Source organism: Pararge aegeria, chromosome 1 (genome assembly GCF_905163445.1).
Source record: "Pararge aegeria chromosome 1, ilParAegt1.1, whole genome shotgun sequence".
Lineage (NCBI taxonomy): Eukaryota > Metazoa > Arthropoda > Insecta > Lepidoptera > Nymphalidae > Pararge > Pararge aegeria.
In genome coordinates, this window is record NC_053180.1 from 6,228,551 (window position 1) to 6,721,726 (window position 493,176).

A 493,176-nucleotide genomic window follows, 5' to 3' on the forward strand; every position below is an offset into this window, starting at 1 on the left:
TTTTTTCGGGGATAAAAGTAGCCTCTGTCACTCTCCGGCCCATAAACTATCTCTATGCAAAAATTCACATGAAGTTTCTCTGTTACTGATAGACAAATTTATTTTAGACAAACAAACACACTTTCGCATTTATAATATTAGTATGGAAGTATGGATTAACTAGATTGCCACCACGGCAAAGTCAAAGTCAAATATTTCTTTATTCAAATAGGCACAGGTAAAATATGGCATAGAAGTGAGTTGATGGCGATAACTAAATTCGTCAACTTAAAACTAAAGCTGCGAGTGCTCTAAACGCGCCCTGGTATAAGAAGAAGCCAAACAAACTTAGCCGGTTTTTATATTTTTTGTTATCACCATCTCACATTGTCAATTAAAACTATTAAGAAGCAACCTGGTTAGAGCACCTAATTTACACCCAAGCATTTTTATCGTTGAAGTGGTATTATTCTATGAATAATATACATAGATACATATAATATACATATAAACACCCAGTTATTGATAAACATTGTTGTTGTTCATCACACAAACATTTTTCAGTTGTGAGACGGCGTTGGACACGGAATCGAGGGTCGCTGCCCACTGTCCAATCGGCCGTCCAATATTATACGCAGCATCGTACCGCCATCGCCATCAACTCACTTCTATGCCATATTTTACCTGTGCCTATTTGAATAAAGAAATATTTGACTTTGACTTTGCCGTGGTGGCAATCTAGTTAATCCATACTTCCATACTGATATTATAAATGCGAAAGTGTGTTTGTTTGTCTATCAATAAAGCAGTAACAGAGAAACTGCATGTGAATTTTTGTATAGAGATAGTTTATGGGCCGGAGAGTGACAGAGGCTACTTTTATCCCTGAAAAAAAATTAAGTTCCTGTGGGAAGATACGCTTACGCTACGCTCACGCGCACTGTGTGCACTGTTCTGTTTTCATGATCGGTGTCGTATTCCTGGCAAACTAACTCCTGGCGAAGTTTTTCAAATTACCACGCGAGCGAAGCCGCGGTTATAAGCTAGTATTTAGATAAGTAGTAACATTACTTATAAAAGTATTGTAACTTCTAGAAAAAATAATTAGCACTTATTTATGAGTAATCTGACAAAGAAGTTGTTAGTTTGGGGGGGAGGTACTTTGATGATTTTGTACCACCTTTATACTTCCCTGGGCTTCCCCTTGTGACGTCATACACACGGGCGAAGTCACGATCACCTGCCTAGTGCATAACAGCCTAAATAATTTAATAATCACCTTTTGTACTACACAAACCAAATAAAGGGTGTGTCGAAACTGGACATTTAAGTTTGCCTGAAATTATTTAAACTTTTCATGCAATTTTTACCTTTATTGCTTGGACAATAAGGGTTATAATGGGTATGGGTTTTGTTATGGGGTTATCTTACAGCGAACTCCCACGAGAGGCGCGTGCTGAGCGGTGAAATATTAAAAACAAACGCGCCTCCTTTGCGACGTAGTGAGTACACGCTGAATTGGTAGTTTTCACATTATTCTGTTACTTGCTTTAATGGCCTTTCCTAATATAAAAATAGTTGGAAAATCCAAAAGTGCACGCCTCATAATCTCATTCGTTACAATGAAATTGAGATCATTTGTAAATAACAATTAAACTACATCTAATTATACCGTGAAAAGTAATAGGCTTCTATTCCTCAAAATACTGAAGCCTATAAAAAAACCAACTCGATAAGTGAAGTAGGTATTGCGCTCGTTATCGTGACCACAAGATACCGGATCCGCACATACAGACACACGGACGTCCAAGATAGAACTTTTTTAAACAATTTTTTAATTAGTTCAAATAATAAAAATAGATTTAAAATATCACGAGTGTTAAAAATAGAGTTTTCTCTCAACATTTCTCTATTCACTTATAAATAAAGAATAAAAAAAGTGACATTTTACTCGTAAGTTGGAGAATCACTCGGTGTGCGTAAACTGTCAGTAATAACCACCTCAACACTTCTCTTATCAGGCGTGCAAAAGTTATAGGAAAACAATATGTTTCTGTCATCACCAGCCCACGGAACAGGTCTCCTTTCAGATTTAGATAGGTTTAAGCCGTAGTCCACCACAATGAGTTACAGACACATGAGGCTTAGCACCTACGCCTCAGTTTGATGGCAACAGGACGTGCTATTTACATGCCTTGCGAAGAGTTGCTTAGAGTTAGAGTTGTTACCATCACGTGGGCCATATGCTTGGTCCGTCAATTGTAACTATAAAAAAAAAACACGCTGCGCAGATTGATATACTCCACACGCCTTTGGGGACGTTATGGAGAACTCATTCGCGCAGGTATCCTCACGATGTTTTCCCTCAACGTCAAAACCAGTTATAATTAATTGAATTAAAAAAGAACTCTGAAAAGTTAGAGGTTCGTGCCGGGTATAGAACTCTATCGCCCGAAAAGGAGACAAACTCTATATCTCTTATTGTTGATAGATAGATATATAGATAAATACTTTATTGCGCAAATTACAAGTGAAAAGAAGAAATAACAAAACAATAAAAATATATATAAGAAAATAGATTACGATGCGCAAAGGCGATCTTATCGCTTTAAGCGATTTCCTCCAGACAACCCTTTATAGTACAGAGTTAGGTTAGGGAAAACGGGATAGTGCAACCGATGATACAATTAAATTAAATACATATAATTATACATACATATAAACATATAAAATATATATAGAAACATACAAAAGAACATACATACAATGTAATATAAAATATTAGATTTATAAAAACATTAATAAAAACCCATAAAATTATGTGTGTAAACTTATCATTAACCTTGAATTCTGATAAAGTGCCTCGTTGTTCTGGGGCCCTAGTCTGTTGCTGTAATATATTGTTGTTGTTAAAGTAGTCATCATCATCATCATGTCGACCCATTACCGGCCCACTACCGGCACGGGGCTCCTCCCACAATGAGAAAGGGCTGTAGTCCACCACGCTGGCCCATTGAGGATTGGTGGACTCCACACACCTTTGAAAACATTATGGAGAACTCTCAGGCATGCAGGTTTCCTCCGATGTTTTCCTTCACCGTTAACAAAGTAGTAGGACCGTTAAAGCCGACCGTTTAAGTATTAGTACTCTTTGTGATAGAACTCGTCCGGGGTACTTCCGCCATGCTTATTTCTGCCACGAAGCAGCGTTGTCGCTAAGCAGCAGTACTGTGATCCGGTCTTAAGGGTGAGGTTGCCGGTGTCATTACAGGCATATGAGGCTTAACACCTACAACTCACACACACCTACAACTGGACACTGGGCGATACTTTCTAGGACGTCTTCCTTGCCTGTGAAGTGTTGCTCTGCTTACATACGATGGTTTTCCACTTACAATCAGCTTTGTCCGCCAAAAATTACTATAAAAAAATGTTAATCCTAATTTTAAGTGAAAGTAGAATCTTTTAGGTTTATAACTTTAGTAGGAATTTATCGGTGACTTGTTTGATTAGAAAACAGTGTCCAGCATGCCCTGCGAAGGTAAAGGCTTTTCACTTCCCATCAGGTGGGGTATCTGCTTTGACTGTCAATTATTATGTATAAAAAAGTAACCAATTCATAGTAAGTCCATTCCGTGCGGCGTCGCCAGCCAGTCTCGGCGCACACACGCAAAGCGCGCACACAGACGAACAGATAGCGAGTGACTCACCTGAGGGTGTGTGTAGTGACACCATGGCTCGCGAGGGAGGACCTGGGACAATCATTTTACAAGCTATTATTCAACTTATTCTAGATTTCTTTTGTTTAATACACTTTATTGTACACCAACTGAGTATAAAAGTTTTGCCAATAATCACCACGCTTGGCATGCGGGTTGGTGATGTGCTGACACGTGGTTGGTGATCGCAGTGCTGATATCCTCGTGCCGATAACGCTGCTGCCTGTTACCGGTCAGTGAATTATAGACCAGCTGCTGTGGAATGGTTATAACGCCATTACTCGGTCGTCAGCGCTTCGACGGTAAGTCAGAAGGGTGCACCACGGAAAGATGAAGTTGACGATTGGGGAGGCTGACTGGTACTAGTCTCCCCCTTACACCCCTGTATGATGATAGTAATGATTGTACACCGAAACATAAAGCAAAGTATAACAAGAATAACATAATAAAATACTAGGCACGTACAATAGGCGGCCTTATCGCTGAGAAGCGATCTACGAAAAAGTTACAGTATAGTGTTAGGGTGTAGAAGAGAAAAATTAAGGAAAAGAAATTCGAAAAGTAAACATAAAAATCACTCGATTGAACGATTATCTATAAATACATATATAAAAAAAGAGGTCTATAAGCCGAAAACGTTTAGGCAAATAGAAGCCACTATAGATAAATACTAATAATGAATGCATAATAAAAGAAACAAATAAATTAAGGTGCTTTCGAAGGAGTCGTTTGAGGATACATAGTGACACGCCTAATTTAAAGAGGAAGAGAGTTCCATAAACGAACAGTCTCAATTATTGTTAGCTCTTACGCGCACTAATCAACATGGATTTGTTTGAGTAAAACTTCTGATTTCCCGTGAGATTAATTAGTGTTTCTTTAGAACTGTTTAATAGACACAATCCCACTATTATTTACCTTTGCCTAAGAAGGACTTTGATACCATGCCAGAGAATAAATGAGTGCGATACACTAAAAGAAAAATCTATGTCTAGCTGAAACTGTTAATGCAGCGCACGCCAAGATAGTTCTCAGATGCAGAATTCTTACTTTCCACTTTTAGTTTAAATACATTGGCTAATTTACAAAATATATTTATAAATTATAGCACAGCTGTTATTCTGATGTTTAGTAGTTTTTCTGTGAAAGAAGAACAAACAGGATGTATGTAACATTCTCACAAAACTCACGTTTATAATATTTAGCAGAAAGTAGGATAAGGTAGAGGATTCGCTTGTCAGTAATTTGTTTACCCACAACCTCAAATAAATAGTTTCATCTTTTCTGCTGTTTGGTGAGCAACAGTTTATAAAATGGCCGACAGCGTCTCACGATATCCAGCCCTAGCTCTGCAATGATTGAAACAACTTCTAATCTAACTAATAAACTTAATCGTGATTTTCTACTCAAGTTGTGTTACCGTAAGTTTTTTTTACAATAAAGCATGCACTGCTGAATTCTTTTTCATAATATTGTAATGATTATACTTAAAGGTTTTTTTTAATACTCTGATATCGTTGAGAGACAATTGTAATAACAGAGTTAGGGCCTTTTAACTACTTTTATTGGAGTTTTAAAACTTATTAATTCTGATGGTTTGAGTTAATCTTCATGGATGGTTAAGTCATCATCATTATCGCGTCAACCAACAGACGCCCACTGCTGGACATAGGTGTTTTGTAGGGAGTTCAAAATACCACGGTCTTGACCTGCTGGGGTCTAGCGACTTTCTGCGTTTCGTTTGATGTCATCCGTCCACCTGAGCGGGTCTATCAACGTTGCATTTACCTGTGCGAGGTTGCCATTTGCGGCACTTTGGAAATTAGTAAGTATACTTCAATCTTTCAATCATTTAGAGTGTCTGCCGACATGGACCAGGAAGATTCCTGGTATTACAAAAATTATGGTCACGCAGGTACTTGCATATCGATTCGCTCTCCCTCCCGGCTACGGGGAGAAACGGGGGAGTTTGCTCTTTTTATGTGCAGCTAAAAAGCCGGATAAATGCGGCTCCGGCTTCCGAGAAATATACGGGGGTGGGAAATACCCATTTCTAAATTGGTGGATGTAAACTCTTTGATTATAACGTTTTTATAATATTTTGTCTGACTGTCTTTCTTTATATTATTTTGACTGCTTCGGTGGTAGTCTGATTAGCATATATAACTAAAGTCGTGAGGGTTCGATTTCCGATCGGATAAAGTTGGAATTGTTGGGATTTCAGATTCATCGTTACAACTCTCAGTACACACACAGACGGAGTTAGGAGTTCCTCGGAGAACACGTAAACTTCAACACGTTATAATTATCGTTGAAGACTCACCAACCAAAAAAAAGCTAAAAGAAACTTTTGAGTTATGTAGTCGAGGTTTTTTTTATTGTATAATAATTGACTATTAATATATGGCAAACCTGATGCTCAGTGGAAAATCGTCGCCTATAAACAATGCAACACTTCGCTGGGCATGTAAAGAACACGTCCTAAAATAATAACAGAATACTTAAATAAATTATGAAAATTAAGCTTAATTGGCTATACTCCGCTAAAACAGGAGAATCTGTATGTATAATTTCTTCAATCCTTATACTCCACACCAAACAGATCTTCGGCAATGTACCCTCTACGCACGTTTCGCTCCGAAACCTGAGCATCCTCAGGAGATGTTGACTTGAAGATCAGTGATAAGTGACTTAACAATTATTCATTGTAAAGTCAACATCTCCTGAGGATGCTTTATTGATATAAACTGCAAATAATATTTTAAAATATAAATCTCGCGGAACGATTATTGATTTTGGTATTGTTAACAAAAAAACTTAGCAACTGATACTAGGTATATACCTAATAATCATCATCATCATCATCACATCAACCGATAGACGTCCACTGCTGGACATAGGTCTTTTGTAGGGAGTTCCAAGTTCCACGATTCTGAGCCGCTTGGATCCAACGGCTACCTGCGACGCGCTTAATGTCGTCTGTCCACCTCGTTGGGGGTCGACCAACGCTGCGCTTACCAGTACGGGGCTGCCATTCCAGCACCTTGGGACCCCAACGTCCATCCTTTTTCCGAACTATGTGCCCGGCCCATTGCCACTTAAGCTTCGCGACTCGTTGAGCTATGTCGGTAACTTTGGTTCTTCTACGAATCTCCACATTTCTGATTCGATCGCGTAGAGATACTCCGAGCATAGCTCTCTCCATCGCCCGCTGAGTGACTCTAAGCCTTCTTATGAGGCCCACAGTTAACGACCATGTTTCAGAGCCATAGGTCATCACTGGCAACACGCACTGTTCGAAGACTTTCGTCTTCAGGCACTGAGGGATTTTTGACGAAAAGATGGCACGAAGTTTCCCGAACGCTGCCCATCCGAGTTGGATTCGGCGGTTCACCTCCTTCTCGAAATTGGACCTACCTAACTGGATCGTGTGTCCTAGGTATACGTATTCGTCAACAATTTCGAGTGCAGTGTTCTCAACGATTACTGGTTGAAGCGGAACATGAGCATTAGACATAATCTTCGTCTTGCTCATGTTCATTCGTAGGCCAACCTGTTGAGAAGCTCTGCTGAGGCCATTGAGCATCGTATTTAGGTCTCCCAGAGTCTCTGCCATTATGACTACATCGTCGGCAAACCGAAGTTGAGTGATGTACTCGCCGTTAATGTTGATGCCAAGTCCGTTCCAATCCAGAAGCTTAAAGACGTCCTCCAACGCAGCGGTAAATAGTTTCGGGGAGATAACATGGGAGATGTTATCTCCCCGAAATAACATCCCCTTTATAAATCCCCTGTCGCACGCCTCGCTGCAATTGGATTGGTCTCGTAGTCTGATCCTGTATACGAACTGACATAGTGGCGTTTTTGTACAAACACTGCAACACTTGGATATACCGGTAGTCAATTCGGCATCTCTTCAGTGACCTAAACACAGCCCAAGTTTCCACCGAATCAAAGGCTTTTTCATAGTCCACAAACGCTAAGCAAAGTGGCCGGTTATACTCTTCAGTCTTCTGTATAAGCTGCCGCAGCGTATGAATGTGGTCTATGGTACTAAAGCCCTTACGGAAACCGGCTTGTTCGGGAGGCTGGAAGTCATCAAACCTACGAGCGAGACGATTCGTAATGACTCTCGAAAACAGCTTGTAGACATGACTCAGCAGCGAGATGGGTCTGTAATTCTTCAACAAGGTATTATCACCTTTTTTGAAGAACAGAACCACCACACTCCTGTGCCATGCCTCTGGCGTTGCGCCTTGGTGGATAACGGAATCAAACAATCGCTGAAGGACTTTCAGTATACCTAATAATAGTATAACTCAAAAAACACTTGATACACTCAGAGATTTTCAATGTTCAAGCGGTACAAAATTATTTTTATATAGACTAGACTTTATAACTTTAAATTCAGCGTTCCACCTGTCATGGCGGATCGCGAGATTTTTAAAAATAAGTGTCATTCTCACTTCAACTTATTTAGTGGAAGTCTTGTAAATATTAATCTTATTTTGAAATTATTATTATGTGTATACTAATTGTAATTATACTTATCTCATTTAAAATAAGTTTTTGATAATATATGAATCATATCTCACTAGATAAAATATACAAAATTTTAGCGATTGTTTGTTACTGTCATCATGCCTATTGTAAGCTTTATTATTTTCTACGAAGTTCAAAAATTATTTAGTATTTTAATATAAAATATTACATTACCTACATGTTGTTCAGTATCCATTGTAACTAAATATGTGATGTATTATCATTATCTCGCCGATTTAACCCGATACATTTACGTATTTGATGGCCGACTGGCGCAGTGGGCAGCGAACCTGCTTTCTGAATGGTGGCCGTGGGCTCGATTCCCACCACTGGAAAATGTTCGTGTGATGAACATGAATGTTTTTCAGTGTCTGGGTGTTTATCTGTATATTATAAGTAATTCTGTGTATTATATTCATAGAAATATTCATCAGCTATCTTAGTACTCATAACCAAAGCCACGCTTACTTTGGGGCTAGGTGGCGATGTGTGAAATGTCGTAGTATATTTATTAATTTATTATTTATTTGTTTCTTTATCTTGCCGCATTTTCGTTTTATCGAGTTTTAAATCACAATTATTCCAAAGAAGTTTATCTTCCAAATTGCGGGAGGGAAAATACAGTTAGGTAAGTCTTTGTGCATAATTTTAAGCATATTCACTTATTGTATCCGCAACTCTCAGGAGTTCATTTTGTTGAACAACAAAAGAATGATAGTGGCGACCAGTGACACACTGAGCTTACGTGAAGTGCCGACCTACCTGATCATTATTTATTGCTGGCGTTTTCCAGTGGACACGATTTCCTTGAGTGTTTTTTTTTCTTATGTTACCTTTGAACTTATTCTATCTATTTTATTTTCAAGTTTGATCAATATGTGGCCTTTTTATAGGAGTGGAGTGGATGTTGAACAGTGTCTGTGTGTTTGTATACCTACACGTTTGGAAAGCCCCTATTGTTCGAAGTACTTATTCTAATTTATTATCTATATTATCGTCATTCTAACGTGAACATGAGTTATAACGTTTATATAATATTTTGTCTGACTGTCTTTCTTTATATTATTTTGACTGCCTCGGTGGTAGTGTGATTAGCATATATAACTAAAGTCAAGAGGGATCGATTTCCGATCGGATAAAGTTGGAATTCAGTCAGATTCATCGTTACAACTCTCAGTACACACACGGACTGAGTTAGGAGTTCCTCGGAGAACACGTAAAGTTATTATCAAATCGTTATAATTACCGTATCAGTGATGTAGTGAAGGTTTTTTTTGCTGTATAATAATTGACTAATAATATATTGCAAACCTGATGCTCAGTGGAAAATCGTCGCCTATAAACTATGCAACACTTCGCTGGGCATGCAAAGAACACGTCCTAAAATAATAACAGAATTATGTTACCTTTGAAATTATTCTATCTATTTGATTTTCAAGTTTGATCAATGTGTTGCCTTTTTAAAGGAGTGGAGTAGATGTTGAACAGTTTCTGTGTGTCTGTATAACTAGAGGTTTGGAATGCCCCTATTTTGCGGAGTACTTATTCTAATTTGTTGTCTATATTATCATCATTCTAACGTGTACATGAGTTTAAAAAAATATATTTTTCTATCATCATCAATAGCCTATAAAAGTCCACTGCTGGATTAATGGCCTCTCCCAACGGGAGTGTTTGCCCATAATCACCACGCTGGGCAGACGGGTTGGTGATCGCAAGAGATGCTAGTAGAAGATAGAACAAGAGGACGCTGCTGCCCTCCGTCCTTTACATTCCCTTAGTCGCCTCGTATGACAACCGCGCGAAGAAGAGGCGTGGTGACAACTGGATTTTGGTCTGCTATTACTAGGTACTTGGCACAATGTTAATGTCGAATTTATTTATATATCATGAATGTTTATGAAGTCAAATCAAATCAAATACACTTTATTTAGTACCCCAAATACAAAGCATTAAAAAATACACAATTAAAATAAAGGTCTTATCGCTTAAAAACGATCTCTGCCCAGCAACCTACAAAAACCTCAAATTAAATTGAGTACATGAAGTTAAGAAGAAGGGTTAGGGTGTACCTACATGTGAAATTATAAATATAAAAAAAATATATTGACTTCATATACGATCACATATAATATTATAACAAATATAATAGAATATATACAATATATACCAATATGTCATAAAAAGGCAAAAAAGGAAAAGAATATTAAAAATAATAAACAAGTTTAAAAAGAGGGGAAAAAAGTGAAATAAAATAAAAAGGTAATGATAAATAAATAAACATACTAACTACTAAGGCGGTAAAAAGCTTAAAAAAGTACTTATTTCATGAAGGAACGTAGCGCCGTATTGGCGCTTTTTGTTTTGTTTTAGAAAAGTTATGAGTTATATATTTAAAAAAAAAGTCCTTATTTCATGAAGGAAAGTAGCGCCGTATTGACGCTTTTTTTGTTTTAGGAAAGTTATGAACCCTATTGGCTAAATAGGAGGCGAGTAAAAGCAGTAATAACTCTTGAAGTGGGCGCAGCGACTCGGTAAGTTGAGGTAGGCATATGGTAAAAGGATTAAAGTATGTGTTAAAAAGTCATCAAAGTTGTCGAAAACGCGGAGAACCGCTAGTATAGACGACCTCTCTGACGCAGCGGCGAGCGTTGTGGTTTGAACTGGGAGGACTCGGGGTCAATTTGGAAACTATAGTAATGCTACTAGGTACAACTTTTGACAGATTTTTCGAATACCTAATTAAATAAAAAGGACAAATCAGAAATGTCGTCTCCTATGGCAAATGACCCAAGTACCACGGATCTGCAGTGAAATCCTAGATAATAGAATAAGACGAGAGGGTCCCACGTTGTACCTCCGATTATAGTGTTATTACCCTCTAATAGATGTCAAATTAGCGTAACTACAATAGCTGCAGTTTGGAAGGCGGTGCTTTCACGAGGAGAAAACTTTCTAAGATCAGTTACAAGATAGTTAAGTAGATTTATTTTCATAATCTACTTACTTAAATAGTTAATATTATAAGAAGATACAGAATCTCATTCAGCCATTATTGTATGCATTGCAGTGAGTCCAAAACAGTGAAAACGCCCCGTGCATCACTTTACACCCGCGAAATGTTCGTAGTTCACAAAAAAATCCCATTTTATGGTAAACGTTTAGAACATTAGATGTAAAATAATTACTGTCAACTGCAACTTTCGAGATGCTAACCGTTCTTTCGAGAAACACTGCTAAAGTGGAGTGATTTATGATGCTTCAATATTAGACGTTTACACGGTTTCTGTATGTTCTTAGTTCTATAGTACTTCGTATATATACGCGCTTTTTAATTTACACAGCGTTAAAGCTAACAAATTAAAAATACCTATAAAAAGTATTAAAAAAAAAAACGAAAACCCGACTGCTGGCAGATTTTAAATCTCTCATCTCTTTCATTGAAGAACTGAAGAAATAGAAACAAGATTTTGAATATTTTATTTTGGTTTTAAATTATCTTAGTTGATTCAAAAACGCAGTCATAGGCATAACACGCTCATTCTCATAATTAAAAAACTCGGAGTAAGCAGATGCCTCCCTCAACGAGTCCTCCTTCTTTCGTAGTCGGCTAAAAAATATAGTCTACTCCAACTACTCTTGGTCTTAAAAATCTGAGTAAATAATTTATATATTTCAAAACACCCACGCAATGTAGGTAAATGGCTGAGAAATTTTATAATGAAGATTTGAACTTCGACTTTATTACAACCTCGAGAGCATAAATTTTTAAGCAATACAATAATTTTTAAACCATTCCATAATTCTGGGAGAAATCGGTGAACAAATAAAAAAAAACTTAACTATGTATTTTTCATATTTTTTTTATTTTCGCAAGGTGTCTTATAATGGTGGTTAAGTACTAAAAGCTAGCAAAACTAAATTAATGTTCATTAGCATAACTCACAATAGATGCTCTACGATACCAAATTTAATAGCTTATAACCACCACTGTTTTCATTTAAGTGACAAGAATATACCAACGTTATGTACCTGCGACTCAATTGATCTATTTAGTTAATAATTACACCTACCTAGGTCTTGTCATCGATGATCGTCTAAGCTGGAAAGACCATATTTAATCATGTTTGTGATAAGCTAAGCTTTATTCTAGGTACATTTTCAGTCATAAAAAACAAAATACCACATAAAAATCCATTATATCCTATGGTTTGTCTAGCTATGGGAGAACATTTAAAACCTATTTAGACCGAACATTTTCACTCCAATTGTGAATCTTAAAATTAATAGTGCCAAATAATATTTATAAAAACTCTCCAAGAGGATTATCGCAAGCTATTTGCATTTTGTATTTGTTCGATTAAATAAATAAATAAATTTAAAAAAAAAAACTTATGAATAATGATGATCTATAATAATAATAAGCGTTCTTTACGTAGTTATTAAAAAACTATTTATACCTTAAGCGTTCTTCAAATTTTAATTGCTCATTAGGTTATATAGGTATAATTTATTAGGATAGAAAAACTTTGTGAAAGTATTATCGCCATGTTTATTTCTGCTGCTAAGCAGCATTGTTGTTCCGGTCTGGAGGGGGTTGATGCTGGTGTAATAACAGGCACATTAGGCTTAACACCTAGGCCTCAGGTTAATGGAACCTGGGTGGCACGTTGCAGGACAAGATCCTTGCATGCCCTGATAAGTGTTGCCTTATGTTTATAGGCGAAGGTTTTCCACTTACAATCAGGCGGCCATCTCACTCCGCCAATCACTTTAAAAAAAATAAAAAACCAATTTAGGGCAAGTTCCTTTTTTTTATAGAAATTTTCAAATCATCGTTGTAAGATAGAACTTGTTTGTTAATATACGTACCAAACTAGAGACGTGTCATTACAGAAATCTTTAAAACATTCCAACAATGTAGCTTTTTAAAACAGTGGCACCAAATAGTTAAGCGCGTCGTTTTGACCCTGCAAACGTAGGTAGGAATTAACTAAAATACCTCGTTGCCTCCCGCACTACCGGCTATCTCTGCAGATAAGACACGACCCTCCGCATACTCGGGAGATGAATCCAACATCCATGCTGCAGCACCTCACAACTGTATAGAGGTGGCAGTGCGAAAAAGACTTGCACATTGAGGTTTCCGTACCTCAGAAGAAGACGAAAAGAGTAAGTGCTAATGATTTTTTGCAAATTTTCTAGAATAGACGCTAATACAGAAATAAAACAATGATAGAATCATTGTTTTTTCTTGTTATAACTTATACTAACATAACCTCCAAAAACGGTGATAATTATTACAGTACCTATTAATTGTGCTTTGCATACTTTGGAGATAAGAGGGAGGAAATAGTTTTATTTCTATCGATTTTTGAGGAATGCAAATTATCAATGGTTTTCATTCTAATTTGTATATTAGGACTTGTTTTTTTTAATATCTTATTTGATAGAAGTCTGCAACTCGTTCAACTCATTTTTATTTATTTACTAGATTCTGAAAACACTATATTATTATTGTTAACAGGGTATTTGTCTCTTCTAACTACTTCTTTAGCCTTTAGCAGTCGCGTGCGCAGCTGATTACGTCGTCGTCTACGGGAGAGCCTGCGTGGACGCTGATAAGCGCTAAAACGTTTCCCCCGCACCTATAGATAATGATCCCTGCTTCTAGTAACTACTAAACACGTAAATAGAATAAAATTTGAAATACATCGGTGCGTTTGTTTTTGTTTTCTTTTATTTCTCGTTTGTATTACTTCAATGGATGCTGTGTTAGTATTGATAAACTAGAGTGAGTGTAGTGGTAGCTTAGAGAGGTATGTTTTACGCAAGATTATAGTTTAGAACGATTTCGTCAAATTGTATTGAGATGTTTTCCTTTGTTTTGTTTCCTTGCCAGTTGTGTTTTGTATTTTTTAAATTTTAAATGCAAAGTGGTGATTGTTATTGTTGAAAATTAGGTCGCTACAATTAAAACACTATATTATGTATAATTTTATACAAGGTTTTTAATGTATCACTTAGATACGTTTCGTCGATGTTCACGCTTAATTTTTTTATTTTTTTATATGTTTATAGAAGAGCGCTTGACTGCAATCACACCTGTTGGTAAGCGATGATGCAGCCTAAGGTGGAGCGCGCTTGCCTAGAAGATGCCTATTCACTCTTGATTTGAAGGTACTCATATTGTAGGTACTGGGGAAAATGGAAGGGCATTCCAGATCCTAGCGGTGCGGATCAGAAACGAAGATGCGAATCTCTTCGTACGCGTCGGCGGTATATCGACCACGTAGGGATACAGATCCTTACGGTGCCTCGCGGTTCGATGGTTAAAAGGCAAGGGGGGAAGATCAAACAGGACTTGAGAACACTCTCCGAAATATATCCTATAGAATACAACCTTGCGACGATGTTCCAAACTCTGAAGTTTTAATTGATTAATGCTATCCAAATGTTAAGAAAAAAGATAGTTTGGCTTCAGTTCTAACCAAAATCAACACACCAGCCAACTATACCAAACCACTAGCAAACAGAGCTATTGTAGAGCAATGATTGTACACAAAGGACAAAACAAAATACAAACGGGAGTGGGAGAAAAAAATTAAAAAATCCTGAGAAAATCCATTTTTAAGGTAATTTTGAAGGTACAATATCTTAAAGCTATCTTTTGCCAGAAATATTTAACGAAATATAAGATTGGTCAAAAATAATCTATAGCAGATACAGTCTTATTAGGCTCTCCTGTGACTTTACTCTAATATAGATAACATCGTGAAATCAATCGATGGAAGTATACGGCTTGACTGTAGGTCTTTTGCAGATATTTCTTCCTATGTCCAGCGAATACCTGCGAATCATTTGTTATCTTATATCCACATAGTGGGGGTCTACCAATTCCCGTTATCCAGCACCTCCGATCCCAACATCTATTTTAACTCTGATCTCCATGCCTTTAACTTCGCACTGTAACTTCGATCAAATAGAGATCCTACAATCAGTGGCATGCATTGGGTTTCTTACCCGGTATGCAGACACCAGGAAAATTGTATAAAACGGCACGAATTCTCCTCCTATTCCAGTTATATATCAATGTTAGGGTATGCAGTGCTTTTGTGCATGTATGGAGTGCACGCCACTGCCTACAATCGCAAGTGATCTGTTCATCGCCCGCCAAAAGGAGAAAAGCTAAAACTTATAATCAAACATCAAAGTTTTAAATCATCACCCAAAAGCTCAAACACACGAGTGTCATTGCTCCTGGCCTAAACCCGATGTAAATGTCGTGCCGATGCAGTGACGCGCATCTGCATTATTTGCTGATATGTTCGCAGAAGCGTTTGCTCAATCGCTAAACGCAACCTGAATATCAAAATTTATAGGCTAGGAGATGTGATCGCTCTGCACTGGCTGGGGATATTTTTCTTCACGGGTAAAGGACGAAATGTTTATCTTCTCCCAAACGTGCACGGGTGAAAATAATATTCAAATAATATTCAAATAATATTCATGTAATATTAAACGGAGACTTAACTATTTATTTTTCCTGTTGGCGTTATTTGGCAGGTGGACAGTTGAATTATATCCCTCGTTAGTGAATATAATTTGAGGATAAAGCTTTTCTCTCCTGTCCAAGCTAGCCATGCAGTTAAGGCAATGTAGTTTAAAAATTACAATAGAATCGCTAACTTTTAAATGATGCAAAATCGATGAAGTATTATAAGTTTCACTTGCCGTGTCTGTGTGCCTGTCTGTGGCATCGTATTTTTCGAACGTATGAACAGATTTTGTTTTTGGTTTTTTTGTTGAACGGTGAATTCGTGGGGAGTGTTCTTAGCTGTGTTTGATAAAACGGGACTAGTAGAATACTATACAATATGACATTTAAAAACCAAAATGGATTCACCACAAAATGGCGGCTTAAATTATTTCTTCCACAACTCCCTCAATGTGGAAATCGTATCAAAGCTTGATTAGTACATATATTGTACGCTGTATTGCAAGTCAGGGTTTATTTTAAAAATTTTAATACATAATGTTAATATTATAGTATCAAATAATAATTTGTGTCAGGTTCGCGACGACAAGTTTACTTTATAATTCAACATTTCTCGTATCCTGTTATTAAGGTTTCTATGTTATCAAAGGTAAAGATATAAATAGATGACTATCTCCTAGACTACGATATTGTTTCAAACATGAAAGCCTGCGCTTCTGAATGTCTACGAGTACAAACGAGGCAAGTATGACTACTGCTATTGGCTCTATCATTCAACTCTTATCAGGTCATCACATATTCATATACACTACCTAAATAAACTACACTAAAAAAGGAGTCAGCCATTTTCGTACTATTTTTTCGTATCGAAATAATAAAATGTATTATAATGAGACACCATTAAGCACCCATTAAACTTGGCAACGGGTCGTACAACGTATGTATATACGGTAGAGAATATTTTATAGTAGACATTGCCTACTTATCTAAGCGTTGTAAGTTCTACTAGGACTAGCTGTATTCCGCGGATTGGTTTGTTTCTGCTTTACCGTTAAACGTGAATGAATGAATAAATAAATACATTTTTATTGTACACCAAAGAAAAAAGTAGTTACAAAGAAATAAGCATAGAGCAAGAGAGTACAATTTGGTGGACTATATTTTTTCTAATAGAAAATATTATAAAATATTAGTAAAACTCAGTACAATAACTCGTTGGAATCCTGACCCCTAAACTAGGAAAACCCTAAACTTATGGGGCAGTTCCTTCCCAACTCAAAATTATACAAAGCAAGTTAGAAGGAAACTATAAAATGAGTAGAAAAAAGTGGAGAAGAATCGCGCAGGAAGCCGTGCAATCTAATGATCCCTAACGCCATGAAATTCATCTCAGCAGCCACGACCACTCTGCCAAGAGTGCACGACTAAAAAGAAAGAATAAAATGAGTTGACTTCCCAAATAGTTAAGTAAGATAGCATCCTGAAACGTGTCTGTTGTGTAGCGCGTAAATAACTGCTTTTCTTTCTTACTGCACATAAACAATGGCACCTTTCAAAAATGAATATTCAAGAAATAATAAACTACAGCGGTTTGTCAGTCTGTCATTCAGAGCACTGTTTTATTGTAAAGATATATTAGGTATTGTTTGTCTTATTCGATTGGATGAGTGCAAGGTACCCATAGTTTATTTAAATTTGTGTCATGTCAACGGCCTGGGTTTATTGAAAACATATCTTGGATGTACGTACTTACTTCTAATAATTGGTATTCATGCATAATGTGTACGATATAAGAATAGGTACTTTGTCGCAGCACAAAATTTAAACTAAACCTACACTTTAAATGTACTCATTTAGTTTAAATTTTGTGCTGCGAAATTAAATGAGTACATTTACAGTAGTCGAAAAGATTTTTTAACTTGTGTAAGAACTACTTTGTGTCTGAAAATAAGTTTAAGTTATTTGTAACAACATTTTTATGTCGTGTATATATGCTTAACATTGATTTATATGTAACAACTTATAAAATATATGGTAGATACGACTATTATTTTAACTTCTATTGGTACTGCAAATTTTAAATATTTATGGGTCTTACGGAAGATATAAATTATAATTAAAACTAAATCGTTACCTTAAGCCGGGTTAAAATATGTATCTACCCTTTGACCGATCCGCTCACCGTTTATCATCGTATCACTGAATCTATATTCCGTATCAAGCTTCGTATCTTATTGTGGGTGCATTTCAGATTACTCTGTATTATATCATCAATTTGTCCAGTTCTGTTTTAGATCTCCTTGACAAACAGGCAAAAACTGACGAGTCAGGCAAAAACGGGGGCGTATCGCATCACAGCAGCATACTGGGACCACGTATAATGACTGAGTATCATCACTCGTCCACATCTGCGATTATGATACTCGTCAGCGATATCCGTTCCGGTAAATCTGGATGTCGCGTGGAAACCGATTGTGGGTTCAATATAACTGCCATACCCTCTAAAAGTTTAGCCCGTTTCGATCTTAGACTGCATCCTCACTTATCACCAGGGCTAAATTAAATTATGTAGTAGCATAAAAAAAACTTCGATCGTAGTAGCATAAAAAAAACTGCGATCGTAGTAGCATAAAAAAAACTGCGATCGGTGCGGACGAATGATAAATGAATTGAGATCTAAACAACCATGTATTTTTTATTTATAATAAACAGATTTAAATTTAATTTTAATTTATATACGAGCGTGGACCCGGCTTAAGATATGTATAGGGGTTTTGTTTCAACGCTGAGTTATAATCAACTTTAAGTTGGTAAGTAATTATTCTGTACGCAATATGTTTATTAAGAACGTTCTAGGTATGCTAATGCTGACATATTTTTTTCAGGAAACGTGAGAAACATTGATGGATGGTTACAGTAAAAAGTAGGGAGTCCGGGTTGACTGTTCAGCATTTGTTAAAACACGAAATGCCTTAAAGACTTCAACTACAATATAATTGCCTTTTTTTGTAATATACTGTAATTTATATTAAGATAATTAATTAACAGAAGAAAGGAGGAAATTATAATTTCTGAATATTCTCCCGGTTATTTTTTCTGAATATTCAGTTTCAGGCTTTGGCAGTGGGTATTTAGCGGTGATAGCTGAGAGTAGGGCTTCGGCTTTCCTTTCGTGGAGGCCGAGTTGGAGCCACGGCACGCACCATTAAATTTTCGGAGTTATGTGCGTTTTTAATTTAAGCAATTTAAATATCATTTGCTTTAAACGGTGAAGAAAAACATCGTGAGGAAACCTGCATGCCTGAGAGTTCGCCATAACGTTCTCAAAGTGTGAATTCTACCAATACGCACTTGTTACGTTGCCGTGTAGAAACCGATTAGGTTATAATAACGTCTACAAATAGAGTTAAAAAATACTTCTAATTATTGTACAATAAATCTTAATGACCACTAGTAAATTAAAAAAAAAAAAGTAACAAATTATTACTTTTCATACCTTTTAGTACTTTTTTATAATTTTTCCTTTATGTACATTAAAGACACTCACATTTACATTTGATTTTAGATTTAAGTTTTTCATGTTTATTTGTTTCAAAATTTTTGATTTTATCTATTATTTACCTCTTACTTAGATTTTGATGATTTTGTATTTCATGATGTCCTTCAGGGGTTAGTAAGCTTGTGTTAACGTAAAAAATGACTGTCATTTGTTCATATATTATATTCTATTTTATTGTCCTTTTTATGTTTATCTTGTTATTGTTTAGTCACGAGCATTCAATGACGACGAAGATAAAGGGGCTGGCTGAAAACCAGTGCTGCGCTTTTTAGTATGCAGCTATACTGAGCCAGCTCCTTTGTCACACTTTTTTTTTATACTTTAACCAATTTATGACACAAATGTGTGACAATAAAGACGATTTTTCTTTCTTTCTTTATAACTGTGCCATATTTCTAAATAAGCTCGCTACCATTTTAGATGGCATCATTGTGTGAGATTGCAGTTAAGAGCTAACTCGTAGTGATGTTGTCGTTCATGGATATTGTGCGTTATCTGTGGTCACGTGGGTGGCAGCATTGGACTAACGGCGCGCTCGGCGCGGGCTTAAACGAAAAACGGGTGGTACGACGGCTGGAAAAATGGCGGGAAGGCGGCAGCTTTTTCCATTCAGTTGGCCGCATGCAAAAATGTTGTAAGCGTATTTGGAAAAATATAAGTAACCTCGGTATTGAATTAAGGATTGTTTAATAAAAGATTACCGTTCGTATTGAGCCTGCAGCAGTTTGGATTTTGTAGTCCTACAAACGGTTATTCCTGTACCGTCCTATTTATTGCAATCAGATATATCAATTGCATACTATAAATATGTATTAGCATAACTCCTAGTTTTTTGTGGGTAGCTTTTTTTATTATTCTATTTATTAATCGAAAAAAGGGCGCCAAAGGTAAATATTTGATGTCACGACGGCGCAGCGGCGCGTGCGCGTAGCCATCTCGCTAATGTTCCCACCGCACCTTTGTTTACGCGCTGTGGGATCTCATGTTGTTTTTTTTTTTTTGAGGATTACTGTTTTATCACGGAGTAGAAAACTGTTTGTTTTTTATGTTTGTTGACTAAACTTACTAAAACCTGAGATGAATAAGCAGTGATTGATTATTTTGATGATTTAAAATTAATATAAATTTTCTTTTCTCAGAAATGAAAAAATATAGCCGCTTCTGCATCAAATCCCAGCAAGAGACCCATCGCGGTAGGTATATATTAGCTATTTGAATTGATGGTATTAATAAAGTATAACCTGCTAATTCTTGAAGCAGTCGCTACAAACATTTGACGAAAAAATTACGTGATTTTTTACATTTTAGCCCGTATTCTTTCGAGTAGGTAGGTACCTACTTCTGTGCGAAACTCTATCGACATCTTAGGTTAGGTTGACCGATTATTTATTCTTTGGTTAGGTTGACCAATTACCGATTCTGTATGTTAGGTTAGATTTATCAATGTCGCAGGCGAGTTGTATGATGAAAATATCTTCTTTATTTGTACTCCCGCTGTTTGTACGCTTAGATCTTTTAAGCTACCCAACGAATTTCAATGCAGTTTTCAGCTATAAATAGAGTGATTCAGGAGGAAGGCTTATATGTAATAAACATGCATATTATTGAAGAAGAAGAATAAGAAGCAAACAAATTCAAAGATTTGGAATGTGATGACTTAATGTAGTGTCATATTTTTGTGTGCTTACATTGCAAACGCTAACCAAACCTTACGAGATAGATTCAATAAATGCACAACCACTACGGAATTGTATTATTCACTCCAAACTACAATATGGACCAGATTAATATTTACATCGCACCCGTGCGCTGTGGATCTCTGTTATATTATAATTGGATATACCAAATTGGATTTCACGTTTGGCGAGGCAAAAATAATCAATTAATGCTAACAATGCATTAATTACAGTTGTCGGCTGACTGGCGCAGTGGGCAGCGACCCTGCTTTCTGAGTCCAAGGCCGTGGGTTCGATTCCCACAACTGGAAAATGTTTGTGTGATGAGGATAAGTGTTTTTCAGTGTCTGGGTGTTTATAAGTATTTTCTAAGTATTTGTGTATATATAATTCATAAAAATATTCATCAGTCATCTTAGTACCCATAACACAAGTTACGCTTACTTTGGGGCTAGGTGGCGATGTGTGTATTGTCGTAGTATATTTATTTATTATTACAAATTGAATTAATAATTAAACTCTTTGATCGAAGAAGTTTTTCTCATTAAGTACTCATTAGCTTTAGTCCAAGTTCCAACACCTTGGAACCCCAACGTCCATCGGTTCTCAGAGCTATGTGCCCCGCCCATTTCCACTTCACCTTTGCAACTCGCTGAGCTATGTCGGTAACTCTGGTTTCTTCTTCGGATCTCCTCATTTCTGATTTGATCACGTAGAGATACTCCCAACATTGCAATTTCCATCGCCCGCTGAGTGATTCTGAGCCTTCTTATGAGGCCCGTAGTAAGCGACCACGTTTCGGATCCAAGCATCTAAGCTGTACCTACTTGAAATGAATGGCTACGGTTTTGACTTTTGCTTAGTAGGTTTTTAGGTAATTAATGAATACGGACTTTGGTACTAAGCAACTTTGTAGTTTAATCTTTCAGTAATTTTATAATTTGGGTAAATAATTAACTTTTTATAACTATAACTTAATATCTACAGACATTTGATTAAGTTGATTAGCATTTTAATACTTATTCAATTAATGAATAGGATTAAAGGAAAAATTAAAATTGTACTTGATTCACAGCCAATGTCAAATTCATTGTGTCGGTTGGTATTTTGATATAAATACCGGTGAATTTCGATACACTTTAGAATTGTATGGGACTAAAATGATGCAAAGATACCTGCAGGAATCTTAGACGTTATCATATATTATTGTTAAAAGTACACAGTGAAGTGGTAGCAGTGGCGTGCATAGAGGGTATGCACAGGGTATGCAGATGATATAAAATGAAGAAAATCCCCAGTACGAGTTATAAATACTCAAGGGTAGGCTTTTATAACTCTTACAACGCTAATTCTTAAGTTTTTATAACTCGTTCATTTTTTATTTTATATCATCTTCATACCCTGTGCATACCCTCTATGCACGCCACTGAGTGGTAGGTACCTGCTAATGAAATAGTAATTTCATTTTAATGCTATTTTTATAAAAGAAACCTGTGATGCACGCGTCACGGCGCACGCGCCGTCGTCACGATGACAATCCTGTCGTGAGCGCCGAAGACAACATGTGATATGAATATATGAATACTCAACCGTAATATACTAGATATTCTGACCCACTTCGAGGTTATATTCACTTGACCGTTCGACAAATAGCTATTACAGTGTAAGAACAGTTAAACAAATGCGCAGGATCTACTTATACTCCCCAACTAATATACAAGAGGAGTTAGCATATAACTCATAGTAGGTAATTTTGAAACCTTGGTTTCTGTAGTGGTTACTCTAGAGTTCAGATAGTAGTTTCGGGTTGCAGAATAGATTTTTGCAACCGTCCGTAGCTATTAAATTTATTCAAATTATTATCAGCTATTGCATACCACCCTTAGCTTTATAAACGTGAACCTACGTCAAAACGTACGTTAACTTGAAAAGCTAATCTAATAATAAATAATTCTTCTTACTTTATAAGTAGGTATGTCGAGAACTTTCTTACCCGAAGATTACTTAACTGAGATGCAAATAAAATGATAGCTTTTAAATAGTATTCTTTGATTGAACCACCTCGTTACAGTAGAATAAAACTCATTATAACAGAATCCATTTATGTCTAAACAATTTCATACGCAAACAAATTAAAAAGCTCCCCCTTCCGCACCATTTAATAAACGAGGTGATCTCATTTTTTCTCCATTCCCCCGAAGCCACACGTTTTATCCCTTGGCGTGATACCATCTCACGGTGCTCGCGTGTCGGGAAACAGTTTGCGTTGGATTGCCACTACTAATGAAACTCATCCGCGTGAGCTTCCCTAACAAAGTCAATATCATTGCTAATATAAATGGCAATAAGTTTGACAAAAAGTATCGACTATATTTGGCAATATTATTGTCAAAATTTAGTTTATTGACAATACTCGTAATATTGCCATGAATGTGGGGAGCTTAGATGCGTTCAAGTTTGCGTCTTGGGTTGTTAGCAATAAAAAGAAGCGAGCGTTCAGCAAAAGATTGTGATTGGTCGCTCAAATACGCCACTAAGGTCAAAAGTTGGACGCGGCGAAGTGGCCTTTGCTTTGCCTTTCTAGCCCGCGTGTTGGGTAAGTTTTCTGGCACTTGCTAACCGGTAGGCTCGTGTCAAGCACAGAAGTTGAACTCCTGAAAATGTTAGTAAATCTTTTAAAAACATAAATGTTAGTAAATCTTTTAACTTATAAACATCCTTTCCTTTATGTAATTCATCAATTAAAGCAAGCAAGCAATCCTAACTTTTTCCTTCTGTCAACAACATAGATGGTCCTCAGAGTCGGACAAAGTCATAAATTCACCCACCAGAGAAGAAAAAATATGCTACGTACATATTGCACATAATGTATACATATAGTTTTTCTATTTTATCCAAATTTTTTAATATTTAACAATGAAAACCTTATTGGGAAGTGTTAAAGGAAACTTTGCAATTATTTATGTTGATAAAAAAATATTTTAGGTGTAGGAACAGCGAATAACCATAAGTGTCAAAAATAACATACCTTTTTTCGCTGTGTACAACCTTATTGATTTAGTAATAGTTGATATTGTTTGAACCAAACTTTTGAATATGTTCATAAAGTAGGTATGTTCTTAGTTAGATTCGAACCACGTTTTAGTATGGTTACACTTCGAGTTGCAATGGTAAAGCGCGCAACCCCCTCAATCTATCCGTGTTTCTGTTGATGTAGACCAATTTACTGATTGTGGATGGGGAGTATGCCGTGATACCGCGCTCTAATCAGCCGTAATTATCGACATACGGTCCATGGTAGGGGGAGAGATTTTATGATGAGTAGCTTAGATACTTACCTTTTTATTATAGTTATAAAATCTATTCAGTTCATATGCATTTAACATTGTTAGCCTTAATAAGTAAGTTCTCTCGTTTGTACATTACTTTATAAAAGGGTTCTAATGTCTTGATGTACCCAACCCTACTAATATTATAAATGTCAATGTAAGTTTGTTTGTTACGCTTTCACGCAAAAGCTACATAAACGATCCTCGTGAAACTTTGTACAAATATTCATGAAAGTGTTAGAAGTAATATAGGATACTTTTTATCCCGTCATTAAACTCCGTTCCTTTGGGAGAGGGGATGAGTGTTTGACGATTTTACACCATAACTCCGACAAATTATAACTGATTTAAATAATTAATTTTGTACTATAGAGGTTATAATATGTGTTTAATTTTGCCCAAACTGTGGTGTGAGATAGAGGACAGAACTCCTCAGCGGACAGCAGCAAACCCCTCATTTAAGGCTTAGCGATACTACATACTTGAATTTTTTTTTAGATCTACAACTAAATTTAATGCCAAGTAATAGGGCTGACATGCAGCTGTTCTGTAAAAGCCCTTAAAAAAAAAAAAAAAAAAAAAAAAAAAAAAAACTAAATTTAATGCCAAGTCGCGGGCAACACCTAGTTAGATATAATGATAACGACTAAGAAAGACATTATGACTTATGTTTCTTTGATTCGTCTGAGTCTCATACAATCTAAAATGAACCTGGTTTATATCAAAATACCCACCAACACAATGTCACGAACAATGGCTATGAATCAAATATAAATTTGATGTTCTTGAAAACTATTTAAATAAAAAGAATTTTTAGCATATATAAAATTTAGCATATACTTTAGAATCATTAGCATATTTGTTAAAATAATCAATTTAATAAAATATTTGGCACATAGGTATTATTTTGTTGTAGTTTTCAAATGTTTATTATTTACCCACTTCACTAAATGATTGTAATATAAACATTCTATACTTATCTTTCTCGTTCTCTCTACTTTTTATCATGCTTCGCTCTCATGTAACGAAATTAATAAACTCAAAGTAATCTTGAAATTTTTCGCAATTATCGTCCAAGAAATCATAGAATCGTTTACCTACCTATTTCATGGAATAAAAACATTTCTTTTAAAGTAAAAAAAAAACAAAATTAATTTATATATTTTTATTCAAGTAGTTAATGTAGAAGCACTTTTGAAAATCAAGTCAGTCTGTTTGTAGGTACTCTACCACCGGTTCTGGTTACCGGTACCGGTAACTTTAGTTTCGAACAAAAGTATACGTACCTAACAATAGTATTTACACTTACTACACTAACAAGCGTTGAGGAGTAATGATGTTTGCCAACTCTCCCCCGAGATACACGTTGCGTTTAACGGAATTAAAAACGCTTCCCTGACCTCCCCTTATAATATTCAGTATAACCATAGACAAATTAAATTAATTATTTCTGCCATTTTTTTTTGTTTGTGATAAGGGGATTCTATATGAAAATTTGATCTAATAACTAATTCATATAGAATTATTATTATTTAATAACTACCTGATTGTTCTATTGGTTAGGTTGTGCGGATAACCAGGTCTTATGTTTGACGACCGGATATTTAATTGAATAAACGCACATAACTTAGAAAAGTTAGAGGTGAGTGCTGGGATTCGAACTCGGCACTCCGAAAGTGAAGTCGAAGTCCCACCCGCTTGGCTATCACCGCTTACCGCTTTTTGATATGTCTGTCCGAAATTATCACGTTTAACTTAATGAAGAGCTAAAGCCAATTAAGTGATTAGAGAAATTCAATTACCCGGCGAACTTATAATACAGGCTAAGAGACGGATGCGATTTGTATTTACCATCACATATAACAGTTTTATATTGAAATGACCGTTTACATGCCATGTCCTTCACGCCCTCAGTTATTTAAGTTTATATATTGATATTTATATACATATATATAAATATATATGTTTTTACTATATATATTTAGATTTAGTATGTATTGTATATGTTATGATTATAATTAGCACAAATTAGGTATTGCACTATCCCGTTAGTCAAAAAAAAAAAAAAAAATTTTTTTTGTTTACCTGTTTTTATATTTGTATGTGCAATAAAGACTTTTTCTTCTTCTTCTCCTTCCGAAAAATAAGGGCAATAATTCTGAAACTAAACGTTACCATATTCAAATCATAATGCGTTTATTGTAGGTACTGGGACTGGTTTTTACTATCTAACACAATTTTGGTTACCTTGACTACAAGTTCTTATAATTTAATTGTATTTTATAGTTGTCAGGAAAATGGTTTTGAAGTCGTGGGAAAATTTAATTGTTAAACTACTGATCTAAAATATTAACATTAATCAGAATGTTAGAAAGACATAATGCTGCTCAGTTAATTCAGAAATATAACGTTTGAAAGACACGGAACTTTTATTGGCTGTATCTTGTACTAGTATCCAAGAACAATAATAAATCCAATTTGGAATATTGATTTATTAGTCATTAATAAAGTGGCAATGAAATATTAATACCTAAACTACATCGCAGATAGATACAATGCTGTAATGGATTGTTATCCAAAGAAATATTTGTCGACTTCCATGGGGCCAATGACGACTGCAAGGGGGCCGAGATGTACCTTAATAGGGATATAAGTGAATTGGTATTTTTAATATTGATTTTTCATAAATTGAAGGGATGGGATATTTAAATCTTTCAAAGTTAGCCACATTGAATTTGCATAAATTCAATATAACGTAATCAGGCTAAGCAGAATGTTTACCTATAACCAAAAAGCTATAAGTTGAACGTTCTCTCTAAGATAAATTTCGAACCTCCAAAGTTGTCATCAACCTCCATACAGACCCTGCATCGATTTTAGCTATGTTGCTAAACCGATGCAATTGACTGATACACCATATAACCCTTAATATTATAAACAGAATATCAATGTGATAATATTACTATGATAAACACCTTTTAAAATGGATAAATGTAATTCACTTCCTGGCCAGCTGGTAATTTGTGGAACAATGGCTGCCAAATTTCCGAACGGAATAAAAAATGATCTGTCAAACGAGCAGCTTTCCCGCCAATTTGGTTTCGATTCGCGCCCTCACACCCAGTAGGGTAACCATGGTATTACAGATAAAAAGTATAACCTATAGATAAATTACCACTAATTGTTACATAAAACGGAGAAATATAATAAGTGTGCATTTTTATTAGAGTACCGTACCCAAAGAATAAAACCCTATTACTAAGACTCTTCTGTCCGTCCGTCGGCCAACCACAGTAGGAGTAATATCCCAAAGTGCTAAAAGATAAATGCTGCTTCCCTTACCTTGGAGAGCACGTTAAAGAGGCGATCATACCTACACCTACTTAAATTGATCCATAAGGTAGGAAGAAAACATTGAATTTTTTATTTAAAAGCAAGCGCGTTTTACATGCAAAAAGCGTGGCTAACCTCTAAATCCGACACGCCCCAACATCGAGATTAATAGGGTACCATGTTTAGACTTCGGTCGCCATGGCGCCCGGGGTGGGATTGACAATCAGAGGGGCGCCTAAATACCACATCTCGGGGGTGAAGTTACGTTATCTGGCAACACTAACATTTAATGATGTCATCGCAAATGTCAAATGTTAATTGGTTTTTTTCTCTGCGATTTTATTACAACTAACTTCGCTACTAAATCTAAAATGTTACTGAAAGCTATTTTTTGCTTCGCGGAAAATAGTTAGTAATTCGCCAGCGAACCAAGGTTAACTTGCAGACATACCTACCTGCAGGTAAAAGTTAGACGGGCATGCAAGCTTAATGCATTTATGCTAAGATTATAAGTTATGTGTAGAAGGAACTCTCACTGTTGAAATATTTCAGGATGAAAGGATGCTTTCTTGCAGTTGAAATTTATTGTAAACAAAAAATGTCAAGAGCATAGACTTTGGTTCATAGAGGATACAATCACTAAGAAGAGTCAAAACTTATTTATATACCTACTTCTGCCAAGAAAAAGCGTGGAAAATGTAAATATTCAAAATATAATTGAACTGTCACTGCCCTGAAATTCAAAACCAAACCCAAAATCACGAGCAAATATAACATTCAAATAAAATAAAAAAGTGATCTTTTAAAATCATTTCACACGCAAAAACATAAAACTAAGCATGTCTCAAGATCAGAGCCAAAATTTGCAGAATCTTCCCATCCAGGTTACTGATACCTTGGTCTTTGACGACTTTTCTTCTATGAAGGAAAGGTTCGCTGCTCACATGAAGGAAATTGACGAAGAAATGACCAGGCTTAGGTAATTAATTATAAGGAGTTAAATAAGCATGGGCGTACCCAGCGGCGAGTCCTGTCCACAATTTTTTGAGGTTGAAAACGGCTTTCACTTCATAGCTGAGTGCCTCATGTACACGTTGGTAAGATCCCACTACAAGGTAAGGATAGAATAACTGAAGAAGACCTAGCAAAACTCTCCATAGGAGATATTGTTAGTTTAACAAAAGCGACTGGTAGGTATCAGGGAGGAGGCTTCCGGGAAACCAGTAAAACCTGTACAACATATAATAATATAAGAAAATATTTTAGTTTAGTAAAAACGTAAAGACAGCTGCGAGAAGGAAGGAAGGTAGTAAATGTACTTATAACATGTTTTGGTGCTCACAGCAAAAGTCTTGAAGGTCAATCAGCTAAAACCCAATCCGGGACAACCACTTCTAAGGAGCCACTTATCCTGGATTTTCTTTCCAACTCACGGTTAATTGAAAGTGAAGGGAAAAACAGAAAATTGAAGCTACAGTTCGATGTCAGCCAATTTGATGCATCTGAGGTACAGTCACCAGAATTAATAATATACTTAATATTACTTGAAGTGGCGTTGAATTGTCAAAACTAAATGCGAACTTATATGAAAGCGAGATTTTTTAGCTAAGTTAGCTCTGGACTGAAATACCGGACCGGATGATAAGTGACCAATTGTCATCTTGGAGATGTCTCTTAAAAAGTTCAAAGTTTGTATTAAACGTAAGCTTATAGAAAAGTCCTATTATAGTATAAAGGACTACGTAAACGATAAAAAAGCTTGGGTGTAAATTATTGCTTTAACCAGGTTGCTCTTCTAATAATTTAAAATGACATTGTGAGATGGTGATAACAAAAAAAAAAACACCCGGCTAAGTTTGTTGTGGGCTTCTTCTTAGACCAGGACGCGTTTGGAACCCTCGTAGCTTTAGTTTTAAGTTTACGAATGTGGTTATCGCCATCATCTCACTACCGTGTGGTTCTTATGTACGCATCAAAATTGCCACCTGTGGGCCTACTTGAATAAAGATATTTTTGACTTTGACTTTGACTTTGACTTTGACTTTGAGTGATGATGCAGACAAAGATGGCAGCCAGCTAGCATGTTAGGGGCATGGCAGTTATATTAAACCCATACCTATACCTTATCAGTTTCTCGACGATATCGTATTGCAACGCAAAAATCGCTCGTTTTTCGTCGGTAGGTAACAGGTCAAAGTATCCGACCAGAGACAATAAGAGAAAATTCAAATAACGAGTCCGAACCGGGAACCTCCGATTTATAAGAATACAACCTATATATTTTCTAAACAAAATGTTTTCTTTGCATTAAAATATTTGAACTGCGTCAGATTGACCTCACTTCACGCTTTATCTATATATATAAAAGAGGATGTTTGTATATATGTCATCGATAAACTCAGAAACTATTTGACCGATCATTATGAAAATTGGTATGCTTATGTATTTTTTCACGGAGAAGGTTTATATGCCCATTGATGTAACTCCCCACCAGGCGGCGCTGTCAAGTATCGACTTCCGCCCCGTTCAACCGATTGTCATAAAAATTGGTATGACCATGTATTTTTCCACGGAGAAAACGAACATGCTATGTCCATTGATGTAACTCCCCACCAGGCGGCGCTGTCAAGTATCGACTTCCGCCCCGTTCAACCGATTGTCATAAAAATTGGTATGACCATGTATTTTTCCACGGAGAAAACGAACATGCTATGTCCATTGATGTAACTCAAAGGCAAAGGTTACTGACTGACTGACTGATTGACTGATCTATCAACACACAGCTCGAACCACTTGACGGATTGGGCTGAAATTTTGCACACAGATAGTTATTACAACGTAGGCGTCCGCTAGGAAAGAATTTTTTTAAATTCCATCAGGGTTAAATATGGGATGAAAGTTTGTAAAAAATTCTTCATTTATCAATTTATTTTCCAAGCTACATCAATTAAACTTTGATTTTAGGTTTTCGATTTATAATTAAGAAATACGTATTACATAGGCGATCAAAATTTATATGAAAGTTTCTGATTTTCTAAGTAATTTCCGTTCATATTTTTCTATAAGCAGCAAGACCTTTTTTAACCCTTTGTAGTAAATTTAACAAATCAAAAATAAAACTTAACGTGAGCGAAGCCGCGGGCAAAAGCTAGTCTCTAATAAAAATAAATAGTTTTAGAAACATATGCCACAATTCTAGATAGCGCGAACGAATTTTAAGTCTTTGAAGAATTTAGACCCGGTTACAAGAATATATGTATTAGAATTTAAAAAGATGGTTATATTTAATTTAGCCGCATATCCCGTGTTAGATTTAAATTTCACATTTCACTTGAATTTCACGCCAAAGAAGTATAAATTATTATTATTTATAATAAATCAAAAATCTTCCACAGATAACACACAATGTACATTTTTTATGTTAACAGATAACTGTAACCATACAAGACAACAAGCTTACAGTATCGGCGACTCACGAGGGCATCACTGACAGCTCCACCACAGTGAGGCAGTACCAGAGGGAGTTCCACTTCCCACAAGGAATCGACCCAAAGACCATCGTGTCCTCATTGTCGATTACTAAAACACCGTCCGTGTTTTAGTAATCGAAGCTCCTTTAACAATTAGCACTGAAAAACCGGTACCCAAATAAACGATGTTAAAGTTACTTTGGATTATTTCATTTTTCATTTCGAGCCATTGTTAAAGGGAAATATGCAACTGTGGGAAATTACATATGGCAAGCTAGATCGATGTCTGGTTAATCGCCAATCGCAACCTCGCTTACAATTTGATGCTAACGGTATGGTTTAATAATATTTATTTTTAATAATGAGAATTGCAAAGGATCCATCCTGTCCAGAATGTGGTGAGGTGGAAAGCTTTCACTTTACAGCTGAGTGCCCCTTGTTCACGTTGGTAAGATGGGAACTACAAGGGTAGGAAAAAATAAGTGAAGAAGACCTAGCAAACTTCTCAAAAGATATTGCTAGTTTAACAAAAGGGACTGGTAGGTTTCATGGGAGGATGCAGCATCCACCGCCATTAAAACCTATGTCTCAAACATGGGGAATAGAATGGAATGGTCCTCACATAGGGCAGACCCAGTCGTCTCAATAAATACAATATAACGGTGTTGTTTCATCAAAGGCTGATCATGTCGGGTCTCAACTGAAATATTTTATATTAGTAGTGACGCTTTTTGTGACAGAGCTCGTCCGGGGAAGTACTACCGCCATGTTTATTTGGCGTGGTAGACCTTTACCCCCCTAATTGCAGGAAAAGACCCGTGCCCTGTAGTGGGCCGGTAAAGTTCTGATATGATGATGATGGCAGTGAGGATCTTCTCTCAGAATGTGAAGGGTGTAGGCCGTAGTTCACAACGCTGGCCAAGTGCGGATTGGTGAACTCACATTATAAAGAACTCTCAGGTATGCAGGTTTCTTCACTTTTAATTGTTTAAAAGCCTGTGTGTGTGCGAGCCTTTAATTGGTTAGTTATGATGATGATGATGATTTGTTACTTTTTATCTCAAAGCAAACGATTCCCATGAGATTAAAAACCGTAATAAACGGTACTATAAAAAAACCGACTGAGCGAAGCTGCGTGTTACAACGAGTACTATATATAAATCCATGCTGCATGACTGTAAAGGCAGAGATATAATTTAGCCATCGGTATAATTGGGCCCGATATTGGCATGGACATGTATTGCTGATAGTTGATAGGTTGATACGTAATAGCTCTCTATCGCGTATGACATCGGTGACGTGGCGGATAAACACGCACACAGGTACAGATAACTAGAGCTTGGGCACACTGGGTGGCATTTTTTATTCTACAAGTATATGCTCTAAGCAAGCTTTTTTTTTGCCAGAAACCAGATTGTCTGTAGGTGAGTGGCAAAACCATCGACTATAAACATAGCAACACTTCGCATGGCTCGCCAGAAACACGTGTTATAGTGCCGACCTGTGTCCATCGACCTGAGGCGTAGGTGCTAAATCTCATGTGTCTGTAACTACAACGGCAACCACGTTCTTCAGTTCGGGGCACAGCAATATTGTGATGCTTAACGGCACTACTAACAGTTTAGTACTTCCCCGGACCAGGTATGTCAGAATAAGTACTACAACAGATAAAGTTTAATAGGTGCAGATGCGCAGACTGAGCACTAAATTGGCGGTATTTAATAGAATAAGTAGAATAAAAAAACGTTATTGCAACACAACGCAATAGGAAAAACACAAGGAAAACAGTAATAGTACTAAATTGGCGGTATTGAAGTAATAAATATACTACGACAATACACACATCGCCATCTAGCCCCAAAGTAAGCGTAGCTTGTGTTTTGGGTACGTATAAACACCCACCACTGAAAAACATTACGTCAATCACGCAAACTCAAAAAAAATTAAGCAGTTGTTGGAATCGAACCCACGGCCTTCAACTCAGAAACAGGTTCGCTGCCCACTGCGCCAATCGGCCGTCAAAACTAAGACTAAGGTTTCTTATTATAGCTTCCCCTTGGTCTTAGGCCTACCTTATCGAATTTTCCTTTTAGAAATACGAAAAACTGACAAAGATTGAACTGGAAGTGAACATTTAAAGGCAACTATGTAAACAACAGAAGTTTGACAATGGATTGTACACAAAGTATTTATTTAGTTACTAAAACACCATTTATTTGTCTTCATCGCTCGGATGTGTCATTTCTAAAAGTTAAACAAATAGAAATTCTCTTACTCTTGCTATTTCTTCTCTCTCATGGAACGAAATTTTGATCCGAAATTGTGTCCTTGAATTGTGATCTTAATTTTCGCCCAAAAAACATCAAATCGCCGCCTAAAAGCTTCACTGCAAATAAGGTCCTTTATCTCGTGGGAAATTCTCTCATTGTGCACCAATCTGAAGCGGGTCACCTGGATATTCACACGTGTCTGTGTGGTGTTGATGCGGCACGTTGTCATGGCGACCGCCGCGCGACTTCTCAGAAGATAATATAGATATGTCTACACAAAACTAACTGATTCAGCGTAGGTTCTCTGGTTAACAGGAAATGGGCCTTTTTCTACCGTTAAATCTATGGGAGTTCTTATTCTCAATCAACCAATTACATCATCATCATCATCAGCCCAATGAATGTCCCACAGCTAGGCAAAGGCATTAATGACATGAATGAAATAATTAAACTTTTCCATATCAATGGAAATAATCACACCGCCACGCCGCAGGCGAGAGACGACTGTCCTTACACCTCGAAAGATCGGGCCGTGTTTTTCTACCCTCGACTTACACGTTAGTCCTTAACTGCAATCTCCCATGGTTCATGCAGACCTGGTAGATCATGTGTCCTAAAATAGTGAGCGGCGTGATAGGGTGAGCTAACCTGTGGGACATGGCATTTATATTAAACCCATATCGCATACTGCTAATGGTTTTCTACACGACATCGTACCGGAACGCTTAAGCACTTGGCAACGCGTCTTTATCGGTTGGATGATAACCCCATAACCTCCCATTAGACAATGTTGGACAGCAAAAGGTTAGACTGCTCTTACGGGTAAGCGAGCACACTTTCGCGTTTATAATACTAGTTTGGAAGTATGGTTAGAAATACAAATCGTGATTAACAGTGTGTTTTATGATAACCAAGGCCTTGCCTTCGGAAAACTCTAATGTCAATAAAGTAATGAAATTATTTAAGAATTCTAGACAATTACATAAAATTAATAATTTGTATACTAATACCTACTAATATTATAAATGTGAAAGTAAGTTTGTTTGTTACGCTTTAACGCGAAAACTACTGAACCTTTCTTCATGAAACTTTTTATACATAGTCTTGGATATACTTTTCATTGATAAAAAAAAAAATACGTAAGATAAAAAAATGTTTGTGAAAAAAAATAAAAATCTCATATATGGCTATAGGTGTAGACTATGTAGCAGTACGCTGCCTCCCAACATTACGCGGGCGAAGCCGCGGGGCACATCTAGTAATTTATAAGGATTTTAAACAAGAAATTATAAAATCTTGAAATTAAAACCTTAATAGCGATATAACTTTTTGTTTGATAGATACCTACAGCACAGCTAGAATGGGCAGGAGACAAATGGAAATAATATCCAAAGAATATGTGTTGTAATAAACGGGGGTAAACTTCTCCTATTCCCAGTTCCCGTGCTTAAACAGGTGGACACGTTAATTATATCCCTTGTCAGGGGACATAATCGAGGGGATATAATTTTTGTCTCCTGCCCGTGCTAGCCCTACTGGTGGGCCATCAGCTTGGTCTATGAATGCGAAAGTTTGTTTGTTGTTTGTCTTTCCTTCACTCCCTAACTTAGCAACCCATCAACTTGATTTTTGGCATAGAGATAGTTGAAAGGATGTAGACAGTGGCGTGCATTAAGGGTATGCACAGGGTATGCAGATGATATAAAATTTAAAAAAAATCTCTAGTACACACTATAGAAAACTTAAGGATAGGCATTTTAAGAGTTATAAAAATCCTACCCTCAAGTATTTATAACTCTTACTGGACATTTTATTAAATTTTATATCATCTGCATACCTTGTGCATACTCTCTATGCACGCCACTGGATGTAGAGTAACACAGGCTTTTTATCCCAGGAAAGCAAACTAATCCCATGAAAAACCTTAAGAAATGCGGACGAAAAACGCGGGACACAGCTAGTCACTACTATAGAAAAAACAGAAGTAGTATACAATAAACAGTTACTTTTTGCCATTACCACCTGTACAAGTTGTAGTGAGGGTGGTCTGATTTTTCTATTGTTGCACCCCACAACCCTCGCCGCAGATGTGAATGCGATCGGAAAAGTCAACTGCACCCCTCTTATTTTGCTTAAATGTGTATTATGCTGATTTAATGCAGTGTAATGATGTAATTCCTAAATTAACTGATTTGGGGGTGGTGTCATGTATTTATGATTAACTCACGCGATATTGTGTCTAACTGAAACACCGTCGTTCAAATAAATGTACTAATATTCACTTGATATATTTCAAAATAATTTGGTATGCAGTCAGTTAATTTAGCCTAGTGGTTAGGGCTCTCTAACTTTTCGCAGTTATTTATGAGCGTTTTTAACTTAAGGAATTAAAATACTTTAACGGTGGTAAAGGGTCCCAAACATAGCGAGGAAACCTTTATGCCGTTCTGCATAATGTTCTCAAACGCATGTGATATCACGCACTTTGCTAGCGTGTTGGACTACGGCCTAAACCCTTCTAATTCTGAGAGGAGACCCGTGCCCTCTAGTAGTTTTTTTTATTAACTCATCACGCAGAATTTAAATCGCAGGTTTTAATTTAAAGGTAAATAAATAAATAAATATACACACATCACCATCTAGCCCCAAAGTAAGCGTAGCTTGTGTTATGGTTACTACGATAGCTGTTGAATATCTTTATGAATATAATACATATAAATACTTATAATATACAGATAAATACCCAGACACTGAAAAACAATCATGTTCATCACACAAACATTTTCCAGTTGTGGGAATCGAACCCACGGCCTTGGACTCAGAAAGCAGGGTCGCTGCCCACTGCGCCAATCGGCCGTCATATATAAGGTGTTATATAAACTCATAATAAAATTTCCGTTATCCCAGCTGATGGCAAAGTTTAGCATGGTTAATTCTAGTAAGTATATAACATTTGTTTTCCACCAATCTGCACTGGGCCAGCGTGGTTGGACTACGGCCTTAACGCCTTCTCGTTGTGGAAAGAGACCCGTGTCGTGTAGTGGGCCGGTAACGGGTTGATATGATGATGAAGATGATATTACATTGGTACACAAATGCGGGTAGGCCGACAAAGTTAAGGTTAATATCACCTTCAGTGAAAAGTGAGTCGTGAGTCACAATGAGGCTAATATTTTAATTAATTTTTACACTATTATTATACACTGAAGGACACACGGCATGTGCTGCTACGCTAGTAAAGGAAACACATTTTTTGGTGTTTTTGAAAAATTGTGTATGAAAAATTCGGAAATATTCGTTGAATGAACTATTTCTAGTCTAAACATACATACATTGTCAATCAAATGAAACGAATCTATAACGGATATCAGGTTTTTCGTTTCATATACTTGCCTATGATTAAATGTATAGAAATCTTATTTTTGTTTAGTAAAACGCGTGGCATCGAGGACGTGACGATGATTCATTTGATTAAAAAAGAGTATATATGCGTGTATACGTTTTGAATGTTTTTTTATTGATACATTAAAGTATATATGTATATTATAATTTTAAAAAAAAAAAATTATTCTGCACTCCTCTATATAAACTACTATCGCTCCCTCGCGACGTCGTCCCGTACAAGTCGACCTTAGAAGATGTACTTACATAATATGTTGTCGCGGACTTTTTTTAGTACTTTTAAACGGGAACAACTTTGTTATACATGATTTCATCGAAACTTTAACCTTTTGAAACCTGTCTTCATTAATTCTATGCTCCTATTGGACTAAGCGTGATGATATATACAGCCTTCCTCGATAAATGGGCTATCCAACACTGACAGAATTTTTCAAATCGGGCTAGTAGTTCTGAGATCATCGCTTTTAATTAAATAAACTCTTCAGCTTTATATATTAGTCTAAGATAAGTGTGGGAAATTTCATACTTCTCAGTCGGCGCTATTTTCATAAAAAGGGGTAGGTACAAATTTTTTGCTTCACGTATTCATATAGATCTAAGAACAATTAATAATAAAATATAGATATTTCCTATATCTATATTTGCTACGTTGTGTCAAAATGTCAAGTTAATCCATCAATTGCTTTTGAGTTTAAGTTTCTGAACCGTAACTATCTTCCCGCTATAAGTACTCTTGCAGGCGTGAGCTCCGGACATAAGGGTGGGCATTACCATAGTAACTGTACACCCGCGCCCTACGGAAGGGTACGCCGGAAATGAGGTTTGTTCCCTAACCGGAAGTGGGGATACCTGCCGACTGTCTTATATTGTGTGGGTTTAATTCGTTTCTCGGCTGGATGGGGGACCATTGGAAGAGATAGGTACGTGTAGTCCGAAATTTCTGAATTAGCTTGCAATATATTTTTTTTGTTCCACTACCAGTTAGCCCTTGGCAATCTCACCTGGTGGTAAGTGATAATGCAGTCTAAGATGGTAGCGGGCTAACCTCTTCGGCGCGACATCGCACCGGAACACTGAATCGCTTAGCGGCACGTCTTTATCGGTATGGTAGTAACTAGCCGTGGCTAGTTACGCCGGAACGCCAAAGCCTACGACCAGAACAGACCAGACAAAGTTCAGAAAATCAATTCCCAAATTGCGCCTGTCGGGAATCGTACCTCGAACCTCCTACTTAAATTCAAAGTGTTCACCGTTTCGTCAGGGAGGTCTTCAAATACATACTGAAGCAGATACTGTACTGAGTTCTAGCTACCTAAATAATTGTAAACTGATATGCCGTCACTGTACGGCACGCCGTCATCACACGGCACTATTCAAAGTAACCCTGCACGCTGCTACAATACGGGTTGGCGGACTTCAGTCATTGGTACACACACACACACACACACACACAGCCACATGATATGAAAACAATGCAACCGTTAAATAAAGTATCTAAATATAACGACCTCCTCCATTGAAAAAATTAAGAAAAAAGTGTGAATAAATCTAATCGACGAATTTTTTCGACCCAAAACCTTGTCTTGTGCTATAAGTTAGACGTGTCCTTGTGTCTGTGTCTGCGTGTGTGTGTGTGATTTTGTTTCATTTTAAATTGGAATTCATCGGGAGTGTTCTTCGCTATGTCCAAATAAAAGAACATTATAGTACAATACATTATGACAAATAACAAATTTATTTCGGCAACCGCCATTTTTTTTTCAAAATTTCTTCTTATCTTTTCTTCTCCATTGAAAAGATAAGTCCATTCTTAGTATGGGTATCAAATGAAAATGAATGATGAATTTAATTATGTAGAATGAAAGGGTTTTTAAATTTTAAATTTGTATTCTTGTCTCTTTATTTTAACTTTAAGACCAACTTCAATATAACCAAAACTGGATATAACGAACATTTACTTGTTCCCTTCCGATTTGTTATATATCGAGATAGCACTGTAACCGGGACCTATAGCTTACGGTTATGCGCTCTCGGGTGCACTTAATATAACATTATCAACTTCAAAGTCGAAGACATCTGTTATGATATCTGTATCCATTATTTATGCAACGGTCGAGAAATAAAGTTATTCATCAGAGCCTTGTTTAAAAGACGGCACGAGCGTAACACATAACAATTTGAGAAGCGAGGCAAGTAAGATGACGCACTCAACTATACATACCAATAATATTTTAATCGTTTTTAATCCTTGGTCGGTTCTGTTTAAGCTGAAAACATCTTATTTTAGCACAAGACTTAAACAAAGCAACTTTTTATCAATCATTATCATCGTCATCATCATCATTATCATCATCAGCGCGTGTCACCTCCCATTGCGGATTGATGGACTTCACACGCCTTTGAGAACAGCAAGGAAACCTCCATACAGTTCACACGATGTTTTCCTTCACAGTTGAAGCTAGTGATATTCTAATTACTTAGAACGCAGATATCTTAGAAAAGTTAGAGGTGCGCGCTGGGATTCGAATGCGATTATTGAATAAATCATATGTTACCTAAATTACCCATTGAACATAAGACAGTCGAAGTCATTGGGCATATTTAAAAATGTTGTTAAGGCTCATTATCTCGCTCAGCAAAGACGACTATTATTATTTATTTATCTACTCAAACTCATATTTAAGTATTTATGGTATATTAAGATATGTATTAGTATATTTATTTTTTATATTTATCAATAGTATTTTTTTTTTATTTGTGTAGTCTGGTTTGAATACATAAATATATGTACTAAATCACTATTTACTATATACCCCACCTATTTGTTTTCTTTTTAGTTTTACTAATCCTAAGGTTGCCTGGCAGAGATCGCTACTTAGCGATAAGGCCGCCGTTCTTTTTTTGACTCGTTTTTCTGCGTGGTGTACAAATAAAGAGTATAAATAAAATAAATAAATAAATAAATATATATGTACGTCTCACTACAGAGCACATATCCTTCTTCTCGCTAATCGGAACAGGTAAATGACCTGGTGGGAAAGTAAGCCGCGGCTTAGTCGGCTTGCCACCAAAGACGTGCCGCCCAGCGTTCCGGTACGGTACTGAGTAAAAACCGAATAGGGGTATGGACTTAATATAACTGCGTTACCCCTAACCTAAAGCCGACCCTTATTTTACTTTTCCTTACTGAGATAATTTGGTAGTCGACTTTGTTCTTGTTACCTATTGTGTCCGTAACATTTTAAACATAAAAATCAGGCCTAAAGTTGCCCCAAGGTCACCCCTTAAGTAACACAGTGGGCACGTTTCTCAAGTTTCTTCTTCAACGTAAGGTAAGTCAGGTTAGTTAAGTAAGGTCTGGCAGAAATCGCTACTTAGCGATAAGGCGGCCTTTGGTATTCTGATTCTGATTTTCATAACTTGCTTTGGAGAACAAATTAAGAGTATAAATAAATAAAAAATAAGTCATCAGTATCATCAATTTCAAATCATTAGCGGCTTACTAAGGGGCAAGGGTCTCCTCTCAGAACGAGAAGGGTTACAGTCTTAATCCACCACGCTGGCCAAGTGCGGATTGGTGGACTTCCCACGGCTATGAGCCCTCGAGATTGCGGATAACTCCCAGTAATGCAAGTTTTCCTACGATGTTTTCCTTAAATGTGAAAGTAAGTGATATTCAATTGCTTAAAGCACATACTCGTAACTGCGAAAGTTACGGGTGCGTGCAGATTGTAAAATATCATTAAAATATTACGCCTAGCCTGAATTGATAAGTCAATTTATTGTAAAGTCAACATCCTGAGGATGCTCCGGTTTCTGAGCGAAACGTGCGTAGAGGGTACATTGCCGAAGATCTGTTTGATGTGGAGTATAAGGATTGAAGAAATGATAAATTACACCATACAGATTCTCCTGCTTTTCGCGGAGTATAGCAAATTAGGCTTAATTTTCATGATACATCATGGATTTCCGCAAAGTAACGCCTGCTTCTATCCGATTGTAAAACTTGGTCCCCCTTGGTGGCAGGTATGGTAGGTAGTTAGGTAGGCTGGAACTAAGCTATCTCTGCATCTTAAGGTAAAGTGCATTACCATAATTGCTCCAAAGCCGTGATCAAACCCTCATACTACCAAGCTTGATCAGAATACAAATGATCGGTTAGTTTGTGGTCGGCGATTTTATTGGGTTATCGTGACTTTAGTATTGGTGCATCCGTCTATTGTCTTAATCTTGGTACATTAATTGCAGCTTTGAAAACAATGTTATTATATCGAGATTATTTTTTGCTGTTCTTGTTTAAAACGAGAATCATCGACATATCAATTGATAGAAGTCAGTTTGTTTGTTTTATTGTAATTCATTATTGCACACTATTCATTGAGGTACAATGACGAAGTTAATGCCATGTGTCATTTTCTTAAAGTTTACCTGGTATTTGTGGAACATGTATTACGAGTGCGTGGTAGTGCAGTTTTGACGATTTAATAAACAAGAAATTTTAAAAAGCCGGAAGATAAAATATGATATAAACACATACATTATTTGGATACATTTGGACAAAGTCCAGAGATGGCCAAATGACCCATCACGGTCCTAAGCTCAATCCATCTCTTTTATGAAACTAGACCTAGGACATAGGCTGAGGAATGTACGGAAATATACGGAATGCTAGAGTATACTATTATAAGTCCACTGAGCATTCAACGGTCGACCATATACTACCAGTTTGTTCTCTGTCGAGTATTCTTTACCCTGAATTGTCAACATTAATCAACTTCCGCTTGAAGTTATGACGAAGTTTCCTCACATACAAAAAGCCAGGGCTTCCCAACATGGGCGCCGTAGAAAGTACAGAGGCTAGGCGCTCCTTCAACTTCATAGTGTTTGTGCAGCAGTGTCACGGCTTAATGCAGCAATGTCACGGCTTAACCCACACTTTAAAAATTTGTGTGGGATCACCAAGCTCAGTCATCCCATTGTTAGGTTAGGTTAGGTTTATTATTATGTTATTTATTATGATTTGATTATATTTTATAACGATGATGTTTTATTTCTTGCACTTATTTGCCTAACATAATAGGCCTATCTATTTTAACAAGCTTGTTTAGAGCGTGAGCGCCGCGCCGCCTTGACAAATTTCTTAATTTGTAAGTGCGCCACTGGCTTAAAAGGTTGGGAGCCCCTGTAATAAGCAGTATGCTAGTGTTAGCCCACTGAGCATACAACGATCAGCCCCCACATGCCCTTGTCCTCCTTTGAGTATTCTGTCCTCACAGTTGCCAACATTAATCAATTTCCACCTGTCCCAGAGTGCTTGTCCGCCAGCGTAATTAAAAGTATAAATTTCCGTTCTTTGCCTTTCTTTGAGTCACATGTGCGGGGTCCAAGTTATCTTAAAGAAATTACACAATGCCCCGAGCGAGCGATTCCACATGGATAAAGTTTATAGTGAAGGGTCGCTCTCCCCACGCACGCAATTTTTTCTGAAAGGTGACGCCTGCGCCTGCGCACCTGCCGTTGTAGAGTTTGAGTCTATTAGAGGAGGCAAAATTGCCACAGTTGTATGCGAAAACGATCCTTTGGTGTCTGTATAACGAAGACAACTACGTTGGGTTGCAGTGAGTATTTTGACTTCTTGTCAGCGAGTCCCACATAACCTTCCGAAAACAGTTAAGTTCTTCATTTCCAGGAGGATTTGTACATCTGTTGTGTTTTTTAATAATAATGTTATCTTCCGCGCAGAAAATATGTATATAAGTTATGCATATTTTATTATTACATTGTTTGACTCTCTGTTTTTATTCACCCAGTACAGTGTGTGAGTAGTATAGAATTATTTATAAAACACCAAAAGCAATACACAAACTGCTTATATGTTTTTAAAGTGCCCTTAGAGCGATGGGCCGCTGATTTCCTAACTCCTGACAGAACACAGTAGGACGCGTACTGTAAGTTTTTGTCACTAAAACAATTCTTGACTCAAACTGAAAATGATGTTGAACATGCTTACCACTAGACCAACGAGGCAGTGGCGTAGCAATAGTATAAGTACAATATTTGTAATGCCACTTCTATACGCTTCGTCGTACACAGAGACGAACCTTGCGCACGCGACCCTTTCTCCAGACAGTTGGAGTTGACCGTTAACGCGCTCTTATCTTTGTTTGTACCTACTTATTTATTACTTGCGGCCACTGAGATGTTATTACTGTTAGACTAGGTACCCAATTTAGACGCAATAAATATCCCGCTGGGGCAATCACTTGTGTACCGAGTGAGTGCATCGGAAAAAAAGTAAAACTAAGCCGACAAAGGGTAATAATGAGTTCAATAAACTAAAGTTTTTTTAGTACCATCTTAGAATGCATCGTCCTATCCGTCCGTCCATCATACAAAGCCAAACTCCAGCAAATTTCCGACAAGTTGCCAAAATTTTACAGAAATAGAAATCGCGGTCTCGTTATCTCACAACTACTACTCGTATATTGGGGCAAGAGGTTTCAAAATTAACATCGCGAAATGACAGAGAGCCAAGCCTATTTGGCGTTTAAAATATCATCTTTAACGTTCTATACCTAACACACACACACTATTATACACATACTATATTTTTAATCATAATTTGGATAGGCGTAAGATATTTGCGTATTTGTTATGTAGTTTGTAACCATTAGTTGGCAAATGGTTCAGGTCACCCAGTTTTATTATGTTTTTACCTCTAGATATATTAACAACTCATTGCATTTAGCTATTTACGCACTATCGACTCAAATAAAGGCTTTTCCTTTGTGCCTGTTTTAAATATCCATTTGCAGATGTTCGCGTTACAGATAGGTAGGCGGTTGCGACATATTTGTAGCCCTTGATATCAATGTCTTATTCACATGTCCACATTTGGAGTATTAATTAAACTATATTTGCAAGTTTTAAACTTAATGGCTTTAAAAGATAAACAACCCACTTATGATTTTAAAATATTACAAGACTCTCCATGGCTCACAACCATCTGTCTCCTTGTGCGAGAAGGTAATTTCCTCGAAATAGGCATAGAAGCGAGACAATGACGTTATAACAAATCTGCCCTCTCGTCGGAGACGCACCGGGAGTCGGAGGGCGAATCATGACCTCTGTTCTCCATGAATTGCAGGCCTACAGGTGGAGAAATCCGTCGTCCAACGAAAGGCAGACCCGAGAAGGTGGCGTGCCGTGTTTCGCGTGCGCTTTTCAGCACGGTTATCATATGCAGGAGACAAAAATTATATCCTCCGACTATATCCCCCGACAAGGGATAAAATAACGTGTCCACCTTACAGAGCACAGAAACAGGGAATAGGAGAAGTTTACCCCTGTTAATTATTATATTTAGTGTTGCCCAAATGCAAGAACAAGACGAGACTTAGCCAGTCTTGGTCTTGGTCTTGCGCCAATACACCTGGTCTTGGTCTTGGTCTTGGTCTTGCGCTCCCAGTCTTGGTCTTGGTCTTGGTCTTGCAGCAAGAGTCTTGCAAGTCTTGCAATTACCTATTAGTCTATTACTATTTATTAAAGTTTACTTTAAATCTTAGAAAAACGTATTAGAATTGGAACATTGTGAGCTTGAATTAACATAGCCATAGTAAAGATCAAGCAGATTAATAAATAACTGAAGATTTGATAAGAAATTCGAAAAATCAACTGACCTATATGTCGTTTTCCATGGAAGTAACTGTTTCTTAATAAACATTTATGATTTATAAGCTTACATTTGCTAAAACATGTAAAAAAACAAATTAATTACAATAACTTGACTGTATTTTAAAGAACAATACTTATCTGTCTAGAAAGAGATTGAACCCTCAACTTATAAGAAATTTAATAAAAGAGTTTTACGATTTATCATTTATTTGAATAAAAAATAAAATACAACACAAATCAACAGCTTTATCATTAGGTTATGATACTTTATATCAATTCTTTTGACCAAGAATTAATACAAAGTAACCATCTGGCTGACTCATCACTTAACCTATTTCTATGTTTTCTAATTACTAATGATGCTTTAGAAAATAACCTCTCAGCAGGTACTGAAGTTGCAGGTATTGAGAGAAAATCACGGGCCATTTTCGATAAAATCGGATACTCTGTCTCATGCGTCCTCCACCAATCTAAAATCACCAATCTGAAACTTATTTATTCTTTGGAACACCTGTAGGTACTCTTAAAATTCGAAATTATTTTGCATGAATAGTGTCAAATGTTATGATTTCGGCGCGGCGGCAACGATTGTTTTAGATTTCAAAAGAAGCCGCCGGCGCGTGTATCATAACCATGTACTTCCGAAAAGCGGCAAATTTCTTTGAGAAGTAAGTACAAAACCATTGATGCCGCATTATCAAAGTGCCGATGGTTAAAACATAACTATGCATGCACTCAGTTTGATTTTAATAGATATTTTTTTATTCGCTATGTTTATGGTATTAGTCGTAATGCGCATAGGTCCAGTTTTTCATATTCTTTGATATAGTTTTTTGCGTCTCATAGAATTCCTAAGCGTACCTACCTACCTATACACCGAACTGTTACACCTAACTACTCCGTGAAATAGCGCTAAGTCCTAGCTGCAAGACGCAAGAGTCTTGCAGGCTATGTCTTGTTCTTGCTCAAGTCTTGCACGGTCAGTCTTGGTCTTGGTCTTGCTAAAAATACGCGGTCTTGTTCTTGGTCTTGGTCTTGCAAAAACGCAAGAACAAGACCAAGACTGCAAGACCAAGACTGAATTTGGGCAACACTAATTATATTATTTGGATATTATTTCATCTTGTGCGCCAATGCTCGGAGGGTTGATTAAGCTGGGAGAAGATAACATTTTATCTGTTTCCCGTAGATCAAAATGTTTTCAGCCAGTGCTTGCCATGCTGAAGGGTTTTGGATAGGCAGATGATGTGATCCGCCATAAATTGATAGGTCAAAAACTTGGCGGGAGTGCGGTACTTACGGAAGTGCATCCCGTACCTACTCACGGTTATGCGATGTTATATCTTGGTTATACTCTCGTGTATTGGTACTTGTACGTCGGTTCATCGATGGCATTCCTAGTTTTTAGTGGATGCGTGACCACACCTTTTCCCCAATGGAGTTTTATGCTGCCAGACACTTTTTCTGTATAAAAGTAAAAAAAATTTGCTTTGTCGATTTTAATGAATACTGAGTGGTACCTACTGAAACTTTATAACAATAAAACAAAAGAGTCCAAATTCGAATGCTCTACTGTTTTTTTATATTAGTATCTTGCTGTAAGAATTATTGTGGTCAAAAACATTTTTATTATTACCATATTCTTTCATTAGACAATACTTCCCCTACAATATTAGATCAAGCTCAATGGAATCATAGCCAGCTATTGTCATGTAATCCATTCCTGTAAACTCGATCGGAAACCTAGGTTTCATAATGCGGAAACTACCAATTCAAAATAGTATGAAAAATGGTAAGAAGGCAAAACAAATGGTAAAAAAGCTTGGAAAAAGAAAATTGGCTCAACAAGAGGGAAATGGAAACCATGCTCCTTTATTAAGTTTACGCTAAAAAAGTTATCGAGTTTTCCTTCCAAAAAGTTTTCACTGCAAAAGAACCTGGCTCACCGCTTTTATTTCATTGGCTCATCGATTGCATTTAAAAAAAAAGTCACGTTCAGAGTTCGAATTATCTCAGTTGGGTCTTGAAGCGAGACGATCCTGCAGACTTCGTTAGAAAGGGATGGAGAGTGAAAGCGTTGGTGCCTGACAGGGACGGATAATTAACATCTCTGCAGGGCTCCGGAGCGGCAACGTCGCGTCCACCAATCGCCGGACGTTCGATTTTCTTGGTTTGTTTTATTTTCGGTTTTGTTTTTTTTAATTCGGATTCGGTAGGCTAGTATGGATATGACTTGAAAAACTTTTTTTTCAATAATTGTAATTAAAGCTACCTACCAAGCTTTCGTCTACCTAGTTCCGGGATTCGTTCCCCGGAACAGTTGGTCATTGGGTTTTACTTTTAAGAAAATTCGCTGTAGGTTTATATTTATTATTAATTTAAATTAATAATAAATTTAACATTAACTGTAAATAATCGTAAACAAATCGGCCAAATACCATTCAATCCGCATTTGATCAGCGCGGATCTCTATGAGCTTACGGGGAAACAGGATAATAAGAGAGTTGGTCCAAAACTCTATGGAAACAGTAGGCCACTAATACCAGTTTTTTAAATTACCCGATTACTAACCCTAGGCATAGCGTAAATCGAATGCCTAATGATTTAAATGATGTCTATAGATAAAAAAACATTTCACTAACTTTAAGGTGATAACTAATTCTTGACTGTTGATGTCTGCCTAGGAATCTCGTTAGATTTGGCTTTACTTATTTAGGCAGTGAATGATTCGTCGTAAGTGAAAACGGGCATAAAAGAAGAAGCTGATGATGAATATTGTAAAAAGTTGGTTTAAAATTCAGCACACAGTAAGAAACAGTCTGTTGAGTGAAGTGATAACAGATGCAGTGAAGTGTGTCGCTCGGGGATACATTACGATAACAACATCCGCAGGTGATTAGCATTTACAAGTGTCCTTATCACTGTTCACTGCTCTCGAACCTGTTCTATAAACCAGCGTTCAGGCATCACAGGTAAAATAACAAAAATATATAAACATACTAGCGGACTACAGCGCCATCTGTCGGGCTAATTTGTGAATCTAAACCATCCAGGGTGCCACCCAAACGTTTCCCAAAAAATTCATTCAAATCGCTCCAGCTGTCTAGGAGGACATTCAAACGCACACAAGAAACATATAAAGATTATTGTTATTTATTTATTTCATAATCATCATTATAATTATCAAGCCAATAGCGACCCATTTTAGAGCAAATGTAATCTCTAAGAATAAGAAGGGCCAAAGCGCGGATTGGTAGACTTCACACGCTTTTGAGAAAATTTCGGAAATCTCTCAGGCATGCAGGTTTCCTCAAAATGATTTTTAAAGCAACTTATATTACATAACTTACACTATTTAATCTTTCACTATTCAGGCTGTTAAGCTTTTGAATGCCTTGCCTCTTGAAATCCGAGAGTCACAGTCGATTGGGGATTGGCAATATTACTCATATTTATTGATATTCATTGTATAGATATGTATTAATTATTAGTATGTATATATAATATTGTGTAGAAGTTTAATATATATACAGTAGGTATTTATGTATATATTTATAAAAATAATTACATGCACCACCTACATCTCGTTTTGAGCTGTATTTTACCATCGGTTGCCTGGAAGAGATCGCTTTGTACTCGTAGCGAAAAGGCCGCCTAATTGTAGGTATACATCGTGTAAACTAGTTTATTATAATGTTTCCTGTATTTTTATGTGATGTAAAATAAAAGTGTATTCATTCATTCATTCATTACTTAATACACACATAATAACGGAAGGTTAGAGATGCCGAATCGATGCTAGTCCCTCCGAAAGTAATATGGACAAAATGGACGAAGTTTTTTAATTAAGAGCTTTTTACCAAAATAAATTCTGGTAATAAAATTAAACTAAAGTTTCCCAGAGCCTATTCAATTATATTTTAACATACCAAATCATTTTCTTAAATATAAGTCTTCGTTAATTGAATCAATGTTCTCTTTTACTGAAACCATAGGTTTTTTTTACATGTGCCCCAGAAATACGATGAATCCTCTGTATCCGGGCAGGGAGTTTTCCCCAATATCCTCGTCAAGTTGACAACAAACATGGGATAATTTACCTTGACAGCTATTGAACCAAATCAATGAAAATACAGTAGCTTACTGCGACATAAGCTTTCTGATTAACAAAATCCGATAAATAGATAATAAGACCTTTTCTTCTCAACCATAGCATAAAATAACCCCTCTTTAGCACACAGACATAACGCATCCTCTTCTTATTTATTATCTGTATAGATAGGCATACTATAATTTATTCTACCTAAACACCGTTTCTCACGAGCTCGTGTAACTGCCTTCATATCCTCACAGATAAAGGATGAGTTAATAGAAACTAAATTCTATTGCTTCGCATTACGGTTTAGTGTTGAGCAATATTTTGATTGCGAGTTGTGCCTTTTTATGGCGTTTGCTTTGTAATTTACTTCGTTAAGAGAAGGATGTCCCTACATGTCTTCATGGACGACTGGGCACAAGTCTTGGGCATGTCGGGACGAGAAAAAACCGAATGCCCCCGCATCTTGTCCGTTTATATGCGAAACCGTCTGAACCATTAAAGAAACGTGTATGTTATCTCTTAGCCCGTTTCCGTTTGAATATTAATGACGATGGGTGACTTGAGACACGAATCGAAGAAGAAAACTTAGTTTTACCATAATAATTAATACGTAGTAGGTATTCTAAGGTAATAGGTATTTACCTACTCTGTATAAACGTCAGTTTTGGTTACTTTCACAGTAATTTTGTTTTTTATCCTAGTAAATATGATCAGGTAAGAAACCTTAATTATTTCAGCTTATCCAAAAGAGATTTCCATTATCTTCGCCTTCTTAATCGTGCACTCATGACAGAGTGGTCGTGGCTGCCGAGATGATATACATGGCTTTAGGTTTCATTGGATTCCACAGATTCCCACGCGATTCTTCTCCACTTTTGGCGTATGGTAGCATTGCGGATCAACAATTTCACTGTATCTATCGAGTAGATAACTGCACCAGTTATTCTTCAACCTGTCCTTGCACCACCGAAATCGACCCCTCATTCCTGAAGATATGGCTAAAAACTTCAGTATTCGAAACTGTACAAACGAGTCTTCCGTTATAGCATTCTTGAAAAATTCTATGAAATATGATTTTCCGTTGAGTTATCCAATCAGATTTGTTTGCGTCATGTTTCTAGTTATGCATTTCTGGTGAATGAACATGTATGAGGTTATTATATAAATATTAATTGAATAATATTATAATTTAAATTTTAAAAAGGTAGTAGAAATCAAACTGATGATCAAAGTTAAGTTTGATCATTGATGGTAGGCATGGAACCTTAAATATAACTTGCTAAAGTTATGTTAGTCGTCATTAGGCATAAACTAAAAAACTAAAATGTTGCCTTGTTCAACTCACATGTGTAATAATTACTTGTCAGTTTACAAGTAAACAAGCTTCACATAGGAGTTATGGTACATCTGTATTCATGGAGTACTAAATGATTTCAAAACTCTGACAAGAGACGGGACTTGTTGAGAAATAGCTATGTCCAGTAGTATCCACAAGCTCAAAAGATGATATGATCACTGACAGATTGACGTTTATCCACTGACATGTTTATCACATACACACATAACTTAACTTAAAAGCTGTGTATGTGTAAGTATGAGGGCACTGTATTTTACATACTATTCTATGTGTGTTGTCTGTGCTGTCTCAGAACTAACAGCTAATTTCTACTATTTATTTTAAGGTGGATATTGAAAATTAACTTTTAATTATTTTCACCGATCAATCTCCTTCGTGCCTTCTCCATCTAGACGATATTGTATCTAACTTGTACCTAACAAGAATTGAATTGAATTGAACTTAAAAACCGCACTAGCTTGCGTCCAAGAGAATACGGTTTAAATGTTATACGATTAGCCCAGGTAGTCTAGTACTTTTACAGATAGATAAGTATATAAGTATCTACTGCTGATCATGCTTGGTGACACTTCTGGAGTAATCTTGAATGGTGGGAGTAGCTCAATTGAGAAAAGTTCTACGTAAATATCAATTGCTTCTGTGCTTATACAAGCTTGAAATCGGCCCAGAGAGAAAAAGTAGAAGAAAATAGTCCAACGAATAAATCTACGAGTAATTTCTCGAATACGTTAGTTATCTAAACACCAGTTTAATTACACGACGCGACGTTCCCTCCAACTGTGACATTTCCTCCAACGATATTCATAATACCATTGGGACTGAGGCAAGGTTGTACAATATAGTTTTCTCTGTTTCTTAAGACATTTAAAACCTCGTTTAATTTTTCATCATTGCTTTATTTTATTCATCACTCTTTATCTTTATTTCATATCCCTCTAGTAGTATACAATGTGTAATGCAACCCCAAATAATATTACAGGTTGGTACATTATGTAATGTCTCTGAGACTTATCTGTGAAATTGAAAACCTAAAATTTTTTGAGTAAACCACTGCCATAGTTTTTACTGAAGGAAATCAGCCTTAACATAAAAAGCAAAATTAAAACCATGTGGCTTTTGTCACTTTATGAGGTACGCGTCGAGTAGTTATAACTGAACCCAAAATTTAAAGAAATGGCACATTTTATATCTGGAAATTCAAAGTCCTCGCAATAATTACTATTAACAATTTGCAAAAGCTATATTTTAAAATGCTAAGACCGCTTGCTACTCTGCGCAATGGAATCTAAAACATCTGATATGACTTAGTATTGCGGGTGTGTGTGTGAAAAATAGTCTGAAAATGTCAGTATATTCAGTGTCTACTATCTATTTGTATTTTTGATGAACAAACTATAATGATTTTACTTTCTTTAATACCTATTAATATCTGAGCAATCACAGTAAAACTGCCAGCTTGATGACTGAATACTAAAATGTATTATTAAATGTATTATTATTTAATGTATTATTATTTAATGTATTCTCTGTGTGGAATATTAAATAACTTACTGCTTGTAGTGGCAACCCTAGGTAAACGTGACTCTATCTACAAGATGTCCCGACACGGTCTAATGATTGCAGGAGCCCTTTAAAAGTGTACTGGCATGTCTTTTCCGCCATGTGTGCTATACATAAGAGACCTTCGAATAAGTATATGCCTTCATACTTATAGGTAACCGTTATTGTAAGCAATAAGTTCCGTAAACAATGAGCTGTTATTAAAATAAGCTTTGGAGTAAATTTTAAAAAAATGATTTGAAACTAGGGTTTTGTTTGAAATGATAATCAATATAAATGTAAAAGAAAGCTGTGTTAGTTACACCATTTATAAGTCAAGAACGTCTGAACCAATTTTTATGATATTTGATTTTTTGGATTCCTCTTAGACCGGAATAGGACAATAAGTATTAAAATATAACATTCATCAAAAAATGATCTACGGTACGAAAATCGCCGGGACTCCTAGTATTTTCTAAGTAACGCCGTCATTTTGGGAAAACAATATTTTTATAGAGGTCTATTTGTTCTTTAATATAATTAGAATACATGCAAAAGTGTACGCGTAAAGATTTACATTTATAATAATTTAATAATATAAAACATTGGTAAAAGAAATTATACATATCAGTAAATACATAACATCATATTGGCCACACTGTTATCGAAATAGTTACTCTAATATGATGGAAATATAATAGCAGCCAAGCGTGTGCGCCTGGATGCGATGAGAGGGGATGGAGGATGAAGATCCCCTCAACAGTTATAGACTATAGTTGCTGCTATCTTTCAAAAATGTTTAAATATTTCTTCACATCCATTGCATATTTTAGATCCATGATTCTCTATGTTTGCACTATTGCGACATAAAATTGAAAATCCTTGTGTTTCTACTGGTTAAATGCCACAAATACCTACCTGATCAGCTTGAGCTTGTTTCAACGATTAGTGAATTAACTTAGGTGTAAAAAATAACAGTTTATTTTTTGTATTAAAGTATACAGACAAAGAAAGATCAAACGTCGGTCGTACAAAGGCATCTCGTTTATGAGGTCACACGGACCCTCCGGCCAGCAGACCGTGAACACATCTCCGTTCCCAGCTATGCGTATCATCTCGATCTTTTACCCTCACTGTATAATGTACATGAAAGGGTATGGCCTGAGAATAAGGACTTTACAAATATTGGATAGAAACAGAAGTATCAGATCTTAGGCACTCTCTACTACGTTTCGCTACGACACGGGAGCATCCTCAGGAGAAGTTGACTTTACAATGAACAATTGTTACTTTATTTTATTTGTTTAACAATTATTCATTGTAAAGCGTCGGAGCAAAACGTGCGTTGAGAGTACATAGTCGAAGATCTGTTACACCTGGAAATCCAATATTTGTACTTACGTCTAACATTAAACGGGGTCAACTCTTTTCTCAGTAGCCGTGCTGCGGCAGGTGGACAATTTAATTGAATTCCTTTGGATATATACGCGGGTTTTAATTTTTGTCTACTATCTATGCTAGAGCGTGCGGTTAGGCTTAGGACTTTGGCTATGACTGCCAAGGCTTATTAGATATAGTTATTGATATAAGATGCTCCTATCAAAAGAATGGAAGCTATAAGTGTCAGGGTGAATTAGTATGCGCAGGCGCACCGCGGTGATCTCTCGATACGCAGAATCCGCATACAATGGGCGCTGGCGCTGGTGAAATCGAACCTCAGTAGGTGTGTATTCTGGGACCAGACTTACGGCTAACTTTAAAATGTAATTCACAAAACAATTCTCGCGGAAAGTAGCTCTTATTTAACTCTTTAATATCCACACTAAACGAAGCAATTAATAATGAAAAATGTGCTAATGATAAATGCGTTATTTTTACATTTTTACGGCCGATTGGCGTAATCGGCAGCGACCCAAGGCCGTGGATTCGATTCCCACAGCTGGAAAATGTTTATGTGACGGAACAGGAATGTTTTTCAGTGTCCGGTAGTATTCGTAGTACTTAAGTATTTATGTATATTATTCATAAAATAAATATTTTCATCCTAGCACCATAACACAAGCTACGCTTACTTTGGGGCTAGATGGCGATGTGTGATTGTCGGAGTATATTTTTTTATTTCGCTAAAACCGAGGTTTATAATCGTCCTGCATCTGCAATAGGAACTTAGCACCAGAATTTTCTCTGGTCTGGTGGAAGACTTTGGTCGTGGCTAGTTACCACCCTACCGACTAAGACGTGAAGCTAAGAGATTATATTTTCATGTACGATGTCGCGTAGAAACCTATTATGGGTAGGTATGACTACCAATAATAAAAAAACTTTTCTGTCCTAAAACTTTGGATAAAGTAGTCTGTGTCAGATGGACAGACAGACAAACGCTGTGTGATCTAAAATGGCTTCAGGTTTCACATAATGAATTAGTAAATAGTTTCCTAAAAGTGGTATAATAAAATAATTATTTAAAATTTCTTACAAAGTTATAAAAAAAAAATGTTAATTAAGCGGACAATGCATGTGACGTCGTGATTGTTGATTGAATATTCCTTGCATTTTTTAATTATTCCTTTTCCTTAACCTTTTTTAACCTTTTAACGTTGTCTCTTATTGGTATGCAAAAAATATACCTAAAGCTGATGATAAAGGTTTATCAATAGGGAGGTAGGTATCTACCTGAGAAAGAAAGAGATTGAATTGATGAATGAATGAATGATCGAATGAATAAATGAAAATACTTTTATTGCAGCCACTAAAAGTACATAAAAAACAGAAAAGTATAACAAAACAACGTATACAAGTTATTTTGTTGCTTAGTTAGGGTGTAAAAGAAGGACAAACAAATAAACAGACACATTTTCACATTTAAATATTAGTTACGATTATTCAATAGGTATGTTTTTCTGTGGTAGGTATACGCATAAAGACAAGGGAGTCGAGGTATGGCGGCATAAGAGATCGTTATGTCGTTATCCGTGACGGTATACGCGTCAGTTTCATTGCCAAGACGACAGATGTTTCTTAGTATCAAAAATTAGTTACTGTGGCGTTAAATTTGTTTATTTGAAAACTGACACTAAGTATATTGTGATCTCTGAACGCCATGAAGTATTCAATTTGATAAGCATTATGCAAGTATCAGCTAATCTCAGTTTACTTCCAACTCAGGATGATTCCAACGCCCATAGTGTTCGTTGATAAGGGAGATGTAACAATGCGGCATTATGGTGTACTTGGAACACTGTGTTTGCACACTCAGATAAAGTTTGCTTCACTTTAAATACACTTCTTAAGACCACTTTGATGGACATAACTTTACTTGACTTCGAACATCTAAGAAATCTTATAGGCACTCTCGGGAAACCTTCTAGAGTTTTTTGCAAAGGGGCTAAAACTGGTATTTTAAAATGTTTAGAGTTATTAGCTGAACTATCCAATGGTGCCCTAGTAACATAACATAGAATATCATGTTATACGTTCCGAAATAGGATTTTACTAAATCGTTTTTAACCAGAAAAAATTACAAAGGTACACAGTACAGTATCCCTCATTTTATCTCCGAAATTTGGCAAAGCGTTAATTCTGCAATAAATAGTTTTAGATAGGAGATGTGGCTGAATATATAACAGAAAAAATATAACCATTTTTCTAACAAAAGGGGCAAAGATGGCAGAACCGAAATTTAAAAATGTTATAATGTTTTAGGGTTAAAAGATTTATTAGGTCATTTTATGAAAGGATTTCATTTTATATTCCAAAACGTAATATATGTTATCCCTTGACTGCAATCTCACCTGGATAAATGATGATACAGATTAAAGCGGGCTAGCCAATTAGGAGTATTTTAGTAATATTATTTAACCATACCCACAGCAGTGGCGTGCATAGAGGGTATGTAGATGATACTAAAAGAAGAAACTCCAGATCGAGCTATAAATATTTAGGGGTGGGCTTTTTATAACTCTTACAATGCGTATTAAGTTTTTTATAACTCGTACAACCTGACCCACAGGCTCGTGATTTTCGGTAGGATGCTAACTAGCCAGGGCCGAAGTCTCGCAGAAAAAATCACGTTCTATTCTGGATTTAAGAAAATTAATGAAGCATCTCTTTTAAACTTTACATCAAAGGTAGGTCCATAATCAAATATGTTATGTGACAAGAATCGATATGAGACTAATATAACAAGGTGTGTTGTTCCTCTTACTGCACGCGAACTGCCTCCATTCCGAGAAAAGACCATAAACTGTTCCCACAGTATTTTCCCTAACAAATTTATTGTTTAAGGACAACTTACTGATGGTGCAGATGAGAGGGAAACGACGACGCTTTCGATATCACCATATTATATTGACGGCTGATTGGCGCAGTGGACAGTGACCCTGCTTTCTGAGTCCAAGGCTGTGGGTTCAATTCCCACAACTGGAAAATTTTGTGTAATAAATAATAATAAATTCTGGGTATAAATCTGTATATTATAAGTATTTATGGATATTAATTATTCATAAAAATATTCATCAGTCATCTTAGTACCCATAAAACAAGCTACGCTTATTTAGGAGCCAGAATTAGAGAGCTGACGTTGTATCGTAGTATATCCTCACATAATATAAAACAAAGTCTCAAGTCTTCAAGTCTATCTGGACGCGAAAACTAATGGAAAGGTTTTATGGGATGTATATCGCTATCCAAAGATACAATAATGCTTATTTGGCATATGGTTTGCAGATTAGTTTTTAAAATTGTATTCTCGGTAAACACTGTATTGGTACATCTTTTATTTTTATTTTCATTTTAGTGTTATTTTTCATGTTTTAGATGTGGTTGTAAAAGTGTCTTCTAGGAATCGGGGCGATTCACTAGATTCCACCAGTCACCACTCTTAACTCTAAAACTCTAAATTAACCAGTAGTTAATAAACAACACTCGATCATTTCCAAAAAAATACTATACCTAGCTTTTGCCTACAATACATTTTGTCAATCATCTCCGCTCTGCTTTTTAAACTTAACTAGAACTAAAATTATTTTTATACCCCTCACAACATGCATCTATTCAAAATTTCATGATGATTTCATATTATATTAGCCTCGGAACCCGAACGAATATGGTTGTCATCATCTCACTACCGTGAAATTCTCATGTAATGTACGCATCAAAAGTGCAACCTATGGGCCTACTTGAATAAAGATATTTTTGACTGACTTTGACTTTGTTAGGAAGTTAGGATTACAGATGTATAAGACGTTCCTGTAGCTAAGAACGGGTTTACAGTAAATCTATAAATCAAATATTGATTTTGTATCGCTCATCTGTTATCAAGAAACGTTATCAGCCATTAACAGAAAGAGACAGATAACTTATAGGTACTTCTATGATCTAACGTGTTTCTAGTATTTGACCAGATTATACAACGTGTAACCGAATTACGAAATTCTGTTAAAGGGTGATGTTTCATAAGGAAATATTATATCAAAGAAGCATATTATTTTTTTCCATACAACGAATTCACAACCTTCTAAGTGCTTATTAATGACAACGTTATTGAAGATAAAATACCGCCACGTGCATAGTACCTACGCTTCGCGACGCGTACCTAATAAAGTGGAGGGAGTCACTTGATTTTAATTTTGCATGTGATATTAGGGCTCTCTTATTTCTTCCAGCAAACAATGGCAGCGGTTTACTCAAAAACTATTAGCGTTTCGTTTCCACAGATAAGTCTCTGAGATAGTAAATAATGCACTTGTGAATCCTGTGAAGTAATGTTTTGGTTTTCATTTACAAGTTGCATACCTTTTAGAGTACCGGAGAACCGATTGGAGTCACAAGGTGCTTGGATGGCCTCGCACCGGTCAACGCAGCGTTATACGACCCCCGACAGATGACATATTACTCGTCGCAGGGAACCACTGGAGTCAAGCGGCACAAGTCGGTATATGAACCTCCCTACAGACCAAAAGACCTATATCCAGCAGTGAACGTGTATTGGTTTACATGATGATGATGATGATGATTCAAGAGAACTTTTTACTCTATTTGAGCTAGCCTAGTGGGTAAAACGTCAGCCTACTTTCCGGGGGTACCGAGTTCGATGCCCGATGTCACTTGATTTAACGATAAAGTTAAACATCGTATTAAAACAGCATACCTGAAAGTTCTCTGTAATATTCTCAAAGGTTACCAATCCGAACTTGACTAACATCACTACGAGCTAAGCCCTTCTCATTCTGAAAAGAGCCTCGTGCCCTGTATCATATATATATGATAATGATAATTTTTACTATACTTTTGATAGTAACCATAGCACAGTGCGGGATTAACCACGTACGCAAGAGTAGTAATTGCTCGAAAGGGAGCTCCGCATATTTAATACCGCTCATCTCTGCCTGACTGACTGACTGACTGACAGACACGCACACTCAAACGAACACGCACACGCACACAGACATCGCCTTTAGTAATTTACTACACTATTAATTACCCACAAAATTGTAACCTATAAATAGCAAATACGTATTGTATTTAGGACACGTTTGCGTATTGAATTGTATTTTTACCACTTTATACTTAAGAACCCATAGCAGAACAAGATCTCTTTTAAAGAATTTGTTACGAGCCCCGCGCTTGCTCAATCAAGCACTGCCAAAGCAGGCACCTACTGGGGGAAAAAAAGTAGATAACAGAGAAAAAAAAACAAAAAAGAAGCACTGCAACAAGAAACAATGCCCTTTAACACTCAGTATTCTCTGTACGTCCGAATAGTTTTATGAAGTAAGTAAGTACAGAGATTCGATTGAGATTGTATCTGCACTGAGATGTAACTGACGTTGAGACCCGAGACACATTGCGAATTCTGATCTTGCTGTATCTTGGCGGTTGGGGAGTATTCTGTAAGCCCACTATATAAATATTTTTTCTAAAATATTAGTTCTGTGGTGTGGTAGTGTCTGTGGTCTCCCAGTTACAGTGGTGAGTCTTCTAACTTTGGGTTTGCTGGTTTAAACCGTTCTAAACCGGATATGGTTTAAACCGGATAGGGGCAACTTCTGAATTCTGTCTGGTCTGGTCTGGCTTCAGCCGTTGCTAGTTACCACTTACAATTAAACCAACAAACACATTCCGTCGAGCGATATAGCGTTTCTTAACGATGCCGCGTGACCGTAGATTATAAGGTTTTCTGTGTTAATTTAAAAAGATGGAACTAACACTACGATCACTTAGCATTGTGAAAACCATCGGAAAACCGCACACCCATCGTAAAATATGCAATAATTCTCCAACAGGTGCACGGATTCATCTAACTAAGAACCTTTTCATATAAAATATAACCATAATCAAAAGGACCGTTCGACACAAATACATAGATAGACAGACGTAAAGTTATATATCTCATATTTTTTTTGTAAATAAGGCGATCTTTTGTATTCTAGTTTAATCAACGACTGCGTAACCAAATTGTGCTTGAATTAATGATGGGTCCATCATTCATCAATCAAAATTCAGTATGTTCCCTTTTGCATTATACATTTAGAAACTTTTTGTAAATAACAATGGAAAGTATTCTAAAGCCAGTGGGGGAAATAACCTCAGATGAAGGAGTTGAGAATAGTTAGTCTGACTCCTAAATACTAAGATTCAATATTCGAAGCCGAAGCCATCGGCCTTTTCCAAGTGTGAAATCTCAGACTTGGTTACAGAATAGTCCACAATCACGGTCGGTTCAAATTCAAATCGCCTTCGAGTGGTCACTAAAAGTGTACATCGGAATTTAAGTGTTAATGTGACGAACATTCTAAGTGGACGTAATGTTTTCTCGACGATACGTACCTACAGATAATTTAGATTTGTTGCTGGACGCAAAGATTTATTGCTGAGGAAATGGTTTATTGTAGCTATGATTGCTATTGTTTACCTAGGTGTGGAATAAATTTAACATGAATGTATTTTGGCGCCATACTATACAATACAGAAGGATCAGTGGAGACGAAGAAGAAGATATTCATCTTGACCGATGAACGTCCACTGCTGGACACAGGTGTTTTGTATAGATTTTTATACTCCATGTTGTTCCACTGGTAATGACTGAATGAGATTGGTTGGAAGCAAATCGCTCCGCTCTCGCAAAATATAATACTGATTGATACCATAAAATAATATTGACGTTTCAAAAGAACAACCGCATAGTTGTTAAACGACTTCTCGGCAAAGAGTGCCTTCCGAAAACGTAGTAGAGTTACTACAAACAGTCAGACCTGCAGTTTTAAAAATTAAATAAATTTATTTGATATTGCATCCAGAGACATTCTGTGACATGTTTTTATCGTCTGTCTACCACCTTTGCAATTTCTAGTGCGGGGTCATTTTTAATGCACTTTTGGATCCTTGCTTCTTACAAATCATTGTAAAGTCAACATTTCCTGAGGATGCTCCGGTTTCGGAGCGTAACGTATGTACGTACGTAGAGGGTACATTGCCGCAGATCTTTTTGGTGTGGAGTATAAGGGTTGAAGAAATTATAAATAACACCATACAGATTCTCCTGGTTTTCGCGGAGTGTAGCGAATGAAGCTTAATTTTCATACTGTTCCGGTCTGAAAGGCGTGCTTGCTGGTGTAGTTACAGGCACATGACTAGCAGCTACGCTTCAGGTTAATGGATAAAGGTAATTTGTAGGACGTGTTTCTTGCATTCCCTAAATGATCCTTTTTTGTATAGGCAATGAGTTTTTCTCCGCCCCGTCAATTGCTGCTTTAAAAAAAACTTTTGTTATGAGGTGAATGAACCGCTGTTACTAATAATATTAATGCAAAAATGTGTTTGTTTGTTTGTTCCTCGTTTAAGCCGTAACTAAGCACCCAATCAACTTGACTTTTTGCATGGAGCTATTTGTAAGCACAGAGAGTAAGCAATATAGGCTACTTTATCTCCCAGCAAAACAAACGGTTGCCACAAGATTTGTAAAAATGAACTAATGAACGCGAACGAAGCAAGCTGGCTGTCTGATATGTAACTAAAACCAAGAATATTATTACAAACAAGCGAAGCATGTTTATGCTCCTACGCAGTACAAATTAATTTCGAAGTAGAAAGATCAGTGAGTACGGAAGCTCCGGGCGTTGGCTCGGGTCCGGCGATGCCACCAACATACTGATGAGGCGACGATGAGCTTTGGGTAAACAAGCGAGATGAAGTTTTGAATACTACATCGAATATGATAATAGCTCTCCAGAGGAAACTTTCAAACACTGTCTAGTTGATTTGCTTTAATGTGTAAATAAAATTTATCAACCGATTTGGGTTGCCATTTTCCCCTAACAGAATCCAACGGGAACTATACTCTGGATTAAAGGTGCCCGTTACTGCACAAATTTCAAATTTCATGTACACACACATACGCACACACACACACACACACACACACACACACACACACACACACGCACACGCACACACACACACAAGACATACCCATAAAACATGTGGTGGTACACGCAGCACAGTTTCTACTGTTTACTGTGCCAGTGCGTACTTTGTGTACTGTGCCATTGTAACTGTTCAAATTGAAGTTTTTTATTTATTTTATTTAATTTATTACGATTCTATACCTAAATGGTGTCATGCATATTAAACTAAGGCTTCCTTCACAGATGTACTGACTGAATTAACTTAATTTACTGAATAATTTGTAAATACAAGCAGCGAAAGCAAATATGCAGTACCTATTACAATGAAGGGTTTTGGGGTATTCAAAGACGTTTTATTTTAGGCGATAAATCGATCGATTCTAATCTGAATTGCTAATAAACGTGAATCGGGATCAATCAGCCTTACCTTAAAAGCCTTGTGGATGCAACAAGTGAGCTAATACATTTAGTATCTTCCATTTGTCTTCAGTGACACTTTGTCATACTGGCCTGGCTATTTCGTTTCAGGTCTTTTCGGGTGGGTATAGACATTCTTAGTTCTTTGCTAATGTTATAAATGCGAAAGTTTGTCTGTGTGCTCTTCTTTCCTTAACGTATTAACTTAGCAACCAATAAACTTGATTTTGGGAGTAGATTTAGTTAAAAAGACGGAGAGTAACATATGCTTCTTTTTATACCAGGAAAATTCTAATTCAAATTCATTTATTTCAAGAAAGTGGTACATATACATAAAGATTAAATTGCAGCCAAACACATTGTGCCTAATAGGCGTTCAAAAAAAACAGCCACCTTAACATTATTCCATTTTCGATCTATTCACGATAAAAAATAAAGATTAGAATAGAATAGAAAAACTTTATTGCTACACAACACAATAAGAAAAACACAAGGAGAACAGTAGTAGTACTTAGTGCTAGGGTGTGAAGGCGGCCTTATCACTAAAAGTGATCTTGTAAAGGCAACCTGAGCGTGCGAAGCCGATAAAAAAGTGGAAAGTGGATGGTGCATAAAGTATGTTACAAAAAATAAAATTAATTTACATGAACATACATAAAACATTTACATAATAACTACAAAAATACCGATATAAATTTATATATACTATAATAGATATTAATGATATATATTTATGCTATTATAAACTTACATAATACTCAATTACATAGATAAGTAATAATTTCTTAATAATTAAGAAATTATTTCTTATCTATGTAATTGAGTAAAAATTAATAAAGTTTATAAATAAGTCATAATAAATTAAACCGACGCGCGACTGTTCCCTCGGGATTTGTAAAAAGCCGTTATAAACACGGACGAAGCACGTGGGCAACAGCTAGTTTAGAAATATAGCGACCCACGATGTTGACTACATCTTTGTACACAAATCATACAAATTATCCTAAATGATTAATTTGACCATAATCACGTAACAGGAAAATATAAAAAAGTTGTATTTAAATGATTCAATTGACTATATGAATCACAATAAAAAACCGGTCACCGCAATAACACGTAGAAATCTTAAAAGAGGTCATAGCTCCAAATTAGGTGACAACGTTAAAGGATACTTTTGGGTGGTTGTGGTACGTCGTCAGGTAACAAATTATGGATAATTAGAATTGTACAGTCACTATACTAATTTGATAGGTAGCAACCGCATCTTTTTACCTGAAGAATGGAGTGATTGATGGTGTGAGACAACACGTATAAATGTTAGGACAATTATTTGCAAAAGGTCATAAGTGGCCCCAAATTAGGTGACAATCCAAAAGGATGAATTTAGGTTGTTATATGGATAACAAATTCTAGGTTAATTGAATTTTACAGTCACTAATTTGATTATTACCTACGTAGTTAGACATATCATCTTTTTTTCTGAAGAATGAAGTGATTGATCGTGCGACGTAATGGCGGTACATGGACATTCCACCGATCGAGAGATCCAACGCGATCTTACAATCAAAACATATGCATGCGAGCTTCCTCGAAACAATTGAATGGACACTGTTCATTCACACACGGTGATCGACTCATGTAACGGTATTCCTTGTCTATCAACCAGAACCAAGCTACCTCGAGCCCCACAAACGCATACACCATCTCCAATTCATTAATGGCCACAAGGGGGCAGTGAGCTCTGGTTAAATTGGTCGGTATAAGAGGATATTTTGATTCAGCAGCCGTCCGAAGCCGCTTCCGCGAAGTGGATGTAATACGGAATGAGCCTTAGAATGAACAACTGTATAGGTTTGGAAATTGTTTGGTTAATGTATGAGTACTGGCTAGGATTAGATGCTAATTCCTGGGAGAGTGTGTGTGGATCATGAGAGTCATGAATGATAGTAATGTTCGCACCTTCTTTCTATCGATAGCGCGTTTGTGCTTGGCCATTAATTCGTCTGAGGAGTTCTTATTAATGCAAACTTGTTAACTTTGTAACTTACATAAGATAAGATAATAAGATAATAAGATATCTCAGGCATGTTCTTCTTTACGGTTGAAGCAGGTGATAGTTCAATTAACTTTATACATTTCAATTCAATTCACAGGTGTTTAATTCATAAAGACCTCAGACTTTATGAAGCTTTCCATAAATCAATGATTGAAGCACAAGCAGTCTTTTTGGTTTATAAGTTCTGTGGTTCTTTTTGTGAGGAAATCCGGGGAAGCATGGTGGTTATGTCGGACACGTAGCTCACCCAACCAGTCACCTGATGGCTGAGCCAAGGGTGCGCTTTCGCACACCCTTAACCGCTCCGCTCCTTTAACTCCGACTTAGTTCAAGCTAATTTTTAATTATATTTCTCAGTTTTAAAATACCAGTAACTAAAGAATTAAAAACATGCAGAAACGAGTACGTGGCGTTTACGCGGCTAATATTAAAGCGTAAAAAACCATTCCACTTTAGTAGTGTTTCTCGAACGGTTAGTCACTCCAATCATTTAGCAGTTGACAGACAGTTTTACCTCCAATGTTCCAAACGTTTACCATAAAATGGGGAATATGGGAAAAGTAAGTGAGCTTGCAACATTCCGCGGGTGGGAAGTGTTACGTGCTCTTCTCTGTTTTTGGACACAATGCACTGCATGCAATAATGGCTGAATGAGGATTCTGTATGTTCTTAATTCTGTGCCAGTAAAGTTAAATTTATTTTAAATTGAAATCCTAGACGATAACTAAATAAAAAGAAGTATGACGAACCCAGTAACGGCCACTCAACAAACACGCCTATATCTCCGAAACTGGGTTAGTTTATCAAGATAATGTGCCGATAATTCCTTTCGAAGATAATTCCTCTATTTGTCCAGCACTTAAGATGCGGAACACGAACGAATCTTATCTTTAGATCTTTACGCGTAATCGTTGGTTTCTGTTGATGATTTCCTAATCACATGGTACTAACCTCTATAGATACTTGGTCCTACGTGGATTAAGGCCCGGCTAAGTTTATTGTGGGATTCTTCTTAGACCAGGGAGCATTTGGAACCCTTTAAGCTTTTCCTTCTTCTTCTTTCTTTCTCTCTGGGCAGTACTTCTGATTTTTGTTTTACAAACGTTCTACGAAAGTCTGAGCTAAAGAAAATTAGGCAAATTTGATCATTAATTCAATGCTCATAGTATACATTTTTCTTAGATGTTCAAGTTTTGCATACCCGAAAACGACTGCTCGATTTCGAGCGAGCAAATCTTGTACTAAGGTTACAGGATTGTAGTTCAGTATCTCATTAGCGATCGCGACATTTTTACTGGCTCGATTTATCATAAAGGTCATTGAAGGTGACCCAAGGTTAAGTAAAAACTTAATTTCATTCGTATGCAGTTATTTATTAGATTCTTAGGCGTTAAGACATATTAACTTATTAAGTGGCGTAATTCGCTCATCCAATTTCCTAAGTAACTCCAAAACGATACGAATCAAACAAGTGACACACTTCCGTCATACGATTTTTTCATGGAAGTGATTGGTACTGAGAAATCGACACTATCTATTCAATATCCTTAAATTACAGTGAGCTTCAAACAATGCACGGTGGAATTTTACCTCCATCTACGAGTATGTCTGATTTTCCTTGTTTGAGAATCTTGAACTTGATAATTTTTACCGGTATTTGCCCCTACGGTAATGATCTCGGAAACATGTAATCATCATCATCATCATCATCCTATTAACTCCACTACGTGTAGGGGAATGAGAAGAGTTTAGGCCGTAGTCCACCACGCTGGCCGAGTGCGTACCTATTGGTAGATTTCACATGCCTTTGAGAAAATTTTGGAACTCACTTAGGCATGCAGGTTTCCTCACGATGTTTTCCTTTAAAGCATGGCATTCTTAATTGATTGAATTAAGAAAGCGCACAGCTCCGGAAAGTTGGAGGCTGGGGATCGAACTCCCGAAAAGGAAACCGAAGTGCTAAACAACTAGGCTATCATCGCACACCAATCAACTCAACTTTGAATGCTGGATCCAAATTTCTTGTTTAAATTTAATTGCTTTGTTTTCTTTGAAGGCGTACTTATCTTATAATTGTTCCCAATGTAATCAAATTGTTTTTATTGGGAAAGGAAAAATGCTCATGGATGCCTAGTGCATGCCCGACTCCATTGGGAATGTTGTTGGAACGGCATACGACTAAAATTCCCTTCTCTATCTCCACTCGTTCTTCCAGGAACCACTGGAAGCATATGCATTACGTCTGGAAGAGAACTGTCTCTTTAGGTTATAGAATTTTGCCCGTCTCACTTGTCTTTTATACTTCTTTTCACTATACTTCACAATACATCTGCGCATTTATTCAATTATACATTATTCAATTAATAAAAAAACATTGCGGCTAAGACGTTTTAGTGTCACAAATATGGTAGTTTTTCTAATCTATTAAAACAAATAACGATTAAAATAAATCGAAAAACAGTTTTATCCTTAAAGTGACTCGTTTCAGAGATCTAGAACATTCGGATTAGAAGATGTTTGAGTAATCTATTTTTTATGAGTGTTTTTATCAAATAATTTCACCAGAATGAAAATATTTCGATCCATTTTCAACTTATCTGATATCAAATTGAGACGTGTCAAGTGCTCCGCTCAGAAAACATTTATTGGCTTTCAGCAAATCTTCCTTTGATATGTTATCACTGCTACCTGCTGGTGCTATCTGAGTAAGTAGCATGTAGGGATGTTACTGAAGTTAATCTGACCTGAAATTTAAATCGGATTATGAAAAAAATTATGTTGCTCGCAACATTGTTTTTTGCGTTTATTTGGATTTTTAAAAAATTTGAAAGATGAAACATAAAATTTGTTTGGTATTTTGTTAATTAATATTTCATTATCACATAGGTATACCCATTACCGCCCACTACAGAGCTCGGGTCTCGTCACACAATGAGAAGAGGTTAAGGCCGTAGTCACGCTGGCCCAGTGCGGATTATTGGACTCCACACACCTTTGAGAACATTATGTAGAACTCTCAAGTTTCCTCACGATGTGTTCCTTTACCGTAGAAGTATGTGATATTTTAATTACGAAAAAGGTACATAACTTTGTTACAGGTTGTTTCTTACAGGCTGGGATTCATACGTGGCCCCCCGAAAGTGAAGACGAGCTCGTAGTCGTACCAATGAGCTATCACCGCTTCCATTAACATTTAATATACTTAATTCTTTCATTAATGAATCGGCTCTATAATTTAATTTACTTCAACCAAATTCTATTGAATATTACCGCCTTTCATGGCGGATCGCTCATTCTGCAGTTTTATTATTTTATTAAATACTAGTACCCAGCCCGCTTCGCCGGGCTAGATTTTGCTTTATTTTATTTAAACAATAAACTTACATCATTACATTTTTAATTTAAGTCTCATAATATATTAAATCATTTATTACTCTCCGTATTCATTCTCTTCTATTCTCTTCTCGAGCGATTCTATTCTCTTCATGTACACCGAACAATAGAATATCATCATAGTAAATAAAAGCTGTATTTTACAGTTTGACAGTTCAAAAATAGGAGTGCTCCGATCGAAAATTTCATTGAAATCGGTCCAGCCGTGTCGGCGCTTATATGGAACATACCCACACACTTATCTTTTATATATATATTTATATTTATAAAAGATAGATCAATCTCCCATCAAAAATAAATGAAAATATTGAAAATATTTTTACTGACAAATACAATATTTTAAAGATTTTTTGTTAATGTCATACTGCCTGGTGAATGCAAGTAAGAATATCCAGTACCTACCCACTTCCCACAAGAACGTTTTAGAGCATACTTAGAGCAATCATGCAATTTATTAGTTATACTTAGCTACACCCCTAACAATATTAAATAATCTGGGTCATTATGTTTTTTTTAATTTGATAACGTTGTTTTTCATTTTCGGAGACGATTTTATCTTAAAGCCTTGAGAATGAACGATTTAAACGTCTATCTGTCTTATTTATTATCTAAGTTAAGTGATTAGACAATAAATCTTGAAAAAATATTCATTAAGCTGTACGTCTCTCTGTCGCCTGAATAAATATCAGCTTCTTAATAAGGGAAAGTTTTAACTTTGGTATAAATCAGATACTTAACCTCAACTTTAACCTGCTGACGTTCCTCTGCTGGACAAAGGCCCCCTCTCTTGTCGCAGAGAGGGTTTCAGAGCATAAGCCCACCACGCAGACATTAAAGACTTTTATCATAAGTTAGTGATAATTACCGGGAAAGACGACTTAACGTGTTCTCCGAGGCACTGATATCGTAAATTTCCTAAGTCTAGGCGGTACTGAGAATATTAATTTAAAAAAACCAATACCTTACATGTTTTGCTCCAATCAGGGATTCGAACCCGGGAGCCCGTGATTCTGCTACGCTAAGTAAATGCTAAACACTAGACCAATGAGACAATCAAGAAGGCATAAATTGGAAGAGGGATTAGAACAATTGTTGATTGTATTCCTTGAAGTTATCATAATAACATCATTAAACTAGTAGCTTTTGGGCCGGTAAAGCCTATTAACTATTATAATTAGAATATATTGTCAAACTACCGTACAAACGAAATACTACGGTAAGCAATCAAAAAAATTCCTTTCGCAAACAACTTATTTGTTCCTACAAATACTTCAGAAGACAACAATGTATCTATTCTTCATAATAAATTAGATATCAATTTGAATTTATACTCTAAGAATTGGGAAATACGGTTCAAAATGGGATATATGAGTAACGACGCTAGTACGCAGGTTCTCTGGAACTCCGGAACCCGCATGAAGGCAGGCGCGGCCCTGACTCAACTTATCAGTAGGACGATTCCGCGAAAAGATGCATTATGAATTTTCTATTCGAATTCTATTATAAAAGAAAATGGCTTTCCATTTCATGAAATGTCTTTTTATAAATCGGTTTTTGGTAATACTATAGTGATCTAGGTCAGTCAGACGGGCAGTATTAGTTCTGTGAACTCGTCAAACTTTGCCATTTCCATTCCATTATTCAATTTCTGGATGGGGGTCATAACAGTTATTCTGTAAAGGGATAGAAGGATTTGTGTGTTTCAGTAAATAAAGTGTCGTAAACATTACCGTTTCTTCTATGAAGAGTTCAAAATCTACAGCATACTATATTAAGTATAGGTAAATCAATCAATCATAGCTTAATGAAAATCGCCATTACGTAATAACGCTTTAAAGACCATCTCTAATATCATATAAATCAGCTAAAAATCTAGTTAAGTAATAATGAATTACTAATATCAAAATTCATTGAAATTATATAGGTTTCTTATTGTAGTTATAGTTAGCGGCTTCTTGCGATATATTCAGCATCGCGATGTAACGTTTTAAAAAGACATTAAAAATTGTCTTGTTTTATTTTATTACAGGTAGTTATACAATTTGTATGTGCGTAAAAGAGTGTATAAGAATATAAAACAGGAGGATCTGATGGCAAAATAAAAAATAAAACTTGTATGGAATCTCGTTTTTACACCAGTTTTCAATGCAAAATACACTTATTATAACAGGTTATAACATTTTGCTATCCTTTTGAGCAATTTGAAAAAAATGCCCCTGCATTAGACTTAAGAATAGTTTAGTTACATAGTCTGTGCCAACGGTCTATAGTCTGACGTTGACACAATTATGCCATTTCTCTAACGCTGAATTGGCATAGATATTTAGCTTTACACAACTATGTCAAGCTAAATATTTTAGTTTATGCACTTGTTCTGCAATGTTTTATTTGAAGGCAAACTATACTTATTTCCTTAAACTTATCAATATTGGACGATCGACTTGCCAGTCTGCAGCGACCGTGGTCCATGGCCGTGGGTTCGATTCCCACAACTGGAACATGTTTGTGTGATAAACATGAATGTTTTCAGGCTCTTGGTGTTCATTTGTTTATTAAGTATTTATGTATATCATTCGTAATATTTATCAGTCGTCTTAGTACCCATAACACAAGCTACGCTAACTTAGGGGCTAGGTGGCGATGTGTGTATTGTTGTAGTAAAAATATATATATATATATATTTCCTTTTGTAGAATAGCACCACTATGGAATAACTCTGCTCTTATCACAAACTGTTACCGTTACATTTCCACGTCCCCCGCCTTTCGCCGCTATCGCCACAAATCGTTTATTTTAGCCTTAGCATTTTATCTGCTCTCGTCTAGCCTTTGTTTAACCTATATTAATATACGCTTTAAAACCGTTCCAACCGACACTTTCTGGGTTTCATTACAGTCTGGAGCTAAAAGTAAGAAAACAAAGAAACTAAATTCCATTTAGAATCTTACAAAAGCTCGAAGCCGATTTCCACTCCAAAATTATAGGCACACGAGGCTTTAAATCTGTGCCTCGGATTGATAGTCACATGGCGACACTTTCCAGGAGATATCTCTTATTTACCTTCTGAAGTGTTGCTCTTTTTATAGGCGATTGGTTGCCACTTACCATCAAGTAAACCATCTACTGGGTCCGTAAATTATTAATATAAGAAAGTAGCGCACCCAGCCTATTTAATTTAAAACAATAAACTTACATCATTAAATTTTTAATTTAAGTCTCATAATATAATAAATCATTTATTACTCTCCGTATTCATTCTCTTCTATTCTCTTCTCGAGCGGGTGAAGATCATTATCTACACCCATGTACACCCAACAATAGATTATCATCATAGTAAATAAAAGCTGTACTTGACAGTTTGACAGTTCAAAAATAGGATTGCTCTGATCATCACCAAACTTTACACGATTACTCGCAAGGTCAATCCAGAGATTCCCTGAAAGTTTCATTTAAATCTGTCCAGCCGTTTCGGAGCCTATACGAAACATACCCACACACTTTCTCTTTTATATATATAGATAGATGATCTAGCATAGACTTTTTACTATATCCTTTGATGAATTAAAGGTCAGCGAAATCCCTAAGCAGCCTTACTTACGTCTGAAAAATATACCTACATGATATACAAACCATTAAACTATTGTAGGCAATTCATGCAAAAACTAAAGAATAACCTAATAGAATAAAGCTTTGACATGTTAAAAGTTTTAGTAAATTATTACAAATAAATTCCTCACATCTAACATCCCTTTAGAAAAATTTAAGAAAAACAAAATCTCCGATGTCGGTTGGCACGTCCTTTGATAATAAGTCTACTATCTTTTGCGTTGCATTGCTAATAAAAAAAGTCAGCAAGAGTATTCCATGGTAAATGGTAATAGTTTTAAAGTTAACGTTAAACAAAAACATGTCAAAACCTTTTCTAAGCGCCTTAAAAATATACCTAGTTTATCATATTATGCAAACCATTAGACCATTACAGGCTATTTTTCAAACAAAAATAAAGTAATAACGTTTAATATGTATGCAGAAGGATTACGTAATCCTCAACATAATTTCAGAATACATAGCCTTTGGAAACTCCACTATCTGACGTGGCACGTTCTCCCCAGAGCAAATCGATCTGGAAAACTGACCCCTAGCCATAACGTCATTTCTCCAAACACCTCAGAGGATTATGAACTCTATATTCTAATGCCCCTGACAGAAAAGATTTAAAATCGTTTGCATGTTCCCCCAGTTTTTCCCTAGAGAACCATCTTTGAATGTTCCATATTTAAATTGGTGTATCATTGTCTGAATAAAAAAGCAAATTAAACCTTAACTTTACGGAATATAGTTTAAATTTGAATAAATCTGTTCGTTCTAAGAGAATCGATCTCTTTCTGGGTAACATTCTAAAATGTACTTAGAACCAGTGGTTCCCTTTAAAGAACTATAGACTTTAAAGGTGATAAATGCAATGCGGAATAGTGTCAATATAGCTTGACAGTGTGAAAACAGGGAGTAATGTAGTATCTCTGCAAGGAAAGATCGTATTCTACAATATTGCTGGGTGGTGCCATTGGTTAACATTTTCCGAGGGCAGAATTTAAGAGTAACCCATTATGTACCTACCATACATTTTATTTAAACGGTACTATGAAGCCCTAAATGATCTTCTATTGCTCTTAAATTAATCTGCGAGGTAGTGAAGGTAACAGTTAAAACTGTATATTTTACGCCTAGTAGGTACAATTTTAGAAGAAAGCTCAGAATCACGCAGCGGGCGATGGAGCGGGCAATGTTGGGAGTATCTACTACGTGATCAAACCAGAAATGAGGAGATCCGTAGAAGAACCGGAGTTACCGACATAGCTCAACGAGTCGCAAAGCTGAAGTGGAAATCGGCGTGGCACATAGCTCGGAGAACCGCTGGCCGTTGGGGTTCCAAGGTGCTGGAATGGCGACCCCGCACAGGTAAACGTAGCGTTGGTCGGGAGAGGACACCAAACGAGTCGCTGGGAGCCGCTGGAAGGAAGCGGCTGGGCCGTGGATTTTGGAACTCAATTCAAAGTGGACTTCAATCGGTTGAAGTGTGAACACAACTTGAAAACTAGAAAATCAATCACTGAGTTCAATATACCTACATATGTATTCACTGATCCTTCAAGAGCTGATTGGAAACTAAGAATAGAATAAAGTTAGAAAAAGGCCTCCGATACCTTGTAAAGTGCTTGTAACATCAACCATTCTTTTTATTTAAAGGTCTGTTATAAATTAACAAGTTTAAGTTTATTATAACTTTAGCCTATTATAAAGATGATTTTATTAATATAATGTATATTAAAATACAAGTAGATTCATGATAAATAATCATTTTTAAACTAGCGAACCTGTTCCGTTCAAATTTAACATGCATGTTAAAGCAACACCAATGAAAATAAATTATATTACTTCAAGGAGTTTTTCACGTTTCAACGACATACAATTTCCAAATAAATAAATGATTGATTGATACATAATATCCTTTCAAATTTCCTCCTTGAAGAAACATGAGGGGGGCTATATATCAAATCTCATTAATCTTCAAAGTAGGATACCAGAGTTGAATGAAAAATATTTTTACCCTATAAAAGGGGAGGTACCTATATTTTATGAAAGTACATAAGCGGCACCTACATTATATTCGGAGCTACCGTGAAAGCCTTCGAACACCTTTATTCACAAAGCTTTTGTCTGCCGCTTTTGGAATCTCAAATAATAGTTCAAGAGATAATCAATATTTAAAAGATCAAAAACCCCTCGCTTTTAAGAACAACAGTAAACTATATATTAAACCATAGCAAGATAAAATGTTTGAGGATTCACTAGTTTATATTAGAAATGCATAAAGTCTAAAGCACCACCATAGACTGAAAGATGTTCAGGTCGCGTAAGAAAGCAGAGCTGTCAATGTAAACCATAACATACAAATTTAACAAATTACGTAACGTTTTAATCTGTTAAATTTGTATAGTGTTGACAAGCTTGGACGTTCGTTCCTAAGCATACAACTACAGATATACGCTACTGTGGATCCGACACTAGTTACCATCAGTGGCGTGCACTACATACATGCTCAAAATCACTGAGTACCCTACATATTCTTATATAACGTGTATAGGATGAGAATTTTTCTATATCTTCCTGCTTATGCTTACCTTAAATAAAAGCCATGTGCACACCACTGGTTACCGTGAAACTAATAGCAGCGAAAACGTTGGGCTACGGTTAATAGTGTAACCGTCTTCTTCTTATGTTCCTGAGCCTGTAACCGTAATTGGTTGGACGAAACAATCCAACAACGCTGAATAGCTCCAGCCAGCACAACTTAGTCCAGAAGCTTAGCAGGCCGCCCAGGTCGCCGAATGCTTCAGGAAGTGATGCTGAGGAGCCTAGGTGTTCTCCGCGATATTCTGATACTCCATTGCATTGTAGCTCTACGTGTATCGGTGTTGCATTTGTCTCCATGCATGCTCTGCACAGATGACTGTCAGTTATACCTACCTGTAATAGTAAGATGTTTATTTACTTGGGCAGTGTCCTGTTATCAAACCTACAACTGTTCTTAGTTAAACCCGGTTTAGTTGCATTAAATTGGTCGTTACTAAAAGGTTGAGGTCGTTTGGGTGCTGACACTTTGTTGTAATAATCCATTACTGCGTAGTGTTAGCTATCTCTCAGACTAAGATGTTTCGGTGCCAGGCGCTGTCGTTCGGGACGCCCCTGAAATAGTGGAGGGGGTTAGGTGGGGGTAGGGGGTGATAATTAATATTGGAGCCTTCACTGCGCTTCCGTGCCTTCTTTGTGGATTTAACGGACACTACAAAAAATATGAGTTTTCTATTTGTTGGCCGAATCAACTGAATGTAGGTTTATGAGTATATCAATTGGTTTTGTATTCAATTGTACCTAATCTATGATAATGATAGGAAAATAAGTTTAAAAATTGGCTAAGCGTGAGTTGGGCGAGCACACGAAGGGTTCCGTAGGCGGTGGAATACTGAACTGCTAAATAATTAGACGTCGTATGTCATTGCTAAAACTGAGTTTGAAACTTGTCTTGCATCTGCAAAAGGAGCTCTCTCTAAGTAAGTATATTTTACTCCTTTTCCGGTCGCAAGTCTGAACCTCCGTTTGGAACATCCGGACACACGGCAAAGCGCTTAACGTTCCACTGCTCATAGGTCTCGACTCTCCAAGGAGAGATCATTTTAGAGCATAGACCAACCACGCTGCGCCAATAAAGGTTTGTGTAATCCATCTAATTTTGTTTTTTCTTCACGTTACTGTCATATGGCACCGTTAAACGCAGCGAAGGTCGGCCCCCAACGAGGTGGACAGATGCCATAAGGCGAGTGGCTGGGAGCCGCTGGAGGCAAGCGGCCCAGGACCGTGGATTGTGGAACTCCCTAAAAAAGACCTATGTCCAGCAGTGGACGTCAATAGGTTGAAATGATGATGATCATCTGTCATATCCGCCTACGTACAAATTTACGCCAACGACGTAATTTAACCTATAAAACTTGGATCCCTAAGGTCTATAGCCAACGACACCCCATTTATTATAATTGGTCCAATAACGGATCAAAATAGGTTGAACATCCTTATAAGACCAATTCGGTTTACCAATCTATTATAAAACTAGGTATAGGTAGGACTATGTTTATAACGACGTACCTATCGACTTTTTGAGAAGTAGAACAAGATATAAGTTAGGTGCAACATGCCACAATCAGAGTAAAACCATTTTCAGTGAAGCCATCCACGCTACAGATACTGTTACAACACCAAAACCTGAAAAGCGATATAAAAACTGGCAGCACATCAGCCCGGCTCGACCGTTGCGTGCGTATCCTGCCCAACGGCATTATTATTACGATCTAATAAACTTTGATTTGTTGCCAAATGCGCTCACCTATTGGTATGTGCGTTGCGATATCTCGCTGATTGGTCAAGATAAACCCGAGAACTGCTCGAGTGTTAACTTGTTGCGAACACGTTATTTTTTAAAACCCCCGACGTAAATTACTACGATGTCGAGCTAATTAGGTTTTTTAAGGAGGCCAATGCCCAGCTTTATGAAGCAGTCTGAAAATAAGATATAATAAAAGCTAATAATTGTATTAAGCCTGTAAATAAATTAAAATTCGGCAACTTTAGCCTCATCGGGTGACAGAAGGGCTGGCTAATTTTTTGCGCAAATGAAGCAGCTTGGCTATTCAGCGCGGAAATCCAGCCAGCATTCTAGGGACCATTCAACGCGGGCATGACCTTTACAGTAATAAGTTTTATTACGAGTATAAGTTTTTTATACCAGTAGCTTCTGCCCGCGACTTGTCTGCGTGGACTTCATAATTGGATTTAAAGCTTCGCCCGTTAACAATTTTTAATCCTACCACGGGTATTATTTTAGAGATCGGTATAGAAAGTACATGTCCTTTTCCATAGCATAGGATATATGCATACCAAATTTCAAAGCTGTCTGCCCGCGGCTTAGCTCGTAAATAATTTTAAATTTTAACTCGGGATGTCTCTTTCAAACTTCTTAAGGAAAAGGGATAAAAGGTAGCATATGTTCATTTTTCATGTCAAAGGCTACATACATGCATTCGAAATTTCATCCAAATCCGTTCAGCTGTTATTGCGTGATTAAGTAACAAATATCTACACTTTCACATTTATAATTTTATATATAAGATATATAGCAGGATAGTAGGATTATCAATAAAATAATGGTCGGCTACAAAAAGAAAAGTCAATCAACTATCTAGATTTTATGCGTTATAATATATTGACATCTGAAATACATCGTCTTAATGACTGATTCACTTACTCACAGATGTAAATTAAAAACTGTTATCACTTCCTGAACTCCGGGTGGGTACTTACCTCTATGTATCCTCATCATTAACAAATAATTACCTATTACTCGCTCACTACATTGCACGCGTCTCCTTTCAGCATGAGAAGGGTTTCGGCCGTAGTCCACCACGCTGTTGGTAGACTTCAGAACGTTATTGAAAACTCCCAGACATGCAGGTTTTTTCCCTCACCATTGAGTTTTATTTTAATATTTTAAATAAAACCATGTATACTAAAAGTTATTTGATATATCGGTTAGGAATTGTATATAAACAAAAAGTAGAAAATCGGAAACTTTCCCCATTCAACTTTGATGACAATTATAGAGATTGCATATCTGTAAGCGACGGGGTCTTTAACAAATATGCAAGCTGTCCAATATACTTGAATTTAAAAAAAAAAGTGCAAAAGTGTGCCACACCTCCACCGCCAAGAAATAAAATCTCATCCTTGTAAAACCCTCCAAAACTCACATGTTCATAATGCTTTTACTGATAAAAAGTTATTAAATCAAGAGCTTAGAACCTAATTGAGGTCCGACTGAGTATAAATAACAAATAACTGTACATAATACTATGCATAGAGTTATTTTTTGTTAGTCTCTTATATTATAAGCCCTGCTTCCACAAACTCTCCAGTAAAAGAGTACGGCTTTACCTTTTTATGTTCAAGGGACTAAACATAATATGTTATGTGATTTAACATTGAATTCCATAGAGAATAGATTGCACGTCAATCACAAAAGTCCTAGCGGTATTTCATTGTCTCTACTGCAATTATTAATAACCAAAAAATATGTTAACTTTTATAAACATAAACAAAACTAACACTAAAACAATTTTCTCAGTTCATGCGTCTATACTCCATACATTTATCGTACGTAATTGTTGTGTGTATCGTACTACTTATCGACTAGGATTGAACAAGAGCATTAAGTAAAACTAAACACATCTTCGTAGGAGAGTTATGATAGCTACGTATATCTCAAAAAAATAGTTTATGTCCCCTTTGTTTTCACTAGGTACTAAATCATAAAATTATAGAAATCGTTGCATTTATCGTGAAAAGCGTCATACCGGGCCAAGTCAGCTTGTATTATATTATTGAAACATAGAGGATAAAACTTCCAACTGAAAAAAGTACCTACTGACTTTCTTTTCCAGTACGTATGTTAAGACTTCAATTCTGTTGAACATCACAAAAATATTCAGTAGGTACATACAATACAGTAGCATTTCGGCCACACCTATAACAGTACCTATATTTCAAAAAGAAAAGCCTTTTGAAATCCGCTCAACAGACGGCAAGATAACCGGAATGGCTTCCAACCGATCAATAGTCTAATCTCGCAGCTCTTGCGTCCTTGTCCCACCAGATCTACTCATCTGAACCGTACACCTTAAACCTGGCGAGTAAAGGCTATAATTGAATGGCCGGTTTCTGAAGATAGCCTCCTACTCACGCCTATGGCCGTTAGGTAAGGATTTTTCGAGTAAATATCGCAACTAGACCGTGAAATATGATGTAGGTACGACCTGCGAATACTCATATTTTAATAGTTATAGATAGATATAGTATTTTATATAAGGATCAGCCTACTAAAATCCCAAGGCCTTTTATTCCATATGATAGAAAAACTGATATGGTTGGGAACTGGAAATGCGGTAACATTTATAGTTTTTCCGATATGAAAACTATAGATTGATAAGAAAGAAGAGTGTGTCGTTGGTCACTAGAAAATTTGGCTTTGTACCAAATCTATAGAGTATATTATATATCTTTATATACTCTCAGAGCACGATCTCAGACGTTATGACAAACCTCAGTGGATCGATGGTCGAAGAATAAAAACAACAGTGTGGCGACCATAGCGATCCTTATCAAAAGCATCGAAAACTCATCGTTTTAAATAATCTTTTTTTCTCCTCTTGAAGTTACCACTTCACCAGCGTGTAGGTGGTAATGATGGAGGTAAAAATAGCTGAGGGGTTTAACCACGTCTTTCTCGGTAGGGTGGTAACTTTAGCCTTGCCCGAAGCCTAGAAGAAATTTTATTTTTCTCTGCTTCCGAAAGTACACAGAATATAAAAATAAAAAAACCATACAGGGCTACACTTTGCAGGAGGCTATGGGTTTCATTTTCCATCAGCTATGCCATCTGCTAGGTCTGTCAATCCTAAATATAAATGCGAAAGTGTGTTTGTCCTAACTTTGCGCCTTAACTTAGCAACCGTAGAGTAACATAGCCTTCTTTTTATCACAGAAATATAAACGGTTCCCACGTTAACTGTTAACTGTTAGTTATTAGTATAAAAAAATCTACCCTTTGGCGTAGTCGGGTAAAGATATGCTGTGTTCGTATAATATACATGTGTAGTAACCACGGATCTGAAAGTCACATAGTGGTCACATAAGTCCGAGAGGGGTCAGTGGACATTAGAATACAATGCCGTGAAATGCGCGCGCATCAAACCTGGTATACGGCGGACGTGCAAAAGAATTTCGGTTTTGAAATCTCGGACGTGTGCTTGGCTTTAGGAAATTGTTATATAACTAGCTATGCCCTGCGGTTTCCCCCGAGTTAAAATTGAGGCTAATTTTTTTTTTATAGGCATCATTGACAGACCAAGCAGATGGCAATGGTAAATGGCAATCGGCCATCGCCCATAAACGGTTAAGGGAGCAATACTTCGCAGGGCATCCAAGGTCCTACAAAGTGCCACTGCATGTCCATCAACCTGAAGTGTACGCATTAAGCCTCATTTCCATACCCTTCAGACCGAACCGAACTCATCAATGCTGGTTGACGGCAGAAATAAATATGGTGGAAGATTTCCCTAGACGATCTCGGTCACAAAATATCAAGCGGTTTTCCGAGCTATGTGCCCCGCCCAGTGCCATTATATGCTCATTTCTCATTTAATAATATTTAGGTATACAATGTAGGAATACACAAGCTTTGGGGGACGACCCCCAGGACCTCTTATTTTCGGAGTTACGGGCGTTTCAAACAATTGAATAAGTATCAGTTGCGTCAACCGTGAAGGAAAACATCGTGAGCCAACCTGCATACCTGAGAGTTCTCCGTTATGTTCTCAAAGGTGTGTGATATATGATAGTGGTGGACTAGAGCGTAAATCCTTCTCATATTGATAGGAAACTCGAACCCTGAAGTGGGTTGATGATAATGATACAAAGAGTTTAATATGCTATAATCCGCGAAAACTAGGAAAATCTGCACGTTGTTACTTGTAACTTCTATAATCTTTATACTCCACACCAAACAGATTTTTTTTGAAGATCTCCTTCAGTGTTTGTACTTTACAACAAACAGATCTTTTTGGCTTGCTTCTATCCATACTTAGTACCTACACAAACGATGCAAACAACGTCGTAGATGCGAGAATCGTTATCGTATAAACCAATTCGATTTATCTGTAAGAATTAATTAGGTAGTTGAGTATTTTATGGTTATATCCGGTATCTGATAGATTTATTGTGCTTATTTTTGTATCTTTTTTAGAATTTATCGGTTTTTCCGGTTGATGTTTAGCGGTTGTGTGTCCACTACAATTTATCTAGTCTTAGAACTTTTAAACTGAAACAAGAGTTGGAAATAGATCTAAAATAAATTATCGCTTATATTTTATAGCATTTATTAATATTCATATGATAAATATTAATTGCAATTTTTCGAGTATTTTTATAGGGTTGTTAATTATTCGATAGAGGCACAGGGTAGATAATTCTGCACTCATCATTATTTAGTTTTTCTTCTTCTTCTGTATTTTTTGTGTGTCGTAATAGGTAGCGAATTAATATTTTCATTGTGACGTGTTTGTTAATGGAATTTATTTATTTATTTTTTATACTCTTAAAAACTAAACTTTAAATAAAGAGTAGAAATAAATAAATAAATTATATTAATTAACACGTCACCATGAAAGTCTTAATTCACTACTTATTTCGAGTAAGTCTCTTAAAAAATTCAAAGGTTTTATTAAACGTAAGCTTATAGAATAGTCCTAATATAGTTCAAAGGAACGGTTACGTAAACGATGAAAAGAAATGGGTGTTAATTATTTATTACTCTAACCAATTAGCTTTTTTAATAATTTTAAATGACAATGTGAAGTGGTGATAACTAAAAGAACTTAGCTAAATTTGTTGTGTGTGTTTTTTTAGACCAGGGCGCGTTTGGAACCCTCGTAGCTTTAGTTTTAGGTTTGCTAATATACACATAATTCTTTAACTTTGACTTTACGTTGTAAGCTGTCCCTATGATAGACGCACAGACGAACAGAAAACGCAGGTTTAGTAATTTAAAAAAAGTTTTAAAAAACTTTTTTCAGATTGCGTAATGCTCACCCAACTCAAAACCAAAAAGGAAAATCAAGAAAACCCATAAAAAAGTGGATTTGCTATCGAAATTATCAGTTGTTATCACATCGTCACTGAATAAATAATCACGTCTAATAAAAAAAAACGTAATATAATATTGACGCGTCACGGTTCTAGGCGCGAAATTGAAACTACGCGTACGTAACATTCACGTATTACTATAGTGAGTACATATTCGTTCACTTATTTATTTATCGTTCACGGGCAGTTGGGTATATGGAAAGCGATAGTTTATAACTTTTTTTTCTGCGTTTAATAAGAATGTTCATGGTGGCAAATAATAGCCTATTTGTTCGGTATTTTATGTTACTACTTTTTCCATTAATTGGTTGGAAACCGCTTTCTGGGATCAAACTTTTTTTAATAGATATATATAGGTACTCAGAAGACCAGTCGAAAAGGTTACACCATCTCATAAAAAGTATCTATAACTTATAATGGATTCGGTATTTTAGGGTTCCGTAACCTCGATATAACTGGATCCAATTACTAAAATTTGGCTGTCCGTCTAACCATATATCTAATGTATCTCATGAACCGTGATTGTTAGACAGTTGATATTTTCACGGATGATAAATAAATAAATAAACATACTACGAAAATACACACATCGCCATCTAGGCCCAAATTAAGCATAGCTTGAGTAATGGTTACTAAGACTTATGAATATTTTAATGAATAATATACAGATATACAACCAGACTGAAATATATTCATATTCATCACACTAACATTTTCCAGCTGTGGGAATCGAACCCACTGCCTTTGACTCAGAAAGCAGGGTCGCTTCCCACTCAAAGAATTTAGGGGGGCTCCCATACAAAAGACATTTTTTTTGTCTTTTTTAGATAATGGTATGGAACTCTACGCGCGCGCGTCCGGCTCCCAATATGCCGGTTTTTTTTAAATTTATTTTTAAAACCCTACTCCTAGTTTTTGACTTCAATTAGTCCTGGACCCCAATATGACGCAGTTTAACATATTAGGCTAATTTCTTGGGGATTCGACAGATATATTAAACCAATCAGTTTCTACGCGTCATTAGGATAGCAACTAGGCCGGACCGAAGACTCCGAACAGACCAGATCAGAGAAAATCCAATAAATATAGCATATAATAAGCTCTGTTATTGTATAAATGTGGAAAATATAATTTATTTCACAATTAAATAGCGGCGATAGCCTAGTGGTTACAACTTCAGCCTCTCTTTCGAAAGGAGGTAGTTCGTTCTATGTTTTCGTAGTTTTGTGCGTTTGAAACAATTAGATACTTAATGTTGTAGGAATAGGTACATCGTTTGGAAAGTAACATGCCTGTATTAATTACATACAAATTCTGGAAATCGTGTGAAGTCTACAAATACAATAGGGATTGGTATGGTAACCTGTTGTTATCCTACTGGTGACCCTTATCATCATGAGAGCAGACCGGTGCCATTTAGTGGGCCATCAATTATGGTGGATGATGATCATTTTATTAGGTAATAATTATGTAGTTCATAGAATGTTATTTTTCACAATAGCCATGTAACTTCTGAAATATCCGGCCAATGATGTAGTATAATGATTTTATATGCGGCAACCCTATCCTAGATTATTTTGAAATATTCAAAGGCCGTTTCAAAATATTTCAACCCTATAGAATTAAATGACATTCCTAAGGTATCATCATTATCAGCCTATTACCAGCCCACAACAAATCACGGGTCTCCTCCCAGAAGGTGGGGGGCTTGGACCATAGTCCTCCACTCAGGCCAAATGCGGATTGGTAGACAAAAATACATGAATAAAAAAAAATTGCACATAGGTATGCTACAAGATGAGAGATACCATCAAACAAATCTCACGAAGCATCAATTAAGCCACCGTAAAGTATAAACTAATAAACAAAAGGGCAATTACATCTCATGATGCGTCTTTGCATGCGCCACGGCGGTAGTGTACGAAAAACTTATCTCTGTCCTCCAACTATTCAAATATAAACTTTAATCTAACCAGCTAAGAGTCGCCTAAACTGAAAGGATAAATTTGTAAGCGTGAATCAATGCGCACGCAGTGTCTTCGCCGACCAATGACCGCGCTTTCACTGCCATCCATCTTTGTTCGATTTTGATTTTAAAATTGGAACGCCGAACGGTATGAGCATGACAGAGATTTGAAATCGAAAATGGCATTTGGAACGGTTTTATTGCTAATTTAGTCTGTGGTACGTTTGGCATTATGATAAAGTGTCTTTGCCATAATAAAAAAAATAAGTTAGTTCTTGTTGTTAGACTAATGTTATAATTCTTTATACTATTTAGAAATTAAATCTGGTATAGTGTGAGGTGCTTGCGTGAAGAGGCATTGGGTGATTTATAATTTTTACTCGCTATGGTATCTAAAACAGAAGTTGAAATAAACGAAAGAATCCATTTTTTGTAATGCCAACTTATTTAAATGTTACGTAGGTATTAACGTCTAGATATCGAGCCACAATGTCGACATTGTGACGATTCGTCTGGGTACTACCGGATATTTCCTCAAAGAATCACTGCATTCTTCCGGTCTTAAAGCCTGGTTGCTACACCTACGCTCAGGTTGATGACACAGAGTGAAACTTTGTAGTACATATTCCTTCCATAGACAATCAGACGGGCCTTCTGCTTGATCCGTCAAATATGTCTATAAAAAACTTTATTACTTTGGCCACTTCATTTATAACATTGGTAGGAATGGGGCGATACAACCGACATGGGAAAGGTACACGCAAGCAACCCCGCAGGCACTTCTAGTAGTTTAATTTGCGGTCTCTAAAGAAGATGAGAGCAGTATGTAAGATTCTCAGATTTGTTTACTCAATTGCGAGCTCAGGTGTTCTTGGGAATGTTACGTTTAGATTATGCATTACTCCAGGGTTGGCAATACTAAATTTAGTTCTTACTATACTTATCTACATAGTAGGTGATAACCTAGCCTAGTAATCTAGGACTTTAGCTTTACTTTCGGGGCAGTGAATTCGACCCCCGCTTCACACCTACCCACGTCAACTTTCTGGCGCGTTTTAAGAAATTAAATTTCATTTGTTGCTGTTCTTTTCCATTTATAAAGGTAATAGTGTCCCTACCTATGGATAAAACGGGCACTATAACCTACTATCCGTTTTCCCTCACTTCATTCTAACATAAAGGTTTGTCTGGAGGAGATCGCTTAAAGCGATAAGACCGCCTTTGCGCATTTTATATATATATATTTGTTTTTGTTTTTGCTATTTATTGTTTTCACTTTTAATTTGTACAATAAAGACTTTATCTATCTATCTAATAAGGCTCTGCTGTCCGTCCTTCTGTTTGTCCGTCTGTCACCAGGCTGTATCGCATAATCGTTCCCGTGATAGCTAGACAGTTTTTAAAAAACAACAATTACTAAAATTTAATAAAATAAATATAAATAAAGTTTCTATCGATTATGGTTCGGAACCCTTCGTGAGCGAGTCCGACTCGCACTTGGCTGGTTGTACTTAATGATGCCATATCGGTGATGTACAAAAAAAAAACAATCTATTAACTGGAAAGTAGCAACCCTGAGGAATAGAATCATCTTAGTGGTCACTTGTTCTCGTAAACGACGTCGCATCGTGGGAAATTGTCTCGTCAACTGATAAACTGTAGATATTTGCCTGTTTTAAGCTTATATTCCTACTTAAAGGCACCGGCTTAGACTCCAAACAAAACAATATAAAGTATTGTAATTATATTTTTACCCATAATGAGATATAGGTAGGTATTCCCGTTGATATTCTGATCCAAGGCTGGCTAGTGCTTTTTGTGATAGAGCTGGTCCGTAGAAGTACTACCGCCGTACTTTTTTCTGCCACTGTACAGGAGCTATGGTTAGGAAGATTTACATATTTTCATTTAACTCGTTATTTGTACACTACTATTAAGTTCTTCGGACACGCCTCCCGGAGAGACAACAACTCCATAGAACGCCTTGTTGTGCAGGGCAAGGTAGAAGGCACTAAAGCACGCGGTAGGTTACCCATGCGATAGACCGATCAAATCAAACCTTCAGTGGGAGGTCCCTTGCCTGAGTGTACCAGACTATCTGCAAACAGGGAGAAGCGGCGAATGATCGTGAGGCGAGTAACAACTGCCACAAACAATGTCCCACCGTGATGACCACGACCACTCTGGCAAGAGTGTTACGACAAAGAAGAAGAAGAAGATGAAGTTAGGGAAATAAAAGAATAATAGAAATACAAAGACGGAAGTAGAATACAATTGCGGTCTTATCGCTTAGTAGCGATCTCTGCCAGGCAACCTTAGGATTAGGGATTACAATATGAGCGTGAAGATCTTTCTCCGGGGTGATCGTGTCGGGGACCGAGGTGCAACCAATTTGCAGCGCGATGCAGGATCTTTGTGGCGCCATCTAGTTTGGTTATGTGGAGACCGCCAAAGCTACCAAGCAGCAAAGAAGCGAAAAACCTACACCTCAGGTTGATACTTTAAAGGACGAGTCCATTGCATGCTCTACAAAATGTTGCCATGTTTCTAGGCGCAGATTTTCGGGTCTGTCAATTATTGAAAGTTTTAATTCCATCTTTTCCTTTCTTCTGGACTTCGAAGAGGACGTTAAACTATCGATCGCTAACCAAATCATGCTAACCCGCAATTGTGTGTAGTGTGCGATTTTCATGAGTCATTGTGAGTTAGCCCTTGACTGTAATCTCACCTGCTGGTACCTAAGTGATGATGCAGTCTAAGATGGTAACGGGCTAACCTGTTAGGGGTATGGCAGTTATATTAAACCCATACATACCCCGAATCATTTCCACGGGACGCCGTACGGGAACGCTACATCGCTTAGCGGCATGTCTTTTTCGGTGTGTGGTTAACTGGTAACTAGCCGGAACCGAAGCCTCCCACATGCCCAACCAAGTGAAAATTCAGAAATCCACACATTGGGACTGGGGACCTCCCACTTACTCTTAAAACCACAACGCACAACGCTGAGCCAAGCGTGTAACATCTAAGCTTTATATAGCCAAGAGGCCCATAGCATAGGCTGTATCCAGCGTGATGATGAATTATCCTTATTGGATAGACTTAACAATTATTCATTTAATGTCAACATCTTCTGAGGATGCTCCGGTTTCGAAGCGTAACGTGCTTAGTAAGTAATGTACCCTACATTGCCGAAGATCTGCTTGGTGTGGAGTATAAGAATTAAAGAAATTATAAATCACACCATACAGCTTCTCTTTCTTTTTGCGGAGTATAGCAAATTAAGCTTAATTTTAATAAATGAATTATCCATCTTTCCAGCGTCATTTTAACCGCGTGATCGTTACACGCACACAAAGTAGATGCATTATTCAAGGTTAATACGTACTTAATCAATATTAATTATTATAATTACATGTTTTTTACTTTTTTTCAGTAGGTACGTATTGGTTGGTGATAGGTGCTTTAGTCCGAGAACGAATTTATATGCGAGGGTCATTGAATAAAGGAAAATACAATAACAACAAGAAAAAATAACCAAGCAATAATGAAATGGCAAAGATTATGGTTTTTTTCTTGTAGAAAGGAAAGTAGATATATCTACACCTACATCAAATGGCACATTTCGCTAGGTGATGTCACATTCAAATTATAAATGACAAAGATAATAATAAATAAAACACCCGGCTCAGTTTTTTGTGGTCTTCCTCTTAGACCAGGACGCGTTTGGAACCCTCGTAGCTTTAGTTTTATGTTTACAAATATTGTTCCCTTCCGTGTAATTCTCATGTACCTACGCATGTACCTACCTATGGAATACAGATATTTATGACTTTGACTTTGACATTCAAACGTAATTTTGATGACGCATTATTGTTTGACTAATAAGGCATTTTTCAGCGATGATATTGACGATTGAAAGCATACATTTTGATCGTTTACAAAATTCTTGTTTTTTTCTGGTGACAATAACCAATAACAATTTATCCGAAGATAATAAAAAAATCAGCAGAGACTAGAGATAACAGGATTATTTATTGTTATCAGTAAATACTAAAGAATTAATATTAAAAGATAGCGAACTAAAATTACACCTCTTTAACTTTAATAACGCGTATTGCATTGTTCTGTGATACTACAGATCTACATTTATAGGTTTGAGACCGAAACCGATCATGATGATCGTAGCATTATATTAGTGTGACTTTTTCCTTCGATTATTAGTTCGCTGGAGTAAGGAATTAAATAGCTTTGCCTTGTGCCTCAGAATGCAAGATGTAAGGCGAACTTCGAAATCTAGATCGCGATTTATACCTCGGACTTTCATCTATTCAACTGTAGTGTTGACGGTAAACCTTGAATTCTACTCACTATGAAAAAAACATATATATTTAGCACTTATATCGGATTTCCTAGAGTTCTTAAACAAGTAAGTCAGCAAAAGAGATATGAAATACTCCCAAGACCCAAGTGTAATAATTTATTAAGTTTAAGTAGTCGTTACCAATAGATGTAATAAAGCGTTCCTCTACCTTTCATGTCATTACTTCGAAGCTTCTGTTTCGTAACATAATCTTTGGCCATATTGTTCCAATAACGGATGTCGGGTCATAGGCGACTCGAACGGTGTAGGTCCGCATGAATATGCATACGTGATCTTTGTTACGTCTTTCTTGATCTTTCCATACATTATATACGCTTCTGTAGATAAAATGTATATCCGAAGGCAACTTTAATGAATAACTACTGTAAAAATAGCATGTTAATGGTTAATTATTCTCTTTACTCGACTTTAAGAGGATGGTATAGCTGCGACAAATTTGATCAATAGGTATTTGAATAAACTATTGCCGTTGCGCTGAGCCTATACCTAGAGTCCGAGTAGGACATCTTCAGCTCGGACCGATTTTACTAAGAAGAATTTGATCGACGTTTCTTATGTTTTCTCATCTGATACTAAGCCGATTCGATTATTTTTAACATAAAAAAATTTTAAAGACATAGTCACATTATGTGACTAAGCTCTTTAAATAAAGAGGAAAAAAAAAATTTAAAAAGATTGCGCCTGGGTCTCTTTGCATCTATCATGTTATTTCTTCTTCATCCTCTGAACAAGGCGGAAAAAATATGATTTATTAGTAGTTTTAGAGGGTCTGAATTTCAAATGTGTTTAGCTTTTCAAGAAAAAGAATTGAACCAGAAGAAAGACACCAGACTTTATCCAGGAAATAGGGGAATACGAGAATACGATTGTATGAAGAATCCTCTACTTTCCTCTTAACTAACAAAAAAAACATTTGAGAAACTCCTCCCGATTTTTTCAGTCGGTCTATACTGACTTATATAGAGATCCCATCTCCCAAAATATAAGTCAGTTTTAAATAATTATAAATCACCGGCATTTGAATCATTAATTTTAGCATTTTTCACTTACCTGTGCTTAATGACCTACCCGCGTGCTAAACTACAAAATTGTAGATCGGGTCACCTAAAAGGGCCTCAGATTTCAAAATCAAAATCAAAAATGTCCATATGTAAAGTTTATAGTATCAAAAACGATTTTGAATCGTTTGTTTTTATCATATTCAACTAGAAAATCTAAATGTTTTCAGCTATAAAATCCTATTCATTGTACTTACATAAGTATTAATTAATTTTCATAGTGATAAAAAAAAAAAATTTTCTAAACGCGCGTTAATTTTCAAGTATCGAAACACACACCGCTACGTTAGGTAAAAACAATGCCCAAACCGACTGAAGCGATAATTTTCAGGTCTGACCGTGCAGTAATTTCACGTAACTATTGGGAATGTTGGTTATGTATGTGTGTGTGTATAATATGTGTGCACATTTGTGTGAGTTGAGTAACTTAATTTGAATTGGGCATGGGCAAAACTTTTATTTTTATTCCACTAAGTACAAGTTAGGTTTTGACTGCAATGTCACCTGGTGGTAACGGATGATGCAGTCTAAGATGGTAACGGACTGACTTGGTAGGAGGAATAGCACTTATAATTCTCTGATACTATCCCATACCCGGTTTCAAAGCGGCATCTTACCGGAACGCTAAATCATTTAGTGGCATGTTTTGTCACTATAGTCGGCCGCCTCCCACCAGATAAAGTATAGAAATTATTGGACATAGTTTGTAGTAAACTTTATTATAGTACTAGCTGTTTCCCACGACTTCGTCTGCGTTTGATTTTGTTTTTAAAGTATTCAGTATCGCTAAGCCTTAAATAAGTATAGTAGTATTTATATATAACATGTGAGTTGTAACTGTCAATTAATCATAAACAAATAATTTGCAATAAAATAAAATTGTGACTATAATTAAAAATCTAAGCTCTCCTATCTCTTAAGTTGGACCAGACTGCTCACGGTGTGCCAATTTAATTTAAAATCGGTTAAGTAGTTTAGGAGTCCATCGCGGACAAACATCGTGACAGGAGATTTATATATATTAAGATTATTGTTTCTTTAAAATATAAATATAACCTAAAATAAACTATTTAAAACTAAATAAAATCTAAAAGGTCATCGAAACCACCGCAGCGAGGCACAGTTCCTAAGATGCTGGCAGCATTGCCCCGTGGATGGCCAAACTAATTCGTTTGTAGTTGTCAGACAACTGCCGCAAAAACTAAGGTAAGTACTTCGCCAAATCAATAAATCGTTTTGAAGAAATTTAATTGTAGTACCTAATAACATTAAAAAATTCCTAGTACTTGAAAATCAATGACACTGACTAATGATTACAAATTAAAGGATGCTAGAATCATTATTAAATCAGCTCTGATAATGGTGATAGAAAGTCACTTAGCGAACGTGTTAAATAGGAGCTCAAACGATTACATAATCGATACATTGTGATGCAAGTGTCTCTCTCTGTGAATCGTCTTAGTACAAGCTTCGATGTCATCACCATTATTCGCTAGGTACTTATTAACGTCGCATAGCTGATCACAGACTTGATAAGAGAGTGGAATTTAGCTTAGCTGTGAAACTCTACACTGCTATAACGCACTGCACGGCTAGCATGGACAGGGCACATTTATATCCCCGGGGAAAGGATAAAAATGTATCTCCTCCCACAGCTTTATTAACTCGCAGAGCACTGACGCACAAGTGGAAATAATATCCAAATAATATAATATGTCTAATAATAAACGGGGGTAAACTTCTCCTATTCCATATTTCTGCGCTTTGCATTTGTGCATGTTGACAACGCTTATTAAACCCCTTGTCAGGGAATTTAATCGGGGGATATAATTTTTATCTCCTGCGCGTGCTAGCCCTGCTACGGGATATATATAATTTATGTCTCCCTGCTGGTCACTGTTCACGCTACTATGGTTTTCCTAATCCTTAGGTTACCTGGAAGAGATCGCGTCTAAGCGATAAGGCCGCCTTTTGTATCCTACTTTTTTGAGTTGCTTCTCTTCCTTTGTATATCTTTTTCTGTTACTGGTGTGGGTAAAAATCAAGTGAATAAATAAATAAATATATGCATGTTGGCGGACTTTAACGATTATTATCACAAGTAAGATAATAACCTGGTGGTAAATGGAATTCCATATCCTATGAACAGAGGAAATTTTACCATATAGTTTAGTTTATTTATTTTATATATGTACTGTTTTTGTAATTATTAATATCTATGTATGACATATTCTTAGAGTTTTGCGCACCGCTATAAGGATTTATATGTGAATCAATTCCTCATAATGGTTGCCTGGAAGAAATCACTATAAGTGATAAGGCCGCCTTTGTTACACAAATTTAAATGACTTGTACCTTTGTTCTCTTTTATTTTTTTCTTGTGTGCAATAAAGTATTTTTGATTGATTGAACACGTCCAACTTAATGCCGCTCTGTGTCCGCCATCATCCTAAGGCGCCAGTGTTTAGCCCTGTGTGCTTGTAATAACACTGGCAACCGACCGGGCCGGTTCTAGACCGAATCACAGTATTGCAACAATGCTGTTTAGCGGCATAAATAAGCATGAGCGCTTTACTTCTCCGTGCAAACTCTGTCACAAAAAGCTACTAATAACAATAAACAAGTACAGCAAGCAGTCAAAAATCCTGGAATAGCTTACAGCGGCACTCGTCATTGCCTACGTCACTGCGTGTACGCACTTACTACGACAGTTATTGCATTACACCAACAGTCATAAGAACGGTTGAATATGAATCAGCGACCGCAACAATAAAGCTACGTGCCCCCAAAGATGACTGATCGAAAATTCTTCTAGAGAAAAGTTTGACAGTGCATTACGCATGCGACTCGGCTCGGGATGCGTACGCGCAGCTATCCGCTTTCGCGACGCCCGCCATCTTGGAGGCGAGTAGCTGTAGTTCCGCAGTTACAATTGATAGGCATATCTATATCGATATTACTAATAAAGCTGTTTTTTTTAATATCACTTGGCGCAACGGTGGAAAACATCGTGAGGAAACCTGCATGCCTGACAGTTCTCTACAATATTCTTAAAGGCGTGTGGAGTGGAATTAATCCGCCCTGGGCTAATGTGGTGGACTAAGGCCTTAAATCCTACTCATTGTGTGACCCAAAAAGTTCCGTTAATGCCAGCAACGCATTGGCGGCTTCAACGCAGTAAATCGAGCAAGGACTAAGAAGTAATCGACGCCCACGAGGTGGACTGTCAACATCAAGCGAGTCGTTGGGAGACGCTGGAAACATTGACCCAGGATCATAGATTTTAGAACTCCCTTCTACTCAATCGGATGAAGATATGATGATAATGTTGATAAATTAAACAATAAGTGGGTCACTTGACCATAAGGTGTTTACCAGATAAGAGTAGATGGGAGATGGAGTAGTCCATCTTCCATCTACTATCCATCTGGTAATAAGTGGGTCACTTGCCAAAAAAGTGATTAGTGTCCAAACTTTATATATAAAAAAAAATATCCTCCGTTTAGTAGACCGATAAAACTATTTCGTGGTACGGGTAGGGAGTGGGGGGAGAGGTTGTATAGAACGTGAACGCATTGATAGATAGCGTAGTAGATAAGACTTGCGAAACGCTCACGTTATAATTGTAATGGCTCCATTGCGATGCCTGCCTCCGCTATGAACATATTTCCGTACGGACACTAGATGAGGCATCGTAGAAAGTGATTTGGCTGACTTTAGGTATTTTCAAACACGAGGAGATCGGCGGAAGAACTAGAGAACGTAATACTAAACGGGCAATGGCGGGGCACATAGCTCGGAGAACCGATGGACGTTTGGGTCCCGAGCTGGAATTGAGATCTCGCACCGGTAAACGCGTTTATACGCGATAAACGTGGTAAACCCGGCGAGGAGGACGGACGTCATCAAGGTGTCGCAGGGAGTCACTTCTCGCTAGGTACAGGACCATGGTATTTGTAACTACCTATAAAAGGCCAATGTCCAGCAGTGGACGTCCATTGGTTGTCATGATGAAGATAACGATGAATGCGCTCAGTTTTTCTAAATGTGGTTGAAAGAACATAAACTATTAATAATCTATGAATTAATAAATGAATATACTTTTATTGCACACCACTAAAAGTACATAGAAAAAAAAAAACTATGTAGTCACAGCGGAAAAAAATTATATTCTTTACCAAATTTCTGACTTTTGTCCGTTTTACATGATTCAGTAAAGTTTACTCGATAGTTTTTTTTACCTAAAAAACGGTGCTCTCTCTTGTTCTCTATTTGTATGTTTATATCTCTGTAAGTACTTTTTTTGTTATACAATAAAAGTGTATTCATTCAAAAAGGTGAGATTGCAGTCAAGGGCTGCCGTGTGGTTGAATAAAATAAAATGCGAACCACTTCTAGCCGCTCTAACTCCGCGTGGTGTTCAGTCCTGCGTACAGTATCAAGGTCTGAGAGAAATATAGCGTTAATTTTTAAACTCATCTCAGCGATTTTGCGAAACTTATTATAATTTTTGAATGTCAAACATTACGCTGACCTCTTTCGATTTCATTGCTCAAAATGGTTGAAACTAGCGAAATATTACCCAATCTCAAATTATTTAGATGTGGCACGATTGCGTTGTTAGATACTGGTTAAGTATATTAAATTAAAAAATATTTTGTAATTGCGAACTATTTGGACCAATTTCGGCAATCGCATCGCTCAAGTTGGTCTGGGTACATCACCGGCCAAGGTTTTCAAGATTAGAGTTTTGGAGTTGAGTTTGTACAACTATGCTGCCGGTGTATTGAAAAAAACATCTTTCTTACATTGCCATTCTACTAAAAGAGATTTTCAGACGTGTCCTGAATCTGCAAAAGAAGTTTAACTGGACTTTTATTTATGTCTATCCGTTTCCGGTCTCCGAAAGCGTCTGTACATTCGTACATTTTCAGTCTTACACGTAAAATATGAAACATATTAAAAATTCATTTATTTCAAGTAGGCTTACATTTTAAGCAGTTTTGAAACGTCAAATCTGTCTGTTTGTAATGCCTCTATCACCGGTTCGGAAGGTTGATTCTACCGACAAGATGCCGGCAAGAAACTGTTGAGTTTGCTATTTTCCAACATTAAAAATTTACATTTTAAAATTCATTTCAGGGTATTGGTTCCTCGGCTTATGTTTAAGTCGTTGATTTTTTCTTTGCCCGGAATTTGACAGCCGATTGGCCGCCGTGACCCGACCTTTCTAAATATAAGGCTGTGGGTTCGATTCTGGAAAAATTTTTCCCACAACTGGAGGATGTTTGTGTAATGAACAATGATGTTTTACAGTTTCTGGGTGTTTATATATTATAAGTATTTATGTTTATTATTCTTAAAAAAATACTTATCAGTCGTCTTAGTACCCATAAAACAAGCTACGCTTATTTTGGGGCTAAATGGCGATACGACGGAACGAAATTCAGACATGAATGCCGGGTATCGAACTCGGTTCCATGAAAGTAAGGCTGAAGCCCTAACGCCTAGGCTCATGCCGCTTCACGAGTGCTCCGGGCGATATATCTGCAGGTGGAGAAACAAACATTGCATTCTGTATAAGGCCTTTGCCCTCAGAAGACGTCACTTTGTTACAGGTTAATGACGTACAAAAACAAATAATTCAATAGTTAGGTACTGTGCACACATTCGGTAGATTGTTCAAACAGCTGGCTCTCCACAATTCTTATTTCTATATTCTGTAAACAGTTTTATTTATTAACATGAGGATTTTTTTATATTTTACGCACACGATAACATAAAAATCAAGAATCGTTTAGTTTTATCGGTAGGTAGGCACTGAAATCTTTAAAGGTATCCACGATTTCAAATTAAATGTTTTTAAAAACTAAAATAGAATTGGTACATATTTCTTTTTTCATTGAATCACGTTGGTCACGAGGTCAACCAATTTTATGACCTTTCATTCAACATTTCAAATTTGGAATTCGCGCTTAAGCTAGTTAAATATGGACATGACCATCTTAGTGAAGAAGCATTTCTTTTTTTTTAAACGATATATTTTCTATGTGCTAAAGATGATAAGCTATTCGACTTGTAAATAGAGTCTTAACACGTAAGATACGCTATTCTCATCATGTGCGATGCAATGAAAGGTCAATGGCCCGTCTAACAATATTGACACGAGCCAGAGGAGCCGATATCGCCACATACAAATATTGTAGCCAAATACGATAGATGATGTACTTATCTATAGGGGACGTTTTATAATGCATTGATGTGATGATACTTTTAGTACTAAATATTGGTGCTGCACACAAATCTCTAAACTAAATTTTATGGCTAAGTCTAAAAATAGTTCTATGCTTTAAATTACAACTACTTTAAGACCTAAGTATAAATTTAGTACAGTAATCGGTTTTTCTTAATAATCGATCGTTTTATAACTACTATTCATTGATTTTAGTTTCACTATGTCTATTACAAATATTGTTAAAATATTATTATTCAAAATAATTTCTAATGTACCTTCCTATTAATAACTTAAAGTAAGAATTAACTTTGTATTTATATCTATTAGTTTGCTTACGTAACCATAAGAGTCTAACCATGACTATTGGTTTGTATAAAAATAAACTTTTTACTAATGCAAAAACAAAGTACCTAACTATACAGTTCCTATATACCTATAAATCTTATCAAAAATTATACTAGCACTTTAAAGCAGGAGTATTATTTAGTGGCCCAATTAAAGTGTCTTATACTAAAACCAATAAATATGTTAAAAATTGCCACAGGACAAAAATTTTGGTACGTATTGACATGTCATAACAGTTTTTTTAATACAATTGAAAACTGATCTACAAAAAAGGTTTTTGGAGGTATACTATTTGGTTAAATAAGAAAAACATGTTTGTTTTAGAGTTTTGTGCCCCTGGACTTCTAGAATAGTTTTATCATTTTTAATAATTACTTATTATATTTGTATTAATTATTAATTATCATTATTAAGTAATTTGCGTCAAAGTTAAAGAGTTCTACAGTAGGAGGGGTGTAGGTTAGGTTAGGTGAGCAAGTTTAAAGCAAACCACTAGTAAATAAATACGTCTATAATAGGAATATAAAAATAAGTATGCAAGCAATTGTTTATATTATTGACATGAATGAACGAGGAAGAACGCAATAGTAGAGGAAAACTCGATTTATTCTTGATGAAAGTGAAAGAAAGTCGTTTGACCAATACATCATTTTCATCACGCGAACATAGCGGAAGCAATAAGTGAAAAAGAATCTCAACTTTTTTCTTACTCGCGCGAGCGTTATACATTCCTACCGGCCAGTGTCAGTTACCGCTGGCTCCATTGAGAAAAAATGGACTATCGTGATTACACACTACTTGGTTGACATGCGAGACTTTGATTACGTTATGCGATAATAATTAATTGGTTTGGATGCAGTGTACGATACGCGAATAGTGCACATGAGTATATTTTTTATAAAAAAATATATTATTTAAAGTACTATCAAGTTTTCACAGAATTGAAAGTGTAATTTATAGTAACAAAAATTGCAATTTTAAAATTTCGATAGATTTACAGTTAATTCCTAAACAATCATGAAAAATCTTTTATTTATTTTTGGATAAATATAACATAAACAAAAAAAAATCCTTTACTTTTTGATTCTACTTAATCACTTATTTACTAAGAAAGGATATTTTGAACTCGTTGAGGATGTAAATGTAAGATAGGATATCTAGTGCATAAATTTGCCCACGGCCACCCTTGTCTATATTTTGTAAACTAACCGCTACTACACATCCCGTCCATCTATTTTTTCCGTTAACGACGCCATGTTTGTAAATGTCGCTGCCGGTTACTGAATGAATTTCGCACGGTTTCCGCGATTTGGCACGAGAACTTGTTGATTATTTAGATTACCTACTTCTTAACAGCCAATATTGATTATAAAAAAATATTGTTTAAGGATTAGAACTTAAAAAACAATCATCTCTTATTTTTTAATTGAAAGGTTTTACTATTACTTGTACCTACCTTTTTATTCTTGTAACTTGACTAAGCACCAGCACAAACAAGTAGGTTCTTGGTTTGATCGGACTGGCGCTCATACATTCACCATTAGTGTAATGTTATTAGCGAAGTAAAAAGATTAATTTAAGTGGGGACCCACATTTTATACGATTATAATAATCAGGATTTATTAATTGCATTATTTGCACGCGAAACTAATTTTACTTATCAATTAATGCATAAGAAAGACAAAAGAAAATAAACCTGTACCTAATTACGTATTAGTATACAATCATCAACCATACTTATCGTTTTAGTCATTACCTATTACGTCCCTAGGCATTTTTTGACAGTTTGTTGTAACCATATGTACCTATTATTACTTAACAGAGGTACCGATTTCATATTTATGTTAAACAAATATCTAAATAATTGCCTTCGAGACCCCAATTAATAACTTAAAGTAAGAATTAACTTTGTATTTATATCTATTAGTTTGCTTACGTAACCATAAGAGTCTAACCATGACTATTGGTTTGTATAAAAATAAACTTTTTACTAATGCAAAAACAAAGTACCTAACTATACAGTTCCTATATACCTATAAATCTTATCAAAAATTATACTAGCACTTTAAAGCAGGAGTATTATTTAGTGGCCCAATTAAAGTGTCTTATACTAAAACCAATAAATATGTTAAAAATTGCCACAGGACAAAAATTTTGGTACGTATTGACATGTCATAACAGTTTTTTTAATACAATTGAAAACTGATCTACAAAAAAGGTTTTTGGAGGTATACTATTTGGTTAAATAAGAAAAACATGTTTGTTTTAGAGTTTTGTGCCCCTGGACTTCTAGAATAGTTTTATCATTTTTAATAATTACTTATTATATTTGTATTAATTATTAATTATCATTATTAAGTAATTTGCGTCAAAGTTAAAGAGTTCTACAGTAGGAGGGGTGTAGGTTAGGTTAGGTGAGCAAGTTTAAAGCAAACCACTAGTAAATAAATACGTCTATAATAGGAATATAAAAATAAGTATGCAAGCAATTGTTTATATTATTGACATGAATGAACGAGGAAGAACGCAATAGTAGAGGAAAACTCGATTTATTCTTGATGAAAGTGAAAGAAAGTCGTTTGACCAATACATCATTTTCATCACGCGAACATAGCGGAAGCAATAAGTGAAAAAGAATCTCAACTTTTTTCTTACTCGCGCGAGCGTTATACATTCCTACCGGCCAGTGTCAGTTACCGCTGGCTCCATTGAGAAAAAATGGACTATCGTGATTACACACTACTTGGTTGACATGCGAGACTTTGATTACGTTATGCGATAATAATTAATTGGTTTGGATGCAGTGTACGATACGCGAATAGTGCACATGAGTATATTTTTTATAAAAAAATATATTATTTAAAGTACTATCAAGTTTTCACAGAATTGAAAGTGTAATTTATAGTAACAAAAATTGCAATTTTAAAATTTCGATAGATTTACAGTTAATTCCTAAACAATCATGAAAAATCTTTTATTTATTTTTGGATAAATATAACATAAACAAAAAAAAATCCTTTACTTTTTGATTCTACTTAATCACTTATTTACTAAGAAAGGATATTTTGAACTCGTTGAGGATGTAAATGTAAGATAGGATATCTAGTGCATAAATTTGCCCACGGCCACCCTTGTCTATATTTTGTAAACTAACCGCTACTACACATCCCGTCCATCTATTTTTTCCGTTAACGACGCCATGTTTGTAAATGTCGCTGCCGGTTACTGAATGAATTTCGCACGGTTTCCGCGATTTGGCACGAGAACTTGTTGATTATTTAGATTACCTACTTCTTAACAGCCAATATTGATTATAAAAAAATATTGTTTAAGGATTAGAACTTAAAAAACAATCATCTCTTATTTTTTAATTGAAAGGTTTTACTATTACTTGTACCTACCTTTTTATTCTTGTAACTTGACTAAGCACCAGCACAAACAAGTAGGTTCTTGGTTTGATCGGACTGGCGCTCATACATTCACCATTAGTGTAATGTTATTAGCGAAGTAAAAAGATTAATTTAAGTGGGGACCCACATTTTATACGATTATAATAATCAGGATTTATTAATTGCATTATTTGCACGCGAAACTAATTTTACTTATCAATTAATGCATAAGAAAGACAAAAGAAAATAAACCTGTACCTAATTACGTATTAGTATACAATCATCAACCATACTTATCGTTTTAGTCATTACCTATTACGTCCCTAGGCATTTTTTGACAGTTTGTTGTAACCATATGTACCTATTATTACTTAACAGAGGTACCGATTTCATATTTATGTTAAACAAATATCTAAATAATTGCCTTCGAGACCCCAATAGATAGTAAAAAGTAAAGATAATATTCCTTCCTAGACATAGGTATCACTCACATTTGTTGTTTACACAGTATTGGTCATATCTGATAATAATTATAGTTTCCTATACAGACGAACACCTTTACACGATATCTGAACCGTTAACTAATACAATCTTTCCACGTTAAATAAACATGATTTGTTAGGTAGGTATCTACCAAAGTCCGTAATTCAAAAATATGAATAGTAACCTACCAACCTGTATTAATATGGCATTACTCATTATGTTTTTCGTATGTTTCATTGTGTTACCCTGAAAAAAAGATTCTTACTATCTTTTAATTATCAAATATCGATTAATGTCATGGCAAAAGATAAAATAGTGCTTTATTCTAACAAAAAGTACGTACCTAGGTACCTATTTTAATGAAAAATAATTCTTTACAGTAACTGTGAAATATAAACAGTACTGAAGCTACTACTTGGTTATTCGTAAAAGTTGGTTTAAATCTTAATCCTTTCCAGTCTACCTCACTAGGTACCTAATGAACAATATGCATACTATTAAATAAACAGTAGGTAAGTATCTGTTTAATCTTTAACGTGAATATTATATTTGGAGATACGAGATCATAGCAAAGCGCAAACATTGACCACGTGTTGACAGATCGAAGGGCGTCATGTTTGTTTAACACCATTTGACCGATTACCAAAGGTCAGCCTCCCTGAGATGGACAGAACGAATTTCCGACTATACGTAGGTAAATACCGCAAGAAACAGCTTTATTTGAGAGGCTATTATGTATCAAAAACAGTATAAATAATAATTATTGAATAGTTTATCACCATCCTCTTCAACTTATTAATGTTTTAATACTGTGCCTGCAGCTTAATCCCACCATGCTGCTGGTGGATACGTGGGTACCTTGTTAATCATTAATTGCGTTGGTTTTACTGAATATTTACAGAGTCACACCTACAAGTACCTATCTATATATATTAAATTTATAAATTATCAAACGCCTACTGCCATCAATATATATGTAGTATAGATACATAAGGATAATATCTCTAATCTAAGTAACGTGAATAAAAATAATAGATACAGCGAACATAATAGTATTAAAAAATTATATTATAGATAATGCGTCCTAAATAATGATTGATTAAAATAAAACGACTGGTTTGGGCATCTCCATATTATCATTACGCACTCTCAATCATCCACCTGAACTCGCCCGCCGGACAATCTGTAGCAGGACGACGAAACGATCAACGCTATCTGTCTCACTCTTTCCCGTCCCCCGTGAGATGCGCTCTCTCCTTCTCCCCGCGCGCCCGGCCCGTCCGTCGCCCTCGACCAATAGGCGGCCATCTTCTGCTCCCCCGAGAGCAGAGCGACAGTGCGTACTCTCATCACGATCACAAGGAGACGACATCTCGCCGCGCGAGGTTGTCGTTCCCGCGAAAGATGCGCATCAAACACGAGTGACCGATACATATAAATTACTAGTGCCTTAGAACTTTTAAGTGTTAATGAGACTATTTTATAAGAAAACAATCTGTGTTCAATACGAGTTATCGTGTTAAGTGAGAGACTGGAAGGAGACTTCGGAAATTGGACTTTTTGTTACAATTATTTCACCTGCTGTCCGATAGTGTGAAAATTATCCACGATTGGGTAAGTGACAATAATATGATTAGATTACGATGCAAATTATCGTTTGTTACGGCTGGCGTTGTTCCATGTTTATATTTGGGTGCCTAGGTTCCTTATTGTGAAGAGTAGCGCAGTGCATTTAGCGGCAAGCTAATGCTTTGTCGTTTCTTGACCTCTGGCGATGAGTTCAAATGTGTGATGTTGCAAAAATAATTTTAAATCGATTTTTTGACAATAATCCGTAATAAAACTGGTATTCGCGATAAATTCTGGTTGTAAGCGATAAACGAATTTTGAGCTTATTTAAGTGGGAATTAATTCGTAGAATATTTTAATTATTTTCATAAAGCTGAATTATTTTTTTGTGTAAAATGTGTAACAGTTATTTTATTTGTGCTTTGTGTATCTAAATTAGAGATACCATACCTAAAGAAATTTTTATTTATCAATTAGTAGGTTAGTCCTAGATATAGGTACACCAACATTTCGCAGGCGATGAGAAATTGAATTCTTTATTATCCAGAATTATTTTTTTACCGACGGTCTTTTCATCCCTAAAAGATTTCAAAATGACTATTCACTTGGACGAATTTAGGAAAATATTTTTCCATCGGAACTGTGAATAATAACTAATACTGCGTCATTTAATAATATTTATTAATTTTAGGACTAATCTAAAGCTGAAGTTTAAATTTATTAATAGGTATATAGGATATAGGATATAGTATAGGTAGTTAGGAACCTACTGTGTCATGAAAATTGTGTTAAATTATTAAAAAAAGGTTTATAACCTAAAGAAATCAATCAGTAGGAAATTATTCCTATGAGTAGAAAAAATTATTATATTTAGATAGGTATGCACCTACCTTTTTAGTTTATGTCTGAAAAAGGAAGCATCCTGTACCAAATTAAACAAAAAAAAATTGTTTTAAGATGCCTACCTCAAAAAATAATTAAATAAACATGTAATTATTATAGAAAAATTTCAAATATTTAGTTGGGAGTTTTATTATTCATAGGTAGATTTACCTACCTTTTCCTATAAGATTCTTGTAAGAACCAGAATCCTTGTGGTTTATACTTTTTTTTAACTAGGTATGTAGGTAGTTAAATTTATTTAAAAAACCAACCAGCGTTAAACATTTTTAACAAAGAATACTTAAATTATCATAAACAACTTAAGGTACCTTACTACGTACGTAGCTATAAAAAGTTACATTACAATAAACTTTTAACTTTGGTGGACCGCGGCTAGTTATTAGTGGATAGCGCACTTCCTTTTCTCATAGCCACTTACATCAGGTGAGCTTCGGGTGCAGCGCTCAAATCCACAAAAAAAATACAAGTAAACAAAGCGACGACAACGGCTTTAAACCTTTTGAGCGGCTCTCGATAGCCTATACAAAACTGAAAAACCGTTTTAGGTGACAGCCGTGTAATATAACAAAAATAATTATTATAACAAGATTGCTTCGTCCATTTGTGGCTTACAGGCGTAAACATAAATATGTATGAACCTGCTCTGAAATTTTGTAAAGTATTATTGCAAAAAATAAAATTAAAATAAACTTCTCCTCCTAGCGGTTAAAAACTCCGAAACCTTCGTACCTATTTGTTTTTACCCCTTTTATTATACGTTCCTTAGGAAGCCTTTCAGCACAGAAAAACATACCAATTCGATTATTAAGCGATGACGTGATAATTTCATAACGCTATTTTCCAATAATCTGATTGGTCTATTCCTACCTGACTTAGGGCAACTTAGCTCATCTCCGCTTCTCTGGTAACGTTCAGCATTATAAACTGCCAATTTACGTAATATGCTCAAAAATAGCTTCATAAGGAAGCTAAAGAGACTCCGCGGGCGATGGATAGAACTACGAAATCGGAAGTATCAAAGTATCTGTATCACTCGAAATTAATAATCCATTCAATCCAAATTCTTAAATTAGCAGATTCAAGTTAGTAGTGATCCTTTTCCTAGTTTTTCTCTGTAGATAAGCGTGCTAAATGCTATCTTACATCATAAGATTTTGAATTGAAAAGTATAACTTATATATAGTGTAAGATTATATAACTTATATATAGCGTAACCAATCCGTAATATTCTCGAAGGCGTGTGAAGTCCACCAATCCGCACTGGGCCAGTGCGGTGGACTACATCTTTAACGAATGTAATGGGCCGGTAAAGAGTTGAGGTGATGATAATATAGCGTAAGTGGTTAAATCGAAAATGAGTAAGTACATCTGACATAGTTCTTTCGTAGGGAGTTCCAAAATCCGTGGTCCTGGGCCGCTTGTTTCCAGCGGCTTCAGGCGTCTCGTTTGATCTCGTCTGTTCACCTCGTTAGTCACTCAACAAGCGATGGAGAGAGCTATGTTGGGAGTATCTCTACGTGATCAAATCAGAAATGAAGATATCCTTAGAAGAGGCCAGTATATCTGTAGGTAATTATCTGAAAAGCAGCAATATCGAGATGAGAAGCTAAAGTAGCATTGGGCGAGGCGCATAAATTGGAGAGTGGATTGTTAGAGTCCTAAGGAGTATCGACTCCGCACCGGAAAAAGCAACGTTTGTGGACTCTCCCACTAGGTGTACAGCCTACACAACAGAAAACCAAGGTGGTGGCAGTAAGTCTGAAACCAAGCAGCACAATACCATGAAGTTTGAAAAACAAGGGGGATAAATGATAATATGTCCAATAGTGGACATCGTTCAATCAGTGGAAATGTTGATGAAACTACAATTCGTTTCTTAAGTTTGCCAATAGTATTTATGGTAGATTAGTATAGGGTATATATGTATAACTAATATATCTAACTTTATAATTAAGCTCAACCTTGCCAACTTCTTCGTTTTTCTTCGTTAACTCTGTTAGTTGTCGTGCAATTACCTACCTGAATTATTGTCTATTGGTTTTTATTTGCTAAGAAATTTCAGTGCCTCAGGGATATTGGGGGATGGTTCACCCCATGTCGCATTATTATAACAAACAAGTGGAAACCACTGACCCTTATTTTAGTAGAATCTTCAGTCAGAATGTGAAGGGTATAAGGACGACCTGCCTCAGAGTTTTACAAACATTATGTAGAACTCTGAGGCAGTTTCCTCACGATGTTTTATTTCACCGTTAAATCAAGTGATTATAAATTACATAAAACGCACGTAACTCCAAATAGTTGGAGATGCGTTCCGGGGATCGAACTCGGAACCCCTTGAAAGAAAGCCGTAATCTTCCCCATTTTGAATATAAAATCAAGTTAACAATAATTAATTAGACTTGTCAATTCTTTAATTAGACAAGATGTCAATAATAAACAAGAACTCGACGAGACGTGTTCCAATCTAAAACTTCTCATATTACGACAAAAGATAATTCATACAGATTTTGTAATATTCACTCTCAATGCTGCGAACACTCCGTATCTCTAGCTCGTGCACTTGAGATACAAAGACAATTACGAGATAACTTGGAGATGAATTGTGATTACTGCTATCGGAGAGCTACGAGTATGATTGTTGTTTCTCAAGTTGTTTTTTTAGTGATAAAGTGATTGCGCTTGGCCACGATCTCACCTGGTGGCAAACGGTGACTTGATAGGTGGTAGTATTTTTAATCGGTTTCAACATAGAATCCTAAGCGTGATGATATGAATATTGTATCACTAGATGTTGCCCGCGTTCTTGGTCCGCGTTTATTACAATCTGTTACAATTCCCGTGAGATCCGTTTGATCTCCAGGCCTAATAAGCCTATGTTATAGTCCGTCCTTTCGACTAACTCTATGCCATGGCCACGATCGCACCTGGTGGCAAACGTTGCCTTAATAGGTGGTAGTATTTATAATCGGTTTCAACACGTCTAATCTTAAGGATGATGACATAAATTTATTGTCAATAGATGTTGCCCGCGTGCTTGGTCCGCGTTTATTACGATTTGTTCCTACGGGAATTCTAACAAATCGTTGAAACTGCCTCAGAAAAAACCACAAAACCCAAAACACCAACAAAATAAGAGTTATATCAAGAAATTAGGGCCACTGCTTTTAAGGCCGGGAAAACATCCGGATGTTTTCCCGGCCTTAAAAGCAGTGGCGTGCACTTCATACGGTTCTTAAAGCACTGCCTACCCTAATTTTTTGATATAACTCTAATTGTAGAAGGTTTTTTCTATTTTATGCCATCTTCCTGCTTTATGCCTACCCTGTTCATAAAATGTATGCACGTCACTGCTAAAAAACCTATGTTACTCTCCGTCCTTTCTACTAACAATATGCAAAAATTTAAGTTCAAGGTACATACCTCCTTTCTTTTAGAACTGAAGGATTTAATAACGAGAGTGGGCATCTCCACTTTCCTAACTCCAACGAGCTCTATATCTTTGCAAAATCATGCTAACCACTAGACGATAGCCAAATTTCGATAATCTCAATTGTGATTGGCTGTACTTTAACTTAAATTGTATTGTAGCCAATAGGGTCGAGTAGCAGCCAATCAGGAAGCATTGTCGCTGCAATATTTCCGTATTAACCTGCCTAGTATTTCTTTCATTTTATCATCATCCTCTCGAGCGAAGGATGGTCAACTAGGTACCTACTTTGCATAATATAGGTCTTCATTTGATTCCCATAGACAACATTCCTTTGCCGACGCTTGATACAAAATCTGGAGTTTCTCTGTCAGTCGCTTCGCTTTTTTTATTCCTCTAGAGCAGCTTGTGCCCTTGACTACAATCTCACGTGGTGGTAAGTGATGAGTGAGATGGCAGTCAAGGGCTAAATTGTATTGAAATCGAATGACAAGACCAAACCTGTCTACCTTGACGTGATACGATTAGGCATATTGATGCAAGAAAAAGGTAATTAAAAGCTTATACAGTAATTAATGAGCAATTAAGCACGTGATTCGAAGCCGCGGGACAAAGCGTCTTCCGGCGAATTCGACAAAACGGTATTGTACCGTCATTCCGGGCTTTACTGACCGCAAATCCAAGAAACCGCGAGCCAGGAACTATGTTTATTTAGGCCATTCTTTACCAAAACCATCGTAAGTACAACTCTTGTACGGGAGCTATTGTTATGGGCTCGACCTTAAGGAAAGTATATAGTAATAATTCTCTAGCGCGATGCAGGATGTTGTGGCGCCATCTAGTTAAGTTATGCGGAGACCGACACATTTTATTACATCAGCTAAGATATAAAAGCTTTGATAGCGTAAATTACGAAGCTCTTTAACAGCGATTTGGCTCCTATCGGTAATTTTGGGTGAATTGGATAGCTTTTTAATGTATATTTCCACTCGTCAGCTTCTCAACTGGATATCAACTGTATCCTTGCAAAAAGTCACGTCAATCCGCTGCTCCGTTGCTGCGTGAAAAAAAGACAAACTAAAAAAAACTGAAGTATTCTTGATTTGTTTTTCTGTATTTAAGGAACAAATGGCTCATTTGCTAAATCGACCGCGATGGTTAGAATTCGTGGACACCTTTGCAGAGAGTGCCTAACGAGTTCTTATTAAAGGTAAGTTTAAACTACCCTATCAGGGCTCTTTTTGGTCGGATCATGTTAGCGTAACCTTCCAGCTCCGTCATAAGCTGGACCACGGTACTAAATTATTGTATTGAAACCCACGTTGCAATGGTATGCGGATTTTCAATATGGATGCCATCAAGTACTTGAAAAATGGATTACAAAACTGACCATGGTTAAAACTCACCAATAATGACTAAGGTGCTACAAACAGAATCAATTAGTCTCATTATCAGTGATAACAGACAAGGATTTCACCTGTTATCAGTGCAGACGTGATCGGTCCACAATACAGCTAATCTACAATTACATATACTTTATGTGAATTTGTCAAGTTTCTTACAAATGTCCTCTCGACAAGATAAGGAATAAGATAAGAATTTTGAATTAAAAATATTTAAAAAGACCGACATCCATAATAACTACAGGTAAAGTAAAAAATATTGTTTATGGCAAGTTTGTGAAATATCAGTAGGCTAAACCCAGTGTTAGAAAATTTGCACGCGGTGTAAAACACCCGTGATCTTGTAGATCATAGTTATTATTCTTAATTATATTTAATAATCGTTAAAGCCCACCAACCCGCTTGCGAACAGCGTGGTTTGTCTATGCTCCTAAAACCTCCCCTTCGATGAAAGAAGAGGCCGGTTCCCAGTGTAACATTAATAGGCTTACGTCAATCGATCTAAGGTCAGGTTTCCAAATTCGGTCATAAGCATTGATTTACTGATACATAAGAATCTGTTGTAAACTTTACGTCGGTGTGTTAATACGAGTTTACAGTGCTATACTTAAGACAAAAGCTTACAATAATTTATGAAATTTCATGTTTTTCTATGCATTCCTCTGTTAACGTATAATGCATTGTGTGTTGAAGAAAATCTCTCAGAAACTATTATTATCTCTGCATGGTGCTAAACGTTCACACGCTGATTGGTAGATTGTGAGTTTTTCACCGAAATTCTTTAAAATAATACATCTGAGAAAATTATAATTTTCGCCAATTATTAACTAATAGCTCCTATATATCTTCAGGAATTAAGTTAAAACTTTAATTACTGTGATTCCTTTAATGAATTAACATTTTAAATGGAGTCGCCTAATTATGGGCCATATCAAATATGGCTAAGGAGCTTAATGCGATAAAAAGCGTGTAGGCGTCTCTCTATCTATTTTTTTAGTATAAACACACCCCGGTGGACAATTGCCCAACAGTTGCCCAATTCGTCTTCCCAGGCTACAAAAGAATTCAGCAAATTACATAAATAATCAACTCAAATAAGGACAATAACCAAAAAAAAAAACTACAAACATTCATACACATAAATAACATTGCAGATTACCCACTCTCTAATAACATTTTAAATTTTTTTACGGAGCTGACGCAGTGGGGTGTGAAATATGTCTAACTCCGAATTAAAATAATATCTAGTATTGTCGCATCATCATCATCATCACTTCAAACGATTAAAGTCCACTGCTGGACATAGGTATTTTGTAGGGAGTTCCAAAATCCATAATCCTAGGCCGCTTATTTCCAGCGGCTCCCAGCGACTTCCACCACTTGTTTGATGTCGTCGGTCTTATTGGGAGCCGACCAACGCTGCATTTACCTGTACGGGGTCGCCATTCCAGCACCTTGAAACTCCAACATTCATCGGTTCTCCGAGCTATGTGCCCCGCCTATTTCACTTTGGCCTACTTAACATTTTCACTTTTCTCCGTTCATAAAACATGTCCTGCCCAGCTAGCTGTGAGAGAAACTATTCTAGGATCAACGGATCTACCAGAACCCAGCTTAACTTGGTTGCATGCACATAGTTTTATTATACTAGAAGTAAGGATCATAAATAGGTACTCAATCAGACCTTCCTACGACCTTTCAGATTTCAGTGGGTGTTGAGTTATTGCTGAGGTTTCTATGGCCGCGTTGAAATGCCTACTACAGAGTATGGACAAGGCCGCGTCTTATTAGATTCAAGTTAGAATCTCAATTGTAATCCAATTATCCGAGACATATTTTACTGTTGACCTTATAAATGGTACAAAATCGGAAAAATCAGCCAATCAACAACCCATTACCGGTCGATTACAAGACGTACTACTTAGATTTCAGGCGCCCTTGAGAATATTATGGAGAACTTGCATGCATGTTTCCTCTCGATGTTTTCCTTCACCGTTGAAGCATGTGATATTTAATTTCTTAAATTACAAAACTCCGAAAAGTTGCGTGCCGGTGATCAAACTCGGCCCCTCCGAAAGTCAAACCAAAGCCTACTTACTTAATAAATTGCACATCCAGCAACGGGAAAGTGCCCGTTGACAACAAGAAACCATTTGCCGTCCTAACACCCATATAGCGACATATTGTTACCAGTGGTATAAGGTATCCTGATATCTCAACTTTTCCCGTGTAAGTTTACGCGAAACTCGCAAACAAAAGACAAAGGGAGCCGGCAAGGCGGTGCCTTTGAAGCCTTACACTTTACTTAGAATCGTGTAAGAATTGTAATACAATATTTATTACTATCTTAGCATTGTCGATAAGCCGTTTGAGAGGCCGAGTGTTATGTTTTATGGTTCTGATTTGTATTATGACCTAATGCAATGACGTTTTGGCTATGCATCAAACTTAAACTGACATAATATCTAGCCGCACAATCAAGTATCTTTTCCAACAAGTTATAATCATCATATCAACCGATTGCCGACGTCCAATTTTGGACAAAGGTAAGTTGTAGTCCCCGGCCGCTTGTTTCTAGCGACTCCCTGCGACTGTCAACCTCCTTGGGACCCTAACGTCCATCGGTTCGCAGTGCTATGTCCCCCGCCCATTGGCACATCAGCCTAGCTACTTTTACTGTTCAGCTGATCAATAGTAATTACCAACCATGCCTCTGAAGTATAGAACACCCTGATTCAAACTCAGCAAAGCGTCTTCGCCAACGAGGATAAGGTCCCACTTTCTGACGTCATCCGGAAGTGGGTCTTATCCACGGTCACAGTACAATAAACCTAGACTATCTAAACATCACCATAGGCCAGGAGTTGAGTTCGAATCGATCCGAACATCACTGGCGGCGCCCTTAGGATCGACGTCTTCTCTTCACCCCCTTGATGTCGTCGAGCCTGGCAAGCTTCGCGTTCGGCCAGTTCCTCCCCGGCGACACTATTGGTTATCAGGTGATCAGCTACTGCCCATCCGAACAACAACAATAATAAAAGGCATAAGTCACAATATCTTAATTGGACAAAAGCGACTTTCAGAACAGAACAGACGTAATTTCTACATTGTAAATGGCTTACGATTGTCCGACAGTTTTTGATTGATTATTTGTAATAACCTACGTGATCGGACGATGGCGCATACAGTAAGATATAATCTTAATAAAAAAAAAATGATTGCAAACAAGCGGAAAATTTAAGAAAGGAACGCATCTTTTTTCAGTTAGCTACGAAAATCTAAATTTAGGTATACTTATCAATATAAATATTTTACTTAGATTTTATTGGATAACTAAAACCTATTTATTAACACATTCACCTAACTTTGCAAATTGTTGATGTTTTCTCATTGTCCTTAGACTTATTTCATCATCATCATCATTATCATTTCAACCGATTGAGCTGGACTGAGGTCTTTTGTAGGGAGTTCCAAAATCAACGGACCTAAACAGCTTGTTTCCGGTGGCTCCAAGCTACTCGCTTGATGTCGCCTGTCCACGTCGTTGCGGGGACCTTGGGACCCCCAACTTCCATCGGTTCTCCGGGCTATGTGCCCCGCCCATTGCCACTTAAGCTTCGCGACAATCTGGGTATAAGACACTCGCTGGATGGAAGACGTATCTGGATCATAATTATTTATAAACTCACTGATAGTAATATCTATCAATCAATAAAATAAAAATAAACTATAGTTCACCATAACCTAATTAAAAGCGAATTCTATGTAATGCAAAATAACCCCTGAAGTTTTCAGGACAATGGTTGCGTAGTAAAATACCACGATCGCATTGCTCCTAAATGAACTTAAGCCTTAAAACAAGGAGTGTTAGGTGCATTTTACTCTAACATACGCGTTTCGATATTCGAAAACGACTACGTGTGCCGTGCATATTTCTTATTAAAGGTACTGCAATGCGTCAATGAAACGTCTCTCTGAAAGGGAATAAAACCCACTAAGCGTAAAGTGAGGAATTGAGGTAATTATTGACTCTCACACAAATAATAGGTATGTACTTGGTAGAAATTACGAACACTTACTCATCACTCTGTAAACATCGAAAACAATACAATCCTAAACCAGCTTGCTTGCTTTGTAAAACGTATAATAATCCGACATGCTTCATTGATGCACCCATAAGCCACAGACTAAAAGAAAAACAGAAGCATTATGTTATAACAAGCGTACAAAAAGATTAAATCGAAAACAGCGTTGAAGAGAATCATTTTAATTTATTATTTAATTTTACGAGAGATTTATAAGCTCGCGCTTCACCACAATCGCCCCTGTTGAAAAGTACACTAAGAGGTAATAATCTGAATAATTTTTCATTTAATTGAAAAAGAAAGGGTCCGTTTCGGTAAATAATTACGTCTTAAACAGAAAAATTTTGAACCGTCATCAGCATTACAGTAACATACTGATGTCGAATATGTTCTTTTTTAATAGGTTCTGTGTTTTGTTTGTTCTCAATTATGTCTTCCATTTTAATATTTAGTCTGTGCCCTAAGTAAGAATGCAACAAGTGATCCGACTGGCGAACATATGCCGTTCACTTTGAGCGACCTATTATGGACAAGACAATACGTGTTAATAACCTGCCTGTGGTATGCCAGTGCCTACTGTGCTGCTAACATCGAGTTACGATCATATCTATCACGAACTTAAGCTTTTATACAGACATTTGCTTACGATTGCTCAGTCTATTTTTTTATCAGTCTGTGCCCTATGTAAGCAGTCCCACTGCCGAGCATGCGCTTGCACTTTGAGCGATCTACTCGTTTTATAGACCAGTCAATGCGTGCTAATAACCTGCATGTTGTATGCGAGTGACTGCGACCATAAAGTTACGATAAAACACATTTGCTACATAAATTAAATTTTACAACAATATTTACTCCGTCTATTTTCCTTCAGTCATCGCACTACGTATTCGTAAGCCTAGGTTGTATAATAATGCATTAGGCGGGCCGACTGCCGAGCATATGCCGTATACTTTGAGCGACGTATAATAGACCAGAAAATGCGTGCAAATAACCTGCCTGTGGTATGCGAACGTTTGCGACATGCCACAATAGGTATATTTAAAACAAAATACATTTGCTACACAAACTTAACTTTACATTAAGGTTTACTCCGTCTATTTATTCTCTAATCTGCGCCCTAAGTATGAATCGAAAGACTGTTGTATGATAATGCACCAAGCGGTCCGAATGCCGAGCATATGCCGTGCACTTTGAGCGACCTATTATAGACCAGACAATGCGTGCTAATAACCTGCCTGTGGTATGGTGACTGCTTAGTGCGACTACCATTAGAGCTACGTGTAATGCCCTATCTACACTGTTTGGTCCGGCCAAACAGTGTAGATCGGGCATTACATTACCTGTCGCGTTGCCCACCGACGAGGCTTTATCGCTTGAGACAAAGGACGTGGAATTAAACGATGCGGGCAACTGATGAAATTAAAGAGAATGGATGGCTAGAAGTTTCAAAGTGCAAGACTTTTGCAGCCATGCTCGCCACGAAACTTACGAAAAACTCGACAAGCCGCAATCGCGAGAGTTTGGATCTGGCTTCAGATTATTTTCTCTGTACATATACGTCAAAGTCAAAGTTAAATATTTCGTTATTCAAATAAGCCCATTGATGGCACTTTTGATGCGTACATTACATAAAAAATGTGTACATGGGATGGTGGTAATAACTACTGCCCGTAGCTAAGACTAAAGTCAAATTGCCTAATGCGAACTGGTCTAAGAAAGAGCCCACCACTAACTGACGTTATTATAAACTTAGTCCCGCAGCGTTTCTTTATCCTTTTTTCTCAATAAGACGTCCACTTTTTATAAAGATCAATCCATCTTGCATCTATCCATCCATCTTCAAACCTCTAGTCTGTGTATTTGTAGAGCCTGTAACAACGTTTCGTAAGGCACGTTCTACCTAAAACAAACCGGCAAGAAACCGCAGCTGCTCTTTCTGAACGTCATTTTATAATTTAACAATCATTATTCTTTCTTGTGTGAGATGAAAACCGATTGCTTCCCACAGGTCTATAGCGACTAATCAGGGCCCGAGTCAGAGTATGTTAGCTGAGCCGCTAACCAGTAACATCAGGGTATGGTTGGTCTAAGCTCTGTACTCTATCTCTCCTCGACGATAATGACTGTGATATGAACGCTTACAGGAAATAGATAAAGGAGTTACAAGTAGTCACCTATCTATGTATCCTACTTGTGACTCACGCGCCTCTTTGTCTAATAAAGCATATAGGTAAGTATAATATTAACGCGTCATATTTATTGGTGTCATACGTCAATAATGCCTACTACCATACATAAGGGTTCTACAAAAACAAAGGCAAGCTGCAATAGTTCATTTTGATACTAGTGTGCTTTATTGGTGTGCTCATTAAACACGAGGCTATATCGGGGAGCTATCCCCTCACATTCTCGTACAGGTGCCGAGCACGTATCAAATGTATATGCAGTGCGAGACGAGCTAACAAGGCTTCTCTTCATTTTAGGCGTCGCCGCGGTCGTGCGTCGCGGGCAATGCAGGGAGCCGCTACTGCGCCTGCGCCCTCCGCGGCCGAGCCGCCCACGTCACAACGTGAGTAGTACCTACCAATTAAGACGATCCCACTTCTGATTAAATTATTCACATTGGATTGAAAACGAAGCGAGAGTAGATTACAGATCATTAGATAAATGACACCAAAGAGCTGCACAAGAGTATATAGAAATAATCTATATACTAGGACTCCAGTATACTAGTGTCCAGCAGTAGTTTGATTCATATAATTATACATAATTTCGTTTACATTGGAAAAGCCAGATAGTGACTTGGGGTAACTTTTATCGCCGATGCACGGTTCCTTTAAGATAGACCTAAATATCAATTCGGTTATCTTGACAAGCGGCAGCAGTGCCAGCCAAGTTCAGAAAAAGGAACTAGCGATGTAACAGCCTTGTATATTACACGAAACATTTTGAGCCAGTTTCGACCAAGTTTTGACCCCGACACACTTGGAATTTCCATACATTTGTTCAGTAACTAGAATCTTCGCTTGCCGCTTCACGCGTCCCGTGGCCATACGTAACATTACAACAAGGCGCGACGCGTCAATTCGCAAGTTCGAGCTCGTATATTAATTTCTACGATATATCGTTAGTGTGCACACTTTAATTACTCCAATCATCCTATTACCAATGCCCTGGGCACGTGTCATCTTGCGGGATGGCATCGTTATTATGATGATGGCTTATGGCTTATGGCTCATTGTCCGGAGTCGTGTTCACATCCTCCGCTTCATGGTGTCATTATATGGCGTGTTGATTCACTTTGCTTGAAAAACAATCAGCTTAAATACCAAGCTATAAATAATCTAGAAAAGGCTCTTCGGAAAGGGAGTGCTAAGCCGATGGGGTCATTATGTCATAACAGCCATCATTTTCAACCAATTACCGGTCCAATACAGAGAACGGGTTTCCTACAGAATGAGACAGGCCGTAATCCAACACACTGGCCAAGTGCTGATTGGATCGATTTTGAAATCATTTGCTTCAAGCAAATGATTTCAAAAAGCTTAAAACGCATATAACTCCGTAATTTTTAAGATGCTTAAATACACGACGGTCTATTACGGAAATATGGACTTCCATATATTTTTTAAATCCTATTATTATCTTTATATATATATTTCTTGTGTGCGTGTGTATGTTACTGAACTCCTCCTAGACGGCTGCACCGATTTCAATTTTTCGATATGCGTTAAGGTGCCCTGGTAGGTTTAGATTCACAAATCAACCCGACAGATGGCGCTGGGGTCAGCTAGTATCCTATAAATTTTCTTAAGCATTTTGACTAATTTGTTTTTAGACCCTAGAAACCAACGCTTCAATTTTATTAATTTGTAGATGCTTTTAGATGTTTTCCTACACATTTTAAAGCTGTTACAAACTACCTAACGCCCCATAGTTTAGAAAACTCCTTGAGATTTTACTGCCGAGTAACATACCTACTATAAATTCTAAAGTACCAACATAACTGATAAACTCCGCTTATTATCCGCCAACCAATAAGAAGAAGATATTAAAATAATTGTTTTTACATGCCAAAGTAATTGATGTGTCATGTTTATTTGAGTTTTATCTTTGAAATTCTCGTTAAATGTGAAGTGATAAAAAATAATATATTGATAGCACTGACTGAACTAAATGAAGTATGATTTTATCTGACACGGACAGTACCTAAATGAGGTAAACCGTATTGTTCGCAATGTATGCCAATTATCTGTTTTGCAGATAAAAAAGTGTTAAAATAGGAAACTAAAACCCGACTACACCCTGAAATGCTGATTAGAAAGAAATAGTTGTTTATGGAAATGAAACAATTTAAGCAATGAAACTAAGTTTATATATTATCTTAAATTGAAATATGTATGTGATAACAAAAATAATCTATGTACCAAAGAAGACTAATATAAAATCAAAGTTGTTTATGGAAATGAAACAATTTAAGCAATGAAACTAAGTTTATATATTATCTTAAATTGAAATATGTATGTGATAACAAAAATAATCTATGTACCAAAGAAGACTAATATAAAATCAAAGTTGTTTATGGAAATGAAACAATTTAAGCAATGAAACTAAGTTTATATATTATCTTAAATTGAAATATGTATGTGATAACAAAAATAATCTATGTACCAAAGAAGACTAATATAAAATCAATACTGAATTGTAATTGGAAATAGTAGTTTCAAACTGTTAAGCCTACATGATTACCTGAAACTAAGGATAACCTTATCCAGTGGCGTGCACTTCATACATGTACAAAAGCACTGCATACCCTAAAATTTTTGTATGACTCGAACTTGTAAATGCGAAGGATTTTTCCATTTTATGGCACCTTCCTTCTTTATGCATACCCTGACCTAATCACATGTTTTTCAAATTCTTCGGGTCTGTCTGTTTCTGAGTTAATCTTAGGAGAACATACATAGTGATATAGACTATTTTTCGGAAGTCAGCTCAAAGAGGGGGTTGTGGGGTTTGAAAGGTTTTATGAAGGTCAGGGTATTTTCATAGCTTGACATTAAGTAACTGTTCCAGTAACCTAATAGAATAAAGGTTCTTTTGGTGTTACTTAAAGAAGTAAAATTGGTAGCCCCGTCGCCGGTCGCCTCTACCCGTGTCATACTTTTTATATAACCATATATAAGTGTCACTCTTTAGACGCTTTAATGGCCGCTTGAAAGTCCCGTGGCCAGAACGCATAGCTGCACTTCCACGAGCGAGAGTGACGGGTATCGTTACGTACCGAAAGTCCAAAATCTCTTTTATTTTATCGTAATAATCGACGGATCAAGTGGCAAAACCATTGCCTATAAACAGGGCAACACTGTGCAGAAAGAAAGAAAAACAAATGAAAACTACATATCTGGAAAACGAATTATACAATTTTTTTTATTTTTTTTTAATGTAACCTTTTTAATTTCATTGAAACCAGCCAGATACAAATAGTGAGACCAAAGAAATTTAATTACAAATTTAAACGTACTATATACGATTTTCCAGACTAATAGATAGACAGATAGGTATTTAATTTAATTGTATTTATAATTAGTTTGAGAAGTGTATGTAATTTATTTTATGACTAGTTATTAACCTGTTGCACTATCCCGTTTTACCTAATTTCATTCTACTTTAAAGGGTTGGCTGGAGCAGATCGCTTAAAGTGACAAGACCGCCTTTGCGCATTAAAATGCCCTGAAATGGAATAAAAATAAGAATATAGGTACATATAAAATATGTATATATTTTTGTTTTTTTAATTTCTTGTTTTCACTTTTAATTCGTGTAATAAAGACTGTTATCTGTCTATCTAAACTCGTTCGTGGAAGTTCAGCCTAAACATTCACGAACCATAACAATAAATATTACTTAAACGTCATAGTCAAAAGAATACCTCATTAGAGTCTCATCAAGTCGATTGGAATTCGGTTTGCTCAGCCGAGGATCTATCTCTCGGGAGCGAGCAACATCCTTTTGTGATCAGTACACTTGTGTAAACCCATCTTGGGGGATTACGCACGCTCTCTATCTTTGTTTTAAGACTAGCGGTTGACCGCGGCTTTGTACAGTTCCTACTAATATTATAAAACAACGGAACATTGACAATCGTGATTTTTGCATATCGTGAGGAATGCCACGGATTAATTGGGTACTATTTATCCTGAGAAAATGCATGGTTCCTGTGGAATATATCTAAAGAGAAACTTATGACTCCTTGGTGCTAAAATGGACGATTGGAATTTTATGAAATTTGGTATTGAACGAATAACGCAATGATAAATTGTATCTCAAAATTTCCCGAAGATTGTTAGTGATACATATAAATTAATTATTAAAAACCTTCGAACGTCGTATTATAGTGTACCTACATTTTTATCTATTAGTCAAACCCTTTCATTTGATATCCATATTGAGGGAGTCGTCAAAAAAATGTAATTCGCCATTTTGTGGTAGCGGCCATCTTGGATTTCAATTTGATTTTTTTTCATAGTGTATATAACTATATGACTATATAACTTTCAAAAAAACATAATAGTTTTATCCGTTCGGGGAATATGATGCCGCAGACACACATCCACAGACAAATATACAGATACTCGTCAAACTATTAATACCCCATCGTTTCTGCGTCGGGGTTAAAGACTGGATACAGTACCAGCAGAAGAAGCCGCGGACAAAATATGTTCATTTTCCGACGCTCCAGTAGAAATTTACCTACTGTATCTAACTAAAGTTTGTAATGTAATCTTTGTGTGCTAAGTAAAAAATGTATCACTCATTTTACCACTCATTAAGTAATGTAACTGTAAATTTTATCAGATAAGTGGATAAGGTCGAACCAGGCCCTTTGCCAAATTTGGGCAATTGGATCGCGATAGACGAGATGAGTAAATGCATCTGTCACGTATTATGACGTCACTTCCACCGGATAACTGATAAGGTATGGGCATACTCAAAGGTATTCAGTATTGAGGATACAACGATGTAGGTACATAAATAGCAGGAAAAATAGAAAGGACGTTTCGGCAATATACTTTACTTTTTTTTTAAATTTCTTTATAAGTTAGCAATTCTTGCAATCTCACCTGGTTGTATGTGATGATGCAGTCTAAGATGGTAGCCGGCTAACCTGTTGGGCGTATAGAAGTTAAGAACCATGGCAGTTATTATTTTGATAACATGGCATTTAAAACAAATGAAACCCGACACGTGTAAACTACCTTAAGTTAAGTCAACAGTTTTCCAATCTAAACCTTCAAAAAGTACGAATATATTATTCGACCCATGAAAGGTAAACAACCTTCCCTACACGTGTAAAGGTAAGTTTACTATAGGATACGTGCGGGATTTGGTAATGAGCCGTCCCCGAATACTTCTCATCCTCACCTTTCGCTTTAAAACTTAAAAAAAAAAATATTATGATAGGTGATTGGATAAAAAGAACAGAACCAGTCGCTGTTGCCGCACGCGGCTATGAATCAATGAAAAAAAAAAAAAATTATTCATTTATATGCATCAGTTATCTTAGTACCCATAACACAAGCTACGCTTACCTTTGGGGCTAGATGGCGATGTGTGTATCGTCGTTATATACTTTTTTTTTTTTAAAGTGTATCGCCATTAATGTGACATTCACAATTGAACAGAGTTGAGAAAACATTTGCGAAATTATCGACCGGAATATACCGAAAGATCTACGTCTTTTATAATACCGTCCGATATTGGAACCGGAAACAAGCACCGGTTTAATAGAAGCCTTCATAAAAAAATGCCATGAAAAAACTAAAACAAAAGACCAAATTCGCCTCGGCCGTTCAACCTGGTTTCGATGGTTCGATGGGACACTACTTTAATCTTAAGAGCTAAAACCCAGAGGTGTCATATCATTAGGAATTGTGCACACGTGCGTCCTCTTACCGCCTGCCATCTCTTTGCCAGGGCTGGCAATCGTCCGATTTTACGATGTTATATGATTTAATTTTTTCAGCGGTGATATCCACTTCGGTCGGACTCGGTTTCGGCGGGACCGAGTTTGATCACCAGCGATCGATTATTACTTGTTCTAATGGTGAAGGAAAACATCGTGAGGCACGCTTGAGAGTTCTCGATAATGCTTGTTACGTTTTCATGCCTAAACTGCGCCGAACAGATTTCGATAAAATTTGGCGACGGAAAGGACGTATGGAATTTTATAACGAGAAACCAGCAACTTCCAGCTGTATACAAAAATTAACAAAAAATGTTGAACAAATCTATCCTATATTTTTGAAACAGCAATTTTTTTTTTAAATCTTTTAAGTGGCAACCCTACGTGAGCCCTCAGCATGCTATTAGCATTCTATCACATGAACACTCACGCCTGCACTAATTGAAACGGTTTTCCGTTGAGAGAAAGCTATTGGCGCTTCATCGATTCGATTTGGTAGTACAACTTATATAAAGTGATGACGTTTATAAACGAGTACCTTCCCGCTACTTTGCCCGTTTTTTATAAAGTAAAGTAGTTTTATATAAAGCCCGATTTCCATCTCCAAAATGCAAGCTATAGGCACCTCCTGCCCGCGTTCTCCGTTCGCACTTACTACGGTTTTCTAGAAATTTCGTGATAAATGTTTGTTCTCCTGGGATAAAAAGTAGGCTAAATTACTCTCCGTTCTTTTTACTAACTCTATGCCAAAAATAAAATGGATTGGTTCCTTAGTCTTAACTAAGGCGTGAAGATGGGACAAACGAACTTTCAAAATTTTAATATTAGTAAGCCAAAAATGGGTACTTTCGGCTTGACCACTACTACTTGAACAAAAAGACTCACTTTCGCATTTATAATAAAAGTATGGGTTGTCAATGAAACAACATACAAAAGTACATAAAAGCAACATAGTATAAAAAATTGCCCTTATCGCTCACATAGCGATCCCTTCTAGGCAAACAAAAGCGAATAATAAACAAACATTATAGGAGTTCTATAAAAATATAAAGAAAATAATAAAACCAACGTATAAAGCTTAAATAAATACTAGTGGACAGGTAAGTTTTCTCCGATATTTGTGAGCACGGCATCATAACTAGGTGGCAGCGTGGCAGGAGCAAAGAAACCGTTAAAAATGTCACGGAAGACGCACTCCTGACTTGCATTCGTTATTCCATCATAAAATGGCGGCCGCGCCTTGCATCAGGAATTCAGGATATAGAGGTGCGTCAGGAATTCATAGCTGTATTAATTTATTTCAAAATGAACTAATAATTATCAAATCCTTTATTACATATATTTTGATATGGAAATTTCATAGCCCCTAAACCGTCAAAACGCTTATCAAATTTAAATTTTTTACTTATTTTCACTAATTATATAAATTTCTTATTACATCAGACTAAGCGATTTAACAAATTCTTTGTAATTCCCTTGAATTTTAAAAAAGAGTATTGTATTTTTTTTTTTTATATTACCACCATGTAATGGAGTTTCAAGTTATATTTACATAATTATGTAAAAACAAAACAAGTTTCTTAAAGTATAGTAGTAAATAGTCAAATATGGAAAACGCTTCTTATCAAAACATTCGATAAGAAATTTAAATTGAGAGTAGACCAATTTGCACTTCGAAATCCAGACGGATATTTGAATTTTATATAAGTATTTTTGTATTCAATGTTATTGCGAAAAGTAAAAATATCCTAACGTTGGACGTTAGGATATTTTTATTCAAATGAACCTGAAATTGATAAACACAACTTTATTACTTTATTAATAAAGTTAAATTTTTTGATATTGGTTTATTCCTAATGTGTCTATATTTCTTAGTTCATATAGTCTACTTTTCCTTCGCACGTCGCAACGTTATTTCCTTACCGCAGGAAACGTTCTTACAACCGATGAAACCTTTAAAAAACCTTTTGTAGTATCCATTTAGCGCTTACCTAAATAACGATATCTCAGTGACGCAAACAGCTCACGAAATCCTAATCAAGGATTGAGGAGTCATTAAGTACCTAATTCTCAAGATAATTAAAAATGTCATGAAAATAATTTACAATCAAGTATTGAAAATGGTTTACAGTGATAATTGGGAATAGACGCAGGAATTACACAGTGAAACTTTCCTATTAAGATAACGCTTATGATTTTATTCGCTTCATGCAACTTACGATCTGTTGAGTAGTTATAGATTCATTGCGATAAGGAGTTGTATAAGAAAATCGCTGACGCAAGACACAAGCTACTGGCCAGCGTACTCTTAAGTTACCCTGAGTCAAATTGACGGTAGTCGGACACAACGTCAATTACCATAGACTAGAAAATAACCACCCACTAGTCACATATTATCGTTTACGTATCTGTTTGCATTTCATTCATTCTAAAAGTACTTCTATGTGCATTGATGTTAGTCGCAAATTCCTTTGACAGCACTATTTTGAAATCGCCAGTAATTGTCTATGGCGACACCCATAAATGAGGGCTAAAGATACATGGTGTAATTCAGTACCGTTGAGCTCGTTGGAGTGTGGCAGAAAGCGGTATTGACGACGTCCCGGCCATATCAATCAAATTATAATATCACCGTTATAAAACTCATAGCCTTACAGCGGTAGCGATAAGAGCTATATTACCGCGTAGCGACGCACTAAGGAGCTGATATTGTCTGGATGGTGATAGGTCGATTTAAATTCCGAATAAGCGGGAAGGAGGAAGTCACGGCGCAGGCATGTATGTCACACCTTTTCTCCGTATATGAACTTGAGTGAACTCTGCTGAGAATTTTATGACTGCATAACTACTTATGTCACTCGTGCCTGAAAACGGTCAATACCTGCGAGAGCTTGCAACTATCAGGGTGAATAACTCAAATAAAAACTATAACTATTGAAGGCCTGACTGACTGACAGATAACCCACAGTCCAAAAATGACTGTAGGAAACACACGAAAATTTCCATAAAGAACTAATTACATTTAATTTCAGTCAACTGAGCAAAATTTAACAAGGTTTCTTAATTTATCCGGTTAAAAACCGAAACGGTGACTTTAACCGAATTTATTCCGATACTAGGGTTAATGACCGAAATCGGTCTGAAGGTTTTTACGGTTTCCAAGCCCTGACTTGTTATCCATTATTGTTTACTTCTTTATGCTTGTTTTGCGTAATTGGAAATCGCTTATATACGTTTTAAAAAAAAACTGCCCAGTGTACGCATTTTAGTTCCGATAAATTGAACATGAAATCGCTTAGTACAAAAGTTTATTGATTCTTCCGAAATTTACATTTCAAGATAATTCTACGAAACAAAACTGACCAATTTCAATATTTTATAATAATGCTCAGTTACCGCGTACGGCGATAACTTAGTTTGCGTAAACGATTCTTATTTTTACACCGAAGTGTAACAATAAAATAATTTATTATCTTTCGTTTTTCTTCGATGGGAGGCTTCGCCGATGCTATGTTGTTGAAAACTGTCTTAGAAAATAATGACGAGATAATGGCTCCCCATTATCTCGTCATAAATGTCTCATGGCGCGCATGCTAGGCGCCCTTCAGGTTAGGCGAATCTACTAGCAGACACAGGGAATTGAAAAAAGGCGGGAAACCTACAGTACGTAGCGGTACCTACACCTGAAATTGGCTAATCTGTGAAAATATAAACAAATTATAAATAATTACCTCCTTATCTAGTAGTTTAAATGTTCTACGGATTTTGAGACAGGGTTAATTTAAACTAGTGGGGTAAATCCCTGGTCAGGTCAAAACATGCTAGAGCACGGTGTTAGAAAATTGAACTTTGAAGAGCCTATCGGCTCAGCTTTTGATCCTGCAGTTATTATCACTAACATGACCTACTAATGCCAATGCCCACCAACCCACATTGAGGAAGCGGGGAGGGTCAAAGTTCTAAATCTCTCTCTAACAGAAGATTCGGCAGGAACATTTTAGGAATTTATAAATATTCTCTGGGGTAGTCTGGTTCGGCTTAGGTCGCTTGCCGCTACTTGATTTAGCGTTTCGGTGCGATGTCGTGTAGACACCGTTTAGAGGGATCCATCATCCGTCCATCCAACCACTATCCACCATCCATACCATCTTAGACTGCGTCATCACCAGGTGAGATTTTAGTGGGATAAAAAAAAGAGGGGGCTTGGGACATTAAAGGTCTGAGGATTATAAAAGTACAACAGCTTTTGTGGGTAGGTAATTTAATAATATGAATTGAATTTGCAACATTTTATGAAGTAGCTACTTCACGGTATGTATCGGCAGGATTATTCTACACTAGCTGTTGCCCGCGACTTCGTCTGCGTTTGATTTTGTTTTTTGATGAGGTGTTAAATTTATTTGTAGTTCTTAAAAAAATTCAAGTATTCAGGGTATCTTTAAATAAGGGGGTTGCTGCTGTCCGCTGAGGAGTTTTTTCATCTATCTCCAACCACAGTTTGGGCAAAATTAAACACATACCTCTGTAGTACAAAAATAATTATTTAAATCGGTTATAATTTGTCGGGAGTTATGGTGTAAAATTGTCTAACACTTTCATCCCCTCTCCCAAAGGAACCGAGCTTAATGTCGCGATAAAAAGTATCCTATATTACTTCTAATACTTCCAAGAAGATGTGTACAAAGTTTCATGAGGATCATTTAGGCAGTTTTTGCGTGAAAGCGTAACAAACACACTTCCATTGACATTTATAATATTAGTAATATTAGTAATAATAGGAATAGGGATAGTATTATTAATACTGATCCTTATGTTTAAGCTAGCATAAGTTAAGTAATACCTTCGATCCTAGTTCACTAAACAAGCTTAAAAGTTTCTTATTATATTAAAGATTTTATGATGCTATGTTGCAATCGTTTGCATCAGTGTAATATGATATGTTTCGCAGAAATGTAACATAATATGTTTTAGTTAATTTCTTTAAGGCTTATTATATATTTTTAATCAGAAAACGTTTTCACCAAATAACTTAAAAAAACGTGATCGACTCTTCTGATATATACATAAATTGCAAGATATTTCTTTGAATCCAAATACATATTTTCAGTTTTTACCCCATAATACGCAAAATTACAAAATTATTTACTTCATCATTACTAACCCGTTACCAGCCCACTACGGGGCACGTAGTCCACCACGCTGGCTAAGTGCGGATTGTTAAACTTCGCCAGCCTATGCAGGACTCTGAGGCATGTAGGTTTCCTTAGGATCCCTAGTGACCGGCTAAGTTTGTTGTGGGCTCTTCTTAGACCAGGGCGCGTTTGGAACCCTCGTAGCTTTAGGTTTAAATTTCCGAACGAAGTTATCACCATTCCCTTAAAATTATGTAAACATATATGTTTGAACGCTTCATAAGCGCCTGTGATAGGCCTACATGAATAAAGAAATTATTGAATTTGATGGTTCCTTTAACCCTTAAAGCAAATGATATTTAATTGGTTAAAACGCACATTACTCCGAAAAGTTAGACCTGCGCGTGTTGCGGATCGAAATTGTACTTGTTTCCATTAACGACGAACAAGGCAATGCGTAAATAAGTAACGCCTAATCGAAGGAGATTCCTAGGCTTATTAACCGTTAACCAATAGTTATTACCTAAGAGTTGGTTAAACGCTTTTTTTTATAGAATTCGCCTTAATCATTAGGCATTCGATTTAGGCAATGCCTAGGTTTAGTGAAAAAGGGCATTGGTCTCTCTGAAAGGGAAACTGAAGTCTTACTCTCACCGTTTTTCTATAATAAATAACGTAAACAATTATTCTTACCAAACCAATGCGTATTGCTGGTTTCCTGAGCATATTTTGGTGAGGTGTAGATACCTCACCAAAATACCGTTACAACACGGTGTAATAGCGAGTGACTTATAATCGCATCGTATTTCTTATTGCGTGATGATACAAATATTTCTTAGAACAAAATATATTTAGATTTTATTTTTGCACTTTGCTCTGGAATGAATGATGAATTTGAAGCAAGGCGAAATACGATATCACAGATCGTACCTATATCCGGTAGCTAGATAACCTAATCTTTTATCTTAATCATATACTTATAATGAATAATAATAATCTTTAGATATATATATTCCTTGTGTGCGTGTGTATGTCATTGAACTCCTCCTAGACGGCTGGACCGATTTGATTGAATTTTTTGGTATACGTTTGCGTGGCACCCTGGATGGTTTAGATTCACAAATTAGCCCGACAGGTGGCGTTGGGGTCCGCTAGTAATTATATATAAATCTGTCTTTCGAACATGGTCCATAACGTGTTACTAATATACCTAAGTAGGTACATGTTATACTACTAGTAGGACCTAACAATGAATCACAAATTTATATTACACCTACTTAAAAATAAAGTTTTTTAAATATACTAAAAAACAGGTAGGTATTTTGTGTGTGTTTTAGACGCTACAAATAAATTTTATTTCTTAGGTAGGTAACTACATCCATATGAATACCAATGTAATTCGACTCTGAACACTAGACCGGATGTTTTTATCTAAACTAGCGTGAAAACGGATACATAATAATATATTTGCGGTGTCTGTATTTTCCAATTAATGAGATACCTAAGCATTGGGCTGACGCGTCATCGAAAATTGAGCCTTTTTCAAAGGAATATATATTATATTGCATTGTATTACCTATACCAGTGCTTCTCAACATATCTAAAGTATCGTTTGAATTTAAGCAAATATTAAAAAAACAAAAAATTTCAAACATTACATATATATACTGAATAAAGAAGATAGACTAGCATGTAAAAAAATGGCTTAAAAAGTTTAACTCCTCATTGACGGCTGACAGAAGCTCTCAAATATCTGAGGGTTGCAAAACACTGCATAATTCCTACGTTATGCCACGTTTATTAAAAAGTCTGTTAGACAGCTTTACACCTGTTTGCGATACCGCCACATTATACATACGTTCACAACATGAAAAGTAGAACGCAGAAAATTTATTTAGTTTTAACAATTTTGTGTTTTTTTTTCATGTACATTTTCACTTTTTTTTAATGCTTACTTCGCTTGTTTTGTCTGTCAGTATTTCAAGTAGACATGTTCGTATCACTAGTGATCAACTGCGGGCCCTATCGCTAACATAACAGAATAAATCCGCACAGAGCGCGGGCCTTCTATCCTGTAGCAGGGCCCAGGGGAAGTACACGCCGCTCTCTCGTGGGTAACTGCAGTGGCGTGCACAATCTCAGGGGCCGATCTAAAAATTCATATTAAAAATTCATTTATTTCAAGTAGGCTTAGTTTATAAGCACTTTTGGCTCTTCCAACAGTTTGGAAGGTAGGTTCAGAAAATAGGTAGAAGGGATAAAGCTGATATACCTTACCGCATGAAATGGATAAATCCTTTTACTATACAGGTTATTTTAGGGTAGGCTGTGCTTTTTTGCATGTATGATTGCCACTGGCTAACAGGCTGCCATACTTTGGGAAACACTGATCTATATTAGAACAGCAATAGAAATGGATCGTATATTATTACGAAATGCCCGACTCTGCTAATAATAATTCGATTATATGTTATAGTATCTATATTTCTATAATTATAATAAAGCAGAGTTTTATAATTAGTTACAACACGCTAATTTTTAACTGTCAAATTAAAAATAATAGTTTTTTGCATTTGATAGCGGAATTCTTGAGGAAGCTTGTAGGCTAGCTATATCACAATACGACTTTTAGAAGTCGAACATAAGTCGGGCTATGCGACGAAATTGGTTACAAGTTTATCCTGCAAATTAATCACATCATATAAACCAATTACCGTCCCACTACAGGGCGCGGGTCTCCTCCAACAGTGAGAAAGGTTTAGACCGTAGTCCACTACTCTGGCCCAGTGCGGTTTGGTCCACTCGCCTTTGACAACATTATTAAGAATTCGCAGGCATGTAGTTTTCCGCACGATGTTTTCCTTCACCGCTGAAGCAAGTGATATTTTAGTTGCTTAAAACGCACATAACTCAGAAAAGTTAGATCTGCGTGCTGGGATTCGAACTCGGCCCTCAGAAAGTGAAGTCGAAGTCCTATATACTAGGCTATCACCGCTTAATCCCATAAATAAACCTACTTATAATAGTCTTCAATCGTTTTGGCACCCTGAACTACGGACAAGCTCACTTCACAATATCATGGTCATCCTTTTCGACTCGATGTCATTCGGAAAGAAAAATAATAAAAATATAGCGCAGGTAGGTACAGCATTTTTTCTTGATAACCGAATATACCCACATTATTATTATTTATTATTATTATTAATATAATAAATAACAACAATAATAATGTGGGGTGTAGAGTCGACCGTTATTGTTTCGATCGTCGATTCAGTCAATGGTCTTCTCGCGAAAAGCTTCGACCCTTAAGAAGCTTTCGCTTGGTTGTTGGATCAAGGGTCGGATACAGAACGCGCAGAGTCCTTAAAACGGCGCGTATTGTGAGGTGGTTCCTCACTCTGGAGCCCTGACCACCGGTTGCTTGGGTACTCAAAAGCCACGCAAGCGGAGGAGTGGTTTTTTTTTTATTAATTTTTAATAGTGTTTTGTATTTTTCTTTTATAATTTCACTGTTGAAAATTAAAAAAAATATATATATAATATGTATAAATGATACGAGTAGAATATAATTAATAACTATATGCCTATTCAAGACTTATGCAAAATTCACTATTCGCTGACTTATAAGAGTCCGATTTTATAAATTTTTTAAGGTTTTACTAATCTGTTTCTCGTGGAAAGCTTTATATATTTTTATACATTTTAGGTGTGTTTTTATCCTCAGCCCATTAATGTCCCACTGACTGCATAATTCTACAACAGTATTATATAATAAGTAAACGAATAACTCATTATTAACAATAGTTACACCGATCTGTATGAATGACGTAAACAAAACGTCAGTCATGATTCAATATAGTATTCGGGATTTACTGTAGCGTGATTTGAAAGCATGCATCATCGAATTGCGTAGGTACTCGCATCTCAATAACCCAATTAAAAGAATAACTGGTGGTGGTCGCCGGACCATAGGGATAAATGGAATCAACCAAAAAACCTATGAAGGCAGGTTACAAAATATTAAATAAAAATACCCGCTTACTTGGAAACTAACGTTAAAGATAAATAAATAATCGATCTAATCCAAAATCTTCAAATGGTACATTTAGTTTTGCTATCCTTTGCTTATTGCACTTCTTCTTTGTAGGATAGCACTACTAAATACAGTCTTTTTTTTATTAAAGAAAAAAAGAAAATGCCTGACCCATACTACATACTACTCTGTTGGGGGAAACGAAGCAGTTATGCGGGACTTGCACCCACTAAAAACTCTGTGTGTCCCTCGGGCCTCGATAGACCTATAACTCTCGCCAAGGTCTTGACCCCCCAATGCATGGCGGGTCCCATCGTCAATGGCCTGCTCGCTGCCAAATCCTCACTAAATTCAATCTGCCATCTCAAGCTTTTGGATTACTTAGATTGATAAATAATTACCAGAGCGAGTATAAGACAATTTTTCGGAAAGCGCAATTATCCGAGGTAATAAATGGGTAGTAATTACACAATTTAATGTAAATGATATGAATATTTATGTTCTAATCTAACCTTACTTCACTCTTGGCACTATCCCGTTCTCTTGCTGTAAGTCCTATCTACAAAGGTTGCCTGTAAGAGATTGGTTGCAGCAATAAGGCCGCCTTTGCATGTCTACATTGTGTACTGTATACTCCTTACGGTTTCTTTTCCTGTATGTTATACGGGCAATAAAGTGTTTCTTCTTCTTCTTAACTTAACGGAGGAAGACAGATGCTTCTTAAAATAAAGATTTAAAAATAAACCTTTCTTAAACTAACTTCAGATTTCGCTAACATAAGAAAACCTTTCTTACATCATATCTTTTCCTGTATGTTATACGGGCAATAAAGTGTTTCTTCTTCTTCTTAACTTAACGGAGGAAGACAGATGCTTCTTAAAATAAAGATTTAAAAATAAACCTTTCTTAAACTAACTTCAGATTTCGCTAACATAAGAAAACCTTTCTTACATCATTATTATCATATGGGTATTCGGGATTTACTGTAGCGTGATTTGAAAGCATGCATCATCGAATTGCGTAGGTACTCGCATCTCAATAACCCAATTAAAAGAATAACTGGTGGTGGTCGCCGGACCATAGGGATAAATGGAATCAACCAAAAAACCTATGAAGGCAGGTTACAAAATATTAAATAAAAATACCCGCTTACTTGGAAACTAACGTTAAAGATAAATAAATAATCGATCTAATCCAAAATCTTCAAATGGTACATTTAGTTTTGCTATCCTTTGCTTATTGCACTTCTTCTTTGTAGGATAGCACTACTAAATACAGTCTTTTTTTTATTAAAGAAAAAAAGAAAATGCCTGACCCATACTACATACTACTCTGTTGGGGGAAACGAAGCAGTTATGCGGGACTTGCACCCACTAAAAACTCTGTGTGTCCCTCGGGCCTCGATAGACCTATAACTCTCGCCAAGGTCTTGACCCCCCAATGCATGGCGGGTCCCATCGTCAATGGCCTGCTCGCTGCCAAATCCTCACTAAATTCAATCTGCCATCTCAAGCTTTTGGATTACTTAGATTGATAAATAATTACCAGAGCGAGTATAAGACAATTTTTCGGAAAGCGCAATTATCCGAGGTAATAAATGGGTAGTAATTACACAATTTAATGTAAATGATATGAATATTTATGTTCTAATCTAACCTTACTTCACTCTTGGCACTATCCCGTTCTCTTGCTGTAAGTCCTATCTACAAAGGTTGCCTGTAAGAGATTGGTTGCAGCAATAAGGCCGCCTTTGCATGTCTACATTGTGTACTGTATACTCCTTACGGTTTCTTTTCCTGTATGTTATACGGGCAATAAAGTGTTTCTTCTTCTTCTTAACTTAACGGAGGAAGACAGATGCTTCTTAAAATAAAGATTTAAAAATAAACCTTTCTTAAACTAACTTCAGATTTCGCTAACATAAGAAAACCTTTCTTACATCATTTATATATAACCATTCAAATTGTTTTGGGAAAACACCTCTGTAAACTCGCTAGGTCCTGCAGTCGCTGTCCTTTAATAGATCACAGATTAATAAATGACTAATACTTATTGTATGGTGCAGCCTGCGTTTCAGTGCAAACACCAATGAGTTTATTTATTAAATAAATGTAATCTGTAGTATGACTTCGGGGATTTCCTAAAATTAATACATAATTACAGTTTATGTTTTAGGGAAAATACTTCCATAAACACATTATTATTAAGATATCAGATTGAGATCATGTAAGCCCGTAACGCTTTAACAATGACTTCGGAAGTAACTTCCTTGAAACCATACGTGTTTTTTATAGCGCAGTGTGCGTTTTAGGGGAAATACCTCTTTATACTCTTTAACTTTTACCTTTGAGATAAGCAAGTATGAATAAAGAATGTTCTCTTTATCACTATACCTATTTACTTTTGATGCCTATCTTTCATATAACGGAAAACTTCATACAGTTCCCTTATCAAAATTATACGTACACAATAGCTACATAAACAGCATTGACATGTGATTTATCTACATATAAAGATAAGTAAATAATAAATCTCCTATAATTAGAGTAAATAACACAAATTATGAAAGAAACGAGCTTTTGCTAAATACCACTACTGGTTGCCTGCGACTTACCTATTACAAATGCTTTTCGCTCTTCTACCACGACCCATCGCATACTCCGTGTCACCCGTCTACTCTTTTACTTTGTTCGCTCGGCTCGTAAATTGGGCTATCATTTACAAAAAGATTTTTCAAATACGACTGGTAGTTTAAGATATTTGCGAGTTCTAACAAATAAACATTCATCTTCCATTCACTCCCTATGGGGATATAACTACTCTTTTACTTTAGTCGCTCGGCTCCTAAATTGGGCTTTCATTTACAAAAAGATTTTTCAAATACGACTGGTAGTTCCAGATTTTTGAGAGTTCTAACAAATAAACATTCATCTCCCATTCAACCCCTATGGAGATATAATTTTTATAAATCCCGAAGGTGCACCATTTTCTTTGACCACAAAAATATCTACTAATTTTTATTTACACAACTTGTGAAAAATGTCATACGAACTTTCATCACCTTTCCATCATTATATTTTTTAGTAGATATAATTTAGTATATAGGTATCTCACGGTTAGAGAAAGGTGGTGGAAAAGCTCATAAAAGACGTAGAGGACGCCCACTTAACACCTGGACTAAAACCGTTTTTAATGACATGAAAACTCTGGGCCTAAAACCAGAAATGACACAAGACGGTATTAAATGCGGACAAGTATCAGGAGGGCCGACCCCAGGGAAAGCGTCAGGAGAATGATGATAAGGTATCTCACGGTTGATGCCATAAGAATTTAACGAAAGAATGTAGGATGAAATTTCCCACTGGTCCTTTCTTTTAAATAATCTTATAGGAGTATTAAAACGCTATTATTTCGAAATAACTGAAAAATTTATTTGTATAGATGAAAAGGTTTCATTACAGTAGGTAATATTACCTAGCTAAGTACAGAGAAGTGAAAACATTTTTTCAGCATCCTATTATATTTTACTCCACAAAAACGTCAATAAAACGGCAGCCTACTCAACACGGCACAACTATACCTACCACTAGTATATCTAGAGCGTTTGCGGACTAGATGTCAGTATTGATTTTCCTCTAGCCAACCAGCGGCCGACGAAAACACCTCATACCTAACGCGATCCAATATAGCATCACTGAAGTAACGTGGAAAGCCTTTATCCTGTTATTAAGTATACGAAATCACTTTTTTTACTTAGTAATATATCGTTTACGTCTACCAATGGTAAAAATTAAACTAACTTAGTTTTTTGTAAAAGATCCGAACTAGTTCGGATCTTTTCTGATATTTTAATCCCAAAAATAACAATTAATTCAAATAACTCGCAATCATTTTTAGTTTTCCTAATCCTAAATAAGGCAGCCTTTTGTATCTTACTACGTACTTGAAATTACTGTTCTTTTTTTTTGTTTCTGAACTTCACGTGGTGTAAAAATAAAAAGTATTAAAAAAACAATCATTATTGAATTAATAGAACGAGTCGTCGAAAGTTTAGATTGTAGGTACCTTCCCCTTCTACCTTAAAAATAAACACGCAAATCGACCAACTAATAAAAACTGTTATTTTTATGTGAATGTGAATTAACCAGGTTGATTTTTATTTATTTTTATATATCCAGAATGGTTTATATCTTAACAATGAACAGATTTTTAAAGATTTAAAATAGTCTCTACATTAGATGAGTAGGTACTTATGTACAGGTTAAAGCTATTCTGATTTTATTTAAAGCAATAATTGATTTTTTTTTTACACGTAGGTACTTACTAAAACAATCGTTCGGATTTTTATCTATTTAGTGTATGGAAGGACTTTTACGATCGATCAGCCGTAATGAAACATTTATGTACGCTTAGGCAAATTCATTGTTCAAGGAGACCATATCGCAGGATTGTTATCGGCATCCTTTTTAAGTTTCGATACGTGCCTGACGTTTTGCCGTCCTTAAGACAATGGATGATGACTGATTCATACTCAGAAAACTGCGGTCACGACGGGACCTCATATTCTATATTGCTGCGGAATAATAATCTTTAATAACAAAAGTTTGCAGTACAGCCACTGCATTGCCGATATTCATATTTTGCGTAATTAATTACAGTGTAAAATCGCTTACATCACCCTTTCATTCCTGTAATCTATTAGCTGATTGTAACTGATTCACAATAAACGCCATCTCATTATATAAATTCTAATAAAACTACATTTGTACAAGCGAGTCGTCTGACTCATCTATTGTCGGGATTTCTTGGAATAGGAAAATGAAAGCGGTCCGCGTTATTCAAACATGATCCACGGATCGTAACACGCTCCTTTGTTGTTGCAGAAATCAAAACAGAGGACATCAGCGAGGCCAAAGTTGACACTGAACAAGAAGACATGAAGATCGAACACCACGAAACGCGTGCGACGCGGACTACGAGCATCGATAGTGATAATCGGTCAGATAGGAGCGAGGAGGAAGACTGCAGGAGAGCACGGAAAAGGGCGGCGTCAACGTCGCCCTCTCCTATTCCATTGGACAAGAGAACAGCGCGATTTGAGTGCCCGAAATGCTTCCAGCGGTTCGACTCCATCAACGCTTTCGATCTCCACCGATTCACTGCACACGGTGATGACACCAGAATCGGATTTGATGATTACATCGATTACTCTGGAAAGAAATATCGCGACATACACAGTCCCCATATCTCAATATCGGAGCAACGGTTTCGTTGCGAACACTGTTTGCGAGATTTCCCATCTGGACAAATCTTGAATATCCATAGAAAAACATGCTCTGCAGCCACCAGAATGTGCAGTCCAGACCGTGATCGAAGAGAGGATTTCTTTGCAAAACTGGATCTTAGAAATAGGTCCTTGGGTATCCCCGGTACGCTGACACCTCCAATGGATCGCTTTACGCCTAAATTCGATGATGGACACCTGTCGAATGGAATAAGACATATCGATGCAGCAAGAGATTTGGCGGACATACAGTCCATTTTGAATGTAACATCAGCTGGAAGTCTCTTAGAAAGATTAACAGGAACCAGAGTAGCCCTCGAAGGCGCCGTTCTAACTCCACCGGACACTTTAGTAAAGGATCGTGATCAAGAAGAAACTCAGGACAACTTTGCGGCAGAGTTTAGACGTATGAAGCTGCGTGGCGAATTTCCATGTCGACTTTGTCCCGCCAAATTTCCAAACCTTAGAGCATTAAAAGGGCATAACAGAGTACATCTCAGTGGCACTGGACCTGGTCCTTATCAGTGCAACATGTGCCCCCATGCATCGCTAGATAAAGCAGCTCTAGTTCGGCATATGCGCACACACAATGGAGACAGACCGTATGAATGCGCTGTTTGCAACTATGCGTTCACCACAAAAGCAAATTGTGAACGCCATTTACGCAATCGGCACGCAAAAGTTACGAGGGAAGATGTCAAACGCTCAATTATTTATCATCCATCAGAGGATCCAAACAATGATGAAGTCAACTCGAAACTTGCACGAGAAGAAGTCAAAAGATCGCTGGCTTTCCACACACCTGAACTTGAAAGACGCAGTGAACCTACAGGTCGGAATACACCATTGACTCATTACACTCCCACTTTCATAACCGACAGACATCCTGTCACATCTCTTACAAAAGCTTTACCCGATACACCTACATTAACGCCAAGAGAAGTTGAACATCCCATGCCCATGCCCAGGATAAAAGTGAAAGGCATAGGGCAACTTACCCAAATACCGGAATATAGACCACCCGATCTATCATTTAAACCCAATGATATTCCTCTAGAAAGCTATAACGAAGAAGCTCCGGTAGACCTCAGCACAAGTGATAACAACAGTTGTGACGTCTTAGATCTCAGTAAGAAAAAACGAGATACGGATGATGATGAACCGAAAGTTCCACCGCGCCCAGCATTTGACAGTTCTGCTGCCGCAACTGCCGCTGCTTCGGCGTTCGAAAAAACAAGATTACTTCTAGCTCAACAAAGACTTTTTGAATCCTCTCTACCCAAAATCGATCCTGCATACTATGCTACTCAACTATCTCAACTCTATGCCAGTTCTGTGCCTGGGTTACCAGGTTTGCCATTGCCACCTTCTTTTCCTATCAACCCATACTTTCTTCAAACTTCTTTTTTTCCCCACCCAACTGACTCTCAAGAAATAACGGAAATAAAGCAACGGATACAGAAGGAAATAATCCGTGGTTTAAGTATGTCTGGTGGCAGAATTGTAACGAACGAGCCAGAAACTCAGCCTAAACAAGAGCTCGAAGAAGAAGATATAAAGCCTATTCAAGTTGATACCTCATCGACACCACCACCCCACCCTGAATCTCCACGTCCGTTGAACAACAATATTGTACCTCAAAACGATTCCGTTAAAATGGTCATTAAAAATGGTGTACTTATGCCAAAGCAGAAACAAAGACGGTATCGCACTGAACGTCCGTTTTCTTGCTCGCAGTGTTCAGCTAGATTTACATTAAGATCTAATATGGAGCGTCATGTTAAACAGCAGCACCCCCAACACTGGAGTGTTAGGCGTCCAGCGCCAAGAGCACCCCCACCTTACCCCTCAACCGATACTCTAGCTGACCGAGTCAAATATGCCTTATTGGCTCGTCATTTAGAAAGACCTCTACAATCCGACCGGTCTCCAGTCAGAAGAGATTCAGATGAAGTTGCCGATAATGAGGAAGATGAAGAAGATGCATTGGTTATCGACGAGGAGCCCGAAGATCGGAAACCTGAAGATAATACAGCCGCCCATCGAGCTGCAGCAGAGATTCTCATGGCGTCACGTCAGCAAGAACTTAATAAGGACTTTGATCTTAAAATAGCGGGAAATCTTATAAATAAGCCGATACCAATCACCACCGAGAAAACAGATTCAGGGGAAGACCCTATACCGACCCAAGAACCCATATTATCTGTTGTGCCAACGCGTAGTGATGAAGAGGAAGACGAAGAAGGCTTGGTAGCTTCAACCAGTGAAGGCAATAACTCCGGGAGCGATGAAAATAAGTAAGTAAACAGCATTTCTTATCACTTAAATTCCATTGCAGTTTAATGTAGATGACAGACTTACTTTTAAGAAAATCTTACAATTTATAAAACCAAAATTTTTGGGTAACTTACTAACGTATGTATTTTGCAGGTCAGACGCCGACACGGGGACCCAGCCACCGAAAAAGAAGTCCGCGTACAGCCTAGCACCAAACCGAGTATCCTGCCCTTACTGCCACCGCAAATTCCCTTGGTCCTCATCCCTCCGACGACATGTTCTCACCCACACCGGCCAAAAACCCTTTAAATGTCCCCACTGTCCGCTTCTTTTCACCACCAAATCCAACTGCGACCGCCACCTGCTGAGGAAACACGGTGGATCTGCCAAAGCCATATTAGCTGAGCCTATCCAGGAGATGAACCCGCCGCAGAACGACAGATCGGTACCAGAACGGCCCTTCAAATGCGCTTCATGTCCTACCAGCACGTTTTCCTCTATGGACACGTTGAAAAAACATATGAGCTCTCGACACGCGGCAGGCGATTCGCAGCCCAGCTCACCGAATCCAGAAAACGAAGAGGCCGATGCGAGTTTGGTGTTCAAGTGCCATTTGTGTGAGGCATCCTTTGGAGATAGAACTGGTGCGTTGGGGCACTTGGCTTCAGCTCATTTGGCGGAATATGAGCAGCTGGTGAGCAAGGGAGCTCTGGACGTAGCTAGTGACCGCAGTGAAAGCGCTGATGATGACGAGAGAGGAAAGTTTCCGGATCATGCTAATAGAAAGGTAAGAGTCAAGTGTAAATTTCCTTATATTTTTGATGTAGGTGTAATCAACAATGACTGACGATAGAAGCAGGAAAATTCAAAATTCATTTATTTGATCACTATACAGAAATTCTGCTTCATTTAAATACGTACCAATGCAACGGTTCGGAAGGTAGATCCTAAAAAATATAAACATACATGATCTTTTCCATCACTACTTTATACAATTTATATTTTTATTGCAGTGTTTTTATCTACACTAGGAGTAACTAAAAATTAACACTCGCTATAAGCTTGAAAAAAGCATGTAATAATTTCAAAGCAAAAGTTGCTTAGTTGGATAAGAACTCAAGCCACGATTGCCTAAGAGATATGGGTTACATTTATCATATCATACATTACATTACATCCTAAAATTCTGTCGTTTTTATATCATCTCTAACGAAGAGATCTCCTATAGCAGTGTTTAAGCTAATATTAAATATATCCCACAGATTGTGATTACGTTTGTAATCACAATCTGTGGGACATAAACGATAAAATAAAGAAATTAAAATCATTATGGTATTTTGTATGAGATTACTCTTATACAAAATCTTTTTTATTAGTTATCAATGTACACAATACAATAATGGTTTCAACGTAAAACGGAAGGTTCCGGCCGACCAAGTACGGAGACAAGCCCAGGGAAAGAAGAAGACGAAGCTAGTTTAAATTTTTTTTTTAATTTTTTAAACCTATTCTGAGATTAAAAATTCCCATTATTTCACTTAGGTCGTTTGCGCCTTCTGCATCCGTCGTTTCTGGTCAGCCGAGGACCTACGTCGTCACATGCGGACCCATTCCGGAGAACGGCCGTTCGCCTGCGACCTGTGCAGGCGCCGGTTCACCCTCAAACACAGCATGCTCCGACACCGGAAAAAGCATCGCGAGGATACAGATGACGAGGAGTCCTCGCCCAGAGGAGACGCTACTACTAATGGGTAAGAAACCTTTTTAATTTCTTTTCTAGGTAAGTGGGCATCTTCGAATTAAAAATTATATTAGTTTGACATTATTATGATAACATTGATATTACCTGTTTAATTAAATTAATAACTTTTCAATGCTTGCTCAATAAGATTTTGCAGACATATGTAATGGTTGTTCTTGTTGTGCACTTTACATTTCGCATGCTTAATAGTAGAATATGGAGGTATGTTATATTATAATACGACCCTCTGTAAGCTCATATTCAGCGAATAAAATTTCATTTCATTCCATTTCTGTCGTGGCTAGTTACCACCCTATTAATATAACTGTCAAACAGGTTAACCCGTTACCATCTTAGACTGCATCATCACTTACCACCAGGTGAGATTGCAGTCAAGGGCTAACTAGGTTAGGTCACCAAAGTCACTCAATTTCCTATAATAAATTGATACACTTCATCATTACCAAATTCAATTTTACTATTATCCACTCATTTCAATGTATTCGTCTTTAAATTTATTGGTATTACTTAATATATAAGAAGCTAATTTAGTTTTGAATACATCGAATGAGTTTACATTTTTATAGGTAAAGGTATTTTATTATAGAATTTGTAGTGGAAACCTAAATAAAAAGAAAATTTAAATAAAATGAACCATGGATCTTCTGAATTTTCTCTTGTCTGATCTGGTCTTGTCTGGCGAAGACGTGCTGCCAAGCGTTTAAACGATGCATTGTAGAAACTAAAAACTACTACGACATGGGTTTAATGTTACTGCCATACCACTACCTGTTCAGCCCACATTTATCTGAGACTGCATAATCCTTGCCATCAGGTGGGATAAAAAAAAACATAGTAGGACAATACACACATCGCCATCTAGTCCCAAAGGAAGCTAAGCTTGTGTTATGGGTACTTAGATGACTGATCAATATTTTCAGAAACAATATACACATTATGCCTTTTGCATATAATTTATGTTAAAGTAAGTGTATGTTTCCTTTATTATGCAATAAATTTGTTTAAATAAAAAATAAATAATTATAATGTACAAATAAACACCCAGACACTGAAAAACGTTAATGTTTATCATGGGAATCGAACCCACGGCTTTTGACTCAGAAAGCAGGGTCGCTGCCCACTGCGCCAAACGGCCGTCAATGAAAGTCAAAGTTGGCAGTCAAGAGCAAATTTATATTGGATTATTGAAAATAACAAACCCTGCAACTCAATAAAAGTAACTAGATAACAAACGTAAAACTTAGATTTCTTCGTTTAATAAGGAGATATTGCAGTGGTAATAACTCCTGTTAGACTCACAACATGTTCTGTCGATCTGGTTTTAAAGAAAATATTTTGAGAGCACGAAAATGCGGGTAGTAACAAACAATGAGTTTTTCCAAACGTTCTGTAACGTCTGATAACACCAGATTTTGAAAGAAAATTAAAATTTTCTGTAATTGCGACGTAACATTGTTTTAACTTTATATTTTTTTTTTCTAGATACTGCTATCAAGAGGACGACTCCGGAAATGAGATCCCGAACAATGTTAACAACAATAACTCTCCCCCTTCAGCACCATACGACAAGAAACTCAAACTGCAGATGACGTCACGAAAATACTCCTCAGAGGCGGACAACGACACCGAAAATGGCGGAGATCTCATCGGAAAACTTCTCGGCATCCCAGATAAGACCATTATTAATAAGCTCCTATCATCAGCAGACGAAGCAGCGAAGTTTCTTGGGGTAAAGAAATGAGAGTACGCTTTAGTCCTCGTCGCACCTGCTAGGATCATCCTAGCGCCGCGAGGACTAAAAATTCCATTAAACGCTGCTGTCGATAACAAGTCATGTACAACGCCATCTACCAACGAATAGCTGTATTAAAAATTTTAATTAATTATTTTGAACTACTACTGCTATCTACCAATGAATAGGTATAATTTCTCACGTAGGTCAGAACAAGTGGGCATACTTTAATACTTCCCCACGGATAATTAAATAGTATCTTTATTTCAACTTTGATAGAGTTGTAAATAGTATGCAATACAGTCAAATTTAATCTTACATATACGTGCTATTGGCAACTGTTATTGTAATAAATAATTTATATAATAATTATCAGTGGGAAATCCGTTCAAGAGCACGCATTTGCGCTGAACACAGACATTATGCTATAATTTTTACATTTTTAATGTATAGATATTCTACAACGCCATCTATCAACGAATATATATAACTGTATTAATGTAAATCCGCTAAGCGTTATTTACGGACGAATTGATTTGTTTACCTCTACGCATAAACGTTATACTGTCAAGTTTATTTTATTTTACAAAAGGATTTTGTAAATAAAGATTTATTTTTAAGATATATGGGTGCCTTAAGCTGCCTTAGTATAGTTAATACCGTCCTATTCTGCCTTAAATTAGGTAATTGTAAATAATATAAAAAAAAATTGTGGGTGTCAGCAACGAATATTTTTAGTGCCAGTTTTGTAAGTACACATATAAATTTATATGACGCCATGTTGTTGACGTCTGTCTTTCTTATTGTATTTCTATAAAATATATTAGAAGTGCCGTAACTATATGCATCAATTCGTAACCACAAATATTATTAAATTATCTCACAGTGCATCCGAACGCACAGTATTGTGTCATTCTATTACAATGTTACGCGTATGTATACGGTTATTGGTATCTATATTATGCTACTTCATAGTAACATTTGTGAATACGAGTGTAATTTTTAATTAGATAACTATTAATAGCTACTACACGTTTGCATTTTCATCTAGTCCCATTTTATTCACGTTTTACTCATTCACGTAAATATATTCATATTCCATTTATATTTCCATTTCGTATTTTCATAGTTGTGAATTTCAGCCAAAAACTTTTCGCAAATCCAAAATTTTCTAGTCAATTTTCTCTAAAAAATATTGAACTAAATATAATCAAATGTCATTTTACATTTACATTCACTTTGATTACTAGAGTAATTTAGTGTTTGATAATTATATAATAAGCAACATACTTTGAGATGTTATTACCCCTACAGTCCCGCTAAATACACTGGGTAGTGGCTTGAATTTAAATACCTTGGATAGCGAGGAATATTTCCTATCAGATATGAAGAAAAAAAAATGTTTATATATATATATATATAAACATTTTTTTTTTCTTTAAAGAGTATAATATTATAGTGCGGCAGCTGTATTTTAGTGACATCTCTGCGGGGGTAATAACTGCTTACTGGCTTTCATATCATAATATCCTACCAATGAATAGTTGTATACTTTGTATTGCAGTAATAAACCTCGAGATGTAAGTACTTTGAGTTTAGAGTAGGAATTAGATGTAAAATTATGTTACAAATTCTTCTCTGCCTTACTTCTTTTACAATACTGCATTGATATGATAGGAATATTATTTTTTTGATTTTTTCTATATAGATCTTCTTTTCTGTGCATCTGTTTCTTTATTGTTATTTTCCGGTTATTTATTATCTAAAGTTAAATGTATATACAACTCCTTAAATACATATGTAGCTTCTATAAATTAATTTGTTCTGATCTGTGAATGCAGGTTTATACTAAATTTAAATTGTAAGATATTTTTCACTTTATATTTGTAAAAAAAATAATATTCTCTAAGTCTAAAATTTAAAATAGCTTCGCGTTGTAGGGTAACTTTTGTTTGCTCAAATCCATGGCATTTCTTTATGACAAAGACTAATTGCTTGTAAGAAAGTTTAGGATCTCTTTTATTATAAACTTATATAGCTATATGTAAACCAAAGGATTCGGTGAATTTTTGTTTACCGTGAACGAAGTAATTTTTGATATTTTTTTTAAAATACGATTTTGTTAGAATTATTTGAAAAGTTATAGTTATTTTATTTCAGTTTTAAGTAGATTTCGGTGCATTATTATTATGTTATGGGTTTAAAACTCGATATAATACAATTAGTTTTAGTAAAATTCAGTCTCCTTTGTGGATTGACGAATCATACGCTAGAATATACCTAAGTTCGAATTTTGCTTTGTATGATAAAAGATGCTACCCTATAAACCAAATACAAAATTATAATGATTATGTATATTAAAACGACATATTTTTAATTAAGTCAATATAATTATAATGATAATATAATGTCTCTTGCATAAGCAATAATATGTAATTAGTTAATTTTATCTATAATTTAACGAGTGTGTATCACTGAAGCTTGAAAATTATAATAAATAATAATTAGTATTGCTATTTTAAATTTCGACATCCTGCTTAGTGTCAATTATAGTTAGATGGAATGGAAACGTTTAAAATTATGTAAATTATACTTACTTTTCCAATTCCAATTTCAATGTATCATTAAAATAAAATAATTTTTAATTTGCTGTACTTTTACGGTCAGTGAAAACGTTGAACGGATGATAAATGTATGATACCTGTGCTTAGAATAATAATTATTGTCAACGTATTATTACTTTAAAAGATAAGTTTAGATATTAAAATATCTCGTACTTATTTAGATGTAGATTTAAATTAAGTTATATTTATAAGATGTGGCAACACCGCTTGGCCTTTCAAAAGTAGTTTGTGTGTTTTAATATATTAATGTTATTTAAGAAGTTTACTGTTTAAAATAAATTAAAATAAAATTTACCAATATTATATGCATGATTAAATGGTAATAATTATAGTTATTATTCATTATCATAGAATGTGTATTTACTGTTTCACTTTTGCCTCTCTTACTTTTTTTTGCAATACGAGTGTCGTTTTAAAAACGTTTTTTGTGAAATATATTATGGTGGATTAATAAAGAAATACTGCTTTTAAATTTAATTGTTTTTATTTAACACGAATAAACCTATATACAATCAGTAATGTTATAAATATTCATAGAATGAAAGCCTGTAATTCGGCTGTCCTTTATTATTCAATTCATTTTTTGTTGCGTGCAAAGAAAAACGAAGATTTTGAAAAATAATCTGATGAAGATGGCAAAACTTTTAAATTATGTTCAATTTACAGATAAATATAACAGCAATGGTGCTAATTCTGTAGAACACAAATCTCTGAACTAAAGTACATTGACAGCTCCAAAAGTAATGCTATTCTTTTCACAATGTTCCCTGGGAACCCGACAATTTAGTTTAGTGTCAGTACAGATTTTTGTGCAACAGAATTAGCACCAATTTAGTCATCAAAAGTTTAAATTCGTAATAAATTACTTCCAAGTACCTACTCAGTAGTTGCATAATAACTTCGTTAATTATTTCTCAAATCTGATCTAAGTAACTACATCACATAAAAATAGAAAGCAATTACGTAACATTCCGTTGTTGCCGTACAATCCCGTCCAGGTTCAACGTTAGTAAAGTTTCAGGATTATAATCACTGATGGCCATTTTTAAACTTACTATTCACCGCTAGATGGCATAAGCTCTAGTTACGCCACTAATTTCCGTACTTATTATACTTACATCAGCAAAATATCGCATTTTATGCAGTATTTTATATTTTTTTTCTTTACGAAATTTGTTATTTATGAAAGGCACATCTGCAATTTAAAATTTTGAAATTATTACCCGCTTGTAATGAGCGATTTAATTTGAACACACCCATAACTTTTACAGAAAGGGTATAAAAATATGGTATATTTAGGGATACCAATTACCAAATGTATCTTTTATTATGGAAATATTTTAAGTATGTCCATTTTTGTAAATATTATTGTAATTTTATTAAGTAAGTCAGATTATGTGATTTGCGGTGAAATTTGAATGAATATAGAATATACAATAAATTTAAACAGCAGTCAAAACTTTAGATAAGTATCCACACAATTTAAAATAGCGAGTTATGTACGATTTTTTCGTCATAGAAAATAAATTATATTTTATTTTACAACCTAACTATTATTTAAATTAAATTAAAAGCTCTCTTCATTTTTTTAATTCGCAAAATCCACCAATCGTTCCATTTACTTCTATCAAGCCAAAAAAAAGTTAGGAAAAATAATGACATCCGTGGGGAATAATTATTCTCAATCTAGCAACCCAGAATAGTCGAATTAAGGAATTTGAAGAAATAGAAAGAATTGTGAGACGGCGTCTTTATTTTCAGATGCAATTGCCTTAGTTACTAAAGTGAAAATCGCATAATAATACGTGTTGTCCTTGAATAAATAACGAAGTTAGCTCTGGTATGCATAAATTGCTTAAATATTCAAATTCGGAAGTGTCTAGTTTAGCTTGTTTTCTATGCAATCCATAAAGTGATTAGTGACGTATAAAGAAAACTAATGCACTATTCTTCAAACTTCACTGTTTTTGTTTAATTGTCTACAAACTTCAAGCAAATAGCAATAAGCAGTTTAGATGGAAAGTTAATTTGGCAAGTAGCGTTAAATTCATTTGTTTATATTTGAAAACCGTTGCAGGAATAAAAAAAACTTTCAATATGGGAGACCAACAATTTTTTCTGAAATGGAACGACTTTCAGACGAATATGGTAACTTCTTTTAGGCATTTGAGGGATGAGAAAAGTTTTACAGACGTAAGTATATTGTTTGTTCAATTAATTATTTGTAAACAATGAGTATCGACTATAACCTCTTCAAATACACAAAACGAAAATTCTTGTTAGCATGGAGAAATGGACACTCCCTCCATAGACTGAAATACCAATCCATTCATAAATAACAGTAATAATGCTGAAACCTTTCAAAAGCTGCATTGTTGTAAATAACAGGAAATTGAATCGAGTAAATGGTAATTGTTATTTATCATCTTAAAAACACAGGAGTAGGAAACCCTGCATCCCTTGCATGACACCCTTTGAGTTTTAACATGATGCATAGGAATATCTACTATGCTGATGACACAATACACTATCTAAGTATATACATAATTGTTAATGTGATACTTGGCTAGACCAAATATTATGGCTTCTGGCAGAGGTATATCTACAACTTGAGGACTACTGTGCCTAAAACCTTAAGACACAGAGTAAGGATATAAAATGCAACAAAAGAAAAGGATCTTGGCTACCTTCAACTGTGAGGGCCCCATAGAATATATACACATATATTCTTTTGCAATGCTGTGCAAACAGTGTTGGTAATACCACTAGATTAAATAAATAAATATACTACGACAATACACACATCGCCAGCCCCAAAGTAAGCATAGCTTGTGTTATGGGTGCTAAGATGACTGATGAAGATTTTTATGAATAATATACATTACAAATAATATGAATAATACTTTGAATATACAAATAAACACCCAGATACTGAAAAACATTCACAAACATTTTCCAGTAGTGGGAGTCAAACCCAAGGCCTTGGACTCGGAAAGCAGGGTCACTGCAAACCGTGCCAATTGGCTGTCAAGTAAAGAAATGCAATAAACTACTAAATCTGAATTTATGAACTAGTAATTTGAAGCTGTCTATGTATAGTGATTTTATATAATATAAGCAAAGGCAGCCTTATTACTAAAAGTGATCTTATAGAATATAAGATCACTATTAGTAATGAGGCTGCCTGTGCTCCTAATTACTAATAGGCACTAATAGGCGTAGGCACCTTTGCTCCCTAGCAGTAAGTTCTATTACTGTTTTTTTCAATTCTATTCTAAGGGAGAGCCCGAATGTTGCATTACATGATGTTGCATATATTGCACTTCCTTTTAAGCGAAGCTGCAAACCAAAATACAATATTTTGTAATGCTGACACCTATCTGGGGTGAAATTCCATCCCAACCCTTTAACCCTGTACCCTGTATTTACCTTGTATTTACCTTGATAGTCATTTACACTTATCTAGAATTTCATGAGGTGGCACAATCTCCACCATTAAAGTATGAACAAAAAAATATGTCAGTGATGAATATTTTGAGTGCTGTAAGTTACAAAGAAAGTCTATAGAAAGTATATAGTCATCCACTAAGACAGAAGTAAGTGTAAAGATAAAATTACATGGAAATTATATGTATGGAACATAAATGTAATTGACATAAAGATGCAAAAGAACTATATTGACAAAGCTGAGCACTGTCACTCATACCAACTTAAATAAACAGTTCTAAAATAAATAACATTGCTTTGCTTAGCAGAACCATAGTCCTAGTTCAAGCAGTACAAATTTTGCTTTGATTTTACGGATGCATTCACAACGTACTAAACTGTATATTATATATTATTGAATTGTGTGTCTAAATTATAGCACTTATCAACATTGTATTTAAAAATAGTGTAGTCTAAAATTTCATAATTGAACACTACCTATGACATAATTTGGACAAATTTTACATGCATCAATGTTATTGTATGCTCTCCTTGTAATAAATGTGTGCATTGGTTGTTGTGCTTTATTCTTAAATTTCTCGTTTTCGCTATGGTTAATTGACACAGCCGGAGTGGTGGCATAAATCAACAAACATACTATCATATTAAGTAAAACAGTTTTATGCCACAAAACTGTCAATGGCTATTGAATTGAATTATGTTAAGCATTGGCTTAGTAGTATTAGGTTGTCTAAAGTTATCTCTATGTGGGATTAATAAATAAGGAAATTTAATGCTTAGGACAGATGCTAAACTGACTTACTTGACTGTAGTTGTCAATTAGCAATGAATATTTATCTATGCCTTAGCATTACCTATGAGTTACTGGTTTAGTATAAACTTTTTGATGTATATTATAGTAGCAGTTTTGCTTTTGTTTACTGAGTAGGTGGTGAGTGGGTTTTTAATACCCACAAAACTCCTCAATGGGCTATAAAAATACACATATTGTTTTGCTACTGATTTCGGCCACAGTAGTCAATCTCCAGAGATGTTTTCCAACCATGCTAGACATATTATAGTGCACATGTGTGTGTGCAAACACAGGTGCACTGTCTTTTTCCTGACTCATAGTCCGATGGGAATGGTCAATGTAAGAGCTGCTGCAAAATAACAGAAATATCAAATACAATTAATACATTTTTATACCAGTAACATATGAAAACAGATTAAGAACACATGAAGATGTTAAATATAAACTACTAGGAACAGTTGCATGTGACTTTGTTGGTAATTTGGTTATTAGAATATCCATTAGTCTTCAGGGGATGAAAAGTTACTTAAGCAAGCTATTCAAGATATCACCATGATTGACGCACTGGTTAAGCTGAACTTACCTTACAATAAGATAGGCACATTTTTACATGTATGATATATAAATGGATTGCCCTACGAGTTTCTGAAATAACTGTCTTTAAACCAACATACGTCTCAGCTATGATATTATATATAACAATATATTGTACTGTGCCTATTTCGAGAGCAACTATCACATTTGAACAATAATGTTTCAGGTAACACTGGCTTGCGAAGGACAGACGTGTAAAGCACACAAAATGGTACTATCAGCGTGTAGCCCATACTTCAAAAGCTTATTAGAGGCAAGTGGAAATGATTAGGTGGGAGAAGTATAGCAAAAGATGTTTTGACAGGACCCAAAAAACTTTGTTAATACTTTGGTACAGCACTTCTCGTGTCTCATCAACTTAAAATAATATGATAAACTTTAAGAAGCCAATCACAGTATAATTTAGGAGCTATATATTATTTATGTTACTGTAAAGTAAGGCTATATATACATTTCTTGAAAATATATTTTATGTATAATAATTATATGTGTAGTATTAGAACTATGTAGTTTAGTAGTAGTTTGCAATATTTTTATGTAGGTAGAAATTTTTATTGCCGCACAAACCCGTTCCTTGTCTGGGAGATCGCTTTAGCGATAAGACCGCCTTTGCACACCTAAACTAGTTTTTTATTATTTTTTATTTGTAAATGTGTTTCTCTTTTATTTATTTTTTTGGCAATAAAGAATTTAATAATAATAATAATAATAAAAATAAAAATGTGACGTATAACAAACTCTGCCCAGTTTAACTAAGCTCAGGATATTCTTTCCAATACCACCAACACAGTATCTCTAAACAGGATACCTATTAAGGCCAACTCATACTTTAATTATACAAATTCTTGTTTGAGTACAATCTTAACGAAAAATACACATTGTTTAACGATATTATTGTCATACATGTGGCAATTGGCACGTAGAGTTAGTATTAATAGTATAAGTATAATCTATTTTTATATAAATACTAGATATTAAAATAAAATTGTATGAATTTTCAGGAGAACCCATCAAAGCACCCCATTATTATCTTGAAGGATGTGTCATACCTGCACTTGCAGGCGATACTAGAGTTCATGTATGCTGGGGAGGTTAATGTATCCCAAGAACAACTGCCTGCATTCCTCAAGACTGCTGCACGCCTTAAGGTAATTTTTTATATAAATTTTTTTGTAACCTAGACCAGGTTAGATCATGCTTGTGTAGAAAAGGCCTTTTCACTATTCTATATAATGCTCAAATTATATGTGGCAGGGAATACAAACACTACCTTAACATCATAGTGGTTCTTGTAGGAAATATTTTTTTTTACATTATATCTATCTGCCATCGGCTTTTCCAGCCATAATCAGATTGTATGTTTACATGCTGTTTGATTTTGAGGGGTATTCCAGTGAATAACCTCCCCTATAGAGTTAATTATGGTCCGGTAAGTAAAGCTTTATCTTTCGTCCAAGTCTAGTATGTGGCATCTCTTCAGGCGTTTAGTATTTGTGTCTGTAAGCAGTCTCTGTGCCAAGATATTGGGATGTTTCTGGAGTCTGAGTTTGTGTTTCTTGGAGTATTTGTTCACTTCCTCTTTGATGGTTGGTATTTCCAAATATTTGTGAATTTCGTCATTCCGTGTGAACCAAGGTGCACCAGAGATTGCTCTAAGGACAATGTTTTGGAACCTCTGGAGTATCTCAAGATTGGAGTTGCTAGTTGATCCCCAGAGTTCTATGCCATAGGTCCAAATAGGTTTTATTACGCACTTATATACTAGTAACTTGTTGTTCAGGGATAAGGGTGACTGATGCCCTATTAGCCAGTTCCAGCTATGGTATTGAAAGTTCAGTTCTTTACGCTTATATTTGACATGGTGTGCCCAGGTCAGTCTCCTGTCCAAATGTAGGCCCAGATATTTAACAGTTGTTTCACTCGGTAACTCTTTGCCACCCATTGTAACTGGTGGACAATTGTCTTTGCGCAACGTAAAGGTGATGTGCTTTGACTTTGAGGCACTGTATTTAATCCGCCACTTTGAGAGCCACTGATCGATTTTATCTAGATGAATTTGCAACTTTTGAGATGCTCTGTCAGGGTAAATGTCACTTGCTAGACATGCTGTATCATCAGCGTACGTTGCTGTTTCTACCTCTGAAGTGGACGGCAGATCAGCTGTATAGATTGAATAAATTATATAAATTTGTAATTAATTGGTTAAAGTGATGAAATAAGAAATAGTCTTCAAATTACTATTTCTTAATTTTTGCTTTATAGCTAGAGTTAAGGGACTCCTAGAAATCATTGAAAAAAGAATACAAATTACAAACAATCCGATCATGCCACAATTTTGATAGACTACAGATGATTATTATATACATATGCAAAAAAAGTTTTTTTTTTGGTTCCAGGTTAAAGGGCTAGCCGAGCCACCACCACAGATGCCAAGTATCAAGAGAGAAGGGTAGCCCAGTGTGAAAGACTTTAGTGAACGTAAACATCTATGTAAAAATAACAATAATTTACACATAAACACACACACACACATATATATATTTTTATATGGCATTTTTGACACCAGTCCTAATTAGGAAGGACTATTTAGGCACATTAGGGCTTTAACTCATTTTCATGTGCCGTTCAAATCACTGCTTATATGTATGTATACGAAAAAAAGATTTTTTTTTTAAATCTATTGTCAACTTTTTTTTTAACCTTAAAAGTTATTTTATGGGCACAGGGGCTTAAGATGGAATATCGTATTCAATATTTTTATATGTTGAGTGTCAACAACTGTGTTTGATATTTCTAGACTTATAAATTTAACACCAACAGGTTACACCTTTCCCTGCATTAATGGATATATAGTCTTGGTACTTAAAACTCCATTGCACAAAGACATGTATATGATAACATTAGACTTATTCTTTCTATATTTACAGCTTGATAAAAAATGAAATTTGAGTGATGCTATATCATAAAATAACAAGTTAATAGTTCCCATGTGATACTCCGTATTTTGCTGCCTAGTGACCTTCATAATGAGGACTTCCTACGCCTTGCAACAGTCAGGAATTCGACAACTTCAGCTTCCTCACTACTGTCTAAATGTGTAGATTAAAATGCTGACTAAACAATCATTTTTTTTTACGTATGATTTTTATGATCTGCCGAGACTTGACCCTGTGTGCACAATATTAGACGCGGCCTGCGTAGGCCCTAATCGACATTTTTAAAAATAAAATAGAATCTCTAAAGCAGGCTGTACCGCGATTTAAACGCCATTGTTTCTTCGAGATTTCTTTATTTGTTACCTACAAAGATAATAAATAGGATACGACGTCCTTGCCTTAGTTTCTACATTAACGCAAATATTATTTTATTTTCTTATAACAGTCTATGCAATCAGTATACTAAATTGTCAAAAAAAAAACTTAAAAATTAGCTGCTAGCATTTCGTTTTGCTAGGTTAAATGGCCATCTACCCAATAAACAGCACTGCCGCTACGCGCCGTTCGCATTCCTTATAGGGTGTATCTTAATGCACATGTTTTTTTTTTATAAATGCAACAAAACGCATAAACATTAAACAGAAAAACAAGAGACGGTATAAAATTTCTGGTTACTTATATTGGAAATAACGTATTATTTCAAACCTAATTAATTCATCACATATCGAACATGGAAACATAATCTTATGTTAAAAAGAAGTAATAAAAAATCAATAAATATTTAACGCTATGTACACAAATGAGGCAAAAGTGGCGTATTATAAGACACTTGACGAGGGCCCTCGAAAGAGGGGTAAATGTTACAAGATGTCACTTGGTGATATGCCACAAATTATACACGTTTCATATATTTAATTATAATAGAGTAAAATGGCAATAATATTAATTAATCGCACTAAGGAGCATTTGTTCGTTGTCGTTACTATAAATGTTTTTAGAGTTAGGTCCATCTCAAACAGATATGTCGACGTTCGAAATTGAAAACGAAACACAGAGGTTTATACGAAAACATTTTTTGAATAAGTTTGTCTGCGACCACAACTAAATATATTACACTTATTGTGACGACATTTTTGTGTGATTTGTTTGTGCTACGTTAAAAACCAAAATGCCATTACACCTAATTCTAATCGACCGGTAGGAGATATAAGATTTAGCTTTCATTATATCATATAATATACTTAAAAATTACCAATTATACCCTTATTTTTACCTATTGACATCAGAGGCCCATCAAAATAAATATATTATAAAGTACCAAAGATATCTACGTATAATATTTCATTTAGAAGTCCGAGATTTCTCGACTAATTTAAACTACTAAATTGTCATTTACACAGTTTTAGTCGGTATGGCTAGACTCCGTGTTACTAAATGCAACCAGCAATACCTATATTTAGCCATACATAAATAGTAAACATTTATATTTAACTAACTAAAACTGGCCGTTTAAAACTAGGTGTAAACGCATTTTGGTTTTTAGCGATAACATTTACAAAAATGTGTTATCATTAGAATATATCAAGCTATATCTGACGCTCTGATTAAACAGATTGGTGTGGTTGCCAGCACACTTTGGACTTTCCAATCTTAGTTACCTAACAACCAAAGTATTAGCTTATAACCTCCGGACATTTGAACTAAAGTCTGCTTTGCAATCACACCAACTCGTTACTAACTATATTACTTGCTGGTAGTTCAACTGAGATATACAAGACGTTTGATTTTACCAAGAATATTAACGACTGCGATGCACAGCACACGAACCATAGACAAAGAATAATCATGTTTTGTGATTACCAGAATTACTAATGCGTTGCTAGCTTATAAGCAATATTTCGAATACATTGCCGGTGTTTAAGAAATATTACGAATACATCGCATTACAAAATTCACTCAGGGAGCTCACGAAACGTAGACAAATAATAATGATGTTATGTGATTACCAAAAAAAGTTGTTAAATAGGCGTTGCAGAAATATTCCCACTTCATTGCCGGATTTTCAGAAATATTACCAATAAGTTGCCGGTATTTAAGAAATATTTATTACCAATCACAAAGAGATGATTCTTGGGTGCTTTCCTAACTCTTTAAGATTTTAAGAAGGTATTGTCTTAAAGTCGAAATGCGTTTGTTCTTTTTGAATAATATTATATTAAATGTGATAAACTAACCGCAGAAGATATATAGAGATATATTTAAGCTGTTCAATCGAATTGCATGATTACTTTCTAATTTTGGTTACCTAATGTAGCCCTAATGTAGTGCAACTAAATGTTAAGATGTAAATTCCAAATATATTTACTGCCAGCAATTTAATATAGTTCTAGATGTAGATTTACTCCACCAACGGATGCCTTATGATACTTTCCAATACAAATGTCGATTTTCCCAATTGCATTTAAAGTCTTTTATTCTATATTCATTTTTGAAATGTTACAATGTTTCAATAAGCTATCTTAAGCGTTATGCAAAGCATTTTTACGTGAAAACCCCGTAACATGTCAATCTTTTTTCCATCTAAAAAAAATTAGACTAAATTATTCATTAAATTGAACCTTGCATTATATACAAACAATGACATCCACTGGCAAGGGATAAAATTAACATGTCCCCCTGGCAAGGGATAAAATTAACATGTCCTCCTGGGAATAGTACGTTTATTATTACACATATATTATTTGGATATTATTACTACTTGTGCTCCAATTGCTCGGAGATTTGCTAAAACTGTGGGAGAATATACACATCTCCTTTCCCCGGGACGAAAAATATGTCCTGGCCAAATAGAGAAATAAATGTAGATTTCCGTCTATCACTCCCAATGTTTATCCCAAAGCAAGATGTTGCACTAAATTTTGCAATCCACTGGGCTGCAAATAACAATTCCACTGTACATAATCACTGGTACAAAACTTAAAATTAATCTTAGTGTCTTCCTATGTCCGAATAGCTACAGAAAAGTGCATAAGCGCACTATTATTTACTACGCAGTATATTGGAGCTCAAATTTCTTCCCAATATTTTTGGTCCTTCGACGCGGATTTTGTTTATCTAAATAGTATAAGATTCGACTGTTTGTATTGGACTGTTTTAATGACTATGTCTGTTATAATTATAAGGTGTTGTTGCCTGTGTATAGTTAACATTTCATTTTAACCTTTATGGCATATATCTTTAAGGCCCATTTAATTTTATTTTAGATTTCGTGCTCAATAAAAGCATAATACTTTTTTAATTTACTCTTCTTTCTGTAATATCTCTTAATTTTTAAAGTTTGACCTTTTTCTGTCAAAATTGTAGTAGTTTTAGTTTAGGTATAGGTCGTGTAATAAGCGATGATTGTACGAACATATTTTACCCTCACTTCAGCTAAGTGTTAAATACTAGAGGCCATCTTAAATGTTTTTAAGGAAACCATTTTATTTAATTTTATTTGATTTGACTGGTATAAGTTCTTATTACATGACCTGAAATTACTTTTTTAAGGAGGTCTAACATGGCGCTCATGGATTGTAACTAAATTGCAAAAAAAAAGTTAAAATTCACCTTTCTGTACCTAGAAATTTCCATTTTTTTTTGTAGGCCCTGATTCATAGCGTTGAAATTTCTTTGTAAAAATTACTTTCGTAACATACATTTTGACACGTCTATAATATTACTGTACAACCTTTAGGTAATCAATTTTTATTCAAGGCACCAGTACGCTGTAACCGCGTCCCTATTTAGTAAATGACTGACCGTCTTCAAATAAACATGATTTCACAGCGTTGGTTGTATACTCACACTTTGTATGTTTCGCCACGAGAAAAGTTACTGAATAAGGCAGCTGTTCTGAAAGTTGCAAACCGTTAGACCCTTGACCATACCAAATTATCAATAAGTATACCTAAAATAACCGCTGGCAAATTATACGTTTTCTATAGATGTTTGCAATCTGTCAGCAAAAGTTACAGCAAACGGCAACTGGTTACAATCCACTTTTGCCATCTTGGTTCTCGATATAAAATTTCCGTAACGGCATTAGCACATTATTTTATTATTTGTATTCATATGAAATTCTAATGTTAACTTAGTACAAATTCAATTTTTATTTTCCATTCTTCATAATTCATTCTTTGAATGTATCCGACTGCCCAGTGTGAGATTTTCGTCCGACGTTTACTTATTCGATCGCGTGAAAGTTAACTACAGTTTGTATGGTACTGAAAGAGCGCCATCTAGTTACAATACTGTGAAACCCAACTCACACCACCTTACAAATTGTAGTTTTAAGAGGGCCAATTATCAGATTTTCTACCTATTGGTGCGACTCCCCAGTTAAAGTTTCCAAGTGATAGATGATACTGGAGTGACGTGAGCCGGGTTTGATAATAACTTAGGGTCATTATTGACCGTCCATGCAAAATATAAAGGTCTGCAGCTGTCGTTATGAGCTGTGGATTTATTGTACTGATCGGCCATTATTAATTAATTATAATTCTCACATCGGTTAAATTATGCGATAATCGTTCCCGGGGCATGACCCTGGGAATGATTATCGAACGATGTTTTTATGTATCTTTTATCGAGGGGCTCTGATCGCACGATAAATTTCACACAAGGTTAACTTTTATGTCAAATATTTTGAAGACAGGTCCAGAATCGATAGCATTATCGATCTATGTTATAAAAAACGTTTTATTCGCGCCTTTCTCACTAATTTATAATAAATTACTGAAATACATAAAACAGTATATTTGACTTTTAGCACATAAATAACACGGCAACAATTTTCAACTGGACAATAATCAAAATTGCTCGACAGTTTAATGAGTTCGAGGTTTTTAAGTATGATCTCTTAAGATTCATTTCATAGTGTTTGCAAGTGGACTAAAAAGAACGTGATTACTGATGAATTTATGCACCGCACGGCGCAAAGATTGGGACATTTATTTTTCGCTTGCGTTTCTACACCAGTAGGATACTTTTTCGTAGGATAAATTAATTTTTTATTACCCATTTTTAAAGCATTAATTTAAGAATAAGTATTTTATAATTTCAGCATAACATAATTTTTCGTTTGCCAGCTTCCCCTTCCACGTGTTAAATCGTAATTATAGTTGTTGTATAAATGTAAATCTGATATTTTTAGACAGAGTAACGATATTTGCTGAATAAATACTTAGTGATCACGTGAACTAGTTTGTAATGATTGAAAGATTTGTAATTTTAGATAATAATGATAAAGAAATAAATAATAATTATGGTATGAATATTGAGTGTTTTATTTTCCAACTCAACTACTTTGTTTAGTTGGTAAAAGTTTTCCTTCTTCTCCCTGTACATAAGGTTTTTTTTTATAGTAATTATTGACGGATGGTACACGTAGCTTCAGGTGGTGGACAGTTAGTAAAAAACCATAGCATATAAACTGAGCAACGCTTCATGGACAGATAAGGAACGCGTCCTACAAGTGCCGCAGTGTGTATATCAACCCGAAGTGTAGGTAAGCCTCGCGCGCTGGTTGGATTGGAGTTAAGGATATAACCTTCAATCTTTGATATGACATCAAGAGATGATGATAAAGCTTTTAATCGTAAAAACTGGTAACGTCAAAGAAAATTTACCTATGCTGCTCTTAAAATCTGTTTCCTATTTATAATTTTACCATGAGAGCTTTCAGTAGAAAGGTGAACACAGCTTTAAAACTAGGTTAAAATTCAATTTTCCTTTAACATTACAGAATATCAATACTCTGACCTTCATTAGAAACAGTCAACTATATGAAAGTGAAGAAATCTTATTTAATAATTGAGATTTAACATGGAAACAACAGTTTACGAAATAAAACAGTTCCTGTCATAAATAAACGATGTTTATTTCTATCACCGTAAAAATTTAACTTATAAATATATATTCGATTTGTTTTTATTAAAATAATAATAAATAGCACCACATATAAGGAAAATAATTTACCTAAAATAAAAAACATATTTTGGATTTTTTTGGTAATAAAATGCATTTTTTGGAATGGTAACATTGCACGAATATATATAAACTTAAGACTGGCTACAGTATATAGCCGTTTAAATGATGCAAAATATAAAGTACTTATTGAAATAATAAATAGAACAATTAATTATTATTTATATTAAATATAAAATTTTCTTAAATATATCAATGGAAATGAAATTAAGTAACATCTGCTGTCTCTGAGACACTCCTATAGAATATACCTAATTTTATTTTTGTAAAATAACCAATCTAATCTAATAGACGATTTACATAATTAGCAAAGTGTGTCCTGATTCACTAATAAAGTACAACAAACTTATCTGGAACTACTTACCCACTGATGTGGAATTCTCAAAGAGAAGACAGCATTTAATTTCTCTGAAGTTTAATTAAATTATTTGCTTTGAGTTTAATTTGTAGAGAATCAGGATTTGGTCGTCCAACGACCATAAACTAATAAAAAAGCCGAATAACCACTTATTTACCTTAAAACGGCGAATGCCTAAGAAATCTAATCACTGGGTGATACTACATTACTTTTTGGAAATTGCTTTGGTTGTATATAGAAAAAAAATCTTATAAAATATAATAAAAATATGGCAACAGATAATAGGAACGTTGAATGACTGGTTTCAATGCAATTTATAAAAATAAATTATCCGAAACGTTAACAATGTCGACCTTACTCATAAATAATTATTTATTTATGAAAACACTGGATATTATAAAATAAATCAAATTACATAAGGAATTATCACAGGCAATTATTAAAATGTCTATAACTATTCAGAATAAAGCCATATTCATAAAAGAGAAAAAAATACATTTAATTACATTTTAAAGTAAGGTCATGTATGTTTTTGCTTCAATTTTTTGTCAGTCACTTCTGTCAAAACTGAATTAAATAATTAGAATTTTTAAATATAGTCAAATGCAAAATTTGTACATTACTTTTTAAGGAACAAATATGTATAAATATTAAATCTAGTGGGGTTAACAATTTATTTTTAGCAACTATTTTGTGAATATATCTATTTTATACTAGAATTTTGTAAAGGATTATTTGGTAAAAAAAAATTATGCACTCGCAGCAACAGTCGGTGTTGCCAGTTATCGGTTTTTATAACCCTTTTAGAGTGGGAAAAACTAGCAACCTCAGTCAAAACACAAAATAAACGATTAAAAATGGCTAAATAAAGAAAATGATTGTTTAAAGTATTGCAGCCAATTTGTATTTCCGGACCTAATTATATAAAGTTATGGTTTTTAACAGTAGGCTTTATTATTTTTGTTCATAATGCAAAAATTTTTGAATAATATTAGCAAAATGCAATATTTATAACCGGTATGCAAAGTGTTTTCGCATAATTCGAGTGTTTATACACGTTCGTCGAGTTAATGCTGCTTGAAAGACGCAACAAATTTTATTTATATAACCATTGATAATTTATTATAAAAATTGCCCATTCTCAGTCATTAACTTTTCTGGAATCCCTCTGGGTTAGCGCTTTGCCATCGCCACGTGTCTTGGCACATGTCGTCCAGCGTCCTTGTCGCACGCCAGCCTAACAGCCGGTGTGAGAGTGAGACATCTGCGTAGTTTGCCGCAATATCGCCAGCCCGACGGCCTACTATTTTGTATGGAATGTTGCGCCCACTTGCTTTTTCGAACGCTTTTACCATTTGGAGCACGGAGTAACCGGTGCCTGTACCTGGAGTAATTATATTTATATTATACTTTTTATAATCTATTTCAAAAGCAGATAAAATAATTCTTAAAAATTGGTCTGACATTACAGTTAAAGATACGAAGATTTGATTAGCGTTGCAGAAGAGTTAGCTGCAACAGTTATTAAGACGTTTGTTAAGACGCGTCAAGACGCGTCAACATTTTAGTTTTCCAAAATAAAGGTTTGACAGTGTACACTTTCAATTGTCAAAGTCTGCAGGCTCATTCCGATTATTTAATTGATTCATTTGTACAAAAATCTCAAATTTTAATGTTGAGTGAAACTTCCTTATCCGATAATGATATAAATAGATAGTAATAGGCGTTGTAATAAAACTTTCAATGCATTAAATACCTTTTTTTTGTTGTTGGTATCGTTTTTACTACAAACGTATAATAAAGCAGAAGATAAAATTTTTGGAAAGATTTTTATCTTGCTACGCTAAAGAAGTATAACTTCTAACGTACAGACACGTTTTTTTTTTTTTTAAATAGTATTAAATTTCTTTTATTATCAATGTTTTAAGCTTATAGCCGTCCACTGCCGGTTTAAAGGCCTTTCCCAAAGGGAGATTTTGCCCATAATTAACCACGCTGGTCAGACGGTTTGGTTATCGCAGTACATGGTATAGTAGCACAGATAATTTTGCCGCCCGCTCTCCGCGGTCTTCGCTATATTCCCTTAACAACTGTATTCTGATCTGCCCAGTGCCGTGCAGTGCATTAAGCAAGCGTGGGGCCCGTAGCAAATTATTTTAAAGAACCCTTGATCTATGTACGTATGTAACCCTCTAAAAAAATTTAAGGTTTAAATACACGGGGCCCGTAGAAATTGCTACTCTTGCTACGTAGTTATTCCGGCTCTGGATCTGCCATCGGCAAACGGCACTCAAACTATTCTCTACAAGAAACTGTACCAGATATAAGTAGTCTTACAGCGGTGTATTGATGGACTAATGAAACAATGTCGCATTAGGCCGCAATCACAAAATTTTTGTTTAACGTCAGTGGTGAACGCACCACTGACGTTAAACAAAAGTTTATTCAAGTAGGCCCGGCCCATGGGTGGCACTTTTGATGCGTACATTACATGAGAATTACACGGTAGTGAGATCATGGCGTAAACTTAAAACTAAAGCTACGAGGGTCCCAAACGCGTCCAGGTCTAAGATGAAACCCACAACGAACTTAGCCGGGTGTTTTTTTTTGTTAACACCATCTCACATTGTCATTTTAAATTATTAGAAGAGCAACCTGGTTAGAGCAATAATTGATACCAAATATTTTTTATCGATTACGTATTCATATATACAACCTACTTTACTCCTGCCTACAGTCTGCGGGAAATACCCCAGTAGCTGTGTATCGGACGTATTAAGCGTATACGACGTATAATCAGCATCCTGCGGGAAATTTTAGGTAATTTTAAATAAAGAATTTACCTTTTTTTATTTCGTGGGGAACTCTTCATAGTAACAACCGCACCGTAGCAATGTTACTGTTGGACTCTTACCGACTAAAACTCTTCGCTTGGAGACTGGGTCGCTGGAATGTTTCGCAAACAAACGCAAGTCAAGGTCTTACCTAAGTTAACGGCATGGAAACCACTGAAGCCCGGCTGTTGGAAAAGTCTGATGGCTTTAACGTGACCTTCAGCCAGGTCCTGCACGTGAATGTAGTCCCTCACTCCAGTGCCGTCCACTGTGGGGTAGTCATTGCCGAACACCATCAGTTCCTTTAGACGACCTACCGCTACCTATAAAAAAATTGTATGACCACTTTTATTGGACTTAGGTACATTACAGAAAAACTTTACTTTTTATTAAGTAAACTATCTGCACTTGAGTAATTTTCTGTTAAAAGTTCTTTCATCTTTGAAGAATTTATCAGATCTTCACCAAACTTCAAAGATCTTGTACACATACACAGCATATAGAAAATAATAATTCGTATTTTTCTATTAATTGATTTTGGTAATTGATTCCGTGAAGGGCACCTAATATTCCTATATTAAAATCGTAGACTAGCTGTCTGTACAGTCAATTTTTTTCCAAACAAAATAACTTAGAGACGTCATATATAAATAATAGAACGTAAAAATGCAATTTTTGAAATTATTGTTAAAATAGTACTAAATAAAATAATATAGTAAATAATATAATATAGTAATATAATAATATAATATAGTAGTAAATACTTTTCATCCCGAAAAACAATAACGTTCGTTCGGGATAGACCATAAAAGTTTTTGTCGATTTTACTCCATAACACCGCCATTCCTTAACCGATTTTAATCATTTTTCTTTCACTGGGAAGTTTTTATTATTAGTTTTATTGTGCTCGTATTTTGTGAAAATTTGCTCAATATTATTGGAGAAACCAGATTGGATAAGTAAAACTTTTTTTTTTCCATCTACATGTTATATATGTATAAAAAATATTGTAATATGCGAAACGCAATTATCTCGCTTTCTATCTCTGCTAACTTATATATCCCTATCAATTTCCATTCGCCTTGCTCGATCACACTTTTCTTAAAGCTTTCTTCACGCATTTACCAGCTTACTTTTAAAAAAATGCTTCGCACGTTCACTTATTTGTTTAAACTTTTTGGTAGAATGTGTGACATATGTAAACTTCATAAAATAAAAAGACACCGTAGGTATACACACCTGCGATATAAACGGCATGAGGTTATTCGGCAGGCCGGACGGATCCTCCCCAATGCGTCCACTGCGATGAGCCCCGACTGGGTTAAAGTATCGGAGCGATATCACCATCCATTTCTGTAATATCATCGTCATCATCATATCAACCCATTACCAAACCACTACGGGGCATGGGTCTCCAGCAATGAGAAGGGTTTAGGCCTTAGTCCACCACGCTACCAAAGTGCGGATTGATGGACACCACACGCCTTTGAGAACATTATAGGGAACTCTTAGGCATGCGGTTTCCTTACGATGTTTTCCTTCACCAAAGTCAAAGTAAAAAATATCTTTATTCAAGTAGGCCCATAGGTGGCACTTTTGTTGCGTACATAAGAATTACACGGTAGTGAGATGATGGTGATAACCACATTCGTGAACACATACACCATTGAAGCAAGTGATATTTTTGTTAGCTTAAAACGCAAATAACTTATAAAAGATAGTGGTGCGTGCTGGGATTCGAACTCGGGCCCCCGAAAGTGAAGCCGAAGTCCTAACCAATTGGCTATCACCGCTTTCTTGATTAATAAAATGTTATATTATTTCTACCCACTATTATTTATTATATACGTAACTACTCTTTTTTAGGAAATTAGCTATAGCGGTTCCCAACATGAAGTTAAGTTAATATACCCCGACCAATCGCGTCGACTCGCCCGATTGCTTAGCGGGACGTCTTTGTCGGTAGGGTTGTAACCAAACCAAATTAAAATATTTGAAATAAATAAAAAAGTATAAAGTAATTAGATATAATGGATGTATTATATAATCTAACACAGGGCTTCCCAAACTGGGCGCCGCAGAAAGTACAGAAGTGCTGTACGTAAAAAAACAAGAAAAATATTTTTTTGATGGTCTCTGTGCAGCTAGATCAGCCATCTCATTGTTGGTGTAGTTTTGTTTCATATTTATTTGTTAAAATTTATTATTTATAATGGTTTTATAAGTTTCATAATGAGGATGTTTTATTTTTTGCGCCTATCTGTCTAACTAACCAGTACCTATCTACCGGATAGAAGCAGGCGTTACTTTGTGGAAATCTATGATATATCATGAAATTAGCAATAAATTTGGTATACTTTTCGAGCAAATTAAGCTTAATTTTCATATTACAGCACCTATCTATTTAAACTTTATAGTTTAGGGCGCGAGCGCCGTGACAGATTTCTTAACTTATAAGAACGCCGCCGGCTTAAAAAGGTTGGCAACCCCTGACAGATAAACCACGCACCTGATCGCTTCGACACAAGTCCTTCATAATTTCTTCACAGAAGAACTTGGAGCGTCCGTAAGGGCTCGCTATTCCTTGTCCGGTTGGGTGACCTTCGTCTAAGGGCAACTTCTCAGGTTCGCCATACACGGTGCAAGACGAACTGTATACCAGCTTGAATACGCCGTGTGTGCGCATCATCTTAAAAAGAGAATATGATTGAATGTTAACATATACCAGTAGAGGGTGACCCGGGCAACTTCTTCTGAACTGAGTTTCTTGCCGGCTCTTCTCAGTGGAATCTGCCTTCCGAACCGGTGGTAGAGTCACTACAAACAGACTGACTTGACGTTTCAAAAGTGCTTATAAATTAGGCCTACTTGAAATAAATGAATTTTGATTTTTTTTTTTTAAACCAAATCGGTTATAACCGGTTCTAATGTCTTAAGAAATGTCTTAAAATTAATTACATTTTCTTAATATATTTTTATCAATGTGTTCACGACGTTCACCACATTTTTTGTAACATGGCGTCATATGTACAATGGTTTCAAAACATGTGACCTATGATAAGTGACATCTGCTGGAGACATTTGACAGTTTTTCAGAGTTCGTTATTTTGAGCACTAAGTGCAAATACATTATGAATTATTACTAAAGTACAGATACACAATGTATGTAAGATTTTTATTATGTACACGCGTTAGAAGTTATACTTCTTTGGCGTGACAGAATAAAAATCTTTTCAATTTTTTTATCTTTCGCCTTATTTTTTATTCTATGTTCACGTACATTAACAATGGGAAAAGGTATTTAATACAATGAAAGTTTTATTATAACGCATTATCTAGTTAAACAAAGTTTATATAAGTATTACAAATAAATACATATCGTAAATACAGTTGTCAGTTTTCACGCAAACATACAAACATATTTCCTTACTTTTACTTAGCTGGTAACTTTTTTTGAAAAACTATTTTACTCTACCATACAACATTTGTAGCTAACTTCAGGGTGTCGGTTTTTTGGTTCGGTGTGCGCGCGCATCGTAAAAATTTACTCTCATCATTTTTCCCCTAACGCGCTAAGAGAAGTATAACTTCTTCTAAGGTCGTATATGAATCTCACCTCAAAAAGAGTACAGGTGCCGGCTATATTGGCCTGGTAGTATTCTAGCGGTTTCTGTACAGATTCCCCAACCGCTTTGAGCGCCGCGAAATGGATAACGCACTGTATGCTATGCTGAAAATAAAAAAAAACGGTCTGGTATTCATGTCATCGGTAAAGTACATTTGCTTATCTGCCGCTAAGCATCTTTGTTGCAATTTTTTTTTTTTTTTTCAATATATAGTCAAGTGCTTGACTGCAATCACACCTGATGGTGAGTGATGATGCAGCCAAAGATGAAGCGCGCTTGCCTAGAAGATGCCTATTCACTCTTGATTTGAAGGTACCCAGATTATAGGTATCGGGGAATACGGAAGATGGGAAGGCATTCCAGGCCTTTGCGTCGAATTCTGTGTTCTTTTCTAAAGGGCGTGGTTGTCGGTGTAATTACAGACACGTGCCGCTTAACCAGTGGCGTGCACTTCATACATGCACGTGAGCACTGCCTACCCAAAATATTTTTTATAATTCGTATTTGAGGGGAATTTTTGCCAAGTTCCTGCTTTGTGCATACCCTGGTCGAAGACTCTGTGCACGCCACTGCGCTTAACACCTACGCTACGTTTTTAATAGTAAGTAGTATAGTAATATAATAATTTGCTAGAATTGTGGGTTATAACAAGTTGTTTTACAAATTGAAATACATTCCTACAATCTACTGGCAAATCATTTCTAATTCTATTGAATTAGATTCAAACTCATTCGAGTAAAAAAAAAAAAAGCAAAAATAAAAATGAAATGAAATATCAATAATAGTCAGAGATTTCAAGTCTTATTTAAGATAAAATTGTCATTTAAATATTCTTTAACAGTGTAGTAAGTTTCATAACTCTCCTACTCACAAACTACTCTCAAACAACTCTCCGAAAAGTGGTAAGCTAGACGTCGCAAGAACGCTGTTAGTAGGCGATGGTTTTCCACTTACCATCAACCCCACTTTGGCGCATTTTTTTACAATGCATTGTTAAAGCAGAACGTCGAAAAATCTTAAATCATTAATTAAAATAAAACTTACATTTTCGAAAATCCTATTGAGTCCATCTTGATCTCTTATATCGACGTCATAAAAGTGAATATTTCTGCCTGTCATTTCTTCTATCCTCTTTAACGGCTCCGGTTTTTTTTCACCAACAGCTCTGTAATTTCATAACGCATGTATTATGGAAACGAAATTACAATACGCATAAAAGAAAATAAATTTGTTCCTTATTAAAACCTTTCCTGTAGAAGTTTTCCATTTATTTCCTTATACTAGGAAATATGTTTTTCACTAGATGGCGCTCTTTCGTGTGATGAGTGTGAGATTCTTTATCTCGCATGAAAAATCTCGCACTCAGCACACCAATTCCATATAAATCCTAGTTAACTTTTACGCGATCGAATGAGTAAAAGTTGGTAGAAAATCTCACACTAGGCACTCAGGTGACCCACTTGCTCTTTTTCCTTCTATTTATATTTAAAAAAATCTAATGCGGCGGGTTAGGCCGCTTGTTTGCGTCGCGAAGCACCGTGGCTGTACTAAATTTACAGAACAGTGCAAGCGTACCAAGTAGCTAAGCGTACTGCCATTTAGTTTAGCGTAAAGCGCAAAGTTTGGCCAATGTATCCGCCGACCGAATGTAAATAAACAAATGACAGGTCGTTCACCTAGTGAAGGGATAAACAACATTAAGGGTTATTTTTATATTTTAGTATATTGCGGTTGTTTGCAAATTGGAACAACGTGCACCGTGAGGTTCTAGACGGTACGAGTCCAACATAAAAGCTGAATTTTTACAAAAGAATTACAGAACAGAAACAGGGCAGAAACAGAACCGAAACAGAACAGAACACTAAACTGTGGTTTACCCCTTCACTAAGCGGACGACCTGTCATTTGTTTGCTTACATTTGGTCAGCGGAAACATTGGTCGCACTTTAGTTACCTGAAAGCGTTGACTAGATTGTCGATCACAACAATCTCGTGGTCGTTCTCCGGTCGCTCCAGCAGTGCCATGACCGTGTGTGAGCCGACATATCCGGCGCCGCCCGTCACTAATATCGCCGGTGCCATGATTGTTCTAGAATAACACAAAAAAAGACATTTCATTAAAAAACTCTTGATATAATAATCTTCCTTATCAACCTATTGCAATGCACGGCTTAATTTATTTAATGACATGCTTTACTGCTAATAACGTAATGATTTATTTTAGTCGTACGTTCGTCAAAAGAAAAATACTTATAACTCTCCACTCAGAATGAGGAGAGTTATACATAATTCACATAACTCCGAAAAGTAAGAGGTGCCTGGGATCGAACTCGGTCCCCTCGAAAGCGAGGCTGTATTCTTAACAAAGTCAAAGTCAAATATTTCTTTATTCAAATAGGCACATAGATGGCACTTTTGATGCGTTGATTTTATACAAAATGTGTACATAGCAGTGAGTAGGGATGGCGATAACTACAATCGTAAACTTAAAATTAAAGCTACGAGGGTTCCAAACGCGCCCTTGTCTAAGAAGAAGCCCACAACAAACTTAGCCGGGTGTTCTTTTTGTTATCACCATCTCACATTGTCATTAGAAAATATTTAAGAAGCAACCTGGTTAGATCAATTGTTCACACCCAAGCTTTTTTATCGTTTACGTAATTACTTTATACTACCAAGATATACCCAAGATATCAACCGGTAATTTATTGTAAAATTGTATACAATTTCCTTTAAATGAATTTCTTATTTTGTGTCTAGTGTACTGCACTGCAAGTTTATTTTTGCTTCTAACGTTCAAAATATTATTGCAGTCACATTTTCTTTTAAATTTTGATATATTTTTGTGAACATACATTAAATTTTCAAATATGTATTGGCTGTAGACTGTCATTATTTTAACATCTTTAAATTTATCTCTCAATGACTCTCTCGGACCCATTTTATAGATCGCACGAGCAGCCTTCTTCTGCAGAACGAAAATAATGTCAATATCAGCAGCATTACCCCATAACAAAATTCCATATGACATAATGCTGTGAAAGTAACTAAAATAGACTAGCCTAGCTGTTTCTATGTCTGTCAGGTGGCGTATCTTCTGTACTGCATAGGCAGCAAAACTAAGCCTGTTCGATAAAATATTTACATGAGGGCCCCATTGAAGTTTAGCATCTAACGTTATTCCTAGTAATACTGTTGTATCCACCGGATTCAATTCCTCATTATTAAGTAGTATAGTGGTTTTTACATGTTTAACATTTGGTTATGTAAATTTTATGCACTTAGTTTGAATTCCATTTAAAACCAAATTATAAGCTTCTAACCATTGTACTACTTTAGCGAGAGAGTTGTTTACATCGTAACCACAAGGCTATCACTGTTACACATTCTTCTCATACATTTCATAGCCATACAATTGTATCAACATCATCATCATCATCATCGGACCAAATATCTCAACCATTACCGGCCTACTACAAGGCACGGGTCCCCTCTCACAATGAGAAGGGTGAGACGTAGTCCACCAAGCATGCCCAGTGCGGATTGGTGGACTTTCCTCGCCTTTGCGAACACTTTAGAGAACTATCGGACATGCTGGTTTTCTCACGATGTTTTTCTTTACAGTTGAGGCAAGTGATATTTTTATTGGCCATTACATAAGTTTAAAGAATGTATAAAAACACATTTAATACATCGAGGTTACTATACTATGATGAATTTCTTAATGACAAGGTTTCCTGGAAGCAAACAGCTGCGCTTTTATCTCACACTAGATAGAACAATGTTTGTTAAATTGTAAAATGATGTTGGAAAAGAGCAACTCCTGAGTTTCTTGTCAGCTTCTTCTCGGTAGAATCTGTCTTCCGAACCGGTGGTAGAGTCACTACAAACAGACATACTTGACGTTTCATGAGGGCTTATATTAGGCCTACTTGAAATAAATGAATTTTTAATTTGAATTTGCTTAAAACGCACATAACTTAGAAATATTAGAGGTGCGTGCGGGAATCAAACTCTGGCCTTCGAAAGCGAAGCTGAAGTCCCACTGAGCTCTCACCGCTACAATTGTATAAATGCTATAAATTGTTTACATTCATAAAGCATATGCTACGTAACAGTGACCTATTTGTTCTAAGTGCACTTTTAGTTATATGCATGTGTTTGTTCATGAATGTGTGTGCTTATTACGTAATTTGTAAGTAAGTGGTGATAGCCTAGTGGGTATGCATTCGGCTTTACTATCAGGGTCCGAGTTCGAGCCTCGAACTTATTAAGTTATGTGTGTTTTAAATTCAAAATTCATTTATTTCAAGTAGGCCTAATATAAGCACTTTTGAAACGTAAAGTCTGTATGTGTGTAGTGGCTCTACCACCGGTTCGGAAGTCAGATTCTACCGAGAAGAAGCCGGCAAGAAACTCAGCAGTTGCTCTTTTCCAACATAAACAATTTACATTATATATTTTAACATTCATAAAAATCAAATATCAGATGCTATAACGGTGAAGAAAAAACATCGCGAGGCTGAATGCATGCCTGAGAGTTCTCCATAAAGTAATTTACCAATTTATTCAAATTTGACGCCCAATTGACGCAGTGGGCAGTGACCCTGCTCTCTGAGTCCAAGGCTGTGGGTTCGATTCCCGCAACTGGAAAATGTTTGTGAGATAAACATGAGTGTCCCTTAGTGTCTGGGTGTTATCTGTATATTATAAGTATGTATGTATATTATTCATTAAAATCTTCATCAGTCGTTTTAGTACCCACAACACAAGCTACGCTTACTTGGCTAGATGGTATTATTATTTATTCAAGGTGGCAGACTACGGCCTAAACCATTTTTCACTGATGCTGGTGATGGTGATGATGATGAAGCTGGTGATGGTGATGATGTGGATGAAGAAGTCATATTTTTATTATGATCCATGAACTACAAATGCCAATAACCGGACCTTTTGTGAATGAGATCTCAAGTTATTATGGAAATCTAATTATCCCAATAGGATTTTAATTCTTAAGGAATGTTAAAGGCTTTTTACATGTAGCTAGGACCATAAGGAACTGATATAATATAAAGTCGGGATGAAGGCGGAAACTTAAACGAAGAGAGAGCGGGCAATGCGACGCGGTGGGTCGGGGTTTATTGTGTAAAAAAATCATATGAATGTTTGTATGGGAAAATGTACTTTTCAAAGTTTTAGGCGGGTGAAGTTAGCAGTAATCAGCGAACGGTAGTCTATTCTAAGAGAATAGGTAGTAATTTCTGACTAAACTGTAAAACATAACTACGGTTTCAGCAAAACACAGGTAACGTCCGTTTCATATGTGTAAACATAAATACAGAAAAATGCTTAACTTCTGAATTTGAATTCTATTACAAACGCAGTAACGTTGAAATTTGTCTATGTTTCTAGATTTCTATGCGACGCACATTCAATGCAATTTCATGGCGTTAGACTTATATTGTTGGTTTTATAGCTACAGCCTGCTATGTTGTTTTAATATGTTTAATTATATGTGTGTATTTTCTATTGTGATTACATGTCTGCTTTAACTATGTCTTATAAATCATAAAATAACGAAATAAAGGCAGCGTTAATAATTCTTAAAACTTACACTGATAATAGAGAATGGCCAAATAAAGCGGTCAAAAGGTGAGACAAGCATAAACATATCCGATTCTTATTTTCTATCTAGGGGTTTATAATAAAACAGCTGTTGCCCGCGGCTTCGTTCGCGGTTTTTGGTTTTTCATGAATACTGCGGGAACAGTACATTTTCGTGGGATAAAAAGCATGCTATGTTAATCCAGGGTATAATCTAAATCAAATCAATCAAATTGGTTCTGTAGTTTTTGCTTGAAAGAGTAACAAACATCCATCCATCTATACAAACTTTCGCATTTATAATATTAGTAGGATTTTCTAACACATATTGTTTTCCATGATTTAGTTTTAGTGTGGCACAATAACACTAAAACTAAACTGTAGATAATAATTTTATTGTTTGACATAAAATCTATAAGATTATTTGTTAAATATCTATAGCTCACATGTAAAATTACAACACCTATATTAATGTTAACTTTATGATGGGCTGTTATAATATATAGCGATGCAATAATTGATTCAATATGTAGTAAATAATTTTTATAGGTTCGTTTTTTACTACGGCACTACTGTTCTGTGTAGTACGAATTAACCTACGGTTGTATGTAGTTAGCAATAAAGACCCAGCTTATCCAATTTTAGTGGTGTTTTACGAATATAGATATATAATACAGGTTGTATTTAAGAAATATGTAGCTTCCTTAATAAATAAATTAGTTTTTAAACAATTTATATTCTACTAAACTCCAGCAGAATCGCTTGCGATTGTTTCGGAATTTAAAAAGGATATATTTTATCACGGGAAAAAAAATGGTTCCCGCGGCGGAATTCTAATAAAATGTAAAAGCTGGTTCCCCTGTGATACTCTCCATTTCGAATCTTATCTACGGAGGAAGAGCGAATTGTACCTACATAATACACAGTTATTTTTACCCGAAATCTAAATGAGTGAAATGTGGCTCGGATTTATGTATTTTGATTAAATACCAAGGCAACCATCAGGTTACAAAGGTAGCAACAGAGGGAAAACCAAAGCGTTGCTGGATTTTATGGGAATTCATTTACAGGGTGTAAACAGTCCATATCAGTTTCACAAATTTGCAATAGCGCTTGTAATAATCTGAAATCCAGATGATGGGAATGCAGTTGTTTTCGAAGAGACGTACGAGCAGAGAAAAGGAATGGTGGTTTTAATGCAAAGAACTATTCTCTATATTCAGAACAATTCTCTCTACTTTAAAAAATTCTAAATTTCCAACATGATCAAATCTATTTTGTATGTTGTGATACATATCATGTTTATGACCTACATTCTTCTTCTGCTCTATAATTGAGTTGAATGGACGGACGCGCATGGAATGACCTTATAACTGTCGCGTTTTCAAAAACCATACATTTATCCTCTAAAAATGTGCAATAGGTAGGAAAAAACCAATCAGAATTTGACTAAGTTTCCTACAAATATTTGATATATGAAATAGCTGAAAATATATATAATATTCTCGGTAGCAAGATAATTTCTCGTGACAAACAAAAAATTAGGGGCAATATGCATTACGTGAGCTGATGGTGAAAATGATGTATCACGATAATAGATACGAGATTAATAAAAAAAGGAATGAAAATGATGAAATTGTGAATGGAAATATGGAATACTGACTTTATTCGCGCGCGTCACTGCCGATGACTGCCGGGTCACTGCCGAGTTATCACAATGTACCTACTCGTCTATTAAGAGATTACTTTATCACAGCGTGTATCAAAGTCGTCGAGTGCCATAATGTTTTGTAATGTGTGATACTGGCACGACTTTTGTAATACATGATTGATCGATTTTTCACTCCACGTTTGAAGTGTGGCGAACAAACATTAAGTGACACTTTTATAAATGTTGATTTTTGGAAAGCACTTAGGCGTTCGTGTTAATTAATTGCAGAACTGTGTTGTACTTGTACTTAGAAGGTAGATTTCTTAACAGTAGATTAATTAATGAAGACTGGATTAAGTTTTATTGATAATTTTTCGATAATGCTATTGATAAACTCTTTTTAAAGAATCATCGTTATCATCATGTCAATCCATTAACGGCCCACTAGGCCACTATCGGGTCTCCTCCCACAATAAGAAGGGATTAAGGCTGTAGTCCACCACACTGTCCCAGTGCGGATTGTAAAGAATTTCTAAGTATAATGGCTAATAGCTCTGTGACTGTACCTGTCATTTTATATTCGCTTACAGTTCGGTTACAGTAACCAACAGTCGGATTTGAATATCTTTTTTGTATTGGATATAGTAAGGTTATAGGCTTTTTATCATCACGCTACGATGACAGCACCCTGCGGAGCACAGCAAATGAAGTGCGGACGAGGCGACGTGTGTTGCGGTATATTATGTAGCATGGCGCATGAAAAATTTTATGTGAAAATAATAGCACGAATTCACGATGCAACGCGGTGGGTAATAATTCAATTTAATATATTGAACAAATATAAATAAATATTTGAATACATCTTCAAGTTAATCAAATTTTCAATCAAATTTTTAGTAGGTGCTGAAAGTGCACTATTCTGCTGTTCTAGCAAGTCTGCCATACTTGTTTTAACTTAATAATAATAACTCCTGTTTGTTGAGGAACTAAAAGATAAACAGTGATACAACAATCATATATGAATATAGAAAATAGGTATTGTATAAAAATTACAAATAAATTGATTACTTTTCTAATAGTAACATATTGGGTCTGAATTATTATATATTACATGAGGACTAGGTACATGTGATATATAATAATTCAACCACCAACACACAAAATATGTGGTCTCGCCCTAAAAGAAATGTAAAATCTGTAATCTGGTCACATATCCCCACTGTGATTGTGAAACTAAACTAAACTAGGTATCCAGAGACCCTCTGAAACACACAAAACTCCAAAAGTGGTCCAGCTATAGCTCCTTTAATATTAATAACAGTAGAGTAGTAATACATCCATACCTTACTTAGAAGTAACAAGATATCCACCATGTGGACTAAACAGATATTGTACAAGAAGTCAAATCAATGACCTAATAGCAATAAGGTTTGAAGAAGATCTAAAGAAGCTTTCACTGTGATGTACTATAATAAATAAATTTAGACTCAGGTATAAGAGAAAAAAAAGTGAGACAACACAGCACATTAATAAAAAACAATAGGTTGTTTGCACTTCCAGAGTAAGTGGGAACTGTTGCATATTATTTTCAAGTACGTTTTGTAGTTTTAAAACTTTTTATTATATTAATGAACAAATAAGAAGAATCAGGGTCTATGGGATAGACCTACAGACCCTGATTCTTCTGAGGATAGGCTCTGAATCCCTCTCACCTAAGAAAGACGAGTCATGTGCCTCAAGTAGGATATTAAAAGGCTGAATATGATTATGTTGATTATAAAAAATATTCCTACTTACTCAAAGCCCATTGGTTTATCCACTAACAGAACTTCATCCAGTGTTCACGTGTTTAATAATCGCTTCTCAATGTGTTTATATTTAGTACATTCTATACGTAGTAACATAAATTCAAAAATATTAAACACACTAAATAAAAAAATTGTTTTCATTTGCAAATAAGCATAAATTAAACCACTTTACAGTAAAGTTATTTAGTATAGAATGAACCGTAAATATTCAAATAGATTCTAGTGAACACAAAAATATAAAAATCCTTATTATTTTACAGAAAAACAGAGAAAAACCGTGAACAATTTTCCATAATCAAGACAGCCTCACGCACAATGTAAACTATATGTAAACAAAGAAACGTTCAAAAACCTGACGCAATTTTTTTCTTTATTCTTTCGCGTAGAGAAAAGCCAAAGGTATATCACCGTACAGCCGAACGTCAGTACTTTTTTTTGCTTCACGGCATCGTCAATTATCCACTGACCTCTATAGTACCTACGCTAGACAGGTTTTTATCAAAATGACAACTAGAAATTGTGCTGATTTGAAGCGCTGATGTGACTACTCCGAAATAAATTTGATGTTAAATACTATAGGGTTGTGCTGAGTACTTTGTCTATAGAAGTAATCGTCACTTTTTCCGATTAGAAATCAAATTGCAAATTTTTAGTGTGATTTTCTGGCCAAAGATATAATTAAAAAAAAAAAAATCTTGTTACGCCAAATAAGTATAACTTCTAACGTGTATACATAAATAGACACACGTTTTTTTATACTGACTAATAATAGTAATAAGTAATAACATAATTAAAGGACCATAAGGCCCTGCAGGGCTAGCACAGGCAGGAGACAAAAACGCGGAACATGGAATAGGAGAAATTTATTTTTATTTTAACCCTGCAGATTTTATCTCACCAGGCGCTAAGTGTTGATGCAGTCTGAGATGGTAGTAGTAACCTGTTTATGTTATGGCAGTTGTATTAAAACCATGCCTCTAAGCGCAAGGCATTGTACCGCAACGCGAAATCGCATGGCCATTGGCGGCTTATCTTTGTTAGTAGGGTGGTAACTAGCCAAGGCCCAGACAAAATAAATGATGCAACTTCAACCTTGTTTTCCGATCTTCAAGAAAATTTTAAAGTAACTTTGATCTTAGATTAGTGGAATTTATTTTACCAAATGTAAAGAAAGTTAATAAAAATATAATAATAAATGGAGAATCACTAAAAATGGAATATTCCACAGTTTTTCTGGGCATGACCTTGGATTGTAAGCTTCAGTGGGGTACCCATATAGATACACTAGCAGGTAAACTAAGCTCGGCTGCCTACGCCGTCAGGAAAATTAGACAGATTACTGACGTAGAAACAGCAAGACTTGTTTACTTCGCGTACTTTCATAGTGTGATGTCTTACGGGATCTTATTATGGGGCAAAGCTGCTGATATTGAAACTATATTCATATTGCAGAAAAGAGCTGTACGGTCAATATATAAACTTAAATCACGTGAATCCCTCCGTGAAAAATTTAAAGAAATTGGTATACTTACGGTAGCCTCACAATACATTTATAACAATATAGTATTTGTAAGACAACATATTAGTCTTTATAAACAAAAAGTGGATATAAACAGTCGACTTACAAGAAATGGTCATAAATTAGTGACATCTGCATATCGTCTGCGAAAGGTGCAGAAGTCATTTGTGGGATTGAGTATACGCTTTTATAATATGATTCCTAAGGTAATTTTGGACCTACCAATCCATAAGTTTAAAGAATGTGTTAAAACACATTTATTACAGCGAGGTTATTATACAATTGATGAGTTTCTTAATGACAAGGTTGCTTGGAAGCATCCGGCTCCGCTTTCATCTCTCACAAGATAGAAAAATGATTGTTAAAATATAAAATGTAAATTTTTGATGTTGGAAAAGAGCAACTGCTGAGTTTCTTGCCGGCTTCTTCTCGGTAGAATCTGCCTTCCGAACCGGTGGTAGAGTCACTACACACGGACAGACTTGACGTTTCAAAAGTGCTTGTATTAGGCCTACTTGAAATAAATGAATTTTGAATTTTGAATTTTGAATTTAGATCTAATGAGAATACAAGCAATTAACTTGGTATGAGTTTGTCCGCCTAAGATTTTGATATTAATAAACAGATTTAACATCATCAACAGGGGTCTAAGTTAAAACGGTTGCTGTTTCTCTTTACACTTAGTGATTATATTCTCTTTGTCTCTGTAGGCACCTACTGGTAACACTTTTCAGTATGTCATTTTGACATATTGTCTCTTTTGCTCCCGCTCAGTGTTCAAGGTGGATATTTTTACGAATGTTTATTAAAAGAATATCGAAATAAATATTCTTGCTGTTAAAATATCACAACTACAACATAAATTAATCACCAGAGAATAATATTTTTGTTTTAAATAATTTTAAAGGGTAAAGATTACCATGATATATTACGGTGTCAATTGCAGATATTCCGTGTCCAACATTGTTTTTTAGTGTTGAAAGAGTATTAACTTAGAAGTTCTTATTAAAAGCTGGCTTGATATGTGAAAATAACGTTTAAAGTGTTATAGTTTTCTGTGTTCTAGTTTATAAAAACGGCGTTTTTAACTTCACAAAAATAGTAAATAAGTTCTAACCTATAAGATGCATAGTTGGTGGTTATAAAAGTTACGGTGTGTTCTCAGATGAGTACGAAGATTATCAAAGCGAGCGCTGTGGAGCCTGACCCCTTCGAGACGTCGATCTCGCAGGCGCTGGTCGAGTTGGAAACAAACTCTGACCTCAAGGCACAGCTCAGGGAGCTGTACATAACTAAGGCTAAAGAAATTGAACTGCACAACAAAAAAGTAAGTTTTCGCTCTTTTATAGGACCTAGTTAAATTTTATATATGCCTTGATGAAAAGGGGTTAAAGTAATCATAAACATCTTTTGTTCCACACATTTTTTCTGCCTTCAATACTATTTACAATTTAAACTGTTGGTATTTTAGTTCATAAGTCAAATAAGTGAACAACCAGTCATTTGTTTGTTTACATTTGATCAGTGGACAAAATTGCACTGTTGGCATGCATAATGTAGGCTTAAAAACTGTTTACCCTTAAATGTTGTTTATAATAAAGAATTGTCCTATTTTGTGTAATTTGCTCAGAAACCATTTTTATCCATGATAACCAATAAAATTCAATGTATTATCAATACCAACTAGGAGGTATAATAATACATATAATGTGCACCAAATATATAACTTTATAATGCTCAATATTTAATTTTCAGTCAATCATCATCTATGTGCCGATGCCAAAGCTGAAGGCTTTCCAGAAAATCCAAATCCGCCTTGTCCGTGAATTGGAAAAGAAGTTCAGTGGCAAGCATGTTGTGTTCGTTGGAGACCGCAAGATCCTGCCCAAGCCCAGCCACAAGACGCGTGTCGCCATCAAACAGAAGAGGCCAAGATCTAGGTATAATTTTATTTAGTATTTGGTACATGGTGTGCTATAAATTTTGCATATAATACTTATAATATAAGAATAGGTAATGCAATTGTGTAGACTCTATCATTATGTTAGTATTAATGTGCCACTTAATTACTATACTAGGTTGGAAATAATATATTAAAAATAAAAAAAAGAAAGCAAATATGAGCATAGATAAAATCAAGTAGTTAAAAATCAAAGTTTAAAATGGAAGCTAGGTTAAGGTGGAATGAAATCCACAGTCCTGCTGCCAATGGCTTAGGAGGCAAAACAGTTTCGTCTAAGTACTATTGAAATATCTACCGCCGTGATATACTCCCTTATAATAATTTAGCCTAAAGGCACAATAGCCGCTGATGCTGCTTAAAATCGTACTGAAACACTACATAAATGAAAGTAAGCCAATTAACTTTATTTTTGGTGTGGAGTTTGTAAACAGGAGAGTAGTAATAGGCAACCTGCTATCCCAGGAAGTCAAAGGGTTCCAATAGGATTTGTGAAAACTGTAATGAACCTTGACGAAGAATGCTGGCAACAGCTAGTATTAAATATTTGATTCATTACATTGATATTAATTCATTCAATATATCTAAAAGAACTGCTTGTGATATGTTATGCTTTTCTTTTCAGAACATTGACATCTGTATACGATGCTATCTTGGAGGACCTTGTGTTCCCCGCTGAGATTGTAGGCAAGCGCATTAGGGTAAAGCTGGATGGATCACAGCTCATCAAAGTGCACCTTGACAAGAACCAACAGACCACTATTGAACACAAGGTAATTTTGCATTTTAAATAGTCTTGAGCAGTTGCGCAGTTACATTCACATACTTGAAGAGCACAATACAGCATAGTGCTATATTAAATATGTGGTGATGCCTTATACTGAGTACTGCACTCTTTCCCTAGGTTGTGCACATATTTAAATCTTTATCCATCACTCACTCTGGGAAATTCCATTCCGGGAGCATAAAAAACACACTTAAAAAGTACACTTCTAATTAAGAAAATTTATCTGTGTATTTAAGTTATTTTGTAATCATATTTATTGAACAATTTCTTGTTTAAATAATGATATTGTTCAGGACTTATGATTTCCGGACAATGCTCTACTGCTAAAGCAACTCCTCTTACTGCTATTGTATTGAACTTCCAATGTAGTATTTTGGAATACTATCAAAAGACGACTGAAACTACTAAACTTATCAGATTATTCATAGAATGTATAGGATTCTCTCAAACTAAGATTTAATAACTATACATATTCACTATAATCTTAAAATGTTATTTATTGATTAATTTGTTATTTTTTTTGTCCTCAGGTGGACACCTTCCAGTCGGTATACAAGAAGTTAACAGGGCGTGAAGTCACCTTCGAGTTCCCTGAACCCTACTTGTAAACTTAGACTATGACTTTACAATAAAACTAAAACCGTAAATGTATTTGTTTAATTTAATGGTCGGTCATATGCCATCTGCTCAAATGGCTTCGAATATGTAATGAACTCTTGCGTTACAGATGTCATAGTGCTGCATTATGAACTGAGTCTTTGGGCATTAAATTTGATTTTCAGGCAGCGAGATTCAAGCATGCAGCTCGTTTCCGCCACTAGCAAAGCAATGCAAATTCATATTGCTATTCACATTTATTGCTCTACGACTCAGTTCATAACGCGGGTACTATAGTAAAGATAACAGATTACATACTCTCAGCACCCATTAGTTACAGATTTGGGTAAATTTTTCCTTGACCATTAAAATGAATCGTGGGAAATTAAGATCAAATTCAAATTCTGTATTTATTTATTCATGTAGGCGTATCACATACTTATGAAGCGTCCATATACATATATGATCTACAATCTTACAAAGAGCCAAGTATGGCAAAATCTATAGTCATGTCAACAATGGGCAGATCCCGAAACTGGTAAACGCACCCTGTCCATGATTGTTACTATATATGATTAGCGGGAAAGTACCGGTTAAGATCGGCAGATACTGAAAAAATAAAGAATGTAGGCGTTCTTTGTTTTTGCAGAACCTGCCGGCACACCCCAACCGTCTTGCTAGCTCACTATTAGTAGCTCCCCGTATGAAACTCTTAAAACGAGCTGACGTTCTCACAATATTCACACAACATTGTGCAATTAAGACGGTCGAGCGATGGCTCCCTCGTCTGTAACTGCCAATAACTCACCCAGAACATCTGATTATAGTCTTGAGACTGCAGATAGATATTATCTTTTTTATAACATCTAAATTTCAATGTATAAGGGGCTTAACAACCTTCCAGTAAGATTATTATTCTCGTGTTCTTGAACCAGTATAGAAATTATTCAAATCTCACAAATCCACATCACAGTTTGTTAATTAAAAATTTACAGCCCACATATGAAGAGGTATCGTTTGCGTCATAAAAGTATTTCGAGGTATGTCGCAAAGAAAAACGATTATACCCGGTGGTCCCTTCCAGTGGGAGTACAGGGTTAGTCCGGAATAGGGGATATAATGACTTGGTGGGACTAGGTAAATGATTTTAAGACTATTGGTACTTGATACATTTTTTAGTTCAGCAGCTCTGAGGGATCGTGGGTAATTAAACATACATTTCGGGAGGGACGGTGCCATAGACAAGAAAATAGCGTAAAGGATGTATGCTAGATCGTAGCAACAGAGTAGCATAAATCATACCTTACTCTATTCCCTGGTAAATAATATTAAAAAAAAGTGTTTATTTCTTTATTTTAAATATAAATTCAGTCCAGCGAGACAGTTTTCATAATAGTAGCGTTATATACATTCACAATAAAGAAAGACAGGGAAAGTATAAATGCATAAGCAAAAAAAATAAAACATTAAAATCTCATCATTGTTCATAATTAATTTGGACCATTTTTTTATAATATCCCAACCAGTCAGTCCAATGTACTATAACAATGCAAGGAATCAATTGTGATATTTCATCTCATTGTATTACAATTTTTGATTAGACTTTTGTCTATTTTTTTATCTTTCACATGTCATAAATATTTATATATAAACTTTAGTTTCTTTCCTAATAAGCTATCCTCACTTATTATTAAAATAACTTTCAACATATCTAATATATTAATTTGTAACATGATAATCTTTTTTTTTATAATTTTTATTAGTGTTTTTACCTACACTTGGAGGAATTATCAATTTAATAAATTTAAAATGCATATAAAATATTTCGGATATATTATATACTCATATTTCGGAACCGACAGAATTTGCACCTGCGACTCTCGGGTAATCGCGGTAAAAACACTAATAAAAATTATAAAAATATATAAAAGCAATGTGTCATCTCTTGTTTCAAACGTGTCTCATTGTAATATGGACCTTTGAAAATTAGATCGAATCTGCAACGTTTCCTACTAGATGACGATGTGAAAGGCATATACTTATTTCGGCATCGACGGAAGCTGTAGCTTAATTGGTGAAAGCGCTCAGGCCGCGATTGCCCGTGAGTCGCAGGTTCAAATCCCGTCGGTTCCGAAAATTTTTATATGCATTTTAAATTTATTAAATTAAAATGAATAATCCTATTTCTGTGAATAAAATATTTGAATATCTTTATGTATATTCAGATTCCGTACGTTTATGTTTGTATCAAAATTAAGCTTAATTTGCTACACTCCGCGAAAAGCAGGAGAATCTGTGTGGTGTAATTTATAATTTCTTCAATCCTTATACTCCACACCAAACAGATCTTCGGCAATATACCCTCTACGCACGTTTCGCTCCGAAACCGGAGCATCCTCAGGAGATGTTGACTTTACAATGAATAATTGTTAAGTTCTTAATATCATGGATTTCCGCAAAGTAACGCCTGCTTCTATCCAATAGAATATTATTAAGCATATTCTCATTACATCAATAAACTAAACATATAATATTTTACACCTAATCACTAAATTATTAATCAACTATTTAACAGGTGTATATAAGTGAACATGATAAACCAGTTATTTTACCACCTCATAATAATTATTTCCCTAAACCCTATTATATACAACCTGTGATGATAAAAAATGCCTAATTGACTACAGAAATCTTTTACGAAGTAGATCGCACACCAATTCAAGACAGACTTCGACGACGCTAATTACATCAGTGTCTCACGCGCGCCTCAACCGTGCCGAATGAAGGTCGTACGCAGTATGCGAACTTCTTTATACGTCGTCTGTACACGTATTTTTGAGTCTGGTAACAGCAAACTGCAATGGTCTATCCACTAATCTCTATTAATATCATTGTCACTGGACAGGCTGCAGTATTTTTCTTACTTATCTTACACTGATTGACGTCATTTTGGCGCTGTAAGTGTGACGCTGTAATAGGCTATCATTTGTAAAGTCTAGTTAATAGAGAACCGTGGTTCCCTAAATCGTATCAAAGAAAATTAGCTAAACCACACTGTTGGTGGCCAACGGTGTCGTGCAAATGTACGACAAATCGCGAAGGTTCGGTCAAGTCTTGTGATTGGTCGCAATTAAGGTGCTTAATTCTTTTTAAAACTGTAACGCGACCTATTCTGACCTTACTTAATTCTTTAGAAATGATGTAAAAAAAATGTAAAGTATGTGTAATGTGAGAAATCTACCAGTTCGGGAGTGCTAATTAACGGATTTCTTGGGCCGGCCTCGTTACGGTCGAACCGAACATCCTACCATTATCATCACTTCAAACAATTGAAGTCCACTTCTGTATATGGTCCTGGGCAGCCTGTCTCCATCGACTCCCTTGATGTGATCTGCCCATCTTGGGGTGGTCTGAAGACTTAGTTGTTTACAAACAATACATCGAGTGCGAATGAGTAGTTTTAACCCTCGTTTAACAATCTACTACTGCAATTCTTGTCATTTATTTTTGGGCCCTTATCTCTCTGGTGCAAAGAGCAACCTACTGTGTCTAATGAAACCGGTTTTTCTCGCACGTCCGAAGGTTGGCTCGCAGAAAATGCTTCGGCATTAAGTCCGCCTTTTGTAAACCGGTATTTGGGTTGTTTGGTAAAGAGTTTAAAAAAAAAAAGCTGACACGCTGTATAACATCTGTTTACATCGCTGTGTACATATAACATCTGTTGCAACGCTGTGTACATCAACTGTTTTCCTTGTATTTTCCTTTTTTTTTGTTGTGTTGCAATAAAGTTTTTCTAATCTATTCTATTCTATCTGTGCCAGTGATCTCAGCATTACATTGGAAAGTGTGACTTATACATAAACCAACATTTTTTTATATAACAAAGCCGTCACGACCCGGTTAAATAATTTTCTTTACTGTACTATAATACAAGATCAGCAAACACGAATCGAAACACGAAATATTGTCAAAATAAAATAGACCTATTGTCACGCGCATTAAGGCCGTAGATTATGAACTACAGATTTTTCATTTAGAAACCTTCCGCCAAGAGCTCTAACTGTGGAAGTGTAAACCAATTTAAGCTTTATAGCAAGCATGATAAATTCCATTTTAACTTGAAGCAACATTGTACCGATGCTGAAACAAGGAACACAATAATTGCGAGAGTAAAAATGGTTTTATTTAAACTTCAGTAAGTCAACGAAATTTTCTTTTGGCAACCGTAAATTATATTTATTATCTACGCATCAAAATTAAAAATTCCTCTGATTAAGCTAACCAAGCGTCAACCACGCGTACTCCGCGATCGGGTGATTCAAAAGAATTTAAATGTGACGTTGATAATACAATTCACATTCGTCATTAGCGCAAAAACAAAGATATATTCTTTGTTTTTGAAGCTTTAATTTTATATAATCTTTGATAATACGTATTAACGTGGAAGTAAGATAACACGGATTGAAGAAATCACGAAAAAGTGCGTGATCCCGTGATCTGTGATTGCGATCGAGAGCTCACGATCGTGATCGAGTTTGTCTGTTTACGGATTACTGTTCCGTGATTCCCGGTTTAAAATAGAGCTAGAGTTACAGTACACTAAATAAGACTAATCATTAGTACTTGCGTAATTAGTGCTTGCGTAATTAATTAATACAGCCCGACTAATCGTAACATATCATTCACCATTATTAGACGTAAACTATGTTACCATACCCCAAAAAGAGTCTTTAACCTTTATTTTTCTTTTTTATAAGAGTTCTAGAGTTCTTGTCCATTATATATTTTCTCCAAATCAGCCGCAACTGCCGGATCTGACGCACTTTCCAAAGGTTTATTTGGGATACTAATATTTGAATTATTAACATTTGACACATTTGTACTAGCAACATTGTTCTCAATTTGGTTTGTAGGTTTCACGACTTTTATATAGTTGACAGGGACTAGACCGGCTGTCTGTCTGTCTGTTGATGCCATTAACCATCCGGAGTTCCAGAAGTGACCTTGGAGATGTTGTGGAGCGAGGGTTAACACTTGATTTGCGCAGAAGCTGATCTCTTGGGGAGACGTTGCTTGGAAATCATGGTGGGCGACCGCTCGAAGGGGATTTTGCCAGGTTGATGGGTCTTGCACTGGAAAAACAGAACAAAAAGTTGTTTGAGAGAATATATTATACTGCAGGTTTTGGTTTTTAACTAAAAACCTCAACACAAGATCTGTGTGAGATAATCTACCTAATCGATCGCGTTAAAGTTAACTACGATTTGTATGGAATCGAAAGAGTGCCATCCAGTGACAAACAGAAATACAAAAATAGGTAGAAAATCTCACAATAAACACACTTTGACTCTTACAAAATATAAGCGTTATCTTAAATAATTAACTTTGCTACTGAAATTCATGACAAATAATTCGAGACCCGAAATTATTCGACATTTTGTGAGTTGATTCATTTGACTCGTAGTAGTAGGTAAACTTTCTTTTTTATCTTTACAATTTACACAATAGCTATCATCTGTACATGCGAGCTGATATGTTTATCGCATACGTTCAAATGACTGATAAAATCGTATTTTTTGTACATTTATCGCCTGCTACTAGCTTTGATAAAGAGAAGAAACACAGATATCATAGTCATGAATTTCGAGTCTCCCTAAAACAACTTTAAATAAATTTAACTGTAAAAAAATTTGAATAACCCTTCTCGTGTAAGTTTTGCCCTGTACAGATATTATTTGGTATATATATAAGCAGAACAAAACTTTTCGCGGTTATGTACGTTTTCAATTCCAGAAATTTGAAACTTTGCTTCTACGGTGAAGGAAAACATCGTCAGGAAACCTCAAAGGTGTATGGAGTATACTAATCCGCACTTGGCCAGCGTAGTCGACTATGGCCTAAACCGTTCATTCTGAGTAGAGAGTTATAAATATTTTTCTTTTGACAAACGTACGAGTAAAATAAATCATTGCAGTCAAGCGTGTCATTAAATAAAATAATAGCTCAAAACAAAACTATATAAAACACGCTTGGTATGAAATCACCAAACTAATTCAGTCATTCAAGATTTTTAGTTTTTCTTAAACTACTATTTTTATTAGAGAAAAATTAATCGGTAAACCATTCGTCATGAAATTTGTTAATATTCGAGAAAACGGCTAAAGTTAAAATAAAAAAAAAACGTAATTCTTGCCTTATCGTCTATAGATGGAAATTTATATAAATCATCAAAAATCTTCTTTTGCAAATTGAGAAATTGAATTTTCTAATTAAATCAGTGTATAGGTCCTCTTTATATCTACAAAGTTTAAACGAATTCAGACCGTTTGAAGAGGGTCAAAATCAAGTCCTAAGGAGTCTGTTACAAATATACAGGTGAATCTAATAAAAGGCGTGTAAAAAAAAACAAAGTTAAATTACTCACACTTTTCATGTATACTTGATGAAAGGCCGTTCAACATCTTCAAGACTATGTAGGGCGCCGCGGCGATCACTCCGAAGAATAGGAGTATAGGCCAGCTGGAACCTTTGGCTTTTTGCTCGGGGCTAGCGGATCCGGCCTGCGTGGCTTGCACTGCTTCTGCCCACGCCTGGAGAGCGAAGTATATATTTAAATAATGAGACGACAACTTACTTTTGTAACACAACGAACCGATGACAATTGTGTTCGGAGTTATCCTCATACATAGGTTAGTAATCTTTATACGTGTAACAACAAATAAGACTGCATTGACTAGGTCAATAAGCTAGCTATCAATGTTCCCAGATACACAAGTTGGTGACAGGTGCGTACGCTAATAAGTTATTTGCTGTATGTTTGCGCAGAACGCTCACCCATGCGTCGACTCTGACAGTTTTAGTAACAATTTCGGATCATCTGTCTGAAGGTAGCTTAAAAAAACTATTAATAAAGCTAATACTCTTATTATACTCGTATTAATGCAGAGTCATATTGTTATTGTATTATTAATTACTATTATTATAGTCATATATTTTATATTATGATTTTCTCTGTTTAGTTATAAGTGTCTAAAGTGAAATGTGTCTTTTTATTTAATTTTTCTATTATATCACATATATATGTTTTCTATTCCTTTTTTTTTTCTTCTACTAGCACTAAGAGATTTTGAATTATTTTTTTAATGAAAGCTAATTTTAATTTCTAATTAGGCACTTTAGGTACAGTTAAGATTATCTGTGATGGTAAGTGCAACTTGTATCTACATTGTATCGCCGTTCCTTACAATATTATGTGGATAGTGTTGTGGATTACATATTATCCCACACTTTTTGTTTAAATTTAAAAGCTAATGTTATTGTGTTCTGTCCCAAATAAATAACATAAAATAAAATCAAATTATACAATCACACCCCCCCCTACCGACAATGAAGTTTCGCCAAGCCAATTTAGCGGTCCAGTACGATGCCGTGTAGAAACCAATTGGGGGCATAGGTATTAAATTAAGTATTAAATAAAACAGATTTGCCCGCTACCATCTTAGACTGCAACATCGCTTCACCATTCCAGATTGCAGTCAACTTGTAGAGAAAAAAAAAAGAAGTTAACACTTTATCTATTTCAAACTCACCACCGAAAATACTACGCAAGTGTAACTGAGTTTTACTAGCCAGAGGTTGAAAAATTTATGCTGCCAACCCCCTTTTCTACGGTGAACGTTAGATAAGCTGTCCGCCACTTTTATGGCAAAGTGGATGGGACTTAGGGGACCGAGTTCGAATCCACGAAAACACGAACGTTTCTAAGTTATGTTCGTTTTTTAAATAATTAAACATGCACTTTTTTCAACGGTGAAGGAAAACATCGTTAGGAAACCTGCATGTCTGAGAGTTCTCTCTTGAGACTGCGGGAAACAGCTTTTCAGTATTTATTTATTTATTTATTTATATTAGCTTTTCAAGGGAGACAAACAGTACTATTACACATAAAAGTAATGCCGTATTTTTATATCACATAAACCAATAAAGTTTCCACAACTTAGTTATACATATAATACGATAACATAAACCACAGTTGCTTAGGAATAAGTACAAGCGAAAATTATCCAAAAAAAAAAAATTAAATTAAAACAAAATAGAAAAATAAAAACTTTAAAGCTTTTAATACTTATTTTGATTCGTTTCAATTTTGACATGAAAAATGTCCGTCTCATAATATTTGCTGTTGAAAGCATTGCACGCATATATATCATTGCATTGTATCATTGTTTATATAATTTAGGTTATGTAAATAATTATAGATACGAACGAAATAGCATTATTATCGATGCAACGAGGCATAGGTATTTCGCGATTAAACTCTTTGTCGCATTTCTACTAAGAGTAAGATTATGCAAGTTATCTCCGCACAAATTCAAGATACCTTTATATCAAACAATGATTCAATGCTGAATACAAATAATCCATTTTAAATATAAGTAGTTACCTATCTATTTGATAACATTTAGCTATCAAAATGTTGAGTATTAAAATCACAAACAAACTGAAATTGAATTTTATAATTCTACGTCTTATTACCTACCTAGTAGTGGCGTTCCTAGGTCTTGAATTTGAGCAAGCCCAGTTAACTAAAGGACTGATTTGACTCGTCATGACCTTTAAAAGTTACCTTCCTTTATGTGCTAAATGACAAACAATATCAACTAATCTTTCAAAAACACTACGATAAAGGTCAACACGGGAATTATGATTTGAAATTTCGATTTATAATCGGTTGGATTAAGAAGTTTCTATGCACTGTTTGCCAAAATAAAAAAAAAAACATCAAACGAAAGATCGGTTTTTTTTTAATTTTAAATAGTTTACCTTTTATTCACCAATTAATATTTGAACACATCTATTCAATGTAACGCAAGCCCCACTTTTGGGCTTCTATGATAGTACCGCCACTGCTACCTAGTACAACTATTTCCCTCTTAATTATGCTCCGACTTAGTTCGTATGACGAATTCACTTTAGTGTTTTAATGCTAAGTCTAGAATCTAGATAGTTAGAGGTCAATAACCTATGGATTCTGCATGGTAGTTCTTCAAATTATAATGAAGTCACAAGAAATGACTGAGTTGAATTTAAACAATAGATATTAACGATTATGGTAATTCGTCCATGAAATCAAGGCCTACATATACAAGTACCTATTTAAATAAAAATAAAATATTCATATATTATCTTGGAAAATGTACTTTTAAAACAGGCAGAGCCTTTTAGTGTTTTTGTGTTACTTTCGAATAAAATAGCTTTGTAATGGTGAAAAAATAATTAAAATCGGTTCTATAGGGTATTAGGCTATAGGTCCGAGTATTTCAATTACAAGTTGCATACAAATTTTCCTCTTTATAATATAAGTCTAGACAAGTGAGGCTAGGCATTTTATACCAAATTTCGTTGGTTTAGTATATCATCTACAGATGTTATAAAAAAGAATAGGTAGCGCTGTCATTTGGTGTTTTGCAATCTATTAAGTCATTTTATGCATTCAGCTACATTGTATACTGTCAAACAGTTTTATGATATGTTTGGATTACCAAGATTTTGCACTTTAAAAAATGATAGATTATGCATTTTTAACTTACCTTGAATTCACATTCTGTTCTGATTCCCAGTAAAACAAGTAGTTTTCTCACAAGCCAGTTTAAGCTGCGCACTACAGCAAATGTAGACCAGAATTGGGCAAATAATGACCTCAGTCGACCAAAGTTTTCCGCTACACCTATAAAAATTAAAAAACAGTATTTTACAATTTTATAGTACAACTCATTACCATAAAACTCATTTTAGCATTCATCGTTCAATTGTTTGTGTAGTATAATTGTATAACATACCATTTTAAAGTAAAGGTCACTAGTTCAATTGGGCATACTACATGATTAGCATATTCTAAAATACCTTTTTATTTTCTATTTAGATGCAAGGTTTCCTATATTATATTATAGACATCTAAAATTGTTATTTGCTTAGAAATGTTTATGTTAATAACAGTGGTACCCCTGATGGTTTTCCACATATAACACAATAAATCACTCCACCGTGTCACATCCACTCATCAGCCCTAAAGGCTTTAGCGTAAAGTTGAAAGCATATAACCTTTTAATCCTCAGTGTGTGAGTCTGACTCGCACTTGACTGTTTTTAGTGTAGTTGTTATACTTGGTATTCACAGGGTACATACTCACCTAGAATAGCTCTAAAAGAGCTGGTCAATGCAAAGAATGTGCTCTCTAGCATCATGGCTACACTGCCCACTGCACTCACTACACTCTGTATAGAGTCAAATGCTGGTCTTGAGTTCTCTTCTGCCATTTGGATAAATCTGAAAGCCAATGTCAAAGTCCATAAAACTTGTTTGGCTGAGCTATTCTTATTAATCAAGATTGGATTAATAAGAATAACCTGATTTAAAAAATAGCTAATTTGAGAACGTATTTGTCACCACCTCTTTTCTCCTGTGGGGGTTGTAGGAGGCGACTGAGGGAATTTAACGGGCAGCAGCATCCTCCATGCTGGGGGAGGCCTTGTGTCCAGGAGTGGACTGTTATAGGCTATTGATGTAATGATGTGATGTGATAACTGTAGGCCATGTTTTGGCAGTTTACTCTTTAACTCCAAATCTATCCAGAGTCTATGTCGGTATCCAGGCTATCCAATTTATTCAAGTTCAACACATCAAACAAACAAAAAAATAAACAAACAGACATCATTTATAAACATAGACTCGAAATATGGATGATAGATAAAAAACTATGCAACCAAATAACACACTGTAAGGTTATCTAAGATAATCTTGATAATAAACTGACTAATTCTTGTGTGTAATAATAATAATTTTATGCATAAAAATTATTTTAATTTTTTTTGTACATTAAATGCATTAGTGTGCCTTATGTAAAAATGGTACTTGTTAAAAAAAGTCAGAAGAATAGGTGTTGAAAAGGCCCTGTTACTTAAGGATAAAATAGTGTCACGGTAATTTTATAGATTTAGATAACTAAATTCATTTTGGTCAAAAATTGCATTAAATTGATTAGGATTTTTACAAAAACGCTTATAATTATTATTCAATTAATAAATAGTTTCCAAGAAACAATTAAAATTATATTTGATTAACAACCAATGTTCATGACATTGAGTTGGTGGGTATATTTGATATAAATACGGGTGCATTTTCAATACAGTTCAATCCTACATGGACTCGAACGATGCAAAATTATCTCCTCTTAGTCTTAGTCATTTATCAAGCTTTCTTATGGGCAAAGAATTTAGTAATTTTCAGTTTCAAAGTTTATCAATTAAAAAGAAACAAAATATAAAGAAATCTTTCTTTTTCATGATTTTAGTATAGATGAATACCGATTTAACAATATTATATAAATTAAGACATAATGTAAACATAACACAACCAGTAAACAGTCTTGATAGTATTTACCACATAAATGTATTAACAACCACTTTTATGTGGTAACAAAATTAATGTTTAAATGTTGTTTTGAATTAATATGCTTCTAATTAAGATGTTACCGGTACATTATAATGTCCTTAATTTGTGAGTCATGGGAAAATCCCTATGTTATTTTATAATTAGAAAAAGCCAAGGTGTGAAGTTCATACGCTTTCAGAGCTGGTAAATCATATTATTGCAAATAGTTTAAATAAAACATCACAAACAATATAACATTTAAAATTCTGCTCAATTATTTACTTAGGATATGCAGATACTACAATTGAGAATTACCACACTTAAGCAATATGACCATTCCTTAATTTTCCTTATTCTTTGGCAAATACAAACAATTTTACCTGTTCTCTATATCACCGTGCATTGGACCATATCTGTTATATCCTCCATATGGACTCAAGCCCATCCCCATTCCCATTCCTCCCATTCCACCCATACCATATCCACCGTATCCTCCATATCCCATCCCATATCCTCCCATACCGCCGTAAGACATGCCATTATTCATCCCATAGCTTGTCTGCATAGTCAAATCTGGTCGTGGTGGTAACACAGGGGCACCAATCCCAGATGTACCAGGAATAGGGTTTCTGAACGAGGGGACTTCAGCTGGACCCATTACGCTAGCGTTTGATAAGCTGTGGTCAGAGTTCACGTCATATATTTTCATTGGCTCACTCATTATGTCTGTTTACAATTTGATTTGTTACTTGCGAGGTTTTATCTAATCTTTTCGGGTAAAAAGTTCACTGTTTACGCTTTAAACCTACTCACTATTAGTTTATCTAGAAGTGGTAGATCGTAGAAGTTACTTTGCGTCTTTTATAGTAACACGTAATCACATCTAATGTTTATGACCTAAGAACACGGTAGTAAAACTGGCTGTTCGAACAATGTTAGTTTCAATTTAATTCTTGGACTTTTACAGATTCACTTTTGCTTGTTTTGTCTTTTGAAGTTCCTCGAGAACTTGTCAATCGTCCTTAGCAGTCGTCAGATGTCATGAGTCAATTTCCTGTCATTATGACGTTGACTTTACTTTTCTTTTTTGATGTCTTTTGGTATGAGGAGGGTACTCTTCTTCTTCTTTTGATTTATGGCTTTTCGTAATGCCAAAACAGCACAATGTACTTTGCCAATGAGGTATGAGCTTTGACATTTTGGTAGCCTTTCCTGACATTGACTTTACTTGACTTTTTTTGTTGTTTACCAAAATACATACATCAATCATCATCAACACATTTTGTCATCATCATCAACAGTGTAGGCTTAAGTCTACCCTCCTGGCCAAGTGGGGATCGGTAGACTTCACACGCGCTTGAGACCATTTGGTTTATTTGGGTTTCTTCCCGATGTTTTCCTTAACCGTTTAAGCAGTAATATTTTAATTAAATTAAAAACGCTCACAATTCCGAAAGGTTATAGGTGCCGTTTTGGTAGATAATTTTCATAAATTAGATAATTTTAATTGTTCACTAGGGTTTTTCGTAAAAATACAAAAATTGAAATGTTTAGTCTTTTAATTTACTATACTTATGTACTTTAAAAGTAAAGATTTACTAAAAGCAAAAGGTAATTTTAGACTAGTTAGCTTTTTATTGATTCTACGTTATATTATTTAATAATTAATTGTAAGTTGTTTTATAAATTACAATTTTATACGAAAAAAATATTATATGCCAATTACCGTAATGGTTTTGAAGTTTGACCTAGTTTTATAGGCATTTATTGTCTATGGCATTTGGGGTGTCAATCGTGTCAATAGTTTCGATTATTGTTTCGATTTTATGTTTGTTGTTATTATCGTGAAATTGGAAAGTGTTCTCTAAATTTTTCACCTGTAGAAGACAAAGCAAGTCGACAGTTACGAAAGGTATGTAATTGTTTAAAGCTTCTTCTGAATTAACATATGTAATAAATCTTACACTTGTTCTGATATCTTCTCTACCAAGTATTATTTCAAGATAGAGATTTTCAAGATAATTTGAAATAAAAGCATATCTTCAAGAATTCTATCTACTTCTTGCTACATCTAAATTAAGATACCTCTTTGTATTTGTAAGTTGAAGACTTAAAATAGTTATAAATTAGCGGTTTTTTCTGACCGGTTTCTTTATCGCTGACGCGAGGAATTCCTATAGTATCAGCGAAATAATATATTTTGCATTGAATTACAAATGCTCACACAAACACATTATACCTTTGTTCGAATCCGCTTAGAACAAAGGTTTGGTTTGAAACTTTATCATCAATTACACAGTGACAGTTTAACATCTGAGATAAGAACCATTAAACTAAGGGAGAAAATTTTATATATTTATACCTATATCTATATTTTTTTTAATTATTTTATTAAATTGATATTAATTTCATCAATCGACCTTGGAAAACTTATATAACACAAGTTTTCCTGCACATCACCCCTGTATAAAGGTTCTTTAGCATAAAATTATAACCCTGATCCTTAATAAATAGGCTTATCTATACCAAGATAAGAAAATATTGGATTGGTAGTTTCTAAGATTATTGATTTCCGACTTACAAAAGTTTTGACAAAAACATTCAAAAACATGTTTATTTTATAAAGCTGTTATGAATTTGGTTAAAACCAGTAATATTTATCTTTTTAGCATGCTTAATTGTTATTTTTATCTATTGTATAGGAATTGTGTATTTTGATTTGAGAAAAAGTATTCTATTTTACTCTGCATACCTACTATACCTTCTATACCTACAATCATTGCATTGATGAAATTCTCCTGCTATTATGAATTGTTATCATTATTAAATACATAAAATTTATAATATCTTTGATTTTAGTATTTTTAACACTTTGTTCCATCTGATCTAAAGGCAGGTCTAAAACTGATGTTAAAAGTATTTCTGCCAGTGAGAAATTTACAGCAAACTTATCTCTCTTTCTAGAAATATGTACAAGGTTAAAATAATTGTGGCATCAATAGTGTCCAATTGACACAGCAACTGATTCATAGATCCTTATGTTTATTTGTACATTTTGTTGTATGTGAATTGAATATTGAAGTATAAATATTTTATTTTGTTTATGGTTACTATATTATGTACCTTACTGTGTAGGTTTATCCATATACTAATTGTGAAAGTGTGTTTGTTATGTTTGGTGCTCTGTGATCTCATGAAATGTGGACCACCCTGGACATTAGCTTACTTTTTATCCACAACAAACAAATAAGACAAAGTTAAGTATAATCTATATGAAAAGAACTGTATAGCAGTTAGTTTTTTTTTTTAATCTTTATACACAACACTTGATGGTATGATTGCAGTCAGTGATGATGAAGTAAAGTAGAGCGCTTGCGCGGAAGATGCCTAATCACTCCTGATTTGAAAGTATTCATATTAAAAACGATTTATTTTTATCAATTCCGGCTCAGTAGTATCAATTAAAAGAAGTGAATGTTAAATTATTAACTATTTTAAAAATCTAAAAATGTAAAATTGTGTCAAGCAAATGTTTTTTTTATGTTTCTTATTTGCTAAAATTATCTCTTAATATCATGATTCTGTCACTTAGCTTGTATCTACAGTCTATTGTGTTTCAGTTGAATGTATTTTATACTTCTCTTATACAAACAGGCAGAGCAAACTTATTTTCCGTACAATCCTTATTTGGAAATATCATGTACCTTATCCTTAACCTATATCCTAAACCTATAAAACAATTCCGTGACTTCCGCACATATTAAGGAAGATACTATGGTTATGCCCGGTTTTTTTTTTTAAATCTTTTTATGTTAATCAGGTCAATTATTTGATCATGGATATTTTCTTCAGACCAACAGTATTCGCTGCAAAATGTAAATATAACCATTCTAAACATTAAATGGGTTACCCCATTTACAGAGCGCAGGAAACGTCAGCACTGTCGCCCGTGCGCAACTTCCGGCGATCTCAGGGATGGCATTGTTGCCTACCTTACTCCTCCTATCTATCTTCATAGCTATCTTCAAGTAGGGACTGTTTGTGTCTGTATTACTAAATTTATAACATTGCAAAGTCGTCTATTAAATTACTGATATTAATTGATTTACAGTAGGTTTAATATGGCGTCTTTGAAACATCACATCACGAAAAATAGTAAACAGTGCTACGGTAATGTTGCATAATCATAATAGTAGGAAGCCTTTAGGAAATGTACATTAGATTAGGTGAAACCAACGTAATTGAACTCAACAAAAACTATTTAGTTTTATCTAGGTAATAAGACTTAAGTAGTTCCATAACGTAACATTTTGAACAAGGATGGGAATTAGTGAATGCAGCAAAATGGTAGAAGACTCCGCTCAAAATGCTCCAAACTACTTAAAAGTTTTAATAAGTTGGTGAATGCGCGAAGCTGCACGAAGAATGTAGATACCTAATTATGAGTCATGTGATTTGCTGAAATATATCGTAGGTTCCGAAGACCGTAATAAGTGTCTGTTTTGACGATCTCCCTGGCGCAACGGTGAGCGCTGTGCTGAATTTAAGGATCGAGGTCCCGAGCTCGATTGCCGGCAGGACTATTTCAGAATTTGTTATTTCTGAATTCTTTCTGGTCTCGTCTGGTCTGGAGGCTTTCGCCGTGGCTAGTTATCACCCTACCGACAAAGACGTGCCGCTAAGCGTTTTGAATTCCGGTGCGATGTCGCGTAGACAGGCTAGCCAGCTTAGACAGTACCATCGTCAAGCACCAGGTGGGATTGCAGTCAAGGGCTAACTAGTAGTGGAATAAAAATAAAATTGTGCCACGGTATGGTAGTAGCAGATGACTCAATGGGTAATTATTAATGGCTGAATAGTCCATCCATATTTGAGCCTTGTCAAATCCGAAATTAAGACATCAGATGTAGGGTTGCACTAAGGATTTTTCGGAAAACTATCCCTAAGCAGATGAAACGAGGTGAAAGCTTTTCCAGAATAATAATAATACATATTTTGTTTACAGGTTATTCACCAGTTTGATCGATTGGTAAGTGGCTTTTTACAAATGTAATTGTTATTAAACGACTTTATAATTGCATCGGCACTATGCCTATTTCTCGTGGGAATTTCGCGGTAAAAAATATATGCAAACACTTTCATAAAAATGCAACTTAGTTAACAACATAGTTAAAATCCGTTCATCGACTACTTTTCGTGTTCTCTGAACGCATCGTAACGCTGATTTTTTTTTATTGTTATACCTACTCAGTACCTACCTATCCACCGCGGCACATCACCGTCCCGCGCGTTTACCTGCTTGGTTCCTAAGGGTGGCAGGGCAGCGTGATGTTTAAATAGCTTATAACCTTCAATGACAAGGTTGCTTGGAAGCATCCGGCCCCGCTTTCATCTCTCACAAGAAAGAAAAATGAATGTTAAAATGTTAAATGTGAGCAAATGCTGAGTTTCTTGCCGGCTTGACAAACAGACAGACTTGACGTTTCAAAAGTGCTTATATTAGGCCTACTTGAAATAAATGAATTTTGAGAATTGGGCTACGAATTGCATTTATGATCCTTCAAATCTGGCTAAAGATTCAAACAAAAAAAAACTAAGTCTATCTGTGTACCTATAATATATCTTTTATATAATATTAAGAAGTGCATTGGAAAGCTTTCTTTTGAATAATGACCATATTTATGCACCAATACACACACACGGTTAAACACACGGTTGAAGGCTTCAGTCTATATCCATACCACATAATTAAGAACTCCAAAAACCGTGTACACGACTTATATTGAAGCATCGAAAACCACTCCACTTTAGTAGTGTTTCCCGAATAGGCGGTTTTTCACTTCATACCTCTTAGCAGTTGACAGTAATTATTTTAACACTAATATTCTAAACCCTAAAATGGGAAAAAGACATAATGCTCTAATTCATGTAATAGCCGAATGAGGGTTCTGTATGTTCTTAGTTCTGTGATTCAAACATTATAAAGGCAAAAGTATAAAGGTTTGTATAAAGGTGTATGTTTTTTACTTAAGAGTGGAGATTATACACGACAGATTAGTGATTTGTGAAAACATGAATTTCACGTTGACGTGAGCGGTAACTATAGCTATAATGCGCACACTTTTCTCGCGGAAAATAATTAACGTATTTAATTAAAAATACGAATACAGTCTACTTCACCGAGGGCGCAGCTAGTAATTGATTATTTCTTAAAAAATGTATTAAATTGGCTTAGTCACATAAAAATTTGGCAATGTTAAAAATAATAAATAAATAATTATACTACGACAATACACACATCGCCATCTAGCCCCAAAGTAAGCTTTGCTTGGGTTAAGGCTACTAAGATGACTGATGAATATTTTTATGAATAACTAGTTGTACCCTGCCACGCTTCGCTGTGGCACATTGTGATTGAATGGTTGAGAAAAATAGATAAAAAAAATCCTTGATGCGTATTATATATATATCATGCTAATATTTCAGCCCGATCATTGCAGAACTTTTTGAGCTTGTACACAAACCAACATAACATTTTTATATATACAGATATGTGTTTTAGCACTAAAGATGTCCCTCCTACTTCCAGAGGCAACCAGTATTATTTGGAAATTATAGATAGTTGCAATCATTGACTGGAAATCTTACATAGTCTCTTCTGCACTTAAAGTTTTAGTAGTATTTTGAGGCCAAGCTTGTCCAGGGAAGTCCCTACTACCCCCATGCCTATTTAAGCTGCTAAGCTGCGTTCCAGTCCGAAGGGTGTCATTTCCGATTTTTTGATTTAAACTCCATTCAATACATTCTTGTTTGCTTGTAACATAGCCCAAAAAAATTCTGTCCAAATTTCATGTCTAAAAGAGTTAAAATTCATAATTTAGTTTTTTATGATTTTTTCTAATCATTAACGCCCAAGCTATACACTTCGGAGATTTAAAACTTATAAAAAAGTTAGGCTATCCATATAGTTTAATAGTTTTAACGGAACAACCGTAAAAAACTCTATAGATTTATATATTAGTATAGATATAGATATACATAAATACTTAGAATATATATATAAACACCCAGACACTGGAAAACATTCATGCTCATCACACAAACATTTTCCAGTAGTGGGAATCGAACCCACGGCCTTGGGCTAAGAAAGCAGGGTCGCTGCAAACTGCGCCAATCGGCCGTCATAATAGCGTACATCGGCACTAAAATTAAACGCAGTTAGAAATCTGTTATTGTTGCAATTTTTCCTTCATGGTAACCGTTAATTATTGACTCAATACCAAAATATACTCGTTTATTAAGTAAACACGGCCTAAATTTACTATTTCACGCTATCGATTTCTATTGCGGTTGAATTAATCACATACTACAAACCAAATTAAATTTTGTTAGGCTGGCATTTAATTTATTGGTCCATTATTCACAATCACGAGAATTCTATTACGCTTATATTTGAACCAATGAACAATTTGCGAATCGTTGTACTATCGAACAACACACGTAAATCCGCTGATTCGAATTCAGTATGCAACGTTGCGATTTGCAGTTATTTTCTGCAATATTATTTGATGCATTCTAAATAGGTGTCGCCGAGTCGATCATAATACAATTTGATTTTTACTTAAACTTGGATAAACAAGAGAATAATATCAGTATAAATAAGAAATAAATACAAATTTAAACTATCATGTATTATAGTATTCAAATTTTATCCCAAAATTTTAATAAATAACCAAGAAAAATTTACTTAAAAAAAATTCTATCGAGAAAATGTTCAGTTTTATTAAGCGGATATATAAACATTTTTTTTCCTATTAAGAACGAGGTATGTACCTAGATTATTAATAATAGTTTTAGTTATTTCAACGTACAAGAACGTAGAGGCTTCGTGAGATAATTAATCTAAACTATGAGATTTATACCAAAATAAATTGTACGTATATTATGTATAAATTGTACGTGTAGTACGTTTCAAGTCGGTACGACACGAAAAAGTTGTAGAATATATTCATTTTTGGATTTTTACTTGGTCTTAACTCATAACTAGAAGAAAATAAAAATACCTCTCGTAATGTCGACTTTTTGGCTCTTCGAAATACAGAATATTAATACAGAAATACAGAATATTTAAGACTTTACTTGCGTTAGAGTAATCCTGAGTTTTAGAATCGGAGTTTAACCATGATCAATTCTTATGCATTATTTTCTTCGCTCATTAATTCTTTAATTCTAACCTCAATTCGAATTTTCCAATAATTACTAGAACTAATTTAAAATCGATAACAATTTAAATTATGGATTTCTAGCTCTGTTATCAGGTGTGAATAAATTAAGCCTGTGATTAACTAACTATCTGTCGTCATTCACTACAGTAATTGAATTCCGCCGATAATTCTAGTAATACCGTAACTTGGTATGCTAGATTTACTATACTATATACTGTATTTATTGTACTATTATATTTACTGTAACTACCGTAGGTTTATCAGTAATATGAAAATGATACGGAAAATAATAATATATAAATTTAAAAAACCCCCAGTTTTTAATAAAGTGTACAATATTCTACAAGTCAAACTCTTTCCTTTGATACCCATATTGAGGGAGTTGTGAAAAACTATGTAATATCTTTCTTTTTTGTGGCGGCGGCCATCTTGGACCGTTTTTATCACACATACCTAGCGCACGACAAACTTATAACACCCCGTCGTTTTTGCGCGGGGGTCAAAAATACAAGTTTGTATCTTTAACTGTAAGTAGAAGACCGATCGCTCTATTGTTTACGTTACGTCTGATTTACCATGCCTAGGAGGCTAAGCACGGAACTTTGAAAGCGACAACTTAATGATGTTTCCTGATTGGCTGTCACAATATTTTCTCCATTGGCTACAATAAACAGTTCTAGGTAAAATTCAAATTGGATGTTGAACTATTATTTTTTTTAAAATTCATCTGAAAGTTAGCTCTTGACTGCTATCTCACCTGCTGGTAAGTGATGATCCAGTCTAAGATTGTAACGGGCTAACCTGTTAAGGGTGTGGGAGTTATATTTAACTCGTACTTCTATCACAGGAAGATGAGTTTTTTACCCGTCTAGAGCAGAGTATGAGAGTATAAAAGAGTGCACATTAAAAAAAAAAAATTAAATCCAGATTGTTAATTTAGTTCGATTTAATTTATCTTCTAGCTTAAAAAGCACATCATCATCATCAATATGTCAACCAGTGGAAGTCCACTGCTGGAGATCTTTTGTATCGAGTTCCAACTACCACGGTCTTATGCCACTTGGGTCCAGCGGTTCCGTGCAACTCGCTTGATGTGATCCGTCCACCTCGTCGGTGATCTACCAGCGCTGTGTTTGCCACTGCGTAGTCGCCATTCCAGCACTTTGGGACCCCAACGTCCATTTGGTTTACAACTTTGTGCCCCACCCATTGCCAGTTTAGCTTAGCGACACTTCGAGCTATGTCGGTAGGTTCTTCTATGGATCTCCTAATTCCTGATCGGATCACGAATATACGATATTCCAAGCATAGCTGTCTTCATCGCCCACTGAGTGAGCTTTCTTATGAAATCTTTGGCTTGAATGTTAAAAATTTGTGATCAAAAGTCGTTTACCTAATTGCCTTCTTGGTGGATACGATGACCAGTAGCAAATCGCGTGACCAACCTCTTACTCCAATGCTAGTTATTCTAAGTATGGGCAGTTATGCAGAAAACCAGTTGATATAGGCTTTCTAGGTCAAAAACACCTAGTGGCCCTTACACAAACAGGAACTGGTAGGCAACCTTTGCATACGGACAGTTCTATCTAATTGTATCTATTTCACAGTGACACTTAGAAAAATGTTTACAATGTTTTGTGCATAGTGCATTTAAGGCATTGCGTATATCGACTTTCTTAACGATAAATAATGGAACGTTAGGTTGTTTTTAATCGATAACTATAAAAAGATAGCTTTGATATTTAAGTCTATGATTTTTCCTAGTGGGTAAGGCGTAGGCTTCCCAGTACATCTAGAACTTTTCGGAGTTATGTGCGTCGTTACTTTAAAGCGATTAAAATATCAGTTGCTCAAGATAGGCGGAGGATCGTGCGAAAACCTGCATGCTCGAGTTTTCATAACGTTCTCGATGTCGTGTGAAGTCCAATCCAATCGTAATTTGGTAGGCTTCGACAGAGCTCATCCGGAGACTATAACTACCGCTATGTTTATTTCTGCCGCTAAGAAACATTGTTGCAATGCCGTGTTCCGGTCTGAAAAGCGTAGTTGCCGGTGTAATTACATTCACATTAGGCCTACGCCTCAGGTTGATGGAGACAGGGCGTCGCGTTGCAGGACGTGATGCCCTGCGAAGAGTTGCTCTGTTTGAAGGCGTTGGTGGCCTGACAACTATAGCAAAAAAAAAAAATTACATAAATCGTTCTCATTCTGAGAGGAGATCCGTGCCATTTAGTGGCCCGGTTAATAATGATGAATTACGCAAAAAAAACGTACGAAAAAAAAAGTGTTTACTGTAACATGAATTAATAAAAAATACGATAAGGGCATTTTTTTTGTTTACCCTATTAAGGCTCAAATTTTAAGCGACAATGTATACTTTCTTTTGTTTAGTGATTTAGCTTTTATTTTTATGTCATTCAAAAGGGTCTGAATTTTAGTTAGTCCCAAACTCTTTTTATTAATTTAAAAGGGTAATCCATTTATATATTTATATGTACATCCTTATCTTACCTGTTCTATAAGGACTGCTTTTTTAAAGCTATTTTTAAGAGGTTTGTATGTAGAGTGTTACTTTATTTTACATTTTATTTTGGTATACGCCATCTTCTATCAGATGTTGGTACTTGTTAATCGTTAAAGTCTAACAAGCGCTATTAGTTATTACTACGAGTAAGTTTAGCTTCTATTTACGATCGCCTTTGTTATAAAGTCTATTTATTCGATACCCCAGTGTATCTATTGTCTGCCATATTAGTATCGTCGAGAGCGGCTTTGAATCGCAACAGTGGCCTACAAACATCAGACAACCCGGCAAGTGTTATAGTTCTTTACCAGTAAATGTTCTTTTGCAGGCTACGTGTCACAGGCCTCATCTAACATAGGAGTGCGGGTTTGGGCCACTCTTTTTTTTCTATTCCACTACAAGTTAGCCTCACCTGACGTTAACTTATGATGCCGTCAAAGATCGTAGCGGGCTACTAGAACGAAAAATCTTAGCGCCTCCTCTAACATAAAAGTGGCGGTTTAAGCCACTTTTTTTTTTTAAATTACACTACTTACTTCTAGCCCTTGACTGCAATCTTACCTGATGGTAACTGATGATGCAGTCAAAGATGGCTTCTGGCTACCGGAACGCGAAATCTTAGTGATACGTCTTTGTCTGTAAGTAGTTAACTAGCAACGGCCGAAGGCCCACAGTGAGCGACCCCTTTTCAGAGCCGCAAGTCATCAAAAGCAGCACGCACTGTTCCAAGACTTTTATCTTCAGGCATTGAGGAATTTTTGGGCGAAAGATGACACTCTTAGACTGCATCACTTTCACACACATAGCAATTATAAAAAAGCAAAAACTTGTTTTAGTCTCATAAATCAGCCCACACTAATTCGTGCTCGGCTTACGTTCGGCTGGTTCTTAGCTGTTAGTGTTGACGCTCCTTTACAGCGTCAGTCATTAGAGTGCTAATTAACGATTGTACCATGTCTAACGGCGGTTAGATGAACTAATTGTGTAAAGATCGGCGCCCGTATCTCAGTTCTGTGAGATTTTAGATTACGTTCGCCGTAATCTCGCTTTAGACCTTTGCGTTGAATTAACGCCTTGTTATATTTTGGAGTATAACATATCACTAAATTCTATTCCGTTTTTGAGCAGCATAGAAGGTCCATGCACTATCTATCTACCTATTACTATAAAAGGTTACAGCCCAAACTGCTAAACTTATTGTTTTTTTTAAAATTCTACTACTAAGGAGGTTAAACAGGGTAAGAATGTTTAAAAATCAAAAAGATAATCCATAAATAACAAACAGGCGTTACACATTTTTATTGAAATACGAGTGATGTTTACTAATTTTTGTCTATAGTTTACGTTTGCCTGCAGCTTTTTTTTCTGATTACGGGCCTAGGTACCGCGGAAATATTTCTTAATCTCGCGAGATATCAACAATTCTATGCAAACGTAGTTAGTCCTTGTACAAAAAGTAAAAATGTTTTCTAATAAGATTGTTAAAAAAAAAGAGAAGTTTTAAGGAAGAAGTACTTTCTTTATGCATGTATTAGGTGAACGCCACTGGTATTTAACGTGTGTACAGTAACAACATAAGATAAGTAGGTAGGTAGCTACCTACTGTAACTATCGAATTATTGCAATTTCAACAACAATGAAATATAGTCATTATGTAAACGGTCGCAATTTATGCAAAATAAACGGTTTCATCCGGGAAACGAATCAATTGCTGCTTTGCTAAAAGAACAACCGTACTGCGTTCCGCTTCACGCACTTTGCTGCCGTGGGAATGAAACGGATCAGCCTTGTTATTAGCCGAACGAAACGTTATTCAGCTATGTAGAGGTCGCCGTTTTCAGCTGTCACAGACTAAGGTGTAGTCTAGTCTGATGAATGATGAACGTGCTGACTGAAAATAAGTACAACATTCACACATTTTATTCAATAATAATCTTAACATCTATGTTCTGTATAAAAGCGTACCGTGATTAAAGTGCCCAAGATGTGAAATGACCTTTAACCTTAATTTATTATTATTATTAATCGATGAATTAATAAAAAAATTCTATACACTATTGTTAATACATGATTTTTTAACTAAATGTTTATCAATTAATATTAACAATATGGCAAATGGCCGCAAACTCAGCCTTATGCTGTGCATTAGCAACAATGCTTAGCGCTGATTTTCGGTCTGCTGCAGTCAGTAAACTGAGCAAAGAACCGCGTCGCCCGTTGCCTTATTACTAAAAAAAAACGAAACGAAAAAAAAAATTGAAATAAATTGTAAAAAAGAACAAATAAAACTAAGACAAACAGTACAGTATTTATCAGTATAAAGTGATAAGTAAAATTGTAAAAAAAAAAAAATTAAAAACAAAGAGAAAAATTCAAAAATAAACAAAACAACAAATATATATAACTGATTAAATGACTTACTGTTTATCAATTTATTCCAAACAGAACTCATTTTGCGCTCATTTAAATCTAGCTGCTTCAATTTGTAAGCTAAGGTAGAATTTTTTTAGCTTGTGTTTAAATACTATTTCGCCAAGAATATTATCATATTACGGTATCCAATGCAAAAAATATATTTCAAAGCCAACTGATTTCAGAGATTTGCGCCTTTAAACGAAAACCAAATTCTTTAGCTTTAATATTATTCTAGATAAACCTATAGTGCACATAAAGAATGAAAACGAGGCTAACAAAACAAAACGATGAAAATATATATATATATATATACGCAAAGGCGGCCTTATCGCTTGAAGCTGTATCCTCCAGACCATTTTGGTCGAAGAATGTGTTATGGCAAACGGTATATAGAGCAATAGGCAACTTTGACATATACAATACATATATACGGTTACTTGATATCGGTAAATATGACATACTAGCTGTTGCCCGCGGCTTCGCCTATGTTTCTATCTAGAGTATAATCTATATCTCCATTCCAAATTTTATTCAAATTGGTTCTGTACTTTTTGCGTGAAAGAGAATCAAACATCCAACATACGTCCATCCATCCAAACAAATTTTCGCATTTATAATATTAGTACGTATTTTAACGAACTTACATCGGTAACATTTATCGATATTTTACTTCTCCTATTCATATTCCTATATCGAATGTCGGGTCGTTTGTGTAATGGGTGCGACCGGAGCGTTCCATGACAGCAACCAATCGGAACGTGGATCATGTTACATCGAACATGAGACGACTTCAGTTGCTGAGCCAACTTGTAAAACTATCGACAACACCTACTGGGTTTTATTTACATCACTTTGTCAAAAGCGGTGATAGCCCAGTGGGTGGGACTTCGGCGACACTTTCGACACTTTCGTCCGAATCCTAGCACGCACCTTTTTTCGTCCGCTTTGAGTGGACGGAAAAAGATAACGTGGCTGCAGTCCGATGCGTTGGTCTGACCAGAATAGCTAGAGATAAGATGAGACGTCGTATCATAGTGAAGTGGAAACTCATAGATGGGGTGGTCGCGACCCTCTGACATGAGGAGTGCGAATTAACTCAGATACCTACTTTATATCGTACGTCTATACAGGCAGAACTACAGTGCAGGTGTGGCGAATTTTTTTCCATCTACGCGGTTTTGTAAACATTTTTTGACGTGCCATCACACCCACTAAAGATATGGGAGCAGTAGTAACATATTTAGTTAATCAATGTATTTTAGGATTGCCACAATAAAATAATAATGTATGTATATTTCGGCTATTTTTTTAGAAGTAATGTGGCTTTAATAGGTTCATCAGTTCCTTAATGAATGACGTATCAAAAATGTTCATGTCAAAGGCTTGCCATCCCTTATTTAGTGTGGCATCAAAACAAAATTTAAGAGCTTCTTTTTTGTCACCGTAGCACTCTCCACAGCATGCGTGGCTTATTTCTATACTTTATTAGTTTAAATAGGGGTTAAATTAAAACCACATGAAAATGAAAAATAGGCCAACGGACAGGCTGGTTTTTAAGATTCGCAATGACATTTTAATATCTTGAACACGGGTAAATCCCACTTCTGATATTCTACAAGTCTTTTCAAAATGGCATAGCAAATACTAAGACTAAGCTCAGAACAAATGTTCCTTCCATACGCTATTGAAAACCTCATTCAAAATGTCCAGTAGATATCGAGTTTATAAGTGGCCAGACAGACGGACTTTGCGTTTTATATAAAGAAAGAGTCTCGCTTTACGTTATAAGAGCTCTCGTGTATGGAGTTGGTACAATTGCCAAGAAATATTTGTCTGGAGGAATAACATTGCTTTATCATTACTAGCATACGTTATTAAGCTTAAGTATATGATTTTATTTGAATCATAGGACTTCACTTATCTCACTTAAAGTCACGTTTTTAATTGGTTTTTGTTTTTATTTTTTACGTGCAAGATTATCCTGGACTTACGGACATTGGAACGGTTGAATTGTTTTTTATAGTAGAGAACACCAGTACGTCATTGCAGACACGTGCTACGATAATAAGCTACTTTGTCATTCCGGAAATCTTACTACACCAAACCCATTTAAAATAGATAGATACATAAGAGAATCATATAGTAACTTGGTTACTTTGAAGTGAAACAAATGGAAATAAAGCGCCTCTTTAATCTTCATAATCCATGAATATACCGAATGTCTTCGTCATTTAACTTAAGCGTTTAAGTAACTCTATAAATTGGTAGATTATCTCGAATGGAAACCCGTTTATTAATTTAGGTGGGTTGTGCGAGATATGATGGTTGGTAAAGCCTTAAGCACACTTCGAAACGATATGATTCGTCCAGTTTTATCCGTTGCTGAATATAATGACTTTACTAGAAAAACAATCTATATTACAACAATCATTTTTCTGCTTAGCTGATTTTGGTTACCGGTTTAAACTCATATGAAAGTCTCTCACAGCTCTATCATCTGTGATTTTTTTTATTAAGTATACGTTGTTTCTAAACAAACGGGTTGTAAAACTATGTGCTCGTGTAATGCAGATTTCTTAAAGAAGATCCTTCATTTCAAGAGTACACCGATATCATATTTCAAAGGATTGCGATCTATTGACTTAGTTTCAACTAAGCTTGAAAGCGTTTGCGATCTTAAGGGAAATTAGCTAGGCGAGTGGGTTCTAGAGTGAATGGTGCTTGAAACGTTCGCTGATTACATACTGCATTCAGCGTATTGCAATTACCACCTTCCATAAAACAACAGTAACGTTTGGTAACAGAAGAAATAAATATTTGTGTTTTTTAGCTGTAAGTGTGTGTAACAAGGTTAAATAGAATAAATAAATATACTACGACATTAAACACATCGCCATCTAGCCCCAAAGTAAGCGTAGCTTGTGTTAGGGGTACTAAAGATGACTGATGAATATTTTTATGAAAAATATACATGAATACTTATAATATACAGATGAACACTCAGACACTGAAACATTCATACTCATAACGCAAACATTTTCCAGTTGTGGGAATCGAACCCACGGCCATGGACTCAGCAAGCAGGGTCGATGCTCACTCTGCCAGTCGACCGTCAAAAGCTTTAACTTTTTAAAGTTTCTGGTTTATTAGCCTCGAATAGTTTGTTTTGTCTTTGTTTTAATAGTTCGTTAATTAAATACTGTACTGCAGTAACCATCTTCCATAATAAAACATTAAGAATTGGAAACTGAGGGTTTTTATTGCTTAGAAGCTTTTAACTGCGATTCTAAGATTCACATGTTTTGTATCTATAATGGGATTTCATTCCATTAGTGTGTATAAAGCTGAAAGTGGTTGGAGATCCTGAGCGGAATTAGCTAGCCCGGCTAGTAAGAGCAGAGCAGAGTTGTGCAATTTCAATCTTCTATTGTGACAGTAACAATTGCTAAGATATATATTACGTCATTTTAGCTAGCATTTTCTTTTGAGAAATCTTTCTCTTCACACCTTAAGGATCGACATCTGAAACATTATTTGTTAACTTTTCTTTTTTCCTTTATATAATTTTGCCTGTTAAATTGTCAAGCGTTCGTTAATAAGACCGTAGATATAGGGAAGACACTGCCTCCAGTAACACAGTTTAAGCTACCGCAGGAAACAGGGCTTCACACTCATGAAATGTATACGTTTATTTTTTGATAAAATAAAGATATTATTATTATGAAATATTATATTTAGGTACCGAAAACTGTTTGCATACAAAATGCTTAATAAATTGAAAAATTATGTGAAAACAGCAAATGCTAAGTTTTTTTGCCACTATCTTTCTGATGGTAGAGTCAACAAACAACAAAGAGGCAGACTTAATGTTTCAAAAGTGCTTATAACATATTATGACAAATACTTACTCGACATAAACAAAAAAAAATTTTATGTCATAAGCAATTTCAAAAATCTGTAGATATGAATTATGTCGAAGTACTTACTACCCACTGTGCTATCACCGCTTCAATGTGTATTACTGTTATATATAATAATGAAGATATCTCTGTTTCTTTATTCTTAGTCATGTATTGCTTTATTCATAACAATATCTATTACGTTCGTGTGTTTCAAGCTTAAAGCGGTTTAAGATCTTTAGCTAGCCAAGTGGGTTCTAGAGTGGATGGTCCTCGAATCGGCGCTAATTAACACACTGCAGTTAGAGTTATGTAATTACCATCTTCTAAGTTACCGTTGCATTGGTAAGAGGAAGGTGCTTTATTACTTACTCGTTGTATCGGTATAGCTCGCGAAATTTGGACGTGCATGTTATTCTCTGATCCCTGAACTACTAATATGCAAAAAACATGCCGATCTCTTACTCTTTGAAAAATGAAAACAAATCTATCCCACGGGAACCGTTAAATGTACTTTCACCGGGAATAAAAGTAGCCTGTGTGCTAGTCCAGGTTTTTTTTTATTATTACATATATCTGTGCTTACTTTCATCCAGCCGTTCTGGCGTGATTTACAATATTAAGTATAGATTGTTATGTCTATGATATAGCACAATTATTATTCTTCTTCTTCTTTAACTTAAGATCTAAGCTCTTGTCGGTGTTTCCCTTTCCAAATGATGATGATATTTTTTATTATTATAAATAATAAAAAAAATCATCACCATATCAACCTATTACCGCTAAAAGGCACGGGTCTCCTGCCACAGTGAGAAGGGTTTTGGCCTAGTGCGGATTCGTGGACTCCACACTGTCTGTGAGAACATTATGGAGAACTCTGAGGCATGCAGGTTTTCTCGCGATGTTTTCCTTCACCGTAGTTGCAAGTGATATTTTAATTGCTGGCACATAACTTAAAAAAGTTAGAAGTTCGAACTGGGATTCGAACTCGTCCCCCCGAAAGTTAAGACAAAGCCCTTTCCAGTGAGCTATCACGGCTCTTAAAATTAATAGCTCGCTGTTTTTTAGCTTTACTTATTTGATTTTAATTATTAGCAACTTGTACATAAAGAAACTTTCAAACGGTTCAGTGTTAAGATATGTTACCTAAAATTTCCTATTTTAGATTAGAGTGAGTGTTTAAACCGTCATTTTCATGGTCTATGTGACCGTTGAATTACCTATAATTGATTAATATATGAGAACCGTGTGCGTAATGTTAAACGTCTTATATTTTCTGATATCATATCTCTGAATGATATTCAAATGTGGCATGTTTGTTAAACAATGCTCAAATGTCTTGTATGAAGTTGCTTTTACAATAAAAGTCAACGTAACGTATTGTATTTTATTTTATTTGTGTCAGTACAAAGATATTACTTGATTATTTCAATCGACTTTATGCGCCACGTTAGGCATAAAGTAAGGAAAATATCACTCGCGAACCGCTCATAATGAACATCGTCGGTTTATTATTTCGGGCCGCAAAGGAATACGCAATTTACGTAGTCGCTAATGAAATTTGAGAAAGCTCGGGTCGACTGGTGCTTTTATACAGCGATTTGTTTATAAAATTACATTTTTGTTTTACAAGCAAAGCGGCGGCGTTTGCGAAAAATCGTATAAGCGTGGTCGTGCGGACAGGAGCGGAGGCGGAAAGATCTGTTGTCCTGTTTCAGGAGCATCGATTGGCGTTCTCGACGTTGTTCACGGGAAAATGTACCTTACGTGTCCTCGTTTTAAAGGAGAAGTTCGATTTTTAGGTTATGGAGTTAGGTCGTAAGGTTTTCGGCGCGTCCGGGATCCACGCGGCCGGCCGGCCTCCGCAGTGCCGAGCCGGTCGCCGGCTTTTACGCCCGCGTCATACAGTCTTTATACGCCAGTATTTTGATAACGTGCTACGCGTTGCGGTAGGCTACGATTGTTCGCGTAGAAGTGTGTTTTTTTACCGAATACGATAAATATTTAGTGTCCCAGTGCTTTTTGTAAATAGAATTATTTAGTGCGTTCAACTTGAATGTGATGTTGATGAATATAATCCCTCTGTGGTTTGTGTAGGTAATGTTTGTGCTTCCTAATTAAATGTAAACCTAATAACAACTTGTGTTTCCACAATTCCGGCGAGAGTAAACAGTTTAGTAGGTAATAACTGTTTTACTGAACATTGAGTACGAGTGCACTTAATACTAGTTTATGCATTTACATGAGTATATACTTAGATCGCATTTGTTTAATTAAATACTGATGCTAGCCATCACGTAATCTTCTATTAATAGTGATGTTTAATTATAGTTTTTAAATATTCCATACTAATTTTTTACTTTGATGGAGGCCGCAAATTTTTTTGTTTTCATCATTTAAAAAATTTTTTGGATATACATTTAATGATTGCTTTTGAGTGTTAAATTTTCGTTATTCTAAAAATTTAACCCCAATTATAAAGATTGTTGCCTCTTTTATATTTAGGAGAATTACAGGAAAATCACTTCTTGTAATCAAAGGCGCCCACTTAATATTCGCTACGATTTAAACTCCTAACCTAATTATTTTATAGTTCCATTAAAAATAACATAAAGAAGAGCAATTAGTTTATTTAACTACAAACTATGGCATGTACTTCATAAAAACACTGCTCTTTTTCTTGCTATGCAGGAGTATTTTAGAGCTGGATTTTTTATAAATATTAAATATTATCTGTCTAACATTCAGTGGTCGACAAGGTTTTACCATATTATGTAGGTTAAACTGAATAATAAGAAGCAAATATTTTCTATTTGGTTAAATGAATACGCTTTTGGTGTACGTCACATAAAAAATCCGAAAATAGTTAAAAAAAACAAGCCAACACAATGCAATGCATACAATATGGCGGCCATTTGCTAATTTTTTCATCGAATTATTTTTATAAATAATTTAAATGAATATGTGATAGAAGCAGGCGTTACTTTGCGGTACTGTATAACGTACAAATGAACAGTAAGCTTAATTTGCTATACTCCGCGAAAAGCAGGAGGATCAATCTTTATACTCCACACCAAACATATCTTTCGCAGTGGACTCTTTACGCACGGTTCGCTCCGACACCGGAGCCTCGTCGAGATCTTAACTTTACAATGGCCAAAGTTATTAAAGAAATTATAAATTTCACCCTACGGATTCTACTGCTTTACGCGGAATATAGACAATTTAGCTTCATGCTCATTGTATAATTAAAATGAAGTCAAACCGTGTTTGACCACACCTCACAAACAGCGAATGAAAATAATAAAATAATAAAAAACCTAATTAAAGTTTTGCATCTTCGTGGACCAATTATCTCTTATCCGTCTGGAATCGAAATCAAATTTTCAAGCAAATCGGTATCAGAGAACTGTATTGCGTCGGTATTTTCTTAATTAATTGCTTATTTGACGTAGGATCTTCCGTTCGTGACACTTCGTGGAATCCCACGCTTCAGTTTGAGACTGAGAATTGTTCAATTGAGCAGAAATCTGATTGATATACCTATCAGTATTTAATTGTGTTATAAATAAAAATATTTTTCATTTCAAGTAGACATATAAGGCCCTTAAAAAGTCAATTCGTTGTTTGTTGTGACTCTACCACTGGGTTGGAGTTCTTGAACTTGACTAAGGATGAACCAGCCAGAACTTCTGTACATTGTTTTTTTAAGGTCAACGTTACAATTTTTATGTTTAATATTACTATAAGTATAGTTTTTGGGCTAACTAAATTAATGTTAAACAATATGTTTTATCTTCTGAAACGTCAGCTCTTTACTTTATTTCGATAGTTATTAGTTTCTGAAGCTCCTATTGTTTGGTTAAAGGACTGCATCCGTATTCTGCATTCTAACTTCTAAATGTGATAGGATCGGAACTTGTAGAGAGTCCTAGAACTTCAAACTGTTTACTTTATCATCGTGTAGGTAGGTGTAAACGTCGTCTTATGGATTTTGTATATTTTTTTTTATTGATGTTAATTTTGGGCTCTCTTTTTCACGTTTAGTAAGTCCAAGTTGTTATAAAGTTAATGAATTTCCTAATGTCAAGCATAACAGCTCTGCTTTATACTCTGCACGCAAGATATAATCGTACGATCAAATCGTTAAATCTTGATTTTTATAAAGAGTAGTTGTTGAATGCTGGCTCCTAGTAGAACCTGCTGTCTGATCCAGTAGAAAAATCAAGTCAAATATTTAATAATTGCCAATCCTTAACAAAACCAAAAAAGGTTAGATCTGGTATATAGGCTTGGTTAAACACACACATTGTTTAAAACACGATAAAACGATACTATCGTTAAAGTTTGCAGGTCAAATTGTGTGTGTAATTTAAGGTTGCCTAATAAAGTTATCTCAGCGTTATCAATAAAGTGTTTCCAGTCACATAATGCGGATGGGTTACTGAAATAAGTGCTAATTTATTTCTTGATTATTCTCCTATATGGAACAGAAGATTCAAATATGAAAAATGTATATAGCCAGCGTAATACACAGCTAAGTTTGTAGCAGGGAGCAGAGAGTTATCATCCTCATTCCACAATAATGGACGAAAAATATAGAACATTCTCATGCACTTATGATATATTTTAATAAAGTAATTTTAAGTTTGGGCTCAAGATTACCCGAAAAAGACTTGTGTATGCTTATGATCCTGATTTACCATAAAGTGTATTCAATTTTCCATTACGATGTCTGTTTAATAAGTGGAACGGGCTTATTCAATACTTTGTATTCTTTTCTTTTCTTAAAGTGCATCATCGCTTACAAAATGATGAGGTGAAGCTTTTAGCTTGAGCAATTTTGTCAATTTTATTTCGTCGCACCTAATATCAGTTTTATTTAAGATTTTTCTTCAGTTCAATATTCTCGTATTGATCGAGAGTCCTGACAAACGTAGGTATCGGATACATACAGGGCATTTAGGCAATTTATCTGATGTCAGAAATAACCTTAAGGTCAGTTCACATACTACATCTTATCTTCTACTACGCAGGAAATTGTGAAATCTCTTTCTATTAATAATTAACCTTTTCTTTTCGAAACGTGTTTATGCAAATTAAGATACACCAAAATTATTGCGGATAATATAATAGGCAGAAATTTATGTTATTTATCCTTTTCCAATCAGGGATAAATTTTAAGCACTATACCTAAGAAACTATTAAGAAACTCACTCGTAATGTTATTCAATGTAGACTTGGCCTTAGTTGTTATGGCGATGCGAAGAATGTAAACATCAATAGCCGCCCACAGAAAAGGTCTGAGAGTATCTCGGGGATATAATTTTTGCAAGAAAGATCGCCATTCGCGATAACCCCAGCTAAAGATGAATAAAAAGTATATTCAAAGCAGTCTACTTGTTAAAAGCTTGAATCTTGAATACACTGTTATCATTGCTTTTCAAAGTACTGGCTCTTATATTGGCTTTTGATATTTTTTTTCAGATAGAATCATAGTTTTACTAGGGGTCTTGAGTTTATTCATTTCCGTTTATATAACTGTAATGTCCTGTAAGAGGGTGGTCACAATATTTGCAACAGTGCACCTCCTACTTTAAAACGAATATTTGTATTACTTTATACTCAGATTATACCGGAACTAGTGGATCTTCCTTTAAGGTCAATGAAGGGACGATCGGTTTTCCTTTGATTCAAGTTCTAGTTGAAGCAGTAGTTTGTGATTTTTTTTACTTGTTATCTCTTCATCACAGCTCTTAATTTAATTGTGTAGGTAAAAACAATTATGTGTCTTACTTAGGCCGAGATGTAAACGTCTTTCTTGGACTACGAGAGAATTACAATAAAAACCGTACTTACTTTTCAGTCTTATTGAATGACATTAATACCTCTATTTTTATAACTGTCCAACTATTGTATTTTGGTTTTTTATGAAGTGATCTTATATACGGCTTTGTGCGAAGATACTTAATTAGAAATCATACCATCCTTGAAAACGAATGGTAGTCTTCAAGGACAGTGTTATTCGTATTCTTTTTCATCATTTAAAATCAAACTATAAAATAACTAACAATAACATGATAGAAAAATACATATTGCACTAGTAATTCCCACGTTTTGTTAATCCATGTGTCACACAGCCGTAGCTCATTTATATGGTTATAAACTAGGTCAGGATGATTATATATAGACTAACAATATAATTGTGCAATGAAAATGCGTCAATTGTACTGAATTATGAAAATTACAGTTTTTGACATTTAAATTAATTTTTTTCCTTGTATTATTTGTGTTTAGTATTTGTGAAAGGTACTTTTATTTGTCTTCCATTCATGCCCTTAGTTGTTTTCTGAAGTACTTTTATGTTCTTTACAAGCTTTTTTTTCCATTTCAAGCATCATATTAGTTTGGAAGGTATATCTATGCTACTTCGTTGATGGTGCAATAAAAGAGTACCATGGAATTAATCAGATGAAGAAGCCGGAAGGAACTCCTCAACTGTACTACGGTCCGTTCGTATTTGAGTTTGTCAGAGTTAGCTTGTTTATCGGAGTAGAGTTCATATCACTCTTTTATACTTCTATTCATACTGTTGTATCCTAATCAGTCGGTTTCTATCAAATGATACGTCTCCTTGGCTGCACGCTTAAGCTATTAAAAATGTATCGTAAAATCCACTTAAAAAGTTAATTCATCATCTGTGTTTGAATTTTAATGAACTGATATCATGTTTGCTATCTTAACCCCTGCTGAGGTGCGTTGAACTTTGCTATTGTTACGATTTAGACTTCTTTTTACTTTTAAATCATTCTAAAGCATTAGGTTCTTTGAAACTGTGCTTATTTAAATAGTATAAAAAATAAAAATGTTTTTGCCAGTTTTTCATTTTACAAGAATTTTTTGTTTTCTACAAGTCTTTCTTGTCTTGGATTCTGTAATATATTTTCTCATTGTTCGCAATGTCTCACTTACATTCATACCTCACCATTTGTATACAGGGCAGTGAGGTGAAGGTTACAGGCAATTGTACGATGAATCATTCATGATTAGGCCGAGATGTAACCGTACTTGCTCCTGTTTGAATATGTTCCAATTAACTATAATGTTAATATGGCGTTTGATATCACAGTTTCTTTCGTCAAATTAGGTCTTCTAGCCAATCGCTTTAACTTAGCCCGGGGAGTTGAATGCCAACAATTAAGCTGCTTTCAATGTAGTAGTAGTTGTAAATATTTTAGATGATGCGGTTATTTGCCTTTTGTTAAGATAGACGTGAGTATTAACTCCACTGACAGCTCTATAGCTAGGCTTGGAGCTTTATTGTTTTGAATCTTTAAAATTGAAGTCAAATTCAGTAGAGCATACTTTTCCATAGGTCGGAAGCGTGATCACAGAAAGTCTCCGAAGGAGATGATTATATCAATGAAATAAATGATTGACGTATTTAGAAAGTACGGATTTTTGGAACGTGAATAAAATATTTTTATTATCATAAAAATCCAAAATATATGTTGAGAGTTTCTTAAGAACACTTAAGGCAAAAAATAACGAAGGCAACAAAAAACAAAAGACCATGTCGAAAGCCATTTTATTGAACATATAGGTAAAGCAAAGCTGGTCTTGCATGCTAATTACGTACATTACGCCAATTCAATTATTGGAACTGCTTTCTCTTGAGTTCGAAAAGCCACGAGGCTGGCGGTGTAATTGTAATTCGATATTCGAAATCGGTTTTGCTGTATCAATTTCAACAAGATCTGCCAAATTATCAAACCACTTTAGGGTCAATTATATAATAATTTCAGTCTCGACGTGACCACAATCCATGTCGTCCATGTAATTGGGTTGTAAATTGAGATATCGAGGAACTAAATAACACTTGTCATCATTATCAATTCAATAGATTGATGTCCACTGCTGGACGTAGATCTTTTGAAGGGAGTTCCAAAGTCCACGAACCCGGGCCGCTTGTTTATAGCGGCTCCCAGCGACTAGCTTGATGACGTCCTTCCACCTCGTTTCTTTTACCAGTGCGGGGTTGCCATTCCAGCACCTCAGTACCCATTGCTACCCATTGCCACTTCAGCTTCGCGAATCGCTGAGCTATGCCAGTAACTCTAGTTCTTGTACTGATCTCCTCATTCTTGTTCATCGTAAAGATAGACGTGGGAGACGGACGTCCGCTGAGTGACTTTGAGCCTTCTTCTGAGCCTTATTTGAACCTTCTTGTGAAGCGGTGATATCCCAGTGGGTAGGACTCCAACTTCACTTTTGGAGGGCCGAGTTTGAATCCCAGCACGCACCTCTAGATTTTTAAAGTTGTTTTAAGCTATGTGCGTTTTAAGCAATTAAAATATCACTTGCTTCGACGTTAAAGAAAAACACCGTGATCCGAACCTTCATGCCTGACAGTTCTCCATAATGTTCTCAGAGGTGTGGGGAGTCCACCAATCCGCACTAGGCCAGCGTGGTGGACTACGACCATAACCTTTTCTTATTGTGGGAGGAGACCAGTGTTTTGTAGTTGAGATGTTGATCAGGCCCGTGAGTCATCACGAAAGACTTTGTACGACACTATTGAGGTAAATTCATAAATAAACGTATACTATTTAAGAAAATTAAGTTTAATACCATCACTGCCGTTGTAAAGACTTCGCAATCCTAATAGGAGATTGGAAAATACTTCAACCATTGTTCGTTGCTGGAATCCACTGGTTAAATAGTTTGCTCACATTTTCATGTAGGTATATCGACAAAACTCGTGTCTACTTGAGTGAGATATGAGTGCCTAAACTAAATCTATTTCGACAAACTATTCCATGTTAGGTTAAGCTTTGTAATCTTAGCAGTGAAACCTTATAAAATTAGTTCAGTGGGGTTTCGGTGGTCTTTTTACAAAAGCTAATGGAATTTGTTAGTATACTGTCTTGCTATTGGATTTTCGGAGTTAGCTTATAGCAGAATTTGATTGAGAGATTAACATGATTATTATATACTTGTTTATTAATGTGGCATTTCAAAGGTTTAAGCAACTTTTACGTAAAAAAAAATCTGCAAAGTTTTTCTGTTTGGGGTATTTCTATTAACTAATTCAAAATTTCTAAATTTCTTTTCAGTTTATTTTTATTTTATTTATTTTATCTACAATTAAGCCATTGACTGCAGTCTCACCCGATGGTAAGATGATGCAGTAGTCTGATTTATATCAGAAATGATAGTGGGCTAACCTGCGAGATGTATTTCAGTTATATTAAACATACTCCTATGGTACACCGCATCGTACCGAAACGCTTTATCCCTTTGAAGTTTATTGTCATAAGTTTCGGTTGTAGCACTTGTTGTGTAAATGTTTTATCTTATAAAAGTATGGGCTCTGTAACTAAATAAACAACCTCTCTCGTTAGTTTGAAATACGGTTTTTAGTGCTAATTACAGGAAACGATCCTCCACTTTAGACTGTACGATTTAATTTCTACGCTTTACCTAATACCTATGCTACGTATTTTCAAGTGCAAAATTGCAATTAATTATATTAAAAAATCCAGATTACGCCTAGATTATTGAAAGCAGTAAAACTGTAATAAACGTGACTAAAATTGCGTGTAATAAACTTGCGCACAATGTTATTGACCGCCATGATGGGATGTTATCGAGTAGCGTCTCGTAAACAGTTGCGCCGGCGCATGTAGATGATTGTATAAAAATAGATGCTGTTTAAATTAGTCATACTTTTTGTTGTACTTTCAAATTCGTTCGGCGAGATTAAACATATATTATGTTAAAGAACTTTCGCATTAACTCTTTTTAAGCCTAGAAATATCATAAAGTACGGTCATTTGCAGTCAAAGACTAATGCAGGGTTTTCATTAATGAATAGCCCGATTTTGTTCCACAATAGGTTAATAACTTATTAAGGTTTAGTAATTGTCTGAAATATTAACGATGATTGTCGATAGAATTAGTGAAAATCTTCCTTCAGGCTCGTCGGTGGGTGTTTAACCTTTTTCCCAATATTTTATATGCTGAAAAAAAACTTATTAATACATAATATGCGATAACTTTTAGAGTCAATAATTATTACTATATTTATTAGGGATACACTTTAAATGGAACAACTAACGATAGCGCAAAGGTCTTAGAAAGCAAATCAAATGGCTTACGACCATTTGAGGAGCAATACCTATCAGATACAAGTTTATACGGTGATTTTATAACAAATTAAAAGGGAAACGTGCGTACGTGTACACAAGTATCTTATTAGAAAGTTTCTCCTAACCAGACTAGACTCTTCGGTGATAGATCACTAGCTATTCGTGTCAATACTCTACGCGCAATAAAAAAAGCAAAATTATCGCCTTCTGCCTTGATGGGAATCTGTCGAGTAGTTAGCGTTTGCGCTCGCGCATGTAGATTCTTGTGTATAAATAGACTGGGTTTTAAGGTAATCATATCTTTATACGACAGAGAATTATAATGCCTTTTAATTTTTATGTCTGAGAAAATTCAAGTTGATAGTTGTTATACCGTAATCGCCATTTAAAGTAATATCGCTACTTTAGAGAGCGAGTAAAAAGATGAAAACTTAGGTCAGTAATGCATGTAAGACTGTTTAATGATCCGTAACTCCAATGGTACTTCTACAAACGTTTGTTAAAATGAGTATATGTCAATAGTGTGGCAACCTCTCAAATACATGGTAGAGATTGAGGACCTATTAATTCACGTAACGCTAAACCTCGAATGGTGACTTTTATCGCTGAGGAGGTTAAAAGGATCAGTGATTTTTACTGGATTAGATAGTCGCTCCCAAGTGTGATGTCGAGTCAAATTATAGTTGATCATAAAAGCATGAGCAAAAAAAATTTACCAACTGAATCTTCGTACCAGCACATTTAGTGTACTCATTATATTGAACGCTTAAAAATACTTAAAACACTTTGAATATAATGAATTGGGCGTGATAAGTGCATTTGGTGGATGATGTCACCCTCCCGTCCTGTTGGTCTAAAAATGGCCACCGAAGGGCAACCAAATTTCAATTACAACGGCATTCCATTCAACGGGCTTGTTCCTGCGTTGTCATGCAAATTATTTGGATCTAGATACTGGCTCATTTGAATGATAGTCATTTTAAGTCTCCATCGTAGACCAACTACTGGTTAGTCATGATATTCTGTTTCCTACATATCGATATAGAACTCATCTCTCTATGAATTGCTGTATCTAATATTTTTAAATTAAAATTTAAGTCAGAAGTAATAGACTGATTTACAAATATGAAATTTTAGCTTAACGCCAGGAATTCACCCGCGTTAGATATAAAGAAAATTTTTTAAGTCAATTATTAATTGAATTTACTCTAGGATGGTTATGGAATGTAAGATAATATTACAAACCAACAAACTGTACCTCTTTGAAAATAATTTAAAAGAGAGAACTTATTTATAATGTGAAAACATGTATAATTACAACATATGTGTTTACTAATATATAGATACATAACCATGATCTGGGTTCGCTGAAGATGAGTGGAAAACGAAACTTGGTGTCCTAGTATTTGTAGTTTGGTGTTGTAAGACAGACTTCTCTCTCTCAATTTTGAAACAACAACATTCCTGTACGATATTTCACTTAATTAATTCGATTGTTTTTAACCAAAAAAGGCCACAATATACCATCATTTTTTTTTCCACATTATCAACGGAATTCCATGCTCATGTCCCTATTACATTCACGTAGCCCCTTGTCATGCAAATTATTACATAAAACTCGATACCTACCGAACCGCATGCCGCATTTGCATGCATTCGGAACCAGTATCAAATCTGAGTATTTGGTAATCAGAATCGCATATTTACTTTAAATTGAATCCAGAAACTGAATTAAAGGACCGATTTCTGGTATTAGGGTTAATTTGTTGCTTGTCTCCTATACATACTAATATTTGTTGATTTTATGTTGTAATTGGAATTCAATGTCTAAAGGACAGGCAACATAAGAATCATGCAGAATCTAGTCGGTTGATTTGAATTTCGTATATTTTTATTTCTAGAGTTAAAATGTTGCCTGGATTTCGTCCTTCGTTTACTAATACATAAAAATAAACTCTATGATTATATAAAAATAGTTATAATTGAGAAATAACCATTGTTGACAAAGATACTGCTCTACTTCAAAACCTGTTTACTACAGGGCTTTTCTAGTCGCCATTACAAAAGACGGGAGTTTAACAAAGAAAACAAATAGACAAACCGTTTTTCAATTTCCTAGCTTTCGAAATTAAACTTCAGACGAAATCGACGTCACAATTTCACAAAAGCAACTAGGCGAACGCAGGTTTTACGCTTATTGGATACCATTTTCTGAACGAGCTATCCCAATTCAATAGCAGGTGAGAATTATTTAAGCTCATTTCCGTTCTTAAAAAGGATTCTTTGGTAGTCCCGGAACGTCCATCTTGTTTATTATATAGCCTGCTAACGATGCCCTTAATGAGTCCGACTGTCCTTCCGTACTTTGAGATTTGTTAATTATTCTCCTGCAAAATTCCATTAAGCTTGTTAGAATAATTTTGCTTCAATTTAAATAAGGGTTATTTTCTAGAATGTTCTGCGATTCATACATTTTTAATTGTTATTCTATTAAATTTTTAATTTGGGTAAAACTCTATTATGCCCAATTTATTAATATATACATTTTTTTTTAGATTGATGATATAGAACTGCTACATATATTTAAAAAGCAAAAATGTGTCATTTCTTTCTGCATCAGATAAGTTATTTTATTTTTTGCATGGATATAGCGAAACAATCATAAAGTGACACCGCAATCAGAATAAATATTCAGTCTAAACCAAATGTACAAAACGATTGTAGTGTAATTAACTAGTAGTCATTTTTCCAACTTTAATTTCAATTTTATTATTTGCTGGGAAGATTTTGGCTTAGATTGATTATTCGGTAAATTAATTCATTTTGCGAAATTTCACTTCAAAATTCAAAATTCTAAATTCATTTATTTCAAGTAGGCCTAATACAAGCACTTTTGAAACGTTAAGTCTGTCCGTGTGTAGTGACTCTACCACCGGTTCGGAAGGCAGATTCTACCGAGAAGAAGCCGGCAAGAAACTCAGCAGTTGCTCTTTTCCAACATCAAAAATTTACATTTTATATTTTTCTATCTTGTGAGAGATGAAAGCGGAGCCGGATGCTTCCAAGCAACCTTGTCATTAAGAAACTCATCAATTGTATAATAACCTCGCTGTAATAAATGTGTTTTAACACATTCTTTAAACTTATGCATTGGTAGGTCCAAAATTACCTTAGGAATCATATTATTACTTAAATCTAGATATCTCATTTAAACCCTTGGCAGCCACGAGCAAAGATGCCTGTTGTATCAGTTATACAACCAATGTTCACATAATCGTTTCCAGATTTCTACAATTTTTAATTATTTTTATCTTTCTTACAAAAAACAAGGAGGTTCTCATTCCGGTTGTATTTTTTTAATGTTTGTAGGCTCAGAACTCCGTCACTTATAAACCGATTTGATTTATTTAATATAGTTTTTTGTTTGAGACGGTGTGTGGTCCCAAGTTTGTTAGGTTACGATCTGTTGAAGATCCCTTCAAAGAGAGACGGAACTCTTCAAATATTATATGGAAATATATTACTATAGCGATTTGACTATTTTTTAAAGTAACTCAAGCATTTGCTATCGAGAAGCATTTGGTCAAATAAAACTGATGAAGACCACGAATGGTCACCGGAACTAAACTAGAGTAGACTATTATACTCGTCACGATAAAGATACTAGATTTATTAGATACTATTGCAATATTTTTGTTGTTTGTTGATAATTAGGTATTAAAAGACTCATGTGACGCAATTATCACCCACACTCGTGTTTTAATACCCATTATTGTACATAAATTACTAATATGATATAACAGTCTGATTTAAAATATATCGTTTATTCAGGATTGTTTTAAACTTTTCTTTAATTTAATGTGTGTTGGTTAGCCGGGCAAATCTTGTTTTGTCATATTGTACACATATACCTTAATACGTATCTTCATGATATTTTCTTTGTCGTTTAAAGCGATTCTTTTATAAAAAAAAAACGCCCGGTGCAATTTTTTGCAATCTAATTATCCCGAGTTCCCTTGAGCTCATTAAAATAATTCGCTTCTCAAACATTGTTTTGATATAATTACTTTAGACTTGGAGCGGTTACGACAAGATGTTGGATCAGATTTTATTTAAAGATACAGAATGTAATAACATTAACTGTTAACACATTTTATGTTAAATTGAAAAATCATCAGATTTCTCTCGTTCAAGAGCTTCAGTGGTTTCTCAACTGACCAAATCAAATCATCTCCAACAAAATTTTTAAATTGTAAATTCTCAAATTTGGTTTTCAATATTTTGAGGTCATAGTAATGACTAGGCACATTCTTCAACATAAAAGTATAAAGATCCTGATCTCCGAAGAAACCCTAAACAGATTTTGCCTTTCGTAAGACCTATCCGTTATTTTATCTTCGCCGCTATAAAATTTACGGCTTATAAAACACTTCGCTTCACTGTAGATCTTTTATAAGATGCGGCATAGACACACATTCGTGTGGTCCCAACTCTAATTAGTGAGCCGATAACATCCTAATAACATTAGAGCTGGCAATAAGAGAATCAGTGGTCAGAAACCGAGCTAACGAGCTGAACAACAGTTTTATCGAGCAGTAAATCTGGTGGCTGGCCCGCAAACGATACAATCTACCACAATTGTGTCGCCTTCCATTCCCACGTGAAGCCTTCGCCCAGCACTATGGCGATCATATCGAGCATGAGTATTATGTTCCGTCCCAAGCTCGTATCAGGGAACAGGCTAGGTGCGGAATATATTATATTATATTGTTATTTAACTCCCGAATTCGTTCCTTTATGAAAAACTAGCTGTTGCCCGCGACTTCGTCTGCTTTGATTTTGTTTTTTGATGTGGCATTCAATTTAGTTTTAGTTCTAAAAAAAATTTAAGTATTCAGTATCGCTAAGCCTTAAATGAGGGGTTTGCTGCTGTCCGCTGAGGAGTTCTGTCCTCTATCTCCAAACACATTCATCAGATCTACATAAAGTTTGGGCAATATTAAATACATATTATAACCTCTATAATACAAAAATAATTATTTAAATCGGTTATACTTTGTCGGAGTTATGGTGTAAAATCGTCGAACACTTTCATCCCCTCTCCAAAAGGAACCGAGCTTAATGTCGGGATAAAAAGTATCCTATATTACTTCTAACACTTCCAAGAATATGTGTACTAAGTTTCATGAGGATCGGTTTAGTAGATTTTGCGTGAAAGCGTAACAAACAAACTTATTGACATTTATAATATTAGTAGGGATGGTTTGCATTTTTTCATTTTATTAACGGTACACTCTCACTTAGTCGCATAGAGTTCAAACTACAGTCTATGTTGCCATGGTTTGTAATAATTGTGTTACTGCTTTAAATAATGCCCCAGGTAACCTGATGAATTGAGATTATTCTATAGCTTATTTTATAAAAGATAAAAGTTGTGCAAATTTTATCTTTTGACAACTTAATCTTTTGAAGAGCACTTGACAAAACTCCTGAATTCTCTCGTGACTAAAGAAAGTGAATATAAAAGAAAACAAATGATTGAACATAACACGCTTAGGCATTATGTAAAATGTATTCCTGAACAGGAAATGATTTATTAAGGGTACAAGCCGTCGGGACGTTAACAAAGCTTTCATTATAATAACGCAGTAATGTCTGAATATAATAATTTTCCATTTCTTCTCGTGCCTTGAAAGCTAAAAGCGTCGTTAACGCCAGTTGATCGGCTATTGTTTTATACTTGGTTCTAGTACTCAGGCTATTGTTGGTTAATATTAATACGCAATTTTATTCAAGGGTCTGTCAAGACTACATCTATCAATTATACATCTCATTTACTGAAGTCACTATAAAAAGAAATCAATAGCACAATAATAGATAATTTTTTTTCCCTTTGATATTGATACTTGTGACACCAGTATCGATAAAATTGGATTAAGCTATCGTAAGTTTGCTTTTTTCAACAGGCAGTTTGATATTTTTATTTATTTGTTTTTTTCTACGGAGTACGGATAAATTTGCTAGTAAAGATCTTGATCCTAACTGTTATTGCTTTATTACGTAAAGCTACTTATATTTTAGCCGGAGCTAGGTCTTTGTTGGATATTCTCCTTTTTTATACAACAAGAAAGCATAACTAAACTTAAAAATAAGAGGACCACGATACTTTTACTTTCCAGTATAAGGAGCGTGAACCTCGTCCCCTTAGACTATAAATTTGCCTAAATTGCCAATGCTTCAAATTGGCGATGTTGTGCAGTCTTAACCGAGGTGCTTTGAAACCATGCATGTCATCTGAGTAGCCACGACCTCTCTGTCTAGAATGTGCGACTAAGCAGTTTCGCCGGTATATTTAAAATAAGTAATGTTATCTTATATCTAATTCAACAAACGAACGACTATTACCAAAACAAATAACTATTAAATACAGCTGATGATGTAAAGTAACATAATCCAACATTATAATAAACATATTTCCATCACTATTAAACCACAGAGACCGAAAAGGTTAATAAACTTCAACCACGAGGGAACGTCTATCTTCTTGATTAATCCCGTCACAATATGTTCGCGCAACTTTATTAATATGATAAAGTAGATGCCGCCGCATCCATTGACTTCCGTGTTTTGTATTAGTTCAATTTTAGAAATTCTAGATTGTTTAATAATTTTGATTGCCTTGAAGTCTAGTGTTCGACTCGATTATGGATCACGAAGGCCTAGGTTCCGATAATTGACACAAAGTTAGACATTACGTTGTTCATTTATAAGTTTTGAAAACATATTCTTCAGAAATTAATAAAACTCCAAACCTTCACTAAATTTGTTATCGGTTTTTCATTCCCTAAAAGACTGTAAGTACATAAAATTTCAGGACTTTACAACAGTGTTATTACATCATCCTGTTTAGCTAGCCTTACTTGCCTTGGAAACTTTAACGATCATCGTGTCAGTTTGCACATTGTGCTACCGAGAACATTATGTAGGAAACCCATTCCGCGTTGTTGAAACTAGATACAACCTCTGATAAACTTAGCAATATTTCATTTCATTGTTTGGTATTGATTGAAAATCTTGGGTTTCTTTACTTACGGAATATCGTGTTATTGCCTTAAAATAATATATTCAGATATTGCAGCAAATGTACCACGTTTTAAAGAAGCTGTTACTACGATTTCTTTTTTACTGCATTTTATTTAGTTGGAGATACAGTAAAATATTTGTGTTACGTAAGGCACTCCTGGCTTTCCAACTTTCTCGGCTGCCAAGTTTTCTGAACGGGTCAGCTGGGGCAACATTAGCTGGCTTGTGACGTGATCACTTCAAGTGAGGGTGGGTAGATTGCGGTAGTTGCCTCTGCGGTGCCTTTTTTAGAAGTTTCAGATTTTTTCTGGCTTTTTTATTTTGTACCCAAACTTTTGTACCTTTTAAAATAAATACCTGATTCATAGTTTATTATATAAGTTATTAATGGATGCAAATCCATTAAAAGTCGAAAGTTTGTTTTGTATCTTCTTCTTTCTTCTTTATGAAAAATAAATGAATTGCCGCGCATGTGTCAAAGTAAAAAAAAAATGCTTTTTTTTTTTTATTCTCAAATCTCAATACAGGACTGGTATCTGGGACTCAATCAATCATTCCTAGAACACTTTTACGAAAAACAATTCATTGAGTTATTAGTCGTGATATTTTCCGTTTGAGTTATCTTTAGATTCAAAAGTCGATTCGTAACGGCTCAAAGTCAATTCAGGAAATGAGTTTAAGGGTGTTCCACCCGATCTCGCGAATTGAGTTACCCGTTAAGAACACTCCGGGTATCTCAAGAATGGCTCCTATCTTTTACTAACTCTTTCGACTTACCTCGTGAATTTAATATTTGAAATGATATATAAGTTCGAAATTTTCCGCGTTTTATTGAGTTGGTGAAATTTTAAGCGACGTCGGCTCGAAAAGTTATGAAGTCGAGTTTCGTAAAGCGATATATATAACAAAATTGTGGACCTGACGGGATAAGATAGAGATATATAATATAGGAGTACATACACTTCTGGCTAACGGCTGGAAAGTTTTTATATGGACATTTACCTAACAGATGAAATGGACTTTAAAAGTGCTTACGCGGCTTGAATACTTGCTGTAGTCTTTTAGCAAACTGCTAGGGTTTTTTTATTAGATGTTCACATAATAAAATTATATTATTAGGATAACCGCTTATTTTATTTACACTAAGCACTAAGTCTGGGTGTGGAAATCTATTTGAATGGGCTCGTCTACAATGTTTACCTTTAATCTAATTCAAACTAAAAAAATAAAGCCTTTGATCAATAAAATGAAAGCATATATCAGATAGTAGCTGAGTTATACACGTCTAAGCACCTGTATTGAAGCATTATCATCGTCTATGTGAACCAATAGACGTAAAGTGCTGGACGTAGGTCTTTGGGAGGGAATCTAAAATATTTTGGTCCTGCGTCGCTTGGATCTGTTCACCGCGTTGTGAGTCTGCGAGCGCTGCGTTAACCGCCCTCATCACGCTCCCAGCATTTTGTGACCCCACTGCTGCTCCGCAACTCGTTGATCGTTCGTGCTATGTTGTTTAAACTCTGCGAATTTCCTCATTCGTGATTTGATCACGTAACTTTGGACATAGCTCTCATCGCTCGGTCTAGCGTTTGGCCGATCAGAAACTACCGTATTTGTAAAGAAAAATATCATGACATCATTAAATAACATGCTTTGCTCAAAAAGATAAAATAGGTAAAAGAAAGAGTTAACAATACTACGCCATCGACATCAATAATAGGTAATAACCGATCTGAGAGTCTAAAAGAAATCCACTTTACGATTTGAAGTGTAGACGATAAAGACCCGTACTTTTTTTCTATGCCTCATTGAAACGGCAAATGAGCACTGCAGCGGTGTCTCTCGAGAAATTAATTCCTTTAGACTGTGAGCGATGTGCTAGCCTTGCTGAGACAGACTTTACACTACATAATGGTCTACCTTATTTTAACCTTTCGTCGAGCTTTTATTGACGACCTAAAATTAAACGTTTATTATTTTACGTTTTGGTTTTATATACTATGTATGTATGTTTTTGATGATGTTATTCGATATATTTTATGAAGGTAATACTTATTAAAAAGCGAAAAAAAAGTGTGTGTTAAGTACACACTCTGTACACGCGTTAGAAGTAATTCTTCTTTGGCGTAACGGTAAAGACGGTAGAGACAACAAAAACAAGATAAAAATCTTTTAAAAATTTAATCGTTCGCCTTATTCTAAGTTTGTAGAAAAACGACAGTAACAATAGAAAAAAGGTATATACATTTAAAGTTTTACTATAATGCATTATTGAAGTTAAATAAAGTGTATTTAAATATCATAAAAAAAAAAAATGTACATACTTAAAGAAATGGATATAATAAACATAATTTAATGGGGAATACTAATAGACTCGTTATCGGAAAACCAAGTTTCACTCAACATTAAAATTTAAGATTTTTGTACAAATGAATCAATCAAATCACCGGAATGAGCCCGGAGACTTAGACAATTGAAAGTGTACACTGTCAAACCTTATTGCTAACTTCATGGTGTCGGTTTTTTGTTACAGTGTGCGCGCGCATCGTAAAAATTTACTCTCATCATTTTTCCATAACGCCCCAAAAGAAGTATAACTTCAAAAATTGTAAGCGCTATTGCAAATAATTACTTTTTAGATTGCTTATGTGCTACCTCTAGCCGTTGTTTATAGTTTACTAACAATTTTTTTGGATAATTATACAAACTTAAATGTTACGCAAAAACTATTGATCCCTAAAATCTAACATGATAAAATACTGATTATGTCAGCGCAAAAGACTATATTTTCTAGATGAATCGTAGATACACGACATTCTAATTTATTCCCGCAGGACTCCTGTTGCGAAAGGCCAATTTGCTCGGTCGGTGGTAATTTCAACAAATTGCTACCATTGTTCTTCCAGCGCCAATTGCGCCATTTTGAAAAACTTGCACTGTTCGTCTCGTCCAATTTAATGCTTTATTCATTTAAGAACGTTTTATATACGTGCGATCTAAATTTATTTTGTGTTTAAATTAAGTTTGCACCACGAAAATTTGCTTATGTTTCAGTAAATCGGTGTTTATTACGTGCACATGTACTATCGTACGTTGTTAAAACTTTCTAATATTAATACATATGAAGAAATATATTAGCATTAAATGATGTCTTTTGCATTAATTAACTGAGTTTCTTGCTGATATCGTCTTCTAGTAAGTAGGATGTGCATTCCGAACAAGATTCTTAACAAACATACAGACTTGTCTTTTTAAACTCGCAGTATTTAAGAAAAACAGATAAGTTTCGCTGATCTAATTTATATTTGGCCAAAATATGCTCTCAAGTTACATTTGAGAGCCCAAATTAAATACACAGTCCACAAAAGCATTCAAACTAACGCTCAGCGTGCAAATTTCGTCACGGGTTGAAGAAGTCCTCTGAAACATTACGCGCAAACATAACGATGAACCTTTTAATTCGCAACCGAGCTCGGTTCCATTGTTGTCCTTAATTGCACTTTTCATTGCTCTCTTGACTTTTCATCAATCACTTCAACAGTATAGTAATTGATAACTGTTTCTCTCTACTACATTACTCATCAGATAGTTATTATCGTCAGTTATACGGCACGAACTTTACATTGCGGCTATGTAATCATCAACTAATAACGTTTCTGTGACAGAACGATGTCTATTCCCAATTATATCGAACTCGTATGCAATTTCTATTAAATGCTCGCAAACATACATGAAATTGATCCCATTTTTGAACTATCATTAACGTTTCACTGGAAACCTAACTGAAATTCGATTAACCCAAATAGTTTTTTCAATATATTATAATAGTAAGAATGTTTCCTCATCATCAACCCAATATCGACCCACTACAGGGAACGAGTCTCCTGGTATACTTCAAATGCCCTTAAGAATATTATGAAGAACGGGGCATGCTAATTCCTCACAATGATTTTCTTCACTATTGAAATAAGTGATAGCCTATTGCTTAAAATGCAAATAACTCGGTAATGTTAGAGGTTGGTGCGGAGGATCGCACCTGTCCCTTCGAAAGGGAAACTGAATTCTTCAGCACAAAGCTATCATTGCTTTTAATGATAGTTATACAAATGCTTATTCTATAATTATTAAACTTCGCAGTGATTTGTCCATTCATGCTTTTCTGGCAATTAATTTTAAAGTCTAGTCTAGTTATACATTTATTGTACTTTTTAACTACTTCTGTTCTCTTACAAATATGTCAGTGGCTACATGTGCATTAAATATTAAACATTCCTTTAGAATATACTCGTATAAACGAGCTACTGAATTTTCTATTTCCATGGAAAGTGTTTCTGGCTATGATAACCGTAGCCTGAAATGTTTTAAATCCGGAATATACGAGAATTTTCTTAGCACTGAAAGTTTAGGACTGTCTCTTTTGACCTATGTTTTGTGCCAATAGTTTTCTTCATATATCAAATACATTGCTTTCATTTCGTGTTAGCTATCGACGTCTGTCGGATTATGTTTGTAACAAATGTAGCAGCGTGCTATAGGTATATCGCTTTTTTCTACGTTGGCTGTATACGTTTTTATGGGATTAGGTTTCGACTATTTATTCTTTATCGATGGGATTAGGGCACGTAAAATATTTTGTTACAATTTCCGCATCATTTCGAATCATTGGGATTTATTTCTGCTGCTATAGCCCGCTGCAATTTTAATAACTTAATATTCTTATAAAAATATATATAATCCTGCACAGATTTTTCTTTTCTCAGTTTCGTAACAAATTATCTTTATATATTTAGATGGCCAAGAATTTTTATTTAAATTAGCTCATATCAAAGATGTCTCTGATAATTTTCCTATAAAAATCTTAATAACTAAGATTTTTTTTACTAGTTTATGTCAATGAAAGTAGACTTAAGCTGGGATATATAGTGTCACAGGTACTTTGATCAGACTAAGTTAGTTTCAAAACGGCACACAGATATTTGAGGGATTTATAACTTTGTCTCGTTTTTACTGTCTTTTAAGGAATGCACGCTTTAAAAAGAATTTAGACTTTTTAATTTAGGTTATCCAATTGAAAGCTCACTACACGACATCCAATAGGCCGAATTCGACGTCGTTAAGAATACCTCTCTTTAATTCTGATGCAGCGTTCACAAAAACTTTTAATACGTCATCGCCTCTTTGAATTGCATTTCCGTAATAATGATCAGTAATTTTATAAAGCGGTCCCTTAGCATTGTGTGTATGCTCAGTTTTTTGTTCCGATTTCATCACCACGTAATTGTGTTGATATTTTCGATAAAACGAGCACCGTCGCTCGGTTCTCTTTCTTTACTGTCAATATGATTTTATTTTATAGTTCTCGTTTACTCGGACTGTTTTACGTTATGGTCATGCTTGATTATTTATCGAAGTGATTAATCTTTATATTTTCTTTTTATCCGTTTTGCAAGAAAATTTTATAAATAAATGTACTTTGAGCCACTTTAATTATTTCATTATGAGTTTAATTCTCTATTATTCAATCGTCAATAAAAATTCCATGCGTCATTGAAGCCAAGCTTTTTATTATATGTAATTAAAATTTAATTTCTACGACGACTCTCTTTAAAAAACTACGAAATTTAAGTCTATGTTTAAAAAAGACTATCTACCAGTCTTATTCAACCTTTTTTTAATAATAATCGTCACTGTTTTTTAAATACGCTCCATTGTCATTGTTAAACTGTACGTTGCAACGTCACCATATAATTGTGTTGGCGTTTTCGATAAAATAAACCGTGGCGTACTGTTTGGTTTCATTCACAATTGTTGATTTGGTTTTATTCCATTGTACCATTTTATGCTTGATTTACCAACATGTTTGTATGTTCATCAGCGTAATGATTTTAATAGTTCTTTGATTTTATTGCTTTTAATTTATCTATAAAATAGTATTCACTTTTAGTTATGATTGCCATTTATATAAAACTAGATCTGGCCACGTCTTCGCTAGTTTGTTAAATTAAAATCTTCGCTAATTTGTAGTTTAATAGTTTACATTATTCATTGATATCTTCTCATTTAAGAAATACGACAGTTACTGCGTTAAAAAAAAATTACGTTTTGCCTGTGGTACACAATATCTCATGGACTACCGTTTTTTATTCCATTCCAAGCTATCCCTTGACTGCAATCTCACATTAAGGTAAGTGATGAATGCAGCATAAGATGATAGCGCGCAGACCTGTTAAGTATTGCAGTTATATACCTAAAACACCACACCTAATCTTGGTGGCACCGTTTTGTACGATGGTAACTTAATTGTAGGTTAAGTCAGGGCAGGAAGTTTAACCTACGCCTCGCCTCAGGTTGGTGAACACAGTGTGGCACTTTGCAGGTCGTATTTCTTGCAAGTCTTGAGAAGTCCCTGCTCTGTCTATAGGCGATGGTTTTCGTCGTGGTTCCTAAGGTAGGCAGGCCACCTACGTGGTAGGTAAATCATAACATAAAGTGTAGTCTCTCACCAGAACACACCGATTTAAAGACAGACGAACAAATCAACTTTCGCATTTATAACATAAATAAGATCTGCAGACTTTTATTCCGTCTTTATCTATTGGTTGAATACCAGTAATTACGTCCGAACCTCGTTGTAATGGCTGTCAGGCGCAGACGACATGTCATTCTAAGGCAGACGACTGCATTTGAATTGCTAAACGGGAGTTAATGGCTTTCCCTTGCTGTAAAATAACATGATAGCACTAGTGAGTGCAATCGCTAGTTATAACCAGTGTTTTTTCTTTTTTTACTCTACTTATTAACTAACTGTAGTCCTTCGCGACTTCGTCCGCTTACAATGTTTGATAGGTCTTTGGGGTCTATCAAACTAAAACTACCGAAAAATTGTATGTTTAACGTTATTGCATAAACCTTCATATTCTCATATTTTATGCATATATAAGATAAAGTTGTGTTAGTTACACCATTTATAACTAAAGAACGGCTGGACCAATTTTTATGATATTTGATTTTTTGGATTCCTCTTAGACCGGAATAGGGTAATAAGTATTAAAATATAACAGTATAAATTTCTCTGCTTGAATGAGTAATGTGGTCCATTCATTATCCAGCGCGCTAGATATCTTGCGCACAGGGTGAACGGACATGTTCGCATCGACGTGCGATTGAATTGATAAGTCTGAACTAGTTAAAGGTAAGTGGGACAGGAGATGTATTCAGCATAAGCCATTGTTCTGCTAATCGAAAAAAAAGAGCTATAAAAAGAATTGAAATTTACATTCAAACTGCAATGTATAGTTATTTGTAGGTAGTTTAAAAATAAATGGTTTGTCACTGAATTAAGAAAATACAGAACCCTCATTCACCATTATTGCATGCAGTGCTTTGTATCCAAAAACAGCGAAAACGCTCCCGGCACATCTCACTTCACATCCGCGGAATGTTGCTTGCTCAAAAACTTTTTGGATTCCCCATTTTATGGTAATAAAAAAACATCAGAGGTAAAATAATTTCTGCTAGCTGCTAAATGGAAATAAGAGACTTACCGCATGTTCGAGGAACACTATTAAAGTGGAGTGGTTTTTGACGCTGCAATGTTAGTGAACAAGGTTTCGTATGTACTTAAATCTTTGTGTTTTGTTACCTCATACTTGTACGCGCATATAAAGACAGTCTTGAGTTGAACGCCATCGAAGTTTTATTCTGCCATAACGCGAACTAAGATTGTTTATAAGTGGAATTTGAAAGTAGATCAGAGGGCAATCTACAATGAAAGCCAAAGTCAAATATTTCTTAATTGAAATATGCTGTTTCTTTAGATTCATCAACCTGAGATGTTAAGCCTAATATGCCCGAAATCACACCGGCATCCACATCCTTCAGACACAGCATTTTAACAATGCTGCTTAGCGGCAGAAATAAGCATAGCTACAGTACTTCCCGGGTTCAGTCACAAAAAGCCCTATCTAATACTACCAGATGCGTACCTAAGAAATTTGTACATGTTTGTGAGATGATGGCGATTACTACATTCGTTTATTTGTCAGTTTTTTTTTAACTTACTATATCTGTCCCATAAGAAACGGTGATAGCCCAATGCCTACCCACTTCGACTTCACTTTAGTGGGGCGAGTTCGAATCCTCTAAATTTTCTAAGTTATGTGCGTTTTAAGTAAATATAATATCACTTGCTTCAACGGTGAGGAAACCTGCATACCTGAAAGTTCTCCATAATGTTCCAAAAGATCTGTGGAGTGCACCAATCTACACTGGGCCAGCGTGGTGGCCTACGGCCTTAGCCCCTCCTCATTGTGGGAGGAGACCCGTGCCGTGTAGTGGGCCGGTAATGGGTTGATATGATGATATCTGTTCCAATGATTGTGGTCGTTTAATCGTTGATCAACAATTCAAAAATCAAATAAAATAATACAATGCCCAAAAACGATAACAATAGTAAGCTTAAGATGTGTGAAATCGTGTATGAAATTCATTAAAATATAAGCAAGGAATCTTACTCTCGGGAGATTTATGGTGCAAGTAAGCTTAGCTGGAATGCGAAAACGTTCCCAGAGTTACATTGTGAAAAGCAGAGTGAAAATAACGACCACATTTTATGCCACATATCGGATAGCTTGCCTTGAGGTAGGGCTAATTAAAGCCGTATCGTCTTTTACGCGAAATTATGTCTCGTCTGCTATTGTAGTTGTTACGCTTCCTTCCCCACTAGCAGTGGCGTGTATAGCGGGTATGCACGGGGTATGCAGAGTATATAAAATGAATGAAATCTCCGGTACAAGCTATAAAAACTTAAGGGTAGGTTTTTTATGTTTCTTTCAATCTCTACCCTTTAGAATTTCATAACTCGTACTGGAGATTATACCCACTAGGATATCTTATTTGATTTGTTTTTATCTATTTCGACACATTTGTTTTTATTCCATTTTTAAAACATACATTACACTAAAAAGTAATGCAATGATTATTTACATAATAAGAAAGATTAGAAAAAATAGAGTAGGCTAAGCAATTGTTGAAAAAATGTTGTCGTTAGTTGTTGGCTACGTTACGATATACCACTATGTTGATCGTAGAGTCACATCTGTATATAAATATCCCTTTTTACGAAAATTACGCGGCCGTAGGAGTATGAAATTTCCCACACTTATAGTTTATATAGAGAAGTACAGAATGCCAATTTTTTTTTATCATGCATAAAACATACATTAAGGTAATAAAAAAAATTACACACACTACCATGCATTGATATAATATGCTACTATCGTTACCATGTATTGGACAGATATAAGAATATATATATTCTTTTTTAAATATTTTTTGGATTTCCATTTCTTTGAAAGAAACAGGCAAAATTACAATGTAGCCTTGGCGAAATCTGTCACTAAAGAAGTACAGTCTTTGACATTAGATCCTTAATAATGTTCAAACTCATCTTACTATATATTTTTATATTTACTATTATAAATGTGAAAGAGAACGAGAGACTAGATGAAATGCAGTTGCCTTTGACATGGAAAAGAATATGCTACATTTTATCCCGATTCCTTAAGTAGTTCCCGAGGGAAAATTTAAAACTGTTTACGAACTAAGGCGCGGGCAGACAGTTTTTAAATTTGGTATGCATGTCACCTATGCTATGAAAAAAGGCAAGGTGTTTCTATACCGATCTCTTAAATAGTTCCCATGATAATCTATGTGTTCAATCTTATCAGATTGAGAATACTTAACGAGCGAAGCTTTAGACCCAATTCTGAAGTCCACGCTGACAAAGTCGCTAGAAGAAGCTTGTAGTATTTTAATATATTATGGTCGACTTTCAACCAGTGTGCGACCACTAACTAGCTGTAACAAAATGCCGAGTTCTATAAATTGGCTATCTCTTTATCAGTGGCTTCGGTCGGGACGCCATCTAATATCGATTTGTCCGTCGCACGACTTGGCGGGCGAGTTGAATACAGAGGAAAATTGGCGTTAATTAATGGTCCACGGTTTCGTAATTAGCTTTCAAACAATTTTGATACCGTTTGCTGTGTAGAGATCAACATATTTTATCAACTGCTACTTCGTAAATTTGCAAATACACCGGATGGGTATAAATAATCATCATTCTCAACCTTATTAATGTCCCACTGCTGGGAATAGGTCTCCTCTTTCGTAGAGTACATTCTTCCAATCTGCACTGGGTATATTCTTCTTGACGTGTCCGTCAACGACGAGTAAGACTAATGGTGTTCGAAATCCAAATTTGGTTTTGAAAATAGGATTGCATGGCGCCCGGTGTAATTAGCTGGCTGTATTGTATGTGTAGGTGTAAGAAAACTAGAATAGAGGTTTTAAAGAGCACAAACACACCACGCCGCTCCAATGTGGGTACTGATTTGGACACTGATATAGTATGTAGGCTCACGGTGTGCCCTAGTGGCCCGGAGAGTTCGCTAAAACGCTGCTTCCTGTTTTTATTATTACTAGGATGAGATGTTAAAGGCTCTCATCATATCAACCCATTACCGGCCCACTACAGGGCTCCGGTATCCGCCTACACTGAGAAGGGTTTAGACAGTAATCAACCACGCTGGCCCAGTGCAGATTGGTGGACTCAACACGCCTTTGAGAACATTATGGAGTAGGTACTCCCAGGCATTTAGATTTCTTCACCGTTGACGCAAGTGATTTTTTAATTACTGTGCGTGCTGGGATTCGAACTCGACTCAGCGAAAGCGAAGGCTAAAGGATACTGGCTTTTAGAAATAACAATTGTTAAATGTACCTATCATTGTTTCTGAATAATTTATTAAGGTTTATTACTAAGGCAAAATTATAATGTTTTTAGGTTCTTGTTGATGGCGGAGGTACTTGTAACACTGTTTTATACATTTGCTTTGCCATTGTGTATACTTAATCTATTTTTGTGGCAGCTGATGAAATATCATTTGTGTAGTGTTGAGTTTCCAGCAGTGATTACGAGCAACATAAGACTTGATGAAAAAAAAAACTACTGGCTTTTTATAATCTTAATGCCGTGGCAGTCAACAGATCCTCTTTTATCCGTTTTGAAAGTAGGTCGCAACTCGCATGCAAAAGTTGTTTACGTATGTGAATAGATGCGATTAAAGTAGAGAATATTTAACATATAGTACTCTTTAATCATTATCATGGCGGTAAGTAATTTTGACGTAAAGAAATACTTATTTGTTAGGTCAAAGTAATAATTTAGGAAAAAAAATATCAGATGCAATTTTCACACACGGCAGAAGTGAAATTGCTGCAAAAGTAGCCTACGAGAGATTTCGATGCATATTAAGTGGGCATCGGTACTAATAATATTACTTATTATTCAGTTTCCATGATGACTAAAGTAGACAAAAAATGATAAACAAAAAATTGGAAATAAAATTATTTTAACACAAATGTAGAAAAATCTTAGACGCTATAATCTCTTCGATAAATTATAGTGTAAAATATATAAAAAAGTGTAAATATGTAAAACTGTTGAAATCTGATTCAATTGATTTAACGCTTTTTCAAATAAACTTTATTACGTTACGTACGTTATTTATTTAAATAAAAAAGAAAGTAAGGAATAATTATAGTAAAGGATGGCCCGATTAAAAATAAAATATTTGTAATTTTTCTTGTCGCATTTTTTTTACGTAGCTAGTGCTTTACATTGCAAGTTCTCTATTTCATTCTAAAACAAATTCTTAATTTAAGCCCACTTCGTTGTCAATTAAAATAAAAGTGCCATCCCGTTGGTGCTATTTTCGGAAAACGTAATAATTGTGATTGAAAAAGTTTCAAAAGTGCTAGTATAAAGCGAGTAATTAGCCCTAAGTTCAATGAACCTTAATTACTAGACAGACAGCGGGTCTTGTTTACATTGACTAACGTTAATGGGGTCGAACAGTCGTTAATTAATGCGAGGAGCTGATTGGCAAATTAAACGGTCGTCGAAAACGTCACTCCTAATGAGTTCTTTTGATCTTTTACCCATTTCTTCCACGACATAGTGCTAACCTAGTCCAAGTTATGTTCCTACCGGTAATATGATCGATCTATGTTGTTTAGTGTTTAGTGCTGGACACGTTTTAACTCTTTCTGCAGGCTATGCAACTTGGTCGTTTAGTCAACTAATTTATCAAGTGGAGATAAGTAGATAGTAGCCTGTACCACTATATTTCGAATCAAGAAATTCGATTTCAATTACCACGTTTAAGATCCAAATTTCCTTATCTAAAGTTCTTATTTCCATTGCATCTCCATTAAATGTTAATATTGGAAAAGAGCAACTGCTAAGTTTATTGCCGGCGTCTTTTCGTTAGAATCCCACACTGGTGGTACAGTCACTTTAATAAGACGGGCTTGACGTTCCAAAAGTGTTAAAATTAAACTGTTAAAAGTCTTATAACCACAGAACGTATTAAACTGAAACAATTCAACTGTTTTCATTATCATAAGCTACCGTCAGTCAAGTCACGAGATCGCGTGCTAAAGGGTAATATTTTGCACGTCTACACTTGCTTATGTTTGATCTATTATTTCAGCTTTAACAATTATTATTATTATTATCGGACAGACATCGTCTGAACCCTGTATACCTAAGACGGAGATACGATTCTTAGTCATGCCCATGATTATAATTTTATTGCATTATTGTTTAAGGAGTTGCAGTAATTTAATGACTTTTCCCGCAACAGTAACAGTACTGTCAATAGCCTGTAGCAGTCCTCTGCTGGACTAATTACCTCAATTTGTTGGTTGAGGGTAATGTTATAAACACGCTGAGGAGACAGGTTGGTGATTTTGGTTGGTGGTAAATAGTAGTACTACAGAGGATACTATTGCCTGTTTTCCGTTATATTTCCTTATCGTCTTGTACGACACCTGCAGTAACAGGAGGGGGGGATCACCCCACCGCACTAACACATACGCAATAGTAAGAGTAATAGTTATTCGTTGTAAAAGTTTGTTAAATTGAATACCAAAATCAGCACGCCGAAAAGAAAGCCGATAGGTGTTCCACATAAATTATATTTCTCTTATTGTCAATCAATACTAGGGATCGCGTGATAATGGTAATATTTTCCTAGTTTGCACTTGTATCAGTAATTCCTTCGGCTTTAACAATTTCTGGAACACCGCCAACAGAGTAACTTTGCTTTTATTGTCAGTTTTGTCTTGCAATTATACTGGTCTAATTGCCTGGCTTTAGGGTGGTATATAGCCTCTCCAGGTTCATATTGTCGATATTAATTGCGTGAATTACGAGAGCTCGAGTGCATTGATATTTCACTTTACACTTACTGATGTCTGATCTTTTCCTTTCAGGTTTTTTACAGTATTTGTTTTCACTTCTTTTAAATCGCGTGCTAAGCGGTAATAGTTCATAAGTCTGCATTTCCCAGTGTATTTTTTTTTTTACAATAGCCTAAACTACACCTAACGAGTTGCCTTGCTTTATTGTCATTATTCTCTCGCAATTCTTTCCATTTTTCAGCAAGATATTAGATATCTACAGTTGGTGTCCTTGTTATTACAATCAAATACAAGGCTAAAGCTGCTGGAAAAATACTTATATCCTCAATAAGTCTAAGCGTAGCTTAACGACGAAAAATTCTAACCTTGTACCAAGTCCAAATTTGATTGTTATGGAGTAAAAAATATAGGATTCTGCAGCAGATTGGTAAGATTCTTTCATTTCAAACTATCTCTTCTGTTTTACTCTGGAACGATAAAATGTAGATTGGAATCTTTACCCTCTTGATATTATTTATGGTCTGCACAGTAATTTTAATTGATAGTTATTTTATAAATTCTTTTAGCATAACCCGCTTCTTAACAAACTTTTGTTCGATCTCTTCTATGCCAACAATTATTTAAACAAGACTGTCTGGTGCTTACTAATCGCAGATGGATTGACCAGTTCCCAAAACTCAATAGAAATAGAAAAAGCGTGCTGTTTACTAGATTCTATTGATGAAATAAAACAGACTGAACAATATGAACTGAATTTAGTTAGTAAGACCCGTGAATGTGTAACAGCTTCAGTTTAAACCGTGCATTAAACGTTAAACTTCGAAAATTTCGTACATAAATTCAGTCGGCAATATGACTCGATGTGTCTAGCGGAATAAATTTGTTTTCGCTCGCCTGGCGCGGCTTGATTTTATTAAGATTTGCAAATTCGTGCGTTCGTGACTGGTGTTTAAAATGTTATGCATTTTGAGTGCTCAAATTTAGGACTTACGACAGGGGCTATACAAGTATGCTGTGAGTTGTCAGTATCATTGAAATAAATCTACGATAAAGTTACTGGCCCTAGTTCATTATTACACGCTCGAAAATTTCAATCGGTTACCGTCTATTTACCAGTACTTCTCCGCCCACACCTCGGTTCAAACAAAGATATCAAATTTCTTGAACATGTTTGATTAATATTCATGTCTTAGGTAGGATGTTTAATACATGATGCAGTTTCATACGCATATGCATTCATAAACAAAACGTTCAAGCATGCAGCCAAAAGATACAATGAGTTAAATTACCATAATCAAGAGACACCTATTGTTGTAGTGTGAAAAGAATTATCATTGTCTCATTAAACGTAATGCATGTTTATTTAATAACTACCTACACTTGCACTTAAATCATTATCATCATCCTCAGTTTATTAATGTCCCACTGCTGGGGTCAAGCATCTTCTGTCATAGAAGAGAGATTTAACTCAACGTCTGATTTTGAATAAAGAACTTAGCCGCAAGTAAAAAAAAAAATAATATAAAGTTAAATTATTTTTACCGCGATGGTTACCTTTAAATAACAAAAATGAAAATATTATTTTGGAATACCTTGATAACTGCTTCTGTCTATGTTTTTTTATTCTTCTTCTGTATTGTTTTGTGTGCAAATAAAGAGTATAAATAAATAAAATAATGAACGGTCATGTCAAAGAAGCTACATGTCACGAATGGCGTTTTTCTCATAAGACATATTTTTATCGGTATATTGTACTGCAAACAACAAACATATGATGTATTTGGTTATCTTTTCCCGTGACACCTATTATACCGTGTATATCCCGTGTAACTGTTGTGACGGGCTGGCGGGTCATTGTTCCGAGTGGTTGGTATTCGCGACGTGACAAGTGGCGCGCGTGACACCCTTCTTCCGTCGCGTGCGCATATTTGGGATACTGAATGCACGCGTCGATACTAAGTGTATCGCATATTAGTATAATTATGTTCACTGTTGAATAAATAACGGGAGGTACGTACTTGCACTCGTAGGTTACCAGTTAGATAACGAGCAGGAGTTGTCAGAAATTATATCCCTTGACGTGGGTAAAAATTAACGTGTCCACTTACCAAACCACGGCAACAGGGTTTAGTAGAAGGTGTATCCCCGTTTGTTTACGCCGTCAGGAAAATTAGACAGATTACTGACGTAGAAACAGCAAGACTTGTTTACTTTGCGTACTTTCATAGTGTGATGTCTTACGGGATCTTATTATGGGGCAAAGCTGCTGATATTGAAACTATATTCATATTGCAGAAAAGAGCTGTACGGTCAATATATAAACTTAAATCACGTGAATCCCTCCGTGAAAAATTTAAAGAAATAAGTATCCTTACGGTAGCCTCACAATATATTTATAACAATATAGTATTTGTAAGACAACATATTAGTCTTTATAAACAAGTGGATATAAACAGTCGACTTACAAGAAATGGTCATAAATTAGTGACATCTGCATATCGTCTGCGAAAGGTGCAGAAGTCATTTGTGGGACTGAGTATACGCTTTTATAATATGATTCCTAAGGTAATTTTGGACCTACTAATGCATAAGTTTAAAGAATGTGTTAAAACACATTTATTACAGCGAGGTTATTATACAATTGATGAATTTCTTAATGACAAGGTTGCTTGGAAGCATCCGGCTCCGCTTTCATCTCTCACAAGATAGAAAAATGAATTTTGAAATGTAAATTATTATTTGGATATTATTTCCACTTGTGCGTCAATGCTCTGAGAGTTGATAAAGCCGTGGGTGAAGATGCAGCTTTATCCTCTCTCCGGGGAAAAAAATGTCTCATGGCCATACCGTGTAGCACAATAAAACCTAATTAGATAGTAAGTTTGAAAAAACTAATATGTGTATACCAAATATCTTTATAAACAAACGAAAACGTGGAAGGCAACATGGCAGTGCTCTCGGGAAGCGGAAATGAAGGATTCCAACTTATCTTAGACCACGCTTAAGTCTGCAGAGTGGGATAGGTCTTTATGGAAAAAAAGTAGTCTAAGCCAGCACTACCAGGCTTTGAAGGACTCAAAGAAAAAGAAGTATTATCTTTGTATCTTAAAGTTTTTATCAGTAGCCCACTGCAGGCACAGGCTTCTCTTACAGGAAAGACGGAATTAGATCTTAAACCCTCTACGCTGTTTCAATGCGGGTTGGCAGGATAACACGTTAGTGTTACTAACAACCGGGTTTGTTAGGCTTATTATAATAAACGACTGTTATTGCAGCGACTGGTGTTACGACAGCTCAACGTGCTCTCCGAGGCTCGGGGTTGAAAAACACCAGTGTGCTAACTCCCGGCAAGTGATGAGAATTTCTTCAGAAAGCTTCAATACCCAAAAATTCCATCGACGGTCGGGTCATATATATAATAATTGAAATACATTTTATATAATAATTGAGCATTAGACAAAAAATTTACTGCGTGTTATCATTCGGTTTAATACCTACTGTAATAGTCACAGAAAAGGGAATCCCTTATGAAGACACATGTGAAGGCGGCACGAGGCAAGCTGATAAGTTAGGTTCTATTTTTATGTGGCAACCCTAATTCGACGCGTGTTATATATGCGGCCGGTCCGGCGGCTATTTAATCATGAATCCTTATTTAGTGAACGTAATTATTGTCATTGCTTTGTTTTTTAAATTTTTTTTTGTCTTTCTTTGGTATTGGTCTGGCAGATGAACGACATAATAATATAAATCGATAACTGTCATATTTTATTTTTCTATATGGCAGCTCGATTTGATTTATGTATTAAATTAAATGTGCCTAATCCAGATTTTAATTCGAATCCTTTTGTGAATGGTATTATTTTCATGCGTTTTTGACATTTATATGGATAAAATTTTGTCATCCTCAGCAGTATCTATATTCCTCCGTCATATGCGGCAAATTACCATATAAAATAAATTAAATGGTTATCTGACAAATCATTTTACTAAAGTGCCCATTGTAATTTTTTGTTGAAAGAGAACTGAACAAGCATATAAAAGATGCCACAAAGTAGGCCATACTTTGTGGCATCTTTTATATGCTTGTTCAGTGAACATTCATTCCACAACCACATGCGGCAGTTAAACTAAAAAAATGTTAATCTTTATCCGATAAATTATTTTATCACAGTGCTCGTCATAATTTTTTTTCTAAATGGCAACCCTATTGTGATGCCTATTTTATATGCGCCCAGTCCGGCGCGGCTGATATTTAATCACGAATGCTTGCACAGTGAACGTTGTTATTGTCGCTAGTGCAGTTCGATTTTGTTTTGCAGTTTTTGTTTATCGCCATCGGAAGTACATTCCATCGCCGGACGCGGCAGTCGCTCGAAAAAAAAAAATTTTAATTCGTTATCTGGCAAATTATTTTATCAAAGTGTGCCCGTCACAATTTATAGCAGCTGAAAATTATTGTGGTCGTTAAATGATTATCGTGCACTCGTAATGTTGTAGGTCCCGTGAAATTGCTAGTGTGGAAACATGAGTTGTTAATGGAAATAATTAATCAAATTGAAGACTTTTTTTTTTTAATCTTTAATATTTTATTCCAGAGAATCAAAAGAGAAACTGCCAAAAAACGAACTATTAACCGAACTGTGATCGCCTACTGGCGTTAAAACCATGGTGAAGTGAACTCAAAGTGCTTTACCACGAACTGGGTGACCCCAAAAGCCTTAAATAAATCGAAATCACCTTAAAGGACCAAAAAATTTTGTAACCATTTTTATTAGTGTACGAACGCCTTAATTTTATACCGACTAGTGTTAAGTAGGTTATAGTGGTGCAGTTTTTTTACTCGATATGCCGCGTCAAGTGGTGCGGGGGGTGTGACCCGAAGAGTTTTTGGATTCTGTGAGGAGTTTGGCCTGGCATCATGGAGCGTTGCGACGGATTTCTGGTGTTTCGCAAGCCGGTGTATAGGGTGTTCCAGTATTTAGAAACGTGAGTATTCCTTTGGTTTTGATGATGATGGTAATGATTTTCCGGCCTCCCTTACTAAGGTTATTCTTTTTGTATCAACTACTAAGTACTGTTGAATGAAGTTATAAAATAGTGTTTTTTTTTCTGACTTATAAAATAGTGTTTTTTTTCTGACCAATCTTCATCGTGCCTACTTGACACTTCCATAAAATATTGGGCTGTTTTAACACTACAAAAAGCTATAAAGAAAAAGGAGAAGTAATGTTATGTTGTTGCAAGAAGACCACAGCGTCAAACACAATTCGTGGTATATATTGTGATAAAGAGCCTTATTACAAGCAACTAGCTGTTATACGTTTTTATTACAAAACCTGTTGGAACCATTTGTTTCACTGGGATAAAATGTATCTTTTGTTACTCTCCGCTGCTTGGTGAAGGAAGGACAAGCTAACAAATAAACACGCTTTTAACATTTATAATATAAAGAGTTTAAAGTTCATAATCGTGCGTGACAACGTAACTTGGTGGTATTTATCGCGTAAAATTAGCATAGAAATATATAGTTATGTGCAATAGTTTTCAGAAAAATAAATTGTTTCTGCGGGATTCCTGCGGGACAAAGTCGCGGGCAATAGCTACTAAAAATACGAATGCAAGTATTCGGGTACACCGTGTTAACGACCTCATAGATATGGCCGCTCACGTAACAGTTCGCAAGGGGCACTTCCGCAAGTTGCATGTGCTTCGATGCACGAGATAGTTCTAAGTCAACTCTCCAACTCCGGATTGGTGCTAAGAATTTACTAGCAGAAAAAACTTTTGGGCCTTCCCCGGAAATCGAACTCAGGACCCCATGATACGAAGACTAACCATCAGACCATCGAGGCAGTTTAATGTCAAGTACTTCCTAAAGTTTGGCCCTCTTTTCTCCGCCAGGTGCTTTGATGCACGAGAGTGGACTAAGTCAACTCTTCAACTGCGAATTCTCGTAAAGAATGAACAGTTAGAAAGCTTCTAAGCCTGACCTCATGATACGAAGTCCAATATACCAACCAACAGGGTCATAGGGTCATATACTTCCTACAGATTTGACCTCTTGTCTCCGTCAGTAATTTAACTATTAAAGACGTCACCTTAATTCTGTTGATTGAAAAATTAAAGTCCATCCCGGAACCCGCTTGGCGTCGCGTGTCAGAAGCAGTTTAACTTTGTTAGTTTGAATTCAAGGCGTTAACTTACACTGACTATAACTGAGTAACAGGATAACGTTCAGGGGAAAATTGTGTAATTTGATTCAATTTTGCTGTGAATCCGAGAGTTCCTAGATGGTCTTGGAGCAGCTAACGAGTCTTCTTACAATCTCAGATGTTCAAGCCTTAACTATGACATTACCTGATGGCAATTTATGGAATATAATACAACCGTATGACCAGAAGAAATGCACTTCTATATGACAACCATATTACACAACCAGGGAAGGAGACCCATTGTCTCGTATAGCATGTAACGAAAGATATATGTACATGAAAAAAACTAGTATTTATAGGTAAATTGTAATGCTGCAGCTATCTTATTCTACTAGAATTAGGCTATTAGAATCGGAATATATTGTTTGACTAGAAATTCGTCGGGTGATCGTAGTATGTTTCGGGTCACTTCTTCTTCTGGTGCCGTCTTCTTACGAAGGTTGTCAATCACTAGGGCTATCTCTCTGGGATATGGGGACCTATGTTGTAAAGAATATAGTAATATATAGATAATCATTGTCTAAGGATTTTGAGCCATGATCTTCTTTTGCGGCCAAGCCTTCTTCTGGAGTTTCTTGGACAGACCCTCTGTCAGCGTCCTAGCTTCTACGCCATATAGGAGTACAGAGAACACGTAGCACCGCGCTATGCGTGTTTGAAGTGAAGTTTCGGGTCACAAAAACGATTATTTAATAATTGTATTATTCAAAACACGCATTGTGCATTGTGTCGTCCTATACAGAGTTAGGTGTATGGTTTTTATCAAAAAAAGAAAAAACAATAAACGTAGCTCATCCTCGCTTGACAGTGATTTAAACCTAAATTCTCATAAGGTTTTGCGGAACACCTTCCCACTCTTAACGCTTCATAAATATAACACGACAGGCTGATAACAAGACAGTTTAATCAAAACAACATTGTAATTATCGTTAACCACCACAAAGGTTTCCGTCGAGTGAAACGTCAGTCATAACACGGTCGATTTATCTTAATTTCTTTAACATCATTTCACGAGAACCTTGATGTAATCCAATTTAACCAAAATGCCCGTATCATGAAAGATAGCAAGTATAACCTACCGCGCTTCGGATAAAAGTAAAATACTTGGAGTTTTGATACAATATGTTACTATTCCAAGAGAAACCCGTGGGAGTAGACCCGAGCCCTGTAGTGGGCTTGTTGATTTGATGATGATGATGATGATGATGATTACTTCTTCCCCTGTTAAAAAAATACTCGAAATATGATCAAAATAAGATTCGTTGTACTACAATTATGGTTAAAATCACATAAACAAATGTGTAAATTAAGCTTAGTCATAGCGTTAAGTTAGGCTGTCGTTGTATTGGGCTTGATTTCTATCATAAATTCTGATGAAATCACAGCTTTTAGAAATATCAAGATATATATCAAACAAGAGGACACAAGACCGAGGAATTTGGAACCGTCTACAAAAGTCTATATCCAGCAGTGGACGTCTTTCGATTGTTATAAAAATTATGATTTAGACTTTGGCTTCCCAATTTTCGGGGGACCGAATCCGCTCCCCGGCACGCACATCAAACTATTCGTAGTTGTGTAGTATGTGCGTAGTTAATTAAATATCCACGTGAGTTAACATCGTGAGGAAAGCTGCATGCCTAGAGTCTAGAGAGTTCGCCATTAATTTCTCAAAGGCATGTGTAGTCTATAAATCTACTAATAGCTAGCGTGGTGGATAAGGCCCAAGGCCTTTGTCATCCTGGGGAAACAGCGTGCCCTATAGTGGGCACTAACACTATACCATCATTAGAAAATTTACAGCTAGAACTTCCCAACGATTAATAAATTTTTGAAAAGGCTGCACGGTATATAAATATTTACCAACACCAGACTAAAAAAGTTAGTTGTGTCATACCAATTTTTATTTCAATCTAGAATAATGAACTCTGCGAAATGAAGATGTGCAGTAAATATGAGGGTGAATAGCAAACGAGCTCAGCCAAATGTCCTGCAAGTTTGATGAAAGTGGACATGACAAAGGCATTAGTGCCCGACCCTCCTCTCATATGTCCCCAAACGTCACTCGCTCTTTTTATCGTAGATCTATACTTACTAACTTAGATTGTTTTTACTTATATAGAAAAGGGACAACTTTTAAACCACAAAAATAAGGCACTATTTTTGTGGTTTAAAAGTTGTCCCATGTTAAGTTTTTTTTTCTGCGTTACATTATTATCTCTATTCAAGAGAAATCCTGGACCAGAAGGAATTATCTTTTTAAAATGTTAAACTTTGCTTTCACGATACGTAATCTGTAAAACTAAACCCTTATCAATATTGTGTAAACGATTTGGCTTTTTTTACTTTACTGCTATTAACAGAAATGTGTCTATAATTTAGTTCTTTTTCTTAGAACTTTGCTAAAAATATGTTTGTGTCCTAGTCCGGATATTCTATGACTTCCGTTTGTTTATCTTATGTTTAGAACAATCATTTCTTAATTTCACGACTTCTATTTTTACATAAATGAGTATTATTATACTCTTGATAATGTTCAACAAAGAGATACGCTTATATGCACAATTGTGCTTTTTATAAAGCCAGCAAGAAGGGGTAGGATGTTTTCATTAAGCAGTTTTAAATATAGCACACAAAAGGGGAGTTAAGTGTTTTCTAACACGCTCACTAATTTGTTATTCTTTAGATCTAAACATGATGTAAACATTCGTCAGTTGAAGTAGTAACATGTGTACAGTTTGCTTGACGAGGCGAGTTTTGTTGCGCATTTGTGTCAGTGTCCTAAGTGTGACCGTAGTATGACTACGACATAAATTGAGGGACGTGCTGCGCTCGTAAAATACAGTTACCTTCATTCTCCGTTAAATGTTCCGACAAGGTTTACGATCTACCTCTCCTAAAACTCTTTAACTTTTTCTTACTCTATTGTTAACTCATTTAACTGATTTAACATCTAGTAGTAGATATGATACGTGGACGATAACGATAATGCATTGTGTGTTTTTGAAGTAAACACATTCCATTTGTTTTTTGGGTGATCGACACATTTTTATAAGATTTGCAAATCATTATCACCGTCATCAGCCTATTCATGCCCTACTATTGAGTGCAGAGGACAGACCTCTTACACATCAGAGATTGATTTAGATCATAAAGCTGCTGCTGCTGATGTTTTTATAATGCCAGTTTCGAACGAAGCCATGTAAAAATTCATGTTTCATTCAAACACATATTGTTGTACTATTATATATTACATTTATTCACATCGCGCAATCGGCGCGTGGCCAGCACGCAAGTCATGGTGTGTTCTAACTGATTTTGCATCTATTGTGATATCTACTTTGTGATGCATTTGCGATATTTTCTACAGATCTACGATTTAATTCGCTAAGAATACTTCCATATTCTCTAGAGAAACATCAACATTTTATACTTGTGTTACAAGTCCGAGTTCATATAATAAAATGACTTTATCCGAGCTCGCAGCGAGCAAACATTTGGATAGAGGTTTTCAGTAATTTCTTTACCGTGCCCTCAAATTTACGTCACCCCCAACATTTTACAGTAGGTACACATTGAGTTCTTTCTTATTTCATATTATACCTATTTTGTTATCTCGACTAATAATAATGCGGAAAATATTTGTTTGTTCGTTTGAACGCACAAATATTTGGACCTACCATAAATATTTGGTCTTTTATACATTTGAAAAAATGGTGAGAAAGGTCATATCTTATCTCCTTTATTTATCGGTTATTTTTCATCTTTCTACAGCGCATCATCTTTCTACTTGCCATCTATTTTATTGCAAGGCCAAACCGCGTCCAATCTTCGTCTTCGGTTATCAATAACCAAATAATCACGCCAAATCTTTGTTGTTGCGTGAAACGAGAACCAACTAACAAACCTTTTGATCGATGTAACAAACACACTTTCGCAATTGTTATATTTGTACGGATTCACTATAAAAGCTTTCGGTTTTGTAAATGTTTTCATTTTTTTCTCTCCCCTTTGAACAAAAGTGTTATTTTCTCAGGGTTGTTACTTGCAACCCCCGGGGGCAGATTCTATCGATTATTCCCATAAATACACCCCGGCCCGGGTAAGGTAGCCTTAGTACAAGCTTTGCGAGTTCGCAGTCGCTGTGTTGTTTTCGAGTATGGAATATCTGAACATCGGAGTAAAATTAATCTTATTTGTATGGACATAAAACTAAAATTGCCTACTAATTTTTAGCTCGGGCTTTTGACAGAACGTTTGTAAAACAAAAATCAGAAGAATAAGATTTGCGACTCTAAAGTGAGGGGCATTAGGTCCATTTTACTTTGACGATACTGGGTTTAATCCTCGAAAACGAATCCTCGCTTGCGAGCGAGCAAATCTCGTACTGAGGATACGGAACATTAGCGTCCCGCAGTGTTAAGTACAATGTTATATAAGAAAGAGAAGAAATACCTACATTTGAAAGAGCTACTAAGTGTATAGAATCGTAGATGAGATTGATCCGCGGCCATGAAATGTATGTTTCTAAGTAAAAACCGGACTGAGAGCACGTGAAAACGTACTCGAAAGTAGAGTTGGTTTAAAAACGGATTGGATTGTTGAAACATGACGTGATATGTGACATATTTTATCAATAGATGTGTCCCCACCTTTTTTCTCCTTTTTTCTACCCAATGACCAGGCGATATTTTTTTTTTTCTTTTTTGACATTAGGTCATTAGCTTTGTGTGTGAGCAGCTTTTGTTTTTCGGCGTATAGTCAATTTACTTTTGGGGCCGCTTAAATGATTACAAGAACAAGTTAACCCTTGACAGCAACCTCGCCTGGTGGTAAGTGATGGCGTATTGTCAATTTACTTTGGGGCCACATAAATGATTACAAGTACAAGTTAAGCCTTGACAGCAACCTCACCTGGTGGTAAGTGATGATATACTATAAGATGGTAACGGGATACTCACTTAGGTGGTATATCAGTTATTTCATTGTGAGATGGTGATAACAAAAAAAAAACACCCGGCTAAATTTGTTGTGGGCTTCTTCTTAGACCAGGACGCGTTTGGAACCCTCGTAGATTTAGTTTTAAGTTTACGAATGTGGTTATCGCCATCATCTCACTACCGCGTGGTTCTTATGTACGCATCAAAAGTGCCACCTGTGGGCCTACTTGAATAAAGATATTTTTGACTTTGACTTTGACTTTGTTATGTTAAACCCATATTCATAATCGGTTTCTATGCGATAGCTTACTGGAATACGTATTTGTGTCGGCAGGGTGATAACTAGCCACCAGAGTATACCAGAGAAAAATCTGTGATTATAAATTCCTAACTTGCCCCCCCGGGAATAGAACCAATGACCTCCCACTTAAAACTACAGCGCTCACTGCTGCGCCAGAGAAGTCGTAAAAAATCATTTTATTTCTTCCAATTCTTAACTTATTTTGCGGAGCAGTTAATAACAATTCCCTTCAAATATTAAAGCACTTTCTTTTCATCTCATAAAAATATCACGTTACACTGCCGCAGGCGCCAATGTCCCAGTTGGGTACAATTTATGGGGTGGCCCCGGGTGTCGCGAGCTAGCAACCGTCAAAAAATACTTTGATGTGGTATTCGAAAAGTGAGGGGGGAAATAATTGACTCCTTTGTGAAGAGTTGTGCGCAAATGAAAAACGTACGATTCGATTATAGCTTTAGTAAAAAGTTTAACTGTATCTAACTTATTATACAATTTTTGTATGTTTATCGAACTTCTATAGAGTCAAGTGTGAGGTATTCTGCCTACGTTTACTTATTCGATCGCGTGAAAGTAACTACGATTTATATGGTGTCGAAGGGGTGCCATCAAGTTAATAATAATAGTAATAATAAATAACTTTATTGCCATGCTTTATTATTATTTTAGATACAGTTACAAAAACAAATATACAGTATTGGGTAATATAACACTATGTCAAATGGCAGTATTTTCAGTTTGCTCAAGAATCCGAATGGATTTACAGCCGCGCCTAACAAAACTGTTCAGTGCTAATTATTCAATGTTTATCCTACTCTACAAACGGAAACCAGATATATAATAATGGGAAATCGTACTGTCACTAGATGGCGCTCTTCGATGCCATATAAATCTTAGGTTGACTTTCACGTGATCGAATCAGTGAACGTGGGTAGAAAATCACGCACTTGGCACTCGATACCGTAGTACTGAAATACTGTCTCATAAGACGTGGTTTACGGGTACGACCATTCAACAAATACAGTACGACTCTTTATGAGTTGTTTGCAAGAAACTTACCATACGATAAAAAAATTATTAAAAAGTGTAGCTGTATTACCTTATTATAGAAAATTTTATGTTTATTCACTTTTCAGTATCGTAGTTCCAACAGTGCCATATAAGACGCGGTCTTTCGCTAGTATGCTACTATTACTATGGATGATTCGCGTCCACACCTTTATCCCTATCCCTACTAATATTATAAATGTCAATGTAAGTTTGTTCGTTACGCGTTCACACAAAAACTACTTAACCGATCATCATGAAACTTTGTACACATATTCTTGGAATTGTTAGAAGTAATAAAGGATACCTTTTATCCCAACATCAAACTCGGCTCCTTTGGGGAAGGGGATAAAAGTGTTTGACGATTTTTACACCATAACTCCGACAAATTATAACCGATTTATATAATTATTTTTGTACTATAGAGGTTATATAACATGTGTTTAATTTTGCCCAAACTTTGTGTAGATCTGAATGTGGTTAGAGGACAGAACTCCTCAGCGGACAGCAGCAAACCCCTCATTTAACTCTTAGCGATACTGAATACTTTAATTGTTTTTAGAACTACAACTTTTTGTAACAAAATTACAAAATCAAACGCAGACGAAGTCGAGGGCAACAGCTAGTAAATAATAAATATAATTCCAATTAGAATACACATAATAATAATTACAAACTAACATTAATATTTACAAAAAATTTAAGCCGTCTGACTGTTCACTTATGGGATGTTACCTACCCAAAATGCTGGCGCTATTGCCCCTTCATAAATAATTGTGAAAATTTATTTGTGAAGAGTCGTGTGCAAATGAAAAACGTACAATCCGATTATGGTTTAATATAAAAGTTATATATATCCTGTCCAGTCCTGTATCATGCTGCCCTGAGTCCACATACCTGAGCCGTAGGTGTTATGCCAAATCTGCTAGCAATCACGCCTTTCAGGCCGGAATAAGCAAAGCTGCTTGGCGTTATAAATAAGCATGGCGGTAGAGCTCCCATACTTTGTTGCATCTGCTCACCTAGCACTATTTTGTGGCCGCCAGTGTGTCAAAGTTCTAACGCTGCATCGCGTCGCCGCAACGGCCTTAAAACATTCATCCAGCAGTGGACGTCCATAGGTTGATATTATGATACGACTAAATAAATACTTACACACTCGCTCTATATAAACGTACTCAACATTCGATTGAGGCGCAAATTTAATTTCCTGGCGGAGAGTGACGATATAATCTGTGGAACGAGCTCGCTTATTGTTACCGTCAAGTAATATCAAAGTTATATGTTTGTTGTATACAAGTAGAATCCGATACAGAGTTCCAATCTTTATATCAGCAGGTGAGGTGTTTATCACTTTATGCGAAACATAAGGTGTGTTTACATTAAACATTTTTACGCACTCACCGAACTTCCATTTGCAAACAGAACGAACAATCGTGCATTCCGTCGCGTACCAAATATATTTTGGAGCACAACTATAGAAATTCGTTTTCACGAACCTTCTCAAGAAACTATTATGTGTGGAACAAATACAAACACTCGCTTTTCTTTTCGAACCAAGACTTTTAGAGCGCACGACTTTACGAATTTGTTTTTACGTAGGTACTCAGCAATCGGCACCATTAGTTCATGATTTGCTCGTTCGCAATCGAGGAGAAGTTTTGGTGTATCGAAACTGAGCCGTCAAAGTAAACTGGACCAATTGTGTGCAAGACATAGAAATGAGATTCCTTATCCTCTTTAATTTAAGAACTTATCAACTCAAGGGTACTGTACTGTTTTTGAACAAAATTATGTGCTTGGGTAACACATAGAGAGCAACGAATCCTGCAAACGAACACTTAAAAAGCTAGTAGGTACTCTCCATAAGTATCGTCCATTAGGAGTATTGCCGAATTTGTTACATTTAGGGTGCCAACGGGAAAAGCCTCCGGCAGTCAGTCTGTCTGTCTGTTAAAGAGAATATGTACAACTTAAAAAGTTGAAAATCTTCATAATGTCAATGTACCTACCATGTAGAGTTTCATTTGCCACTTGGTACGGAACCCGTTGTGTCCAATTTGCACTTAACTGTTTTTTTCCGCCTCTTCCGAATATTCAATCAACTAAAAACGCCCCACATCAAACAAACGGTCAGCCTACAGCATTAACAATCGATACTTTAATTCAATAAGTGCCTCATACAGTTCTGACCCTTGAACTAATTAATTTTCTCAATTACAATAGCGTCATATTGGGGGGTTCCCAAGGGGTGATATGATTTATTATTAGGTAACACGTTATAAAGTGGGACGGCTTATTTATTTATTTAGCAACGCACCCCGTGAAGACATTACAGTCGCCCAATTCGTCTCCCCGGGGCTATTAAAAGAATGTACCAATAAGTAATAATTACAAAAAATTTAATTAAATTAAAACATTAAAATTAGCTATATAAATTTAAAAAAAAAATAATAACAAGCAAAAATTCTAAAATAATAAAAAAAAAAACATTCAAACATATAATTAATATCTTAGATTACCTACTTTCTAATAACATTTTAATTTGCTTTTGGAGCTGAAGCGGCGGGGTGTGAAATATGTCCAGTTCCGAATTACTATGAGTAAGGTCATTGAGCAAGCGCAGCGCACGAGTCAGTGGGGCGTGCGTATTCAATTTAGTTTTGCAACATGGTAAAGCAAAGTCATGTTATGTTATGTTCTCAAAGGCGTGTGAACTCCACCGATCCGCACTTGGTCATCGTGGTGGACTTCCTAATCCTTACTCACTTTGAGACCCTGTCCCTGTAGGCTGTTAATGGGTTGATAAAATGTGTCTGTGTCTTATCCTGCCCTTGTAATGTCTTGTAGAGTCCTTGCTTCCCCATAGGGGTTCTTTAAACTTTACTTTAGTCAGGTGGGAGGCTTCGGCATTGGCTAGTTACCATCCTACCGAGAAAGACGTGCTGCCAATCGATTTGTCGTTCCGGTACAATCTTAGGTAGAAACTCATTACGGGTATAGGTGTAATATAAATACCAAACCTCTAATAGGTAAGACCGCTATCATCTAAGACTTCATCGTCATTTACCACCTGGTGAGATTGCAGTCGAGGGGTATAATAAAATATTAGCCTGCAGATGCTCTTAATTTATTTACAATATAACTTAACTTAAATAGTATTATCAGCAACTGCATCTGTTTTCTAAGAACAAAGACCTCTTCCAACTTGTTTCATTCATGTCGAAAGCCAGAGGCTTTCCTTGTCCACATCTTTCCTGCTACTGTTTTCAGTTCATCTTGCCATCTTTTGTATCGCCCTCTCGTCTTCTTTTCAGGTTCTTTGGGTAAGGCAGCCAAAAGTTAAAGTGTGGTTAAATATAAAAAAAAATAATAAAGAAACCAACCTCTATGTTATATTTAATACATATTTTAATGCACATACACTTTAACGATAATTCCCGAAAATTACTACCGGCTTACACACGTAAGTGTTGAACATCTGCTCTAACAAGCTTAATTAATTTACACCATAACAATATGGCCATACGAGGGGTTCGCTTGTAATATTATTCCGTATAAACAATCGCTATAGAAAGTATATCGAGTCCATTAACAGGACAAGGGGTGAGAATGAATAAACTGGGGGTGGCGTTATGCAAGGAACATTTGATAGGTTTCTCGCATGATTTGTTGCCTTATTTTATGGATATTTCGGTTTTATAGATGCTTACAAATTCGTCTGTATTAATGCAAAGCCAATCCGTGCAAATGTGCCTTCTTATTGCCAAATATTTTCCAGATATACCTGTCTTTCCTGTGTTAAGATTTGTATGTTCTTTTCAAACGTTACTTACGTAAGTATTTGGTATATGTCTAAAGGATCATACATCCCACATAACTAATCTATTTTCGGGATAAATCCATAGCAACGTCTCGTAATCCGAATATAAGCATGCCACTGAGTAATTACTTAGCAAACTTGGAGGAAATTCGGCAAAACGTACCTAATATGGGAACCTAATAGCTCATCTTGGTAACGGTTGGGCAATTTATATAATTGAGGCGCCATGCGAAATAGGACGCAGACGAATAAGTACCTATGTTAGCTATTAGCGAAATTAACACAAGTTACAAAGAGAGAGACAATGATCATAAAATAGTACGAAGCCGCTACGCGCTGTTTAAATTAAATGGTACCTTACGTAGGAATTTATTATCTGTTTTAAATTTACCACGATTATATGATTGTTACCTGTTAAGAATAAATTCTTGAATAATATTCTTGCTTTCAAAGGTCTCTAAATTTTCTTTCGTTTTTTAACGTCCGCCATGTTGAAATGATCATGACGTCATATTATAGCCAACGCACAAAGGCGAAGCCAAGGACACTTCATAAATTAAAAATATTGAGTTACTTAAGAGTTTGAACTATTCGGGTGACTACTACATAAATATATGTGCCTATACATATATTTATGTAGTAGTCACCCGAATAGTTACCGATGAAAAAGAAGTTGAATATGTAACATATTATATGAGTAGATTGTATTATTGTGAGTTTTCAGACTCTGCATAGATGCCTGTATGAAATAGACTGTTTTATTTTGGGTCGTAATGATTTATTTTTCTTTTCAGGTAAGTAATGCCGTGGTTACACACCACGCAAGACAACTCTATCATGGTCCTTATGTTTTTCACACATAACCGCAATGGCCGCACGCAACAAATATATACGTGAGTACTGAAATGCGAAATCACCAGATTCAAACGACGTAACGACGTAAACGGAATCACTTCAAATTACTATACCTATTAGATAAATAATTTAATTGCAATGAGTATGTGATGCGAAGATGAATATTGCCAAAAGGCTCCGGAATGATATCGTGGGAACAGACTTTTAGTACTTTGCGATAAAAAGGAGGATGGATCCCTTTGAACCCAAAGCTGGCGGCAATTCTACCTACAAAAACTTTCCCAAGGAAGGAAGTTTTTACCCTTTCTAGATTTTTGGGACCTCTGAAAGTTTGTTTACAAAAAAATATATTTTTGTAGGGAAATAATAATAATTACAAACTAAAATTAATATTTACAATAAATGTAAGTTTGTTTTTTTTTCTCAAAAAAATATTGTTATATATTATATAATGTTATAAATTATATAATTTAGTTTTTTATATACCACTACAAGTTAGCCGTTGACTGCAATCTCACCTGGTGGTAAGTGATGGTGCAGTCTAAGATGGTAGCGGGCTAACCTGTCAGGGATTATAGGAGTTTTAATTGGTTTCTACGGCGCGTCTTTGTCGGTAGGGTGACAACTAGCTACGGCCGAAGCCGTAGGAGGCTTTACAGAGGAGGCAGACCGATAAAATTCAGAAATTATTAATCATTATTCATTGTTTTCTACATAAGTTTATTATATTTTGTTCTGTAACACAATGTTTTCTTCATATTTTTTAACTGGCTGGCTTCATAATACATACCTATGTGTACAAACAAAATTTATTTTTACGATGTCAGCTTTTAAATAATTTTCTCACGCAACATAAAGTCATTCTGCCGCTTCCGAAGTTTCCGCAAACGTTGTGTTATCCACAAAGCCTGTTACGGGTGACATTCATTTAATTTTAGGTCTCTTTGTATTTAAGTAAGGGTGCCTTTACACATGTTTGGGCTATGACATTAGATACGGTTCGTCTGTATATCCGATCGACAACAGCGATTTGTCCGTCTGTTAAGACATTTCCCGCCTCCTTTTTGCATTTGTCGCGGTTATCCTAATTTATGTTTAAAATTATAAATATAAATTAGGATAACCGTGGCAATAATTATAACCACACACACCACAAGTCTTAAGATTAATAATTTAATCAATCGCTTCCTATTAATTGTCATTGTAAATGCAAAAAGACGAACCAAATGAGACAAAACACAATGAAAGTAATTTTAACCATTATGTAATGCACACCAAAATTATCACTCATTGGTTTAATCATTTTGGCGTGCATCGCTCGATCATCATACCCGTACAAAAATAGCAGATAACCATCCTGGGTCAGCAAAAGAAAAACATTGAAATATCTTTCTTTAAGCTACGATACTACTAAAACATCTCCCGAGTTACGTGCTAATAAAATCGTTCGTCGCGCTAATATTATTTTTACTGTCCCTACAAATACGACTTACGACTGAGCATATCGACTATTGTCGGCACGATATTGTGTAAAGCTGCCCTTAAGTTCACAGGTCGTGACCTCGTTACTTTGGAAAATGTTCAACAATTCCCTTTTACTCCATGCATTAGTACTTATAGATGTTTTTTTAAAGTCCTGATGAAATATACAGGCTGCTTATGTCGCCTGTTTTTCTTTACAACTGATAAATACTTAGATACTCTACTTTCCATGATATAGACTGAGATTTTAGATTTAACTGTACAAGGTTCATCTTAACTTGTTGTCTTGTTTAAATATATCCTTAAGAACTGACTGAGTGACTGAGTGACTGACTGACTGACTACTGTAAACGTACTTTTTAGCCCATGAAATCGTAGTTCGATGGAAAACTAAAAATTTTAAGTGATCGGAATAGAGTGTACTAGTCATTCTTATAAAAAGGACATGTTAGCAGGGGCAATAGTTATTAAAATGACATTAGTAAAAAATTTGTAAGAGTGAGCTTAGAACTTCCAATGACCTCGGAAAGAGCGCACGACAAACTTAGGCCATATTCCTTTTGACGTCTTTTCGACATCTCAAAAAGTCACTATGTATTATGTGTAAAAAAAATATTTTGTATTTTGTGTTTCCAAACTTATAAATAACATATAGACAATTGTATTTTATTGTAACATATTTTCTTGTTTTTTTTGATTTCACTTCTTTTGGGTGATATTAAATATTATATAAGATTTCTTTTTTTTTAGAATTAATAGTGCTTTTTGTGGCAGAGCTCGTCCGGAAAGGTAGGTAATATAGCCAAGCAGTATTGCTGTGTTCCGGTCTGAAGGGTATGATTGCCGGTGTGATACAGGCATATGAGGCTTAACATGTACACCTCAGGTTGATGGACATAGGGCGGCTATTTCTCAAAAAAGCTGCATGAAGAAGTTGTATCTACTTATGAATCAAAAAAGCTGCATGAAGAAGTTGTATCTACTTATGATAAGCAAACTCCAACAGTAACTGTTCGAAAATTAAACTATCACGCTAAAGTAGTTTTATTTATTCTTAGCGGCAATATGGATCACATCGCCAAGAAAGTTCAAGTCGAATAAATAACCTTCTTTCGAAAGACAGTTGAAAACAAAGTACCCACCTCATACTTTCTTAGTGCTCCAGTCAAGATACTTCACAACTAAATCAAACTATGCTCAAACGTACGGAGTGTATTTGCACGAAATACAATTTCACGCAGAGTTGCAACGTGTGTTTCGACTGAAATTGGATTAAACACTACAGTCAAGTGATTTAAATTTAAAGCTCGAAAAGCTCGATTTGATAAAGTTAGAAACTTATTCGAAATCATTTAGTTGGTATTTTCGGGCGCAATTTATATGGAGTTACCTATTCTCTCCTAAGTTTTATGAACGAGCTTTGAATAAAGTCTGGACTTGAGGACATTATGTCAAGTAATTGATATTTCGGTTTCATTTCTTCGCTTAAAGAAAAACATATTGCGGATTGACAATAAGTAAGAATCTGGTAGGAATCCGAAAAAGCGATGTGTCTCTTGTTTTGAGTGTCTCATTGCAAACTTCGAAAGTAGACCGAAAATGCAATGTTTGCTGTTTAGTGTATTCAACAATATACAATCAGTAAACAACAAAAGTTTTATGACTGTTTCAAGGCATATAATAATTTCGGCTTTGGTGGTACGTATCTGTGGCATCATTGATAAAATGTTCAGGCTGGGATGGCCGGAACGAGGATTCAAATGCTTACAGTTTCCAAATTTCAATTGTTTCAGTGCCAAAATTGTTATATGTTCTTTTACTTATACATTTGTTATTTGCTCGGTATATTTTTCCTGGTAAATAAAAAGAGCATAACTTGTTTAAAAAAATTAAACCTAGCTTTATCAACTGATCGCTCTAACCCCCCTAAGTTTCTTGAAACCTTTTTTGTGATTCAGCTTATATATATACTAAAATTGCTCATCTAAAATTCTTCATTTTACCGCTGTGTAAAGAGTCCGTTGAGTTGTGAAATAAATTTTTATCACGCTAAAGTTTTTCTCATCACTTTCAATTACGCGAGCAGCATTCTTCTATCCTGTTTTATTAAGAAGAACGCTTTGTTCTTCTTTAAGGCGTAGCCTAGACGTATAAAGGGTGTTAAGAGTTTAACACCACGTCTAACCCTTGGATATAATTAAATTACTTGCTCTTCGGCTTACCTGTACAGTTTTCATACTCAATAGCTTAGAAGTTTTCGTAGTGAACTGAAATTTAAATGGTTCTATAGGTTAAAGTTTTAAGAACCCATTAGACTATAGGAAGAAGGGGGTCGTAGTTTATTTTCTTGTTTGATCTTTTGTATTACCTCTATTTTGTATGACGTCTTAAATGCCTTGCCAAGTGTTGCACTTAAAAGACGATGGTGTTCAACAAGGTGGGCCGTCTGCTCCATTTTAATACGTTACCAACTAAACCGCGTCCTAATAAGTAGCTTCGTATGTTTTCTGTTTTTTAATAATAGTCATCATCATCATCATCATCATCATCATCATTATCATCATCATTATCATTATCATCGTCATCATGATCATGTCAATCAATGGACTTCCACTGCTGGACATAGGTCTTTTGTAGGGAGTTCCAAATTACACGCTGACGCTTGGGTCCAGGGGCTCATTTCAACGTGCTTTATGTCATCCATCATCCTCGTCAGGAGTTGATCGGAGTTAACAAGAAAATTTTGTTTATATTTCATTAAGAAATATTCAAACATGATTTTTTTATTGCCACACCAACGCGTTCCACATATATAACAACTACTTTCGCCAAAGGTTGTCTGGAAGAGATCGCTTTAGCGATAAGACCGCCTTTGCACACCTAAACTTCTTTTTCTTTATTTTTTTTGTTTTTGTATTTTGTTTTTGTAATTTAATAATAATAGTAATAATAACATCTTAAGAGTGTGCCATTGTGAGTCGCTCTATCGTTTTCCTTCAGATAAAGTGCTTGTAAATATATTGAAAATAAAAAAATATAACTACAAGATATATATTTAAGTCTAACAGTGGGCGTCGATCGGTTAAGACGAACGACCGAAGCATTGTAAAAATTCTACAACAATGGTACAAACGATTCAATTAAATCCAAACGGTTCTTGACATTAGAGAGTGTAATCGTGTTTCTAATCAGAGCAATTAATGTTGCCCGTTATCCACGATAATAAAACGTTGGCTTTTATCTCCAGATCGTTTTTTACGGGAAATCGAGGGGAAGTTGAGTTAACAAGTGTCAGTCAGTTTCGGTAGGCGCAAACTCTCCTCAAAAGAGTCTTGAGACACTAAATATACCGAATCTCTTTATGCAACGAATATTAAGCTTAATTTTTCTAACTCCGCGAAGACCGGGAAAATCTGTACTGTGTAATATCTATATGCGCAGATCGCTCAGAGACAGGAGAATCCTCAGGAGATGTTGACTTTACAATGAACAATTGTTAGAAACCTTAAGATCTGTTTGGTGTTTAGTGTAAAGATTGTTGATGGTCATTGTATACCATGGAATTCCACAAAATAACGCCTGCTTCTGTAAAATTTTTGAAACTTTTATTTTTCTCTTGTATCACTATTGCATAGAAACGGGCGCTAGTTTGCAAAGTCCATATTTAAGTACATGGACTTTGCCACAGTCTAAGTCTTTTAATGAATATTAAAAATACGCAATACTGATTGGTCTTGCTTAATGTGCTTGTTTGACTTATTGGTAGTAATAAGAACATCTTGTAAGTTGTAGGCTGCGTGTCGTGCAAAAGCAATCTCTCTCGTTTCTACTCACAAATAGAGTACTTTTCATGTAGCTTCGAAAAATTTAACGATATGTGTATTCTATATTTACGTTGCGATGTCAATCTTTTGTGTATATTTTTTGGGTTCCTGTAAAACTTATATAAAAAAGTAGTAAACTGGTATTCTTAAAGCATAATTAAAAAATATTCAACCTACTGCTGTTTATATTCCTTTCTTTCGTTGCATTAGAAAGTCAATATTATTTAGAATAACTAGCATTCATAATTCTAGCTTTTGCTTGCCACTACGTTTTTCGTATGTAATTCTTTGCACCGTTGCTGCTTGAAAGAAGTCAGTACAAACGGAAGGGCACACTTTCATATTTCTATGCTTTAATTTCCCTCTTGTACAGTTCTCGAGAAGAATACTCGTATGAGGCATGCGTCGGTCTTATGTTTGCGTTGATCTGAATTATACGCAGGGAATAAACGAGTGATTGTCGCCCCGCACGCAACACTTCATGTCTGAGCAACATCACCTTTCGCTGGCAGCTAAATTGTTAGAATTAGTTCTTTGTACTCTATCAATAGTCACGCTTTTGTAGTTATAGGCTTTGGTACTTGGGTTTATTGTTGATGAGTGGGCACGAATAGCTTGATTGGCACCGACAGCCTATGGAAACAAACAGTCTTAATTCTGGCATAGAGTTGAAAGGACGGAGAGTAATATAGGCTACTTTTGGTCCCTGAAAAACTTGGCGGTCAGTGGCGTGAATAGAGGGTATTCACAGGGTATGCAGATGGTATAAAATGAAGAAAATCTCCAGCAAGAGTTATGAAAAACTTAAGGATGGGCATTGTAAAAGTTATAAAAAAACTACGCTTAAGTGTTAAGAATTGGTACTTTTGATTTCCTTTATTTTATATCATCTGCATACCCTGTGCATACCCTCTATGCATGCTACTGTTGGCGGTAGAAGTAAAACAGCGACGGCGGTACTTTCCGGTTGAGCTCTATCACTAAAAGCTCTACTACTACATAATATATATTATATATATATATATATTAGGGTGGCGCAAAAAAAACGACTATTTTTTTTTTTTGAGTCTCGGATGAAAAAATGTTAGTTTTTGATGTTTTAAGAGCCCTCTCCAAAGGACAGCTCAAAAAAAAATTTTTAAGAGGTCACTCCAAATTTTTTTAAATTTCGAAAAACGTCGAAAATCGTTTTTTTTTTTTTTTTAATTTTTTTTCTCGTTACGGTATAATTTTATAGACCAAAAAAAAATAAGTTTCTGAAAGTTTCAGTTAAAAATTTTAATTTTGAAAGGTCGCTCATAATTTTATTTACATTAAAATACTGTTAAAATGTTGTAGTTGATTAAATAAAATGATAAAATTAGAAAAAAATTGTGTATTTTTTGTTATCCTTGATTTTTTAGTTCATCTCGTGGTGTATTTTTATAGATTATTGTACTAAATAAAGGAAAAAAAATGGCCGGAATTTTAATTTTAATATTAAAAGGTCACTCGAAAAAATCTAAAGTCATTTACTACTAAATTAAAAAAAATTATGAGCGACCTTTCAAAATTAAAATTTTTAACTGAAACTTTCAGAAACTTATTTTTTTTTGGTCTATAAAATTATACCGTAACGAGAAAAAAAATTAAAAAAAAAAAAAATCGATTTTCGACGATTTTCGAAATTTAAAAAAATTTGGAGTGACCTCTTAAAAATTTTTTTTTGAGCTGTCCTTTGGAGAGGGCTCTTAAAACATCAAAAACTATCATTTTTCCATCCGAGACTCAAAAAAAAAAAATAGTCGTTTTTTTTGCGCCACCCTAATATATATATATATATATATATATATATGTATATATAAATCTTTGCTCGAGGTTGGGGAGCAAGAAAGGTACTTACTGTCAAAACGAATATAAATAAACCAAGTTGAAATCCATTACTGCGCTGGAAATTCGTGAGCCGAACTGATTTACCGATACGCTAATTAGTTTAATTTCAAGGGCATTATGTACACTTGATTGAATCTCTGTTTTGAAAATCATCATTTGCGGAACTCCATGGCGCATTGTTGAGTGCTGTGCATCTTATGACACGTAGATACCTGGTTCGATCCCCAGGAGGGGCAATATGAGAAATAATAATTTTTGAATTTACTCTAGCCAGGTCCAACCGTGAACTGTCCAGTACGCTCGCGTAAAAACTGATTTTATCAATCAACTTAGAAAAAAGGAGGAGGTTCTCAATTTTACTATGTTTTTTTTGTATATTTGTATCTATATTATCAATTTTGTTTGGTACATTATACCTTAAAGTTGGTTCCATTTTAATTTGGTGAAGATTTGTCGAAGGGATCCTGGAGAATTCGGGGGCACTCATCAAATATTATAGGCATGACTATTTGAGTATTTTGTAAAGGAATTTCTGCATCTTCTTTCGAAAAGCCCTACTGGTCAAGTGGAACTGATGATGAAGACCATGGATGGCCACCGGAACTATCCAATAATTAGTATTACGCGGGTTGCGCTTGGATTATGGTATGTGGCTACAAAGTAATTTATGCTCATCACAAAGCTGATACTGAACTGTTTGGAAAACCATTAACCTCGGGAAAAGCAATATCTTTTAAAGGGTTATGAGCAGTTGACATTTGACTAATACAAATTAGATAATTGCAAAACTTCCCACTAAAAAGCGTAAAACAAACATTTTTTGACAAAATGAACCGACTTTTTGAACAACTAAAAAGCAAGAAATAAATATTTTCAACAAAATTTTGAAGTCCTTGCCAAGTAAAATGTAGAAAATTAGTACCTAACAGGGATAGTACTTTTAGGGTTTCCTTGCTAGATTCTAATTTAATAAATAGTAATTTTACATTTTACTTTGCACCGACCTAAAAATGTAGAAAATATGTATTTTTTCCTTTTCTTTGCTTAACATAGTCAGTTCTTTTGTCAAAAAACTCTTGGATTTAATATAACTGCTACATCACAATAGCCCGTTTCCATTTTGGACTGCGTCATTATTTACCATCGACTATTGCTAATTAAAAAAAAACGTGTGTATGTAGACGCGTTAGAAGTTCTTTGGAGTAACAAGATTAAAATCTATTCAAAAATGTTATCTTTCGCTTTATTCTACGTTTGTAGAAAAAACGACACGTACATAAAAGGTATTAAATACATTGAAAGTTTTATTATAACGCTATATCTAGTTATCTCATTATAGGACAACTAATTATCACTTAACATTAATATTTGAGATTTTTGTACTATTAAATCAATTTAGTCACCGGAATGAGCCCGCAGACTCGCACAATTGAAAATATTACACTGCCAAACCATTTTTTTTAAACTAAATTGTTGACTATAGCTAACTTGAGGGCGTCGGTTTTTTTTTTTGACGTAGTGCGCGAGCATCGCCAAAAAAAATTTGACCCTTTAAAACATGATTAAGGTTCTAAGGATTACCAAATGAAGTTTTTTTTGTCTATTTCACGTTATGATTTGCGTTGTTTAGCTACTCCCTATTCATATTGCAGACTTTAACCGAGCGAACTTTTTGGGCATCTTTTCCCAGAAGGACGGCAAGGTCGGTTGTAACGTGACCCATAAAAGGAATAAAAGTAACTTTAAGAGGTTTTATTTATTCGTCTGTTTTTATTACCGCATTGAATATTTGACTGAATTATAAAAAAAAAAAACACCAAACATCAAGGTAATGTTAAGGTAAGCGCACACGGTAACAAAAAAATACGTATACGGACTCATAAAACATTTAAAAACACTAATCCTTGCTTATGCTGCTTTATAAGTCAAAATCACTTCATACGATCACAGTATATGAGGCTTACAAATTACACCTCAAATTAATGGAGACAGGGCGGCATGTTGCAGGAAGTACTGTGAAGTGTTGCTCAGTTTAACAGTTGGGCCATCGGCTTGCTCCGAAATACTATAAAAATAAAGATCTTCGTCTTAAAGATGTCGTGCTTGGGATTATTTGGTGGAACTGCATGCGGCACTGCTCTACCTTACAACCTTGACGTAATATACCTATTAGATTGATAGATAAAAATAGGTATATTAGGTTACTGTCATATTCTCCCTTTTTCTTTAACCTAATACTCTGCAGCAATAGTAACCACAGTTTTCAAACCGAAACTATCCCTAACAGTAGCTAAGGATAGTTTGGCTTATTCTGTTTGGTTTTGGTTAATTTAAAGTAGTTCCGTCAAACTGCTGCAAATTAAACAGAAATATTAGATATATTCTTTTGTTTTATAACATAATGTTGTTGTCATAACAATTTGTTGATCTCAATCAATTCGAAGTTTGAACGCACTCTTGTCTCTTGTAGGGAAGTCCCCGTTGTCTCATGTTATATAACTCGGTCAACTAACAGAGTACAGGGTAATCCCCGTGCAGTGGCATCTGGAATCATTAATTCTTCAGTCAATTGTTTTATAAGTTTAATCAGGGTAGATAACAGGGCCTTATCTGATTTGTGCTGCTCGGGTGAAGCGACTAGCAATGGGCCTGGTGCCCCTTTATCTATAACTTTTAAGTCTATATTAGATCAAAATAAATAATGCCATCTTTGATCTGAGGTTCCGGCCTCTTTTCAGTAGAATCTGCCTTCCACAGCTGTGGGAGAGTCACAAAGAAAAGGCATAAGACGTTTAGAAACTGTCACTCGTCAGAATGAAAAGGGCTTATCCATCACGCTGGCCTAGTTCGTATCGGTAGACTTCACACGCCTTTGAGACGTTTATAGAGAACTTACAGGTATGAAACTTCACCGTTAAAGTAATTGATATTTTAATTGCATGAATTAAAAACGCACATAGCTCCGAAAAGCTCCTTTTAATTAACTGAAGCCCTAACCATTAATGACCATATCACCGCTTCATAGTGTCTAAAAAGAAGGTACTCAAGTAAATGATTTTTTTTATTTTACTTTGATTTGTTAAGTATTTACTGGTTGTTCTTTTATATCGTGGGAATGTATAACAACCTCGGTCCTCGAGTTTCCATTGGATAAATAACCATTCACTCATTAATACCGCATTAACACCTTTTCACTGTAATTGTAATAAATGACTGCACAATATCAGTATAACCAATCTAACCGCTTCATTGATCGCAAACCGTTCGGCCGTATCTAACACTAATTGACATCTAACACCTGTTATTGCAACAACCAAAACGCCTTTTATAGCTTTCGATTGTGTGTCACGATTTATCGACACCATTGAAATGTCGTCACGACTTTTTATGCCGATCATCGTTGTTGAACGTGAATATCCTTCAAAACACGCTCTCTACGAACGTTTCCTTTACAAAGCATGATGTTGTTATGATTTGTTTATATAATGAGAAGAAATAGTTGTTATCATAAGATCGTATTATATATCGTCGTATCGATCGTATTATATATAATAGCGACCTCCCGATTCTATCAACAGATTTATTCTTAGGCACTATAATATTGACAAATAAAAGAGTATTTTTACATAAAAAAAAATCAAATAATGAATAGAACAACATGATCTAGGTCAAAAGTTATTTGCAAAATTTGGTTTAAAATATTAATAAGCGAGTGAGATTAAATGTAAGAGCTTTTTAAAAATTGTTCTCTTTTAGCATTAGCAAAATAAATAACTAATAGTTCTTATATTTTTAAACCATCCATGTCTTATGATTAAAACAAGATTAAATTTTAGCTTCCGTAACTAATACATCGAAATATATCAAATCGCTTATTAGGTTATATATCAAGTTGTGCTTTGCTCTACGTAACAAGAACTTATGGTAATGCGATATATCAAGGTAATATAATTTCAATAGGTAATATCAAATTCCTTTAAATAAATTAAAAAAAAATAGCAGGAGCTAGCTCCTGATTTACTAGTAGGTCACAGCATAATTACATACAGTATAGTTATACAGAACAGTACTGTTAAAAATGTAATAGCACCGTGTTTTTGGCTTAACTCGATTGTGTAAGAAGATAGTATAGTTAGTAGTAGGTAAAACTATTGTATAGTTATTTGAATGATCTTGTTATACTATTTTTTGGTTTTTTCTTTTTTCGTTTAATAATTAATTTAATCTACTATGTATTTAATTAGTGTAATTGATGTTAACCGTACTAATTGAATTAAAATAAACAAATAAATAGTTGTAATCTGTAATTAGTACATAAAGTTCTCTTTGCCAATAATAGTGATTATATATTATGTACATACTGTAACTAAAACTATTACTGTTTTGAGTAATTAATATATTTAATTTTAAATACGATTAATCGAAATGCAGATTTAAAGTAGCTGACTTTGATAGACACAAGACTCTCACAATGTTTGCTTTCCTCCTCCTCTCATATATCCCACATCCAATTGAGGCGAGGGTTTCCAGATTTAAAACGTTATATTGATAGAGCCATGAATCTCTATAAAATTGATATCGTACCTTAATCGGTAATGCATTTCTGGTCTCATTTATACAATAAAACTGTTAATTTCGATGTACCATTATGTAATTAAGAGTGTGCTTAAGATATTACCTGTATATGATTTACAAGCATGCAGTCATGGGGTCATTTCAATAATGAAATACGGTAATGGCAAAATAAATGAGCCAAACTTAACCCGGTCTAAAGTCACTATTTGTATACTACAGAATTTTATCTTCCAAACCTATTCGCCAAGAGCGCGCAATATCAAAGTACACTCAACAGATCTCGGACAAAAAGTGCAGGAAACTGTGCTTACATTCCACAAAATTCAAAATTCAAAATTCATTTATTTCAAGTAGGCCTAATATAAGCACTTTTGAAAAGTCAAGTATGTCTGTAATTTGTAGTGACTCTACAACCGGTTCAGACGGCAGATTCTACCGAGAAGAAGCCGGCAAGAAACTCAGCATTTGCTCTTTTCCTACATCGTTTTACAATTTAACAATCTTTGTTCTATCTTTTGTGAGATGAAAGCGGAGCGGCTTGCTTCCAGGCAACCTTTTTAGTAAGAAATTCATCAATAGTACAGTAACCTCGATGTATTAAATGTGTGTTTTTATAAATTCTTTAACACCACATTAAATTACGAGTAGGTTCCAGACGAAACCAAAAAACAACTCCGTTGATTGGATCATGACTATAAAAGGTACAAAAATGTATCTCATATCCCGTACAACTCTTAAAGTAAATTACGAAGTCTCAAATCTCCGTGATTCTTCGCAGAACATATTTTCTTCATATTTCGTTAGGAATGCGACAAGATTACGCTAAAAGCTTATTTTTACTGCGCTGATTTTGTAAAATTCCGGGTACCTTTTTTAGGGTGTCGTGTTATTAAATTTTCTGGTAAGTTACTTTCATATTAGGGTTCGTCGATTGGACAGCGAACCTTTATACTCTTGTGTTTGAAAGAAAGAAATAAATTTTATATGTATATGTTTGTGTCTATCTGTCTCTGTTTTATAATCTTAATGACCGACAAAAATGGAAAACTACATTTTCGGCTTAAAATTTTACAGTACCCTTAAATTTTTTATTTTAATATGTTTAATGTACGAAATTCGACCTGTTACAGTTTTATTATAAGTATAAAAGCTAATTCGTTTGTATTTGGTGGGTAGTGCCACGGTAAGAAGATTTCTTCATTATCATTTACGGAACGTTAGTTTGATAACATTTTATGAGTTTTTCAATAGTCGTTGATATGATCAGTGACTTTATTAACAAAATATTTAAGACTTCATATATAGAATGCCAGAGAAGAACATTGCTCATGTTGTTTTGTTGCAGTATTTTAATAAACGTTAAAAGGCTGCAAAAATGACTTTTATGATATTTATTCAGTTTCAAAACATGTGGCCCTTCATATCTCATATAAAAAATGACATTATGAATAAAATAAAATTTTTATTATGATGATCTCTTTAAAATTCAGCTGCTTTTATGATTTTATATAAAAGGTCAATAATTTAAATGACGATACAAATAAGATGATAAATTAGGCGCAGGGACCATTGCACTAAAATGAACGCTTATAACTTAGAATATTGAACAAGAATATAAGTAAGCTTAGATTATTTAACAGCTACAATCAATTGAATACAACTTATGAATTATGAGGTATTATACCTTCCGAACACTTGAGGATTGTTTTTGACTGATGAGTGAACACCAATGGCACTATCACCTCATGCCCATCACGCCCTTTTTAACAGTGCTACCAGCTTTAATTGCGTAAATGCTACCAATTATTTGCTTGCTATCTCTGAACAAATCATTATACAAGATAGCGATGACATTAATGTTGTCTTATTACATTTTTACGAACAACATTTATTATATATTTATAAATTTGCGTTGGAAAATGTAATTTTTGTGACTCTGTACCTATGCAGTGAAGTGCTCCCCATACCAGTATACACCCATCGTTATTCAAATCAAAGGATTCTTTAAATACATTCTATGAAATTAACTATATGATAAATTAGGCGCAGATTATTAGATAATGTGGCATGTCCAAAGTACAGTATACACATGGTTTAAAATACGTTTGTAACACGTTGAATCCTATCAACGAAAAGAGGACAGTAAATGTGTAATTTAACATTTAAATTATCTCGCAGACACAGAAATGCAAATAGAAATACGAGAGATTGAATTAAATTTCGCAGCTGCATTCCGGATATAAAAGCTTCTGTATGGGTTAGGCATTACGAAGTGTTTAAAGCTAGACTATTTAAATATTTCAGCGTCTATCTGGACTGAGCTACCTATCCCTTTCATGGAAGGCGATAGAGGGGTGGGTGTCCCCGACAGGTCCCGCAGGTTTTTTTCATCTTGTTTATCCTGGAATTAATGAAAAACGGTTCGTGCCTTCAGCGTTCGTTTCGGCGCTGGACTTTTTAGATCGATGCTTAGCACAAAAGGTTCCGAGCTTAGTTTCTGTTGAACAAGTGTATCTATGTTATTTGAAAGGTAATCGCACATCGAAGTTTGTGAGCCATTGTGATTTCTGTAACTAGTTCTTGTAAAATAAGGTTTTTTTTACATTATTGTTGTAAATTTTTTGGTAAATTTAATCGTACTTATTGCACGGTATGGTTTTAATATCCAAGTTATTTGATTCAGCAGTATTCTAATAATTGAACTGATTTTATAAAACTTGTTTTTCAAATTGAAACAAAAACCAACGATTATACTTTGTTTTGTACGTATGAAAAGTTTTCTTGATTGAGTGGATTACTTATGACAATGATAGGTATTTTATGGCAAACATTTAGTAAATAATAATGTAAAGATTGACTTACCCCTACCTTCTAAATGGGAGGTCTGTATCTTGAACATGCTTACCTACAGTTCCACCATTTTACTTTATTACGGTTCAGCTTATACTGGCTTTATGAAAAGAGGGGAAGGGCCGTAGGTAATTTTTTCGGAGCACAACTATTTGTTGACCCATGTCTCTTACACTTGTCTTCAAACGCAGTAATGCGTGAAGTTTTTTGTATTACCATCCCAATATAGCTGTTATATCACTTTTCGTTGAATCAACAGAATACGTTAAAATTAATAGTGTTAAATTCTTGTTTTAGTCTTAAGAAAGCAACTTTAGGCTTAAGGAACGATATGAACGATACAGATAAAATAACAAGTAAGCACAAGTTGGATGAACAGTACAATATTTGCTGAATTCTTGTGATATTGAAGATTCCGTCAGTAAAATCTTTTCAACGAAATCTTTCCATAAAAATATTTGGTAACATTTGCAGCGCTTATATGTTTTAATAATTCAATGTGCATCTGAAGAATGAATCGCCTGCCTTTTGAATGCAAGTCGACGACAAGTGTTTGTCCTTGGTAGGTTCCAATACAATTTTACATATTATCTCTTCTAGAGATATTAGCATTATTTTTATAAAATTCCTATGCAATGTTTCATATATTGATTCTGAAGTCATATAAAAATATCATATCTCAGTTAAGCGCTACCGAAAATACCATGTGCCTTCGATCGTTTAGACCACTCATAAGTTCTATTATATTTTTGTAAAATAATAAAAAAATAAAATTTGTAACTTAAGTACAAAACTGTCTAGTAACTTTGAACACAGTTTTTGTCTTAAGTAACACATTGCTTTGTGTGTAATCGCTGAACTGTTAAATTAAGTCATCGTATAAATTTGTATTTCCCGTGTAGTGAACATTGTTCTCAACGAATTTAAACTTTGATCTTCCACCAACTTCTTGTTCTCTCGTTCCCGTTTCGTTCTCCTCTTAACTTTGATTACTATTTTCATACACTCGTGTAAAATGTATTACTTATAATTACGTTATTATTCGCAAGTGAAAATAGCAAATTCACGTAAGCTTAGTGTATTCGTACCTACTTTACCGGAAGGTATGTTCTTGCAACTCTCACAGCACATTTGCATTTCAATAATTCATCATGTATCAAGACCGCGCCCCACCCCTTTAATGTAAATCGATGACGGTGGGTGTACCCGACAGGATCCGATGCAGTTTTTCTCATATTGTTCATTCTGGAAATAATCAAAAACTGATCTTGCCTTGGACGATCGTTTCATCCCTTGTGTTCTAAGGAGTTTCTTTTCACAAAAACTGCAGAAACTGTTTTCGTTGGACTTTAGTAACAATTTAAACGCGTGTTCTTTAGTTCTTTCAATACAATATTTGGTGGAAGATTCTTATGTTTTCCTTATTACTATTTTTCTAAGCCAATAGGATTTCGCATTAAATTGCTATATTTTATCTACCAATGTTTCTAAGGGTATCTAATGCAGAAAGTTTGATGTTGTCGCCAAGAGTGAAACTAAGTTTTGCTGAACATGTATTTGTGAAAGCTTGCACTTAAAATATCTCGACGCCGTACATTTCTCGGGTAATATTTTCCAAGACATTAATCTCCTGGCAAAACTCGCAGTGCATACCCACATCGCGATAGAGCCTGTTATGCCACGCCTTTAATCCACTCTTCGTTTCAGACCTTTTCCAAGTATATTTTCTACATGTACTGGACTATTCCTTAAGTTTAGCTAGCTAACTTTGATTATTTATTGGAAACTATCTGCATCATGCAGATAGTGCTCAAATTTTATGTGCTATTTTATTTATTCAAAACTGTATGGTTAGAATTTTAGAACAGCTCTGAATAATTAGTTTTATCCTGTTTTAAACTTTACTTAAGAGGCCCTATTGCGCAATTGGCTTGTATCAATTTTTAGTCAGTTTTCGGTTTAATTACATTTTCCGGTGTCATAAGCATCCATTTCGTCTGCTACTTTCGTTTTATTAAGCTTTTTTACTTATTTTAGTGGTAGTTAACCTTTTGTGACAGAGCTCGTCCGGGATAAGATGCAATGTTGCAATACTGTGATCCGTTCTGAATGGCGTTGTTGTTGGTGTAATCACAGGCTTAACACCGCGGCCTCAGGTTGTTACATGGCGGCACGTTGCAGAACATGTTCCTTTCCAGACTGTATTGTTCAGTTAACAGGCGATGGTTTTTCATTGGTTCATTAATTGGGACATTTGTGTGTCAATTATTACTATAAAAACCCGTTTAAAGCATTTTAATTCCTTTCTACACTGCTTCTCTAGTACATACTTTTAAACTTGTTATAAGATATCATATTCAAAATAAAAATAAAATTAATAACATAGGAAAAAGGCGACATTTTCAAAAATTTGCGACTAATAAATTAAAAAAAATATTTACACATAATTTTCCACGCTTTCTGGGGAGCTATCTTTATAATCAGGTAAACAAAAGACTCAATATTGATATTCATGACTATTCATTCTAATAAATCTAAAAGCTTTGCTTAAGTTAAATCTTCTGTTAAAATAAAGAAATTAATTATTTAAAATATTGAACACAAAGTTACTCTTACTTAAATTTAAATATTACCGAATAACTGTGATTATAACATTACTTAAACTATATTATATTAATCCTTGTATACTTTATCCTGGGGAAAAGGCCTGGTGGCTTGAGATACAGGTTCTATCTAGTTCAAGCATCAGTCCCCACATTATAAATGTGTAACAAAATAGCCCGTAAGCAACATTATATTGTACTCATACTTATAAGTAATGTGAGGAAATAAATAAATCATTCATTCATTCATACTTTAAAGTCACTAATCTCACTCTCCTACATGTGCTAAAAACGTTATTTATACTCAATCTATTGAAGTATATCAGTATCATCATACTCACAATTGTCATCATGCCTGCCTTCTTGTAAAAGAGATGGTATTTGAGCATTGGCCTTCCATGTTCCTCCAATGCGTTTTAACGAATTCTAACATACGTTATCGTACGTTCTAAAAAATGCCATTCTTCATCATTTCAAAAACATCTGAATATTTTCTCATGTATTCATGTATTATTATTTTCTTTCACAACCTTCCATGCATGTTTCGCATCGTGATAAAGACCTTTATGTCTCGCCTTTTCCTTCGCTCGATAGCAGTCTTCGTTTGAAAAGTGCGTCTTTTGTGCGCTGGCAACACCTTTTTTCCTTTCCACGGAATAGAAAACACCCGTGTGAAAGTGGAGACCTCGCAGGGTTAAGACTGTCTAGAGCTCTTAAGTATGCATAAAATGTGACTTCATTTTTAAGACTAGACGCTACACATATACAACGGAAACTGAATTGTGCCTTTAGTTTCCCGAGTGAAGACGACAATACTAAGTTTTAACTATCTTCAGAAACAATGAAGGTTTAATATTATAAATGCAGACGTATGTCTGTATGTTCTGTTTGTTTGTTTTCTTCTTAGAATAAATGCCTTAGCAATTGAATGATTTAGTGTATTATCCGTTTTATTTTTCACAATATTAACTTTTTATTAATAAAAACCATTAAAATATTTATAAACAAAAATAACCTAGGTACTAAAATAAAACAATAGGACATTGCGATAATTATTTTATTGTTAAAGCCGCATTGAAGCAGCTTGAACTTTAATCTTTCGCCTACGTGAATTGAGACTTGTGTTCATCAATGTATAAATAACGGCTTGAGATGATGATGATACTGTCCTTCAGATAGCTGGAACAGCCTACGCAATGAAACTTTATAGCAAATAATTAATCCTTCGAACCCCAAAGTTAGACTTAAGCGCCTTTCGAACAGAATGTTGACACAGGAAAGTAATGTAATCCCTTTTTAATATTCCTTATTATTCACAAAAAATTTTAAGCCTTGTCAAATTTCGACTGGAGTTCTGTTGTTTTATGAACATAATGATAATATCTTTAAACATCAAAGTCAGAGCAACGGCTCTCGTTTGCTCCAGTTCATTGCCAAGGGATCAATGGACCAGTTTAAATAGGGTTCAATTTGATCATCCTGGAGCTATGGAGTTCTGTGACAATTTTATAATTCTGCGTCTAATTTGTCAACCTGCTGCTATTCTCAGCTTGCTCTGCGCGGGTATTTTATTAAGCGTTACAAAATAGTTTTTCTTTTGTCGTATAAGTTTCCGTTTTAGGGCTCCTGTACCCGCCTGTTTGTCTGACCGTCTGTCACCAGGCTGTATCTTATGAACCGTAATACTTAAACAGGTGAAATTTTCATAGAAGATGTATTTCTGTTGCCGCTATAATAAGAAGCACTAAAATACAGAATAAAACCGTTTTCATAGATCAGAAATCATACGGAACCCTTCGTGAGTCCGACTCGCATTTTGCCATTTTTCTTAATTGCAAAAGACTTCCTATTAACCAATCTTTTCATTTACATTCGCTGGGATCGACAGTTCCTGAAGCTGGAAAACTTGCGGACAAACGTTTAAATCCTCAAAGTTCCAAAGCCGTCCAACCATTACGATCCCGTCGTAACAAAACGCTGACAGCCGGGAAATTAGATTAATCTCATCTTAACTTGCTTTAGTATTCACCAACATTGTCATCCCTTTGCAGGGCTTTCATCTTAAATTGTTAATCTCTTATTAAAATTGGGCACATGTGGACACTGAATGTCACGTAGTGTTTTCGCGTTCCGATCAAATGGCATACAGACAGACTTTTATTCCATAATTTTCTGCGTAATGGTGCATTAAAAAACAACAATCAGCGCATCCATGAAATTTGCGAAACTCAGTTGATTTTAGAGATATTAGTTATTAGTATATTTATACATTATATTGAATATACATATCAGAACATTGAATTGTGTTAGCCATCCTTCATACTTACAATTTTGACGTAGTTTCTTCGCGTAAGCTAACCTCTATGAAGGACATGAAAAATATTTGTTGTACTTTTATACGAATAGAAACTGCACAAAACTATGCCAAATTTCTTAAAGCTTTAACTTTAGTTGCTTAACTGTGTACGTTCGCGAATTCTCGGAGTCCTGCCAAAGCTTATGCTAGATGTTTGATAATTCAACGTCTTCGTCGGGCTTTCTTCATAAAAACTTTGCGAATTCTGTGGCAACTTTTTAGAAGCATATCGGCATAAGAATTAGTTTCCTACTACTTTCATCTCCGTGCGTTTCTATCTATAAATTTCTCACATCTGAGTTTCAGAACGCGCCTAAAGAATATGATAGAAAGGATGCGTATGATAGTGTTTAATCCTATTAAATCTGTCTTCTCACGGTCTTTTCGAAAACTCTCGAATAATGCTATTTTAACTCGAAGAAAGCAATTGTTATTTTCTTGCTCTTGAACATTGAATAACACGAGAGATTGTTAACGTATTTATTGTAAGTTAACACTACTGAAAAATATTTTGCCTCAGGTTTACTGTATATTATATATAGCCTCTAGCTTCATGACTTTAAAATAACTGTTAGCATAGTTGGTACATGATCAGATTTAACTTGTATAAGGTTATTTTGGAATATTTTTTTATTTGAGTTATTATTATGGACGTCGTTTGGTCAATTTAAAAAACAAAGGAGGTTCTCAATTTGACTGTTTTTTTTGTATATTTGTTACTCGATCACTCCGCTATTTATAAACCGATTTTTATCAAAATGAGTATTTTTAAAAATAACTTGTGCATCTTTTTTCGAAAAGCACCATATAGTCAGGATGATGAAGACCATGGATGGTCATCGGAACTATACAATAACTAGAATTAAACGGGATGCGCTTCGATTATGGTATGTGGCTTAGCATTTTATGCTCGTCACAATAAAAAACTTGATGGTGAAGTGCTAGGAGACCTCCTCAACCATTGACACCACGGCCTCGGAAATACCTACCTAGTTATTATACATTTTACTTGGCACCGACTTTAAAATGTTGTAGAAAATATTTATATCTTGCTTTTTAGATGTATAGCAAAGTCGGGTTTTTAGTCAATAAAAATTTTCGAACATTCATTACTGGAATTTGCACAATCCACGGCCTTGTAAACTGTTTCTTACAATTAGCTTGACGTTGTCGAGTGAAAAACTTCATCGATCGACGCTGCATCTAACTTCTAGATTTGCCATTTCAGCTCCTTAGGACACCGATCCTCCGAACTGCTTATTAACACTATTTTCGCAATTCGTTACTATACAAATTAAATCGGAGCTCTGGTCTTGTACTGTACCAAAATTTAATCATATATAGATACGTATAAACAACCTAACGTTGTTGGAAATCAAAATATTGAACAAACATTAAACGGCCACCTCTCTCACATAAATTTGACATTAATAGCGCATGAACGCCTACAATTCTTGTACGATAGAGCAGAAGAATTCGAGGCCCACGAAATGGCACGGTCAGTAGGCATCGACGGAGCGAGTGTAATCGGATGTTGGCACGCCCTCTGATTTATGTACCCCAAATACTGCTATAAGAAATTAAAAGGAAATATTATTAATAATAATGATAATTATAACCGTCTTTGACTTTTAAATTAATCTTAAAACTATGCTAAGAACTATTAGATATCTAAGAACCTAAGCAGAAGTAAATTTTTGGTAATTAATAAATCAATTATGCGTAGGGCAAACAAAACGCACAATAAGAATTTGCGTCGTGATTCAATCAAGTATAAAAAAAATTAACCAGACCATAAATGCATTTTTTCTACAGCTAACAAAAGGAATATTAATATATTAATCTTTAAAATTTTGTGTACTTTCTGTATGGTCAACAAAAATATCGTCAACGTTTAGTAGTAGCACTATTAAAGATAGCTTATCTGCCAATTTACCGTTATGCTTAGTACCATATAATTTTCAGACCAAGTAGCGTTCGTGCATGCAAAATCAAGTACCCGTTTAGTGGAGTGAGTACACATTCGAGCTATAAAAGTCCGTGTATTCAGCTACCGAGGAGTTATAACGATGTCAGAGATCCTTACTAAAGTTTTACAGTTACGTCAACCAATATAACTTGATCAATCTTTACTCATTTATATGCATGTGATATGGTATGGACGAAGTTAACAGATTGGGTAGAGTCAACTTCGGTCTTCCAGATCTTCCAGGAACAGATCGATGTATAAAACGATATTAGATCAGGACTTTTTATAACCGAAACGTGACATCTGTTGTTATCGCTATTTGCTACTGGTCCTTTCTCATATTGAAAACATATCATGGAATGAAAATCTACCTTGTGCAGTAGCTAAAAATGAAAAAGAAACTTAGATTAGAATTAGTTTAAATCTTAAGTGAATCTTTTTTTCAAACGCGATGAATGATGAATAGCGATTATCAGTTGTGAAAGATTACTTAAAATATTAAGATGTGTACGAATAATGACGAATGAAAGCGCCTTTATAAAAAAATGTTTCTATGTTAGTGCAGAATTTGACATTCCATTTGTAATAGATCTGCTTTTATGAAAGGGAATGATTGACGAGCAGCAATAATTAATACATCACTAATAACAATTAATTAAGTTATTTAAACTCTTCATGCATGTGACATCGATTCATGTCGTAAGTCATCTAACTAACCGCCCAATTCCAGCTTTAATATGTATATAAGCGGCTTGTTGGATATTTGTTTAGCAACTTGATTTTGTATGTGAAGACATGAGAAATGAGATGCCTATTTCTTAATCGTGACTTCGAGGCTACATAAGTTCATTAAAGCTTGAAATACGTTGACAAAACCAAAAATTTGAAAAAGACACATAAATTACAACTGCTTCTTATACTGTCAACTGAAAACCTACAGATTCATTTCCCATGGTAAAAAGGACGTTTTGCCCGCTTATGTTTCTTGCCTCTACTTATAAATGCTGAAGTTGCTAAGTGAAAGAAGGACACACCAACAAACTCACTTTCACTTTTATATGGTTTTTAGTGTTATTTTTTCGTGAAAGTATAATGTGTATTATCCCAAGACCTAAAATACCTTAATACCAGATTTCATGGAAATCTGTTAACCCATTTTAGCTTGAAGAGGTTATAAGATAATGAGAGCACGTTGCTCGGTTTCTGGATGAACAAGGAATAAACTAACTTTAATATCCCTAATCTATACCTTGTCACATAAGCTCTATGTGGTTTGAAACGAGGTGAGTTACCTAGTTGTCGTTAATTGTTTAACTCCAAGTTGATTAATAAAAAAAAATAATAAATAAACTTAATTAACACTAGAAATTATAATATTGGTTAAGATAAATAAAAATATAAGTTTGAAATATGTAATATTAGTAGATTGTTAGCATATGTACTTAATAATATGTCAATTAGCAAAACTAACTCAAACGAAACATATTTTTTGTAGACCTGTTGTATTAGCATACAAAACGGTATGTGTGACTTTACTAAAGTGTCCCGATAAACACTGAAACAATGCATCTGGTTCGCCAGTAACACCGGTTAGTCCTCCATTGTCGACTTCCAAACTGCCAGTACAATAGCTACAATGCCGCCGTGTGAGGTTTTGTATTTAAGCTTTCTCGAAGAGGCTAAAGTGCCAGTGAGGAAGTTATTGTTGTGACATTTTTCGATTAAGAAGAGTGGAGAACATTTTCTCTATTATAATGTCGTAGCGAGTCGCTTTAGTTAACTGACTTCAGGGAATATGTTTTTAGGTCGATGCGAATCAGTTTAATTTTCTCTCTCTTTAATTAACTGTTTATAATATTCATGCTTTGTCTGTTTGTGGTACCGGCTCGATCGTCAAAGTCAAAACATGGTCGCTGTCCCAATAAAAAAAATCAAACTTCATCAGCAGGCAATTGACAAAGCTCTGCTTGAAGCATCTCTGCGGGATCATATCAGAAATAAAAAGTTTCGTAGGATAATATAAAATGATGCCTAGGAAATGCCCTGCATAGGAAAACGTAGCTTTGACTGTGACTTGTGGATCTGTTCATTCAGGAAAAATAGAGAGTACATAACACTTGGAATTCAGTTTAGTTTAAAAAAAGTTTTCTTTATTATGAAAATTAAGCTTAATTTAAATATCATGGAGTTCCGCAAAGTAACGCCTGCTTCTATCCAATATCCTATAAAAAGTTTCTAGAATCTTCGAGGAGCTTCTTCATAATATAACTCCATTCATTAGTTCTCAATTAGTCTAAATACGCTTCTATATTTTAATCTCAGTAGCGGTTTAATAAGTTAAAGAGCAAACGTTAGTCTGCAAACATCCAGCTAATGGCGGTCTGGCTCGCGGCTACGCCACGAACTATTTGCGCCACGTGGATGCCTTGAATGTATTGAGAATTAATAAGGAACTTCACTTTGCCGAATGTGGTTGCGAGGTTTTGGAATTGGTGTCTATATAGTTTATTCCACGATTGACTATTTTAAATTGACTAAATTTCCAGCGGATCTTTTACACTCACTAGCACCTTTGGTCCTTTTTTTATCAATTTCAGGTATTTTTTAATTATTAAGAACTTACATCAAGAGTGACTCATTAATTTAATACTTTGCGGCATTTACCATTACCCTTATTTATAACATTAATAATATGCTTTTCTCAAATACAAGAGAGACGTAGAGCGGCCATGAATTAAAGGTTAAGATCACGTGTTATCTCTACAAACAATATCTAAGACCGAATGCAAAAATACCACTCCGATGCACAGGTGCACAAAACTAATATCCAAACTTTGATCTGATACTCAAACTTTTGTGACAATAAAACCTGGTCGCTCAAACGGTTTGGTCTGACCCGGAAATGGCTATTAGTTCCTCGTGATCTATAGTCCAACATGCCAACCAAAAGACTAACGAGGCAGAAACACTCGAGTTTTTCAGTTTCTTTCTTTACGCGACATTATTCACGCTGGCGTAATCGCTTGACGGTAAGTATTTCCCCGTAAAGAAGAAGCCAAATGGGACAAAAGTCAAAAGCTTGTTAATAAAACAAAAAAGTAAACGAATCCTGCATAAACTCAGTAGCTGTACCAGTTAAACCAAGTTTGCGAAAGTAGCAATAAAAGTTTTTTAAAAATTTACTACTTCTGCCTGTGCGGCGGAGACCGGAGACCGCTGCCAGCTGTTTGCCTACCGAGGTTTACTCTCAAAGTTATTAAATCTGTTTGAACCAAAGAGATTTACCATAATGGAGAATAAAATAGAATCTAACCGACATCGTTGTGTTAAATAAAAGGAGCTGGATAATCTCCCTTAGTATTCGTAATAATGAGAACCAGAGGGCTAAACATTTTTTATAATAAAAATTTCAAATTTTTAAAAGTACATATTGTGTACTAAATTATTGCACTGATTCGGAGTTATTTGCTATTTATTGTCTTGCGAGAACTTGGGTAACTAATTTAATTGGAACCGACTAAAAACATCCTTTCAAACAAAATAAATAATTCTGTGATTTCCCCGCGGGTTGAATTTTTTTACATAAATTGTCTCATTCATCATTTAACTTATGTTTTTTTTTTTAACATTTACAGTATAATATTATAGTTGAACACACTTAAAGAATATTTTTTGATTGTTGTGAAATATAAATATGCGGGAATAGCGTGGGGGTGAGGACTTCGGTCTCGTTTTTGGGGTTACTGAGTTCGAGCTTTAATGGTGAAGGAAGACATCCTAAGGATACGTCATGCCTATAAGTTCTCCATAATATTCTCAAAGGCGTGTGAAGTCTTCCAATCCGTTCCTGGCCAGCGTGGTGGCCTACTGTCTAAACTCAACAAACTTTGTCACTCTGAAAAGATTACTAATCAATTACAAACTACAGTTTAGTTTGTAATGAAGTTGTAAAATATGCGTAAAGATACTCGAAGAATTTCTAGGAAATTGTTACTAGTCCACTGCCTATTCAAGTAGTGTTCAATATTTTAGTGGGACGCTATTGATTCTTTCCAAGTTGGTGCCAACATTTTTCCATTTTCCTAGTTTGCATTCCGTCCGTAGTGCACTGAGAAATTTCAAATCCCGCGAAGTTTTCAATATTTCATCCGACCCTTGCCTGTATCTCGACGACTCCACCGAGGAGTACTTGTTTAAGAAGATTGGGTGATACAGTTTTATTTCTATTTATGAGAATGTAAAGATTTGCCTTCGTATTCATAAAAGTTTAAGGAATCCCACAAATCTAAAGCGGTTGCTTGTAGAGAAATATTATTTCTTACCCCTGACGCAAAAACGACGGACGAACCAATATTAATTCTGTATTTTTTTTGTTTAATATACACCTTGTATTATTAGTATGCTTGATAAAAATCAGTACAAGATGGCCGTTGCCCAAAAAATGCCAGATTCCATATTTATTTTTAACAACTTCCACGATATGGATATCAAATAAAAGGGCTTAACTAGAATACTTTAAACTTTGACAAATTTTAAATCCAAGGTGGGCGCCACCATAAATTAATTACATTTTTTCAACAACGCTCTCAATATAGGTACGAAATGAAAGGCCTTTACTAGTAAAATTATGTACAGTGGACACAATATATTAAAAGTCGGGGATTTTTAAATTTTAATTAGATTAAAGTAAATTGGATTTAAATGTCACCCATGCTTTATTTAATGCAGATAATATCTTTCTCTCTTATGGTTTGTGTCCAATTTTTTTTTTCTTAATGTGTAATCTAAATTATTTGCGATTGGTACAATTGGCATTTTCAATGGACTATGTCAAGTCGCTCAGTCAATAAAGACTCGTTTATCGTGGGCACAATAAAATTGCTGCGTAAGTAAGTACAAGCATCATATAGGTATTGACAGGCCCATGAGGCTTAACATCTACGCCTCAGTATTCACTTCTAGTATGCCACCTATCATCAGGTGTGCTTTTCGCGTCAATTATTATTAAAAAATTACATGTCTCTCGCCAAATGCTGTCGTCATGTGTGCTAGCACGAATGAAGCGTGGAAAGTCAACACTGGACACACTTCGTGTAAGTCATTCTTTTACTCATACGTGACGACTACTCTTACGGCGAAAAGGTTTTTTATGTGTCGTAGTGTTAATAAAGTACGGACGTTAGACACTAGACACACTTTATATTCCATTCATGCTAGTTTCTAGACACTGGCACATGTAAACTCATATATTATCGTACTGTTGAACGTCTGTCGGGACTACGGAGGAAGCAAATACCTCGGGCACTGTTATTGTTGACTATTCTTCGCCTGGAATGTCACTCTGACGATGTCGCCCTGCCGTATGTTAAGGCGCGTGCATATGTACTTGTGTGCCTTAACATACATATTACTAGCTGATGCCCGCGACTTCGTCTGCGTTTGATTTTGTTTTTTTATGTGGCGTTCAATTTAGTTGTAGTTCTAAAAAAAATTAAAGTATTTGTATTAGTATCGCTAAGCCTTGAATGAGGGGTTTGCTGCTGTCCGCTGAAGAGTTCTGTCCTCTATCTGCAACCACAGTTTGGGCAAAATTAAACACATATTATAACCGCTATAGTCCAAAAATAATTATTTAAATCGGTTATAATTTGTCGGAGTTATGGTGTAAAATCGTCAAACACTCATCCCTTCTCCCAGAGGAACCGATCTTAATGTCGGGAAAAAAAGTATCCTATATTACTTCTAACACTTCCAAGAATATGTGTACAAAGTTTCATGAGGATCGGTTCAGAAGTTTTTGCGTGAAAGCGTAACAACAAACAAACTTACATTGACAATTATAATATTAGTAGGGATTACAGCATAATATCACAATGTGATAGTTATGATATATACATATATAACGTGTAACGGAACTAACGGAATAACTATATTTTATGAGGCACATAAGTAATTTATGACCCTGTAAAAATATTAAATCAAAAGAAGCATATTTTTTTCCATACTAACTAATTCTAACCTTTCTAAGTGTTTACTTATGACAAGCCTATTGAAAATAAAAGACCAACACGTGCATAGTACCTTCGCTATGCGACGTGTGACTAATAAAGTTACAGAAGTCACTTAATTTTACTTTTGCATGTGATGTTACAGTTTATCTGATTTCTTTCAGTAATAACTATCGCAGTGGTTTACCCAAAAACTATGAGCGTTTGGTTTCACAGATAAGTCTCAGAGACAGTAAATAATGTATCTCTAAAGCCTCTGAGTTTTCGGTTTTCATTTACACGTTGTATATTTATTATAGTAAAAATGTACAGACCAAGCAGATGGACTACCTATTGGTAACTGGGAAACTAAAGCCTATAAACTAAGCAATATTTCGCAGGACATCAGTGCCGCCCTGTCTCCATCAATGTGAGGCATAGGTGTTAAGCCGAATGTGCCTGTAATGACACTGCAACCACACACTTCAGACCGGAACACAGCATTGCAACAATGCTACTTGTTGGCAAGAATAAGCATTGCAGCAAGCTTTATTGGGTATTACTTCTTTGGACTAGTTCTATCACAAAAAGATCTACCACTACTAAACATACTATAGTAAATGCATATACCTACACTACTGCAGTAGAGCAAGTAAGCGGAGTGCTTGCAAAGCCTTTTTCACGATCCCTCTGGTGCCTTAAGGATTATTTGTGCTACACATTGGCGGGCGCGAGCCGTGCCCGTACGAGACATGGACGAAACACGGATCCAAGATGTTACTAACATTTAATATGAAGCGCTGAGTTTTCCTAAGTTCTAAGCACGTGGACGCCGTATGGTGTAGCATAAACTGCCTCATGCAAAGTGATCGTTATGTATAGGATTCGTGTCTCGTCCGTGTCTCGTAAGGGACACGGCTCGTTTCAGCCACGGTAGCCATAAATCATCCTTTATAAGTGGGAGGTTTAATTTAGGACGGCTCTGCGTTCTTTCGTTCTCCAATCTATTACTGTCTTATATATATACTATGTGTACTAAATACTAGCGATCCCGTCACGAATTTTTCCTTGTTCAACGTCTGATAAGCAATTTTTTTATCATACCTTTATTCTACTACCCATCGCGTTACATCGCCACCTCGTTGCCAGACTCCTATGGGTGCGAAGCGTGTTGTGAAATAGCCTAAAAATTGGGCTATCAAATGCAAAAAGAAATCTATGCGTTCATTCAAACAAACAAACAATCTAAGGTTATAGTTTGTTAGTTAGTTTATGGATAGGTTGTCGATGGATAGATAGATCTATCGACAAACTATCTATACTAGGGTTGCAGTATGATGATAGTGTTCCGCATACGTTTTCATGTCAGTATGAACTCGGGCTATAGTCATACCCTTTATTTGAACAATGGGCGAGATGGATGTCCCCAAGGCAATAGTACTGTTGGCTTGTCATTAGGAGTACGCGCCAATGTCAGTGCTGCGTCACTGTTTATAAACTCTATAAAATAGACTGGTGTTGTTCCGAGTAAAGGCAGCTTTACCGATAATATGATCTATTATCATGGCAATAGTACTGTTGGCCAATGTCCGTGCTGCGTCACTATTTATAAACTCTATAAAATAGACTGGTGTTGTTCCGAGTAAAGACAGCTTTACCGATAATATGATCTATTATCATGGCAATTCTTTCTATCGAATCGCCAAAATGGCCTCCAACAAAAGCCGATGGAGACAGTTTACCAACGCGAAGTTGAGATCTCACCGGGACCACGATCTTTAGTGATGAAGAAACGACCAGAGAAAGAGAGAGATCAATAGTACTGTTGACTTGTCATTAAGAGTACGCGCCAATGTCAGTGCTGCGTCACTGTTTATAAACTCTATAAAATAGACTGGTTTTGAAGCGAGTAAAGACAGCTTTACCGATATCATCTATTATCATTATCATCATATCAACCCATTACCGCCCCACTACAGAGCACGCGTCTCCTCCCACAATGAGAAGTGTTTAGGCCGTAGTCCACCACGCTGGCTAGTGCGGATTAGTGGACTCCACGCGCCTTTGAGAACATTATGGAGAACTCTCCGGCATTCGGGTTTCCTCTCGATATTTTAATTGCTTAAAACTCGAAACCCCGAAAGTGAAACCGAGGTTCCACTAGGCCGCTTCTATGTAATCCATACTTATAGATATTATTAAACTAACTGTTGCCCTGGACTTCGTCGGCGTCCTTCGTGGGAATCTTGCGACGATGCTCTCAAACTTTAAAGTTTTTTATTCCCCAGGCCCTCGATAAGCCGCGGGGACAGTTCAAGGAAGCTTTTCCGGGATAAAAAGTGTGTCATAGACACTATAGATAGATAGATATTTTGTATAGGATGAATCTTTTGAGTTTTTATCTCTCCATTTATAAATGGTTGAGCGGATTTTGATGAAATATTAAAAAGTATTCCAAAAGAAGTACATAGTGAGTGGCATATACGAATATGTACTATTCGTAATGGGTTGAATCTAAAACGTTTTACCTCTTTATTCATAAGTGGCTGAGCGGATTTTGATAAAATACTACAAAGTATTCTTAAAGAAATACACAGTACACTCTTCTTCCCGTAAGTCGCAGTGTAAAGGCGAAGTAAATATTTAGATTTTTATTTGGTCTGGTGGGAGGCTTTGGCCGTGACTAGTTAGCACCCTAACGTCAAAGACCACAAAGTGATATCCGGTACGATGCAGCATATATTTATCAGCTTATCACCATGCCGTGACCATCTTCCGTGCTCAGTCAGCATCGTGTCATCTGCAGACAAGAGCTAACTTCTAGTGTAATTTAAAAAAAAACGGTCTTTAAGTGTTAGAATATAGTGTAAGTAAAAGTTAAATATTAAAGAAGAAATATATGACCAACATATCTTGACCGAGTTTTGCATGCTTTATTTATATGTCATTTAATTTGGATTTTATTATAACTTAAATCAGAAGAAGTCTGTTAATTTAAAGAAGATGTAACTAGTGTATCTATTAGTTTGAAATGTAAACTTAGAACCATATTACAAGATTTACTGACTCAGAAAAATCCACTACTCGCAACAACGCTCGCATTCGAATCCCTTTCTCCGTTTTTGCCTGTAAGAAGGACACACCAACAAATATATACAGGTATAATACATATATGAAAGGAACCTAAACATGCGGCAAAAAATAAAAGTAATTAAAACTCGTATAAATGCCACCGCTCCTATTCCATTCCAACTTTCCCCATATTATTTTTACACCCTTTTTGGCATATCAAATTTACCTTTGACGTTTTGAATGTTTGTTCTCTATTCGGTTTCAGGGCGGTTTAATGACGCTCTTTTCGCGAGAGGTTACACAACTCCCCTTTATTTTTTTTCTCTTTGAGTAGGTAGTATGACTAAAATGTGCATATGTGTGAAATGTTTAGTTGTACACTTCAGGCCACTTTCACGAAAAGAGTTTAAAAACATATGCAGCTACATTGAGAAGTCGTGTTTAATTTTTTTTTAAATTTTAACAACTAGTTGTTTCCCCCGTTTTCACTCTCGTTAAGGGTTGTAAGTTTTTGTTTGGACCCACGTTATGTCCCGTGATTTAAAGTTATTATTAATTCCTAAACATAAGATTGTTTTGATGATGACACTGACTCTTTTTGTTTGTCGTTGGAGATTAATATAATATAATATTATTACTATTCTTGTCAAGAACTTCATTATACAGTGTTTCCTTCGTTACAACAATATCATTGTAAACTTGCGAAACTGCACTTGAGTTTTTTCAGATACGCATGTCCGTTTGCCAGTAGGTAATTGGGTTTACACTACAACTTTATGTTTCTCAATTTTGTAGTTCCTAAGCTAGTTTCAGTGTCTTTCGTCTATTGGTGAACCTAATAAATAAATTATTGAAAGAATCTTATTCTTGCTTTTATATGCTTTCAGATTTTTGAGGATATTATTGTTTCCAGCTTGTTTTAGAAAAGCTATTTTTGTGAAAACTTAGAGAACTCGCCTTTATTTTTCGACTCTAGCGGTTGGGGTGTTCGCTTTGTGGGAAAATATATCACGTCTGACTTAACGGGACCCATTTACGCTTGCGACCATTACCAAAGCGGTGGAACACAACCAAAAGTTTGCCTGACTTATAGCTTTGTTTCTCGCTGTTGGTACAATAATTTCCAAGCGAATGAACTCGTTCTGTGTTGAAGCATAACATTTGAAAACAAAGCCTAAATCCCATTGGGATGGTTTTAGACTTTAGCCACCTTATTTATTAACTGTTATTAAAACTGTAGTAGGATAGCGATGAGGCCACGAAAAGATGCAAATAAAGGTATCATACAAATATCACTTTATTAATTTACTTTATAAACTATGACAATATGAACTTTCAAGAACGATCCAACCCGCCAAGAAAAAAAAAAATTGGTTGTCTGTAAAGTCCGCTTGCTGACGATAGTTGAACGTGACAACGTCGTAAGAAAATACTGATGGAATGGTTGCATTTTTCAAAAGAAAATTTTAATTTTTTTTGTTTGATAGATTAATCGTTGCTATAAACAATTGACACCACATTCACTTTTCACTGCACTTCATCCTTGCCGAAAACATGTAAATGTGTTATTGCATAGAAGCTGTCCACGCGGACGCATCGCTCACTCAAGTAGGAGAGAGGCAGATGTCGAACGCGGAGGCAGACTGTGCCTCTTTGTCGCTCGTTCCGCGCTCTCGCTTGCACTTCAAGCCTTGAATGGAACGCCTCAGAGCGAAGTAACGCCGCATACGTCATGTTTTTTCGTGCGTGCAACCGGCTCCATCGATTAATAAGACGTTGTCACGTCAAAAAACCCAATCTCCCGCCAAAACTCCTAGCCTTCTAGGTAGGATCCAAGCAATTTGATTGATTCCCGCCGTTATGCGTCTACCGGCGTTAACCAATCGGAGAATGACAACCGATCGTCTCGTTCAAAAATAAGATTAAATTAAAAAAAATAACAAAGAAGTGGAAATTATTATGGTAGTTAAATTAAAATCCTAACACTTGGCATATCGTCTAAGCGAATGTTCTCGTTTTTTGATGAAGACAAGCATTTGAAAACATAGTCTTATACTACATTAGGAAGTTTCTAGACTTGATTCCTCTATTTATTGACTTAGCGTATCGTCCAAGCGAATGAATTCGTTTTGCGTTAAGCAACACATTTGAAAATAAAGCCTATTATATCACAGTTTACTTCCGAGTTTTGGTCCCCTTTTTTATTAACGTAGGTGATGTAGGTTCTCTGACCGCACCCCACGCCGTAGAAATAAATTCTACCCTCATCATCTGGATGCCTGGTATATATTATTCGTAATACCAGATCATTTCTACCGCGCACTTGCAAATTGTGGAACCATCTCCTATTTGATGTGTTTCCTTAAAAAATTGGTTGCCTGTAAAGTCGGTATACGGGCGAAAGTTTTACGTGACAACGACTTTGAGTGGTAAAATAATTTTAATGTGAATATTCATTCGTATAGTAGGAAGAAGGATGAAATAATAGTAACAATTTAAAACATTTATTTATAAAAAGAATTATATTTAAAACATTAATTTATACAAAGAATCTCGCACTGAATTTCATATTAACAAAATTTTATTTTTACCTTTACACATACATACGTATTTATATACAAATATACATACAATAACTTGCAATACATTTGCGTACAATGAAACAGCGTTTACTACAAAGTGACGCGTGCCTTTCACTTTTTATGTCTGTCTCTCTCGCTCTTAGGCGGGCTAACCATGCCCGAGTGGAAGGGACGCGTGCCTCTCACTCGCTCTCATTGTGAGCGCATAACGTGAGCGGAGCGTAACGCAGTTTCTTGAAGTGTCACCCGGCAAACCAATTTATAAGACGTTGTCACGTCAAAATACAATCTAGGGTTATTCAAGGGGCGGACAAAAAAATTCCTTAAAAGCCGGCAACGCATCGGTGGCTCCACTGGTGCAGCAGATGTTATCGGGCGGCGGTGATCACTTAACATCACCCACTTGCTCGTTTGCCCGCTATTAATATTAAAAATCAAAAAAAGTGGCGTACGTCAGAAAATTTACGCAGTGTTTCGTCACAATTCGACAGCACCTATCATATGTCAGAACGTGACAAGACACACACATCCAACAGTAGTAGTAAGTAGAGCTTTTTGTGACAGAGCTCTTCCGGGGAAGTACTACCGCAATGTTTACTTTTGCCGCCAAGCAGCATCTCTGTGTTCCGGTCTGAAGAGCGCTGCCGAAGTAATTACAGGCATTTCATTTTTCGGAAGGACACTTGCCGATAACCACCTGAGGGGTTGCTACGGCGTCACCGGGGGAGTGGGGCGTGCGCGAAAGCTCGCCATGAGAAGAGCCCCAGGGCTCGACGACATCGGGGGGGAAGTGGGAGACGTCGACCCGAGGGTGCCTCCTGCGAGGACTCGGACCTCGGCTCGGTTCGACGTTAATCTGACTGTTGGTGGACTTTTGGACTAATCATTGTATAGTCCGATCGCCCCCGTGACTGTGGTAAGGATCCACGTCCGGATGACGTCAGAAATCGGGGTAATTACAGGCACAGGCGTATTTGGTTTTATACCTACGCCTTGGGTTGATTTGATTGATACAGGGCGGCACTTTGCGGGCACTTTGAAAGCCGATGGTTTTCCACTTATCAAGGCCATATGCTTGGTCCGTTAATTATAACGACTCCAACGCTACACTAATTCGATTAATAAGAGGGTTCCACAGCCATTTCTTAAGTGGTGTATTTTTGCTACGATGATACAATGTCACAACATATCCTAATTTCTCCAATTTTTTTTTTTTGATTCGCCATTATTAAAACAAAACAGCCTTTTCCAGTACGCAAAAAAAGAAAACGTTTTATATTTCAGAGGGGAGTTTGTAGTAAAAACCTACATAAATTTGGCAAAATAGAACAAGATATTTGCGCCAATAAGTGACAAATGAAAATGAGTTGGTGTGGATTTGTATATAAGCTTATTGTAACACACGTACATACATTTAAGGCACATATGATTTTTATTGTAATGCAAACACTTTTAAAAAAAATCTTCGCACCTCTCCCAGTCCTATTACACGAGCGCTCCCTTAGTCACACTTTTTATCTTGTCTCTTACCTTTTACAATGTCACGAAAGACAGACAGATATTTTTCACGAAGAAGGGAATAAAGAATATGTCAAAAACACTAAGGACTATTTGTCATGTCGATGTGGCGTCAACTTGAGTGCGCTCAGTTCCATAAGATCTTCATGTTTTTTTCCACACAAAATGAAATGTGTCGCAACCGTCATTTACAAGGTATGTTACAAAATATAGTTAAATTTAATGTCAATTTTTTTTAATTAAAGATTTATCTTTATTATTAGCTTATTAGGTACCACTCATTTAATTTAATGTATCAATTTTCGACTAGTACTATGACACTATATATACAATTCAATATTGGAGATAAGTATAAATTGCTGCAATATACCAAATGTGCCGCGAGACAACATATTCTAATTTTATTATTTTTTTGACCTGAACCGGAAGTTAGCCATTAATTGCAAGCTCACTCAGGAGATTTTGACTTTTTAACAATTTTATTTATTTACTAGCTGTCCCGGCGAACTTCGTACCGCGGATAATTTTTTTTTTTGATGAATTTTATATGTATTTTAATACTTATTATCCTATTCCGGTCTAAGAGGGATCCAATAATTAAATATCGTAAAAAAGGTCCAGCTGTTCTTGCGTTATAAATGGTGTAAGTAACACAACTTTCTTTTATATATATATAGATTTATTTACTTGCATCCATGCCTTAATATACTCATGAGACTGTCAGGGCGTAGCAATAAGAAACAGTTTGACCCTTATAATTAGTACAAATACACGATTTCGGTCTTAGGATTGTAATTAGTGTAAGTAGAAATGTATATGGCAACAATGTATAATGGATAAGAAATTCATTGTTAAGTCAACAGCGTCCTGAGGAGTTTCCCGGGTCGGAGCGAAACGTGCGTATACTCGGTACTTTTTCGAAAGATCTGTTCGGTGCGGAGTAAAAATATTGTAGAACAATCACAAAATACAGATTTTCCTCGTTTTCACGGAGTATAGCTTAGTGTTCATTGTATCGTAACTGTTTCTATCTAATAATTAAACTTACTTGTGTTACAATTTCCAGTTATGCCCTCCACAGTAACTGTAAGAAACATAACAAATTCATTTTAATGCTATCATTTGACACTCATGTCGGATGTCAGGGGTGGCTTTAATGATGGTCTTTTGGCTATTCGAGTGCACTGTCCACAATTTTCCATGAATGTGTTCGTAAGGGAATAAAGCTTCATCATCATCATGATATCAACCCATTGCCTACCGGCCCAGGGCACGCGTCTCCCTTCTACAATGAGCAGGTTTTAGGCCGTAGTCCACCACGTGATATCATAATGGAGAACTCTCAGGTATAAAGGTTTCCTCGCGATATTTTCCTTCACCGTTTAAACAAGGGATAATCTAATTGCTTGAAACGCATATAACTTTACTTTATAAAAGTGAGAGGCGCTTGCTGGGATTCAAACTCGTCTCCCCGAAGGTGAAGCTGAAGTCCTGACCATTAGACAAAGCCGCGGTCATGTGTAACTAAAACGGTTGATGTGAGTTAGAAAACCCTTTTACGTTTGCGGTCAGTATATGACAGGAGTTTCAGAACTAAAAGTTAGACTCGGAAACGCTGACTTTTTGAAACGATAATTCTAACATTGCGCACATATTCAATTCCGAAAATGTGAAAGAAGTAAATGTATTCGGCGTCATTTATCATCAATATCTTGTTCACAACCTGGGCGCTCTGGCGCCCTGGGACGCCGTACGTATAAGTAAACATTGCTATAGGTATAAAGCAATATTTATTTATGAGTAGGTAATTTAGTATATTCCTACTTATTGTACAAAAATATTATTATAATTTATTCTTAGCTAAGCCCAAGGGCGATATTTAGTGTTATATATCGACACCGCTTATCAAAATGTATAGGTTTACAATACCAAAATTATTTTAAAGTTATTTTAAGCTTCAGAAAGAAGACTCTGCTCCGGTTTTTATATAAACTTTCCACCTTATAACCAAAGACTAAAGTCTACATGTTAAATATTCGTGAAACTAGTTAGCCAAGAATTTGGTAAATATAAAATGATTAAACGACATAGAGCTTATGATTGTAAGTGTGTGCTTAGCTTTATGTTGTTAATGGCGTAGTCTGAACGACTATATATCCGCTAGGGTTCGTTTTAAATTTGCGCATTTTCATTAGGGGAGACTAGAGTGTTGTTATTATATTTTTCAAGGAATAACGTGTTCTTTTGTTAGACTTCAATTTCTTAACGGTACTTTATTTCGTAAGAGGTTTTGTTTAACCAAGTGATTGTTGATAAAGGCTTGTGTTTGGATACAAATGATACTTGTGACAATGACTGACTAATCTCTAACTTTTCAAATTTAAGTATGTAAGCATGCTTGAGTTTTCACCAAATTGTTTTGAAAGGCGTGTGTAGTCTACCAATCCGCGCTTGGCCAGCGTATTGGACTACAGTTTTATTAACCCCTTCTAATTCTGAGAGAAGACCCGTGACCTGTAGTGAGCCGTTAGTGCGTTGATAATCATTGTTAACGTCATCATCGCTATCGCTTTGCACCCTAGCACTAAGTACTATTACAGTTTGTTGTTTTTTTCCTATTGTGTTGTGTTGCAATAAAGTTTTTCTATTCTATTCTATTTCCATCATCATATCAACCTATCACCGGCCCACTACAGGGCACGGGTCTCCTACCACAATTAAAGGGGTAAATGCCACGCTGGCCCAGTGCGGATTGGTGGACTCCACACACCTTTGAGAACATTATGTGATCTCACAGGCATGCTGGTTTCCTCGCGATGTTTTCCGTCACCGTTGTAGCAAGTGATATTTTCATTACTTAAAACGCACATAAAAAAAATTACACGTGCGTGCTGGGATTCGAACTCGGCACCCACTGGGCGATCACCGCTTATTGTTAACTTGATTAGTTATAATAGCAATATTTGTCCAATTTAAAATAAATATTCCTTTTGTTTCAGGTAAGGCGCCGTTGCTAACTGCATGCCATGATAAGTAAACGTGTCACTTTTGCACTGCCGTTTCGTCGGTAAGCCTTTAATTTCTTTATTAACAATGGTGGCGGGCTATAGCTAAGGCACTGTTTATGTAAGATTTATAACTCATGACCACCATTTCAAACATGTAAATATGATGATAAAATGGCGGGGAATAGATTTTTTCCTTTATTAAAGTAAAAATCTAAACCTATTAATGTATATTATTGCCATTTTTCCAAAAGGCTAGCTTTTGCCCACGGCATCGTTCGCATTAATGTAGATTGTGCCAATGAATTCAGGACTTTTTAATCTTGATGATTAGTTGTGTAGTTAAAATGTGGCAAATAATATTAGTTAAGACGCTATAGACCCTTGACTCATTACGCAAAACCGACGGTCTTATGCCTGAATTCTAAAAAATATATTTTTTTACCCTTCGGTTCATGATGAAATATCTTTCTTCCGCAGATTGCTCTCAAGGGGCATCGTCCGTTGAGTTATCGGGGGTGATAAAGCGTGGTTTTATGATAGTTGAATAACCTATAAATTTCTTTTTGGTAGAATTTACGTGACCCGAAATAATAACAAAAAGCTTGAAGGTTTAAACTTCTCTGTGTTATACAAATAATCCTCAAAAGTTTAAGTTTCCGGGCACAGACCTTGTCTTTCGTAGGAGAGAGGGTTCCTCTCCCTAACCTGCGTTTAAAAGAGTTGCAACCTCAAGGTTGCAACTCTAGCTCTCTAGCTACTTCAGTGCAAGCTGATGGGCTTTAACTGTCAGGTACTGTACAAGTGTAGTTAGGGCCAATTTCCGAATCCGGGCTGGTATTGAATTTTTCTGTCAACAATTTTTTTGTGTGTAGGTACTATTTTTGTTCCGAACTGGAAAATTTAGCAGAACTTCGTGCAATATGGTCAACAGTTTCCTAACCGATTAGGTTGTCAAACTCCAGCGAGATTTTCCAACTACGCGGGAGATGTTCTAGTGCACAAGTGTTTGCGTATACAGTGTATACGAATTTCCGCATTCTCGTAGTCCAAGACCATTGATAGGAAAACTCAATTTTTATCGGTCCGACACGAGAATCGAACCCAGGACCACAAGATCTGTAGCCGAATATGCTACTCATAAGACCGAAAGCACAAGTCGCAAAGAAAAAAAAATTGGAATACAGAAAATATTAATGTGAAATGTTAATAAAGTACATGAGAGTTTTCTCCAGTTGTGCGATTTGCTTAGATTCCCACAGCGTGGCTCTATTATTACGATGTCGCCATTACGGTTACTAGGACATTATGTCATTTGTATGACAACACTGACATACGTGGGAAAGGGTAAACCTCCTTTAATATTATTAAGCGATATGAACAAATAAAGTGGTTGCTATAGAAGTGATCACTCTCCTATTATGGGAAGTCCGTGCCCAGCAATGGGATATAAGTTAGAAGGATGTTGATAATGTTGATGGCAGATAGGCTCAGTGGCGTGCACTTCATATATGCGTAAAAGCACTGCTTATCGAAAGAAACTGGTAAAGACGAGGCGCCAAGCGATTTAGCGTTCCCATAATATACGGCGTAGAAGTTACGACGTCCCTCTTCGACTTCATCCTAACTTAAAACCAGGTGAAATTGCAGTCAAGGGCGATATTGTAGAACCTGGTGTAAAAAAATTATACCAGTTATAGTATAAAGCAAACAGTGTGTAGGCGGGCTTAGGTTATCAAACCGGCTGTCAAGTTGAATCACACATTATGTTGTGGATTTGTCTCTCACTCATAATATCTTACTTACATTGAATTACAAAACTGTACTTGAAACTGGCTCCAATGAAATAACAACTCTATCACATCGCAATAAGTTGTATTATAGAAAATAATATGCCAGTATCATAGAAGTAGTCGTGTTCAATATATCAAGGAAATTGTTCTCTTCCTTTAAGGGTTGCTGTGAAACTTTGTCACGATTCGACTCGCATTATTTATGTGCTCGCTGTACTAAGTTGCAATTGAATTTGATTGATTTATGATTAAAAATTTGCTTGATATGGTAATTCTTCCATATAGAGACTACTACGTGTATGTTGAATCTATTGAAGAATTAGCTTGCGACAGCATATGTATAAACTTCATTTCTAACGTACGCCTTTTATGTTGTTTCCAAGATGAAGATAATCTAAATTTATTGTAATTTCATTATTGTCCATTATTTGTACCCGAGTATATTGATTTTAACTGACGAAGTTGTCTTCAAATTTTAAGTTAAGTTTTAATCGCAGTATTGTCATACACTGAATGTTAACATAAAAATATAACGGCCGAGTCAGAATCACAATCGTGCACCGCGGCGACAACGGTAGTCACTATAAGTACTAACACACTGACTTGACGTCTCGAAAGAGCTTGTTACAAAATAATAGTAGGTACTTTAATAAACGGTATTTGCCTGTGTATAAAGTTTTAAAAATGACTAGCATTTCTTCTATTACAATGGAAACGAGATCAAAATGGACCCCAATATAGACATAAAAAGCTGTGCGAAGGGGAGTTATATCGATTTTAATGCAATTACAGTTGCAATCCGTTAACCCTGCACCTAACGAGATATTGTATTTCCCCCAATTTCCCCCTCTTAACCGCTAAAGGTATGCCTGTTCATGTCTAGCATAATTTAACCTGAGCTGATCTAGTTGTTAGCATGTTCAATTTCGGATCACGTGGTTCTGGATATGTCAAACAGACAGACTTGACGTTTCAAAAGTGCTTATATTAGGCCTACTTGAAATAAATGAATTTTGAATTTTGAATTTTGAATTTTGAATTTTGAATTTTTTGAATTTGAGGTGCTAGTCGGGCCAAAATTTGTCAGGGCATTGATTTTTTTGGTTGAATATTACCAGTCGAAAGAATAATCTCTTTGATCTCTTTGGTGTAGAATATAAAGATTGAAGAAATTATAAATTACACCATACCGATTCTTGTGTTTTTATGGAGTATAGCAAATTAAGCTTAATTTTCATACTATATCATGGAATTCCGCAAAGAAACGCCTGTTTCTGTACAATACTTACTACTAAATTTGTTCGCGGATGATGTCGCTGGGATACCGTGATATTAATCATTAAAGCCCGCAATGGAGCAATGAAGTAGCGAAGAGGGCGAACTCTTCCTCTCTCCTTTGAAATGGGTGGTTTGTCAGCCTGAGCATATGCTTAGGCTGACAAACACAGACTTGACGTTTTAAAAGAGCTTATAGTTAAATATTATATTAACGATCATAAATATCACAGAAATGGAAATGTTATATAGGGTGTTAATAGGTTAGTCAATTTGTTCTATTAATTGTTAAATAGGATCAAAAACCAAAACTGCTGTCGGTGGCTGATTATATATGTTCCATTTTAAATTAGGGTACCTCTTTACAACATATTCCCCGGAATTGCCAGTACTGTTGTAAGTGATTCCTGTATTGAGTGTAGTCAACAATTGATCACGAAGTTGGCTAATACAAAGTATAAAAATAAAGTAAGTAGTAGTAAATGGTTCACTTAAAGATACTATATCGATGGATAAATTACATTAAATAATACGGAAATGGTTTGCATAAAAAAGTTAAAATGACCCAAATTTCAGATTTATTCTTATTCGGCGGGATCGTTATTACCATATAGTGTCAAGACACACAAGCCTAGAAGATAACTATTTAAGTTCTAGTTCTTTTTGTTCAGGAAAGGTCTTCAGTAACTACCTTGTGTGTACAGTGGTTAGCAAGTGACACTACGGAATACAAGGTTAGATTCCTGAGTTGAGACTGAGTTGAGAGAGGATTTGAGTTTTCTGTCCAAAAATTCAGAATATTGATCTGATATGAAATGAAATTAGTGATGTTTATCCCCCAGCCTCCGTTTTTATCACTATATATAATAATCTTCAAAGCCCTCAAGACTGCTTTGGAGCAGCATGGTGGTTTTAATCTCTAAATCTTTTAGGACAGAGAAAAGGCTGAGAATTATGATGATGAAAGAAATAACATGCTTGTATATTTTACATTTTATTCTTTTTTCAAGTGTCACTTATATCTCAGGATTTAATTTATTTACATCTCAGGACGCTTCCGGTTTTACGATATAATAATGGTAGCCCTTCGAAAACCGATTCGAATGCATCCAATTTCTCCATCAAAGGACGGAGTCCCGAAAATGTTATCAGAATTGATAAATTATGTGTACAGGCCTTTGTGAGGGCAAACTGAGCAGGCATTGTTCGGCTGTGAATGACAAGGTGGGACAATAGAGTGAAGTCCTTCAGGCCTCAAACGTACCAATACGTAGTACTGAGTGAAAGGTTATTAAAATATACTTTGGCCCTTTTTTATATTCCACTATCAGTTAGCCCGTGGCTGTAATCTCCCGTGGTGTTCAATCAGTGATGATGCAGTTTAAAGATAGTAGCGGGCTAATCTGTGATGGGTATGATAGTTAAATTAATCCGATATCATATGAGTATAATATCGTAAATAAAAACAAAATTAAAAATAATTAGTAATGTCCATACAGTATTTTTTAATGATATCCCAAATTTTTAATATGTAACCTAGGAAATTCTGATTATTTTAGTTAGAGGTAACCTTTTTTTTTCTTTCGCAAAATTAACGCATAAACATTTTTATTTTCAATGTAAATATGGTCAAAAATAAATAACTTTTTTAGCTGTGAAAAACTACTTACTGTGATTATTTAATTACTTATTTTTTCAAACTGTGTTAGCGCTACTCGAAATAACCCAGTAGTCTTTCTATTGGTTAAATAATTGAACCACAAGAAACTACGGTAAAACCGTTTAAATAAAAAATAACATTAAGTTCATGAATTAAATTCAAATTCATTTATTTCAAGTAGGCCTACTTTATAAGCACTTTTGCAACGTCAAGTATGTATGTTTGTAGTGACTCTACCACCGGTTCGGAAAGCTGATTCTACCAAGAAGAGCCGGCAAGAAACTCAGTAGTTGCTAGTTTCCAACATTAACATTTCAATTAAATATTATTATCAATTCGATTTCTGATGAATTAGTAATATCCGAAATGAAAGATGTTGAAATGTATTCACTTGATAATTATTATGATAAAATACTATAAATATAAATAAGCTTACATGCAATGTAAGATAGATTGCTTTAACCTGCAAAAGTTAAATTTGGTTTCCGCACAGAAACTCGATAATTGGCTTTTACGGTCGCAAATGGTGTGACGAACTAATTCGCTTTTGATGCTAAATAATACCGGAACGTTAAGCCCTCGACTATCCCAGACCTGAACAAGATTTCAAGTCTTAGGACTAAGTTAATCCAAAATGCATGAGTTCACAAATTGAAGTAAAGGAATTTGGATCAAGGGGTTGGTATGTAATAGCAAACTGACTTCTTATAGTTTGCATAGTAGATTAATATATTATGTCTTATGGCTTTTTTTGAGAGAGTGTAGTAATGCAGTAATCTTTTAATATAGTTTGATCTCTTGGTTACAATTATTATGATGCTTATTTTAGGAACCTCAAGATATCTATCTATATATATAAAAGAGAAAGTGTGTGGGTATGTTCCGTATAGACTCCGAAACGGCTGGACCGATTTCAATGAAACTTTCAGGGAATCTCCGGATTGACCTGGCGAGTAATCCTGTAAAGTTTGGTGACGATCGGAGCACTCCTATTTTTGAACTGTCAAACTGTCAAATACAGCTTTTATTTACTATGATGATATTCTATGGTTGGGTGTAAATGGGTGTAGATAATGATCTTAACCCACCCGAGAAGGGAATAGAAGAGAATGAATACAGAGAGAAATAAATGATTTAATATATTATGAGACTTAAATAAAAAATTGAATGATGTAAGTTTATTGTTTAAATAAAATAAAGCAAAATCTAGCCCGGTGAAGCGGGCTGGGTACGCTAGTTTCATATAAAAGTTTAATTTTAAATTAATACTGCTTTCAGCGAACGAAGTAAAGCCAAAGAAATGTCACGTATGCATGTACTTTAATAGTTTATTAAGATAAGTAAATAATTATAACAACTATAACCACTCTTAAACAAGTAATACAAATATCTCACTCTCTAAACAGAAGAGTGTCGTAAAGTTTCTTCAAGAAGCATGATTTGATTGTTGAAGTATTTTTAATTTATGTTATTAGTTATTATTTTTAGTACTTTTTGAAGATTTAACAATACCAAAATTTGTATAAAACTTTTTAACGATGTCTTATAAAACTTATTAAAGACTTTTTTATTTCTTCTGAAGTCTCTAACACCCTTAATTAATTATCATAAATTTCAAATCAGAGATCTTCAATTAATCAGATTTTATTTACGAGGCCACTATATTCTAGGTTACAGATCACTAGCTTTTATGTTACAAGCATATATACCGATTTTGTAAACGTTACAAAAGATTCAACACATCATTGTAAGCAATAAATTGTAAAATTTAACAGCCACCATAAACAAGAGACCGTCAATTATCATACGTCCTCGATAGATTGAGATATACATTCGATACACACAGCCTGGGGCGGTGCTGATAGCGTAAGTATAGGGATGTCTGTCGAAACTATCGATGTTCTACTTAATTTGGTCATAATTTTAATAGATTGTGCACAAATTAAACTTGATGACTATATTATTGATAACCATGATAAATGAGTATATAATATGGTATATGAAAGATCCGTGGGATTTTTTTAGTTCATCTTTATCTCCATTATCATTCAAATTTTTATGACGGCATCCATGCACTTTATTTAAGGACAGAAGAAAACAAATAGTTTGCATAGAATGAGGTAGGTGCATACTAAGCTTAGTAAGTAGGTATAGTATTTAAATATATAGGTATGTATTGTTATTATATATTATATTAGTATACTTTTATATTTATTAATCATATTATGTACTTTTGATCTATTTGTGTACACTAGTTTATGTATTAATATGTAGTTATTCGCATGTATGTATTTAAAAATATTGTACCACCAGCAAATTCACCTCTTCTTTTTTCCTAATTCCAAGGATGCCTGGCAGAGATCGCCATTAAGCGACAAGGCCGCCTCTTGTATTCTTCTCTCTTTTTTTGTTTTGATTATATTTTCGTATGTCTTAATGTTGTGGTATACAATAAAGAGTTAAATAATAATAATAAAATAAGCAATTCTTGTATCTCCCAACTTGGAACGAAATTAATCGATATATCCAAAGACATCCCTATTATCACCCACTCGTATTCGGTACCATCATACATTGTCATCATTAGCCTTTTACTGGTGGCTTTTGTATTAAATTTATATTAAGTGCCCTGTAAATTATATATCCAAATTAATTTTAAAGGTATTTACAAGGGCACTTTGATTAACTGCCTTTAAAAGCGTGCATTAAACGCCCTTGTATCGAGTTACACAATTTATGCTTACTGCATTTCTAAAAGGGCAAACCGGTCTCATTAAAATATTCGTTGTTAGAATGTAATTCAAAAGTTTTAATTAATGGATATCAATTGAGCCATACTTTTACATATTTGAAATGAGTACATTGTGGAAAGTGTGGCCCTTGGGCATGTTCTTGAATCTATACTAATATTATAAAACTGAAGAGTTGGTTTGGTTGAACGCGCTTATGAACTACTGGTTGGTACTGGAAATATTTTTGTGTTGGATAGTTCATTTATCGAGGAAGGCAATAGGCATAAATTATAACATCAAGCTGGACCCTCAAATAGGAGCGGTGTATCACTTAATGTATGAAATTTCGCCTGTTATTTTTTTGATACGCCTCCAGTCATCATATTTTAAAAGGGTTTATAACGAAGATCCGCTGGAAATAAATGAAATTTGAATTTGATTATAATTCAACAAATTTATTAGACACTTGTATACATTATGCGGCGTCACTAATAACCTCCCACAAGAAGAAAGTAAGCCTACAGTAGTCCCATTGTCAATAAATTGTATGGTGACAGTAGTTATGGATCTACATGTATACAATGAAAATGTCTCCCACAAACAGCTGTTGTTTTCCAATCGTTAATATTAATATTATCATTGTGTCGCCGCCCGTCTGTCTGCTCAACCTCATTGCGTCGTTATTTCGTAACCGCTACATCGCCGATCATAATCTCGCATGTTACGCTCACGTTAAGACCACCTTACACTCAGCAGACCTCAGTAGGTTCACCACTGTAGGTAAGATTTCGTACCATAAGTGCGGAGGCAAAGGTACGCATGAAGCAGGAAGATGGCATATAAGAGAAAATCAATTACTAACATGCATGATTGCACTCAAGTGCTTGTATCGTGCTATAAACCTATTTAATAAGAGCAAGTTAGATGGGGCATTTAAATAGACAATCGAACATAGTATAACCTTAAGCTTGGCATGCGGATATATTATATGCAGTGGCGTGCATAGAGGGTATGCAAAGGAAACGACGATGATACGAGCTATAAATACCTAACGGTATGATTTTTATAACTCTTACAACGCCTATCCTTTAGTTTTTTAGATTCGTACTGGAAATTTTCTTCATTTTATATCATCTGTATAACCTGTGCACACATATGTACACTCTGCCATGAGACGTTGGAAAGTGAAAAAAACCATTGCATATCATGACACTGCCACGCACGAATCCATAAGCGTAGCATATGCATATTAGCAAAACCATTCCCAGCCAAGAAAATGCTGCAGTTTGTGGTGGCTAGGATGAGACCTTAATATAGTTATGACATTTTATGCCTTACATATCCTATTGTTTCAACAAGATAATGACGAAAATTACTCAGATGTATAATAAAGTTTTCATCTCACTGCCCTTCTTAATAAATACCTACCGGTATATTTGTGAACTCACATAGCGACAGGCGACAAAACATCGTTAACTTGACTGTGTCATTCGTCGCCTTAAGTCCCCTCAGTAAACGACGAAATGCAGTAACAACTCTAGATGTTCGACCAAATTGTCCTGACCCTTTATAGGCCATCGAGGTGGTTCATTGTGGTGGATCATATACGGTTATCTTTAACGCCCAGCCGTTAGAGGTTTGCACTTGCAGGAAATATCTGGCGATGTCGCCTTAAAATGGACGGTCTGTACCCTTTAGGTATTAGATTTGCACGTTCCAAAACCGCTCAAACGTAGTGTCATATTTTCCAGTGGGGTATGAGTTCAAACTGCTATCATCAAGTCATCAATAAATAAATGAATATACCTAATACGACAATACACACTTCGCCATGGGTACTAAGATGACTGATCAATATTTTATGAATATTATACATAAATACTTATAAGTATTTAAAAATCTTAGTTTAATTATAATTAAAGATTTTAAACTAAGATTTTCGTGGTTAATCAACATTTCTTAAATATAGTTCAACAAATCCAAAAATATTATTGTGGTATGTACCTGTTGAACTATTGTTACGGTCGAGCATATCACCATAGCTCCCGTACACTCACCACGCTGGACAGACGGATTGGTGATCGCAGTAGATGGTAGTAGCAGGTGACAGTAGAAAACGCTGCTGCGCGATTTTCGTTATATTCCCTTAGTCGCCACGTCCGACTCCCGCGGGTTGACGAGGGGTGGTGACAACCGTATCCGGATCTGTTGAATAACTGCCATACTACTTTTAAATAAGCACGCTCTATCTGGATTGCGTTGTCGCTTAAATCTCAATCTGCTAGTATCAAATAATGGCTTGTTTAAGACTCAAGCCACTATCATGTGTCCCGGAAAAAACTGGTTATAAGTCTTCCTGATGAAGCATGTTTTTGAACTTCGAATTTAATAACCGTTTTATGTCTAGAGACTTCTATACTTTACCAGTGTGCGCTTATCTTTACGCTGAGTCGTTAAATGTCGCTTAGTACGTCCAGGAAACATCAAGACGATGCAATATAGCGACACACATAAAACCTAACTTGCAACTTCGCATCGCTTTATTCATTAAATTTTATAGTAGGGTTCTTAAAAGTAAATTGGCCCATTGAGTTCGTGACAACCTCAAGTAAAAATTTAACTTCTCTTCCGTCCGTCATTAACTTCAATTTCGGTATAGCCTGTATCTTAAGAGCAAGTGTCTACTTATCAATCTTAACACGTTATTACTAAGTACGGTTATTACTCGCATATTTGTTTACAAAGTAACAAAAAGGTTATACAGATTTTTACTTATATCAACCTGATCCTATGTTTATTAATTTGTCAATTAATTTTGGGCCCTCTCTTTTTTAGGGGTGAGGGAATTGGGGCTTTGACCCACCATGTTGCCCAATGCTTGTTCGCTGGCTATCAAGCTCTTTGAGAAAAGGACGATAAAAATGTGCTATACAAAAATCCGGGCTCGTATTTACTGCGTATTTCGAAGAAAACACACAATGCGTATTTTTCAAATAGTTACAAAACTCGTTAACCAAAGTCAACAATATTTAAGTTTGACATTTCCTACAGGATAAAAAACAACATGCAAATCGGGAACATAACGGTGTAAATACTATCTGTGTCTTTTATATGCTGGGAGTAGCAGAAAACTTTGACATCTAGGTCGATTTAACTTCAGACGAAAGCTTCATTTGATTGCTATCGATGGATTCCATTAGGAATTGCCACAATATTAATCTGTTCGAGATCTGTTTGTCGGTTAGTACGTGGTGGCATCAAACTTTAAGCGATTCTGTATCGTCGCAAACTTGTACGCCATCTTGTAAGTTGTTACTTAGCAACACTTTGTACTTCGTTAATTTCTGAACTCTTGGTAAATATAAAAAATGCGCCATTTATGTCAGCTTATCTTAAAGTATAAACATGAGATAGTAAATTTAATGAATAGCGACTCATTAAAAGAATAATTGCTCATTACAAAGTAGCTGTTAAATAAACGTGACTTTGTCCACTTGTGCGATAAAACAGTAATTATGAATGAATGAATACTTTCTTATTGTACTTCAACTGGAAAGTACTAGTAGTAGGAGAGCTTTATGAGCCAGAGCGGGGAAGTACTATCGCCATGCTTATTCCCGCCGCTAAGCAGCTTTGTTGCAATGCTGTGTACCGGTCTGATGGACTGTGATAAACGACTAAGACACCATGAGGTATCTCTGCATCGTTCGATTCCATGTAGGACTGGAGTATATCGATAAGGCAGTCGTATTTATATCAAAATACCCGCCAATTCCATGTCATGTTATTAACTAAATGTTTAATTATTTACCAACTTAATAAAATTACTGTAACAACTGATATGAGCCTACACTTCAAATTGATGGGCACAGGGCGGCATATTGCAAGACGTGCTGCTTGCTTGCCCTGTGAAGTGTTGCTCTGTTTATAGGCAATGGTTTATCATTTACCATCAGGTGTGCCATCTTCTTGGTCCGTCAATTATTACTAAAAAAAATAGTATCGAAAAATAAAATCAAACAAACAGTTTTTAAAGTCCTTATCACTGTACTACATAGCGATCTCTTGTAGGAAACCAATGGTGTAAAACACAGCTTCAAAAACAATAGGTGTTGCACACGGAATACAGAGTGGTGTATACCAATATAAATGTGTAATTAATTTATAAAAAAGAAACAGTAGCAAACAAACACTGTCACATTTTATAATACGAGTAGGTACAAGAGTGGATAAGAAATTTAATAAATTATATTCCTTTCCTCTTTCGATTTAATAGCCCGTAATCAGTAGACATTAAAGTTATGTGTTACAAGAAATGTATTTAAGTAAGCTTCTATCCTTCTTTCGATTTAATCTAAATGATCGTTTAATTCTAGACAGACTTTAGCAGTCGTAATTCATTTTTTTACAGTCATTACTGGAAAAACCGTTCTTTGTCGGTGAAGGAAAACTTCGTTTCGAAACCTGCATGCCTGAGAGTTCTCTATAATGTCCTCAAAAAGCCCTAACCGTCAGTTGGCCAAAGTGATGGACTACGTCCCTTAAACCCCGCTCATTCCGAGAGTTCCCTCCGTTAATAGATTGATAATAATCAGTAGAAAACTGTAACTTTTAACTTCGTGTATAGGTTAGTGATCATAACAATAAAGTCGTTGCAATTTAAATTGTAACGTTTAATTGCATTATCTATCTAATAACATGTGCTAACCTGGAAAAAGTATTCATAAAGTAGGTTTTTGAAAACCAAAAGTACAGTGAATCGATTTTAATACGACATCTTACTAAAACACTTAATCACATTAAATCGGTAAGGTTTGGCGTACAATTGCTACTGAGTTGCTGCCAATGCTAATAGAATATTTTCAAGCCAAATAAAGTACAAAGAAATAAGTATTATTTTATAGTTTTTCCCAAAAATGTACCGATAAAGTATAAAAGTTACCTAAGAGCTTGATGATTCATCGTTAGATCACTTGATTTCAAACGTTATTTGGATTAATAACTCGCGACTTGACGTGTAACCGTCTGTCCGCACCATTCATCGCCCAGTTAAGAGGGAAATAAAAAGTTTATATCAGGTTACGTTAGTGATAAATAAATAGGCTTTTATAGTTAGAACACTGATTATCGAGCTCTGATATTGTGTTCTGTCAGAATAGTGTAAATATTTGTCCGTAAAAGTATTTAATTACAAGCTATTCAGCTTTCATTGTAAAATTGTTAAGCAGCCATAAAATATAAAACGCACCCTCGCATAAATTTAACATTTCATGAGTTGAAAATGTTTTGTTTTAAAAATATTTTTTTAAGTATTCGTGTTGTCGCAATGCCATCTGGGAAACGCCTACGCTGTTCGAAATGCATGCATTCAACAATTGTATCTCGGGACATTTAAAAGAATAATAAATGAAAATAATATGACGAACATCGAGACGATGGCGTGTGTGGGCGGTGTCCTCAAGGAATCGATTCAAAAGTTATCGCATTTGGCTCGTGGGACCGACTGAAAAATAAAAACACCGACACAATATCAATGCCTTATGAACAGAGTTTAAAGCTGTATAGAAACAACTGTGAATTAAAAACTGAATGTTGAAAAACACTGCAAGCACTTTCTGAATTTGCCATTTTTTTTTAATTTGTGGCTGTTTAGCAAATTGGCATTGTAAAGTCAAAAACAACTGACCATGATTCGGTTTCGAAGCGAAACGTGCATAGAGAGTGCATTTCGAAACTTCTGTGTTGTGGACCAGAACACAGATGACAGACCTAACCTTAGCACTTGTGGTGCATGACAATTTAAGAAATTATGAATTTTACCTTGCAAAGTCGGCTGGTTTGCGCGGGCTTTAGTAAATAAAGCTTAATTAAGCTTCATCGTGTATGGTGGAATTCCCCAAAGTAATGCTTGCTTCACTCCCCCACGTCAATTTAAGGGCTGTAATAGGGCCATTGCCTATATTTTAGACTCTTACTAACTTAGACTTGACTCTGGGGATTGATGAGAATTGATTTAAATGCTATCTCATTCGGTTCGAAGGACCTTTTCAATACCGGGACATTTAGACACAATATTTAATTTTGACACAACGTCTTTTAAAAATGTGAAAGAGCTAAGTTTGTTGCAGGATTCTTCTTAGAATAGGGCGCATTTGGAAACCTCGTAGCTTTAGTTTTAAGTTTACGAATGTAGTTATCGCCATCACTACTCACTACTATGTACACATTTTGTATGTAATTACATAATGTAATTAATCAGCAGTGTTTCTGTGCATGTTTGAATAAAGAAATATTTGACTTGACTTTGACTTAAGAGTTAAAACCTGTAACTGCTAAAATACACATACACATATTATATCCTAGAAATAATTACAATGATCCTTCCTACCCGATCTTTAACAAAACAACTTGATTCAGTCAATTTGTCATTGGTCATCCCGTTTAATGTTTTTTTCCTCCAATGTACATTCTATTAAAGTAGCAATTCACAATATCCTTCGATCATCCAAGTATTCCCAAGTCCCATGCCGTAATACCACTAATAGCGTTGCATCACTGGCGCGAAGCCAGCAGGCAATTTTATTAAAAACTTTATATACTGCGCCATTGTTAACATCTGCTGTACAGACCTAGCCAATAAACTGTATGCTTTGTGGTCTATAACTACTACTGCTCTAGTGATCGGATGTTGATCGTGAACTAGATACGATTATTGCTCTCTCTCTATCTCTGCTGGATCTATGACCTGCTTGGTAGTCAAGTCAATAACTTGCCTAGTTTAAGTGAATTTTTGAGGTTCTGTACCCAAAGGGTAAAAAGGTATTACTAAACCTTCGCTGTCCGTCCGTCTGTCTGTCTGCCTGTCTGTCTGTCCGTCTGTCTGCCCCTATGTCCGTCTATCAATAGGCTCTCATGAAACGTAATGGTTAGACACTTGAAAGTTTTACAGATGCTGTATTTCTATTGCCGCTTGACTACAAATGCTAAAAAGCAGAATAAATATATGTTATAATTAAATATTTAAGGAGGCTTCCATATAACAAACGTGTTTTTTTTGCTCGATTTTGATACAGCCACCGGTATACGCTTAAAATGTTATCGCACAGAATATTAAGTCATATATTTCCTGAAAAAGTGATAACTAGCGTACCCAGCCCGCTTCGCCGGGCTAGATTTCGCTTTATTTTATTTAAACAATAAACATTACATAATTAAATTTTTTATTTAAGTCTCATAATATATTAAATCATTTATTGCTCCCCGTATTCATTCTCTTCTATTCTCTTCTCGAGCGGGTGAAGATCATTATCTTCACCCATGTACACCCAACAATAGAATATCATCATAGTAAATAAAAGCTGTATTTGACAGTTCAAAAATAGGAGTGCTTCGATCGTCACCAAACTTTACAGGATTACTCGCCAGGTCAATCCGGAGATTCCCTGTAAATTTCATTGAAATCAGTCCAGCCGTTTCGGAGCCTATACGGAACATACCCACACACTTTCTCTTTTATATATATATATAGATGCTACGGACCCTTCGTGCGCTAGTCCAACGTATTTGCCCGGTTTTTGTTTTGCGTTAATACGTATGATAACCTAAAACTAAATGTTTTTTCTGTGTCTGGGTATTTATCCGAACATTATAAGTATTTATTTATATTAGTCATAAAAATATTCATGAGTCTTCTTAGTACCCATAACACAAGCTTCGTTTACTTTGGCGCGATGTGGATTGTCGTAGTATATTTATTTATTTAATCTAAATCTATAAATATTGCATAACTTTGTGTTCAAAGGGAACATAGTAATTTTGAAGTAGGCAATTATCACCGGTTGTTGTGTTTAGATAAGATAACGTATTGATGTGAATGAACTCTTGATTATCTGTATAATCATGATTAACTATGTACTGTATTCAATATTATCTTATTCTGTTATTGCAGAAAGATAACTAATATTGTTTGAAATTGTCGAGTAGTAAATAGAGTAGAGTAGTAGTAGTAGAGCTTTGTGTGACAGAGCTCTTTCGGGGAAGAACTATAGCAGTGCTTGTATCTGCCGCTAAGCAGCATATTTGCAATGCTGTGTTCCGGTCTGAAGGGCGCGGTTGCCGGTGTAATAACAGGCACATGAGGCTGAACACCTACGCCTGAATTTGATGTTCACAGGGCGGCATGGTGCAGGACGTGCTCCTTGCATGTCCTTGTTGCTCTGTTTAAAGCCCCGCCCCCGACGTCAAGCCTAGGCGGCGACGTCCGAAACATGTCCTTTACGACCATGACGATCAAATAACTACCGACAATGTGTCCCTACAGCACACAAACACACAACCAACACGGCGTCTTCACCGGCGAAGACGAGGGCCCCGATATCTGACGTCTTCCGGAAGTGGATCCTTACCACGGTTACGGGGGCGTTCGGACTAAACAATGATTAGTCCAAAAGTCCACCAACACTCAGATTAACGTCGAACCAAACCGATGTCCGAGCCCTCGCAGGAGGCACCGTCGGGTCGACGTCTCCCACTCTCCCCCCCGATGTTGTCGAGCCCTGGGGCTCTTCTCATGGCGAGCCCCCCTCAGGTGGTTATCGGCAAGTGTCCATCCGAAAATCAAAAATCTGTATAAAGGCGATGGTTTTTCACTAGCCATCAGGTACGCCATCTGCTTGCTCCGTAAATTGCTACTATAAAATAAATGTACTAATTTTATTCTTAAGACGAACTATATTTGCCTTTGTCTAAAGATCTTAATGACTTGTAAATACAGGAACATACTTTTACGTATAAAGCAAGAAATTTTATAACCCATAATACACACTTAATACGAAAAATACGAATATGCGTCTGTTTACTGTTTGTTTCCTACGTGCAACTCGACTTCTTCATTGATAGCGGCGAAATCTGGCACAAATAGCTTGCATTCTGGAGGCAGACGTAGGATACAATTTTCGTTTCGTAATAGCATTCGGCGACCTGTACCGCGTAATTTTAAAAGAAGAAACTTAACGGTCCTACTCTTTAGCCCGGAAAAATGTACGGTTCCCGTCGGATTCATATAAACCAAATTAAACGTAGATGAATTTGCTGGCAACAGTTCTTCTTCTTCTGTTCCTGAGCCTGTTTTCGTACGGAAACGTAACAATCGTATATAATCTGTTTTAACACCTTCAAAGGGGATTGCTGTGCTGCATGCTCTTATGTTGGATGTTGGCCATATAGCACAATCCTGTGCTGGGAACCTTTTCCCAGGTTGTGCCAAACAAGGCAAACGTTAACCCGGTAGCCTGTCGAATTTGTGTTAGTTATGTACTGCGAAATTGCTATAAGCTATTCCATAGGCCAGTACGATATGTTGTACATTCCTTCATTAGCTTTCCGTAATTAAATTAAATCTATATCTTTACATATAAATAAAATTTTACAGTCGGTCTGTGATTTAAAATAAAAAACGCTGCTCGTATTACTATTATTATTCACAATAAAAACAATATAATAATAGAATTTTTCTAGTAAAGAATTTTTGCTGACAAGCGCAAGTTATTTATATATTCGACAAATATTAATTATGTCGCGATTATATGTCATCAAGCAACCTTGTTAAGGGCAATACGAATATATTATCACATGGCTATCAAACAACCGTATATGGCAACTGAACCAGTAACTTGTTAGAAATATGATTGGCTGCTAAAGCTTAGGGTGCACTAGATGTCCTGTATTTTTATGTTCTGAGACGTAGGCCATCTTTTGTCTGCAGAGAGGCTTCGGCCGTGGCTAGTTACCACCCTACTGACCCATCGTACTAGATTGTATTAAAAAAGAAGAAACTTAACAGTCCTACTATTTAGCCCGGGAAAATGGACGGTTCCCTTCGGATTCATAAAAACAAAATAAAACGTAATTAGACAAATAATAAAACTGTATTTAGACACTAAGTAATTTAGTCTTTCGGTACGATCTCGCGAAACAACCGATTAGGGGTATGGGTAATATACCTGTCATAGCCCTAACAGTTTAGCCCGATGCTATCTTAAACTGCATCATCACTTAGTAGCATGTGAGATTGCAGTCAAGTGCTAACTTATTGTGGAATAAAATTAAAAAAAATATATCTATCAACAAGGCATTAGCGAACGGGTCGTCAAAAACAACGGGATTTTGTCGACAATTTACAATTTATGACATCATTAAAATAACCAGGCGAAAGACACACTCCCTCCCTCCCTCCCTCCCAATATTACTCCGTGGTTTTAAACGACCAAAATGAAATGTCTGTTTTCATTGCACTGGTCCTCCATAAGTGTATTACTATTTTATTTGGTCAGATAACATGTCATACTGATCAGCGCTTGCTGCAAAAGCAAACGTTTCTACACGTGATGTCACAATCTTGTGTCACTAGAGAGCAACAAATAGGAGAGAACTTTCTGAGCCCAAGGCAGTGGGTTCGATTCCCACAACTGGAAAATGTTTGTGTGATGAGCATAAGTGTTTTTCAGTGTCTGGGTGTTTATATGTATTTTCTAAGTATTTATGTATATCTAATTCATCAAAATATTCATTAGTCATCTTAGTTACCCATAACACAAGCTTACTTTGGGGCTAGTTGGCGATGTGTATATTGTCGTAGTATATTTATTATTTATTTGTCGAGCTCTAAGAGAATTAGCAGTGCGAGATAAATTAATCTGAAAATGCTGGTACTATTATTTTTTACACGTATATCTTGCTTGTGGTTTTTACACGTTCAGTGATACTTGATTTGGTGTTTTCTTAAACTTCCATATCAGCGTTATAAACCTCTCTGAACTGAACCTCTATGTCAATAACAACTATTAAAAGCATATCTATAGCGTGTCCTACTCTTTAGATTATCGTTGACTTTCGTATTTTAGATTAGTTATTAATAAAATCTCAAGATAAGCTGTTTTTCTTGTCATTCCAAGCGTTAAATTAAATCAGGCATTTAAACAGCGTATTACACTAGATCATGGAATATTTAAAAACGCAGAGGTTATTTCCTATGAATAAAAAAAATAAATGGAAATAAGTCGACAAACTGATTTGTTATTTCTCTTCATATTTTTTTTATTTGAATACTAGTTGTTGCCCGCGTTCTTCGTCCGCGCTTTTATCGGTATTTGGGCAAAGCATATCATATTTTGCGCACTAAATTAAAAAAAATGAGAGGTGGGCTGGGATTCGAACTCGGCCCCTCAAAAGTACAGCCCAATGCCTAACCACTGGACTATTACCGCTACAGACAACATAGTATTGTAGTGAAAATCTTTAATTAAAAAAAGCTATTACGAACAGCAGACGAGAGTCGACCTCAAAACCATTATTCATATCTCGTAATTCTCTACACTGTAGTTAAATTAGTGTAAAAAATATGTAAGCAAATAATTCAGGGTGTTATTTACAACGTCAATATACCATTAAACGCCTGCTCCGTTCACAGTTAATCACTCGATAAGAACTTCATATATGGTCACAGTTCAAAGGAATCGAAGCATCCGTGCTTTGGATCACCATGAATTTTGGATCTTCAAGGATATGGTACAGTGAGCGTGATGAACGAACTCAATTGTAATTTTATACCTTTTGTTTGACAGCCCATTGGCGCAGTGGCCAGCGACCCTGCTTTCTTAATACAAGTCTGTGGGCTCCAACAACGAGAAAATGTTTGTGTGATTCACATGAATGTTTTCCAGTATTTACGTGTTTCTTTGTATTTTATAACCACATAATTAAAAACCTATAGAACCCTCATTCAGCCATTATTCAATGGAGTGCATTGTTTCCAAAAACTGTGAAAACGCTCCGCGCACATCTCACTAAATACCTGGGTAATATTGCAAACTCACAAACTTTTTCCATTTTCCCCATTTTATGATAAACGTTAAGAGGTAAATTTATACATTTCAACTGCTAAATGGAGTAAAGTAACTAACCGCCTGGTCGAGAAATACTACCAAAGTGGAATGGTTTTTGATGCTTCAATATTAGTCGGGTACACGGTTTCTGTAAATTCTTAATTCTGTGGTCATAAGTATTTATTCGTATTAAATTCCTAAAATAATCATTAACTACAATTACATTGGGGCTAGGTGGCAATGTGTGTATTGTCGTAATATATTTACTTATTTAGTTACTTACTTAATTTAAAAACCAATGACAAGCGCCAGGTGCCTTTTAAAAGCTCATTAATATTTGAAATAATAATTACTGATAATATAATAATAAAGTTGAGTAGTATTTTTAGACATGAAAAAATTATATTAGATATATAAAAATTATGTTGTTGAAAAAATTATGGGATTTATTTTAAAATTTAGCCCACCTAAGTCCTTAGTCTCAGCTGTATAAGCTTCTCTGTTTATGATCGTTTGACAGAGGAGGCTTTTTTCCTATTCTAGGCATTCAGTTGGCAGATGATGACGATTTCAGAATTGTATTACTTTAATTTCGGTCCTCCAACAAAACCCCACAGACCTCGTTACCATACCAATATTCTTTCTCCATTCGTATAGAAATGGTTAATAGGTCAACACAAAACTCTCGCTCATTAAAGTAATACAATTTAAAATATTAAGATATTATACGCCGTAACATTTTGACGAAACAGATAAATTTCCATTTTAATATGGTAACCCTAACGTCACTTAATGTGCCTTCTTTAACCACGGATACATCATGTACATAATAAATTGTTATTGGAAAACACCCGGAATTAATTATTACTTTGTGCTATACAGTTTTATATATTTCCCTGGAACTCTGATTCAGTAATTTTCCTCATATTATGTTTTCAATTACAAAAGTCATTGTTTAGTTTAGCATTAATATTTGATAACCTTAAGTTCTTTAAGGTTACTGTTGCGAAACTCTAAGTCACCATCAAACAATGTACAACTTATTTGGTTCTCGATTGTCGACTGTTATCGACGATGACTAAGGACTATCGTACCGTAACGCTTTTGATTCAGTTTTATAAATTTAAAAAGCATAAAAAATTTTTTCGGAACCGAAAGGATTTGAACCTGCGGCTCTCTAGCAATCGCGGCCTGAGTGCTTTTTCCAATTAAGCTATGGCTCTCCTACCATCGATGCCGAAATTAGTATATGCCTTTTTACATCAGTCTTTAGCGACTGTAGCAACTGGCAACGTTGCAGTTTCGATGTACGTTTTTAAAGGTCCATATTACAATGAGACACGTTTGAAACAAGAGATGACACATTGCTTTTGATTTAGGTTGCCATACTACGTTGTCCCATGAGGAAGCTTTTGTGTTCTGTAGTTTACTATTGTTGATTTTGGGGCAGTTATTCGTGTCTATAAATATATATATATATAACTACAACTACACAGGCTCATACATGAGGGTTTGTGAACAAAAAGTGGACATAAAAAAGTGTGTGTGTGCAAGTCACATACGGTAGAAGTAAAACTTCTGAAAAGTCCCTGATTACAAAACTTATTGAAAAATGAACAGTCGCGTCATGTAAACTGTATATTTGTACTAAATCTTTCTAATACGCAGGCGCAAACACACGCATTAAACACACGTCCGAGAACGTCTAAAGTATTCTATCTCATTCTCTTGCCGACTGAATCCTATACATTTATGTGTTTGTATCTCTGTGGACTTATTTTTTCGTTTCATCGAGTTTCAAATCACTAAGATTCTTAAGAAGTTTCACTTTAAAAAGGTTGGGTGACAACTATCGGATACTTGTTGATGTATACCTAAGAGTCTCCTTAGATTTCGCATAGGTTAATCGCAATGCTTCAATGGACAGGCAACATACAAGTGTAAACTGTAACCGGCTGGTGATAAGAAAGCATTCTTTTCTTTTTGTGAACGCTTTAAACAAGGCGTGAAAACACTCTGCGGAGCCTTGTGTGGAGCTCTATGCTCCAGTGACTACCGTATGCGAGTACATTCACACAGATGCTTTGCTTTCTTTCGCGGATAAAATCGGCTGGAACTGTAGGAAGCGGCATCTAAGGGATTACAAAAACTCGTTCATAGTTTCTTCACGTTTCTGGCTATTGCCGACGGATTTTTGAATTTTGGTTTGTGACTGACGAGAAAAGGAGGGACCAGGAATCTGACCGACCAGCAAGGTTGAATTAGGACGTCTGAGGTACCTTTAGAATCCTTACGTCATCCCGATTCTACTTACATTGCACTTCAAGTTTCGGAGCTTATAAAACATCACAAGGCAACACGCAAAGTTCGAAGACTTTTGTCATCAGGCACTGGGGAATTTCAAACGAAGTGAAGCTTCCCGAACGCTGTCCGGCCAAGCCGATTTATCTTATTAAAAACAGAAAACATGTATTAAAATGATAAACATGTGGAAAGTTACTATGTATATCTCATATACTTCGTATCCCTTTTTATAAATTAGCAAGGAAAATACCAGTAATTTTCTAAATTTCACTTGGCACCGAAGTCGGTTAAATAGTGTGCATGCAAAGACGTCTTAATTGCCGCAAGCACTCTCTAACAGGCAGGCAACCTTTGATTAATAAAAAAATTAAGACTCGTAATTATTTTTGCACTTATCGAAGTGCTTTACAATCTATCTGAAAGCCATTAAATTAAAGATGAATATTTCCACAGTCAATTAATTAATCGAGTGACTTTCCGCTCCGGGAATACAAAAAAGTTACGTCTGACGTGAACTTTATTTACCTTACCCTATGTATGGTATAGGTACGTTTTAATAAATTTTAATTAATCGATTTGCGCTGTCTCTCGATATAGATGTCTCGCTAGATATTGATTATTTATAGGCCGGTCACGCCCTTTAGTATGCAAATTGCGGTTAATAGGTTTTGTAATCATCACGACTAGACCCAATATGGGAGTTATAGTGCAGTTTTATTTTAATTACTTAGTAATAGAACGATAGCTTAAATAGCGAGCGGTTATTTTAAGTATGAATATGCAGTGGTTAGGTAGTATTCCGCTTATTATTTATTTATCGAGAAAAATTACGTCGGGTTCTATCAGTCGGTCCGCCGCCACCGTGGAATGCAGCATCGTGTTCATAATTCTTAACATATAAATGGGTACCTCATGGGTAGAGCTTTAACCCACAACGCTTATTACATATGATTTGTCGGGATAGTAACGATTAATATAAAATTTTAGAGAACATGCTATAACTAACATGCTATAACTGACCGATTACATGCTCTCCACGACTCAGGAGTGGATATCTTGCGATCACTGCTGTCGAACTTCAGTTTTCTATACAATACCTAAACAGAAGTTACGTTTGACAGCAGGGATTGCAAGATTTACGCTTGTCGCAAGCCTGTAGCGAGATACGTAATAATCCTGCTGGGCTAGTGTTTGTTGTAGCAACGCTTTTTGTCACAGAGTTCGTCCGGGGAAGTCCTATGGCCATGGTTATTTCTGCCGCAAAGCAGAATTTTTCCAATGCTGTGTTACCAATGCTGTGCGTGAAGAGCGCCTTGCTTGTCAGTGTTACTACATTCGCATGAAACTTAACATCTACGCCTCAGGTTTATGGACAAAGGGCGACACTTTGTAGGCGTGTTCCTTGTGTGCCCTGCAAAGTTTTGCTCTATTTATAGGTGATGGTTTATCAATTAACGTATTGGCCATCTGATTGGTTTGTCAATAATTACTATTTTAAAAAAAACGTGTGTACTTATGTACACGCGTTAGATTTTATACTTAGGCGTAGCAAGATGAAAATCTTTACAAAAATTTTATCGTTCGCCTTATTCTGCGTTTGTAGTAAAAACGACACTAGCAATAGAAAAAAGGTATTTTATACATTGAAAATTTTATTATAACGCATGATCTAGTTATCTCATTATCGGACAACCAAGTTTCAGTGACCATTTAAATTTAAGATTTATGTACAATTTAACTCTAACTCTAACTTCAGGGTGTCGTTTTTTTGTGACGGTGTGCGCGCGCATCGTAAAAATTTACTCTCATAATTTTTGCCTAATGCGCCAAAAGAAGTATAACTTCAAAAAATTATAAAAATGTTTTAGCAGAAAACAATAATCCACGGTTTACCTAACAACTTTTTGTCCGACTAGGGAAACGAATCAAAGACGTCGTAGAGGAACGAGCTAATCACTAAACAACGAGGCAGGCAATTATCTTTATAATAAGGAGAATGAAATAACTTTGTGGCCACGCAAATAGCCAAGAACTTTCAAGAAGGTACCTCTCGATTCCGAAAGCCGAAGTCCGTTCAATTGTTTCGCGAGTCTGCCAATACTTAAGTTCGAGATTTAAACAAACTAGCGGTTGACCGCGACTTTGAAGGCGTACATTTTTTCATTTCTCTCGTGATTAGGAGATTTATTTGTTGCTTTATCAGCCCAGCCCCATTGCATATTTCTATGATAAAAGTAGTCATCATAACTATTTGTCCTGACTGACTGAGAGCGCAAACGGTTGAACGGGGAAATTTTAAGAAGGTATTCTTTGAGCTTCCTAGAGGTGTACCTGCTAAGGAAGGATAATTTTTTAAATGGGAATAAAAGTATGTATGAAAGTATGCCATTATTTGACGGCCGATTCGCAATGGGCAGCGAATCTGCTTCTTGAGTCAAGACGGTTGGATTCCCACTATTTGAAATTGTTTGTGTGATGAAAAATGAATGTTTTCTAGTGTCCCAGACACTAGAAAACATTCTTTATTTGTATGCAATAAGTATTTATGTATATTATTCATAAAAATATTTATCTGTCATGTTAGATGGCGATGTGTGAATGGTCGTTGTAGGTACATTTATTTATTTATTCCAGGTTATATCAAAAACTTGGTATTTAGGCTATTGGTTAAATAATAAGAAACAAATGTTTCACGGTTTTCTTAATGCTACCCTCGTGTGAAATGCTTTGAAAACCCGATATTTAGCACATTCGTATTGTGACTTGACCTTAAGAATATTTTTTTTCATATATTCTAAACAAAGGGAGAAAGACTGAAGTATTTCGACTTTCTTTCTAGAATAGACTAACATTCTTCCTGTAGTTTGTCTTTATCTCACGGGTTATCAGAAATCCCACGTAGACGGAGTCGCAAGTACGAGTATAAGAAGTAAAGTTAATTTTCATTCCTCTTAAGATTAAAAAATAAGTCAACAAGTTCTTGGTAGACCGGACAAATATAAGGATAATAAATTTATTCAAACACACGCCGTGTTTGAATAAATAAGAGGGAATTGTTATGGATCTCCTTAAAGTTGAAAAAGAACCCTTGTGGTGCGCATTTGTTACGTATGCACTCGTCGGGAGAGCATTGCCATGCTTATAATAAAAAAAAAAAATATATAAACATTATGAAAATTAATTTTCTTCTGCCTGCTTCAATCCAATATATAAATTTATAAAAAAATGGTTGGCGATGGTTTTCCACTCAACATTAGACGGGCCATCTGCTTGGTCCGTGAATTGTTACTACAAAAAAAAGCTTAACTCTACTTTGTCAGTAACTCATATCTTAGTGACCGCTAACATCACGTCTTGTTTGGAACAGTTATTATTAATTCTTGTTCTACTTTATTAGTATAAACCTTGGGGGCTTATTCTCAAGTGAAACCTAACCAATAATTATTTTTTGTAAAATGATCAAGTTAGATACATAGTTGAAGCCACGATTTCATAACTATCGTTTTCCCCCATTTACCTACATCTCACGGTCCCCAATTGCTTTTTAATTGCCCCCGTTTAACTCGTCTTCGATCAGTAGAGATTAATATAGACCACTCTGGGTATAATCGAACTAGCCTAAAATTTGGTTAGGTTTGAACTCATGAACATCATGAACTTATTGCCGGACCACTACAGGAATTGGGTCTCCTCTCAAAATGAGAACGTAACGTAGTTCTGGCTGGCTAAGTGCTGATTGGTAGACTTCAAACACCTTGGAAAATTATAGATAACTCTCAGGAAACATCCTTTTTTCCTAGATATTTTCCTTCACCGTTAAAACAAGTGATATATTTAACGGTGCGTGCCGGGGACGCATTCTTCTTGTTTCAAATACATTATGGTATTAGTTCATTTCCTAAGACATATAAAACACGGATCCGCGTACATTGAACCCACCTAATTCTCACAGCCTTGCATATCTGTGATGCATTACATCATGCGCCAGATCGGTGCAGCGGCGCGGTGGTCCGTTTACGAGTTTACGCGATACCCAGCACTTGTCAGATCACTACTCACTCGTAACGCCGACAAGATTTACATAGATAGTCGATATACTGGTATTTGATTTAGCGTAATTGCATAACCATTAAAATGTATCGAGTCGCTGGGAGTCGCTGGTCATGAGCGGTACAAGACCGTGGAGTGTGGAAACCTTAAGGAGTCGTGGTAATAGAGCGTTTTGTGACAGAGCTCGTCCGGGGGACTACTACCGCCATGCTGATTTATACTGCCAAGGAGCATTTTATGTTCTGGTCTGAAGAGCGTGGTTGCCGTAGTCATTACAGGCACAATGAGGCTTCACCCTTACGCCTCAGGTTAATGGACACTGGGTTGCGCGTTTCAGGACAAGTTCCTTGCATGCCTTGCGAGGTGTTGCTCTGTTTATAAGCGATGATTTTCCTTTTTCGTCAGGTCGTCCGTTTTGCACTTTTGAAACGTCAAGTCAGTCTGGACTCTACCACAGGTGCGGAAGGCAGATTTTACCGAGAAGAGCCGACCAGAAACTCAGCAGATTGCTGTTTTTCATCATCATTTTACAGTGAAAAAATATATGTATAATAAATTTTCTACCTTGTCGTTAATTAATACTCATAAAAAAACCTATATGCCGCAGGGGCCTTTGACTGGAATCTCCCGACCTCCCTAGAACAGTTGTGGGAAGTTCCAGTTTGGAATTATCGATGTCAGTTTTTTTGCCTGGTATGGTCTCGTTAGAGGCTTCGGCCGTCGCTAGTTACCCTACCGACCATGTACGGCCAAGCGATGAAAAATTTCGGTGCGATGCCGCTTTGAAAACGACAAGGTGTATGTTTGGGTTTGTCATAGTCTGACTCGTCACTTACCATCAGGTAATATGGCAGGTATCCTGCTGTTCGCGGAGTATACCAAATTAAGCTTAATTTTCATAATATACTACGAAATTGGTCCTATTGGAACATATTTTTTTTCTCTTTGCACTATTGGTTGCGTCTTTCATTATTAAGTGAGGAACTCTAAAAATATCAGTGTGTGGCGCGGCATTAAGCTACTTTTAAGCCGATAATGGGTCAAGGCCGACCGTACATAAGCTTGCCGCTAATGGGCGATAAGAAGCAGTCAAACATTTCTCGATACATTGCAACAGGGCGCGTTAACGTTAACAGCAAAGATACGGATTCAGAGCGGTGCAATAAAATAGCAAATTTACTTAACGCCACTTAACGGCACTGTATTTACAATTATCGATATCGTATCCATAGCTGTGATAGCCCAGTGACTTCGAGCTCACTTTCGAGGGGCCAAGTTCAAATCCCAGCACGCTTCTCAGTTTTTTCTAAGTTATGTGCGTTTAAAGCAAGTAACGGTGGAAGAATACTTCGTGAGGAAATGTGCATGCCTAAGAGTTCTGCATACTTTTCTAAAAGGTGTGTAGAGTCCACCAATCCGCACTGAGCCAGCGTAGTGGACTGTGGCCCCTTGAGTCGGCCCCTCATTGTGGCAGGAGACTCGTGCCTGGTAGTGGACCGGTAATGGGTTGATATGATGATGATAAGGATCCATAGGTGTGTACTAATATTACAAAGCAAGGAAGTGTCTGTTTGTTTGTTACCTATGCTCGGCTCAAACACAGAACTCATCTTGATGTGTGCATACAATACAAGGTAGGTATAGAAGTAGTTGAGCTTTTGTGGCGGCTCGTCAGTGAAAGAACTACCGTCATGCTTATTTCTGCCTTCATGCCAAAGCATGTGTTACACATAACGGTGATAATCATGATACCACATGATAAAAAGATACAGATATGATGAGAGATGATGATGATGATAACTGAGAGTTACGTTAACGATGAAAGCTCTATATTTATATGTAATTGGTTCCATTCATTTCTATCATCATTTAATCGGTTCGCTCTCCTAATCGCGTTGACGTTTTCAATAACACGTTCCCCGTTCCAGCGGCAGCGGTCCCAATGAAAGGAGTGTACAGTGTAGTTTTATAACAGATAAAATTGTATGTATTGAACTAGTACGTAAATTTATTTAAAATTCTCTTTTATCCTCTATTCTTTAGGCTTGAGGATTTTAGAGGTATATTACAGTCCTAGTTACTCCTTGTGTATTTTTCTACACGACTCTGAAAATCATGTATGGCTAGGTTCAGCACAAACACTGCTCCAATCTTGATGGAATTTGGCACATATATTACATCCCGGGGAGTGAACAAGGGATTATTTTTATTCTAGAGAAGAATGTATCGTATTTATACGGGTGTCAGACCCGCGACATTAAAAAAATATGTTATATGTAACCTATATACGGCTACTAACCGATCGTGGCAACATTTTGCTGCATAGACACCAGCTTGCGCCCTGAAGGGTGTGACAATTATGTCTACCCATTATGTCGTCTATATCTATAGGAAAAATACGAATAACGGATAGAGAGTATTATCTCGTGGCACACTTGTTAACGGTACAAAGAATCCTTTTTCCCGAAAAAAAACGTTACCGCGTGATCAGGAATCCAGGTTGTAACGAAAAAAATTAGCCCAAAATTAACAACTTCAAAAAGAAAAAATTGTGCCATCACTACAGACCAGTTTCTTAATATTTATATCATAGAATTATGAATTTAAAAACCCGCGGTTCACCGCGGGTTTTTAACTGCAAAAAGGACTAGCGGCATTAGCTAGTCCATGATTAATCGCAATTTCTCCGGTATACCCTACTCTGCACGCGCTGTAAACTGGCTGTCTGTTTACATGACTCATGTTAGTAACTGCGCCCGTTTGTACAACGACCTCCGTTGCTGATTGTTCCGCATTGTCGTCGGTGTCCAATAAAAAGTTATAATACGCTTAAATAGCTACTCCATGAAGTATGCCTAACACTAGTTCAGCACAAATTTAATAAAATATATGGTGCTAGATATTCTATCTAGCTAAACATGTATATGATCTTCTTTTGGTGCAGGTTGGCCGTCAGAATTTGGCCTTATTCATCGTCTTGTCTGTGACCTGGCGATGTTCTTAATTTTTAAGTAATATTTGACGGACCAAGCATATAAACCACCTAATGGTTAGAAGAAAACTATCGCCCATAAACAGAGCAACACAAGGATAAGTCCTAGAAAGAGTCACCCCGTGTCCATTAACCTGAAGCGTAGGTGTTAAGCCTTATGTGATGTTGTGCAACCAAGACTTACTCTTGCGACCGTTGCTCTTCTTTCAGCAACTAGGTACCTATAGAGAGGATTAACAGTGATTATTCCTTTGATCATTTCCATTCAAACATGGATTGATCAGCGTAATGACATTGTATCGGAGCTTATTAAATTTTTATTTCAATTACTGAGATCTAGTCATGATTAAAAATATCCGTAAAAAGAATCAGCGTTACTGACATAGCTCAAGGGTAGCTGAAGCTGAAAGATTAAACTGTGAGGAACGTTCCACCACCACGAACCACGTAGTTCGGAGAACCGATGGACTGGTAAACTCAATATTGATAGACCACTTACCTATTGGAAACAGGACATAAAAAATGTCAACACAAGTTGTTCCCAAGGTGTAAGCTACTTTTGATCCAAAGTGCATGAAAATCAATTTAGCGGTTTAATCGTGCGTACTGGCAATCAATTATTTATTTCTAATCAATACGCATAATAAAAACGCTTGTTTATATGGAAATAAAGATTACGTAACGCATAATATAATACATGTTTAGAATTCTCACAATTTGTGTATGCTAATAGTTCAAACGCTTAAATATTTCGATCGTAAACTTTCGTAGCATTATTATCTCATACAGCGTGTGTTAATATGAGCTATAAATAAAACTGATTGCTTACAGCTGTTATGTGCCGTAAGTGCCATGTAGGCGCATCTGACATTTCACAAACCGCGTTGTTTTAACTGAATGGATACGAATCGGCCTTGACTTAAGTTTTATCATAACCGAATCTTTGCGAAACAGCAGTGGCACACCTGAAGATCATCTGTTAAGTGGTTGCTCTATCTCTTTCACACATATAGGTATTGTTGTTGATTAAAATGGAATGGCAGTTGAAAGGTGAATGATGCGTGGCTTTAGTCTCCGGTCAGTCTCGATGCGCGCACGCCGCCGTTCGCGCGGTTGCAACGCGTTATCCAATTCGAATTGAGTTGACGCGTTCCAAATTTGAAGTTTTTCGATGTTTAAAACTACGCTGCTGTATTGTGTTGCTAGTGTATGGTGTTTTTTCTTATTTTTAATTTTTTTCGTTACCAGTGATCGAAATATTATCATTTTATTTGAATACTTTGTGTTATATATAAGCACTGTTTCTCCTTCTTTTTGAAAATATTGTCAATTTAAGAAGACTCCTAAATTTAAAGATTGTGTAGATACCGACCGACACATTTACTTGCTTTTTACGATTGTATTTACCTTATGACCTATATATAACTCAAATAATGTTCTATTTTTTTTATGCTCTTACCAGCTGTTTCCTCCGCATGGATGACATGCAATAAATATAGTGACTAATATAAAACCTCCGGCGTCCGTTAAAAAAATCCAAATCAAAATCCGTCAAAATCAGTTATTTTTTTATTGCATAGTGTGTGCAGAACAAACATAAATGGTGACACCTAATTTGTAGTCTGAATATGTTCAAATAAATTCTTCAAAAATATAGTTTCGCGATTTTATATACACATACAAAGCCATAGCCTATAATCTCACTTAACAAATAGGCGGTCGAGCACAGATAATACTTTATATAACGGACTGCCAATAGTTTGTATACTAAGAGCAGCCCATCCCAATATGATAATCTACAAACAAACTCTTCAGCTTTATATACACATGTAGGTACACTTTTGTTATAGTTTTATAAAGGATTTAATACCCTTATAAAACTATAACTAATTTTAAAAATCGAGTGAATAAAAAAATTTCGGCGGCCGCTAATGAGATACTGTTTAAACCATACTTGAAATACTGAGTGGGCGAATTTTATACCAAGTGAGCAACTATAAAATTCATGACGATGAATGGACTGCTCCTAAAAAAAAAGGCAAGGTTATTCAAGATTTATAATCTACTTCACTACCTTTGCTGTCTTAGTATTTTTTGTAAGGATATCCAGCAATTACGATACCTTTAAAAAACAATCACTTACGCTTGTTTGGATACTTCCCGTTTTACAATAATGTAGATTCAATGAACAAATAACAGGAATTGTCTTTTGTGCACTAACTATGAATAGAACCTAATTAATTAATTATTCCATAATTCAAGGAACGTAATTGTAGAAGCTAGAATTATGAACAAGTGATAATAACCTTGCATTTGTTTATATTTCCTCATTATATCCACATTTAGTTATGAAACTAGTATGTAGGTATGTAGAAAAATCAAAAAAATAACTTGCATGCTATTTATTTATTACTTACACTTACTAGATGGAAATTTTAAATAACTATGAACACAAATAAATGAAAGACTACATTAAACATTATAAAAGACGTGATGTTATTATAATATACAATATTTTTTGGGTATTATTCTACTTTTAATAAAGGTCAAGTTTAATAAAATCCTATAAATAATCAAAAAAGTGAAAGCAAATATGCACATCGAAGTCAAGTTTTGTTTATGTAAACTCATTCTACGACATTTACAGTTTAATGATATCAAGTCATGTAATCACAATCACTTTAGGATTTTTGAAATCAGGACGACTTTGCCACTCGAGCATCTATCTCGGTAATACCCTATCGTACCTATGAATGGTTACATCAAACGTTCTTAAACACTGTACCAAATGTTTAATTAAATAAATATATCATTCAGTTACAATTTTAAAATGAAAACATGTCCAAAGGAAGCGAAACTTCCCAGCGTTGATTCTGAATTCCGAATAGCTCTCGACAACGGGACGATTGAACTGTTAGCCGAGACTTGGAAACGCTCCAACATTCAAAATTGGCCTGATAGTTTCATTGTATTCGTATAAAACAATAGCCTATTTATAAGTGAACCTAAACATCACACGGCAGCGGCTGTGAAAACCGGTTGAACTCGCCGAAAAGAAATTAAACGTTTCAAAAGCATCGTAAAAGTTAGTTAACTGAGACAGCTTTCGGATGCAGTTTTAGGAATTAGAGATACGCTACACTGAGGGAATTTTAAATTATGGAGTTTTACTTGTTACTTTACATGCCTGTTACAAAGGTTTTCGAAGCTAAGCTGTGTAAGTGCGAGCGATCTCATTTGTAGTTTTAAACAGGTCATTTGCTCCGCCTCTGTGCATATCGGATACACAATTGTCATCTTGAATTTTAAGGTACAAACCTTATACAGAATTCTGGGTCTCATAGGAGGCTCAGAGTCACTCAGGAAGCGATAGAGAGAGCTATGCTTGGAGTATCTCTACGTGATCAATTCAGAAATTAGGAGATCCGTAAAAAAACCGTTGTTACCAAAATAGTTCAACACGTCGCGAAGCGGAAATGACGATGAGCGGGGCGCATAGCAGATAGACGTTGGGCTCCCAAGGTGTACTTCGTACCGGTAAACGTAGCGTTGGTAGATCCCTGACGAAATGGACTGATGACATCAAGCAAATCGCAGGGAGCTGCTGGACCCAAGTTGAAAAAGACCGTGGTATTTGGTCCAGCAGTGGAAATTCATTGGTTGACATGATGATGGAAACACAATCACCGATCAAAGTCAATGTTAAACTCAGAACCCCTGCCCACTCAGGGCATCTTCAAGTTAAACAACCATTATTGCAGTTTACGAAATTCCATAATTTCTTATTGAAGGATAAATATTTCAATTTGATAAATCTTACTGTAAGTAGTCCGCCAATCAGCACTTGGCCAGCGTGATGTTCTACGGCTTAAACCCTGCTCATTCTGAAAGAAAATTTGTTCTCTGTAGTGGGCCATTAAAGGGTTCATAATGATGATGATGATTATAGTATATGGACAGATTAACGTGATTTCGGTGTCCCGTTTTTAAACTTGAAAACGTAGTCACACCCTGGTGTCCTCTACTCCTACCTCTACTAATTAATAAACTAAGCTCCTGAGCTTAGTTTATTAATTTCCAATAAAGTAAGAGAATGTACGTGAACGGTTGTAAAAACAGTGCAGAAGACGACCCAATGGGATATAGAAATTCCTGGCATAAACGTACGAGGATTCCCAAATCTAAATGAAATGCCTGCTGGATGATTCGCATGACTTCCTCCATATTAACTTGTGCTTAGCGAAATGACGAATAGGAACAAAATTTACTTTTATCCGTTATGTAATGTACCCAAGAACTTTATGATACGAACAATTAACACAGCAAAATAAAAAGTAATGATGTTAAGAAAATTACTTATACTTTTAATTATAGCAATAACTGTATAAATACTAGTTATTATTTTTAAAATATAGCTAATTTCACTGACGATTGAAATAGAATTCGGAGATGTCAATAAATTTACCCAAAGCTCCTACAAACCTCACAAAAATAGCGCTTAAAACGCTTTTTTTAGTTAATTTTACGCCATTGGTATAAACCAATAACAGTGATCTTAAACGTGGAAAAGAGCTATTGAACTACTTTTTTCAAGCACCAAGACTACAAAATACAACATTATCTTACAAGTCCAGTATTCAAAAACTCAGTCAACGAAACTAGATACGTATCTACTAATATATTCGTATAACGTACTAGCGTGACACCTCTGATTTGTTAAAGTAAATGGCTACTGTTTTTAACATGAATCTGCTGGAAAAAAAAAATATTCTGACTGAGTTCATACGTTTAAGTTTCCATAAGAGAATTCTTGTGAGGTCTTGTTTTAGAAAGCCTTTTTAATGTCTGAAAAAATAAAACAAACTAGTTCACATGTTTAACAGTTCAGATAAAAATTTTCACATGAAGCCTTTACTTGTGGAACTAATGTCCCCATTCAAGCTACAGGTTCAACCTTACGGTGTGATGTAAGAAATTACGACCATTTTATTACTACTATTATGACAACGGTCATAGGCAGTTATCCTAAACGTTACTAACAATACGTCCCGAGTACACGACCACATACGCGGTGCTGTAATAAAAGCTTAAAGACATGTCTATCGTAATATATCCCCGGTCCATAGTACTAGAGATTTTACGCAAGCGACCAGAAATTATAGGCTCTGTTCAATGACGTATTATGAATAGACGGATTATTAAACTAAAACGGCAAGAGTACCCACTTTAGTGTTCTCGTTCTTTAACTCTTGTAACAAACGAAACTAATAAATATGCCAATCTTTGCCGAAAACGCCCGAAAAAAATTTAAAAAATAAATGAATTTCTAAAATTTTTGCTTTTCTACAGAGTAGCAATATAATGAGAACAGCAGAGCAATTTCTTCATTTATTTACAAAATAAATGAAGAAATTGCTATGCTTTATAGTGATGTATAATCTTGTCATCGAATTGTGTACGATTATTTGAAAGTCGGGCAATTACCTTGTTTCAATATAGCCATTGCAGAAAGCCGCCAACACATCTACACTAATAAAAACATCTTAGGCTCGTTCGTAATAACCCATTTACTTCAATCCGCAAAGAGCTAGAGGGGAACGAAAAAGATTAATCTTGAAATGTGCTCCGAATTTTCTCGAATACCTTTTTGCATTGGATGAAATTTTTTCATTGTTTACATTCGCCGTTTCTTTGTGTACATATTTCATTTGAATATACTCGTATGTATGTAGGTAATAGTGACCTAGTTTCCTCCTTTACATAAACATTGTACCATATATCATTGCCTTCTATTTGAAATTTCGCTTCCAATTTTTTTAGGCGATAAATCGAAATGTATGTGAAAATAACATAGATCATATTATTATTATTGCTTACTAGAATCGCGTTGCCGGTATAAACTATAAATCACTATCTTTTAAGTTATAAGACAGAAGGTCACGGACAGGCCTTCTGTCTATTACCTGAGTTAGTTCACATCTCAAAGATAATTGTTCAACCTCAATTAAAGTATGCAAGAAAAGTTTTTGCAAATTACTACCGGTGTTTGTCTATATTATAGCATCTTGCAGAAGACATGCAAATATATAAGAGAAAAGCCAAATAATCTGTAATGTGATGTCGTAACTAACGTTTTCATACGCTTACATTGCAAACATTGACGAGTTATAACAAATATATGGACCACTGAATTAAACTTCGACTTATCATAATTATCGGTTCAAATGTTAGTCGCCTCTTCTATGTTTATAGTTCGCTTTTGTGCTATCGAGTTCTCCTTGAGCGACTTAGTTTACCCAGCTCCCATCTCCATCCATATTTGCAATGTTAAAGCGTTTATGCCGCTAATTATCTTTGATGTTATACTCGGCTGGAATGTGAACGCGCGAGGAATAGGCAAGTCATCTCACGAGATGTTTACGAGTGTGCGTATACGCATGACAGTCTGCGGCTGTTGTTAAACAAACGTCTATACAAATAGGCCCGCGCTGATTCATGGATCCAGTTCAAACTTCAACAGCTCTCTGAAGTATATTTAGTTAAGTGTCGAGTTTCTAGAGTGATGTCGTTTCTGTCTTATTAGGAAACATGCTTTCAGAGCTGGAAAGTGGAAATATAACATTGGAAATACGTTCCTACTAGGTCAACTGCACATGGTATCGTGGTCCAGTTCCAATATCGTAGATTTAAATGTAAACGTGGGTTTTATAAGGTGAATCGATCACACTTTGTTGGTGCTATTTGTGTTAGGTGTCTTATCAAATAAGCCTTCAGAATCAATTCGAATTATTTTCAATGAGATTTTCAATTACAAATTGATGTTGTTGCTCCAATGATCCATATTCAGTTATACACAAATCTCTAAACGAAACTATATGTGTCTATTAATAGTGCTATTCTATTCCATCAAAATAGTGAAAAAGATGGCACTACAAAAATCCATGTTTAGTTTAGAGTGTTCCACAATGCTCGCCTTTAATAACCATAATTGGGATTGCTGTTTATAAAGATCTAGCTTACAGGCTTTTAGCAACCATAACTACTATTTTATACGTATTTATTTTATAGTGCGATTGTCTTAGTGAATATTTTTTATCAGTGGCTTATGCCTTCTGCTTTATGTGTTCAGTTTATGTTCTGTTAAGTAGGATAGCCACAATATTTTCACTCATTTCACTTTCACTTACACAAAAGCTTGCATCCTTTTTAGTCATCTCTTTACATCCGTGTTATAAAAAATGCTAGTTAAATAGCAGCGAAATATACTGATCAACTTACTATTTAGTAGAATGTCCTTCCAACCTTCAGTGAACGCTTTGGATCTTCTTTTCATCTACATGGCTAGGAACCCTTCTTAGGGATTTCTTTCTGGGCTTCTTTATTACCCAAGATAAGACATATTTTACAAAAGTATGATTACACCGCCATCACTTTCGAGATTGTGAGATAATGACAAAGCCCGAGCCTATAGTGACAAGTAAAAACAATATCTTTATAATTTTTTTTTATTATCATCGTTTATGGGACATAAACCTGTGTCTGACGGTTGAGTGTACCTATTTTTAGATTAGATGACATTTTATAAAATCTGAGCCCGACTGTAAATATGTAGGCATATTAAAGTTGCTATTTACTTGGTTTATTTATTGAAATTATATGTTAAATAACATATATAGATGTATAAAATGTTTATTTCCTCATGATTCAATATATAATTTATTCGAAAGTTTAGTACGCTGCAAAATAGAAGGAAATGTTTTGGTTTCTTATTATTTGGGTTAAAAATATATTGATGACTGTCATTCTGCGACTTCACTTATATGTTACTAAAGAATTTCAATTAATTTATTCATTTATTCAGAATATTGGTAAGGCTACCGAATTGACACAATAAACATGGTGCCGCGATAACTGTTGCAATAGTATAAATTGTAGTTACATCGATATCCTTGGTATTATTAACCCTTTTGATAGCCCTTCGTTATGAATATACTAATTGCGACCCGACTTTCACAAAAAATAACTTTTTCTAGTGTTAGTAATCACAAAACTGTAAGTGAACTTAAATTGGCAGCTCTTAAAGTTATTTTGTTATGGTAACGTTAAGTTAGTTATTTTGGTATGGTTTCATACTAGCTGTTCCCGCGTTCTTCGTCCGTGTTTATTACCGTTTCTTTCTAATCCCGTGGGAACCGTGTAAAAAGTACCCTATGTTACTCTTCGTTGTTTTGAGTAACTACATGCCAAAAATCAAGTTGATTGATTTCTTAGTTATGGCAACAAATAAGCAAACACACTTTCGCATTTATAATAACATTAAAGATTTTTTGCAAACATAGGTTGCTTTAATTTTTATATATTATTAATTTAAATAAAGATTTTAAATTAAATATCGTGCTACCGTTTAAGTGTAATTAAGTTGTAAAGATATTTCCTGTTTTGAGATATAATTATTCTTGTGTAAATTTTTACAAATTTATTTTTAGCGTCACTCTGTGAGACTTCGCCGCGATTACAATAATTGGTGTTTTGATAAAAGTGACTGGCCGAACTTCTTTACGACTTGACAAAGGTGTAAATTATGTATTTAATTCTTAATTTAAAGCTTTTATTTTATTGCTTTCCATTATAAAATTTCCCATTCCTGCCATTGGCCTTTACGTAAACGTACAAGATATTCCCATCAGGAAGGACGTTTAGTTAGTTGAAAGGACGGAGAGAAAATTCAAATTCAAGTTCATTTATTTCAAGTAGACTTAGTTTATATTTACGAGTTGTTTTTAATATAGAAACGTCGAGTCAGTCTGTTTGTAGTGACTCTTCCACCGGTTCGGAAGGCAGATTCTACCGAGGAGAGTCGGCTAAGAACTCAGCAGATTGCTCTTTTCCAACATCATTTTATAGTTTAACAATCTTTACAATTTTTCTGCCTTGTGAGAGATGATAGTTGAGTGGCCTGCTTCCAAGCAGCTTTGTCGTTAAGAAATACATCAATCGTGTAGTAACCATGATCGATTAAATGTGTTTTAGTATATTGTTTAAACGTACGTCAGGTAGATCTTATATTACCTTCGGTATCATGTTATAAAAGCATTTACCCAAAGGAGTTCTGTACTTTTCTCGGACGATATGCAGTTATCACTAATTTATGTCCGTTTCTAGTAAGTCGATTGTTTTTATCGACTTTTTATTTATAATTACTAATGTTTTGTATAATAAAGATTATCGTATACTTATTTCTGTATGGCACGAAGGGATTCGCGTGATCTGTATTTTTATATCGATTTTCTGCAGTATAAATATAGTTTTTATATCAGTAGCTCTGTCCCATAACAAGATCCCATACGACATTCCACTATGCAATGGCTATTTTTTATCCCAGGGAAATAAACAGTTTCCCATGGGATTTGTTAAAACTAGTCATAAACGCTGATGGAGAACGCGAGAAACAGCAAGTAGGTAGATAAAAACAAGTTATAGAGCTTCCAACAGTTGCAGTAGCGTTGTGGGTCTCTACAAGAGTGCCGTAGTTGGGCGTTACTAAGCTGATAAAGACTATGACGACTTAGAGTTTTGACAAAATATATATAATGTGTTACCTATTATTTTTAGTAGAACTAAGAGTAGAATAACAACAAAAATGGGAAATAAATTGGATATATTATCGTAATAAAAAAAAGTAACTAACTAAATAAATATGATTGCCATTCTGTTTCACGAAAAAAAAGAATTGATAGGCCTCGAGCATCCGTGATAGTGATTAACTTTTCCATCAACAATAATGATATGGAAGTAAGGTGATTAACCATATCTGTTTGGGGGAGGGGCTTAAGCGTCTCAGTAATTTCCCTTTTCTCCGTGAGTTTCCAAGGTAGACCAGTTAATCAATAGTTTCCTTACCTACTTTTTTCGTTATTTTTTTTCTTGGTTTTAGTGCAAATCCTGCAACACTGCACTTATAGCCTTAAAAACAAATAACGGTTTGGAATGGACTTAAATTTGAAAATTCGTAATGTAAGTGGCTTGTGGGATAGTGCGTGGTAACCATTTGTACTCACTCAAAAACCGCAAAGGTCTGGAATGCCCTTCCATCTTTCCCGATACCTATAATCTGGGTACCTTTAAATTGTGAGTGGATAGGCATCTTCTGCAAGCGCGCCCCATCTTAGGCCCAGTCAAGCGCTAGTCTAAATATTTGAAAAATATATGTATGTTATATGTCAAAATATATGTATATGTATGTTGACTTAATTTAAGAGACGTTATAGCGACTCCCCCCTGGCGCAGTGGTTAGCGCTGTGATGTTATGAGTAGGGGGGGGGGGTGAGGTCCAACCGTTGACATGATGACGATAATGATGAATTTTCTCTGACTAGCCGTTACCAACCTATCTGCAAACACGTGCCTCAAAGCGATTTGGCGTTCCAATGCGATGTCGCTATTTTATAACTTTTTACATCTAATACTGCAACATCACTAACCATCGAGTGATATTGCAGCCAAGGACTTAACTTTTAGAAAAGAAGAAAAATAAGTAGGCAACAATAAATTACTCGGATGCCAATAGGTCTCACTTTCTATGCGCGAGTATCTAACTCGCGCGAGGCCGAAAGCTAAATAAAATATACGACTTCCGCATGTCTTTATTATGTTTTTTAATAATTCACGCAAATAGGCAAAAATCACTTTGCGAACCCCTTTTTTAAAAGTCTGTTTCAAAAATAGCGTAAGATCAAGATCATATTTAAGTTAACGCCTTTGTTAAAATTAAGGGCTACGAATACAAAGTGTATCTTTTTAAATAACAACAAAATCTTACATTCAAATCACTTCACTGTTATGTAAATCGTATTATCTGTTACTTGTTTACCGAAATAATGTTCGAGATGATCTTTGTCGGTATTCGGTTTAGTCAAGGTTGTACGGTTTAGTTTTGATAAATAACGAAAAGCGTGTAAGGCCAGCCGCTAATGTATGTTTGGCTTGTTGGCAAATAGGCTTTTGTGGTCTAAGTATTCTACTATTGGGCTGTATATCCACTAGATATGTATATAAAAGGTAACTGGAGGTGGTGTAAAGATTTTTTTAAAAAACGGTTTTTTTTATTCCACTGCAAGTAAGCCCTTGACTGCCATCTCACCCGGTGGTAAGTGATGATGCAGTCTAAGATGGTAGCGGGCTAACCTGTTATGGAGTATAGTAATCATACCCCTAATAGGTTTCCACGCGACATCGCACCGGAACACTAAATCGCTTAGCGGCACATCTTTATGGGTAGGGTGGTAACCAGCCACGACCAAAGCCTCCCATCAGACGAAAGGTTAGGTTTGATGATACCCACCAATGATGAGCGAAGATTAAGAGCGGACAAAAGATTTATGATTTTCACTCCTCCAAGCTTGTACTTTGTTCGCTGAAGCCAAGCAGAGAGATGTGGACTTAATTGGTTATGTACAAATCGTCTCCTCGAGGCGGGACGAGAGGAGATGTACGGAGCAGCGCTGCGGACTGGAAATTTCCATTAAAGCGGAGACGAAAATATATATCACCGCTCAGTGGCGTGCACAGGGTTTTTGACTAGGGTATGCATAAATGACAGCCGGCTGGCACAGTGGGCAGCGACCCTGCTTTCTGAGTCCAAGGCCATGGGTTCGATTCCCACAACTGGAAAATGTTTGTGTGATGAATAGGTGTTTTTCAGTGTCTGGGTGTTTATCTGTATATTATAAGTATTTATGTATATTATTCATAAAAATATTCATCAGTCATCTTAGTAGCCATAACACAAGCTTCGCTTACTTTGGGGCTAGATAGCGATGTGTGTATTGTCGTAGTATATTTGTCTATTTATTTATAAAGAAGGAAGATGGCATAAAATTGAAAAATCCTTCCCCTTTATGAGTTTTACATAAATGTTAGAGTAGGCAGTGATTTTACGCATGTATGAAGTGCACGCCACTGTCACCGCTAGACACAAGTAGTATACATCCGCTGCTACCCTCATTTGGATATCTTTTTCACCATTTCCACTGAAGTTAAACGGATTGGGTCAGTGACAAACTTTATTGTTTTGCTCAGACTCTTCTTCTCTCCTCTCGTCTCTGCTTCGCGGGAAACCAACCCATAGTGCTAGGAAAATAAAATAACACGATTTGTGGATTTTCGGTTTAACACGAGTTGTTTGATGTCATAAAGGCTGTTTGCCTTTATGATATCAAACAACTTTACAAGCGATTTATAAACTCAGCGAAAATGTACCTAGAGCTCGTTGTTTTAGTACTGTAGATACATGCATCACTTAGGTATTCTTCGATGACCGAAGTCGATCGAGGATGGGTTAATCTTTCTTAGGTTTTCCCACAGCAGCCTGAACTATCGACCTTGTTACACCGGGCTGGGGCCACGACTGCGTAGTTAAGGCTTTGAGGTCAATACATTTGCTGGGTTAGTCAGTAGATACCTACTGTTGGTTCACGATTGATGGGCAGCGTCGTCGACTAATGCCTGCGATACATGATCAGATCAGTAACGGTCCACTAGACCCTGTCAACCACAAAAAGATAAATGTGTGAAGAAGAGCCATTAATCTGAGAAATAGGAGCTCATGTGAGAACTAGAATTTTGTGCTAACGATTGTTTAAATTTATTACTCGTTATTTTATTATTCTTAATGCTCTATAAATATTCCTAAACTAAGTCACTTTCCGTTGGCCGGCAAACACGATTTGCTAAATTTGGGCGGATATCCTTTGGCACCAATTTTTATTGGTACCTATAATAGTAACGACAATTGTCAATTTAAATAGTTACTAATATATAGAATTGAAATTTATGACTCTGAATTAGAAAATATTTCCTCTTAGCTCATTATAGTTATCCCTTCCCTACTAATATTATAAAATACTTTTTATCCCGACATTAAGCTCGGTTCCTTTGAGAAAGGGGATGAAAGTGTTTGACGATTTTACACCATAACTCCGACAAATTATAACCGATTTAAATAATTATTTTTGTACTATGCGTATATTGTGGTTATAATATGTGTTTAATATTGCCAAAATGTAGTTGGAGATAGAGGACAGAACTGCTCAGCGGACAGCAGCAAACCTCATTTAAGGCTAAGCTATACTGAATACTTGAATGCCAATTGAATGCCACATCAAAAAACAAAATCAAACGCACGAAGTCGCGGGCAACAGCTAGTAGTTATATAAATGATATAAGCATAAACAAGCCACTAAGCATACCATACATTAAATGTAAATAAAGACTTTCCGCATGTTTTTCCGGGAACGGCTGGAAAGATTTTGACGTGACTTAAACAGATTTATATACAGATGTATACTTTAAAAGGCTATCTTAATACCGCGAAAAAAGAAAAAAATATTGAAGTGCTGCTTGGACGAAGTAACATTATATAAACTCAGATTATAAAAATAAAATCACTTTATGATTATACCTCAGTGAAAGGGCAGTAATGGCACCGACAGGTCGTTGCGGAGGACAACCGCTTATTATAAACCGTTATTTATGCAAATAGCAAATATGATATCGACAGTTTTGTTACAAAACGTTCAATTTTTATACACTGACTAAAGGATGAGGTTTTCAATTATTACAAATGGTTTTTCTGAGGGCACTAAGTCATTTTCCCAAGCTGTTTAACTATACTTAATTGTTCTCCTTCTTGCTCTCAGACTTCTCTAAATGGACAACATTTCTTCTTCTTTCACTAACTTTCACTCCTAGAACTAATTATACACTACTTTTATACGCATATGTCTTTTTAGACTTTCATTCCATCCCTTCTTTGGTCTTGCTCTACTTCTTTATGAACAATAATCATTCGCTTGAAATAGTGCTCGCTGACTTCTAAGCCGGCCTAGCCAAGCAGTTGTTACTCTAAACAACGTGTAACGGAATTACAAAATAGTGTTGATGGATGCATAAGTATAATTTATATACCCTGTAAAAATATGAAATCAAAAGAAGCATGTTTATTTTTATTGACCGCGACTTCATCGGCGTTTATTTTAGGTTCGTAAAATCCCGCAGGAACCCTTTATTCACCTGGAATAAACATAAAATGTGTATGTAGAACGGTTACGCCATGGCGTAACCGGTACATGCATAGGTAACAAATGCTATATTGGTATATTGGTTTAAGTCCCACAGGTAACTTTTGTCGTCAATTATCCGGATTAAATATTATCCTATATCCATCTGTAGGATGCAAACTAGGTGTATGCTAAATTTCATCAAGATCAGCCCAGCGTTTGAACCGACATACATTCGCATTTAAATTAGCATGGATTTACGATAAAAAAAAAATAACATGTTGCATTTTACTTTGAAGTTCCAGCTCGTATCGATGCTCGAAAACGGTTCTACTATTGCGAGCGTACTTATCTCTTGCTTTAAAAGCCAGGCGACATAATAGAGGCTATTTCGATACTAGTTACCAAGGATGACAAGGCATGGGAAGCTTAACGGCCTTGCATCAAGTCTGACCAGTTTGAAATAACTTTCTACGAGGGACGCGATGTGCCAACAATTATATAGGTTTTTTATCACCGTGAGCTATCTTAATTACTTTGACGGACCACAAAAACTAATAAACCATGATGGATAAACCAGATTCTCGGTTGCAACAACTGGCATGATGATTGATGAGTTAGCGATAACAGTTAAAACCCCATTAAAGCTGTACAATAGTGATACGAGATCGATATTTCTATTTCACAACTCTATTCTTAATCTTAAAACCCATTCAGCTGAACGTAAACATTTGGAAATTTAGAGAAAATATGCTTTAATCCTAGAGATGTATTAGCAAAGGATTTTTGTTATTTTTTTTTTTTTATCACAAAATGGGGATGAATGTTTGCATAAACGAACGCCTTTAATTATTCCAGTTATATGTCTATGAAACCTGGTATTTATTAGTGGCCCCCAAACCAGTGAAATATAGGTTGAAAGTTTGTATGGAATATCTTTATTTTCAAGATAATTTTCAAGTTATGTCCACGGATATTGGAATTTTGGCTTTCGGTTACAATTAAAGAAGTTAACGTTCCACAGTTTTAATTAATTTCACCAACCATTCGGTGGTTAAATAATGTTTGTAAGTAGATAAGTATTTCATCTTTCAATATGCTTAAATTTGGTATTATACTTTGCATCTTTCTAGATTGACTTTCTGCCTACAGAAAGAAGGCGACTTGTTTTCTTGAGACGAGAGAGAGAAGTTGCTGCCATCCGCTAGTCATTGAATAAAAAGTAGGTTAAGCGTTATAGGTCCAATTACCTCTGTGTGTAAGTATATGACATTTATAGCCTGTAATTTGTGCTATTTGGTGTAGTTAGTGTCGGTACTCCCATTTCGGGGAGTGACCCGTCCATTAGCTAAATGGCCTTTAACGGAATTTTTGCCGTTTCCCTTATTTACTTTATGTGTCCTGTTTCACTAGATATTTTTTTCGTTTTAAGGCGTACTTTTCTAAAGTGTTCATCATCATCATCATCAACCGTCCATTAAAAAGCGAACACAGTACGACTGTTAACATTGGAAAATTCTGTAGGGTTCTTATTTAATTTTTGTATACATTTGGGCATGTCTTAAAGACAATATACATTCCAAATCTCTTGAGGTACCTATATAGAAGCTATGGTGCAATAGAGACACACATTATTCATTTACCCTAATAACATTACACGCCTTTTTTGGGCAGTTTTTTTTGTTTAAATATTATACTATATTTGCTTTCTATTTTACTGAATATAATTCATCATCTCTCATGATCAGTAGGAGGGATAGGAGAGTCACTTATAGGGGTTGGCGGGCTTAAATCATTGATTACTACAGCATGTCAACCTTTCCTTACTCCGAGCCGATCTTTACAGAAAACTGAACTATCTATAAATTTTTGGTCCGAACCGGCAATCGGTCCTCTTGAAGCCTTGTCGAACGTGCCGATAATGTCATTGGAAGGTTAGATATTAGTCATACCTATAAAATAACCAAGTGGCCCACATCTGTGACACTCCTGTGACCTGCATTATAGGGGTCAACAATCTGTCTCGACTCATAACGTCATTTCGATTGTATAAATAATTGATTTTATGTAGATTGCTGTATATATTTACTATAAAGGCTCGCGATCGACTGAAGTAGATTTAGGGGAACGGTGTGAAGTCCACGATACCCCACAGTTTGATATTCTTGCACAGAGGAGAGCGGAGAGGCGGATCAGTGTTGCGAATGCGTCAGTGTTAGATAGTTTTTTCTATATAAAGTGTGGTCAAAATTGTCGCTCACGAATTGGTATGTACAGTCATAGGAGAAAATTCTTTCGAAACAATGTTTGAATCGTCTAGACGACGTGGCCTTAATGATGATGGAATCTAATTGAAGCATTTTGAATGTTTATGGGATACTTAAAATGTGCAAGACGTATGTGCAGACTTCAATAAAATTGGGGTTTGCATTACAAAATAAAGCATACATATATTAGGATAAAAACCAGATGAGGTTAGGTTTTACATTTAGTAGGAGGATAAGGCCGTGGCATGTAACCGTCCTGCCGACAAAGACGTGCCGGCATGAGAGTAAGCATTCCGTTTCCTTGCCGCGTAGGAACCGGTAGGGGTTATGGGTTTAATTTAACTACCATAACCTTTACAGGTTATACCGCTTTCATCTTAGACTGCATCATCAATTACTATCATGATCAGATAAGATTGTATTCAAGTGCTAACTTATAGTGAAATAAAAAAACAAACAACAGGTACCCTAAGTATTCCTGAGAAGTAAAAGAAATCTCCAGCTATGAAATGTTACAGTGATTTAATTTGCTCACATAAACTATTTTTATTTTTAGCTTATTTCTGCTTTAAGCGCACTTCGCACGAACTCGACGTAAAGGTTGTCTGAAATATCTTAAACCGCAAGAGATCATTAAAACAGCCGTACTGTATATTATTTACTGTCGTTATTAGGCCGATTGGAATCGCGCCAAAGGACCCGATGAGTCAGGGATACAGGGAACTTGTGTGCGCCTGTGTGACATTGATATTTTAGCTTCCGCGGTTTCAAGCCTTTTGTTTCAATAAATCATCTTTGTATTGCTAATTAATTTACTTACTTCCTATACCTTCTATGCCAACTACCTCATTAGTCTACGATTGCGGATCATGAGATATCGGGTTCGAAACTCTGGTCATTCCATTTATTGTTAGGTATTTTTATTAGTAAGTATTAATTATCCGTTTTTTATTATAAGTTTCTTGAAATCTGACGAACGTTAATTCTTCAAAAACATTTCTTCGCAATTTCAGTGCACATCATATATCTACTTACCTGTTATTTTAAATACACTTTTTACTACTTCCAAGTATAATACCTATATTCTATCCAAATTATATCTATATCCCAATTATAATTATATGTTATTGAGGGAAGTAAAAAATGAAACCAATTTAAGAGCACTCCCTTTTGAAAAATACAAGTGTCCATGTCTGTCTTCATCGTCCAAAAGAGGACGATAAAAAAAAACATGGAATTAAAAAACCTTTGCTTGGCGATCATGTATTAGTATCAAACACATCACTCGTTCACCTTGTGCATATCTCGTGAAAAGCCATCCCTCTTCCAAACAGGTGCGGATACATACCTGACACCAAGTTAATTTACTGGTTTATCCTATGAACAGGACGATACACTTGTAGGTTAATTGCTTATTTACTAAAATAGCAAACTTGTCTTTAGAACGCCCGGTTAAGGACGTATAGCGTTATCAATAATTTACTATCTACTATATATTTCAATGATCATAAGTTACTAATATTTATTTATTAGTAAAATTTTGATCGCACACCAAATTCATATGACAAAATCTCCGGTTTTAATTAAAACTTTTAATTAAATCTGTTGTTTTACTTAAAATGAGATATTTGTTAACTGTTATTGCCTTTTCGTGACTAAACTCAGTGACATCCTGAGAAATTGGGTTTGCCACTAGCAAATCTACGAAAATAGGCTACCAGGCTCGTGGGTGGGAGTTCTTATCAAAAAACACTATTTATTGTTTGATTGATTGATCATAATCACCATGCCGTCTGAATGCTGGGCATAGGTCTTTTGTAGGAAGTTCCAAATTTTACTGCATTGTTCTTTATGCTCTATTTGTTCAATGTCGTTTTTCCATCTAGTCGCTCTATCAACGCTGCACTTTGTTTAAGTAGTAATTTAAAATTAATGAAGTGTTATAAAATTATGGTAATCACCTCATTGCAATTTAAAAATGTAAATACCATATAGTCAATATTGTCTTAATTTAAGTTAGACATTTTCGACTAGGAAGTCTGCAAAGTCCCATTTTGTAATGAGAGCTATGTGATATGTCCCCGTCCTAAAAGTTTACTGCAATAACCCGTTCAGGTGCTTTCCGAAGTTCAGGGAAATGGCAATACGTAAGTGAATCGTGAGGTTAGCTGTCCCAAATGATTAATGCTTTCGGTTAAAATAATGTCATCTACAACGCACTTAGTTAAATACGACCTGAATTTACCCATGCCACTGCTAACGCGTTCCGTTCCGTATACTAGTCAGTCAGATAGACGTCAGTAACCGCAGAGGAATTCTTCATACACGTAAATGTAAAAGTACACAACAAAAACAATTTTAAGGTTCGTTATGCGTCAACACATTGAGAATTACGGTATAATTCTTATCTTTGATAAAAATCCAAATAAATAGGGATAGATATTATATTTGTCTCCTCATCTATTTAAATGTTTTTGGGAACTGATCCTTGGAAATACTGAATTTAACGGAAAATCCACGGGCACGGGCATATGATTAATTAGGTGTACTGGTGTAGGAGTCAATTGGGTACGGTACGGAACAATTGTGGGGGGGTTTAATTTTTAAATTGTATGGCTCTTATCGTGACTTTATCCGCTAAACAATTTATAAATCTACTTATATGCTCTTCTAATATTTTGTGAACATCATATGATCAATTTTATTTATAACAATACAAGATGCATTGCTTAATGAATCTGCCTGCAGCAATTATTCTGTTCTAATTAACTGAAAAATCCGTAAGAGAACGGCAAAGTTTCCAAGAATGAAATCTCACAAAACTTTTTAATTAACCGACCCGTTTTTTCCCGACTTATACGCAAGTTGACTTCATTTAAATTCTTTCTGCTCCACAAAACCACTGTCATGTTAATTATTTAATCATAAAGGTTATTCTTTATCGGAATAATTTATATAATAAACTAAAAAATGATGTCCGTAATAAAAAACTGCAACGTATCTAAATCGTAACAGGGTACCTACTACCTAGGGTTTTAGATTTTAGGATAAAAATTGATTAACAAAAAAACCCAATGGCTATACCTTGTGGCATCTATTCATTAAACATAACTACGTAATTGCCCAGGACCTAGTGATACACTTTATAAAAAAAAAAAAACTATACTTTCAGTTCGTGTCAGTTACAACGTGGTTGATAAAATTGGAACTGGATTTTATTGTACATATTCGCAGTACTAGACTGATCTCTACGAAGTAAATAAATCCGAAAAAATCCAGACAGGCGTCACCCCTCGTCCTGTATTTTCCTGCTCCTAGACAGACACGTCCTGAACAAAACTTATTTGGTTTCGCTCCCAGTTTACTTTACAAAATCGAAAACAAACTTTTCAGCGAGAAATACTGCCTGTAAAAACACTAGTTTCCCAACAACAGAAGACACAACAAAGTTCCGTGATTGGATTAGAATGCAATGTGTTTTCTTGTTTTACTTTACAGTTTCTATTATTACTGTCCTCTAACGTTTCTTGAAAACTTAATTCTTTCGTCGTATTAAAATTTAAGGTTTTTTTTTATATATATTTTAATAACGGGCAAACGAGCAAGTGGGTCACCTGATGTTTAGTGATCACCACCACCAATAAACATCTGCAGCACCAGAGGGGCCATCGATGCGTTGCCGGCTTTTAAGGAATTTGTTTATCCGCCCCTTGAATAACCCTAGATTTTATTTTTGAGGAAACACATCAGATGGGAGATTATTCCACAATTTGAAAGTGCGCGGTAGAAATAATCTGGTATTTTGAATAGTAAAAAAATTAAGTCTAGTTTTAACTTTTGATAATGTAAGTAAGTACTATTCAAATGTAGACTGCAAATTCGTTTCTTGGTTTGCTTTATCTCTGTTTTATAAAATCACTGCTTATAAGATAGCTAATTAATTATATCTCTACATGTCCTACATTCTATTTGATAGCAAATCGATTGATTGCACCGGTGATGCAATGGTGATTAAATTAGATGATTGCATAGGTGACCTAATTTTAAGGCCTCTTCTTTTCGTCGGTGTCTCGGAATTCGGAAATACGTTAAGCCGTCAGTCATTATGAAGTAACCTGTGTCATATTTCGGTCACGTATAACCATGACTAAGCTTTGGTTCGTTAACCCACTAAGGCCCACTTGCTCCAACCAGGATTATTTTCTTCAACTCAGAGTTAGCTGCTAATATGGGTTTAAGTAACATCTATGACTTGCGCAACCAAGTGTTAGGGACTAACCTTGGGTAATATTTCAAAACTTTTAACCCACCAATATTGGAGGCTTAAATAACTAACTCAGGATTAGTAATATCAAAATTGATTATTATGAGAGAGCGCATACCTCTATTATGAGGGTTTGTGTAACAAGTTTATGATAAAATGACACCAAATTGAAGTATAGTTTCAATAACCAAAATGTAATGTCTATCAAAAGTGTCTAAAGTTCTAAACACAAAATACATTAAACAGTAATAGACAGTGTTGTTGGGGAAAAGGGACATATTAGTGTAACACTAATGGTTCGCTAAAACAAATCGCGGATTAACTATACTGTTTTTCTTCATTGGCGCTATACAATATAGAATAAAAACTATAACCATTTCACTCGGAAGTTAATAAACCCGGTTTTACGTAAATATAACCAAACTATTAGCGCAAGCTGGCTAAAGAATAATGAATAATATAACCGCGAAACAGCGGCGTCTTCCTCCATGATCCTATTTCCTGCGAGAGGAGCCCTGTGCCCAGCTGTTTTATGAATGATGACTTTTTGTGATTTACTGTCTTTTTCTCGGCTCAATCGCTGCACCGATAGTGACGAAACTTGGTTCAGAGATAGCTTGCTTGGGGCCATTTTTATTCCGGGAAAGCACCCGTAGACCATTCGTGCGGGATTTTATAAACTTAATTTGGTAACCTATGTAGGATATAGCTGCAAAACCAAAGCTGCTTTTTGGCAAAAAAAACAAAATTTGAATGCAGATTTCTCGCATCCTGGAGACAAAAATAGGATACTTTAAGCCCTAAAAATACCCGGTTCATACGGGATTAAAAACACAAAAAACACAACCGATCGAAATTGTAGATACTACGAGTATCTAGTAGGTTGTTATATTAGATACTTTAACTTAAAACGATACAATATGGCTTACTTCAGCTGCTCATATAGATCTTTTTATCGCAAAAACTCGGTCCAGCACTAAAAAGATAAACCCTGTTCCGAAATGATTGACGTCCACAATCAGTCAGCGTTTGGACCATTCGTCAGCCCATTCGACATTTGTATCGGATAATCCATTAAATTTGTTGCCTGTTACGAATTTCGGATGTGAAAAATGGCTTTGCAGGATGAAGGCTTTAAATACCAAACTATTTATCATTTATGGCCGTTAAAAATTCTACTTCAAGAACACTAATATACCATAATATGATTTACCTCATCATAGTTACCTTAGATCTAAAAACATTATAGAAATATAATAAAACATTATAGTTATTAAAGTGTTTGCTACTATACTCTACTGTATAATTAGCCGTATTAATTATTCATAACATAACTAGTACATACAATTTTAACATTAATTTCCTATGCAAAACATGACAAATAGAAAAAAAACATCACTTCAAATTCATCACTACACAGTCAAAATTCTATCCAAGGTAAGTCTAATAAACGTTTGAGTACGTAAGTCTTCGAATTTTCAAGCAACTGTCATTGGAACACATTGCATACGACATAAGGTATTCCATTTTAGGCGCCATTCGAGTCCCACGCTCGCATTACATTACCGGCATAATGCTTCCAAAGAAAAATGCTCTGTAAAATTGTGGCCAAAAGAAATAAAGTAGCTTGAAGTAGATTTAGAAGTTGTATACCGGCATATACAGTTTGGTTGTCTTTAGCGTCTGTTCCGGCTATTGTGTGCGAGTACCTCCCCCAATTGGATGCCGAGACAAAAATATCATTGATTGATTACTGAGAATGACTGCCGAAATACTGAATCCATAGAGGCACAATGAAATCGTCATCTAAAATACGTGACGCACTGTTACGTTATGTTATGTTTACGTTTCTATTATTTACTAGTCGCTGCTTGGAACTTCCAACTTCCTTATGTACAACGGTATAGATGTTTCTGACTTTATCTATCTGTCCCGTTTAATTACAAAGTACGCTCTGCAGATCTTAGCCGTAATCTGTACGATTTACAAACTCTCTTTCAGAGTAACTAAAATAAAAACTACGTCCCCACAAACTTACTTTGTTTATCTGCTCTTCAAAATTGTATTTATTGGGTAACCTATTTGTTTGACAATATAATTTCCCGCACATATACGCATAGGAACCTTTAATTTAAAAGCTCAAACATAACGTTCAAGTGTATAACGTTAATTTAATTTATGTGGTAAAAACAAATAATGGTTGCCGACGAAGTCTAATGAATCTAGTTACATACATTGCGGGAGAAACTAATTTTCACTCTAAGCATCATAAACTGCTTTCACAATGAATCCATATGATTTTAAACTTTATTCTTAATTATAATTTTAACAATTATTAATTATAATTGCGTTAATATTCGTTTTTTTTTATTCCTCCTAAATGATTGAGGGAAGCAGTTGTACTTGCCTGAATCATACAGCAGAAATGTAACTAATCTAAATTCTTTTAACGGGTAATAAGAATAAATTGAATTAATAGCTAAATTAATTAACTAGTTAAATTGACCACAGCTAAATCTCAGGGTCCCACATTCAAGTCACAGTATTTACGCAGTAAATATGTAAATTATTGTTCGTCGATTGCCCTTTTCTGCTTTCACGTAGGTCTCCATGCTGCCTACGACAGTGTTATAAATTTCATTAATCCCTTTTCTTATAAGTTGATATCAATATTTCGTAACCAACTATAAAATTAGATTAATTCTTTGCCTTGCTGTAACTGGTTACAAATCTATACTCTTATATCGTCATTAATTTCATATTTTTAGTAAGAAATGGCGCAAACTGGTTCAGAGACAAATTGATCTTCAACGCTACGTTCTTATTGACTTAAAAGTTTATTTTTCTAAAGAAACCATGATAAATGATGTAGCTTATTACAATTCAACGTTCCGTCCTGAATGTTCTATATCATCTCATCTATCATTTAGCTTTTTTCGCAAATCGCTTACAAAAAGTTTCAGATACTAATCCAATCTAAAAGAAAACTTGCTAGATATAATGATTATAATGAAAGTACGGCTTGTGTTATACACATTTGTATTCAAAATCCTATCTTTGTGGGTTTTAAATATTTTGCAATCGATAATATGTTTATCTGTTAAGTTGCAATGCTTACGTAGGTCTCGATATAATGTCTCCATCGATTTCAAGAATTGCGTTGCCTGACTCAGGGAGCTCATCGAAATGATAATGTCTGTACAATAGGTATTACTTCCTGTGATTCAGCCGTTTCCTTCGCCACATTAGGTGGCCTTTTTTTGTTGGTCATTTATCATCGGATTATTGTTTGCAGTCATATGCGATTGTTTTATTGTTTATAATTTACTTCTTGACTGTTAGTAAACACTGTTGCGTTGTGAATAATCCTCAATGTGTGAATTCACCAGTTGTTCTATACGGATGTGTTTTTTCGTATGGTAAGTAAATAATATTTAACTTCTTTAGAGAAAACTGTGATATTGGTGTTTTTCAAGCACAACTTAAACTGTATTTATTTTTTGTGCAATACGTTTCTACTTTCCCACAATCTGCTGATGCATCTGCATCAAAAATGGATAACCATAAAATCGCTACGATATGTAATGCCTCACGGTAGGATGTATACGAATAACGTCGCATACTAAACGACCGCTCAGGAAGCAGCGTACGACAGGACGTAATATACCCGTACGGTATGTTAATATGTTCCTAGAGGAATAAATGTTTAGAACTAGCAAATGCTTGCAACTTCGGTCGTCGAATTAAAGTTTCCCATATTATTATATTCCGGATTATTTTCTTTATTTAAATCTATTTATAATCTATTAAAAATATAAAAGCTACTACAATATCCGCCGTCATACAGCAGTTCCGGTAGCCCTGTGTATCAGATAAGCTATTATATCCATTCATTGTATGCTTTGCCTTACGCGCGTGCTATCACTCCGTTCTCGTATTATTACTTTATCTAGAATTCGTAGGCGTAATGCATGATTGATCGCCGGTGGGGATTGTTATGCACATGTTGTTACTTGGTTCTTTATGCAGTCAACCAATCGCTTTCGGATGTCGCGCACGTTTATCTTTTATATGTGTAATAGTAACCGAGACACTTAAAGTATTGCCGTGAGTGATTACAATCACTTACACTTTAATTACTTTGAAATTTTATTTTAATCACTGGTAACACTTTTAAGATTTAAAACAGTTAAACATCGATAAAGTCAGTGCTAATTGGAAGCTGTAATTTAAGTGTGCAAAGTGAAGTCTACAAAAAATAAGAAAGTTGTCACAAGTGTTCAAAAAATGGTTATGGAATCCGCACAGCCTGCGGGGCGCTTTTGGCCCTTATCGCCCCGTTTGTGGCGTAGAAGCAACGAGTACTCAAAAGTCGTTTTTGAACCGAGACGACCTCCGATATCACCGATCGAGATACGAAAGCATGATAGAATTGACGAAACACCAGATCTTTTGCGATCTAGAAGTTTCATAAACGATAAGCTAGATCATTTTGACCTGGATGGTGATATAGAATTCAGAAAACATGGTGCAGATGAAAAGTACCGGTGGAGTGTCGATTCGAAGAAGCCACCCGTTAAAGAAGCTAAAAGAGAAAAAGAAGAAGTAGTTAAATTGAGGTCCAAGAAACAGAGGCAGCCAAGGCCAAACAGTCTTCAGTTATTATTGTGCCCATCGAGTTCGGGACACTACAGCAGCAACACTTGGAGATACACTAGGGTTCGGTCAAAAAGGTTTGTCAATTTTTTTTATTGTTTGAGACAAATTAAGATGCATTCTGATGAATTGATCTTGGCTGCAAAAGTGTCAGACGCTTACTGCACATTTTAATTAATTTGATTCGACACGCGACGTTGTGGAATATTTTTCAAAGAATACGAGTAATTTATTTTTTGTAACAGTGTAAGTCACCAGCCAGGAGATTACGGAAATATACGATTGTAGTTTTCGTCATTTGGACTCCTTGCCAAAATATTATATAATCTTTATAGCTTTGACTGATACAAGCGAAACGGTAGTAAAGTTCACACACAAATTTTTGGCGTGTTTGGTTGATTCTCTGCTTCTATAGCGGCTAGGTTATGAATAAATAAACTAACTCTATTCAATATTAATTATAACAGTTTATTATAAAGGTTAAGTAACATGGTCTCTTAATTAAGATATTTTTTTCGATTCGAACTGCACGTTCCTCAGATTTACCTACACAGCTTAAAACTTAAAAAGAAGATATCGTTTTGAAATAATTTGGTGTAATACATAGAAACATTTACTGTACTTAATTATTTCGATTCGCCTACGCCTACGGTGTGTTTGGACTGAAATTCTTATGAATAGGTCTTGCGTCTAACATTTATCAGGCAGCAATAACGCTTAATTAAATTACAAAGTATCGCAATCAAGTTACAGATGGTTGGATATAATTAATTTTGATACTTTCCCTTAACACTCGTAAATGTCTCCACCTTGCGTAACTCCGTAGGCGGCGAGTGGGTGGCATTACGAAGGTTGCATGGTGGAATTAAATTTGCCTTCGACCATAGATCATCCGTTAAGGAATTCGTAAGTTCCTTCGATTATAATGTAACATTTAAATGCGTGTTTTTGTTGTTGGAATTTATTTTATAGTGGACTTTATAAGGTTGTAAACAATGATTTAGAAAATATATATATATTAAATAAATATATATGTACCACAAAAATATCTTCTATATCTTTTTTAGAATAAAGTTTGTGAGCTCTTTAATTTTTGACGCAAGGATTTGAAGGCAATACATAAAATTGCTTAAAAATAAATTTGAAATTTAAAAACCCATCCAGCTTAATAGTTTATATATAATATTACCCGCAGTAAAGTTTATGAGTACTTAGTAAAAGCGTCAGTACAAAACTCATTATTAAACGTAAACGACTCTGTAGTTATCGCTATTAATTGCGACAAGCACCTACTTACGGAAATGGAAGTCACTGAACGCAATTAACCAGTAATAACAATTCGGCGGCACTTCTTTTGCATTATGATTTTACTTGAAATGAATCATACAAAGGTTTTGTCGGAATGTATTACTTATAATGGCAATGTTACTGACAGAATAAGAAATGCATGCACAAAATCCGCCATACTGACGAGATCTAGGCTCCAGCATCGCGTAATGAATATTCAGCGATAGCGATTATTACAAAGCTTTTATGCAAACCAATTAAAAACGAAGACTGATATTCTGCTTCATCGTCCGCTTCCTCTTGGAATTACAAATTAGTTTATATTGGATGCCCCTCGAAACAATTTTTGTTGCTTACGTATCAGGAACAAGGAAGAAAACAGTTTCTCATTAGTGATCCGACCTAGTTATTTTATACAAAATAAAGTTTGAGGTACAATAACTTACTTACAGTTTAACCATAATAAAATACCATATACTTAATGCTGATACAACGGGGTGCTATAAGAATAACTGTAATAAACCAACTTAAAAAGTTTCTATATAAATATGTTATATATGGTACCATTTTCACCGTGCATGCCGCAGAACTTAAGTATAGACGATATAATCGTCTATACTTAAGTTCTGACGCTAAAATCAATTGACGTTATTATATTGTTAGTTTTAGCACATTCATACATATAGTATAAGATTTACATAAAGCAATAGATAAATGAATTCTCAGGATTCAAAGTAAGGTTTTCTGAAAGGCAAACTATTTTAGTACTGACCATTATCAGGATTGTATGTTCAGTATCGGTTTGTAATCTAAGGTAATAATTTCGATAGTAACCAACAAATCGCCGAGCATTTGTCAATATAAACTCGATCAGGATCTACGTAATTGGATTGCCTGATAAATGACATTACACGGGTACAGCAGCTATCATTGTGCGTTACACTGCCCTGGGAAATAGCACTTTCAACATTCTACTAACATACCAGTAATTTTAATTTTGGGATTGTTTGTGCAACGTCCTATGTCTAGTTGTAATTTATAGTTTGAAGTATAGCTTCCGTCAGTTTTTATTGGGTTTTATTGTAGCTCGGCTGGTTACGTAAAGAACATAAAATGGGGTTGAAAAATGTGACTTTAATGTATGTATGTACTAGCTGTTGCCCGCGACTTCGTCTGCGTTTGATTTTGTTTTTTGATGTGGCATTAAATTTAGTTGTTGAACTTAAAATAATTAAAGTATTCAGTATTGCTAAGCCTTCTCTGGAGTTCTGTCCTCTATCTCCAACCACAGTTTGGGCAAAATTAAACACATATTATAACCTCTATAGTACAAAAATATTTTTTTAAATCGGTTATAATTTGTCGGAGTTATGGTTTAAAATCGTCAAACACTCATCCCCTCTTCCAAAGGAACCGTGCTTAATGTCGGGATAAAAAGTATCCTATATTACTTCTAACATTTCCAAGAATATGTGTACAAAGTTTCATGAGGATCGGTTAAGTAGTTTTTGCGTGAAAGCGTAACAAACAAACTTACATTGACATTTATAATATTAGTAGGGATGTGTAAGCAGTGATAGACTTGTGTGGTTAGGGCTTTGGTCTTCCGTTCGGGGGAACCGTGTTTGATCCCCGGCACGCACCTCTTACTTTTCAAGGTTATGTGCGTTTTTTAATATATGAAAATAACTAAAATTTGCTTTAACGGTGAAGGAAAACGTCGTGAGGAAACTTTCATGCCTGAGAGTTCTCCATCGTGTTCTCAAAGGCGTTACCAATCCGCGCTTGGCCAGGGCAGCGAGGCGGACTACTGCCCCAAACCGTTCTGATTCTGAAAGTAGAGTATTCAGGACTCCCGTGCCTGTAGTGGCTGGTAACAGATCAACTTTTTACAAACAAACCTTGTTCTAATATCATGGCATTAAACTGTCGTGCTGTTGCAGGTTCGAATATAGTAGAGTAACAATTTTTACATATCGAGCCGGGTATTATCATCATCAGTAACTCCTCAGGGTCTCTTCTCAGAATGAGGAGGATTTAAAAAGTTATACTTGTAAATCGACAAAACATATAAATTTATTTAAAGTCATTGAAATTACTGACTGTTGTTTCCTTTATAGAAAGTGAAATTTTACTCATGCATCAAAATATTAAAAAATTAAAATTAAAAATTAATTTTTTACAGTACAGTACGTACAGCAAAATAATATATAATACACTAGCTGTTGCCCGCGACTTCGTCTGCGTTTGATTTTGTTTTTAAAGTATTCAGTATCGCTAAGCCTTAAATGAGTATAGTTGTATATACATATAACATGTGACTGTCAATTAATTATAGACAAATAATTTGCAATAAAATAAAATTGTGACTTTACTTAAAGATCTTAGCTGTCCTATCTCTTAAGTTGGACCAGACTGCTCACGGTGTGCCAATTTAATTTAAAATCGGTTCAGTAGTTTAGGAGTCCATCGCGGACAAACATCGTGACAGGAGATTTATATATATTAAGATTGAAATTGGGGTCATCCTAGTAAATTAATATTGTATACAATCTAATCTATAGAGCTATGATTTGTATTACTTTATGGCAATTTATAATTCGAAACTAGCTATAAAGTACTATTAGTTCTTTTTGAATATTAATAAGTAGGACATGCTTTTGTGCAACATCAATATAACAATAGTATAATGGCAATTGCATCATTGCTCTACCTACTGCAATCATGTCATAGGCATGATAGCGTTATCTTTTTTTACTGCGATCGACACTGAGGTCCTCAACCCACGACACATGTGCTAATTCCAATTGAAATCTTAATGCCTTTTATCCTAAGTGACCTCTGTGTTGATGTGAATATGATGAGTAGTTCCAACTCCTAAGCTATTGCTTACGTTTGTTTTGGTTAAAATTTAAAGTCGCTCAATTAGATTACATGCAATTCAATCAATTGTATCAAATAGTTAGTTTAATTATCCTTCTTGCTTCCGATTGGAAATAACACTTAGAAGTACTAAATGGTGGAATCGCTTTAATTAAAAATAAATAAAAAATAAACGATGTTACTTGTGCCAATGGAGCTATTTTATAACTCATGTTCTCGATTATATGCTGAATATGCAATAGTTTCAAAATCGCGCTCAATCATTACGAAGTTTAATATGATTCACTCCATATCTAACAAGTCTAAGCTTGCCTCACAAATTAAAACACGATTCACCTCTTTCACTCCTACACGGGTTGGGTATTTCGCTATTCGCCGTTTGTTTACTTTTTAAAGCGTACAGTATTGTTCCGATAAAGTAAATCGGATTCTCTCGAGTGAGCTTACGTGTTTTTATTCACGTTTGCAGCAAACACAGAGTTTATATGTTTGCTATAAATGCTATTTCCTTTTTTAAAGGGACACGTTCTTTCTATAACATGTTTAATGCATTTTTATTGTAACGAATTCAGTCTCTAATATTGAACGTTGATTCATTGAAAGAATTGTTGTTTGTTTAGTATAAAAAATATTTTTAATTTGCTCGATTTATGTTGAAGTGCAATAAACGTAAAAGTTTTCCTATATATTGTTTAACATATAATATATACATATTATGGAATGGAATTCGTAAATTATTGAAAATATTTAAATTGAAATCATAATCCTGTATGTAAATATAATGAGTAAATTCAACACGAATAGTATAAGTTTTCCTATTTTCTGTTAAAACTTTTACTTCAAACAGAAAATAGGAAAACTTATACTATACGTGTTGAATTTACTCATTATATACACATACAGGATTATGATTTCAAGTACCTACTAATATTATAAAAATTCGTTATCTATATGATATTTAACCTGTGTCCGTTTTTTCTGACCATGATAATAAATAATTCTGCGTCTGTAATATTTACGTTTAAATTTGATTTCGAGTGCAGCCATCAGTATTTAACAAATTCCATGTTTAAATATCTGCGTCCATTTCGTACAATAGAAGCGTTTTTCAACAAAACCACTAAAAGGGCTGTCAGTCGTTTCACATGCACGTATACTGCATTTGCATGCGCCGAATGTTGCCAATCGATGAACGGGGGTTACCCCCATCTGCGTCGGGGAAGGGTAAGGGGGTAGATCGCCCTCGTGTCCCTTACTTGTGGCCGCACATAGCCACTGGTCTGTGTATAATTAAAACGAAGCCTACGTATTGAGTATTGACCAGAACAATGGTGTTCATGTGTGAAATTTTGTATGTATTTTGCAAATTTATTATTAAAACAATATCTCGATAATTATAATCTGTATAATTCGCATTATCTCTTGGTAACAGAAGTTTATTTAAAAGGTGGCGTAAAAAAAGGTTAGATATAGGTAGTTTAACTTATACTTAGAATGCTATATCTGTCTGTCGTCATCATCAAATCATAGGTATCAACCCATTACTGGTACACTACAGGGCACTGGTCTCCTCCCACAATGAGAAGGGGTTAAGGCTGTAGGCCACCACGCTGGCCCAGTGCCGATTGGTGGTTATCTATCTGTGTTTGTATTTAATATGTTTTCGTGTGTTAGAAATGCCCTAAGGTCCTGATGCATTGGCCGTAAAATAAATTTAAAAAACTAAAAGACATAAACGGGAAATTTTGCAGTAACTATTTACGTATCACTTGTCACATTTCTTGTACTGTCCATCAAAGTTATGCCCAATAATGACAACGCTGGGCAAACAGGTTGGTCATCGCAGGGCTAGACTGATCGCACCGGCGTCGCTGCTGCCCGACACCGGTCTGTGTCATTTGTTCAGCCTAGCCAATTCGATGTGGTTATACCGCCACCTGTCGATCGCAAGAGCCTCGTCGGTTCGGTGCACCATGGGCAGGTGAGGTTGGCAGGCATTTGGGAGGCTGACTGGTACTAGCCTACACCCCCGAGGTGGACAGACGACATCAAGCGCGTAGCAGGGAAGCCGCTGGACATAAGAGGCATGAAACCGCCGTGTAATTTGGAACTTCCTTCAAAGGACCAGCAGTGGATGTCTATCGGTTTATATGATGATCATGATGTCACATTCCGTATAATAGTGATCGTTAAAACGGAAGGGAGGACTCATAAAAATTTCAGGTTGATGGCCTCATAAATGTTCTTTATTTAGCAATTCTTGTTCGATTTGCCTTTCTGATTTCCTATCCGCACTTAAAGAGAATCTAGAGCTTTTATATTCACGAATACCGCAATGGATCTAATTCGCTGGAGTTAATCCATTCTCGACGCCTAAGATTGATGACTGTTAACCCGGATTTGATAGTCCAAAATATATTCTGAAAATACTAAACGCTGCGCAATGTTGGCAAGCCACCCAATCCCTATTGATAATAATCTGGTATTGGAGTGGGAATTTGTTTACATTTTGTCTGGATACTTATAAGTTGGTTTCATATTTTAGAAATCTATCCTTTTGTTGAGAGTTGTCGTTGATTTAACGCGCAAATGTCGACCGTGTGGAGGTCCGAGGTCGTGTTCGATACCCGGCAGGGGAGATTTAGGAATTTATTATTTCCGAATTTTCTCTGGCCTGGTCTGGTCTGGTGTGAGGCTTCGGACGTGGCTAGTTACCCCCCTACTGACAAAGACGTGCACCGTTAAGCGATTTAGCGTTCCGGTTTGATGTCGCGTAGGAACCGATTAGGGGTATGGGATAAATGTGACTGTCATACTCCATAACAGGTTAGTCCGCTACCATCTTACCACTAGGTGGAATTGCAGTCAAGTACTAACTTTTCTTGTAATAAAAATAATTGCTACATGTATTTAGATTAACATTAGGTAATCTTGGTTTAACCCCATTTAACTCCGTGGTATTTTTTTGAATTGAAATCATCTTAAGGCGATTAAGCACTTTTTTACAATTTTGTTCTATAAAAAAGTCGCGTGGATATCGTCAGCGACCGCCGTCGCCATCGGTTTATATCGGTAAAAGTAATAGTAATCGGTAATAGCAAGCAGTCAATAGGCTGATGATTTATGGCCTAACTGATGAAGTTCAAAACTATAGCTTATAAAAAAAGCAACACTTAGCAGGTCATGCAAGGAACGCATCCTTAAAAGTGCCTCCCACTGTCCATCAACCTGAAATTATAAACCACATATAGGTATGCCTAAATACCAGCAACCACGCCTTTCAGATTCATACATTACTATACTGGCAGGCGCCAGAAATAAGCATTGCGCTAGTAATTCCCGGACGAGCTCTGTCGCAAAAACCTCTATTACTGAATCATGATGATTTGTAACACTTGTATTTTTGTTTGCAGCCATGAGCCGGAGGGCGGCGGACGCTGCGGCGAAGGGCCGCTAGCTCGTGCGATGCAGTCCACGCCGCAGGGCGGCTCGCCCAAGCGGCATGCGACACCGACGCCGGCGCATGGTGAGTATATCAATGATATCAGGGCACAGGTCTCCTTCTGCAATGCACCGGCTTAGGCCGTAATCCACTACGATGCCTAAGTGCGTATTGGTGAATTCTCAAGCTCTTTGCAATATTATGGAGAACACTAAGGCATTCAGGGTCTCTCACGATGTTTTTCTTCACCGTTGAAGAAAACTTTATTTAATTGCTAAAAAAGCACATAACTTTTCCCGGTTGCTAAGAAGGAGTATGATATTATTTTTGAAATCCAAGATGGCCGCCGTATCGAATTGTCAATTTGTTTTTTGAGTATCGTTTTTAAGGATTTCCGGGTGGCTAAGAACGAATATGATATTGGTAAGAAAATAATATACTACTTTGATGCAAAGAGACAATTATCTTTAATCCTGGCTCTAACAGTCCCGACAATATCGGTAGAATCGTCTCAAATTTTTTTCCGGACAAACAGTCGATTAAACACGGGGTGTGCTTTAAAAGCAAAAAAAACACATAACATGGGTACGTACGAGTACAAGATATAGTTTATACCTTAAAAAAACTAGCTAATATGACACGAACCGTACTGTTAACAGACAAACAAACGAGGGAACGACAGCTTACCGTAATGTCTAGTTATGTGTATTACGGTGACGGGAAGGAATGCTACTGAAGAAGTTTTAAAACGTAGAGCACTGAGTGCGTAACCACTCCTTGTAAAGACGAACTCGTCGACTGGTTTAGGCCTGCTGAAATCCATAAGGATGGGATGTACTCCTACAATTACCCAATTTTTCGGAGAATCAAATCGACTTTCCTCATGAACTAGATAGAAGAGTACCCAATTTTAGGCCAGACCTAGGTATCGACCTTTAGAACTCGTGATATGAAGTCGAACACGTTATATCCATAGCTATGTAGCACATGGTGTGAGAGGGCGTCTTGGCGGACGCACAAGGACCCTTCAGGATCGTTTGTACTCCGCATCCGTAGCTAAAACACTCGTTAAATATTTACGCTACTCGCATCTAGGTCACACGATAAACCTGACTCCGCGCTCCAGGATATTGTAAGCAAAAAATGTCATCAAATTACCTTTGACATGGAAATTAAAGTGACAAGTGCGCGTTCATTAAAACTCGACGTGGATTTATCAAGTGGCAACCGGGAAGGTTTCACTTTCACTTCAAGGCCTTTTTATTTACTTTCCGTTTGCCACAGCGCGGCGCGGAAACTTTTTTAAATGTATACCTATGTATCCTACCTTTTGGTATCCTATTTTTATACTGACCAGCTTTCTCCGACGGCTTTGCTTATGTTAATGTAGATTTTACCAATAAAGTCGGCTAGATCTTCTCTAAAACTTATCCATCATATAGCATTTTCTGTACCCTGACAAATTGTATGTAATAATCATATCATTGGTTGAATAGGTAAATTGTGAAAGCATTTCCAACGAACTCACGTTTTCTCTTTACTCTGAAAGATTTTTTATCTGATTATTGAACTGTTTTCGGTTCCAACATGTTCCACGTACTGAAGGGGCAGTAGGTGCATATTAGGGGATGGTGTTCCACCAAATGAGTTGAAGTTTTGGAGGAGAAATCTGGATGCAGTTTTTAATCTAACGCTGAATGAAGCACTCTTGAAAAAATTTATTTTGGGAAAATTTTATTGTTTTCTGCCAAGAAAATCTCACCACTTCTCTTGTGTTGATCTTGCCTAAATCCGTGCCTTGCAGAGCACGTTATTTATTTATTTAGTTATTCAGATATATTTCGATTACAATATCATTCTTACTAATAATATAAACGCGAAAGTGTGTTCGTTCGTTTGTCCTCCCTTTCGTCCTAACTAAGCAACCAATTAGCTTAATTTTTGGCATAGCGAGGATGCTTAAACCTCTACGTCCCTTATAGGCTAAAGATTATAATGAACTGGGTATAATTGATACGCAATTTTCAACCGTTATGTAATACGTTTATGCGTTTTCTGTCAATCAGTAACGCAACAGATTTCTGTAATAGGTATTTTGTATAGGTACAGCAGATCGATACAAGATTATGTCCGTCCACTCAAAGGACACGTTCATGAATAATTCTGACAGAGTGCATAATATGCGCGAGTTATGGCTGTGGGTTGCACTGATAGCCATTATTTATGGCCTATCGACCCGGTCTGGCTACACCCGCATGCATTGTGCATACAGTTTGATCACTATTTCGTAATTGCGCGTTTTTCTGTTCATCAAAGTGCCTCTCGTGACTTTGTCTAGCTACGTTTGCTTATTCGATCGCGTGGAAGTTTAAGTACGGCTTTTTATGCAATTAAAAAGGCACCAACGAGTTGCAATAGTGGGAAAAAGTATTGTAACTAGATTGCGTTCTTTAAGACATCATCGTCATCCTCGTAATGTTTTACAGATTTCCTAAAGACAGAAGTTAAAAGCTTAGATCCACCAAGCTGCTCCAAAGGTCTCTAAAAATAACTATTACTCTCTTCTTTCTCTAGTCTTAATAATCACACTTACATACTTCATATAGGGTTTCATATCGTACGTTGGTACGGAATGCATCGTTAGCAATGTCAAATCGTACTTGGCCGGTTTTTACACTGCATAACTGGGTGTCACTTTGAAGGTGTCCATCATACAGCACACATTGAACTGAGATAGATACAGTCATAACTGCACAATATTATGAATGCGAAAGTTTTTTTGTATGGATGGATAAATGCAGTAGCGTGCATAGAGGGTATGCACAGGGTATTCAGATGATATAAATTGAAGAAAATCTCCAGCACGAGTTATAAATAAAATGCCTATCCTTCAATTTTTTATAACTCGTATTGGATATTGTCTTCATTTTATATCATTTGCATACCCTGTGCATACCCTCTAGCACGCCACTGCATGGATGGATGTTTGTTACATTGTCACATGATTATACCCTGGATTAACACATAGGCTGCTTTTTGTCCCGGGAAAATGTACGGCTCCCGCAGGATTCATAAAAAAACTAAAAAACCGCGTACAAAGCGGGCAACAACTAGTTAAAAATATGCATACATGCGCAAAGGTGGCCCGACCTTATCGTTTAGCGATCTTCTCCAGACAACCTTTGGTTGATTAATTGTGTTTTGAGAAAAGTGGTAGGTAGTGCAAAAAAAAGGTTGCATCAACGAGAACAACGTGTTTGATTGTAGTCGAGTATTTGACCAGTAACGTCTTTAATTACTCTTAGAATACCACATCTGAAATTAAATGAGACATCGCACACTCGACATAGTTATAATTTAAGGATTTCTCTCGATGCCCACCTCAAGAGTAAGCACCCTTTCAAACAACAAGCAATTTTTCAAATCATTCCACTATTGACGTAGAAATCAATAAACAAACATTGAAAAAATACTTATAGTCGAATATAGAATCTATCTATCTATCTCGCTCTTAGAAGTCGGTTAATGAAATTAAGTATCAAATACCTCGCTGCTCGCTGGCTTACACGAAGCTCTTGAGTCGTCAGAAATGTTTGCGATACTCACAAAGTCGTTTTGAAACATAAGAACGGACTGAAAAGAATTTCCATCATTACACTAATTGCCTGTTACGGACTACGGAATGCGCTACTTACAACATTCAGGCTGAAATCGCAAACCCTTGAGTTGCTTCAGTATTTTTTATAAAAAGTTTTTTCCATAATTGTTTTAGAGCTCGTATAAAGCCACGGCGATTATGTGGTACAAAAGGCTTTGAAGTCGTTCCAATGAGCGTCTCATATATTTTGACGTGGACGTAGCACGTGGTAATAAGACGAGGACGTAGGAGGTGGACATAGGACGTGGACATCCTGTAGGCTGTAGACAACGAGCTCAGAATAACTAATTTCGTCGTTTGAGTGATTACGGCTCATAAGTTAAAGCTATCTTACGCAGTTTGTGTTAAGAAGATATCTGCCATTTAAATAAAATATTAAAATTGTTTCCAAAATAAAGATTCTTTGCTTAAACCTATATAGAATTAATAAACCGACATCGAACTTAGAACAGATTATAAAGAATCGGTCAATCTATGGGACTGAACTTGAGAACATGTGCGTAGTGCAATGAACAATATAGTAAAATTTTCTTGAGAAACTGTCACTAAAGTATTCTTCTTTGCGTCCTACGTCCCTCCTTTGGGGCAAAAAGGAGACACAATACTTCTCTATTGCGACCTGTCTGTGGCCACGCGCTTAACTTCACTCCAGGTAAAGCCAATCTTCTGCGCCTCCGCTATGACAGTTCGCCGCCAGGTTTGTTTCGGTCTTCCCCTTTTTCGCTTCCCCTGTGGGTTCCAGTCAAGAGCCTGTCTGGGAACACGTGGCTTTGGTTCCTCGGCAGGGTGTGACCAATCCACATCCATTTGCGGCGACGTATTTGGATTTCAATTGGATCTTCGTGGCACAGTCTCCACAAATCCAAATTATTTATCGTGTCTCGCCAGAAGATTTTTAAAATATGTGGTAGGCAGCGATTAACATATACCTGGAGAACGCGTGTTAAATAATCTGTATTCTTCCAAACTGTGCAAAAACTTGATGTTCTCCAAATTTGACTGTGAAAAACTGTGAAAACATTAAGTATTAATTATATCAAATTTGGAAAACTTTTGTGATAACTAGTATAGTTGTGTAGCTACATGACAGTCAACTTTTTTATATATATAGAAGATAATTGACGGGGAATCCTCAATTTTTATCAGGCAAAATCCCAGTTAGTACCTATACGATATACCCGATGATAACAGCAATCCGTCATCGGTTCATACAAATTCATATACACTCGTCATTTCGTATTATCTCCGATTAGTATAACTAATCATTATTCTTAAACCCAAGGAAAACTTTTGGAATAAATTGTTTCTATTATTCCATTTCAACCGATTCAGAGAAGCCGAACCGAACAGCATTATATTCCTACAACTATCATAATATCAGATAGTTAATTAAACATGATTTCCAATCGGAGCTGGACTAAGGGCTTCTCCCAACGGAAGGGTTTGGAAAAGAGTCAAATGGCATACCTACCTACCGATACCGATAACACAATATTCCACGAAACCCAACTACTCGTATTTTCCTAAAAACAAGGTGATGGAAAACTCGTCAAACCAACATTTTCCGCTAACAAAGTGTCACATTAAAACCTCCGTGCATTATTTAACCGAGTTCTACTTAAAACGGGTGCTTGATTATTCAACGAGGCTCACAATTTGCATCTTGAGCATTTGAATCATGTGCTTCCAGATAGTGATAAATAAGACATTTGAATACTTCCAAGACAATTGTTCGCGGGATCGCTGGAGTGGGCGTTGAATGATAATTGAGTTTTTTCGTTGAGTCGACAGTCGGCACCGACGACGTTCCAAGAAGTTCGGTATGCGAAAATAGAAACGCCTTTTTATTTACATAGCCTGTCTGGTGCAATCATTTATGGGCTGGGAGGCAGTAGGCAATTATGAGGGGGAACATTTTGCTTCCAAGTTTTAAATACGCAGCGCAAAGTTCGCAACGCTCTCCCAGTTTCCGTCCTTTCCCGCGTTCTGTTACTTATTGACTTCGGGTAGTGGAAAAATAGAAACTCTACGCGACTGAAGTAGCAGGTATCTGCTTTTGTGTTCAAAAATAGTGAAAACGCCCCGCGTACGTACTTTACTCCCGCGGAATGTTACTAGCTTACAAATTTTTCCCATTTTCCCCATTTGATGGTAAACATTAGAGGTTAACTAATTGCTATCAACTGCTAAATGGACCACTTCGGTCCATGTTCCACCAACCGCTTCTTCGAGAAACACTTAACTAAAGTGGAGTGGTTTTTGATGCATCAATATTAGTCGGTTTCTGGATGTTCTTAATGCTATGTTTAACCATTCAGCCTTTTTCACAAGTCATAATCATATCAATCCATTATCATCCCATTACAGGGCAACGGTCTCCTTCTTTAAGGAGAAGGGTTTAGGCAGTAGTCCACCGCGCTGGCCTTGTGCAGATTGGTGGACTTCGGGCCTTTGAGAAAAGTATGGAAAACACTTAGACTGTAGATTTCCTTACGATGTTTTCTTACACTGTTAAAGCACGTGATATTTACTTAATTCCTTAAAACGCAAATAAAATTGAAAAATTAGAGTTGCGTGCGGGATTTGAACTCGGACCCCCGAAAGTGAAGCCGAAGAACTAACCTCTAGTAGTCCACAGTATTTTATGAAGGACCTAAAAGCACTAACCACTTAATGTAAAATGACGTGCAAAAAAATACGTCTTCCGCTAAGTCATACATTTATTTCCTAAAGCATATTTTCCTCATGTTGTCAATAGCTTATTAAAATAAACTGATCATGCATACTAAATTATCAACATTTATTTAGTATTCTATAGGTTTTCTCTCTGGATTATTGAGAAAAACTATAATATTCCGTTACCACAGTGACGTTATCCTCATCATTAGGAATAGAACGGCCAAATAAGGTATACTGTCGTCATACATAACGATGTATGTACATAATAATTTTCCGCCTTAATTGCCGGCATGGCAACGTTGCATAATAAAGCTGTATTGACAGTTGTGTTGTCCTATGCTATTGCGGTCTGTTCTGTCAATAATAATAATATAATTAATTCACCTGCTTTTATTATTAATGGCATATATGGATAAACTTTAATAACTTGTTGACAAATCATTGTGCACTTTTCGTAATTAATTTTTACTTTACCATCGGTTGAAACAGATTTATACCGTTTGTTTTTAACAGCTACCAATCTATATATCATCTTTATAAAAATCAATGTGTATGTGGATGTGTGCGCGTAAATAACTCTAAAAAGGTTCGACCGATGAAAGTTTTTCTTTTGTTTTGTTCGCACCAAATCTGGACACATCCCCAAGGAAAGATGAAAATTATAAAAAACTTATAAAAAAGATATCGTCGAAAAATAAACATAACCTAAACCTAATTGGTAATTTTGAATGGAAAGCACACCTTCGGATAACTTCCAATAGATGATGTTATTGCCATAATGAGCATTGGGACACAAAATTTTAAATAATCAATTTAAATATTTTTTTCTTCCTTAGGAGCGGCAACCGACCCATCAATGTTAAAAGTACACCTCCCAAATGGAGGCTTCAACGTTGTGAGGGCATCAGTGGACGAAGACGTGCGCTCAGTGCTACGATGTCTGGCCGCCAGGCTTGCGGCGGGCGATCGCGTATACGCATCGTGCTATGCGTTGAGGGCGAGACGGCTCACCACTGGCAAGGTAGGCTGCTCCGTATAAATATTTGTTTTTTTTTTTAAACTTCTACAGTAAGTGGAAAACCATCTATAAACAGAGCTAGACTTCTCAGGGTAAGCAAGGAACCCTGTGACAACAACCTTAGGCATGGTAGGTGCTAAGCCTCAATTGCTATGTAAGTTCACCGGCAACCACGCCCTTTAGACCGAACCACAGCAATGCAACAATGCTGCAAGCACGGTGGTAAACTTGTTTCTAGCTTCTCCCGCGTGTACTCTACACAGATTTTTTGTTATTATTTGTACTGTTTATTTAATTCACCTATTCCCGAAGTATTGGCTGCTCGTCTTAATACACGCGCCTCCGTCCTGCTTCATTGTTCGTCACTTCAGTGTCCGGCAAGATGCAAACTGCGTCCGTACCAAAATTTTGTCAAGAATGGTTTATTGGGTGAGCCTTGTCGTTTCAATCAACAAAGTTTGTTTTTTAGGAAATACAAATTTAGGCAGATTACGAGCGCTAACAATTTTTGCATACCTATGGCACGCGTGATTAATTGACCTTGAGTATAGGCTTAAACGTAGTTTGAGATCAAGTACGCGCTCCTTAGCATAAGGTGATGGAATACATAAGTTCACTGAATCCATGAATTTTCTAGATACGTTGGATACATCAAGACACGCCGGTATCTGAGCTGCTAGCGAAGTGGCCGGCGAGTGAATGGCGTTTGGAACTGCGCGTACGCTATTTACCCGCCAACCTTCGTGATCTCTGCGATTCGGACCGCGTTACCTTCCACTATTATTATGACCAGGTAATACAACAACAATTATTTTAATAAGAATACAGCATAAGTTTCCCACCTATGTAAGAAAACGATTTTCATCTTACATGTATTTTTTTCGATCGTTATCGTAACACACTCTTAAGCATAAATTTTGTGACGCAAAACTTTACAATCTATAAAGAAATGTCAAAAAGGACGTTGAGATGCATCTTTGGTTTATAAAAAGGTAGAATAATCCACCCTGTCTATACTTATATAATATTACCTGTCTTGGCAGTTGTCACTCATTGTATTAAATGGTGTTCCTTTTCTCAGGTCCGACACGACTACCTCAATGCCAATCATCAAATGGTGGATCAAGATTTGGCAATACAGATATGTTGTTTAGAAATAAAGTGAGTTTTTTTTCATGCATCTTTGTTAAGAAATTTAATGGAATATACCAAAATATGTAACTGTCTCTATTTATTGTTTCAGGTATTTCTGTAAAGACATGCAGATATCATTGGACAAGAAGTCCAACATAGAGTACCTGGAGAAAGAGTTTGGTTTGCACAAGTTCCTACCGAAGTCAGTCCTTGATGCGATCAAGCCCAAAGTGCTAAAGAAGGCGATACAGCAACAGTTTAAAAAGGTATCTTCATCAATCATTATCTTAACTCCTAATCTGTTTGCCCTTTCATGATCATAAAATATATGATCAGCATTATATTAAAATACCTATGAATTAATAAACCAACAAGACCAAAAACACGTCCTTGGAAATGAATACCTTTAAACATGAAATTGTTATGATCGATTATATTTTTTTTAGGTGGCAAACTTAAGTGACACCGACTGCATGCTGAAGTACTTAGAAACGATGCACACGCATTACGGGTACGATCGCGAGACGTTCACGGGCGCGCTCGGTTCTGGCTGGGCGATACCCGTTGAGCTAGCGATAGGACCCGATATAGGTAAGTTTTCCATTATAATCTTAATATTTCATTTGCCTACTGAATATATTTAAACATACACGGTTTTACTAGTATAATGTCAGAAAGGATACATGCCAAATATTAAATTCATTTGCGATACTGCTGATAGAAAGTTTCTTGCACATTGTTTCTTTTCATTTAGATCCTTGAAAAGATTTTTAGAAACTAATATTTCTTAATACTGATAACGCACTATTTTAACTTGACCAAAACTTGACAGTGCTATTAAAAGATAATTATTTAATCGCATACTAACACGGACACTAATTTTCTTTTTATTTTGCAGATATATCATACGTATCCCATAAAGCAGGCGAGCCCCCCACCTACACAAAGATTGCTTCTTTCAGTGACATTGTAGCGGTTCAAACCTTAAAGTCCAATTGCACGCAGCAGTCAAATTCGCAGGTAATATATATAAATGTATAATTGTTATTCTCGATTTAACTAATGCGTTTGATTCTATGCATCATCATATAGTTTGTTTAAATATTTAGAAACTATCCTGACTGGCATACGAAATGTTTACTTAGGTAAATACAAGCAGTGGCGTGCATACAGGGTATGCACAGATGTGATATAAAATGAAGAAATTCTCCAGTACTTACCTATGCACGACACTGAATGCAAGCTTAGGGTATTTACATACATTTGGGAGTCCAACAGGGTGGTTCACATGGGACGTCATTCTACTTTATACATATATGTTAACAAATTTTACTCACAAAAACAATTCTGTTGTAAAATTTATTACTTAATTAAATTCTATTAATTTATGTACAGACGAGCTCATGTGGAAAGGCGGCGCTACAATTAAGAGTAAAAGGTGCTACAGAAACGTTAACTATTACGTGCAGCAGTGTTGAGGTATGTAATGGTATTATTATGTTTAACTGTTTCACTAAAAGCGCTGATATCCTAGTGTTAAGACTTCGGCATCCCGTTTATCATTGGATAGAAGCAGGCGTTACTTTACGGAAATCCATATATTATGAAATTAAGCTTAATTTGCTATACACCGCGAAAAGCAGGAGAATCTGTATGGTGTCATTTATCATTTCTTCAATCCTTATACTCCACACCAAACAGATGTTCGGCAATGTTCCCTCTACGCACGTTTCGCTCCGAAACCGGAGCATCCTAAGGAGATGTTGACTTTACAATGAATAATCCGGTTGCCGAAGATCTGTTTGGTGTGGAGTGTAAGTATTGAAGAAATTATAAATTATACCGTACAGATTCTTCTGCTTTTCGCGGAGTATAGCAAATTAAGCTTAATTTTCATAAACCTCCCGTTGATCAGCAAACAAGCACCTTTTACTTTTGGGAGCTGTGCGTCGTAAGCAATTATATATATCAGCGTGTTGGACTAATTCGGAAATGAGACCCGTGTCCGGAACTGGGCTGGTAAAGGATTTCTAATTATGAAATTTAAATTATGTTCCTATTTATTTTTTTAAACTTATTTATACATTGTTTTTTTTTTGTTTCAGGCTGCAGAAAGTTTAGCAGATCTAGTAGACGGCTATTGTAGATTAGTGACAGACTCGCAAACCTCGCTATGGAATAGAACGAGTAAGTTATCGTGTTTATTTACTTAAATATTATTCTAATTACTGTTATTTTAGACGTTTGTATTATTTTAGACGGCCGATTGGTGCAGTGGGCAGCGACCCTGCTTTCATAGGCCGTGGGTTCGATTCCCACAACTGGACAATATTTGTGTGATGAACATGAATGGTTATCAGTGATGGGTGTTTATCTATATATTATAAGTATTTATGTGTATTATTCATAAAAATTATTCATCAGTTATCTTAGTACCCACAACACAAGCTACGCTTACTTTGGGACTAGATATGGCGATGTGTGTACTGTTGTAGTATATTTATTTATTTATTTATTTACTGTATCCAGTACTCATAAAATGTATATATTTTCAAGCAACCATTTGGAAGACACTGAACTGTCAGTGTAAAAGTAAGTTGTCCCTTCATTATGAAGTTGTACACTTTTAAACTCACTCACTCAGTCTTATCAACCTTTAACCGGCCCACTACAGGGCACGGGTCTCCTCCCACAAAGACAAGGGTCGATGCCATACTCTACCACGCTGGCCCAGTGCGGAATGGTAGACTCCACACGCCTTTGAGAACGTTATGGAGAACTCTCAGGCACGCAGGTTTCCTCACGATGTTTTCCTTCACCGTTGAAGCAAGTGATATTTTAATTACTTAAAACGCACATAACTTAAAAAAATTGAGGTGCATGCATTAGAATCCCAGGATTCTAACTCGGCCCATTGATAGTGAAACCGAAGTCCTAACTACTGAGTAACGACGGCTGCACACACAGTCACACAAACTAACTGGCCGTTGCTGCGTGAAAGAAGGGCACACCACCATAAACATTTTAGACCGATATTGCGTTCACCTTAATACTAAGTGTTGTTTGCTTCGATTGCAGCGGAAATGAGCAGTAGTTCCTCAGAGGGCAAAACGAGTTCATGGGAAGCGAACACAAACACGCTCCTGTCCGAGGATTACGCGGAGATAGTTGACGACGACGCGGATTACTCCACCCCGGCAGGTACTGATTTCAGAAGGATCTTATACTGGTAACCAGCAAAAGTGTCGTAACTGCGTCACTGAGCGATGAGAGTAAGCCAGATAAGATTGCAGTGAATCGATAACTTCAAATCAAATCAAATACACTTTATTTTACATCAAATAAAAGCATTAAAAAAATTAAAATAAAGAAGTAAAGGTACAATAGGCGGCCTTATCGCTTAAAAAGCGATCTCTGCCAGGCAACCTACCAGATCAAATTGAGTACATGAAGATAAGAAGAAGGGGTTACACAAAATGATGCTTAAATAATAAACATAAATTACAAAAATAAATAAATTATAATAAATTAAATGAAATATATTTACTATTTATATACTTAGGAACTGTGCCTCGCTGCGGTGGTTTCGAGGACGTTTTAGATTTTATTTAGTTTTTAAATAGTTTATTTTAGGTTATAGTTATGTATTAATAAAAATTATATTTTAGAGATAATCAAATAAATTCCTATTTATATACGTACACATATAATATAAAAAAATATAATAGAATACTTATATACAATAAATATAATATAACTTTGAGTGGAATAAAAAAAGGGATCGTAAATTCGCCAGGGCCCTCAACAATATCGGGGGGAAAGGATGACATCGACCTAAGCTAAGCTAATCGACGGTTTGACTTCTGACGGTTTTGACCGTAGTTTTTTTTTTATTCCCTACGTTAGCTTTAGGCTGCAATCTCACCTGGTGGTAAGTGATGATGAAATCTTTGATTCTATGGCAGCGGGCTAGCCATGCCGCTTATGAGTTTCCAAGCGGCATTATACCGGAACGCTAAAGCGGCAAGCAAGAAAATATTAATTCCCAAACTGTCCCTGTCGGGAATCAAACCCGGGACTTTCAATTTAAAACCACATAACTTACCGCTGCGCCTACTTCTGTTACAGTTCGCGACTACGAATTGGTCCGTAATCAAATTGAACTCACCGGTATCATTGGAGAAGGGCAATTCGGAGACGTACATAAAGGTTTGTTGGACTTTTTCTTTCGTTGCATATTACTATTATATGACATAAGATAAGTTTGGAATAATTTTCTAGCGTATAGGTCATGTGCTACTGTAATAGACATGAAAATGTGTTTCTACAGCTGCATTCAACTTGAAAGATATATAATATATTTCTCGTGTGCGTTTGTATGTCACTGAACTCGTCCTAAATGGCTGGACTGATTTAATTTGGTATGCGTTTGGGCACCCTGGATGGTTGAGATTCACAAATCAGCCCGACAGATGGCGCTGGGGTCCACTAGTATAAAATAAATTGCTATTACATTCCTATTATAATTTTAAGGATTACTTAAACGTAAAAAAAGCTTGTGTGTGAATTGCTCTAACTTCATAGCTTAATATAAATTTACTGTGAGATGGTGATAAAAAAAAATTACCCGGCTAAGTTTGTTGTGGGCTCTTCTTAGACCAGGGCGCGTTTGGAACACTCGTAGCTTTAGGTTTAAGTTGGCGATGATGACGAAGTTATCACCATCCTCTTACAATTATGTAAACATATATGTATGAAATCTTCATAAGTGCCTGTGATAGGCCTACATGAATAAAGAAATTTTTAATTTGAATTGTTCTGTCAGTTGCTTAGAAAATACATAATTAAAAAAAAATATAATCGACTCTTTACAGAACATATCGAATGTTTTAATCTTTGTTTTAATCTTGGTTGAAATAGATCAAATAATGACTTACTTTAGTTCGCATTGCCTTTCTAATAATACTAACTGTTCTTGAATTGTTTTAAATCAGTTTGGGACATTAAATTATTATTCAATCAATAACCTATAACCATCCGATGCGGGACTTAAGAACTCTCCCAAGGGGAGGGTATGCGCATATTTACCACGCAGTTGTAGTAATAAACGATAGGACGATGTTGACCGTTCTCTGTTATATTCCCATAGTCGCCTCATACGAAACTCATAGGTGCTAACAACTGTACTCATAATTTCTGATTTGCCGTGACCACACGTCATAATTTTACATAATAATAATTTTTCCCAACCAGGTACGTGTAAAGTGACGTCAGCAAACCACCCTTCTTTGCGACGTCAACTGGCCCTTCAAAGACAGCAGAGCAAAAACGGTGCGGGAAGCGAATGCGTACTGCCCGTAGCGGTGAAGACGTGCAAGCTGGATGCAGACCTCGATACAGCGGAGAAGTTTCTGGAAGAGGCTTGTGAGTTATCCATATAGCAATTCTTTACTTTTTTTTCCCGTTTATTGTTCAACGTAAGAAAGAAAGTTGGTGGTAGATTTCTTATGATATCTTAGACACAGATATCTAGTTAGCAGTCAAATATTAACCCAAACTTACAGCCAATTCTATAAGTAATAATTTTACGTGTGTAAAGATTAATTTGTAAAACCTTGGTTGTAAATAGGCTTAAATGTATAAGCTTTGACTCGCGTACATTCAGGATAACCTATAGTTAAAATAGTAATTAGGTAAAATAAAATATGTTTGTTATTTTTTTTAGTAAAAACAGAAAGTAAGTTGTAATTATTAAAATTATTATTATTATTATATTTCATTTTAAAAATTGAAATCACAAACCTGCATGCATGGAAAGGCAAGTTTACGATTACTATTTACAACTATACATAGATTATCAAGATACCACATAACATTCTGACAGATAAGGACTAAATTTTTATATGTCAATGTAACCTTCTGAAGTACTACGAGCCCATAAATAATTACTGAATAAAAAGTAGGTTTTTCTTATTTCAGATATCATGCAACAATTTTCTCACCCGCATATAATCGGCCTTGTCGGCGTATGTAGCAGCCCCCCTATTTGGATAGTCATGGAACTGGCGACCCTCGGAGAGATGAGGGCGTATTTGCAGCAGAACTCCCACAGGTAACTTTTGCCACTTACATTATACAGAGATTTATTTTATTCCACTACAAGTTATTGAAGTAAAACTTCTTTAGGCGCGACTAGGGAGTAACTCATTTTTTTTCTGACGGAAGTAACGCTTACGTCAGACGTCTGTGTAGTTTCCGCTATTTAAAAATAATAATTTGGATTTGTCGTAAGTATATGTCATATACTCCACACTTCTTGACTTTTACGACAGCTAGTGGCAAATATCATATTCTAATTGATTATGTATTTCCAATATTTTTGTTTGTTATAGTATAATAGTTTTTTTTCCAAGTTTTTTGTAAATCTCTAAATACACTTGTTTATTACTTTTGTATTAAATATTAATATTTTTTCTGAAAATTGCGACATTCTATAATATCCAATGACAAGGTTATATTGACATGTGCTGATCTAACCTTCAATTTTCTGCTCTCATTTATTCTATTTAATAAATGAAAATATTTATAAAATTGAAAGTGATATTAATGAATTTCAAATGGAATATAAAATTAAATAGTGAATATTAAATGAAATGTTGGAGTACGAGGAACAGTTTACTCTTTCATCAAAAAATAATAATACATTTTTTTACTACAATTGCGCGTAAAGGTTACACGCACACACTTTTTTAAACTGTTTTATTTAGCTCACCCCGTTTGTTTTATTTATTATTCTTGGGTCAAATTTATTAATTCAAATTTCACCCTCTTCCTGTCAACCGATTAATCTGAAATTTTGTATACACTTTGGATTTTGGTGACAATACAATTATGTTTTTTCATTATCATTATAAATTCAAGATGGCCGCCGCTACAAAATGGCGGATAATTTATGTTTTATTAATCCCATCAATATGGGTATCAAATGAAAGGGCTCAACAAGCAGAATACAATATACTATAAAAAATTGAAATCCAAGATGGCGGCCGCTACAAAATGGCGGATAACGTAGGTTTTATCTATGGAGGGTAGAGGTAAGGAGAGTCATCTGTGTATATGAAAAAGTGTCGTCAAAATGTATTAAATTAGGATGACGCCACATTTGCATCAGGGTAACTCTTAAAAGAAGCGCCAAATATAAATATTGTTAGAGTAGGCTTGAAAAATAAACAAGGAAGTATGGAGATACAAGGAAGTAAGGTTATATTTACCACAATATTTTGTACAACGTAAGTTGTTGAAATTCTCAATAATTAACTACTTTAGTCGATAATAACATTAAATTTTTTAACTCGGCATACTTCAATTCATCTACGATTGCTACATTCATACCATACCCTGTGCATCCACCAGCGCCATTGTGGAGGATTTTTGAACTGTTATTTAGCGCATACACTGGACACTTTTTCAACTTTTCTCCCATATAAGATGACTCTCCTTACCTCTACCCTCCATAGTTTTATCAATCCCATCAATATGGGTATCAAATGAAAGGGCTCAACAAGCAGAATACAATATACTATAAAAAATTGAAATACAAGATGGCGGCCGCTACAAAATGGCGGATAACGTAGGTTTTATCGATCCCATCAATATGGGTATCAAATGAAAGTGCTCAACCAGTATAATACAATGTACTATATAAAATTAAAATCCAAGATGGCGGCCTCTACAAAATGGCGGATAACTTAGGTTTTATCAATCCCATCAACATGGGTATCAAATGAAAGGTCTCAACAAGTAGAATATTGATTTCGCAAGAGACGGAGTACATCTTATCACCCCATACAGTTTCCAGCTAAGTACAATTACGGACGGCTGAAAGAAGAATGTTGCCTTTAATACTATCATGGGCTTTTACAATACATAAAATGCAGGGCAGCACTGTGGATCACGCAGTCGTATACTTAGGTGCGAAACTGTTTGAAGAAGGTCAAGCCTACGTGGCTCTTAGTAGAGTAAGATCTTTGCAGGGACTACGTATAGAGGAGTTGGACTGCAATAAACTAACGGGCAAGAAACCTTGCAATAATGAAGCACTAAATGAATTAAACAGAATGCGAAATAAAAACTAAAAACTAGAAAATAAAAATAGGTAAAAAAACTTTTTAAGTTAAATGGTTTTATGTTAAACATACATTGCAATGTTTAAGATAAGTGTACTAAAAACCAAAAAATAATAAAATAGATACAGTCGTGGGAATTATAAACATATGCATAGACTAGACTAAAATAAAACCGTGGGGCACGTCAATTATCTACAATCGTTGATTAAAATGTTTGTTTTGTAATGTTACACTATAATTAGGCAGTTGTTCAACCGACAACGATGGACGTGTGATAAGTAGGGCTAGAATGTGGAAACAAGCTAGCAAGCTCGATTATAAGCGAGTTTTAGGGTTTCATAGTGGTGAGCGAGTAGTACTTTTATCATATGTTTTGTCGATTAAAGACAAACTACGAGCAGTGAAACGATTCCTCGCCAGCCAGCAGTGTGAATGTCCAACGATAAACTAGTTAAAACATCTCTTTTATTTACATGTAGTGTATAACTATTGGAATTTCCATTAGCAAGAAAATAGTAAGTAATTTCCTCACCGTCTGCGGGCCAACTGCCTATTTTAACGACGAATTAAACGATTCTTCTATCGCACATTAAGTCGATAATTTGTAGACAATTGACGTGCCCCACGGTTTTATTTTAGTCTAGTCTATGCATATGTTTATAATTCCCACGACTGTATCTATTTTATTATTTTTTGGTTTTTAGTACACTTATCTTAAACATTGCAATGTATGTTTAACATAAAACCGTTTAACTTAAAAAGTTTTTTTACCTATTTTTATTATTTATCTACTCGAACTCATATTTAAGTACTATCTAATACATACCATACATGGTATGTTAAAGTATATATTAGACTATTTATCTTTTATATTTATCGATAGTTTTGTTGTATTTTTGTAGTCTGGTTTATTTATTAGTATGTAGCTATTCGTATGTATGTTTTAAACAGTGTACCCCACCTTTTCGTTTTTCTTTCTATTATAATCCTAAGGTTGCCTGGCAGAGATCGCTACGTAGCGATAAGGCCGTCTTTTGTATCTTACTACATTCTTGAAGTCTTGGTTCTTATTTTTTTTCTTTTCCGAATGATATAAAAATAAAAAATAAATAAAAATAGGTTAGCCCTTGATTGGTTCGATTCGAAATTAACAAACATGAATCCAGATTCTACACCCCAAAGTAAAATGGACTTAAAATTATTTGTTATAAAGTCACTAATTCTTTTATATTTAATTTTTTTTAACTCGTACTCTGAAGTTAAGTGTTTCGCTACTCGAAAACGACGCTGTGGTCCTGAGAAACCTAACATAAGGGGTGCAGAACTCTTTATTCATTCGATGCAATTTTTCAGGTTAGAGACGTGCACTTTAGTGCTGTACATCTACCAGCTATCGACGGCTTTAAGTTACTTGGAAAGCAAGAAATTCGTTCATCGAGACATCGCCGCGAGGAATGTTCTCGTATCAACCCCAACTTGCGTCAAGGTGAGTTCTTTAATAAAAATCTATGGAATGTGTTTTAGTCATCATCGTCCCAGTGGTGTGCACTTCATAAATGCACAAAAGCACTGCCTACCCTAAAATTGATTTTTGTTTTGGAGGATTTTGACCATTTTATGCAATTTTCTGGTAAGAAATCCAGTGCATCGTCTTCATACACAGCCTGTTAACTTACCGTCCCACTATTGGGTACAGTTCTCTTCTCACATAGGAGAGACGGTCGAGCACAGACCAACCACGCGGATTACGACTACGTGATACACTGATCCCGTCGTTTTTGAATATTCTGATTGGTCTCATCTAACCGGTCTCCCCTCCTATCCTTCGAATAGATGCATAGAGACCCCTTTCAAAGCTTCACCAGTATATAGCTTCACCAGTAGTAGCATAAAATGGCAAAAATCCTCCTCTTATACGGACTATATATAAATTTTAGGGTAGACAGTACTTTTGTGCATGTATTAAGTGCACGCCACTAGATTCGAATTAATTAAAACTAATAATAATATTATACTATTTTTATCTACAGTTGGCAGACTTTGGTCTATCAAAGATGGTGGAGGACAAGTCATATTATAAAGCGTCAAGAGGAAAGCTGCCGATAAAATGGATGGCGCCCGAGTCTATCAATTTCCGAAGATTTACTACTGCGTCAGACTGCTGGATGTTTGGTAAATTTATTTATCCAATTAAATGAACATTCAAATTTTTTCCTGCATGCAAAGGCAAGCATTTCTTGCTACTATATTATGCGTTGGGCGTCTGTTTGATTTGATTATCCTTAAAAAATACTGTGACGATTTGATTGATGTTGTCAACGCAGATAAATGAAGTGGATATTAATAAGTTGCTCTGCTATGGACGAGATAATGTGACAGCCGATTGGCGCAGTGGGCCTGCTTTCTGAGCTCGAGGCCGTGAGTTCGATCCCCTCAACTGAAATGTTTGTGTGGTGAACATGGATGTTTTTAAATGTCTGGGTGTTTATTTGTATATTATAAGTATTTATGTGTATATTTATAAAAATATTTATCGGCTATCTTAGTACCCATAACACAAGCTACGCTTACTTTTGGGCTTGAAGGCGATGTGTGTATTGTCGTAGTATATTTATTTATTTATAGATACGTGTCATAAGTCCCTTAACATATTATTATATACTGTCTATAGCTAGAACATCAAATACCAGGTTTTAAATAAAGTCTTTCTTATTTTGTTTCTGTTCGAACCCCGGATCCGGTGTTCCGTAGGTGAACGTGCCAAGTGCTATCCCCTAGAGCATTGAAGTTTTTTTTCTCACAATACACATATCGCCATCTAGCCCTAAAGTAAAGTATTTATGGGTACTAAGATAACTGATGAATATTTAGGAATAATATACATAAATACTTATAATTACTTATAATAAATATATATAAACACCCAGACACGGAAAAACATATTCAGAAAGCAGATCACTGCCCACTACACCATTCAACGTCAATCATCATTATTGTCATGCTATTAACTTTATCATACTTCAGTACGTTTGTCATTAAATTCCATACTAACTTTTTTTTACATTTCCCTGGATGTTTTATATTCAAAATCAGAACCCGTAGGTGGAACTGCTATTAAATCCCAGGTCTTCTATTACTTCCAGGAGGTTTTTAAATTTATATTTTTCAGGTGTCTGCATGTGGGAGATCTTGATGCTCGGCGTGAAACCGTTCAGTGGAGTGAAGAACAACGACGTTATCGGCAAACTGGAAAACGGCGAGAGACTAGCCCTGCCTCCCCGCTGTCCGCCGCGACTCTACTCGGTCATGTCGCGATGTTGGGCGTACGAACCGTCGCAGAGGCCGACCGCGCATCAGCTGAAGGAAACACTTTTGTAAGTAGACACATATTTATTTTAATGTATAATATTAATAATAAACCCTTATTGCCATTTCTAGAAAATTTTTATACCGCCCTGATGACTTCGAGCCCTGGGGCTCTTCTCGTCTCATCCCCAACTGATTATCGGGTATTGTCCTTCCGAAAAGTTAATTACATGTTCCCTTAACTAATAATTGATTATTGCTACTTCATAACTTAACAAACATACTGTCGCCCTATCTTTATAGCCAAACTAATCGAGAATCATTAATCTTCATTCTTTCTTACTCTGCCATGCAGATAAGGATAGCACTACTAAATTAACTTTGTCGTCTGATAATTTTGGATTATTAACTTCCACAGCAATCATAATTTTACCAAACAGTAAAAATTCAGAACAAATCCCTTCTTAAATATTACTCTTAGAATACCACTTTGTTATAAAATAAGGAGCAAAAGTGGCACTCATTTAATCTTGACATATACCGAAATAAAGTTGATTCTTCCACCCTTGTTCAAGGCCACCATACATATTTATGTATTCCTATTAGAATTTCAATTTTTTTTCTTCCAGCGAAATCCTGCAAGAGGAGCGCAACACGGCGTGGGATACAATGCGACGCGAGAACAGACGCGTGGCGGCTGCATCCTGGGGGGATGAACCGCCCCCCAAACCTTCGCGACCCTCAACTAACCTGACTGCTGGTACGTACCACATGCTAACCTGTAAATTTGCTTTTTTAACACAAGATAAAACCATTGGATTGTGAGTAAATAGAAAAAAATCACCCTTTCTGGCCTCTAAGCGGCTTAAACTGTGACACATTTGGCAAATCTTTCACTTAACAATTATTTAACATCTCCTGAGGATGCTCCGGTTTCGGGGTGAAACGTGCGTAGAGGGTACATCGCCGAAGATCTGTTTTGTGTGGATTAATTATTTAATGGTTTGGAGAAATTATAAATTACACCATACAGATTCTCCTGCTTTTCGCGGAGTATAGTAAATTAACTTTAATATTGATAATACTCCAATTTCCTAATTCCGGTGAATTTCCGTTCAAAATATAGTTTTTTGTTTAACTGGTCAATTGATTGAACGTTTTCTAAGGAACCGTGATGATAAACGATTACCTGAATACTTAAGCAAACGGATCATGATTTTGAATTAACGTAAATAAAAGCATGAAAGTTTCAGTTCTAACTGGACATCATAAGAACGTTCCACTGCTATATATATTTTCTATTTGACGCTAATTTCATATTGCTTCTGCAATTCAAGTGCGGAAAATTACAGTAGCGATGAATTTTTTAGTTCGATAAATTTTTTAACGGTGCGGATTCTGTCACACACGCCTTTGAGAAAATTATGGAGAACTCTCAGGTTCCCTACGATTTTTCGTCTTCAAAGCAAGTGATATTTAATTACTTAAATTAAAAACGCATATAACTTTGAAAAGTAAGAGGTACGTGTCGGGGATCACCCCGAAAGAGTTCTCTAGGCTATGGTCACTTTTTCCTAGTCACAACTAACAAGATAGTTTGAGATATAGATGTTCGGATGTTGTTCACCAGCTGTGGAGAGCGGCGGCCCGCAGACCTACATCGTGGCGCAGAGCCCGCAGGTGCTGGCCCAGTTGCTACGTGACAACCCCGCGCGAGCCGACCCGCACGCCTACACCACGCCCGCCTCGGTATTCAACACGCTCGCCGTCGACTTCACCCTCCACCCCGACCAACCCGCGCCGCCCCAGGCAGCCCCCGACCCTCCCGTCAGCGACCCGCCGCTCCAGACCCGTCCCATCCCCATCACGCAGCTACAGCGCCTTGACCCCGTCGTCCCCGACATCACAGGCCACGTCGCGGCACACGACAGCTGCGACAACCTCTGCCCCAACGTCCCCCTCTCCACCTCCCGCGACTGTCTCGACGAGACCCCCAAAACACCCGAAAAGGAGACGATCGCCGAGCCGTATCCGAGTCGAGTTCGATCTCTTGAAAGAAACCCTCGAGTACCCATAATCGAACGCGGTCCCATCAGAATGGGATCGCTTGAACGGAATCGCGGCAGCCTATCCCACAGGGGGTCGCCGGTGCCCATTCCGCCGTTCACGAGACAACACTCTGTCCCCGCCTCTCCACCCCCGAGAAGCCGCAGGGATCAGGACGTAGGCCAGTTCTCCGTCCAAGGCGGTATAAACGCCCAGTTGGCCATGAGCGTCATGAACAAAATGCGTCAACAGGCCGAACCTCCCCTCGTAGAAGAAATATACGATTTCGGAGGTGATAACGTCAAAAGCTGCGCCGCTATCGCCGCTCAAAAGGCGGGCATCTCGAAATCACAGCCGTATCGCCCAGTCGTATCCGGAATGGCCGCGTCTCATCCTTCCTCCTACGGAGTTCCAGTAGGTGTCGTTCAGGGCGTCCCGTACTCTCCCACTTCAAAATCGGGGCAGCAGATATCCAAAATTCCGGGACACTTCCGTTCAGCTAGCCCCCTGCAAGCTTCGTCCCCGATGGGAGTAGTTCAGCCCATGTACGTCCAACAGGCGTACACCCATAACATGCAAGGTGCACAGGCGATGTATCGTCCGCAAGTCTCGTCGCAGTGTGCTTCCATCGCTGGCTCTCAGCCTCAGCTTAGAGCCCAGTTCTCCTCTGCAACGGCGATGGACACGCCAATTTACGCGTCTCGTCAAGAGTGCTCGACTGTGGTACCGGACGTGAAGCAGGTGATTTGATGATATTGCACCAGCATGAATTGGCAATTGTCGTTTCGAAATTTTTTTTTTTGTTTTGCCACTGGTTCAGTTTGTAGATAGATTCTTTTTTTGCGCATGCTCGAATATCTCCCGGAATTGTTTTGGTCTTTGAGTTTATTTTTTGTATATAAGTATCTTCTTGCTCATCGCTCTTTATCTCGATGGGCTGTATTGATATCTAAGCCAACGATCGGCAATTTCGTTATTATTAATAATAATCACAGCAACATAAACATGGCTCCCGAAAATGGTGGTTATATAATATCTGAAACCCCCTAATTGAACTTCATTTAGACATTATTATATTATGTAAATAAACATCCCTATTCCAGTTCCTCTTATTTTCCCAAACCCATGGTTCCTTATTGATAGTATAAGTGCCTATTTTTTCTTTTTCCAGAGTTTTTGTGTCCGTTGGGCTCTCCAGTAGATTTAGTTATATTTTATATATATTTTTTTTTCAATCAGAAATCACATATGAAATTGGTTTTCGTGTACCATTTTTGTGTTAGAGCTTCGCATCATATTCAGAAGTATGCATTAGTACATAATTTTTTTATAAAGTAGTAATTTTTTTTTAAGTTCAATAAATCGGCAAGCCGTTTTTTTTTTCTTTATTTGGCGCTTAGTATTTTGAGATAAGCTTGATTGTGAAAAATTTTTTTTTTTGTACTGGATGCATTGTATCTTACTGAGATTATCTGAAAAAGAAAAACAACATTGAAATCCTCAAGGCATTATCCATTTCAAGTGTGATTTCTTCATAACATTTTCAATAAAAGAACTAACTTTGTGGTTGGTTAGAACTAAAAATGAATCAAAACGTTGGTGGTAAAAGGGGAACAAAATTAACCATAAATCTTGATGGAATCATGCTCTAAACTTGGTGACAAATATTTGTACAAACTCGTGTTAACAATGGGAGGAAATTAACTTCAACAAAAAAATTGGTATAGAGTATTTGTACAAACTCGTGTATAAATTGGTGCCTGTATTTTAATCTAAACTAACTGCAATGTTAGTTCGTAATTATTTATGCGATATTAATCCTTACGTCTATGCTGGTAGAGTCCGGAGTTCGATACGGAACAAGCGGTGGAAAGGAGGTTGTTGGCCGAATTGGCGAGACAACAACACCAAAGTGAGGAGGACAGAAGGTGGTTGCAAATGCAAGAGGACAATTTGGTAAGTTAAGTTTCAAGGTCATTGTTTGTGATTCGTTCGAAATTCACAAATAATAACGCATTAGGTTTTGATGAATTAGTCGTTATGTATAAGGGACCATCCATAAAGTACGTCACACGAATTTTAGGACTTTTGAACCCCTCCCCCCGTCCTTGTCACAGGTGGTCACATTTTTATAACCCCCCCCTCCTGATGTGACGTCACACATTTTTTAAATATATGTATGTATTTAAAAATAATCGAGAGAAAACAGCTATTTTCATTTTTTACTTATTTTTATTAAATAATAATCTAATAAAATCAAAATTTTTAATTCACATCCAAACTTTGCGTTTTATTATTTTAAATTTTAACATGTGACGTCACAAAAGTATTGACCCCCCATGCCCCTTGTCACACGATGTCACACTTCGGTGATACCCTCCCTCCCCATTAACGTGTGACGTACTTTATGGATGGCCCCTAATTGTCTTAGTACGTTAAAAGTTATATGACGTAATGACTAATTCAACATGGCTCCCGCTACGAAAACATTCATTACCAAAAAATGTATCAAAATTAATTTCGAAATGTTTGTGCTTAAGAGAGCGTATCTTATATCTGGACCCACAATCTCTTTTGCTGTTGCCAATGCAATCCGTGACATAGACCGTGAATTAGACCCAAATGTAAAAAAAAAAGTTTACTAAACAACTTATGTGGTTGTCACCGCGTATCTGTGTGTTTATTTTATTTACCTACTTATGATATTAAGAGGCATTTACTATATTCTACTTTAATGTTGTTGTACAAAAGTACAACCCCAGTATATATTAAATATCAAAGTATTTTATATTTACTATATAATGATTGCGACGCAGTGCATACATCGGGCCACGTGTTTAATAGTGATACTTGTGTCTTTCAACAGAAACGTCTATCAAACGTGCAGCTAGCTCCTCCAGCGGACGCCGAAAACACGGAGAAGTCTGATGCGGCACAAACAGGCACGCAAGAAAACAAATCTTCTAGTCAACCGCATTCTGGTAAACAATAAATCAAATAAATAATCATAAATAAATAAATATACTACGACAATACACACATCGCCACCTAGCCCCAAAGTAAGCGGAGCTTGTGTTATGGGTACTAAGATGACTGATGAATAATATACATAAATAAATAGCAATATACATATAAACACCCAGACACTGAAAAACATTCATGCTCATCAAACAAACTTTTCCAGTAGTGGGAATCGAACCCACGGCCTTGGACTCAGAAAGCAGGATCGCTGCAAACTGCGCCAATCGACCGTTTTAAACAATACAATAGAATAGAAAAACTTTAATGCAACACAACACAATAGGAAAAACACAAGGAAAACAGTAATAGTACTTAGTGCTAGGGTGCAAAGGCGTGCAATATTATTTTCTTAAAGTAACATACAAGGCGATCCGGTGAAATTTTCTAACTGTTCCTTTCGGCTTCTCCGAATTTTGTTTTTTTTTAACTTCTGTATTGAGGCAAATAAAATTACCGAAATTGGTCACGCTATTTTCGAGTTTTTGCACTCAAACACGCACGGCAATATATTTATAGAATATACGTAGTCAGAAGATAGATATTTTATTTTCGATTATATATTGATATATATGAAACATTCAAGCATAGCCTAAACCAGTCGACTGCTAAACTAAAAGCCTCTCCCAACGGGCTAGCTCATAATCCCCACGCAGGCACAGTAAATATATAAGCTAAATCAGTATGGAAACTGCGATTGATAAAATATTCACCTACACTCCACGCCACACCCACACAACAACGCAAGCGACCGCTCGTATCGACACGGGCTTGTTGGTGAGCCTCGGAATGGGGCTCTGCCAGGAAGAGTTTGAACCCTAGGGTATAAACTCTTCCTGGCAGAGCCTAGGGCTCGAAGAAGCTAAGGGATCGTCGGCCTGAGGGCGCCTCATGTGAGGCCGAACCTCGGCTCAGGCGATGATTGGAGTGAAAGGGTTACGGACGGTGATTAATTTGCACGCTTCCGAGAACGTGGTGCGAGCCCACGTCCGAAAGACGTTAGAAGTCGGGGACCTCGACTTCGCCGGCGAAGACGCTGTGCAGAGTTTGAACGTAAAGGCCGCCAAAGGGTGCATTGCCGTGTCGTGACGGCAGATCAGAATACAGTTCTCACCACCCCTCTTCTTCCCGGGTGTCGTACGAGGCGACTAAAGGAATATAACGGAGAGAATATGCCCAGCGTGGTGATTATGAAAAAAATCTTCCCGTTGGGAGACGTCTTTAATCCAGCAGTGGACTGTAATAGGCTATTTATGGTGATGATGAAAGGCGTGCATCTGTGTGAGTGAGCTGTTTCGCACGTTTCTTCGTAGATTACTGCTTTAATATATTTACTGTGACGCAGATCAGGGTTGGTGCTCGCAGTAGATGACAGTAGAATCGGCTGCCTTTTCCCAGTTATATTATTTTAGTCGCCTCGTACGAAACGGGGAAAGGAGGGGTTTTTCTATATTGACTGAAACTGTCTGCAGTTAAGCGAACGCGCATTATAAATTAGTATTTTTGCCCACAGCGGCCAATTCGTCGGAAACAAGCCCAGCGAATACAGTGAGACCAAAGGAAAGCAGGACGCCGAGTGAAGATAAGGTAAATTAGTATTTTGTACTACAAAACGTAGTCTGCTTAACGTCTTTACGTGGATTTGAGTCCAAAATAAATACCAAATGTGAAATTTAAAAAAAAAGAAATTTTAAAATTTCCAATGTTATCCCCTATTTTAAATTTCAATTAAGTTTTCTGTGTTATAATAGTTAGCCTGTTGTAACCTTTGTAGTGATAAGACTCTGGTAGTACCATTGTAAAATGTATTTCAATGTACACTCGGGAGAATGGAAATATACCTACATATATATATATTTATTTAATCAAGATGTGTAAGCCTATACAACGTGTAACAGAATTACAAAAATAATATTGAAAGATGCATATGTATATTTCATAAGGAATCTCCCTGTAAAAATATTAAATCAAAAGAAGAATATTTATTTTTCCATACAAAAAAAAATTCATTACTTTTGACAACCCTATTGAAGATAAAAGACCGACACCCTGTAGTACCGGTTGTTATTACTTGTTTTAAAACAGATGACGATTATTAAACCAGGGTTCAGCAAACCAAGAGCCAGTGTACGTGGCGACGACGGCGGTGGTCCGATGCGTGATGCGCCTGGCCGGTGTAGCCACAACAGCATCGCCCGCGCCGCCCGACCTACTAGAAGCAGTGCGAGCGGTGGGTTCCGCACTGAGAGGCCTCTGTGCGACCGTAGATAGCCTTGTGCGGCTATACCCTCCAAACGCACAAAGGTGAGTCCTACATTATTATCTATTCTAATAAACTAACTAGCTTTGCCATATTGATATGTAATATAAAATATATAACCATTACTGATACAATTCGATAGTGTGTTTATTTGTTGGTTTGTTTGTGTTGTAATTGAACGCAACCCATCTATGGTGCTTTGTCTACGGCAAAGACAGGAACTGTATTACTAAAGACAATCATTTCTTCCTTCCGTAATCTGCCTTCTTTTTGTGCTTGTTCATCCTACTGGCAACTTGTCTTTATTGCAACCATGTTTCTTAATACTTTCCGAGTAAAATATTGAGTGTTTTCTCCACCACGAGCGACTAAATTCTACAGTTTGAACTTCATTAACGCCCTAACTTAGCAACCATTGGACTTGATTTTTGACATAGAGTTAGTTGAAAGATTTTTATTAATTTGTAATAAACAAATTGAACGATTTTTAATAATAGTATAAACAAATTAATAAAAATCTTTCAACTAAATCTATGTCAAAAGTCAAGTCCAATGGTTGCTAAGTTAGGGCGTTAATGAAAGACTAACCAACCAACAACTAAACACACCATCGACCTTAATAAAAACGCGGCCTACAGCTAGTTCATAAAAGATAATTAAAAAAAAATTGAAATTTGTCGGATTTAAAAGTAATCTCAGTTTCAAGAATAAATAAATAAATAAAATAATATAACAGGCATAGATGAACATATTCCACAAAATAATTAACGTTATTATGAATCCCGTAAAAACCCTTTATTTTCCCGTGATACAGCCAATGGAATGCGAACAGACCCTGACCCTGGCCCAGACGCCAAAAGACCCTGTGCACGCCACTGGGCATAGGTTCGATTCTTCTGCAAGGATCAGTTCTATTTTTTATTCTATTATTTCGCAGGGAGGTAGAAATGGCCCACCAGGTTTTAAGCAAAGACATGGCCGCTTTGGTTGAAGCGATGCGACTCGCGATACACTACTGTCGCACCACCCTACACCATGACTATACCAAGTGAGTAACATAGGTTTAATAATACCAATAAAATAAATGTACGATGTTTGAGGCCTGATTGGCGCACTGGGCAGCGATCCTGCTTTCTGAGTCCAAGGTCGTGGGTTCTATTCCCACAACTGGACAATATTTGTGTGATGAACATGAATGTTTATGAGTGGCTGGGTGTTAATCTATATCTATATATATTATAAGTATTTATGTATCTTATTCATAAAAATTATTCATCAGTTAGTTCTTAGTACCCATAACACAAGCTACGCTTACTTTGGGGCTAGATGGCGATGTGTGTATTGTCGTAGTATATTTATTATTAATATTATAATTTTCTAAATATCTTATAGCCAAGTGTCATTTGGATATTTACAAATCGTATGGACGTTTTTTATTCCTGCAATGAATGAAATCCATGCTAACATTATAAATGCGAAAACAATTTAGTGTGTTCATAAGTCAACCCATCTCTCACATACATACCGGTCATGCACGCCACTGCAACGGTATGCACAGGTTATGCAGATGATATAAAATGAAGGAAATCTCCGGTACGAGTTATAAAAACTTTAAGGTAGACTTTTTATGTCTCTGACAATGCCTACTCTTAAGTATTTTATAACTCGTACCGGAGTTTTTTTTATATAATCTGCCCGCTTAGTGCATACCCTGCGAATATCCTATATCCACGCCACCGTAGTAGCTAAAGTATTTATTGGCTACCAAATTTCTGATTACCATGGTTAACTAAGAAATTGCACTATAAATTTTTCATAATTTGGGATCAGGACAGACTAATCGTCCTTCTTTGCAAGTAATCTTTTTCGCAAAAAGATTTGAAGCCAATCTTCGCATAACGTCTGAATAGTTATGCAATAGTTTGTCATACTTCAAATACACCTTTCAAATCTCACTAGTTCTTTTATCGCTCGGCAAAGATTTATAATGTCAAGCCAGAAATGTGTAATGAGTCAAGCAAAAATCATTACACATTAATTAATTTCAAGTAGCAATTTAGAAACGTGAAGTCTGTCTGTTTGTAGTGACCATACAATTGGCTCGGATGGCAGATACTACCGAGAAGAAGCCGGCAAGAAACTCAGCTGTTGCTTTCTGTTATTATTCTGTTTTACGAGAAATGAAAACGGAGCGGTGTTCCAATCAACCTTATAATAAAAAAAAAGAACAACAACTGTTTGGTAACTTCGCGAATAAATGTGTTTTAACACAATGTTCAGTTTTAGTTTTTTATAGGTCCACAATTACTTTAGGAATCATTATATACAAGCATATACTCCATAAATTACTTCTGTACCTTTTACGGACGCATGATATTGATTCACCATCATCATCTTAACAATCCATTCCCGGCCCACTATAGGACATCGGTCTCCTTTTCATAGTGAAACGGTTTTAGGGCGTAATACACCACACTAGCTCAGTGCGGATTGATGGGCTTCACACGCCTTTGAGAACATTAGGCAGAACTCTCAGGTATGCAGGTTTCCTCAGGATGTTTTCCTTCAGCGTTAAAGCAAGTGATATTTTATTAGCTTAAAACGCACATAACTTAGAAAAGTTAGAGGTGCGTGCTGGGATCCGAACTAAGCCCACCGAAAGTGAAGCCGAAGTCCTAACCACTAGGCTATGATAATGGTTATTGTATCTATATTGAAACGCATTTATAAAGTGCATAAACGTTTAGATATTATCGAATAATTGTATTTTCCAGAAGCATGTTGGCCGCTGCTCACGTATTGGCAATGGACGCCAAGAATCTCCTCGACGTCGTAGATAGTATCCGCGAAAGGCATCCGCACATCGACTGGAAATCCGCCCTCCAACTCGACGAGGAGCCGCAAACCTCCTCACCCATACCCCAGAACCTCGACTCCCAAAACCAGGTACTTAACCCACCTTTAACACCGCAACCGGTCCTCAGCACCCAATCGTCAGTTCAAGAAACCGAATCGCCGCCGAAGCCAGACTTCAAGATCAACCAACCGGTAACAACAGTCACGACCCAACTGAACCTATCCGATCACGTCCCTAAGGAGCACAACAGCTTACCGATCACAACAAATCGGGTATCCACTCTCATCCACAACTACAATTTGTACGGGAACGTAAGAGAACCTCAGCATATATACGGAAACGAAGGAGTATCGTTCCAACACTCGCAGTCCTGCGACGAGTCGGTCAAGAGTCGCGTGCAGGCGATATCGGGGAAAATCGAATCGCCCCCGATCTATTCGGTCAGCAAAAAGATGGTGCCAATTGAACAGAACATTGGGCATGATCAAGGATGAGAGTTCAATGATTTCTCGAGTTATGTTTTTCGCTTGTAGTGACTGTTGAGTTGACGGTGCTCCTGAGAGTAGGCGTAGCTAGGGAATTCTTCTTCTTCCTACGTATTGCAAAACTAAAGTTTGTCCGTTAAAATAACGCGTTAGTGACAAGTCGTGATGTAATGAACTATTTAACTTTGAAGTTGTGTTCTTTGCCCTGCTAACGCATTATTATTATTATTCAAAACTATATAATTATGTTAACTGAATGTCAGTTGTCTTGATTTAATGCTGCGTTTAATTTGGTAAATCCATAAGATAACATTTTTTTTCTTAACTCATACTGCGCTGGTACATGAACCGTCAGAAATGCATTATTTTAGGCCTCCAACTTGTACTGGTAAATTAACATTGGTTCAACTGACAAATTGCATCGGTTTTGTACGCGAGATCTAGTAGACGTGTATGTAGCATTCGCAAAATGTTTGCGACTTTTTAGCGACCAGTTTGTTCTACCAATACCTTCAGCATTACGCAGTTTACTTACATGTTTGATATTCGCTATCAACATTTTTATTAAGTCTTAAAGGAAGCCATTAATAAAATAATTTATAACTTTTAAAACTTGCATTTATATTTAATTTTTAATAAAAATCCTTTTTTTGGTATAGCGTACCAGAACGACGCCAAAAATACAACTTCTTTCGTAAGTGCTCAACAACCGTCGAAGGCAACCATTATTCTGGCACAAAAGATCGGATTTGTGCAAAAATCCGAAATCCCGAAACCACAGTTCCTGTGGACCAATATTCCTAGCTACGTCTACGCTTTTCTGGAGAGCTTTACTGTGGCAAGGCTATGACGTATTAGTATTTAGTACTTACCCGAAAGCATTTATTTTACTGTAACAGTGCCGCTTCCATTTTTTTTATTTAACTAAGCAATCTTAGCTTGTTAAAGACTTATCTTGCTCAATGTTCTTAGCGAAATTTGGTAATTTAAATGTAACTTTATGTCTGTTGTGTATTTATTTATTGGCCTTTCGGAGTTTAATCGTGTGTTTATTGGTCGACGTTGTTTTTGTGTAAATCTGTACTTGATTCGACGTCTGATAACGAATAAGCCTTGATTTTGATAATATTTGCATTCGTGTCTTTGAGTTTATAGCTATGTCTGGTGTATGAGTATTAAAAGCTATGTCTCTTACAGGTAAATTAAATTAAAAAAATGTTTTTAATGCTGGACTAGGTATAGTTCGTTTATATCGCGGAAGTTTGCTGCGAGTGTAGCTAGCCTAGCTGATAGCGAATATTGAACACTGCGCATCGAAACGCAAGATGCTCGATGCTCGTTATAAAGTTTGATTCAGACAATTGAAATTGCTTTGAAATTTATTGAAAGAGATTTACACAAAATCAACGCAAACGGGTTGCATTGCAAAATAAAGTTTCCGTACACAGAAACTAGGCAAAATACATTTCTCATCATAAATCTACTCATCATGTATTTTTTGAATTGGGTACTACACTTCTATTGTATTCAGTTGAAAGAAAGAGGCTTAAAACTATCATCTAAAAACCGATTGCAAAGTTTTAAGTTTTTTAATATTGCTGATATGCTAATGATGCTAATGTTTCTCTCATCACGCTGTTCGACTTTGCAATGCACCCAGTACAAAATTAGTGACATTTTATTAATACATATAAATCCTAACATATCATCGGCATTGTTTCGCTTCGAATAAATCATACTATACCGTGTTGCTTCGTGTCCAGATTTTCTACATATCTTTATTAATGTATAATAATCAATCGTTGCAGCAATTAATGACAAAGACGCTAGACTAAATGTACTTTACCGACCGACTAAATAATTAAATAAATCGTCAATATTTTCACCGACTCGTTTGCATACAAATTCAATGTCGTTTTGCTCTGTAATGAATCTTGCACTGCAAGAAAACTTAACTGTACACAAACTTTTAGAGGATCTTTTCTTATATATCCGTAATAAACACTCATAAAATCTTTGTTTTGTTCGGGTAATAAACTTGAACTTTGCCGAATTGAATAACGCTCTGGTTTCGCACTCATGCTTCAAGTAGCTGTCAAAGTTCGATACAAGAATTTTTGCTTAGTCAGTAGATTTAACTGACCAAAATAGCAAGAAGATTTTTGATTAGTTTACCTTATATCCAGTTTCCGTAACCGTTCATTCTTCATCACACATTCATCATTTTTTTCTTCAAATTCATAGATTTTGTACTAGTTTGTAAACGTCTTCTCTCATCATACCTACCTAAAATTTGTAGTTCAAAATTAATCACCACAACTCAGACTGCAAGGTAACCGATTGATAATATTGATTTGTGATACTATTGCAAATAAAAAATACAAAGTTCATTTTTACTTCCCTGTTTAATCGCTAACAATCTTTTCGTTATATTTTGTGTTATGATGGTACCTATATTTATACAAAAAAAGACAAAAATACAATATTGTGGTTAACATAAAATATATATTTATTTAAAAAAAAAACATTTTTAACATATGTAAGTATTTATACATTTTTAAAACACTTTTTTGACTTTTAAGGAAAGGTAAACAGGTAAGAAAAAATGAACTATACTTTGTACCGTTTACTTGTTAAGATTCGCTCGATCGCACGTGAAAGCATTCCACGTAATTGCACCTATAATGTAGGTTTACGCAATTATTTTCATACAAATTTTATATTTTTGGCATAATGTGTAAATGTTCGTGTGTTTATGGTAAATTGATAATTCTGGATAGCGACGTCATAAACTCCACTGCTTTATAAATATTTCCCTTCCCACATACTGTGGTATGTAATAAAGTAAGTAATAATCGAAAAAATAAAATCTTTAAAAATTGATAAGAAAATATATAAAAAATTATAGATTTGCTATTAATGGATTGCTATTAAAATCATTGATATTGAGACGTCGTCTAAGTAGAACCAATTTAGCGGACAAATAAGAAAATGATTTCTTTGTATATAATTTTATTGTTTGATAGCATAGCTTTTTTCGCTTTTGTCGCTATCCAGAAGTGGTCGGTTGTTGATGGAAACAGAATCAAATCTGCCTCAAAACAGTAATATACTTAATCGTATTATAATTATTTGATGTTTATCATAAAGTATTATTTTGTAATCTTACTGTATTAAAAGTGTATAATATTTTAGTTAAGGTGCGTACAATTGTCACAACTCTGCATTTAAGTTTCTCGACAAATTCGTTCTCAGTATTTAGCTGAAATATATTGAGTACATGTACTAACGTACTAGAACAACTAATGCATTTAAGTTGCCTTACAACCTCCATCTATTACGCCAGAAACGAATGAATTGCCAATATTTGCAATTCATTCGTTTCTATTTAACAAACAATATTAACAGAAAAAAGAATAAACAAAAACAGTATAAATGTGTGTTACTTCTCTTCAAATAAATTGAGTCAAAATATCAGAGAACTAATAAGAACTAGTAACTGATAATAATAGACGTTACTCTTTAAGAAGTAATATTAAAAACCCAATAAATACCTTTTGAATAAATGTCATTCCTGAAATATTTAAACTTTAATGTTTTCGCTTTTAGATTGCTTATTAACTTCAGGCGAATGTAAGCACGGGGTTCTCAACATCATAAATACAATGATTTTCCTGATAATGATATTATTGAAAAGGTATCTAAATTAAGCGGTTTAATGTGAAAATTCTAGTACATTAGTACATTAAATTTCAATACCATAATATAATATTTTCTTTGTAAAAATGTACAAAACTAATCGATTGTCCATAATTATATTAATTTTTATCCAAAGTTTTATTATAAGTGTAGATCTCAAGATGGATTTTTTTGTAGAGATAGATTGATTTAGTTGTACAATTAATTAATTATATCAGAATTTATTTATTTGATGAGTCTTCATTGATTTGTAATGTGTTTAGAGTAAGCAGGATTCATTCCAAAGTGTATGGTATGTAAGCAGACTCGTAGTATCGTCCATGTATCGTAGTTGAGCTGCTGGAGATTATTTTACAAATATCCAATGTCGTGGACCGGATTTTGTTTATGCATTAAACTGAATAAAGGACAGGTCATAATGTTGCGTTTTATTTTGCATATTCTTTTAAATTCATAGTGTATATGGCTACTTCACATGCATTTCTAAGTTTTGTGCGTTTTAAGCGATATTGAATTGCTTAAAATGCACAAAACTTGATTTAACGATGTAGAAAAAAATCATGAGGATTATAATCGTAGGAATATTCATTATTTTCAACCAATCAGCGGCCTGCTATCGGGCACAGGTCTTCTCACAGGCTAAGTGCTGATTGGTAAACTTCATACGCCTTTGCAGCTTATTATGGAGAACTCTTCGATATGCCGGCAATTCCGTAACGCGCGTAACTCCGAACAGTTAAAAGATGCGTGCCGGGAATTGAACTTGATGCCATCGAATGAGAGGCCGATGTCTTGTCCACTAGACAATTACCGCTGCAAGAACAATTTTATGAAACTCTAAATACCGAAAGAAGGGGACTTCACGACTTTGGTAAAAAGCTTCAAGAGTACAAAGACAAGATATTAAGTCGTTGCTTTCTGACTTACAGCTTCGTGGATACTCGTTGTAATTATTTGGAAATTAAATGAAACGATTCAATCAATAAAGTTTACAATTTATTAAAAAAAAATACATAAACAGTTACAAACGCAATGTGGCACGCAAAATAAATTCGCTGATTTAAAGCAAAGTCGACTATTACTCTGAAAGTAGAAATGTAATGAAATAGATATACATACATAAATACAGTTTTGGAAAAAAATAAATTAAATACATATTGCTAAATAAAAATACAATCTAGTAACTATAATAGTTTCATTTTAAGAAGTTACATTGTTTTTATAAATAAATAGTTAAGAACTTATAGATTTAACTTAAAATATTTCATTTGTTAGACAATTTTTGGCGCTAATATCTTCTGTAATAGAAGATATTTAAATGTACAGAAATGGTGAAATAGATTTGATACTTATCAATTAGTTAGCATACATTATTTTATTAAAAATGATCGAAATTTTAAATAAATTTCTAGCAAGAAAGCTTAATAATTACGTAGTTTTTTTTACTTCGGTATCTAATAAAACGTGTTTACTGTTTTATGATTTTACGGTTACAGCGTTCTTGCCATGGCATTTATAAGCAGTAAAATTTAAAATTGTTGATGCCTTTGTTTCAGAATTATAATCCTTACTTTAGGTGTGTGAAGGTATGTAAAATAAAACTCATTTTAAAATAATAACCTCACAATAATGGAAACAAATATCTATGTATGATTTGTAGGCCCTACATGAACGAAAATTTAAATTAATTACATCTTTTTAAGCTTAACTTGTAGTAAGCCTGCTGATATCTGCTACCAAGTTAAAAATTGCGGTCCATGTGTAGGTTTCATATTTAATATTCTTATATCCATTATAACTTGAAACTGACAACTAGCTGTACTAGTGTCGACAACTTTAATTCTACGTAATATTAAATAAGTTCAAGGACCACTTGGCAGATTGAATATATCGCCTTTTGACTAAGAATGTTTATGTCCAACAATCTATAGAGCTTATAACTAGTCAGTAGCCAAGAAAATACGCCAGATTTCATTAACACCTTTGCTGCTTCTTGACCATTTACCTAACAGTCGAGGAAATTGGCAGCCATGAGGAGTTCCAGAGCAATTTCTGGAGCGATGGGAAACTCTGGGATCTCAGTTGAAGAGTTCGTGTAACGGACCTTGTATGTGAAGTACATGCATACCTTTTGCAGGACATGTGACCTGTAAAAATAAGAAAAAATACCCAGTAAGTTTTATTATCAGAACAAGAACGAGTATACTTTGTCCAAAACTTTTTACTCTTTCTACAGGGCATTGGTCTCCTCCCAGAATTAGGGTTTAAGTGTGGATTGGTAGACTACACGCGCCCTTGGGAACATTATGTATTCGCAGGCATGCAGGTTTCCTTACAATGCTTTCATGCAGGTTTCGTACGTGAAACGTACATAACTCAGAAAAGTTAGAAAATTGTGCCCGGGTTCGATCTCGGCCCCCCAAAAGGGCCATCGCTTCAAGATGCGACTGTTTCACATTTAAAAGATACTTACGGTATCTCCCTAAAGTTAACTTCGTTGGCCTCATTTTCGGCAAACTGTCCGGGGCCACTCAACATTGCTTTGATGGTGCCAGACGTTAGAGCGTGCTCTCTCTTCACAATGAACTCGTGGCCGTCGGAGGAGACCAGCTTTACGTACATCGCGTCGGGTCCTTCACATCCACCATACACCTTCTCTTCTGACCCTATAAACCAAAATATCGGTCAAAAACAGTGCCGGAAGTGTAAAGCCCTGGACACAACACTCCAAATAAGAATAGATTATATACAAATGTCATAGACGGTGAAATTATTTTAGTAAGTGGAGTTGTAGTTATCATGGTTCGAAATGTTTTATATTTAGGCTTTTAACAAATCGCGCGTGAATCCGCGGAACAAGCATTGAGTGTTTATCACCAGAATGCAAATTTAATCTCTATGCAATATTTCGTCAAAATAGATTTGGCTTCAAGAATAAATCCAACTGTCACGATTAAAATTTAATCAAATAATCCACCTCATAACTCGATTAATACTCGTAAGATAGAAAGTAAAGTAAATAAAATTAAGTAAACCAAACAGTTGCCAAAACTTCCTTAAAAATATGATAAAGGATTGGATCATTCATCCCCGATTACATTTTAGTTTCTTGCTTCTGCATATTTTATAAATTATAAAAAATAAAATATAGATAGAAAACAACCGACTAAGCAGGCTGGACTTGCAAGCAGTTTCTCAACAAATTATTGCACATGCAATACAACAAATATATAGAATACTAGTTATGCAAGTGTTTTTCTCGCTTTCGGCAGATGGCGCGGTCACTGGTACATCAATCGTTAAAATAAACTGTAGTTTCGCGGTCGTGGATATGTGACTGATGCAAAAAATATATAAAAACAATCCTTGATGCAGACTATATCTTGCTAAAATTTCCGCTCTATTGGTGCAGAACTTTTTGAGTTTTTGAAGTGTACACACACCAACATAACATTTTTATATATTAGATTGTTAAACTATTTAAAGTAAACTATTTATAGCATTCATAGGCTGTTCCAATGCCTTTCGCAGTATAACACACAAGTTAACACTTTAACATTTTAATACCTGCCTGTAACTAAAAGGGATTCAGTTCTAAAATGGTATTATTTTATGGGGAAATATGTATTTAATTATTATCAATATCAATATCAATATCAATATCAATATCAATATCGATCAATATAGTTGTACCATCTATATGGGGCCTGTAATACAATACTTCAGGTATATAAAGTTAGGCACCAGTACCACCTGAGCCTGCAGCAAGGCTCCCAGATCTTTGTTCTTCAGCCACGCTGGTTGCTGAAGGGGCTGCAGAGGGTGGAGCTGATCCAACATTCTGGTCCGACATGGTTCTGTAGACAGAAAAGTGTCAAGTGACAACAAACACTTGGTCTTAGAGAGGTTGATTTAGAGAATAAGGATGTTGGGATTAGTGTAAAATTATAAATAAATAAATAAATATACTACAACAATACTCACATTGCCACCTAGCCCCAAAGTAAGCGTAGCTTGTGTTATGGGTACTAAGATAAGTGATGAATATTTTTATGAATACTATACATTCATACTTAGAATATACATATAAACACCCAGACACTGAAAAACATTCATGCTCATCACACAAACATTTTCCAGTAATGGGAATCGAACCCACTGCCTTGGGCCCAGAAAGCAGGGTCGCTGCAAACTGCGCCAATCGGCCGTCAATTATGAGACAGTTAAGATATTTAACAATTGAAGTACAAGATTTTGTTATGTAAATAAAGTATTTGATTACAATTGTCTATTTAACAAAAAAAAATTAGTCACGACAATCTTCTCACAGAGTAACTAATCATATGATCAGTGGTGTGCACTGGGCTTCCTACCAGGGTACACATACGCTGTGAAGATTGGCAAAAAGCCAAAAATCCTCCTACTTTATGAGTTATACATAAATTTTAAGGTAGGCAGTGCTTTTGTAAATGTACGAATTGCACACCATTGCATATGATCATTATGGAAACACATAGTCTTCAATTCTTAAATTGTCATCTGTTAATTAAGGTATTGGTTCAGCTAACTCTTAGCACCACTCACTATTTTTAGCCTCCTCCATGTATATCAACTTTCAAGAGCCTGATTACAATATAAACAGGATAATTAATTTTAAAATTAATAAAAGGTTCATTTTAAACATTAGAAAATAGTTTTATTGAAATCCTAAACATCATACTAAGTAATGCAAAACAAACTAAGTCTTTTGTCCCCAATCGTTTTATAATCTCAAATATAAAACAGACATAAAATTTCAGTATTTTCTTAGGACACAAAAAGTACATGTGTGACATAAACCTTTGTTCATTCCTTGAATCAGCATAATTTTACTTTACTCCTTATTTATTACAGGTTTATTTATTCAAACATTTTATACAACATACATCTCTCTTGCGCATTGAGCGTGTTAAAGGTTGACATATTTTTTTCATCACTACAGTTGATGGTATTTCAATATAATATAGGCAATCAGAGAAATTTGTAAGTGTTATGAAGTTCATTTTCAGTCACTAGTTCCCTATTGATAGTGGACTCTTTAAGTATCCTTTATATACCTAAACTTTCTGTATAGGTTAAACCTAAATAGGTTAAAGTGTGCATTGCAATAATCACTGTTTAGGTTCGGTTAAACTCTCTAAAGAAGAGTTGGATACATTATCCAAATAAGCTCTGAAGGTACAAAGTATTTGCAGCATTGAGAAGAATTGAATTACAACTAAAGATATTTGCATAAAACTACTATAATATATATTACCTACGATAAAATGAAAACTTACCACAAAAGTTACTCTATCAAAAACACTGTTATAGGAGAAATTTGATTTTTTTTATCACTGCCTTGTGATTTGTGCTTTGAAATTTAATTTCAGGAACTGACTCGATGAGTAAGGTTATTATTTTTCTTGTTAAATGTCAGTTGTCAAACCATTTTATTTTCCTGTAGCGAAAAAGCAAAGGTGTATCCCCGTAAAGTCTTTTGTCAAATCAACTTCTTCTTTTGCTTTTTTTGGCTTTTAGGTGTGCCAAATCGGCACGTTGTATTTCGCCAATGTCACGTATACTTGGAAGATCCACAAAGGTGATTTTAAGGAAAGGTACACCTTAAAGCCAGAAAAAGCAAAAGAAGACGATAATCTAAGCTATTTAACACTGGCAAAGTGCATTGTGCTGTTTTGGCGAAAAGCCATAAATCAACAGAAGTAGAAGAATAATCTAAGAAAAATTAATAATAAAAGACTAATGCTCAGAATGAATGTGATAGAAACGGTATTTATAGAATTGCTGAACGCTATTGAAAGGTAACAAATAATAATGATAATATAATCGATGATACATTTTAGATACTGCTTTTATTTTATATAATACAAAAGGAAAATATGTATTTAAAGAAAAATAAAATTGACGACTATTATTTTCAATTATGAAATAATTGAACAAATTTTTTTGTTCAGCGGGAGCAATCTTCGAATTGGCTGACCCGAGCTTGACAGAACATTCACAAGAACGTGTTGACATAGCTTTGCTTTTGTAGCTACTATCTAGTCTACTTTCTGGACAATCACTAAAAAGTATTAAGAAGTATCACGCTCGTGCTGTCATAATATTTAATGAACGCACGAGCGTGATTAACATAATAAGCAGGATTTTTTGTTTGTTAATAATTATTATTTAGGATATAAAACAAGGCAATGATTATAAAAATTAATATTAAATTAATTATTGCGATCGTAACTTAAATACATTTAAAAATGGTATCATTTTAAAGTAGTCAGCCGTCGGCGATTCGGCGGATTTTTTTTGACATGGCTTTTTGGCTTCATTTCATTATTTTGACATTTCGATGTCAACCGCTACGTATTTCTTTGAGAAAAGTCAAATTTTCATAGTTTTTCTTCACCCCTACGCTTTTTCCACTCGGATTATTTCGTAAGCCTATTAGGGAGAAACGTGCTCGAGTGTTAATTGAGGATGAACTCCAGAAATTCCGCGAGAACCATGTGACACGAATACGAAAAAGGGCTTCCAGACCGTCAATGTGACAGAAATGTTTTCTGCCATCGCGACGGCCCAGCGCTGCTGCGAGGACGACCCTGCGTCGACGCGTGATACACGAACCGGGAAATAGGGCAATTGCGTCAAAGATGAGCGCGAGATGGCCAGTCAACCACCGAACCCTAGTGAAGGTGCGGAGGGTGGTTCCGAGTTCCCGGAGGAGGCGGGCAGGCAACGCGCGGCCGCCCCGCAGAAGACGTTCATAGCGCCGCCCGCGTCGCAGCTACCCTCAAAGCTGGAGTTCGTAGCGCGCAGCGGGTCAGGCCGCAGCATCAAGCACACGTTCCGCACCGTCAAGTTCGCGCGGCGCGTGCCCACCCTGCCGCCCAAGAGGCCCGAGCTCGCGGGCGCCGCCGGCCCCGGGGCGGCGGGCCCCAGCACGCCCGCGCCTGAGCGGCGCCCGCGTCGTGACCGAGGCAAGCGCCACATTTGCGCCACCTGCGAGAAGCGCTTCTCCAGCCCCGGCAAGCTCAGCCAGCACGTCCTCTCGCACACTGGTGAGCTTCCGTTTGCGTGTGACTTGTGTGACAAGCGTTTTAATTCTAAATTTAAATTGGTGCGCCATAGTCTCATACACAGTGAGGCGCGAGCCTTTGCTTGTACGGATTGCGGTAAGACTTTTAATCGTAAAGATCATCTCACCAATCATGTTAGAGTGCACAATCCTGTTAAAAAACTATATACATGCGATCGGCCTAACTGTAGGAAATCATACACCTCCCTTCTGAGCTATCGCAAACATGCAGCTTTACACTCTGCGGAAGAAGGAAATTTACAGTGTAAGATTTGCGATGAGGTATTTAGTACTAAACAGGATATTGTTAACCATCTTAAGGTACATACAGGGAGTCGCACACCAAAAAGTGAGACTGATAAGAAATTTACCTGTGATCATTGTGACAGAAAATTTTTTACTGCTAAGGATGTCCGTCGACATCTAGTTGTACACACAGGTAGGCGAGATTTTTTATGTCCATACTGCCCTCAAAAGTTTGGACGCAAAGATCATTTAGTCAGGCATGTTAAAAATGCCCATCCAGAAGAATCATGGAGGTCAGCTGCAGTAGGTACTTCTAAGGACCCAATGCCAGAAGCCACTTCGTTTGAGAAATCATACTCTGAATTTTCTATAGAAGGTGCTGATTTTGATGTATGGAAAACTCCCAAGCAAGAATTACAAGAGATTCAGACAGATGTACCAAATCCTGATATAATGGATGAAATACCAGATATAAAAATTGAGCCAACTGAAGAAGTAAAACTAGAAGCTCCACCGTCACCTCACTGTGATATCCTTAACTACCCTGTTGTGTTTGTGGTTTCTCCTCCTTATCCAGCAACATCAACTGAGTTGCCTTACATGACGACACAGCCTATAGTGAATCCAATGAGTGTGCATTTGCTGAGTTCAGAGACTGTGCAAACTATATTGATGGATCCAGGAGAGGGGACGTCAGGGCTGTCGAGTCAGATGCTGGGTTTGCTAGAGGAAAGTGAACCAACATTCCCAAGCGAAGAAGGCCGCGTGCAGCAACGACTGCCAGCGTTCACACAGGCCTTCCAAACAGCCCAGAGCCCGAAGCCTCCTCCTCCACCACCCCCACCCCACTAGCCCATCTCGCCACCCTTGCATTTACCATACGTCTATACCAAGCTACCTCATTATGTAAGGTTGGTCTAAGCTGTAAAATATAGTCTGGAATAGTGCAGTAGCAATGTTATTATAAAAATGGTGTTTGAAGGATACTTGATTTGTGCACTACAGATTAAAGTTGCCAAATAGTGTGTTTGTCTCAGGTATACCAAAATGTTTCCGAATTCTACATGAATATATTATCTAGTCATGTATGTACTTTCGGAATTGTAAATTGTTTATTTATAGCATTTATGTATGACGTTTATAGAGTATCAATGGGACCAACTCTGTAAGCTGTAAGATGGGAAGCATTAGCGCACGTTGTCCATGATGCATGCATTTTAATGATATTGTAGGGCTGTTATTTAAGTGAGCTGGATTAGTATTAAGGTTTATGGCTCTTGAAAGCAGTAGGCTGTATAATATGTTTTAGAGAGGCGTACTGCTTATCCACACGAAGCTAGTACAACAAAGAGCATATTCCTTTTGGAAAAATACTGAGGATGGTGTTAAGATCAGATCTGCTGTAAGTTATAAAACAATTTCATCATAAATAACCACTGAGACTATCTGTATCTGAACTGGTTCATGATCATTCTATTTAACAGACTGTTTTGGAAACTGGAATTACCCAGTTTCCAAAACCACCATTAACGTTTGAATATAAACATACCTCAGAAGCACCAGGTTCTGGTGTTTCCTTAGCATTAAGACAATCAACTGTAGGGTCGGTCGCCGTATGAAGTGTGCAGAGAGACATTAGGGTCATGAAAATAATGTGCCAAAATTACTTGATTCTGGACTACAAACCGAAAAAATGTGATTGAACATTAAGCAATAATAATTCTTTAGCTCAAATGAGCAAAAGAAGCTGATATTGATGTTGGCAATTTAAATTTTAACTACCTAAACTGGTATTACACAAAAAAAAAGAGAAACTAAGAATAGTCTCAGCATATTTTTAGGAGTATGAGCCAAATTATGTAATTTGTAGTAAGTTTCACTTTGAGACTAGGTGAGTGTGTCAAGAAGTCTGTAAAAAATGTAATAGGAATTCAAACGACTTTTGTGTGATTGAATTGAAAGAAAGGTTTACAGCTTTATTAGATGCCTTACATTTATCAAAATATATTTCATTGTTAAGTGTATTCAAAGTGCATTATACGTCAGGAATTTCTTAGTAGCATTTAATTTGTGGAATGCTTCACTAAAACTGAGGCTTTATAAACTGTGGTTTCTTAAAGAACACAAGTTATGAAATGAAAGCACTGCAACATTCTGTTTTTTCAAGGTTTCCTGTTATGTAAAATCCTATAGAATCCTATTATGTGTGATTGCTTGTTATACTATATTTTTTCATTCATGAAAATTACATAAAATCTAAATATTTATCCAAAGGTATTTTTCTGGATATTTTTTTTTATAAATCAAAGAATAACAATTTATTCATTAGAATAAATAGAATTAACTTTTTTAAACAATATGGGAGTCGCTAATTTAGCGAGAGAAATTATTGTAAATAATTATCAAAACAACACCTAAGTAAGTATTTTTATATTTTTCACGCACTTTTTTTAACAATTGTCATTATCAATGTTGGGCGTCTAGTAATAGCGAAAATAATGCCTAGAGGAAAGATCCCGTGTTGTACAAGCTTCATATAATAGAATATGTAAATAATTCTAATCTTTTAGGTTAATAGGACTGTAAAAAATTTAATCTACCTCAATTGCAACTTATTCTTACGTCTAGAAATTTAATTACTATACTAGGTTAGTGAGAAAAGAAAACGTTTTTTTTTTCTATTTGAGAACTATACAAAACCAAGGGCTGGTTTATGTTTTAAAATTATCGTTGTGTTTATAGTTAGCACTAGCAATCCATTTATACGAATGTCTCGTCAACTAGGAGGAACAGAGCCAACAGAGAAAAGGTATTAAAAAAGTCATAACTCATATCTAATTTTCCAATTCTGTTAGATATAAATCACTGGATTAAACTAAATTGCAATCTAACCACAGTGCTATTCGCAGAGCCTTTTCACACGGAAAAGTTCAGGGTTATACTGTGTGATCAGGACATTAATACTGAAATGCCAGTTGAATTTATCACCAATCGGCACCAATGTCCGTCTCGACCAATCGGCTTTTTTGGAATAATCTTAGATGGTCACCTAAAATGTTATAAAATTTCCTTTAGTTTGATTGATTATTTTTTTTGAATTTTCGGAAAATAATATCTTAACTACATAGGGAGTCGGTCGCAAGTTTTGTGCATGTGAAAAGTGGCAGACGCGAGCAAATCATATAGGACGGAATTTTATTTAAGTGATGCAACTCTGAGTTGCAAGAACAGTTCCTAGAACGCTCGAATTTAATAATCAAGCACTAATTCTTCATATGGCAGGTTGAATTCAGTAGTGCTATTCTTTTCCTACTCTTTTCTGTAGATACGGACAGCACTGCTGAATTAAATCCGTTATCTGAAGGTTTTGGAATAGATTGATGAGTAAATTCATAGCAGTGCACTGCTATGAATTTATGCATCTTATGGATCAACACTGTTATGTAGTTGATATCCCATGGGCACTTTCGACGCGCTTCGGTTTTTTGGTTTCTATACACACACCAAAGATCTAATGTGCCTTTCCGTCTTCTATCTTCCACGCTTCTATGATAAGAGTACATATATTATATCAGTAACGAAATAGGCATATAACAAGCAAGCGGGCTTCATGCTTGGCGGCAGCATCACTCGTTATTGCAGCCAAGTGCTCTTATATTAAAAGAAAAGAAAAAGTGGTCATTATGACTAAGATTTCGCAATTCTGAACTTCCACACTATGTAAAGGCTGAAAATGCCATCCAACTCCCATGTTTTACGCGATGTTGTATTTGTTGATCGATTGTTCTGATCAGAGGGTCACAAGTCGATTAACGAGAATGCTAAAAGAAGCTAATAAATACTAAAATTAAATATTTTTGTTACGCCATAGAAAAAACTGATTTATGTCTGTTTCGTATCGGGCCTGGGTCGCAAATAAACATTCTCCGTTTTCTCTCTTAATTCTGTTCTTTTTAGTTGCGTGTACAGTAATATTTTAGCGATGTGCAGTATTGAGATACTATATTTTTTGAATAAAACGAGCAGATAAAGCGAGCAGAGTTCTATTTTCAATCAGGTATCTATTAATTTGATTTGCTAAAACAAAAATATGTAAACATAAAAAATATTTTCATTCCATTGCTACTTCTGATAATAATAATGGTTTGTGTTCATTATCATTTTAAAAATTACGTTATAGTTTGTAATTATAATTCGAAGTACAGATCAAATATTTAGTTACATGCTCTTATATTTACATATCGTTTTACGACAAATAATATAAAATGATATTTAAATATATTTTACACTATCATACCATAATAGATCTGGTATCCGGTTGAACTATGTTCTTTTTTTAATTTTGAGGAGTCGGAAAATTAAATACTGTAACTTTTGTGTTTGTATTTCCATTACTGTGGAAAAATTAAGCTAAGTTGAATGTCCATAGGTCTATTATATAGTGAATCAACTGGACTGATTTGGGTGCGGAGAAGTACCGGTCGGCTCACTATGCTGTATACCCACCCATTCCACAAAATATGATAGGGAGGCTTAGCTTTTTTTTTAAAGTTTATTTCCATAACAGTCTATCGGCTAGTCATTCAATAGCAGTACATAATATCTCAAATAAGAAAAGATGAAGTGATATTTACAAATCGATAATATTTTTGTTTGTAAGTATATTTATATATTTTTTATACGGTAGCAAACATAAAAAGCTTATTAACAAGATACTAATAATGTTGTGTATGTGTCACGTTGTCGCCGCGAACGAGACTAGCACTAGAATTTTAACAAAACATTTGTAACAGTAAGCGATTTTATTATAATTTTTAAACTACATTGCATCCTACGCTCCAAAACAACTAGTACTTACTACGCCGTTATGAAAACAGAAATGAATGACACCCAGTGCGTACGCGTAGTGGTACGGCCGCTAGGACCCGTTCGACGGCAAGTGTTTTCTATATTTAAAGTGCATTTATAGTATCTTGTTATTAAGATTTCTATGGTAGCAAAACAATAGACGCAAACCCCCACACTGAGTACGAATAGTTTTTATTACCACAGGAAATTTAAGTATATCCTTCTTTATTTTTAGTATTGAATCAACAGAAATACTAGATAGGGTGGGGAGTTAGTTTCCAGAAACACTTAGGGAATAACCTGTTTCTTATCGTGGGACCCCCTTTAATTTTTTGTTTTTTATTTGTAATCATATATATATGAAGCCATAGAATTCAGAACATACAGAACTCTGAATCAGCCATTATTGCATGCAGTGCATTCTGTCCAAAAAAAGTGAAAACGCCCTGCGCACATTACACTTCACTCCCGCAAAATGATGCTCCCTGACAAACTTTTCCCATTTTTCCCATTTTATGTCAAACACTTAGGACATTAGAGGTAAAATAATTACTTTCGACTGCTAAATGGAATGAACTCACATACCTCCTGTTCGAGAAACACTACTAAAATGGAGTGGTTTTGGATGCAATATTAGTCTTGTACACGGTTTCTGTATGTTCTTAATTCTGTATATAAAACCATCTGTGAAAGTTTTAACTCTATTCATTGTGTTTCATGAGATACAGTCCGCTGACAGACTGACTAACGGACATCGGAGGCTCGGTAATAGTGTCCAGTGAGAACCCACGAAACATGACACATGCTGGTAATAATTTCAACATTCAGGGCATTAACTCCCCATCAATAAGTACACAACGATATATGGAATATATTTTTGTATGTCTTAGATTATAAATATATCTTAATGTTAACATATCAAAGACTTGTATAACCCTTTGTTGTTCGCTGATGACGTTGTTCTTCAATATGTAATATTAGAGTACATGATATTGGCATTTATTTATTGAGCAGCAGATAAAAAAAAATTGTATGTATTTTGTTTTCTTTTTTTGGTAACACAAAGTGTTCACTTTACTGTTTTAAATACTTTTACGCGTAATTATTGTTATTACTTTTAATTTCCCAGATTTTTTTTTTATTCAGCTAATGAGTGTGACTCGTTGTAATTATACTTTTTTTTTATTAAAAAATATGTTGTGTAGTACCAAATAATTACATAATTCTATTTTGTGTTTACACTTGTAAGAGTTCGAATATTTTTTTATTTATGTAACTTTAAATATAAGTTTGGTTAACTGCATCGAAAATCCTACGAGTAAGAATTATTTTTTAAGATCCAAGCTAGAAAAGTGAAGTATTAAAAGAATGTGTGCTTTGCTGTCAGGATAGAAATCTCTAGTCGCGGGAATTCGCTTTACAACCTTGCGGGTATAGCTGTTATAACAGTTTGGTCCGGAGGTTCCCAAACTTTCGTTTTTGTTCACCATTTAAAAAAAATAACTGGTTACAGTGGTGCTGCTATATTTTACCGAATATTTATTTGGTCTTTATTCTTTCCCGTAGTGAAAAGGCAAAGGTATATCACCGTGCAGCCATGTCTTCTGTGTGTGATATTCATATTATTTGATTGTGAGGCAAAAAGCCATGTCTTTAGTGTTTAATATTCACACTCAATCTCAATGTAAGGCGTAAAACTGTCTTAAACATTATTTTTACCATATTCCCAAAACTGAAAACTCTAGGCTAGTCAGTAATTTTTTTAAACAAAGCTGTCAAATTCATGACATTCAAAATGAAGATTCAAAATGTTTTTTTTAAAGTATCACTTAAAATTTCATTGAAATTCGGGCTGACATTAGGAATTTTGTTTTCACGTTAGAAGCAAAGAGAGCGACTTTCCTTGTAGCAAAGCACTTTAATGGTATAGAACTTCGCTTAAACCGTAGGTAAAAATGTTTTTAACTTTTTCTAAAAAAGGAATCTTAAAGGGCAGTTTACTTGTGTGAGCGTTGACTAAGTTGATTGACCGTTTGTATTCGATAACACTCTTATCACTGCAGTGCGGCGGGGCGTGCAGGTATACGATCTTTCTTAGGCTAAGATATACAAAGCGTGCTTCTTAGCCTAACCTCCAACTTTAATCAGTTAAAACAGGACAAAGATATGTCTCTGACATAAATCTGTCTTGTTTTAACACTAAGATTGATTAAACGAAGTCAAAGCACATTCTCCGTATACTCAGGCAAATTAAAGAGCGGTTTGATATATCGATTAAAAATCATTTTTTTAAAAACTATAAAAATCAGAAACTTGTTTCAAGCCGTGACTCCGATCTCCTTGGATTCGTCATGACACTACAATCTGACTGGAATCTACCAATATTGCCAATTTATTGGTTACATCAATTATTACTGTCATTTCCACCTACGGTACAATATTTCCACTCCTAGTTTTTACTCGTAGCACAAAAAGTGACATGGATTCATAGGTATACGTAATAAATGGTACATAACATAGGGGCCTTTTAAAATTTTAAAAAAACTAGTTGTTTGAATTATAACATGAAAAAAAAATATTTTTAGATATGTACGGTATTTTAATACAAAGAATCTATTTTGTTACGCTTTTTCTATAAGGCATTTTTATTAAATTTTAAATACATAAAAAAATGTTTGAAGTCATTGAAATTTTACAGTTAAACATGGTTTGGCTGCCTCAATATGAAGAAAGTGTTTTTATGTGGAGTTTATTTCAAAGTCTAAACGAAATAGTTAATAGTCTGTCAGTTAAGGTAATTCAAAAAACGTAAACACTCTTGATTATTTTTATTAAAATATGCAGTCCATGAATTCTGAAAAATGTGAATATTACCTAATCAAAATGTAGGCAACGTTAATATTTGTAATTTTGTAGATTTTGGATTAAAAGACATGGCAATATTGTTAATATTTTGCTAAGTACCTTAGCGGACAGAGTATAATTTAATTATTCCAAGAGCAAATTTTATGTTTCATGCAATAATGCTCGGATTTAATATTACCACCGCACCGTACCGTTCGAGTAAATTCTGGTTATGCTTTGGTTTAGTCGAGTTTTTGAGGCCTAACTATATTATCTTTAAAATAAAAAAAAATGTTAGATTTTATAACAAATGGAAGTTGAAAAAAAACGTATGTTTAATAATATTTTGGTCGTAGATTCACAATTACCTAATTAGTACCTACTAACAAAAATATAAAATTATTCTGAACGTGTAAAACTATTCATACTCTCGCAGGAAAGCCTATTAAAGAATTATAAACGTTGTACCTGGCTTGTAATAAAATAACACAATGTTATGACTTCATTGTAATAAATATTTTGGACATCGTATTCGTTTTTGTTTTGTTTGTTTATTAAGTATTACTTTGAGTTATTTCTTTGCCGAGTTTCCCTTTAATGGCGAGGAATTGTATACTTTGATTGTTTACAAAACATTTCCTATGTGAACAATTAAAGTATTACTAATAAAGCTAGAGTTAAGCTGAAGAGTTTGTGTTTTTGTTTCAATGCGTTATCTGTGGTCAAAATAAGTTTCATATTTATTCGATAGCCCAATCTTGGAGACGGCTTAAGACAGTTTTGTTTTTTTAAATTTTAACTCTAGGGCTATCACCGTCAATACTGAATTTAGAAAAAAAAAAAACGTTTGGGTAAGGTATGCGAAATTGTCTTTGTTTGTTTGTTTGTCCTTACTTTACGGTCTAACTAAGCAACCAATTGATTTTTGGGCTATAGTTAGTTGAAAGGACGGCAAATAACGTATGCTTTTGACGTATACTTTTTAATTTCAGGAAAAGAATCGGTTCCCACGGATTAAAAAATATATATCTTAATAAATGCGGATTAAGAAGCAGGGTGCTTACCTACATTTTAGAAAAAATGGGGTCACGACAACAAAAATAATAAAACAATAACTCATACGCACACACATGTAAGTGTAAGTGAAATATACTACCATTAAATACTTGAAATAATTACCATTTTTAATGATAATATCAGTAATCAGTAAAAACATACTCTACCTGGCATCAAATGAAATGAAATGAAAATACACTTTATTGTACACCTAACAGAAATTAAATTATAAACAAAAACAACACAATGAACACAGGTACCATGGGCGGCCTTATCGCTAAAAAGCGATCTCTGCCAGGCAACCCAATCAAGGAAAGGAAAAAAACAAAAAAACACAGACTTAAGGGTTAGTAGGTTGTACACAGGAGAAGAGCAGTTATCAAATTAAAAATAAATATATATATCAATTACTATATCATACAAAGTACAAGCCAACAACACAAAGAAAAGTGACTCCGAAGCAAAAAAAAAAAAAAAAATTACGAATTAGGGTGGCATAAAATGTTTTTTAAGGAGTCTTTTAAAAATCGGTAGTGACTGCGCGCGCCTAATTTGAAAGGGGAGAGAGTTCCATAGCCGAACAGCTTCAACTGAAAAGGATTTAGAATAGAAAGAAGTACTATGGGAAGGAATTTTTAGTATAAGATTATCTTCAGAACGGAGAGAGCGACAGTGAGAATCACTGAGAAACTCAAACCGTTCTTTAAGATATGGAGGAGTAGCTGGATTGAACAGAACACAGTATAAGAGAGAAAGAATATGAATATTCCTGCGAAGGCGAATTGGAAGCCACTCGAGTTTGTCGCGAAATTCTGAAATGTGGTCATATTTACGAAGGCCAAATATGAACCGTATGCAAAGATTTTGAATGCGCTCGAGTTTATTAAATTGCTCCATAGTTAAATCAAGATAGCAAGTATCAGCGTAATCAAGAATTGGAAAGAGGAGAGATTGAGCTAGCGCAATTTTAGTTGGTATGGGAAGGAAATTACTTAATCGCCGAAGAGAACCTACAGCTGCAAACATCTTCCTGCTCACCTCACTAATCTGGGGAACCCAAGAAAGAAATCTGTCAAAAACAACCCCAAGACTCTTGACTGTGTCACTAAATTGTAATTGGACTCCATCAAAAACAACAGAAGGTAGGGTAGTCCAATCTATCCGTGAAATTAAATTCTGACTGCCTATTATAATTATTTTTGTTTTAGATGGATTTACCCTGAGTCCATAAGATCTACTCCATTGTACAACAGCTTCTAGGTCCTTATTTACTTGTTCAATCGCTAGGGGTAGATCTTGCAACTTAGATTGGGTATATATCTGTAGATCGTCTGCATACAGGTGGTAGAGAGAGGATAAATTCTGAGTAATTGAACTAATGAAAATTGAAAACAGGAGAGGAGACAACACGCCACCTTGGGGCACACCGGCATTTATTGGACACCATTCTGAATATGAATTTTCAATCCGTATCCGCTGCCGGCGGCCATGCAAGTAACTATGAAACCAGTCAATGACACTAGGAGATATGTTAAGAGAGCATAAAATAGTTAAAAGTAGATCATGATCAACATTATTAAAAGCATTACTGAAATCTAATAATGCTAATACAGTTACAGATTGATTATCCATCCCGAAACGGATATCTTCAGTAATTTTAACTAAAGCAGTAGTCGTACTATGACCGGAACGAAAACCAGATTGAAATGGATTTAAAAGGTTACATCGAGTAAGAAACAGGGTCATTTGTCTATGAACTATCCGCTCAAAGACTTTGGACAAAAAGGGGAGAATAGAGATAGGCCGATAATCAGAGAAGCATGCGGGATTCCGATTTTTAGGAATTGGAGTTACCTGTGCATTTTTCCAAGAACTAGGAAAAAGGCCAGTATTAATAGAATTATTAAAGAGGAATGTAATGATAGGTGAAAGTATTTCAAGGAGTGGTGTGATCATCTTACGACTAATGCTGTCTGTACCAACAGCATCCGAGTTAACCTCTATAATACTTCTCTTAACATCACTAACGTCAATTTGACTAAAAATAAATGCGGGATCATTCGGGGTGGGCAAAGCTAGAATTTGATTTTTTGTATTTAATTTAGTAGTACTATCAATTGTACAAGAAGAGGAGAAGTGCTTATTAAGCTGGTTTAAATTAACATTATTGCAGGGAATATTCCTATTTGCTTTCCCAACACCAAGAGATTTCAGAAATTTCCATACCCTACCAGAGTCTTCCTCTTCAAGTACGGATTTATGAATATGGCGTCGTTGCTTATCTCTACATAACCTGTTGCATCGATTTCGAATTACTTTGTACTTGTCCCTATTAGAATCTGTAGCATTAGATTTGAACTTAGATTTTGCAACATTCTTCTTGAGCTGTAACGTTTTTATCTCCTCAGTAAGCCAAGGAGCAGGAAGATGCTTGATTCTAACTGGACGAATTGGAGCATGAACATCGTACAGTTTTGTCAAAATTGAATTAAAAATCCATCAGCATCCTTTCTAAATTACCCTCCGTTTATAAACTTTATATTGGTAGGTAGGTATTAACATCTGAAAATGCAATGAAACTGTATAGGTAGACCTATTATTTTCCTACCCTGACCTGTCGATAAGGATTAACTTAATTATTCAATAAGATTGATTAGGTATTAGATAGATATTTACTTCAGACGTGTAACTATGACTTCCTAGGATAGCGGTAATGCCATTTAGCAGATTTAATGTAGGACCAAATAAGGACAGACACGTAGTCTAGCATAGAAACAAGATGGCCACAGGCCGCGACCATAGGAAGGTATCTTCACTCTACCCTACGCTAGAGTAAAGTGTTTGACCACGAAACGTCAATAGCGGTCGCGCCATTTGCATGGCGGTAATCTTTACGGTGCTGAACATAACTTACGGTTGGGGTGTTAATAGCGGTGCAAAATGAATCTTAAATGGAGCAGCGTGGACGACAAAATCTTAATAGATTTTGTTAAGACTCACAAAGAGTTGTGTAATATATAATGTAAAGACTACAGAAACGCCATGTGTAAACAAAAATAATGGAGTGAAATGGGGACGGTTCTGAACAAAACAGGTAGGTATCATAGCAACATTTTGAATTAGATTACAGCATTATTTTTTCCACTACACATGAAATGCTGCGTAAAATCTTATAATTATGTAAAGCACATATACAAAATATTAGCTCTCTATAGACTACTTAGTGGCGCCATTCGTCGTGATGACCATCCACGACTGGGCCCACCATCTTTGAAAATCTGCATAATGTCAAATAGCCAACGCTGAGGATACGAAAGGGCTGATTTTGCATTATCTGAAATACATGGAGGCACTGTAATGACATATGGAGCCGAGACGTGGACACTGACAGTCGACCTGATCCACAAATTTAAAGTCGCGCAACGCGCTATGGAGCGAGCTATGTTGGGAGTCTCTCTTCAGGATAGAATTCGCAACGATGAAATCCGTAAAAGAACCAAGGTCACCGACATAGCTTAAAGGATAAGCAAGTTGAAGTGGCAGTGGGCGGTTCATGTCTGTCGTAGGACCGATAGCCGTTGGGGCAGATGTGTTGTAGACAGTGAATCGGTAAGTGCAGTGTGGGACGACCTCCAGCCCGCTGGACAGATGACCTTAAAACGGTGGCTGGAAGCGGCTGGATAAGAAAGACGGAGAACCGTGTGTGGTGGCGCGCTCTTGGAAAGGCCTATGTTGAGCAGTGGACGCTTGTAGGCTGTTGTTGATGATGATGATGACTATATTTATTATAAACATACATTATGCTGAAATACGTTTATATTTAAATATGGGTAGCCATATCGCCGATCGCCATTGCTCCCTGGCATGCTTGGTATATGTCCATAAATTTAAGCTCATTTATCAAAAAGTAAACATCTGGGCAACTCTTAGATGTAAATAATTAAATAGAGTAGATACAGGTTAACCATTTAATAAGCCAGTAACTAGCACTGGTTAAATGTAGCAGTGCAAAAGCCTAATACGCAGCACCAGTTATAGTTCTCAGATTGGGAAGGATTACGGTCGCATAGTAGGTAAGTGATATTTTAATAGCTTAATTGAATAACACACAAAACTCCGTAAAGTTAGAGGTTTGTGCCGGGGGTTGAACTCGGTCCCCCCTGAAAGGTAGGCCGACTCTACTTACAAGGCTTATGATAGATAGAGATTATTTCAAATTAACCTCGAAAAAGATTCTGATTGCTCCAAGAGCTGGTGTTATGTAAGAGATTATTATATTCGACGTAAAGGAAAACCTGAAACTGGTTCGAGTGGAGAAGCTGCGAAAAAAAAGAGCTGATCTATTATTTCTGGATAGTCTCACTTTGTCACTGTCACAAGAACAATACTACTAATGTTATTGAACACGAGAACCAAGGAAACGAGAGTGAAACAATGGGCAAATGGCATAATAAAAAAGAAGAAACACAATACGACTTTCTCGAAACGAAACAATATGATGCTACAGACTACCACAGTAGTAGTAATGATGATGATATAAATAAAGATACTGATGGCAATGAATATAGTAAATTGAAGAACGCCAAAAAACGTAAACATAAGCAAATAGCGGAACGAAAATTTACTCAATTTGAATTAGATGAAACTGAATTATTTTTCAGTTACATCGCAAAAATTTTAACAAAGCTTCCAAGATATGAACAAGCACGCAAATACGATCGTTATTTGGTAACGATGAATTGCGTTGTATTTGAAAAGATTCACTTCAAAGCAGAAATTTTCACAAATGCCAAATACTAATACTGCTTCAAAAATTGAAGTTCTTTCATCTAGAGCTAACAATGCTAGTGATCTTTCAGAAATAGTTGCTTCCGTTCTAGTACCGTTCAAGATTACTAAGGACAAATATTTTTAGTTTAAAAGTTAATAGATATGTAGTAATAATGGCTACTTTTCCTATGAGGTATTAGAGTAAAAGTTTAACATTTTTTCCTAGGAAATTTGTGGAGGAATAACAGTTTTCGCTAAAATACGCGGTGACAACCATCTTACAGCTGTGTTACATAACACGTCAAATGGAGGCACGGATTACTACGTATACGAGTAATAGATGGATGTCGGAGATAATATCCATTTATCACACATAGTGGACGTTCACACGCACACACATACATTTATGTAAATCTGGTTACTTTTCCAATATGATAACTGAAATACATGTTAATTGAAATCATAATAATTTCTTGATAAAGAGTAGGTATAATAATATATTAGTTGTAGTTATAATTGATTTAAAAATATAATAAGCGAATTTTTTGTGACACTGAGGCTCGAAATATAACTTAGATCTCTTTCACCATTGCAGTGTTATGTGTACTCTTGAAGTAAATGAACTGTCACTTGATTTAAATCAAATTACATTTTTAAGAAAAATATAATATTTTCATCTCTCAAATTATTTTATAGAAAACACACAAAGCTCTTTTCACAACAATTATTATTAAACTGGCAATGCCAGTTGGAAGAGTGAATTTGGTAACAAAATCCACCCAACTATGACGACATTGAGACGCAATTTCGGGTGCCAATTTTGGTTCTATCGATCAATAATTTCTACTCTTGCTCCATTGAACTATATCTAACCAGCATTTCGTTTGAACAGAAGCCACTGTTGCCAAATTATCTAGCCTAATTATTTTCATCTGGCCAGTTTGATAATTATTGTTCATGAGCCTAGATTTGTGTTTTCTATAGAACAATTTGAGATATTACTAAGGACTCATTTTTACCCGTGAAGTACCATACAAGTATTTTGATGAATTCATTTATAGTGAGGAACCTATCTATACGGGTCGGCCAGTTCATAAAATGGGAAGATAAACAGCAGATTTGTTGAAATATATTTTTTATATTGCTGATCAATTCATTAACAAATAACACGTAGACTTAGAACCAGGAATAACAAATAAATACCTAACCCATGGTACAATTGAAACAAACAAATGCAGGTGGAAATACAAGACTATAAACATTAAATTTTTATACAACATTATAATATTATAAAGCTTTAGACAGATATACATTTAGGTGTAAATATACAGATGTATTAGGAGAGGCTAGGAGTGCAGAGGCTGCACCAAGTCAAAACACTTTTTTGCAAAGATGGCCAGGGCACTCCGTTGGCGGCCGGGAAGAGCATTTGATCTTTACCCAACGTAAAGTCATACGGAACTAGTAGTAACCGATTCCGAAGTTTAGAGATCGGCACGTGAAATCCCCGTTATTGCTTTGGGGTCGATTATTAAACATTACTTACTTCAATATTTGATTTGAAAATTTCTAGTTAATTTCGGGTGCTAGAATAATTCATTCTCTCGCTTAGCCTCTCAAACTGACGCGACTTTCCGCGTGTTTTTTTTTGGTTGTTGAGGCTGTGACTTGTACGCAAAAAGTTTAGGCGTGATTGAGTATCAATCTATGCAAACTAAATGGGGTATTTATCCGGTGCATTACCCTTATTGGATGCTTCAGTGAATTTATATTTAGATGGAAACATCTTACGGTAAGAAAAAGATACCCTTACAATTTCGAAAGTATAAATTATCCTCATAGATTCTATGTACGTTTTTACGTATCATAATCTTGGTTAGGTTTTGATTTGGAGCAGCCGTTTAACTCCGAACACCGTAGTCAGTAGGTACCTATCACTACACCTGTACCCTAAGTAGTTGCACCCTCGCAGTCTGATTTGAGTATCCAAAAACGATAACTTCATCGAAAAATGGACCATAATTTTCGCTTTATAAAGTCGTATTTTGTGTACTGCTGATTCTGATTCCATTAACCTTGCGTTTAGAGCGTTGCAGAATTACGTTGAGCCTTAAAACAAAGACATTTAGGCCAATTCTAAAGTAATACATTAAAATAAGAATGCGAGGATGCAAATTATCTGAATACTAGTGGTACTGAATTTGAACTAAAATTGTACTAAATTACTAACACCTCCCCCAGCAGTGTGAGGCCGCATGTTAAGGCCCCATTCACGTTAACACACTGAAATAATGTGCCAACGCCCTAATAACCCGATCATAAGAAACGGGCAAATTTAGCATCGCATTTTTCAGTAATTTATAATAGACAATCAGCATGTACTTCTATGGCCTTGAGTGTCTATGACATAAATATTGTGTCTGCTCTACCAGATATTAGGCCCTCAGAATAAATTGAAATGTCATTGCTGGTTTTCAAGGTTTTCATTTATAACTTTCCATTTTTCGAGACGTGAAATCTCGTACTACCGTCGTTTTTCGATGTTTCGGGACCCTTAGTATGATTATATATACTCGTTCGCAATCTTTCTCGCGCATGGAATCTACAGGCTGGTACTGGTTTTCAAGTCTAAGTTTTTCAGCCAGTTTTAGAGGAAAGGGGAAAGTTTGTTAAACAAAATCTATTGTTACCATGTATACGACGACTTTAAAACGATGAACATAAAGTTCATTTTGCATTGCAATTTTATAACTACAATATTGAATTTACTTGAAATAATGTAGCGTTTCGATTCACGAAAACGCCTTTGATTTCGAACATGAAAATAAGTCCTATCGCAAAAATAATGTGTTCTCCTGATATGTCTGCCAGACATAACTGAACCGATGACATAACTTTGTAACAGCGCGTTATGGATAAGTTTAGTGCTTTATTATTTAAATAACCCGAGGCAGTCGTTAGGAATGCCGACAGAACTGAATGTCAAACTAATGGTATAAAAAACATAGAATCAGTCGTTGACAAAAAATCACAAGATTTTATCTATTTAAAAAGTAAAACGCGCATATGATAGTCTTCTTAGTATATACAATGTATTAGGGTATATATACCAATTTACTATGCGTAGCTAATCATGCATAGATCATGTCGAGGTCACAAGTGACGCGAACCCTTAAGTTTTTCCATACCAAAAATCAGTAGTAGGGTGTGGATCGCATTTTTCTTATACGTCAAACTCTTAAAGGGTACTTTACTGAAAAATACGTGCCAATAAGTTAGCTATTATTTACTTATTATTATTACTTTATTCGCAAGAGGGCATTTGCATTTCTTAACTACATTTTCTTTACATTTAAACACCTCTAACCAATTAATATGTTATGAACTTCAGATAATTTTTTACAACATCGAACAATCAAGTGAAAATTTGTATTACACAGTATGCCAAGCTTTCATGGAATGTAGTTCAGATTATTTATATGTATAGATTATATTATGATATATTTAAATAAAATTATAAAATAAAATCATGCACATTTATATCGCAATAAATACTATAAATATATAGAATAAACACTATCGTAGAAAAGGAAACTGTAAAAACACAGTTGCAATCGTATTTACACACGCGAAAGTACTATTACTAAAGTACATACAGGTTTTTGGTATTTCTAGTATGAACGACAATTTTTCTGTGTTCAAGTCATTGTTGGCTCGGTAGTAAAAACATGTAGGGTAAGTCACCGCATCAACTAACACTGAATCCGTGAACAGTTGCGCTACATTTAAAATTTGTAATTAAAGGGAAACCTTGCTGCTAACATCACACTTGACAGCGGCACTGCTACATAAAGTCAGTGAGCCATTCGTGACACGTCGCCTCAGCTGCATTACAGGTTGCCACACTGAACGCGTGACTACCAAACCACAACTTTTATTAGTTATGGAAGCCGCGCCGCGATGCTATTGGCACACCGCCAGTGTAACGTCTTCTCGTGACGCGTAAACGATGCAGCATTGTATGACATCACATTTAACTGCAGCGAATCCTAAATATATAAATGAAAAGCCACAATGCTACAAAGACACTGCCGGTATGGGGACGATACCAGCACTGCAGCAATGAAAAAAGATCACACTGAATGCGTGCTTTTAGCAGCTCAGGCCTACAACTTGCGTCAGATTTACGTCCTGACGTGGCGCGTCACCGCAACAGAATTGCGAGGCGTCAAACTACTGTGAACGACAAATTGTTATACAAGGGTGTTGTATACAACACGCCAGATCGAACGTTAATTTGGTCTTGGTATTATGTGAAGTTCATATTACCTCTTGTTCCCGCTGCTGCCCTAGTATATATTACGAGGCGACTAATGGAATATAACTGAGAACGGGCAGCAGCGTCCTCTATGCTACTACTACCATTTTTAGCGATCACCAACCCGTCTGCCCAGCAAGATGAAGATGATCGATTTATCTTCATCTTGCTGGGCACAGTACAGTAGTATTTCAAAATGTTATGTTTATATAATCTTTGTGGACTTAGATTTAAGTGAAACTATTTATAAATATATTTTTATAAATAAATAAATAAAAATAAAACATCCTGTTTGAAGAGATCTTTAGTACAACAGTGGACTGTTATTCTGAGTTACTGATAAATAACGGAAAAAAAAGATTCATGCTGAGTTTAGTGTGACGTCATACTGTGTTCACTGTACTGTTGGGTTCAGTGTTACGTGGTCGGTGCTTCTGCGGCGATTACATCTACCCGTCTTTAGTTTCAAACCGCACAGTACGGCAGGGAAACGACGAAATGCGAATGGGGCCCAACTTCTAATATCTATAGAAAAATAATAAAATTTTTCATACAAGATAAGAACACCAATGTTTTTAGGTTAGCGAGAACCCGTTAAATGCATTTTATTAACACCAGTCACCGGTTAAGGAATGTTCGCGCGGGCCCCCGGCCCCCGTAGGCCTCTGTACCAGCCTGTGAACGAACTGGAAGGCGAGAAAGAATCATTTTACTGTCCGTCTTTTAATTTTTCTCACTTTACCCACTTTCGAGGGCTTATTTTTGAGGGATATTCTATCTAAATTTGGTAATTCAGTGTCGGTGTGCACAATTTTCTCTTTGACGTACACATGATTGTCGTTGGCATCATGATCTGAGCTGTCAATACCATTCTCCATTCGCACTGTATTGGTGTAACTCTGCGTGGGGCTGATGTCCATGTCTTCATCGGAGTCATAGTTTCCATTTGGCTCATGCCGTTTATATTGGAAGTGTCTGTACGTTATTTCCTCATCAGAGTCAGCTTTGGTCGTTCTGAATCTTCGGTCAATATTCTGTAGGGACTGGTTTTTCTGTAGTGATCCCGGTATTGTGTCTCGAATGTTCATCTCTGACGTTGACTTGGTGCAATAGTCTTCTCTATCTGACTCAGAGTATTTCCCCGAGAGTCTAGTATTAGTGAAGGCGGGTTGAGTGAGAACTGGCAGTGCCGGTGACTTCAGCCGCACTTCTGGACCTCCACCGTAGATGTCTGTGAAGAACCTCCACAGCTCTTCACTCAGTTGGGCGTGATCGGAACCAGGTTTTAACAGATAAGTTGTTTTACCGTCGATTTCCTGAAAAATTTATTTTTAAGTCAGTTTTAGTTATTATGTTTCAAGCACCTGGACTTTTCGAATAAAGAAACTTATTTTTTGTAACGTTATTTGATTAACGGCAATCACGCCTCTCAAAAAACAAACAACCCGATTTTACGGCCGATTGGCGCAGTTTGCAGCGATCCTGCTTTCGGAGTCCAAGGCCGTGCGTTCACACAACTGGAAAATGTTCGTGTGATGAGCATGAATGTTTTTCAGCGTCTGGGTGTTTATATTTATATTCTAAGTATTTGTGTATGTTATTTATAAAAATATTCAACAGTCATCTTAGTACCCATAAAACAGGCTACGCTTACTTCGGGGCTAGATGGCGATGTGTGTATTGTCGTAATATATTTATTTATTTATTTAAAATTGATGTCTGGGTTTGCCTATAAATGCCTATATATTCTTGCCTGGATGGTAATGACGATGATACAGTAACCTGTTAGTCAGATATGGCTGTACCATATTTAACTAACAGGTTACTGTATCATTATTGCTCTGCAAGGCTACTATGTGTAATCCGTGCTAATATTTGTTAAAGTCCAACTGTGAAGCAGTATGAAGATTCTAAATTCTAAATCTCTCCATCTGATTATACAAAAGGCCTATGTCCAGTAGTTGGAGGGTAAGGCGCAGAACGATGACTGGCTCGGTTGTCAACAGGCAGAGCCTTGTTCCGCAAAAAGGCCTGCCACATTATAAACGAGTTAACCACTCAAGTCACCAGTCCCAGTAATTATCATCCCACATCATAAACTAGTATCTCATTATGCCACTCAAGCCACCAGTCACAATTATTATCATGCCACATCATAAACTAATTTCTCATTAAGCCACTCAAGCCACCAGTGCCAGTTATAACCATGCCACAAAACGAGTGCCTCATTAAGCCGCTCAAGTTACCAGTCCCAGTTATTATCATGCCGCATCATAAACTAGTGACTCATTAAGCCACTTAAGCCACCAGTGCCAGTTATTATAATTGGTATGTGCTGTCCACTATTTTTGGAGCAGCATGGAGGTTTTAAACTCAAGGTTCTAAATCCCTCCCTCCTAGCGCAGAAAAGAGCCCGTGCCCAACAGTGGGCAAATTAAAATGTTGAACATTGTGTGACCTGTTCGATGACTATGGCACGGTTGTCGACGGGCGGTGGGGGCCGGCGCGCCTTGTTCCGCACGAAGGCCTGCCACTGACGGAACCACGCCATGCTGATTGCGTACACCGCGAGAGGCCGCTCTTGCTCCTGAAAAGATTTGTATTTGCTTTTATTCTAAAGCAAATAAGGTCAATATTTCTTATAATAAGGGCATATTAAGTTGGCCAGGCTGATGAGCTATTGCAACTTGAAACATATTGTCTTTTCTATAGCACCTCCGGACGCCTAAGCATCGATGGTTTACTTTTGGGAACACTATCAGGTAGCGAAAATAACGTGTTAAGAAGCACATTCCTTGGATGAACGTTGACCGGGGTGATTGACTCGTGTTCAATCGCCCCACTATAGTCGTAAAAATGTAATAGGCCCGTTTTGACATTTGTCATCGCGACGTAACTAGTTATGGAACCATAAGACTCTGTACTCGATACTCACGATAAATCAATTCAAGTTTGTATCAGTACTAAATTGATATTATTATGTATTGTAAAGTGTTCGTTCGTTCAAAGTATTCCTTTAACTTCACAACCAATACGCGTGACTGGCTGTTGATTATACGTCCACTTTTCAACATGTTGAAACAGAGTTAGTACTATATAACAACAAACACAAAAATCGAGTCAAATCACTATGTTTAAATTAATTTCCAAAATAGAAGAGCCATAGTTAAACAATATATATCAAACTTAAACGAGCGCACAGTCAACTTTCAAAATGAGGAACGAAAAACTGCGCAGTGCGCGCGGGGACGCTTCAGTCATGTGCCGCTTGGTCAGATACATCATCTCAGACTCATTATTTAGAACCCATTTTGAGAACCAAGCTCATTCTTTGCAGTAAAGATAACTACACAATATTTAATTTCGATATTCGGTAAAAAAATGGTTAGTATAAAAAAAAAAGACTGAGAACGTAACTGTTTTCGGAACGTTTCGCAACAATTATAAATTGCATGCTACTATGAAGTAAGCGCAAAAAGAATACTCGCGATATATTCTTTCATATTATTTAACGTCCCAAAAAAATTTACGTATTTTTTAAAACACTGTATGTAATTGATTTTTATTTTTTTGTTTCTTTCAGTTTCGTTCCAAGTTACATTCTATGGTCTTGCACAAATGTCAAAACGGGCCTATTACATTTTTCCGACTATAGGTCCACACATAGCCGCACGGTGGCAAGCTGCTTGCTTTCAAAATAACTTTGATCCCTCTGTGCTTTTTGTAACAGCTCTTTAGCGTCGGCTTATTTCTGCTGCCGCGCATCACTGCTGTATTCCGGTATGAAATGCGTGTCGACGTTTTTGAGCTTACCATCAGGGCCAAGTAATTACTAAGTATATTCTATTATATTTTTTATATTATATGTGAAGTAAGTAGTATATTTTATTTTATTTATTATTATATATCTATTTTTGTAATTTATGTTTATTATTTAAGTGTTACACCTTAACCCTTCATGTAGTTCGGTAGGTATTGTACCTCTTTTCTTTCTTTTAATTGCTTTTTTATTGCTTTGTTTTTGGTGTATAATAATGTGCAATTGATTTGATTTGCCACTTGTTTGGTACGACAATTATTTATATATACGTATACGTAACAAAAAAAAACAGTTATCGTGTATAGTCGAAATAGTTTGAAGGCTTCGAAAGTTTCAAGTTTACCTGGAACAAAGCGTGTAAGTCCGCGAAGGCAGCTAATTCTCTGGACCTCCGCGCTCGCAGTCGTTGCGCCGCACGCATGCACACCTCGCACTCGTGTGCGTGCGACACCGCCGGCCCACCGCCGAAACTAATTATAATGAAAGAAAGGGATATGATTAATCGAGCGAATAAAAAATTATATGGCGACCGCTAATGACACATTGTGAAACTTGCCGGCTAACTGAAAAACAGAGTGGGTGAATTCTATAAAAAGTGACTATGAAATCTCCAAAAACTCAGTGTGGAAATTTTACTGTTATCGCCATAACATAAAAAAAACACACTGCTATATTTATTTCAGAGGAAGTCAATCGAAATTCATGGTGGTAAGAATACCTTAAGAAAGGGTTAGTAAGCAAATAATCTCCCAGCAAATGAGAGATAGGTACTAGGAGAGTACTTACTGATGATATAAAAAGTCCCATAGCGGTTGTGGGAGACGCGTGGCAAGCGCTGGCAAGTGTGGGACGCGTTCAGGCCGTACGGCCCCGTGTACGCATACAAAGTCGCTGTTGTCTATGGGACCAGGCTCCGCCCATGTATTGAATCTGTTGGGTAAGTGAGAAAATTAAATTTTTATGAACGCTTCATTAGTATATTCAAAAATGCTGTTAAAGCCCATTATTTTGAGCAATAAATACGACAGTGATTAACTCTTACTCATATTTAAGTATATTTTAGTATATATTAGTTTATTATTTTTTTATATTTATTATTATTAGTATTTTATGTGTGTAGTCTTGATAAGTATTAGTGTGTAATTGTTCGTAAGTATGTATATAATAATAATACACCCCACCAATCGGTTTCCCTTGGTTTTCCTAATCCTAAGGTTGCCTGGAAGAGATCTCTACTAAGCAATAAGGCCGCCCTTTGTATCCTACTGGGAGTGCATTCCACAGTTAAGTAGCTTGTAGAGTCCTGGCTATGTATGACAGTATTTATTTATAATTTTACCCTCAAGTTTTTTTTACATAATTTTTGATTGTTTCGTACGTGCCGTTGTTTGTAGTTTTAATATTACCTACATGAAATAAGTTGTATATATTCTCATTGAGTGAAGTTGTAATTTCTTTTGAGAAAAATAAACGTCTTTAACCACAATGTTTATTAAATTTTTAGCTCTAATTGCGGGACCTGTAATTACTTTTAGGCCTGAGGCGTAATGTGGCGCTTTTGAATTTTAAACATTTATGGCTAACAAACTGTTTAAATTAAACTATACCTGGAACCTCGTAATTCCCTATTTTTCTATGCCCTATATAGCGTTAAAATTTACTTTTATGACGTAAATTTTGACACAATATGTATACAAGTACTGTCACAATTTTTTATTTACGAAGGCATTGTGATAAATACTCAAGGCCCATCTTCATGCTGTACTTTTCTAATTATTTATCTTTCTATATGGTTTCACAGGCAAAAGGGTACATTTTACCCCGGGAAAATATCGGATATTAAAAAAACTCAAAATTAATTCTGACAACACAGTACATAACGTTGCAACTCTTAGCTAACGCGAGTGAAACCGCGGCGAACCGCTAGTATGTTATAAAAAAGAATTAAGGATAACAACATTTTGCTTTACTGTCTATATATACTGTAGTTGTACTACACTTTATTTGAATAGATGAATTTGGAAGCAATATTTGACAATAACTTACTTATTGATCCACAGTTTGGAGATGTAGAATTTGATATCGTTGGGCTCCGAACTAGCAGATTCTAAAATTTCCGCCGCTTTCTGCCGCAGTATTGTCATCTGAGGATTTACTTTTCTGTAACATAAATACTTGAATTTCATGTGTGCTAGCAGTTTAATCTTTGCATTGATTAAACTGTACACTATTATCTTCTAAAAGCGGTAATACCCCAGTGGATACTACAGCTTCAATTTCAGGGGGGCAGAGTTCGAATCCCAGCACGCACCTCGCAACTTTTCTAAAGTTATTTGTGCTAAGAGAAATTATAATATCAGTTGATACAACAGTGAAAGGAAAACATCGTGAGGAAATCTGCATGTCTGAGAGTTCTCCATAATGTTCTCAAGGTGTGCGAAGTCTACCAATCCGCAATTGGCCAGCGTGGTGGACTACGGCCTTAACCCCTTCTCATTGTGGGAGGAGACCCGTGACCTTGTCAACCTAAATAGAATCCTGTTGCCTGTAGTGGGCCGGTAATGGGTTTATTTTATAATAAGCAGGCAATTTTACTATGTATTTAGACATCCTAGGGTTTTCTGTTAAAATAATCTAGCTAAATGAGATATTAACTGTTACACGCAAATTATACCGGATTGCGTGCGTGATAATATTGAATAACTACTCCAATCGAATCGTTTCGGACTGATTATTCCTGAAAATAATGAGTCCGAAACGTTTCTAATGGAATAGTTACTCAATATTACTCAAAATTCTAGACTATTGGACTTATTTTTTAAATTTAGCGTTTACTTTTAAAATAGTCGGTTGTTGTTACCTGTAGAACAGCACGTAGGCCTCACACGTAGCCAGGTGGTGGGGAGGCAGGGGGGTAACGGCGGCGTCGTCGTAAGCGAACCAACGCCCATCGGGCGCTTTCGCCATGCACGTATAGTGACCCCCGCCCGCAGTGCCCGCGTGGCAGATCACAGCGCAAAGCGAGTAGCGGGTGATTTTTGACGAGCATTCTAGAAACAGGTTTAACACGCGATTAGTTTGAAAGAGGTTACATATTTATAAACAACTACAATATAAATAAATAATAATTCTGTACGATTTGATTAAAATTAATTATTTTTTTCTTTGTACAACAAAACGTACAACCACGATCGTCAAGATACGCTCTCAACGCACGTTTTGCCCTGACTACTTTTTATAGTGATTTTGTTTGTTCCTGCAGTTTGTTAAATGGTGTCAGCAACGCAACCCATTCTCACGCGAGTTGTCAGCCCAGTTAGATAAATAGTTCTAATTAAATAACTCGCATTGTATCCCGAATTAGGTCTCAATTTTATTACCATAGAAAGATTTAGAATAAGAATTAGCTTATTTTTATTAAATAAGCTAATTTACTTTACCTTTATGTGTGTACGGCGCCATATTTAAATCAACGATGGGGAAGGAAACTCTCGCTGCAACCTTCGCACTAGACATGAGCTCGTGCCGGAAACGCTTGAGATGTACACACAGCACTTCCGGCAGCCGGATCACGCCTGACATTTTTATCCCGTTTCTTAGTTTATTGCATCGGGAACAGCTGAAAATATTATAGCAATAAATAGTAAGTTAGAAATACTTTCACTGTGATAATTAAATTAAATTTAAATATACGAACAGATGAAAAAAGCATTTGATTTATTGTGTAAGTGACTGACAATATAATAACACCTTGTTTCATTCAGTCAATAAAATAATATCTTTAAAGCAAGGAAAGTCGTGAAAGTAAAAACAATGCTTCAATTGCAAGACTAATTTTGACGACCTCCCTGACGCAACGGTGAGCGCTGTGCATTTAAGTAGGAGGTCCCGAGTTCTATTCCCAGCAGGGGTAATTTGGGAATCTATAATTTCTGAATTTTCTCTGGTTTGGTCTCGTGGGAGGCTTTGGCTGTGGCTAGTTATCACCCTACCGACAAAAACGTGCCGCTAAGCGATTGAGTGTTCCGGTACGATTACGCGTAGAAACCCATTAGGAGTATGACTACCTTACTCCCTAACAACAGGTTAGCCCGCTACCATTTTAGACTGCATCTTCACTTACCACCAGGTGAGGTTGCAATCAAGGGCTAACTTGTAGTGGAAGAAAAAAAATAAAAATTTTGGATTAGGAAAGTTGTTTTTTAAACTTTAGAGACATTTTTACTAGTTAAGTATTCAAAACTGTTCCATAATGGCTGTCCCACCTGTACATATTGTCTCCTTTGAGTTCGTCAGCGCTGAAGAATGCGGCGAGGCAGTCCTGTAGGGATACGATTGGTCCGTAGAACCAGGATCGCAACCAGCTCAGTAACCACCAAATCTGATAGTATAATAGTAAGATAAATAATAATAATAATAAAATCATTTATTCACACGATTATTAAATTGTGACAGAAATCATAGCTTAGTACTATGTATGGTTGAATCACTGGTACCTAAACTGAGTAAAAACTCGTACTATAGATATCAGTGCACTCCCCTATATAATTTTTGATACAACAACATAAGACTACGACAAGTATATTTTATTTTGGATATAGATTTAACATGCAAAATGCAAAAATATTAAAGAAAAATAAATAAAATGTTTATTTTTGGAGATTGGGTAATGAAATGGTGATTTAAATGTGTATGAGTGTGTGCATGAGTGTATGTGTGTGTGTGTGTGTGTGAACGTATGTGCGTGCGTGTAGGTGCTGCGTGCGTGTTCGTGAGGCAAATAAACTGTATGTGTGTGTGGGTGGATGTGTGGGGGAAGTGTCATGGATTTATGTAATACAAGGTACATGTGAGATAATGTCATTTTTGAATGGATAGTAGATTCTCTGTGCTATCATAATCCAGCGCAAGAAGCCAGTCATGGACCTGCTTTTTACATCTATAGGATGATAGTGAGTGAATTGAAAGAATTTTATTGGCCTTATTGTATATGATGCTACCAAGGAAGCAGAAAAATTTTTGTGAAAAGGAAGTGCAGAATTTGGGAATATTACATAAGCTGTTTTTGCGACGTTTATCTTTAAATTTCATAATTGACTCCTGATTAATGAATTTGTGTTGTTTTAAAATTATTTTTAAAAGAAAAAGCTGTCTTACAGTAAGTACCCCACTTTCCTTATACAAAGATGAAGTAGGATATCTGTAAGGAAGAAAGGAGCTAACTTTTAGAACAGCTCTTTGAGCCCGTTCCAAGTTAAGAAGACGCGTCTTTGCTGCACCTCCCCAAGAATCGATGCAATAAGTCAAAAGTGACTCACATAAAGTGTGGTACAGCATTTTCATCGTCTTTTTGTCAGCCACGTGACGAATATTTTTAAAAATGGCAATGAGTTTACGGATACGATTAACTAGTATGTGAATATGATTATCGAAGGAGAGTTGATTGTCAATCACTATTCCCAAATATTTAATACTATCAGATCTTTCTAAACAGGTACATTCACATGCGTTGCGTACTTTAGAGTTAAGACATAAAACCGAATGTGCTCGAATACTAAAATTTACTAAAGATGGTTGTCCAGATCGTAAAATTGAAAATGTTAAATATTTAGTTTTCTCCGCATTAAAGCTTAAAAGATTCTTCTGTAGCCAAGTCATAACCAAGTTAAAGCCTTGCTGGGCATTGTGAAATACATCATCCCAGCTCTTACCCCAAAATAACAGTGTAGTATCATCTGCAAATGTGATAATTCTACCATTAGTCATTTGGAGATTGCAGAGTTGGTTAATATAAATAAGAAAGAGCGTCGGACCCAATATGCTCCCCTGCGGAACTCCATGCTCAACTGATAGAGGTGGACTAATGTGCTCACCGATTCTTACGCACTGTGTTCTATCTTTTAAGTAATCCTGGAACAGCATCAGCTGAAGACCACGAAATCCCAGCTGTTCCAGTTTCTTCAAAAGAAGAGGTATGGACACAGTGTCGAAAGCCTTGGCGAGGTCCAGAAATATGGCTATACACTTCATTCCATTATCTAAGTTTGACACAATACAGTTGGTAAGGTCAGCTACTGCATCAGAAGTGGATTTTGCTTTGCGAAAACCGTATTGATTGGTTGAGAGTAAATTATTAAGTTCTAAATATTTTATCAATCTATTATTAATCAATCGCTCTAAAATTTTGGAAAAGGTAGGTAATATCGATATTGGTCTGTAGTTACTTATAACTTTCCTGTCCCCTTTTTTATATACGGGGATTATTACCGATTTCTTAAATAATAAAGGAAACTGGCCACTTGAGAAAGCTAAGTTACAGATATGGCACAAAAGAAACAAGACATAAGTTTTCTGCTCTCATATTTTTTATTGATTTTAATTAATAAAAGTGCTTAATTTTGTACAAAGGATGTACCTGTGAGTAGCCTAATCCTGCCAGCCTGCACACAAATATTTGCACAAGAAATATTTCTCAGTTTTCACCGTGTGGTAACATAACCTTACTTTTACACTGAAACACTGAATTATCACTATGGAGTCACTGAAGCGTAGCTTGTATGAAATTAATGATCACTTCAATGTTAGAATGGCGGAGTTCCAGAGGGAATTGAAAGGTGCCATCCCTGCCACAAGCCCTACTTCAAACATTAATTCTCAGTTTGGGGCTTTTCGCTCATTTGTTCTTACTGCGTTAGAAAATCTCCAGTTGCAAGTGGAGCTCCTGGCAAGGCAGCAGGATGAGTTAGAAATGCGCTCTAGGAAAAAGATTCTTCTTGTCCATGGTGTTGCGGAGGCTGACAAGGAAGATTCCGGCACCTCTGTGTGTAGTCTTTTATCTAGACACCTTAATTTATCACAACTGTCTACCCAGTCTTTGAGCCGTTGTCATCGTTTGGGCCGTGCTGGTGGTGACAAGCCTCGGGCTGTGCTTCTGAAGTTCAGAGATTGGTCTCTCAGAGATGCAGTTTGGTCTGCTAAGACAAACTTAAAAGGCACTGGAGTAACTATTTCGGAGTTTCTCATTAAAAGTCGCCACAAGATTTTCCTGGCGGCGCGGCAGCGCTTTGGTGTGACAAAGTGTTGGACAAGGGATGGCAGTATCATGGTGCTTGACCCCGAAGGTAAGCGGCACCGCATCGCAACCATGTCTGAGCTGAACGCCATTCCCACTTCTGTTCGGGGTGAATCTGCGCCTGCCACTGCTGTCGCTGCTACTCCGGCTGCACCTGTTGCTGCATCTGAAGCACCGAAGGACCCCAAAGTGGCTAATCCAAGAATTAAGAGAGTGGTCAGGAAATAAGCTGCCGTGAACAATTGTTTTACTTTTCTTATCAGTGTGCTGTTTGTTGTAAGTTGTATTCTGTATTTGTTTTATGATCTTAATTGAATGTATTGTTATTTTCTGATATGCTTCGATTTTAATCTGGCGTCTAATGACAATTGACACTGACAGAAGTTTTTCTCAATGTTCTGTTAGTCTGACATTTGACAGCTCGTTCGGAAATTTACTTATCATGTTAAGCCCGCAGCACACTGGTCGTTTTTTTTTTTTTTTTTTAATTCGTTACTGTTTTTTTTTTATTTCATGTGTTTTATTTGTTTATGTGTAAATATTCTATACTCTGTTTTTATTCTTTCCTGAGCAGCTGGCGGATTGGGCAACACTATAGTCGTAAAAATATAATAGGCCCGTTTTGACATTTGTGCAAGACCATAGAATGTAACTTGGAACGAAACTGAAAGAAACAATAAAATAAAAATCAATTACATACAGTGTTTTAAAAAATACGTAAATTTTTTTGGGACGTTAAATAATATGAAGGAATATATCGCGAGTATTCTTTTTGCGCTTACTTTATCGTAGCATGCAATTTATAATTGTTGCGAAACGTTCCGAAAACAGTTACGTTCTTAGTCTTTTTTTTTTTTATACTAGAGCTGTAACCATTTTTTTACTGAATATCGAAATTAAATATTGTGTAGTAATCTTTACTACAAAGAATGAGCTTGGTTCTCAAAATGGGTTCTAAATAATGAGTCTGGGTTGATGTATCTGACCAAACGGCACATGACTGAAGCGTCCCCGCGCGCACTGCGCAGTTTTTCGTTCCTCGTCTTGTACAGTTGACTGTGCGCTCGTTTAAGTTTGATATATTATATTGTTTACTATTACGTTAACTATGGCTCTTCTATTTTGGAAATTAATTTAAACATAGTGATTTGACTCGATTTTTGTGTTTGTTGTTTTATAGTACTAACTCTGTTTCAACATGTTGAAAAATGGACGTATAATCAACAGCCAGTCACGCGTATTGGTTGTGAAGTTAAAGGAATACTTTGAACGAACGAACACTTTACAATACATAATAATATCAATCAAGTACTGATAAAAACTTGAATTGATTTATCGTGAGTATCGAGTCCCGAGTCTTATGGTTCCATAACTAGTTACGTCGCGATGACAAATGTCAAAACGGGCCTATTACATTTTTACGACTATAGTATATTTATACAAAACTTTTGTTTTTTTTATTTTTTTTTTTTAAGTATATTTAGTTTATTTATATTATTTATATTTTATTACTTATGTCGTCAATCAGTATAGATAGTGATCTTTTTCTGTCTGTGTCATCTAGTTTTGATAGTTTCCACAGTACATCTCTCCTTCCACTTAACCTTACTATTGATTCTTATTTCTCAGATTGCCTGAAAACCTTTAATGTCATACATATTAATGCACAAAGCATCCCGGCTCATTTTCCTGATATGCTTGCGTCTTTTGATTCTCGTAATTTACATGCCATCTTAGTTTCTGAAACTTGGCTTAAAACTTGTTTACCTTCAACTTCCTATTCTCTACCAGGTTTTCGGTTAATCCGCAATGATCGTGTTGGTAGGGGAGGTGGTGGAGTAGCGATCTATTTGCGATCTTATATTCCTTTTTCTGTTGTTAGTTCGTCTGCTCAACCACCTCCTCCCGATACGGCTGAGCACTTACTGGTCGAAGTTCTCCTATCCCAAACGAAAATCCTTCTCGGGGTATTCTACTGCCCGCCCACTATTTCTTATTACTTTCATTCTCTTGAAACCTTGTTAGAGAAAGAAGTCCCCTCGTATAGCCACTCTATAATTATGGGAGATTTTAATACGTGCTTACTCAAAGACGACTATCGTAGCAAGAAATTACTGACTTCGGTGGAATCTTGTAGTCTTTCTGTCCTGCCCCTTGCTGCAACGCATTACTCTCCCGGCTGTACACCCTCTCTTCTTGACTTAATTATAGTTTCTTCTCCTGAATTCGTCCTCAAGCATGGTCAATGCCCTGCTGATGCGTTCTCATATCACGATTTGATTTACGTTTCCTATAAAATACGTCCTCCTAAAGCAAAATCGAGAATATTTCTGCAGCGTAACTTTGGAGGAATTGACAAGGATCGTCTTTGTGATGATGCCAGACATTTGGATTGGGCTGCTATAGCGGATGTTAACTCTATTGATCGCAAGGTTGATATATTTAACACACTGCTCACCAAACTCTATGATACACATGCTCCGGTAAGGCCTGTTAAAATGAAGCACTTACCAGCCCCGTGGTTGTCAGAAGAGATTAAAATTTCTATGCTTAAAAAGAACTCTGCAAAATTCAAATATAAAGTATTAAATTCCGAAACAAACCGTTCAAAATACCATAAAGCACGGAATCGCTGTAATACATTGTGTAGAGATGCTCAACGACGCCACATCCATAAGTCAGTTGAAAATGGTGATACAGCCAAAACGTGGAAATTTCTTGAGTCACTTGGAGTTGGTAAATCATCCCATAAGACTTCCGTCAACATTGATATCGAGCTCCTCAATAAACATTTCTCTACTTCCGATACAATGGATAGCATCGATAAAGATCGTACCCTTAGTATTCTCTCTTCGTACGCAACTCCAGACTTTTTGCCCTTTACCTTCAAGACTTTCACTGAATGTGATGTTAAGAAGAGCATACTGTCCATCACCTCGAATGCTGTTGGTACTGACTGCATTAGCCGTAATATGATCATTCCTATTCTTGATGTTGTTTCCCCTGTCTTAACTCATATTCTAAATCATTCTATCATGACTAGCAAATTTCCCGAAGCCTGGAAAAAGGCTCAAATTATCCCTCTTCCTAAAAAGGCCAACCCTGCATCTTTCTCCGATTTTCGTCCGATTTCAATTTTGCCGTTTATTTCAAAAGTCCTTGAGAAACTAGTATACCAGCAACTTAGTCTTTTCCTTAATAAAAACTGTATTCTTAGTCCTCTGCAGTCTGGCTTTCGCCCTGGTCATAGTACGGTTACAGCACTAGTAAAAGTTACCGATGATATTCGAAGGGCGATGGATAACAAGGAACTCACAGTACTGACTTTACTTGACTTTAGTAATGCTTTTAATACAGTAGATTATGACATCCTGTTGAGTCTCCTGCGCTCGATTAACATATCTCCATCGGTGTTAGAATGGTTTCGGAGTTACCTCAATGGTCGTCAACAGCGCATTCGGATTGAAGAGTCCTCATCGTCCTGGTGTGATGTTGCGGCTGGGGTACCTCAGGGTGGCGTGTTGTCTCCTCTACTCTTTGCTATTTTCATTAACTCAATTACTCATCGTATTTCTTCTCTCTATCACATGTATGCAGATGATATTCAAATATATCGTCACTCTACCCTTGGAAATCTTGGTCCTACTGTTTCTGCAGTTAATAGTGATTTATCTAACATTTCTGAGTGGAGCAGGCAGTATGGACTTAAGGTTAACCCTGTAAAATCTCAGGCTATCATTATTGGCAGCCCGGGATTGGGTGTTAGAGTTGATTGGCAGAATCTCCCTCCTGTTGTATACAACGGTGTCACTATTCCCTACTGTGACACTGTTAAAGATCTAGGCTTACATCTTGATAAACAACTATCATGGTCTGTGCATGTCAACGTATTGAGTAGGAGGATGTTTGCGACTATTAGGTCATTGCGTCGCCTGCGTTCTGTTCTTCCAATTCCGACCAAAGTTATGTTGGCACATTCTCTTATTCTCTCTATTCTTGATTATGCGGACGCAAGCTATCTTAACCTGACCGAGGACCAACTGAACAAACTTGAGCGTCTTCAAAATCTCGCTATTCGGTTCATATTTGGCTTACGCAAATATGATCATGTATCTGAATTTAGACTAAAGCTTAAGTGGCTCCCTATTCGTCGTCGCCGGGATCTGCATGTTCTGTCGCTTCTGTACTGTGTGTTATTTAACCCTAAAACTCCCTCTTACCTAAAGGAGAAATTTAATTTTCTTGGAGTGCAGTCAGATATACGTTCTTGTCGTACGCTGACTTTGAGCATGCCGTTTCATAAAACTAAGTTTTATAAGCATTCATTCATTGTTCAAGCTACTGAACTGTGGAATGCACTCCCAATAAGCATACGACAGTCAAGGTCACTAGACATATTCAAAAATGCTGTTAAAGCCCATTATCTTGAACAATAAAGACGACAGTGATTAACTCTTACTCATATTTAAGTATGTTTTAGTATATATTAGTTTATTATTTTTTTATATTTATTATTATTAATATTTTATGTGTGTAATCTTGATAAGTATTAGTGTGTAATTGTTCGTAAGTATGTATATAATAATAATACACCCCACCAATCGGTTTCCCTTGGTTTTCCTAATCCTAAGGTTGCCTGGAAGAGATCGCTACTAAGCGATAAGGCCGCCCTTTGTATCCTACTTTTTAAGTTTATTTTTGTTGTGTGCATTGTTTTTTTTTTTTACTATTTGTAGTTTACAAATAAAGTGTATAAATAAAATAAATAAATAAATAAAATATGGCACAGCAAAATTGAAAATATTTCCTTGCTCTGCTTCATTACTGTCGAAGATATGTTATCAAGACCAGAAGAACCAGTATTTTTAAGAGAATTTATTAATCTTACTATTTCTTCGTGATCTGTTTCAAATAAGACAAAGGAAGATGCAGGCGTTAAGAGACATTGAGGCTGTGTGTGTAATACAACATCGTCTGAGCCTGAAGGACACAACTCTATACAATCTACAATATTCTTTCCCATACCAACAAAAAACTCATTCACCTCCGATACTGCTTGTATAGGGCAACGCGAAATAGACAACAACTCCCAAGCTTCCGAATTTTTAGTCTTTAGGTTTGTTATATTATTTATAACATCCCATGTTTTCTTCAAGTTAATTTTGCTAGCTTTCTCTAACTCGGTTCGATCATACTGATGTTTTAATTTTCTGAGTAAGTTGGTACAAAAATTTCTATATCTACGATAAATAATTTTTATAGAATCATCATTTGGATTTTTTCTTAAATGTATATGTAATTTATCTCGATGTTTTAAGCATCTCAATATACCAGGTGTAACCCATGGCTTACGCGGACTTTTACGATGTAATGTTCTGCTAAGCACAGTATTATTTTCAACGATATTTGAAACTACATGTATAAGAAGATCAGTAGCGTCATTACAATTAACAATGTCGAGCAAAGGCTGAAAATTAGTGTCCCGAAGATCGCTTTTTATGGCTGAATAATTTATTTTTCTAAGCATTTTATGTTTAATTAGTGCCTCTTTAGATGTACGCAAATTTATTGATATCAGAACGGTATTATGGTCTGTCAAGCTATTGGCAATTACAAGGGTAGTCGAAGATAATGATGATCTACACAGGACGTGGTCTAAACAATTGTTATATCGAGTTGGGAATGAATGTGAAGGAAGTAGTCCATGCGTTGAAATAATATTTAGGTAATTATGGGCGTTTGAATCAATACTGTTCAGCTTAATATCTATATTTATGTCGCCTATTAAGATAACGTTCTTACTTTTGTGTAATGCGCTAAGCGTAAGATCTAACGATTCTAAAAAACCATTTAAGTTTCGAAATGAAGGTGGTCTGTAAATGGACACTATAGAAATATTATTTACTGTGGTAATCAAACAATTAGCTTCGCAGAACTGGCGTTCATGTGTTTTCGACGGCATTGTATTTTTAATGAAAATAACTATACCATCATTCTGATTGTAGCAGTACTTCGTTGAGAATGAATAATAGTCAGCAATTTGCGGTATGAAATGACAACTTCGCAGCCAACACTCTGTTAGTACAATAACATCAGGTTTAATAGAAATTCGGTCAATAAGTATTAAAAAGTCATTAATGTTATGTTGAATACTGCGAATATTTTGTGTTAAAATTGTCAGGTTAGTGTTTGTTTCTGTCATGTAAGTAATACAATTTTCTGGTTCGCACAAAAATGATTGGTGTAAATTTATATTATCTAAATTATTTATTATGTGACTTATGTTATCCATGAATTGAGTATAGTAACAATTATTATGATACAGCCCAACAAAGAACCATGACATATTATTATAGCATGATAACTATGTATTCCAATATTTTGTAAATGTAATGTATTTTGTAAATGTTTTGTAATCATGTTTGTATATAATAACATGAGGTCAGTAATTATTTTCTTCGGAACTGTTATATTCATCGTTAGAAGCACTATTAAATGTATAAAAATGTAGTGAATGAAAAAAAAAAAAAATACAAAGTAGGTAGTTTTAAAAGACTTCGTTGCAACTCGTAAACAGCGCCTGTGCGCCACCGTTAATATTAGAACGATTTCAAGCCATCCTTGTAATTGTAACTTAATATTAATGTGTAATGTTCTGATTTTGTACTTATACTTATACTTTTCCTTATAAATATGTAATAAAAGATTTAAGAGTTTTACCCATGTTAACAATAGAACCAAAAATAAACAGTAACTCACTAATAAATATGCTTAAATTGTAAAAGATAAACATTCAAGAAGAAAAATATAAAACAAATTCCAACAGAAGTGAACTAGTCACTTTTCATTAATATTCTTCTTGATAATATCACTCAGACGTTCTTCATTTTTTACAAAAATGTACGGAGTGCCTTCTTTTTTACGTAAATAAACATTTCCATTTGTAGTCCAACAGTGGGCAAATTGTGCTGACTTAGCAAAATCTCGGGCCAAAAATAGTAGTCTCTTAGTTTTAGCGGTTAATTGTTCTGATATATAGATAGGCTGCCTTGTGCCTGGAAGTCCCAGGTTCAATGTGTTAAGTTTTTCGGAATATTCGCGGTTAAACTTCTTGGCTGCATTCAGTATGTGATTTTTATATAAGGTATTCGAAAATTCTACAATGATGGTTGAACATTTTGCATCGGATTTTTTACTCGGTAATCTATAAACGTCACGAACTTCCACTTTATTTATTTCTGATTTTGTTATGCATTTTGATAAACTATCTACGTATAAGTATAGCATGTCTTTGGTCTCACGAGATTGCTTCGGAACATTTCTAATTTCAACGCACGTCTTTATAGTTCTTTTGTCAATATCGTCAATCTTGTCTTCTAGGCGCATCAAATGCAACGATAGATTTTTGCGATCCTTTTCAATACTGCCAATTTTTCCTTGGAGCGATCGAATTTCATCGGACCTAAATTTCAGCGATTGCTCAATGTCTTGATTCGACGATTGGATAGCTACATTTTGTTGTTTTACTTCCATAATGTGATTTTCAAGGGTTTCTAATCTTTTATTTTGTTTTTCCATAAAAGTATCCATCATAAATTTTATTTCCGCTCTAAAGTCATTGAGTTGGAATTCAATTTCGTTTGAACGGCGGCGCTTGCGTTGGGTGCGAGGCAGGTGTTGCGAATTTAGCTCCTCTGACACCACATCGGAACGATCAGAATCCGATGCTGCACTTGCGAGTACTTTACTTATTTGACTTGAAGTAGTTCGCGGCATAGTAGGCTTACTATTATTGAGATACGGTCTGTTTTTACTTGCACAGGTAGTCTATAACTTACTCGGCCTGCCTGGTGCCCTGGTACTTGCAGTTGTATTTAGGAGAGAATCTTTATTTTGACGTTTGATAAACACATAATATGTCACTTTAACTTAGAAGACGATGATAATCTTATATAGTCCTAGTACTTTGGCGAATTATTTACTACATTTTTTGGAAATTTAATAATTTAAATATGAACACAAAATACACGTTTAGAGTGGACGAAAGCCGAGATGAAATGCCAAAGTACATAATAATCTACTAAGTTTTTTCATGCATAATCAACGACGGCCGATTGGCGCAGTGGGCAGCGACCCTGCTTTCTGAGTCCAAGGCCGTGGGTTCGATTCCCACAACTCGACAATATTAGTGTGATGAACATGAGTGTTTTCAGTGTCTGGGTGTTTATCTATCTATTTATTATAAGTATTTATGTATATTAAACATAAAAATTATTCATCAGTTATCTTAGTATCCATAGCACAAGCTACGCTGACTTTGGGACTAGATGGCGATGTGTGTATTGTAGTAGCATATTTATTTATTTATTTATTTATTTTAAAATGACTCCAAAGAAGACAGTGTATAATTTATGGCAGGCAGTGCTTTTGTTAATGTATGAAGTGGACGCCAATGTAAGGCGCTTTTAAAATATTATAAAATAATCCACGTTACCCAGGACTCCTGGGAGCCGTGAGGTGCGTGATGATTGAGGAGTGGCTGCTGGCAGCGTAGCATAGCCAGATGCTCTCTTGATGGGATCGGCAGTGACAGGTCCTGGAATGTCTCCACTCGTGTTGACACCTGGGCAAATAGAACAAACAGTGAGCAAACCGCCGCTTCTATACAGAGCGTAGTTGAATTAAAAAACAGACCTTTCACTTTTTGCATAGAAGCAGGCGTTACTTTGCGGAAATCCATGATATATTATGAAAATGAAGCTTATTTTGCTATACTCCGCAAAAAGCAGGAGAATATGTATGGTGTAATTTATAATTACTTCAATTCGTATACTCCATACCAAACAGATCTTCGAAACCAGAGCATCACTCAACTCAGTAGATTTTTACTTTACAATGAATAATTGTTAAGTCAATAATTAAAATATTAGCTTAATTTAAATAATTTTCAATTTTTGGCCAAATAAACCTCTTAACAGTACTGTCATTTTATAATTATTTTTTTAAAACTATTTAATTTTGTTCTAATAAGGCCTTATTTTAATTTTTTATTATTTGACGATAATGCTGTATACACATTTAATTGATAATTGTAATGGCACTAGACGGAATTTGTAATTCTAACATTTTTTTTTTTTAAGAATTTTGGTACAATGAATTGCTGGTCTCACTTATGAATAAAATAAATAAGGCCCTGATTTTCCATTTTGGCCCGAGACTTTAAAACAATCCAAGGCCTCCAGTAGCAGGGCTAGATTAGTAACTGAAACCTTTCGCCCATTGCCACTTCAGATCTACAGCAACCCTTGGATCTTACCCTATCACAGATGAGACACTGCACTGAGGAGAGCAGTTTTCCGTCGAACACGTCTGATATAATACTGCGATACCGCGCACCGCCGCCGCCGTCACCGCTACCGCTACCGCCCGCACCTCCCGCACTCCACGTGGTGTTACTGAAACAATCCATGCTATATATTATGAATGAGACAATGAATTAATATACACTTTCATTGCACACCACATAAATATACAGGGAACATAATAAATAACTAGTTTACACAATGTATACAATTTGGCGGCCTTATCGCTGCATAGAGGTCTCTTCCAGGCATAAACAGCACAGCTCAAGACAAGGTAGGTGGTGCATATTAATATATACATATATACACCTATACCTATATAAAAATAAAAACTTTTCAACGTGTTTATAAAAACCGAAATAATAATTTACTTTTATTACTGTCTCTGAGACTTATCTGTAAAACCGTAAACTTAATAGTTTTTGAGTAAGCCACTGTCATAGTTTTTATTACTGAAAGAAATCAGATACAGATCTCACATCACAAGTAAAATTGGAATCATATAACTCCTGTCACTTTATTAGCGTAAATGTACGTATGCGTCGCGTAGCGTAGGTGCTATGCGCGTGTCGGTTTTTAATTTTCCAATAATTATTACTAATAAATTAATAGTATAATAAATTAAAAGTCCAAAACTAAACAGAAGAGAATAGACATTAAGGTTGAATGAATGAATGAATGAATAAATGAATATACTTTTATTGTACACCACATAAACATATAGAAAAAGTTTAACAATTTTTCGGCCTCATAGCTACATAGCGATCTCTTCCAGGCAACTAGTGGTGTAAAACACATCTCAAGAAGAGAGGTATATAAAAAAACATATGTATGAAGATTCCGAAGAATCAGACAAAAAATGTTCGTTAACAAGTTTTTTAAAGATGCTAATCGTCTGTGCCACTCGGATGTCAAGAGGCAAGGCATTCCATAGCTTAGCAGCCTGAATATGTCTACTAATAAGAATAAGAGTTTTTCTTTTAACGCAAATAATTAGTAATATTATCTACTAATAAGAAGAGTTTTTTTTAAATCTCTGTAACTATAATGATTGGAAAAATCTTTTTGCATTTAATAATACATTTTTTGATGACAGCTATAGGGGCTACATTATTTTTGAACTGTCACAATGGCATAATTGGTTTGTTTTCGCTACCGAATGAAATACTAAATTGAATGTTTTATAAGTTAAAGGCATAATTGGTTAGGTTAGGTTAGGTTAAGATGCTAAATTATAAGTTTGAGGATTTCGGATAAATGCAGTGCTCTGCAATTTCCGCGAGCAATATATAAGGCAACATTAATGAGGATTGAAGGATCTATATCATCATCATATTAACTCATTACTGAACCACTGGTCGCCTACCATAGTGAGATGACGGTTATGTCGGTTTTGGCCGTACCACGCTGGCCCAGTGTTGATTGGTGCATTCCACACGCCTTTAAGAACGTTATGGAGAACTCTGAGGCATCAAGCTGATTTCCATCACCGTTGAAGTAAGTGATATTTTAATTACTTAAAACGCACATAACTTAGAAAGGTTAGAGGTGCGTGCTGAGATTCAAACACAGCCCCTCGAAAGTGAAACCGTTGTCCTAACCACTATGCTTCCTTCTATGTTTTATTATCTGTGTCTCTTTTAATAGGGTTTTTATCTTTTATGTGGTTATACTCACGGTTGCTCGGTTCTCGGGTCGGGCGCATCGCTCGCACCACTGGAGCACGTTTCATATCTCTCCTCGGCCTCACTCGAGCATGATAATTCCGATTCGGAGCCGACGTCCCGATGCGATGTTTCCATATTACCTTGTCGATAAAAAGAAATTTGAATTGACACATTATTATTTTGGAGCATCTTTGTGATGCGGTTTATAAAGTCATAAGTTCTTTCTTTCATTACCGTTGATCTGATGCGTGGCCACGTTGTACGTGAAGTGGGTTCCAGCGAAACTGGCTGATCGTCGGTGTCGCGTCACTCCTTCAGACGGCGATTGCACCCTGGAAAATATATAAAAATACACGATGTAACACACCTCCAAAAATGGAGCTTATCAATTATTTAGATTGATTTTTTATTTTCTTAGTTGTAATTGACGGACCGAGCAAAAGGCCCACCTGGCCTATAAACAGTGGAATTTCGCAGGGCACTGTAGTAAAATGACAAATGCTAATGTCACTTTGTGAAATATTGATGTCACATTAATTCTAATATTGATGTTCCAGCTCAGTAGCGAATTTACTTACTTGCAGAAAGTGAATCTTTTTTCCCACAACAATATTTTCATTTCATTAAAATATGGTACCACAGTAAACGACAGTTTACTCGAGTGAATTAAAATTCAGACCTTAGGCTTTCGACGCTTTATTCGTCCCTTTTTGTTAATTATAAGTACCTCAAATATCCGTCGGTCCTCGCTTCGCTGTAAGACGACGGTGCGGGCGATTTGCGTCGCATACGTGCGAAGTATGGCGCGTCACTGGCTGCCGACAAACGAGGTTTTTTATAACTTGCAAGTTTATTTGTTTATTTATTTGGCACCGGCAGGCGTTGTCCTACCCGGTAAAGCAGCGCCATCTACCGGGTCCAACTGGGTTTTCAAACTAACTAGGAAAACATTGAAATACATACACGAAAATAAATTAAGAACGGACCAGCTGTCTAGAAGTTAGGTGAAAACATACGGACAGGTAAATTATATATATTACAGTTGTTTTTCGTATTTATTTATCTCACCGTTTAAACCTTCCTTAGATTTCCACGAATATTTTAAGACCTAAATTTGCCAAATCGGTTCACCCAATATTAATTATAATATTATAAGTGTGTTTGTTTGTTTATACCGAATAGGCTCCATAACCACTGGACCGGTTTTTTTTTACCAATAGGAAGTTGAATTATCAAGAAGTAAAATACACTATAACTTGTTTGAAAATAAATTTAGGATCCCTTAAGAAAATTGCAATATTAGAATTTTTTCAAATTACAAAAGTAGAATTTTTCTTCTATAAGTCCATTAATTTGCGTTCACTGAAATAAGTACGGTTTCCTTCATACCACGTGACATTGGCGAAGTAAATCGTACCCAATTGGTACAAACGCAAGCCATAAAAAAAAAAAAAAAAAAAAGTACGGTTTCCAATTATCGAAACTAGATGGCGCTGCTTCGATACCATATACATTGCAGTTAACTTTCAAGCGATCAAATAAGTAAACGTAGCACTATGGTGAGATAGAAGTCAAGAGCTAGTAATCTTCTTCTTTTTGGTTTATTGGTTCTGCGCGCTGAGCGATTGAACCATTGTCAATTGCTTATTCTGTGGTCAAGTGTTATTCTTATTTATACATTTTTTTTTTTTAAACGAGGAAACTTTTTACATTGAAAAAAAAACTAAGTTTTTTATAAAAGTAAACGGAATTTCGAAAAGAATTAATAGGATCAGGAAAGGATTAAATAGTATAATAATATGGATTTAATAATAATATAAGTTAATAATATGGAATACTTAAACTAGCTACTTATTTACAACTTAATATCATACAACAAAATAAATGAGGAAAAAGTTTATACATACAAGGTTCATTAATGGACAAGAGGAAGTCAACGGAAGTAGGAAGTGGGATGTTAAACTTAATAAGACCCTGGTTAAATGAATCCCGGTTATATTTTGAGCATGATAAGAATATGTGGTTCAGGTCACCCACCTCACCACATTTGCACAAATCACTATCCACAATTCCAAATTTCGCCAGTTGCACAGGAGAACAAACGTGGCCCAAACGCATACGCGTCAAGATACAGGTCGCTCTCCTGCTCAACTTTAAACCCGAGAACCATGGCTTTGTCGGAATAGTTTTGAATCCTAGTGAAAGATTTACCCTTTGACTGGCTAGAAATCGACCAAGCCATTTTCCAAGATTCCTGAAGGGAATGTTTTGGCAATGCACATAAATCATAGGCATAGTTACATTAGTCGGCAATATCTCCGCATGACATAGCCTCATTGGCAAGTTGGTCAGCACGTTCCTTTCCAGAAATTTTAGTGTGACCTGGTACCCAGGAAAACACCACTGTATAGCCTTTTTCATTACAAGTAAGTAAGAGGTTTCTAATTTTTAAAATAACATGACCTATCTGGGCAGACTTAAATGGAAATCTAGATAAAGCTTAAGAGCTAGTAATCAGTAGTGTAGTAAAACCAGCCAAGTGCGAGTCGGACTCGCGCACGAAGGGCCCGTACCATTATCCATAAAAACGGCAAAACAATTATGTCTGTTGTAAGGAAGCCCCCTTAAATATTTATGTTATTCTGTTTTTTAAATTTGTTTTTATATTTATTTATTTATAAATTGTTGAAACAGTACCCTGTGATAACAGGTAATAACTATAGGTAGATCTAAATATAAATAATAAGTTTTGTTCTAAGCTAAAACCCAAAGTATGTGTACACAACTTGGAATTAAATTAAACAAAAAGTAGAAGTTACGTGGAATGGTGGTTAATATTTAGATTATTAAATTTTTTTATCTTTTTGTTTTAAATTTAGTGCGGCAAAAAAACATCATCTGTGAAAATGTTTACTATCACGGTTCATATTACAGCCTGACAGTCACAGATACAGCCTGGTGACAGACGGACGGATAGCTTAGTCTTAGTAATAGGGTCAGTGGCGTGAACTGGATTTCTCACAAGGGTATGCATACCGCAGGAAAATTGCATAGAATGGCAAAAATCTTACAAAAAAAATAAAACAATTTTAGGGTAGGCAGTGCTTTTGTGCATGTACGAAGTGCACTTCACTGAATAGGGTCCTGTTTTACCCTTTGAGAACGGAACTTTAAGAGACACGTACCTCCAGATGAAGCAGCTCTTCGCCTTATATGAATATTCTGAGTGTTTTGTTCCGCTTCAGCGTCCGAAGCTATCTTGTCATCAGATGTGCTGTCCCACACCTGTTAGAACATCAGTAAAAAAAATACCCCCATAAAAACTGGTTTTCTGTGCGATTATGGTTTTTATAAGTGGATGCTGCAGGTTATAAGTTTTCAACAAGTTTTCGTCAATAATAATTGACGAAAATATCATCTTAAAAGCTCCAGTAAATATTTCTGACGGTAAGATTGCTATGGCATTTTCTAGCAGTTGAGGGAAGTATCGTCATCATCATGTCAACCAATGGATGTCCACTGCTGGTCTTTTGGAAGGAGTTTACAATGCTATGGCCTTGTGCCCGTGGGGTCCAACGGCTCCCTGCGACTCGCTTGATGTCGTCCGCCCGTCCGCACCTTAGGACCCCAATGGCTAAGGGTTCTGCGAGCTATGTACCTCGTCCAGAGAAGTATAGAACAAGTTTATTTGTTGAAAGTACCCAGTGGCGTGCCAAAATAGGGCAAGCCTGTAACATTTTTGTTGTATTTGTTATCATTTGCTATGTTGGCTTGCTCAAAAAACATTTGTTCAGATTGAAATCTGTAAAAATATTATTTATTTATTAAAAGCCGTGATAGCCGGTTATAGCCTAGAGGTTAGAACTTCGGCTTCACTTTTGTGGGGCCGAGTTCGAATACCGGAACGCACATCGAACTTTTCTAAGTTATATGCGTTTTAAGTAGTTCAAATATCACTTGCTTCAACAATGAAGGCCACCAATCCGCTGGGTCAGTGTGGTGGTTTTCGGCTTAAACCATTTTGTGCAAGGAGAATTGTGCCCTGTATTGGGCCGGTAATGGGTTTATATGATGATGATGACCAATTATTGTTGCGGTTTAAGAAATTTGTTGTTTCCATAAGAACAATATCCACTTACATGAAAACTAAATTACATTTTTGTAGTCATTAAATAGTTAATAATATACAAATTCTTGTTTTTTGTGAACAAGAAATATTTACCGGTTCTTTGAGCTCTTCATGAAGCTGGTCCATAAAACATCTAAGGAACTCCTGCGTATCGTGCTGGTGGTAACCACGGAACATCGGGTGAACCTGCAAAACAAGTATTATATGTTATATTATAATGTCTAAGATAAACTAATTTTGAAAAAAATAGTTTCTGTGACTGAGCCTGGAAGATTATTCCTATTTAGCAGCAACATTAATCCATGCACCCAAGGGCCTGCGATATTTGGCTAAATGTTTACTTTTATCCAGTTAATTTATTGAAAATGTATGTATATTTAAAATAAATGACGCCCGACACGTCGTAGACCTGCATAGAGTTTCGGACTTCCCGAAGTTTTTATAAAAATTAAAGAGAAAACTACTATACATTATGTTTGTTCAACTGTAACGGTTTATGCAGTGCACGCCAATAAAGATAGCAGTATTTTCCGATTTACGTGACACTTTGTTACATTTTGGCTAATTTATATATTAAATCCAAACTGTTTTAAGTTTTCTAAGCTGAAACATATTCATAAAATTAAAATAATACATGACTTAACGGTGACGGAAAACATCGTGGTGGACTACGGATCTTTAAGAAGTGTTTGGAAAACTTTTCTTATCTATGTTATATTATAGTACGAAGTATACTGCATAAATATGTATATACTTTTAAACATATCATCTAGAATATATGTGTAATATTAGGATTTATGAGTAAGTAGTTTAATAATAATAATAATAAATTCTTTATTGCACACACAAAAACAAAATACAAATAAACACATTTACAAAAATAATAATAAAAAAAAAAAAAAAAAAATGTAGTTTAGGTGTGCAAAGGCGGTCTTATCGCTAAAGCGATCTCTCCCAGACAATCTTTATTATATTTTTATATTAAAAAACTGTTTTAAATAATAATTAGAACTAAAAAAAATCGCTTTTATAAATAAACTGAACTAAAAGGTAGAAATTAGTTTAGTTTTTTATATCAAGCGTGTTTTTTAGTTTGTTTTATTAGTATAATATACTATAATATACTATATATTATATAGTAAATATAGTATTATATATTATATATATATATATACACATATATATTAGGTATAATTTTTAACTGATACTTTCAGAAACTTATTTTTTATTGGTCTATAAAATTATACCGTAACGAGAAAAAAAATTAAAAAAAAAAAAATTCGATTTTCGACGTTTTTCGAAATTTAAAAAAAAATAAAAAGTGACCTCTTAAAAATTTTTTTTTGAGCTGTCCTTTGGAGAGGGCTCTTAAAACATCAAAAACTAACATTTTTTCATCCGAGACTCAAAAAAAAAAATAGTCGTTTTTTTTGCGCCACCCTAATATATATATTAGATATTATATATAGTATATATATATATATATATTTTTTTTAAAATTGTAAACATAAATTACTGCACCAACCCGTTTCTTCGTCTTTCTAACGTCAAAGGTTGTCTTGCAGAGATCGCTTTAACAGCAAGACCGCCTATGCACACCCCATTTTCTATTCTGTTTGTATGTGTTTGCTTTGAACAATCAGTGTGTGCAATAAAGTATTCAAACAAACAAATTAAATCAGCAGTTCTTGCTTGAAAGAGTAACAACTGTAGCAATAGATACTTACATTTCGTATTCCGTAAAGGATACCATTAGGTACAACGTAGCCTCTCGACCTCCTACTCCACATTTCTTTAATTAATTTTTGGTATGCTCTGAAAAAAAAGATCTATTATGAAACTAACAGAAAATAATCTATTAACTGGCTTCTAAAAGGAGTAGGTTATCAATTCGGATGATTTTTTTTCACTACAGGTTAGCCCTTGACTGCAATCTCAACGGTGATGAGGTAGTGGGCTAACCTGTTAAGAGGATTCGTCATAGAAAGTCATACCTCCTAATCGGGTTCTACGCGTCATCGTACCGGAACACTTAATCGCTTAGCGGCACGCCTTTCTCGGTAGGGTCGTAACGACCAAAGCCTCACAACAGATCAGACCAGAGAAAATTCTGAAATAATAAATTCCCAAAATCCTGTTGCCGGGAATCGACCCCGGGACCTCCTACTTAAATTCAAAGCGCTCACAGTTGCACCAGAGAGGTCGTATTTTTAGTTCGGAGGGGTTCATTCTTAAATGGTTCCATTTTAATTTGATATAGATTAGATGATGGGTTTCGGAGGCAGACAACGGAACTCTTCAAATAATTGACAGCAAATCAACTGCGATTTCTGCTAGAAAAAAACCAAAAGTTTTTTTTTAATGTTTATAGACAAGCGCTTCACTGCAATCACACCTGATGGTAAGCGATGATACAGCCTAAGGTGGAGCGCGCTTGCCTAGAAGATGCCTATTCACTTTTGATTCGAAGTTACTCATATTGTAGGCACTGGGGAAAATTACATATACTCTATACTCTAGCGAGTTAGTATCTACATTGCCCCAGCTTCGCAAGGGTGCAATGTAGTTACTTGATATAGAGAGAAGATATATCATGTAGATTAGAATAAGGTGATATATTACCCTTACCGGCTAAGGCCTGGTTTCTTGTCCCCCGCCAGTACAGCGACCGCGGCGGCGCATTCAAGAAAGTATGACGTCAGCGGTTGCGTGTTACTCAGCGCTTGAAGCGCTGCGTTCATGTAACACGTGTTGCCCATGTTCTGTAGTCCGACTAGTCCTGGGAAATGAGTTTAACTGTATAAGAAAATAGTTATTTAAGCAACTCTTAAAATAAAATAGCTGTGTTAAGCGTGGTCTCCATAGCCGTAGATAAAATCATGTATGCAACTATAAGTAGTTAGTCATTTTAAAACTCGTGTTGTGCGTTAAAATAAAGTTGCACTTGTTAAAATTACCACTATTAAGGGGTAATTTTAACACTATTTTATTATAACAGCACAGCACGGAAAATAAAATAGCACTGTGCTGTTAAAATAAAATAGCACTTGTTAAAATCACCACTATTAAATGTTAATTTTAACACTCTTTTATTTTAACAGCACAGCACGGAAAATAGAATAGCACTTGTTAACACTCTTTTATTTTAACACCACAGCACGAGAATTAAAATGGCTAACTACTTATAGCTGCATACAAGATTTTATCTATGGCTATGGAGACTACGCTAAACCCTTCTCACTCTGAGAAGAGACCCGTGCCCTGTAGTGGGCCGGTAGTGGGCCGGTAGCGGGCCGGTAGTGGGCCGGTAATGGGCTGGTAATAGGTCGATGGTAATGATGAAGGAAAAAAATACAATTATTTTCTTCAGGGTAAATGAATATGTTTCCAGTTTGCTGCATCATTACGATGTCGACTTAGGCATTCTTGCTTAAACAGTGTCGTTTTTATAGCACCACAAAGATGTTATGCATTTATGTACATAGTATGCCCAGCGTATATCTGTAGAAAATTTGGTGATATTAAAGGCTTCTTTCTATGTATTGTATCGGAGTCAGAAATTTGTGGTGGCTACACACATTCTTAGGTGAGCATGTTAAGCCATCGATTCCGATTAGCAAAAACATGTAATAATCGCTATTAGATAATAACCTGATCTGCATTGGAGCAGCGTAAAGGGTCTTTGCTTTTTTACCTACGAGAGAGGTGGCATGTGCTCGCAGAGGCACAACCGTCTCTCTACAAATACTCTTATGATGATTATGTCCATGATGATGATGACGATGACTGGTGATGGTAGTGTTGGTGACGAAGATGATGGTGATATACCTCTAGGGCGTTGTTCATCATCATAGTCCATGTCGTCTGGGTCGAGATCCTCGTCCGAGTTGACGCTGATGCCGACTGAGCCCAGTCGGGTGCTCACCGACATGTCCTCGACGACTGATGTGTCTGGACCAATCTGAAAAAATATTATTAATCTATTAAAAGCGGGGACAGCCTAGTGGTTAGTACTCCGGAACCTCTATCGAGGGGCCGAGTTCAAATCAAATAATCCACTTCTTACTTTTTTAAGTTATGTGCATTTTAAGCAATAAAATATCACTTCCAACTGTAAATTCAAATTCAAATCTTCCATATAGGCCTATCACAGCCACTTATAAAGCGTTCATACATATAATATGTTTACATAATTGTAAGGGGATGGTGATAACGTCGTTCGCCAACTTAAACCTAAAGCTACGAGGTTTCAAACGCGCCCTAGTCTACGAAGAGCCCACAACAAAATTAGCTGGGTAGTTTTTATTTTGTTATCGCATTATATATATCGTTATATATCGTAAATTTATATTTCGCTATGAAGCTAAAGCAATTTACACCCAAGCTTTTTTATCGATTAAGTAAACCTTAACTTTATAATAGGACTTTTACTGTAAGCTTACGTTTTATATAAACTTTGAACTTATTGAGAAAACCTAGTAGACCTGCACGCCTGAGAGTTCTTCATCAATCCGAACTGGGACAGTGTGTACTACCTAAAACCCTTCTTATTGGGCCGGTAATGGGTTGATATGACGCCTTCCAAGCGCTCCGGTATGATACAGCGTACAAACCGATTAGGGGGTAAGGGTTATCCCGCTACCATCGTAGACTACTATCGTCATTGGCCACCAGTCGAAATTGCAGTAAAGGCGATTAAGATCTTGAGTACGGTGGCAGGTATTACCTATAGTCCGCCAAAAGCGAGAAGGCCAAAATCTTCATTGCTATTGGCGTCCAACATATCGGCACAATCTATTTAATCTAGCTATCTCAGGCAAAAACATAATCTCTTACATTTGCATATGCAAGCGCCGCTCTGAAGTGGACCTCCTTTTCGCACAAATAACACCATATTCGCTCTGTCGACACGTTCATGTGAACACAATGGGATGCGATATTCTGCAACAAAAAGAAATGACAAATTATTACTTACCGAAACGACATAGAGCCGCAACACACTTAACTTATCATTCAGGGATCATTTTGCATTGGACGGACATATCATTATATACTTCTAGACAAAAGGATTCGTTGGAGACGCCGAATCTGTTGGAATAACTGTATATAATCTGATGCATACATAAAACCCAATAGCCTTCTGCGTAAGACTAAATACGACTTTATGATGCAAAACTTCTGCCAGCTAAGAAGAAGGGTGCATTTCCTTTCAGCTAACAATATTTGTGGGGAGACTTTGACAGGTGCACCACAATAGATTATAACAGTACAGTACAAAGTTTCAGGGGAAGATTACCACTTTTTTCACTCGACTCATTATGTATGCACTACGCTTGAAGTGTTATAACATTGTGTGCACTCTCATTGCTAAATAATCTGATGGCTCAGCACCAACAAGAAGAATATAAAATATAAGTTTAGATAAGCTCATAAAATGTATCTAAATCAATTTAATTATAAAGATAAACAAGAATTTTCGTAATGTATATCTTACACTCTCACTTAATATACGTTATGGCTTGATAAATAAATAAATAAAATAAATATACTAAGACAATTCACACATCGCCACCTAGCCCCAAAGTAAGCATAGCTTGTGTTATGGGTACTAAGTAAGATGACTGATGAATATTTTTTTTATGAATATTATAAATAAATACTTAAAATATACGTATAAATACCCAGACACTGAAAAACATTCATGCTCATCACACAAATATGTTCCAGTAGTGGGAATCAAACCCACGGCCTTGGGCTAAGAAAGCAAGGTCGCCGCAAACTGCGCCATTCGGCCGTCAAATTTCTTGATGTAAGTATACTGAGGATATAAATATATAAATGGGTATAGTTACCTTTTGGTGTATAGTGCTGTGGTCATTTTTAACTTCCGAGCAACCTACATGAAGGCATTCAGGTTGCAAGCAGATCCAGAGGTTTGGCCCTGGACACCCACAGTCGAAGCAGGCCAGGCTCTGAAAGATATGATTGTTTTCAAATATCATAAAACAGATACATGTATAGACCATGCATGAGGAAATATCTACTAGATAGCTGTGGTATGTACTCCTTTTGAATGTAATTTAGATTTAAAACACATTTTTGACTAACTCCTACAGCAACAAGTGTTGTGGTTTCAAATGGGAGGTCCCAGCTTTGATCTCCGGCAGGGGAAAATTTAGGAATTTATAATTTCTGAGTTTTCTCTGGTAGAGTGCATCATCACTTACCAGCAGGTAAGATTGCAGGAAAGGGTTGACTTGTAGTGGAATAAAAAAAAAACATATTCAAAGAAGTCAAAAACGTTTATCATCATCATCCTTTTAACAAAAGGATGTCAACCTAATGATGCCACTTATATCCAGCGACACCCTGAAAGCCCCCGACAAGACATAAGGTTAAACATAAAGTTCTCTGTCCATCTTGTAGGGGACCCAAAAACACTGTACTTTCCCGTACTATGTCACTATTCACACAACTTGGGACTGCAACTCTGGGCAATGTGTTGCTGCATCAAAAAAAGACTACCAAACAAAGACACTTTGTGCATTAAAAATATTACTATGATGAAGTGCTATAGTGTTACACTCATACCTTTGTATTCAATACTAGATCTTTTACCAAGAAAATCATATTTTATTATTGTTCCAAATGTCCTACTTGGGTATGAGTCCTTGGGTAGTGTGTTCCTACACACTGCAACAGTCTAGAAATTCCCAGCAACTTTTGCATAGGATTCCTTTTTCTTTTTCTCCTTCAAATTAAAGTCTTATTCACAAAATCATTTATTTATTTTACGTCTTGTTAGTACGGCAGGGCCACTTACACTAACTAGATAGAACTACACTATTTATGAATCACTATAAGACAAAGAATGAAAGATGACATTGAACATTAAAAAAGACATAATTAAAAGAAGAATCAGAATCAATTATAGAAAAATCCTATTATAATATTAAGGATTACTTAAATGATAAAAAAGCTTGGGTGTGATTTGCTCTAGCTTCATAGCTTAATATAAATTTACTGTGAGATGGTGATAACAAAAAAAATGTACCCGGCTAAGTTTGTTGTGGGCTCTTCCTTAACCAGGGTGCGTTTGGAGCCCTCCTAGCTTTAGGTTTAAGTCGACAAGTTATCACTATCCTCTTACAATTATGTAAATATATATGTATGAACTCTTCATAAGTGCCTGTGATAGGCCTACATGAATAAAGTTATTTTGAATTTGATTTTAATATTAATATAGTGTACTATAGTGATACTCTGAAAATATTGAAGTAAATAGAACAATGCTGTTCACCCATCATGGCATAGATCATAGTGAGTTAAGTTTGAAAGTTCTAAAGACTTGCCTTTAAAACAACTATAGGTTTTATGTTTAGTGCAGCTGCTATACTTTTAACAGGTTTTCCCTTTAACCATTTAAGGCCTCACTCATCACATACCACCAGGTGAGATTGTAGTCAACGGCTAGCTAGTATTATATATTTTGTTACTTTTTTTATCATCATCCATTGGGAACATTTTTATACAAATAAATTATTTTATATTAGATCTAATAATTCAGTAACATAAATTCCTGAAAACTGAACGAAACTAAATGATTTTAATGTGTAAGTATATTTTATTAAAATCTACTATTGTATCCAACATCAATACTGTATTTTCACTGTTTATAGTTTGTGGAACACACTTTGCATAATTTATATATGTTAAATAAATATTGTTAAGGCAAATATAAATCTGTGTTTTTATATTCAACATATCATTAAGTGTCTAAAAGAGTACTAAAAAGTAAGCACTTTTGTATAGCTACCAGGAAAACAGGATATGCAAGCAATGTAAGTGATAACGTCTAAGCAACTCGCAAGTACAAGTACATCGGTCAGTCCATTGCATAATGAGAACACTAGCAAGGAATGCTAATTATCAATTACATTGGTGTTGCGTTTCGAGGTTATGTGTTATTAAAATTGGGAAGCCTTACCTCTTTCGACTGCCATAGCTCTTTTCCGAGATGATCAACAAGTTTGTTTAGGTGTTCACACGTCACGCCTTTGTCCATTGTGAAGAATTCACCTTTGTAGCTAAGGAAATACGTAAATACCAACAAGAATCTACTGAATCACAGAAGTCCCACAAATAAACATTTCTTAAATTGTAGTGATCGAAGAAGGTGTGAAAAAAGGAAACACAGATAGATAATAGAGATTAGGAGGACACATTTTGGATTAAGGGTGATAATTTAATTAAAATTACTGAAATTTCCTACTAACACAAAATGTTCCGTGACAAGCGAAAAGTCAGATCCAAAGACAAACTAATTACAGACAAAAACTAGTTTCTAATCAGCAGCTGACACTTGACAGCGGCATCAAATAATTATATTTGCTCAATATCTGTGAGGAATACTTAATCATATTACCATAAAAATCTAATATTCTAAATAAAAAAAAGTTACTCAATCATGACTATAACACAGTAACTCTTAGATAGAACACGATACTAGAGTATTTTAGGGTTGGTGGCATTAATTGATTGACTTGAATCCCAGCCGTTATTTGAATTTAAAAAAAAACCTTCAACATTCAAGTCTCTCCTCGAGACTTGAATAAATCAAAAGAAGAAGAAGAGACTTGAGAGTGATCAATGCTCATTGAGCATAGACAATACAAAAAGGCTGAGCTTGAATTAAAGTGGTCTTGGTTCTTGAATGAAAGCAAATGGGTGTTTAAAAAAATAACAAGCTTGGAGAACAAAAACAAAAATATAAAGGGATAAGGGACAACTCCATCTGTGAGTGTGGCTTGGATGAGGGCACTATAACTCATATTATTTTTAACTGTCCCAAACTTACCTATCCCCTCTATGACGTTCTTCCTCCCAAAGTCCCCCGTCCTTTGAGTGTTAAATGTTTTTTAATGTTTGTTTTTAGTCCTTATTGTAGATTTTTATGTAAATATATAGTAAGTAATAAAATTAAAGTGTAATGTACAAAAAATATCCGTGGTAGATATATATGTATGTGTTGTCTGTGCTGCCTTAGGTTAAAGAGCTAACTAGCTATAGTCGGAAAAATATAATAGGCCCGTTTTGACATTTGTGAAAGACCATAGAATGTAACTTGGAACGAAACTGAAAGAAACAAAAAAATAAAAATCAATTACATACAGTGTTTTAAAAAATACGTAAATTTTTTTGGGACGTTAAATAATATGAAAGAATATATCGCGAGTATTCTTTTTGCGCTTACTTCATAGTAGCATGCAATTTATAATTGTTGCGAAACGTTCCGAAAACAGTTACGTTCTCAGTCTTTTTTTTTTTTATACTAGAGCTGTAACCATTTTTTTACTGAATATCGAAATTAAATATTGTGTAGTTATCTTTACTGCAAAGAATGTGCTTGGTTCTTAAAATGGGTTCTAAATAATGAGTCTGAGATGATGTATCTGACCAAGCGGCACATGACTGAAGCGTCCCCGCGCGCACTGCGCAGTTTTTCGTTCCTCATCTTGTAAAGTTGACTGTGCGCTCGTTTAAGTTTGATATATATTGTTTACTATTACGTTAACTATGGCTCTTCTATTTTGGACATTAATTTAAACATAGTGATTTGACTCGAGTTTTGTGTTTGTTGTTATATAGTACTAACTCTGTTTCAACATGTTGAAAAGTGGACGTATAATCAACAGCCAGTCACGCGTATTGGTTGTGAAGTTAAAGGAATACTTTGAACGAACGAACACTTTACAATACATAATAATATCAATCGAGTACTGATACAAACTTGAATTGATTTATCGTGAGTATCGAGTACAGAGTCTCATGGTTACATAACTAGTTACGTCGCGATGACAAATGTCAAAACGGGCCTATTACATTTTTACGACTATAATAACAACTATTTCTTGGTACAAATTCAAAATTAACTTTTCATTAGTTTCACCGATCAATCTCCTTCGTGCCTTCTTCATCTACAAGACATTGGCGAAGTACCTTGTGCCCAGTTGGCACAGACAAAAGCCATAAACAAGAATTGAATTGAATTGAAAATATAAAGAAATTTGGTAAATTTAAAAATGACATCAGCTTCATCAAGCAGTGCCCGTTCCTTGTTCGCGGAGTCGAAACAGCGATTAGCTGAGAGAGTTCAAGTGAATATGAATAACATAGCATCTCTTGCTAGACAGATTCAGCGAGGGTCAAAATCAAACGAGGTATGTTGGTAGGGACGTGTATTTGTTTATTATATGCTTCAAGATAAAGCAGTCTGAATAGACATTACTGTGTATGGAAAGTGGATTTTTTTTCATTGGTTACGTTAAAAGAGCACACAGAGTGGGTGCATTAAAATTAATTGATTCTCTAGTAGTTAGTATGGCTAAATATTATTAAAATTTATTTACTTGACTTAATTGTTGCAGCTCCTGATGAAGTCAGCTAGAGAGATGGCGTCTACCGAGCACCTCACAGAAGGCAGTGAAGAGAACCTTAAGAAAATGCAACTCATTGCAGTACACATGGGCTATCAATATGAGAACATTCTGAAGTCTGCCCAAATGCTAACCGAAATCAGCGAACAAGTCTCCACAATGCAAACATGAATAAGATAGAAACATTTTATGGATTATTAATGACTGTTCTTTATTCAAACTACTAGCGGCCCACCATTGTTTTGCATTTGTAAAGTATAATATTGTGTCATTCTTTTCAACAAGCATGTGTGTTAGATTAAAATGTATCAATCAATGAATGAATATACTTTATTGCACACCAAACAAAAGTGCAGAGAGAAATCAGGAAAAAACACAACATAGCATCTACAATTTGACATTTATTTATTTATTTGGGTTCACAAACAACAACACAGTATCACATTACACAATGGTATCCATAGTACAAATAATTACTCACTGCGGCGTCAACTGCGTAAACCACATATTACAAGAAATATTTGTTAATGGGGCTTATTCAAAAGCTAATAAAACATTATTGTTGCAACAATTTCTACAAAAATACAAACAAAAAAAAATATAAGAAGGAGATCTGTAATTATTTATGAATATCTTGTGATCGCAAAACTTTGTCTGTAACAGTAATTGATTATCACCCGGAATACTAGTATATAAATTTAATTTTAAGACTATTTTAAACGATCTATGACCAACTTCTTAAAGGCGCCTATTCACGTAGAAAAAATGTCTATATTATTATTGTGTCATTCTAAATAATGGAGAACGCTTGCTTGCATTGGTGCGACACATAGTAGTAGCAAAAAGCTGATGCATTCGATTCTTTCGTATTGGAGTTCTAAATGGTATTCTATAACAAAGTTTTCGAGTTAAAGTAATACAGTCATATTTATTATGACACAAGTCATATAAGAGCATCGCTTCCAGTTGTTTTCGTCTAGACTTCAGGTCAAGTAGGTTATACTTTTTAAGCAGTTGGTCATACGAGAGGTAACTCTTAGTACGTTTGTATAGTATTATGACATAATGTGATTGATATTTATCCTACAGACATACAAATAAACATTACTTAAATTAAGAAGGTACATAAAAGGAAACGGCTGGATAACAGAAATCTTGGATGTAATAATAATTGTGATAATTTAATTTTGGAGTATTTTAAAGTTACATTTCCAATTCTGAAACATTTATACATTTTATCACCCTTATTTGAAAGATTCACTTTTCTAAGAACTGTGCAGTGCACTTTACATGTGCAAAAAAGCACTAACCACCCCACAATTCTCTAACTCATATGATGGTTTTTTCCACTTTGTTTCATCTTTCTGCCTGCTATAATATTAGCCACCAATCAAGGGCAAAGATGAGAAGAATCTGAGACTACAGCCACCAACTTGACATGGTCACGTTTTCTTTCAAAAGTAACCTTGCAAAGCATTATGGCTGCATCTCCAGGAGTAAAACACAGTGCTGATATTTAAAACCTAGCTTGTCTAAAGTTGAATTTCTAAGTGATGTGCGTTTTAAGTAATTAAAATATCATTAAATAAATAATTAGTGACAGCCAACTGGCGCAGTGGGCAAGCACCCTGCTTTCTGGGTCCAAGGCTGTGGGCTCGATTCCCTCAACTGGATAATGTTTGTGTGATAAACATGAATGTTTTTCAGTGTCTGGGTGTTTATCTGTGTATTATAAGTATTTATGTTATCATATTATTCATAAAAATATTCATCAGTCGATGGCGATGTGTGTATCGTAGTATATTTATTTAATTATAATATTTCGAACCTTTCTTGAGAAATTATAAGCATACGAACGTGCAGGTAAGCGGTGATAGCGCATTGGGTAGGAGCTCGTTAAATGTGCGTTTTAAGTAAATAAATTATTGCTTTAACGGTGAAGGAAAACATCGTGAGGAAACCTGCATGCCTGAGAGTTTTACGTTCTACTATGTTCTGAAAGGTGTGTGGGCCAGCGTGGTGGACTACGGCCGTAACCCCTTTTCATTGTGGGAGGAGACCTGTGCTCTGTAGTGGGCCGGTAATGGGTTGAAGTGATGAAAATGAAATGAAAATACACTTTATTGTACACCTAACAGAAATTAAATTATAAACAAAAACAACACAATAAAACACAGGTACAATGGGTGATGATGATGATGATGATTCCATGTGCTTTTTTGTGAACAGTAACTTAGCTAAGTGGTTTTATTAAAAATATTTTTTATTCCACTACCAGTTAGTTTTTACTAAAATCTTTCCTTGTGGCAAGTAATGATGCAGTCTTAAGATGGCAGGCTCACCTGTTACGAGTAAGGCAGTTTTAGCAAAACCATAAGCCCAATCGGTTTCTCCGTGAAATCGTACCTTAACGTATTTGTCGGTAGGGTGGAACAAAGTCAGTGTGTGTGTGGGTGGACTCGATAGAAACAGAGAAAATTCAGATATCAAAAATTCTTAAATCGCCTTAGCCGGAGAAACTAGCTAGGACCTCCTTTTAGACAAGACCAGAGAGAATTCAGAAATTAAGAATTCCCGAATCAAAGTCCAATACGGTCTTTTAGTCACCAATGATTTTTTTTAATATATGAAACAATGCAACTACAAAATAAATACTAACACTTTGGTACCGGACATTGTAGTAAAAAATTGCAACCAAATTGTAAATTTGCAGAAACTTAGCAAAAAGTTAATCAGAAATTATTAACTTAAAACACGGACTGCGACGAATTCCGGAATGAAACGGAACCTTGAAGCACTTCGCAACAAAGCCTTAAAGTTTCATAAATGCAACTATCTTTATGACATTTGCCTTAAACAAAGAGTTACCCAAACTCACCTCAGGGTTAGAACGGCTATTTCATTTTAGCTTTTTGTATCTTTAACGCTATGTGCCATACAGACTGACAGCCAATCAAACTACACTAATCTATAAGGTATCTTTATTTGACCTAAACCTGAAAAATCATACCGTGTAAAATATATTTGTTTTAATAATAATTTCTTAAAAAGTTGCAGAACTAAGGATCTAACTTTTATCTAAAACAATTAATCCTGGTGGAATTTCCGTACTATGGAACCTAAACGTGCGATACTTATTGTATTGTTCGGGTTGTTAACCCGAAAGCTCTTTGAGGAAGTTGCTAGCCACTTCTGAAGAGGTATTTAATTCAAAGACCTGTCACTTCATTACTGTGGATACCTACTTATCATTAGTATACAAAATGTGGTTAATTTACCTCCGCCGCTGTCGAATTATATTGTTTTGCATGGTTGACATCCATTTTGAAAAGCTAAATAAATATAGGGCAACAAAACGCGTCTAAGTCGGTCCAAAAGTTTAATTAAAAAGCCATTCCAGTGATTAACTTGATGCGGCTAAACATGCACAAGGAAAAGTAGCTGAATGGCTACATTTTTTTACTTTTGTCTCATTGTATTAGCCTATCTGTCGCCACATATAAGGTTGCATATCTTTGCAAATATAATGTGCTACAAAATAAACTATTTTTCAATTATCAAATTTACGTAACTATTTAAAAGTTAGCATTTGACATTACATGCTAATTCGTACCTACTTATTTTGTTGAATTACAATAATAATTTAAAAATATTTTTCAATAGCTGGTGCTTTAATGCACTCTTGCATTCGTCCTTAAGTCCGCCTTAAATGTGCTTCGCTTCTTCGAGCCCTATGGAGCTCTTCCTAGCAGAGCCTCATTCCGAGGAACGCCAACAAGCCCGCATTACCCATACCGGTTAATTAACTACAGAATTAAAAAAAAAAAAATTTGCATGGTAATAGGTAAGTAACATTTAAATCAAAGACGGAAGGGTGAAATAACCATCTATGAAAATGGTTTTCTCACTGCATCGTTAAGCCAAATCGCTTGACGGTTGGGGATAACGATGATAATGCCCATACTTGCGTCCGTATTTATTGGCCATCGCTGGTAATAGGATAGGACTCAGGGCATTTTAAGGCAAATGATCTTAATCCTACAATACCTTCGCCCAGTAGGGACTTTGATATGCTGTAGATGATGTTGACGATTTGCTCTCCCTTACGGAAAATTCTTAATAGGACCAACTTGTATGTAAATGAGCAATAACACAAACCAACGGTATACACGACCTAAATAAACTCGATGGAATAAATCGTGTTCTAAAACCTGAACTTCCTCCTTTTTTCAATTGGTCAATTTGAATTTCTCGTTATCTGAAGAATGCATTACGTTTATTATATGGCACTGCAATAGTTACATAACCGAACTGGTGGCTTTGGTAAATTATTGACTGAACAGGCTCTATCGCGGCAGTCCGCGTTCTGGTTTGACTGGTAATGTGACTATACTTGCGTGTTACGTCGTAGAACCGATTTGACAAGAAAAATTATCCATTTGGACTCGATCGTAAACGATGTGCGCTTCGGAGAACACCGTAAACGACCAGCTCGCTTCAGCATAGAGAAACAAACCCTTTTATAACCCTTTATAACTCTTTAATATTTCTGTGGTAGTCTGCTACTCTCACTACTCAATTATATGGGGAAAAACGTACGTAAAACGAACATTACGGGATTTGAGGCGTTTATCATTTTGATTGCTCGTTTGCTTCGTTTAAAAAGCTTGTATTGTATACTTTTTTAACTATGGACCTAATAAGAAGGCTCAACGTCATTAACCGGGCGATGGAGAGAACTATGCAGAGCCAATGAGAAATGAGGAGATCCGTAGAAGAATCAGAGTCTTAAGGCGTTAAAGCGCAGTGTGGGTGGATAGATGATACGCATAGGATACGCAAGTAATCGTTGGATACAAGCGGCATAAAACAATAGCGAGAACCTATGAGAATTGACGTTCTCCGGTTGAGTTGATGATGAAGATTGTCTTTTTTTTTTGTAGGCATTGGTAACAACGCACAAATGCACCTAGGTTATTTACTGAGTAATTGCAATTAAACATAGCACTCAAAATCGTGTTCCTATTGCAAAACCCGAACGAAGTGAAAACGGTTGAAAGGTCAGCGCAGAACGTATGCCTATAAAACTTTAATGTAGACCAACAAAATAAGTAGGTAAAAATTAGCACGTATTTTTATACGCTAACTTTAGAACCGTTACGTAAAAATCAGATATGGAATTGAAAAACTTTTTGTTTAGTTGCTCATTATCCTGACAAGGCCAAAGATAGGCGACTATAAATCTCTTGTGATAGATAGGCTAATAACAAAAAAAAAAAAATTGTAGATATTTGGCTACTTTTCCCTGGTGAGTTATGAATGAATGAATGAATACACTTTAATTGTACACCACATAAACAGGCAACCAAAGGCGTTAAAAACAGCTCAAGAAGAGAGGTAGGTGGTGCATTTAAATAAACATGCAAATATACCTATATATACAAATATAATATATACATATAATAAACTTACAATAAAATATATAGATAGTGATAATAATTAATATATACCTAATAATTAATATCAATAATAAATAAATATATAAAATATTGTCAAACCACAAATGAAACAGAAGAACAATTTGGTCGCTTGGGATTTCTTCCAGGCAACCAAAGGTGTATAAGGGTAAAAAACATAGAAAAGAGTGGTGCAATTAATAAGATGTTCATTACACAAATATATAAACATTTTTTTTTTTTTTTTTTTTTTTTTTTTTCTCTTCTGTCTTTACAGAGATTAGCCAATGTCAGGTGTCTATATGTTTAATAAAAGTTAGGGAAACTTAAAATATAAAACATCAGGATTAATCTACTTAACTATTTGGATAGGAAAAGGATAGGGATTGATTCTACTTTATAAATATATTATACGATTTGCTCTATAGTTTGATATCATTTTTTTCTAGAAACAAAGATACAATTTTATAAACTTTATACGAATGGATATTTAATAAACAAATTATAGAGGTGGGAAATGGAATGTTTAATGATTCGAGATGAGCAAGAAAGGCAGAACGATCATACATAGGGCATGCAAAGAAAACATGGTTTAAGTCCCCATACTCCCCACAGGAACAAAAAGGATCAGGAACGATTTTCACTCTGTGCAAGTGCGCCGGGGTACAAACATGACCCAGGCGCATTCTACACAGAACAGAGGTGACTGTTTTAGAAAAAACGCATTGGCTAAACCAAGGTTTTCTCGGAATGGATACTTGAATTTTCTTGTAATGTTTACCAACTGAACTATCATTATTCCATACCCTATCCCACTCTTCATACAGATAAACATTGGCTTGGTTTGCCAAGTCGGAACAATGATTCGTATATGGTACAATGTCTCCTATGCGAATAGCCTCATTTGCCAATTGATCCGCTCTTTCATTTCCAGGAATGCCGACATGACTTGGAACCCAAGCCAGCACTATGTTACAATTTTTCTGTGAAGATGTATATAGTAAATCTCTAATTCGAAATACATTTGGAGACTGCTTATGAGACTTGAACGGAAATCCCATAATAGCCTCCAAAGCACTTCGGGAGTCTGTAAATACAATTGTTTTTGGTATTTTCAGAATTAAAATATATTCAATAGCTTTGAGTAAACCGTAACATTCACCAGTGTAAACTGATGTTTCTGGTGGAAATTTAATCTGCTGAATAACTTGGTATTGTGAATGGTAGACCCCAACGCCCACGCAACTCTTACTCCCATGTTTAGATGCATCGGTATATAAACAGTGCCAATCAGACCATTCATTATTAACAATATTAATAAAATCCTGTTTTATATTAGGGCTATTTTTCAATAGTCCTATATCCAATTTAATTTTGGGAACCGCAATAAGATTTTTGTAATTGTATTGGTATAAAGGCAGAGTAACACTGCGATGAGTGGGAGCTCCCAAGCTTTCATATTTTTTATAGCTTTTTACAAGACACGGTGAATCTTTATGCATCCAGTAATTACAGGTATCAATCTGATCCGCAAGTTGCTTTACTTTTGGAAATAATGGATGGGAGATAAGCTGTAACGTACGGAAGAAAAATTTATCACAGAGTAACTGTCTCCTAAGATATAAGGGCGGATCACAGCATTCTACCTGCAAACAGTTTATTGGAGTTGATTTCATGGCACCTGTAACTAGTCTCAAAGCCTTGGACTGAACGAAATCAAGCTTTTTAATTGCACCTGTGTTACCAGGGTGTAATAAGAATGTCCCATAGTCTAAAATGCTCCTGATCAAAGCATTGTATAACAGTTTCATTGTAAAAGGATGTGCACCCCACCATACTCCAGAAAGACACCTTAAGATATTTAAGTTTCGCTCACACCTTAATAAAACATATTCACAGTGAGGAACCCCAGTCAGCTTGGAATCTAATATAACACCCAAAAATTTTGATTTATCTGTAACTGTTAGCGGTACATTATTGTAACTAATGTGAATACATGGGAGGATTCGTTTCCGAGAGAACAATACAACAGAGCTTTTAGATGGTGATAGTTCTAGACCATTATTGTCTAACCAAGACTTTAAATCGTTCAAAGCTAAGTTTAATAATTCACTGATATTATCTAATGATCGACCAGAAACATATAAAAGCAAATCATCCGCATATTGAAGAACATTTGCATATCTCAATACAGAAATTTCCAAATCGTAAGTATAAATGTTATACAAAATAGGGCTCAAAACCGAACCTTGTGGTAGGCCCTTCCATACAGTTCTACTAATGAATTCACTTTGGGAATGGCCTATTGAATACTTTATATATCTTTCGTATAACATATTTACAATAAAATTTATTAATAAGCTAGGAATATTCAGGGCTAACAGTTTACTCTTTAAAATTGAAATGTTAACATTATCATAGGCAGCATTTATATCTAGGAAGGCAGCAACCACTGATTCATTTTTGGAGAAACTGAGTCTGATGTCTGTGTAAAGATGCTCAAGCTGTCAAGGGTACATTTACCTTTCCTGAAACCAAACTGTGTTTTTGATAGTAATTTTTTATGTTCCAAAAACCATTCCAACCTGATTTTAATAAGGTGTTCAGCAGTTTTAGCTAACACAGATGATAGAGCTACTGGTCTATACGATTTTGGATCTGAACTCGATTTGTTCGGCTTCTGTAATAAGATCAATGTTTGTGATCTCCAGGATTCAGGAACGATACCCGCAATTATAATATTATTGATTAAAGAAAGATAATAACTAAGACTATTGTCGTCAAGATTTGACAAGAAAGAATAAGGAATACCGTCTTCACCTGGCGCAGAATCTGTCGTTGATGAAAGTACGCCTTTCAGTTCTATAAGTGTAAATGGTGAATTCAAATCTGAATTGTTATAATAATTGTTATTGGATACTATTAGAGGCATTATGGCCATGGGACATTCAGGTACATATGGAGGACCTAAACGATCCATGATTTGCTCTGCTATTGCTGGAGATAATTTATTCTGTTGTGTGTCTTTAAATGCAGATCTGAACTTTCTAATATTTTGCCAAACTATTGATGATGAAACATTAGGATTTAAGGATTTACAAAACCTACGCCAACCTTCATACTTCTTTACCCTAAGTAGTTCCTTAGTAGAATTGGCAATTTGTAAGTAATGGTCAAAATTGTCATCAGTCATGTTTTTACAATATTGCTTCTCTGCTCCCTTTCTCTGTTTTACTGCATTAGTGCACTCTGCATCCCACCATGGTGGTGATGGAATAAATCCTGAACCATACTTTTTTAATGGAAAAATTTCATTTGCAGCTGCAATCAATGCAGTAGCTAATGTTTGTGAGCATTCTAATATGTTAGAGCTACTTATTGGTGGTAAACTATTAACTTTCTGTTCAACAGCTACTCTATACAAGTTCCACTTAGCATGAATAAGTTTATGTTTTATTCGTGGTTGTTTCACATATTTTGGAGGTTTTTCAAAAGGAAAAGTTATAATAAGCGGGTAGTGATCACTACCATAAGTAGACTCTGCAGTTGACCAAAGGAGAGATGAAGCAAGATCAGGAGTGCAAATGGACAAATCAGGAGCACTAGGTGTCCGTGCAAGCCTTGTTGGAGACCCCATATTCAAAATACACAAGTTATGTGAGCTAATTAACTCTAACAATTGTTCTCCATAATAGGTTGATGTAGCACAACCCCATAACATGTGATGAGAATTAAAATCCCCTAAACATAAATAAGGTTTCGGCAAAAAATTTAAAAGTTGATTAATTTCATTAAATATATCATTACTAGGACGAGAAAAATATATAGACACATAACATACACTATTTACAATAACTGCAATAACTGATAAGTTATTGCTATGTACAGGGAGAGTGATATTTGTAAATGCCAGATTATTTTTGATGAGTATGGCCACTCCACCATACCCATCAGGTCTATCTTCTCTGACACAAACATAACCTGGCATTTTAAATAATGACTCCTTTCTCAACCATGTCTCTTGAAGACATATGAGAAAAGGTTCATGTTTATTTATTAAATGTATTAAATCGTGTTTTCTACTGTTGAGGCTCAGGCAATTCCACTGAACCACTTTGGCTCTGTGATCCATTGTTGTTTGGGATGTGGTATAATGCTTCAATTACTGTGGCAACGTGGGACGGTGTAACTATGTTTGATTGTGATAATAGTTGAATAAGTATTTTAATAATGTCAGCAATTTTCATGCTATTTTCAATATTTTTATTATTAATATTAGGCTTTTGTTTAGGGAAAACAGGATCTTTTATTATATCAGAGTGAGCAAAGCGGTCATAGCCCTTACCAAGCTTAGACGGTGATCTTGGCTTGGCAAAGACTGTTTTTTTATAAGACTGAGACTCTGATTTTGAATAAGATGGAAGGTTAGAGTTTTGAGGACTATGTATGTCCTTTGATGAAGAGGTCACAGGTCACAGGTGTCACAGGTGTTGAAAACAAAGCTTCGGCATATGACATCTTTGAAACTGGTGGATGCATCTTAATTGCTTCCATATATGAAATACAACTTTTGCTCATTGTTTCTTTGATTGCTCTCTGTCTATTATGTTCTAGGCATTTTTTATCAATGGCTTGATGTGATCCGTTGCATAAGCAACACCGGTAATCCTCCTCTTCAACTTGGCAAGTGTCACCAGAGTGTCCTTGACCACACTTATAACATTTTGGCAAAGACCTGCATTGATTTTTAACATGACCAAAACGGCAACATTGATAGCATTGTACAGTTGGATAAATGTACAATTCCACTGATAAGGCAGTGTAACACATGTACACCCGGGTAGGCAGAACTTGTCCGTCAAAAGTTATAATTACAGTGCCAGTACTAATAAATTGATTTACATTATTTACAGTGACTTTTCTTTTAATACGCCTGATTTTAATAATAGGACCGCAACCCAGTGGCACATTTATGTTTGACAATATTTCCTCGTCAGACCAATCATTTGGAACACCTCTTACTACACCCATGCGTGTTACATTGAAGGTAGGTATAAAGGCGCTATATTTTTCCAAGCCAAGACTTTGATGCAACAAAAATTTGTTGGCATCCATATAGGAAGAAAACGCCATACTAATGCGATTCCTACCCACACGTTTGAGACTACCATTCACAACACCATCAAATTTGTTACGTTGCAAAAAGCGACCAAAAGTTATGGGATGTAGGGTTGTGGAACTATCACTATTTTCATATTCTTTGTTAACATGTACCACATATGGGGCACTGTCAGATTTCTGATACTGAGCACGACCAATTGGCACTCGAGTTGGTACATTTGTTGGTATGGTGGATAATGATGGTTTATTATTATCAATGGGAGAAGTGGGTTCAGTTGGTTTGTGGTTGGGAGAAATATTTGGATTTTTGTTAGGGCGATTCGGAACATCATCAGTATGTGATTCGCACATGCAGTCATTAAACTTATCCTTTTCATAATTTGCTTTGCCTTTCCTTTTTTTTTTCTTGCACATCGTACAAACGCGGGAAAAAATTTTTCGTTTTAGCGTTTGTTCGGCATTGGACACAGCAGATGCGTCCGTGTCCATTGACGACTCAACTGCTGAGATTAATATATCCATCTTAGATGGAATATTTACAGACCCTGGGGGTATTGTTCCCCCAGGGTCGGGGGGCCGATCCCCCATAAAAGTTTAAAATTTCCAATAAAATATTTTGAAGAACTTACCTATATAAACAGCTAACTACTATGAGAATGACACTAATACTACAATATGTACAATATAAACAACACCAAATCCTTTTCAAGACGAGTTTACAATAAAATAAAAGAAAAATTTGAAAAAACCGCGTCCGCCATGTACGAAGTTTCCCGCCCTTTTTCATATATAAACATAATATATCACTGTAATATATATACAGCATGTAACGAAATGACGAAATACTGTTGAAAAGTACACAGGTATATTTCATAAGGAATCACCCTGTAAAAATATTTAATCAAAAGGAGCATATTTATTTTTCTATACAAACTAATTTAAAACATTCTAAGTGTTTACTTATGACAACCCTATTGAAGGAAAAAGACCGACACGTGCATAGTACCTACGCTACGCGTACCTAAAAAAGTGACAGGAGTCGCTTGATATTAATCTTGCATGTGATGCAAATACAGGCTATATCTGAAAAGGAAAGGAATGTACTTAGAATCATTTGTTTTCTATAAAGAAAAACTTTCAAGATTCGGCGATCCAGGATATTAGGTAACAAAACAAATTAGGAAACAATCACACTTGCATCTGTAATATTATTGTAAGGATATACATTTGCTTGCATGGTTTGATTTACTTTTTTTTGCTTGAAGTTAGCCCTTAACTGTCTCACCTTTTAGTTAATTATGATGCAGTCTTAGATGATAGCAGGCTAACCTGTTAGTGACTATTTCAGCTATATTAAACCCAATCGTACCGGAACGCTGTATCGCTTGGCGGTATCTTTCTCGGTATGGTAACTTAAATAACCTGGTACCGGACCACGCAGTGGCGTGCATAGAGAGTATGACAGGGTATGCAGATGATATAAAATGAAGAAAATCTGCAGTACGAGTTATAAATACTTAAGGGTAGGCTTTTTATAACTCTTACAAAGCCTAACTTAAATTTTTTTATTACTCGTATTGGAGATGTTATTCATGTTATATTATCTGCCCGCTTAGTGTATACCCTGTATGCAAGCGACTGTGGACCAGATCAGATAAATTTCTGAAATTATCAATTCCTAAATTGCCATGCGGGATCGACCCCGCGACCACCACTCTTGAAACCACACGGCTCAACACTGCGCCACGAGGTCGTTAAAATGTGTTGTGTTAATAATGTACTACACATTTGCTCCATTTATGTCATCACTGTTATAATCCAATAAACTGCAATAGATACGTTATATAAGAACGGTGTTTACATGTTTGCTTACGTGTCGTTTATCTGATTCTCCTTATCAACGAGGAAGCGTGTCCATTGATTATTTACCTATGTAACCTTTTTGTAAGTCTGGATAAGAGTGTCCTAAGTTACCACGGATGGCTAGGTATATGCTGTGCTGTGTGCAAAGAATATACTACTAACAAAAGCTGGAGAGTTTGTTTTTTTGTTTATGCAAAAATCTCTATAACTACCAGTCGAAATTGTTTTTTTTAGATGATAACCCAAAAACGTATAGGAGTGTTAAATACGGTATTAAAATGTATATGGAAGTCCGTCCTGTTTAAGTTATATCAATGAAAACTGGTAATTAGGTTGGCATATAAAATGGTAAAATCAAATTTATGGGTAAAAAAGTAGAAAGTAAGTAAAAAGTAGAAATCATATTTATGGGTATTTCAAATCTGAAATCGAAGGAATCTTTTTATAAGTAGTAATAATTGACGGAACAAGCAATTGGTAGAAGTTAAGCCTCATGAGCCTATAATTAAATTGGTTTACCTGTTGGAGGGTATCAGTCTCATTTTTTTTTTTGCATTTGGTTGTTCAATTCATGACTAATAAGGGCTATTCGACTCGGTGGGTACATTGCCAAGAATACCGGAAGAAAGTTTGTATGGAAAACTTGTCAGAAGTTTTACGCGGGTGAAACTGCGGGATATAGCTAGGTGATTGTACTTTCGGTAACTCCGTCATGTGTGAGCGAGTAATTGTGTCATCGGCGTGGTAATTTTTTTTTATATCAGTCTACATTTTTTTTTTCAAATCAAATTTTGTTTTTTAAATCCGATAAAGGAAAATCTTAGATCAATAGGTATGTTAAAATGAGAAATCTTTCAATATGTCTGTCTCCACTATAATAAGAAAGGGGCATTAAGAAACCCCCACGCACTCTAATGCTGGTTTGGTGGGCCAAGCATTGTCTCAAACGTGTTGGATTATCTATTATAAGATTATTTTTTGAACATGTTTTAATTCTATAGTCAAACTCGATGTCATCTGCCAATAACTAACTACCTACTTCGAGACAAATGTATCGAAAATAAACTCTGTGAACAAGCGTTAATTACAGCGGACATATTATAACCCACTCCTAAGGGTCTAATGGGATGTCAAATATTCTAAATAACAGTCCTATTTAGAAAGGTATAACCTTTCTAAACTGGACTGGACTGTTATTTCCTAAGTTCTGACAAATTAACTTCGATTCACTATTAAACGCCTTTCGGGTTGAATTTATATAAATCTTGGAAATTTACGTTTTTAATTGTAAATATGAATATCTACCACAAAAATGACGGGCTTTCTGCATGAAACCCTTAAAGGATGAAATATTACCTGCCTATATATATATATAGGCAGGTAATATTTCAAAGAATATAATCGATCCTGGGAAAGGACATCATCCATGCCAAATGTCTCTATCTGGATCGCTAATTCAATCGATGTATTTACAGGCATCTAACAAAGCAAATAAGAGGGTCATCGTGTGCCGAGGTGGTTTTTAATTTGGGTATACCCGAGGCAGAGGCAACTGTTGAGTTTCTTGCTGGTTTCTTTCTAACTGCATTTCGAACCTGCCTTGAGACATTATAAGCAGACGAAGGTGTAGGGAATCACTAGTATGTTAATTCGTATATTATTTTTTTAGCAATTAATAAACACTTGCTTTAACAAAAAACATCGTGAGGAAACCTGCATGGGAGTTACATAGACACCTATATAGATAGAAATAACTTTATTGCAACAAACACAAAGAAACAATACAGAAAAACAACACAAAAGTACGTAGTGTTAGGGTGGAAAGGCGGCCTTATAACTTAAAGTGATCTTTTAGAGGCAACCTAAGCCTAAGAAGAGTTCTCCATCTTCTTCTTCAAAAGCCTATAACAGTTCACTGCTGTATAAAGGCTTCTCACACCAGCATGGCTAGCATGGGTAGGAGACAATTATCTCCCAGGGGAAAGAATAAAAATGTATCTTCTCCCACAGCTTTATCAACTTTTAAAGCAGTGGCGCACAAGTGGAAATAATATGCAAATAATAATTGTGTACCTAATAAACGGGGATAAACTTCTCCTGTTCCGTGTTCCTGAGCAGTTGGACCCGTCAATTATATCCCTTGTCAGGGGATACAGTCGGGGGATGTAATTTTTGTCTCCTGGGTTTGCCCATAATCCTCAAGCAGGGCAGACGGGTTGGTTTTCCAACTCTCAAACTCTTTCCCCCCAATCTGTATTTTGCGGTGGACTACGTCTATACCTTATTCTCACTGAGGGAGGAGACCCGTGCTCTGTAATGGGCCGGTCAAGGATTGACTTGATGATGGTGATGATGACGATTTTAATAGACTTGAAAAATTATAAACCAGTTTTTCTACAGGTTTACGTTAGATTAGTTTTGAATTCATTGATTACTGCACTCTTATCTTTTCAGCTGAAGTGTGGATTTTGAAATAAAGCCTAAACTCATATCAGGTCTAGAGTTATCTTTTTGAGACTGATCGTGTCTACCGTGCCATTGTATCCATTGTCCGCTCCAATTCTTGCACTTTCGTTTTTTTTTCTGCGACATCCATTATTATTATATTGGGAACGAGGTTATGCAACCACTGCCTTTGAAGTTTTGATATAATTTTTGCTGCTTTGTGTCTTAAAACTTTGATTAATATCCTTGGAAACGAATCATTTAAAAATAACTCTCTTATTGTTATTGTAATAAAGTTTAAATTCCAATAAAACTTACATATTAACGGCAAAGTTATTGTTGTAGAGCGATTTGATCGTGACTACAGAAGCGACTGGGGGGTTACGCAAGCAACAAGCCAGTTATAATTATCAACGTTGAAAGTACGAAATTAGTGGGTTCACTAAGTACAGTGGGTGAAGATATCGGATTTTTTGCCGTTGAATTATGAACTTTATATACAAGGTTGTAGGGTACAATACAGTGGAGTAGGATTTAAAACACTTTTGTGTCGAAAAGGCATTTTTGACTGATCAATTGATACCTGTGTAATTAGTTCGATTGTTTGCTAAATGTTTAATGAATTGTAATTGTTTGTGCGCAATCTTGACCTAATGCAGAATACAATGTTGTAACGAATGCTAGAAGTAAAATTTGATCTAAGTAGGTACCTAGTGTTTATACGAGTAACCTATTGTACAGTTTGTTCTTACTTAAAAACTTTAACTAATTAGGCATGATACTTAAATACTAACTTTGTGTGTTGCCAAAATAATTTAGGAGTGCTTACAAAAAATACATCACCAAGTAAGTTTGCTAAATGTTTAATGAATTGTAATTGTTTGTTCGCAATCTTGACCTAATGCAGAATACAATGTTGTAACGAATGCTAGAAGTAAAATTTGATCTAAGTAGGTAACTAGTGTTTATACGAGTAACCTATTGTACAGTTTCTTTTTACTTAAAAACTTTTACTAATTAGGCATGGTACTTAAGTACTAAGTTTGTGGTGTTGCCAAAATAATTGAGGAGTGCTTACAAAAAATACATAACCAAGTATTTTTATTATTCTTCATTGAACATGAAGAATAATAAAAATACTTGGTTATACTACTGAATTGAAAGTATCAAAAATAGTAGATAAGCAGATACTTTTTTATATTTTTCTCGTAAAATTATTAGTATATTTAGTATAATTTATAATTAATATTATGTACTTGACCATTAAAAACTTGACCGATTCTTAAGAAAATCTGAAATTGATAAATAATCCTGTAAAGTTTGGTGACGATCGGAGCACTCCTATTTTTGAACTGTCAATTACAGCTTTTATTTACTATGATGATATTCTATTGTGGGGTGCACATGGGTGTAGATAATGATCTTCACTCGCTCGAGAAGAGAATGAATACGTAGAGAAATAAATGATTTAATATATTATGAGACTCAAATTAAATATTTAATGATGTAAGTTTATTGTTTAAATAAAATAAAGCAAAATCTAGCCCGGCGAAGCGGGGTGGGAACGCTAGTAATATATAAAAGTTAAATGTATAATAGCTATGGCTCTTAAAGGTTAGCCCGCTACCACCTTAGCCTTACCACAGAGTGAGATTCAAGGACTAACTAGTCATCACTTTAACCGATTGAAGTCCACTGCTGGACATAGGTCTTTTGTAGGGAGTTCCAAAATCTACGGTCCTGGGCCGCTTGTATCCAGCGGCTACCAACCACTCGTTTGATGTCGCCTGTCTACTTCGTTGGGGGGCCAAACAACGCTGCGTTTACCTGTGCGGAGTCATCATTCCAGCACCTTAGAAACCCAACGTCCATCGGTTCTTCGAGCTATGTGCCCCGCCCATTTCGACTTAGGTATTCCGGAATTGCGAGTGCAGTTGAAATATTTCCCCCCACGCGAGGAATTGATAAGACTGTACAGAGCTGAGTCTATATATGGAAAAAAACTTGTTGAATGTGACAATCTAACAAAAGAGGACTTAACCAAAGTTTCAAACGAACATATTAAAATGTTCGTTTTTTAATAAAATTATCTCATTCACTACTTGTTGAATTTTCTTGATTCATATATTTTCTATTCAGTAGTAGGTATATTAAGATCCTAAGGTACAAAATAAAATAAGGAATTATTTTTATTTAATCCGATTGACATGGGACATACAGAACAAATATGATGACTAATGCAAATTTTGAAGATTCGCATAAGGAAATCACAATCATGACCTTTGCTGGCAAGGTGCGATGGTCAAGATAAAGTTGGTCGCAGATTACCGCAAGCGCCGCGCCGTTAAGAACCAAGATTGACAACATATAGATACGAGCTGCGTATGACTTTATCATGAACGCAGGCTTTTCAGCTTGACTGAATCGAAAGTTTCAACGAAATGTAAACCCATTAAAAGCGCGCTGAAATATATAGAATTTAATAAGAATTTTGAGATAGCAGTGGATGGGTAATAAATTACATTACCAGACGTTCCAGTAATTCTTAGCAATCGTACGTTGGAAATTCAACATTTCCTGAGCGAAGAGAGCTATTTTTGAAAAATCCAACTAAAAAAACCGTTGAGGTGTAACCGTTGATGGGCTACGCGCAGTGTAGGGTTCTATAGGAGCCGATTAGACATCAGAATATGTGGTCTAAATAGACTTTTACGTTTTATTTCAAGCCGAATTAGGGGAGAGGGGGGGAACTCCAGTTCCCCCCCTCTCCCCTTAGTAGGCTCCAGCCTACTCTTTTTAAAAAGTTCAATAAAAGGCAAGTTTATAGATACTTTATTAACTTTTTATTAGAAACTAAATCCTTACTTATTTGACTCTCATTTAATCACAGTGTTAACGTAACATAATAAGGCGTTTTGCCACAAATAAACTTTAAAGAAAAAAACAGGATCGCTCTCATTACCCGACTTTGCGGGAAATGAGAGCCTATAATTTCCCATATGTGTAATGGGAGCTACTTAATTATTAAATCAGCCTCAAAGATTTCTATATCAGTCGGGAATCTCTATTATTCATATAAATTTTAATATAAACGTAACCGTGTAACATTTAACTTTAAGGCTCTAAGCAAAAAACGCAAATATAATCAACTGGGCTCTCAGAACCAGAACATTGCTTATGTGCCCATTTACCGCAACTTCTACAACGGTACCACATCTCATTGTTTTTTCCTAAATCGCAGCAAATAGCACACAATGTCTCTTCTTCTGAATATTCTGACTCATCGGCGCAAAGATTCTCAACGTCATCGTCTTCAGACGTCTCAGTTTCATCCTCAAAAAGTTTCTTTTTAACTCTTTTTACTTTTTCTTTTTTGTTAATGGCCTTCTTTCGTTTTTTTCCTTTTTCTGCGCTACATTTTCTATTTTTGTTGCTGGTTTCTGCCTTTTTCTTTGTAATGATTTCAGTTTTATTTTTTTTCTCTAAGCGTTTATTTTCCTTCTCTTCAAATACTGTTTTCATTGGCGTGCTAGATAAAATTACTGAATGTTGTTTTTGTCTAGAAGTCTTATTTTTGTTAGTTATGTTAGGTAGTGGACTTATAACTGACAGAACTTTAGCAAAATCATTTGTTGTGGTTGGATCTGTATTGAGTGACTGTTTTTGAACGTCGTTTGTTGTAGATGAGCTCGTGGAAGGATTGACAGTAGCTGGCTCCGAGACTGTTTTATTATTCAACATAAACGAGACTTTAGAGGGGTTTTTATTTGGCGACATGTTTGGTGTGTTATTTGCTGGAAACGCTTTCTCTTGTAGCTCACTTAATATAGATGGACTTACAGCATGTTCAATAGAAGGCTGCTCTTGTTCAAGAAGTTTTTGAACTTCATCCACAGCAACAAAATCCTCTTCTGAAAATACAGCAGGATTCATGGGAAAAATTCCCGTGGCTTTGAAGCCAGAGATTCCTTTGTCTAAGCTTGCTACTCTGGCATAAGCTTTGTTGAACAATCCTGCAATATCGTAAGGTGTAATTTTTACCATATTCCTGGATTTCATAAATATGTCACATTCCTTGTTGTAGGCTCTCTTGAACGGCCCAAAAAAAGTTACATCCAGAGGCTGCAACCGATGTGATGAATGTGGTGGAATGGAAAGCATTACAACATGGTTGGCTTTAGCCACTTTCCAAGCTTCCAATGTACAATGGCTGTTGTGGTTATCCATAATCAGTAGAACAGGTTGTTCAGCAGTAGGTTTTGAGAACCCAATGAAGTGTCGCAGCCATTTAATGTATATGCTTTCATTCGTCCAACCATTATGAGAACATGTGTAAACAGCTCCTGGTGGACCATCTTTTTCTAGCTGTGGAGAGTGACGCTGTCGAGGGAAAATAAAAAGAGGCGGAATGAATGACCCTGAAGCACTCATAGCACAAATAGCGGTTACGTTTTTACCTCTTTCCCATGACGTGACTGCTCCTATACGTTTTTGACCCCTAGGTGCTATAATTTTTTCAGTATCCTGGACCGTAGTTACGCCAGTCTCATCCATGTTGTAAATTTGAGATGGCGGAAAGTGGTATTTTGACATGACTTTTTCCAAATTTTCAAAGAATTGATCCACTTCAGCTTTATTGAATCCAAGTATCCTATTGATGCTTGTCGCTTCTGGCTTTCTAATACTTAGATCAGGATGTCGTTGGAAAAAGCCAGTTAGAAAGTCTCTGCCGGCAGACTTCTTTATTTCATTAAATCGATCTGCGACACCAAATTTTTCAGCCATGGCGTAGCATACCTTACAAAACTGAGCCCTCGTCAGTCCGTAAAATTTTTTTGACATTGTATGTAGATGATTAGCCAGAATGGATTCTTGTTCCTCAGTGAACACAGATGGCCTTCCTAGTTTAGGAGGACGTCTGTAGCTAGCATCGTTGGATTTAGCTAATCTGAATCTTTTTTTCAAGGTGCTGTAGGGTATTCCCTGTCTCTTTTGATACCTTGTATACTGATGTACCGCCAAGCTGAAGTTTTTTGACCGCATTTTCTAACGTTTCTACGGTCCAAGATGCTTTCGTAGTGGTGCGTTCCCTTTTTCTGGGCATTTTGGCATCTAAAAATAAAACATATTGAAAATAATGTGGGGTAATTGGAGCTATAAAGGGTAATCAGAGCCTAATAAGCTCTCATTACCCGACTACCACCATCTTGAAATTAAATAAAATTAAAAACTGGATCTAGCTTGTAACGAAATTATACGCAAAGATACTCAAAATTGACAACCTTAATTATAAAATAAAAAAGGTTTGATTGTAACAAACAAATAACTTCATACATACCTGGCCGATGAAATTTCGTATTTTTTATAAGCGCGGACTACAAAATTGACAAGCGTCCGGGGTGAGATAACACGTGGCACTGGCGAGTCGAGCGGCGCGGGGGGACACTATCGCAGCGTGCCGAAAGGGCCCGAGTGGCAACCGAGTAAATACAAGCTGTAGTTTCGTCTCTAGGCGCACCGCTCCCATTACCCTCTGGATCCCATTACCCTCGGTTCCCCTACGACTTACTTCTATTTAAAGGCTGGATTTTTCTATTTAAAAATGGAAAAGGGGACGATCAGACAGAAGCACAAGCCACAAGTATAAGGAATCTCTGTTGACTACGGAAAACGCCTAGTAAGACTAGTACGGCTTTAGTAAAACTAAAGACGTCTCCTAAAAGTAGGATTTGCCTATCACCGTGCTTGGAAATGGGTCGGAGCACGCAGTAGATGATAGCAGTAGCAAATAGTACGTTGCTGCCCCGTTACGTTTCATTAGTCGCCTCTTAAGACACCCGCGGGAAGAGGAGAAATAGTGACGACTGTATTCTGCCGTTACCACACGTCTGTCCATTCGGTACGCGTTTATTGTCTGCGAATTATGGTTACATCGAATCGAGAATAAGGCGTCATGCGTTAAGGTGTACGATAAACCCGACGAGAGACATTGTTTTGTTTAGTGTCCGCATTATAATGTGCAAGAGCACTAAAAATTCCTTACGTACGGCGTTTTTTATTTATTTTATTTTATTTAACTCTTTATTTGTACACCACTATTAAATTAGGAAAAAAAACAATAGAAATACAAAGACAGAAGTAGAATACAAAAGGCGGCCTTATCGCATAGTAGCGATCTCTGCCAGGCAACCTTTGGATTAGGACAAGATGAGCGAGAGCGGTGGTGTAAAATTATTATAAACCTACATTCAAATAGCTAAATACAAATACATAAACAAAATTGCACAAATAAGAAAAATATAATAAATAAATATAAAATAATAAACTTATATATACTCAATCATACATAAATACTAAGCGTTTAAGGTTATTGTAGCAATTGCGTCTCGTAAAGCAGTGTGCGTTTAAACTTACCACAATTGGTCTTCACTTTTTAGCGGTCAGCTATAAGTTCTTCGCAGCTTTTCCTCCGTCATTAGTATGTGAGACGTACGTTCATAAGAAATCAGTTTGAACAGTGCCATTAAGGATGTATTGTTAAGCTTCACCCACATTCAAACTCTTAACGTTTCGGTACATCATTATCGTTGCAGCTTGTGGACTTGCCCTGCTGAATATAAGTCTTTCCACCACACACTGACGTCATTTCTCATCCACCCACCCATTTGAAGTAGTAGAGCTTTTTGTGACAGAGCTCGTCCGGGGAAGTACTGCCACATTGTTGCAATGCAGCGTTCCGGCCTGAAAGAGCTTGGTTCCACTATAATAAAAGGTACATGAGGCTTAGCGGTCTGAAGAAATGGTCATAAATTAGTGACATCTGCATATCGTCTGCGAAAGGTGCAGAAGTCATTTGAGGGATTGAGTACACGCTTTTGTAATATATCCCTAAGGTAATTTTGGACCTACTCGTACCAATTCATAAATTTAAAGAATGTGTTAAAACACATTTATTACAGCGAGGTTACTATACTGATGAATTTCTTAATGTCAAGGTTGCTTGGAAGCATCCGGCTCCGCTTTCATATCTCACAAGATAGAAAAATGAATTTTAAAATGTAAAATGAAAATTGTTGCAACTGCAACTGTTGAGTTTCTTGCCGGCTTCTTCTCGGTTGAATCTGCCTTGCGAACCGGTGGTAGTCACTACACACAGACAGACTTGACGTTTCAAAAGTGCTTATATTAGGCCTACTTGAAATAAATGAATTTTGAATTTTGAATTTTTTTGAATTTAACCGCCTCAGATTCATGGGCTCAGTGCGGCAGGACGAGTTCTTAGCATGCCCTGCTTTGTGTGATCTCGTTTATAGGCGATGGTTTTCCAGCTACTATCTGCTTGGTCTACAACTATAACTATAAATAAAACACCTGTCATCTCTTTAAGGCACCGGTGTCGTCATCGCTTATCCTCTATAAGTGGAAACCGCGGAATCGGCGGAACAGGTCCTGCATAGTGTCGCCCTGTGTCCATGAATCTGAAGCGTAGGTGTTAAGAATCATGTGCCTGTAATTACACCATATAGATATTGAGTGTCCTGTTAAAGAATTTTTAGTACCATCCTCTAGTTAATTGACGTTGTCCTTCCCCGTGCCTCTGAGAGCACGTTACATGTCCGTCCAGTTTATTATCACTAATATTTGTTAATTATAGTTAGAGCCCACCAAACCGCATTACTCCTATGAGAAAGAAAGCCTGAGCCCAGCGCTGGGGTGTTAGTAAGACTCGGCAGACGATGTCCTGCCCCGTAAAGCAGCGCCACTTACCGTGTTCAATTGTGTTTTTAAACCATCCAGGAACCTATTTAAATATAAACAAACATATAACCTATTTTAATATAAACATAATATAGCTGTCTAGGAGTTAGATGACAAACACACGTACGGAAGAGCTATTGTGTTATTCCACGAATATTTCAAGACCTAAAGTATCCAAATCGGACAAACCGTTCACGAGTTTTTGTGAGACTAACGAACATCAATTCATTTTTTCAAATATATATTCTACTGTAATCAAGTGTTTTAACGTAATTTCATATCCATTAAAATACTGAATAGACCCGGCCATACTGATCAAGACGATGTAGATATTTTACAGTTTCATAATAACATATTTGTGAACCATCGTAGTTGATAGGTGTTACAGGTTATCATAAATCTAAATGATTGCCAATATTATTAGCGCACCAGTGTTATAAACGTTCTAATAATATTGCAAATTCAGCCTGTTTTCTATATTTCTACAAGGCGGGTATAACAGTTAGCATGATGATAAAAATCTTTTGTTTCACAACTTTGTTCTGGGATACTTGTAGAGAAAAAACTGAAAAAAAGTTTCATATATTATGAAAATTACTTAACTTAATTTTATTAACATATCATGGAATTCCGCAAAGTAACGTCTGCTTCGATCCAATATTTTAAAGTTTTCATTCATAAATATCGTTGTGACAACCATAAAATACCTAATACAACTATATTTTAGTACCTTATTTATGTTTATTTTTATTATCTAATATGTTCTTAAGTATTTATGTATGATTGAGTATATATTACTTTATTATTTTATATTTATTTATTATATATTTTTCTTATTTGTGCAATTTTGTTTATGTATTTGTATTTAGCTATTTGGTTTATAATAATTTTACACCACCAGTCCGCTCTCGCTCATCTTGTCCTAATCCAAAGGTTGCCTGGCAGAGATCGCTACTAAGCGGTAAGGCCGCCTTTTGTATTCTACTTTTGTCTTTGTATTTCTATTGTTTTTTTTTATTTTATTTTGTATAACTTCATAGTGGTGTACAAATAATGAGTTGAAAAAATAATAAATAAAATCCACCAATCCGAACTGGGCGAGCGTCGTGGGCCTTAACCCCATCTCATTGTGGGAGGAGACCCGTGCTCTGCAGTGGGTTGATGATGAACCATAAAATTAGTTGTTATACTTTATGGTACTACCGCCGTGGGTAGGTATACATACGGTCAGAGCATGCATAGGGGTTTCATCAAGGGTAGGCATAAAGCAGGAAGATCGCACCAAATTCTCCTTCTATACAAGTTGTATGAAATTTTTACGGTAGGCAGTGCATTTGTGCTTATATGAAATGCATGCAGTGGCGTGCACTTCATACATGCACAAAAGCACTGCCTCCCCTTAAATTGAAATTTAGCTCGTATAGGAGGAAGTTTTTTGCAATTTTAAGCAATTTTCCTGCTGTATGCATACCAAGACTATGCGTATTTCTTCTTATACGCTCTCATGTTTCATTTGCTTATGTGCTAAAGTAATGTTACCCTTAAAGTTGTACTTAATTTTGTAATAATATAAATGATAAGATACTCCAGCCTCCTGTGCTAGCCATCAACATGTGATGGGGTCCCTCTACTGCTGCAGCCCGTAGCATTTTGTAAATCTTAACACCCTATTTCTATGTCCCGTGTGTCTATTGGTGAGGATGTTCGTCTGCAGATCACAAGTCCTGGGTTCTGGGGGCCCGTGGCAATGAACAGTATTGGGTTTATCTATCAAGAAGTTCTTAGTATCAGAATGGAGTTGGGAAATTTCACCCCCGTGCCTCGAAGAGCACGTTAAGGTTTTGTCCTGTGCCTGATCTCTTTCCAGTCGTGTTGATCTGCTATCCCATCGGACTATGAGAGTGAGTGAAATAGAGAGTGAACCTGATGTTCGAAACCCCTCTGGAGACCATCATGGTCGAAGTTTGTCAGTTAAACTATAAATATATATAAATTATTTTTATATATTCGCTATGCAAATGGGTCCAGCATCTCCTAATTTAAACCGTAATATCATAAGGCACTGTAAAGATTAACACCCTTATGTGATTGACATTACACTAATGCGTAACCGCTGCGTTTCCTACTTTCTAATTCATACCGCTAACGTTAGAATTTCCTTCCGGAATCCCCGTACTCAGTCCAGCTATAATTTTGAGACCCTATAAAGATTGAGTGCGACCGTAAGTGAATAATTGCTGCACTTAATCTGTTCCTGCCTTGCGCTGATGCATAAAAGCAGCATATTTTTGGGGAAGTATATAATACAACCATAGGTTGCTAAACTTCTTCCAGCAAGGAAAGTACTGCTATTCCCGGAGGCGACCTATGTTTGCTGGGAGATTTAGACAGCGGCGTCACAATAGATCGTAGCCGGTCGACGTGACACCAGGGACCAGGCGAACCTGAGCCGCAAGCAGAAGAAGAAGAAGAATAAGTGAATAATTCAATGGACTCTTAATTAAAGCAATTGAAATATCACTTGTGTAATATATCAATGCTGTGACGGGGATGGACAACATCGCGAGGATACCTGTATGCCTGAGAGTCCTCCATAACGTTGTCAAAGGCTTGGGAAGTCTACCAATCCGCACTTGGCTAGCGTGAAGCGTGGCCTAAACCTTTCTAATTCTGATAGGAAATCCGTACCATATAGGGGTTGTTTATAAGTTGATTATGATGATGATTATGATAAAATTACATCTTGCTGACAACTATAAAAAAAATATATAATTTAAAAAAATATATGTTATTATTTATTTGTAATGTGCAATGAATAAGGTGGTGATAGCGCATTGGGTAGAAGCTTGATTTTACTTACATGGGGCCGAACCCCACCACCTCTAACTTTTCTAAGTTATATAAATTTGGAAAAGAGCAACAACTGAGTTTCTTGCCAGTTTCTTCTCGGTAGGATCAGACTGACGTTGTGTGTTGCCGGCGACTTCTTCCACGCTTTTTAAGTTTTAACAGTCACAATTAATCGTGAATCTATGATTTTTAAGACGTGCCACCAACTTACCCAAAGAGATTCCAGTCAAGTTCTAACGTGTTATGGGATAAAAAAAACGTGTGGGTACTTATGTACACGCGTTAGAAGTTATATTTCTTTGGCGTAACGAGATAAAAATCTTTTCAAAAATTATATCTTTCGCCTTATTCTATATTTCGTAAAAACGACACTAACAATAAAAAACGGTATTTAATTCATTGAAAGTTTCATTATAACATTATCTCATTACAGGATAACCAAGTTTTACTCAACATTAATATTTGAGATTTTATACAATTGAAATCAATTAATTCACCAGAATGAGCCCGCAGATTTTGACAATTGAAAGTGTGCACTGTCAAAGCTTTTTTTGAAAATCTAAAATGTTAACTACAGCTAAGTTCAGGGTGTCAGTTTTTGTGTCACTCTGAAGTTAGCTGTGTAAAAATTTACTCTCATAATTTTTTCTCTATCGCGCCAAAAGAAGTATAACTTCAAAAATTTCAATGAACATAAGATTTTTCAAAGTAGTTTTCAAGTTTTCTAAAATCAGCTATCCCCTAACTATGCGCAAAGCTTGAATCAAAGACCATTTATGAGTGTTCTATCTTAGACTTTCCTTTCTACCATTCTTCAAGCACTTATTATGTCATACAAAAAGCTCCCACTTATAAACGCCTCTACTCCACAGCTGTGTCGCGAAAGTTAATGTCGTTTATGCTTTCGCGTTGCTTATCACGATCCTTTATATGTGGAATGGGTTTTAGATCCTTATCAATTAGACGTGAAGAATAGTTCACATTCAATACAATAGTATCGGAAGAACAATAGACATCCGATTTTCGATGCACTCTTCATATTATGGGTACACTTATTGAATACCATTCCGCCCTTTACAATATCAGCCTCTAGGTACTAATGTAAAGTTCAATCATATATTAAGTACTTGAAATGGCAGATCAGTGTTCGGTTTTTACAAAGCTGCAAAAAAAACGAAGGCAGACAGTATTACAGACAGAAGTGAAAACTCATAACATTGGAATCACTCAAAAAAAAAGTAATTAAATCATTGTAATTAATTTAATATATATATTTTTGTTTTTTATCTATTATGTATTGCGATGATTGTATTTTCCTAATTTCACGTTTTTATAATGGGTCCGAAGGTAGGTGGCGACACTCGTAACACATGTTACCTTAGTGCGAGTGTTTAAGTACTCCTTTGTGCACAAATCAATAGAGTATCACTGTTTCCATTAGGAGATTCCTGCTGTATACATTTTTATATTGACGGCCGATTGGTGCAGTTTGCAGCGACCCTGCTTTCTGAGTCCAAGGCCGTGGGTTCGATTCCCACAACTGGAAAATGTTTGTGTATTGAGCGTGAATATTTTTCAGTGTCTGGGTGTTTTTATGTATATTCTAAGTATTTATGTATATTATCCATAAAAATATTCATCAGTCGTCTTAGTACCCATAACACAAGCTAAGCTTACTACGGGCTTACGGGTTTCAACAGGGTCACCGGTGGGTCGGGGCGAGCGCGAAGCGTCGCCCGATGAAGGTTTTTTGAGCCCCAGGGCTCGAGGAATATCGGGGTGACGTCTACCTAGGGGCGTCTCCTGCGAGACTCGGACCTCGGTTTAGGCGGACGTCGGAATTTAGAGGGCTGATCGGACGGTGATTAGTCCGTACGTCCCCGTGGCCGTGGATTGAGTCCACGTCCGGGTGACGTAAGAAGTGTTTATCTGTATATTGTAAATATTTATGTGTGTCAAAAACACTTTTTAGTGCGTGTCCCTTGTAGGACTGCGAAGTATTTCTATATATATGTCTCTGTTTGCCGGCCAATTGTCGCAGTTTGTAGCGACCCTGCTTTTTGAGCCCTAGGGCGTAGGTTCTATTCCCACTACTGAAAAATGTTTATGCGATGAGCATGAATGTTTCTCATTATGAATGTTTATCTGTCCCCATGCATGTTCTGCAAAGGACTGTCTGTTATACCTAAAATAGAAAGGTATTTATTCAAAGGGCAGTGTCCTGTTATCCTACCTACAACTGTCCTTAGTTTAACCCGGTTTAGTAATTTTGATGTAGCAATCTTTTGTATTCCTTAGTCCATAACTCCGAGGTTGATTACCTATCTAACTATTGATAACTTGAATACATACAGACGTGATCACCTAGTAACACAGTTTACTACGTTTTTGTGTCTTTGTAATCAATCTTTCAGAAGCAAAATGTTTTTCGTGCATTAATTTGACGCTGAGGATGCACTATGGGTCAAATCGTGGTTTAATAGTTTCCTAAGTTGACGGTGTAAATGTAATTCAGGTTTATCTAGTTACGCGATGCTGGGAGGCTTTGGCCGTGGCTACCCTACCGACAAAGGTGTGTTGCTAAGCGATTTAGTGTTGCGGTGCAATGTCGTGTAGAAACCGAAAAGGGAGTGTGAATTCCTTACTCCCTAACATGTTACCCCGCTTCCATCTTAGACTGCATCATCACTTACCACTAGGTGAGATTGCAGTCAAGGGCTAACCTGTAGTCGAATAAAAATATAGCCAAATGTATTTCGTTTAGGAGATTATATGAAATCGGATGGCCTACAATCAATTTTCTTCTATACATATCTTCATTATCAACCTACCTAATGAGAAGGGTTTACGCCGTACTGCGAGTTGTTAGACTTCACAAGCGTTTGCGAAAATTAATGTTTACGCTCACTGCTGAAACAACTGATATTTCAATGCTTAAGTTAAAAACGCGGATATTCGGAAGAGTTAGAGGTACGTACTGAGATCCGTCCGTTTGTGGGACCACTGGCACTGAGATACTACCCCTCAACTTTCTATTAAGTATAGGTAGATTGTGTTGTTTCCATGCAGACCAGCCTCACAGTTCGACACGACAACTAGCGGCACGGCGGCATAGAAAGGACACAAAAATTATATGTCTGGATTATAACCCCTGAAAAGGTATAAAATATACGTGTCCACCTGCTAAAGCACCGCAAAAGCACGGCTAGCATGGGTGGGAGACAATTATATCCCAGGGGAAAGGATACATATTTATCTTCTCCCACAGCTTTATCAACTCTCAGAACACTGGCGCACAGTGGCGTGCATAGAGGCTATGCAGGGTATGCAGATGATATTAAATGAAGAAAATCTTCAGTAAGTGTTATAAAAAACTTAAGGATAGGCATTGTAAGAGTTATAAAAAGCCTACCCTTATGTATTTATAACCCGTACTCGAGATTTTGTTCATTTTATATCATCTGTATACCCTCTATGCACGCCAATGCTGGCGCACAAGTGGAAATAATATCCAAATAAAGTAAACTTCACCTATACCATGTTCCCGTGCTTTAGCAGGTGGACAAGTTAATTATATCCCTTGTCAGGGGATATAATCGGGGGATATAATTTTTGTCCCCTGCCTGCGCTAGCCTTGCAGAGAACAGAAATTCACCCCCCTTAGTATTACACGTATATTATCTGGATATTATTTCCACACGTGCTCCAATGCTCGGAGAGTTCGTAAAACTGTGGGAGACGGTTTTGTAATTTCCTCGGGGAGACAAATGTCTCCTGCCTTGCTGAGGGAGCCATGCTGAGGCTCGTAATACAAATGCCAGTCGGTTTAGCGTATTGACGCCGCCTAGCGGAATAAACGTACATAATAGTTTCTTATATGTACTTACATAAAGAAAGGGAAGTTCAAGATTCATTGTGGAATCTCATTATACATGTATACAATACAACATACTCGTAATACTTTACGCAAGTGATGATTGGACAGCAATTATACCATTCCGGTATACCGATTACCTAAACTGCGCGTAGCAAGCAACTCGCTCCATTTGATCCGATGTATGTAACCGATATATAAACGGGTAACTATTACGAAATACATTTATTTCTTAGGGTTCCTAAACTTTTTGTAAAGAAGTGTAACCTTTACTAGTTTTTGTTTGGTTTTCTGCCCTATGGCTAGACTCTTTTCAATGTAATATTATGGGGTATCGAAGTCAAATGTATTATAAACATTATTATCGACCTTCTTCTTTTCTTCTCTCACCGGGCTTGTCTCCGTACTTGGTTGGTCGGAACCTCCCGTTGTACGTAGTGCTACTGGTACGGTTCCCAGCTGGGTCACTCCAGCCAGCCGAGCTCACTCAAGAAGCTTAGCAGGGCGCCCAGGTCGCCAAGTGCTTCAGGGAGTGATGCTGGGGAGCCAAGGTATGCTGCGCGTTGTTCTGCTACTCCTCTACATTGGAGCAGTAGGTGAGTCGGTGTTTCATCTGCCTCCATGCACTGCTCTGCACAGAGGACTGTCGGTTATAACTAAAATGAAAAGGTTTTTGTTTAGTGAGCAATGCCCTGTTATCATGCTTACTACCGTCCTTAGTTTTTTCAGACTTAGTTTTAGTAGTTTGGTTTTTGGTTGTTAATCGTGTGTTTAGGTTTGGAAAGACCTCCTTCGTATGTTTACACTCATTTCCGTTAATCCATAGCTCTGCGTGTGAGGATTGCGTGTATTATCGACCTATTACGGGCCTACTACATGAGACATGAGACTACATTTGAAGCCATGATAGGCTGTGGGTGAGGCTCCGGCTTTCATTTCCTGGAGACCAAGTTCGAGCCCTGGCAAGCACCACCCATCATATTCATTCTGAGAGGACAACCGCGCCCTGTAGTGGGCCGATAATGGGTTGTAGATGATTACATGAGACAGGTCTCCTTATAATAATAAGGGTGTAGACCGTAGTCCAGTGCAGATTGGTAGACTTAACATGCCGTTGCATGCAGGTTAGCTTAAAACGCACATAACTCCGAAAAGTAAAGAGGTGCATGCCAGGGATGGAACTCGGTCTCTCGGAAAGGAAGGCTGTAGTTCTAACCATTATGTTATCACCGCTTTAACCAAAGTCATGTACTGAAGGCTATAGTTAAACGGTACGTTAAAGTCATAAAATGGTTGCGTTGCGTTAATAATGATATGATGATGATGAAATACATAATACATTTACAAATAAATTTTCTTGAAAAGTACAGAGCCTTTAATGAGCGAGTTTGACGTACACTTGACCGGTTTTATAATTTATTATAACGAAAATCTCATTATTAGTTGACTTGAATTATTATGTAATACTTAATAATTGTGTTCGCTTCATTTAATACGGGGAAAGGGACGGGTTAAGTAAAGCTGAGACACGGGTTTTGCATACAAACCATATTTGAACGACCAGTATACCGATCAATACTACGAACCTGTTGCTATTTACTATTATATAATTTTACAACCTAATTCGTCTAGTGTTTAGCATGTTTACGAGGTCATAAGACAAAAGTCAAAAATAGCTTTATTAAGTAGGCCAATAGATGGCACTTATGATGCGTACATTGTATGAGAAATGTGAGATGATGGCTACGAGGGTTTCAAACGCTTCAATCTAAGTTTTCTCAGCGCACGCCAAATAAGGAATTTTATATGCAAAATTTTGCTGCTTTTAGGTTACATTTTTGCACTTTTTTTAAGGGAAAGAAGAAAAAAGAATCTGTTGGTAAAAAAATGATTTACATCGGTCCAGTAGTATCGGAGCCTATCGGGTACAAACCAACAAACAAAAACTCTCTTTCCACTTTATAATTCCGTAATGATTTCTTAATGCAATTCAATGGTAAGATGTGTACCTCAGCATTTAATGGACTGTCGTAGGTCCAATTGGCTTACACCGCGGCATTTTCCTATTTTTAGCATTGTTATACCCGTTGTTACTTCTAAACAATAGGCCCAATAAGATAAAGTTAAAGAGGAATTTACAGGTACGTTATCAATTTTAATTCTAAACTTTTTAATTTAATTTTTTAATTTTAATTCTTGGAAAAATAATAATAACATAATAGGAACGTTATCATCTATTGATTGTACCAGTGTTCTGATAGAATTTTTTTAACAGAAAACGGTTATTATGTATAATAGTTAGACATATAGCCTCGCGGACTACTATTTTTTATCGGCAATGATAATGACTTCAAACATGTAGTACATTATATTGATGAGGATATAAACTTAAATGTATACTGTCTGTAGATATTTTCTGTTAGCCTACCCGTGTACCCTTTTCAGGTAACCTGAAGAAGATTAAGCTAACTGCACTCAGTTTGTAATAGAGAACGTACGTTGAAAAAGGTCTATATCGCTAAATCTTCTATTTCGAAATATTGATACGTCGATATTTGAAAACATGTCTAATTTCTTTAGTAGCTAACTGAATATGTCAATGATTATAGCTAGGCCTTTTAAGCAGCCTTTTGTGATCCGGTGTTTAGCATTTTGTGGTTAAATTTAAATATTTCGTACAGTTTCCACGTATATCGTCCGCCAAGATCCGTTAACGAATCTCATCATTACATCATCGGATGCAAGTAGGCATATTGCAGGAATCCTGTAGAACTTGTGATAAATGCTGACATTTTTATGTATGTTAATTCCTTGTAATTGGCATGAGCGCATAGTTTATTCGATATTTATTACGCCCATGTTGAATGGCTTACGCGTCACAGATTTACTATTATATTTTTTTATGTCTTAATTATAACAGTGTTGTGGGTAAGCGGTTATGCAATTAACTACATTAAATTTTATTATTTTTAATGATTTTAAGTATAAGTAAGAATTGGTGACTTAAAAGAAATTCAAAACCAATGAAAGCTTTTTGAATTATCGCTCTATCTTTTTCCGTTCCTGTTAAAAAATGAGAGTCAATAGAAATAATGTCACAACTATAACTTATCGAATATAAGTTGAACACAGGTCTAACTTTCTTAACTTATGTTGATTCTCGATAAATCTTGACCAAGCGATCACTCATCCCATCGCATCATTCCTAAACTAGAGATAGCTCTATGCTCAAATTACAAACGTGAAATTAATTACATATCTCAATTTTTATTTCTTCAATGCATCATTTGAACAAGGGTGCCTGCGTGTGTTTATTCTTTTTTATTTTATTTTATCGGTTTGATCGCTGTATACAAATCTTTTATATACTTTTAAATTACATTATTTTATAGCATATCCATAGTTTTTAAGAATCACGTCACGTCTGGCTTTACGAAAGATCGGCGCTGTCTTTAACAGGCACAGAAAACTTGTTGAGTGAAGACCCTTTTGAGACCATTGTTGTGTAGACTATAAGTTGTTTTTTAATTTTAGTGTGTATATATCCAGATAAAAGTTTTTTCTCTTTTTTTTCATTTGTTCTATGTACAGAAAAAAATACAAGACACTCATTACGGGTTAATTCCGAAAGAACTGCGATTTCCCGTCATAAAATCATCAGGATGCAAGCCATTCATGTATGTGCCATATTTCATCAAGATATGTGCAATGGTTTTGGTGGAAATGCAAACAAACAAACATACTCACGTTTACATTCTTTTTGTTTACGATTTTGTATGAAAGATACATTTTGTTGGGGAACTCGAAGAAAGGTCGACTCTATATGAGATCTCGTACCATTGGAATGATTTAAGCCTAAGGAAGCGTGTTTCAACAATCTCGCAGTATAATATTTCGAGTTACGACAGTAATTTGCGTTCAAGGCAGCGCGGCGGAAGTAGCGTTAAATATAGTCGCTTGTATCATGCATCTATGTATATAGAAATTCCAAGATGTATTGATATTTTTATTTCTTTTAACGACCAAAATCGGACTGAAACCTACTTTCGGAGGCTCGAATTTGGGTTTGTGGCTACAATAATGTGGTGATAGCCTAGTGGTAGAACTTCCGCCCTTTTTTTAAGAGATCGAGTACGATGATACGATTCATCATCATTCGTAATGATCATCACATCGACCCATTGCTGGCCCACTACAGAGAACGGGTCTCATCCCAAACCACGCTAGCCCAGTGCGGATTGGCGGAACTATCAGGCATGCAAGTTTCCTCACGATGTTTTCTATCACCGTTGCAGCAAGTTATATTTTAATTACTTAAAACTCACATAAATTAGAGGTTATGAAGTTAAAGGTGCGTGCTGGGATTCGAACTAGGCCCCCCGAAAGTGAAGTCGAGCTCCTACAATGCGCTATCACCGCTCATGATACGTTTGATGTTAATTAAATATATCTTGCTTTAACGGTGAAAACCTGCATGCATGCGAGTTCTCAATAATATTTCAAACAACGTGCCGATTTGGTACACCTAAAAGCCAAAAAAGCAAAAAAAGAAGAAGAATATTTCAAAGGTTGATAAAATCTACCAATCCACACTTGGCCACGTTCTGGAGCCAAAATCTTCTCATTCTGAGAGGCGACCTGTGCGTTAAATGTTGACAGATAATGGGTTGATTACGATGATACTAACACGTAAATGACGTATTCTGTATTATGTATATAATCCAATAAGACCTATCAATAGCTTATAGTCCACTGCTGGACAAAAGGCCTGTCCCAATGGTAGGGTTTGACTATTATCACCACGCTGGGCAGATGGGTTTGTGAATGCAGTAAATGGTAGTAGTAGCACACAGAACGCTGCTGCCCTTCTAGGTTATATTCCCCTAGTCAGCATCCAAAGACCTAAACACTTCAATTTCAAATGTCATTCCGCTATAAGCTTATTCCGGGGTAAATATTTAACGGATGCTAGCTAGATGTGTGCCAAATTTCATCAAGATCGGTTGTACGACTGACCCGAAATAGGTAACTAATAAAAAAACTGTAATTTTGGCATTTATAATACAAGTATCGATATGGATACATATATTTATATATATAGTAGCAGTCACCCGCGAATTCATCCTCGAATAAGTAAACTTACAAGTTTGAGACATACGTTGTTGCAGACTTGTTTTTAGACCTTCTATTGCTAACAATTCCGTCACACATGATTTTGGAGTAACTTCAACCGTTTACACATCGCACGCAACGGAAGCACTGCAAAGGAATTATGATTTTCCGTTTTGGCAACATTTTTCATTGATGAAACTCCTCCTTTTCAAATGGAACCAGTTGTGCCCGAGATTTATCGCGTTCAACCAAACAATCAGGCAGCCAAACATCCAAACAAACAGTGTGTTGCCAGTGATGACTTACGAATCTGAGCCATGATCGCTAACTTTGGGCCTCACAAGAAGGCTCAGAGTCACTCAGCGGGCTCAGGAGTATATCTAAGTGATCAAATCGGAAATGAGGAGATCCGTACAAGAACTACAGTTACCGACATAGCTCAGCGAGTCGCGATGCTGAAGTGGCCAGGGTCAGGGCACGTAGCTCGGAGAACCGATGGACGTTGGGGTCTTAAGGTGCTAGAATGACGACCCCGTACCGGTAAACGCAGCGTAGGTCTGCCCCCAACGAGGTGGACAGATGACATCAGGCGAGTCGCTAGAGGCAAGCGGCCCAGAACCGTTAGTATTGTGGAACTTCCTAATAAAGACATAGGTCTTTTGTAGGGAGTTCCACCGAACCGAAAAATCAATGTCTTCAGTTTTATAATATTAAGTATACTTAGATTATGAATATGTATATACTATGCCAGCATATATATAGCCAGTGCTCAGTGGTCCATGTGCACACAGCCTAAACACAGTACGCCTGGGTGCACATCTGTGACACACATCATATGCACACAACGAAAAGTATGCCCAAGACATATGTCGAGATTTTTGATGCTACGCTATATCGTAATACAGTTTGTTACATAATTTATTAACGAACATAAATATAATAACGCGACGAAATACGGTTCTTGTACTTTAAATATGCGAACGTTTATTTTCGATGCTGTACCATCGTCGGAGGATTTATGTTTTTATTTCGCGGGATAGTATTGTTTGCTGTTGACACATCTTGGATGTTTAAAATTAAACGACGCGAAACAAATCTTGACGATGTTAACACATGTCTCGCTAAAGTAGTACATTAGTTTGAGGCTGATAACTTAGCTCTTAACGGAAAAAAACGAAGAGTATTATTCAACAGATCAACCTGCAAATTACCGCGAGGCCAAATGTGGATCGATTGACTTAACACGCCTTTGAGAACATTATGGAGAACTCTCAAGCATGCATCCTAACGATGTTTTCCTTCATCGTTAAAGCAAGTTATAATTAATTTCTTAAAACGCCCATAACTTAGAAAAGTTAGAGGCTAGAAACTTCCTTCCTGCAAGGAGATCGAGGTCCTGACCACTAGACTATCCCCGTTTTTCTACTATTTTTATATATTTTTTTTATTTTAACATGGTATAATAATAGGATCCAGTACCGCATGCACTTATAGCCCTAGTGGCTTTTTAGTAGTCGAAGGGCTGTTTGTGCCTCGACCGGTGAAGTACTACCGCAGTGATTATGTTATATACTAGCGGTCCCTCGCGACTTCGTCCACGTTTAAGTCAACCTTAAAGGATAGACTCTGGCGCAGGCTTTTTTTAGACCATTTAAACGGGAACAACTTTGTCACACATGAGCTTATCGAAACTAACCATTTACGAAGAACCGATTTTGAAACATTATTTATTGGTGCTACGCTACATTGATCTTAGTGTGATGATATAGCCTGCCTAAATAAATGGGCTATTCAACACTGAAAGAATTTCTCAAATCGGACCTGAAGATCATTGCGTTCAAGTAAACAAACATACAACTCTTCAGTTTTACATATTAATATAAGATTTAGCGATAAAAAAAGTCCCAGTAATAATACAGATTTTATAGATAATCGATAAGTGTATGACAGACTATATATAATGGCTATATGTAGGCGATACTATATTATAAGTGTGAGTGTTGCAAACCAGTAAAACCAGAAAACTATACATATTCTATATAATAATATACGCTATTGTAATTTTATTAAATCATTAAATATTGTTACCTAGACGGGAAGTGCATAAAGTTGTTGACATCAAACACTTTACTTTATAAATTGCATATTATAATGTTAATTATCACTCAAACACAAAATAACGCACTATTTATTAAGAATTTTATTTTATGGGCAAAAATTTTCAAATTAGGTAACTTACAAGTACAAAACATAAAATTACATTACTTCGAAAGTTTTATTGTTATGTATTTTGCAAGAATATAGAAGACTTTTTATTGACTTTTTAAAATTAGCCACGCTTTTTGTTAAAAAAAAAATCCTCAGCAGTTTTAAAGAAAACATTGTATTCTGGTTAGCGCTTTTTAAATCAGTTTAAGAGTCAATAGACACTAGTTTCATTTAATCTTTTCTCTTAACAAAAAGTGTTTGCGTTGACAAAAATATTTAAGAGAAAAACTTCGAGACTTTTAATTCGCAAAACATATTTTATTCTTGCGATTTCACTGATGTTTTTAATGATTTCAAAAATACAAGGACACATTTAAAATGCAAGAATGAAGAAAATATATTCAGGAACACATTTCGTTCTGCCTAGATATTCTATGTAGCTTATTGATAATATTATGTAACTTTTATGTCTGATCAATGTGCGTTTTAAATACTTGCTTCAATAATTATAAAGAAACCAATATGATGATAGGTTAACCATTAACGTAAAAAAAAAAGTAAAACTCTAGAAAAAACATAATTTAATATTAAAATATGAAAATAATAGAGCAAGTGATGCATCTTATCATTACTTCTTTGTTTGGGTTGTAAAGTTTTGGTGGAGTTTAATTGATTAAAACAATCTTTTCTTGCATTTAATACACCAAAATACTTCCCTTATCTCGATAACAGTAGTAACGATTTGAGTTGACCAACGACTTGAGGTCTGAGAAAACACAATTTTATAAAAAGAACGCAGCGTCTTCTCCGAAAAAACACGATTCCTCAAAATTTTCTCGTCCAAGTACTATTTCCTTATACTTCTGTGTACTGTACCTATATTATTTTACTCTTAGTTTCACTAGATACCAACCTACCGATAAAGAAGTGCAGCCAAGCAATGTAACGTTCCGGTACGACGCGTAGATACCGATTAAGTGTATGGCTTTATAACTGCCATAGCTCACTACCAACTTAGGTTGCATCATCATTTACCACACCCAACTGTCAGGTGATATTGCAGTCAAGGGCTAGCTCGCAGTGGAATAAAAAAAAAAGATTGTTCTCATCCACCTGTCTTATATAATTGATACGTAAAAATTGCTACTTAAAATACATAAATAATCAGCAAACGTTCAAAAGGAATAAATCTTTTTTTCAGTGTTATTCAAGACACAAAAAAATCTTGCCAAGGTCTGACATTAACCACTTTAATCAGGCTTGCATACAATTTCAACTCGTGCAAATATCTTTGTACTTTTATAAAGAACAAAAGAATTGTGCTACTATATAATAAAAGCGGCCTAATAAAATAAAAATGTGTATAATTTATTAAATCTCTTTATATAAAAAACCTTGTATATATTTTCAATATATAAATGAAAACCGAAATAATACGATACACGCTTTAAAGGTACATTGTGTACTGTCTCTGAGACTTATCTGTGAAAACGAAAACCTATAAGTTTGCGAGTATACTGCCATAGTTTTAACTGTATGAAATCAGATACAGTCCAAACATCACATCCATAATTAAACCTGCCACTGTATTAGATACGCGCCGCGTAGCCTAAGTACTATGCGCTTGTCGGCCTTTTATCTTCAATAGGGTTGTCATAAGTAAACACTTAGAATGTTTTGAATTAGTTTGTATGGAAAAATAAATATGCTTCTTTTTATTTAATATTTTTAATATTTTTCCTTATGAAGTATACTTATGCATCTTACGGCATTATTTCGTAATTCGGTTACACGTTATATACAACAGTATATAACAGTTCCTTGAACGATTGAATTCGACGTACAACTATTTTTTTTTATTATTTAGGACCCCATATTGACCCTTGACAGCACAGATCTCGACCCGGCTGAAGTCCTAATAGACCATACGAGAGGAAATTACGAAACTATAGATTCACAAACTGCAATTCGTCATTGCCAATGTGCCTCCTAAAGTGTTCAACTCGCCTAAAGAAGATTTTCTCTTCGCATTAAGAAGTTTTCACTTCAAATAAATTTCATGCGGACGAAATCGCAGTCATCGGCTAGTTGGTGCATAAATCGCATTGTTTCGTCAATATTTAGGTTTTGCGTGTTAAGTATGTGGAGTGGAGTTGAAATTATTTCGTCTGACCGATCGTGTCGACCCAGTTCGGGTATGGTCACGCCTGCACGCGAGCTCGCGTAATCTTCTATCTGTTTCATTGCGGGTTACGTGTCTATTCCGATTTTATCTATGCTTGTGAACTTGTGTTTTTTGATTGCCGATCCTAATCTATATCAGAGGATTTAATTTTTGTTTCACAAGTCCACAGACGTAAATTGTATTATAATGGCTACATTTGACGGTCGAGTGGCGCAGTGGGCAGTACCCTAATATCTTTGTTTGTTTTTTAATAAACTACAAAGCAGATTCTAATGCAGTTTTCAGTAATAGATAGTGATTCAAGATTAAAGATTAAGTACATACTTTTAGACGACTGACTGCCGCAGTGGGCAGCAACCCTGCTTTCTGAGTCAAGGCTGTGGATTCGATTCTCACAACTGGAAAAATGTTTGTGTGATGAATATGAATGTTTTTCAGTGTCTCTGTGTTTATCTGTATATAATACGTACAATATAATATGTATATTATTTATCAGTTATCCTAATACCCATAATACGAGCTACGCGTATATATATTTATTTCCAATGAAGTATACAAAAAATTCTCAAATATATAGAGTCGGCTTTATATGCGGTAGCTTGTGTCGGTCTCCACATTACTTAACTACATGGCAACACAAAGATAAAGTTTTTACAAACAATGGCATGCATCCTCTCTGGTGACCTGGCATTGGTGAGCGCTGTGAATTTAAATAGGCGGCCCCGGGTTCTATTCCCAGCAGGCGCAATTTGGGAATTATCATTTCTGAAATTTCACTGGTCTGGTCTGGTGAGTGGCTTTGGCCGTAGCTAGTTACCACCCTACAAAGACTAAGCGATTTAGGTCCGATGCGGTGTCGCGTAGAAACCGATTAGGGTTGTGACTACCATACTCTCTAGTCCCTAACAGGTTAGCCAGCTACCATCTTAGACCGCATCACCACCACCACCAGGTGAGTCTGCAGTCAAGAGCTATCATAGCATATATATTTATATCATATATATATATGCATATATATTTATATCATATTAAAAAAACATATTAGACACTGCCGATCGGTGCACTCTTTTAAACACAATGTAAAGCATTATCTATCGTTGTCATAGTATATTTATCACTGTTTACTTATTATAGATATATATTTAGTTTTATATTATATAAATATTTATTATATTATTTTTATGTATTTTGTATATATAGTATATTCAAATGTTATTGTATTAGTATGTAGAATTTTGTTATTATTTAGATATATTAAATATACTTAGTAGTTATGAAGTATATTGTACCTTTATTTGACCTATACCACAATTAAATCATCTTACTCACATCCTGGGGTAGCTGGAAGAGATCTCTTATAGAGATAAGCTTTCCTTTGTACACTTCATATATCTTATGTTCACAATCACAATTTATGGTACATAAATAATAAATAAATAAATAAATAAAAAAAAACACAACTTGGAGTAGTTGTTAAGAGTAGTAGAAATTGTGTACATGTATAGTACTTCTTCAGGAACAATAACTTCATCGAGTTAGCTAAAATTTGAGATGGAAATAGTTAAATTAAGACATAGACTATCCCGGAATATTTCAAAGTTTAGAAAAACAATAACCCAAATTTACGTCGCAAACATTAGTTTATTTATAAATATGTATTTATATTATATGACTTACCATGGTTGAATATTATAATGTGATTCCTTTTTTGTCACTCACTTTTCTTCTTTTTATCTGAATCCCGAGTAGGCGAAGTCACATGCAGAAGCGAGTATAGAAACAACGAGGTATTTCTCTTATAATAATGTTTCTTAGGTACAAAGATGTGCTCTATAACTTCCCTTCTGATAAACGAATGAAAGTGTTATTGTTCTATTTCTTGTTGATCTGAGAACTCAATAACTCCAACTAGCTATTTCCTCTTTGTAATTGGCAATTTCCCAACGCTTATGAGATCGTAGGAACTTTTCTTTAACTCATGTTACGAAAGAGCTGGTAACGCTATCGCCATTTTGGTTATTTTATGGTGCAGTAGAACAGAATGTTGCCATTTCTATTCCGTTGGTGACGTAAAGTGACTAAAGAAATCCGGAAAACCAATCATAGGAATGTACTACAAAATGTTTTTTTTTTAGTAAAAATTTAAGAGCTAAGCAGATTATAATAAGTGGAAAACTATCGCCTATAAATTTAGTTCGTTTCGCAGGTCATGCAAAGAACAGGTCGTAGAAATGGCCTCACTCTCTCTATCAACCTGAGATGTAGGTGTTAAGCTTCATGGTCCTGATACTACACCAGCAAAAGCCCCAAAAAAGCAAAGACCGGACAACATCAAAGCTGTTTGACGGCGGAAATAAGCATGGCAGTAGTAGGTATCCTATTTCTAAGAAGCTCTGCTGCTACCAAGAAGCTATACTATTAATAAAAATAAGTGATTTCCACGACGCAGAAAATCCTAGTGTGGTAAATAAACTACGACAATTATATCGCCATCTAGCCCCAGAGCAAGCGTAGCTTGTGGTATGGGTACTCAGATGACTGATGAATGTTTTTTTATAAATATGTACATACATTCTTATAATATACAGATTAACAAGTCACCACTGAAAAACATTCATATAATTCACACAAACATTTTACAGTAGTGGGTAGCGAACCTACAGCTTGGACTCGGAAAGCAGCTGACCACTGCACCAGCCAGCCGACACTTGTAAGCATTTGCTTTGCAGTAAAATATGACGTAGTGATTTTTAACAGTGATAATTGACGGAACAGGCAAATGTCTCACCTGATGGTAAGTTCAAAACCATTACCTATGAACAGAGTAAAACTTCGAAGGCCATTCAAGGAACACGTCCAACAAAATGCCACCCTGAATTTAGCAACATAGGGCATAGGTGTTCAGCCTCACGTATCTGTAATCACAAGCAAGCACGCCTTTTAGACCGGAACACAAAATTGCGACAAAGCGAGATAAGCGTGGCGGTAGTTTCTTCCCCGGACAAGCTCTGTACCAAACAACTCTGCTACTACTAAAAGTGCCTTTACTTCACTTTTTAATTCTGCTACAATTCAGCCTTCACCTGGTATTAGTACAATCTATGCTGGTAGTGGGCCAACCTCTTAGGGGTATATATTAAATATATCAGTTTCTACGCGGTAACGTACCAGTACGCTGTAACGCTGTTAAAAGCATTAGGGTTAATCAGCTAAACACTATCCGAAAAAAAAACCAGTACGCTCAATTTTTTTCTGGCATATAAGTATGTGTCGGTAGGTAGGAAACTAGCCACATCAGATGCCTCCCACCAGACCAATTCACTTGTCATCACCTAGTCACAAACTAATTCATACCTGATAATATTATTGTACCGTGAGGTTTAAAGTAGAAAAACAATTATAAAATTGTTTTGACATAAATATGAGGAATGGCTTACAAATGTCACGCACAATATATAAATTTAACATAAACAGGCAATAAATTACAAAGATAATAGATAACTACTTGATTAACACCATTTATATATTTTTTTATTGTAGGCGAACTTGTAAATAAAAGACAAGACCAAGAATTATAGTCTAAGGGACACTTATATAAACCACGATTTATTTAGGGCTGGTAAGGGTAAAAACTTAAAAATAATTGTTTTAACATTCCTCCTCAATAGTTCGGACCTTTATTATGTGTAGGCATTTATTTATTACTTATAAAATGAGATCTTATCCACGAGAATCTTAGGGGGCAAGGGGAGAAAAGTCAATAAGAATTTAGTTTTAGTTGGCTTTCTGGCTGTATTGGCCATCAAACTGTTATGAAATCCTTTAAACTTCTTGGATATATTAATATTGACGGCTGATTGGCGCAGTTTGCAGCGACCCTGCTTTCTGAGCACAAGGCCGTGGGTTCGATTCCCACTACTGAAAAATGTTTGTGTGAGGAGCATGAATGTTTTTCAGTGACTGGGTGTTTATATGTATAATCTAAGTATTTATGTATATGGATTCCATGACAGTAAATGGACATATAAACGTAAAATTATAAGACGGACACCTTTATTATACAAAGGTTATTCAGGGGCTTAGAAAAAAATATAATAGTGAAGTCGAAGACTTTCTTAATACTTAAGCCGTAAAACTGTTATGGAATCCTTCAGCCTATAGGCCATATAAATATAAAATCTGGGTTTTTTTTAGGACTGGAAAAAAGAAAACGCTATATTTTAAAGAACTTTCTTACTTTTTTGGCTTAAAAACAGCTATAGACAAAACTGGACATTTAAATATTCTTATAATTGCCGGCACTTTGAAAATGGAGCCCGTTGATGTCTTTTGTGTGCCCGAATGGAATTTTAATTTTGTAGCCGCTGCAGTTAACACAGAAATTAACTTTTCCCGCAATGTTATTACACATTTATATTGTGACATTATATTAGTGATATTTTCATCCTGATCGATGATTTTAACTATAATTATTGCTTATTAAAATATACAGATATAATTTTTTTATTGGAAATAATACGGGCCCAACGGTTCAAAGTCACAAGGAACAACTTCCAAACTCTGGGTTGGTTCTTACCTGATATTCTTTAAGAGAAATAAATAATCGGACTCGGAAATCAAACTTCGCGATGTTATGAGTCGACATGCTAACCACTAGATTAATGAGGTGAGGCAAGTAAATAAACATCAAGGATATCATATAAAGTCTTTTAAAGAAGTTATAGTCACGTGAATTAAGTTTAAAAACCATATAAATTAATTGCTTGCTTAAAGAAATGAAGCAGCATAAATTATTAAACAACTTATTTAGATTTTTTTCGCGAATTTCTGGCTTTGTAGTGATGGTTTGACGACAATAGTTTTAATGGGCACTAAAATTTGGGTACGTTAGTGTTTAGTATTAGATTAGAGGCTTTCGGATAGAGGATTCTTTATACCTCGTCCGTCTTCATTAGAGTTTGCGAGGATGGTACAATGTTTGACAATGTTAAGTGTGACCGTTATTTTATACAAATTTAAAGAAAGAAACACTTACCGATTTCGATCAATATTTTTTTTTAAGTGCACTGTCCTACATAAACTGCTTTGTTTCCAAGGATGGCACATTTGTATTCGGTTATGTATTAAACTGTATTTTGGTCAATAATGGTAAGGAAAACAAAATAGTATTAGTAATATTAGTAACTAGCAGAGCTTCACGATAAATTAGCTTTTTAATTGTAAAAGTAAAATATTACAATTAGTTCTAAGTTACAAATAAACAAACGAATAAATTTATCCTACGTAAATAAAATGTTTAGATTGCCCCTTATTATGAAACCATATTCTCGAAATTGCATTAAAATATAACTTTTGAATCCCTAAAAGATGCTTAATAATCACAAATCTATAATAGATATATAACTATTTGTTTTCTGTACGGCACCTAAAGATGTTACAAGTAAATTGTTATTTTTTATTATTTATATTATTTGCCTATCACTTGAATTTATCTTTATGATGCTAAATTTTATGACTAACAAAAAATTGTTTGTGGAAAATTGCAAAGTGCGTCACATCGCGAAATAAACGGGTAGCGGTGACCCTTGACTTTGACAAGTTTTCTTATCTGATCAAGTATTCGTCAAAATGGACTATAAATTTAAACCATTAAATGACTTTATTAAATTAACACCAATTAATTAAGCAGAGTTAGTGGTTAGAGCTTCAGCTCCCGGCAAGCATATCAAACTTTTCGAAGTAATGTGCGTTTTTAATTAAGGCATATTTTAAATATCACTTGCTTGCGTGAAGAAAAACATCGTGAGGAAACCTTGTGCATGCCTGAGAGTTTTCATAACGTTCGCGCAAACGCAAAGGCGTATGAAGTCTAACAATCCACATTTGACCAGCGTGGTGGACTTCGAACTAACCGCTTCTTATTCTGAGAGGAGACCGATCACATGGAGTGGGCCAGTAATTGGTTGGTAATGATAATGAAGACTACCATTAAATCTATATATATAAAATAAAGTTGTGTTAGTTACACCATTTATTACTCAAGAACGGTTGGACCAATTTTAATGATATTTGATTTTTTGGAACAGGTCAGGTTGGATATAATTACATGTAATGAAGTCCCAATGTATATTGCCCCTTTGGGCGTGCCACAATTACAAACTATTATTTAAAGACTAAAGGTTTTTTTAAACTAGTATATCAAATGTCATATTGAAACTAATATTAAAATTCATTAATATTGTAAAATGTATCATTAACTAAATATTTATAACATTTTTTTTTTAATTAATTAAATTATTTTCTATGGTAACTTATTATATGTTTGTATAGCCATCACGCAGACACTTTTATTAAAGAATGCGGTTTTGGAGGGGGAAATCTAAACTTATACCTACAGCGTTCACGTTTATGACGCTCAAATAAATTCTCATTGTTTCTTAGAAATAGAACATGTTCAAATAAATATTACGATGGTACAGTGAGAGCTCGTGAGCCCTGTCTCCATTGCACCAAAGTCTCTACAGCAAAATGCACAAAAATTAAACTGCTATCGAAGTTTTCATAATGGCGCCCCTTGACCTGCTCGGCACTGGTACCCGCATCCACAATTGATGATGTCGCCTTAATATGTGACACAGCTAGGAACGACACTCGTGGCATCCCTGAACGAGGAACGAGTGTCCTACCATCAGGTCTCGTGCCATCGCTCCGCGCAAAACCAATGGGTATTATAATTATTAATAGAATACAGCCGGCATCTTGTGTAATTACCTCATGTAATAATTGTTTCATAACAATAAAATGTAATGTGATGCGCCTATTTAATTAATGTTTTATTTTATTTTTTAAATTCTTATAAACTCCAACATATGCCTCATTAGCAATATAACTGCTATTGTGTTATAAAAACAATAACATAACAATAATGTGGGAAAAGAAGTGATGATGGCCTAGTGGACTTCCCGTTCGGGGGGACTGAGTCGCTTGCGGCAAGCACCTCTAACTTTTCGGAGTTATGTACGTTTTAAGCCATTAAATATGAGTTGCTTCAACGGTGAAAGACAAGAGGAAAAAAGTTTTTTATTAGGCCAATACATACTACGCTATCTTCACTACACATACTACTTATTTTTAAATATAATTTTTAGCTACTTCCCGCGACTTCGTCTGCGTTTGATTTAGTTTTTGATTTGGCATTTAATTTAGTTGTAGTTCTAAAAAAAAGTATTCAGTATCGCCAAGCCTTAAATGAGGGGTTTGCTGCTGACCGCTGAGGAGTTCTGTCCTCTATCTCCATCTACATTAATCAGATCAACACAAAGTTTGGGCAAAATTAAACACATATTGTAACCCCAATAGTACAAAAATAATTAATTAATTCGGTTATAATTTGTCGGAGTTATGGTGTAAAATCGTCAAACACTTTCATCCCCTCTTTCAAAGGGACCGTGCTTAATATCGGGATAAAAAATATCCTACAGTACTTCTAACACTTCCAAAAAAACAAACTTATATTGACATTTATAATATTAGTAGGGATAGGGAAGTAGGGATGTACAACGACATTGACCAAATAATGGTCGCCCACTCAACATCAGAAAAGATCTTTTTCTTCTTTTTTTATTCCAGTACACGTTAACCCTTGACTGCAATCTCACCTCGAGGAATCTGCGTGAGAGTTCTCTATAACGCTCTCAAAGACGTGTGAAGTCTACCTTGACGTGACCTGCGTGGTGGACTACGTCCTCAAACCTTCTCATTCTGAAAGAGAGACCCACGCTCTGTAGTGGGACTGTGACTACTAATTAAGTAAGGCAATGTAGTGTTAACAGTTAGAACTTTTAATTTTTTATTTTATTTTTTCCCAACTAGCAGTTGACCACGTCTTTAATGTTTTCTTCGGTTCTGAAAAAACAATAATACAGCGGAATTTGTTTATTTTCCAGCAAGGCACAAAAATTTAAACTAAATATTATAAATACGAAAGTTTGTATGGCTGGATGGATGGCTTGTTACTCTTTCACGCAAAAACTACTGAACCAATTTGACTGAATTATGGAATGGAGATACATAGCCGGGAAAATGTACGGTACCCGGTTCCCGTAGCAGGATTCATGAAAAACCGCGTTCGACGCTGCGGGTCACATATGGACCACTGATAGAGGATCTAATTTACTATTCCATATTTTCCATTTTCCATATCCTGGCTAAACACGGCAACACGGAGAATGAGTTTTAAGATATTTTGTTTGATATTCCATCCCTTCTTCCGGCCCTGTAGGGGAAGATATAAATGCATATGCCG

The 493,176-nt window shown here is 35.8% G+C and overlaps 12 protein-coding genes across 24 annotated transcripts; 7 read left to right on the plus strand and 5 right to left on the minus strand.

Moving 5' to 3' along the window:
• The first annotated feature begins 28,428 nt into the window (after positions 1–28,428).
• Positions 28,429–31,237, plus strand: LOC120628413 (heat shock protein 30D-like). Its single transcript, XM_039896813.1, has 3 exons — positions 28,429–28,614; positions 28,980–29,142; positions 31,064–31,237. Exons 1-3 carry the CDS (start codon positions 28,475–28,477, stop codon positions 31,235–31,237), a joined length of 477 nt encoding a protein of 158 aa, XP_039752747.1. The 5' UTR covers positions 28,429–28,474.
• A 68,019-nt stretch (positions 31,238–99,256) lies between these two features.
• On the plus strand, positions 99,257–140,341 carry LOC120637362 (zinc finger protein Xfin-like). Its single transcript, XM_039909178.1, has 6 exons — positions 99,257–99,498; positions 111,758–111,843; positions 131,289–133,986; positions 134,120–134,753; positions 135,509–135,717; positions 137,211–140,341. The coding sequence occupies exons 2-6, from the start codon at positions 111,786–111,788 to the stop codon at positions 137,467–137,469; spliced, it is 3,858 nt and encodes a 1,285-aa protein (XP_039765112.1). The 5' UTR covers positions 99,257–99,498; positions 111,758–111,785; the 3' UTR covers positions 137,470–140,341.
• Positions 140,342–141,788: 1,447 nt separating this feature from the next.
• Positions 141,789–153,171, plus strand: LOC120632731 (longitudinals lacking protein-like). The gene is made up of 5 exons (XM_039902758.1): positions 141,789–141,924; positions 142,162–142,277; positions 145,085–145,171; positions 145,920–146,066; positions 147,315–153,171. The coding sequence occupies exons 2-5, from the start codon at positions 142,182–142,184 to the stop codon at positions 147,369–147,371; spliced, it is 387 nt and encodes a 128-aa protein (XP_039758692.1). The 5' UTR covers positions 141,789–141,924; positions 142,162–142,181; the 3' UTR covers positions 147,372–153,171.
• Positions 153,172–153,867: 696 nt separating this feature from the next.
• On the minus strand, positions 153,868–170,132 carry LOC120625279 (UDP-glucose 4-epimerase). Of its 3 annotated transcripts, none has more exons than XM_039892315.1 (8): positions 170,114–170,132; positions 162,653–162,787; positions 161,744–161,864; positions 160,690–160,803; positions 159,583–159,762; positions 158,313–158,426; positions 157,225–157,396; positions 153,868–155,623 (listed from the first exon to the last, which is right to left on the minus strand). In XM_039892315.1, the coding sequence occupies exons 2-8, from the start codon at positions 162,778–162,780 to the stop codon at positions 155,388–155,390; spliced, it is 1,065 nt and encodes a 354-aa protein (XP_039748249.1). In that variant the 5' UTR covers positions 162,781–162,787; positions 170,114–170,132; the 3' UTR covers positions 153,868–155,387. The 3 variants fall into 3 exon arrangements, with proteins under 3 accessions (XP_039748249.1, XP_039748233.1, XP_039748241.1); XM_039892299.1 differs by lacking the exon at positions 170,114–170,132 and adding an exon at positions 169,751–170,073; XM_039892307.1 differs by lacking the exon at positions 170,114–170,132 and adding an exon at positions 167,966–168,018 and having other exon boundaries at positions 153,869–155,623.
• A 1,842-nt stretch (positions 170,133–171,974) lies between these two features.
• LOC120625082 (40S ribosomal protein S7) lies at positions 171,975–174,674 on the plus strand. 2 transcript variants are annotated; one of them, XM_039892015.1, is made up of 5 exons: positions 171,975–172,062; positions 172,446–172,607; positions 173,036–173,220; positions 173,866–174,013; positions 174,558–174,674. In XM_039892015.1, the coding sequence occupies exons 2-5, from the start codon at positions 172,446–172,448 to the stop codon at positions 174,633–174,635; spliced, it is 573 nt and encodes a 190-aa protein (XP_039747949.1). In that variant the 5' UTR covers positions 171,975–172,062; the 3' UTR covers positions 174,636–174,674. The 2 variants fall into 2 exon arrangements, with proteins under 2 accessions (XP_039747949.1, XP_039747941.1); XM_039892007.1 differs by having other exon boundaries at positions 172,062–172,188.
• Positions 174,675–179,355: 4,681 nt separating this feature from the next.
• Positions 179,356–187,070, minus strand: LOC120624582 (probable peroxisomal membrane protein PEX13). The gene is made up of 5 exons (XM_039891222.1): positions 186,435–187,070; positions 184,814–184,950; positions 184,215–184,351; positions 181,049–181,214; positions 179,356–179,756 (listed from the first exon to the last, which is right to left on the minus strand). Exons 1-5 carry the CDS (start codon positions 186,773–186,775, stop codon positions 179,386–179,388), a joined length of 1,152 nt encoding a protein of 383 aa, XP_039747156.1. The 5' UTR covers positions 186,776–187,070; the 3' UTR covers positions 179,356–179,385.
• A 775-nt stretch (positions 187,071–187,845) lies between these two features.
• Positions 187,846–383,109, plus strand: LOC120623211 (focal adhesion kinase 1). Of its 6 annotated transcripts, XM_039900867.1 has the most exons (27): positions 318,270–318,388; positions 341,112–341,188; positions 341,948–342,502; positions 350,009–350,121; positions 357,211–357,395; positions 358,030–358,185; positions 358,474–358,553; positions 358,636–358,792; positions 358,973–359,117; positions 359,425–359,546; positions 359,922–360,005; positions 360,632–360,713; positions 361,605–361,727; positions 362,655–362,735; positions 363,780–363,950; positions 364,506–364,638; positions 368,006–368,138; positions 368,683–368,824; positions 369,822–370,026; positions 370,588–370,718; positions 371,589–372,745; positions 373,844–373,960; positions 374,871–374,985; positions 376,536–376,609; positions 377,127–377,326; positions 378,220–378,330; positions 380,057–383,109. In XM_039900867.1, exons 3-27 carry the CDS (start codon positions 342,057–342,059, stop codon positions 380,631–380,633), a joined length of 5,040 nt encoding a protein of 1,679 aa, XP_039756801.1. In that variant the 5' UTR covers positions 318,270–318,388; positions 341,112–341,188; positions 341,948–342,056; the 3' UTR covers positions 380,634–383,109. The 6 variants fall into 6 exon arrangements, with proteins under 6 accessions (XP_039765188.1, XP_039756801.1, XP_039749030.1 ...); XM_039909254.1 differs by lacking the exons at positions 318,270–318,388; positions 341,112–341,188; positions 341,948–342,502 and adding exons at positions 187,846–187,966; positions 191,060–191,083; XM_039893096.1 differs by lacking the exon at positions 341,112–341,188.
• Positions 383,110–385,302: 2,193 nt separating this feature from the next.
• On the minus strand, positions 385,303–389,780 carry LOC120626306 (elongin-C). 3 transcript variants are annotated; one of them, XM_039893796.1, is made up of 4 exons: positions 389,642–389,780; positions 388,077–388,180; positions 386,797–386,989; positions 385,303–386,470 (listed from the first exon to the last, which is right to left on the minus strand). In XM_039893796.1, the coding sequence occupies exons 2-4, from the start codon at positions 388,174–388,176 to the stop codon at positions 386,329–386,331; spliced, it is 435 nt and encodes a 144-aa protein (XP_039749730.1). In that variant the 5' UTR covers positions 388,177–388,180; positions 389,642–389,780; the 3' UTR covers positions 385,303–386,328. The 3 variants fall into 3 exon arrangements, with proteins under 3 accessions (XP_039749730.1, XP_039749721.1, XP_039749713.1); XM_039893787.1 differs by having other exon boundaries at positions 388,074–388,180; XM_039893779.1 differs by having other exon boundaries at positions 388,068–388,180.
• Positions 389,781–390,698: 918 nt separating this feature from the next.
• On the plus strand, positions 390,699–393,913 carry LOC120623282 (zinc finger protein PLAGL1-like). The gene has a single exon (XM_039889228.1). The coding sequence runs from the start codon at positions 391,018–391,020 to the stop codon at positions 392,527–392,529; it is 1,512 nt and encodes a 503-aa protein (XP_039745162.1). The 5' UTR covers positions 390,699–391,017; the 3' UTR covers positions 392,530–393,913.
• A 15,837-nt stretch (positions 393,914–409,750) lies between these two features.
• LOC120626362 (ubiquitin carboxyl-terminal hydrolase 20) lies at positions 409,751–443,898 on the minus strand. The gene is made up of 21 exons (XM_039893870.1): positions 443,551–443,898; positions 441,416–441,535; positions 440,400–440,504; positions 439,392–439,524; positions 438,192–438,342; positions 437,291–437,378; positions 435,657–435,749; positions 434,620–434,719; positions 432,162–432,249; positions 431,669–431,766; positions 431,445–431,574; positions 429,722–429,860; positions 428,900–429,028; positions 417,599–417,714; positions 416,774–416,952; positions 416,194–416,383; positions 415,380–415,493; positions 414,120–414,263; positions 413,677–413,803; positions 411,972–412,100; positions 409,751–410,829 (listed from the first exon to the last, which is right to left on the minus strand). The coding sequence occupies exons 1-21, from the start codon at positions 443,626–443,628 to the stop codon at positions 410,218–410,220; spliced, it is 3,063 nt and encodes a 1,020-aa protein (XP_039749804.1). The 5' UTR covers positions 443,629–443,898; the 3' UTR covers positions 409,751–410,217.
• A 290-nt stretch (positions 443,899–444,188) lies between these two features.
• LOC120626786 lies at positions 444,189–446,319 on the plus strand. 3 transcript variants are annotated; one of them, XM_039894541.1, is made up of 3 exons: positions 444,189–444,338; positions 445,627–445,783; positions 445,991–446,319. In XM_039894541.1, the coding sequence occupies exons 2-3, from the start codon at positions 445,646–445,648 to the stop codon at positions 446,168–446,170; spliced, it is 318 nt and encodes a 105-aa protein (XP_039750475.1). In that variant the 5' UTR covers positions 444,189–444,338; positions 445,627–445,645; the 3' UTR covers positions 446,171–446,319. The 3 variants fall into 3 exon arrangements, with proteins under 3 accessions (XP_039750475.1, XP_039750482.1, XP_039750466.1); XM_039894548.1 differs by having other exon boundaries at positions 444,190–444,327; positions 445,616–445,783; XM_039894532.1 differs by having other exon boundaries at positions 444,191–444,330; positions 445,619–445,783.
• A 17,679-nt stretch (positions 446,320–463,998) lies between these two features.
• On the minus strand, positions 463,999–465,669 carry LOC120628493. The gene has a single exon (XM_039896918.1). It carries the CDS (start codon positions 465,667–465,669, stop codon positions 463,999–464,001), a length of 1,671 nt encoding a protein of 556 aa, XP_039752852.1.
• Between the last annotated feature and the right edge of the window lie 27,507 nt (positions 465,670–493,176).

Bases quoted from the DNA above. Each gene is read 5' to 3' on its own strand.
- LOC120626786 (XM_039894541.1), top strand. From the start codon at position 445,646: ATGACATCAGCTTCATCAAGCAGTGCCCGTTCCTTGTTCGCGGAGTCG. The intron at 445,784-445,990 runs GTATGTTGGTAG...TAATTGTTGCAG, and splicing joins GAGGGTCAAAATCAAACGAG to CTCCTGATGAAGTCAGCTAG.
- LOC120626306 (XM_039893779.1), bottom strand. From the start codon at position 388,176: ATGTCGGACCAGAATGTTGGATCAGCTCCACCCTCTGCAGCCCCTTCA. The intron at 386,990-388,067 runs GTGCCTAACTTT...TTTGGTTTATAG, and splicing joins TGCAGGCTCAGGTGGTACTG to GGTCAGAAGAGAAGGTGTAT. The intron at 386,471-386,796 runs GTAAGTATCTTT...TTATTTTTACAG, and splicing joins GTTAACTTTAGGGAGATACC to GTCACATGTCCTGCAAAAGG.
- LOC120624582 (XM_039891222.1), bottom strand. From the start codon at position 186,775: ATGAGTGAGCCAATGAAAATATATGACGTGAACTCTGACCACAGCTTA. The intron at 184,352-184,813 runs GTGAGTATGTAC...TAATTTTTATAG, and splicing joins CTCTTTTAGAGCTATTCTAG to GTGTAGCGGAAAACTTTGGT. The intron at 181,215-184,214 runs GTAAGTTAAAAA...TTCGCTCTCCAG, and splicing joins GAACAGAATGTGAATTCAAG to GCGTGGGCAGAAGCAGTGCA.
- LOC120632731 (XM_039902758.1), top strand. From the start codon at position 142,182: ATGGGAGACCAACAATTTTTTCTGAAATGGAACGACTTTCAGACGAAT. The intron at 142,278-145,084 runs GTAAGTATATTG...ATAATGTTTCAG, and splicing joins ATGAGAAAAGTTTTACAGAC to GTAACACTGGCTTGCGAAGG. The intron at 145,172-145,919 runs GCAAGTGGAAAT...ATGAATTTTCAG, and splicing joins ACTTCAAAAGCTTATTAGAG to GAGAACCCATCAAAGCACCC.
- LOC120626362 (XM_039893870.1), bottom strand. From the start codon at position 443,628: ATGGACAAAGGCGTGACGTGTGAACACCTAAACAAACTTGTTGATCAT. The intron at 431,767-432,161 runs GTACTTATAATT...TATATTTTCCAG, and splicing joins AGGACCGACGGATATTTGAG to GGTGCAATCGCCGTCTGAAG. The intron at 415,494-416,193 runs GTAACAACAACC...TTTATGTTACAG, and splicing joins GCCTACGTGCTGTTCTACAG to AAAAGTAAATCCTCAGATGA.
- LOC120628493 (XM_039896918.1), bottom strand. From the start codon at position 465,669: ATGGCTGAAAAATTTGGTGTCGCAGATCGATTTAATGAAATAAAGAAG.
- LOC120625279 (XM_039892299.1), bottom strand. The intron at 161,865-162,652 runs GTAACTAAAGTG...ATGAAATTACAG, and splicing joins AATCTAGTCAACGCTTTCAG to AGCTGTTGGTGAAAAAAAAC. The intron at 158,427-159,582 runs GTGCGTGGTTTA...ATGATATTACAG, and splicing joins ACTTGTGTCGAAGCGATCAG to AAATGGATGGTGATATCGCT.
- LOC120623282 (XM_039889228.1), top strand. From the start codon at position 391,018: ATGGCCAGTCAACCACCGAACCCTAGTGAAGGTGCGGAGGGTGGTTCC.
- LOC120637362 (XM_039909178.1), top strand. From the start codon at position 111,786: ATGCAGGGAGCCGCTACTGCGCCTGCGCCCTCCGCGGCCGAGCCGCCC. The intron at 133,987-134,119 runs GTAAGTAAACAG...TGTATTTTGCAG, and splicing joins TCCGGGAGCGATGAAAATAA to GTCAGACGCCGACACGGGGA. The intron at 135,718-137,210 runs GTAAGAAACCTT...TTTTTTTTCTAG, and splicing joins GGAGACGCTACTACTAATGG to ATACTGCTATCAAGAGGACG.
- LOC120625082 (XM_039892015.1), top strand. From the start codon at position 172,446: ATGAGTACGAAGATTATCAAAGCGAGCGCTGTGGAGCCTGACCCCTTC. The intron at 172,608-173,035 runs GTAAGTTTTCGC...TTTAATTTTCAG, and splicing joins TTGAACTGCACAACAAAAAA to TCAATCATCATCTATGTGCC. The intron at 173,221-173,865 runs GTATAATTTTAT...TTTTCTTTTCAG, and splicing joins CAGAAGAGGCCAAGATCTAG to AACATTGACATCTGTATACG.
- LOC120628413 (XM_039896813.1), top strand. From the start codon at position 28,475: ATGTCTCAAGATCAGAGCCAAAATTTGCAGAATCTTCCCATCCAGGTT. The intron at 28,615-28,979 runs GTAATTAATTAT...TGGTGCTCACAG, and splicing joins GAAGAAATGACCAGGCTTAG to CAAAAGTCTTGAAGGTCAAT. The intron at 29,143-31,063 runs GTACAGTCACCA...TTATGTTAACAG, and splicing joins GCCAATTTGATGCATCTGAG to ATAACTGTAACCATACAAGA.
- LOC120623211 (XM_039900867.1), top strand. From the start codon at position 342,057: ATGGTTATGGAATCCGCACAGCCTGCGGGGCGCTTTTGGCCCTTATCG. The intron at 342,503-350,008 runs GTTTGTCAATTT...TTTTGTTTGCAG, and splicing joins ACTAGGGTTCGGTCAAAAAG to CCATGAGCCGGAGGGCGGCG. The intron at 362,736-363,779 runs GTTTGTTGGACT...TTTCCCAACCAG, and splicing joins ATTCGGAGACGTACATAAAG to GTACGTGTAAAGTGACGTCA.